At 39.5% G+C, this 576,716-nt stretch overlaps 3 protein-coding genes across 6 annotated transcripts; 1 reads left to right on the top strand and 2 right to left on the bottom strand.

The window, feature by feature from the left end:
• Positions 1–166,573: 166,573 nt before the first annotated feature.
• Positions 166,574–420,619, top strand: TENM1 (teneurin transmembrane protein 1). Of its 2 annotated transcripts, XM_059824548.1 has the most exons (31): positions 166,574–166,790; positions 197,875–198,135; positions 258,682–258,922; positions 272,136–272,374; positions 283,394–283,546; positions 288,756–288,955; positions 290,416–290,626; positions 294,091–294,192; positions 295,268–295,462; positions 298,784–298,984; positions 320,237–320,422; positions 321,351–321,374; positions 323,709–323,855; positions 334,733–334,949; positions 341,923–342,042; positions 343,826–344,087; positions 346,743–347,010; positions 352,970–353,113; positions 357,813–358,062; positions 358,959–358,979; positions 363,138–363,370; positions 374,446–374,600; positions 393,279–393,645; positions 395,450–395,960; positions 402,207–402,379; positions 404,702–404,937; positions 411,038–411,334; positions 415,469–415,856; positions 416,536–417,756; positions 418,247–418,389; positions 419,861–420,619. In XM_059824548.1, exons 1-31 carry the CDS (start codon positions 166,574–166,576, stop codon positions 420,617–420,619), a joined length of 8,142 nt encoding a protein of 2,713 aa, XP_059680531.1. The 2 variants fall into 2 exon arrangements, with proteins under 2 accessions (XP_059680531.1, XP_059680532.1); XM_059824549.1 differs by lacking the exon at positions 321,351–321,374.
• Positions 420,620–429,728: 9,109 nt separating this feature from the next.
• On the bottom strand, positions 429,729–445,208 carry SH2D1A (SH2 domain containing 1A). The gene is made up of 4 exons (XM_009815305.2): positions 445,072–445,208; positions 432,629–432,692; positions 430,131–430,266; positions 429,729–429,769 (listed from the first exon to the last, which is right to left on the bottom strand). The coding sequence occupies exons 1-4, from the start codon at positions 445,206–445,208 to the stop codon at positions 429,729–429,731; spliced, it is 378 nt and encodes a 125-aa protein (XP_009813607.2).
• Positions 445,209–494,849: 49,641 nt separating this feature from the next.
• Positions 494,850–576,477, bottom strand: STAG2 (STAG2 cohesin complex component). 3 transcript variants are annotated; one of them, XM_059824533.1, is made up of 34 exons: positions 576,444–576,477; positions 538,303–538,447; positions 536,147–536,225; positions 534,852–535,013; positions 532,011–532,107; positions 530,603–530,679; positions 528,835–529,039; positions 526,396–526,547; positions 523,937–524,010; positions 523,701–523,824; positions 522,442–522,540; positions 522,266–522,345; positions 521,623–521,730; positions 520,658–520,769; positions 519,837–519,954; positions 519,018–519,121; positions 518,031–518,123; positions 517,746–517,835; positions 516,465–516,668; positions 514,839–514,909; positions 514,351–514,438; positions 514,166–514,246; positions 510,583–510,675; positions 507,880–508,054; positions 507,338–507,477; positions 506,077–506,178; positions 503,802–503,950; positions 503,127–503,255; positions 502,572–502,777; positions 501,954–502,143; positions 501,755–501,868; positions 500,020–500,146; positions 499,603–499,680; positions 494,850–496,768 (listed from the first exon to the last, which is right to left on the bottom strand). In XM_059824533.1, the coding sequence occupies exons 2-34, from the start codon at positions 538,344–538,346 to the stop codon at positions 496,745–496,747; spliced, it is 3,789 nt and encodes a 1,262-aa protein (XP_059680516.1). In that variant the 5' UTR covers positions 538,347–538,447; positions 576,444–576,477; the 3' UTR covers positions 494,850–496,744. The 3 variants fall into 3 exon arrangements, with proteins under 3 accessions (XP_059680516.1, XP_059680518.1, XP_059680517.1); XM_059824535.1 differs by having other exon boundaries at positions 501,755–501,838; XM_059824534.1 differs by lacking the exon at positions 494,850–496,768 and adding an exon at positions 499,025–499,043.
• Between the last annotated feature and the right edge of the window lie 239 nt (positions 576,478–576,716).

Genomic DNA, 576,716 nt, shown 5'->3' with positions numbered 1-576,716 from the left:
TAGCTGCCTGAAAATGGATTTTCAGCAGGGCTGAATGTCTTGCCCCCATTATCTTGCTAGCCTGGTTGCTCTACACAAATTGTCCTGACGCAGACTTTGGTGAGACAAGTACAGCTTGCGTCCTCACTGGAGATTCCTGCTGCCGAGCTCTGAAATTGTGTATGGGAAACCTGCAATAAACAACCCTTTTGTCCACTGCAGACTAGAAGTCACCAATGGAATGAATCGTGGTTTTGCGATTCAAAGAAACATTGCAAACTTCAGCAGCTTGATTCAATTCCAGTCTTATACAGAAAGTGAGAGGAGAAGCTTGTCTAAAAGTAAAAAATTCTTCCAGTTGGAAAAAAAATAATTTGCTGCTTTGTTAAAATTTTCTGAGAGTAAATCCTCCTGTCAGTCTTAATACTGGACTACCTGTACTTTTTAGAAGATTTTTACTGGTTTTTAGAAGATGTCAAGATCTAGCGGGGTGTGTGTTGGGAAATGGGGGGGGGCTTATTCCCGATTTATATTTTCCCTTCATATTTCAGACAATTTTTTTTCTATGGTGAAAGAGAGAATAGGAAATGGGAGACAAATTTGAAGGCAGGCCTGACTGAACCTGTCGTTCAGAAAAATGTACCTAGATACTACAAGAATGAACCCAGACTAACTCTTGTCACTTTTTATCAGCTTTGTAAAAGAAAGTAAATGAGAACCTTACCCTGCTAACCAAAATTTTAATATCTTCTTTAAAAAGGATCTGAGTCAACTTTGTTCCCCTTTTACAAACCTATTTCAGCTGCTATTTCTGCATTCCAAGATGAGAATAGAATATGTTGTTTAAATAAGAAAAAAAAAATAATCTTCAAAGCCAAAGCTGCAGTTACATAATGAAAGCATAAGCTTAAAGCTAAAAAAAACACCCCTGTGCACAGAGGTTTATTTTTAAAACATTATGAATTGTTGTCACTCATCAAGCAGCATTGAGAGTATATTGAACACCTACAAAAGATCAAAGAACTTCCATATTCTGTCAATTCTGCCTTTTTAGCTTAACTGGTACATCAAATAAATTATTCTTTGGCTTTTATTTGAATGTGAATTACAGTAATCAGTGCTCTAAAGCTAATCTGATTATGTGGTTTATTTCACAGAAGCTGTTCTATCTTTTTTTCACTGAAGATTGGCTGAAAAATCAATGTTTCTTTTTCATAACTTTAAAATCCAGGAATATTATCTAATAATTATATTACTGACAGACTGTATACTGCCCCTCTTTAAAAATATTCAATACAGCAAAGCCAAACAAATGTGTTTCTCATACTTGAAAGAAGCAGGGTGCTGGGACTGTTAAAATGCTTAAGAAATAGTTGCAAAATGTTGCAAAAAGCTGCAGGTACAGTAATTTCCTTCTGTATTATTTTTGGGGCTTATGCTATGAGTATAAATGCTATGAAAATGCAAATGAATTACTAGAGTACTTAAGATATGCATAGCATGCAACTATTCTTTCAGAGGGAAATTTGCTTTCCTTTCTCATCGCACATCTGGTTTGTTTTGTTGTACATATTTTTGTTTAAGATTTATATAAAACACCCTGCAGATTTTGAACATCACACTCATAAACCAAAAGTGTCTGCAGTTCTGAATTTGTTGAAGTTCATCTTTTGGAAAATAGAAATTTTCCTAGGCTCTTCTAATATTCATAGCGTAACACCAGCATGGCAACACATTGCAAAGAATACTTAATTGGTTTGGCTCCAAACGGAGGTATATTTACTTCTGTATTTCGTCCTGCTTCCCTTAGCATGAGAAGCAGGAATTCCAACCTACTTACTTTGTTAAAGAATACGAATATGGTGTAATGCTACTTTGTATGTCATAAAATGTGGTTCAATTTCCCCCAATATATTTTACTGCTTATATTTGTCAACTTTATTTAAATTAGGGCTTTTAGTTATTTAATCAATTCTTTTCTAAATGTATTAATATGTTCCAAATATACTTTTTAGGGGTTTTTTTTTCAGTTTTATAACTAGAAAGTCCTTTTTAGATCAGCATTATTTCCGTTATGTTTAGCTTTCATGTTTCAGGGGACAATGTGGAAAATACTCGACAAAATCCTATGGCCTGTTTTATGCAAAACCAGCAGATAATCATAACGATCCCTCTGGCCAGAAAACCTTTGGAATGCTTTGCTCTGGCCATCCTGAATGAGGAAGTGTTCTGCTTTTCTCCATCAAAAAATGAGCACATCTGCTCTCAGTGAAGTGGATGCCCTATTTTGTAGCAGATAATTTAATTTTATCATGGAGTTTAACAGAGTGCTTCTTGCTCTGAAACAGGTTCCAGCTTTTTTCTAGATGCAGATACTGAAACCGGTTTTCCTTTTCTCCTCCTTCAGTGCGATGTTTTAATGGGGGGGGGGGGGGGGGAGGATTCTTTCTCTCTTTTTGCTTATCTTGTGTCCGTAGGTGCTAGCAAGGTATCCAGTCCAAACAGCCCTGAAGTTTACTTCCATTTTTTTATTCCACGGTTCTGAAGGTTGCTCCACCTTGAACGGCTAAAATAGCTACTTGCTGTGTGACTCCGACAAAGAGTTACTGCTACACCCTTAGGTTTCACACATATGATGTGTAATGGTAATTTTTCTTATCCCCCACCTGCTTAGTATATCGTGGGAGAAGACTGGAAAAGACTGTTTAGTGTCACTGTCTCACGCAAATTGAGTTGATACCCTTTTAAAGGCTCACTGTTGGCCTCACAGGGGTTAAAGTTTGGAGCAGGACTGCCAGGAACTTGACATATGAAGACTGAAATATTGGCACCCTATCCAGAATTTGGTAAATGAGGGAAATTAAAATAGACCCAATACAAATGAAAATAGCAGGAGAAATTGGTGGAGAATACTCATTTTACCATCTGATGATTTTCACACCCTGGAGCAACGCCTCCGGGGGAATCTGTACCTGTGACACTTTGCTGAGGGTGCGGGTTGGCGGTGCCAAGCCCAGATCTGCCCGTCGCTGCAGGCAGCACCCACCATTCCTCTCAGCTCTGACACCTCCAGAGCGGCAGCAGCCCCTGTACCTCCCACCCTGTGGACTGTGGAAGAAAATGCCTGAGCTGAAACAAAGTGCTTTAGTTACCCATTGGGAAATAATGAGGAGATCAAGTCAGGTTTAAAGATAGAAAAAAGGGTGTATGTATCATCTTACTAAGTCTGGCCGTCACAGAGAGGTCTTAGTACCCACCCTCTTGTCCCTGCTGTCCAGCTTGTCAGGACTCTTTTGTCATCTGTGGACGCTGTCCTCTGCCTCCCCTGAGGGTCAATTGTTTTAGTGCCTTCCACATCTTTGATCAAAGTTTCAGAGTGGAATCTTATCACATACTTCAGCCATGTCGCACTGTAGAAAATGTACTTCAAAAATACCCATGTGCTCTCCTGTCCGTGTGAGTCCTAGCAGTTACATCTATCTTTGTCTGCCTGGGGGGAGGCTAACGCAAGATTTGGCTGATAAATACCATTTAGACAGCAGTACCGTAGCCAGCCAATGCACATATCAATAGACAACTTCACAGTGCTCATGTATTTCACAGCTGGCATTTCTTTTTCAGATATTTTTTATTTATAACAGTTTGGATTAGTCTGTCCTTTTATGTCCATAATAATGAGTAATTTCTGATATCTGTCCTTCAGAGGAATTTCCTTTTGTCCTTTGCCATGGATACTTCATACAGGGTATGTAGGTATCACCTCCTCCAATAATTCAGAATACAGAAATTGCCAAGCAGAACAGTAGCTCAGCTACTTGGGTATCCTTTCCTTTGGCAGTAGACTGTGCCAGATGCTGCACAAGAAAATAATTTGTTCCAAACCTCATCTGGGAACAAGCTTGTGCCCTGAAGTTCATCGTTTTCACAACATGTGTCCTTTGAAATGTCGCATTTGCTTTTTCCACTTAAGGTTTTAGAGTTGTGTCAGCTCCGTAAATCATCTTTGCTCATCTGAGTTTCAGGGTTTTTTTAATAGCCTGTGTTTTTCATAGTTCGCACCCTTGATAACCTTGAATACTTTTTGTTAGTTTTTCAAGTGGTTGGTGTCTGAGCAGTGATATTTTCCTACAACAGAGGTCAAGCTTTTACAGTGAGTGTTTCTCTTTTCCACACATGGCACTTAATATGAAGAAGCTTTTCTGTATGCTGACATGCTTCTGTGTTAAGAAGTATGGAGGGCCTAAGACATTTCATGGTAGCAAATCCTTTAAGCATTTATGCTATTTATTTAGACAACTATGCTGTTACTTTCAAAGAATTTGCATTTATTGCTTTTTTCCAAAAATCCATGTGAATATTTTACACTAAACCCTTTTTTAAAAGTTACTTTTGTACTGGTAAAATTATAACTTGTTCTTTATATTTCATTGCGACCCCACAATTGCAAAAGGAATGTTGACCAGAAGCAAAGCAAGAAATTTGAATCAACCCAGCTGAGTTTAATACAGGTTTACCTTAGGGTTTACCATCTGGAGTGTCCGTCTCTTGCCATTGCTAGGGAGGGAGTCAGGGGACCGTAGTCCTAAATGAGGAGGGATAAGTCTGCGCCCAAGTGTCCAGTGCTTTGGTCATCGAAATTATTTTATAATTTCTTTATATGAAATAAACAAAATGTGTGAAAACAACAGGCATTGAATGTTGCTAGGAGACCCCACATAGCAGATTTCACCAAAGGAAAGTTTGGGGAAATTACAAGCATGTGAGAGAATAGTCATGAGTTTGCATTTGTAGCAAAAGCTATTAGATACTCTCTCAGTACAATATCATAAATAATAGATGTTTAAAAATAGGTGTGCTTAAAATTAACATTTGACTCTCCAATAAAAGTCAAATCAGTTCCAGTTTGGCATATAGGCTGTATTAGTATTGCCAGTGTCTTCTGGAGACCTACATTTTTTTAAAATCTGTTGAGAAGTTTCAGTGCTTGCCCTAAGAGTCTTTTCTCACTAGATTAAATATTGAGAAATAAAACAAAATATGTAAATATAGTATACCCAAAAGCAAAAAATTAATTTCCAACACAGATGGGTTTCAGGAGGTCCGCTGCCAAAGACTTTAAAATTCTTGTGCCAGGGGGCAATTTGCTTGCAATAGAAGAAAATGTATCCAATTACCTTTACGAAATTATGAATTTTGCTCCCTCATCAGCCATTTGATGGGGTATTTGAAATGAAGGTGCAAGCAATGGCTATCTGTTTCTCATACTCTTGATAGGTTCAGTGTGTGTTGTTTCCCTATGTCCCCAAAATATGAGGAAAGTAATAAGGATCATAACTTGACCAGCATTACACTGCAGGTAAAAATTAGTAACAGGAGTTTTTCTATATATGGTATACAGTCATTAAAAACTAACCTTTCCAGACAAGATGATACATGCTATAAGGAGTGTTTCACTCCATCCCAGAATCTTCTGGATTTGCTGACTGAAGTCAGTCCTGTTCAGTTTAATATCAGACTTCCCTGCAGTCGGGGAGCAATGGAAAAGCAACAGAAGTGTCTATGTGGGTAAACACGTTTGGTGGGTATGTGAATAACACTTCACAGAATCACAGAATGGTTAAGGTTGGAAAAGACCTGCAAGGTCATCAAGTCCAACCACCAACCCAACACCACCACACCCACTAAACCATGCCCCGCAGTGCCACGTCTGCACATTCTTTGAACACCTCCAGTGATGGTGGCTCCACCGCCTCCCTGGGCAGCCTGTTCCAATGCTTGACCTCTCTCTGTCAGTAAAGAATTTTTTCCTAATATCCAGCCTAAACCTCCCCTGGTGCAACTTGAGGCCATTTCCTATTTTCCTATCACTTGTCACTTGGGAGAAGAGACCACCACCCACCTCTCTGCAACCCCCTTTCAGGTAATTGTAGAGAGTGATAAGGTCTCTCCTCAGCCTCCTCTTCTCCAGACTGAACAACCCCAGTTCCCTCAGCTGCTCCTCATCAGACTTGTGCTCCAGACCCCTCACCAGCTTCGTTGCCCTTCTCTGGACACGCTCCAGCATCTCAATGTCCATCTTGTAGTGAGGGGCCCAGAACTAAATACAGTATATGCTTTGGGTCCTCCCTTCCCTGGATGAAATGATTCTTACTTGGCTCCTCTGTTGCTCATCTATATCAAACTCAGGACATTCCCATGCAAGCAGAGGTTCTTTATAAGTCTATTCTGATAGCAGATGTATAAGTGAGGCTGGCCTTCACACTGTAAGTCTATATCTCTCTTAGCTCAATGTCCCTGCTGCTACTGTGATTTTGAAGTACTTTGAGGCTGGCATTGAAACTCCATTTTTAAAAGTAATGTATGAGTCCTTGTATTGAAAAGCCATAAATATGTAATGTGATCATGTAATATAAAAAAGTTTTCATATTGATTTCTTTGTAGAAATCATAAATTGCCCACACTACAGCTTTGTACGGACTTGAGAAAAGCACAGAGCAATGGTAGCTTTGCAGAAGACGCTTGTCGAGCTGCCACCAAAACTAACAGTCCCAGAGCTGCAGCTGATACAGACTTACCTACCTGTTCTACTTATGGAATGAGAAACTTCATTAAGGGATATCTATGCCCTAATAGCACCTCTGATTTTGAATCCTGCAGGGGCCTGATCAAACTAATTAGACTTTCTTCCTTTAATTTTACCTACCTATCAGGCATTGTCATTCAGCATGAGTCTCATAGGAATTTTGTGACTGTTAATTAGCAAAACATTGTGGAATCAGAAAGGACTCAATAACAGTGAGGAGAAAAACGTGCAGAAAAAGGAACTGAACTGGAAGAAAAAAAAAAAGAGCACAGAAGACGAGCGACAGAAATCAAACATATGAGAGGGCCCAAGGTGAAAGTACAAGTGGAGTGCAGAGGGCAGTGTAATTCTGATAGAAGTTGAATGACAGACCAGAAGAGATTTGTTTTTCAAGTACAGCCTTACCTCACTGGGTAGAAATGAGGGACGAGATGATGTTATACAGGTGGCCTGAATGAGCTCAGAAGATTTCAAGTACATTAAGGTTTGAATAGTTTATTATTACTCTTTGTCAAACAGTTTTCTACAATAAGGTTATTTTGCCTAATTTTGCTGTATTTACACGTTTGAGTATTCTGCTTGTTCTAAAATAATTGCAGAAAAATGGAATAGGAAGTAGACCTAAAAGTACAATATACTTAAAAGTTTCCCATTGCATAACGTCTCATACAGGTAGGCCCTGAGTATCTCACGTATATGAGAAATTATCTCTGTACTTGTTTAAACCAAGAATGATTTAGTTTGGAATTTTATTCCTTCCTTCCTCCCCCATTCCTCCTGCTCTGATTTAATGTCACAGAAAAGTTCTCCTACATCTTTAATATTGATCATTGTTGGAAAAATAAATGCGGTGGATAGATAAAATTAAAATGGTTGGTGAGTGTCAGAGCTCAGACAGTTGTCTCAGACAAGCATTAAAAAGTTGAGAAGGGAATCCTTCCTTTTATTAAACTCCCATAGGACAGAGGTGATCCAGAGTACGTATTGGAGCCTTTCAAGTCTACAAAAATACTGCAGAAACCGATGAGAACTGGTTATTCAATACTTAGTTTAACAAATGATTTCTTGTCTGTTTCTTTATAGTTCAATCTGTCATTTCATTGAATCTACTGGCAATATGATTTAGGAGTCTGACAAACACATTAACCTCCTAATAACAATTTCTCCAAATTGCTTTTTCAAGCCTGTCTCTTTGATAGGACTAGAACACATAGTAAATCTTGTTTCATTTTAATTGTTCTTAACTCACCCGCTAAACTTGATTCATTTATTTTTGTCTGAACTTAACAGGGCAGACCCTGTTGAAAGATGACTGGGGTGGTTATCTAAATAGACAGAAAAAAATTCAAGTTTCACCTGAGTAGGCTCCCTAAGCTTCTGTTCAGGTGATACTCAGAAAGAAAATTTCCTTTGATGAACAGAAACAAAAGACTCCCAAGCCGATTTGAAAGACTGAATGCTTGTAGCATTTAAAAAGGCAAATTATCAATGCCAGAAAATGTACTTGACTAAAATACTGTAAGATCTCAAAGAAAAACCTACTAACCTCAACGAAAAACTTTCTTTTGTTCCATTAACCATCTCCCCCCCTCTTGATTTGGATTTTACCTATCTAAGTTATAGGCAATTTATGAAATAATTTGTAGCCCTAACTTGTATGTGTGGAGTACATTTTCCATTCTTTCTGTGTTACTGAAGCTGTGTGAAAGCGGAATATATTAATTCCAAAATGTTTGTCAAATCCATTATTTCATCTATATGTCTGCCGGTCCCCAAACAGGTGCAGTTCTGTCCCCATCAGCATTCACAGAGGAAGACCAAGAATAAGAACTTTTGGGAACTGAATTTGGCTGGAAATGAAAAGTAAAAAAAAGCCCAGATGCAGTCAGTAAAAGAATTAAGCACTGGAAGAACTCTTCTCATGGTAGTTTTAAATCAAGACCGGACATTTTTTGTAAAGTATGCTGTATTCACAACAAGAACGAAAACACAAAAAAAAAATAAAAATTCAAGGAATCCAGTATTTTGTGTGCTTCACGAAGTCAAAGTAAATGATTATGGTGGTTCCCTTTCTTTAAAATCTGTCATTTTAGAAATTGTACCAAAGATTTTCAAACCAAAAGAATTAGGTAAATGATAGTTATATAGAAACTGAAATAGGTAGACTTCCAAAGGAAAAGTTTACTTGTTTATGAGATATTTCTCAGGAAAATTTGAGCTGTGCTGAAGAAGAACTTTCAGACTTCCTGGAGATAATCCCTTTCTGTGCGTCCCCCACCTTCCCACATGTAAACTGAACTGCTACAGCCGTATTTCTGTTAGGATTCAGGGCAGCTAATGGTAGTCTGTTAATCTGCCCATGTCATAGCGAATTATTATGAAGTTCACATAATAGTATGTGGTTCACAAAGGTTTTGCTCCAAGAAAAAGTGGGTAGTCTTGCATAGCTCCCTTTGCTAATAAAATTGTCATTGGCTTGTGAAAGATTAAAGATCTATCCTCCCTCACTCGGTCTGCAAAAGAACATTGTATTTTCCTATAAGGAATATGTTTTAAGTGGAGTGCAGAAGGCTTGTCCTTCTTCATACAGTGACAATTATTTCATGTATGTCCTTACAACATTCCTTTCTTCTTGTGGCATCAAATTTGACCGTAATTTGGCTCCTAGCGATAGCATTATAAAATATGCAATTGATAGCAGGTATTTAGAATACGAACTGCTAAAATTTAAAGAGAGTAAAGCAGATGGCATCAGATTATTTCCTAAGTTTTCATCTGCTAATTTGAAAAGATCTTCATTCAAACCTTCTCTGCATACAGAAATCGGATTTGGTACTGCAGCTAGGTCATGTAAAAAATTTCCATGGATGATGCTAGAAAGATGCTATACAACTCAATAACAGGACTCATTTGAAACACTGGTAGTCAGCCTCCACGTCTGAAACACATGCCTCTCAAGCGTAACGTGTTCAGCATTATGCTGGAGTGAGAATATACGCCACCAAGCTTAGAGACAGAAGTGGTGTAATCTACTCACATGGGTAATGTGAGAAATAATTATTTAATGCTCATGAAGCAGACAGAAAATTGAAAGTGCTATAGAGTGGTTGCTATTAAAAATCTTTGCAATTTGACTTTGCATTTAGATTACGTTATCACAGTATTCCCCTTTTACTCAGCACAGGAACATCTAGGGAACGCTACAAATCCAGGAATGCAGCAATGGCATTAATTACTTGCAACCATAATTAAGAAAAACAATACTGATGATCTCTGACGATCATGAAGTACTTCTTTACTAGACCAACTAGAATTTAGGACTGAAAATGTTGCATTTTAGAATATTATTTTATCTGCCAATTATAAATGGTGTTACAAGATCTTGTAACACATTCAGACATTTCTGATTGCCTTACTGTAGACGGGAATGATCAGATTAGGAAATGTTGGCCTCATTTAAAGCAGCACTGAAATACCATTTGACTTTACTAGACAAAGTTTCATCCTTAGGCACTTGCCAAAAGCTGTAGAGGGAGTAACCGTCATAGAAGAGACAGAATCAGAACTCATGAGTATTCTGGTTAGAGCTGCGCAGAATATTTTCCATGTAACTCAGAATTCTTTAAAATATTCCAGTTATCAAGCAAAGACCTGAAAGTAGATGGATTTTGAAATCTATCTTAATAAAGGAATGCATGACATCTTAAAAAATATTCATGTTTTGATACAAAAACTTTGATCTCACTTTTTCCCGTGTTTTTTTTCTTCCACTATTTTATTTCTAAGCAAAACTTGGAAGCCTGAAGTGAAATAAGATCTGAGTGATTTTCACATCGTTCAGCCTCTAGTTCATTTATGCAATCACTTGACCATGGCTTTTTCTTATTTTAAATGGACGCAGAGTCCTCCAGTTCACAGCTTTTTCTAAGTGAATATTTACCTTACTCTTTACATTTTTTCTTCCACCACCACCCAGTACAAAACCAGCAAAATCAAGAGAGCTGTGTGGCACACGTGCTTTGTGGTACGATCCAGGGATTGCACCATGGAAGACAAATCTGTAGGATGTTTACATACTGTGCGCTGTATAGTCCAAATAGGAGTCTGATAATTTTCATATCTTCAAGTAATTGAGCTGTACAATTAATTATACAAGGACAGATAAGTATCCAGTGAACACAGGGTTGCTAACGTTTCGTAGCAAAGGTACAACGGGTACCCTAAACAGTAAAATACAAACTGAAAGTGTAAATGCAACTTAAGGAGCCCAGGGAGGGGGGAGGAAGGGGGAACAAGCATGAATTACTTCTGTATTTTTAGACGGTAGTGTTCATAGTTATTTTTGCAATACTAAGAGTCTTTGAAACGTTTGGAGTAACTCTATTGACATTTCGCGGGTATTGCCAAGGCCCCGGCGCAGCTGCTTGGATGCTGTAACACACGAACAATGCCATGTCTCTCTCAGCACTTTCCTGCTTTGCAAAATTTCTGTGCATATTTCTTTGCCGTGACGTTTCTTTGCATTGATCCAACTTCCAATGGCTTCTAACAACTTATTTATCAGAGGTTGCCAGGCAGAATTAGGGCTTGTTGTTAAGCCCACGGCACAGCCTTCAGAGCTTGTTTGTGGCTGCTGACTGCCAGGAACCGTCTCCGAGAGCATTAGCTGACGCGGGGCAGGGGGAAGGTAAAAGGCTGAGGCGGCGCGTTGGTGGGAGTGGGTAAACCATTTGCCTTTTAATGTGTGGCTCTCTGTAATCTCGTCGATATTTACAGTGGTGTTGTGGACGGATATGGGACTCATTCATCTAAACACTGTCCACACGCATGTAATTACACTCACAGACACTTGCACTGTTTTGTGAATTAATTTAAACATTATAGTAACTACTGCCTAATAACATAGAGGTTCCCATGATATTTAGAGTATTAATTGCAGATGAGAATTCCTCGGAGAGATAGTGCTGTGTGCCACGCAGGCTGCATACCCTTTGGCTGCTCAGGGCGGAAAAAGCTCTGCTCAGTGTATTGTATCGCTGTAGCTCGAGTTCACCGCGCTCGCTCAGGAATTACTGTGCAATACTTTCTAGGACCAGCAGCAAGTTCATTCAAGTCGGTCTCCATTTGAAACCTAGTCAGAGAGCTATGCGGTTCAGTAATACTTCACATGTATTGTTAGTGGCTTCTGGTTGTTGTGGGGATTTTGGTGTTTTTTTCAATAAATACAGCACGTGAGAAGCAGTAATTCTACCAGTAACAGCAGTATAAGCCTAACCTTAGATTAAGTAAAAACACGAACACAGGAGAGCGTCAACATCTTTGCATTCCGAGCTAAAATAGTCTTTGCTGTACTTTGTTAAACAGACCTCTAAGGTTGCATTTAACATGACCAAATGGGTAGATATTTTTCAAGAAATAGTTTATGATTTTGACCTCTGTATTTTGGCTTCTATGCCATCAGTTTGCTTAAGCAGCTTGTTGTCTACCCACCCTCTGGACCGTGTGCCAATTCTTTGCTGCAAGCTTTTTAAAACAGCTTAAGAATCAGCAATAAGGTCAGGATCTATCAACAGCATAAGAAGGGCAAGATTTTTCCAAGTCCCTGAAATTGATTGGTGGCTGCCTTACGGCACTGCACACATCGTCTGTAATTTCTGTGGTGCATATACGGTGGCTTTCTGAGATACACTGCAACCAAACAGCAGTCTAGCACATCTAGGACACTATGAATTTTTCTGATGCTTCTTGTCATGTTTCTTACTTAATAAGAAGGGATTGAGCATATATATATAATTAATGGATGAGCAGTCTGATATTTATAGATGAATGTTCTGTGCACCCTTTGTGTATTTTCACACACTTAAGCATTCACATAACGAGACAAAAGCCAGAGATAAAGTTATTCTTAATATTGTAGCGTTTGATTATCTTCTGAGTTGTCTTTCGGTGTTTTAGCCAAATGCTAAATAGTTACATTTCGCATGTAACTTAGATCTGGTTTCCGTTTGCAGTTAATTTTCAGTTTGCTGCTGAAATGAAGCGGGATATAAGGAGATCCTGGGGAGAGGAGTGCAGTGGGATAGTTGTGCCTTCAAAAGCTAATGGTGTATATAAAATAAAAATTTACACTTCCAAATTTTTCCTGCTTTGACAATGCATCCAGTATTGATATCCACCTGATAAACTACACTTACTGTGGAGTTTTGACAGTCTTAAATTCAACCTGCCAAATAATTCATCTTCTCCTGAGCAACTCTGAACAATTATACTCACCTTTAAATAGATGCTGCGTATTTAAAAAATTGCTGTGTACATCTGAAAAATTTCCGACACGAAATTTTCAAATGTTCACATAAAAAAAATGAAAAAGTGTGCATACATCATACTGCTGTAAGGCAATATGACCATGCGGAGCCGAGAAAGATTCATGTTAGAATAACCTGCAAATGGCCAGGGATAGAGATGAGTATTTCTTATACTTTGTAACTGGGATTTTGACTTCTTTTTTCCATTGTTGAAACTAATGAAAAGTTCACGTTTACCTCATGTTATAGTCTGTATTAACATTGATATTTCCTGTTGTCCAGATGGTTTTGGATGTTTCAGATACTATTGTTCAGTAGAGAACAATGAATATCTTTATTTTAACAATAAATGTCAGCTTCACAATAGTTTTTGATCCTGGTAAATTATACATATTGATTTGGAAAAAACCACGATGTTAAAAGACCAAAACCCTCAACAAGATTGCAAAACTATTTAAGATAAAACATAGATGCTTTTCATTTTAAATTGTTGGGGTTTTTTTCTTCTATGGAGGTGTGCATACATAGGCACAGGACGGGTAAAGGAAATAAGAATTGTATTAATCATTTATAAACACATTATAACACGTTTTTAATATGAGCTATCTGTACAATATGCGACATGATATTTATGAGGGGAACAGATGAAGCTGTGGGTGACGGCGCATTAAAAACACGACTGCAAAGTACTATGTTCCACCCAGCTGCACCTGGGGGGGTACGTTCCTACGCACAAATGTGTACATTTTCCCCATAGAAGAGAAGCGAGCCTTGACTTGGGAGGCCGGCAGACACACCAGTGCAAAGCACCCCCGGCGAGAGATGCAACCACAAAACTGTCCTCGTGGCAGGTCCTTGGTTGAGATCCCAACCCTTGAGCAGAACAGTCCTACCAGAAAAGCTTCCAAATTGATTGCCTTTATGTTTGACCTGTAGTAATAGATTAGCGGCTATTTAAAAACTCATGGGATGCTACTTCCAGCAACGTTTATGGTTTTCAGCTGGCAAAAGCATGTCCATTTATATATGCCAAGCTGGCTTGCATTTTTTCTATAAATATCTGAATTGCTGTGGGCATCACCCCTATTGTTACATATTTAGTATACTCTGTAACTAGCACCAGCATTTACACACCGTAAATGTCTATGCAGTGATTGCACTATAAATAATCAGTATTTCATTATCAAGTTTTTATCTCATGTTAACCCATGAAAAAGGAGCTTTCTCTCTCTTGCAAGTAATCATGGTATTTTAATGTTTCAAGTAAGCACATTAGCTGACGTGCCTACAGATACGTAGTATTTATCTCATGGTAAAACTATAGGAATAATGGAATAGCACATAGTCATACTTTGCAAATATTGTATTCAAGTGTGTTTTGGCTCAAGGATTTTGCTGTTCTTCAGTCAAGCAAAGTGTTGACCCTTTCTTTATTTCTTTGTTTGCCTTGTCTGAGATTCTTATGAACAGGTAAATGTTAGACAGGACATTTACAGCAACTAATAAAAAGAGGTAAAAATTTGAATTTAATTGGAAAACCCCTCAGCAGTTTGGCTACATGTAGCTTACTGCCTTAGCAATTCCTTAATGGACTAAGACAAAATGAAAATGAAGCATTGCTTTGTGATCTGCTCAGTCTTCCAAAACTTTTGGATAAGGTTTAAAGCATGCTGTTTCACAGCTGCCTTAAGGGAAAAGTAGCAGTTTTCAGATACCCTGAAAGAAAGGTAGTCGGGAGAATACCTCTAGAGTATTCTGGGATATACTAAGAAATACTGAAATTAAAAAATAAAAAAAAAAAAAATCAAACCTTTTCAGAGGGTTTGACCTGGGATATAAGACAATACTTGGAGAGACTTCAACACACCCCAGTAAGATCTATAACAATATTAGGGTATTTTACGTTGCCGGTGTGTTTAATTTTTTCCAGTTATTTTATCTTTTTGTTTGTCATATAGATGTTTTGATACAAACAGAACCTTTCCTCCTAAATGACCAACCTTTTTTTTCCTGTGTCTGCTTACTTGGTAAGATGCAGGGCTAGCGTGAGATGCTGCTGTAGGAAAGAAATTTGTGTAGACCTGAGAAAACTTTGCAGCAAATAATTAATTTGCTCCTGTTAGTGTTAGCTGCCCTGAAATATTTGATCAAGGATTTATGTGATCAAATTGGCATCCTCCACTTCTTTTTGCAGTCTGATTCTCTTTGTCTAATGTTTGTTGTTCGTAATTAGCTGTTCATTGCTGTTGATCAGACAGACGTTTCTTAAGTGCTACGTTTTTTCTTGCTCTGTAAACTATATGTGCATGAAAACTCATTTCAGTTCCCCAAAAGTGGGGCTAGATGAGTAAGCGTTTGCTATCAATGTGAATTTCTGGGGTTTGTTGAAACATATTCCTGAATATTTTCTTTTTACCCTTCACACACACGTTTTGTTGGCTCTGGATATATGGTGGGTATTGAAGTTGGGCTTGCCTTAATTAATAGGGTTATTAAGGCAGAGAATGGAATATGTTACAGACAGAGACGATTGCAGAAAGTCAGTAAAGAAATGTAAGAGGGAAGTAAGCAAGTGAGGTCAGTGTGAGGTCAGTGGCACGCGGTTTGGCGTCTCTTTTGTGGCACCCGCACAGGGTGCATTGCTGTCTGCGCAATGACTGAAGGGACTAAAATCCTAGTCAGGTATAGGAACACCCCTGAGCTCTGAAGGAAGGTTAAGGCGCATGAATCAGTGACATACTGTAAACGAGAAATGGAGTGAGACTGCCTGGTTGAGCTGATATTACTGAGGTAGGGAAAGCTTTATATCATAAAAGAACGGGTAGACAAGGAGATAAAACAATGCTATGCTTTGTGTCAACAAGAAACGTGGAATATGTGAGGAAATGCATGGAATTATAAAAAAGAATGAATGAGTTTTCTCGCCAGCACACTAGTCTTTGCATAAATTCCGTTGTTTACTGCTTGTTCTAAGGCTTAGGATATATTGTCTTTCTTAATGCTTTTCAATACGCTTTATTTGGGCATATGGTGACTTATTGAAATCTCAGTTCTTCAAGCATTTAGTGCTTTGCATCATGATAACGATGTCTGTAGTGGGAATACTGGCAATAATAAGCAATAGGCTTGAGGAGTAAGAGATTCCTAGACTGTGTCCCTGCACTTTAATTTAAAAAGTTCATGCAACTGCGTGTCATTTTTCTTTTATAGTGAGGATCACATTACAATTAACTGACACACCAGTACTAGAATGACTGTGTGCCGAGAAAGAGTGCTGACATGGTCCCCATGCAGTCTGCACATTTTTTTCTTTTATTTTATGCATCAAGTTACAGATGTCTCTGGGTACTCATCAAAGACGATTAGACCTGGGAGTGGTCTCAAGAGATCCTCCAGTTCATTCTTACATCCCAAGATCAACTACACCAAAATTGTTCCTGAATAATATTTGCCTAACTTTAAGATCTGTTTAAAAGAAAAAAGAAAACAAGCAAACACAAAAAATAAAAAATCAGATTCTATTAACTCAATTATTTTTAAAAAATTCATTAAAAATGTAATGAGGGGACAGGGGAAATTAGCTGATGTGGGTTTTTTTAATAACAAACTAACCTGAAAATTGTCCCTTCCTCTTTTCTCCCTTTCTTCTTTCCCCTGTAGTTTTGGAAGTAAAATTTCACATATTGTGCTTTTGTATATATATTCTCCTGTGATGTTCTGATATCCTCCATCCAATTTTGATTCATGACACCAATTAGTCTGAAATATTCAACATTTTGTTTTAAGTAAAATTTTATTAGTTTTCAGATTTCTTGGTATTCCAGCTTTTTTCTTAAGCTGAATTTTCAACTCAGATTTGCTATATATTATTTTTTCTTCAAATCTCCATGAAGCCATTTAGATATTGATAAACATGAATTTAAATATCCACTTTAATGTAATTTAGTGACAATCTGAGATGCCAAACGTGTGGACAAATGTGTGGGCATCCGTATTCTGTAAGTGGAGCAAGAAGCACCACCCAAAATCAACATTAAATAGCTTCATCATAAGACCTAGTTTTCACATGTCCATATCACTCTTTAACTACTCGTACGGAATTCGTATGTGAAAACTGTCTGCCTCAGTCTGAATGTACTTTAAAAAATGTCAGAAGAAACACTACACACGTCCAGAATGAGACAAAGAGAAAATATATTGGTTTGCTCAACTAAAAGATAATCTGACACCTCATAATACCATCCTCAAATATTCCTAGAAGTAGGTAGGAGGAAGAGTAGCTGTTATATCCAGGGTATTATTCTTGAATATTTAATATAAAACTCTGAAAATTAAATCCACTTTAAAACCTTCTGATACTCGGTTTTCTCGGATTTCATTTTTGCTGCAAACTTTGTAGAAGTTTTATTCGCAGTGGGTATGATCCAGCCCTGGAGCCAAACAAGACTTTTCCAAACAAGAAGTTTCCCGCAACTTTTGATTGTGTAGGTGTTGCCAGGAAAGAGTTAGAGCACATGAGCAGGAAAACTCTCCCTCCTGTGTCCTTGGTAGCCCCTAAGCAGAGTGGATGAAATATATAAATTTTCCTGTTCTTCAGCTGTCAGTAGATATCTGAAACCTAGTGTGGAAGTTTTGGATCCTTTTCCAGAACTGGTCCACAAAGAAGTTTACAGCGTTTGGACCCATGTGGTGGGTCCCAACACTTGTAAGGAAGTATTTGGTTTTGAAGAAGATGATATGCAGTAAAAGAATTTAAGGGGGTTTTGCTGAAGAAAAAAAAAAAAAGAAAATACATTCTGGGTCAAAGCAGAAGGCTGATCTATCCCAGTATCCTGTGACAGGTAACTATCTACAGGGGATGCTTAGGCAAGAGCAGAACAGGAGAATGTAGTGATGCTCATGGAGAAAACTCTCCAATTCTCCAGCAGTTTGTAGCCCAGAGACTTATGTAGAAAGAAAACTGTTCAGATTCCCTGCCTCATTTATTTCAGCAGCTGAATAGGATTCAGTGAATGAGGTAGGGTGTTGCAGGAAGAAAAAAAGACGTCCTCATGGTTAGTGACCTGGAGAATTGCTTTTCTTCATGCTCCTGACACACAGTAATGCTATGCTGGCTACTAAACCCACACTTGATAAGGGGTTTACCTTAGCTGTGTATATTCCAGACATCTGGGTTGCGACTGTAATCTATACCAGTGCCGAGACCTCACGGCTGCAACTGAAGTAAATTGCTCTGCCTTGGATATATAAAGTACAATATAACACTAGATCAGATTTTAGATTTCTGGCATTGCATCTGCTATCTTTAGAACAGGAATAACAATATGCACTTATCTCAGACAGTTGTTATGAATGTGTTCTGGAGGACCTAAATACTGCATTGATGAGTGTCACAGGAAGGCTCTGAAGAAATTAATCATTTAGTCTACTGGGTTTGAATAGCATACAATAAACAAGGCATGACACCATGCAGTAAAGAGTGGGGATAAAAACGTAATATTGAATAAGCGTCACCAAGTGATTTATTCCCATCTTGTGCACTGATAGAGCGCATTTTTTCTGCAGAAATATTCATTTGGGGTTTTATCACAAGGAGACTATGAACTGAATTGGGTATATGAAAGTAGCCCATCTGAATCATGATGTTTCCTAACTTTAGGTGCTTTGCGGAGTTTATTTCTAGAAGAGGAATACCTTTGGTTCACCTGACCTTGTCGAGCACATAATCATTTTATATGCTTTTAAATATGTCTTTTGCTTATTATTTGAGCTGTTACTTTTATCACGTATAAAAGCAAATCTTTTAAGACTTTAGAGAGCAACTTTATTGGATGATGATGATATGGACATGCAAGTCCTGTAAGACCTTACTAGGCAGTGTAACAACTTTGACATCATCACCCGCAGCAGATTTTCTTCTCAGTTATGAAAAAAAAAAACAAAAAACAACTAAAATTAGAAACAGATCAATTTTGAGCAGGAAGATACAAATTGTTCTCTGTTATGACTCTATTGCAGTCAAGCAGTAACAACAGAGGAGAGTATGATATTCTATCTGTATGTAGACAAGTGACTTCCCATTGTGAGTCATGCCTGGAAAGAGAACTTAACAACTTACTGGTATTGTCAGTAAAGCAGCATTTTATTAAGTGGGTCTGTTGGCTTTTTCACACAAGGAGAAGTGTGAATTTCCCAAAGGCCTAGTGATTTGGAAGGCGCTATTTAGATTTATTCTTATCATTATGTTTGACTTAGTCTGCATCACGCAGTCAGGCCCCAGGTAAAATGTAAGCTTTCTGTGGGAAAGTTGGGAGGCTGATGAGTTTCAGGAGCTTATTTGCCGAAATACTTTCCTCTGGTGAATTGGCATCTAGACCTGAAGTATTTATTTTTGTAATGTCAAAAAAAAAAAAAAAAAAAAAAGCCACACCCAAAGGCGCAGGAACACAAGAAAAGAAATCAAATTTATGTTAAAGTCCCCAGAAGGTACTAGCCACTGGTTTTACCTCCGTTTGCACCTGCAGGGTTTGCACACCTGGGGTCTATACGCCTTTCTACCATTTTGAAGCCAACTTCAGTGAGAAGAGATGTGGGGTTTTTTTCACAATAACACAGATATGTTCAGAAAACAGTATAGAAATTATGTATTCACCAGCCAGAAGTTTCTACAAAGTTGTAGACGTTTCGTTTGGGTCATTCGTCTACAAAGAAATTCTACTGCACTCTGCAATATCCTGAAATCCTCGGAGTTACTTTATAATTGTAGTAAACCCCTTCTGCTGTCAAGGAACCTCTATACAGCAATTTCAGTGATTGATGCAGAGAAAGCTGCTGTGCATTACTGAATGCTGCAATGGTAGTAAATAATTTAAAGTAATTAAACTAGAAAGTGTTTTATTTACAAAATAGTAGTGTAGAAAATATTGTTTTGTTGTACAGTAAAATTTCAGTAGTAAAGCCTCACTTCAGCAACTGGTATCTTTTTTTTAGGAAGAAAGAAAAGAAAAGATGGGGTTGTTAGTTTGTTTGTCATAAATTGGGAAGGTGTGCTAACTATTAAAAATTAAGAGTTTCTATCACTCATCTGAAGTTCTTCCCATCCAGAAGTTATCCACTAGAGCTGAAAAACTTCAATATTTAAAAATAAAATTCCTACAGATAAAACCTGTTGAAACATAGCAATCTTAAAAATAATATTAGAATATCGGCAAATACATGTCAGTACACATTTCATGCCATCCACACCACCCTGAGTAGGAAAGGTTTTCCTGTAGACAAATAATTGCCCTGCTAACAAATAAGCAGGGATTATATGTGTAGAGCTCTCGCTGGCTTTGAAAGAGAATTATTTTTAAAATAAGCACAGAACTGCTGGAGTCTATGAGCAGAACACCTTCCTATAGCAACCTTCTTGGAGCTGAGCTAGTCAGTAATTTCTGTTTCCTGTACTTTCTTGGCTGTATTTCCCCCAAGAAACCACTTCATTCACATTCCCCCTGGAAAAATACAGGATAATTGAGGAAAGAGGATTGTTTTCTTCTTTTTCTCCTTCTTCAACTATCCTGTAGATTTTTCTTTTTATGGGAGAGAACAGTTTATCAAGATAGACCAAGATTATCTTCAGTTTTGTTAATATCTGCATAAATTTGTGCAAGCTCTAAGGATGTCACTTGTGTTACAGCAATAAAAAGAAAGCAAAATTTGGTCTTGGGGACGCACATTGGGTGAGGACAACAAAGAAAGGTAAAATAAATAGCACAGTAGCTGTGGTTGAAAAGATTATTTAGGTGGGCTGTGTAGTGTGAACAGGGTAAGTATTGACAAAACCAGCAGGAATAAAGTATTGGAGGTATCCCCAGGTAGTTTGCAGAACAACTCAGGGTTTACTTAGCCTGGAGGAGAAAGGCAGATTCAGTTCCCTTTTCTGCCAAAGAGTATTCAAGTTTTCAGCAGCGACCTCATAAGAGAATATGAATATAGACTATTCCTTGAGAATACGCAGAATGATTCACATTAACTTGCTTTCAGTTTCTGCTGTTTGTACTGTTCGATGTTGTACAAAATACTTAAATATTTAATAAAGCAGAGACTGGGACCATATCCACTAGCTATTAAGTAAAGTAAGTCCCAGAGCCATCATTTTTACTTTCATGTTGTAAATTGTGATTTACATTCATCTGAACTGCTTTTGCTTTTGTTAACAAAGTCAGAAATATTTCATTTAATCTGGGCTTTTTTATTATTTTTTTATCTTGGTGGGAGGAAAAATCACTCTGATTTGGTTGAAATTTGCCCTATTTTTCATAACAAAAGGACAACCCTTTATTACTTGAAAAGTAATTTCTGAGTTAGAGCCTTTTTTTCCCACTATCCAGTCTGACCGTTAAATCCTCATTTTCAGAATTTCTGATTTCGGGTTACTGCCATTAACAGTTAGCACTGCTGCTCAGAATAGGAATAAAAATAAGATGCTACTTCTGAACATTGCGTTAATGAAGCTTGATGTGTGACCGTGTAAATCTTTGAATCCCTTTGCACCATGCAAATGATCTTTATTGTTACATACATAATTCTTTAATTTTACATATTACTTCTTTAATTAAAAATACTCAATGCTTTTCAGTTTGAGTAATCACCAGATCTAAAAGATTTCTACAGTCTTTACAAATCTTTGAAGTCAGTACACATACATATAAATTTGCAAATATTATTATAAGCATTTTATTCAACTGCCATCTACATAACCTTCGGTTATCTTTACTTCATCTCTCTAAAGACTACTTATAAGTTTGCCTGACATACAGAAGTGTAGAATATCTAGAGTAGGTCTTAGAAAACCATTGGAAAAAAACAGACACTTTTTGCTAAATAAAACACTTTGCCAGTACCTGGAAATTATTTACCTGAGTTCAACCCTCTGCCTCTTACTTTGATTTCATTTTCTCAAGATATACTGTCTCCTGAACACATTTTAGGATCCTGCATTGTAAAATAGACTAGTGCTCCTAAACAATATTTAAAATGACATTTTTATTAAGTTGGCATGAAGCATGTTGCTGAATTGCTTTTAATATGATAATGTTTTGCCGTTTACTATGCCATAAGTGCAGCTTGACAGTTGAGTTTACATGAATATTTCATCCAGAAAAGGCCACGAGTTTGTAATTATAAACAGACCTGTTCAACAGAAAGAGATGAATGACTCTACAGCTACTAATTTTCCAAGAAAATGATAGCTAGTTGAAGACCAAAGGCAAAGACTTCCAACTGCAGAGGGACATCTGCAGATCATTTCAAACAGTTATTACAGAGGTCTAGCTACTTTTCCTAGTGGATTACTTGGGGTTGGTTATGATGCTCAAATTTTGGTGTTTTGGTTTCTTCAGCGGTGTATTTGCAAAAGTACTGGCTCATCAAGGAGGTAACGCCAGGCCTGCCTTCCTTCCTCCTCAACCCTTATCTCGTTCACCAGCCAGCTCACCCAGTAGCTCACTCTGTTTCAACTAGTTAATGCTACTCTCCATATGGACTTTTATCTTCAAGAATAGGGGAGTCCGGATGAAAAGTGACATGAATATGAACTTAGATGATAACTTTCAGAATTTTCCTGTGTTACAAATGACACAAATGCATCTTCATGCAGAAATGCCTGACCTGTCAACATCTCAGGCAGCTCTGGAACTGGAATTAGTGTGGTGGGGCTCCTGAACAAAGTGGCTATGTCTTTTTAGACCCCTGAAATGTATCTATATGGTATTGAACTGCTGCATATTGATCTGGAAACATGGACAGGTTTAGGCCAAGCTAACTCACGCATCTTCGTGACGGGTTCTTTGAAGCAGACGTGCCAATAGATAAAAGAGAAAAAGGAATAGAAGCAATAGGAAATTGTAAACACTCCTGCTCACATAAACAAAATATAATACTTGTAGTCATACAGGAAAAGTTTTCTTGATTGTTAATGTCTTCTAACAGAGAAGAAAAATTAATTTTAGTTTGTTGAGTAACTATGGATACTTAGATGCTATGTAAGGATAAAAGTGATAAGAAACCTAAGTGTTCAGTTAGAAATCCTACAGTTAGAAATCCTACTGCTACCGCTAGAGTAGGTATTGCATCACACATGACATGCTCAGTATAGTAAATAACTGTTGAGTAAATTCTCTGAAATGCCAGTAGTGCATCAAGAAAAAGACTCTTAAACTAAAATATCCCATCTTACTTTGCTGCATTTTTAAAATATTCTTAATATTATTTAATTGTGTCCAGTTCTGCTCAATGGTCAACATTGCTCCTCTACACCTGGAAATAATAAACCCTGATTCTGTTGTAATCTATTATTTTGTTTTAATGTTTTTAGTTTTGTTTTACTCCGCTAGTATGTTGAAAGCACCTTTAGCGCCAGATCTTCCAAACACACACTCGATGACTACTTACGTGAATTCAGCCCTCTATAGTCAGTGCTACACATCAGCAACATTAGTCCTGATGCCTTTGGCACATTCCTAAGACTGTCCCTAAAGTACCTGGTAAACAAAGTTTATGTATGTAAGATATACTAACACTGTGAAGCAGCATGAACATGCCGCTGTGATTATTGATTGGGGAAAATGATTTATCCAGGCCAGTTTTATCTGACAACTGTGATATTAATTGCTACGGATACATACAATAAGAGATAGGGATGCTGTACTGTAATGTTACCTGTTACTACGTTATATTTGCCATAAACTACCCTACTGCGGCTTCCAGCTCTGTTAAAGCCTAAAATTTTGCTCTTGGTTGTACCTGTGCAATTCCCTAGAAGTTAATAGAGCTGTCTTGCATTAGCCAAGAAGTTTCTCTACGGCCATATGTGATCACAGAGAAATGAACAACTGTGGCAAAGAACATGTTTACGTGTTTTCACATACGCATTTTGAAATATAAAAAAAAATTTTAAAATAGAAAGATTTATAATATGGAGAAAGAAATTAGGAGAGCACTTGGAAAGGAAATGGAGGGAATATACCGTGTGTATGTAATAGCTATATAAATAAGGAATAAAGAGTTAAGAGTTGAATTCTCTCCTGAAAGAACTAAACAGGGTAGAGAGGTTAGAGGCTAATCTTTCCTCTATCGAAGTTAATGGCAAGGCATCCATTAACTTTAACAGGAGCTGGATTAGCCTCAGAAGTACTTAACCATAGCAGGATAAAAGAATGAAATTATGATTATTATGGAAGAAAATAGAGTGTAGGAGGATATTGACAGTGTAAATACATTGGTATGAAAAGAAGGGGGAAAAGAATATAAAGTATTTTTAAATATCATTCATGGTTTTGAAATGGAAAAGAGGAGAAGGGAAGAAAAGAAAGGAGAAGAGCAGGGAGGTTGAAGTTTATACATGACAGAAGGATTAAGATTCAACAGTCTCAGGTTGATGTGTAGGAGAAAATTTCTCTACAAATACCTCTATAGTAGATTTACATTAAAGGCCAAGGGAAAATTATTGGACCTACCCCAAGAATTAAAACATAAAACTTAATTTAAAAATTACAAATAATAATTTAAAAAAACCCCAAAACACAAAAAAGCCCACCAAACCAAGGACACAAGAATACACAAATTTGCAGCTTAGATTTGCTTCCGAATTACTGTGTGGTCTTTAGCAAATAAAATAACTTCTCCCTGTCTTGGATCCCTAACAATATTTACTCATTTCATACATTAAATATTAATGTTGTTCAGTGGTTTGAAAGGCATAGAGTGCTAGAAGAATACTTGTTTATTATTTGATCATATTCCCAAACCTAGAAGAAAGTTGGATTCCAGTATTTTTCCTACAGCCAAAGAGAGCATGCTGCTATAATGTGAAGTGGAAATAAATAGCATTGTTTTATTCAATGAACTGTTCCCTTTTAGTAGTGTTTTTCATTCATGTGAGTTAATACTGATGCAAAATAAAAACACAGAAAATTATTTTGCTATTTTCTATCCCAAATAAAAAATTTTGTCCCTTGAGTGAACATCTCAGTAAATGTTTCAGTATCTATATCTATTCAGTTAGCTTATATCTATTTGTATACTTTCACTTGTTAATAGTTCTTGAATGTTTTTTCCCCTACATCCCCTTTCCGTTGCAATCCCATTTATGCCAAAAGTTTGATTTCAAAGGCAAAGAGACTTTGCATCCTGTTCTTTCTGAATTAATTTCTCAATGTCTGTATGGGCAGATTTTCTTTATCCATAATGAATGTACACTTGATTTAATCTTCTTAGAGTGTCTGTGCTTTCATAAATATGCCTTTTTGTAAATGAAGGTTTTTTTTCTTAAAGATTTGACTTTTAATTTGCTCAGGAATGTATTGTGAAAGCAGCCTGTCACAAAAGCTGTAGGAAGGTTTCTTTTTTCCTATTCCTAAATGTTCTTCTCCAAGAAATATTTGCATTAATGTAACTGGAAAAATGGTGTCTTAATTTTGACAGACTGGCTGCATGAAGAAAACAAAACCAAGTTATCTTAAAAACAGCTAATAACCAAAACAAACTTGCAGTATAGGTCAGGAGTTCTCAGATGATTCATTTTTATTTCATTAAAGAGTAGGAAACTGTCAAGGCAAATTCAAAGAGATTCTGAAAATGGAAGGTCTGACTCCACTTTGATTTACAGTTTAAAAAGCTGAGGCTTGAAATTTGGCAGGAGGAGGGAAATCTTTGTGTCAGAAATACGTGTTTTGCCATTTCTATGAAAATCCATCCGTACTTGGTGAAATAGTAAGCCTTTGAAAAGTTTCTGCACATGCTCAGAAGAGATTTGCTAGATGTCAAAAGGAAATCTAGAGCTCGGTAGCCTCCCTCTTCACTGGCGTAGGCAATTTCTGCTGCCTTACACTGCCCAGCTCCTGTTTCCAGCGAGCAGTTGGCCGTACCTCGCCTCAGAGCTGTTGCTCCCAACCGCAACACGCTCTTGAACTGGTCATGCTTTCCTAAGAGCTGCTCAAAAAGTAAGAGAAAGACAGTTCTCACGTGTGTTTCATAACATTGTTTTGGTGATTCTTTTCTTCTCAGACCCACAAATCCGTGGTGCTGAGAGACTGATGCACCAAGAGTACGTGCTTGCAAGGCAGGGGCAGGGAGGGAAGATGGTTCTTCATGGGACTCAAAGCACACGTACTTCAGTAGGCTGTGTTGACAGAGGGGCCGGAGTCCTTTTAGCCAGGATAATTAAAGAAGATAATCTTGAAGCTTTCTTAGTGCTTCCTAGTGATTTTTCTGTGGTGAAGTCAGTGTGACCAAAAGTGACATGCTCTTCAACTGACAACACTACATTTTTAAAATAATATCCACAGCTGAAGAAAATTTAAGTGTCACCTTTAGAAGAGACGTAGTAAAACATATCCTCCTTCAAAACACAACATATTTTTCATGAAAGAACTTTATAAAATATTTTATGTTGCTTTCTTTCTAAAGCCTTTTTGTTATTCTGTTGTCCAAAAGACAAAAATGCAGACAGCGCGTTAGGCTAGGACTTTGCGAGACTGAGTTCAGGTCCCTACCGCGCCGTTGGTTTTCTGTGGGAACCTGGACCAAATTGGAGTTATCCCTTTTGTACTTTGGCTTGCCATCCATGAAATAGAGTTAATTCTTTGTTACCTTGAGAACTGCTATGAGATTAAATACATTAAATATATTTATATTCTCACATAAAAGGCACCAGACGGGTCTTTGGATAAAAAACAGAAATAATCAACCCTTTCGTAATCATGTGAAAGACGTTCTGTAATAAAACTGCCATCATTTTTACAATCAACTTATTTAAGTGCATATTCTAGTTCTACTATTAACAGAACATAGAATATATCATGGCAAGGAACAATACTGCAATTATACTACTGGTCTAAGATTGCTACTCAGACTTTTCAAGAAGTTTCTGCAGACATGGAAGGAAAGAACAAAGTTGCTGGTGAATTATCACTGATGTCGGTATAAACATACCAAGTGTTTTAGGGAAGTAGATACAGTTTCCCCCGCTATGACAGCACAGGAAAGGGCTAGCCACAGAGAAACAAATTACCTTTCCTTTTATGAAAAAATAATATTTTTTTAAAATTTAAAAATCTTGTTTAATTACCCACAAACTAAAAAAATAAATTTAGAAATATAAATATACTTACATTTCTAATCTATCATCAGCTTTCTGTGAAAAATAAATCGTCGAACACTTGCATCAAAAGTGCGTGATGTGCCATGGACCTCCCTTCTGATTTCTTTTCCAGCCAATTTGAAAGAAAAAAGCAAGAGGAACAGTTTTTTCTTCAAACATAGCCTATACTTTATACTCCTTATACTACTTCTAAAACGTGGCCAGCTACTTGTAGTGTGCTAACCAAAATCCATTTGTGTCATCCAGGCAGCTCCTTAATAAAATGTATGTAAAAAATTTATCTAAATCCCAATTTAATTAGCAGGTGACTTTATTAGCTAGCCAGTAGCTAACTAACAAACGCTTAAGAAAGCTGGAGTATCCATTATCAAGGATTCAGCGCAAGCTGTGCATTAGCCTGTCGGGAAAAGTTAAGGTCTGCTCAGGCTCCTTACACTGGTTTAAAGTGGGAGAGGCTTGGTAGATGCCAGCATGTTGCCATCAGGAACGCTGGAGCGCTGCAAACGAACGGAGATTTCATTCCCAGACTGTTTGCTACGACAACTGGAAAATACACAATGTGCTTTTATGTCAGGTGTGTGTCTCTGTTTCTCTGTCGTTAAAAGAATAAAACATAACAAACGCTGCATTCACTTTTAGTGATCATTCATTACACGTAATAGAGCAGTGGTGTATAATTTTCTAACAGTTATCTGACGCTAGATCTTACTAGTGCGTATTTTAAGTTTGCTCAGCTCTGCTATTACACCTGTCAAGCAAAGAGATTTTGTCGAGCTCTGTTTCAGATTGCCATGCGAATTATCAGAGCCTGGGGACAGGGAGACAGTAACTTGATGGAAGGACCTCGCATGTGTGGTTCATAGACCTAATTATGAGATCTTATAAAAACATCCCCATATACTTTGGGTTCGTGAGAGTTCCCAGTCTGCATTCCAGAGTTTGGCTTTAAGCCTTTAACTTGCCATGCTGTCGTGGTCTTTTATTAATACGATGCAAAAATTCATAGAGACGAAACAAGATTTTTCATCTTTTTTTTTTTTCTTCTTTTAAACAAAAAAACTGTCGTGTGCTTCTGTCTCCTTGTTCAAAGGACGGGGCAATATGTTCCTTCAGTTTCCTATACAGAAACCAACCTTCCTGTTATCTGTCCTCATCAAAGTTACTCTCTCGGTGACGCAGGAGTACATGTGTCACCGGCTTCTCCTGAACTGCAACAGGCCTATTCATGTGTAACCGATTCCCTCACCCACTTTGGTTTCACTCAAATCTAGTAGCTAAAATTCAAATACTTTTTAGTGTGCTGCTTGCCCTCATGCGTACAAAGAACTGCCTGCCAGCATCTGAAATACCGCATTTATTCTGGTTCCAATCTAAATTCATGCTGTCAACAGCTGATGGATATTTTTTATGTGTAGAGTTTAATTGAATAAACTGTGGTTTTGATTTTTAGAATGCTTATGAATTTTAGTTAACTGTTAAAACCAGAGGAAAACAGATTATGCATTCCAGTGACTGCTAATATTGCTACTAAAAATAAGTTTACCACTGATTTCTTTACTGGCTCCTGCACTGAAATAGGCTTTCTCATTATGCTCAAGGCAGGATAGGGGAATATAGTATACTCTTTACTATTTTTTTGATGCTATTATAATTATGCATCCTGAGAAAACAGGTATCCTTGCACCATCAAAGACTAGAAATCAGTAATAATTAAAAAAAACAACCACAAAGTCAAATAATAAATCTAAGGGAGAGGTTATCTCCCCTATCTGATACATTAGTTTTCATTTCAGTCCTTTCCCTGCCTTTTCCCCAGCATTGGATGCTTTTAAGATTCGTCTGGACGGGGTGCTGGGCCATCTTGTCTAGAGTGTGCTTTTGCCGAGAAAGGCTGGACCAGGGGATCCCGGAGGTCCCTTCCAACCTGGGATTCTGTGATTCTATGAGTCTATGATTTCGAGATATTTCTGCTTAGGTCATGTTATTGGATCAAGTCTCTCTACTTTGTCATGTTATTGTATTTGGAGGGAATATAGAGGGAAATATAAGGCAAGGTTTTATTCCTTGGGGTTTCGGACAACCCTGGGCTGGGGTGTAGGTTTTACTTTCTGGCTGAAACACTCCTCTTGGAGCTGTCGGCCTCCAGTGGGCATAGGCTTGGCCAGAGACACTTTAGTTCTGCCCTCTCATATTCTACTCATCAGCCAAGAAAAAATCAGAGCTAACATGAATCCCCAAAGGCAGTTGATACCCACCACATATTTGTTACAATAGGGAGGGGGGGATGTTGCGTGCAGAGTTCTGGGTTTGTACCTCGTGCATCTAAAACTGTAAACTGGCATTCAGCTGCAACGCTGTTAAACTTAACAAATGTGTTTAGAAGTCTGTAATGTATCACTTGATAGTGATTTTTATACAGGGTGATGTGTGTATGTTAATTCCGTTGATGTGTGATGGATTTATTAAACTAAAATGGTTCCATGCACCCGGGTTTTTTTCAGTGAGATTATTTTGCTGTCTTGTCAAATAGAGGAAATTTTGTTTGAAACGGGAGATCCTGCCTCTTAGTATCTCACATCTGCCCTAACAATGTAAGTCCATTATTGCCCGTGCATCCAACAAACTCTCATAGAAGAAATGTTACTACGTGATACAAGTAAATCCCAAGCTCACAAATACTATGTTGTATTTGGAGCAGCGTTCTGCGGAAGGGAGACTCCTGACTTGCTGAAGAGATCAGCTGTGCTGAATGACTGCAAATCATCATTAAGTGATGAGAAGTGCCTGAGCAAAGTCAGCTGAGGTTCCTTTACATTTATCTATATCTGTTCTAGGAGAAGAAACACCATGTTTTGCATACCAGAACTCTCTTGCTGCCTCCAGTGAGCAGCAGAGGAAGCAGAAGCTGGTCCTGATTCCCCGTAAGTGAAACAAATTTTAGCTTGAGAAGCCTCATGAAGTTGTGGTTCCTACATTCAGAAATAGGTACTTTTTTAATCTTGAAAAGTGTGTTCTGCAAGTGCTTTCCTTTGCTAATAGCTGGACTGAAACATGATGCTAAGGAATTCGAAGTTGAATTATTCTCTTATACTTAAGAACTCCAATATGAAAGTTGGAGCAGGATAGATGTGGGAAAGGCAGTAGCTTTAAGGTGTTAGTCTAAGGTGTAAGATTAGTATTTATTGCAGTCTTTAGCTGAATTTTAATGTCTCATAGGGCACCTAGAAATTCTGGGCTACTTGTGTTTCCTGTGTGGACATGGAAATCGCTGCCAAAATTAGCAAACGTGAAAATCAGGGGATGGGGGGCAATGTCGTGTATTTGAATTCTCGAATTGCATTTCTTAATGAAATGCTACAGAAAAAGGTTTCCTTTGGGTTATTTCCTTGTCAGGCTTCAAAAAAATATGAAGTGATTTTACACTATCAAAAGGTGAACTCTGTTGTAGAACATTAAATGTGAAAATTATATGCAAATGAATGAAAATTCTCGTCCTGATTGAACAAATCACTGGCTTTTACTTTGGCCTTTCATACCTTTGTGATTCCTGATGTCAGTTGTTCAGACTTGTATTTGGAAAAGTAGTTGGAACAGTTGTACATGTGTTTATGTAACTTCCAGAACAGCCAGGAGACCATGCAGTCCTAGAGTTGTGAGCTAGGATTTGCGAAGATAGAAGCTATGCATGATTTCTCAGGGATATTTTTTGATTAGACACTCTGAATTATTTTGTGATAAAGCTTTCTTACAACATGAAGCAATCTAGCAGGTTTTAATCATGTGTATTCTGTATGTTCTTTATTCTTATTCCGTCTAAAACAGAGAGGAAAAAAATAACACTAATTGCTTTATGTTTTTCCATCCCAGAAATAGCCAAGTTAAGTAACTTAACGGACCTATACAACAGTACATTTGTGTTCTTTCACAACCATACCATTTTCATTTTTTCTTGCTATATCTTAGGCTAAATAGGAAATTCTTCAGAGGGAGTGGACCAGAATGGACTACAGTTTCATATAATAGGACATGAAATGCGTTTATGATCTTCCAATATTTTCTTAGTAGAAGCGTAAATGGCAAATAACTAAAAGTGCTGAGATTTTAAGATATGGGCATAATATCATATAGAGAGAATGATTCTTTTCTATGATGTGGATTCACTTCTGAAAAATCCTTTAAAAACTGAATTTATTTAGTGGTGCTTAGGACAAATGTTTTGCTTCATTGCTAAAATATAGTTGGCTCTCATAATGAAGGTATGTGTATTTTTTCTTTTAGAATTTCACCGTTTTAAGGTGTTACATCCGGGCTTGGGTATTCAATAAAAATTTTTGCCCAGAATTTCTAGTAAGTTGCTCATTGAATGAAGCAAATAAATTTAAGATGCTTTTAACCTGTAGTTTTCCTTTCTCCTGTGTATACATCACGTATCAAATATCAATGGTTTTCTGATGACAGCTCTTCATGTGTTATTCCCACTACAAAGTTGATGGTGCTGGTTGTGTTACTAATTAGTTTGAAAAAAAACAGTAATAAAGGAGAGAAAAAAAGTAGAATATTTAACTACCTTTGACTTCATCTCTGACTTGATGAAATTTCTGAGTGCCTGTAGCAATAACAGAGCCTCATTGCTTTGTCTTTAGTTTTCTGACAGTATTGCCGCAGGATATTGGGGCAAAAGTGAGGAAAATTAATGGAAATTGGGGGGGAGGGGGGAATGATCCTTAATTCTGCTATGAAGGCCACTTTTTCCCTTACTTTCATGGTGGATTTCAAACTTCATGGTTTTAAAAGTAAAATAAATTCTGAAAGGAGATAAGTTTTGGCAAACATTGTAAAGCATGTGTCACTTAAGATTCGATATTCAGGTGTAAGTTGATGCCTGGTGTAACAATGATATGTGATTATATCAAAGGACATCTCATATTAAGTTCAAAATCTATAAGTAATAATTTTTATGAGCAGAACTTGATATTAAAATATTGGGAGATTTTCAGTTGTAAATAGTACTGAATTACTCTGGCAATTCAGTTCTTCTGTAACTGTGTGATACGTTTGAAAAAAAAAAAAAAGGCAAATGCAGTCCATTAAGAACATGCAAAGTATTTCCAAAAGAAATAGTGAAGGATGAGAGCCACTGAAGGCATTAATCTTATTTAGAATAGTAGGTACAATCTGGTCATCCTTGTTCAAGAAAAATGAATTTAAATGAGAACAGATGGAAAGAAGTGCAATTACGATGATTAAGCGAACAGTGAATCTATCATATGAAAAGAAATTGGAGTGTGTTATATAATAGGACCTACTTGTTTAGCCTAGTAAAATGAAGACAGAAGCACACGATCCATCTTTATAAATAAAACCAAGGGTTAAACACAAGGAAGGAAAGGAAGATGTTGCTGACACTCAGATAAGTGCTTAAAAACTGGCATGAATGAATGCAAAATGGAAGTGTCAGAAGTCCTTCAGCAGCGTTTTTTGGATGCTGGAAGAGTCCCCTGGTAGCCTGGAAAAAGCTGCTACAGGTGTTCTTGGTTCTTCCCCTTACTTCCAGGCAGGAGCCCAGGCCAGGGCTCCATCTAGCCTGGTGCAGCCTATGTAAGCCAGAGGAATGTGTCACATTGAAGAGACCATCACAAATTTTAAAAATGATGGCTGTGTTAATAAATGTTCTCTTTATCGTGTTCTCTCAGGTTGTGGGGGCAGTTGTTGGGAGCTTTTTAGGTTTTTCCAATGTTTTGTGAAATGTTGCTAATGTAGAAATGTATTAGGTCAAATATTTGAAGACCTGCTAGTAAGCAAATGTTAGGGCAAATGAAACAGGTGAAGTATAGAAACAGACCATGCATATGCATCATACGTGACAGTGAAAATAAACTGTTGATGCCCTTATTTTTTTTAATGGGTATTTGATACAAAAGTCTCCAGGAGACTGAAAACTGTGAATTTAGTTACTGTTCTTAAAATGAGAGCATACGTGAAAGGTTGAAAATGAGAGTCCTGTTAAGTGTAATATTTTCAGTATGTTAGCACAGAATACTAATTCACGGTTGCCAAAAGAATACGCTTGGAAAATTATAACGTAAAGGGCATGAGTAAGCAAGGATTTCTGAAAGGTGAATCATGTTAAGCAAATAAGATTACTTCTTTACAAGTGAATGGAAGAAGACAAAATGCAAGATTTAGTATCTCTCCATTTCAATGAAGCTTTTTCATTTTACCAAAGTTTCGTGCAACGGATTTTTGTATAACCTGTCTGAATATGGAGTGGATGCTTACGATTTTTAGTACTGATAAGTAACCGGAACAGCAGGGCATGGAAAGTGCATTTTGGAGGATTGTTGAAGGGTAGAATCCTTTTGCTTTCATTTTTGTTGGGATCATTCTCTTTAATATTTTAATTATTGATTTAGTTTAAAACAGGTAAAGCAATAAATATTTCAGGTGGTACTAAAGTAAAGAGATTGTTTGAATGGCAGATGGTTGTAGTTGCTTTACGGTATAATTTTTGATAAATTGAATGAAAAGACCAGGGGGTGGAAAATTAAATGCAATAGATCTATAAGTGTTAAGTGATGCTCCTGGGTTGGAGTATTACACAAGTTAAGTGTAGTTCAACTAGATACTGAATTAGGTAATAGTCAGGAAGGAATGTTCGATGCATGCTTATTGACAGATTCAACATTAAATGCTCACTTCATAGCAGCGATAAAGGCTAAGGTGTCCAGACGGACTTTTAATATGAAATTGAACTTATTTTATAAACCAGTTCATATGGAATAACCATTAGGCCAAATTTCTCTATTTTGGTCATATAATATGTAAACATAGAAATACCAGGGAATAAAATAGAACAAAGAAGCAGATTCAGTGAAGTTGATAAATCTGGGAGTATATGGTCTAGAGAGGCGGAAATAAAGTAATATGCTGAGAGGTTGAGAGCCCCTGTTTGTAGTGTAGAACTTGGAGGAAGAGCTGTAAATCCTGCTTTGAGGACAGAGGGCCTTTGAGAAAGGACTGGAGCGGATTTTTTCTACTTACTGTTCAATTGTATTATGTTATTTGATATCTCAAAACTTGACACCTTCCGGAAGTCCTCAAAAGTGAATCTCAAGGAAAAGACATTGCTGCTGTGTTCTAATCCCCATAATATATATGTGGTTAATTTAACGCGTGAGTTACCTCACTGAGATTGCTGCAACACCTTGTACATCTAAAGTTAATGGCATGCATATGTGCCTGCAGGATCAGGATTCACTGATCAGCTTTATATTTAGATGTAACTAATAACCCCTTCTGTGAGTTGGGTGGAATTTTCCCTGCCTCTTTTGAAATTTGATGTGTCTATTAGGAAGGCAGGAGTGACTGTTCTGTGACCACTTTCTTCTTGCACCGTTAAAAATGTAAACTGTTTTTTAAACAGGCTGCTTTCTCATCAAACTATTCCATTTGCTGGCCTTTATACCCCATGAGATGGATGAATCTGGCAGGTTCAGCCACTTGACAAACAGGATGGCTTTGATTGAGGTGCTGGTCCAGCCTCCCATGCAGCTGGGGAGGTGGCTGGTGGCCCTGCAGTCGGTGGGAGGTGTGGAGATCAAACATGGCCAAAGCTGACCCATGATTTAGTGCTGTGAATGGCAAAGAAGGCTTACGCTACCCTTTTGAACTCAAAAGAGGTTGTTTTCTCTTTGTACCTATCTAAAAAGCTGGCAATGACCCTTTCAAAAGGGATATACTTGCGGACCCAACAGACAAAGCATCGTGATCCCAGTCAAACTATGCTGACAATTACTTAGACATGATAAATATGAATAATAAGACATTTGCTGCAGCTCTAGGCACCATTATTTCAATTAATGTATGTATTTCCTTTCAAACCTTGTTTGGAAACCTGTATCCCTTGTATATTAGATAATATTCAGTTCAATTCAGAAGGAATGTATGATGAGATAAGATCTTGAGGGTAGGATTGTCAAAATAATGAGTGTTTGCATATGTAGCTGAAGATAAAAGAGGATGTGGCTGTACTTTATCTGAAAATCAGATCCCTAATAATAATTTCTTTATCTGTCTGAGACATAAAGGCATTTTGAGCTGAGCTGTTGGCAATATCAGTGGGAGTTCTTTGTAGGTCTTCTCTGTCTTATTTAAGCCTTATTTAAGATTGTCCGTAATCAAGCAATACTTCTGTCTTACTATTGTGTATGTATTATTTTTTCTACTATTTTCTCAGGGATTAGTGATCGTTGCGAAACAACAAAATGATGACATGAACAAAACGTGCTGCCTTACGCATACACATGGCTTAAACACACTGTTAAATTTACAGGGTTTTTAGCAGTTGGTGCTGCATGTATTACTGAATGTATTTCTCATATTTAGACAATGTTAATTTCTACAACACTTTCAGAATGAATTACTAGGAAAAAATATTTTTTTTTAAAGATAGCTAGTATATTCAGTGGCTAGGGTGAATATAGTAAGCATGTAAACTTCCCATTCAGCTTTGAATATTTTTTCAACCATATTTTACTGTCCACTAACAGAAAAACAAGCAAACTGCAGCATGGCATGGATTTATTGTACCACTGTTCAGCAATTTTTATATACTGTTTCCTTTTATAATTTGAGACATCATAATGATTTTTGCTATAAATTTTTTCATAAGTATTCTTACTGATAGATGATGCATTTATTTAAGCATCAGTGGACAAATAAAGTTATCCACGGGTGACTAACAACCTTGAATAAATACCATTTCACTCAGCAGCTATCCATAGTACCTTAGCAATGCAATTACATGCCAGGACCTATTATCCCAATTAATGGACTGTTTTATATTCACTGTGCATTATACTTGAAACTCTTCAGAGGCCTGGCCTTCACTTAGCCAGAGGCAAAAAAGAAATGTATAACAAATCACCAAGAAAAGGCTTTCATTTACTTTCCAAGATATGTAGCGTGTAATTATACTTTAAGCATAACTAGGATGGCCTCAGAAATGCCCTTTGATTTAAGTTACAGTAAAACTATATATAAAAACTATGATTAAATATAGCTATCTTGTTTTCCAAGATTATTGTTGGTAACTGCAAAAGTAGATATTTTGCTATCACCTTCCTACATCATCTTTTTTGTAATTATTTTGCCAAAGGTTAAGTTTGAGGGTTATTTATGAGATTCATATAGCTTCCCTGTCTCTAAGCATATAAAATAGGAGCAGCAACTCGTGGGGACGTTGTATTTGCTGGATGGGTGAACAAATAAAGTAGTCTACTAAGAAGTACGCAACGCGGTGTTGTGTTGCTATTTTGTAAAATGTCAGCCCTGGGCTATGTTTTACGGGGCTGGAATTTGACCATTGGAGTTCCGCTCTACTCCCGCTGGTGGTTTCCAAAGCTGCATTACTAAAGCTATAAAATAAAACACAGTTGTATTTCTTCTCCTTATTGTAAGGAGCATTGATTGCTTCTCATTGTATATTATAGCAAAGGGGCAGTCTATTACACAAATTTATTGCATTTTCTTCATGATAATTACTGGAAGCTATTGAACAAGGCAGGGAGTTATGACCAGCAAGTTCCTGCTATAGCTGAGGAAGCAAATCCACAAATATTTAGTGGATCTAAACAGCTGTAAACAACACATCCTGTTTACAGTGTAGTATGAATTTACAGCTTACAGTGCGTCTGAGGATTTTTTGGAATCATGCTCCAACTAATACAAATTCAGGCTTGAAATATGAAGCGCAGTAAAAAGTCATCTTATGTTGTATCCTGTAGGCACCTTTTGTCAAGCAATTTGACAGCAGTTAAAATGACCACTAGATTCACCATTTCCCTTATTCAAAAATGACATTACTATTTCATGAGCAGCTGGTTGGGGAGCCTCATGAAATCTGCATGCATACATTAATGCCTGATTGTGCTCTTTACATTCTGAAAAGGAATCTATCAATGGAAAAAATCAATAATGTAAGTGTCCCAATAGGTCTGCGGATTCCAGTAAAACACAATCACTGAGTCATCTTTCTGTAATTTCTTTTCACAAATAATTTGCTCGTATATCTGGCGTATGCTGGCAACTGTGCCCTGCCAGCTGTGGGCCGCACAGATTTGCCGTGCTAGGCTCGGCACAGCCGGACCTCCTGCAGAGCCGCTCCCGAAAGCCCTCGGCTCGCTGTGCGCGCGGAGGGCAGCCCTGCTGCGCCGCCGGGGAGTCTTATTCCTCCCAACAGCCCTGGCTTTGCTATGCAGGTGCAGCTGTATCATTCCTCCCCACAGTCCAGTTCGCGCAGTAGCCAGAGGATCTCTAAGGAAGAGGAGAGCTGCCACAGCCGGAACAATCTCGGTGTGCTCTTCCCAAATTTCCTGGGTGGGCCTTGCTGCCTCAGGCCCTTGCCCCGGCCCACAGCTGGATGTGTCCCTGTCACAGGACGTGCTGTCAGCTGCAGGGAATGAGGAAAGGCGGCCGGGGGCTCCTGCAACTGCTCCTGGGTGACTTGGTCCCGAGAGCCTCAAGCAAAAGAGGGTGAGCAGGTGTCCGCTGCCCACTGGATATTGCTTAACCTACAGTATCAGCTGGGTATGACGTTAAAAGACAAACGCCAGCAAACACAAAGTATGTGAATTCCTGTTTTTCTAGTAGGTCCTTCACCCCCTGAAAGAGAAGGGTCTGTGAGATGGCTTCAGATCCTGGCATCTCCGCTCTCCTCGCCTTTCTGTCTCAGGTCCTGAGACATCAGTGAGTGCCGTGCTTGGGATAGCCGAGATACTTTGATTTATTCCCAAATTCAAACGACCTTCAGATTCATGCCTGGATGAAAGACTCCATGAATGGAGCTGCATCTCAAGCTACTATGGTCATCATATAATTCTTTCATAAACATAAAGCAATGGTCCATAAACATACGTAGATAAAGTAGTTTTACTGTCTTCAAATTCCAAAATTCCTTGGTTTTTCACTTTTATTACTTGTAAAACATGAGAGGTTCTGTTAACATGCAGGTCCACTATGGGAAGTGCTCATGCATTTACAAAGTAGCCCAGCTGTCCCAGGAAAGGAATGCTACAGGTGTCATCCAAATACACATTATTTAAAGATGGAGGATAAAAGCCAAAAAGAGTTAAAGTAAAAACTAGTAAGTCTAGCACTTTATCCCTAAATATAGGAACAAACTTGTACAGTAGAAATAAAAAGATAGCAAGTATAGTAACTCCAATTAAGTGTTGATGACTCTGATAAATGTTGCGGTCTCAATAAATATAAGTGATCTTCACATTACTCTTCATTTATTGACACCCTGGTACTATTTTGAAGAAGATTCATCTTCCACCAAAGACTTTTATTGCTATAATATCTCACAACTGACTAGCCAATTTCTTCCATTATCTTAATATTCACAGTTAAATAAAGAACTAACATTATCCCTAATGACTATCTATGTCAGATATGAAGACGGTGCGCGGAAAAAAATAACTTGATAAAGAAAACTCCTGTCCATCATTCACGGTGTCTTACTTCAGTTTCAAATATAACCCTGGAATGGGTTCAGATTTTTTTTTTTTCTTCTGACCTATTTTTCTGGTTTTCTTCTCAGGTTTTTTCATTTTTTTGAAGGCCAGAAGCTGCAGATGGCCTTTGAGTCTCCAAAGCACTTAAAAAATTTTTACTCCCTAGGTAGAAGCATAGGCATTTTAAGCACTTTCGTTTCTAGGATTTCATTGGGAGAAAAACATTTTACAAAACTGGAAAAATATTTTTTCCTACTTCATTGTGAAGCTGAAACAAAGATTTAAGACAGTCACTATGACAGTGGTGACAGAATCGGACTAGAACATCAGTCTCCTGGTTTTAGCCACATACCAGAGAAGAAAGGTAAAGGAGAGAATAATGTGGTAGGCTTTCTGCTGCTGTTTTTAAATAGTCCCCTTCTGCTAGGAGAAATGGAAGGAGGAGTCGAGCCTTTAATGGCTGGTTCCACCATTGCTGTACAGTTAAGTGCCCTCGATACGTACTCTGATGCGCGGCTGGAAATACGCAGGATCATAAATGTCATCACTTCTTCCTGTCTTGCAGCGATTCATTGCTTTCCAAGTTTCTTGGTTGTGATTGTCCAGACAGCAAATATATTTTGGTTGTCTGTAATTATTAATTACAGAGCACTACACATGGTAAGAAAATTTAGTATTGCTAATGTTGGTAATTGTCCAGTAGAAAGAATTTGGTAATAACAGTAGAAAGAGGTCTAGGAAAAAAAAATAATTATGGACCTATAAATAAATACTGATTTATTTTCTCCCTTCCACAGTATTACCAGTATTATTAATACAGAAAGAGTGGCAGTCTCCTGTCCAGATTTTTACTGGAACCTCACAGAGCAATGAACCTCTTTCTAGGCCACTAAAATGTTGTGATGTTGATCAACACATAAATAAAAAATGCATCTTATAACTATCACATATTATTAGATTACACAGTTAATAATTCAGTTGGTGTTTCTCTGCTGTGCCTCAGAATAACAGCAAGGTTGGATATTTTTGCTTGAAATCGCATAAAAATACTCATAGCATGTGGATGAGCACAGCTTTTGTATAACAAAATGAACTTTGGTGCCATTTCATTATCACAACAAGACATTTCGAAGAGTGTGGTATTGTACGATAGTCCTTTTATTGGATCATTTGAGGCCAGTGGGGCATGTGTTATCTCATTTTAACACACACCTTGTGGGTTTTTTTGTTTAAGTAAATGATGGATGTTTCCAGTCCAACAGCTTTTTTGTGTACAGAGCAAACTAAAGAAAGTGAGTAATGTGACCATGGGAATCTTTTAATTTAAAAAGAAATGTTTCTTAATTAGAGATAATTGTAGATGCTTGGCAGGAATGCTCACTGTATGAGCAAATCTCACCGGCTGCTTTGTGCTTACATAGGGAAGGTACTGTATGTTAACACACTGCTTTTATTTAGCTCGTTGATTTTTTTTTTTCTAGTGACTACTTCTAACTACCTTTTCCAAACAATCTATTTTTTTTAATGTCTGTGCTCTCGCAACTTCATTAATATTTGTGTTTGTGATGTGGTGGTACTTAAGTATGTGAAGTTTAGATATGCCATATTAAAGAAACTGCCCTCTGCTGAGGGACTGCAATTGTACAGTATACCTGTACAGATTTATTTAAAGAAAAAAAAAAAGCAGCAAGTGCTATGCTGCTAGGAAGTTAGCATTGCCTCAGGGCTACTACAGAGACAGGGGATGTGGTGTGGACGGGCTGGGTCTATTCTGCGCTGCTGTGAGACACTGGAGTACAGCTTTACCCCTCTTCACTTGCTCTGATGTAACTCAGCTCTAGAAATGCTCAGAGAACTTTTTGTTTCTCCATTCACCTTCTACTTAACAGCCCCTTCTGTTCCAAATAACACCTTCAGGAGTGGCATCTCATTTCCCTTCTTGCTGCTGCACCATCCGTTTGTTTTACCACGACAGAGTCACGGCTTATCCAGAAGAGCTCATTCTCCCAGCCCCTGGTTCTGTCACTCCACCCTCTGTGTCCTTTTTTTAGCTCCTCCTCATCAGACAGAAACTTTTAGCTTGATTTTTGTGATCCTGCACTACTTATCCCCTCTGTTTATAATCTTTCTTCGGCTACTAGGATGTCAACTTCCGCCTCTGACTGGTGAGGGCGGCTCAGCCATGTGCTTTCTTTCATGCTCGTGATTGAACTTGGGGAGGAGCTTTTTTGGCAGATGTCTGTCCAGCCACGTTGTTATTCTGCCTCAGATCCACAGTGCTTTCTTTTGTGCAGGCCCAAAAAACTCGTCAGTGCTTCAGCTCCTGGTATTCTAAACCCATTGCCTACTCTTCTGGCCTCGTTTTTCCCTATGACCAACTGCTGTATTTTGTCTAATACTCAGAATGCTGCCTCTTAGAGTCTTCCCCCAAGTGGAAATTAAAAAATAATAGTTGTTACATGTTTCCCATTGGGAATCACGAACTTCTTGTCTGGTTTATGAAGTATAATTGCTATCAATGGAACTTGTAAATCACGTTTTCACAATGAAGAGCAGGTATGTACAACAGGATATAACATATACTTGTGATTACCATTATAAATGACGCCTTTCCTTGCAACACTTGAAGTATCACTTCTTCATTTTATTTTAGTATTCTTTATTATATTCTACCAGAGGTTTAAGGAAGGAAAATGTGAGTTATCGTAAAAGGAAATTCAGGCTGTGAGTGGAGTCCTCCCTTGTTAGTACTTCTTTTAACAGCACTCTGATTTGCAGTAAGTATAAATGACTTTGAGAATTCCTTTGAAAATATTCCTTCTACTTGGCCATTACATTGTAGTGAATTGCATGGCAGCCTTCAAATTGCAAGGAAAATAATGACAAGGAAGAGACAATGATCACAGAAGTAACAAAAGATATCAATGCTTTTTTTTTTTTTTAGATATAGCTACCGTATTGGTCAAAATCTCTGTTACTATCAGATGCAAACTTCTACTCACTTCAGATAAAAAATAATAACAAAAATAAAAGTAACTGCACATCAAAAAAATTATGTGATACGATATGTTCAGCTGAACCCAGTATTAATAAAGATTGCTATTCATTATTTGAATTTGTATGATTGACCACTTAAAGAAATTGCTAGTGCTATAGAAAGGCTCATGGCTAAAAGGGAAAAGTCATTTAGTTCAGGGAGGTCTTGTAGGCCTTATAAAATAACTGTTGATTATAATTATACACTAATCTCTGAAATATTCTCTTGGGAAGTAGACAGATAATGAACAGGAAAAAAATGAGCTCAAACTGATACACTTTACTGATATCAAGAGTACAGTTTTGCAGCTTATTGCATACTGTGAGAAGCTCTTCAAAGCTTGTTTTTTTGCTAACCTCTTCTTTCATCTATCTAGTTACTTATACTGTGTAAGGCAGAAAAAATGTGCTTTTTCAAAGTTGCTTATATAGACAAGCCAGACTGTTTCTGCATTTCCTCAATTGTCATGCTTTTAAAAAAATTCCAGTTTCAGCTGAGTGTTTGGACCTAACATAAAGAACATAAGAACAAATCTGAACTTCTCCAACATCGGGCAGTAATTATTACTGTTTACTTCCAGTGCAAATTTTCCGCTAGCAGCATTACCATTCTCTGTCATGAGGAAAATATGACTGGTATACCAATTGCTCTTGATTTTTAACATGTTACAAATTTGGTGATTTGCCCCGCTGCTTACGTATAACAAGAACCAGAAGGGCAAACTTATTTTTGCTCTGGTGCAACAGAGAAGCAGCTTTTCCAGTTTTGACATTGAAAATTTGCAGTCGTGCTGAAAATCATACTAGAAAATGATTACCTAGGAAATAATCTTGGCTCTTCCCGGTCTCTGTGTTAGCTGTATTGACACAGCAAAGGCACGTGCCTGCATTTCTTTCTTATTAATTATAAAGTGTTTTAAAAGAAATGGGGTTAGTGAACACTGATAGGTACCACTGTCTCTGGTGAGTTGCTGGAATTTCAGGGTAGTATTAGGCACATCTGGGACAGTATAAAAATCTTGTGTGATTCCCACAGAATTAAATCTATAGTGGAGAACCAAGGACACATTTAAGATATTTCACACTGCTTTACATGTTCTTACCCTATTAAGCTGTAGAATTTCCCAAACTTACAAATACGTAGCCCATTTCAAGAAATAAAATGTCACATTCACTCTTGAGCCTGAAGGATCGTGGAAGTGCAGCAAAATGCATACCCATGTTGATAATTTAAATTATCTCTAGCATCTGCTTTAAGAGTTATTGAAATGAAGGCTAATCCAGGAGAGCATCCCTGTATCTATCGGTTAGAACGGATTTCAGGCCTCTGACAACTAGGAACTATTTTTATTATTTTTTTTTCCTCTTAAGAAATGGAAACAGTCTAGATAAAAGCTGCCCGATACTTTTAAGCTTAGTGCTCTGCATGGGGTATACCACAAATGCTATCTCTTAAAGACAAAAATAAGAAGTCTTAAGCTTGATCAAAGTCTCTGTTATTTCTAATATATTTTACAGAATTCTCAGGTTTGTATAATATTGCCGATTTTAAAAAATCCATAATCTTAGTTGTGCTAATTTTATAGATTAGGTTATTGTAGTTTTCTGGTTTATAATTTTATTGCTGTTATTCAAACAAAACATTCCATAAGAAAAATAACGCCGAGTAAGCCTATGTCCATGGAGTTATTCTTCTAGCTATATTTAAATCCTTGTATTTTATGCTTCTATTTGAGAAATATTCATATTTATTAGAGTGTATTTTAAGCTTCACAGGATAGCACAACACTTCTTTGCTGTTGACCTGTGAACACTAAATCATGTGGAAGATGCACAGACAAAACCCCAGACTCATATACATTGACTTGGTTCTTTTGTAGTTTAGTTTCAAGATGTAGGAAAGGACCTAAACATACGCAAAAATAGTATCAGGCAAAAGCATCCTGCGGCTAAGTTGTTCACTTCTCATCAAACCAGGCATTCTTCTGCCCATAACGTTCAGGCCTGTAACAGGCTACATACTTCTGCTGGATGCTGAGCACTTTCATTAGAACTCATTATATGGGACTCCTCAAAAACCCATTCAGAGTAAGGCACTAATGTGAAATCCTAACGGATTTCAGTGCCTCCCTGGTGCAACTTCATACTTCACTGCAGTTTTGACACCACCCGCCTCAGGACAGTGATGGTGGGGATGAACCTGGCCACTTTGTCAGACACAGTGTGTGATTTCGAAAAGGAAAATAAAAGACTTATGTCTTTTATTAGCAAAGTTTAGAAAATGAAGTATGTCTACTGATTTGAAAACATCCGGTAATTGTTAATATATTGTGAGTCATGAATATCTGTTATCTATAGAGGAACTATATGAAACTAGTGGAACTATCTATGTATCTTATCTGTAGCGAAAGACTGTATTAAAATCTGATATTACAGAGTAAACAAGAAGCATATGTCTAAAAAGTTATAAGCATAGGAATGTTTTAGTCCTTTTTAGAGGTCAAGAGTGATTGGCCACAAATCAAAAAAATAGCTAGAAGCAAACTAAGATTCACCCCCACCAGACTGTTTTGCTAGAGGTGAATTTGCATGTGTTGCACATGTCCAGATGTTCTTTTCAGTTCATTACTGGCAAACAGCCCAATTTGTCTAAATCACATTTAATATACAGTGGTTTGTGGTAGGGGTAAAGAAAAAATATATTTTGTAAATCTCCTATAGGAGTTTCTATATAATTACAATTGTTACTTTAAATGACCGTTATAGTATTAAAAAAGCTTCCTGTTTTCAACTCCAAAAGATACTCGTCACACAAATCAAAGGAGGAGATTCTATGGTTATTATGAATCCACTTTTTCAACGTACCCTTTACGGTTAGCATGAATTCTCAGCATTGGTTGCTTCTTGATCTTAATAATCATTGCCAACAGTTTAAGTGGAGTTTGTAGGATGAAGAGTGAGTTTGGGCAGCAGTCTGATAGTATTTTGATTCCTTTCCTGGCATAATTATCATTCCGATAACCATCTTCTGACTGTATAGTATCAGAATAAGAGCTCCATTGGAAAAGCGCTGATACCTTGTGAAGCTATGAACGTGAAGTGCCTGTGCAGAGGCTACTCAATCTCGTGCAGCTCTTACCCAAAGGTCTACAATAGGAATATCATGCGCACTGTGAGAGCTCTGGCTCTATCAAAGCTGTCGTTTCTAGTACATACAATGCTCAATATCTATTTCCTTGGAAGGCAAGTTCTGTTGTCTGGTATCCAGTTATTTTTTTAGTAGCGTCCATGGAAGGTAATGGTCAGAACACTGTAGCAGGACTCAAGGGACCTCTCTGTGCCTCAGCTGGAAAGTGGGGATACTGATACTCATCTCTTGCAAAGGTCTTTGAGATACGGAAAAGGAAACCTCCAAATATTAGCTAGCAGATGGTGTTACCATTATTTGGTGAGGGGATGCAGTTCCTGATATTGAATTCACAAGCATGTAGCAAATTCCAGTTCAAATAAAGGATATGGTCTTCTATTTATTGTGTGCACTTTAGAAATTCTCTATGATGTCTCACGCAGTACAAGAATAACGCGGAACATAGAAAAAGTATGGAGTTAGTTATTTTTAACATCTTGATGAATGTATGAACATATTGTGAGATAATTTTTAAGCAGCTTAACATTTTTGGCTAGATAATTGTATGAACTCACCTTACGCTACAAAGGGATATGGATTACGCGTGATGCTTGTGAGAAGTAAGAGGCTGGCACAGTGGCTCAGGCTGTAGGTCTACATACATCTTCAGTTAGCATGGTGATACTCCTTACAGTTGACTTCCTTCTTGATGGCTTTGAGCCAGATGTGCAGAGGTGTAATTAATATTGAACAAATATAGGTGTTGCGCCTTGTCTGAATGTTGATTCAACCTGTTTCTCTAGAACAAATTATTTTAATTTTTACTGCATTAGCAACAGCAGACTGTTTGGAAAGAGATTTTGAGGTCAGATGTGCCACCTGGCAAGTGATGTAGAAATTTGTTGGGAGAATATACCGAAATTGCAGAGAATTCTTCTAATGGGGACAGGACAACACATAAGCGCTCTTGCTTTGTTTACCTTAATTTTACATGACAGTAGTGCTTATTTGCTATAATATTTAAATCAGAATAGTTAACATCCATTAAAAAAAAGAAAAAGAATCATCAACCCATTTTCAGTGCAATAAGCTTAATGTTAGAGCATAAATGCATTTGTACTGAAATCTGTACAGACCTCCTAGGTAAAAGAGCTTTTCTGTAATGGTCGGATAGCCATCCCATCCCTCTTTTGCATACAAGAAACAAAGATATCTTATCTAGGGCTGTCCAGCAAATTAAACTTTTGGCAAGCAAGCAGGTATTCTGCTCAGAGTTTATTGCACTGTAGCTCTCCACTTCACAGCCCTGCAGTGGTTGGATAGCTATTGCAGAGGACCCAGAGAGTTACGCTCTAAGTAGAAGTAGCATACATCAGTCACTGTCCGGACTTCTACAGGAATATTTAATATACTCATCCAGGGAGAATGTCCAGATATGTGTTGATTTATACCCTTTTTCATCTACAGTCCAGCTTATTTTCTCTGAATCCTGACTAAGGAATATTTTTGTATCTGCACTGAGTGAAATAAACAAATATATTTTCTGTTATGCAGTTTTAATGAACAATTTTCTACAGAAAATAGGAGTATAAGCTGTTTACGATCATCTGTTACTTCTGGAATCTGTTACTTCTGGTAAAGGACATTTTATGTTTAGTAATCCAGCAATTCCTGTAGTTAAACTTTCAGAAAAACATAGTTATTTTTTCAATGCAAATAAAACAGTGATGTTTTTTCTGTTAAAACATAGTTGTTTGTTATTCCTTGTGCAAGATATATAGTCTTGTTTTGGTCATGATTGCTCATGCTACCATATGGGAGTTTGTTCATATTCTAGTTGAGTTAAAAACTGTTGCCATGTGTTTGACTACTCATAGCATTTTTTTTAAGGTTTGTCTGTTTTTCACAGCTAAATTTAAGCTATATTTATTGGGTTTCTTTTTATAAAAACATAAATTATGAAGTCAGATGTAATGATAGGACAGTAAAGAACAGAGAAGTTAGTTAATTTGCAGTATTGCTTCTCTCTAATAATGTTCTTAAATAACAAGTTCCAAAAACTATCTTTGAAGCAGGAAGGAGTATTCTTACTTGAAATCCATTGTTACTGCATGCAGCTAATGACAAAGCAGGCATGGCCAGATATCCCAGGGCCGTTGACTTTCATACTTTTGAGATAAACAGCTGATTTCTCCCGTGTCCTTTGACCTGGCTGAGCTTTATAGAGAGGCATGCAGAGATCCATGGAGAAATGTGGAAGGCTGTAAGGTACAGGGAATTTACAGCAATGCATCAGTCAGACCTGCTGATGGTTCCGTGCTGTGGAAGAGGAGGTATATACTAGGATCATGAGGAAACTCATCTTCCCCCCCTCCCCCCACCCCTTCTGTGTTCTTTATGTGTGTGAATGTCCTTTTAATATTGCTGTATTGGATAAACCAGTCAATTCAGTAGTGGGGGGCGGGGGGGAAATGGCACAATTCTTGTTTTATTTTGTTTGCTTCCTAGCAGCTACACTAACAACAGATTATAGCAGACATAGCAATTTTAGATGAATGTTGGGGAAACAAAGTCAACATACTGTAAGGATAATTATGAACTTAACAAATGTAGCTTTGTTTACTTGCGTTCTCACCTATATATATACACGAAAGAAGAGCTTTTTTAAGCAATTTATTGTTATTCTGATACATCACTGTTGCTCAACAAATATGACAGAGTTGTGTGAGGGTTTTGTGTGGCAGTTAGGCATCCAGTTGGAAGAGCCTATCTATGTGGGAGTGTTGCAATGCTCATTCTCATTAGTTTCCTTTGCAATTCAATGAGCTCAGTTAGACTGAAAATAGGTCTGTTAAACAAAACATGAAACCGATGACTGACTGAGAAGGAGTTTGAAGGCAGAAAAAAAGATGCAAATTCCCAATAAGCTACCAAGCTGATATTATCCCTGGCCTGCCACACAACAATGTAATATCACAATTCTCTGCTGCTTCCATAGGCCTAGGATGAGACAAAAGTATTCCAACAAAACCAGAATTACAGGTAGTGAACACGACTTTGAAAATTATATGAATGGACTAGAAGGATAAAAATAAACCTTAAAACAAACAAAAAATGAAGGACCAGATCTTTTGCTTTAAGAATAGGAGTCTTGGGAACTAGTGAATGCTGCTTTTGAGAACAGAGGGTGCTTTGAAGTTTAAATTTATTCAGGTCTTACAGAAATGTGTGTCAAGAGATGGTAGATATTTCTGTATTAAGCAGCGCTGCTGTGGATGTTGATTCTTCCACATCCTTATGGACCCCAAACCAGTTGGAAAGCAACACCTTACTGTCAGTACCATACTATGAAATCTTCATGAATCTCATAAAATCCACTTATACCAACCAATCCCGCTTGCTTGTTTTGAGGAGTTAGATTCTTCTGCCGAGAAAATAATTTTGAAGAGACATTGGGGAAATTTGTTTCTAACTAAGGTTGTTTCTATTTAGCTGCAGCAATTTAGCCCAAAATTAGGTATGAGGAAGTCAGGTCTGTACATATAATTTATTTTTTCATTCAGCTATTTATTTGAAAAGGTGTTATTGTTGGAACGTTTTCAGTTGAATTTTCTTTCTCCTTTTATTTCAAGTAATCTTTTTATTCTCGACCCCTTTGGAAGCACAGGTGACTGCAAGCAGTGGTTAACAACAAGAAACTTCACAACTAAATGACTAGACTATCCCTACCTGCTATTCATTGCAGCTCCACTATGCAATCCTCTGACTTTTCTGCCACAGACCTGATGTGAAAAGCACTGGAGGGCAATTGACCGCTGTGAATTTTTATAGTATGTCACAACTGCAGAAACATCTGTGCACATAAAGCATTAAAAATTCACTGACAAGACAATAAATCATTGAAATGCTAAACACTGAAATATCAGTTTTGCAGTCAGTCATTAAACAAAACTCATAATCTATGAAATTATACATTCCAGTCTCAAATGCAATATTTCACCTCACATATATAAATCTAGATGCTCACTGTTCCTTTTCTTTTGCAAAACACAAAGCTCATCAACAAAGATATTTCTGTTAGGGTAAATAAAGTGGCTCTATCCATCATTCTCTTGTCAGAAATAGATACATTCCTAGTTAAACCTTATTTTTCTTATACAGATTGCCAAATCTAAGGGACACAGTCTATGTTTGTTCTGTTTATGAGTCCCGGGCACATCAGTAATAAGTCTGCACATGGATGGCGTGCAAAATATCTCTACAGAAACGAGCTCAGGAGCTACATTTTTCAGAGTGATACAGGACCCAGTTTGAGCCTGTACTCAAGGCCACATTCATCCCACCGTTCACATTCTTTATCTGTTGTTGATGTCCTCTAGTCTACAGGGCAACTCTCCTAGTACACTCCTAGAGAAAACTTGGGTACAACCTCTGTTTCAGAAAATATTCAAGTCCGTACGTACAGGCTGATAGTCTTGTACCTGGCTTCGCTGTCTTCGGGTATCTCTTCTGCCCTTGAGTCATCGTCATATGAGTGGTCAGAATGGAAGGTCTGGAGGAAGTCTTTCCAGGAAAGGTATTTTGATGTTGTCTGCCACAGGAACAGGTCACATCAGTATCCCACTTTAAGTTGGATCACTCTCTATACATGGCAACATGACTTTAAGGAACTAAGTCTCTCTGACGCTTGTGAGACGGAAGTGAAATATGTCACCCCTATGTTATATACAATACATCGAATGTTGCATTGCTTCTACTTAAAACAATCTGTGCATATTAACATATGTATGTCTTTTCATGAAGTACAAAATTATCAAACAAGTATCTTTGCTAAAGCTTTTTTCAAATGCGTTGTCTAGTTCAAGCCTAGTTAGCTACCCAGAAGTTATGTCATAGTCTGACTGTACCACAAAAATTGAGAAATTGTTAACTAATTTAATTAGTAAAAAACTATAACTGCTGCTTGCATCTCATCTAAAACCAAATGGGTGAGGCCATTTTAAATAGAAATGAACTGTTTGCATGTTTTTTACTAGAACTTCACTCTGTAAAACAGGTTTCGGGTTTGGATTGGGTGGCAGAAGGTCTCCTTGTGAAACAAGACACGTAGAAGAGCATATCTGAGTAAACCTTGCAGGCTTGCCAACCTGACCTGAAAGTCTCATGTGATTTCACAGTGTAAGCGTGAGTCACTTTAGTATTTGATTGAAGAGAAACTCATTTGAAGTCATGTACAAGATTCAGGGCTGTAACATCAGGAGGTGAACTTACAAGGGAGTTGGCTCAGCCTCCACCTATGCTTCTCAAGTATTGCTGTGAGGCCAGGGATAAAATGTTACTTGGAGGATTTCCTGGATTTCATAAAACTAAGCAATTATTTCTGTTACTGCAAGGATCTTGGGAGAAAAATTGGTTTACATGTAGGCAATTGTCTCCTTTCGTTTACTCTGTTACAGTTCCCTTTTTCCCACTTCAGATACACAGGCTGCAAAACGTAATTTTCCACAGACAGACTAAGGAGAAAAGAAAGTTTCTGTAAGACGTGTGTCTTGCCTCCAGGGCAGAGGGCTTGGGCAGTGTGAGAGCTGAGGTTCCCAACAAATGCAGTCAGCAAGTTTCAGATCCACTGAAACTTTTCACTGCTAAAGCTATGTTAAGCTAGATACGTTCATCAAATTCCAATATGCATAATTTAATTTTCCCTGCCGTTTCCATCAAATATAGTATTGTGCTGTCATGGACCCCTATACTGTTGGATGCATTTCATCTTGCATATAGTAGTACTGAAGGAAGTGGGGAGGAAAATAATTTCACCGCATTTACGAATTCAGCCTTTTTGACAGGATACCCAAGTGTAGACACAGTTCGTCAATGGGAATGAGGCATGTTTTCAGAAGGGAAATTTTGTGCTGTTTAGGAAGCAATCTCACTGTTGCATTCATTGCGTAATGCTTCAAATTGTCCTAATACTTAGGGAACAACTGATGCTGATTAAATGTAATACACTAATAAATCAAATAAACACTGGTAGGAGAAGAAAATGCATCTTCCCAAACATTTTCTTCATCATAAACTAAAAGGAAAATGATAGCACAAACTTAAAATAAATGAGATTGGACTAGTACTTATGTAAGATTCATTGGAGGAAATTCTACATTTTTGTATTTTTTTTTTTTTAAATCCTCACCTTCTCTGCTCATAATCCTGGTTACAAACCTGATTACTGCTGCACACTAATTCTGTATCATGGACTCCTTGTGCTCTGGTTATTTAGTTTAATCTCAAGTTTGTAGATTTACACATAAAATAAATAGTTGGAGTATTTCTGAATCCTTTCCATGCTGGCATAGATTTTTAATGTCCTGAATTAATAGGAGAGAGTTGGCTGACATGATAAAGCAAGAAAATAAATCACCCCAGTGCATTCAGATTAGCTGCATGTTTCCACAAGGCAGAACAAAATTAACAGGTAACTGTCATGAAAGTAAACTGTGTCTTTGTTGATCCCTCAAGTAGGTTAAAAATACAGGAAAAATGAATATACATGCCATTCATGGAATGCTTTTCATCTTGAAGGACTTTATAATCATAAAGTGAAGAGACTCCTAGAAATAGGGTGATCAAAGCTGTTCAAGAGGGTATTCAGGTAATATCCAAGTTCTATTAAACCTTGATAACTGAGTCTACTTATCACTCATCTTAATTATTCTTTGTGTTATAGGTGGTTCTTGTTTTAAAACCAGTTTGAACGTGAAGACAAAAAGTCAAAGGATCGTAGGATGGGTCAGGTTTGAAGAGGGCTCAGGAGGTCATACTGTCCAACTTCCCGCTGAAGCAGGGTCAGTTTTAGGGTCCAGCCAGGCAGCCCAGGGTTTTATCGTGTGGTCTTGAAAACCTCCAAGGACAGAAACTGCACAAGCTCTTCGGGCCCCTGTTCCGCTCCTTAACTGTCAATCCCATGCCCTGAATATGTCAACTGATCTTACCCTTTTTGCTTTCCAGTGATGGAAAATTCAGACTGAGAGTGATGTGATGAACCTTGTTCTGCTTTGTTTTGTAAGCAGGTTTATATACTATGCAGAATAAATGCATGAGCTTTCATTAATTAGAGTACTCCACAGAGAACTGGGGAGTTGTTTGTTTCCAAAAGATAGATAAAAGCTGGAAATCTGTAGCTAGAGCCTTTGACAGCTGGCTAGAGACAACTGGCTCTGGCAAGGGAGGCTTTTGGAGCATTCAGAAGATGTTGAGAAAGGTCTCTCTTCCTTTGCTTTCTTAAGGTAGAGGCTTTAGTGACCAAATTGTCTGAATTTTAAATCTATATTCTACAAAGCCTATGTTGTCCCAGCAGTCTTTTTCAGATAGCACCTTTTCTGCTCCTCCTCACTCTAGAACTTGTCACTCTTTCAGACTGCAGACAACCTCAGTAGTCAGAGGTGTCTGTGAAAATGCTCTGAAGTACAATTATTGACAATATTGATGTTTTAACTGTTCTCATTAAGTTCCAAAGTCTTTGCTGCAGTAAGAAAGCATGGAAAGCTCTGAGGCATTTGTTTCAGACTTTTCAGACTTAATAAAAACCAGTCTATTAACATTGGGTTCCAAACTGAATGTTTTCTTCATAATAAGAAAAGTCATTTAAATATACATATACTTTTATATGCATATACATATACGCACACACACAAATAATATGAAAAATGAAAATTAGAGTTTCCTGAGTCCCGTTGCACCCCTTTAAGAAGCCTGTGGTATCTGTTAAGAGTTGTTTGGAAGCAGTTTTGATTTTTTTGCAAGTCATAGGTATTTGTTCTGTTTCACTTCATTCTAAGTAGCAGCTCCCAGCATACTTCCAGCGCTGTTGTCTTCCCCACCTGTACCACCAATGTTGCCTCTTTAGAGTTCAGTAGCAGTTTTGGGTATTCCTATATTTATGGTCAATTAAAAAAAAAGTGAATGCTGAATTCACCTTAATTATTTTTAACATGAAACAGACGGGTAGTCTGGTTGTAGATACTTCCTCTATTGTTAATAAGTACTGCCAGAAATAGCCTTCCTTTGTGTGCTTGTGCACATATATATACTGAATCGTGTTCCTATAGCAAAGGATCTGTGCTGGGGACTTCTAGGAATATTTTTTTTTTAAAAAACAAACTTCCTGACAGCATGATTCTGCTGTCAGTGCACCAGCATGAATTAGTTTTCCTAGGCCAAATTCAAGTAGTAAACACAATTCTATATAGCATATTTGTAGTCAAAAGAATGGTGTACTTGTGCAGTACTTGACTTCACAGATAGCTTAGTACCAATAGCTATAGCCATTTTGGACAAAATGAAATTAATAAATTTAGTGTGTATTGCAATGTTGTTTTTCCTTGGCTTGTGATTATCATTTGCAAATAACATTTCTGCTAAGCACCCAGTTTATAAACCCTACATGACTTACAGATTATGACGGTTTAAAGAGAAAATGGACAGTACAGTGATGAAAATAATGCTGTGCTGGCAAAGATGGATTCAGTGACCTCAATGGGTCTTTTACATTTCTAACTACACTGATCCTATGAATTATATATTTAAATCTAAGCAAACATATGAAAGCAGTAATTGCAGAAGTTAATATAAAATTCTTGTTCAGTTAACAGCTCTCTTATTTTGTTAATCTTTTCATTGGAGCTTAATAGAAAAGCATATTTATGCCATTTTGAAGTCTAAACTTTTTAAAGTCTTTTCAGCAGAGGATTGTAGCTAGGCTGGTCCTTTTGGAAGGAGGTAACAGTGCCCTCCTGGAAAAGTCAGAGCATTTGGATGTCCTAGCAGGGTTAGACATTAGTGCTGAAGCCTTTGTTACCACCTAAACAGGTAGAGCTACAGGGATTCTAACACATGAAGATGTAACTACAGAATACATAGCAATTCATGCAGAAAGCTGGTGTTTCTGTGTCCTTTCTTACATGACAATGCAGGTTGTTCAGCCAAAATGATTGTGTTTGAGCAGCTATGTCTCGCTGGCTTTGCCCTCGCTCAGCCTGAGCCCCGTCAGCCACCCCTCTTCCTCCATGGCCCAGACTGTGAGTCCAGCAGTTCTGCTTGCTCTGAAAGTGAAGCCTAAAAGCTTCTGCGCCTCAGCATGGATTCCCTAAGCTCTCCAATTTGGATTTGCCCTTCATGTTTTACGGTTGGACTCGATGAACTTAAGGGTCTTTTCCAACCTAAATGATTCTATGATTCTGTGTCTCTAGTGGTGAGGAGAAAAAAATTATTAACTTCTCACCAGTCTGAAACCACATTAGATCGTACTTCGTGTCATGCTGGAATTAATGACTATTGTTGAATGGCTTTATAGGCACGGCGGTATTCCCCACCCAAACATGCACACAAAAGTCCTGTTTCTGAGAGCTGAGCAATAAACTCATGTCTACAGCTTACCTGTTAGAGGAAGGGGCGATTGCTCATATATATCCTAAAATATCCCCCATGCATACATGTTTCTAAGAGGGGGCTTTCTTTACTGACTTGCCATTTTGCAAGCTTAAAGGAGTGGATTTGGAAACTTAAAAATTAAAAAGAAGTTTCTGTGTTTTGAACAATAGTAATGCAATAGTCCATTGGTTTGACATTGACCCAGAGGGTCTATGGTCAAAGAAAAATGATGGCAGCAAGTCCAGGCAGCTGAATAATCCTGTCAGCAGAACATTCAAATTACTTTAGAATGAAATATAATTTGCGACTTATAGATGCAGCAGGTGCTTTAAGACCTCCAAATTCACCGCCCCTGAATATATGCAGAATTACAATGACATAAGGTGGCAAATGTTAAAATTTTAATGGCACCCACTGCACTTGTAATCATGTAAATTCTATTACTACCAAAAAAAGTTCACACAACTCTGTTCTAAGCAGTAATGATTTGTAATATCATCTCTCATTTATATTTTAATTATTTGTGGGTGTTATTAACAAGTATTCTAGTAATATGTAATAGTGATAAAACGGTATTAATTCACTCTCATGGTATTTCAGCTGATGCATGTGGAGGAGCACACAGAATATTTTTGATTGGATTTTGCCTTGTTAATAAATACACTTTAGAGCATTTTAATTCATTGTCCAAACTATATAACTTTTGTAACCTTTTAAGCTTTACCTTAGAGATGATACAAAAAGACCAGGAAAAAGTTTCAGATAGTATTGTCAATATTCACTTGACTTTAGCATTGTCTCTTGGGGTTAATGTAAAAAATAGATTTTCACTTTTTTCAGCAAATTTATCTTCATATGGAAATAAGAATTAACATGTACAGTTGCTACAGTAAACAATAAGAGCCTTTTGCAAGATGTGTCTGAAGACTACTGCAGTTATACAATGTTAGAGAACCACACAAATTACCTTATATTTTATAAAGACACAGATGTTATCTCATCAGAAAAGTGAGATCTATCCCTTAGAGTTTACAGTATGTGTATTTAATCAGAAAAAACATCAACATAAAATTATTCCTTGTCTATACTCCTGTGATACTCTATATTCTGACCTGTAGAAGACATTTGCTCTTTCTTGCAAGTTACTTAGCAAAGTCTAAACAGTTAAGATATGCTTGTAATACTGCTGGTTTTGAGTATATGTTGAGTGTAATATTACTCATAACTGAAGGAAATACTAACTCTATACTCCATGCTAGCATAAGCTCAGTCTGTTGTTCTGATGCGTCTGTGTGTGTGCATGCACAAGAAATCTAGTGTTTCTAGGCTTGCTCAGCAAGCACAGGTTTAACTTTTACTGCTGCAATTAAGGCTGAGCACAGGAACCCAAAATAGGGAGGTGATCCTCTGTTATTTTGTCTATTAATTAGCCATGAGCTAAATGCGCTATTTTTTTAAGTTTACTTACCAAAAGAACAATGAAAACATACTAGTTGCATTAAATGTCTAGATTTAAAAGCAGCATGTAAAACTACCATTTGTAAAATACTTTCAACCATATTGTTTAAAGTGCTTTTGGCTATAAAAGTATTACTTCTAGTAATTTTGAAGTATGTTTGCAAGAATGTAATTTTTATTTTTAAAGTTACTTTGAGCATTGGGAATGCCACATTGAATGCCACAGGCAATGAAAAGGATTTTAGTAAAGATGTACTAATAATAACGCCACTTCTACCCTAATTATATTTCCTTTTTGGAAAAAAAAACCTTCCCTTATCATCCTTGAGTGCCCTTTAAATCAGGACACCGTTGACACTTTGTTTCCAATTAACAGTAAAAACCTGCTTTGATCCTTTGACTTTTTTATGAGATGAATTTATATTTTCTAGACTAACATGCATGACAACATAATTCTCCACACTCATTAATATTCAACTTCTTTGCTTCAATGAAGGAAATGAAGAGGAATGGAATGTCATCTGCTTATCTAAAGCAGCAAGGACTTTGCTAATATTCACAGACAAAAAACCCCTACATTTAAATAACATTAAAGCTGTGACACATTTGGCCAAAATCAGGTCATTCAAAGTTAAGCCTGACACTCAGAGCTGAATTAGATTTCTGTGTGTGGTTTTCCAGCACAAAAAGCTGGAAAATCTGTGTTTCCACTCATTGATTTTCTTTCATATTCTTTTTGAAATAGGATTTGTGGAAAAGGGTGGTAGGTTTATTCCTACAAAATAAAGAGCCTTTGGCATCTGCTGATTCCTGTGTGGTACACTGTTGTGTTTCCCAGATAGTGGCCAAACCTTAGTGGGATCCTTAGGGGTTAAAAATAGCCATACCACCATTGACCTTATTCCAACTGGTGGTCTTGACCCTATATATCTCTATGGTAGAACTCTAAGGAGAATTCACATTTTCGTTTTGTCCCCATTAAAACATCTTTGATATTAATGTAATCCTAATTTTAATAGATGTTACTGCTACAACTGGGTTCAAACAAAGCTTATACACATCTTGTATTCATTCTGCAGTGGCATACAAGTTTGCACTGGTAATTTTGCATCTAGTTTAAAAGAAAGATAAGTTTTTTATCAAAACTAATGTATAATTCCCTTTTGGACTATTTGGATTAAATAGAAAGAGTGTACGCTCCTTCCCCATTTCCTGTTTCTCACTATTATTAAGAGATTTTATAGTACAAGAATATTAACTTTCCAGCTCAGAAGGCTGGGTATCTAAAAATATCCCTTAGTTATTCCCTAAAATAGCTACTCACAGTCTACTTAAATGGTTGTACTAATACTCCAGTAACATTTTAAGAGTTCCAATAACTCATGTTACTTTAGCACTTCTAGAATTACTTTCCCTTTTGTGATAGGAACATGGTCCTGTAATTTTTCCACGGCTGTGAGAATTTTTTGGCATGGTATATTATGGATCTTTATAAAGAAACAGAGATCTATACCGGTAATGCTTTTTTAGTGCATGATGGAAACGCTTAGGTCAGTAGCATTACCACTAAAATGGAAAATGCTGTACAAAACTGTCAGAAAAATTCTCCATTAGCAGCAAGCTTGAAAACCTGAAAACAGACGTGACACCATTAGTACACAGATGGAGTTAAAAGGATACACAAAGCTTGCAGTCAGCTAAGGATAAAATAAAATAATGTTGAGATGTAGCTGAATAAAAAAAAAAAATCTAAAAGTTAAATCACTATAGCCTATCTGAGATATTGTTAGTGCGTTGGACTTGAAATAAATTTCCTAAAAAAACCATTCTGTTTTGGAACAGAGTATAAAAAAAACAACCACCTAACAAAAAAAAAACACACAGAAAAAAAACACCCAAGAAACTATTTTTTTTTCCTTTGTGAAAACTCCTTTTAGACCAGTCTGTTTTACAGCAGTTTTCCTGATCTTGGATGCTCTTCATCTTATGATCCAGACATTGTCTCCTGGTATCATGAAAATCTGAAGGCTTCTAGAAAAAATATGCAGATTAGGAAGTGTTGGTAGAATCACAATTTTTCAAATACTTTGAAAAGTAGAGAAGTCATTCATTGCTTTTCTAAACCTTTTCTATACAGCTGACATTTTCACTATTGTAATGTTGGAATCTTACGAACAGTTGTGACCGAATCCTGCACCTTCCAAAATTGTTGAATCGAATGGAAGCATATTAGCCATTGAATTACACATTAGAATCACAGAGTCGTTTAGGTTGGAAAAGACCGTTAAGATCTTAACCTAACCCTGCTAAGTCCATCACTAAACCATGTCCCTAAGCGCCTCATCCACACGTCTTTCAAGTACCTCCAGGGACCGTGACTCAACCGCCTCTCTGGGCAGCCTGTTCCAGCGGCTGACAACCCCTGCAGTGAAGAAATTTTTCCTAATATTGAAGTACAGTCTCTGAAACATCTTATGTTCTGATGGATGGAGAGACATGGCTGAATGGGATTGGGAGAGAGGCTAAAGCATGTGCTGCAGATAGAGTTAAACGTGTTGCAGACGTGGTTTCTTTGTGTTGAGGACATCTTCATCTTGCTGCTGTATTAGTGATTTGTCAATCGGCCTCGTGCTACATGTGGGATGCGGGGATAGGCGAGAGGTGAGAAAGCACCATGAGAGAGAGCCTGGAGGTGTAGGTGGAGCGCTAGAAGTGGAGGAGGAGGAGATTCCACTGCATGAGTCCTATGCTGGAACTTGTCAGTCATGTGGTTTTCATGTCTATCCATAGAGATCCATTTCTCTAAAACAATAAATAAAACACAAGACAGCAAATGGTACATTAGTTGTACATCTCATACCTGCATGCAGGGTTTGCTCGAGATTGTCCTAAGCCCCGAGATACTCTTTTACTGTGCTCAGCACACAGCAAAATGGGGTCTTAATTTGGGGTGACTCATTGGCCAACCACAGATAAAGCTATGTGAATATATTGCTGCAAAACAACTATTCAGTATGTTCATCCTTTTTAACTCAGGGTTGCAGTGTTATATCTTCCATGCAGATGACAAATTTAGGTGGGGGAGCAATATATATATCAAATAGATTTTAAAACAGGAGTTATCAAAATGCTGTGAATACTGGAACAGTATTCCATTCAGTAAGGGCAAAGGAATACAGATCAGAATTCTAGATAACAAAAAGGAATAAACTGAGTATAGTAATGGAAAGATATTCACTTCTCAATATTCATTGGTGCTGTATCAAGCTAAAAGACTTATTTATATTTATAGATTGAAGCATATTTTGGATGATATAGTAATCTTCTAGAAGTAAATTTTAGTACTGTGAGAAGTCTATATTCACAGCACTGGAGGGCATGTTTTCTTGAAGAACAGACATAGCACAGCTTGCAGCATTGGAGTTTTCTCAACGCTACCGCACCACGACCTTCAAGTGTCAATATTTAAAAAAAAAAGGATAAAGTTTCACACTGTCCCTTTTTATATCCTTGCCTCTTTCTCAAAGCTGCTAATGAAGCCTTCACTGAATAGTAGTTACTATGCTGTTAATGATGTGGGTATTCACATCACCAAGCATTGCCATGATACAATTGGCTGGGGTCAGCTGGGGTAGCTGCAGTGAGAATTATGTGTCTTTTGACTATTGCTGAAGACCATTGACAAGAATTCCTCATTTTCTTTGCGCGGTACAACATGAACTATTTTATCTATTGCTCAGTTATTCTTCTACCATGCAGTGTAAAAGGAATGTAAATACAGTCCATTTCAACCCTGAGAAGCAACTTTTATGGACAGGACTGTTGTTACCTGAGCCGATGGCATGCCATGGCTAGAGGTAGTAGGAAGGCATATTGTTGATGCCAGCTGCATGGCTTCAGTTGCACTTATGTCTGATGTCAGCATGGTGCTGCTTCTCTGTATTTGAAATGTCCTCTGGATAAAAATTTCCATCACAGCTGCCTTAGCCAATTGACAGAACATTCTGTCTGAGGGTGCAGATGTGCGGCTCCCAGAGCAGAGATGGATAGCGTCTATCAGTACTAGAAGAAAACGAGCCTGTCTCCCAACCATACACTGAAAGATGGTCTCACGATTCAAGATGAGAATCAGTGTTCACCAGTTCTTAGGAAGAAGGGGGGTTCCTTTTTTATATTGATTTCCTATTCTGGTGTAGTCTAAATACCTAAAGCCACACTATTGAGAGTATCATTCTACATGGAAATTAATTATAATAGCTTGTAGATATCTTCTTTAGACAGTTATCAGAGAATGATAGCAGGAAATCTTGTAATAAGCAGATCAGCTTCTGTAGAAACTTAAAGAATAAAACAGCATATATTTTCAGATGGATAGCTGCTGGTATAAACTTTTCATTGTCTGGTATGCCTTTTCTTTTGTATATCATATCAGATAAGAGAAACCCTTTGAAAATATGGAGTAAATGCTACTCAGACTAGCAGAGAACTTGACAGATCTATTGTAGATCTTTGGTGGCAGTAAAATTGCAAACAATACATAGGTTAAATGTAGCAGTTCCGGAGGTACTGCAAATCAGCATTATTTTCCAAGAGGAATGCAAACTGCAAGACAAACCTTGCACAAACCACAGGGAAACTGTGATACATGCAAGAATGTAACTTTAAAAAGTAACTGTTGTTTTGGTGAGCTATACAGTTTATTATGCACCATTTATCAATCTAGGACCATATCCAGGTCATTACAAATGTGATGTTTGCTTACTCAGCGATACTGCTTTCTGCGCATATTTCAGTGACAAAAATAACTTTCTTGACATGTTTCTCCCAGTTAGGCTAACAAAAACTGAAGAGACTGAACTGAATTTTATTCTGGATATTGGATCAGAAATGTAATTGCTGATTCTTGATTAATTCTTTCCAATTACAGTTAATTCATAGCTGAATTCTAGGCAAAATACAGAAACTCGGAGGATGAAAATCCAAGATATAAAGATGTTTCTGCAATCTTGTCTCAAAATTTAGGCCTTCATTTCAAGTTCCACAGTGTCCTGCTGAAGTAAAAGCCTTAGTACATCTCACATTAGTAATAGAGAAATCCAGACCATATCTTAAACTTTTTTTTAATAAAGTATTTCCTTCTTAATAGTGCTTCTTAAGGGTAGATTAATTTGGTGATATATTTTAAAACACTGGGATTATAAAAGAATAAATTACATCATTTTGCTCAACAATCTTTGACTAGATTATGTTGTTTTGAGAGCTTGATCTTTGGACCTCAAAAATAATTTCGGCCCTCATAAACAGGCACCTTTTTTTTACAGTAAAGGAGTGTAATCTGGAATCATTGTGGTAAGACATAAAATGCCACAGTGTCATTTAAGGAACCATTTTTCAGAGTGGCTCAGATACATAAATTAGAGCAACTCTACATAAAGCTTAATAGTTCCAAAGAATTCCTGCTATTCCTGTATATGAAGGTTTAGAATTTAGTGAAAGTTTAAAGATCAGCATATCTAAAGTACGAAAGAAATGGGCAATACTTTGGGACAGAATAATATTATATAAGAAATAAAATTATTATTAAGGGTCTCAGTCATGCATATTAGCACCATTTTAACTTGAGAACGCTGTTCTTCTAACAATGCATAAGGAAACAATGGTCTTAATTTTTCCTTTTAATTCTTTATTGTTAACGTGATATAAAGTGTAGTAGCTGTCACATTTGTAAGGGTCCTGTCTTACAAGGCTGGTGAAAGCTGGATGCTTGTTGAAAAGCATCTGTAACTACTCTTCCATCACAGACCTTTGAGACAGCTATTCTTACATGAATAGTTATCTTGCTATCCCTTTATGGATCCTATTTTAAAAACACTTATCAAAACTGTATTTTCTGTTAGTTATATTTTATTCTTTGTGTGTTCTAGTATTCACTGTAAATGATCTTATTTCCTGCTATCTTTTTACAATATCCCCATTTTGTAAGATATGGTCCTCCCATTTTTATATTTAATTGCTTGGAATTTTCATCTCTCAGTTCATGTGTGTGTGGTAGTGTACAGGTAAAATGGGCCAAAGAAAATTTTGCTTAAACTTCATCTTTTCTGTTATTCTGATCATTAAGCTTTTCCACATCTTTTTGTAACATACTTTCATTAAAAATACATATATATCATCAACTGATTTTAAAGCCGTGCTTGACATGTTACTGATCTGAAATGCAAATCAAGATCTTATGTTTGCATTTTAAAATCTTAAAGTATAGTTATCATGCAAATACATTAAACCTTTATTTAACCACAGAGTTTTTCTCCTTTTCCCAACTTGATCAATTTAGTTTTTTCTGTATAAAGCAGTTATGAATGACTCCTTTAAGCTCACTGGTGCAGCTTGGGGAAAAAAATACACTTTCTTCTGGGGACTGGAGAAAGAGAACTCTAATCTTTTACCTCTACCCAACACACTAGATTTTGAACTGGTATATTTTCCAATGTAAATTGGGAATTTTATCATATTTGTGGAACATTTCCTTCTTTGTTATCCTTTCAGTGTGGAAAATAATTCCTTATAGGTGAAGCATATGTGTGTATGATACATTTTATATTACAAATTACAGAAGACAGAATAACGGGTTGAGATGCTGCTGATTAAAGGCTGCAATACTAATACCACCTCAGAGGAAAAATAGTTTTGAGTATTTCACTGTGTCCTAAAATGTATTTTGATCTTACACGTGAAATGTCAGCCTCTGAAGCTGAGCAAAGCAATTACTGATTTCTGTTAAGTATCTGGAAACTGTAATGCAAAATATTCTGAAGGACAGCGAGGAAGGGAGGTTTACTAAAACCGGTGTTACTGTAATCCATGGAACATCTGGTTCCAAATATTGTCCAGCATAAACAGCCCGGGCAAACAATTCAAGATGAGGTTTTCAGAGATTTATCTACTCTCTGTTGGCCCTTAATTACTCACCTGCAAACTAGGCTCATCAGTGCTTACTGATGTGTTGTTATCTAATTTGTAGGATCTAGATTAGTGAAATAAAAGGATATTGTTTTCTCTCATTCAATCCAGTTATTCCATTGACTTGACAGAATTTGTATGATTACAGTTATTCTAGTGTTTCATGAAAGAAAAATAATTTACACTGTAGTAATATATTCAGTAATGGTTTACAACAGCATTAAATAAAATGTTGCTCCCTTTAAATGAATTATCAAAAAGAACTAGAAAGAAAGGGAAAAAGAAAAGGGAAAAAGTAAATAAAATTATACCTCATGGAAAGAGAAAGCTCTTGATGAAAAGAAAATAAATTTTCAATTCATGACAACTAGCTGAATAGGAAAACACCCTAGAATAAGATGAATCAGAATACCCTAGGCAAAACAGCAAAACGTCCATCTGAAAGCATGTACTCCTTGAAGAAGAAAACTCTACTGAAATCAAGAAGCAAGATAAAGAGCTGTAAGAATCAAAGCACGTATCAAGTATGTTAAAACCAACTTACAGAACAGAGATCCTAATTCACAAACAAGTGCGTTTTGTCATTTATCAAAGTGCTCGACAAATATGGCGTATTTTTTTTTTAGTGGAAACATTAATGTTCCGAGATGATAAGTACATGGCAGAAAGATAAATATGTGCCCACTTCCCATCAGAATTTCACTTGACTTGGAAAGAGAAAAACTTGACTGAAAAACTGACTGGATGCAGAACCAAACTATTTTTTTTTTCTCTAGAATTAGCACACAGTAAAATACTGACAAACCACACAGACACCTAGGGTTGTAATCATACAGCTAATTTCAGTTGTCTTCTACTCCCACTGCAGTCATCTGAAAATATGAAGCTAATGTATAAGCTCTTCAGCACCTTAAAGTATATACGTTAAGTTTATTAATAAAGCAGAAAAAAAATCTGGTTTTCACTGCCATGCCATTTGTAATATAATTACTTCCTAGCTCTCCCTCTGTTGCTAATTCTAAATGAATGTTGTCAAATTACAAAGTGCATATTGTTGTCAGCATAACCTGTTGTTATTATACGCTGATACTGCGTGTTAATGAAGTGTTAAATATCCAGAGCTGCCAACTCCTTGATCCAAGGGAATATGAACACTATGAAATAGATGTGATACATGACTAAACTGAAAAAAGTCTATTGACCTATGCTTGAATGCATTTTTAATATAAATTAAAAATATCTTTCTAAATTAAGATATCTAAATAATCTAAAAGGCCAGATATTGGGCTTATGTAATATCTTGGCTTCCATCTCTCTACATTAATTCTTATGAACTGTTAATCCTCTTTCTTTCGGGTCCAGTCCTCTGAAGTGCTGCATGCTACATAGAAAAGGCTGCACACTCTTGCTTTGTACCTTGGTAATAATAGTGTTCAACACTTTGTAAGCTCATGTCTTGAATAATCAAACTTATTGATATCAGTAGCCTTATTCAATATTTAAAATTGCAGTTTAGAAATGTACTCATTTTTCAAGTGAAGAAAGGAATCTGATGAAAGTCTACAGGGCAGTGATGTGCCTCAGAAATCGTTCTACTGAAATGAATTACTTTTTTGACTGAGTAACTTCAGAAGGCATTCACATCAATATGGTTTATAACATGTGGAAAGGAAAATTGACAAGAATTCTTTGGAAAATAGAGGCAGTACTTCCTCACTACTTCATAAACACAGAAGTACACATTTCTTTTATTTAAAGATGAGTGAAGGTGTTGATATGTGCCTTGCCATCCAGCCTTTTTAAAGGAATCAATCTTACTAAAAACCACAGAGATGCAAAGGTATTAAATGTAAAAGGAAAGGACTTTGAGTTTGGACTGTACTGTCACAGAAATGGAGGAGCACATTAGGACAGACTCTTCCGCCAGACTCCTTTTAGTAGGTGTCCTTTCTAGGAGATTGCTTAACTCAGCCCATTTAACAACCTCTTCCTTGCCTTTGCTTTTGAAAACGCATTGACATTTGCCCTTCTTATTTCTGGAAGCAGCCACACAAATCCAATAGACTGGGTCCAAGTATGGAAAACAGTGGTGTCATAAAGCTTAATTTCAATAATAAGCTTCAGCAGCTCAGAAAATGCATACTCTTCATTCCTCCTACAATGGAAAGAAGTATCATTTAGCCTCTAACAAGGAAAGAGGTAATGAGTTAAAGATTTAGTGCTTGTTTTTATAGGAGACCTGTGTGAGATTATCAACTGGGGCAAAGTTTGATTTTGTTTGATTGGTTTTTTTGAGTTTTTTTCCAGTCACATTTGAAAGTAAAAATTTAAATTTATTGACAACAGATTGCTGTCAATTGCTTTTAAAAAGAATAGTATATTGGTTCAAACGAATCTGCCCAGTAAACATTATATACGTATCTTCATACAGCTAAATATAAAAAATATTATTTTCTAAATTTGTAAAATGATTAATTATTACCTTTTTCTCTTCTGTTTTTCCACACAATAACAATAAAGCCTTTTCTCACTCTCACAACATACTTTTCATTAATAGAGACTAATGTTCTTTGTAAAGGTCAGTGTTGTTCTAACAGATGAAAAAATGAGGTCTGAAATATGGTCTAGTTGCCAGACTGGGAGTAGAACCTAATCTGCAGAGACCTAACTCGGTGCTTGTTTCCTAGGTTAGTGATTCCCAAACAGTGACATATGCAGCTTTACTTATTTTGGCATTATTCCCTCATCATCAGTCAGGAAGAAAGCAGTAGCTGCGGGGCAGGTCAGACTTTTTTTTCTATTTCCCCTTTGCCAAGATTGATTCCAGCAGAATTCCCTGCAGTAACTCCTTTGACCCTTGCATCTTGCATCCCAAACAGTTCTGGTCCTCCTGCCTTTAATCTCCAGCAAGGACTGAGGGAATAGGATTCAGGAAGAATGTCAGCAGTGAATCTTGCTCCAAAAAGGCTGAAAGCCATTGTACTTAGTTGTAGTTACTGAGAGGCTCGACTAGTTGTCACTTCTACTAGTTTTCCGAATAAATAAATGCCTGTAATTCTTTGTTCTCCATGACCACTGAGAGTTTTATAGAACAGAAGCTCTTTCTGCATTTGATAGGTTATCTAGCAAAAGGATAATTATCTCTGATGAGGTCTTAAAAAAAAATTTATTACCTTTTTGTGACAACTTAGGTAAAATTATCAAATAATTGAGAATTGTGGCAGTTATAGTAATGCAAGATCTGTGAAAGAGGAAAGAAAATAATGCATTTAAACACCAGAAATATAATCTTGGGCTGTAAAAATCTGGTCAGATACATACTGTTTAGCTATGTTGTATTGCAAAGCACAGTTTCAAGGAGTATTACTGCACTTTTCCATTTACCTTTCAGCTGGGCCCATATCTCATTATTATTTCTACTCATGATTCATAGAATTTCTACATGTTTCTACTTAGATCGACATATCTGATTTGTTCTCACACCAGAAAACTTTCCTATGCATTTCCAGAGACAGATATTAGTCTCTTTTAAATAGTATATAGGCTTACGGTCCCATCATCCCAAATTCTACAATTCAAAGCTGTTTGAGCTGCTTGACTGTATGTACATTCCATTTGTAGACCATAAGATGTGTAGTAATAATTCTACACTACATTACAGGTTCCTATTATATGTATATATATGTGTGCTTATCAGTTTGTTAACAGCTAAATTGCACATAATTCACTCATTTATAAACAGGCCTTTCAGCCAGTCATTAGTTTTTATACCAAATATTACGCTGGGTTGTTTTAAACTGATTATCCTCTTCCCATCCAATATACAAACAACATAAAGAAGCCTTAGGTTAAAGGAGCATGAGGGAACACTGTGGTATTTTAATTCTCGTTCACGTGAGAATGATTGTGTTTCTTATCCATTGCTGTATAGTGAAAATTAAAAGTAAAGATTTTGCAGTTACAATGAATAAAACAAACATTAAAATTTACCTCAGTTGTAAACAAAATTGTAAGTTTAACATACTGTCCCATATCTCCACACATTATTTAGTCAGGTTTACATGCTTAATACGTTTTCCCAAAGGCTATTGCAGACTTACATTATATTCTGCTTTCTTGAAGTACTTGCTTGTCTACAAAGTATTACTGATAAATACCATATATCAAACAAATGAGATGCATGTCAGAAACCTATAAATAATGAATTAAATGCTAGTATACTCATAAATATTACAGAAAAGACCAATAGGTTCCAAAAGAGTATTTCCCTTATAACTTCTTACTTAAACCGCAAGGGCATGATGCTGTTTAGAAGGCTGAATTATATATATCTGGATTTATAATTAGTCCAGCTATTAACCTTTTCTCCAGTTTCTCTCTTTGGTGATATACTGTACTATAAACTCCATAAAAGATTACCTTGCAGAAAATATGGTTTTACATAAATAGGCCATGCATATTTTATAATCACTTTTTATTTATTTATTCTGGGTCTGATTCTCTACAGCCTTACACTGGTGCAGTCTTATGGGTGCAAGATGGATACGAAGTAGACCAAAGCAAAACTTTCTGATCACTTAAAGCAAGCATGCTTTATTTATTTTTCAATGGATATGCATTACGTAGGTTCCATAGGGTTGAGGAAGTTCTGAAGGAATGTGCCTGGCAGAAATTGCAGGCAGGCCTAAGGCACTAAATCACTGTATAACAAAATTAGCAAGTCTTATTTATCCTGAGCCAATTATTGCCCAATCAGATGTGCAGATTCAGTATGCCTTTACTCTGTTCTCTATTCCTCATTTTGATTGGTACAAAACCAGGTGGTGTTCAGCTTTGCAGGAAAAAAGGTTACATGGCCAGTTTAGATAAACCTCAGGCACTGAGAGGCATGTTTGGCTTTTATATATGTATGCAGGGATTTCTGCAGGTAACCAAGATTTCTGCATCCAGATCTCTAAATGGGTTATTTTTAAAGAAGAAGTTGCATCAGAACCTTCTGCACAGAGCCAATGACAGCCAGTAAGTGGGTGCACATTAATGCTGCATTGGCATTGTAAAACTGCAGCACTGCACAAAAGCCTGCCAGAACATGACTCAATCTGGACTGCTAAAATGGCTGCACCTGTATTTGTAATTTGCCATCCATTCAAATGCGAAAAAAAGAGAGTAAATTACCTAACTCTTCACAGAAACTTCTCCTGAAAAAGCCAAACACCATGTTGTTATGCTGTAACAGTATAAAACATACCTGCAAACAAGAGTTGAAACTCAAAGCACTTGTTTCAAAGATTTTTTAATCCATTGCTCTGTTACTTCATATTTTTAACTTTTAGAACAGGGGGTTTATGTCTATAGGGATTTCAAAAGTCAAAACTGGCAGTACATATTTAACTATCATAACCACCCAGCAATTATGTTTAGCTTCTGCATTCTCATCTAACTAGCCTTGCAATCTAGGAACTTCTGTGCATATTGGGATTTCTGTAGAAGTTAGCATTAATGAAATAGAGTTTTAAATTTCCCTAGGCTCAATCTAGACATTAAGAATATAAATGTAAATTAGCAGAGAAGAACTAGCAGCCTTGAATACTAACACTTTCATCACATTACTTTTAGTCAAAAATGTACTCAGGAATGGGGGAGCCGGTCTTCTGCACCTGGCACCCCCAAACTGCATTAATAATTATCAGAATATTTCCATAATTGTTTATATGCTATAACACTGTGAGACTCGGACACCTTCCAATTACAGATTAATATTGTCCGCCTGATAAGTAATAGCTGTCCAATTCCATTCTGTCTTGAAGACTGCCTCTAAAAAATTTCTTTTCTGCTTAAAAACCAGTTACAGAACAAATGTAGCCACAATATTATTCTTATTTCACTTTTTACTGGCATGACAAATCTTGCAAATTCATTGCTTTTTCCTGACATTCGTATAGCCTCCTGAAGTACCTATTTTCATTGCAGTGTGTTTTCTATGATTGTGGGTGTTCACGCTCTTTGCTTTAGTTGACTCTCTATCCCCATCATCACTGCCAGAGTGTTCTGATGGTGAGCAAGTAAAAATAGGATAAATAGTGAGAATATTAACCGTGTATACGTACTATTATTAGCTTCAAACTGTTGACATGGCTAGTACCAAAGTACCAATTCTAGTTATAAAAACTGAGATTTGTATCCTTAAGGAACTGCTCCTTTTAAAACTTCACAGTGATTAAACACTCATTATTGTTATGAACAGTTACATATTTTAATTCTTTACCTACTCAGAGTGGCTGATCTCTTTCAATATATGCTGATAGCGATGACCCTAACTAGAAGACAGTAATTCCCTGGAAGGGTAATGATGAGATAAACTCCACTTTTTGAAGTGCATGTGAAGTGCTGAAAAAATTTTTGTATTTTCTGTGGCTATTCAAGCTATTATCTCATTGGAAGAATGGGTTGAATCAATTGAAAGGTTTTGTTTTGTTTTAAAGCTGCCCAGAATAGTTTGTTATAAATATAGTGATTGTGAAGGTTTTATAGGCAAGTATTTTTACCTTGTTTTCTTTTGGTGTAATGGAAGAGGTGATCGATCGTAGAATCATAAAATAACTTAAGTTGGAAGGGACCTCAAGAAGTTTTTGGTCTAACCCCCACTTGAGGTCTGGTCCTTTCGTGTTTGAATATTCCCAAAGATGGAGAACCCATAACCTCTCCAGGAAACCTGTTCTAATATTTGATGGCCCCATGGTGAAAACATTTCTCTTAGTATCTAGTTGGAATTTCTCACATTCCGATGTGTCTGTTGCCTCTTGTCCTGTCCCATCTCGCTGAACTCACTCCAGAAGCTCGATGTCTGTCTTGTACTGGGAAGCTCAAAACCGTATGTCAGATGTGGTGTCAGAAGCCCTGCAGAAAGGCACAAGATGACTTCCCTCTACCTGCTGGATACAGTCTGGCCTGCTGTTGTCCTTTACTAACTCTCATCCAATTTGCTCATCAGGATCCTTTCTCTGCCTTGGCCCTGTACTGTACAGGTGCATGACACTATTGCATTCGCATCCAGGACTTTGTGTTATCCTTTATTGAACTTCGTAAGGTTCCCGTGAGCCCTGGTCTGTGCATGGACCACTCACTGCAACTTGGTATTACCCACAAACCTGCTGAGTGTGCACTCTTGCCCGTTGTTCAGGTTGTTAATAAAGACATTAAATGTTCTTCTGATATGAATGTGCAATAATAAGATAAAGAATCTGACAGGTAACTACATGGATGAATGGATGAAATGCTGTGTGTTCCTGTTTCTCCAAAATGAACAGTATGAATTGACAATATTTTAGACAATGAAAAACTGACACTTCTTCTCAATGATTCTTGAATAAATAAATATATACAGATTTTTCTGAATGCCTGCATGATAACTATGCAAAACCTCAAAAACGTGTGTGCTTTGAATTGCGGTGTCTTAAGCTATTATCTCAAAAAAAGTACATTAACCAGTTTCACAGTATATTATTGATCTGAAGATTTTGTGGGAGTCTTGTGATAGATTTTAATAACAAATATAAAACTGAAAGAAAAAACGGAGTTCCATTGTAAATATTTGAAATTCTCTATTTGCTCCAGTGTAAGTAGTACTAAAGGATGAAGATATCTAAGACCATTTTCTACAGTGACTTTCAGAATTTTCTATAAATATCCAGAAATTTGCCCTTTTATAGATTGTGTCCTAAGTTTCGGGGGGGGGGCATGTTTAACGCATAGATGATATCTTTTTAGCACAGCATCCTCTTTTATGTCCCTTATCAACGTTCTGACAGTTTTGACCTCGGTTCTGAAGACAGTTCAGTGTCTTCCTATCAAGTGAATTTTGGGTACAGGTTTTGAAGTTGCTGGTAAATGGTAGCAATCAGTACTGCATGACTGCATGACTCTTGATTACCTTTGTATTAGGGCAACTAAGATACTACCTTAGGCCATAAATTTTATTGCAGTTTCTTACTTAACTGAAGGTGAACAAGAAAATTCAAGGCATCACAGTTTTCAGTGAGATGCCTCTTAAAAAATCATTTGGTTTAAAAGCATTTGACATCATTTAAAAGACATTTTTTGCAAGCTTGCCTCCTAGGAAGCACTTGGGAGCCTAAGTAAAATTTGAATGTTTATGTTTTAAAGTACTTTTAATGCAAGAAATCTGTGTATAATTATCTCTAATTAGTCATCTCTTCACTGATATTTATACTAAGCATTCAGTTTTTCTCTTTCCTACAGTAGCTATATCCCAGGCTTCTTTAACAACTAGGACTGTCTGGCAAGCTGATCTCTGGATGAGATTTCAAACTCGTCTGATTCCATTTTACCTGTTGCTTTAGGACATTTCTTAATGAGGCCAGAGTTACTTTCATCTCTAATTAAGCTGAAGAGATTAAGATATTTAGGTCTTGGTTTTGTCTATTTTCCTAAGGGAAAAGTAAATACATGAGCAACAGAGATCAGCAAAAATACAAGAAAGAAGAAAAGCAGCAGGAACATAGAGGAGTATTACGTAATAAAAGGGAACAGGAAAAGGGAGAAGCAGGTTGGGTAGATGATCCTTCATAAAGTATGTCCACTTTCAAACGCCTCAAAAAATATTGTGGTGCACTGAGAGTCAGAATTTCTCTCTAACAGAATAATTATGTAATTATCTGATGAACCAGAAGAGAAATGTGGAAGAAGGGAGTTTATGTCTTTATACACTCTATTTGAAAAAAAATCCTTATTATGATTTCCTTCCTATGCAATAAACTGCACTGTAGGCTAACCATGAGGTTGATGAAACAATGGATCCAAAATACTCTACGAAACATGCCTTTGTTTTTTAGGTTCCTTATCTTCTTCAATGTCTGCTTTCAATGCAATGAGAAGTTTTATTACTATTTTATTTAGGAAAGAAACGATCCCTGCTATTTGGAAGTTTAATCTCTCTTCAAAAGTGCTTTACCTTAGTTCCACTCTAATGGACAAGCTGATATTCTCAAACCTCTTTTAGCATGGATTCATATGCCAGAATAAACATTTTCACTGAATATTTTTCAACAATTATTTTTAATAGTCATCTTTCTTAGTAAAAGGTTTTTCAAATCTTCTAGTTCAGATGCACCTTTCTGCAGTACCAAAGGACCTCCCTCTAAGAGCAGGAAAGCATTTAAACTGATCTTTTCCCATCTCCAGCTCTTTTCAATTATTTGGGAGTATAGTTATTTATATATTTCACATGTTCATTTCATGTGTGGGTTTTTTTTTTTAATTCTTTCTTAAGAACTGAAAAAATATGGATGCTCTTAAGGCTTTTTCCCTTTTCTTTCCTGACTTAGAATTTTTTTTTTTTTTCCCCCCCCCGGATCTTGAAGGGAAGCTGGGAATACAGCTGGCCTGTTTGGAGGGTTCTGGGGTTCAAACCAAAACAATGAGAAAAACATTTATCTATGTCAATTGGAAATTGATTTTTTTCAGTTTATAAAAACAAAACCAAGAGTTTAATTTTAAACAAAATATTTCATCTTAATGGATATTATTTCTTATAATTAATTTAAGGAAAATGAAATATCTGGCACACCAGCTACACATCAGCTACCATCACCCAAGTAAGGCTTACTGGGGAAGTGGAGAATCAGTACTGGTGACAGGAGCATCAGCACCACCTTGTGTTCATGTGGTAGGAAAATAAGTCAGTAACACCCCTCTCCAGCCATTAAATTTGCAACACTTTTCTGTTCTCTCTACTGCATATTAGCGAGGGAGACATATTTGTGGAAAAGGTGCATATTTTTTTTTTACTCCATAAGTTTAGAATAATCGATTGATCCACAGATGGGAAATTATCAGGAGACAAGTTTGCAGTTTTGGTCAACATGCTAGGCAGTGGTCACAGCACACGAACAGCCTCACTATTGTCAGGTTTTTGGTAGGTATGTTGGAAGAAGACAGTTTAGAGGTGACTTTTGAAAGATTTGCAGTTATTTACAGGAGTTCTTTCTGAATGTGAGAGATGACACTGTAAAAACTATGAAAGTAATTTCTTTGAAAATTTAAAAAGTGAGAAAGGAGACAGGCATCATGCAATGATGGAAAGCCTTGGAGAGAGAGTCAATATCATATGTTTGTATTATTTCCTCATAGCCTGCAAACAGGGCATAAGGCAGCGTTGCTTTCTTTAGTCTTTTGCATGGTAGAAACTGTTTTGTAAACAAATCTATTTCCGGTACATTTTTCACCAATATGACTACCAAAATACATCAGTTTTAATTTCTTTTTCAAAAATACCAACTTTTCTTTAGTCATTTTCTTGGTTCTGGGAGTACAATTTCTGAAAAGTGATATCCCATCAGAAATCACAATTACTTACTTTTCTCTTATCTCTACTATATGATGCACAGTTTCTGGTAAAAAATCTGGGGCAAAACCTGTTCTTGCCAGGAGCTGGTCATAATACGGGAATGCAATTTCGTATATGGTTTTCTATATCTACGTGTATTTAGCCTAGCTTCATGAAATTCAGCTCTTCTCAGTGAGAGGGAAATAGAAGAGCAACTTTGCCTACTTTCTGGACCCTTCTTTTGGTCCAGAAAGTAAAAACTTCTGACTGGTGTTTCATACCTCACTTTCTCCTTCCTAATGTTTTACAAATTTGAATACTCCTAGACTAAGGGCAAGACTGTGCCTGTGTGTCACTTCAGTGGAATGTATGAATTTTCTGTTCAGTAGGAACATAACTAGAAAAATACATAATGACATAATATAACTATAAAAAATTGATCCTGCTTCTCCCTTACATTTCAGTTTGTGTAATGAACTGTGCCTCGTCAAAGTGAATACACGCGGGGTACAGCTAGACTTCTGTTGCTCTGTTTTGATCATGTTTTGTATCCACACCTCACATGCACCTACATCAGACTGATGTAAGGTATCATTTTATAAAACGGCACTATTCCAAGACCACTGTACACAACTCTGAATGATGGATCGGTCTCATTAGTTTTATCAAGTATAAATAACTGGATTTTTAAAATAATTTAAACTTTTGGAGTACAGTTGGGATCCCATGTTGATGTACACAATAAGAATTTCCTCAACAGCATCCTTCTGGAGTTTGACAATGTCTCAAATGTCCTTTTAATTTTGTTGCCTGTTACATAAGGGGCAGGGCAATGTTATCAATGCTACTTGGTCCCTTCTGTCACTTTCCAGCTGGGATCTCAATGCCCTTCGTATTTGGACAGTTTCCTACCACTATTAAGGGACTTACTGTAAATATGTCATCTCCTTTTTGAAATAGTTTTCTCTTAGTCTGTTGAAAAGACCAAAACAAACAAGTCAACCTTTGTATTTCAAACAAACAATGTTAGAAAGCAGTCAGCACTGGGATCTGGCTGATTTCATGCCTCTGTGTTTTGAAGCCTGTTAACTGTATGAAGGAGTAATTTCCATAAATGGCACACCAAACAACCACTTAAATTGTTTAGGGAAGTATCTTATCCTATCTTACAGTTGTCCAGGAAGCAGGTCTGTAAACCAGGAAAATTCCCCAAAATTTCAGAGAAGTTTTTGAGGACTTCATCTGACTCAAAGAGTAAGAGGCAAAAAGAAAGTTTCAGCATTATTCTCGGAAGCACAGGCTGACAAAACTCTGGTAAGTGTGGTGATATCCTACCCCAGGTGGGTTGAAAAGATCCTACTCAGCAGTGAGACCAGCAGCTGTGTCTCAGGTCTCAAAAGAGATTGTTGCAATGCAGGCAATGATCTCTATTCCCACAGGAGGCACGAGAATAATTTAAAACCAGTGCTTCAGCATAACTTCGTTACCAGGTAAAGCAAAGACAATGAAGCACTCAGGAGGCTTTTCTGAACTTGAGCTAGCCAAAAGGTGTCAAGCAAGTCCTTAGCATCACTGCTGCATTGACTAGTACTGCAACTGTGCACTAGAGATACTATCCTTTGCTACTTACAGAGAAAATCTTTATTACAGGGAGCTGCAATACTACATAAACCTGCATGTGTTTTCACTCAAGAAAATTCCATTTGGCACCAGCGTATCTAGCAATATTTTACCTATCGCTTTCTTCTAAGCCAGTTTAGCATACTTGGTTGAGAAACCTGAGGGTCAGTTTTTGGGTTTTTTTTTTTCTCAAAGCACTTCTGGTATTTGATACGTTTAGGTTTGATGTGCTTAAAGGCTCTTGTTGCCAGTTATAAAAATCTTTGTTCTGATTCTTGGGAAAATCTGTTTCTGTATCTGTTCCTTCTACTGGGGTAGTTCCTCTAAAAGAAACGCTCTCATTATCCAATGGGTCTCATCTCACCTTGGAATCTGCTCGTAGTTCTGTCAGAGCATGCATATAATATACCTGAAGTGTCACACCTTCCTATGTATCTTTCTCATGGACTAATATGTAATATCTGCATGGTACTCCAAGCAGAACTTCTGTATTTCCCTAACCCCAACTCACTAGGGAGCATCCCATGCGTGTCTGAAATTACCATATATACCAGATAGTCCACTTGATATCTAGCAACAATTTTCCACTATTGAGTTCATCAACTTTGGCTCATTTATCTCAGCAGTGGCTGAAGAGATGAGGGTAGGATTGAATGTCCACCTCCACTGGTTATCTTTTTAAGTCTTCCCTTGATGAGGCTACCAACCTTTTATGACGACTGTATGTTAATGAGTACAATAGGCAATTCCATAGCATTCCTAGCAGAAGCATTATTATTAATGTGTCATCTTTGTCTGCTAATAGCAGGGCAATATTTACTTGACTACGGGAGTATCTTAAAACCTGGAATCTAGACTGGTCAGCTATCTTGGTTTATGTTTCTGTGACTACCACATCAACTTCATTCTAGACCTTTTACTTTTTTTGGTTTTGAACTATTTCCATGTTCAACCCGTGGTATCCAATTCTTGTGTTAATGAAAAGCAAATGTTAAAGTCTATCCAGAGAGAAAAGAAACCAGAACAACCATGTCTCCTGGGAAGGAAAATTTACTCTTTACTCTAGGCTCAGAATAGTTCATGACTGATCTATATGGCTGAAGAATTATTCCACCTACTAGGACTAAGTCACAGATATTTGAGACAAACTTTTGAGAGAGGACTGTTCTGACTTAAAATAATTTATTTTTATATTCAGTTCATGGTGAAGTTTGTTTAATGGCTTCAAGATTCATGAGAAATAGGTTTGGTTTGTTACTTCTGGCCTTCCTAAGTAAGTAACGTATGGCCAGTAGTTCAAGACCTTCTTTCTGCTTCATAGGATGCATATAATCCAAGGAAGATCGAATGGACTTCCTAAACGACTCTGTATTCATCTCAGGATCTTTACAGCTGTGCTTTGTTTAGGGAGAGACAGATTTAGATTTCCAGAGTATTGCTGAAAGGAGATTTCATTCTGAAGAACTAGACCAACTTCTTAATCTTAAATTTGCGTCTTTAGAAATCTGTAGAACAGAAGGAAATAAATACCTAAGGTCTAGAAAGGAAGGTAAAAAGTCAGTACTCTGTCATTCATGTATGTAGCAATTTTGATGCTAGATTGGAAAACTTTATCACCTTTCTGGTTCCTGGTCCTTCTTTTCGTCTTCCCATCCTTTGTTTTTCAAAGAGGCTGGCTTTGGAATTACTAAAACTTCCCAACTTTTTTTCAGAATTGGGTTGCAGCCTACATAAACTGGGGAGACACATCTCCATTGCTTCATATTTATACAGATACTAATACACGTTTTGGAAAAGGAGTTGTATTGTGGGCCATTTCCTTCATCACCTTTGCAAAGCCGTTCAGTGAGGAAACTTCTTTTTTCTTTTGTTCCCTACAAACTGATCACATTGGCAGGAAATATTTTTGACTATCAAAACCCATCTGTGTTTTTACCTGAAGAGCCAAGAAAAAGTGACTCCGTATGATTTCTCCTCGCCACCTGAATTTTATTTCTGATAAAGCAAGCTCAGGGCAGGGTTGTCTCAAAGAGCAAATGTTAAAAAATGACAGAAAAGTTTTATGTATTAGCAGCAGTATGTTAGAATCACAGATGGCCTTACCTAATTTATTCTTCTTTTATTTATGCACTGCAAGACATTACATAGGCAAAAATATAATTTCTCTTTACTTAAGAGCCAGTTCTTAAGATGTTTTCTTTTCATTTCTTCAAGATGTGCTTTTCCCCAAATACTTATGTAAACAGCATAAACTAACTGTCCTAATGAAACATGTCCTGGGACATGGTACAAAGAGAAACTCGATTTCAGGGTGGTCTATGCAGAAACTTGCAAAGAAACAACAGGAATTGTGAATTACACATTTTTTCCAGGGCGTTCCTGTCGCTGAATGCGCAGGCTAAATAATGTAAACAACCACAGTGATTTTAAGGAATTGATAGGTATGCGTATGCATTATGCACGTAAACTGAGACTAGGATGGAGACAGGCTGATGATCTGGGTCTAGCCTCAGAAGCACACCTTTGCCAGTTCCTTGGATTCTTCAGCACAAATCACTGCAAATGCAGATTTAGTTGTTACAAAAAAGCAGGTTCTAATCGCCTTTGTATGTCCTCTTGAGGATACACAGCGTAAAAATGATGAAACTATAGAGGTCATGACCAGAAGATGAAGTTCCCCAACGCCAAGACCCGGGACTGTAATGGAGGGGGCCACAGGAGCTCCCCACGTTAATAAGCTCAGCTTGTGAAAGGAAAGCGGTTGAAGCACCATCTATAAATCAACAGCTCTCTCCCAAGCCTTGATTCCACTACCAGTCTTTCTTCCTCAGCAAGGTAAATTATTTCAAGGGGCGGTAATCTGCGGTATTTCCAAAGGCAGAGGACCGCCGGTGGGTTTTTCTCTTTCTTCCCTCACCCGCGCGCCTGAGCAGCCGTTGGCCAGCGCCGCCGGCCGGTCCCCGCGGGGCTGGGGCAGCTCCTCTCCCTCAGGCGGGCGCAGCCGCCTCTCCTCCCGGCCACTTCTCTAACTCTGCCGAAAGCTCCCCGACTGACGGCCCAGCCTCCGCCGCCATCCCTCCGCTCCCTCCCGCCTCGGTGCCACCTGCGCCCGAGGGGCAGCCCTGCCCGGCTCGCGCCCCCTCAGCTCTCGCCTCCCAGCCCGCGGTGGCGGTCGGTGCGAGGCGACTTGAGGCGCGGCTGTCGGTAACGCGCCTGCGCAGATCTTCCGGGCATGCTCATTAACGGCGAAGGAGCCGAAAAGGGGAAAAAAAAAGAAAAAAAAAAAACCCACCCTGAGAGCGAGCGGCGCCGCTGACACTACGCCCGCCGGAGAGGAGCGGCGGCAGCAGCGGGGGCGGTGGGGCTACGCCGAGCCCGGCCCCGCTTCCCCTCGCGCCTTGGCTCCGCACAGCCTGCCGCGCCGCCGCCGTTAGCTGCGGGTCGAGCCGCGGCAGCAGCAGCCGGCGCTGTCCCCTCAGCGGGGCGGAGGGGCCGGGGCGGGCTGCGGGGGAGCCGCGAGGCGCCGGCAGCGGCAATGTGGATTTATATTCGCCCGCGCCGCAGCGGCCGGGGAGTGGGGCGCGGGCACCGCACCTAGAGGCGATGGGAGAAGCCGTCGGCGGGGCTGAGCCGGGGCGCTGCTGAAAGTTCAGCCGGTGGCCGCGCTCGGTAAGTTTGCCGGGGAGGCGGGAGCGGCGCCGCGGGCGCCCCAACTTCGCCTCTCGCGGGCGGCGGCGGCGGCGGCCGTGCCTGGGGCGGCGCGGGGGCTGCCCGGCCCCGCCGGGGGTGCCCTGCCCCGCCGGAGCGGGAGCCGCCGGGCGCTCTCCGAGGGTTTTTTGTGGATGCCGCTGGGCGTGTACGTGCGTCTACATGTGCGCTGTGAGGCGGTGGAGCCTTGCGGGCGGACGGTGCCGGCAGACGCGCGGCTCCGAGGCGGTGCGTGCCGGTGTGCGGGCACCTCGCGCCGCGCGGGCCGGCTGTGCCGCTGCAGGAGCCCGCTGCTGCTGCGCGCGTGAGGGGAGCTCGCGCCGTCGCCCGGCGGAGATGCTGAGTGCGGAGCTGTGCACAGGGCTGAGGCATCAGCTCTCCTCACGCCTATAGGGGGTCTCCTTCGCCCGCGGTTGCGGCGCGCTCCGGCGAGCGAGCGAGCGGACGGGGTGGGTTGGCGCGGCGCGGGGCTCTGCCCGCCCGCCCGGGCGGCAGCTGCTCTCCGCTCCCGGCTGCCGCCGCTGAGGCGAAGCGGGGCGGCGGCGGCGGCTGCTCGTGTGCGCGGCTTTCTGCGGGGGGCGGCGGCGGGGAAAGGCGGGGCGCGTTGCCGCGGGCCGCCGCCCGCCCCCGCGGGGCGCCCCGGCGCGGCGCTTGGCTCCGGCTCCGCGCCGGCGTTGCGGGAGCGCCCGGGCCGCTCGCGTCTGGAGCCGCATCCCCGGTGCGCGCAGGGGCGAGATGGGTCTGCCGGGGCAGCGGCACCGCGCTCTCTCCCCGCCGGTGGAGGGGGGCTGCCTTATTTCTGACTGATTCTCAGACACGGTCTGTTAAACGTGTGTTTAGTATATTCTTCTCCTGCTGTCTATGGGATCTGGTAATCTCTAGTTTTAGGCAAGGCGTGTATATAGTCGTTATATCGCTCTGCTTCTGCTGCTTTCAACTGTTTGTTCCCCAAATACCTTACAGCTATAGCTCGTGACACTCTTGAGTCGATGAATGCTTAGACTGGCTATTGATATGACTGTGATACGTAGAGAGGTCCCTGCTTCTTGAGTACTAACTGTAGGATCTTACTGCGTTAGATGTCAACACGTTTACCTTAGCAGATGTGGGATTTGCATGTTCTAATTCTCAAATCAAAGGCAAGAACTTCTCCTACCCCCCCGCTATTCTTTGGCTTAAATATATGCTACCTTTTCAGACTGTATAATAACTATCTTAGTGACAGTCTTTCATTGATTGTGTTCGTAATATCCAAAGGTTGTAGATACCCATCTTGATTGTGCTGATGCTTCTCTGATAATTAACGAGTCAGACACACCGTACTATGGAAATAAATACCAGCTGTCCGTGTGGTGGGGCAAGCATCTCAAACATCTACTCTATCTGCAAATGTTTTTGCAGTAACAAAACCCCACCGCTCCTAGAGCCTGTATTTTAGCTGTTAATTGTGAAGCTTAACGTAGAGCAAATTGATATTTGAAGTACGGAATTCCTGGTGTTATAGAGAACACTTTGTGAATCACAAATAGAAGACACATTGTAGCAGGGAAAGAGCTATCCATCAGAAGGTGAGACCCAGCCCAATAGTTCTCCTTCTTTCTTGTCCATAGTTTCTTTTCAAAGCTTATTTTATGCGTGACTCATAATGCTATAGGCTAATTTCAGAATACTTGTTCTCAGATGAAATACAGGGTTGTTAATAAACTAATTGCTGTTTTCCCTATAGATAGCATATATCGATAATATAAAATCATCAGAAGTTGTTAATGTATTTTTAATGCAACTGTGTGTTTTGGGCGTTTTGGCTTTTTTCAAGAAATCAAATCTTAACAGCTTGGGGGTTTAGGAACCTTTGTGGGTGTTGCCTTTTTTTTGTTATATCACAGTTTTATTTCAAGGAATGATGAGAAGTTTTCTGAATAACATGTTCTCAATAGGTTTTGTCCTATGACTGTCTGATTTTTAAAAAAACCACCAAGAAAACTACATTTCAAATACTTGAGTAAAAATCTTTTCTTTTAAAGAGAAAGATGCCTTCCATTTGCTAAATTTTAAATATTTAAATGACACATATAAATCAAAAAATAGAAAATTCTTATTAAAAGCAACTCTTAAGAATGTGGGAATGCAAATTGCTACTCTTAACTTCTCAAGTAGTCAGATGTGGAAGTAAATGAACATATTGTATTGATGGCTTACGTATAAAAAAGCCACTGAAATGTATATAGAGTTCTATAAAAGCAGTGTCATGTGGGAAAAGATGTAGTAAAGGAAATCTATTATTACTCATTTGATGTGGCATCATAATTTAAAATGATAATTTTGAAAACTGAAGAAATGACATGGTTGCTCACACATGTGCCCATAGTCACGTGTGTATGGAGATAGGCAATATTTTTGCTCTGCAGTAATGGTTTAGGAATAGGTAAGTGTATACTTTCTTCTTTTCATTGAGGTAGGAAATTCTAAGGATTGGCATTGATGTTAATTGGAACAGGCAGGATGTTATTTCAATGTGATTCATGAGGTCTAAATGGTATGAATTTAATTTTTATATGATCTTAACCTGAAATATGTAAGAAGAATAATGCTGCTTAATTTATCATTATCTCAGGGCTTTGGTTATGGAAAAACAGTCCTCTTGATTTGGTTAGGAATATGTTTTGTTCCCATCTTACAGATTGGGAGAACGGTGTGCCCTTTCTTTGCTTCAGTCATAATGACTGTCAGTATCTGACAATGACCGTAGCAGAACGAGAGGGCCAAATATTAACTTGGTGATGATGCTATGTCTGAAATTCAGAAGTTTCTGATTTCTTGTCTGCTACTTGCTCATCTAGATTTGTTTGTTGATTACTCTTCACAGTTTCAGCACAACTGAGTTAATTTCCAACACTGTGTAACTGTAAAAAGCGTCAAGTCAAAGAGAGTTCAATTGCACTGGCTACATCTTGCTAATACATAACAGTCTACCTCGGTGTTACTGTGTAGTCAGTCCTCTGACAATATATTTAGGGCCAAAGAAAGCTGAAAATATGCAGTGGTCTTGGTGTTGTAACCTCTCTTAAACAGAGTCTCAGAGGTCTTAAGAACAGGGTATGTTCTGACTATCCTTTATGTCCTATAGAAATACGTACATATATATTAAAAACATGAATATAAGTAGGTTTTTCTAATGAGAACGTGTCTTTTCTAAAACTTCTTTCAGCAAAATATTGAGGATACCCAAAAACCCAACGCTACAAAAACTGACTAAATACCTAGTGGACTGATATATACTGAGAACACAAGTCAGTGTCTTTCCTACTGTATTTACTGCTTTAACAGAATATTTCTGAAAGCTGATTAAAAGATACTTAAGCTACTTACTTGGTTTTTTTATACTGTTTCTCTACTACCAATTTGAACTTCAGTATATCGAGTATATTATTGAAAATAAGTATTCCTTCTTTGTTGTAACCCTGTTGCACTGAACTGTTTATTTGAATTTCTCTACTTAAAAGAACAAAAATCATATATGTTTGATATTAATCTCCTTGGCTGAAGCTACTGTGTGAGGCTGATGTTGTATTGTTTTTTACTTACTAGTACAGAATTCTCATTTCTGAGTTTTAGAAGACAAGTAGTGTAAGATTGGAGGGAAAAGATCGCTTCAAGTTAAATGTGTTGTCTATAAGTATATTGAAATTAAAATTACTGTATTGAATTGGTCTTAGCACTGGCTTGTTGCTTTGGAAGCCTTCACTCAGCAGTGCTTATTTTCTGTAGCCTTAATGAGCAATTACTGCACTCTTCCAGTTCAGAGCCTCTTTTAAGTAGACAGTACTGCTTGTTCCAAATTACAGATGTATTTTTCTGGTTTGCCTGTAGGCTTTTGGCATTTTTGGTGTTTTGGTTTGTTTGTTTTCCTGAATGCAGGCAGATGTTTGCTAAGGGTTATGAGGAGTCCATAAACTCTTTTTTTGTGGTGTTTGTTTTTTTTTTTTTTAAGACAAGGCATTTGGGGTTTTAGCTATAAAGTTCTGCTTTTATACAATGTATGTCTGTGTGTCTTACCTGTATATCTCTTTCTATCTACATGGACTTCAATCTTAAATAACTGACAACATTTTGACATATTTTAAAGAATTCATATTTCCCTTATTGAAATGTTGGGGTTTAGATCTGAAAAGGGTTGTAAGTGAATAGTCCCTTCTGTCACTCTGTTTCAAGACTGTAGGTAGATTTGGAGCACTGTTTTCAATGACATTTTCATGCAGTTGCTCTTGCATCATTTTCTACTCTAAGGGATAATTGGTTTATGCATGATTTTGTTCATATGAATGTTCATAGACGTGATATTGGGGTTGCAGAGGACTGTGTTTTGTAGCAATGCAACTCTTAAAGAAACATCTACTAAAAGAGAGGTCTCTCGGGACTTCAGTAGTCATTAATGAAATACTGGCTGCAGGGTGTGCATGGAGTATATTTCCCTCAGCTACCAAAGAGTTTTGAGTTGGGTCATATTAACTATGACTATTAACATGACATATTAACTATTGACTGTCCTTCACTGTGTTTCCTCTTACCAGTGCTCTGATCCTATGAAAACTGTTTTCAAAAGGTGGTAGCAGGCAACAGCGGAGTGGGGAGTAAGATGGGGCTTTCACGTACTGGTTGGGGGGAGTAAGACTTTTTTGCTCCATTTTTGTGGAGTAGGAAAGATTCATGGAGGTTGTGTTGCTCATCTGAAACAACACAGATGCCTTTTTTTAAAAGCAAGCGAGTAAACTACTTTTCTCAAAACATCTTTTTTTTCCAGAAGACGCTTTCTTTTTCAGCTACTCTGGTGTGTGATATGATTTTTCTGATGTAGCTGGGTGGCCCATTTTGGTTCTGAGTTCATTCTGTACACAAGACACTAGCCAGCTACTGGACCAGGGAGGTGTCACTGGGAAAGAAATTAGTGCAGAAGCAGCATTGCTCGTTGCGGGCTTCCTGACGGTCTGGATAAAAGCCTTCCTGCTTGTTCCTATAAGCCATCCTTGGCGGGAGTATCTATTACTCCTCATATACAAGTTTCCTCTTTCAAAGTGTATCTTCCACACGTGTACCACTAACCATAGAGCCTTTCCCACCTCTGAAGACCATACTGCTTTCTTACAGACAGGTATTTCTGGTGCCCCCTTTATCACCAAATTACTTCTTGCTCCAAACTGCTGCTGTGCTTTTTTGACTTGTTCTCTGCCCCATTCACCAGTTTTTCCTGTTCCTTTTCAGATTCCTCTTATTCCCACTTTTGCACAACTCTTAGCCCTTCCTGTTCACAACATCCGAGAACCATGCTTACAGGCCTCGTTCCTTCATAACCACCTGATGTGCTTTATAAACCACAACAACTAAATATCCCTCACCTTCTATACATCCAGGTTATAGATGCACCTATGGTCTGACTTTAATTTCTTTTCGTTTTCCTCAGTTTCTTCCCCAGCTCTTTCCTCAGAGCCCCCAATTCATCCAAAATTTTGTCTGCTTTTCTGCAGAGCTCTGTGTCATCATGTCGAGCCCTTCTGTTTCGTGAAGTCCAGCGAATTGAAATACACGCAGTTCTGCTTTTGGCTGCTTTTTCATAACTTTGATCTTACCCATCACCAGCCTCCCCTTGTAGTCTCTCCCAGAGGTAAGCCTTTCTCCACCATCTCTTTCCCCCATGTTTTTATACCGATCTGAATATGGGCAGGAAATACCACCTTTATTGCATTTTTTTACTGGGAAGTGCCACATACCAGGTTCTCTAACATTAGGTCAGTGTTGAATTGAGCACTCTATGGTTTTGTGAGCTTTCGTCTTTATTTCCTTTTCCCTCTTCTTTTTATTAGTACTTTGGCTGCTACAAACAAATTCTATCCCACCCCTATAAAATACAAATCATTCTCCTTGATGTAGAGCCCAAGCTGTGCCCTCAACTAGTAAAATAGTGTTTAAATGCGTATCTTAATATATTTTTGTTGTTTAAGTTTGTATTATTAACTGCTCTTAAGTGACAAAGATCTGGTTGTAGGCATAGTGACTGGTACTGTTTCTTCTTCTTTCTTCTTCTCCTTGTAATATAGGTGAGGCAGTTAGTTACAAAAGAAAAACCCTGTAGTCAGAGTTTGCACCTGGATCTTTCCTAGCCTAGGGCAAGATGGATTTTACAGCATGTAGGCTCGCTACTTTTATCAGCAAAGATGTCCTGGGTTTTTGTACAAAATACCATTTTGGTCATTGAAGTTTTTAGGTTAATACATGGGAACTGTCTTGAATACAGCATATCTGCTAAATGTATTCTGTGTATTGTTGTAAAAGATGCCTCTTGCATTTGTCCAAATGATTTGGTGTCTGCAAATGGTGGTGCTCCTTATCTGTGCAATGCATTTTCATGCGTCTTTGCTTGCTAGAACATGAGAGCTAACCTCTATTACAATGTAATTATAGCATTATAACGTTTGGAGGTTTATAATCCATTAGCCATACCATGGATTTCCATAAATTCCATTCATTTCAATAAATCAGAGTCACAATGGAGTAAATGTCTTTAAAGAGTACAAGCGTAAACCCTAGTAGTAAGCAACTATTTTGGTTATTAAAAGATCAGAAGATGCAGCATATGAAGATGAGTATGGGAACTTTGCCTTTACCACTGTCTGTTGTTTGAACCTTACAGTGCTGGTTTGAGAGTTAATGTTTTGGTGATGCTTATTAAAGAAAGCATTAATTGAGAGGAAATGGGCCAATTTCTCATAGGTGTAAATAGGTGTATTTCCACAGATGTGGTGTATGCCACTATATGCCATATTTTCACGTATGTGGAAATATGCCTTTGACTTCATCAGTGAAGTCATACCAAGTGGTTCAGCAGAGGATTTGATCCTGATTTGCTTGCCTAATCAACTGTTTGAGCCGGGAATGAGAGGGAAGGGATAAGATGTCTTTCATTTGAACTTTTGTAAATGTAGATGGATAGCTATCATTTCTATGACATGCTGTGCAATTTTATTGTATAACTAAAGCAGATTCTTATCTTCTTAACATGATCATATTCAACTATAATTTAATTGTCCAACCTTTTAGTGTTTCATTAACACACTTTAAATAAAGTTACGTTGTCTTTAGAAATGTTAGGTTAAATTGGCTGCTTAGATTAAGAGACTTTTAAGTCTATAAAGCCCAATAATTTTACTTATGGTCAGCAGCTTTAGCAATCACCATAAAATATACCAATTGTTTTAATTTCAACAGACTAAGTTGTCAGTTGATAAGTAGTCAATAGTAAGAAGAAATTGCATTTTAATGTTGCTCATATTCTTTTCATAATATTTTTGTAGTTGATTACGAGTTACAAAATTGAATTTTGGAATCACAAAGCATATATGAGCTGTATTGAACTGCTCTGAGCAATTCATACTAAGCTTTCTAGAGCAGCAGCTATAGACCATGAGAAATGGTTTTATACGTTGATGTTACCATTCCCAAATGCAAATCTGTAATGTACATGAAAGATTACCATAAATTATTGTACTGCTATTTTGAGACTTAATTTAGATGATAGATCAACAAGGTCAGTGCTATTAGCAATTGAGTTATGGTGGGTTTTTTGCTTGGTAATTTGCTTTTTTTTTTATGGTAAGCATGGAAGCTTCAGGCTTTTTGGTTTTATGGGTTTTTTTAATAAAAATAAGCGGTAGAAATGAAGTAAGACTTATCTTACACACTTAACTCCAGGTAAGACAAGTAACTGTTCAGTCCATATGGTGAAACTAGGGAAAGATGCCCCCTTTTTTCTTTTTTGTTTGTTTGTTTTCAGATGCCCCCTTTTTTCTTTGTTTGTTTGTTTTTGTTTTGTATGTTTTGTTACTGATGTCTGCTCTATAGAATGCAAATATGGTCCCTCTTTTAAAGACGTTATGAGGAGAGACAGTGGATTTGATATCCTGTGTCCAATGCCATCTCTTTATCTTAGAATTGGGAATAGAACCAAAACCAAGAATGACTTGAAGTTTATTTCATGAGCAAATTAAGAAGGAATCGGGACTGAGAAAGACAACATTGGGTGATGTAAAATGAAAAATTCTAAAGCATTTTTTAAAACTGCCCTTAGCCAGTTTCTAAAGAAGAAACATTATTTTGACATGAACAAAGAATGAAACAAATCGCCAAATTCTGTCAAAATTTACAGATTTTTTTTATCGATGCCAAAAAGCATTATTTAGTGATGAAACTATTCAGCTAAAAGATTGCCCAGCTCAGACTCCCAGCCCTATTTTGTGATAACACACAATACAGCTTTAAGATTAATCTCCTAGGTATTAATATATATGGTTTACTCTCAGTACAACATGTATTTACTGCTTTTACATGTGCGTACACGAGCTGTTACCACATCTAATGCGTGGTAACCCGTGTGTGGTAATCTAATGGAACTGTAGCGAGCTATAGCTTGTAAATCATTATCACAACAATTATTTTCAAGTAAGTGTTTCTAAGCTTCTCAGCACCTAACTAACTGAAGCCAATCATAGAAGACTTAGGAAGTGGTTATATGATAATCCTCAAAATATTTTAAAATTACTTAATTATTGCTGTGAAATTGTTGATCGTTATAGTAGAAAAAAGAAAAGAAAAAGCCAGTGCTTCTGTATGTGATACCATTTATTTTTGCTGTGCAACTCAACCATTGAGAGTGACTTTTGTTTCATTTTTTTTAAGTCTACTTTTTTATTTTGAAATATTGCCCTTGAAATAATGAAAAAGTGAAAACAGTTTGTTTTCATGAGACCAAACAGACTTTAATATAGTTTTGCTTTCTTTCTACAGGGCCAGTCCTGATCCCACTGATTTGAGTTACAGGATTTTTTGCCTTTGAAATTAGTGAAAACTGGATAAAGTCAGACTGTAATTTAGCAAAAATTGGTGTAAACAATCTTATATACAGTAGTCACTGTTCTGTTTAGCTTTACTGTTTTAAAGTGGTAAATGCATGAAGTACTGTAATACTTTTGCAGCTGTTATGCAGGTTAAGAAAAGGAGGTGCAGTGTTTGCTTTGCCACCTTTGCTTTGCTCGCCTTTGAAGTTCGATTATAATCCCAGTGTACAAACTTTAAATTTTCCAAGATTTTTGTGTTCCTCTCCTAAGGAGGTTCTCTTTTTATTACCACTGGAGTATATAAAACCCATGCAGAAGTTACCAATAAGTATCACAATGTAAAAATAGTAAAGGGAATTTAATCCATTGTTGTTGATTTCAGTGTTTGACTACAGTCCTCTCTAATGAATAAATAAAAAAAAATTGTCTGACAAATTAGAATGTTTACTGTGCTTGGGGAAATCATGTTGAAGCTAAGAGTTGTGAGGGCTTTGGTTCAGAAATAAAATACCATGTTTAGAAAAATTTTTTATTTTTATGACGTAAGGTTATGGTGGTGTCCTAGGTGGACACGTGTTAAAGTGATGCTATTGTTCCCTTATAGAGGTCGATTTAGTCTTACAGTGTATTGATATGGAAAAGTTATAGCAGGTTACCCAGCCTGTCATTCATTACCAGTGCTACGTTTATGTGAATACGATGCTAGTTTGTAATTGACATGACTAAATGGAGATCCCTCTAGAGAACAAAAAGCTCTGAGTCTAGCTTCAGTCTAGGTAGTACACAAATCTATGAACCGGTGGTGACAGGCTGATCAACCACCTACCAGCATATCAACCTTTCTGATAATTCTGCCAGACCAGCACTAGGTTGTTGAGTGCTTTTACATCTTCACAGTGCTTTACATCTTTTCAGTGATGCTCACCAAGAGCTCCATCTTCATGTTACTAGGTAGATACTTACTCTGAAAGGTTGAGCATCTTGCTGAAGGCACTGATAAGTGGCATATTCAAAGTTTATCAAAAACAGTTAGAGGTAGACTTACCCCCTGCACCACTCCCCCCGCCCCCCAACTTACTAACTTACTTTTTATCATTTCTTGACCAAAGGCACAGCCTAGTAATACTTGGCTGAGCTTTTACATATGCACGGAATTATTCCCTAGTGCAGTTGTAGCGTGTTTTAGTAACTACGATGGAATTATCAGTGGTGTCTGCCTTCTTCAAATGAATATCTGTGTTGCATCTTACTATTGTTCTGCTTTCCGTGAGTCAAACAATTAGCTAAGAAAGAGATATAAATGTGCAAAGTTTAAGTTGGTCTCCATGAATGAAATAAGACAAAATAACATTAAATGCTACTTCCACTGGAAGGAAAATAATATTTTGATGCTGCTTAAGTAGAAAGGAGATACTGATTATATTCTTATCCTGGCACTTTGGATAAGTCTGTTCCTGAGAATCTCCTATTGCATTTCTTGTTGAATGAATATCCTTAAATTAGCAGATTTCAATCCTCATTCGTCTTTGCCTATGATTGAAACTACATAAATATTAATTCCTTTAAAAAAAATCGTTACTGGTAGGCTTAAAAATCAGTTCATGTGGATGAAGCTAATGTCTGTCATTGCCATCTAACTTTAGAAAAGCTGTATCTTTTTTATTTGTTGATGTTTAAGTGGTTTCTGTTTGTTTAAAGGTATTTGCTTGAAAGTGCTCATCCATCTTAAAATTTGGTGTAATATAATGTGGAAATCTTTCTGTATAAATTATAGCTGCAGTTAGCATTATGTAACACAGTAATGTCACTAGTATTTATACTTGACAGGAGATGTAATTTAGATGCTTCTCTGCTTTTTTGAATAGCTTGTAGGTGTTACCTGTTCGGTTAATTCACTATATTAAATGCCATTGGTATGCCTTAATGTACCTTTAATAAATTTAAAAACCTGTTTGAACAACAAAATAAGCACCAGAAATGTAACTTTAGTGGAAATTGAAATATTAATATCAGTGATACAGGGTTAATTGAATGTCAGGAAAAAATACCATCCAGAGGATGAAAATGATAACTCCTTTATTTGTAACTTCTACGTTGAGAGTAATTTCAAGGTGTTTTAAAAGCTGAAATGAGTCCTAAAATGTTGGGGAAAATGCATCCTAAAAATGCAGTTTGTAACTTAACTGGTGGTGTTACATTTGAACAGAAAATCTAAAGCACTTTCTTGAATAATAATGAAATGAGGCATAGAAATTAGTCTCCATAAAAAGTCATAAGAGAAAAAAAGACAGGTGACTTTGTGAAGAGCATTCTGGTGTGCAAGGAGATGAAACATTTCTCATCTTCCTGTTGCTGAGTAGTCTTTATTCACTTACATGGAGTAAATTTTGATACTCCTTTTCCTTATTTTCTTGAGCCACGGATGTTTGAATACGGCTGCCCTTTTCCACAGAATGGGCACATTAGTTGAGTGCTGTTGTTTCTAGTCTAGCTGGATTCTGATTGTGTGTCAGTATGTAACTGGTATTTTCAAAGTTTCTCTGTTAAAGCTCCAGTTAGAGTGAAAAAGAGGAAGCTATTTTCCTTCCATACTGCCAGAAACAGTTCACGTATCGGTAGCACTAACACTGTGTCTGTTCTGTGGCTTGATCTTGAATCTTCTATACTGAACTGAACTTGGTTCCATTTTCTCTTGAACTGAAGGAAAGTCAGAAGGGAATGTGATGGTTAGAGTCATCAGCTGGGAATGAGGATGGGATGTATTTTGGACAACTGAGATGTGGAAGACTTGCGTATTCTCTGTTCTGAATATGGAATTTATTTACACGTTGGATTTCTTGAGTTCGATTGATTTGGTATTGAATGTGGAACAGCTTCTGGAGTCCCATTACGTATTAGCCATGTCACCCTTTGTGCTTTCAGACTTAAAACTGTATCTAGAAATGCCAGATTTATGGAAATTGAGTGATACTGGTAGTCATATTGTATATATACGCACATGCTGTTACACTAAACTTAGACCATATGTTCAAATTAATAAAAGTAATCAAGGTCCAAGAAATTAAATAAAAAGTGATTTTATATCATAATTCTCAGAAGATGAATACTAGAACATAGATGTCTATGTTGCTGATTTTAAAATTTGTCTTAAGTTTTCAGTGTCCAGAACTTTTCACAGACATATGGTTATGTTTTTTATCATTACTTATTACTACCATGCCATAAATCATCAAGCCACTACAAATACAGCCCTTGAAGTGTTAGTCATTCCAGTCCTGTTCTTAATGAGTAACCGTTGATATGTCAGTAAACATCACCATGTTGGATGCTAAATGTAGTGTCTCTATTGTTATCAGGTGGAGACAAGTTAAGTTCTTGTGTTTAGAGGAAATTACTCAAGGTCAAATACAGGAATGATGCAAGAGAAATGTGTATTGCCCACTCCTCCTCCACATGTGCTTTTGTTTGTAGATAAGTAAAGGACATAAAATCTTTCTAGTGTGGACCTATTCTTAAAAAAAAAAAAAAAGCAAACAAAACCTGTGAGCAAGTGTTTGCAAGCTTTTATTTCATCATAACAATGATGCTATCCATGTGCAAGGTATTTGCAGGATGAGTTCATATCTGAGGATAATGACCGAGAATACCACTGTGTCAGTCAGCCAAAGATGTCTAGCACCTTTATTAGAGCTTACAAATTTTGAATCGTTTCTGCATAACTAATGTGGCATTAATACGTTACAGTGACAAAGTGATAGTGGTATGAAGTATAAACAATTCTAGTATGATATGATAGTGGGACTTCACACCAGAACAGGAGAAGCAGCAGTAAATCAAAACCATGACTCTTCATATTTTGGTAATGTTTTTACCTTATTGATTGGAAATGCAGTGTAAATAAGAGTTGCACATTTTAGGTTAGCAGATCTTTTTCTTTGCTCATCATCTTGCTGATCAATGGCCCAATTTAGAAATAATAAAATATGTCTCTGACATCTGTTTGAAATAGATTGCTTAAATAGTGTGTGTTCAGCTTTTTTGTTTTGCTTTGCCTTTTTAACAGTGGGGATTACCGCACACCTAAGGGATAAGTGTAGAGCTGTAGATTAAATCACAAATGCAATGTAAATGCATCAAAACATTCTGCAAGCATAAGCACCATATCAGTTAAAAATATTGCATTAAAAGAATATTAAGGACCTGGCTTGTACTCCTAAATAAAGCTATTGAGAGCCCAATCTTTTGTACCAAAGGTCATGGTTATGGTACCAGGGTACCCTTAGTAGTTGTCTTTCTCTTTCTAAATAAAACTGAATATTAAATTATCTAGATTTTTTTTTCCTTTTAATTATATTCTAAGTCTGCACTTTTCTACATGTGAAAATGAAGAAAATACCTTTCTGGAGGAGTTTAAAATCAAGGCCGAGTGCTTAGAAAACATTGTCTACTTCTAAAAATTAACCAAAACTGGCTACATCCTCAAAAGGAAAAACCTCAACCAAGTAGCACTCCTCTATTGCATGTTAAAATACAGTACGAAAAATCTGCTGTGGCCCTTTCTCCTAAGAGTTTGTAAGCTAGTTTAAAAAAACAAGGGAAATAACAGATGAGATTGAAGGAGTGAAAATCATGGAATGCAATCAAAGGGAAAATGCTCTTGGAAGAGTGTTACTGTTTGGTGTCTGTCTGCAGAGACCACTGCCTATTTCTTTTAATGCGATAGTATGAGACCAGAGAAAAGCTGAAGGTTCAAGACTTCAGGTTGTGCATCATTGAGGGAAGATCTGGGGAGAAAGGTAAGGTGAGAAATAAATTGGAAGGAAGGGAAACCAGCTGCATTTGTAGGCATGTGCAAAACTGAATATGTTCCAGGTGATTTCAAAATGGTGCAGAAGGAAGAGGAGAGGTGGAGCAGGGAAACGTAGCTCCATGACTGGAGCAGTAGAAAAGGCAGAGGGGTTTTGCTGCGGTGTTGCAGATCGGGTGCAGCAGGCAGATGCAGGCTGCCTGTTTCCTGATGTCACTTGATAGAAAAGTGCTTTTGGCAGATCTGCACAATTCCAAAATTGCCTTGACTGATGTAATCAAACACTGAACTTCTTGTTTAAATATTTGTAGTGACATGTACATGCTCTTCTACTAGCTCTGAGCTCATCTTAGATTACAGTGTGGTCCTCTGTAATTAACTTTTTGTATATTTTCTGTTTATGTGAAATCTCATGGGAAGATTCACGGCAATGGGATCAGCAAAAACCTAAACTTGACAGCTTTTCTAGAACTAACATTGAACTGTGATATCCATTGATAAATTAACTGTGAATTGTTCCAGCTTGAAGTTGTGCTTGTCTTTGTTCTTGTCTTTAGATGGTTTCACTTTGTCTTGGATTTTCCACTTGCATTTGGGTGTCACTAATTCTTGTAGTTTTTAAATAACTATTTTGTTCTGAGAAATGCTAGGAAACTTGAGGGGAAAAAGGGTAAGTGAAGGGTTTGGGGATTTTCTTCTTTTGTTCACTGGAACGTCATTAGTGTATGTGTACATAGGTGTGCATAAGTATTTTGAAAAAAACTCTTAATAACTTAAGATCTGGGACGTACTTAGGAAAGTGTTTCCAGTTTTCCACCAGAAAGGAAAGCAATCTCCTTGGGCTGAAAGGAAGGGGATGAGATGGCTCACCTGTGTGCTCTGTGGTTCAGGTTGTCTTCTATAGAGCAAGGCTTGAGATTTCCTGAGTCTCTTTGTTGTGTCCTGTTAGAGTGAAAACCATAAAGGTATGTTGGACACCTTATCCATCCTAACCTTGACCACTGAGATTGCTGTGATTACTAAGGGGAAACTATGTTTTGGTGTGTGCAGGGGTTTTGTTTTAAATGAACTGTGACCTGCTCCACAGATTTCACGTGAAGAGTGTGAGAGGGCTGAAGGAGGACAGCAAATCTGTTACCAACTTTCTGCATTATTATTTGGAACATGAGTTCATGACTAAATTATGGTAGTCCTCCTGAAAAAATGTATTAATGGGAATCTTATGAGTGACAAAGTTTGAAATAAATTAGAAGTGGAAATGAGGAATTTTTCAAATAGAGCCACACTCCAATAGATCTGTTTATCTACTATAAACTGATACCCAGAAACAACTTAAATACTCATTGCCTACACTGAGGATGAGTGAGATCAATTTGAGGCTATCACACCCTGAATTTGCAGACAGCTCATTGTAATTAAGAAATAAACCTCAAAGCTGTTCTCTTGATTTTTCTCTGATGCCTTGCCTAGGGGTCAGAAATGTGTTCATGATGCCTGCTGTCTACAGGCACGAGAAGACTTAAACAGCATTGCGCCTATTAACAGAAGTTGTTTGTTTGCATTTGTGCAAAATTCCCCTCCAAAGCTGGTTTAGTGTTGCAGCACAAAAGGGCTGTGGGATTACAAGACTGTTAATAGATGAGAAGACAACTATATGTACCGTGAGGATGATTATGACCACAGGAAACTTGTATCAAAATTCCTTTAGGACGTCATTGTATAGTATGGAAACTTCTAAAAGGTTATTTCCTTAAACTATTAACAAAACTTGTCTTCTGTTATGGTTTCAGCTCCTAGGGACAAAAACTTAAGCATGGTATCTGCTTTGTCTGCAGAATAAAACAGGAGCTCTTCTCCTAATCGTTATCCTGGGAGCTGAACATCCTGTTACATTTGAGTGAAAATGCATGGTTCATTACTGATGGGAAAACGGAACTGTCTCTACCACAGTGATTCAAATAGAGCTCTCTGTTAAACAGTACTTATTAAAAACTATGACCATTTAAAGGAATTACTATTTTAGCCCTGTTAAATGTTTTGATGCTTTTCCTTACACTGGATGAGATTTGTATATTAAAAAAGAAGGGCAGAAAAGGACACTTTCAGAAAGATTATGTTTCTGGGAAAGCATACAGCTGAAATTGGACAATAGATGAGCTGTATAGGCCTAAGGGATGATGATAACAGAATTAGTAGAAATAAAGATTTGTCGTTTCCTGCTTGCTGAAATAACTCATCTGGTTTGGGGAATATGTAGATGATACTCCCTGAAGTGCAATTTATTGTGTCCAATTTCTGAGCATTCCCAGATTATATCCAAATTCACTTTTACCCTTCTGGTAAACATAGTTAATGGGGGAAATAAAACAGCACTGTTTTATCTGCCTCTGCAACTTGGTCTTAGAAGTCTGTGAGAGATGTTCCTTTGCCTCTGAAGGCACATTGCCTTCTCTGCAGCGTGCAGGTCTGTCCCTCCCTCTTGGGTGCCTGTTTCTCCTCTCCTCTCCAGTTTTTCCCTCTCCTGACATGCCCACCAGTGCTGTTCGGGAAGATCCCTTAAGTCCTCTTTAAGTGGATAGCTAGCATTGGCAGAGTAAAATAGGTCTAAATAAAGAGTCATCGGGCAGATTTTTCTAGAACAGGAACAGATTCTGAGGTTGCTGGATTGTAAAGTATCGTCAAGTGCCTGTTGCACATTTGTATATAGGCAACTGTGCGCTGCTTAGGTTTTTATCCTTCTAGGTTTTCAAAGCAGTAAAGCTTACTTAAAGCTATACTCAGTCCGTGATTTTTCTGTTACGTGGAATCTTCGTTTATAAGCAGAGCAAAAGAAGCATAAATGCTCTGTAGAAGTTTTAAGCTCTTGGGGCAACTTGTCAACCTTTCCAAGGAGACTGCAGGTGGAGGGGGAATTATTTTTATAAACAGAGATCGACATTGCCAGATAGGCATCCAGTTCTGCATTTTTTTAGTTATGACTAAAAGACTAAAGATATCCCTTTTAATTCTTTCTCCTGACGTTTCCTGAACAGATTTGAACTATTAGATTAACTTCTTTGCTACAGGCAAACAGTTTCCCTTTTACATGAGTTAAGGGGGTAATATCAGGGTCAGATGTAGGATTTTCCATACCAGATCAAAAAAATAGGTGATCTAGTTCAGTGTAGTGCTTCTGGACTGTAGTTACCTAACAGTGGTGACAGAAACTCATAAACAAGAAACGTTGTTTTGACTTAAATACTTTTCAGTTGATGGTAGAGATGGTGGCAGACCCAGGAGGGCTCTGTTTAGTGTACAAGTCCTCCTGTTAATATACCTCTGATCTGAACAAACATATTTATAGAGTACAAACACATATATTTGGAGAATGTACCTCTAAATAAATGAGAATTTATTTAAGTGACAAATCTAAGGATGGATATCATTAGCTGAAGAATATAGTTCTCCTAGGGATGAGTGCTTTTTAGTGAATGGTATTCAAGATGACAATTGTCAGTTTGAATTCTGGATACTGTGGACTTGCCTGGAATTTTATCTCACTGAAAAATTAATTAAAATCAGTGCATTCCTCCTTTGCAGTCATATAGACAAAAGAATTTCAAATGGTGTCAGATAAAAAATGTTTCCATAGTAGAAGGTTCTAAGCTGTTTGTAGAATGAATGAAAGGAACTTAGCAATGAGTGGTTCTGCATATTAAAAAAAACAACAACTTGGAGTTTGGTCACTGCACAAGAATTCCACCTTTTCTTCAAGTTGCCTGATGGAACTGAAGCCATAATTTGTAATGATAAGGTGACTCACTGTGGGATTTAAAGCCCTTTTCTGAACGAATTTTGAAGGTAAGTCTTATCTGCATAGTTCTTGAGGCAATGGACTTTCAGCCTTTTATTCTTACGTATAAGAATGTCGATATATTTTTCAGGTTTGGATAAGAGGGAAAAATAAGTATTTGTAGCCTTCAGCCACAGAGTAGTAACTTGTCTGGGAGGTATACTAAGCAAATAGCCATTAATTTCTGCAGGCCTTAGTACCACATTTGTTTATTATGAGATGTGCAACATATTGCAGTTCACAGTGCTTATATCTGTGTAAATTAAAAAAAAAGAAAAGGCATTGAATTAACTATCTTTAAAAATATGCAAAAGAACTTCTGCTTTGTGTTTTGAGAGCTGCTGACACAACTCCCATTATTCTTCTTCAGCACCTAATATTTTGCATGCTATGCAGAAAATACTTTCTGTGCCAAAACTTAAGCTTATGTTACTTCTTCAGCAGAGGAAGTATCCAGCAGGAAGTATTGCATACCCATGCCATCATCAACAGAATTTGCTGCTGTTTCCCGACATATTGACTGTTTATGAAATTATTCATGTAGTTAATTTTAAAAAGTTGAATTGCTAATTCCCTTGTTTTATGCATTGCTGGAATTTGCAGTTCTGAGATTTGCCCAGCTACTTCTGCTTACTGCTTGCAAGAAATACTCCATTATTTGTGATTTGTCTCTTCTGGCACTACTGTTAGTATTTGCAAATCTTGTAGATGGGATTCCTTTTTCATTGCTACTTCTTAGAGAGCTCTGTTGCTTTATTAGCAGTAATATTTTGTGTTTTCATCTGTGGCAACTTTTCTTTGATAAGCTCAATGTTCTTTATAAATGCTAATGAGTTGTTGGAGTGCTCAGAATTTGAATTGGATGCCATATTGTTACGTGCAAGTTACTTACGGAAGGGCTAAGGCACCAAGAGGTTAATGGGAATTAGGCACCTATGGGCCTTAAATAAACTGGTTTTATATGCCTTGCTTAAGAATTTCAGAGAAGTCTAGGAAAGGCTTCAAACATAACTCACCTCTTTTTAGTCATGGGCTAACTTTCCTATTAACAGAAAGGTTTTCCAGTGGAAGACCAGGGAGGTCTGTAAAGCTTCTTTCTTGTTCTTTCTCATATGTAAAGAAGTTTGTATTTCAGTATTCCAACAGCATATCCATAGGCACTGAATATACTGGTATTAAGTAGTAAAAATTAGTGATAATATATTGAAACTGTGTATACTTCGATATACTTAACATGAGTAATAGAGCTGGCTTTGGTACTGAATTGAGTGCAGTATTGCTGTGAAATGATTGATATGTTGCTTTTATAACAACATAACAGCTGAAGTCATTTTTCAGCATCAGTTGGAAATGGATAGAGACTTTATTTTCAGTTGTCATAATATTCCACTTTTAAATAAATGTACCACCCAACAATGATAAATGTAATTTGTACTCTCTTTTTGAATCGTCTTGGTATTATTTTTATGTACTGCTTGTGCTCTAAGCCCCCTCATAAAAATGAACTTTTACTTGCTTTATACTTTGCCTTTTAATTTGGGCAACCGTTTGTGTTGAGCATTGAATAGTACGGTTTGTTGGTTACTAGGTATAGTGTGTAAGAATAACTAATGCCAAATGGTAGTGGGTGCCTGATTTTTTAATAGAGTATTTTGTGTTTTATTGAGTGATAGTACCACTAAGAACCATTAACTGATAATCAGTAAACATTAAAGAAATCTAGAGACGTTAGTTTTGGGCTCTGTAACTCTCTGAAATGTTACCCAAGGTATTTGCCTGGTATCCTTCTAAATTGAGGCATAGACAAACTAGCACAAAAGATACTTAGGACTAACACGGATCATCAGAAAGACATCATCGATGTCTTCATTCAATCTACAGTGACAGTTTTTTTAGTGACGCCTTTGTTAGCTCTTTCTGCAGACTCCAGAGAGGCTAGTATAATTGTTGCTTTGAAAGTCAACTCTTGGACTTGAGCTTGTGACCAGTGAGCAACTTCATATTTATGAAAAAAGTCAAGGTCGTCAAGGCTAGGCGGCAGAGAACAACGGCGCTGCAGGTGTGCTGGCTAGCCTGGGAGGACGGAAGACAACTACCTTGGACAAGGTGTTTCATAAGAGAGTGCATACACATCTCCGTACCAAATAATTGAGGGTTTAGGAATTACCGTTTTCCCACAAGGTATATCTGTTTCCTGTGACTTTCTTTTCCCCTACTGTCTTTGCTGTATAAATTACAGCGATTAGGTAGTAGATAGTCAGGTGACATAGAAGGAAAGAGTTTATACTTTTCCTGTTCCCTCACGCAAACCTCATTTTTTTGATTCCTTCTGTAGAGATAATCTAGTCCATAGTCTATTCTGAGCCTCTCTTTACAATTCTAAAGGCTTAAATTTTAGCAAAACAGTTTTCTTCATATGGGCTTTCATTCCTATTTCCCAATTTTAGTGGAAGAAGAACGTAATGTAACAGACTTTTTTTAAGCTGAAAAGAAAATAAAGCTTTATGTACATCTTAAATGTAAGTATTACTTTTTCCTAAAGTGGAGAAAGGATTAATTTACGTGAGGCTAAATGTGGTTTAAAAGAGGAGAGTGAATGTACTTATTAAACTTTTGTTACCACTTGCATGTGAGAACGGAAATGTATGAACACAAATGCAAAGTGGCTGTCATCTTCTATACTGAAATTCCTAGATTTGTTAAAACGTTACAAAAGAAGTATTTGGTTCTGTTTTCTGGCAGACTTTGGGGGGAGACACTGACTGCTTCTAATTAACAAAAGCCCTCCTACAGAACTGTAAAAGGTATTCTCAGTCTTTATCATCTTTTAATTTTACATTATGCAAGTGACAGTGGCCCACGTTCTCATTAGCCTTCTGCTTGTTTGCTTATAAGCATTTCTCAGATCATATTCCTTTCCGTTTTGTGTGAGCAATAATACCCCTTTTCTACAAGGAGATTACTAGTACTTTTTTCACAGTTGCTGTTTGTTTCCTTTTTTGTTTCATAAATTCAGTTAAAGGCAAAATTAACTTTGTAGTGAGCCTCCCTTTTTCTCCCAGCATATTTTTTTTCACCAACACTGTGAAATTTGGGAGGAGGTTTATTCAGTGTTTCATGGATGGAAGTATTAGGATTCATACAGTGATGCCTGTTTTCTTTGTGCACATATGTTAGATGTATAGCTGCTAAGATTTTTGCTTACTACCTAGTCTATTACTCCTATAGCTGTAGTAGACCTCAATGACAATTATAGTTTGAATTTTAGTCTTGGAGTCAGGGAAAATATTTGGGTACTTCGGTCTGATGAAAAGCAAATTCTCCAAAATGTACCTTTCTTAGGTATTGCAATCAGCTGCTTTTGTTCTATCCCTGTTTTCAGGAATTTTTGCTTTCATGGCACTGGATTACCCATAAGGAAAGAGTTCTTATGCATGAATAAATACACGTGCATGCTCTTTCACAAACTACTCGTGTGTGTTTGCAGGTATGGACGGGTTAGTTTGGATGGGGCTCTGAGCAACCTGATCTAGTTGAAGATGTCCCTGCTCCTTGCAGGGGGGTTGGACTAGATGTCCCTTCCAACCCAAAACATTCTATGATTCTATGATTTTTTTGACATGTATCTGCATGTAACTATTTTTTGTCAAAGCTGATGAAAAAACATGGTGGAACAATATTTTTTTTAAAAAACCAAAGCCCACAAACCCTATTCCAAAACTATCATAATCCCACAGTATGAATAAAATATCCATAAATGACTGAATGATATCCCAGTGCTGTTTCTTACCGTTTGTGTAGAACTCTTGAGAAGGACTGGAGATCTGGCAGTAGTATTGTGAGTGTTCCTTAGGTACACTTTCAGCTCTGTCTTGGAGTTCTGGTTAAGTGAAACACCTCAATATGCAAATTCAGTCTTGAATGGCTGAGTTACATTGTATTTAATTTTATCTTTAAAATTGAGCTACTGGACAAGTTGTAAATATGGTGCTGCATAAGACACTAATACTCTAGCAGTTTTAGAGAGAGATTTAGAATTGTTTGCTTTTTGAGAGGAAAATATTGTGACAGCTGTGCTTAAACATGTTTTATGTGCTTAAAACTTTTCAAGGTGGAGTTAGAGGGGAAAAAAAACCCAAGAGATGCCCTAAAACAGCAGCTGGAAAGTAGTTCAGAGGAAGCTGAGACAGCTCTTTGAAGCTGTAGAGATGTAAATCAAATATTGCCCAAGCAATAGGTTTTCCTGTAATTATTTGGGAATTCCAAATTTAATCATTTGTTTTTTCTTCTAAGAGTAGACATGCTTTGTGTATGTGGACTTGTATACATGTGGTGCCTTCAAGCCTTTCAAGTGTTTGTGTATCAAATGAATTGTACTAAAATTACAATTTTAAGAGAACTCCAATTCACTTTCCACCCTTCATCCCCCAGCTTCCATCTGACAAAACATGCACCATTTAAATACCTTGTCCTTTGTCAATATTTGCAGCTGTCCTTAAAGTGACAAACTGGTAGTAACTGATGATCATTTATCAATTCCTCTTCCCTCTTTGGGGGGAAATGTCTCATTCATAGAAACAACAAAAAATATGTTTTACTTGCCATAAAATGCTCAGTCTTTCGGGACTGTGTGCTAAAAGCTCTGTCTCTGCTTCCTCTGCGTTATTTTTCAGCTTTTGTTTTAGTCTGTCCTTGGTTTCTTTTTTCTAACTCTGTCTTGAAAAGCAGTATCCCAGCCATGTTTTTGCAGAGAAGAGACTCATGAAACCTGTATTACCCCTCGGTAATTGGTGTGAACACCTGGTAATTGCTTCATTTTGTAGATATCTTCCCACATAGAGAGTCTGAATTCTTTCTTCCATTGAGCCTGAGAATCTGATTTGTTCATTGAGTTTTTTGCATTGCCGTTTGTAATTTGACTTTGTATGGAAAGACCAGTGGCAAGTCTTGAGCATTAGCCAGAAAGCTGGAATGAAAGGAAAATGAATTCCAGAAGTCTCAAATTTTGAAGAAACAATTTCTTTCACCCTTTCAGTGAAAAACATAATCACACAGTGTTCACATTACCATAAAATCCCGATATTCTAGCCTTCTCTTTTGTAATTCAATCATTGAAATTAAATCTGTATAACCATATATTACCCAACCAATTAATGAATGATCTGGTTTGAGTGTAATACCCAGGGATCAGGAGTGAAGATGATGTCTTCTCTTCACTGGTGATTATCAGGAGCACAGTGTGGACAATAGGAAGCACGTTTGAAACCCACGTGCCTTCAAAGAATTTGTCACATACGCCAAATAATTTGTCTCTGTTCTGACTCTTCTTGTGTATGTCTTGGGATGTTTTCCTGTTTTTTTTGCCTGTGTTCTTCTGTAGGACCATTATTACATTTGTATCACAGATGGGGAAGTTGCCAAGTCAGTCTGTTTCTCAGTTGGTTAATGGTTGCTTTGGCAGCTGCATGACTTCTTGCTTGCAGCCATGTGGAAAGCTAGGATTGCACGCCGTGTCTATGAAAACAGAGCATATTGTAATGAAAATGGAGTTTCTTTCTCCATCATTTCATGTAGTGGATCATAATTTGGTTTGTAGGATGAAGTAAGTCATGATTTCTGGCCTGAAGTTCTGATACCTCTTAGATCTGCAGGTGGCCAAAGTCTTGTGGAGAAGCAATAGCTGCTTTTGAAGCAAGAGTATAATTTTAATGTTATCTTGCTGGTTTTAATACAAAATAGCTGAAGTGCACCTGTGAAACCCATTCTCGAGTATAAGATGTTCCTGTTTTCTTACCCAATGCAGAATTTTTCTTCTACCTGTCAGCTACAGCTGGACTATGCAAACTAGACAAACTTCTCAGAATAGTTGAAAATGTGAGTCAACAACCTGGAAGAATAGGTGTTTGAGCAAGACCGTCACAGCAAGTATAAAATACACTGAAGTGTAAGTAACTATACAGCAGATGATTGTGAGGAACCTTAATGGAACTATTATACAAGTAAGCTAATTTGTGAGTGCGTAACTATCAGATCTGCTGGAGTAAAGGATTTATTATAGATTCAGTGTTTACAGCAAAAGAAATATTTTTACAAGAAAATTTCAATTTTATTTCTCTTGGACACTATCCTAAAAAGGCTTGAACAATGCCACTGATTTATAGATATTTTTTTTTCTGTATTGTGATACATGATGCTTCTTTGAACATAGAATATTATTTTTAATGTTCAAATCAGGAAAGGTAGATACCACTTAGATACTGATGGCCATTGACTGTAGAACAAAAATATTTTTTGTTGATTTTATTAAAGGCTCTGAAATTTTTTCCTTTCCTTTAGACTCATCCAACATTTTTTTTTCCTTTCCTTTAGACTCATCAACCATTATCGTGGTTGTAAGAGTAGGAAACAAGGGCATGTGGCCTGGAGAAACTAAGAATCAGGGTAGCATACTGCATGGATGGTCTTAAAGGTATAGTAAACATAATTGGTGATTCAATGGCAGTTATGTGGTAGAGTGTCCAATTTTGCTTAGTGACCATCTTATTCCTTCATGTTGAAGGGAATCATGGGAAAGAAGTTTAAGCCATGAGTTCTTTGCATTGTTTTAGTTAATGATAATCCGGTTTTTTACATGTGTGTATATATATACACATACGTATACATATATATATATATGTTTGTTTGAAAACATATTGTACATGTGAACTTTGCTATGTGTATATTTTTTCCAGTATCCTTTTGAAATAGGTAGGTGGTACTTTTTTCTTGTGAGGGTAAAGGCTGTGTGCTGTGCTAAGCATGACTCTCGCTTATCTTTTCATAGGTTCAGGTCTAGAAGCAGAAGAGCTAAATACAGGTTAACCAATTTTTTAAGTTGTTTTCTCTAAAGACAAAAGAAATAAAGGTGATTTCCTGAAGATTGTGTCTAATCCACTGTAACGGCTGATATGCCAGATCTTCTCTCTCTGATCTTTGTTTGTCATGGAAATACCCTGGAGCAGTCTGAGTTTCTTCCTGTAGTCTCCAGGGTAGCCTTGCTCTTTTGTCCTGACTTGCCAGATGTGACAGTAGTTTTTGTGGCTAGTCTGAATGTATGTGCTCGACAGGCTGACCAAAGAGAAGAGGTAGGTGTGAAATACTCTACCGCTTTCTCCCAGTGAGAACACTGGTTAGATTTGTCTTGCATCCAGTTCTGGGCATCGGATTGAATAATTTCAGATTCAAACCTCTGAATAATTTTAACCAAATTTAATTCAATAATCTTGATAATCATGGGACAGAGATAAGAGAGGACTGGGAGTGATGGACTAAAGCACTTGTGCAAGTCTCATTTCTTTGGGTAAAATATTACCCTGATTTAATGCCTGATAAGCACAGGAGGAATATCTGGTGGCTAATATGAATAACAAACTTCTACATACAAAACGTGAATGCTCATGGGAAAAGATTAACTAAAATTTGGGTGGGAGGGGTGATCTTGTTGTGTGCATTTTCTTTCTTTATTGCAGGCTAAGCTCTGCAGAGATTGAGCCGTCATCAAAAAATAATAATTGCAGTTAGTTCTACTAAGGATTAAGTATACAATATGTATACTTTCCATTGATGAAGGTATAAAATCTTCTCAATCAAGTAATATTGAGGAGAAAAAAGCACGGTTTTCCTTTTAAGGAGTTTGCATGTGTGATAAAGTAATAGTTTTACTGAGTGTCTTAATTTTTACTGGTTTAGGTTTTCAGGTTCTTTGTACGTGTTCCATCTTCAGAAGACACCGGTGTGACACCAGTGACACAGTTGTGTGTGCTTTTTTTCCTAACTAGTGGTATCCTTTGGGCAGCTTAAAGCAAAGCTTTTGGCTTTGTCTGCCTGGGCCTTTTTGTCTTTTTGTGGGTACCTCCTTGTTCTGTTTAGGGAAAAAAAAACAGTTCACAGTATTTTTTTTAATTTTTTTTTAATTCACTTTATTTGGTGTAATATTGGTATCCATTTGTTGAAGACATTGTGAAAAAATATACTGCAAAGCTTAAATTAATTTCTATATAACTTCTGTTTTTTTATCTCTGTGAGTGTATCTGGGCAATTGGCAGTTAATGTATGTAACGTTATTTGTAATATTTGCAGCAGAGGAGTTAATTCTTACTAATTCCAGGTGAATTGACTGTTTTCATCCTCATTGTGGAAAGATGATCTTTGTCTTGAATAATTATTCCTTCCGTCTCTATGTAATAGTCAGGTTTTGCCAAGTTTCTGTGTATGTTTGAATGTAGTACAGACACACAGATCCTCTTACTGACTCAAAATCGTACTGCAGTTCCAGGTTAATGAAATAGTTGAAGAAGTGAGAGAGAGAGGTCTTTAGTGCTTTAACTTAGGAAGAGTTGGTAATTAGCTGGGCCTATAATAAACTTAAGTAGTCACAGTCAATCTTCTATTTTATTGTGTTTCAAATGAAGTGTAAAGTACTAAAATAAATACCCCCCTGCTTTGTAAAACTGTTATTTACTCCTAGATTATAATGAAAATATTGGTATTAAACATGAGCATATTGCAGTCCTACTTGGCTGTGCCGTGGTGGTGGTGGGGCGGGAAGAGCTCGTAAATGAATGTGTGTCACCAGCATCACAAAGTTGATGGTTTCCTTTGGAGGCTGGAGGCACCTGGGACTGTGAGGAAGGGAGGCTCAGCCTGGAGAGGACTGTACCATGAACACCGTAGCTTGTTTTGCTCAAGCCTAGGCTGTGTGGAAGATCAATTGGCAAGATGAGATTCGCAGACTGACATGACCAGAGAGCTGCAGTGCTGGGGAGTAACCAGCAGCTAACTGGTAATGGTTCAGGTTTTAATGGAAAACTTTAACACAAAATGTCAAATTTTATGCACCTCATTTCCTAACAAGACACAGCTTAGATCCATTCCTCAGAGAATGGTATTATTCTAGATTAAAGATGATAAAAATTTTCATAGGAAGAGGGTTCAAATCACTGTCTGAAGCCTTGCAGCTATGCAGAAGCTTTATCCCCTTTTCTGATTGTTTACTCAGTGATACAGCTCCCTAAATTTAGTGTATTAGGTTGAAGAGCTTCAGAGAAACTACCAAATGCTTTTGGAATGCATGAGCTGCAGAACGGGAATACACAGCTGTTGAGCAGATGATGTGCCAGCTCTGTTATGCTTGCCATTGTTCTCGCTGGACTGTGGGACAGGGCAGGATGCCCTTCTACTGTGGCATTTCTTACAATTACTTACTCAGAAAATAACCAGTCTGGGCATCTGCAATGTCAGGCTTCAGCTGGTTTGCTTTATCCTGAATTTTCTAGGAAGTCATTATACTGCATGTGTGTAGCCAGGTGCATTCTGTAAATTGTACAGGGACTACTTTTCAAATGCAACCTTTATTAAATATATTTAAAACAAAAAGCCAGGAAATATATTTTGAAGAAACACATCTGTCCATCAGAGGTATTAACTTATTTACATATACATGGATAACTTATCTAAGGATATTCTAGATTTTGCAGGAATTTCACAGTGCTGTTTAGTTTACAAATGTCAATGTATATACCTATATGTTAGTCTGACTTTCTGCTGAGAACTGATGAAAGAAAGATGGTGTCAGACACTGATTCATGATTGTACTGAATAATGTTTTTGAAAAGGTTTTCATTGCACCTATTTTGTGACCAGCTGCTTCCAGAGTGGTAAGTTAAAAGTGACAGAAACTTACTCCTGCCCCATGTTTTTAGGTAGCCCTTCCTACATGTTTGATTTGGGTCGATTTTTCTCTGGAGTATTTGAGAGACTTAAGCTGAACATGCCATCTTCTATGGGCACTGTTGAAACAGCTAGGTGGCAATGTTCTTCTTGTTTCTTATCATTATACTAGTCCATGATTAAGATGTTTATTAATAAAGAGTAGTACCTTGTAGATTTCATACAGAGAATGAAGTTAATTAAAGTAGTTTTTCAGAAATAGTGATCTCATTGAGATTTGAGAAGGAATCTGCCTATGAAACTATTTATACTTGTTGCACATAGGCTGGCTAGGAAACTAAGCCAAGAAAAAGCTAAGACTGACATCATAATAATCCTTCCATTCTTTTAGGTAGGTCTGTCATATCTGGAAGTCAAATTATTTATGTATTTTAATATTTTTTGTTAATACAGTAAAAATAAGACCCAAAATGTTTTCTAGTAAAAATGTGTTTATTTCTTCCAGGTTAGATTTTTTGGTTGACTCATAGTTGTGAACTTTCAATTAACATGCCGGTTGGGAGAGGCCTGATAAAAGAATCCAGAATTCCTTCTGACCTACCTCTCCCTGTCATTCATTACTGGATTTGTCTGGTTTAAGTCTAGTCTAAAATGGCAAATGAAAAATGGAAATTAATCTCTATTATTTCATCTTCAAGGACTGAAAAATGTTCCAGTCTTCTTATAGGTGATGCTTTATTGTCTAAATGTAGCTTTACCATATAGCCAAGCAGATCACTATTAGTATGGAAAGCAGAAGAACAAGTCATTATTGTTTGTTACGTGTTTTATTTGTTCATCTTTAACTTCCCACAGGAACCTTGCTGGTTTTATTAGTGGTATAGGAAATGGCTGCAAATGAAGATAGGAGTTGGGTTTGACTCCTTTACGTGTGTATGCTGTGCTTTAGTATAAGTTTTTGTCTTCAAAAAGTGTTATCAGGTTAGGTTTTGGTAAAACCAACAGCTGCTGAAGGCACTGTATAGCAGCAATTTTTCTGCGTTCTTGTAGACATCGTATTTTACCAAAATCTCCTACTCTCTAATGAGAGAGTATGATCTAAATCTGTGTTGGCTTATGGAAGGAATATTAAGGAATATGGTATGTAAATCTTTCCTGTGTATTTACTCCAGTATGAGATAACTAGGAGTGTGCTTTTCATTCCTGTATTTCAAACTATGGTTTCTCATGAAAAATATTTCCTGAAACCATGTTCTAAACAAACTTCTGTAGGTGAGTTATTTGTCTTTAGGAAAAGAACATTGATGTTAATCATTTTTCTAGCGATAGTAAGAGGATGTGTGAAATCCTCTCTATTGTCTTTATATTGTAATGATTATACAGAAAGAAAGGGAATTGTTCAAAGCAAAATTATTTTTCTGTATTCTTGTATTCTTCAAGTATTGGTTGAAACATAGGGAGAAATCTTTGTGCAGTGTCAGGACAAGAAAAACAGTCCTTATTCTTGCAAGAGGTGCTAACAGGCAGGACTGCTGGAGCTCTGCAAGCAGCTGCTGCCTGCCTGACTCGTGTTAACCGCTCCTTGTAGGAGAGGAGTAGGTATGACAGTAGTTACAGTGCTTCTAGGTGGTGTTCCCCGACAATGTTTTGGTCTGTGCTGCACCAGTCATCTTCTTTGTTGGAAATTTTGAGATACAAACCCAGTTTTTCTGACCTTCTCAGTTAATCCAAAAGTATCCAAACTATCCAAGTTAAAATGGAATTATTCCTGAACCCTTGAAACTAGTTGAAACTAACTTTATCGTTGACTCTTCCTATTGAAAATTTTATTTGTTGTACTGGTTTTTGGCTGGGTTATAGTTACTTTTCTTTGTAGTAGCTTGTATGGGGCAATGTTTTGGGTTTGTGATCACAGAGTCACTAAGGTTGGGAAAGACCTGTAAGATCATCAAGTCCAAAAATGATGAAAACACAAATTGTGCAGTGCCAAGGCCTTTTCTGCTTCTCTCTCTGCCCCACCAGCGAGTAGGCTGGCGATGCACAAGAATTTGGGAGGGGACACAGCTGGGACAGGTGACCCCAACTGACCAAAGGAATATCCCATACCATATGATGTTGTGCTCAGCAATAAACCTGGGGGAAAGAAGGAGGAAGCGGGGGGCACGTTCACGGTGATGGCATTTGTCTTTCCCAGTAACCATTATGTGTGATGGAGCCCTGCTTTCCTGGAGATGGCTGAACTGATGGGAAGTAGTAAATGAATTCCTTATTTTTGCATTGCTTGCATGCACAGCTTTTGCTTTACCTATTAAACTGTCTTTATCTTAGCCCACAGGGTTTCACACTTTTACCCTTCTGATTCTCTTCCTCATCCCGCTGGAGGGGAGTGTGCAATCAGCTGTGCAGGGCTGAGCTGCCTATGGTGGTTAACCCACAGCATTTGTTTTGTCATGGAGTAATGGAATCTTTTTGTATTTATTTTTTATTTGTAGATTAAAGTAAGTGGAACTACTGTAATTCTGTCTTCAACCAGGAAATGAACGTCTTCTGTTATGAGACCCAATGATTAAAAGATGTGAAGGTCTAGTATTTTGGTGTTTCTGGTCACAATTGCAAGGCAGTGCTCTGGCTCCCACATGAAGTTTTAAAGATGTTCAAAGATTTTATGCTAGGAATGGTGATTTTTCAGAGAGGCAGGTGCTGCGTGCAACTTCCTTTGCATCACCCGTCCCCCCCTTTAGGACAAGATACAAGATATGTGGCCAGGATTTAAATCTTACTTCAACTACTGAACCATGTGTAACTTAAACTGGGACAATATTGTCTGTCTTGTGAAAGTATGCATTCCTAGTATGGCTTCTGCATGATTTTTCTCTCTTGCAATGAAATGGGTGGAAAATTTTAATTCCTTTCTGCATTCAGATATAAAAAGATATCAGCCATTATTTCAGTTTATCAGTCTTATTAGTAAAGATAAAGAGGATTACTTGTGTATTAATATTGCATATAATTAAAAAGCATTGGGTGAGTGTGAGCTTGTGCAATGCATTATAACCTTGTATTACAGAGTACTTAGGGGAATCAAAAAATGCATGTGCAGTAGGAAGTTGTATATTGTGAAAACATATATCGGTTTTCTCTTAGACTAAAGAAATCTTCAATACTGCAAAGAGGAACCAAACGCTTGAGTCTCTGCTTACCTGCAGAAAAGAGTACTGACTAAGTAAGTAGCTTTTTTAGAATGAATTAAGGAATGGGGCTGTGATTTGTTAGTTGTACTTCAGCATTTGGTCTTTGAGCATGAACAGTGGTCATAATTGTGCACATATGTTGAGGACTATTTTGAAAATTGTAAGACTTCCAGAAAGAGTTTCTTTAAAACATTCGCTTACCACCATTTCGGTATTCCTCTGTATGAAGGTCCTCATATATGTAACACCACACCTAGTGCTAAGTTACGGTAAGATATTACAGCCTAGCAGTAAAAATAAAACTTTTTTTCTCAGAATATTTAACTCTAACATGAAATAATTCATAGAAAATCACTGCTTTGAGAATATTTCATTAGCCTATTCAAATATTACCACTAACCTTTTTCACTTGCGATTAGAATTGTTTTCCAGGCTGGACAAAGAAAATACTGGAAAACTCCAGTTTGAATACTCATGATTTTCTCCATCTGGGAATGTCTGTGTTTCTGATTTTTTTTTTTCCAAATCTTTTTTTGTTGTGACCATATTGATTATTTTCAACTGTTGATTTTTTTTTTTATTATTATTGTTTCGTACAGATCCAGCAGCTGAAACAATCCTAGTTTCAGTGACCATGTATTGGTTAAATCAAGTGTTCTATTTGGGCTTTATGAGTGATTGAAAAGTTAGATACTGTAACACTTATTCCACCTAGTATACTACTACTTCTAGACAGTTTTACAAATACGCCATTTTTAAAATCCATGGGAGAGTTGTAGCTATCATTTTTTGAATTTTTAAATGTCCCCTACATGTTTTACAGGGGGTCTACCCCAGGACGCTATGTAGTGAATACATGTGGGATATCCCCTAATGCAATAGATCATTATTATTGTTTGTGTCTCTGTATATAATGGCAGTACTTTATAAATGATATGTGTTTCTTTTTACATCATATTAAGTCACTTGAATCCTCATGAATTTCCATATGTCAAAATTTTTCATACATTGAATTTTGGAGACAATCTTTATGATAAGAAGGTATCAAGTAGAATAACAGGCCTAATACGGGAGGGAGTGTTTTAGTTTGGGGCTTTTTGTGGTTTTGGTTGGGTTTTTTTGTTTGTTTGGTTTCTTTAATCAACAGTTGCTTAGAAGCTGACAAATTCTTAGAATTAGGCAGATTAAAGTTCCATGTTGTATGGCCATGCCTGTTGCTTTACTGTGCCTTCAAACCAGTGGTAAATTGAAGTGCCACTCTAAGTACATTTTGATATCGTTATATTCAGCATACCAAGGAAGAATACCTTTTGAAAATTACTATATTATGCAGTTGAAGATTTAGGTTTTACTTTGATATTCCTGAAGCTGTTTGGTAAGTGTATTCTCCCCAGCTGAGAAATCCAAAAGGGGAAAAATAAGCACCTGTTTTCCTTTCTTCTTCCACATATTTCATGGGAACAGTTAGTCCTGTTAAGAAGGAATAGAGATCTGGTTAGCTTATTCTACTTTTCAGACTGATAGTCAAAGAATAGAGTATTATGGGGTTTCAAATTACCTAGAAACAAGCTATAGTGCAAAGCATTTTTTCCAAAATTTGATTCATTATTCCAATAGGCAAAGAAGAATCTGTAATTAAACACAATCTAATGACCCTCTTCACAAAAAGCATGCTTTATAATAAAGGTAAATTTTATGTGAGAGCATTATATGAATGTGTTAATAGTAAATGAAAAGATATGCTAAAGACTACCCTTTTTCTACCAGTTTCTTAGTGAGAGTAAGAGGAAGGCTGCATAGAATTGATGATGTTTGCGTTTTTATGTCGTAACACTGTGCCCTGGAAACATGAAAGGGTTTTTATCAAGAGGCCCAAGGCAAAGTTTTTGATAGAGGTCCTGCTAAATCAAACCTAAAAATGAAGGACAAGTGAACTTGTACTTCTGTGACTACAGGGAGAGATTCCGTAGGCTCTATTGTACCAGTGTCATTGCTAGAAACACTGGTGCATGGAAAAGTAATTTCTCAGTGGCTTTCTGTAAAAGCAGGGAAAGCTGTGAGCAAATATGCCATCGTTATATCATGACAGAGTAATAGCGCTTCTGAAAATGGGTGTGTCATGTTATCAGATCATCCAATTCATAAACAGTGAATGGGCAGAAGGTACTTGTGTGGTAGAAGGAGGCACGGCTGGACTCTCTTTGTTGGTTTCTTTGTGGTTTTTACAGCAAGATTATATATAAAATATTAAGCACATAAAATGAGGAAGTGCAAGGAAGTTAGATGAAATTAGGTTTTTGCTTTCTTTTTAAAGGTTTGCACTAAATCCAGTCCTGAAGTCTTAAAGTTCAGGCCATCGAATTCCGGTGTTCCAAATAACTTCAGTTAAATTATAGGAAGTGAAATGTAAAATTACATCCGTGAGTTTCCTGTGATTTTTAAATTGTATATTACTGTGGAAAAAATATGCTGTATCTGGTTCCTTTCATATTTTTTTCTGTAATTCTATGATAAATGTGTGCTAAATCAGCTTTACTGATGATGGTACGAGTTTGCTACCAGATGAGGTTTCAGTAGTAGGTTTCATAATAACTTTGAAAATGCTCCAACTGTATTAAACAGCTAATTATTTTTTAAATGTTGGATCCTGCACCTTCTGTACATCAGTACAAAATGATGGGTTATCATTCTGTGAAGTAACTTCTGTGCATACACAGAAGTTCTAGAGAGGAGAATGTTAAGATGACAGGGTGTGGTTTTTTGGTTTGGGGGGGTGGTTCTGTGTTTGGTTTTTTTTCTTTTAACTTCTATTAGGACAGATACTGGAAAGTGCTAGAACTTAATTTAAAATCTCTTCTCTAACGTATGTTCTTGCATTGCAACATTCTTTGAACCTTACAGTTCAATAACAGTGTAAGCCTTAAATTTGGCAATGTATTTGATTGCATATTCTTCTAAACTGTGAATCAGAGCATTATGTCCTTCTTCAAATGTATATTTTGTCTAACGGTTTTTAGTAATGTTTAGGTATAAATAACCTCAGGGTGGGTTTTGGTTTGGAAATCTGTTATTTCTAGAAAGCTTGGAAGATAGGTCTCTGGGTATTTTAGGGAGGTAATGTGTTTGATTTATTTATATGTAATTGTTATTATATGTTTCTTGTTGGCTGAATGTTTTTACTTAATATATCTGAGTGCTTATGAAAATGAAGAGCTAATAGCATTAACGAGAGTCTGGCATAGTGTATACAGGCCATCTTTACAAGCTTCTGGATTCTTTTCTGTGCATGGTCTTCTGCCCAAGCCAACTCTCCCTGTTCCAATTGTAAGCTTCTCTTTGAGCGCATATTGCTAATCGTCCTGAACTGAGCCAAATTAAATGGTGTATTTTTAATGAGAAAAAGAGTTTGGATTCCTATCCATATGCTTCAACTGATGTCAAATCCTACTTTAAACAGATGCTGACCTCTATATTAACACGGCATAAGGGCTAATTATGCTTGAACAAATTTCCAATTTCGGCCATCCATAAGGAACTGTTTTTTACATTTTCCAGGGTATATATATTTTGTTAGATCAGTATAACATACCTGTTAAATTTGTGTTAGGATGTGTCAGACTCAAAATTCCAATACCTTGAATGCATGCTATTGAAAAGAAGATAAAGCCAAATGTTCATACGAGATTTGCACCTCATTCTTCTTTACCATGTTATAGTTCTGCTGGAGGTTAATCATCAGAAAGATAATTGTACTTTCTGCGGTCTATTTTCTAGAAGCTTATCTTCCAGCTCTTAGCCAACCATTCCCTATGCACCAGTTAAAAATGGTTCAATCTGGCATTAGTAACTGGGAGAGCTGGTAACACTAGCTGTTATCCACAGAAGGCTTTGAAACTACGCAGATGGCCATATCGTCTTTCCTCTCCTCCTTTACACATTTAAAATGTGTAAATGTAAATCATGCATGGTTAGGATTATTCTTTAGAATGTCTGTAAGTAGCTCGTATGTATAATTCAGTTGAGAGCTTGAGGCATTTATGCGGAAAGGGTATAGGTAAAAGATTCCTGAGTGTGTTCTCTCTGTCGTCTTTTTTTTTCTTTTTTTTTCTTCCTTTTAGTTAAAGTTATTCTGGAGAACCATGTGTACCTGTACAAAGTATATCATAAAGTGCAAAAGGCTAAATAGGTGATCATGAATGTTTCAGGGTGGTAGAGCATCTGGCCTGTAATGAACAGTATTTTATTTCATATAAATTTCTGGTTTAAGCTTTGTTTTAAAGACCAAGTCTGCTTTTCTGAAAGTGCACATATGGCTAAGTCAGAGTTCACAGATAAAGATAGTAAAACATTAGGGTTTTAGCTGGCAATGTTGATAGTAACAGTAATATGGATAAAGCCTGTCATACAGATCCTGTAACACTCCATAATCTGAGAAAGCATAGAAATCAAACTTGTAGAACTGAATTAGAGATGTGTGGGTATTAAAATACTCTATTCACTCCCATTTAAACGCAGACCATCTGTTGTTTCCAGATGTACTGCTTCCTGCAGCAGTATACTGGGAATGCCATTGCAGCATCAACAAATCTTTTTTTTTTTTTTTTTTTTTTCCTGGTTCTGTAGTGTCATTCCCAGAAGCTCCAAAGCACCAACAATTGGTGTTGCTTCTTTGAATGACGGTGCACTACGGCAAGGGATGTAGTGTTACTCCATTGGTAATTGGTAGCATGGGTGGCAAAAATACTTTAAGACAGAGTGTATAATATTTTGAAGGCTCCAGTGATATGTTTCAAACTATGTATAGTACAACACCTTAATCTGCTGCTGTCTGTAAAGCAATGGGCTGTCACCTCCCTCAAGACCACTGCTTGCCTCATTAATATCGCTGGAACAAATTATCACTTCACAGCCCAGAAATCTTCTGTAGCAGTTGTGGTGATTGATGTAACAAGGCTAAAAAATAATGATGAAATGCATGTTCCAGAAGACAGATTCAAATGGCAGGATCTTCAAAGGCAATTAAATGTGACACAGGAGGAGTCTTCCTGGAATAATGTATTTCCAAATAAATGGCAAGATAACTATAATATTCTATTGTTATTTTACTTAAACTAGTTTTGCATGCAGTAATTACCTCTGAAAACTGAGCTTACAGGCATAAAATAAAAAATTTAAGTTTTAGTATGTTTTAAGTATGTGGACAGAAGAAAGTGAATTGAAGTGAGAAATAATGTCACTGAATATATCCAGTTTTCCTCTGAATTACAAACTTTGTTATATGTAGGTACTTAAAAATTTATATTTAAATAAATCATGTCAGTGTTTTTGAGCATCTGTTTTACAGCAACCTATCTAGAGCTGCTATTAGTCTAATATATAGCTGAATTGTTATCAAATAATTAGGTAATTTTGTTGGCTTAAAGTAATTTACTGGCTTCTGAATCAAAATACAGTTGTAAGTAGTAAAACTTGTGTACCAAAGGGTTCTGCTATTCCTCCAACTGAGGTTAAAAATTAAATGCACTTGTGTAACTTTATGCACGTGAATTGACAGATTAGTCTCTGATCATAACTGTGAGATGGAGCCTGTATTTTTGTCTCCTGTGACTTCACAGATTCCAGGGGAGCTGCTCATGTAGGTAAGAACTGCAGGACTGGGCACGTTTCCTTCCTGCTATTGGGATGATTTTTTCCTACAAGAGATGTAACTTCTGAACTCTTCTACAGTGTGCCAGAGTACCTTTAATATTAGACTCACTTTCAGTAGATAGCTCAGTTTAAGGCAGGCGGGAGTATATTATTGCACTGGGATCGCTTATTGCAGTACTTGGGCTTTTCTTGAAAAGCAGGTATCTCATTCCTCTCTGTACTTGTAGCAATGCAGTGAAATCTGAGGTGCCTGTGAGAGTACAGTATGTGTGTCTTGCATTTATGTGTGTCTGATGGGATAACCTTTGTATCTAGGACATCTCTACAGTTATACCTTCTAAGAGCTTCTAGGAAGGAAATAACTCCATATGAAGAACTTGGTAATATTTTATGCAAAATTTTTTTAATAGTCAGATAATTCTGAGTAACTGTTTGGTTTAATCAAGGTTTCCCAATTTTATTTTTTTTGTGTGTGTTTTGTAAAACTGACAAAAAACTGTCACTCTTCTTGGTAGCAGTGCTAGAAGTATATGAATACTTTTATTTTAAGATATGCTTTATACCATGCTTTTCAGGATAATGAGATGCATGCTAGGAAAATTTGAGGGGGGGAAGTGCATTCTCTTGCCCTATTTCTAATTAAAATTTAGATTAGGAGTTTTATATTCTTATACTGACCATTTTAGCAGACAAAAGCTGGTTTTCTTACATAAACCAATGGAGAATTCTGTGTTGTGGCTTCCACATATAGATCAGCTTCTCCCCCAGCACCAGTGGACACATACATATAATTGAATTTCAGTTCCCAGAGGTTTGATGTTCGTTCTTTTAAATTCTAATAGAACAGCCATTTATGAATGCATTGAAATTTTAAGTTTAAAAAAAAAGTTGGTGTAATAGAAATGTTGATGAATTCTTCTCTGTGACTTAATTTGGGAGAAATCAGAATGCACTCAAAGCAACAGTGTACTGAAAAATGAAATTATCTTAAAGTTCTCAAGCTCAGTGTTTTGAAAACATTTCAAAGAGTGAGGTACTAAACATGAACAATGAAGTCCAGAGGAGGAAAATAAACATAGTTGGGATGAAACTTAAAATAGCTATTTTAAGAATATAGTTTGAAAATGTTATTATAAAAGCATTAATAAGTGAATAGACATGATCTATTCAGAAATGCTAATGTGAGCAGGCTTGATGTTCGTTTTGTGCCAGCAGTTCTGACAACTGACCTGTTTGTTTTGCACGGGATTCTGATACACACTTTCATATGATGCCAAAAGTTAGATTTTTTCCTTTTATGGGGTTAGTGTAATTTGATAAAGAAGCCCCACAGCATTTTTGACAACTTGGAATGCGGTAAAATCCGAAATTGCTACAAAGAAACAGCTGCTGTATTTTAGTAGCCCTGATTCTACAAAGAAATGTGCAGTCATTGAAGCAAGGATATGTCTGTGTGGATCTTGGCAACACCAGGGTCAGAGGACACATTTTCAAATCAATTAAAAGGTTTCTGCTGACTTTGGTGGCCCTTAGGTCATGATGCCATAGAAATAGAAGAAAATATGTGGTGTTTGTGTTTAGAGTCTTCCAGGGTATAGTCACCAAAAGAAAATGGTTACTGTGGCCTTCATTTAAACTATACACTTAATCTAGGTCAGTTCAGAAAGGCTGTGCCCTTCTGTTGCGAAGGAGTTAAAAGTGGAAGGAACAATTGAAGATACTGGACTGAAAACTTGAGAGTGTGTAGTGTGCTTTAATTTTCTTATGATGGAGAATGTTCGACTAACAATTTTGATAGAAGGGTGTGATTGACCCATTCTTGTCATAAGGGTTTCAGATTTCGTGTCAAGGATTTGGTGCTTTTGTTCAGGTTCCTGGTGCTGATCAACAACTTACTAAACAAGGGGAATGTATAAATAATTTTCTGAACTTGTAACTGTCCAGAAAATTGCAAGAGTGACTTTTCCATCTATCCATGGCTGTTTCATTACTCAATTAGAAAATTATACTAATACTTAAGCATCTGACTAAATTTAGTTTGTTGTAGTTTGGAGAGTTCTGGACTTTTTAATTTTGGAAGAACTTAAGCCATCTGTTGCCTTGAAGCAGAGAGATTTAGTAATCAAGTACAACAGTAAGAGGGAATTTATCTAGGGAGGCTGTTAATTAACAAACTTGGATAAGGTTCAGCATCTTCTTGCCTTTAAAAGTCAAGTCACTTGTGACAAAATGGTTGGACAATTAGATTTTTAAGTCAGTATTGTATAGGCATTCTTTATTTTCACTGCACTCCTACCCTAGGAAAGAGTAACTGGATGAAAAATATTTTTTCTTTTCAGAAAAAAAGTGAAAAGATACTTAACTTCATCTACTTGCATGTAATTATCTTAGAAAATTCAGCTCAAGCAACAAAGTCATCTCATAGTTTGTGACTTGCTTTCCAGTGCCTTAATCAAAAGTGTGTCTTCCAGTGTTCAGGACACAAAAAAAAGGGAAAAAAAAAAAAAAAAGGCAACAGGTCTCTTAAAATGCAGGCAAATTCTGCTCCTCAGATTTTATGTAGTAATATTATTGGCCTTCACTTATTTTATTCCTCCTTTGGTATAAATAACCTGTAAAGGTTAAAATATATAGCTGTCATTGCTGTGTGAAATTTCTGCTGAATCCTTCCATTGCAGAGGGCCAGTGGAGTCCATATTCTGTAGTGTTTGGGGTCACTGGAAGCTGAATGGGATGGGTGCCTTTATATCCTCTTAGTTGCTGATTTTTCATGTTAGTGCTCATATTAGCAGAAGGTTGTTTGTGGCTTATGGTAAATATCAATAAAAAATATTCTTGAGCTTGTTTTTATGAAATCTAATAACTAATAACATTTTCTTAGAAGAAGGGAATTATTGGCGGAAGCCTCACTGTGAAGACTGCAGGGGTTGTTAAAGGTAATTCTTGGTGACCAAGCATTCTGGTAGTTTGTTAGGAGTCCTATGACGGTATTCGGGGGGGTGTGGGGGGGTGCTGAATGACTTTTATTTTGCTTAGGAAGTAATACCAAAGAAAAGGTCACAACAAAAGCCATTTATCTTCTGAAAGCCATTGCATGCTTTTAACAATTCCGACTGGGTTCCGTTCCTGAAATCCTTTCCTCCTTGGACTTTCATGGCTCAGCCCTCTCCTGGATCATCTGCTTGTCTCCAATCCTATCTTTGTTATCCTCCCTCCTCTTACCTTTACAGCTGAGTCTTCCCTAAATTTCTATCGTTATTGTCCTGCCCACTTCTCTTTGTGCAACTTTTCTCTGGGCAGTCTTGACAGTAAGAGTTCAGCAGTTGGGTTTTTTTTCTATCTGCTGTTGCATTCTGCCTGAAGGAATCTGGCAGGGTCTGATAGCTCAGGCTCAGTGCTGAAGCAGGCCCATTTCTATGACTCCTGGTTGACCCAAACTGGCAAAGCAAGTGTGCTTTTTGTAGTTACATTCTAAGATAAAATCACTTCTCTGGCAGAAAAGTTAAATCTTTTAATCTTGTTCTGTCATTCTCGACTGCTCTGGCTGTTGCCTCTAGTCTTCCCTAAACACATTCCCTTTAATAACCACTGAAAACTGTTCCATAAAAACTAGATTTCTGGCTTGTCATTTCAACATCTCTTCTAACTCACTTTCTCTGCCGCATCAAATATGAACTGGTTAACTTTTCTCTCCTTGGATTTTTGTGGCCTAGTTTCTCTTTCTGTAGCCTAGAAGAGGACACAACTCATGCCCAAATCAGCTTGTGCCAAGCTTCGGCTCTATCTAGTAAAGTGTTTAGAAAATCACCTCTGTCCCTTTAATTCAATGACAAGGTTACTCATAAATGTCTCCCAAGTTAGTTCATCACCCTCAAATGCCTGTGTAGAACTCTGCATTCATGTTATCTATGGAATGTTTAACACCAGTCACTTTAGACTGTGCTCTGAGCCTGCCTTTTAACCAGTATTGTCTCATTATTTGTTCCTTTTTTCTTTTCCCATCTGTTTGCTATATTCATCTGTCCTCTCCTGTCTCATTCTTGATTTGTAGACTGTTCGACTCAGATCACTTTTGTTTTGTATTTGTGCAGAGCCTACTAGAATAGGAGTCTGCAAAATCTTTTGAAGTTAGTGATGGCCCTAAGGAAAAGCTAACGCTGTTGGGAGCACTGTTAAGCTATGTATAAGGGGTGATTCAAGTGAACATGTGGAGAAGCTGTTCCTTCTACTCCTCTACCTTCTCCTTTTTGCCCCTTCACTCAGCATTTATGCTTGATACATTTTTCTGGAGCTTAGGGACAAGTCAGAGCAGAAAATTCTTCTCTGAGTAGCACCTCAAAACTTGTTTCTACTTTTTACCTGGCAGCAAAACTGAAGTGAAACATTGGTCTCCTCAGCAATATTTATTTAGTGATTTTTGAATTAAGCTCTAACTGTTCAGATATGACACACAAATTTACTTGATTTAAAAACATGCATAACTGTATTGGGATAACATTTATAATTACATAATTAGTGGCCAACTTCCAAGTACCAGAACCTGGCATTAGGGTTGCTGTCCAAGGTACCGTTTCTAACACCGCCTCTCTCTCTAGGCCTGCTTTTAGTGCCTTAGCAAACGTGCCTTTTACATTCTGAATTATGTTTTGTAGTAAATCCTTTCAACTGATGTTGCTTCCTAGATTAAATGGTAATTGAAATTTATCATGTTTCAATTTCCATTAAGAAGTAACAGAAGAGTTGCCTTTCATAATTTTGTAGAGCAAACTGTGTAGGAAACTTTTTGGTACTTGACAGACAGAAAATGAAGCATTCTGCCTAGCAAAGAGCTTAGGTCAGTAATCTCTTCAGCGTTTGTGAGCTCACTGCTGTTGGCTGCTTTCTTTGCTGGGTGGTACAAGTCTAAATAGACCAGCAGACTTGCAGTAAAGTTGGAAACCTTAAAAAGGGAAAAGTCACACTGTAGAGTCTTCCTGAGATTCAAATGCTTGCAGGTGTGGAACCAAATACTGGAAGCAAAGCAGATAAGGATTCTTAGTCTTCATTTTGCATATACAATAATGAAACAAAATTAGCAGAATGTAGTAACAGGTAACATGTATGTCAAGAGGACAAATATAGAGGGCAGAAGGATCTGCTAAACATAAACTTTATGACTTTGTTGTAAAAAGAAACAGTAAGTGCACACATTTCAGTTTAAAAGTATTATTAGTTGTGAAAACTTGTATAAAACATCAGTCTGTAATCCACAGAGTAAAGCCTAATCTAATCCAGTCTTAAATAGTAGCGTTCCTTAAGAAGTCAGATCCAAGCACTCAGTTTACAGAGAAGTGGATGGTGTTGGGATGGGGATCTTGATGCCCATGCCTATGTTAGCATGGAGGGCGGGTCCACGGGAACAGCAGGTCACTAGAGTGAGACGTAGAACATGCAGTGTCTGCCTTTTGGCCATGCGGGGCTGCAGCTGGGTCTGGTTTAGTGCTGTGGACCGAGTGCCCGTTAGTGGTTGGAGTGGATCTTCTGGCTTAGGTTCATGTAAAAGCAGTCCAGTTTGTGCACTGTAAGGCCTATTTGCAGGGCAGAGTACAGGCGGAGGGAATGCCAGGAAACTGACTTCAAAAGCCTTCGTTGTTGTTGCCAACTAAATGGAGATGCACACAATGACCAAGATTTATTTCTCTGAGGAATGCGTGTCATGCGCCAGCCTAGCATGCGGACTATTTAGGAGGCTTAGGTTCTGCACTCCATACTTGTTCTTCTGTATTGTACATTGTAAGAGAAATTCTTTTCTGTAGAATATTCTGTACCTTTTTTCTGCCCAATAATGTGTCAGGCCTATATAATTCTAGGCCCATGCAGATGGTTATTGGTAACTGCCACTCTTGGTGGAGACTTAATTTTCTCCGAATTTAAAGTGTATTCTAAAAGAAGGAGGAGGTTTAAAAAAAAAAAAAAAGGTAGAGTTTTGCAGGCATTACCATATCTGATTGTCTTATGATGTTAGTGGGAAAGATTGAGCTATAGGAATATTTTTAAAAGGGGGCGGAGAGGGTAGGAGGGAGCAGAAATTTACTTGCTGTGCTTCTAGTACTGAAACTTTGTCCAGGATTGTCAGTAGAATATTCAATATTGAACAAAACTGCAACTAAAACATTTGAGACAGGTCTTAAAGCCTACACTTCCTCAAATGCTAAGTGTTTCTCTGTTTCTTGTTATCTGCTTTTTCAAGCTGCATTTTTACATATGCGATAAAGTGTACTGAAGAGAGTCTGAAAATAACTTCTAGTTCTTCTCTTTTCCATTCATCTCTGTACTCAAATGGAGAAAGATAAATGCATGTGTTTACATTCCTTTTCTCTTCCAGCAGCATTGAGCAATTAGGCACAGCCGATAGCATTGCCGAGCTCTTCATTCAGAGTTTTGGAGAATGCATATCAGTCAGGCTGCTGCAGGAAACAAAAGTGGCACCACAAGTCTGTAAGGTACAGCATTACAGTTTGGAAATATTTGGCATTGGCTACACAATAGGCTTTTATCCTTAACCATGAATTTTGGATGCTTAAGCCAGATATTTAGCTCTTTGAGTTTTAGTTCTATCACTCATTAGGATTGACATTACACAACACGTTTATATCTCAGCTGTCCTACCATATGGTACTGTGGGGTTTACTAGTCAACTTGCCAGATTGATGGTGAGAAATGGAGCAAAGAAATTGTTTGAATATATTTCACTTCGGGAGAGGAGGGGTATAAGATGTGAAAGGGAATGCCTGCTGAAAGTCAAAGAAACATCCCCTTTGCACACATCATCTTGTTCTAACTCCTTCATCAGCCAATGTGACTTCGTAGAGAAGCATTCTGTTACATGTCTAAATCCCAGCAGGATCATTTAGAGCTTCTAATCAATGTCAGTTATTAAGTATACTGCTTTTAAGGACTGCTGTGTTTGTAGCAGTGGGTTACCATTTTTTGGATCGATTATGTTTAAATCTGCTAAAAACACAAAAAAAATTAACAGAAATACAAAGTAAAGATAGTATTTTTCAAGTCCAAATGCAAATAAGAGTTGCAGACATTGTGGAAGGGTGAACAGAAATACAGAGAACCGTGCCTCCTCCAAGAGGAGGATTCTTTCTCCTCATGTTGCCCAGCTGATGAATTAATAGCCCCATAACCTTATAGCCAGGGCTCAGTTTTTATCTGATTTGCTATCCTGGAAGAGGATGTTGATTTGGATACAGGTATTTTTCTTATGCCTAAACCTTGCTTAGGTTTTTAGAGATTAAAATTTTACCCTCTCCCCTTCTCCAGGTTTTAATAATCAGTTTAATTAGAAGGGAGTATTAAGCCTCTTTCTTCTCCAGAACTAGTGAAAGTCCTAGAGCTTCACTACACTGTTAACAAGATGCTCACTCTTAGGTGCAAGAATTCTGTGATATGCACATTATTTTGACCGTTTTCTCAGAAAAGATGTGTTAACAACATAGGGTGTTGCGAACAAATAAAAATACTTTATAGGCCTTCTTTCAATCCCATTAAAAAATGAAAGAAAATCATTCAGATGGACTATAAATAGTCAGCCTGCCAGGAATCACAGAAAGGGAAGAGCTCTTCAGCATTTTGCCTTACAAACTAAAGGTTAATAGACAACAGACAGGGCCTGCAATATAGGAAGTAGGAAAAAAGGGTATTTTTTGGATCTATTTAATTATTAATAGCATTTTCAGTTAGCAGGCTGGTAGGCTGGAATTTTCGTAAACATTTGGTGTTAGTTTAGTAGTGCGAGCAGTGTGAAGTCAATACCAAATGGTTTTGAAACCCTCCCACACAAGGTCTTTCACTTTTAAGTGCTTCAGTTGGTATGCTGCTGGATGGAGGCCGGGGGAAGAGGTGATCTTGCGAGGAAGGACAGATGGCAGGGCTGAGGTTCAGCCTTCACCGGCAGCGGCTGGTCTCAGGCCTCCCGCGTGTCCACGCGCGGTAGCTTGCAGGAGCCAGGCTGCTCTCGGGCGTGCAGAGTGACAGGACAAGAGTCAACTGTCAGGAGGGAGGACGGGGAAATGCTGGTTCGGAAGGCAGGACAAGGAATTCTTCTTGATGAGAGTTGGTAGGGACCTGGGAGCATGTTGCCTGGAGAAGTTGTGGGATCCTGGGAGAGTGTCAAAATTTGGCAGAATAAGGCTGTGGGGCACCTTGCCTAATGTTAAAGTTAGGCCTGCTTTGAGCAGGATGTTGGACCTCCAGAGGCCCCTTCCAAACAAAAATTTTTTACTTTTGGATTGTTTAATTTTCATTGTTTTTTAATTTTTTTCTTTTTGTTTTCCTTAATGCTTGATTTATATGTAAAAAATTGTTCTGGGAATAGTTCGTTCAGTTTTTGACATTTTTTCTGTAGGAAGTTGTTGGATTTTTTTAATTAGTGACCGGCTGGCTTAATGTCCAAGGTAGGTGTTTTCATTAGATTATAAACTAACATTCTGTGCTTACATGATTGTTTTTCTGTAGGACTCTTTCTTATTCCATAAAACGTAAATGCAGTTAGTAATTGTCTTTAAAAAATAATAAATACTAAATACGTCTCCAGTAGCCTTTTGAGTTGGAGCATTTCTTGCAAATATCTAAACCCATAAATATCTAAAATATCTAAATCCAAATATCTAAATCCTCTGTCCTAATCACAGTGCAGATGTAAGGAGCTTGACAGCTGCTGCTTCGTACCAGTGCTCTACTTGAATCGCTGCAAGGAGCTTGCTGCCATGGACAGACTGTGGCTTTGGCTCGCTGGCACACCCTGTCACAGGGCTGTCCCTTAACTGCAGCAGCGCTTGCACAGGAGTCCGGTCCTGTTCGCTCCATTAGTGTGTCACTTAGTGCTGCGTACAGGCCTCTGCACTGGGAGTTAACCTTACCCCACCTTTAGAAATTCGCTTCATCTAGAAGAAGAATCAGATTAGCAGTGCTAACACCCTTCTATGACCCACTGACACCTACACTTCAAATTAGAGATACCTTTTAATGCAGGTCCGTTTGTTCATTGACAGTTAAGACTTTTGGATAAAACCATTCAGTCAGAGTGTTTTGATCCTTGTCATATACCGATTAAACAGCAGTGCTGTGAACGAAAGAAGGGTCATCTAAATCCCAGTATCATTGCTTTTTTATCCTTTAGCTCATAGCAGATACTTGAGTTAAATTTGAGCTGTTGGGCTAGAGCTGAAAGGCCCTGTTGTCTTTTTCCAGTTGGCCTTAACAGTTAGAAAATTTTATGCTTATCGAATGCACTGAATTAGTTATGCTTTTGTAAAGTGACTAACACTGTGTATACCTTAATCAAAACACTGAATTGGAAAATGTAATGTAGCTGTTATTTGGGGAAAAGGATCATAGGTATTTTTCATGCCTTAGGAATGTATGTGTAGAAAGATCGGTGTGAGAATGAAAATGGGAAGCAGCATTTGTTGATAAGGATGTGCTTCAGCCTTGGTCTCTTTCCCCTCACTGAGGCAGAGGGCTAAGACGACTACAAGAATTAGGAATTATTCATCTTCTAACTAATATAATAATGCTGTGCCCTCTGAGAATGTCAAAATTTCTTCAAAAACTTAAAAAGAAGGGGAAGTAAGTGCAGACAAAGGAAAGAAACAGGCTCAAAGACAACCCTGTTGGTGAAGGCTATGATTATAATTTCAATGAATCCCTTGATAGGTGCATGAATCTTAGTTGGATGTGTCTGAAGTGTCAGAAGAGGGTTGAAGGAAAGTTTACAAGGCCAACAGTGTTCACATGTTACTTAGTGGAATGTATTAATAAAAAAAATCAATCCACCCAGCCAGGTTTCATCCTGGTTTACCAATTCTGTTTCTGCTATTAAGGGATAATATATCAGCGGTTTGCTTATTAAACAGCTGAGTATTTCCAGAGTAATTGAAAAGCCAAGATGAATAATTTTGCAACCAAAATTCTGCTAAGTTCTTCCCTTGCCTCCTTACATTTAAGCTTGAGTTATTTTTTTTTTTATTATTACAGTAGATTACAGTGGAAATTCATATGAAATAGGATACTCAGATATCCCGTCATTATGGTTTTTCTGGGAAAATAACCTTCCTAAACAGTGACACCGTGTTTTATTTTATCTGGTGCTTTGGACAGTCTTTAATATGTCTGTGCCTTGCTTACTGTTTGTGCAATAGGCCTACAGTTTTTCTCCCACCTTTTGGGTGCTTTTTCTATAACTTAGAAAAATGTGGTCCTGGAATTTTCCCTTAGGTGCCTACAGATAAATTCAGCACTCAGTGGGGATGGACTTTATGGAATTCACAGCACCCAGAAATTCCTTGTAGTGTTAATATGCAATACTTATATGCCTAGGTATGTATGAAATTACTTACCCTGTTGTCAGCACTCAAGACACCAATTGGCTTCGTTATGAGTTGGATGAAATCTTTCCCCTCCCTCTGCCTACCTATGCTCCCTCCCCCAGCATTTTAGGCTTAGGACTGGGACTCCATACCAGGCTTCTGGGAGGAAAGTGATGGACACTAGTAGCTGAAAACTGTCATCAAAAATTAAATCTTCCTTCCTGCTTACACTACCAGCCAGATTTTATATTGAAGGTGTGTAAACGCTCCGAGTATGATAGATGCATGTAAACCCCAAAACATTCCTGTTTCCTGTTACCTCTTCTGAGTTTTTCTTTTCGTCAGACTCTTGAAATTGTTGCTTATCTAACTGCTGCTGGGAAGAAATCATTAACATGGCTGGTGTTAGCAACAGTAGCCAGTAGTTGTTTTGACTTACACACACATTTTCTCCAGTGTTCTTGGTTTTATTTTAAATCTTTGGAAATATGCAAAGAAATAATTTTTTTCAGTCTGGCCATGAGTTTCAGGGAGTTTAAATAACCAAAAAAGATGGCACGAGGTGGTAAGCAGGGAAGCATGCAGAAGTTATCTGCCCTCAACTTTATAGCGTGGTTGTTCTGGGCAGACTACAAAGTTGTTGCTTAATGTAAAAAACAACCAACCAACCCCTCCATCCCAGAATGCAATATGTTTTTTGTAAATGTATTTGCAGCTGTAGCAATACTTTCCAGAATCTTTTCCAAGAGAATTAGTGGACATGATAATCATGTTGCTTATGATGATAAGGTTATTAAAATTTGTTAAGGCAATTGTCTTTGAATACAGACTGAAGTTGTGGGATGTTAACTTTGTGGGCTTTTGTACCTGATTATAGACATACATTGAGTAGCATGTATTTTATTAGTAATACATGCCTAATTGCTGGAGACAGCTGGAAAAATTGGGAGCAGAGACAGAAGAAAATATTTTGTTCCTTTCTTATACAAACATAATTTTAAATTCATTCTAAATGCAGCTTTGCCTTGGACTTCCACAAATATTTTCTTGAATGCTAATAGCAAGGTCTTAACAAGGTCTTGATCAAAGTCCTTGCTTGAGTGATTTCTATGGTTTCATCTCAGTTCTTGCCTCCAGATTCTTAGCTGGACAGTCTTGTTTATTTGGTCCAATTGTTGTGAGAAAACAGGTCACAATTGCCTCCCACCTGGATTCACTCTGTCACAGGCTGATATGATCAACCTCTGGGATTGTGAAAAAGAGACAAGTGATCAGGAAGCTTGTCTGGTTCAGAGAGTTTTGTTTTATTAGCGCGTGCCAGCATTGCCACAGACCAGGCACAGTGGGGCTTGCCGCGGTTTTCAACCATATGTGAATTGTTGGCGGGGACAACAGAGAAGTTTACTGAGTTTATTTTGAGGGTTTTATTCTTATATTTACTCCTCGAAAGATTTGGAAGGTTCTTCTATCATCAGCTAATTGTCAAAAACAAATGAATCTTTGAAAGAATACTGGTATGTGTTTAATGAAAGCAATTGATCTACTATTTTCAGGCATGCTTCCTTGTTGTTCATTTCATTTGAAGATTACTTTGTAGTCTTGTTCAAAGGCCTCCTCCTTCTTACCATAAGGTAAATTGCAAAGTTTTTCTTACTTTTATACTGGTACCCTAATAAAAATGTATGTAGCTGTTATGAACCATACACAACAGTACTAAGATTTCTAGTTACCGTTGAGTAAAAGCTCAGTTCAGATACCATGACTGTATAATTTTTATTTGGTAAGTGGTTTTGATTCAATTGATTAATAAATAGTATATGTCAGGTCTTTCAACCTAATTAGGTGAGCTAGTAATTTATTTTATGGGAAAATATTCTCCTATTTGCAGAATAGAAATCTGCTCAGCACCTGAAACAGTGGTAGAATGTGGCCTTCCTTTGGATGGTGGATGAATTAGTTCTCTGTGGATCCTCTAATCTGAATCCCAAAATAACCTTTTCAGTAAATGGTTTCTGTTAAAGATGAGTTTACGTCCGGAGAATACAGGCTAGTCCTTAGGCCTCCAGTGAGAATGCATTTGATGAGAGCGTACAAGTAGTGTGTTTCATCCACGTGTGAAAGACTGCATCTGCAGAGAAATACAGTTCTCTGGTAGCACACGGGGCAACGCTTCTTTGTTTCTTACCTGGTTGATCTTCTATAGGAACTTTATCAACTAGTGGCAAAATAAGACTGATAATATCAGATGGGAGTTACATGGTCACAGCACCCAGAGTGGTGGGGTTTTTTTGTTGTCTTTCTCTTTGATACTGCACCCCTCTCCGATGGCCCAGCAGGTGGTGGCTGAAAGAGCAGGGAAGGGTGTCTTCTCCACCAAGGTGCCTGGGATGTCCGCAGTAGCCCGCACAGTTTTTTCACTTACCTTTTGTGACCTGGTTTCTACTGCATTTCCTTCTAACATAAATCTCTTTTGCTCTAACTAGTTCCTGGTAAGATAATTGCCCTTTAAGGCCTACTGTGTCAAGCCCCTGTAAAATCTGTTGTGTCAATAGTCTGCTTTAACTCAGTTAAATATTTACTCATTCTTGTAGCTATTACACTCTTGGTCAGAATGAGCTATTCTGTTCTTTTGGGGCACAGGGAAGCTGAAGGTTTGTAAATAGGACTCAGCACAGCAGCCAGTAACATCCTTGGAGTTCAGAATACTGCGTTAACAATACGTCAGTTATAGAAAAGTAGTAACTTTTACTTAGGTTTTGACTGCTCTTGGAAGCTGTAGGAAAACTTACAAAAGAGGAGTTTTAAAAGGAATATTGTATACTCCTTAACAGTTTTTTTTTTGTCCTGCTGCAAAGATAGGCAAATTATGATATTCATAGAAGTACTATAACATATAAGAGAGTTTTCCCTTGAAAAAGGTTTTAATTTGTACAAAAACAAAGTCATCATTTTGATCTTTTTAAGACATTTTCTACATATAAAGTAGAGGATTCCTGTTTTGTTACTCTGAGATATGAATTGTCACAACAGTAATCTAAGCATGCTTATGCTTTTTTGTTGGTTATTCATTAACTGTCAGGATACATTCTGGTACATTTGCCCACTACGTTTTTATCAGTGTATTTTATTTCCTTTTTATAATTGCAGTTATGAGGAATTCACAGAATGGAAAAATCTTGAAAATTTTTTGTTTCTTCACTTAACATTTAATAAAGCCTTTGCAGTTTGTTAAAATTCATCACTGTATTAAAATGTATTATTCCTCTGTGTTCCAAGGATCAGTGTCACAAAAATTTAGCAGTTTTCCTCTTCAGGGCTCCCCAGTGGAATCTCACTTTTTTATTAGAAACAAATCTGATGTGATATTTTCTTTCCAGCAAGCTTTGTCTTTAAAGGCCTGCAGCGTTGTTATTTATCCCATTACTTTTTTTTTTCTTCTCATTGTACTAATCTCTTCCCTCCATCCAAGTTGGCTCCCTGTCCTAGCCTAGGGTTCTTTCTGGCAACATCAAGCGATTGAGTCCTTACGCTTAACAGTGGAGTTCCAGGCAGCTTGCCAACAATATCCAAACTCATGTTTCTCTGTGTCATGGGGCCCGGTATAGAGGAAACGTGGAACCACAGGTGGGCATTTGGTAGCAAATGTGAAGCATAATTTTGGCATCTTCTACATCGTTCTCAAATACATTTTTATCTTTAAGGAACATTTCCGTCATTGAAACTCACTGCTTTGGTATTCAAACAGATGAGTCTGATGGCCCTGTAAGGTATCTTAGAGCAAGTAGTCACCCATTAGAATAACTGATTAGCTGCACTGAGGCACATATGCTGTAGCACTGAAACAGAGGAAAAATGCCCAGCGTTTCTCTGACCCTGACATGTAGGTGAAAGGAAATGAAATACTAAGTTCTGTCAGATGTGTCAAGTGCTCTAAGCACCGCAGCTGGAGGCAGGATGATGACAGAATCCATTTGTGTCCATTGTCACCACAAACTGGAAATGGACCCAGGCTCCGTTAATGTAAAGATACTTCCCTCTCCCAGAAAAATCTGGGATACAGCTGCTTATTTTCTGTTGCTGGTTGGTAGACCATGAGCTCTAGCTAGCTTTTTCAGGATTTTTTGTTTGTTTGTTTTGGGATTTTTTGGGGGGTTTTTTGTTTTGTTTTGGGTTTTGTTGTTGTTGTTGTTTTGGTTTTTAACTCTGTTAGATCACATTGGACCTCGTCACTGGGCCTGACACGTTCTCTGGCTGCCAAGCTCTGACCGGTTCCAAAAATAGCTCTAGGGTCATCATTCCCGGGTTAATGATACTGCCTTTTGATTCTAGACAAAACGTGGGTTTGGTTTTGTTTTGCATGTGTGCTTCTTTTTCTGTATGCATTCCCAGTTACAAGTACAGGGAGGTTGGATCTGGACTAAATAGATGAGTCCCAGAAAAAATTGAGGCCAATAAAGGCACTTGCTAAAGTTGATAAACTGGTCAGTCCTTGAGCACGGAGGGAGAGGGAAGCAGAGGCCCACCTGGAATAGTCTGTCTCCCTTCTTACTGCTTGGTCGTATCAAGTTCCAAGGCATCAACAAATTGATTTGTATAAAAGTAGCAAAACAATATCTATCTTAACAAAATTCAATGAGTCACTGTTGCTATAAGGCACCTGAAAATCCAAGAAAAGAAGTAATTCTTACCGGTCTTCTGCCTCTTCCTGCTACACCTGAATTTGACAATGGATCGTTGAATAAATGGAGACTAATCTCTCTCTGCGAAGTTTTTATGATTGTAGCTTCCCTGCAATTTGCGCTCCTTAACATATTTATCCACTGAATACTCTTATGAAGTAGAGAAGTGTCGTTATCTCAGTCTTACACATTGAAAAGTGATTTGTGGAAGGTCACATGGGCAGTTTATGGATGAGCAGAGCTGAAGAAGCTGTTCAAGCCCCTCAAGCTAGAGGGGTAAGTATTGGACAGGTTTTCTTAAATGAAAGAATTAAAATAAAAACCTACTTACAGTTAAACTGACTGAGACTGCATTCATTACAGAAGTAAACATTGTTTTTCTGCCCGGTTTAAACTACAGCTCGGATTATTATATGATGGGCTATTTAATATTGGTTTAAAATTGGTGGAAAGTGATACCAAAATTGAATATTCCTGCATACCACCAAAATAGTGAACAGCAATCATCCAAATTGAGTAGAATGTAAAATATTGACAGCTGTCTTGGTCTGTAGGTACATACTTAATATTCTAACTATAATATTGACTTTTCCTTGTTTCTCCATAAAGCTTTTTGATCTCTGTTTGAGAATCATTAGTGCCTCAGTAGCTAGGCATTGCAGACAGAGCCTGTGCAATGGTTTATACTTTGTTTACTTATGTGAAGTTCATCTGTTGTTCGGCATAAACTGGAATATGCAGATATTTATTTTCTTGTTTGGCGTAGGTTTTAGTCATCTTTAAGTTTGTATCATAGATTTCAGATGCATTTGTGTTGGAATTATTTTGATTTAGGTCACAATTTTTTAGTTATTTTGGATGCTGTAATTGTTAAATTTGCACAAGTAACTTCTATTTGAAGTATATTTAATGTTCAGATTGTTGCTACAGAACAATCAGATTGTGTGGTGGAAGTTACCGTAGTGCAGTCTGTTTTACTTCACCTCTATTTTTAAGCGTCAGTTTAGTGTTATTGCAGTGTCATTTGTAACACCATTTTAGAGCTGCTTCATCCAGAAAACATCCTCATGTAAAAATAATTGTGAAATGGCTCAGTATATCTGCTTAATTTCATCAGGAGTCTGAAAGAGTTTTAAAGACCCATTTTTTTGTCAACTGTGAGCATTATCCGAAAAATAAAACTCCTGAAGTGCTGTCTAGATTGTCTTTTTAGAAACCCTTCTTGGGTTTAGCTGACAAATTATGATAGATGAAATATGATACGTCAACCGGCAACTTTCTTCCCTTCCCTAGGTAGGTAGTGGTTACCCTTACAAAAATCAGCATTTGGCATTGGCTGCCATCCAGTCATGCTTGAAATACTAGGAAATAGAAAATAACTGCCATAGTGCAGCTGAATTACTCTGATGGCTTGTTTTGAATTTGCTGAAGAAAGAGATGAGTCAGAGATTGCTTTGAGGCTGCAGATTTCAAAAACACTAAAATAAACTCAAGTAAAGATGACTTGAAAATGCACAGGGTCTGTTTTCCTTGCATGGTACGGCTGGAGTTCTGCGCCCCAGGGATGCTTTCAGAAGCCATTTCAGGTGGCATCTGAAAAACCACAAGTGATGACTTAAATACACAAAGGTATTTTTTGTTGTGTATAAACAAAGCAGTATGTATTAACAGTGAAAATTCTTGCTTTCCGGCCTCATGGTTAAAAGAACTGCAAAATACTAGATCAGAAAAGACTTGCCCAAGAGTATGTTGTCGAGAAGACTGGATGTTATTTACCTGGTTTTGGAATTTGGCACTAGGTTCATTGGTGTGTTCCACAAGTTGAGCTACAACGAGCATCGTTCCTTCCATCGTTCCTTCCTTGTTTTTATAGATAGGTCCAAATGCCTCAAGATAGTAAAGTTCCTGATGAATATATTGAGAACAAAGCTAGTTTCTCTTCGAACTTGGGCATTTGGAAAAGCTGTTGCTGGTAGCCTTGCAAAAACAATTCGGATGCCTATCACAAGTAGCCTCTGACATTGGAGAGCCCTAGTTACATGAGGGTAAGCAAACTCATGTGTCTCTACTAGGGAAATTAAACTCATCAGTGTCAAAGCATTCCAGAACTGTGAGCAGATTTCTTGCTTGCTTTTGTTCCTTTCAAAATTGTGTGCATTTATGAGATACTTGCATTATTTTTCTTTACAATTTACTCATTTTTCCATAGTATTTTATTTGATCAAATAATACTAGATTAAAATATTTAAACAGTAAAATAAACTATATTTAAATTATTTAATTTTTTTAAATCCCGACAATGGATTTAAAATAGATGACACGAGAAACTTAGTTCTATCGTTCAACTGCAATTAACAGAGTGAAAATGATGGAAATTAACTTTGGTTAAGATTTGCAAATCTAAACCCATTTTCTGTCTACATCTTGAATTGTAGGACTGGTTATACCTATGAGCTATGCAGTGGTTGTAGACACCCTGCTATTTGCAAGTTTTTGGCTGTTTTGTTAGAATACAAATTCAGGCTGTCTGTGGCTTATTTGGGGTAGTTACTTGCACTGGTTAGGCTTTCCTTTGCTGCGAAGCGTGTGAGAAAACTAGCTGAGTGGGAATTGTCCACTGAGTACTTTTTTAGTTTTTGGTTCGTATCGTTCTTTAGAAAAAAGCATATAAAATACTTTCTGATTTGTTATAAACCAGTATTTATGTGCCTGGAAAAATCTGTATGATGGGGAAGCGTTTTTTGTACTATAATGCCATTTACAAATTAGCTCAGACATTTGGTTTTTGCATTCTAATTAGCATATCGCATTTGGTACAGCAGCTAAGAATGTGCTGTTACAGTTGAATTGCGTTGAATCTGTTCAGTGTGTGTATTTACGTAAAATTTAGTTTCACAGAAATTGAGGTGAGTGTATATATCACATATATTGACCCACAGGCACACAACCCGTCATACACTCCCTGTGTGGTGTTTTCCATGCAAATAGTCTTCAACATGTACTTAGCCCATATAGCACTTACGTTAAAAGTGAGCTTGGGGGGTTGTGCCAATCTGACAACTGTCAAATGACACAGTTGAAACTGTTGGGTTAAGATTGTTTCAGATCTATTTAAATTTAATAACAGACTGTGGACAAATGCTTTCGTAACAGGAAAAAATGGATACATGATGGCTTAAATCTTCTTTCTATAAAATTATATGTTTCTCAGAGGATAGTTGTAATTGAATTATAGAATGCCTTGAGAGTATCCTTGTCGGTGGTTAGAGAAATATGAAGGGAAGCGGAGAGACTTTTTCACAAACCTTAATGTGGAAGAGACACCCTATAATTCAGCTATATGAAGCCCCCAGCAATCATATAATTATACTATAAATGCAGTTTGGGAGGAATGAAAAGCAGCATTTATTTAAAACATTAAGAAAAATTACTTCGTTGTAGGAGAGATGCTTTTTTTTATGTGTTATTCAGTGAAGTCTTTCTTTTCTGCCCATCTAACACACTTCCCTTCATCTTTGTCACAATGCAGTTGTCTGTTGGTATAAACCTTCTAATGTGCAGGGAGGAGGTCTGCTTTTGGGAGCTGTAGTAGAATCCAAACACCAAAGGGAAGACGGTGCTAAGAGAACTGAGTCTTTATTTCTGCCAGAGACAACAAAGGTGGAGTTTTCTGTTTGTCTTTGTAAGGTTTGGTACGGCTAGCTAGAGAGAAAACTGGGAAGTTGATGCTAACTCTCCTCTTGTGTAACACAAGTGAGTTACCGAAGAGGCAAGGAGAATTGTTTGTGGACATTCTGTGTTGAAATTCTCTCAAAGAATTGTTGCCTGTTCTAAAGCTTTAGCTCAAATAATTTTATTTTCTTAGAAAGGAGTCTGAGAAATATTGACTAACTAAATGAATACGATCTACAAACCAAGAAACGTATTCGGCAACTGACTATCAAGGTGATTGTAAGTAAATAAATAGACAGTATTTGTGTTCTATATAGGGGCAGCGTTTACTCTCAAGATTTGGAGATAGCTTAGAATGTTTGCGGAGTTCTTAGTGCGATGTGAACAGCCCTGAAATATCTTACGTGTGAACTTTCCCAAGAGCGAGTGACTTGATGAGCTTTCTGTTGCATTGCACCTGTCTTCCAAAACCCACGTCTGGGGTTTCTTTAACAGGCACCTGTATGAATCTTACAACTACAGCATCCGCAAGCTGTAAATGGATCCAGAAGATGTAATGGATGAAGTGATGCAGCCACACTGGAGAAATAGGAAAAATCTTTTCCTGTTTTATTGATGGAACTATAGAAGAGCGTTTCAAAGCTCGCATAGGAGGATTGTCCTGGTGCTAAGAACAGAAGAACTGAATCCCCTGTCCATTGCCTGATCATGAAAAACTTCTTGCTGTAGTCTTGTGCAATAACAGAATTTGGATATTGTTTCTGGAATAGATCAAGCTGTGGATTTTGAGTGGAAGCACTCTTGTTTGGTTTCCAGTTTAACACAGCATTAGGGAAGTTGTTACTCTGTAATACATACAGAATTATGGCCTTAGCAAAAGGAGATTGCAAAGATAAAAATATGAACCTAATTTCCAATCTCATAGCCTTACTAAAGCTGTAAGAAAGCAGCTGAGCTGGTGATCTGATATAGCAGCCCTAACAGCTAACCTGGCCAGAAGGAAAATCATGAGAAAAAGCAGCCAGGTGACTGGTACGCGTGCCGCAGGAAACGATACCCGTGCGGCTCCAGGAGCTGGGACACCTCTGCGGTTCTGCTAGTGGAAAGCTTTAGAGATTTCTGCAACAGATTTGAATGCATGTGTTAGCCTGATTGCATTATTGATTTTGGCATATACAGGCTTCAGAATTACACGTTATGTGTTACAAAAGGGCTGCAATCTTTTGAGAATATGTTTTTTGAGAAAGGAAGAAGGGAAGATTTGCGAGAGAACCAAATACCACGTGACTGTCAGTAACGTACTGACTTCCATGGTCTGCCTCTGTTTTCTCTCTGAAAAATTATGGTTAAAGGCTATTTAGTAGCTCAATACTACATTGATTTTTAAATCAGCTTTCTGATTAGGCTTATTTTTTGGGCAGGGATTGGTGACATTTTAGGGACAAGCTGAAAGTGCATGCTAGCCATGTACCATCATAGTAATTTCAGATTGGTGGTAAAAACCAAGAGAAGATGGCAGCTAAAGAACTGTGGAAATTCACGTTGTCTTGCAGACACTCGTTCTTTTTCAGATGGAAATCTGTACAGAATAGAGCTGGAAGTGTATGGAGTGGACAAAAGGAGCGTTTCATCCTGGTATATGCATGTACTTCACTACTATATAACTACTCCATATGTATATGTGCATTTGGTACAGACAGTGAAGGTGAAGTGTATATATATATCAGAAGTATTTTCAGGATATACATCTCTGAGTGAGCTTAGAAAAGCAGTACTCCCAGTGTGAAGTCACTTGATGGAAACACCCTGAAGGCTAGTGATGGGGCCACGGTGTAGGATGTATGAGCTGGTGTAGCTGTTAACATCTTGCAATTTTGCCGTAGATCCAAATGTGAGTGGCTGGTGCCACACAGGGACAATAAAAGAGGAGAGTGAATGAAGGGCTAGAGCCTACTTAGCCATCGTGGCTAATGTGTTCTTCATGGTTAAGAAATTGGAAGCTGCTGGGTAGGAGAAGTCTGAGTTGATGCTCTTAAGTGAGTGGTGAGCAGTGCTGAAATGCCAGGGGTGGGACTGGAGCAAAGGGCTGAGCAGAGTCCCTGCCCCTGAAAGCGAGCAAAATAGCTAAATTGAAGCTATCCCACACTAATCAGGATTTGAATCCTGGGAGTGAAGAGGTAGAGAAAAAACTGAAAATCCCAAAGCAAGATGCACTTCTAGATGAAGCAATGTGAAATACATGCTGCTTTAAAGAGACTTTTTTTTTTCAGTGAATAAAGGGGTTTTTGGTGTTCTTTTTTTTTTTTTTTTTTTTTTTTTAGAATAACATCTCTGAAGTTTTCATTTGTTGATATATAGTGTTATTTCCAGAGTCTTTCAGATCACAAAAAGTGGTTTTGGTTTTTTGTTTTGTTTGCTTTTTGCCATCTGAATCCTCTGTAGGACACAGGTGATGTATGACTGAAGAGTTTTAGAGAACTCCTTGACATTATTTTAAAACAATGATAAATGGTTTTAGACTGAAACAATTTTTTTTCTGCAAACTTGACAGTGACTGCAAAATACACTAAAATTGCTGGTTTAGGTCTCCCCCTTCTAAAACACTGGCTTATTCTGCTATCTGACCATAAAATGGTGGGATGCAGACCTAGATGCCACCTACCAAGCTATCTTCTCAGAATCTCTGTACCACTTACAAACTGGAATTTTCGTGGCATTTTAGCATGGGTCAAAGGCCCATAACCTCCAGATGCTACCTTCTACATATTTTTTTCACGCAAGACCCCCTCTGTAACTCAAATATAGAGCATGGGTGTTGCATTCTGCTCCCAGAATTGCATCAAGGCCATTGATTTCCCTCTGGCTTGTGTCTTAAATAGATTATTTATGTGCACTTTAGTCTTATAAATGCTGCGGCTGCTTGCACTGTGCACCTGTACCTGGCATATGACTTTGCTTACTGGGGAGGTATAAGAGGGGGAAGATTTCAGTTTTTTGTTACTCTTTGGAAAATACTTCTGGGCTTGAGAGGCTAAACAAGTTTTGATGTTGAGATAAATACAGCTTCTAAACTTCGCCGTTGATCTTGCTTCTGAGCTTTTGATGGTTGAGTATTGTAATTTCTCTTCCTTTTTTAACTTTAACAGAAAAGCCTTCTTGCTGGATTTTTGAGTGTATAGGTTGTTGGTCAAACTTTCTAATTATGCAGCTTTTGAGGAGAAACCTTTTTTCACCTGCATCTTATTGTAGATTCTATTCTCTACAATATATCTCATAGCTTGAAAATCAGTAGTAAACAATTGAATAAAGTATTTTCTGTTTCAGGCTATTATGTTTGATAAGCTTCTTTGCCAATCCAGTTTCAATCAGACTCTGCAAAAATGCACTTTTAAGTATATTCTTATCTGAACCCTAGAACCTAGCATTTTCTGCTTACCCAAGTGTTTGGTAAATCCATGTTTCACAAAAGAAGTCGCATGCACTAGGATATTCAAATGCCTTCCAATTTAGGGGGAAAAAACTGCAGCTTTGTTAGCTTGCAGTTCTTCAAGGTTTTATTTTTATTATTATTTAAATAATTCATATAAAAATGAAAATAATGCTACATTACTCTTTTAAGGATATTTCTATTAATGCCTGAAGTCAAACAAGTACTATTCATAGTAAGCTGTGTTCTTCAGTCAATGTAGGTACTAGTTTTCTGGAGCTAAAATGTGATCAGCATTTTATCAGCATCTGTGAAAATACCATCTTTAAGTTTTTAAATGAACATTTCTGTGAGCTCTTATTGGTCACATCGGTGGGTTTTGTTTCTGTAGCTGTTTAAATTTTTTGCAACCTTTTTGCTTTCCTTCAAATGACTTCAGCTGTTTGGCCAGATATCTCCATGGCTTCTGAATCCTTACTTTATGTTTTAACGATGCATAGTCTCGCCCATTTCTTGGCACCTGTTGTGGGGAAGCAACGGTTCTTCTCACTGGAAATGCCAACAGTTAGGGAAGCCTATCTTTCATATGTGTACAAATGATACCTCAAGTTATGATTTAAGCAGTTAAGGTATTTGTAAGTGATGACTGTTGTTAGTGCTCCTGAGCTTTGACAGGAAAGGCAGCACCACTGGATTTGATACAGCAGTGACTCGCTGGAGAAAGAATTTTAAGGCAAACTCATTTTTGTTCTGCTTAGTCTGTCAGTAAATGCACATATAATGAAATGCTCCAAGGTGGCTAGTAAAGGTAATGACAATTTGAAACTGCATGTCAGATATATCTGGTCTAGGATGAAAACTTTGTACGCATTTTCTCTGTATATATTCACACAGAAAGAAATAATATTTTCCAACAGGCTTTTTTTAACTGTTTTCCAGTGTGCCTGTACTTTCCTGAAACAGTGAGTTTTCAGAAATAAGAGACTTTAGAGATCCTTTTATTTCTGTTATTCTTGAATGTTTGTGCTTGTTCTGTTTAATCCCAGTGAACCTGTCCTCAGTATTTGGGTATGCACATTGCATATCTGTTTTTGAATGTGCAGGTTTGGGCCAAGTTTAGATGATGTTTACTCAACTCAAAAGGCTGTTTCAGAGAAGAGGAAATCATAAGCCTAATGACTTAAATATACAAAGAAAACTTTTTATATTCTAGATTGGCAAACTGTGGTGAGTTCAGATATACTTAAAAGAACTTGGAAAGCGTGAAGTGGTTATTGAAATTACTGTCGTAAGGAAAAAGCCCTAAATTGTTTTATAGATGTAATTCACCAGGAATGATTTCTTACTCTGAAATCACAGAAGACTCCAACCTCATCGTACTCAGGGTTTCTATGGTAAAATTTTACTGCAGTTGACATAATGATGAAGGGAGCTATTCTGGCCTGTTTTGAAGATGCAGATTTTGAATTCTCAGTAGCAATTAATACAGATCAGCAGTAGCCATAGGCTTTTAAAGGATCAGTGAGAGAGAAATGACTTAGAGTTTCCCTTGCGGTAATATACACAGAAAGAAAAAAAAAAAAAAGATATGAATCTTAATGAGGGTTTACATTTGTAATAGATCAGAGAAGCTTCATGAAAAGGATTAACAGCAGAATGGGCAATATTTGTCACGGTTGCTGAAAAGTTTACTATCAGGCATTTTGCTCATTGAAAAGGAAACAACCTGTGGAGGTGATCATAAACAGTGATGTGACCAATACAGCTGAATGTATGACTTAAAACCACAGATGATCTGAATGACTTATCAGTCTAAGAGCATAGTGTTGACTGCCCTTAACAGAGGGAGGAGGGGGGTTAAAGCACTTCATACATAATTCATTGTAGAAAAATGAATTTGCTGAAGCATTCCGTGTTTATATATAATGTAGCACATGCGATAGCAGAGTCTAAGCTGAAGCTGAGCCTTTCAATGTTTTTTTTTTGCTCGAGATCCCAAGAGATATTTCATTTACTATATTCTTTGTAGATGTTCTAAATGAGAGGGAGTATGGGATACACATTCTAGATCTTGTTTTGCAAAAGAGACTGTTCTGAACTAGGAAACTCCTATCCGGATGGAAATTTGCCATCATCTGTTAGAGGTATGTTCTAGACTTCCATTTCATTTTTTATTTGCTTTTTTGGGGTCTCATGTCTAGTTTATGGCTCAATAGAAAACTGAACCAGCTTATTATGATTAATAGCAAACGGTCCAACAGATCAGTAACCCAGAATCCTCACTTGATAGCAGCAGATAAGACATCCACATAGGGTTCAAAACCTGAAGGATGTTCATTTTAATGATAATTTACATTGCCCATTTCTGAGTCTGTATACTTTTACTGTAAAGCAGTATAAGTATAGTATTACAGGAGAAGGCCTAGCATTGATTGTATGCCACATCACTCAAAATATTTAATGATTCATTTTGTACTTTAATTTTTAATGCACCTTAATATTTTTATTTTGTGTTATTTTCCATTGTCAGTATGTGAGAGCAGCAACATTCATTAAATTGTCTATGGTAATAGTAAGGTCCTTCTCTTGAGTAAATGCATTTTATTTAGAGCCCAGTTGTGTGTGTGAATGCATTGCCTGGCATTCATCAACAATGAAATTAATCTGAATCTACTAATAGCTTCCCTCTCCTTCAAATTTAATATGTAACTCATCCATAAAAGTATTTCTGTTGCCAGAAACATCTGCTCTTGTAAGCATAAACCAGAAAATACATCTATATGTTACTTTTATCTTAATAATAAAGTTTTGGATTGTGTGTTTTTTTCTGAAATACATGGAGGTAACAAATACTTTGAGAAATACCCAAATGGAAAATGTACGATGAAAGTGTATTCCAACATCAGCAACAAAGATGTAAATCCAAAAGGGTTGTGTGTGTCCACTGAAAACAGAGTGGATCCATTTCTGGGCTTATGTTTAGCTTCCACAGTAACTCAATTGGAAGTGATTGTATAAACATAGAAAGTGAAGATGAGAGCATTATCATGTCCGTAGAAAACTTTTTATATGGGTGGAAGCTAATTCTATGAATGAAGTGGATCCAGTTTGTATGATACTTTTTCTTTAAAAAAAGAAAAAAAAAAAAGTAACTTACTTTAGTTTCTGCTGTACCCTTCATACATTACAGACCTGAAAGAACTTAAAGAACAACGAATTCAGCATTTTTTCCTTCCTTTGAAATATGCACTTTAGTATTTTAAGTGCAGGTGAAAGACACTATTTCTTTCCTTCTTTCTTTCTTTTGGCAAAATAAGCTGACTTGGCAGCTAGAGATATGAAATGTATTCATGGTTGCTTAATTAACATTTTTTAAAAACATATAAGAATATTCTCAAGTATTCTGTTACATTATAGTCCAAATTGGGGAAAAAAATGTGTGTCTGCCTTTTGTCCTCCTTGTAGTCCAAAGAACAAAGGCCAAGATCATGAGGTTAGAAAAGTAACTCCCTCTTCATACTCAGGAAATTGAGAGGTAAAATTAAATTATTTGATACCTAGTTCAGTAGGTGCTGACTTTCTGGTAGTGGTGCTCTTCCTGGAAGGTTTCCCACCCTGTCTGAAATTAGACTGGCTTTAAGCGTTTTATACCAAATACAGTATATTGCTGAGTGATGAGACTAAGAGAACTAGAAACATCGCTTCTAAGTCGTTCCCTCTGGGAACGAAAAACCATGAGGAATGCAGAAACTGTGAACTGTATTGGCCAAGCATCGGTGTCTGTGGTTGAAATTTGCCACCAGTTGTAGAACTGATGTTTGCATATTCTTCAGTGTTTCATCTTTGCATAAGTCTGGGTTCAGATTCAGCCTCTAGTTCTGATTTCAGCCAAACATTACAAAATTGTGGGGTTTGGGATGTCTTTATGCTTACATGAGATAAACAACTTTGGCTTCAATGCCATTTGTCTGTTGCTGTTGCTTGAGTCTGTATTGTGAATACAAATGGAGAGACTGTGCCTTTGTCAGTCCTCCGAGGAGAGTTTTGCGCTGCTGAGATTGCTTTTTGTGTCCTTACTTTCTGTATGTGCCTTCAAAAAGAACTTAAATGACTTTAGTACAGTTCTTTGGAACCTTGCCATCTCTCTGATCCACAGTGTTAAATGCTGTAGGGAACTCTAGGAGTATGGGAACAGATGTCTGCTTACCATTCATCACTGGAGAGAGATTTGAGCATCAGTGTTGTTGAGGCTGATTTCTTTCTTCATTCTTTGAGCAGAATCTTGACCTTGCTGGGGTCTAGGAGAATAGCTGGTCATCAGACTTTGGCTAGCACTTCTGCTTTCTGATTGCTGCCAGATACTAGTTAGAAACATCGAGAATACACGGATACTGTCTTCGGTATTGGTTGGACTAAGGTATGCCTGAAAAACAAGGGAGAAAAGGCTTGCCCCTTCTCCCATTCCATTTGAGGCAGTGATCATTTCAGTCGTGAGAAACAAGCTGATCATTACTCTTCCATCAGCTAGAAGATGCATTGATTGTGTTCAGATGATTTTGTGGGATTTTTTGAATGTGGAGAGGATCCATGCTTTTGAGACGCTTTTTCAAAGTTTTTGTAATCGGTGGAGCTCAGTTGCAGTTCTCTGCTGTACAAGGACAGGGTTGAGCTGGGAGGGAATTGAGGTGCTGTGGCTCTGCCATCCTCTCCAGAAACCGCCATGGTGAAGACTCAGGGCCAGCCATTCTCCCAGGCCCTGTGAAACCCAGGCCAGCTTGTCACTCTGGCACCTGAAAATGTCTTCATCTCAGTATCTGTGCTTCAGAGGATCCTTTTGATTAAATTACTGTGAAGAAAAACTGGGCTATCTTTCACGTCTGCATTCTCTTTCAGCTATCCATCAAAATAACCAGATAGAAAAAAGGGTTGAATGTTAAATTTTACTTTTGCTTGTCTAATCAAGCTCAGCTGTTACACAGGACCAAAGCTCTCAGGGTGGGGGGAGTGAACAGGGGAGAATCCTGAACTTTTGGGTGGTGATTTCATTTTGTGTGCCATCTTGTAGCTCTTTTGCTATATGGTAGCAATCACATTTCCACTCCGGTGGTACCTGTAAGTCAACAGTGCCTCTGGGATCTTTCACTGTGAAAGGTGCCATATAAATGTAAGGCAATGATATTATCTTTATTATCAATTAAACTTTTAGTGCTCTGACAATCTGGCATGCAAGGTGCATCAAATGATCTCTAGCTGTGATTATTTCTAAACACTATATAAAAGCAGATCTTGCTATACTAATGAAATTGAAAAGGAACAAGAGGGCAACTCAGTTATGTCAGGACAAAATCACTTCAGCATATTAGAATCTGCACAGAAATACTGTCATTTTCTTTTTTTTTTTCTTTTTTTTCTTTTTTCCCCAAGAGATTTGTCTCTGTTTGCAAAATCTGAGCTGGCACATCCTTTATCTCCAGGCAGTTACTATAGCAGGATTGTTGATGGCATTTGTGTAAGAAATTATACTGGAGTTAGCACTGGAAATACTGTATGCTGTTGCAAGAACTAGAGACTTCATTTTGTTAGAGTAATTCCACTCCCCCCCCAAGGATGTGTTATTTTAGGATGATTATACTTCACACTTCTATTTCTGTTCAAGATATTATAATTAATGTTTTATTTCCAGAGCTGTTCTCTATGCCTGCCTTTGCACCTGTGCATGTGAGTGTTACATGTATATTTTTAGGGCTTCTGAGTATTTTACACGAGCCTTGTCTACATCGTAGTCTCTTTGTTAGAAGTATTCAGAAAACCCACTTTGTGGTTTGTACAAGGTTAATACATTTAGCATAAACGAAGTTAACTCGCTGGGTAAGTTATCCTTCCTCCTTATTTTTAACTGGAGGGAGGTGTTTTTACATATTATTCAGTACCGCTCCCTTTCTGGTTAGAGGTGACGGTGCATCAGTGAGGGATGAAGTGAAGGGGCATAACATGCAGCATTTCTAAAGTGTCTGGTAACGCTTTTAAAGGAAAAAGATTTTAGATTTTTCAGTGTTGCAGTGTAGCCAAGATATATTTACTAGAATTGTTTTGCCATTGCTTTCCTTTGGGGGAGTTTCTCTTTCTTCTACACTTCATCACATGGTATATTTGAAGAATGTTTTCAATTTTTCTCTTTGTAAAACTAAAGTCAGGTTAAAAATGGCTGTGCAAATCAAGATTCTCCCATCCAAGGATATTTTTCTAAGCCAAATTCTGTTGGGGAGTTACATATTTCTGAACTAGGTAACAGGTTTTCTGTCTGTAAAGATAACAGCAGACTTTCTGTAGAAGTGTTTTGCCCATCTTCTCCCCACCCCAAAATGTGTGTTGGCAACCTGCAGAAATGGAGACTTAGCAGATCTGATTAGTTTCTGGATCACTCTGGAAAAAAAAAAGTAGATCAATTTATTGAGCCTTTTTATTGAGTGTAAATTACTACCATCTTTTTTGCTAGAATAACTCTCCTGAGCATCTTCAGGTGGATAGCCAATAAAGAGCTGTCTACTGATAGGATGTTTTATACATTTTCAGGTAAATGATAGATAAAAAGCAACAGCTAGCATTTGAGACACTATGTAGATTTATAGCACACTTAGAAAACTTTGGATTCTTCTGTAAACTAATAACTAGATTACAGTCACCACATGTACGTGGTTCTTCCTCTGCGAAGGTTTTGTGTGTAAGAATATTTTTGTTTTATCTGTGACACTCGCTGCTGAATTACATGTCATTCTTTGTGATTTTCTGCATGGGTACTAGCAATCTTGTTTTTATAACTGGATAATGCAAAATTCTCACTCTGCAGGCAAGAAATAAGATCAAGAGGATGGGGCAAATATTTCTAAGCATATGGTGAATTTACTAGGCCTTCATGAATGATAAACCTGTTAGGGTTACCTTAATAAGTAGTTACTATGTATTTTCCATAAATTACCACTAATAGCTTTCTGGTAAGGTGTAAGTAGATAGGTTGATCTGCCTATACTGTGAGGGTGAGATACATGAGTAGAACACAAATACATCTATGTGAGGAAAATGTAGATGAGTCTTTTATTCTACATACTGATTTCTGGCACAGTATTTTGCCTAGGAGGCAGTAAATAAACAAACAAATGGCCAGCCTAAAACTATATAAATCTGAATGGATTCCGCAAGGAATAGGAGGAGTTTTGCAGTCTGACTGCAAAAAATCCTATGGTTTCCCTTTGACAAATGTATTTTACCAAGCTTACTGCAGTACCAAGGCTATGTGTTTGCCTTCACAAAGTAGTGTGGATTGCAGTCCTAGGGACATCATTTTTCATCATCTGTAAACATGAAAATAACTTCAGTAAGCATGGCAGCCTGATTTACTGTTATTGAAATGCTGCCGTCTCAGGATGTGCATCATGTATATCCATGTTTAAAAAACAGGTGAATAAGGAGAAAGGAGAGAGAAGGAGGAAAGACTTAAAACTGGAAGTGTTTTTTAAAATAAACCAAATATTTCCCACCAGGTAGAAATGTAGTTGAGAAGATCATTGACGGTTACTGCCCCTCTGTTTTGAATCTGACAAACAATATTGCTGTTACATGTACATGGGCGTATTTTGAGTTTTAGTTGTTTAACCTGGAGATGGTTGCATTATGCTATCAATTAAAAAATGTATTCAGTTTGTTTATTGAGTTCTCTTAGAATAGCAGTGCTATTCCCATATGAGTTTTGTAGCAGTGCAAAGATAGTGCTTCACGTAAGAAAAACTGGGCTATGTGTCTACATATGTGTGTGTGTGTTGAGATATATCAGTATTTATGTATGTAAATTTATGAAAGAGTTTGTACAGCTTTTAGATGTTAGTCCTGATGGATTTTAACTATCCTCATAACACTTGAAGTAGTTTAAATTATGATATCACTTTTAATGTTAACCAAGTAATCTGTAAATCTCTTTCATTTATATGCCTTTTTTATCATATTTGAACCCTAGCCAGCATGTGATATTGCTGTTAAACTGAAAATTAATGGAGTATCCAAGGAGAAGTAATACAGGAAGCCTCTTTCTCTGGTCAGCTGTAACCATGGTATCTAAAACATTGTCCAGCATAGACCCTTTGATGACTTTTCTTCCCCCCCCCTGCCCCCCAAGAGCTTTTATCAAAATTTCTGCAGCTTTCCTGTTGCACTGACACCAAAATTCATTTCTTATCAGTTGAGAATACACAGTTGGATTTTTCTTTAGTTGTATTTTTTTTTTTAAAAAAAAGCCCCTGCTGAGAAGGGAGATGAATGTAGTTCAGAAAATAACAAAAGACTATCTGTGTCTGTTGAACTGCTATCTCATTGTATAATCCTGTCTCTTTGAAGGTTTAGCTTTTCTCTATAGACCAAGAGCATATATAGAAATGTAGGTTTAGTAGCACTAGGCTTTCTAGTGCTATTCTTGTTTGGTGTGATAGAAGTTTAAAAAAACCCCGTATTTGGAAAGTGAATTAATTAGTCCATTGTGCTTGTGATGGTGAGCTGTTACGAAGGTATCTTAGCTTTAACAGAGCTCTGGGTTTACTGACGGTGGCGAATACAATGCAATCTGCAAGGTGGCATCTGCCTCTTGGCTAAAGCTCACCGTTGAGGCAGGAAAGGCAGACCCTGTTTCTCATTACCAGTGACTTCTTCCCTGACCTCCAGCAAACCCCATACCCTGGCTGTACCGTAGGAGTCTTTTCTGTAATGTAGCACTTTTACATCCCCAACCAGTACTCCCCCGCCCCGCCCCAGTTTTGGATACGAGACTCAACATAAGACACACTAAACAGATGACCGTGTTTAAAGTTTTCTGTTGAGAAATTGGACTTTTTCTTCATCAGATTGCAATATAAAATTTGTTTGTGATGACAAATGAGCAAAAGGTTCAACACCGCTAAAATTCCATGAGTGCCCCAGCAGCCATGTGGGCTTCACAGGGGCAAGAGCAACTCTTCAGTCTTCCTGAAAAATCTCTTGGTCCCCAAGTAGCAGCCATGGCACATGTTATCCAATTAACCATACACCAAATGCACATTTTTACCTCCTAAATCCAACTGGTACAGTTTGCAGTCTGTCAGGGAGAATTACTAAAATAATTTTAAGTATCACGATGATCCATACGTATGTTCTGTAAAGAGCATATGAACCAGATAGTTTTTACTTGTATGTAGTTGGAAAAAGGTGCCAGGTAACATTTAAAACAAAATGAAGCAAAGTGTGAGTAAGTGTGCCATAGTGGTATAGAAATTGTCTGGGCATGTGCATGTACATATGCTTCATATGTTACATATAACTGCGTTGCCACCTATTGATAGAAATTTAAACTTCACATAGATGTTTAGAACATATTTTTTCCAACATCGCTAAGTTCTCCTCCTTCTGGTGAGACTGGCAAAGGAAATGTGTATTATTTGTGAAAGAATAGCTCTTACAGGCTCTGATAATACCATGGTGTTATAAAGTAATGGGTGCTGTTCAGAAACCAAGAAAGGATAAACGTTATCAAAGAAATCTAAAGCTGCTGATGCTTTTACATAACTTAGAGGTATGATGCCATTGTGAGTGGCAGCTCTTTGATGAACAAAGTAGTGAGTGTGTCTGGTCTACACATTTCGAGCTTATCTCTGTAATTTTCATAGGGCTAAAAGGAACAGTGGAATAACTAGCTAAGTAAATCGAGGCAATATTTATAAATGTATGACTGCTTAAGCTGTACTTCAAAAATGTGTTCAGAGTCAAGTTGTTCTCTATTAATTGTACTGAAGAGGTGATACAGTTTTATTTAGAAAATAAACAAATACCCATTGGCATTAAATCTGATACTTATGGTGAAAAATGAGTGTTATTTGGAGAATAAAAAGCTGGTTAATTTACATTTCTGTTTGAGAAGGCTGTATTGTTCCAAAGAAAAATGGTTTTGTTTTTAAAAAACACATGAAAATTAATCAGAAGTTGTCCAATACATACTCAGAGCATTTCCATGAAAAATGAATGGGAAAATGTGAGTGCTGATTTATCGTTGGGGAAAAAAAAATGACCAATGAAATATTGTTTGCATGGCCATTAAGATACACATACACGTGTGCAATTGTGTGTCATTCTCTTAAGCAATCAACATTTATTGTAAATTAGGGCTCTTTTCTTTATTTATCAGTATTACCTCTTGGATAAGCCCTCAGATTTTGGAGGTGTGCAGTAGAATGAATGATCATGTTTTGTCTTCCCTGACAAACACAGTTTATTTTCCTGAGTTTGCTTTGCTGCAAATCAATCCAGCCTGCGATGTCTTGGGTAAGAGTGAGTGTCTTCCCTGAGTTCCTCGCATGAGTCAGCCTGAAAACCACAAAGTGGATTTGGCCACTTCAGGAGACAAGCTACAGCCAGGGATATTTTCCTGACACATTCCCATTTCTTTGCAGAAATTTTGTTTGGGCAAAATTTCGTTTCCTTGGGGAATCCTTGAGAGGACTTCTGCGTATGTGCAAACCTACAGTGCGTGTACCACGCAGGTAATTTGTGCATACGAGGCAAGTCTGATGCATCTGAGTAAGCTGGATTTACTGCACCTGCATGGATTAACTGTGCAGTGGAGGCTCAATGAATCTAACACTTCCCGAAGTTTTAAACTCCCTGTGCCTGTACTATGTGGGACATAAGCACAATATTTCTGCTTGGGGATTTGCAGACAGAGAAGTGGCAACCCTTGTCCTACTGTTCATAAAGATCTCTGCTTGTCAGGGGATTGATCCTGAGAGAAAACACTGGCCCGAAACAGTTCTTGGATAGTAACATCGTATAGCTTTTCTTCTTTCAGCAAAATGCTGCTTTTCCATGGCAATTCCTCTCTGACAGACCTAGCCAAATAGTGACCATGATAGCCATGTGTTAGTAGCCCTGGCTTTTTTTTCCATCCCCTTGGCTCTGTGTTTAAGGATGGATCCTGTCCCCAAATGTGCAGGAAAAACATCAGCCACACTTGAGTCATCTTCCTTACCTGAGCTTAGCAGTGCAAGGATTGTATTGTTTGTTCAGAACCAGTGACGGTCATGTATTTTCCAATATCCAAATGCTAAAATGCAGATTCTGAAGCCTTCAAAGTTTGTCTGTTTATATTCCAAAATTGCATGTTCTTAAGATGTAGTTTATTTCATTTTATATTTCATTTATATTTCATTTATGGCCTCAAGTTGCGCCAGGGGAGATTCAGACTCGATATTAGGAAAAATTTCTTTACTGAGAGAGTGGTAACACGTTGGAAGAGGCTGCCCAGGGAGGTGGTGGAGTCACCATCCCTGGAGGTGTTCAAGGAACGTGTGGATGTGGCATTGTGGGACGTGGCTTGATGGGCATGGTGGTGTGTGGTGTGTGGTTTTTTTGTTTGTGTGGTGTTTGGAGTTTTTTTGGTTGTTTTTTTTGTTTGGGTTTTTTTGGGGTTTTTTGTTTAATGGTTGGACTTGATGATCTCACAGGTCTTTTCCAACCTTAGTGATTCTGTGATTCTGTGATTGTAAATTGAGCAGGATTATGCATGAATAGTCTGATTAGCTTTTTTCGGTACCATGAAATTTTAATGCTTTTCTGCAGGGGGCTGTGGTAAATCACAGGACTGGTCGACAAGAGTTCCTGTCGCTCTGTCAGGTGAAGCATAAGCAAAAATTAACCTCTATTATAGACTGTGAGAGCTGAAATGTGGAACATTATCACGTGTTCCAAACGCCTTGTATAGCAGTATGCAGCTATCTGAGCTATATATGGGCGCTATACCTTCATTTTGGCTGAGTGTAAACAAGAAGGCACTTAACTGCAGTGTTAAGCTGCACCCTGAAGTGAAGCAAGAGAAAGATCAGAGAAGATGATGGAGAGGTGTAGAAAGCCAAACAGGGAACATGAGGGCAGCACTGGGAAGAAAAGCGTTTCTAGCTTTTTGGATAAAGAACTACAAGAAAGAAACTTATGGGTGAAAAAGAGTCTTACTCATAAATTCAGGGAAGTACAATTTTGTGTATCCATTGTAAAATAAGTAGATACATGCATCTGGACTACTTAGGTGGCCCCAAAACTTTTTTCTATTGTAAATGCCATATATATTGGAATGGCACAGTATTTGTGATAGGAAAGCGCAGCTTCTTAGCTGCAAGTGAAGTTGAATTCCCCGGCAGAGTTTTAATTTCTGCTTGTAGTTTTGAACATTTTGTTATACAGATATCAGCACGTCATGAGAACTGTATGGCCTTTTCTATCTCTCATTTGTCAAGAGCTGATAGGAAACATCTGTATGGCTTGTTCAATCTGTTAACTGTATGTATTCATCCAAGCTTAACTGACAAGTAAAATGTACCCAATAATATTTGACTATGGGGATGACCTTTGCTAATAAGGCAGTCTAAGTTACATCACACGTGGTGTACACTAAGCCACTTGTAATGAAATGGTATTTTGAAATGGCTCTGTGCTATTTAGTCCCATTAATATCACTATAGAAAAAGGAGAAGTGGCATATTTTCTTGAAAGCAATCTTACATTTAATAGAAAGTAATTCAAGGAATAGGTAATGTGGGAAGAATTTTTTTGTTGGGCACTAACGGTATTTTTAATTGCAGTCTTGTCTTTTGGTTTGTGGAAGGAGGAGTGGGGAAACCTCGACACTTGTATGGCTTAGAAGTAGTTAAGACTTCTACAGCACCTTGTTTGGGGGTTTGATGTTGTTTATTAGGAAGGTCCAGCATTATTATATACCATTATCTGTAAATATAAGCCTCTATAAATAATAGCAGTCTTAAAATTTATCCTTTTAAGTACTCTAATGCAGTGGAAAAATATAGTATACAAGGTGACATATGAGAGGTGACATTTCAAGTACATACTTTTTTAAAACAAAACTGTATTATCATTAATCCTCAGACCTTTAGCAGAACTATGTTTGGACCTTAGTGTAGTATTGGCAGTCTCACAGCCAGGGAACCCTTCTATGACGTGGGAGGAAAGGGGTTGTGGTATCTTCAGGATGAAAGGAGACATGCAGAAGGGAGCATAAAATCTTGGAGGAACAGACTGCCTGTAGAAGTGGAGTGGTTCTGAAATTTTGGGTTTTAAATTAATTGCTAGTACAAGCAGCTGCTGTAAGAAGAAAGGACTTTAATATATTCCTATTGAAATGTTTGTTTAACTATCTTATTTCAAATGACAATGAATTTGAATACCCAAAGAAATGTGTTTGTTGTGAGAAAAAGGATTAACATGGCAACAACTGTAGCCCTTGATAGCTTGCTTAAAGATCTTGGTTAAATCTTTTATTAGATTTAGCAAAGATATTTGTTTCCTTTACCAAAATGATAGGTTTAGTGTCTTGCAAGGGAATATTTGATAGAAATGCTTTGTACCATATTATCCATTTGTGGATTAAGCTTGCTGAGCTGCTGGAAAACACTGTGGTAGTCCAGAGTTCACAACCTTAATCTGATTAGGCTGTTTCTGATGATTAACTCGGATGACTTTATTTATTTATATTAAATCTGGGAGACCTTAACTTCTTAGGAATCTGTGCATCTCTGCTGAGATCAACCTAATCCTGCTAAAAGAACTCTGAATTACAAAATCTAAACCGACTGTGGAGTTGCCTGCTTAATGTGACTCAATCAGAAATAATCTTTCATTGGTTAGGAGTATAAAGGACTGGATACTGAACTGAAAAACCTGACAGTTGGGAGAACTGTTCTTTATTTCTTTAGTTATGGTTTTGCAATAATATGGACCACATGATACAGGCTGTGCAGTGCCAATATCCTGATGTTAATGTCCTTGTCAGTGGGAATCAGCAGTGATAGATTTCTACATCTTTTGTCATCGTTACTTATACTTTTTCTCAATTGATCCTTGTTTTCTGAGCAGGATACTTCTCATGGGCAGAATGCTTCACTTTTTACATGATTCTTAAATGTTCCAGACAACTTTTCACAAATGTATGTATTATTGCAGTTTAAAGATTAAATTTGTGATATGAGAATTAGTATCCATTAGCTAAAATCGGAACTAATACTTTTAAAGTCAGCCACACAGATTGCTGAATGTGTTGCTTTCTTACCCTGCCAATTTAACCCTAAAGGGTTATTTTGTATTATGAACACCAGTATCCTTAGCAGATCCATTTTCCATTTTTCTGTGTTAATGAAAATGTATTCTGTGTTAAGTTTGGGTTGTTTGTTTTGATGTAAAAAGGCGTTTGATCATTATTAAACATTTAGTGAGCATTTCTCATAACCATTTGACTTGGAAAATGATGATCAGACTAGATTAGCAAGTTGAAATTTGATAGATAAACACATGGTACTCATTAATTTAAGTCTTTAACTTTCAGCAAATATGATAATGTTGATTACATTCCAGATTTCAGCCAAGATATTTATGCTATAAGAATTCAATTTCTCATGTTTTCTTTTATGTTTAAACTCATCAGGGAGATAAATCTACTCGGTGTTTTGGTCAACTGATTAATTTGGGATCTGTGTGCACCAACATTTGGATGTTATCCAAAAAAACTAATGAATTCTTAACTCACTTTTTAACATTTTGTGTGCCACACACTTTCACTAAAATATTAACTTGTCTTTTACTTTCCTTCTACTGAATAGATAAAGGAGGATTTTTAACTCCAAATTCACCTACTACAGTTTGTTATCTGAATTACTTTTGGACTGTAATATGGCTTAAGATGGTTTAAAGCCAAGTTATTGAAGTAGTTCAACCTCCAAACATCTGTGGTTGTAAAACTGATCTTCTCAAGCTGCTAATAAGACACTTCTTTCAATGTTTCTCCCAGTGCTTTTGTAATGGTTATCTTAGTTCTCTTCTTTGAACTTCAAAGACCAAATCACAGGGCTACATTGCTAAATATGTGAAGTTTGAGTCTGAACTCATTTATGCCACCGCGTCAGTGCAGTTCCCATCGAGTTTGAGAGGAATGCATGTAGATTGTAGAAGAATGCATATTCCCACCCCAGAAAAAAAAAAAAGTATTTCTAACTTTCAGAGTCAATAAAGTGGTGAGCGTTGCAGCTCCAGCAGTTTCACTGTATTTGGTCAGACTTCACTTTGAAATGTTATTTAAGAGGATAATATTGAGGATGACCTTAACTGTGTAACTTGTAAGTTTGTAATCTTAATGAGCTCATTTTTCCAATCATAAATTATAAAACTATCAAGTAAGGAAGCATTCACATTCCAACAGTTGTGTTTCTTGGTGTCTGGTTAGTGCTGCCACATTTTCATCGTGTTTTTTTCTTTAACATATAGAAATTCCTCTCATCCCCCACTAAAGTGGACGATCATTTATTCATTTGTTTGTTTTGCTAAGGTACTAGTGTTACAATGTTTTGAACACCTACTAACTTCCTAGACACTGTATTTAAGCAAGAAACTTAGGCAGGATTGTCACTTTAAAGAACAAAAGACCTTTGTACTTTACAAGATTTTACAAGACTCCTGGCACTTGACTTATCAAAAAAAGTTTGACAAGAGCTAGAGGGAAATCATGCTTCATTCTCAGCAGTTTTAGGTATTAAACAAGAAGGTTTCACAGAAAGTCACGCAGATCGGTGTGTTGTTGAGACATGACTTTTCAAATGTAGAATTAGCTGCTCATTTCAGTAAGAAGAAAACTCCTGGGCCACTGAACTGACCTTGAAGATCAATTGAAATGAAAGTGTTTAAGAATAATAAATGTTTTAGGAATTAAAGGCAAAGCAACTTACTAAAAGTCTTAATTGGGGGGGGGGGGGGTGGGGTGGGGGGATCCAAATAGAAATATCTTTGTGTTCTTCTGACACAGGTAGCACGCTGGCCGTCATGGTATTGGAGATACTAATACCTGGAAATGGTTCTGGTGAGCTGTGGAATCCTTGGTCCAATTCTGTATGTGTGCTCATCCTTAAATTTATTTAAATCAGTTGAGTGGTGTAGTTGTATTACTAGGCAACAATATCTGTTACATAAAGCTTGGTGTAGCTATAGTTTAACCTTTTTTCTTTTTTTTTTTTTTTAATATTCCATTAACTGGAGAAGAAAAATTCAAACAAAATCTCTTTTCTCTTAATCTACTGATGGTAATTTTTTCCTTCCTCCAACTATTCAGCTATTTCCAGTAACACGTTGACCCTTTCCTTCTTTTTGTTAAAATGATGCTCGCTCTGTCATGCTCATTCCATGCTCCATTCCCTAAATATATAGATCAGCTGAAGCCACTGGAAAAATAATTGTTTCCCCTTCCAAGAGCTCCAGCTGGAATGTCAGCCCGGGACCACATTCTACTGTTCTCAGAAAAGCACCCATGGAACAGTGCGTGCAGGACCAGAGCCACTGCCTTTCTAACCTTGCTTTTCTGGCACCATCTTCACCACATGTAATTCAAAGTCAACTATTGTAAGAATTGTGTGTAGTAGTAGGAATAAGAGTTTGATTTTTATATATTTTAACTGTGATTAGGTCTCCAGTCCTGATTAAAGCTTAGCTGGAAGTCTATTAATAATGGGTTTGGGAATTGTTGGAGCTAAGATGAGGAATAGGCCCTCTAATGACCATTTTGGTAGCAAATTTCATGTTAATGTTTATAGTTTAGACTGCAGATTTGTGTTCCTTGTAGTTTTGTAAGGATAAGATATAAAAATATAAGTAGATTCTATGTGTGGTAGCAATTTGTGTGCTTTTTCTAGGAAGTAAAAATTTGCATAGATTAAAACCCTTCCACTTGCAGTATTTTTGAAGCCAAAAATATATATATATGTATGTTTGTAAAAACCATAAACAAATACCACCACTTGAGAGCTAGGTGCTTAGTAAGTGTACGTGTGTCAGAACTTGCGCTTTAGTAGTATATACAGACTTGTGCTTTTAGGAAAAGTATCGCACTCTGCATCTGCAGTGGGGTTTGCGGGGTGGTGTTTGTTTTGGTTTTGGTTGGTTGGTTTGGGGTTTTTTGCTTTATCCTGGACAATGCCTTTTTGTTCTATAATTATACAAGCTACTGTAGGTGGACGTGAAGCCTGTGTTCTACTTGGTCTTCTTCAGAGGAATTAGTGCAGATATTTCTCAGGGTTTTTTTTCCATTATTGGTAATAGACATCCTATCCTTACTTCATAGTGAATTTCAACACCAATATCAACTTTCAAAAGAATTCACCTTGACAGATTACCACCTTGGTGTAGGGGCAATCAATATATCTAAACAATTGTTTAGACAATTTTGCACAGTATTTTCACTAAAAAGTAGTTTTGTCCTTTCAAAACTGTATAGGACCTGTATCTCATATGCAAGTATACTTTGTACTATGCAAGTATACTTTGTATTGCAAATCTGTTATGCAGAATGTTGTTCAGATTCAGTGGATTTTGAAAATGCCAGAACTGTGTGTAGCCCCAGACATTTCACAAGCTAACAGTCACTTGGGCATGAAGTGCTTCTGGATGTATATAAAAGTCTTCAACTGTATGCAAAGATTTCTTCTACTATAGAACAAGAAATGACTGTTTCATCTTATTTTGAATGTTTGGTGCTTTCCGATTATTTTCAGTGTAATGTAATAGCAGTAGCTCAGAGTTAAGATTTTAAGAGAACAGTGTTCTTCACAAGATTAATGTAATGTATGTTACTAGCCTGTCTCCTTTGGTGCCTACAGTCACATTTATCTCCATGTTAATAACACCTTCAGTGTTAGTGTAACAAACAACGTGCTGGTAAAAAGGTAGCGGTTAGGAAGGTATCCTTAAGCTACACAACTTTCCTTCTTAGGCAGAGGAGATATTAATATGAGTCATCTTTAATAACAGTTGACAGAAACCTTCTTGCCACATAGCGAATTGACGAACCTTAGAACTCCTGTACGCCTAAGAGCACTGAAATGAATATTTAGAATTCTCTCCAGATCAACAGTGATGCCAAATGTTTTCTAGGGGAGCCTATTTATGTGGCTACTTGTGAGATGCGCTATGTGTGTAAGTAAGTAATGATTTACGTGGTGTTCTTTGATCTCTGAACTTTCTCTAATTTTAAAACATAATACTGTGTTGCAGCTGTATGGTGCAGTTTTCTTCAGCAATGATGTTTGTCATGCAGCATCATGTTCACAAATCCTCCACTGCTGACTTGCTCTCTTGTGCAGATCAGCAGTGGCTTACTTCATTAATGTCACAGCTTTTTTCTGCTTCCCCAAGCATGTTGTTCCTATAAACCAAAACACAGTTGAGATACCTGTGCTGTGGGGAATGTCTCTTTCTTTTCGTTACCACGCTACCCATAAAACAAGACAGACCAGACATGCGGATTGCTTCGCAGAATGGAGGAGGAATATAGGGACTGTTTCAGAGCATTGTTATTCTGCACAAGACCACAGCAAGACACGGAGTAAGTGAGCGCGCGTGGCAAATTTCCGCCTGACCTTTTACATGATTGTGTGGTGGGGCAACATGCAGCAGCCAGTAACCAAATTCTGCTGGCAGAGTCTCCTTGCAGCTTTGAGTGTTTTCAGGTATTTACAGATGTAACAACCAGGGTAGGAAATGTGGGATGAGACTTAACATCCCTTCTCAAATGAAAGCAAGTTTTTTGGAAAAAATGAAATCACTAGCAGATGTGAAAGGCAGGTGCCCATCTCATAACCTCAGTAAGAAGGCACTTGATACAGGAGAATATAAAAAAGGATATCCACTGAACCGAATATAATGCAATTCAGCCATAGGTTAAAGAAAGGTCATTTTCTTGCCTTGTTGGCTGGAAAGAGACAGCAGAGCCCTAACATATAATTGTGTTCTGTGACAGTAAAAGGAGCCTTTTGGTGCTTTGGGAAACGAAAGTGACATTTTTCTTGCTCATGAAAGAAACGCAGCTTCACATTAAACATGTACTACAGTGCTCCCAATGTAAATAAAATTAACATGAGCAGAATTGTTATCCACACAACATCCCTGAGGAAAAATGATTCACCAAGACATCAGCACATCCTAATATTAAGGCAGGGATAATGATTCTGATTTTTTAAAATGCAGCTAGTATAGAGATATGTGTGTGTATATACATGCGTATAAAAGCAACAGACAAGAGCCAGATATTTCAGTTTCATCCTCTTTCTCCTTGCTATGATTTTTCAGCTGAAGAAAGGGAGCTGAGCTAAATGGAGTCACTGCACAAGGCTAAGGAGGATGTATTCTTGCCAAGTGCTTTGGCAGGGCAGTCATAGTGATAGTAATGTATTAAGTATATGATACAAGGGCTTAAGTAGCTGAGAGTTTTGAGAACTTAATCCAAAATATGAAGTGTGGCACAGTTTCATTTCTCCTAACTTACGTACCCAGGGTAGGGTTGTAGTCAACCTGGTCTCCCTTGGTAGCCGTTGGGAATACAGAGGCTGTTGATGTCTTTCTGAAGGTTCATCTTCCTTCCAGCAGCTCACCAGGAGAGTAGGTCCACTTGATTTCTTAGACACCTCCGGTTAGTTTCTTGTTGAGTAGGAAGAATCAGTTACAGCAAACTCCCATCTACTTTTGAACTGAAATTGGTTATTGCAGAATACCAGCTTCCAAAAAATGTTTGCTTCAGTCCCTCTTGTAGTATTCTTGAAAAGACTACTGTTGATAGTGGTACCTAAATTAGGAGAAAGGACAGTATCTGTACCAGAAGCACTTACACTGAAAGAAGACATGGGCAAACAGGAATTGGGCAGTAACTCCTCATTGGAATGTGGTGGGGTTTTATCCTGTCTAGGAGTGTTAAGAGCTCCTACTGAGAGGTGCTTTATACTAAATACAACAACCACTTGTTTCTGAGAAATATTTTTGAGTGGAAATTATTGTTTTCTAGTGAGGTAAGGTTTTTTTAAAATATATCAAAACTTGCATGTGCCTTAGTGCAGTTGCTGAAGTTCTTGGGTTTTTTCATACATAACTGAACAAATTCATGTTCAACATTGAACCTCTGTCTGAATTCATATGATATTTTTGTATCTGCCTAAAAAGTTTTCCCTAGTCTGGAATTGTACATTAGTATGGAACGAAATGGCCAAGTCCTTTATAAAGCTATAACAAACATGGCTGAATCCTCATGTCTGTCTTTTCCACCATGAGGGAAAGCATACATGAAAAGAAAATAATTAGCTTACCTAAGTTAGCTCTACCAACAGGGAAAAAAAATTAATTAAGATTTCAGAGGCTGATTTTAAAAACAGGCAAGAAGATTTAAATTGCCCTTTACCATGTTAGAATTGTTTAAATGTAAAATCAGTACCTACCTGTGAGTGTATTTTTGCAGAAGAGATGCTACACTTTATGGGAAAATTGCTCACAAAGATGTGGGCAGGAGGCTACTTGTAACGTAAATGCAAAAACTGTCTGTGATGCTAATAGGCAGAATATGTAAAAATGTGAATAATGCTTAAACAATAGAGGAAATTACTTCCTGTTCTAAAGTCCAAATAAAAGAAGGCCCTGGCATAAAAGACTATTATTCCACAAACACACTAGAGGCATAATTGTATGTTTTTAGTCTGTTACGTTTCCTTATGTAGGTGAGCCTTTAGACATAAAGCTGGGGAATGTTCCCACTCTTCAGTGCCAGCACAACCTGCACTGTCTTTGTGGAGTGCTGAAGAAAATGGTATAATCGATTTGCGAAAACCGTAAAGTTGTGGATGGAGAACTTATCTTAAATTAATCTTTGCCAAGAAGGCTCCCACGGACTGGTAAAAATGGGTAGATGCATAATATACTTCCAGTTTGCACTACAGAAGACTCTTGGTACTTGCAGGAGAAATTTCTAGCAAACATCCATTACAAAGGATTCTCTATTGAAATGAGAACAAAGGTTCCACTAGAAAGATCTCTGAGGATTCAGATGTACCTTTTCATAGGTGACATGCTGATACAAGCCAGTTCTCGAGGGGTTGCATCAAGGCATAAATCAGCAGTAATTTCAACCCTGCAAGATCATAGCACTATCATGAACAGAAAGAAAATCAATCTGACACCAGCTCAAATAATAGCAGTTCTGGGAGTCACAGTATATAGTACAAGTCCATTGGGAGGGTCTGCTTGTCAGAACAATGGCACTTGAAGACACTGCATACTTTGACAGACATCAAAGCAAGAACAAAAAGAACAGTAAGATCAGTTCTCAAGCATGAGGGTGTCAGGCACGCAAATAGCAACCTGAGTGATACTTCAAATGAAGGTGATGCAGATGTTGGTCTTCTGGTCAGGTAGTAGTCAGGTATTCTTGCAAAAAGTACTTCAAATGCCTGAAAAGCTTTTTAAGTTTTAACTTAGTAGGTGATGTCAAAACTGCATAATAATTGATGGTATTTCTTCCTAGAGTTAGAAGAGCAGAAGTTAAGAAAACTAAGTATTCAGGAAAAGACTGAAAAGTTCACTTTCTATGTGTAGTGAATAATGGTGGCTTCACAAATGTTCTTACACGCTGCTGTGATAACTTGTTTGAATATCCGTATACTTGCAAGACATTATACTATAGATCATATGCCTACTATAAGTGCACCAACATTTTGAACTTGTACTGGAAATAAACATGTTGCTGAATCAATGCTGCTTCTAGAAATCCTAGAAGTTGGAATGTAGGAAAAATAAATGACCCCAAAAAGGTCATCAATCTAAATATGAACAAGCCACAGCAAAGCTGAGGAGTAGACAATACTAGAGACGTTCTGATGATATTTAAGGTAACATGTCCCATTAGCAATATTCAGCTGGAGGTGGTGAGCTGGTGTCAGTGTTTTGTCTCAGAGTTTTTTGTTAAGTGGGGTTTCTTGGTTTTGCAAGTGGAAAAGAGAATTGCTAAGGCCCTCTGAGAGCTACCACAACATCTTGTGGGATCCTTCTTAGAGAGGAGAATGAAAACGTAAGAATAATGCCAGGAAAAAAAAAAAAATCCCTTTTTGTGACTTTGTTCACTGTGATGTCAACTGATCAAATCTTTTGTCTCATCAGTTGTGATGGTACTTAGACTTGATCTTATGCTTTGATAGTCCATAAATACTCTGGTGAATAAGTCTAGTTTGTTCAGTGAAGAATTCTTCCTTTATTCTAACGGGGAACAGGAAAAGTGAAAATGTAGACAAAATTGTCAGCTGAATGTTTTTAAACGCATTGCCAAGGCATCCTAGGATCAGTGACAATCTGATTCTTGAACTGTTTTTTAGATGTTCCATGGTATTCCATTGTAAATTATTCTCATGTGCTAACCTTATTGTGCTACAAAATTTAAATTGGTATCTCAAAAAATTAATAATATCTAAATGGAACATGTTATTTTCAATTTTTGTAATCTCTGAGCAACTAAATTAGATTTTAAAAATTACATTGTTGCTAATTAGGTCTTACTGGGTCTTCTTAATTAAGCACACAGTTGGAAAAGAGACATAGCAATAATTATCTCAATTTGATGGTTATACAATTTGCATTATCAACAAATAGCCAAAACATGATTCAATTTTCTTGTCACATATAAACGAATACAATACTTGCTACATGACAACCTGTTTTATAACAGCATAACTTCCAAAGGATAATACTTATTTACTCCTAGATGAAATGAAGATTCCATTTTTCCTACCTGCATATACGTAAGTGTATGCCTCGCTGTTGTGTTATATTGTTAGATAAATGATAGCACTTACATAGTGTGTATATATATTAAAAAACCCATTGTGATATTGTTTACCTCTTTAGTTCAGAATAGCTCCAAGATTAAACTGTATTTTCATAGAACTTGGTTACTAAGTGGAGTCTCCTAATTTTAGGTTTTTACAATGCAAAATTGTGCTCCTGACAGCAAAACGGTAATCATAACAGTGGAGAGCAACCTGACCTGCCACTGACAAGCATTTTAACACTTCATCTGGATATATTTAGTACACAGAAGCGCCTGGGTATATATTGGAAACGGTCTGTACAATGGGAGGAAGCTCAGTTGTCCCAGGCATACATGAATGTGAGGGGGAACGTCCCTTTCTTCAATTCTATTCTCTTCTTATAATGTTTTTTGCTAAGAAAATACAGCTTTGACCATACATCCTTCCTGGAGTAAAAAATTACTTCTGAGAGATCCATATAGGAATATTGATCCTGTAATCTCAACCTATGCTCTTCTATAGGCCAAACTTCCTTTACCTCTTTCCCTCTATGTCCCTGCCATACAGTTAGGAATTTAGTTGCAAAGGCATTAGATGACGTGCCTGCGTGTTCTGTACCAAATCTGTAGATGTCAAGCACTTGGCTAGTTTTAGTTAAGCCCAGACTTCTTCATGTTCTGCAGGATTCCTAGTTGAAGCGTCGAGCTGCTGGGATACTTTCCACAGTGTTTTCATTATTTGAAATTAAAAGTTCACACCAGGACTTATACTGCAATATAATCAGGAATTGCATTTCCTAAAGTACAGTTCTTCAGAAAGACTTTAGAGTTCAGGAGATATTCTGAACCTGTCCAGGATGTATCACCCCGAATCATGGACGTACTTTGTCCTACAGCAGTAGAGCTTGACCTTTTGTGCTTGAACCTCCATTACTTATGCTCACTAACATCAAATGATGGGTTTCCAAAAGAAAACATTAGGGAGTTGTGTGATTTTTAGTCAGTGGCAATTCTCCAAGTAAAGTGAAGGGCACGTGTTGGCCAAGAATTCTGTATCACAGTTGAGTAGCTGACATAACGTATGTTTTTCAGTTCACTTTCAGTCTTGCCATCTGCCACAAAATACTGCAGCAACCTGATTTTCTTGACAATTTTATTCTGCAGTGTTTTGTCTCTGAAACTTTGGATAAAATGGACAACACTTGGAATTACTTTTTTAACTAGAATTAAACTAGACTTTGACTAATTTTAAATGAAGATCATTAAATGCGAAAATGAACCTTATTCCACTTGCATCTATCACAATGACAGATATAAATGTATGGACAAGTATAATCCATCCATAGGTTGAAGCAGCATATCCTCTAGGGAGTGTGTTAAACCCATGGTACGTCCCCGAAAACTGCATTTTGCATTTACATATCTGATTTAGAAAGATATGTAAAAACCCATACTCTCACATTGTTTTCTTTTATCTATACATCTGTTCTTCTTAAGAGGTACTATGTAGTCCACTTGCAGGAATAACACAATGTCTCAGTATTTCACAATCTCACTCATACACAAAGACATACTGGGCATGTCGTACCTAGTGATCCATACTTCATTATGTCGTCTTCAAACGTCTTTTGATGTGTTGATGTTTTATGATCCACGGAAAATGTTCATGTCAATTTTGGTTGCTTCTTGTTCTTTTAAAAATTCTCAGTTTCTTCAGTCGGTCTTCTAGGGATTGCTTTCAATTACTCTTTCTTGATTTTAGTATGACTTTTTTCCTTCCAGTGGACAGTATTATCTGCTTCCATCCTGCAGACTTAAGCAGACATTCCATATTTCTTCATAGTGCTATCTAATTCCATGCATCATCTAGAAACATAATTTGTTCCTGCTCTACTGCTGCTCAACTGTTTTAGCTGGTATCTTTCTTGCTGTGTATAACTGTTCTGTAAAACAGAGAACTTTAAGGATGACATAAGGACTTCCTTTGTTTATACTATCTAAACAAATATTGGAGAGATATAGTTTTGAAGGTATGTACAATGTCAGGATATTTTTTCCCTTTTTTTTTTTCTTGGTATTGCATTTCTCAAAGGTTTAAATCAAGAGTGTTTGCTTTGTTTTGCCTTTCATATTTCAGAGTTTTGTATTTCAGAAAAGACTTGCAGAATAAAGGTACTATTCTTTTTGCCTTCGGCAATCCAGAGCTGAAATACCTGCTTAGTAGTTCATTTTCAGAAACCAGTGGTCTGAAAAGGTAATAAGCAAATGGTAACTTTCAGATAAGGTTATATGTTGAAAGAAAAGAAATGCAGGGGAGAATTGAGCAAATGTGGAGCTGTGGTTTGTAGTTGATTGAACAGCCCTCTGAAAATGAAAAATGGAATTACAGGAGGCTGAATTCTGAATTTAGGTTTTGAATATATGCAAACAAGGACTGTTTCCTGGTTACATTTTAGCATCATAACTGCAATTACATTTTAATTCTATGTAGTTTGGAATATCTGAGTATTGGACATAATGCGTAGTTGAGGCCAAAAAAGGTTACAGTTTGTCATGTTTTCACTCTTGTATGCTTCCAGAAGACCCTATTCAGCTACAAGATACTCGTTATCATCCGTATCCTGATCTCTGTAAATAAGTCTGGACTTACTGGTAACCAACTGGGTACGCCACTGGTGATTTGATGGGGTTGATGGTGGGTAATCAGTATAAAAATTTGTTCATTAAACGGGCGCCCTATCAGAGCAGCCTGATAAGAATTTATACAAAGCACTATTCAAGTAACGTGACCTCTGTGGCATCCCTGTGTTTGAGTCCAGAGCCTCTATCCAGTGTAAATGCATAGAGTGAGTTTTCTTATAAAACACCTATTGATTAGTGTGCGCACTGCAAACAGCCTCATCACAGGCTTTCTCATAAGCCGCAGTTATCCTAACGTTTTTGTGCTTCAGCGCAGGTAGGATTCTGATCTAAGCGAACATGAAAGTTAGGTGGTTGATACAAGAGGGTTTTGATGCAATTGAAATGTGAAAATAATTTCTAATAATGTGTACAACATGCATTTAGAAAGTTGCATAAATCATGCATTAAAAACATAAATCCGTATACATATCTATATTAGTTCCATTACTTAAAAGGTGGTGTTTTCCCCTCTAATAGAGCTTTTTGTCTTTTTTTTTTCAATTTGGAAAAGTGTTTCATTGTGAATTTAACTGATTAGTTGTGTATTCTTCTACAAATCTAACTGTAAACTGTATATCTCTTTTAAAGCATGGCTGAGAATTACTTGCTCTTCAGGGCCTGAATATATATTTCATGTATTTATATGTATAATAAACGTATAATATTTATATATTTTATAATTTAAAAAAAAAATATTTTGTGAAAACTTTCAATGACAGAACAGTGATGGAAAGGTCAAAAAAGTGATGCTATTTGTGAGGAGGAGACATTAGGACACTTACACAAAGGTCACTTACAGGAACTGTAAGCTTTTATGAGACTTTATAATTTTGCTGACAAGGTCAACTTGATATTGATCGGCTGGGTGTTTTGTTTAGTTACTTGAAGGCCAGTTATTTGAAGAAACCTGTGTAAACATCCAGGCAATATTCTTTACACTCCTGCCCTATTCCAGCATTTTGAGTTGCTTATTGTGTTGTCTTTTTCCAAACAAAATATGAAATAAGGCTGAAGTATTTGATTGCCAGTGTTTAAATTCAAGTTCTCATAACAGACCATCATGTGTTAAATTTAACTGAGTCTTTTACTGTGGAAAAGCTTGAAGATTTGATCTGTTTTTTTGTCATGTGTTCCTGTTTTCATAAAAAAATTTTATGAAGTATTTTTCCACTTCTTGCAAATGATTTATCACCTGCTTTCATATCAGGCCAGCTAGCTGTGGGTTTATGAGACATTAATGCCCTAAGCAAACATAAAGAAAGCACAAGTTTAGTCCGTGTGTGAAAGGAAGTCGAAGTTTACCTTGACATTTGATGCTCTGGTGCCGTATCTCCAGCCCTTATGTGAGCCATTAGCGCCACTGTGGTTTCGATGGCTTTGGTAAAATTGGGTAGGCGTGAGAAGGGAAGAGTTAGCCAGGGGAGCTGAAGATTTTCTTCCTTCAGGCAGTGAATGAGTAGGCAGCTAGGGATCTGTCTGTGTTACATCTGCGTCTGCGTTTTTCCACCATTAAGGGTGTAAAACTTCAGGTTAAGTCTTCTCGGTCTCGTGCAGCATACACTGAAGACGGCGAGTATTACAGCCTGGCGCTTAAGTGGCTTGGTGGACAGTTTACACTGAGAAAAGCCGAGCTGTGGCTTCGCACGCAGGTGCCAGACCTTTGCGCCCTGCAGCTGGAAACGTGGTCATGTATGGTGGTGGCAGGAGACAGTAGTAAAGTCGCCGAGCAGGGGGAATGTGCTGCTAAAGTGGTGATACTCAAAAGTTGGTCGTGTTTTTTAATCGTTCTTTCCCTTAAGTAATAAGGAATCATAAAATTACAGTTTTTAAGGGGATATTTTATGGAGCTTTTACATTCATTTAGATTTGAGAAAAGGCACATCCTTACACATGAGAAGATAGCACATATGAAAGTAACAGTGAAAGAGAAGACCTGGAATATGTAATGAATCTAATATGAATTGCTTACATTAAATGATTTGCTCTGTCTGCTGCCTTGGTTAACATCATTAAATATATTTCTGCTGCAAACTGTTCTCACAAAAAGTGAAGACTGTGGTTATTAAACCTTGTTTTAAAAGAATAAAAATCAATCTTTGTTAAGTAGTTGGTTTTCTGCAGCCTAAGTTTTACAGGTCTCTGTGCATCCTAATAAATTTTTGTTCCTTGTTTAAGAAAAAAAAGAAGTCACTATTGAAACCTCGTGTAAAATAGATGCACAGCAAGGTTATCTTCTAGGAGGAATTTCTGTGTATTTTTTTTTTTTTCTGTGAGTCAAGGTGCATAAGTACACTACTAATTTTTCCAGTAATGAGCTGAATTTGTCTGGTTCATTGTTTTGCACTTTTGAAAGCGGGATGTACCGCATGCGTCTGAGGCTGCTTGCACTTGTTGCCTTCATGGCAAAATTTACTTCTTGTCTACTGCATCTTCTTAGTAGAGGCCCTTAATTTCTCCTCATTTTCCTCTGGCTTCTGTAGCATCATCTCCATTTGTTCTGTCAGACAGGATATACAGGAAGGCTTTTTCCTGTCAGTAACCATTTCTACAGAGTCATCAGGTAATCTTTTAAGCCAGCCCTGTGCTTGTAAGTCACAGCACCTTTGCGTTCTTCTGTCGCAGATCAGACTGTTAAAGCAACTCATAAAATACGTACTGAACTTCTTAGGCAGTAATAGGCACTGTTGGCAAATAACAGTAACTTATATAGGCAAATAGCTTTCGAGAAGTAAATTGTGCTTATTAGTAACTCATCTACAGAAGCATCTTAACACCAACTTGATATGGTGTGATCAAGCCAGAGCACAAAAACTTGTGTTCTTTGCTGAAGCCCCATGACACACTTGTCAGCCAGCTTTAGTCTCTGGCAGTCTGGCAGCTCCTTAGTTTGTCTTTTTACTTCTCTCTCTCTCTTTCAAAGAGTGTTTTATTGACTTGGGCATATTCAAGCCCCCTTTGTTGAGTAGGAGATGTGAACTGCATATTTTTTATATTTTTTTTTAAATGCTAGATCTCTTTATCCAGGTGCTATTTGTTTCTGAAGAGCTATTCCATCTCAGGTTAAATGATTGGATGAAACTCCCTGAGATTTTGTGTTTCAAGCAAAGATGTTTCTTTAACCTCTTTCTCCAGGTAGCATCCTGAAACATGGGGAAGGGAAGGCACGCACTCCCTTCCTCCAGGTGTTACTTCTGCCGTAGTGGTCTGTCTCCCTTCCTGCCATCCCTCCAAGGGTTCTGTGGGCCTGGATTTTCTTCTTCCATTCCTGTGTTAGAAGCCTTGTTCCCTCTTCACCCCATACACAGTGTTTTCCACCCTTGCTCCGGAAGGTGGTCCTTTCAAAAGTGTTGGGAGGACACACAAGCAGGAGATGAAGTTTTGCTATGCTGGAACACAGTGACAGCCACCATCAGTTGTTTCTCAAAAATTCAGACAATTTCAGAAGTTAAACTCATCTCTAGAGCTGACTCACAAGAAGTGCTTTCTGTGGGGTTTTTTATATTTCCTTTTGTGTGTTTTCCCTTTTTCTGTGGTTGCTTTTGGAGATTCATATTGTATACTCACAGCTGGCAATGTATGGGGTTAAAAGTCTTTGTTGCAGATGGGAAATAGGCTAGTACCAAACTGGGTATTAAACTTACTTCCCTCTGCTGCTGACCTTAAAATCATTAAGAAGCTGTGAGCAATTGCTTTTTAATTAAGCAAAATCTCTTTTAATTTCTATGGTTTTGGTCTTCTAGCAATAATATTTACAGCTGCCTTCTTGTTACATTTCGTTTTCTAGGTTAATAGCATCTGTTAATCCAAAAAAAACCTCCACAAACTTATTTTAACAGAGCTCCCTGTTTGTGAACCATGCTGCTGTAAAAGGTGTGTCATAACCCCTGTTATTTCGTTGCAGAGTTTGCTTTAAAATTAATGATGGAAACAGCTTCATGAAGGCAAGGTTACAGGACAAGTGCGCCAGTTGCATGTGCAGCTGTAACCCACTTGATTTTAATGATATTGGGTTTGAACATCATTTTAATGACATACAAAGCTGCAAGCTGCAGTTTGGAAGTTTTCATTGAGGATCAGTATAGCCCCCATGTTGGTACGAGTTTAGACAGGAGATGTAGAGAAAAAAGGGGGTTGTACTGCAGGGTAGAAGCTTCTTCCTGTCGAAATGTCCACACAATCTCAAAGGAAAACGTCCATTTCTGAACCGTCGTATGCTCTCGTAGAGTAGCAGTGTGGTGTATTTTTGGTTTTACCAAGTCTGGTGGTTTTCTAAAGTAGGAAGTCTCTTATTTTTGGTTAAACATAGTTTAATTTACAGCAAAATGCTTCAAGAGGGTGAACTTTCTGTTTTCTAGGCTTCGTATTTTAAAAGATACAAAATATTATTTTCACTTAAGATGAATATGCATCCCTTTAGATAAATAGTAACTGTTCCGTATTAGCTTTAATGCCAAATATAAGGTTTTGTAACATATTTTGTGCATAAGATACAGTTATTGCTTGGTCTATAGGGATAGTGCTTAAGGTTTGGGTTTCTTTTTTTTTCTTCAAGTTGCTGTTAATTCTGTTTTTTAAAAGTAAAACAGTAAAATAAGACATGTTCAGATTCTTTCTTGGATTATAGTGATATTAATACAGTTTAATTGGTTTATATCAACTAAAAATAAAAGTGAGCCTTTGTGAGCTAAATTTATATATGGTGTCTGAAATGGATTATTGGTTTTTTGTTTTGTTTTGTTTTTCCAGGACTCTTTCCTTAAGGAGTTCCAGTTGCTTGTTTTCATGACTTTGAGCCTATTTAATCAGAGATGGAGCAGATGGACTGCAAACCCTACCAGCCACTGTCAAAAGTTAAACATGAAGTGGATCTAACTTACACAAGTTCTTCAGATGAAAGTGAAGATGGGGGAAAGCAAAGGCAATCTTATGACTCAAGAGAAACTCTGAATGAATATAGCCAAGAGCTAAGACTTAATTATAACAGTCATAGCAGAAAAAGAAAAACCATTGACCAGTCCACACAAGGTAAAGTGTTTATTTTATCTACTAATTATGGCTATTACTTTCTGTTTACTAACTGTGAAACAATACCATGTCATCAGCAGACAAGCAAACATTTTGTTTTCAAGCTCTTGTAGTGACAACCCACTTTTTACCTATTTTTAACCATACCGTAATATCAGAAATTTAGGAAATATTTTTTTGAAGTAAAATTGCTTTGCTAGCAGGGTGGACTGACTGGTATTTGACAACCGTCACATGATAGCTATGGATAAATATTTCTTTTGTAGTAGCTACTCTTCTTACTAATGTTGACTGATTAATTATGTACTACCTTTGCATATGTCGTGTGCATTTTGGTGTAGAATTAACGTTGAGGTTGTAGGCTATCTCTGCATGTGCTTACAAAGACTATGAATGAATTCAAATGCAACAATTCTCTTAACAAAATTTCTAATCATATAAATAACCAAGTCATTTAAAAACTGAAGATAATTAGTGTGTTGTAAGAAAAAAGCCACCAGTTAAGTTTCTTTTTTAGCCTTTTGCATGATACGGACAGAAGTCTAGGACAAATATTTAAGAGCTTATGACGGTTGAGCTGAGGTTAGGAAAAGCTGCTGTTTGGTTAGAGATAAAAGCTAAAGACGAAGACTAAAGAAATGGAAGGAAATGAGCAGAATTTACTGCAGCATTCCCTGATAGACCGCTGCTCTTGGAAACCCACGTGCTGCATTTAACACACTTTGTACAGACAAGTGGCTATTCTGTTGCCTTTAGGTCTGTCACAATTTCGGTCAGGATGTTGGGGCAGGGGGAATACTTTTAGGAATCGGAGTGTGTGTCAGAAGCCGCAAGAGTCCTGTCCCCTTAAAAGTAACAGCAACAGGGTTTCAGGGGCGTCACTCCCTGCTCTTCAAGGAAGTCGTTAAACTGATCCATTAGAGTGTGGCCAGTACTTCTCAGATAAAAATTCTGGTACTTTTTAAAAAAACAAAAACCACAAAAAACCTCAACAAAGCAGCCCAATCCCTCACTGCTCACTCAAAAAAGCCTTCCCCAATTTTCTGAATATTAAAATAATTTTCTTTTCTTACAAGAAAATAAAAAAATAGGCTTTTTGAAGCTGGAAAATTTGTCTCCTCTGTGATGTGTAAATTAATGCAAAAATTAGAAGAGCTGTGCTACATAGCTCTTGCAGCCTTTTTGGTTCTACTGCAGATACTTTGAATCAAGTTACTTTCATAACACTGGTGTTGTCTGAAAATACCTATAATTCACGAGATAAATAATACCTAGCTGCCAGAGATAGCCTCAATCTATGTACATATATTCCCTCCAAAGCGTTATAAAAGTGCAATATTGGGAAAGAAAAAGTCATGAATACAGATTTCAACAAAGTATTGTATAGAAAACTTGACTTACGTGTTTGACCCTTTATAAATGACTTGATCTTGAACACGTTATGAGAGTTTGGTTAACTAAGATATGGCTATATTGTTGTAACTGGAGAGGATGTAAATGTACTTGTAGGTCTACTTAAAGCAAATACCCCATTACTGATAACTGTGGCTATGAAAGCATAACCTCTGCATTGACCTAGGCCTCTGAAGAGCTCACTGTTTGCAAAGCTTTGCTGCTATTGGCATTCGTGTTAGCTGTAGCATCGCTAGCTTGGACTCATATAAAAGGGTTGCAATCAGTCTATTGCAGGCATAAGAAATCAGCCTGTGTGTCCTATGTTGAATTTATTCTTCCAGAACAGTGCCTCTAAAACCAATCGCATTAATAATTTTGGAGAAATGGTCAAATTAGTGTGTGTTTCTGCAAGAAGTTGTCAGGCATGAACTTACCTCACCTATTCAGGACTCGCCTGTTAGGAATGAGATTTATGCTTGCACAGACCAACAAGTATTTTACACTCATGTTGTAAGATGATTTTATTGGAAATATATGCCCCAAGATTTTTCCATTCAAATTAATTTTTATGAGATACTGTATGAATTTGCAGATCTTCTATTTTACAAGCATTGGTATTTTTCTTCTTGGAAGCAATACAAACTTGTACTGCTTCAAACTGCAGTATGAGGCTTGATGTCCATGTTCATAGAAAATCACTTAAAGCCTCTACGGTGGTTTGTCAATATGCAGGGCAGCGCTTAAATACTTGCTTACCTCTAGGCACCTTCTTTCCTGAATTGTCTAGGTCAGTACATTATTATTTAATACCTGCTGCTTGCTTTATTGTGTTATTGAGCATAAAAGTGTTTTTAAAAACAGTATGGAGTTGAACTTTGCTTGTTGTGCTAGAAATCATAGTTTTCCCCTGTGACAAATTCAGTTTTGTATAACTGAGTTAGTAATTGCAAGGCTAAGTATATCTGTTCGCTTCCCAGGAATTCATCCCTATATCTTTCTAGTGATTTAAATCATACGTTTTTCCTCTGCCACAAATTAAACCTAACTGTTTGGCCTGGCAAGCAACACAGATTTGAAATATAAAACTAGTTAAGCTCAAAATTCAAGCAAGAGCAAAAAAGTTTGTAAAGCTGAGTGTAAAATTTCAGACTTCAGCCAGAGTTTGATTTGATTACAGTTCTAGTGTGTTATTTCCAAAAGGACGTCAGGTTTCATGGTATGGGGCCTGGCAGTTGGAGAGTTCTTGGTGATTCTTGGTAGTTGCTCAGTCAATACCAGAAAAAGATCAGGTTCAGTTTTGGACTCTGAATCTGGCATAAATCCATAAAACTGTAAATGGAATTTGTTTTAAAACCATTCTTTTCTAAAATTCCTCATCAGAACCTTTAACAAAGTCTCTCTCGTGTGTGGCACATCTTTGAAATATAAAAAAACCACCAAAAAAATCAAAACCAAAAACCCCACAGCACCCCTTTTGAAAGAGGATTGTTCTGCAAGGAGAGCGCTGTACCATGCTGTTGCTTAAGACTATTCCATAAAAAAATTCTATGTATTAAAGCTAAAGGGGCATGCATGGTTGTATGCCCAGGCAGTGACATACTATTCTTCTCTAGCTACAGCTACAACTGAAATAGCACCCTGTACTTAATGCATGATGGATTAGTGGATTGCACAGTGAGGATAAAATCCATGAACTTCATTCATGAAAGGTGTGAGAATAGATGAGAAAACAGACATATAGTAACAGTCGTGAATGAAGTGATAATGATGAAGGGCGAGATAGCAAACAAACGAGCTCTAATGATGGAATGTGAGAAGAAAATTATTTCAGAATAAAAAAATTAATAAAGAGAAGCTTATGAAAGGAACAAGTGTAGGGGTATCTCTACTGATCTAGTTAGTTTTGTGAAAAGAATCACCAATTTACATGTTTATGGAAACTGGAAGAATTTGTATTGGCTACTTAAGCATGGTAGGTTATATAAATGAGACTGGGCAGTCATCTGAATTTTGTAAATAGCTTCAGAGTAAAATATGATTTATTGCTCAAAATACTGATATATCTCAGCAATTTCTGTGAAGTTTTCTGTTATGAGCAGTTTGACTATTTCATTGTTACTATCAGTATTGAGGATTTATTTCTATGAAAACTTTAAATTGAAATCTGAGATTATGTAAAATATTACGCATGGGTATTTATGTGTTTGCATAAATAGACAATCTGTATAAAGCAGAACTCTACATGGCATGAACTCAAACGAAACATTTTCAGAGTTCTCAAATGCATCCTACAGAATTGAATAACACTTAGTATTTTGTGAAACATTTTTTGTGTCAAAGTTTTGTTTGAAAGGCCGTGTGATCTTGCAAATTACAAAAAATTTTGTTTTAAAGATTTAAAACAATACCCGAATATAGAATACTTAACTGCTTCAATATTTTTGTACTCCTTACAATTCCTGAAATTGCATCTCAAATCTTAGTCTTCAAAGAGGAATGATTCACTGGTTGGTTTCACATGTCTTATAGATAGGAGTATGAAAGAAGAAAAAAACAAAACAAAATAGGAAGTACTGAATTAATCTATTAATTAAGCAATGATTTCTAGGTGTTATTCTTGAGGTCTAGTACTGACGTCCCTCATGGAGAGTCCAGTGCAAGATAAATTGTGTCTCTGGAGTTATTTGCCCCAGAAACTTGTAGTTATCTGACAATTCCAGATTTAACAAATAACACCACAGACTGTTTCAAGCTGCACTAGGTTCTACTGGCCTAACAACTCAACGTGAGTAGACACAAAACTCTCCTGACAAAGTGTCATTGACTCCTGAAGAGTCAGTGCTGATTGCATAATGTGTACGTCTTAGAAGGCATTCATAGTCACTGGAATGTTCAAACTCCTGTTTATCTGTAGAGACGTAAATCTACAATATCTCATCCTGGCAAGAAGATCTTAGGAAGTAAATTCCTGGCAGACCCAATATCATATAGTTTGGCGATATTGACAAACATAGTAAACTAATTCTTGGAAGAATTGGTAAACACAATGTTTTGTACTTGAAAGAGATGGGATAGAATTGGCAGAAGTCGTCAGAAATGTTGTTCTGGCTAGGAAACTCATTGATGGACCTGGCTGTGAGGAAAAAAGTTCTCGTAGTTTAACCATACATAGATTGCACTTCTAGCTTATTTGTGACATGTTTACATCATTAGAACTGTTTTCTTCCATAGTTTTCTCAGTTTCCACCAAAGTAAATATGTAAGGAGCTGTGCTTTACAAATACTGGCAATACCAAAAAGCTTTATAGCTTTTAGGTTAATTGTAGATTTGTAGAAAACACTAGTTTAGAGGAACGAATTCCTGATAGGATAAGCATCTGGGATTGAGTCACTGGCATGATAAAGTTTATTGATTGTTAGCAATATGAGCATATGGCGGTAAATCTCTGGTTAGACAAACGTGTATTTCCTGGCAAGATAAATATATTGAACTGCATTATGGGCAAGGCAAACTGGAGTTATTCCTAGCAGAAGGATCCAACAGCAAATATTTTCTGGTAAATCTGTGTGAAAAAATCAGCATTGCTTGTATTCTAGGAAATGACGTTTTAGAGTGCTTCACAAAGCATTGACCTTTTCTGCTTTTAGTCCAAGAAGTAAGGAAAACTTTTTTTTGTAGGACAAAAGCTGCAGATTGGTAACATAGTAAATGTGTTTTGTAGAGAAGGCATATAAAATTATCTTTAGGAGCAATAGGTAAGCAGATCCAGCTAAATGTTCAAAGTTGTCCTTGAATGATCTTGGCTTCATTCCTTTGGCTTCAGGAAGAGGCCTGGGTCACAATGTGAGAAAGCTGTGCTCTTCAGCCTAAGGCCACTTCTCTTTCATCCTTGATTTTTATTTTTTTTTACCTTAGCGCTGTTGCCATCCGATTCTTATTTCTGCCCTCTGTTGCGTTCTAGCAATGGTGAGGATACGTAGGCAATAGAAGCGTTCCAGTGCTGAAAAGCACTTTCTTTCCCTGGAAAGGAAAAACTACATGTGGGGTGCAGAAATTGGCGGTCTGTTTTGTTATGCTTTAAAGTTCAGCAAATTTGAGCTTATCAGGAAGGAAGATTTAAACACATGTAACTCTTAACATCATATGACCAGTCAAAACCAGTTTTACTTCTCATCAGGTTGCCCAGAGAAGCTGTGGATGCCCCAAGCCTGGAAGTGTTCAAGGCCAGGTTGGACGGGGCTTTGAGCAAGCTGGTCTAGTGGAAGGTGTCCCTGCCCATGGCAGGGGGGTTGGAACTAGGTGATCTTTAAGGTCCCTTCCAACCCAAACCATTCTATGATTCTATGATCACAAACATAAGTATAAGGTGTGCTGATAAGCACTGATAGGAAATTGTCCTGTCAGGAAAATGTCATGGTGGTTTTTTGTTGTCTGTGAAGTAGCAAAAGATTTTTACGTAATAGCCATATTCTCCTCTGATTTCAGCATTATGTAAATCCATTCAGGGCAGCAGATCTGCTTTGCATCTGTACCAGGGCCATGGAGAGTTTAATCTGGGCTGTATATAGGCACGTGCTTTTTGTTTCAATTACTTTATTTTTAAATGATGTGTAAAGGTAAATAAGCCCATCTTTATTATCTTGTCCCCTTAATCTGTTATGTGTAACACTAGAATAATACTCCAGTATACCACAAGCTTGTGGTCTTGAGAGCCCTCCCAGAGGAAGCTGATGCCAACAGAGCGGTTGTGATTTTTCATCATTTTAGTAGAGATTTGGAGCAATTACCTGGGTAACTTTAGGACTCTGTGCTTTTAAACTTCCACAAAGGGCAGTTAATGAAGGGAAAAATTTTATCGGGGGCATCCCCAAACTCTTGGTGATATTAAGAAGGTAGAGCTGAAATACTATCAGTGCGAACCTGGGGTCGATGGAATAGGGTAGAACAGTTCAATATAGCTCTACCTGCTAGTTGCGTATTTTGGAGCCTTTTCCAGTAGTATTCATGTGATAAAGCCTATCAAAATAAAGACTATTATAATGGCTATTTATTGACATGTAAACAGGGCATGGTAAAATGCATTTTTTATGTTTGCAGCTGGAGGGGAGATCATTAGTTTTGAAAAGGACAAGAAAAAATGTAAAATGAAAAGAAAAAGTCTCTCTTTAAAAGAACTACTGCTATGCAGGCTGTTAGAAATGTGGTAGTTTGGAACTCTTCAGCTGGGTAGTTATTCATTTCTCTTGTTCCCGGTGTTTTCTTTATGATGAGATTTGTGGGTTAGTGAAGGATGGGAATTTTTTTTAACCTTAAAGCTGCATAATTTGTTCAGAGCTGTATATTGAGTTGTTGTGGAAGGTGATTGTAGCACAGTGGAATGAAGCATTCCTGAGTTCTGGGAGAGGAAGGTGGGAACAGGCTGATTACAAAGGAAACCATTTATTTTCGCAAGCACTTTTCTTGAAATTCTGTAATTTAAGGAAGAAAATACAAAAATAACATAGAAGACTTCTGGTAACATACTATTACTAGACAGGGCTTGTATCAAAACTGTTGAGGTATTTTGTATTATTAGAATCTTTTTTCACTTTTTTGAAAATGCCAGACATGTAAATTTTAGACTTTTAATGTTGTCTACAACATTATTTTCCTAATTTTAGAAAATCTTCTGAGAACTTAAGTTAAGCATGTTTTCTACCTGCATACTTTAGAGCAGGGACTTGAAGCGTGATGAAGAAGTGATGTCTGTGTAAGGGCACACAATACACCCCTCGTACCGTCTCATGAAAGGGACTCAGCTTTCAGTAAAGGGTGATTTAAAGGTCCTTCAGATTTCTGGGCTGTATACTAGTGGAAGGAAGCGATAGCTAATAAGCTCCGTCTCCTGCTGCTGTACGTTACACCATCTGGTCTGAGTGTTTATGAGCTTCATGTTGTCCAAAAAAAATTACATATGAAGCAGAGTGAAAGACTCCACACTCCTAAAGCTTTCGTGCATTGCCTCCTCCTGTATTCCCTTGCAGAAATAGGGATTCCTGGTGTGCTGTGCTGGGCTTTGTTTGGCTAGTTGTGTTCTAATCACGGTGATGTTGCTGTCTCCCTGAGAAAAACAGTGATGAGCAGTTCCCTGTGGCTTCCTGGACTGCAGCCTTCTCCTCTGTGTGGGGAGTTTCTGCAGACTCTAAGGAAAGGGAAAGCTGCACTTAGCTTCAGACCCCCTCTGGATATTCTTTCTTGATTTGCCAAGTAATTGGAAATTTCTCTCCTTGGAATAATTGGTGTGAGGAAACTGTACGTTTGTGGCTTCATTTAAAATCTCACGGAGGGAATTCTTTTCCTTCCCCTCATCAAATCAAAATACATGAGCAAACTCATTGTGCAAAGAGACTCTTTTCCCGCAAGGCTGCAGTGGGTGCTCCCTTCCTAGATCACAACTGTCTTACAAAAGCTTGTAACCTGCTGTCACCATTCCTGTAATGCTGCTTCCAATCTTACAATATCTGCCATCATCTCAGTGAGAAAAATGCCTTGTGTGATCAAAAATAGTTTCATTCTCATAAGTAATTCTTTTGATTTAAAAAGTGAATATCCAAGAGAGGGGAAAAGTGAGAAAAAAACTACTGAGAAAGGAAATAAACTAGAGAAGGATCACAGTGCATTTCCAATCCCCTGCTAACAAATCTCATCTAAGGAATTAAAAAAAACATTCTCCAAATGTTACACAAGTTTAACAATCCATTTGTCAGTGTACAGATAAAAACGAGAATCCTAATTTCCATTCTTTTCTCTGAATCATCAATTTTCCATGGTGTAAAATGCCAGAAATCATAGAAATAAAAATCAGAAGGGGGAAGTAACCCAGCTGGTGTAACAGAAACTGAGATACAGCAATCCTTACAGTAACCTGTGTCCAATACTAATGGAAAATCTGCAGCAGAGGCTTAAACTTTTGAATTAATGTTTTGGAATTCTGTTTGTCAAAGCCTGAAATTATATCTGTAAAATGTTCTTGCTATATTAATAGAGCCTTTTCCTATAACACTTGAAAGTGCCCAAGAAGATCTGTCTTAAGTTAAAACCAAGATATGAACAAACATCAAGACAGAGTGACGAAGCAAGTATTACAGAACATGGGAACCAGTGAACAGTGCACTTGTCCTACAAGCCATTTTAATAGATATACTCTTGCTGTGTCTTTTATGTCACTCTTTTTGAAACAAAGAAGAGCTCTCTTACTTTCTCGAACTAGAAATCCAGTTTGCTTATCTTCATTTATAGAGCAGCTGCTGAAACAAAATAACATTTCTTCCCAGGGTTTCTCAATTATGTATCTGTCAGAAGATTTTGTACCTCTCAAAGTGAAGAACTGTCAAGAAGTAGCTCAGTGAGTCGATGACATTGCTGTGTATCTGGATAAACAGCAGGGTGGGTGTATCCTAACTCATTTAGAGCTTGAATTAGTTTTTCTGTTGAGAATGACTCAAATACTTCTGAACTTAGTTTTATAGGTTTTTGTGTGAAATAAGTTGTGAACGTGATTTCAAATCTACGGTTCTCCTTTCAAAGTTTCAGTTTTATTGGAAGCTGCTCAAAAATCAGTTTCCTGCTGACTGTCACTCATTAGGAATGCTTTGCAAGTGGATGAAGTATCTTTAGCTCAGGCGGAAAAAACAGCATAGAAGGAATAAGGTAAAGTTTAACACCAGCAGACCGATTCTTTCACCACCCCCAAGCACCAGTTATATAACAAAACGGGGAATACTGAGTAAGGTTGATATAGTCACTTCCAGCTGTAACCTCAGGAAAAATAGTCTGAGGACCTAGAAAAGTCACATACCAAAATATAAATTGTTGCTGTGAAAATCACCAAGAGATTATGAAGCCAGTGAATTCGAATGATAATATTAGCACGGTGCCTAATGAGACATGAATGTTAAGTTTTGTAAAATTTTTGAAGGATTAACTATGCTTTATTCAGTATTAATGTACTGGAATTCATAACTGCTATAGAAGTTGCATCTGTAAGAAAGAACGTTAGCAACTGGACTGTCTTAAATGTTGTGCTCGGAAACAGACTATTACAGAAGCCCTGGTCTTTTTTTCTGATAACTGAAAACAGTAGTATCTGAAAAGCTAGATTCAGTGTTGCCACTGACTTAATTGACATTAAGGTGCTTAGCTTCACACATCATTCTTGAACTGCCAAGAAAAACTCAGTCATGGGAGCCAGGACAGTTACCGTGCCTTACAGACGAGGGGGACCTGTAGAGGAAGCTGGTATTAGCTAAAGAGAAGCAGCATCAGGTTGTGCTGCCCATGGGCCCTGGAAGTGGGACAAGTCTGTCTTTGAGACTGAAGTACCAAAAACACCCTTCCTACATACCTGGGAGTGGAGAAGAACCTCGACCTCCCTGCTGTTAGCACTTTCTTACCACAGAAGTGTCGTGTGAACTGTGTAGAGCTTTCCTTGCAAAGAAACAAAATGGGAAGTGCTGTATTTCATGATTCAGGCATTGTATGTATCACTTTACTAGTAAGGCACCTTTCCTGGCATTAAAATAACAGAAAACAAATAATAAAGAAGAGCGAATCAACTTTAAAAACCTAGACATGCTCAAGGTTATTCCACTTTCCTGTAGATGGCATTTCTAGACATCACAAAGCATGCATAACGGGACCGCGTGAACGTGCTCCTGCTGCCTTTTGGACAAGCACCAAGGCAATAGAAGTGGCCTGCTAGAACGGGTGGAATATCATCAGTCCTCGCGCTTACAAAAATGTGTAGTGTTTGCTGTTAGAAGGCTACCAGAGCAGGAAAAATTAGTGTAATCTTAAACATGGACAAAAATTCATTGGAGGTTCATGAACTGTTCTGCAAAACCTCTGTTAAGAAAATCGACTCTGTAGTTAAGCTAACTGAGGTTGATCTATTTTTATTTTTACCTGTTTTTTAAATTTATTTGAATTTTAGTTCTCCCACTGAATGGAGAATTCTTTATTCACTGGGTTTGCCACACTCTTTCTCACTAATTCATACATAATTTAAGATGACTTCCATTCAAACAAATGAAGATGCATTGGTCTAAAAGTGACCTAAGTAAGGGAATAAATGGCCCAATGTGCCTAAACTACATGATTTATCAGAGGGTTTTATTTAAGCTTTCTAACAGTTCTCCAATATTGATGGTTTTGGCTTCCTGGTACAGATGTACAGCTCCTATGAACAGCAACAGAAGCAGCAAAATATTTGCCAGAAATTCTTAAGACTCCCTTGCTTCTAAATATTTTAATAGGATGAAAGTGGTTGGTGTTTAGAAGTACACAAAAACTTGAGCTCTTCTTCATTTTAAATTACAGAGCAAAGATTATTCACATATGATTTTCTTAACAGCAGAATGTAATAAAATCTATCCTAGAAGTAAATTTTGTTATGTGGAAAAGTTATAGAAAAGGAAATGCAGATAATGGAGCGAGTGGTCATTTATGGGCATGTTAATTTCTTAATTCATTCAATTTGTTAGTTATAATTTTTTTTCTAAGTCTTAAAAATGGAAGCTCACTTGTGCTTTCACTGATTAACTGTAGAATTTTCTACTTCTGGCATCATGCAAGAGGCCTGGATGATTTACTTCAGTATGGTTCACGAGAGAGGTAAATAACAAAAGTAAGCATTGGTGATAACTAGAAACACAACTAACAACACTGGTGCAGAAAAGATGTAGGTTTCTTTTTTCAGGCGTCTTTTTGTGGCCTGTGAAACATGCATGCACTTTTCTTAGGGATGAGAGTTTTTAAATTCTGATCAAAAAGCATCTTCAAATATTGTTTAAAGCATTTGCACTCAAGTCAGTTCAAACATATCAAACTTCTTCCTTCTTTTCAAGCACTTGCATGAAATTAATGATGTCTGCTAGCTTGATCTCTTTATCTCACCATCTATTGAAGAAAAACAATTCTGTAACTGGTTGATGGTGATCTTACAGGTCTTTTCCAACCGTAGTGATTCTGTGATTCTTATGCCACTGTCATCAAGACAAGAGAACTTTCTAATTTTTTTACAAAAATCATCTCAGGACACTGATTATGTGGTCGTCTGTAATGTAATTTTGCGACATACTTTTAATCCTTCCTAGTAACGGAATTAAAGAACTCAATTGTTACTTAAGAATTTTCAGTAGAAATCAAAGGATTGTATATTGCCGTACATAAAATTCATTATTCTGTTCAACTGAAGGCAGGAATTAATTTTAAAATTTCTCAATAATGTTTTCCTTTTGTTATTTCTGAGGGAGTTTTCATATTCCTTACTACAGATGTGTGTATAAATACAGAAGGGTATGCGTGCAGCATTGACATAGTGCAATACAAGTTCTACCTGCAGTACTTTAAAGTGCAATCTTGTACCCAACCCTGTTTAGCCCAGAAAAATAGCCAGAATTTTTTTCTGAGATTTCTTTGTGCATATGGAGATGCAGAATATTAAAGGAAATGCAGACATCAGAAGTGTGTGCACATGCATACGAACTTTAGCCTAATTTGGGGTTTTTCTTTGCAATTGGAGTCAATTACGAAGAGTTTAAATAGATAAATATTAGAAATGTTGTCTAATAGTTGCCCCCAGAGGTATTCCCCTGTGCTGCTCGGAAAATGTGTTAGTAATTTCCTCTCACTGTGGTTCCTTTTCTCATTTTGCACTTGGGGACGGATTACAAAATTCATTTATCTTTGGCTCTCTGGAAGGAAATGCAGAATTCATGAAGAGAAGGGCATGGTATGAAAAAATCCTTGTATTTCAATTGAGAAAGGAAAAAAGGAAATTATTTGCCTGTTCTTACTGGATAAATCTTCATTCATGTGAGCATATCTTGGATGACCATCTTGTCTATTACCAATTGTAAAAATAAGGATGAACACACAGTACCTATCTGCATTGACAGCACTCCTCCTCCCATTGTGACTGCCGTCACAAAAAGTGTATCTTTGTTCCTTTAAATATATTTCTTTTCTTCTCCTGTGTATCCAACTTTCCTGAGTCAGTTCTATATTCAGTAATATTTAGTGAGTTCTAGTGAAAAAAGTAAAATGAGCAAGAGTAATAAATTTACTGGAGTATCTGTTTGCATGGTCTTGTGGAGCACAACACAGTTTAATGTCAGAACGCACTCAGCTTGTGTTTGTGACAAAGGACAAAGCATACCCTTCACCTCTCCAGTTAGCACAGGCAAAACTTTCAGCATTATACTACTTCTACAGGTAAAGCTGAAACTGAATAGACTAACGTAGACATCTTTATTCGGGAATGCATTATGCTAAGACAGTATTTTGATATACTGCTTGGTGGTTTTCATTGCTTCTTCAACATTTCAACTTAGCTTGAGGAATTTTCTAAGATATTTTGGGCGTTTTATTGATCTTAAAAATTCATTTCCCAATGGTTAAATTCCTTAATAAATTAATGCATTAATTTCTATGGGTTTGGGTTTTTAGTCTTAGGAGAAACTATTTGACAGGCAGTTTTGTATTTTGCTACGGCCTTTGGATTAAGACTGTTTCTTTTCTGTAGATTTTTTTCTGTGAGGATACAGGAGAAAATCAGTTTTATATTTCTGCTTACGGATGAAAGTATGAAAAACACAGGTCTGTTTTTAATACTGATTCTATATGCAATCAGTCCTTTGACTTCGCTAGTCATACTACTGTAAATCAGAAAATAATCTTTCTGTCTTTTAACAACAAAAAAGTACATTAAAATTAGGTATTGTAGCATGTGTCAATACATAACCTTGAGTAGTGTTTTGTCAGAAGGTGGTTTTGGAAAGGAAATATTTGTAGGATTTATTTGGTTGGGTTGGTTTGCACACAGATTCTCAAAGGATTAATCGAACTGTTGATTCTAGGGATACAGTTCTTCCTGGTATCAGTGAGAATTATGCTTATAGGTGTGACATGAGTTTAAGCAGATATTGTAGTAGTGATTACTTAATGTTTGCAATTAATTGTTGGCTATTGATCTGTAGAGTTTAGGTGTTTGGGGAGAAGGATGCTAATAGTTTGCTTTTATTCTATGCTCAGAAAATGAATCTGCTTTCAGGGAATTAAAAAAAACAGACTACTTCCTGCAGTATTTGTCCATCTTTATGTCCTAGCTGTTGGATTGGACTTTTGAAGATCTCACTGATGCATGTTTTTAAAGTATGTGTTGGCTCCTCCCCACACTTTTACTGCTTTAATGGTACTATCCAGTATTAAAGGTTGGCCTGCTTCCCAGGGACGGCACAGGGGCAGGAATCAGTGATCGCTCTGGTCGGGGGGCTGGATCACACCTGCCTTCCGTATGACTCTAGAGCAGTTGTACAGATGGTGATACACCGTGTGTACCTTTACCACTGCCTTCACCACAGGATAGGTTTAGTTACTGTTACTCACTTAAATACCACTCGTTTGTAGTTAAGGGTTGTCATAGCTTCACTCTCTGCTGCTTTGGAGCCAGAAGATACGGTAGTGTTTCCTTTTTCCTTCATTGTCCTGTTGGACTCCTCTCTGTGTTCTCAAGTCTCTGTTACCCCATGTAGCTTTTCAACTCATTTTGGTCATGAAAGGAAAGGTCCTTCAAAACAGTCCCGTCTGCTTTCTACATTGCTTTTTTAAAAAACATCTGTGAACTTCTGGCATGCAAATGTTTTCTTTTAGTTTTCTTTTTTTCTTTCCTGTCTGATAACATGCATTAAAAAAAAAAGCTCATAAATAAAGTTAAACTCTCCTACTGCAGTCCCACTGTGGTGGCCATTATGCTTTTGGGTGGGTTGCCAAGTCTTCTCTTCAGCTAGCCAAAGGCTTGTGCCACTGGAAAGAAATTGGCAGAGACAGACTGTACCTTTTGAAATGGCTGCCTCCGAAAATTTTTATTACTTTAAGCAAGCAAGATGTTCTCTGACAGGAAAAGATTTTGGAGTTGTGGAGAAAAGGAAGGGGGTGGCATTGGATACCTCAGTGCTATTTACTTCTTGCACAAATAATAGCAGTAGTGCATTTATTGGAGTAGGGCTGAGCATACCTTCAGGGAGAGAAGAGCGATTTAGCTAATTTTCAGCTCTGTATTTAGAAACGAACATAGGGGATAGGTCTGCCTACTGCAGGCTGTTTCTCCAGTTCATGAATTCCTGGCGCCCATCTGCGTGTCATACAGCTGCACTAGACCTCAGTACAAAGTGAGCCGTGTCTGCTTTGGCCAACTTCTCCCTAACATTATTCCCACTCTCCAGTGAAGTATTATTCAGCCTTGAATTCACCCATGTGATGAATATTCATTTCACAGATAATTGTTGTCATCCCTGAACAGCTCCACTCAAATAAACCAAACTTCTCACACCAGCAATCATTTCTGCCACTGTTTTGGCAGCAGGAAGCTTATGGTTCCTCAGGCTTTAATAATGCTCCATCATCTGTGGTATCAGATTTGGGTCAAATGACCATGGTGAGGGTTAGAAAAATCTTCCGTTATACAGCGTTTGAAGTTTTAGGAATTAGAAAAGAGGCACGTGCCGCTCATCTTTCCCTGTGCTGCCATAAATCCCACACCTGAGTGTGGGGTAACAGCACAGTGGCCATAAACAAGGTGCTGCTTTGCTGTAACTTGGTGCTCCAATTTAGATATCTATTGTGATCAATTGAGCATTCAGACATCATATTTCGGTATTTTCAAGTTTTTCTCAAGGATTGTAGTTACTAAAAGAAATCTCAGTCCTTAAATTGGCTATGGTAATGGATTTATCTAGACTGCCAATTGAGTGGAATAATGTTGCTAGTAAGTACCCATATTTCAGTTTAATTTTATGATCTTTTTAGAAGACTTATATGCATAAAATATATTTTAATGGCTAATAAGCCCTACTAAAGGAGAAAAAAGGAACATAAAGGCTGTTTTCTTTCTTTTGTGTAAATATTATTATTAAAATGAATAAAACTGCTAAATAAAAAGTAGCTGCAATAACAGCGGTAAGATCAGTCAGTGTCTGCAGTGGGTAGAGTTCAGTAGCAGATTCTCTGCAAGTGAGGTATTTACTGATTTGGTGTCTTTGGCAATATTCAACACAATTTTACAGTGTTCGTATCATTATTCTGTAAAAATTAGCCTCCAAACATGCTTAACAAATCTGCCTGTTATAATTTCAGCAAACTAGTCTAAGCAAAAAGACAACTGTATTAAACAGGAAAATACTGACTTGTGAAATTTTATGGCCAGTATCTCTTAAGTTTTTCAGTAGCAGTGCATCAACAGGCTGCTTCTCATTCAGTGTTTTGTTTTCTGCCCTGGTGTCCGTCCATTCATTCCTTGCTCTTTATACATTCCTCACTTTGAATTGAAATAAACCAGGGAGATGTGGGAAGGGCACAGCGATGAGGGATGTACATACTCTTCTGAATGTGTGTGTTGTTGACAAGATGGTTCAAATGAGTACTTTTTATTAGACTGGTGAAAATAGTTCTTTGTCCTATGTTCACTTTCTTCATTGCTACACAGCAGCTCACTGTTCATCCCTCCTGGTTTTGAGTCGTCCTCATGTTCAAACCCACTGAGTCTAAGCCCTTCCTTCCCTCCTTCCCCCTCCACTGGGAGCTCTGTCATTAAAAAATGTCGGCTCCTAATTCAGTGCTCAGTTCTTCATGTGGTTGCCGAAATAGGAATCGAACTAGTTTATAAGAGTTCCATCTGATTAGAGTCGAGTCAGAGAGGATCTTGCTATGTTTATAGAGAGAAATGATTTAAGCTCCTACAAACAAATGTGGGTTTTTTCACTCATAACCACTTCTGGATATGCTGCTTGCATCCTTTGCCAGTTGTCCTCATCAGCTGTGCTGTTCATTTCCCATTTGTTCTGTCACTGCTGTGTCTAATATCAGACACAGTACGGGATGGTGCAGCTCAGGAAATGGAGAAGCAGCTGGTAGGGAAATGAGACAGCACCAAATGGTGGATAATGTGAAAAAAGGCAAAATCCACATGCAATTTGTACCCTATGGGGGAACTGTTTCTTGTGAAGACTCTGAACTCTGCAGGTTTGCATGAAACACATTTCATAGGAAAAAGCAATGGAAATGAACTTTAAGGACTATTTAAAACATAAAGCTGTCTGCTAGAAGAAACCTTTGTACAAAAAGATATTTAGACGTTTCCTTTTTTTTTTAATCTGAAAACAATTCCTTACATAACTGGATATTGGCTTGTATTTTTTCATGATACTTCCCCCCCCCCCCATGTGAAATAGTGTTAAGTCAAAATTGTGAAGTTTATAGATTTTTTTTTTTACTCTTTTTGGTTTGTTTGGTTTCCCCCTCCTTAATATAATGAGTGGATGTGTGAACTGTGCTTTTTGGTATATGAAATAGTTGCTGCTACAGTCCTTCCAGAATGGCTAACGGTAGAGCTGAAGTGTGTTTTTATAGAATAAAACCAAAAGAATTGAGACACTTAATGCTCCTGTAGCGGTCTTGTTCTTAGATCGCTAGCATGATTCAGAATTGCTCAGGTGCAGAATAGGGCCCTCTTCTTCCTGTCAAAACACTTCTGTCTGTGATGTGCATTAAAGCACATAAGGGTTATCTAAAACAAAGGTATATTTCTTTTTTTTCTGGTTAGCTATGGCCTTAGTGTTTGCACAGATTCTTTTAGCAGTATATATAAACGTCTTTGAACATGGTTTAGTCCACAGTTGCTCTCATTTTTGCTTGAATCTGGTATTTCCCTGAAGTCTCTGTTTTGAGTGCTTTCTCCCTTATGTGTCCCTTTTCTGATCATGGCTTAATTACATTTTAAGTGCCTTCTGTGTTACTGTCTCCACCACCTCAATTAGTCCACCTCACCTGTGTGAATTTTTTAATAAGGAGACACAAAGTATTTCCAGCAATACAGAACGTGAGCTTTGCTTATCTGCCTATGGCAAGCTTTCCTTCAGGGCGTGGAAGGGTTTACAGGGTCACTGTAGGCTAATCTGTTAGTGAGATATCTTGCCCTTTTGGTTTGATTTATTTTCTTTGGGTTGGAGTTCTCTCAGCTGCCATGGAGGCTCGTAACTTTGGCTCTTGCCAAGCATCGTTGATCAAGAAGCTTCGCAGAACCAACAATTATGGTGAGCTCACAGGCTTTCAGTTGCCCACTGCTGCAGAATACAAGGTACGTTAGCTGTGAAGAAAGCTACCAGTGTGCATCTTCTATTCCACAAATAAAATGTCTCAAAGGCAGATGCTGGAAAACTTGAGAAGCAATTTTTACGGGGAACGCTAATACTGTGGGTAATTCCTCCTGTGTTTTTCAGTCTGTTAAGACCCAAACAAATCATTTCATTTTCTAATTTCCCTTTTCAGGATTTGTCTAACAAAGTTCTGGAGTTAACAACTTCTAGCTATCTCATGTTAGGTATTGAGCCTCCCAACCATCTTTATACACATTAGCAATACCAATATATCCACTTATTTGATGATTAAGGGGATTTGGTTTTAGTTGTAGACAGTCAACATTACCTGTGATTTGCACTAGAAAGAGCAGGTGCCTGCCTGCTGATTTTCAAAGGTGAGCAATCACATTTCAATGCTTACCAGTCAGTGACTTGTTATTTCCCAGGTATCAATTATATGGCTGTGTCTGTGAGAAAGATAAAAATGCTATGTGATTAAATCAGAGGCTGGAGTTTTCAAAGTCAGTGACTAGAAAAGCTGCTAAAATGAGTATTATATACCTAAATAAGCCACTTGGTGTTTTAAAATAATTAGAACTCACATTAATAAAGGGCAAGAAAATGAAAGAGTTCTAGAGCTGCAAAAAATGTAGCCAAGAGCTCCTACCCACATAAAAATACTGGACTTATTTCTTTGTGTAGTGGCTGTGTTCCCAAAGTTTGGATAAATTTTGATGACACATCGTGGGGACTCACAGCACTTGTTTAAACTCCATGAAAATGTACAGAGGTCTCTTGATTTGGTGTGCTTTGGAATTCTTCTCATACTTAGTTCCCTTTGGTGCAGCACAGGAATGATGGTGCTACTTCCCTTTTCTGGAGCTCTATACCAAATCGTGAGATGGAAAATTTTGTACGTACCGTATTACATGCTTAGAAACTTTATTATGCTGACACAAATGTCTCAGATTTTAGTCTTTCCTTGGTAACCATGATGTACATTTTAAGGTAAAATATGTTTTAAGAACTGTTTATTTAACTTTAATAATAATGATGCTGTGTGCTATTTATTGATGTAAGATTACCACAGTGTATTTTCTGGGGATGCACACCTGGAATGACTCCCCTGTTTTCAGCTGAGTTACTTTGGTGCATCTTGATGATACAAAACCAAAAATGTCCCCGTTCTGTAGTTGCTGAAACAGAATGTAATAGTCTTTATAATTTATATAGTTACCCGTAGAAATATAGTGTAGGAGAAATAGTATCTGGAAATATTAGAAAACCTATTAAAGGTCTTGGAAGGAAATTAGTTAAACAGTTGAAAAATAGTTACTGTGATTGTATGTATCAAAAATAAGATATGCAAACCCAATTATTTCCATTAAATTGTTTGATATTATTCAAACTGCAGTAGAGCTGACCTTTAAGTCTGAACTACTGTTACTGAAATCCCTTTGGTAAAGTGAACACTTGAAGAAGGAAGGGAGCAGAAGTGGTCAGAATTTTTTGAAGGCCATTTAATCTCCCATTTCTTGATCAGATGGAACATTTGATGACAAACCCCTCGAGTTTTTTTGGGGAAGAGGGGTTGTTTGACTGACAAGCTGTATCCCCAGTCGGCTAATCAAATGGAACGGATGTGCCAAGTTGTCTTTCATATGTTCTCGTTGATGTCAGGGTGGCAGCTGGATGTAATTGGGTGTGAGTGGAAGTACTGCACGTGCTCTCGCTCTTCCTTGTTCCAAGATTAAACTGAAGGGTATATTTGTTGGTCTAAATGTTACTTAGCGGTTCAATCTAAATTGAAGAATATGCTGCATCCATAGTAGATGTTAATTTATTAAGATCATGTAAGATCATGTCCGCCACATGTAAATTTTTGAAAGATCTGGAAAAAAGAAAAAAAATGTGCAAATATGTCCAGCCCTGATCTGAAACAGGGCAAAGTCAAACTGTTTAGCCATCCTAGGGGGTATCTTGCAGTCTGAGTTGATTTTTAGGTTTTTTTAGTAGAAAAAGTGGTTACACACTAAAAAATGGTTAGTGAATTTATGGGGAAAAGGGAATATTTTAACAGTGAAAAAATCAATTTGTGGGTTGGATTTTCAAAATCATGGAAACAAAGTTGGATTTCCAGTTTTATTGTTGGGGCATAACCTAGTGTCTCCTGAAAACCTCACTGAAGAGATGGTTTTAAAATGCTTCATAGCGCTCTGTGTTCCACGATAGCGGTCTTGCCAGCAGCCTTTGCTCTGTAGGAGGACTCTGATACTCTTCATTAAGAGCCCTGGGCAACCTGATCTAACTTGGCCCTCGTTTGAGCAGGGGGATGTGCTGTTGACTGCCAAAACTCCTTCCAATTTCAGTTATTGTAAGATCCTACAAATTCTCTATTTGTATACTTCTGTATCTATGTTTATGTATATGTAATATTTCACACACATATGTGTGTCTGTATATATATACATAAAAAAGCAAGAGAAAGAAGTATAAAATCAGGTGTAGTATTCCGCAGATGTTAAAACATCCCACCAAGAAAACAGTGGATGAAAATTTCAAATTTTGGCTCCATTAGAGAGTCTTTTTAGCTGTGGGTTCTTGGGAGAGGTAGGAGATGTACTTTCGGGATTGACAGCGTTTGTGGTGTTGATCCCCAAGGTCTGAAGAGGCTGGCTGGCAGCCTGTGTGGATCTGCTTGCTGTGACCAGCAGACTTGGTGACCCTGCAAGCTTGCAGACTGGGATTTGTCAAGTTTTTACCTGAGTAATCAGAAAGGGTCAAGCGTTTATGTTTCCAAAGTTATATGTAATACTTGTTCTGGTTCATTATGCTTCCTGACTTCCCAAAAATCACAGCAAATAGTTCACCCTTCAAAGCCCGGAGTGTCTGTCAAGATTTACAAGGATATTCAGTCTTGCTGCTGCTGCCTTTTATCTCTCACTAGCAGCTTTTCCTCTTTTGATTTCTGTTAGCCATTTTCTGCTCTGGATTTCTCACAGATTCACAACAAAAAGGAAAGAATACATATGCTAATCCTGTCTGAGGTTTGTTGGTTTGGAGGGGGGCGATTGCTTGCTTTGAATCTCTTGTTCCTGCTTCACCTTTTTCCATCCAGGCCCAGCCACGTGCTTGGGGCTGGTGGAACATGGAACAAGCAGCACCCTCCTTCTCTACACACTATTTGCCCAAATGTCCCGGTTGCTTGTTAGTTTTCCTAACCCTTCTGCTTGTGGAGGTTTGAGAGGAAAGTAAAGCCTTACCTATTCATTTCTGCAACTTACTACTACAGCAAGAGTAATTGCAAAAGGTAGAATACAACATAGATCTACTGTTCACATACAACCTTCTTAGAAAGCCCCTGAGATGAAAACAAACCCAGGCAAATGCTAAACAGAATGTCTCACGCGCTGCCTTGAAGGTGGCTTCGCCCTGGCTCTGGCAGGCCGCCGGGGGGTGAGGTGGGGAGGCAGGAGTCGGGCTGCGGGGCGTGCTGCTGTGCCGCTAGGCAAGAGGCACACAAAGCTGAAGGCAAGAGCTTCTTGCTGAGAGCAGCTCGTGGGACCTCGCACCCCACGAGAGGCTGTTGCTCCTGTTTTCCTTGCTTCTGTGACGGCAGCACCGTGACAGCAGAGTCTGGTCTTTGTGCTCTGACGCACAAGGCACTGTTCTGCTTGTGCTGTAAACACGCAAGGTGATGCTGGTGACCGCCTTATACATCACCCCATCCTTTAAGGGATTTTGCCTCTAGGTGCTTAGACCTCTCTGCAATACCTGCAAATACTTTTTCCTAATTTTCAGTATTTGTAACGATTTGGCAGTTGGAATGTGAACAAGCGCAAGCCTTGCAGAAGCCTTCTCCTCAGTTGCGCTGTTCCGTATCTGAAATACCTCATTCACTGAGCATTCGCTGAAACTGGCACAGGGTGATACAAACTGCCTTCCTCCGCTCCAGCCTCCAGCCTCCCTCTGTTTGCTGTCCGCCCTCCATTCATGTCACTTCAAAGGAAAATGGGTACTAGTATCCTTGATACTCTCTTAAGCAATTTTAAAATTATGTTAGAGCTTCGTAGTTTTTAGTGAAAGTTAAGGTGAGGAGCTGAGTTACTCTGTGACATTCTTTTTGAGCAGTGTCTGTGGTCTGAGTGCCTCAGGTCTGTTGGATATCCCATCAGTAAAGGAGAACGTTTCCGGTAAATCTCTGTTGATAGCAGCTTTCTAAATGTATTTCCCTCATTACGAAGATACGCACTTGCCAGATGCTTACTCTGAGACAGTCACACTGACCTGAAACCTAAGTGCTACCTTCTTTACCTGGCCCACTGGCTTCATAGAAGTCACTTCCGGATTTACAGCACTGTAAATTAAATCAGACTTTAGACTTCTGGATTTTTGAATTGTTGCCTTCTAAAACCAAGTCAGTGAAATTTATCAAGATACCTGCTTTGTACATCTTTTATGTAAAAAAGGCTTTGATACTCATGTATCTTAAGTCAATGGTTCGACTAGAATTTTAAGAGAGAAACAATTTCAATATTTTTAGAAACAAAAGGTGTATTTTTAAAATATTTTATAAGCCAGAATCAAAACCGTCGGTAGAAATTAATTTCATATTTCCATCTTAAGTTCTATTAGAAAGTGATACCTGTCATGAAACCTCTAAGATTGATGTTTGAATGGAAGTGATTCTGCTTTAAATGTAACTACGTTCAGAAATTACTACCAGAAAAGCATCTCTGAGTTGAATTCAAGTTTGTAGGGATAAAGCAACAATCTGAGGGTAATTTCAATTTGAAGAATGTTAGTTTCCATCTTACACCCTGTTCAATAGTTCTGTCAGTCTTTCTTCTCTTAAGTGCCATGTAGACATTGAAACAAATTAGAACTACATCCTTAACGTGTAAACGTAGCGGACTAAAGCTAGCAGCACTCCACTGTTGCACACTCTGTGGTTAATCTTGAGGAAGAATATTTGTTCATATGAAACTCTTTCAAAGAGAAAAGTTAGCTAATCTGCTCTAGATAATTTCATTTATAGTTCTGCTGTCCTTCGTGAAAGTCTTATCCTGCTTGCCTTTTTTTTTTAAAAAAATAAAAACCTTAAGAAAATCTACAGGCTAAGGCTGTGGCTAGCTTTAATTTTGAAAATTTAATGACAAGAAGAAAGGATTCATTATCTATTTCTTCCCTGAAACACATACACAAATGCCAAAACTTGTAACTGAAAAATTATTTCAGAACTAAGGAACCTTTAAAATTCTTGAAAGAAAATTGTAATGCTTTTCTCTTAGAATAGAGTTTTTGGAAACAGAAAATCTTTTTTCTTAAAAATTCATTTCCTAATAGATTTTTGCATATGGAGAATGAAATTGTAATTGAATGTATTGTAAGACAAGCTTTTCCAAACTCTATTTCAACTGTAGTATTAGAAGAACTTCATTTATCCTCGCAAATGATACTGAGGTTCTTTCTCATCTGTGATAATTAGATTTTTTTCCTTTTGTCTTTAATAGGGTAGAGTTAGTGTGGTCATTATTTGAGATTAAGTAGGTTTCCTTTATCAGAAATTTAGGTTAAATGCTAACTCCTGGCATTTGCTATGGTTTTATAACTCTAAAATTAATTAAAGGAAAGATATTTATGAGTACCTGCAATAGAAATTTCTCTTTAACAGAATCTTGTGAATGGAATCCTGTGTTCAGTTCTGGGCCCCTCACTCCAAGAAGGCCATTGAGGTGCTCGAGCGTGTCCAGAGAAGGGCGACGAAGCTGGTGAGGGTCTGGAGCACAGTCTGATGAGGAGCGGCTGAGGGAGCTGGGGTTGTTCAGTCTGGAGAAGAGGAGGCTGAGGGGAGACCTCATCACTCTCTACAACTACCTGAAAGGGGGTTGCAGAGAGGTGGGTGCTGGTCTCTTCTCCCATGTGACAAGTGACAGGACAAGAGGAAATGGCCTCAAGTTGCACCAGGGGAGGTTCAGGCTGGATGTTACGAAAAAAGTCTTTCCTGAGGGAGTGGTGAAGCACTGGAACAGGCTGCCCAGGGAGGTGGTGGAGTCACCATCACTGGAGGGGTTCAAGGAACGTGTGGCCATGGCATTGTGGGACATGGTTTAGTGGGCATGGGGGTGTTGGGTTGATGGTTGGACTTGATGGTCTTACAGGTCTTTTCCAACCTTAATGATTCTTGTGATTCTGTGAAGTACTTTACCTCATAAAGCCCCACTTTAGGAATAGGAAAGGCTATAGCCAGCAATACTTAATATGTATTTGAACTTGAAGGATTAAATTCCTAGTCAATCTGATAATGACAGTATTTATTCCTAATTTAAACTGAGACCCACTGCATCCACATTGTAGCTCCAAAAGCCTTCTTTCTGGCATCTTGCTAGCTACTCTTGAAAAATGAAATCTGTAACATTAAAAATTTCCAGCAGTCTACAAAAAGAATAGTCCACTTCTGGGGAGAAAGTTTGTCTGTGTCCTCATAGGATCAGGATGATTTCCATGCAGAATTTGAGAAGTACATTTCCTTATTCAAGTTGATTTTAATAGTAATAAAAATAAAAATCAATATCTGAGAACTCCAGGAACATTTTTAAAAATAGGTTCAGTCTGCTTCTGCCCTCTTTCTTTAAGTTTGAAGAATTAGTCTGAAGAAGAGACTAGAAAGATACTTGCCATGAGGCATGGGTTGGAACCTCATCCTCTGGTTCCTCTGGGGAAGGACCTGAGGAATAAAGAGTTTCTTTCTTTCTCATAAATTTCACAAGCCGAAGGGTTTCCTGAAAGTGCCACCTCCTTTCCTAATCCCTTAGCTGCCGAATCTGCAAATTTCGTTAAACTCCTTAGTGTTATAGCAGACTCTGATTCCTCTTTTATGCCTCCTTTCTTTGTTATTACTGTTATTTTTAAATTTTTAGCATCTCTGGTGGTAACTGGAGATTACTGTAAGAAAATAAACTACGTAGATAAGGGAATGCAAGGAAAAGTTGAAATACAGTAAAAGAAAACATGTACAATACAATGCATTTTATATATAAGTATAAAAACCTCAAATGGTATCTTTTATGTGCAGATTATTTGCGTGTAATAGGTATATCAAATTTTTTTAATTAAAATAAATGCAACTGAGAATCTGCTTTGGGCTGTGATAATACTGTAATTGGTGATAAACATGAGATTTCTAAAGCAAATTAATAGTCAGTGTAATGTGCTTCTGCAAATTAATTGCTTTTTGGCTTCTTCCTCAATAATTTTCATCTGAATGGTTACTGAAGTTTAATGTCTTTGAATTATATTGTCCTAGGAAAGATGTGGCATGTTCTCAACATGGAAACAAGTAAGATCTTTGACTAAATGAAATGTGAACACACAAAGACATTCACAAAGTTATCTAGCAGGTTGTGTTACACGAACGACTTTATGAAGCAGCTTAAGATCTCTGCCCATTTAATTCTCAAGTCCAGTGTACAGCCAGTAAACCATGGTCCTCAGGTACCTGAGAAATGAGAAATTTTAAGGGCCATTGGACACACTGAATTTAACAGAGTGCTCAATAGCCCTCAAAATTTCTCGTTTAGGAGGGTGCATATGTATTACTTCCAAAAATGAATGTGAACTTCACTTTTCCCATTTGATTTACATTTCTTCCTTCCTTCTTCCCTCCCTCCCCCTCTTTCTCCGAGTCTCTTATGCCATGAGTAACTGGTCTGCCTTTGCTTCTCATTTAGAAACACATATAATACACTTGTCGATTAAACTATCGGCCTAAGTTCAGAATCTGAAACAAGATTCGCAGTGTAATACCGGAAAATCCCAAATGCTACGCCAACTTCAAAACTGCATGTTTGGAATGTTTTTTCCCCCCTGCATTCCCATTATCACTCCTTCAGACACCAGCTTGGTAACTAACGTAAACATGACACTATTCAGGTTTATGTATGTTATTTGCCTTTCTGGAATTCCTTCCGTTATTGTTCAGGATCTCTCCATCGGATCTGCTCCCCAGACTCTGATATTCCCAGTATTCTCAAATAAACTCCAGTGTGAAAGAGGAAGGAGACCAGCCCAAAATAAGTACCATGGATTTAAACTTCCAAGACATTGATATTTTCTCCTCGCCTTTGAGCTACTTAGGCTCCTTTATCGTTTTACATCTGCAGAGATAGAGCAATTTGTACATTTTCATCCAGAGAATTGATTTTGTGTGTGTTTGGGTGGGGAGCATCCTCAGAGTAAGAACCACCTCATACCAAGAATCAAGGATAAAATAAATTTGTTAATCTATGATATTTAAAGAGGGTTTTAAAATATGTAAGTCAGAATTGCTTAATTATATGATAGTGTTCGTAAAAGACACGTAATAACGACTCGTCAAACTATTCCAGTTTATAAATAACTTACATTTTTCTGTAAGCTCTTTCTCTAGTTGAACAGATAGGTAGATTAAGTAATTTAAATAAGTATTATTTGTCATGCTGTTATTAATACAAAATAACGTTTTTCCATAAGGGAATAGGAAAATTTGAAAGGAGGGTTCTTTACGCTCATCTCTGTTTATACCCTAGTTTTGTGATTCTCTTTTATCTGCTTTGTTTGGACAGTCTTCTCTTTATGTTAAGTGCTTTTTATTTTATTCTCCTCTCACAAGAGGGAGTGGGTAGACTATACAGAGGAGGGCTGTACAGACTGGGCACGGGGCAGGCATTTCTTCAGCACGCAATCCAGGCTCTACCTGTCCTTGAGCTCTCTTGTCACCTGCTTGGTGATGCATCCACACATCGGGCCGATCAGGAAGAGTAGACAGATGCCAAGCCTCATCACAGACACAATCTTTATTTTAAGTATTTATTTATTGAAATAAATATTTATTTACTCTCCCAGTTAGTTGTTTGAAATTATCAAAATTCTTGATAAATGGCCACAGCGTGGAAATTCCACGAGTCCTGCAAGTCCACTAAGTTTGCAGAAATACTAAGTTGAAGAGCAGGACCTCCATGAACTTTCACTTGGGTAACTTTTTTTTTGCCCGTGCCAGAAAAATTAAAGAGTTGTAGAAAGCGTAGCTGGCACACAGTTATTCCTGACCATGCAAAGGACAATGAAATAGTCCTGAAGATGCACTGGGATAAATGCTTTATATATGCATGAAAATCCTAACTGTAAGTTGTTAACTGTACTGGTGGCTAAATTGATGCTGCACTAAATAAATACTCGGTGAGTGTATCTGGAGTTTTCAGTAGCCTTCTTTCCTTTTCTTGATCATTATATACTTTACATTTCTTTATACATTACCTTTTGTAAAAAGAAATTAATATCAATGAGGGATAAAATACTTGTATTTTTAACAGTTGTGTTACAATAGGCTCCACAAGGCTCCGGAGGCGAAAATCCTATTGTGATCATCTATATACATTCATAACTGCAACCTTTCTTTCCTCTGTCCATAGTTCATGCAAAAACTTGAGTTTCATATTAATGTTCCCTCATTTCTCTTGTGACTGTGTCTTTTTGGTAAGACTAAATCTATCATAAATCCACACTTGAACTTTATCTCCTTGTGGAAATATGTAATATTTTAGGTAACAAGGTTAGCTATGCAGACTAAAAGCAGCCACTTTAGGCATTCTGAGTGCTTTTCAGAAAATGCATCCCGTGGGAGTTAAAATACTACAAAGGCTTGTGTACTTAAGAAATAGACTATTAAGGCAATATATAGCGTTAGACTTCAGTTGAATATGAGTTATAGTATAAAAAAGTCACTTTCTTTTGCTCCACCAAAAAAAATTAGCTAAAATACTCAATATGTTAGCTGCTACATTTTGAATTAACATATAGACTGAAGGGTAAATTCTGTGCTTCTTAAACACATGTAATCTAATTAGCATTTGTGAGCTTTACTGGGATGAATTTTCCCGTTGGTGTGTGCAATTGCAAACAGGGAAAACATGGGCTGAAGGCTGCTAGGGGCAGACATCTGCCTGGAGTGGACATCCATGTAGAAAAGTGCCTGCATCCTTGCTGCCGGAGGGCCTGGCATCAGCTGACATGGTTCGCAAAGTTATGAGAAGATTTCTAATTACAGGGAAGTTCCTCAGCTGGTGAAAATAAGTAGAAATCTGCTTTGAAGGGGAAGGAGGTTCAGAAGATGCTTCTTGAGATCAGAAGGTGCAATTTAGTTGACAGAGACATACTCTAAGAACCCTGTGTTGCTGTAGTACTTTACAGAAATCTAAGTTAAAAATTAAGAATAATACTGTTTTTTGAGAGAATTTAAAAAAAAAAGTTATGGGGCAGTTTCACTGGAGGTTATTTCTGTAGTGTGGGCCTCAGTCAGAATTGAGATCAGTGTTAAAAGGCTGAAAATTAATCCTGTTGGCTCTCTTATTTCATTAGGAAAGAATTGAGTGTGGTTTTCAATGTAAATTTTTCTTGATGTACATCAATACACTCTCCCTCTTTGGAAGTACCTTCTCATTAGCGCTTACAAGAAGCACTAAAGACCTGCTAGTGTCTTTGAACACAACTGTCCAAATGTATGAGCCTAATTTACTTTCCTTGAATTTTATATAGTTTTAGCAGCTAAATTTTAATTTTCTTTGATAATATACTTCTTTAAATGGCAGTATACATTTATTTCTCTTTTTTGTGCCATCTGCTAAAGCATGTGTTAACCATCATAGATTTTTGATGGAGTGGACGATCCGGACTGTACCCCTGCATGTGACAAGCTAGCTCATTGCCAGTTGTGAGCTACTTGCCAGCAAGATTTGGCATTCACCGTTCTTTCGCAGCACAGGAGCAGTACGTGCAGTGAAGCTCCTGTCTACTTTTTTATAGTAGCTCAGCTCAGTTAAGCAGAACTTTAAATCAGATGTTTCACAAGAAAGCATTGTCTCACCTCTTGGTTACTGAAAAGTGTTTGGTGAAATAGCAGCATCCACAACGTCCATTTGGGATGAGCAATGTAGTCCTTTCAGAGTGGAGTAGAATCAGCCTGCTTATATGATTCAGTCTGTATTTCACTGATACTAGGCTCTGGGTTAGTAATCTGGGACTATTGCTGGCTTTTTAATTCTTGGTTTACATGTGCGTCCTTTTTGAATTTGGTAAAGAAAAAATAAGAATTGACATGCACCATTTGGAACCATATTTTGTATAAAGGTGATTTTATTCATTTATTGCTGTCATAAAGAAAGTAAAAGCTAGGAGTGTAATGCAGCTATGATGGTTCCATGTCCAACATCAATATCTGCACGTGGACCAAAGATTTGGTCCATGCTGTCTAATTAAACCAAGTGGAGCTTGTTTGTTGTGTATATAATACATAATTAAAATGAGACTTAAAAATAGGGCATTGTATGAGCAACACTGTACTTAGTTATACGCAGTAACTTTCTGTGAGATTGCCTCCGGGTCTCCCATGCCCCATGAGCTCTGAAAATCTCAGAAAAACAGGGCTTCTCTGAAGACTGAATGTTTTGTGTTTACCATCTTAGCCATAAGGTAAGGAGAGTTTTTTTGCAGAGGGTCTTACAGGTTTCAAAGTCTCTCTTGCAAGCATCTGTGTAGGATTGAGAACCAGTAGGATCCAGTCTCAGCTTCCATTTGTGTCCACAAATACTGCCTTGAACCACTTTTCCTCCTTTCTTCTACCAGTCAGCCAAGTGCCAGTTTTAAACAAGCCCCAGAGAGCGTGAAGAACACTGCATTGTAATGGTAGATAAAGTTCAAATGCTAAATATTCACTTTACTGCAGAAACTATGCAGCTGCTTCCCAGCATCTTGGCTATTTTCTCCCAGCCATCTCCATCAAACCTCACAGACAGGCTCACGGCGTTTGAGAGACTTGAAGAGCAGAGCTAGTGAAGGTGGCATATGTTGCAACTTCTCAGGTGTACGGCTGAGACGAAGTCCTCCTCCTGTGAACAAGGGGAAGAGATCAGAGCAGTGATGGAGCACTCTGGAGGGCCTCCACCTCTGTCTTGCTGCTCTGAAAGGAGCAGGAGCAGGAGCAGTGATGGCTGGTGCTGCTGGGACGGGCCAGCTGATGCAGTGACAACACCAGGGAGACAGGATGACCTTCCAGGACTCTTGCGTAGGAAAGTGAGGCCATGGCCACTTCTTTCTGTTCGCTACCCACCTTCTTCCCCTGCCCTCTAAAAAAGAGGTTGCCATGCCCTGAGCTGAAAGCCAGCCCGTGTGGGATGTCACTACAACTGAGACCTTCAGGAATGTTTTGATGGCAAAAGAAAGATATATAGAGATAGATGACTTAAAAATTGAGCCACCTCAGCATATTCTAGTTTAGCATTTGGTTTGTAGATTTTGGTCGATACCTTCAAGAAATTACCAGGGCTTTTTGCTATTTCTGAGAGTGTGCTTAAAATAAGAACCGTTCCTCTCACTGGCTGGTAAGTGGATTAGTTTGGCAAATTAAAGCTTTAGTTAGGATGACAGTAGAAGAGAGTATTTGTCCTCAGTCTCTATCAATGACTCTTGTCTCTAATGTTTCTTTTCTAGAAATTGAAAGAATACTGTATGCATGTTTGATATTGTATTTAGTCTCTCAAGATGGCATCCCAGGTCTGATGTTCAATTAGGGAGTACAGTTCTGTAATCCTTATTTAATTAGAACTCCTTGTCTTACTCCCTGAGAGTTGCATTTGTAATTGGATTCTCACAAGCGAGAATATGCAGAGGCTACCTCAAAGGGAAGTTGTAATTTGCTGATGTGTGTTACTTACCTGTAGTTCTTTGAGAATGTTTCCTCTGCATATTCACATTACGGGTCCTGTCCACCTTCTGTTTGTCCTCGGATTTCTACTGCCCTACAGTTGCGGTGTTTAGCAAGAATATCTGACATATTGAGCACTGTACAGCTCTTTAAAGTCTCTCATCGCTTGGTGTCATGAGATGGCACTTGTACAGTCCTAGTAGTCACTGCTCTTCTAGGAAGTTCCTGTAGGTCACCAGCACTGGAGAACCAAAACCCACTGGTGTGAATATGCAAGGAGAGCACTCTCAAAGAGCAAGCCAGTGGTAAGTACCCTTTTTTTGTGTTCTGTGATTAACCAAAGATTTCAAATGTTATTTTGTAAATTCCCTACTTGCTAATTTGCGACGCTTTCCCTATGATAAAAACATATTGAGATTAATTTTAAAGCTGTTGCCTTTCTGGCAAAAAACAAGAAAGTATATGTATTTATAAGTACTCCAGTTGCAAATTGATGTACTACTATCAGCGTGTGGGTGTGTACATATATTTGAGCTATAATACATATTTCTGTCAGACAAAAAGGCACAATTACAGTGCGGTATTATATATTTTACAGTGTTGCACTCTTTTAGTTGTATTATACTTATAGTAGATTAGATAGCAGAGTGAGTCACTGACCAAAAAAAGTCTTATAATAGTATTTACAATGTTAATTCTCAAAACAGATTCTTCAAAAGAAAACCAAAGGTATATTGCTTTTCACCTCTAAATTTTTTTCTGAACTTTTGTTTTTTCCAGACATGGAATTCTGTGAGACTCCCCATATTCTGTGCTCTGGCTATCAAACAGATTTGCACGGTGTAGCTGAGCACAATTACCCACTAGAGGTGGGCTCAGATGTGGATACTGAAACAGAAGGTGGTGCGTCCCCGGATCATGCCCTGAGGATGTGGATGAGGGGGATGAAATCGGAACACAGCTCCTGTTTGTCAAGCCGGGCAAACTCAGCATTGTCCCTCACTGACACTGACCATGAAAGGAAGTCTGATGGGGAGAATGGTAATAAAGAAATGCACCTAATGTACTGAATAGAAGTAGTACTTTATTTGAAACTTTCTTCTTCTACTTCTCTTTTTTTTTCTTTTTTCCTTTTTTTTTTTCTTTTTTTCTCCTGGTTTTCTTTCTTTCCCCCCCTTCCTTCTTAGGTCTCTGTATTATATGAAAGGTGAAAGGGTTGTTTGGTATGTGTATTGTATTTATAGTGTAGATGGAAAATAAGACAAAAAATGAAACAATTTTTTTGTTACAACATCATTCTTCTAGAGAACAATTACTTTCCCACATTCTCCATTTTTATGCCATAGGACATTTATCACTTGAGTTTAGTGGCCTATGAATTAGGTTCTAAAATAAATCTATGTATGTACATTTATATCCCATTTTGTGTAGAATTGATTCTGTATGTGCTAGCTTCTGGGCATACCTTTAAGATTCTACAGCCAGGTGACTTCAGAAAGACAACCTGGAATCCTAAATGCTCTATTCGGCTGTAATTTCAGGCTACACATGAAGACATGCCTTTATCAGTAGGACAGTCTGAACAGGTCTTTGTCATATCTCTGTTCTGTATGTCTCTGCATGTGGAGGGTGGGGTTCTGTGTTAGGTTTTTTTTGGGGGGGTTGGCTTTTTTTGTTTGGTTTGGGTTTTTTTAAATATTTGCTCTCTTTTGGGATCTTTTTACTTATTTGCTTTTCTTATGGCTTAGTGTGTCCCAGGAGGGGAAAATGTGTATTTAATTAAGTAACACGAGGGAGTTAATAACTTTTTATCTCTGCCTCAAAATTGATGAAAATCTGCTCTAGATGTTTCCTTAAAGAGTATAGTAAGTAAACAAATTTATCGTGCTTAAGATCAGCAAGCTTAGCTCATTTTTTAATTTCTGTGTTCAATAGCTACATGTTATGGTAGTTCTAAATGTAGTTAAATATGCATTTTTAACTGGTTAAGAGAGGGAAACCAGTGAAAGTGGCAGATTGACACTTTAGTGTTGACAGTGATACATTTTAATAAATCTGTAGTCATAAGATGAAAGAGAGTTCAGTCATGAATGTCATTTCTATAGTTACGTGTTTTGAATTTATCAAATACAAAGCTGGTAATTTAATTATAATTTCGTCTGCATGTTTGTCAATACCACTGATAATGTCCAATGTAGGTTCAAAAACATTAGATTATCTACATAAGTTTTTTTTAAAAAAAAAAAACGGTTTCAGTGCACAGCTCATTTTTAATTAAACACTCCTTTGAGAATTAAGCGTTCTGTGCTATCACATTGTGTCGTGTTGCTAGAATCAGTTAATTTTCAGATGCCAGCCCATTTGCATGGCGATCGATGGATGCCTGCCTTCTAGCTTCCTGCTTCTGCCACGATCTGTGTGGGATCCATCCTCTGTAAAGTGTTGTTGCATAGGGGTTTTTTGTTTGGGGTTGGGGTTTTTTTGGCGTGTTTTCCTAAGACATTTGGTTTTAGATGGTGGCTGAAGGAATTGAATCTGGTCTGCCTGGAATTGGTTAGCCCTTAACTATGCAAATGGTTTAAAGGGAATGCTACCTGAGAGAGAAATGTGCACACTTGTACCACTCAGACTAAGAAATACACGTGGTCATTTATGTTCTAAGGTACTGGGAAGCCAATGTATTGAAAGCAGATTAAGCATATAACCAGTCTGGAATGCAGTGGTGCAGCTGGGTATTCATGATGTTTTTCTAGCAGTACAAGTAGCACTAAATAAGTCATCTTGCTATAGAGGAAAATTATTATCAGTAGTAAAGGAAATGCTTTTGTTACCTTCATCATCCTACATTGCAGGAACAAAGGGTTAAGTGTCCTTAAGATAGGGACACATAATCATTGTGCTTCACTGACAAAGAATGGAGTGGTGTCTTCTAAATGTTTGTCTCCGGAGAATGATTTTAATCAATTTAAATTCATTTCCTGCATGGTCTAGAATAGAACAGAGTAGACCTTTTGCATGTGGCTTTAATATTTGGTTCTTTGTAAGTTTTATAACAAATTATTAATGAGGGATTCGCGGTACTTGAATACAAATTTTAACTAAATAGTTGGGAGAGGAAAGTGAGGGCAAGAGTAAGTTGGAAGAGAGAGAAACTGAGAGCACAAGCTCATTTGAACTCTTCAGTTGTCTCCAGGCAGGGTCAACAGAGCAGGTATCACTGCCTCCTGTGGCGTTGAATCATTATAATAATTGCAGTCTTGAAAGTTAATGGGGATAAATTTTGAAGACAATGGTGGTTCAAGCTATATTGATTTATATTATATAGTACTTCATAGGTAAGTTCATAGTCAAGATTCCTGATCCAGACAGCAGCGTGTTTTCCACCTGGGTTGGCACTCCGTAACAAAGCACTCTTTGAATACAGAAGTTCATAAATCTCTACTTAAATGAAGTAATAGATGGCACATCTTTCTGTTTCTATGCAGTCATTTGTGCCAGGGGCTTTATCAGGGAGCCACAAGTGTTGCATTTATCCTTGTCAGTTCCTGCCATGGAAGTCGACTTTCTTTGTGCCAGCCAGTAACTTCTGCAGTGTGAAAATGGGTGAGCGCGTAAGATCAGTTGCTGGAAGTTCATGAAATGCTACTTTCCATGATACTGTCTAATTGCTGTAAAAATAGATTTTTAGAAATTCTGGCTTTCGAAGGGTTGACCAAAAGGCACGTGAGCACAGCTGTTTGTAACTGGAGTAAAATTAATGAGGAAGATACAGTTGTTGCATTGTTTGAGAAAACTAATTGCTATTATTGTCTGTATTTTGAAAAGGTCAGTTGGTTTTTGTTGGTTTTTTTTTTCCTCTGAGCACAACTCTGCTACAAATGCAGAATAGCTTTTTTTGTGGTGACTTTAGGACAACTAAGTGTGAGGGCTCTGGTAGACCTGCTTTAAGGACTTTCTGCTTTACATTGATCCAAAGCAAATATACTTTTGCAAATTTTATTCTGTTTAGATATTCCTTGAATTTCTCATGTTCATTCAGAGTTCTAGCAGGAGGTTTCCTGACACAGGACATATTCTTCATTCTATATTCTGAGTAGCCCAGTTTGAGAATTTATTTGAGGATTATTTTCCTTCATAGATGCACCAACTCTGTCATTATGACTGTTTAAACATACTCTGGTTGTTTTGGCAGCATTGAACAGATTGTGTGAAACACCAACATTCCCACTTAAATTAGTGTTGTCAATGTTAATGGCAACTAATAATAGCCTATTAGTGCATGAACTGCCTTCAGCTTTGCCTGAGGCTAAGCAAAATATATATTAACTGCAAGTAATGAATGACCAATTTCTTGGGGATCATTGCTTATCTCTGGTATAGTATAAATAGCTCTATTTAAACATGAACAGTGTTACTCTACAATATGTGAATGTAAATTTCAGACAGAAACACTACAGAATAACAATATCAAAACTAGTTACTTTATTCCATTGAAGAAGATTGCATTTACCCTCAATTCACTGAAACAATGGTATCTGTCATTGCAGCATATCAGAACATTGAGTTCAGTGGTTTAGTCTGCCAGATTACTGAGCTGGTAAATTTATTTATTTCTTTATTTTTCTGGAGTAAAGCTGTGGTCCAGGAGAGGATACAACGCTGACCTACAAAAAGGGCGGTCTTCAGACATATATCTAAAACTAGATCATGTGACATGGATCTGCATCCCCCACTAGCTAGTGTACTAAAAAGGAGACGTCTGTCCATTTTGTATCCATATACTCTTCCCCGTTAAATTGCTCATGCAGTTCTTATGTTTTGCTTCACAGGATGTCTGTGCAGCTGTGAAGCGATGAATTTTACCTCAAGTGTATTCATGCCATGCCATAAGCCATTTTTGAGCCACATTTGACTTGTTTGCACAATCATCAACTCTTTTACTTTTAGCTACTGCATCTCAGCTGAGAGCTAGCACGGAACTTGAGCCATTGCCACAATAACACAATTTTTAACCTGTTTTAGGTTGTCAGATTGTTTTGAAGTACTTTAAAGGCTGATTTGTTTGGCTTACTCCTGACATGTAGACGTTTTTGTGCAATTAGTTACTCATTCTCCACTAAGTAGTGAGAACCAATAGCAGAATACTGGTTTCCCACTACTGGATGAGTGTACTGGGAAATGCACACTCAGTCTTGGAGCCAGATTCATGTTCAGTTCCTTTGGCTGCATTATTTTATGACAACTAGGCATTGGCTACAGTTCACAACAGCTTTTTTGAGATTTGTAGGCAAGAAATTAGGGTGTTAGTATAGGCTGAAATACCACTAGACTGGTCATGGAATATAGCTTTAGAGTACTTGAGATCTGGCCAGGGGTGATTGTTTTTTTTTTTTGATAACATATTTGTCTTTTTAAAAACAAAGCAAGAGAGGAAAAAAAGGCCAGCTATGAAAAAATGTAGTTGTTTCCTTTTTCCTACAGCAATTATTGGGAACTTCTTTCTTAACATCAGTCTACAGGATCAGATTCTATTTGGAATAATAATTTTAATAATGTCAATAATTTTAAACAGCAGACTGCAAAAATAGAATAATAGTATTAGCCATATATTACTAAATAGAAGTAGTAGAGAAATTAGTAGGTTACAGATCAAAGCTGAGTTTAATGACATAGAAACATGTAAGATTAGTCTTGTGTAATTCACCTAAGTATTTGTTTTATACGCTGGGAGCAGTGGTCCATTTAACAGCTTTTACTGTCCCTAAATCTCTGGGGTTTTTTTCACTTTGACTGCTTGGCAGACAGGTGACTTTTGGGCAAGCCACCTCAGCTCTTTGCAGTTCAGATTCAGTATCCTAACAGTATCTGTTAAAGGGATAAAGATGCTTAATTAGTAAAAGAAATGCTGGAATTGCTGACGCTGTATGAGAAACGCAGCTTTGTGGATGCTGTAATTCAAACACGGGGAGGATTTAGCTAAGGACAAGGTTCTGATTTAATTTATGGTGTGTGTCAATAGACCTACTGTGAATTCACACCTGTTTAAATTAGACTTGAATTTGGCTCTTCATAAAAGTCTTGTGTTTAACGCAAGAAAGTGAGAGCATTGGGATTAATGTTGCTGTTATTTACTGTTATTTTGTAAACAAGCCAGGCATTAAGCTGATCTCTGGCTTTCTCATTTCTCCGGGAAATTATTACCAACAGCTACATTACAATAACAATACATGCTCTTAGAAGAGGTATGCATGTGACTAACTCTCTATGCAGGATTGTGTTTGTAATAACCATGGCTGTATCTGAAGTATTTCCATTAGCTCCTGTCCTGTCACTCTCTATTTACAATGGTGCAATTAAGAAATTGAGTTGCTAATTTGCAAGTAGAGCAGTTAGGTAAATATGTGTAAGTAGCCTTGAAAATTTAAAGGTAAACATTAGTATTAATCCCGTTCCATCTGTGCCATTTAGTATTTTTCTCTTCATTCTTAGTGGGCTTTACTTTACCTTTTTATTGAGGCATGAATTGCATTCATGTTTGTACACTCCTGTCTGTTGGATGGTTTTAGTCACCTAATCGATTAAGGCAACCTCGTCACTTAAAATGCAAAGCCCCATGGTGAAATTCCTTCAGTTTCTGGAGTTTACTATAGCTTGTCAGATATTTGATATATGATACTCTCAGGTATTTGACAGAAAAGCGCCATTAATCGTCCCTTAATGAAAGACTTCTTTTGCTTTGTGTTTTTTTTTTTCCTCGTTTAGTGTTTAGATGGTATTTATGTTGGTTGCTTCTGCTATTGTTTCAAAGAAGTCTCCTCAGTGTCAAAGGAAGCGCATGAATCTCTGCAGTGACATAGCAATGCCTTTGGGGAGCACTGGAGTATACATTGACATTGTAACTGCTCTGCTGGAGTTGTTAAGAGTGTAAGATGCTTGTGTTGACCTCAGAATGGTTCCTTTGGATATGTTACTGTCTCAAAGGAAGCATGTAAGTCATCTGAATTGCTTTGGATAAGTGTGAGATGCTTCTTTAAGCACTGTAACATCACCTCAGTTGTAATATTGTGAAAGTCTTGCATTTGTGCCCCTAGTATTTAAGCCATTTATGAAATGCTCATATATGGAAATTCAGTTAATGATGAGTTGTTGTTTGTCAGTATTGTGGGGAAAATTCTGCGTTTTAAAATCACTATCTTCATTACTTTTTTCTGACTGACAGGGGCATTGCATCTGCATATCTGCTATTTTAATCTTGACAGTTTTCATATGGTATTTTAAAATCAGTACACAATGCTAAAACATTCCCTTATATTCCATAATCCAAATTACGTTCAGCCACAGCATAGTAAAAAGTATCTGTGCATTTGCACAAGGTTGTATAATATTTTTAGCCCTGCAGTTTTGTTTCTTTCACGGGTAGCTAGAAGAGGAGAGGGAGGGAAGCTTGAGGAGAACAGTCAGGTCTAATTTGTATCCCAGAAATGAGTAACTTGGCATTAGAGCTCAAAAAAAATCACTTGGCTTTCCTCCCCTGTGTTATGCAGAAAGGATAGTGGATGTGGCTTAGGGAGCCTGTGGCAATATAAATTATTGCTCCTTCTTTCTTTTAAATCCTTTTGACTTTCTCAGATGGAAATGAGCATGCAGGAAAAGTATTTCCACGAGTATTTTACAGTGCAAAAGGATGTTGCAGTGCTGCTGCAGTTCTTGGGAACTCAGTTTATCTAGGCTGCCACGGGGTGACAGATGAGATGGGATAGGCAGTAAAGCGCCTGCCTTCCGTCAGAGTGCTGCAGCGCAAAAGTGTGAGGATCATCTGACTCTTCATTTCAGCTGTCTTTGTGAGACTAGGGGGACACTGAACAAAATACTTTTTCTGTTGTTAAACATTTACCATGAATTGTACATGAGGACATCTCTGGACTAGTGTATTGCTGGGAACAGTTCCATTCTAAACAATCAACATGTCTATCCTGATGTTTTATTTATGTTGGTTTATTATTAAGTTTATAATAAGTTTTATTTCTAATCTCTTTTGGTTAAAATTTAAAATGTATTAGAAGATCAGAGATCTGCTTTACAGAAACAACCTACAGTCATATTTTATATGTATATCCTTTGGAATAAATTATTTATTTTAGTTCAGTGCTGGTTTAGTTTAATACCTATTTTGACTTATAAGGAATTCTTACTGAAACATCTTCAAATGTAAATGTTCCTGACAGTTGGAACCTGTTTTTCATCAAAGTTTGGGATGTTCTTCTGAAAGCTGCCAGTGGAACATCATTAGGGTTGTTCAGGCTGGAGAGGGAAAGGCTCAGGGGAGACCGTACAGCAGCCTTCCAGTACATGAAGAAGGGGGTCTACAGGAAAGCTGGAGAGGGACTTTTTCCAAGGGCATGTAGTGATAGGATGAGGGGTAACGGCTTAAACTGAAAGAGGGTTGGTTTAGATAGGACATATGGAAGAAATTCTTCACCATGAGGGTGGTGAGGCGCTGGAACAGGTTGCCCAGAGAAGTCGTGGATGCTCCAACCCTGGAAGTGTTCAAGGCCAGGTTGGACGGAGCTTTGAGCAAGCTGGTCTAGTGGAAGGTGTCCCTGCCCATGGCAGGGGGGTTGGAACTAGGTGGTCTTTAAGGTTCCTTCCAACCCAAACCATTCTATGATTAGTGCGAAATAAGGCTAACAGGAAAATTTGTGAACTCTGGTCATAGAAGATTATAGTTAAGGCTACTAGATAAATAAGATCAAATTACTCTTATTTGGTTCCTTATACGCTCAGTCAGTATGGTTTTAAATACGAAGATATCTAGAGCTTTTTCCTTCGCCCTAGCAAAATGCTTTTCAGCTCTTCCAAACTGTAATGCTCTAAGTGCGATAAAAAGAAGGGATCTAGCAAATGAGTACAGGATTGGTATAAAAGTGGAAAATACTGACAAATTATCTATTTAGGGTCTAGCAAGGTTTAATCTAAATATCATTTCTTCTTGACAGTATGAGATCTAAGAATTTATTGTCATCCTACAATGGATGACAAAAGATTGCTCATTCTTCCTCTTCAGCCTTTTTTTCAGTTTTATGCATTTAATTCATTGTGTATTAAATTACATGAGAAAGTCTTATCTTCCATTTTCAAATTTGTTAGTATTTCATTTCCTCTTGGGCTTAGGAGTAAGATGAAGATCAGCGTAAATCTGTATTATTCAGAGTTACAAATATTAACATATCCTCATCTTACAAATGGGAAGTGTTGATAGCAGCAAATAGCTTTGGTCAGACCATCCAGAAGAAACATAGAAAATGGAGAAAGTGGCTGCTTCCCATGGCTGCAACCTTCATAGTCCTCTAAAAGCGAAAGCTAAACCAAACATACTAGACTATTTCTTATTTCTGCAATAGAAAATAAGAATGGAAAGTTGTATATGAACTTACAGTTTGTACAGAATAATGCAGACTGAATACTGCTTGTTTCAACTTGCTTTCATATACAGGTCTTATGAAATGAAATTCATATTTTAGATATTAATTTTGTTTTCTTTAATCATGCCTAGCTCTACACCCTGACTTTGTATTTTGTAACATGAGCATAAGAGGAATTGTGTATAATTAGCTCTTCTAGAATATGGGTCTAGGAGCACCAAATAATTCCTGCAGGCTGCTTCCTCTCCCTAACAGATGTTTTTGAGTAATATTTTAATTAGATTCACATATTCTGATGACTAATTATATTGCCAGTGTTGTTTCTTTATCTTAAGTTTCTACCCCAGATGATTTGCAATGTAGGTTTTATACAGGGCTTCACAACGCTGACTTTCAATTGAGCAGCACTTGTCAGCGCCTGATCGCAAGTTGCTCGCCATGAGATGTGTTGGCAGTACAGAGGAGCAGCCCTTCGGGCAACAGAAACCAAATATTGTGAAGTAACTATGTTCCTTTGCCTGGATGGGTGTTATCCAGAAAAAGAGCTGGGCAAAGTCAGTGATCTGGAGGTGCCTTTATTCCATGAAACCACACTTCCTAAAAGATTTCTATGTGGGAGGAAATGCCTGGAAGTGAGGATGACTTAAGACATCAGGTCAGGGTTGTTCAGCTCTATTGCTGGAAACCTTGCTAAAAGCTACCAAAAGCGTGTAAGAAACGCAAGGGAGAAAAGTTAAGGGTACTTCTAAACTGTATATAGTATATATTATGGTTCCCACCTCATCAGTTTTGTACATTAGAGGGATTTTATATCTTCTCTGACATCATTAGAAATGTAATCAAGACAGCATGGTGCACTTCAATTAAAAGAAGAAAAAGCATCAGTATTTTAACTACAGGCAGGTTAAGAGGGAAATGTTTGTATCTATTAAATGTCCTCCTATCCCCAAATGATACTCACGTTAAACGAGTGTGAACACATGAATATCAATGATTTTGAATTTCTGTGACTCCAGCTACTAGACTTTCTCCCTGTTTTTCTTTCTCTGAAGATCCCATATAGTCTTAGCATTAGTTATGCTCATAAATACTGCAGAGTATGGCTCCAGTTTGATGCAGCCAATGTTGTCTTATCTTAGGGGTATATTTGTGGAACACTTGAATGTTATTGATGAACTGTTAATTTTCTTTTGGCTTTTGAATCTAGTCATTGTAATGAGCATTACCAAATGTTGCTTTGGGCTTGTTTACATCACTGTAGTAAGCATGTCACTTGCTTTGAAGCTGAAATGAATTCACATTGGTAACTGAGCTTGGAATATTTCATGGTGGTTTATTCTTGTCTTTTCCAAAATATTGTTACATTTCCTATCAATCAAGTACCGTGGCAAAGGAAGAGTCAAAGGTATATTACCTGTAGGAATGGGTGAAGCCATTTCTTTAATGAACCTAATGTTAAAGAGAGAGTTTCCTTGGGACGTGGTGTGTTTGCCTGTAGGATCTTCACAATATTGTCACTCCACTTAGCCATAACTCACTGGTGGGTTGTTTAGCCTTTGTAGCAGTGTTAAGTGGCTCTCTCTTACACTCTCGAGCAATGCCTTTGTCTTAGGGAAAGACAGCAAGCAAAAAGGGGGTCTTCATGCCACAAACACGCCCCAGGTTTTCTGTAATTAGTCAGTGGAGTAAAACACGTTTAATCAAAAGGATATTACTCACGTCTTTACATGTAGCTTTTAAACTGTAAATGCAATATGATTTTCCCTCTCTGCCTACAATTAATTTTGAGTAAATGTAAAATATAAATTAATACATGCACTTTGTATGTACCAAAGCCATGATAAGTGTTGTTTAGACTTAAGTGCTCTTCTCATTGCTTTGCCCAAGAGCAGTTTCCGAAGTGGCACTTTTGGTTTGAGAACATCATATTTGATTAACTTTTCCCCAAACAGCGCTTTTGAGACAGCAAACTTTCTGTTATTGTCCAGTCATGCTAAGCTCTTTCAGAGCAAGTATTTCACTGTCTGTTGAAGTGGCAGAATCATAATGCATGCTTTGAATTTATGTTTTTCTGCATAATTTGGTATAAACATACCTCCAGTTGCACAATCAGAAAGTATCTGATGTAGTTTACTTGAATTGAATCTTATTTGATTTGAATCTGCTTGAACTGTTGATGTTAGGATCACATAATAGAGCTGCTTGCTAGTCGTGCATTGTCAATGGGATCTGATGAGTGGCGCAGTATTTACAGCTCAGCAGTAGAGACTTTTCATTTGTTTTCTTTATGACAAAACTATTTATGGATTCTTGCACCTTTTGATTACCACAAAAATCTTAGAAGCAGAATGTACCTAAATAATAGCTACTGTTGCAGGTTCTCAAACTTCTTCATAAGATAGTAGGGTATTTTGTGATTTTTTCTAGCTGGTGGTCTGCATGAGCCAGATCTTACTGATTGCAATACGGCTGCATTTTGGGGGCAGCAATGGATTGCATTCTGTCATCCGTTGTGAGAAGGGGATGCTGCTTTAGGTTACGCTGCTGATCACAGGTAGGGGTGGAACTCTTGCTGTAAAGGGATGAAGCTCCTGGTGAAGGGAAAACTCCCAATTTATTTTTATGTACTTGAGAATTTTTCTCAATAGACTAAAAAGCTTCCCAGAATATTAAAAGGAAGTTCCTTGTATAAGGAAGAGGATAGTAATGAAGTCTCATTTGTAGTCACAGAAACTGCTTTTGAAAGGCCGAGATAGAGGCAGTGAATATGCACCTAGCTTATGAAGGTGGTTGCCTTGCTGGTATAATTATAAAAGGCTTGGTTTAGGCCTGGCCAGGAGTCATGTCTTGATAAGTAAGGTGATGTACATTTTCTTTGTAGTAGCTCATTCAAATTAGTTCAGCATAAATGAAAAGCCATGTTTATGCACAGCTTCGCAACCTATATTTCCCTTTCAGGGAAAGGTGCAACAACATAGTCAGGTTATTCAGGTCTTAATGTGCTACCTTGACTCTCAAGATACATTTTTATCTCAGGCGCCTGAATGTGACTGAAAGAGCCCCCCTTTTGTGGCGTAGCGAGACAGGAGCTGGAAGCTGCTGTTCTGAGGAAGACGCCACGCTCAGTTGTTAGCAGTGTGTGTTTGCTCATACATAGTCAGTGCATTTGGCGTTAGCTGTTGGTGTTCTGCCAAGTTCCTGATGTCTTTTGGTGTCTTCTCAGTGCCAGTGGCGTAAGGGATGCTGTAGTCCTGAGAAATCTGCCTCCTCTTTGATAGGAAGAGGAAATGAGGAATGATCTGTGGTGCAGGTGCCCGAGGAAGCCTTTGCGTCCCACATCTCCTTTGCCTTGGTCTAGCGTCAAACTACTGAAGGGTTTTGTGCCTTTTTCAAAAATCCTCAGCCCTTCCCTCTTCTGGCTCAGAAACTGGTAAGAACACGCTGTTCCAGTGCCTTTCCATTGCTTCGATAAAGGAAGGCCTTCCCTCCCATTTTGTGCGAGTTTGTGGGCTAGCAAGTGCTGGTGAGCATTTGTGAAGGTGGGCACAGTGGCTGCCGTCTGCCAGGGCTTTGCTGCCAAAGGCAATAGAGCCCGAACATTTGTCTTCCAGAGAGTCTGTAATTATTCACCGTTTAGAACTGCAGTTCTTTCTCTCTAACAAGGGGCACGGCCCAAATGCTTTTTTGTGATGTGCTCAATGTGTCTGCAACTATCTTTTATGTCTTTGCCCATGGGGAAAAATATAATTGAGTCATTCTTCCTCAAGCCTGCGTGGCTCTGTGTTCAGTCAGTACAATGTTCATCTCAACGTTCCTATTGATGGGTGCATTGATTATTTTTATTCTAGCTTGTGATTCTATCTCCATTCTAGCTTTTTAATTTTTATAGTTCATTTCCTTTTGAACAGCAAATTCAGCTGTGTTTGGTTGTGTGCATATTTTGGTAGAAATATAATCTCCCGAATACTGATTTCTCCATAGTAGCTAATAACCTACAGTACTTGAAAGCTCCTTTTTCTTTTTATAACCTATCTTTTTTTCCAATACATCTTCTGATTACTGCACTACAGTTCAATTTTTATTGGATCATTTTAGAGCATAATAATTCATTTCTGATCCCTAGTACCTCTCGTCCATGTCTGAAGTGGTCCACATTATTTCAGTCACTCATTTTTTGTTTACATCTTTTCTCTGAAGACAGTCTTCTGTGTTTTGTCTCAAAAGATCTTTCTGGCTGTCATCACCATTTTAGTCTTGTGATATCCAATTTCCTTTTAATACAAAATCACATAGAGAGCGTTTTCTGTACTTTACCAGCCTATAGCTGAATTTTTGAGCTTTCTTGTAGATATCTTATAAATTGGTTGGTGGCTAATAACGGCAAAAACACCTAAATCATAAAGATCTGGAAAATAAAAGGAAAAAAAAAAAGTAGAAAAACTGTTTTCTACTGAATGAATTTTTAAATACTACAGCTGTACATACAATAAAATAAACATGCTTATATGCAATTACTTTAGAATTTAAACAATGCTTATTAATGTTAAATAAAGAGCCATAATAAGTAAACAGTCTAAATCAATTGGGGTTTTGCGTAAATCTTTGTAGAATTATTTGTTCATCCATTGCTTCTATAATAGATTAGAAAGAATGATTGTCTACCTTCTGCTAGGAAAAAAGGAAAAAAAAACGCATATCCCTTCACTTTGCAGAAAGCTACGTCAAAGCCTGCAGTTTCAATTAGGTTTCTCTCTCGGGCTCGGTAAGAACTCTTAAGATACTGAATCATGGTCAAATTTATGGCAAGAAACCTCTGTTAAGAGAAATGGCAGTGAGTTGCTATTTTCAAATGGTTTCAGATTATTTTCTTCCAAAGCTTTAGGTTTCTGCGGTCATGAAACAAAATATAATTCCTGGCTGAGAAGTCATGTAAACTGATCCGGGCTCTAGACAGCTGGCAGAGCTCAGGTTGTAGGTTCCTACTGGGGGAATTTGCATTAGGAGTCAGAATGCGGAAACAGAACCAACCTGCAGCCAGCTTGGAAGCAGCAAGGATAGTCCACAAAGTGGAGATTTTGGCTGTTAGCTTTGCCAGCTCAGATCACGTTTTGATGATAAACTTCAACAGCAGTTCCCTGTATCACCAAAAAAGCATAGTCTCCTGCGCTGCTATCCCTGTCGTTCCTGCCCTTTCAGTATGTAATGATGTAAGTTGCGGTTTTGTATGCCCATGGAAAAAAACAGTAGTCGAGTACACTTTGAAGTATAGTTGTCTAGTTCAGGTGTACAACATAGCTGCCAAAAATACGTGGCAGGAGCTTCCCATCCTGCTGCTTTCCCTCCTTCCTGCCGTAATGTTCTCTGCTTGCTTGCCTCTCTTAAAGTCTCCTTATGTCCTCTGAGGACATCAACATGTTTCTTCAAGGATGTTGATAAAGTCTTTGATAATATTCTGAAGCTTGAATCCTAAAAAAGTATCAGTGTGCTGATAAAGCTGAAAAAACAAGCTAGCTCAAGTCAAGAAGTGGAAACATGAGGTGTTAAATTAGTTTTAAAACGTCTGTATAATTTTCCGAAGCAATCGTTCATGGAGAACTAGAGGACCTGCTAATACTCCTGTGATGCAGAGAGAGATCTTCTGAAGTGTATGTCAGCCTCTTCATGCACAGCCTTCTAGGATGTGACTTTGGGGTTGGCTGCGTTGCTTGTTCTGGTAGGTGGCAAATACACACCTGCTCTGTCTCAATACAGCTGCTACTTGTAGCAGCTTAAACAGTTTGAGTCCTGGCAGCGTTTATATATCTCATAAATGTGAGTTGTTGCACTGAAATCAATCGCTACTCAAATTAAAAAGGTAAGCAGGTGAAAAGTGTGGAATTTGTTTATCTCAGCTGGTAAATTTGCTGTTGGTTTTTAGCTTGACTTGCAGAACTGATACATCAAAATTTCAATTAATTTGAAAAGTGTTTCAAAATTCCTCAGATTAGAGAATTCCTCCTCTTGTTTTCATGTATTGATCCATGTGCAAATACAAGAAAAGCAAGCATCCCCAAAATCAGCTGACTGGGCAGTCGAGCATTTGCTCCTGTTGATATGAATAATAATTGTATTTGGAGGAGTTGTTCAAAGGGCTTATGTCAAGCAGCTTGTGTTGGTAATTTCAGATTTGGATGCTTCCAGTGAGCCAACAGAACAGGGAGAAGACAAGCAGGGACAGTTGCCTAGAAATTCTCCACTACAAGTAGGTCTTTCTTACAGGCTCACTGTGTTTGGCTGATTTAGTTACTTCTAAAAATATTTTCTCCATGTTTGTTTTAGAAATAGCAATCTGAAAACAGATGATAAGTATTTTAATGTATTTGTTTTTCTGAACAGTCATTTTATTTCCTTAAGAATAGCAGAACAAGGAACAACCTTCTACTAATCTAACCTGATTGCTTTTAAATGCCTACCAAATTCAATGGCATTTCATAACTCCACATCTTTGAGTTAATTTCTTGACTTTTCTCTTGAATGTAGCTTGCTTCTACTCATATGAGGGCACCCAGGGGATTAGTTACAGACACACTTGTGGCATGCTTCTGGGTCACCTCAGTTGTGTGATAAGCAGATAACTGTGACTGAAATTTGTAGTCATCCTAGAAGAAAATAGAAAAGTAGAAAGCCCAGTTTCACTACGCTGTCATTTCAGAGGCTGAAACATGACAAATTGTAGTGATGAGAAAGCCGTAGTTACTCCCATTCTGCTGGGTGGAATTTAAAACATTTGGAAATACTCTGGCTGTGCTCATAACACCAGATTGCCTCTTCTTCGTAGGTTGTATAGATTTATTTTGAAATGCTTACCTACCTTCAGTATACACAATGAAGTTTATCAGTTAATGGAATAGTAGGAAAAATGCAAAAAAAATAAGCCTAGTCAGAATAAGACACCGTCGTAGAGATAGGTCACAAATGAAGGTTTTAGTTAACTGTGTTAACCTTATCACTTGGCAGTTTTCTCATCTCCTAAACAGCGCTTCTAGGCAGTGATTTTTATTATTTGTGTTACAAGAATGCTAATAGATTCTTATAAAAATCAAGGCTTATTTTACTTCACATTACACAGACCTGGTTAAAAGACGAGCCAGTCCTCTGAAGAGCCCAAATGGTATAGATATATTGATTATTTTATCTCTGTTATCTTTTACAGGTTCATTCTGAGCCTCATACAGTATGCATAAAGTTCTTCGATACAGAATGGTATCAGGTCAGAATTTGCACAAAAGTTTAGTTTCTGCATAAGAAAGCTTTTATTATGTCAAGGATAATTGGGTTTTATATTTCTAATTTATTGAAACCTTTGTTTCCCACATAGTATTTTGTAGCATCGAAGTTATACCAGTTGAAATAGGGAATTGGAGCAGACCATTAAAAGTGGTACTTGCCTCCTTTATTGCTGTTGTCTATGTTTAGAAACATTGATTACCAAACGCAGTTAAATATAATATTTTTTTTTATTTTTAAATTATAGATAATATAGATATTTATTGCAATATTAAAATTTAGCTGGTTGCCTTTTTAATATCTGAAACTTGGGGGCTGGGAGGAGCGTAGCATGCCACAGTATAGGTGTTAGGGACATGAAGATCTTTATGAGAAATTGCAGTGGAAGATGTCAGAAATGTGCTTCTTATCTGATATTTAAGCTGCAGACATTAAAAACATCATTGCTGACACAGAAGTTGATACAGAACACTTCAAAGATCCACAAGGATACCCAGGAAACTGAATGAGATTCAGTGCGGGGGATAGTAATCAAATATAAAATATTTAATAGGAACTACTTTGGAAAGCAGTAATGCTGAAAGGGACCTTAAGGGCCAGTAAATGAGATAAATGGAGCCAACAAGTCAAATACTACTTCGGGCTGCCTGCACACATGCATCTTGTCAAGGATCTATGAAATATAGCAGATGTCGCTAAGACTTCTCTGACGAGTCAGTTCTGGGCATTTCAACACCAGGGACGTATAAAATTGAAGAGACTCTCGGAGGAGTGCAAAATGCGATTATGTCTTTGGGACTTGTTATTCAAGGAAAGATTTTTTTAAAAGGTCTGACTCCATAGAGAATGTCTTAGTTGTCACTCAGATAACTCTGAAACAAGTATGGGGGGGACAGGGAGGGAAGAACTTAGAAGGTGTTTAGCATCACAGGTGTTTCACTAAGAATACAGTGCAGAATATACAGCAGAATATATCTGCTAGCAGACAGACACCCAGCAGTGTTGGTTCAGTAGCTGTAACTGGCAGTCTCAGAAATTTAAATATGAAATCAAAGGCAGTTTTAAAACAGTGTAGTCGTTCAACGTGGGAATAATTTGCCGAGGGACAGTAAGTCCTTAGTACTTGAAGCCCTTAGGGTCTGAATGTTTTTCAAAATGTGCTTGAGCTGAGCCTTGCATTATGAGGGTTAATGTGAGGGTCACTGGTTGAAACTCTGGTTCTGATTGTGAAGGTGATCAGACCGGATGGGTGCATTGGCTCTTTCTTTGCTTCATAATCTGTAAAGCTATTATGTTTTTACTGACTATTAAATTTTTCAAACATGTCTGTTTTAGAGTAGTATGAAGCAATAAATGAAGTGGTAGAGGTTTTGTGGCTGCAGTGTGTGCCAACACAATTGAGTATATACTATAGAGGACATGACAGGCATGTGATGCATTGATTGCAGTTCTTCATCAGTTTGGAGTCGAAGGAAATAACCTAATAGATCTTTCCATCTCCGACTTGTGTGATATCGTCTATAGATCTAGCAGCTGCCCTAAACATTTGGCAACAGGCCAAGCCCAAAAATTAACACTAAGAAATTAATTTTCTATAAGCTAATAAGGACAAAGGCCATTCAATCTGTTGTTTATACAGAAAGCTTATTGAATCTGAAGACTATACATCTGGGAATGAGCTGGTAGAATCCATTTGTAAAGTAATAATGCCAACACGTCAGAGAAGTGCTTGTGCAGTAATCAGTCATTAAATAAAGGGGTCTTCAGGTAGAATGCAGGTCAAGATATTGATCTATGGTAACCCAAATAGACAAATGCTTATTAAAGAAATACACATCTAAGCAACCTGGGCCAAGATTAAATCAGAACCTTCCCTTCATTATCCCACTGCCTCACTGCCCTCCCCTGACGAGGCGCTAATCACAACTTCCTTTTCTCCTGCACAGATTCCAGGCATGTCAGGGTCTTTCTTAGAAAAGTTTTCCATCTATTCCCATGCATTGGCTTTTCTGCCTCACTTGGAGTTTGTAGTCTTCTGGTGGGTCTGGGCAGATTTAATTTTTCAGTTCCCAGGACTCTTGATTAAGGGTGGACACTGCTAATTAATCCACTTTGCATTTTGAGTGGCTGGTCCCCAAAGTCCCTGTCAGTGCAGTGTGTCTCACCTGTGATTACTTTTCATCTCATCTGTCAGAAACAGGCTTTGCCAAGCACAGCTTTGGCAAATTTTGCATTGGGGATTTTGTAAATCTCTTGAGCATGTCTGTATGTCTTGCCAAACGCTTGATACAGATAATGAAAATCTTCTGTTACCGTTTCTGTCTTCGCTTCAGAATTTTAGCATTGACCTCATGTAAAGAAAAACATTAAATCCTTTCATATTTAAATTAACTAGATTAAAGCTAAAATCCAAGGAAGTCATTTTGTAGTTTTATTATAAATTGGGAACTTGTTGAATACTATTCTGTAGTTTGACCTACTGACTCAGAAATTTACAGTCTGCCAGGCTTTCACTAGACTTGTCTCTCAAGCTACTTACCTGGTGGCAAGAACACCTTTTTTGACAAGGAAGACATAGTGGGAGTGGCTACTAATTAGTAGAGCTCGTTTTGCTTTTATGAATGTAATGATCTAAATACAGTCTGAGTAACTCATCTGCGGTTCTCTGCTGCATACTGCTGAATACTTGCTGCGCAAGAGGTCAATCCTCATCTATCTTTATTTCAGGCATGTTCTAGGTGTGAAGCACATCATCGCGGCTGTTATCTACTTCTTAACAAAGCATTGGTATCGCAGTAACTTCTTTCCCCTCTGAGTCGTGTATCTGCAAAGACTGTCTACAGGATGTGTCTTCTAGTTACTGCACGGGACTGATGACTCTCTCTTTTAGCAGTCAATCCTTTGCTTATCCTTAACTTAAAATTAATGTGAAGAGATAGTTCTGCTTGTCTGAACCTTACAGCGTATCTCTTTAGAAGAGAACTAACAGTGATTTTCTTATCCATGGACTGGTATGTGGCTAGTTTGATGCCAGTAGAAAAAATTAAATTGCTTTGAAACAAATGTTGTAAATCAGGTGCTGTCATTGTTCATTGAGAGCCAGAGAAATTGGACTTAAATGTGAATACAAAACAGTATGTTAACTTTACTGCAATAGATCAGTGTTTTTAAGTAAGTTTACAAAAGCATTTGGAGTGTGTAACAGGCTACCTTCGCTTTTATTATTGATTGCACTTGTGTGTTACTGTTCTTTTGTGACTGCTGCATCTAGTGAGGCAGAGGAATGTACTAAAGGCATTTTATTATCTCACACTAGAGCGTTACACTTCATGACTGCCCTATCAGCATTAAGGCATATGAAACAATGACCCCTGGCCTAGAATTTTTTTAACAAGGGCCAGAATTAGAGTTATATGTCAGTCTGGTTTTGTTTTAAAAGTGCAGCGAGCGAGTGTGACTGCACCGAGGTCCGACCGGCAGTGTAGTCTCTAAGTTGGCAAGCAGTAGGCGTCTGAGCAGCTCAATCCAGCTCAGCACTGGTGGCGAAGCCCAGTCGAAATTTGTTTTGTTTATAAAAGTAGCAATACTTTTTTTTTGGCTTCTGACTGTTTTCTTGGGTGAAAACATTTATTTGAACTGGGATTTTTACCTGACGAAGGGCTGCGTGATTTGACGTACGTTGGGCGAGTTGCCAAAATAGGAACAGACATGATCTTATGCTCTAGAAGTTAATTCTAAAATGCAAGCACCTTGCTAGCATCATCATGCTTAGTTCTGCTACCTCATTATGAATTAGCTTACAAGTGCTAATAATAGATGATGGCGAAGGCACTCATTATGTGTAAATACACGTGACTAAATTAATTTAATTATTGCTATCACTTGCATGCTAACTAGTCCATACATTCTATGAATGAGAAGGTTTCAGCCCTGCTGTATAATCCCATTTATATGGGAGCAGCATTTGCTTCATCATGTTGTTAAAGCAAATAGTGAAATCTCTATTTTATCTTTACTCTTCATAGAGGCAAAGATCACAGAGAAGTGAACAGGTGACTGAAGTAAGAGTGTGTATGTGTGTATGTTATTTTGTAAGTTATTATGCTGGGAAATTAAACAAAATATCTTCCCAAAGAAGTTGGAATAATGATCTTCTCTAGTTGTGTATAGACATGTGTAAAGGGAGAAAGGTCTGGAACAGAGGAAACTCATGTTCCCGTATTCATCAGTTATAATAAATGTTCACTGGTAAATTAAAAGTTTCAAGCAAAAAGAATTTTACAATGTGTGCCACCTTTGTTAAACTTGAATCTTTACGGCAGTACTGAATATTGCTATCTGTTTACAGGTAAATTTTCTGTGTTGTTTACTTTTTCGTGTGAACAATGCTGCTTTTCTGTGTTTATGCTCTTTCTCTTATGAAAATGATCATTATTCTAAGAATATCAAATCTAGTTGTCAAAAAATTTCTAGTGTCAGAATTAAAGGTGTGTATGTATATACATTATGTTAGAGTCACTGCTAGCATTTTCTGCTTGTGCCCTCTCCCTCAGGACCCCTCTCATATTGAGTACGCGGAATAGACTGCGCCACCATGATGACAAGCTATTCAATATTTTAGGTTACTTTAATTGTTCAATGTATAGCCTTAAGCCTTATTTATTACCACTATTCAAACCTTGTTCTTACAGCAATATTAATTTCCTTTTGGCAATTCTGTGGTGCTCATCACTACAATATTCAAATACTTCACATACGCTAATGGATTTCTGTTTGCAATAACCCTGGGAAACGATGGGGGTATTACCTCCATTTTATGGATGGTGAATTCACATACATACAAATTGAATGGAAAAATGCCCGCTAACCTTGGACATCTAATTTGAATTGCTCAACACCCGATTTTTTTCAGAATATTTCAAACATTAGTGCAATATAATACTGAGAATAGCTCTTACTACTTAAGTTACAGCTCTGTAGGTTTATAAAAAAGCAAAATAAGAAGTGAAATTATCAGGTGGCATCAGTTGGTTTTGAGCAGTTTCTAACATCTGGGTTCAATATAAAGATTTACACTACTTGAGCTGAAGAACTTTTGATAGCAGTAGCAAGCTATCATCTTCTCTTTGAAACCAACACTGAAAGGAAAAGAAATCCATGTATTGCTGTTGGGTCTCACAAATGTTAACTGACAGCTTTTTTTTTTTTTTCTCTCCCTTCCTCGAAGTTGACTTCTTTCCCTGGTCTGGTCCCAGCCGCTTTCTTTCCAAGCCTGAGCTTTGCCCCAGAGCTTTTCTCCTACTTAATTTCTTCTTTCTGGGCTTCCCATTCAAATTCTAGTCATCCTACCATAGCAGGCTTCAAGAGATCTGATCTCACTGTTCCTGCTCCAGTCGTTCTCGTGTGCTCCCCACTTCTCTCCTTTTGTATTTTAGTCTGTTTTAAAGATTCACTCTCGTGTCTTGTTTCTAACGGTTTCCTTCATCTGGCTTCTGTCCAGATGGTTTCATCTGATCCTCTCTCTTTTGTAGTAGTTTAAATCAGCTGTCTGTCTCCTCCATCGTGCTTAAGTGCCGTTAAGCGGAGGTCTTTAGGAGCGTAGAAGGAGGAAACCTCTGGCTCACAAACTCATTCTCTAGCGCTGTCCTTGCTGGATAAGTACATGTCGCAGCAAGAGCAGAGACCTGAACACTGTAGCCCTGGGCTGAAGTCTTCTCAACCTCTCTACAATGTGGTGCCAGCATTTTCTGGTCGCCCAGAGGCCTCTGAGGACTTGCGTGCATTCGGTTTGGATACAAGACTGACATAAAGGCTAATGCTATGACAATTTACAAATCTCTTGTTCCAGCAACAGCTAGAGGCCCTGGAGCATTTTAGAGGAAAAGTCTCCAGCAACATATGTAAAATACATTGTCCCTAACATCATCCTCAGAGATGTCTGGGTGAATCTGAATAACCCTCCCCGCTTCCCTGAACACCCTGAGGTAGAGATCTGGTATGAGAGGTTCATTCCAAATGGTTAAAATTTCAGAAAAAGCAACCAAATGTCATATTGCAGTAAGGAATGTTTTGAGAAGATTAGGCGAATAGCCTAAGTGATATACCAGCTTCCTACAACTTTTCCCTGAAAATAATGCTTTCAAAAATAACCCAATTTTTGAAGTTTTGTAACATTACATTTGTGATCTGCGCCCTACCCTCCTCCCCCAGTAACTGATTTATTCTGCAACCCTTTTCCCCCAAAATTTCTAGCATGATCCCTGTTACATGGACCTGATTGGAATGACATTTCTGATTTGATCAAAATGGTGGATTCAAGTCCTGTAAGTTGTACCCACCTATACACTTGCATGCATATTTCAGTTTGTGAGTTTAGGCATATCTCATCCTGTAGTCAAAAGGTAGGTATCTATCTCTACCTGATAATAGAGAATTGAGTTTTACAAAGCTTTTATAGCTTGCCCTGCTAAACACATTTGTTCAAAGATAGTCAGTTAATGTTCTAAATGAAGTGTGATGAAAATTATGAAGGAAGACCCTGGAGTGTTTGCCCTAAGTTTGTTTTTTTTTCTCCTACAGAAGGATGGATATAAATCTTCAGTCTATATCAAATTTAAAACTGTATGTTAACAGATGTAAACTCCATCAGTTTTTAAAGAACATTAATTTGTATTTCAGTGCATACTTAGTTGCCCATTATGAAGTTTAAACTTCTTTATGGTGTGCTTCATTTGTAAGTTTTTTAGGCTTTCTTAAAATAGCATTGTCATTCCTACATTGCCATATGTATGCAGTTACCATACTACCTTGGCATTTCTCTGGGAAGCTAGTAAGCTTCGCTTTCTTTTCCCATTCTGCTTGCTTCAGCAAAGGAGCTATGACTGCTTGTGTGATGCTCTGATGCTCAGCTCCGGGATGAGTGTCTCCAGGAGCAGCTGGACAGCTGTTGTCCTTCCTAGGATTTACAGGTAGATTTTTCCCTCTGGGAGTGGTGCAAGTTTTGCTGGTTGGCGTTTGAAGGGATGTGTTTGCAGGGTGTGTTAATTCTGGAGGTTGAGTTCTTGACATAGCAGTTGGAGAGTGCTGCATTCAGAGGCTGTTGCAGGTTTGCTTTGTAAATCCATACATTGTGTGATGTAATTTCTGCATGCGGTACATAATAATTGATTGACAGTGTTAAAAATATATGTGTGCACACATATAGAACTCGACTCAGTAACAGATGCGATGTGTAGCCTGAGGAGTTTTTAATTTAGAGGTAATGTGATTGTGGTTTCTCTCTTTTCAGCTGTGTAGCGATTTATCATGTGCTGTAATTTCAATTTTTAAAAATAGCCAGTGAACAGTCATATTACAGTGTGTTACATTACTGTCTGATGCAATATTCCACTAGCCTAAACACGTTCACCAAACAGTCACTTTAATTGTATACCAAATAATTCACCTGCTCTGCTAGAGAGTTACGATAAATCCTGCCCAGTGCCTCCTTGTTTCTGAATCGGACATTATCCAAAGTTTACTGAAGAGTTCTATTTTATTAATGGGTGTGGATGACACACCTAATCTAACCAGGGAGTATGAATCGTTCTTTTGGATTGCCCTCATTTGTTCCGATACATATTTGATGGTTTGAGAAATACAATAACCTAAAGAACCTGTCTTAACATTTGGGGAAAAAAAGAAAAAAATAAAGTCCATTCCTGGTAAAATCAATTTTATTTAGGAGCACTGAGAAGAGTGATATCATATAAAAGAATACAACAGTCTGACTTCTAGTTTCTATTGCTAAGACATCTGGACTTACCTGGAGTTCTGTTGCAGCCTTTCTCACCCTGGTTCCATTCTGAAATTGTGATTCAGCCAAATATATTTCTCCACGCAGCGTCATACTTAAGTTGCAAGAAATGCTATGCACGAAGCCATTTTTATCTACATTGATGTCCTTGGAAAAGATGCATTTAATGAATATAAATGTAATTATTCCCAAGAGTATGAGTATTTTTTTTACTGCTGGCTGTGCTTCCTATAGAAAGCACTGTTCTTGTGAATAATTTCTTTAAAGTTAATACTTCCCATTAGCTTGAATTATTTATGAAATTAAGCATGTGCTACCACTTAGTGACCAGGCAAATGGAGAAAACATCTTTGATGTTCAATTTTATTGGTTGAGTTATGCTCTTAGAAAGTGAAAATCCCACATTCTCTGTGTTGTGTGGTTACTAAAAGCTGATACTGTAATGAACAAATGATTTTGCTCCTGCAGATTTTAGCATACTTCTAAAAGGCCTAGCTAGGGTTCACCTCAACTATTCCACAGTTACTTGGCACTCAGCCACAGTCCCAGTGGGATAATAAGAGACCCATCGCCATGTTTCCTCCTTTGAAAAGCAAGACTATGGAGGAATTCGTTCTCCTGTTTGTTTTTTCTCTCCCCTGTCTCCATGCTTTGAGGAAGGAAGTAGCTCCTCTTCGTTATTTCAGTCTTGGGCCTTCCATCAACCCTAAAGCTACTTCCTTCCCCTCCTGCACACTTTGTTTAAGATAAGAAAGGCTCTCCTCTTTCACACCTGTGTTTTGTTTGTCTGTGCTTTTAAACTTTGTTTCCTGACACTTTTCCTCAAGAGGAACATAGTTTCTGAACATATCCCAAAGTGGGCTCTGACATTTAATGGGCATGGTTTAATGGGCATGGTGGTGTTGGTTGATGGTTGGACTTGATCTTACAGGTTTTTTCCAACCATAGTGATTCTGTGATTCTGTCTTTGTGCTTTTCTAGGATATGGAACTCAAACTTATCATCTGTAATGCTTTCCTTCCATCCAACCTGCTTCGCAGCTTTCCGAGTTACCAGTTTTCTGGTGGCCCTTAAATCTTTTCAGTTTATATTTTTTCTTCTGTTTTCCAGGCTGCTGAAATATTTTATAAAAGATGTATTGTAAGAAGTATTTGATATACTGTTCTTCTGGAACTCAGGGATCTGCAGATCACTTTGAGGTCTTCCTAAAGGTCACGTGTGATATATTAATAATACCAGGGAAGGGCAGATGAGGCTACCAGCAAGCCTGTCTACACCACCCTTATTAGTTTTAGGAGTTTGTGCCAGTAAAGCTAATGGGGCGGGGGGCAAGAATCCATAAATAGAAGCAAAATTTCTGCAGTCTTCCTCTACCTGAGGATTCTTCCCATGCCATTTAAGTACAAGAAGCACAGTATTCTAGTCCTAGCATAGAGGCAGTTTTGTAATCCCTTACGACCCACTGGAGTTAGAAATGCTTGCTTTTTTAACATCTGCAGGGGAAAACGGTCACTGTTTGACCTGGAGGGCAAACTGGCTTCCAGGTTAGTAGGTAAGAAGATACTGGACTTCAGATAGTCTGATGATCTTCACTAAGGGCCATGTATTTTGATTATAAACCAGATTAAAGTATTTTAAAGTAGTAAAAATTAATCATTGAAAAGCCTAATTTATTAGGAACAAAACTGTTTGACTGAGGTATATGAATGTCCATGTATTGGCCTTATGTTAATTAGGGAGTAGAAAATTCTTTTTTTCTTCGGTTGGATACTAATTTGAAATACTACTACTCTATATTTGTAAATAGGAAAAGCATCTACCCTTATGGAGAAGCTAGCTTTAGAAAATAAAATGTTTTCCTGTTACTAAATTGTCATTTCAAAAGTTGTTGCCATTGGACACACCTAATTAATTGTTTTCACTTACAACACTGTTTCTGTCATGAGTGAGTCCCATTTTGAAATGCAATCCTCTAGAGATAAAAGAAAGATAAATTGAATTCACATGTTATGAACAGCTTGGTCTTCCTACCCCCTCTGTGCTCATCATGCACAAACTACTCCTTAGTTAAGCTGTAGTTTAAATGTCTTTGTTATAGAAAAGCCATTTTTAAAAATTTGGGATAGCACCTTGAATTCTGGTTTTGCAAAGGAGCTTAGCAATCGTTGTGTTGTATTACTGGAGTATGCTTTTAGATGTGTTCGAAATGGTAAATAGCTAGGAACTGACTCAGAATATTAGTTCATACTTGAAATTAGTTTTAATAAATCTATTTCCATTCATTTTTTTCTTGACAGTTCCTTACTTGGAGACTATACATCTTCACTGTTGTACTACTAGCATTAAAACAAGAATTAAAGATAGTGGGTGGCAATTTTTGCAGTGTCCCACTGAAATCTTTTAAATAATCCCCAAATTGCTCAGTTTCCATATGGTACAGCTTGAAACCATTGGCACAGAAGCGTAGAACTGGCCTCAACTCAGCATTGGGTGGCTGTGTTAACCCGCGAGCAGCGCAGTTATGTGTGCGTGCCTGCTCTGGATCAGAAATACACTTGTCACTAGCATGATGCCACATGCAACATGAAGGTTTGTGGACATGTGTTGTGAGAATGTGACATAGGAAGCAGGGACAAAGTACAATGAAATAGAGATTCACATTGGAACATCTTTCTTATGAGGAAAGGCTGAGGGACTGGGGTCTTTTTAGTCTGGAGAAGAGAAGACTGAGGGGGGATCTTAATGGTTATAAATACTTCAGGGGTGGGTGCCAGGAGGATGGGGCCAGGCTTTTTTCAGTGGTGCCCAGTGACAGGACGAGAGGTAATGGGCACAAGCTTGGTCATAGGAAGTTCCTTCTAAACACGAGGAGGAACTTGTTTACCTTGAGGGTGGCAGAGCACTGGAACAAGCTGCCCAGAGAGGCTGTGGAGTCTCCTTCTCTGGAGATACTCAAAACTCGCCTGGACGCATTCCTGTGCAATCTGCTCTAGGTGAACCTGCTTTGGTGGGGGGGTTGGACTAGATGATCTCCAGAGGTCCCTTCCAACCCCTGTCATTCTGTGATTAAAGGTGAGAGAGAGATGGGGAGTACCCAGAAAGAAACTGTGGTGGGAAGAAAAAAAAGGGGAGAAATAGAGGGAAGCTTTAAAAAAAAAAAAAAGTGTACGTGCAATCTCTGTACTTGTGGAAAGATGTTGCTATGAGAAACTAGTGTGAAGAGCATGGAGCTTATGTAAGCCAGCCTTAAAAAAGAATAATGATGATGCTGAAAATGCTGTAGCAAACAGCATACTCTAATGCTGTGCACTTTGAATCCTAGATAAGCTATTAAAGCAATCCACTCTTTTTCCATTGGTGAAACACGTAGGAAATGTTTAAATGTTTTTATTCCATCCAGCCTTCACCAACTGGTGAATGCAGTCCCGCCAAACAACTTAAGCAGCGGTTCCCCTGAGCTGACACCTCTCTGATTCTTCACAAGAGTACTTCCAAATGCTGCCAAAGAGAGAGAAATATATTATTAACTTGGTTCTCGCAGAACAGCTTTCCAAATGAATGAAAGGTCAGGACACGAGGATATCTTGCTGCATTAGAAAGTACATTACCTTGTTTTTGCTGGTACGCAGTTCTAGAGTGAAATGGTTAATAAGGGATCTTGGCATTTAAGTGCTCATAATTAGCCATCTGGGTTTCCTACCAGAAAACCGCAGTTGGCAGTAATGGGTGCCCTGGTTGTCCGTGGCAGCCGCAGGCCAGGCCCGAGCGGAGCGCGGAGAGCATTAACCACACACTTGCCGAAGAGGCGCTTGCGGAGCTGTTCTGCCGGAGGTGGGGCCGGGGCTGCCAGCCCGATCCTTTTCCGAGGCACTGCAGGCTCCTCAAAGAAGCCTACAAAACCGAAGTTTAAAGATAGCATATTAATGGGAACGATGTCTGCAGCGTTTATTCTTTCTTTAAGAGATATGGCCTAAGTGCTTTCACTGCATTTGGCAGAAAATAGAGCCTATTTCCAACTCAAAATACAGTGTGTTGTTTTGTATTTGGGGAGGGTGGAAAAAATGGCTGAATCATAACATTACCAGTTTCATGTGTTCTGTAACTATTGCAGAAGACTTTTTTTCCCTTCCTGGCTGTTTGCCCAGAATGACAAGAATACATAGTGAGATGATTAAATAAAGAGAAATCTTCTTCTTTTAAAATCCTTTTTTATGAAACCATTTCTACACAAGGGTCCCTGTCTTACCAGCTCAGACACAAAGCTGGGATTGGCTTCAGCGAGCGCTCTGCTGGCAGCAAACGCTTACAGGATGGGGCCTCCTATTTCCTTACCTATTTGTGTAGGGAACGGGATAGCAGAGAAGAGTCAGGAGGAAAAGCAAAAGAATGTACAACTTCCCTTAGTAGTTCTTTATGGATGCGATTCTGTCAGCCTTTATTCCACAGGTAGTCCATGGCTCAGTGAAATTAAGTTTCTTTTATTTCTTTGGTAAACTCAGCCTGAAATTGAAAAACTAAACACATAGGTACCTGCCAGCTGACTTTTATGCTTTTTCTTCGGTTTTATTTTTTAAATTCCTTTTTGAGTACTGTGGGCATGATTACAAGTCAGTAAGTGTTTGCAGGTTTCTGACTGGAAGCACTGGGGGGGGTGGGAAGGGTGCTGTTCCTTATGTTACCCTGAAGCTGTTCTTTCATCGGTCATAAAATGGGCTTACGCCATAGATCATGCTGACTGCCACGGTCCTGCCATCCCCTTGATGCTGGCCTCGTGTCCCTGTCTGCTCTCAGGCGTCAGAGCTGACCTACACAAAAAATAGTCAGTTCTTTTGCTAGGTTAATTCTCAGTGCAGAACCCTAAAGTAGTTTACTAAGCAATTGCACAGTGGAGCCAGGCCAGGTGAAGGAACCAGAGATGGGAGAGCGAGCAGAATTATGGCTTCTCCGAGTTACATTAACTTAAATTGCCAGGCAGCTACACCTTCAATATTAAGCTGAGGGAATGGTGTAACAGCTTAAGCAGAGTCACCAAAATATCTTTCTCACATTACATTAATTTACCACATCCAGCTTGTTTGCAGGTTTATTAATTTGACATGTGATAGCTGATCTCATGTTGAAGACCTGCTGATGGATGATGAAAAGTTGATGGGGATTTAAAACAAAAATAGTTGTAGCAACATGTTCTGATACAATCACATTTGGAAAGCCCACTAGATTTTGTTTTCAACAAGTTTTGAGTTGCATTTAATTGTTTTGATGAATATCTCAATTTATTTGTATTCTAGCACAGCTAATGAAATTATAAACACTTGCATCACAGGAAGGTTTGACTCTCTCAGTAGATTTTCAAGGTATAACAGGCTACAAGCTCCATTTTGCAGCATTAGTCTTGACTGCACTTTGCCAATACAGATGGTTCTGTTCATGATAATACACTGTGATTGAGATGGGGTGTCTGAAGCTCATGCAGTACCTTCAGGCTTGACCATGCTCCTTACTAATAAGCTACATGCAAGGAAGTTTCTTTTTAACTATAGCTTACCATAAAAAAGATTCTTCACACTGCTGTGTTACTATTTCTCATATCAGCTTATTAGTTTGGATTCCATTTGGGTTTTGAGAGGTGTAGAGAGGCAAGACCTAGCCCTAATACGCTTTGGCTTTTCATGTAAGTTGGGCTTTGTCCCTGTCGGTTCAAGACTTGTTTGTCATACTTCTTTTCATGTAAGTTTATTTTTCATAACTAGAATGGAAGAGATCAACCAACTTTCCTTTTTTTTGGTCTTATGTTCAATAGTTACTTTCATTGATGCTCTCTTCCTTTCTCCTCCCCCACGTTCCCATTATGGCTGAAGGTTTGGAAATGGCTGCTGGAGGTGGACTGCTTAGTACCAGTTTCCCCTGTATCACTAAGATAGCTTCTAGATGCTTTGCGCAGCTGGCTGTCCTTGCCTCACTGCCGCTTATATATATATATATGGGGGGGGGGGGGGGTGTATATGTGTGTGTGTATATATGTATGTTTTGTGTATATATATATATGTGTGTATATATATGTATGATATCATATATATATATGATATCTCTGATATCTCGTTCGAGATTCAGGCCTTTATTTTTGCAAGCAAAATAAGCTTGCATAAAGGCTTCACTCCTCAGAAGTGATTTGTCTAGCTTTCAATGTCTGACACATCAATGGATTTTACGCAGGTCCTGGGTGCTGCCTATAGTTCGTACAATATTTGTCACACAAAAATCCTCTAAGCCACAGAAACTGTTGTATTTTCTTTTGAGTGAACAGAGCCATGCAGCTGGGCCTGGCTGACTGTGGAATAGCTGATATGTAATGCAAACAAGTCTCAGGAAGATGGGAACTGCCTCTGTGACTTTTCACTGCCATGAGAGATCCTCAAGATTAGCTATCATAAGGTCTCTATTCTGCAGAGTTATTTTAAAAGGTCAGTTGGGAAAAAAATTCCTCCCTTTTCTCTAAGAATACATATAAATATCCTGTAAGCTTGTTCCCAGTTAAACTGATGATAAAAGAATGGCAGATTCGGTTGAGTGAGTTGGTCCATGTCCAATTGTTGCAATAACATAATTGTAAAATAACCATATTCTGTTGCAAACGTATTTCCTGATCTCAGTGGAGACAGAGGTCTTGGTCGTCTTACCGAGGGTACTCTTGAGAATTCAACCTTACAACTGTTTTTCGTATCTTTATTTTTCTGCTTTGTTTTTCTTTCAAGATTCACAAAATGCCGCAGCCGATGCCTGCCTGAGAAAGGCCTCTCCCTTGTTGATGGCTTTACCATTGGATATCACTTTGCAGTTAGGCTAAGTCAGCAGAGCTGGAGGTTTACAAATTGACATTTGCATAATTTTCTTCTGTGTGTTTGCGCACATTGGTCTTTAAAATCCTTAACAACAAACAATCCAGGAAAATCTATCCCGTTAGGTTTTGCACTTCTGTTACTGTATTGTGAAACCTCATTTATTTTTGTAGCAACCAATTCAAAAATGTGATGGAATTGACTCCTAACAATTTCTTAGACTAATATTTTTCTTAACAGATCTGCTAAATAAAAATAACTAAGAAGTGTTTCAAGGCATGTGAGAGATGTTCTTTATACCCCTTCAGTACAACAGAAAATCAGAGTGTAGAAGTCATCTCCTTATCTCTCCAGCTGTGTTCATAAACCTGTGCTTTTCTTCTGGTTTGTTTTCTTCCCTATAAACTTGTACGTGTGGGATGAGCAGCTTCAGCACTGCAGTCTACTTTGAACAGTAATGTTCAGCAAAAAATGTCATTCTCATAAAAGACTGTCTTGACGTCAGCTTCTTAAGGCAGTATTGCTAGGATTGGTGTGAGCTTTCCAACACTATGTTCACTTTCCTCTCCCCAGCTATCCCGTCACCTCAAAATTACTGTTAGCTGTCTTGTTCCGATTATAATCGATTCAGTTATCTGGACCTGCTTTCTTTAATTTCCTCGTGCCTATTTTGTTTGGGGTTTTGGGGGAAGGCTGGAGAGGAGCGTGTATCGAACATTTCCTCTGTGGTCCCCAAAGCATGTGTGGGAGTGAGGAGAGCTAACATGAGTTTTACAGGTGCGGCTGTGCTTGCAGCACTGCCAGCTCTTCCCTTACCTCCGCGGAATGTGGTGGCTCTCCGGCGGAGATCGATCTCCCATAGACGCATGAAACCATCTCTGATCCATGTGTGTCTCGATAGGTACATAGGTACCTCAGATACAAGCATTATGCCATGGCAAAGCAAATCTTATTGATAATAAGAAAGTTACCTCAAGCCTTATTAATAAACATAAAGGAAAAAAATGCATATTAAATTCAAAAGTCAGTTTAAAATGTCAGGCAAGGATTTTTCGTGATATTTACTGATGCAAGCTTTATTTCATGACTCTGTGAAGCGATGGAAAGGGTAATTAAAGGTACAACTGTAAAAACATCAATGACTAACATATCAAAAGAGGAAAATTGGGGCTTCAAAATGGAAAAGCTTACCCATCCAATCTGACTTACAGTTGATAATGTAATAGGTTTACTGGTTGTCAGGCTGCTGAGAGCCCTTATTTCTAAATGCTAACCTTATTTGTTAAAGATCTGCCTTCATAAGAAGTGGTAGGCTTGAGCAAGACGACCAGAAGAGTTAAATCACTACGGTATTATTAATTGAATATGCTTTGCTTCAAATCTGAACTTCTAGAATAATAATCCTCCAAAGAGCCAAAGCAAGACTCTGTATATTTCTTGGTTGTTTTTTAATATTACAGCATATAGATTTATCTATTAACTCTTACTGTGTAGCATCTTTTACCTTATTCCATCAGGTCTTGCAGAGTTGAGCACACATATTTGATGTCTTCAGTTGAGTTGTATTTTCTTTATGATATTAGAAGATTCTAATGTAAAGAAGGCAAAGAACGTTATTTTCTCGTCCAAATGTAAATCTACTTGAACGTGAATGAGGAAAAATACCTTCAGTAGTCAAAAAAAAGGAACTGATATACTCTGTAAAGTATCACTTGGGAAAGTAAGTAGAGGTGCTTCAGGTCATAAAACAACAGCCATCAAGGTCCGTTGTTTATGGGGAGGAGGGAGATGATGAGAATTTCTAACAAAGAGAGTTTTCTTCACAGTGAGGAAAAACTGATAGCCTCAAACTATCCCCAGTTAGCTTGAAAGTTGGTTCAGTATTAAAATTGTAGTTTTCCCATTGTCAAATTTGAGTATATGTAAAGACTATTGCCAGCTCTGGTTTCCTTTGAGAAAGAAGCTACATCAGCACTTGTATTTGCTGATCTATGTTACAAATCAATATTTTAGTAACCATAAGTACAATACAATTTTAGCTTTCAAGAAAAGAATTCTTCAAAATGAGACTTGATTTTAAAATACAAATAACTAAGAGAGCCATAACTTAAATTGACAAAAAGTGAGAAATTAAGTTCAAATGCTAACTCTGTACTTAATTGTCCGTATAAATGATTTCTCTGCTGTAAAATCTGGTATTGTCAGATGTGAGTTACAAAGTCATTTGTTATAGAATGTCAGCCTTAACTGTAATTAATGTTTTGTCATTCTGTTTCACAGTCTTGAATGCTTAAATTGCTATTTATTTTCAAATTTATCTTTCGGTATTGATTTTTCACAAACATAACTATTATTTTTTGTGTCAATTAAACATTATATAAAGTATAGCCTCTCATCTCACATTAAATCTTTTCCCCCAAAACCTAAAATATAATGGAAATCACACACCTTTTGGAATGCCTCTTATGTTCTGCTGCAGACTTAGATTTTTCTTCCTGAACTCTCATAAAGTTGGGGTTTTTTTTCCTTGGCTGATTGATGGAGCTCTGAGTTTCATAAAGATTGCATTTCATAACTTTTGCTGGTGTTTCTAAATCTTGTTACTAAAAATCGGAGCAAGAATGAAAGGGGGTTTTGTCAACAATTTAATTTTCACATGTATAGCAGGTGTATGTATCCAGAGTGTTATTTGCGAGATGGAGTGTGTGTGTATGTGTTTAATATGTATACTTACGCTGTATATGTACAAAGGTTGAAAATAGACTTGGGCTGAGAAATGGGTTTAGGAATGGGTCTTTTCCTATTCCCACAACATGGTAAGTGATTGATACTATTCACTGTCGTCATCTAGTGTTTCTATACCTTTCTTCTATCCATATGTTCTAGAAGTGACCGCATGTGTCTGTTTGCGTGGACATTTCAGGTTCGTTAATTTGGTCTTTTCTAGCAAGTACCCAGTAATGGGACAAATCGCATAAGAGACAACAGGAGGAAAAAAAAAGTATGCAACGTGAGTTTTTTTCTTTTTACTTTTTTTTTCTGATAGAAATATATCTGTATTTATGTACATGAATGTTCACGGCCAATAATATATTTGTATTGTGTTAAACGGCAATGGTATTGAAGTAACTTTCCTATCATATTAAATTATTGGAAGAAGTATTGGTATAAAGATTATATCACAGTTGAGTAGAAAACTTTGATCAACAATGTTAACTGTGTTTCCATTCAAGAGGATATTACTAAGTTTTTGAAACAAAGCAGAACTAAAAATTAAACCTCAAATAAATATTTCCTGAACATACTTACTACAGAAATCTCTTTAGAATTATTAGGAAATCTGAATGTACAGCCAGAAGAGACAAGAGAGGTCGCTAGATCATATCTAGAGATTACATTTCACTTGATCTACAGAAGCTGGGCAGAATCCTTCAGGCCGTGCTGTGATGTGAATGTTAGGCAGAAAAGGTTGGCGTACGTTGGACTTGCATAAGGCACACAGCAGTGTTTAGTTGTCTGGCTTTTCTTTGTTTTCAAGTTGTGAGATGCTGAAGAATGGAAGTTTTGAAATGAATTCCGGAGATGTGGTCATTAGCAACAAGAAATGAGTGTTTTCAGGAGCAGTACTTGTATAGCATCTGTAATTTTGTTGAAAAAGCAAGTGTTTAAAAGAGATAAAGCGAATGAACTGGGGCATTTTTTAGAGTAGTTGTTTTCGAAATGGCTCACTGATTAAACAAAAGTAAGAAGTAATGTGGTTTTCAGTTGCTCCAGGTCAACTCTGTAGGAAGAAGGCTTTTTAGTTAGAAACCAGGTAGGTCAAAAGTTTGAGCTTCATCAGCACTGTTTTATTCTCATTGCGGAAGTTTTCTGAGGGTACTTACCTTTGTCAGTGCTGCAGTATAGGGGCTTTTATTGTAAGGATAATATAGTAGATTACCCATTCAGCTAGAACAGCTAGAATTGTTTTTCATACTGTTTATCCTATCCACAAGGTAACTGAGTCTTTCTGTTTGTTTTTTGGTTTGGGTTTTTTTTGGTGTTTTGGTTTATGGGTTTGTTGGGGCCTTTTTTTGGGGGGGGCGGGTCTTCTCTTTTAGTTCAAAAGACAAGTTCTTTAATCAAGCTGTCTCTTGTTTTTGTTTTTCTCTTGTGTGTGTGTTTCAGACTTAGTTTCAGTCTAGTTCTTTAATAATTCAAAATGAATGTTCAGTAGCTTTGCACTTGTTTAAAGTTTGTGAATAAGTTAGATTGCTTGCACGTTGTCCTAATTATCGGTGCCTTATATTTGGCAAGCCCATCTCTGTACGACTGTACCTGTTCAATTCCTTGTCAATGAGGTGAGAGGAAAACATTGTCAGCCTCTTTATATCCAGCTGAGGCCAGGTGTTGTGCATTAACATGTAAATAGTGCAATTAGTGCCAATTATGATTTTAAAAGAAACATTAAAATCTGCAGGAACACAGTTTGTCACCCATCCTTTTTTGTGGTTTACTACTTTAGCTTCTTTTTTTAGGCATCCTTTATCACTTTCAGTCTTGATTACTGTAGGGCTTCAAGCTGATGTTTGCATCCGACAGGTTAGATGTGTGAAAAGACTCTGGATGATAACGCAGGAAGAGGAACTCAGGTCAGATTGCATTTAATCACCTTGGGTGACTTAACTCTGTATTTTATTATATATCTAAAGGGCATAAGATCTACTGCAAACCTCAAAGATTACAGGGAAGCTGGGGTCCCCTCTGTTGCAGTTGAATATGTGTGTACATATATGCATCAGGGAATTAGAGATAGCTGTGGGGAGAGTATTTAAGAACGGTAAGTCTTCTGATAAGCCAGTTTTAGACTTGAAAACAAAACTTTACTGGATTTATTCATTGACAACACACTTCATGCTGAGGACGTCCTGTCAGTTTGCAATACCTTGTGCTTACCCCATTCTTTACCTTATAAATTCTGTTACTTGGGCCACTGATTACATGTTTTTCTGTGACACCTGAGCACAAGTCATAGTTTCTCTCTTTGCTGGTTATATAGCTCACATACTTAAATAAAATGTTTTTATATAGTGCATGGCTATGCGATCAAATGTTACTGCTATTGGGTACACGATTTTAGTATGCTTACATTTGAGCTCAAGGCAAGCTAATATTAGTGTGTTTAAAATTTATGAAGGTTACTCTACTTGGGCCACATCTCCACAGAAGCCTGTGCTTCTGCAATGGTCTTGGCGTCCCTTACCGGTCTCAGTCCTCTCGTAACCTTCTTCCATTGCCAGAGAGCTCTTCTCTACCCAGCGACAGTTGGGATTGGGACATAAGCATGCTATGTGGCAGGCTGTCTAAACATTGCATCTTTAGACATTTGCATTTGCTAAATTATGTACAAACCAGTAAAAGAGTACTTTTTATCGGGTACCACTTCATGGGAGAAAACCGCTATGTACGGTAGTACGAGCACTGGCACAGTTTTGAACGGTTAGGTGCCACTTCTGTTCAGCAGCACTCCAGTATTATCCCGGCTGTTTAGAAAACTTCAGAATCTTTGACGCTGGGTCTGTCTGGATGCTGTCGATCACGCATCTCATGTCTTGCTTTCCACTTGTGGCAAGAAATTTTGCTACTTCAAGTGTATGCTGTCGAGAACTTGTTTTAAGTATCTGAAAAAAATCAGTGGTTCTTCATCTTTCTCTACCCCATGAGGCAAAAGACGGTGAATTGTAAATAAAACAGAATAAGGTATTTGTAGTGATATTTGCATTTATACATGTTTGTGGCAGGAATACAATTAAGATGTGCATCTTATATAATAACTGTTTTCTCACTTGTATAGCGTACCTTGAAATTAAGACTGCTTTTGCTGACCTATCAGATCTCTTAGTAGACTCATGGTCAGGCATAGCTGTCTGACTGCTCTCTTAGGTTCTTCTGTTCTTAATGTAATGGAACCTCAGTCAAATAAAATACAGTATTTGCATTTCTGACCACTTCTTTCATCTCATGATGATTCTGAGATGTAGATGCTCAAGAAAATCTGAAGTGCCAAAAGATGAGTACCTTTCCGTTTGTATAAATTGACACATTGACTTTAAAGAAAAGCTAAGTACATCTAATATTGACATCAGTCTTACATCTGCTTCATAGTGTGATCCCTTACAGAGCAGTAATGCAAAAAGTAGTTGACCAGTACAGTTTGGTTTGTATTAATATTTAATCTGATACCAAAAGCACTTAAAGGAGCTAGGGATATGAGTCTTCTATTGGAAACGGCTTCTTTGTTGCACTGAGCAATTACTACCCAAGTAAATGAAACCGAGAAGTTTATTCTAGTATCACTGAGTTTTAAAAATTGTTCTGCTGGGAAAGCTTTTGTTTCAGTTTCTGTTTTTAAGGGTTATTTCTTCAGAGTCAATCAAAAAGTAACTTCCTTGATGTTAAAGACAAGGCTACAAATTAAGGCTAATAAACTGATACTGAGTGAGTCAGAGAAGTACTGATAAATGTGGATGCTTTTGGGAGCATTCTGCAGCTCTTAGCTGTGGAAGAACTGTGCAACTTTCTAAAGAAAATAATCAGATCAATGAAACATCAATTATTAATGTTCTGTATTGCCAGAAAAATTGGAAGAGCTAAAAGAAAATTGGTATGCTGTTCCAATCACAGAGAATGATGAGCACACCCGAGGTTCTTCTAAACTTTGGGCCAGTCTGCAAGCAGAGCCATGCCCAGCTTTGCCTGCTCCCCTAGGAGCATGTGGGGCGGCAGTGCTGACAGGATGATGTGAGGATTTCGGCTTGCTTTTCAAGTAGAATAGTGTTCCTCTCAGTCGTGAGAAAGCATGAAATGATTGCCATTGGGACTAAAGGAACTCACAGGGAAATGAATAAAGAGGTTTAAGAAAATATCATAATTTTGAATTATCCCTTGTTTTCTGGGGCTTTTTTCATTATTTCTGAACAGTTGGGTCATAAATACTGTTTGCATTGATACATCGTGTTTGGTGCCTCATTGATTTAGGCTACTGAAATGTTCGGCTTTGACCATGCAGTTTGGCAGCAGCTCAGGCCCACACCTTAGTCTTCTGGTACAGCGGTGGGCTGCCTCGGTTTTTGCTGTGCACTGCCATTGCCAGTAGCCATTGTTCGTGCACTGCTCAGTGATTGACGGACTTCCCAGGGGTAGAAAAAAGTAGGTATTAATGCTTGAAGCAATCACCTTAGTGCTATTGTCCTCTCCCATATAATACCTGTGGCTGAGGTAGCTGAATAGTGCCATATGTTGGAATAAATCCTTCATTGCCCATTATGGATTACTGCAAGTTATTCATCATCTTCATGTGTCAGTGAAAGTGAAACACTTTTTTTCCTTCCCCCCTCCCTGTTTCTAGGAATTTTCTCTTAAAGACTTTCAAATCACTTTTCCTGAAGTTTCAAACTTGCTGGAATATTTTAATCTTGAACTTCCAGTCTGAAATAAAACAGGTGCTCGTTAGTAAGTGAACTCTTCGCAGTTTCCTTGGTGTTCTGCTATCGAAATTCTTGGATGTATGTGTTCATGCTATACAGAACATTACTTTGACCATTAGCAGGTAAGTAAGGTCCTGATGCTAACTGCAGGCCATACAATTGGGACGTGCTCTTCTAGAGTAGCACTATCAAAATCAGTGAAGTCATTCCTTTTGAGTCCATCTGAGAGTCTGTTTTTCACTCCAGTTCTTACACAGACAGATGGTCTTTCATACAGTTGAAACAGTGTTTCATGCTGGTATCTTAGATCTCTTGAATTTTAAGGAGGTAGTTTTTATGTTTTCAATTGTCTTTTAATAAGTTTCATTGTGTTGCGCAGCACAGCGGGTGGGATGATGATGTGGGTGCTTTATATACTAATTTTGTCAGTAATACTTTGCAGCAGTGCTTTAAATGTCTAGTGGTGTTATTGATTGGCATTCTATTAGTTTTAAATATTGATAAGAAATTATTCATTTATTTAATGCATAATTTCTGTCACCTTGTTTTGGCTATGGAAAGAACTGATCTATTAACTCCAGCCACAATATTTATGGATAAAATCCTTCAGCTTTAAAATTAAAAATAATTAGCTGTTGTCACAGTACTAATTATTGTACATACAGTATCAGCAGGGCTATAATCTATCTGTCCAATATGCATTCTACTCAAATTGCATTAATCATAACTTGCTTAAATGTTAGCAAATGACTCTATAAAGTGCTAGCAATAGCGATTCTTGCAGTCTCGAAATAATGAAGATGTAAATCACTTCTACGCATCATTGCCATAATATTCATATGATAGGATATGAAACTGCTGCATCCGCTTTTGTACTAATATTTAAGATAGTTACTCTTCATGATGGCAGCATGGTATAGTACCTCGGTTTATTTCCAACTGCTTAGGGCCATGTCATAGTCAATTGAACTACTGAACTTAGATTTACTTTTTCAAACTACTCATGAAAGTCAATACTGGTCACGTATACTCTAAATTCAAAATAACATTGTAGACTTTTTGTACGTGATGCTTTACGTTAGCATGCATGCTTAGAGTAGAATTTATCCTATGAAATGCCACATGTTGAATATAGTAGTTTTCAGGTTTTAGTATGAATATTATATTTTCACTTAGTGCAAATTGTTATGGTTTACTCACTTCCACAGGGGTATGTAATTTTAGATGACAATGTATTGCTTGAGAACTTTATTTTGCATGCGCTCATTTATATTATGCAATTTGCTTGATTCTTATTCTGCTTTCTTTGGGTTCGAGTCTGTATTCCTTTGCATATTAGCAATACTGGCTGCAACATTTTGTGATCAGCTCAAAAGCAAAGACTCCTGCAAGCTTTAGTGTTGGGAAGGGTAAGCATAGTTTATTGCGGAGACCACCAGTTCAAAGCCTCTATCCGTGTTTTCTCCTGTGGGAAAATACTGTAAAACTATTTTCTTGCCACATCCATTTTATTTCAGAAGCTTCTAATGACCGCTGCTGCGATAAACCTGAGCAGCCACACCAGGAGTTGAGTCATGGTAGCCGTGGGGCCAAGGCAGGAAGAATGAAGCTGAGTTTGTTTGCTTAACTCCTGAGCTTTATTATTTTTTTTCAAATGCAATTTGTATGTTAGATTACCAATCTATGCTATAAATTGCCATACAGAATTTAGTAACTATTCAGAAAGTGGATGCTCTTCCAAGATGAATCAGAGTGGGAATATTTAGGTAAAGTTTTCAAGCTCTTCTATCATGCACTCATTACTCATTCGAAATTTTTGGAGGCTGTAAAATTCAATTCCTTCTTTGAAGAGTGGCAGTACTTAGAAGATTTGAGAGTTTGTCCCTGAGTTTCATTTATCACAAGGTTATCAACCATTTGATGGCTATCATCATGCCTGAGAATCTCAGGAGAAGGGGATTTAAAAAGTGTTTTTATAAACAAAATGAACAAAAGTAAGACAGAGTAATAATGAGGAGCTGCATTTGTCAGCTGCTTTCTGAAGTGTGCCATTCTTGTTGCTATGATAATAGAGAAAATTAATACATCCTGTCAGGACCGCATGACGGGAACACTGAAAAGCTGTGAAGTGACTGTACACAGTGGAATAAAGGAAATCCACTTTGATCTACCATTTTTGATGTTTTATAATTGCACTTATTATCAGGTCCTTTACTCTCTTCTTATTTGACACAAGATCCATTATCAGTGACAGCATGAATGTGAACATGGGCTTGATTTGAAAAACTACTTAGGGTGAGGTAATGGGGAAAAAAGCTTTTTGTTCCTAACTGTTGAGAAAAGAAAAAAAAAAATCAAATCATTTATCTTAGTGCTATCATCTAATACCTTCCCAGAAACACTCACCTTCATGTGTAATATTGTTTATATGCTGGATTTGAGTACAGCCTGTTTAATTAGCTCCCTAATGAAATATTGTATAACAAAATGAAAATTTATCATTTGCTTTTATGCCTTTGTTCAGCTACGAACTAGGGCAGGTCGCTCTGCCCAGCCTGAACTAGACACTGGTTTCGTTCGTGCTGCATTTGAATAGAACCCATTTAATATTATTTTTTTTAAAAAAATGCTGTCTATTAAAAATTTTCAAACAAAGGGATAAAGTGCTGTCCTTTTAGCTTTCTGTGCTGTCTCTTATCTCTCCTGTGTGAGATGAGAAGAAATACTGCTGCACAAAGAGGCAGATTACCACGTATCTTGTCTTTTATTGGGCTATATAGTAGAATTAGTCTGTCTTTATAGCATCAACCGTGTGTGGATACATTCTTACATATGAAGAAAAACTGGTAAATTGGTTATTCACTATTTTAAACGCACTTGAAGTTACACACACAGAGTTTTACTTAGTTCCTGCTGCAGTCAACAAGAAGCTCCTGTTGGCTTTATCGAGCCTGCATTTTGTTTACCTTGGGTTTGGCAGGTAAAGGAATAAATGACCAGAGTTCTCACGACATTTCCGTACGGGCAGGCATGCTGCCCCGGGCGCGAGCCCAGCGCCGCGCAGGAGCCCCCTGCGCCTCGTCAGAAAAGGTCCTCTAACTTAAGACTTCTACCACCATCCATGAAAGAGAAATCTGCTGCTGTGACTTCTGCCTGACATTAAAGTGCTGCCTGTATCTCCACGGTAGAGCTTTAAAATGTAAAATCCCATTTCTTTGAAAGGGTGCTGAAACCCAAACATTTCAGGAAACGTGTCAATTCCAGTGACGTTTTCCGCAAAGAAGAGATCTCTGTTTGGAGGTGAAATTCCTCATCAGAGCAAGAGGTTCACAGAGGAAAGGCAGTTGTCAAGATACTCGCCTGGAAAGTCAACTCATGGTGAAGGAGAGGATTGAAAATGATACCCTCGCACCTGGTACACAATTAGTCGCCTCTCTTTCTCGCTCTCTCTCCTAATCTCTTGGGAGCTACTTCACTGCATATAAATAATCAAATATTTATTGGAGTAGAGAGACAGACACCAGCGTGCTCTGAGCGCAGTGGTCAGGCACTCCTGTGTTACGTGACTGACAGAAGCTCAAATCCCTGTGCCAACTACATTTTAAGAGTGGCGTGTCTCAGGTAGTAAGGTGTAGGGTATGAACGCCTAAGATTCAAGTCCCACGTCTGTGTCAGACAGGGCAGATAAAGCTGAGCCTCCCATGCTCAGATGAAAGCCGTAAAGTCTGGCTCTCTCGGTTTGTGAGGAGGAGTGTTTCCTCTGTGTTCTACCCTTGAGTGTTCTCTGCATTGCCTGGTTATCCTTATACACATTGGAGTCTTCTGGTGAGCAGCACTGTCAAGTCTGGGGAAACCGTCACCCTGCATTCACTATTGCCAAGCTTAATAAGACTTAGCACTTCTCTAGTGCATTTTTATGTTCAAAGTGTTATAGGAATATTAAATCAAATTCTGCTCTCAGCTAAACTGTATCCCCATTCATTGCTCAGTTTTGCTTGACAGTAAGAACTTGGGACAGAAAATAAAGAGCGTCATTGCACCAGTGGAAGTACCAGGAGAGAGTGAGAGAGAAGGAATGTGTTACTATATCCATCAAGAGAGTGCGCTTGGCAGTTCCCTTGTGTTCACCTGGCTTATGTGAAAGGAAAATAAGACAGTGTCTCACTTCACCTGTGCTTCTCCCTTCCTCCTTTTCACAAAGGAGCATCTCAGTGCATTGTCCATGCTCCGGTGACAAGAGTTTGCCCCTATTTTTTGGTGCATGTAGGGACCGCTTGTACTCTTTGTATACTCCACATTGCAGCTGCCTACAGTCCTGCTCTGCCTGGAATTTGTGGTATTACCGAGTGCAGAATTTTCTTACAATTCATGGAATCTGCGCTGGAAATTTTCCAGGTGATTTTACATATTCAGTGGTGACGTGGACAATATTATTCACTTTAACAGCAGCCATTCAAGGATTCTCTACTAATATAACTTAATAGAACAGCTTTGTCTTTGACTAGTGCCTTAGGGGGAGCGTTTACTAGTAGATATGGAGTTTGCTGCTGTTGCTATGGGGTTTGGGGGGGATTAGGGCAATAGAGTCATTTTGAAAGCAGTATGAAGTGTTTAGTTTTTTACAGGTAAAGCATGGTAATTTTAGTGCTGCCTTTACAGCACGTGAAATGGAGCTAATGCTTCACAATGAAGAAGAATGCAAACATACACAATGCTGTCATACTCGGATATCATCTGGAAGGAGATGAATCACTAATCAGTAAATGGATAAACTTCCCAAGCCATTTTACTTTGTATTAATGTTGAAGCCTGATCAATACCATAAATGTCAACTACAGTTTTGGTCATTTAATTCAGTTTCATGAAGTAAAAGTTGGGTTTGCATTAGCTATGCTGTCAGGTGTAGTGTACAGCAATGTTTTTAATATAAACGAGGTAGCAATATAATCACATTTGTGCTATCAAATTGCAAGGATATTCATACGAGATGAATTTTAGCTCGACAGATGTCCCAGGCAATGGTACCAATTCTTTCTTCACAGCCTCTTTGGGACCGGTGCAGTTGCTTTGCAGCACGTGGAGTGAGTATGGGTGCTGGCATGTACACTGCAGAACCGAGCTGGTGACAGATCCTTCCCTTCCCTTCCCTTCCCTTCCCTTCCCTTCCCTTCCCTTCCCTTCCCTTCCCTTCCCTTCCCTTCCCTTCCCTTCCCTTCCCTTCCCTTCCCTTCCCTTCCCTTCCCTTCCCTTCCCTTCCCTTCCCTTCCCTTCCCTTCCCTTCCCTTCCCTTCCCTTCCCTTCCCTTCCCTTCCCTTCCCTTCCCTTCCCTTCCCTTCCCTTCCCTTCCCTTCCCTTCCCTTCCCTTCCTTCCCTTCCCTTCCCTTCCCTTCCCTTCCCTTCCCTTCCCTTCCCTTCCCTTCCCTTCCCTTCCCTTCCCTTCCCTTCCCTTCCCTTCCCTTCCCTTCCCTTCCCTTCCCTTCCCTTCCCTTCCCTTCCCTTCCCTTCCCTTCCCTTCCCTTCCCTTCCCTTCCCTTCCCTTCCCTTCCCTTCCCTTCCCTTCCCTTCCCTTCCCTTCCCTTCCCTTCCCTTCCCTTCCCTTCCCTTCCCTTCCCTTCCCTTCCCTTCCCTTCCCTTCCCTTCCCTTCCCTTCCCTTCCCTTCCCTTCCCTTCCCTTCCCTTCCCTTCCCTTCCCTTCCCTTCCCTTCCCTTCCCTTCCCTTCCCTTCCCTTCCCTTCCCTTCCCTTCCCTTCCCTTCCCTTCCCTTCCCTTCCCTTCCCTTCCCTTCCCTTCCCTTCCCTTCCCTTCCCTTCCCTTCCCTTCCCTTCCCTTCCCTTCCCTTCCCTTCCCTTCCCTTCCCTTCCCTTCCCTTCCCTTCCCTTCCCTTCCCTTCCCTTCCCTTCCCTTCCCTTCCCTTCCCTTCCCTTCCCTTCCCTTCCCTTCCCTTCCCTTCCCTTCCCTTCCCTTCCCTTCCCTTCCCTTCCCTTCCCTTCCCTTCCCTTCCCTTCCCTTCCCTTCCCTTCCCTTCCCTTCCCTTCCCTTCCCTTCCCTTCCCTTCCCTTCCCTTCCCTTCCCTTCCCTTCCCTTCCCTTCCCTTCCCTTCCCTTCCCTTCCCTTCCCTTCCCTTCCCTTCCCTTCCCTTCCCTTCCCTTCCCTTCCCTTCCCTTCCCTTCCCTTCCCTTCCCTTCCCTTCCCTTCCCTTCCCTTCCCTTCCCTTCCCTTCCCTTCCCTTCCCTTCCCTTCCCTTCCCTTCCCTTCCCTTCCCTTCCCTTCCCTTCCCTTCCCTTCCCTTCCCTTCCCTTCCCTTCCCTTCCCTTCCCTTCCCTTCCCTTCCCTTCCCTCTTTTTTTCCTGTCTAATCAACAGGACAGAATTAGAGCTTTGGAGATCTCTACAGGCTGTAAACTAGCCTGGGAGTGTCTCTGCAGCCATCTGATATTCCCTTCTACATTAGGCAAAATTTTCATCCGAATTTGGACTATGAACTACCATAGAGCTGTCTTAGATGATATATTTATATTCAGTTCTTCTTTCTTCAGTTGGAACCCATTCATTGACACGTTTATTCGTACATTATTCAGTCGCGTATTTTTTTCTACAAAAGGATATGCTTTATTTTGATAGATATGTGGTGTGTTGCTTTTTCTTCGATGTAAGAGTGTATAAAAAAAAAAAGAAAGAAAATGGAGGAGGAGGAGGAAAGCTGTGTCTGAGTGGCCCCCTCCTTTTTGATGCATATGATGCATTTTTCTTTCACAATTTCTACTTTGTAAGTGCGTGGAATTCTGAAGAGTTCAATTTCAGCTGGATGCTACAACTCAGCTCTAATAATTACTTTTAAAAGGTCATTTTGAAATGGCAGAAGCTGAAACTGCTTGCTGATCTTCACCCATTCTGTCCACCCTCTTCAGTAAAAGGTAACTATAGCATGTATTATTGCCAACTCTTTCCTCCACCTCCTTGATACATTTGCTTTGTTTGCATTCAGTCTGCATATGCCACAGTAAAGGCAGGCAGGTGTATAAAGCACAGCGCAAGTATACGAACAGAACTATTTGTTCTATCCTAGCTTCCTTGGTTATTTTGTTATTCAGTACTGTGAGATGACTTTGGCGGAGGGTTCTCTGTTACGCGGTTATTGCATCACTCGGGCTGAAGTGCAGTAGTCCCATTTGTATTGCTCACAAAATCTGTGTGAGGTCATTTACAATATTTGCTAAGAGTCGCCTGTTTCAAAAGACTGCAAGTAAGCATCAAAAGTAGGATTTAAACGTCAGGATGAGGATCAGAAGGAGGCTTGAATTACTATTCTGTTCTGGACAATAAATCCTATAGAAGTGGTTTCATGGGTTCTTTATGCATGTTGAGTTTCAAGTTGCTATCTAGGTGTCAATACCTAGCTCACTCCGAGATCTGCAAATCAAGTATTTCGTCTCTAGTTTTTGCATTATTGGTGGTACATGACTTCAAGGCAGATCCGTTCATCTTTTTCAGCCATGAGAATGAATTGCCTTAAACTTGTTTCATCAGTTGGCTGAGTAAATTACATACTTGTCTTGTTTTCCCCAAATGTCTTCTGACTAAAGCAGGGCTGACCTGATCCTGTAGGAAGAAATTCACCAACGGCTGGAATTGGTTGAGGTTCTCTGGCTGGAGCAGGAAGCAAGCAGTGAGTGCAGTTTTGCTCCATGCTGTTGTATTAACATATGTGAAATGAATTCCTTCAAGATGATAAAAATTTAGCCTTGTAAATAAACTGAGCAAATATCAGCCTAACTTTAATTCTTTCCACTGGGATTTGAATTCAGTGGAGATTTTTGTGTATGTATAAAATATACATATGTATATTATATACTTCTGCACAAAAAATGCTTCTTTTTTGTACGCAAGTTTTATACTTAGATACACTTAGGTTTGTGTGTATATTGCCAGCTTACTCTGTGTGGATGAAAGATTATCTGTATAAAATTTTATACATAAAATATTTGCAACCTCATCTCAATGATATTTTGTAGCAACAAGTTCCTAGATTAAATGTGGTGTTAAAAATAAAAAAGAAAAAAAACACCCCAGAGTATTCCCTTTTTATCAGTTTTAAATTTTTCTCCTAAGTTTCATTTAGTGATTCACTCTTACTTTTATTGTGAGTGAAAATAATTGCTTATCTATTGAGTTCATTATGTTGTTTCTCTATCGTTTACATCTTGCTTCTCTTTAAATTACACGATCTGTTTAGTGTCTCCTCATGTAGTGGATTTTTACATCACTAATCTGGTCACTTGTTTGTAAAATCCTTTCTATTTTTACCAAATTGCTCTGGGGGAAAAAAAAGCGTCAAGAATCGAACAAAGTATTCCACATGCTGTGTATGTAGTGATTTAATGCTATTTGCCTTTTTACTTTCTGTCCACTTTGCTTTGTTTTCCATGCTGTTATATTATTTTACTAAAGGTGTACATAGAAAAGAGGTTTTCACTGAGCTGTTTACAGACACACACAGGTCCATTTTTTGAGTACTTGGAGTTAGTTTAGATCTCAGCAATCAATTTGAGGCACCTTGCATTTGTCGATGTGAATTTTCATCTGCTGATGTATGGTCCATTCACATACCTCTGCTGGACCTTCTTATTTTACGAATCGAAATAAGTTTGTGCCAACCTGTATTTTACTGGTTCAGTGGTTCATCCCTTTCTAAATCATAAACTCAGTAACCCCATTCCTGGAACAGAATTGTGCAGTGTTCCGCAGCTGATATTTTGAAATGACAAATCTTCTGTTTCTAAATATATAAAAAATGGGTATGCCCTATCAAAGTTGGACTGTTAGCGTCTGTGGTTACATCTAGCAAACCAAAGCAGAATAACATAATTGAAATCAATGGAGTTAAACCCTTATCATGGTGCTGTAACTGGGAAAAGAGAGGGGTCCTAAATTTACCCCTAAATCTTTCAAATAAAGCCATCTGCTCAAAGTTTGGTCAGAACAGGTTTCAAGCCATCATCCTGGCAATAAAAGGAAAATGAATGATTCTGCAAGGCATACGGCTTTTTGTACATAAAAATGAAGCAACCTTGAAAATCTATTGACTTTCCAGTAGGTTAATATTTTCTAGTGGGTGACTATAGTCTATAAAAGTCAAGCCTGAAAACAAATGAACATAAGTTCTTCTAAATTGCTATAAATTGCTGAAATTTGCCTGAATATTTACTGAATGCATAAGACAATAAAGTCTGGTATTTGACCTTTGAGGTCTAAGTTTAATGGAAATCCACAAACATACCAGCTCAGTTTAGAGACACCCTATCCCAAATTTTATAGTGCAGATGTGCTTATTAACAGGACAGTGAAAACCCTTGGTCAGTAATTTTTTTCCCTGGACTTTCAAAGTGTCAAAATGTCTGAAATACCAAGTTCTTTTCAAAATTCACGAGTTTAACTGCCTACAGAAAGTTACTATCCATGTCGGGTGGCCAAAACCATAAGGTGTGAAATTCTCCAGGAAGCCCCCAGCTTCTTGAACTCTGTTTGAGCAGTATGGGGAGGCACTCGCTGCCTTTGCAGTGCTGGCCCTGCTTTGTCACTCTTTGTTTCTGGCTTTATTTTCATGGATATTTCACGCTTTCAAAGAGTTATCTTCTAAAAGCCATTTTTCGCTCTATTTGAAATTTTGAAATATGTAGGAGTTTGGCATAGGATTCAGAGCCGAACAAAGAATAATAATTGGTTTTCTTTCAAGACTCTGAATTCTGAGAAGTTAGTGGGCTTGTTGTTCTTTGATTATAAGTACTGTAAGTTTCAGTTGAGGTATAATTATTTTTATATCTTATAATTATTATTATTATAAAAGCAGCTTTACCTAGTCTGGAAAGCAAACAAAAATAGCTAATAATGAGTTCTGAATAATTTTGAGTCAGTTTTAAGAATGATAAGCAAAGACTCACTGCAGTGAGCTCTCAAACTTTGCATCACTTAAAGGGAAATTTCTTCTGTAGCAAAAGGTGCGGAGAACTTTTTCCCTGAACACCAACTCTTGCACTGTTTGACCTTAAAACATTAATTATTTTTTAATTTGGAATGAGTACCTTGATAAATCTTTGAGTCTTTATTAAGGATGTGTTCCTGTTTGATACTCTCTTTTGTTTAGGTTTCGATTATTTAATTACAGGTCTTGATATGAAACTAATCATGCGTGCATCCATATGAAGCTGGCATACTGACAGGATAAAATCATTAAACAGTCATTACTATAAACTGACGCTGGCCTGTAATTTTTGCAGTTAACGGGGGAGTTGATGCTTGGTGAACAATCCAATTAAAACTGGCAACAAAAGACTTAAAATGTCAGCCAAATTGCTTTTTAATAGTCAACGCAGCCGTCACAAAACATAAACATTAAAGTCCCCGTAGTAGCATAAACCTTCATGGTGAAACAATTCTAGAAAATGAATAATAATTACAGTATCCTGAGAATTCTCTTAATAGATGTGCGCTCATTAAAATACTTTGTTGGTTAGATTCATATGAAAAAGTATGTTTCCCTTGATACTTCTTTATGCATTTGTTTTGAAGGTTTTATTCGATATTTTATAGATGTAATTTCTAGTAATATTCAAAATTGCGTGTCTTATTTACAAAGAGTTGAAGTCACTGTATATAGACAGGCTTTGAGTGAAATGCACCTTAGAAATGTGTTGTGAGGTGAACTGAGGATACGGTCACAAAGAACTTTTGTAACCTATTTATTAATGCTGTGAAGTCGTGTAATCTTTGTTAATTTTGCATTGCACTAGATTTCTTTTGCAAGTCGAGGAAGAATAGCGGGAGAAGCTTGTCAAACCTTCCTGCCTGAAGCTGCCTGTCTGGGTCAGTTTATGCAGAAGTGACCTGCTGGTGCCTGGGAGATGCTCTGCTCAGGTCCTCAAAGGCGTTTAAGAGTGCAGGGCTCCTAATACTAAAACACAGAGTTAAAAGTCCTAAACAGTTTGAGGAACTAGGCCACAACCCCCAGTTTAGTGGAGTGGTAGAAACCTATAGGTATTTCGGAAAATCTACATGCTTGCTTGTAAGTGCCTAACTATGCGTTAGAGAGACGAACTTGAAAACTGTGGGCTTGTGCCTAGGCTGTTATCATTTTCAGGCATTATATTAGCTCTTACTGTGTTGTTATTTTGTCTTTCCCTACAGGAGTTTTTCTTTTCTTTAAAAAAGAATCGATTTGTTGTTTACCATCAGTTACACATGTACCATTGTCTTTCCTCCCAGCAAGCTCAGTACTATAGGAGAAGTGTCAACATTCCTAAATAAAATGTTAGCAAACATCAATGGCAGGGATAGGTCTTTTGGCAGAAGTATTTCTTTTATTTGTGGATTGAGGGGGACAGAAACTTGTTAACTACCTCGAGGGCTAAAAGGCAGAAGTAGTAGGTCAGCTAATTCTCCGCTGAGGTATATCCTTTAACTAATTTAGTGTAATTTAGATACCATGTAAAATCATTTGATAGTGACAAATAGCTTTCTGTTATGCTATCTGACAATTACATGCAACCTCCTTCTTAAATAATACCATGTACTTCTAAGGGTTACCAAGAATAAATTGGTGCTAACTATCCTACAGCTAAGGTTATCATGCTTCTGCTTTTTTTAAAAAAATGTTTCTCTTTCTTAAAATAATAATTCTCTGTTTACATAGAGAACTAAAAGGTAGTTTAAAATCGTTCCCTATTTAAAAATGTGTTTCTCTTCTAAAGCAAAACTTCAAAAGGACAATATATGTTTGGAAACTGTAATTTGTGTTAAAGAACTCTTCTTTAAGAAATCTGTAAACTGAAGTTTGTGAAGTAGAATATAAGCGAAGTTGAAGGAAACAGTCTGGTTTCCTGTCAGCTCTCTTACTCTGACCAACAGGGAGCTAGCAAGGTTGTTGCGAAAAATCTATCCTACTCTAATTTATGTATTAATTACAAATTATTTTATAGGTCAGACTACTCTGAGGAGAGGATAGGAGAGGAGAGGCCACACGTACTTTGATTTTAAAAAAAAAAAAGTTGTCAACAATATTTCTTGACCGGTAATAAGCGCACGTACTTGCTGCTTGTCAATTCATCAACTGTGTTTAAAACGAACCTCCACTAAAATGAAGATGAAGTCTCTTCTTGACTTCCAAGGAAAAGTAATGGATCATATTCCTAATTTTTGTAAGAAGTTTCAATGTATATGCAGTCATTCAGGAAGAGCCAGATAAAAGCATTATCAGTTTCACCAAAAGCCATTCATTTTACTGGTTGTAGCGTGCTTCTGTATAAAGTTTTCTCTTTGATTATCCAAAATAGCTAGCAAAAAATTGTAGCAACAAACAACTCTGCTACCCCATACAGTCTACAGAGAAAGATCACTTTTCAAATTAAATCTCAGAGAATACAGTAGAAATCATTTCTACAGAGCCAGTACAGGGGATACAGATTTATAATCAGATGGAGCCCAGTGATTGATGGTGAATTCTGACTGAACTTTGTAGGTCAACGGATATTTGTTCCAAACAGCCGGCTTTGAGGAAGCCGTCCTCTACTTCTCTACTCCTGTAGAGCAAAGCCACTGAAATGGCTCCAGCGCTGCTATGGACCTCCCGGACCATTGCTGCATCACTCCACCTCTTCCCCAGGAAGGCAGGGAAATAGTCTAGAAGTAAACTTTTCTAAAGAATGCCCAAATGTACTTAAAAAAACCAGTACCATGATTGAAAGTAATTTTTAACTTATTTCAGTGTGGTGACCATGCGCTGTGCTCCTCTATGTCCTCCAGCTGAATGTGATGTTGAGCCCTATTGAAGGCTTTATGCAGTACTCTTACAGACTTCGTAGCCTATTTAACTGGCTACGGTGTTTACACAAAATCTAAATGCAGTCTTCTGTCAAGAAAAATATTTCTTAGTATTTATTTATAAAACAATACTACATTAGTATTATTTTGGTGAATTTGAGATAGGTATGCATATGGAGTCACAGTTAAACTCTACATATGTTTACATACTATGGATACATTTGACAGCTTTTTCTATCTCTCCACAAGTTACTGTATAACCACAGATAAATGAATTATTTTTTTAATACTCCCTATATTCATATAACGGTCACTGGAAATATATGTAAAGATGTTGATATCAAGCTATTTAATATCAAGGTGAAATCCATAATAAAAACATATGGAATACTGTTTTATTTAATAAAATAGAGACCTTCATTTTCATATATACATATATATTTTTATATATGATTATAGGAACCAGTCTATATTTCTCCTGACGTTCCCTCATTAATATCTTTCTAAAAGGATTGTCTTAAAAATGAAGTAAATACACGGGGGTAGAGACAATTACTGAATGATCCAGAAGAGCTTCAAGCTTCTACATCTGTACATGGTATTGATCGTAAAAATGGAACTAGTATTTTCAACTATGCTCTGCAAAATAATGTCAGAAGACAGACATGCTGGATGTCTGGATTTGATGTGATAATCTGGAGTGCAGAGAGTCAGGTGTCCTGAGCAAAGCCTTTGTGTATCCACGTGGGAGAAGCTGGAGTGCGATTCATCCTTGAAGCCAGAAAGTTCAGGCGTTTCCAACTTGAAGTAAACTTAACGTTTGCAGTGCTGCCAACGAAGTGCTAGCTCTGTCTGAGACCAAATAGGTAGGGGATATACTTGGGATCTTGCCCCCAGTAGTTTCTGGAATGCCCATGAAAATGCTCATTAGGGCTTGAGTTTGGGTCCTGATGTAACTGGCAGTTTAACCGCGACTTAGGGCTTACTATATTTTCATATTTCTGTAGAGCCACGGAATATTTTATGTTTACAAAAATACGAATCAAGAAACTGATCTCTCTCACGGCTGGGCTTTAAATTGAGCAGGATTCTGTACTTCAGTCAACTGGTAGGACTCAGTCATTGTCCCCAGCCTTGAGAAGGCAAGTACGAAAATGGAAGAGTCTTCGCTTCAGCCATCGCTGTGCAGCAAACTCAAATGCTGCAGAGTTTTACATTATTTGGGGTCTGTACATTATTCGGGTCTGTAACAGGGCATGGCCTCAAGCAGTCTTTTTTCCTAAAAATGTTGCAAAGTAACAGGAACACAGATGAAGCAGTAAGAGGCAGGCCGAGAAGGTTATCATCCACTGTAGAGGGATTGGTGACAAAGTGGCTTAATATGTCCATATTCATATTTCCACTGAATTACTGGGCTAAATACACTGTGTATTTCAGTATGATTTATAGTTGCTAATTCCATTACCCATAGATCCCTTTTAGAAAGCCCTCACAGCTAATGAATTTAATGACACAAAGGCCAAAACTTGAATATATATCACTCTGCCGAAAACCATCAATAACTGGGGAAACATTAATTTTTACAGCTGTGGCTGCTCGCAACCTATTTTACCAATCATAAACTGCTCTTTAATCAAAATCTGTTCACCTCTAAGGTCACCAAAATTTGCTGCCAGGCTACTTGTAACTGCCTGGCTTTTGTAAACCTGGATGATAGGCTTACTCCGTAAACTATAATCTCTCCCGCTTTGTTCCGAGTTTTAGAATAGTGATTGTACTGTCCCCTGTGAGTTGCCACTGATAGAAGTTACAACTCGTGATACTGACTGAACCCACCACTTTTAAGTAATGGCAGGAATTACGCATTCTCCTGAAATATCACCTGTACGCTGGCTGGGAGCTGTCAGTCTCTGCTGCTCTCCTTTGAATGCTGTGTGATGTTAATTGTACCAGCAGCTGCTTGATCTGCTGAACAAACCACTGGAAGCCTCAGCTGGTTGCTGAGGTTGTTCCTTCGGTCTCCATCGTAATTGGAGTGCTGCTTTTCTTCTCCCTTCACGTTTGGTCCTTGACCTCCGTGACTCAACCCCACCGGGCCGGTCTTGTGTTGGAACAGGCGGTAGTGATTCAAGAGGAGTCCTGGCCCAACTGGGTGGGTATCTGAGCGAATCTGATGGATGTACCACCTGCAACAAAAGAGATGGAAGGGAGTGAGTAGGATAGTTTCACTTTGAATTTGTCATATTAATTGACACAAATGTGAGCATTTCACATAAATGGAATAATGTTTTCATGTAAATATTATACGTAGAGTGCATTGGTATTTAACAGCTATATGAAGAAGTACTATAGAACAAAGCTATAATTCCGACAGTTCAGCAGAATAATATCACCTCAGGAGCTCTAGCTCTTCACTCCCCTTTGGCAATGTTTATTTTCTATGAACACACATCAGCGTGTTTGTATTGTCAGGTGCTTCTGCACGATAACATTTAAAACTTGCATCTTATCCGCAGTACACAGTGTTATAACCTGAAACTCCTTTCTGGTTACCAACCACAGCACAGAGTGGCAACTTATAGTGCAGTGTTTATGTCCAAAATTATTCTACTTCAGCAATCAGGCTCCCAAGTTAAAACACTGAGTGATGGAGTTAATTAAGGAGGAGTAGTGCTGTTGTAGCTCTAATGGTCTACAGACATAAGTGCCTCTAAGTGAGGCAAAGTTTGTCAGGAAAGGCAATGGCTTTCATTGCACCAGCTGATACAGCTGGAGAAAAACAAAAAAGATAGCTTTGGGCCCAGAAGCCCTTCTTTTGGTTTGAGTATATTAACTTTTCTATCATCAGAAAAAGCAAAAACACTCCCCCACGCACACCTGAAAAAAAAAAGTATATCAGTCGATTTTACAGAGTAGAATTGACAAGTTAAGTGTATGGTACAAAGACGACAGATGCCAGAATTTTTTGAATCCTGAGAGGCAGAATATTATTAAATACATCCTACAGCAAAGTTGGAAAGGGTGGCCATGTGATAGTTCCCCGGTGATAAATCACTGCCTTTCCTTCTCTAATGAGTTCTAACCTCTGTTCTTTTGCCTGAAAAATTCTTCCACATCTTCCTGCAGCTGAGTCAAGAAACAGTTCGTTTGCAGAGACAATTCTGAGACACTTCTGATTTATTTTCCAAAACGGGATGAGATCTCCAGTATTTTTTTCACTTCTGTCATGCTACTAATTGATGTTTTACCAGAAATAGTGCCCAGCAGTGTTACCATCCTGATGTGCAACAGTTATGGCAAATTACTGGCAAATACAAAAGTCCTGCTAATGGAAATTCCTTATGCTTTCTATTGCTAGAAGTTTTAAGGCATTGATACCTAATATCACTATCATATGCAGGTAATAAGTCCATTTATACTATTTGATTTGTGAAGATTTTCTAGTAGACTTTAAGTAATCCAGCATTTTTTTGTTAGAAAGGGACCAAAAATGTAAATTAAAATAATGGGAAAATCCCAGGCTCATATTAGTCTACCTAAATAAATACGGACTTCAGAAGGAATTTTAGCTGAGTTTAGCGCTAATTCGCAAGAGATTGTATTAAACAGAATTGAAGAACCATAAAACATTTACTTCTGTAAAAGCAACAGTGTTTTAAACAGAGACCTGCTGGCGATGCTCCCATCGTTCCTTTTCAGTCTGCTGTTCAAAACCGGTAAGTACGTTTTTGCCAAGTGTCCCAGAATGAGGTCCATTATGAGTGTTTACAAAATATAGTCACTCAGGTCTTACAGTACAAATTTTGACTGTTAATGTAAAAATAGAAAAGGAAGTGCTGCACAGCCATCATAAGAAGTCCTTACTGTCCTTGTAGCTTATATGCAGAATAGATTTTTTTCCTGCATAGTTAGACCATACCACATTCAAAGTAAATGTTACTTGTGTTTTAAAAAGGGTTGAATTGCCATCATGTTTCATTTTAAAATATGGCTAAACTTGGAAATGCTGGAGAAGTAAGTTTCTGTTAGCATTAGGAAATTACTAGAATTCTTATTTCAAGAAATCTCTTTTTGTTAAAATGATCCACAAATTACGAGTTAGAAGCTGTTATCATGTGTGTGTGTATAATTGTAAGGTATTCAAGGGAATTGAACATATGTGATACTGAGAACATAAAGGAAACATTTAATGGGATCCATATGAACACATTGGACTGAGTGTTTAAGTATTATATATCATTTGTTTGACATCGTTACATTATTATAATGTAAATCCAGCTGTATTTTATGCTCATTGATGCCATTCAAAGTACATGGCCTAAGATCTCTCATCATTTTTCTTTGGAATTGAAGTGCTGTGTTTTCAGCACAGCCTAAATAAGAGTAGAATGAATCCTACATATCACTGAGCGGTAGTGTGGTATGAAATTATATACGTGGCTATTTGAGGGCACACCCGTACTGATAAGTCAGGTGCCCAGAGCCCCTTGATGAACCCCAATGCTTAATTGGTCCCTCCCTCCCTCCGTCTGTTCTGGGCCATCCCAACCTGCTCACCAAGGAAAATCTGCTGCCGCGGGGGCAAGCTCAAAGCACCGTGGTCTCTGGAGGTCTCTAAATCTCTTTTACTTAGTGTGTAAACTTTCAGTCTGTATGACCTTTAGTTTATAAGCTTTCATTACATTATAAACTTTATTTTGCATAAAATCATACGGTTTGGAGAATTCTTTAGAGTGTTTGATATTTTCTATTCTGGAAGAGTTACTGTGTAGTAAGGCTGAGAAAAAAAAATTCTATACAGCAAAACAATAATCTAAAAATCTAAAGGTGAATTGATATTAAAGGTACCGGATAGATACTTTTGTATCCTAGCGGTCTGACAAAGTTCACGAAGCAAAGGATTTTGCAAGTAAGGTAGGCCAACTAAATGTTGAGCTACATCAGAAGGAGCAAGTGTAGAACAGATTATTGAAACACAATGTAAATTTATACTTTAATAAAGAAATTTCATACACAATTTTTTTTTCATATTCACCTTTTCTCAAAATATGTGACAGCAAAAATAAAAGGAATTCAGAAATAGGCAAAAAATAATTAGGGGCTCAGTAAGGTCTTTGGTGCATACATAGAAAAAGAATAATTTTAAATTTAGAATGGAAGGAAAGGGTGTAAAGACTTACTCAACATCGGTAAGTATATTAACAGGTAGCAGAGCCAGCACTCTGCAATGGTAGCACCTACATCTAATTCTTAGTTTGTCTTCTTAGACCTAGAGCATAAATCTCATTGTAAAATTGAGAATTTTTATTCTATGTTTTCTAGCTCTAGTCTTAAGCATTCGGATTCTCTGTCTTCCCTGCGCTGACTCTTTTCCAGTTCCTCAGTGCCCGTTTATATAAATTGGTCACAGTGCTCTGGGCGTAATCCTGCCATTCTCTTAGATGATGTCAGACACGTCTTCCTGCATGATGCAGAATTACTTGTTCCAAGGCTCTATTTTGATAAATAGCATTACACTCCTTCATCTCTGCTTGAGAAAAAATTACAGATTGGGTTGTAACTGAGCAGTAGTATAGTCGTGGAACTTTTAAATAAACTAAACTAAGCTCTCTGAACATATGTTGCTATTTTGTTCATCAAATAACGGATTGCAAGTGAATTCATACTCAGCTGAGGCATGTTTAGTTAAAAATAGCCAAACATACCAATAAATAATGAATTTAGGACCTGAAAAAATTAAAATATCTGAAAAGCACTACAGGTTAGATGCAAACCTTTTAACGTTCATTACTTTTTAATATATTCTCTCTGATATACTTCACTTAGTAACGATACAGGTTATTGTAGCCTTGTCAGTAAATGATAAAACAGTTCAATTACCCCTTCTTTCTGTATGGATCCAAAAAGTACGGTAAAATATACTTCAAAACTGTTAGGAAAATACTTCAGCAAAAGCCTGGGTTTTTTTCAAAACTAATTTTTAATCAGGTGCTAACTAGGTGATAAGGCTGCTTCTTTCGTTTTGGTCAGTCTATAAAGCAATTTAGCTACATGTTTCTGATTACAAAGGCGCTTTAGCCTGACTTCTAAGGAAAGTGAGTTTACGTTAATGCCGCTTTTGTCCGTTGGTCTGTGCCTCCAATAACTTCTGAGCAGAATGGCAGCACTCAACCAGTATGGCAGAGTAAGGGAAGCATCTAAGTTAATTAACTTTCCACTTTCTGAAAAGTAGAGGCCTAGTAAAAAAGGAAGATCTGAATTATTGTATCTCCTGAAGGAAAAAGCAGTAGTAGTAGAACTCAGGAGCCGAAGAGGAGCTGTTGAGGTCTGCGCTCCATAACTGTAGGGTACCAAGCTCCATTATACGACTGCCACGGAGCAGCGTGTGTTCAATATTGATCAAGGGCCACCCAAAAGATATGAGTCAGAATCAAAGAAGAAGGAACATTCAGGACAGAAGCAGAACTCCTCCCTTCAAACTTCAAAGAGAGGAGAGCAAGTAGAAATCCTTCAAACTAGCAGAATTCCAAGGAAAGCTTTTCTTGTTTATAGGTAGCATCGATACAGCTGTTTCTCTTTTGGACTGAGCGCATGGAGTTTGGGAAGTGTCTCAAAATAAAAAAAGCTAAACGAATTAACGTCCTTATTGAAGAATGAAAGCAAAACCCCTAAAAATAAAAAAAAAAGGGCGGGGGGGAAGTTGAAGTGGAGTTTGTGGAGTGGATGGGGAGTGTGCGAGTTAGAGTAAAACCAAGCAGATCCATTACACAGCAAAGAAGCAGAATGTTATATAGAACTTTTCAGGAAGCACCACAGTTCTCGATGTGCTCTCCTGAACTGAGAGAACTATTTAAAAATAATGAATTCTCAGGGGAAAGAATTTAGACATTTTCTAAACAGCCCCTTCTGTCTGTAAAAAAAAAAAAAATGGGCTAAATGCAGGCGCAGATGAGAAGGCCAATAGTGAGGGCCAAGAGCATTTCTTCTGGCTTGAACGCTCCTCAGGTGAAAATCTGATTTGAAGCAAATGATTGTAAACGTAAAGTTTTAGCTGAAATCATGTTTTATAGTTACATTTTTAGATGAATGGAAATTTCTCCCATATCAGTGAACACATTGAAAACAAATAACGCTGTATTTGCATATCATACATAGACTTTTTGATGTAAAAAGATATTTAAGAATCTGAATGTCATTCGCAACCATTAAAAATAAAACCAGGAGTTGCTATGGATAGCATTATGCCGAACAATAGCAATGGGATAAAAATTCGTAGCTAAGCTAATTTCTATATCACTCTCATACATTTTGAAAACTTGTTGGCTTTAGAGAAATTATCTTGTGTAATATCACTTTTTAGGTATTTGAATGATTTTGCATTAAGTTATTTTACAGAGTCTACTGTTTATTCAGAGTTCTGAAGAATCGTAAGTGTGCATATTTAGATAAAATGCTGCTTTATTATCCCAAACAATATTTTTTGTGGTATAAAAATAAAGTTAATGAAACGTAGGCTTAGTTTCAAGCAAAATAAAAATAACTTTGCCAAATTAGAAAGTCTGTAAAAACTAATTGGAAACTCGGGCTGATTCTCAGCATAATGAATTTGCATTGCTTCACTGAAGTGAAGGTCTGATGCAGAAGACTTGTCTTTAAATCACCAAAATACTTCAGAATCTGCTGTGAGGTTTGCTGTGATGCCAGTAGCTGGACGAAGGGGTGACAAGTGTGATAATTAAAAAGGAATCCCCCAGGAAATCTGATGCATTAATGTATTGTGATAAATTGCACTGGGAGATGTGAGGTACCCTACCAACCAGAAATACTTCATGGTTCACAAAGCAGAACCAGTCTATTGCATGGAACAAACTAAACTATTTGTCAGATAATTGCACGCTATTGACAGGATAGGGACAGTACAGATAAGAGGGAAAGAAAGGGACTGGAAGATGTGTTGCCATATAGATGATAGAGGTTTTTCCCATGTGCCTAGAGAAGCAGTCACCTTGGCTGCTTGGCATTTACTGCATAGCTTTTGATGTACCTTATAGAGTCTAACTGCGTGTGCTGGCAAAGATCAGCAATTTTCTAACAGGGCACTGGCACAACCATTAAAATGACCTGTCATGCAAATTATAGGATGTATAATAATCCTGCACAATTTCTGTGGAGTGGATTTAAGATTGATACCACTAAGTAAGGGCATGTCATTGATCAAATACTCGAGGATGCTGGACATGAAATATTATGTCCAAAATTTGGGTAGCTTTCAATTGTAAAATAGCAGGATACAAGATTTACTGAGATTAATTATTATATGAAAGTGCCTTAGCAGATTATTTCAGAGCTCTGGACTGTTGACTCCAGTGATTTAATTTACTGAGGTCTCCAATTTTCTAATATGCTTAGAAATGCATTTCTGGTATATGCAAACTACTATTACAGCGTAAACCTTAATGCAACTGTAAGAATGCTGCCTTGATAAAAGATCAGTGAAATTAAAAGGATTAAGCCTGGGCCAAATCCCTGACAGCTTTGCTTACCACAGCATAGAAAAGCTTATGTGGAGCGCTAAACAACCTTGTTTCTCCAGTTGGGGTAAATTGTGACTGTCACGGAGAAAAAAGTGCTTTTTTTCCACCATCCGTTCCAAGAAGGGAAGGGGCACGCTTTCATCTTTCACCTTGAAAACACATCGTGTCATAATTTAAAGAAACCATGTGTAGTAAATGGATGGCAACAACAGCTCTTTGCAGGGAATTTTTGCAGGTTCATCAGAGCTCTGCTCCAGCTGGTTTTGTGCAAATTCAACCGGACGTCTGCTAAGGTAAAAGGGAGAGCGAGGGTGAGTTTAGAAATGGGACAAAGCTGCGTTAGACACTGAGGTAAATTAGCTGGAAGAGTTTCAGGTTAATAGCTTCACAGTTCACCCAATCTGGCAGCAATTTTTATCAGCATCTTCTTTGCAAAGTATTTCTTATTGTTCCTTTAAAAAGGAGCATCTTGCCTCAGTTCTCCATAGCTGTGTTTCTTGCTGTACTGAGAGGCTTTGGAGACTCTTGTGGGAAGTAGGGAGGACAAGATTTTGTTGTCCCTTCAGATTACCGTTACACCATATTTGTAATTTGTCTTCTGCAGGAGGATCCAAGCTCACTGGCACAGGCTGAGCCACCCTAAAGCCGTGTAGCAGCGGTCGCGCAGGGCAGGACCCGTGCAGTCATAGCGTCCCTCTCGGGTGCTCGAGAGCAGCGCTGAGGGTCCCGTAGGGCAGCGGCAGCACAGGTAGCAGGGCCTCGGGTACCCACCACGCACGTCTTTCGCTCCATCTCCTTCACAGCCTGGTCCAGTGGCTGTGAGCTCCTTGCCGGCTCATCTGCCTTCAGCTGCCATGAAACCTTTTCTCTGGGTGTCTGGATCATTAGTGCTTCAGGTAGTCTTTAAGAGGGCCTTTTCCCAGGTCTCATTTAACAAATGCGGTAACAGATTAGCAGAAATGTGTTAACCTTGTTTGTTAGGTGGTAGGAATTATTCAATTATTTTCTCTCTTGGTTTGAAGTTCAAGACTTATGCTTATACTGGGTCTATTTCTTTCACAGATGTTTTTAAATGAGATTTATACCTCAGTTGGTATCAGTGCTGCAGTTCAATGTCAACTTGATTTATTTGTTCTTTACTCTCCTCCCCAAAAAATCCTATGACAAATTAAGTGAATGTTGTATCTTCTTTTTTTTTTTCCTTTTTTTTTTTATTTGTTGAACTACTGAAATACAGTGCTGGAAGGTATGTGTCTGTCTAATATTCATTTCCATAGAGTGTTATTTCTTAGATTATTTCATATGTTGCAACAACATTTTACAGGCAACTGGGTTAACAACACAATAAAGCACGATGCTTTAATCCCAATAAATACTATATCATGCTCATGCTCTCTTGATCTTTTTAAAATAACAACACTCTGTGGGTTTCTTTGCCTTTTCTTTGTTGTTTCAGATATGCCAGGTAGCCCACACAACCAGTTCACCTTCAGACCCCTCCCGCCGCCGCCTCCACCACCGCACGCATGCACCTGCGCCAGAAAACCACCTCCAACAGCTGATTCTCTCCAGAGAAGGTCAATGACCACCCGCAGCCAGCCCAGTCCTGCTGCCCCGACTCCCCCCACCAGTACACAAGATTCAGTGCATCTCCATAATAGCTGGGTCTTGAACAGCAACATACCGCTGGAAACCAGGTACAGACCAACCCGTTGTACACAACATCTCTCAAATGCTAAAAAAAAAAAAAAAAAAGATGGGGAGGAGGCCTGACGTTGACATGAGATGGTGATGGGGAATTGCAAGTTTGTCGTTCAGGACATGCCAATGCATTTTGATTTGAGGCCATGCCGTGTAGCCATGTGAGGCCTTGTTTACTTGATTCATCTAGATCATTAATGCTTATAAAAGCACGTGTTTTGCAAAGTTTTGGAAGACATTTCCTTAAGTTGTGTAGATTAGATAGGTATTTTAGAGTTGTGTGCAGTCAGGATTTGTGCTTGTGTACTTGTCTCACCATCCCACCTTCTCCCAGGGCCCTTTTGCAATCAGCAAATAGAAGTTTTGTTTAATCGGTGTACTCTGGCACTTCTGGAGTCAGTCAGTGTTCAGGCTTTAGCATTCCTGTGGATAAGAAAAGATAGGAAATAATACTAAAATAATATTTTCCTCAATGTGTATTTAAACGCTTTCTTGCATACATACACAAATAATATAATTTGATAATTGGTAATGGAGAAATGATACATGCCCAAGACATGTATTGAGCGTGGAGAGCCTTAACCCCAGGAGCCTGGGGGAGGGAGGGTTCAACTTCAGGATCGTTCACAATTTACACAAATAATCTACTCTGGAAAATAATTGAAAGCAAATATATTCTGTATCCAGCAAACACATTCTGTATCCAGCAAACCTGTGATCCAGTACTCAAAGTTCTGCCTGTAGAGGTACGTACACAGCTTCCTCTGACTTTTTGGCTATAATAAGCTTTTTTGTTCCTGATAATCACTAGCTAATTTGATGGCTTTCAACTACAGCGGCGTTTGCTGACTTGGGGCTTGAAACAAGCCCTTGATTTTCTGCAACCTTCTTCCTTTTCATTGTGAACAGAGCACCACGAAGTTTTGACTAGGGTTTCCTTTGGGTTTTGGCGTTCTAAAACATAGAAAGTGCATGACTGTCTGTGAAATTTGTGTTTGGTGAAACACAGACGAATGTCTGCCATCCAACTAATCTGATCCAGAGAATATTAGGTAATATGCATAGAAATGTTTTCTTTTTAATACACGTATGTCCAAGGGCCGGTTATCACAGTTAATCACTGAGACCTAAATTTTGTTCTTTGATAAGAACATTGTTTTTATTTTATTACATAACTTAATTTTAGTATCTTTAAACACTTAACTGCTGCTAACCAGATGTGTCAAATTAAGTTTTTCTTCTCTGAAAGGCTATTAAGTTGACATTGAAGAATAAGCTGATTCATTCCGGAATAAAACTTCCCTTATTTGTCTTAAGCACAAATCACAAAAAGAATCAAGGAGGTTGGAACTTTTCTCCAAAACTGAACACAAACAAGATTTTAGTTCAGCTGGTCCTTCCAGAGCTAAAAGCTTGTGTTTACAAAATCTTCATAAACCTCTGTCGTTGGTGTGACAAGCTTATATATTCTATACTTTCTGCTGCATATCAGGCTGATCCCTGGGCGTTCTGTACCCATTAATTACCTTTTGGTTTTCTTCAGTTAACACTTAGCTAGATCTTGTTTAGCCTTTCTGCATCCCTCTTCACTGTTTTCTCTTCAGACCTCCTTGGGGAAAATGCGCTGCAATCTTAAGTCTCCTATGAGTTCAGTTCCATTTTTTTTCTGGTTTGTTACTATTTTTGCAGATTTAAAACTTCTCATAAAGGGCATTATCTAGTGTAATACCTAGCTACATGGTTCTATCTGTAATTATATAATTGGATACGGACAAAAGGGAGGAGGCGCAGTGGGTCAGGAATTCAGACTGGAAGACACTGTGGGCTGCATGTTAGTCTGGGAATTTTCCACATTCCTACCCTTCAGTGGTTGTTTCAGCTGATTTCATGCACCCTCTGGTAGCTAGCTGCAGCCTCTCATGAAGCTTGCCTGAAAGGCTATATAATCTGAAAGCGGAATCTGCGAGACTGTTTGCCAAGATATATCTGCAGTTTATGTGTGGACAAGTGATATAGCAGGGGAACATTGTAATAAAAAACATTTGTGATCACCACTTCCCAGAAGTCTATAGTACACAACACAGCCTTAGAGAAAAAGACGGGCTTGCAGCCTGTTTTTTCTTCCTTTAACAGGGAATGATTCAGCTGGAATTGAACAAATACTTTAGCCTAATATCTGGATTCTCTTGCTTTCCTTCTGCATTAATGTTTAGCTGCTCATTAAAAATAATCCTACAAAATAAAGGGAAACATGTCAATGGCAGCTGTATTTCTGTGCTAAATCTTTAATAGTACAAAATCTACCTAATATGTACATACCTAATATGTCCAAGCAGATTTTTTTTTTTAATTTGGAACATTTGCAAACAAAAAGAAGACTTACACAGTAATGTATTCCCTACTGTAATAACTAGGCAAAAATCAGAATGCACATGTTCAGCTTTTCTATCCAACTGTATCTGCTGTTAATCCATAAACAGCACATGTGTTTGCATGGTTTATCTACAGCCATGTGGTATTAGAGAATTTTCAGACAGGAAAAGATTTCCTAGAACTAATCATATGACTGTAAATCCTGTTCACTCTGGACAGTCAGAAATGAAGCAAGTTTATGAGTCTGCTCATAATGATAATGCGTCCATTTAAGTAAAAGAAAATTCTGTCGTTCTGAAAATGTTTAACATACTCTGATTACAGAGTAATGTATTAGACATGTATTCTTATGTAACAGAATTTGAAAACCTAGATTAGGATGAAAAGGGCTGCAGTAAAGACGTATACTGAGGTATGCATTCCGAAAGTCTTTTTGTAGAGTAAAACTTTGCTCTATTTTCATAGAAAAGGGCAAATCAGAAATTCTGTTTTGTGCTTCATCTAGAGGTGTTGTATGCATGGACTAATCTGCAAAACAGTTTAGGCAGGACCCAGCTTACTAGCCCAACTGTTTAATGAGGAGACTGACTTGGAAAGGTGAAATTGCTCGTTCAAGTTCAGACAAGCTTTTGGCAAAGCCAAAAATAGAGTCTAGAGGTATGTCATTGCCAAGGCCAGCTCTCCAACTCTGGCGGTTATTCTGAAGATAAGCAACTCAAATGAAAATAAGAATTGGGAACACCTTTAAATCTTCAGAGGACATGTCATAGAATAGCTGTTGGTGATAAAATTGGAGAAAAGCTGTACCTGTAGGAGGTGGAACAGCTCAAACTGCTGACTGACTGCCCTGCAGCCTTCAGCGCTGTAATGTGCCTGTAAATGCAAATGCAGGCTCTAGCTGTATGCCTGCACACACAGTTTTGAAACAACTTATTATTAAAATGACTTATGAACATGCAGTAGTTTCATTGTCACACAGAATAATTTGTAAGTATTGCCAGAAAAAGACTGCAAGGATCTCTCACACCACATAAAAACACAGGAAACATTGATTCTTTTTTTTAGGATAATGTTATTGGGCTCTCACATAAATTGATTTTTTTCTTCTCCCCCAGAATAAAGTACTTGCAACCTATTGCCTTTCCGCTTTCCTTTCCACTAAAATAATTGTTTTTTCAGGTTTCATAGATACTTTGCTCTAATGTTTCAAATCTTATGATTTACAGTGTAATACATTGTCATTATCTCTGACAGCCCCATCTGAACGTAGCTTACTACTTTTCATGGAGTATGTATTAAACCCTGACAATTCAAAGGAGTGTTTTTCATTTTCTCCATGCCCTGTTAGTTGACTCAGTATTTGTCTCCATATCTTGCTTTTTCTGTGAGTTGTTTTTCTGGTGTTCGCTATTTATTTTCCCACTTCAGTCAAGTTCCCAAATAAGAAGAAAAAACTAGATGTTAAATAGGGATTTTTACCTGACTATTTCTGATCCTCCCTATAGTCTGTTACAGTTCCCTCATGGATAAACCATTGGACCCGCTTATTTTGAGTAAAGTTTTGCATTTAGATTACGCAAGAATTAGAATTTTTAAGCTTTTTGTCTAAATATCAAAACTTACCTAATTTTGATTTTGTTTCAAAGTGTTTATTTTTAGTCCTGTTTTGTGCTTCAGTATTTTACATATCTGCTTGTTCCTTCCTTTTTTAAATCAAATTTCTTTCGAGTTCCTCTAACCCATTTAGCAGTGTTGGCAGTAAGGTTAATGCCGTGCTGAATGGACTGAAATCTCCCTTCGCTGCGCTGGCAATGAGCCAAGTACTGGGGAAAAAGACAGCTTAATTTAAGCAATCTTATCACCATGGTAATAGCTCCTCTAAGGGGACAGTGAGGTACCAGACCATGAACCTGAGATTCAATTATCATTCATTTATATAAAACTTGGAAGTACTAGGATAATAAGAGAAGTATTTGGGGTTCAAGGCAGTTATGATCTTTAGTTACTATTCAGCAATATTTCAGAGCCCTGAAGTTTGATTATGGCTCTAAACACTTAAAAACTTCGAGAGTTTTGGCATTGAAGAAGTTTATTCAGCTCATCATATAGATGGAGTCATTCCTTTCTGTATTATATAGTTATTTGAGGTGCATATTTAAGACTTTCTGGATTTCTGTCTTCCTAAAAATATCATGTTGTTTATAATTCTGTTTAGTATAGGGGAGATCTTGACAACTATCGCTTATCAAGAGACATATTATGTACTATGGTTTTCCCTTGTTCTTTTTTAATCAAGCTCATAATTATTTGTGCTCTTCAAAAACTACATTGAGAGCCTTTCAAACCACAGAAACCTGTTAACACTCACTTTCTCTTTAAGCTGGAGTAGTGCTAAAAGCAGAAATAATTAAAGAAAAATGCATATATAAATACACACTCACACGGTTCAGTGTGAGCTCTTGGAAGGTTTATTCTTTCGCCTTGGTCTCTTCATCTGAGCATCTTGTGAGTCTTGCCCCCAGTGCAGAGATACAGAAAGCACTTTTGTGCCTTCCTCTTTCCCAGTTCAAGGTTTCCATAGCAAACAGGATGGCTTTTACAGCTCCCAAGGCACGCAGGTGTTAATGATCATAAACCACCAAGCAGGGAGACAATTACTATTTGGGCAATGCAATTCATTAGGAACTTGTTTGCGAATGGAGCCTACTCCTGAGTTAAATGACCGGACTTGTGGTTGTTCCAAGAATAAATGCAGGGGAGGGCTTCGTTTATGGTCTTTCCTTCAAATCATGTTGGTCAGTATTTGCTATTAGGACATTTCACTTGTCTTTTGTCATTTTTTACCTAATTAAACAATAAATCTAACCTATAGAGAGGCTGACCGTATTAAAAACAGACACATGGCAAGGGTTTTCAATTCAGTCCAAGTCCCTTGTGTTTTCACTGCACAGCAGAAAAGATCTAAAAATATTTAAGACTTCTGAATTGTAAAAGATAAATTGAAAACCGTAAATATGACCACGAACTTAAAATAAAAGCTGTAAATATGACCCTGAATTTAATAATGCGAGAATGAAAGCATCTTTTATGGAAATAAAAATACAAACACTTGTCAGCTACAATGAAGTGCAATTTTCATGTCAGCAGCAATGGCATCTGAGGGTCCTTCTTTTGAATAATTTGAGATCCAGTCACTGAGGACAATAAAGCGATTTAAATTGTTCGTATACTCTACTGTATTTTTTCTTTGGGAGAAGCTCTGGTGTGGGCTTCCCTGGAACAGTGGGATAGTATTTGTATGTGTAAGGGTTTTTTTGTGCAGGATTAATACAGTAACTTGAACAATCACGGTGCAGAATTTTGAATAATGGAGTAGTGTATAAAGTTACAACTGAAAGTAAAGATATGTTGTTATTTTATGGACACCAATAAGCAAGCAGCCTGTTCACTTTCTATGAAACAAAGTGTTTTCATTTACAAAACCAGAAACAGACTGAATATGAATTTTGAAAGAGAAAGATAATTACAGGTTAGTACAAAGGGTCTAGGCTGATTTGAAAAACAGTGACTGTGAGAAAGGGTCAGAGATATGCAAAAGATTCCATCTTTCCATTTCAAAGAAAATCACATATGTATGTGTGATTTTACTGCCCGGAAATGTGTATCTGTCCCCTGGAGAGCTGCTTCTAGGAAATCTGTTTTGGAAGACTAGGTAGTATTCACATAGTTAATGTGATATACCTCTTGTCGAATAAAATTTGTGTTATTTGTCACAGTAGCTGTACAGCTTGGCTTTAGACCATCTGCATGTGAGTGTAGGTATTTGGAAGTAGACTCAAATGCTAGTAATAAAAGTCACTTAGAATATGCGTGAGTACCCACAGGAGGAAATTCATGGCAAAGAGACCTGCGGGGCAGCTACTTCTGCTTCAGTTATCTCATTCCTTTCTTTGTTTCAAGTCATGCTTCTAACCACAGCATATAAGCGACAAAATCACATATCGGTATTTTTATCCTTCTTGATTCATGGTTTCAGAGTACTCTGTAAATATTACATACTATTCTTCTCATTTTCCACATCAAAAATTTAAAATTTATTGAAAAAAAATTAGAGCAAACCACGAGCTCATTCCTTCTTTACCCCATGAATCTCCATGTGCATTGATCAGTTTTACTCAGCTGCTGTTTGAGTTGTAGTGCTAAAGGAAAGTTCTAAGCCACAGAAAAGCACTTTTGAAAACTACTGGATTAATGTAGCAATCTCACCATGTATCATCATAATAAAGCCCACACTGATCTATACAAGAGTAATTTATGTCCCCAGTGTGGTAGGTTTTGTTTTATCTTTTTTTTCACTAAATAGCCAATGAAACCAGAAGACAGTTGTATTTTGGACAACTGTTCCATTTTAGAAGCTGTTTTTGATTGATTTTGGCACTGTCCTATATTTATATAATTATTGTCCCAGATTTCTGCCAGGCGCTTGAAAGTTTAGTCACCTGGTTAACAGGCTTAGCTTGCCTACAGCAACAGCAGAGAAGTGAGTCAGCATCATGTCACTTGTTGTTCTGCGCTGAAGCGAAAAGTAAAGGGTACAGATTCTTTTTACATCCTTTCACATCCAGGGTCACAGGGCTAAGTTCTCAAACACTATGTAAAGTAAACATGAGCGAGTAAAGGGAAGCAATTCTATGGAATGATTCAAAAGGCAAGTCCAGCTCAAAGAGGGGATTTTAACAAAGCTGTTCTATTCCCAAAGACAAATCTCTAGGGGGTTTCAAATGTATTTCAATTATACATGTAAAAATAGAATAATAAAATAAATTAGATAAATAGTTTTCATGGCCATTTCCCTCTTCTATCACCCATGAGCATTCTTGTTCCTACAGTTCTTGTACAGAAAAAGATAAAACAAGGCAGATAAAATTATAGGTCAGATTCTATCTATAATTGTAAGTCATGTCTTATATTCACATACAGTTTTCCTGGGTTTTTTCCTGGGTTGGTTTTAAAGATGAGGGTATAGTGCGTATATCTTTGTTGTCAAGTAGGTGTCTTGGTTTTATACTACATACTTACCTTAGAATAGCTGTCTTGTTTTTATACTGTGTAGTTTGCTGAGTACCATATGCGAGATTTACAAACAGAGGTCCGTATTCTGATTATTATCTTGGTTTAGAAGTTTTCTTTCCCCTCCCACTTTGGATACAGAATGGGATGGATAGAAAATCAGGAAAGAGCAAATTTCTGCTTCTTCCCACTGTCACAGGAAATATTAAGTGACTTAAAAGGGTCAGGTAACTGTGGGCTCGTGACTGATGTTTGCCAAAGTAGATGGGCAACTGTATCTGTTCCAAATCCGTTTTGGCTACCGTCTTTATGTATTATCTGGTTATGCCAAAAATCAGAATCCTTCTTATGTTTCAGCTACTATGCCTCTTAAAAATTCCCTTTGCACTTCTGTTGACGTCTAAAAGAATTACTTCAGTTGCCTACTTAAACATTGATGTAGATACACAGTTATATATATTATATGCAGTTATAGAATTTAGTTGAAAAGTAATTGAAAATTTTAAATTATCGAACTGAAGACTTCTTAGTTTTCCTGTCGCATAGCTATGCAGCAATTTGTAACACTTTAGGTAACGATTTCTTGAATGTGAAACACATACAAGTACAGATGTGTTCCTACTTGGTTTATCCAGGGGAAATGCAGACTCGTTTTTTGGCCAAGGTATTGCAAGATTTGTGTTTCTAGTAACTCACCCGGTGGTTCACTTTCAGATCGGCTTTTGTTCTTCATTTTTTTCCTCTTACAAACCTGTAGTTTTTAATGGAAATGGAAGGAAAACCTGTTATAGGTACAAATGAAGGTGGACTTCTAGGCCTACAGACACTAGGCACAGGGTGAATGCATAAAACTTAGAGGAGTGATATCAAGCCCTTGACAAGGTTGAGGGACATTAGTAGAGTACTGGGATATCAAAATATTTTCTCAGAATTTAATTAAGGAATTCTGTGTGGGGTTAATCTGGTTTCTGTAATAGTATTATGTTACCGCCGCATGAATTCAGTTGGGATGTTGCTTCATGTGTAACTTTTATAAAGTTAAATTACCATTCCACTGAATGGTAAGAAGCTAGAACATAACAAAACGTCCTGATAGAGAAGGGTGTAAAGAAAGAAATAAACTCCTGTTCTCTAACCTTCTCCTAGCTGAGAATTCATCATTTTCATATGAACCGGACTCTTGGCGTTATATGCCGTTCCTCTTGAGGTTGGCCAAGAGCACTTAGATGAGCCACATGAAACTGCTTCTTTACAGAAAGCAAACTATTCTGTGATCAGCAGGACGAAGAGGTCTGATTTCATGCCTTCTGTCACCTGAACTCCCCCATAGCTCCTGCCCCTCAGTCCTTTATCTCTTTGCTGGGCATGGCGGTGTAGCAGGTGTAGACCTAGCTATTGATCAGCCAACGCGTATTCTGCTTCATTAGCCACCATGTGTGGTGCTGGACGGCTGCCTAGGGGGGCCTGGAGAGGACAAAGAGCTGAGTTTAGAAACAGGAGCCCACTGGGGCTTTTGCTGGTTTTGTTGGGTTTTGGCAGGGGTGGGGGGGGGTTTGGTCATACCCCCGATTTTTATGAGTCTGGTAGGATCTTTTTCTTCCTGTCAACTTCACTTGAGAGGATTCAAAGTTCAAAAGTTTTACATTTGTAGAGATGAACAAATGCACACATAGGCAAACAGACATTGTGGTTACCTTAAGAAAGAAGGAATGTTTTCCAACTGCCTCTTTCATATGTGAAATTATTACTGACCCTTTAATATTTATTTATGTATTGGAATTATCATTGTAATAATATTAAGGTACTTTTATTTCACAAACAAATGCCTTACAGATTATGTCCTGTATTTCTCTTTTTAAGAGAATATTATCATCTCCTTTATGGATGTTTTTGATGCTTTTGTGAACATTTAGAACTTCCCCACTTGGAACGAGTAGTCTTATCAATCATTTTTATAAATTCTCTGATTTCTCTTGTGTTCTCAGTTTACAAACAAAAAAAAAAGCCTTAGCTTCTCTCTTAGATGGAATATTAAAGCACACACCAGGCTGCTGTCACATCTAAACTTCTGAACTGCAATTTTTATTATTTTGCTCTTTCGAGAGAGGACCTGATTTTATAGAATTGATAGCAACAGTTTAGCGTGTCCTAATGTCCTTTGGGAACAGTGGTGTGCTCAGACAGATGAGGAGTCGTCTGAGTTTATGAGAACATAGTCACAGTCTAGCTTTGGAAATCTGTCTTTGTGCCACCGGTGTTTTTCAAATTCTATAGAAATGTCTTTGGGTACTCAATATACTCTCCCAAAAATGGAAGGCATAAACAATTGTGATTTTTAACATTATTCTCAACATTATTTCACTGGTACCTCAGTTTCAGTGTAGCATTGCCTCAGAGCCTGGTTTACTACAACAAGTTAGAGCTTTGTAAATTCTCCTCTGTGTGAATGGAGTCATCTATAGAAAAGTGTGAGCTGAATCCAGCTTCTGTGCACTCTTCTGCTAATAAAGAACCCCCTCTGCACACTAGCATTTTACCATCAGGCTATGAAGCCGCATTTATAAATCCCTATGCAAGAGAATGAAATTATTCCTGGCTATTGATTACAAGGCTATTACAGCCTTCATAATAACTTTCAGTTCAGCATTTCCTTCCCTTTACCTCTGATATCTTTGAGCTATGCACCATAAAGGGCAATCAATACTGCCAATATCAGACCATTTTGCTGTAATTTCCAAAAAAATTTAAATGAAAAATTACCAAATAAGTAGCATTTTGTCATTATGTCTTGAAAATGTAAAGCAATTAAAGAACTATCGTTGGTTAATATATATATCTTTTATTTCTGTGTGTGTATGTATACATACTTTACTTATGTATATGCTTATATAGAATAACACATTTCTTATTTTATATGGTGATTCTGCTTCTGCTCCCTTGAATATCAGTAGGAATTTTGCTGTGACATTCTTTCCTACCAAAAGTCTAAATGACTATGTATCTCATTATATGCCGAATGAAAAGTATGGCCTCACATGCTTGCAAAAGCCTTCACGTGTGACAGCAAAGCATTGAAGCCAAAATAACCAACCTTATTCTGATAGCCTGGTATGAGGGAAGCAGCATTATATAGTCCTGTAGATAGTTACATTACTTCATTGGAATTTATTATTTCACTATATTTGAGCTTAGGATTTTTGAACTAAAATAGTTACAGGTAACATTACATGTTCAGAGCATTGCCATCTATATAATGTATATATCTATAGCTGTGAAAGTCAATGGGAAAGAAAACTAGAATGTGTTGTCTAATAATAATGCCAGGATGCTGTACTCACTCAGAATCAGTTGTCCTTTTTTTGTCTGAGTGCTGTTTACTTGCGTAATAAGTATGAAGCAGGCATAACTAGTACTCCACATAAGCAACACAAAAACTTCATTCTTGTGGTTTGTCAAAAGAATCCTGATATGTAGGCACTGTAATCTGTAATGCAAGCTAACCGGTATTCTCATTTACCTTCTTTTTTATGTAACTGCCTGAATAAAGGCCCCTTAAAAGATAAAACTGCCCTGTAATACCTTTTTATTTTCTATAATCTGGCATTTTGAGAACTGTAACCTTTCTTTTAAAACCTTATAATGGAAATACATAATATCATACTTATTACACCATTTTAGCAATTACCTTTTCAGGAGCATGTATTTACAATATTCTTAAAGTCAAATGCCACAGTATAATCATGTTTCATACGCTTGAGTGTTTGAACCTGTGTAATTCCCGCTGTGAATCCGTCAAAGAAACTCTACCAGCATGGATTGATTGATCCATATATATAGATTCAAAAACTTGTCTTGTGCCTTGCTGAAGGTGTAAAGGTGCACTTGTCATTGGGAAGATTCTGGACCATGTCATCACTGGCCAGTTAACTTCAGCTGTGAAGTGTGTCTGTGGCTTTTGGATTGCAGGCATCGTAGTGTCACGTGATTCTAAATGCAAGATCCTCCTTCAATTTTGGCAGAAGCAACTGAGGGCAACTTGCACCCCCAGCACAAGTGGCATAGCAGTGCTTGCCTGGGGTCCGCAGAGCACTTGCACAGTGCTCAGCTGACGGACGAACAGAGAAATGGGTTATATAGGAACCAACAGCAGCAACAGTCACAGATGCTCTTACTCAGCTGGGAGCTCGTACAAACGGGGTGCAGTTTGAAGCATCTGAACTGCAAGCGGGTCATTGCTTCACATCAGTGTCTGGTTCCCAAAGCAAAGAGCTGGCAAGCTCGCGAGAGTTTGATGCTGTTCTCTAGGAAATGCCTTTCTGAGATGGGGTACTCAACAGAAAGGCTGCAGAGATTCAGGCTAAAACAATACTCTAGTGGCAGCTCTGTGGCCAAGGCGGTCCTTGTTCTCGCAGGCTGTGTAGTATCAGTGCCCCTTCACTTGCTTTCTCAGCTCAGACCTCGTGGCTTAAGACGGAGGAACACCGAGGTGCTCTAAACTTCTTTGGCTGCATGCTATGGCATGAGATTTCGATGTGCGCCTCTCGGAAAAGAGAGCACTCAAGAAGCTCGCTCACTGACATAAAACAAAGGAAAGAAGGTCCCAAGAAAGTTGGTGTTCCAAAAAGAGTATGTGGTTGGCATGGTCAGCCTTGAATGTGTCCTTTTTTACCACAATTTCTGAGCACGTGGCACAGTAAGTTATTGTTTAAAATCAAATATCCTTTCCTAAATTTTCTTGGAGAGCACTTCCCAGTCCTGAAAACCATCCATCTTCTTATAGACAACCACTCTATATTTCTGCACCGGAGACCATTCTGCAAGGCACGTTTCTGTACCTTATTTTTTGCGCTAATTTAGGTCTTTGCTATTTTTTTTCTTGAAGGCAATCAGTCCTCCAAAATATGCTGAAATAGGTCTCCAAATGAATCTGTTCTTAGTGTGTTTGAGAATCACCAGAGTAGGCAAAAGCATTTGAAGAAAAACTGCTCTCAAAATAGCTCAATTAAGAATATTAAGGAAATTGTACTTACCTATACGGTAAGTATAGTCCTTCAAAGTGGATTACTCTTGTAGATTTTCCAGTAAGTAGTTACCTTTCGCTCTTTTTTCTTTCTCTTTTTTCTTTTTCTTTCTCTTTTTTCTTTTTCTTTCTCTTCTTTCTTTTTCTTTCTCTTCTTTCTTTCTGCTTTTTCTTCCTATATTCTGGAGAGAATCCATAGTAAAAACAAATATTCAGAGTGGTAGTGGCTTCTGCACTTTTTTTTATACTCTTGGTGAGATAAACCCGCTTGTGCGTTTGTGGACAGAATGGGTACTGCTGGCAACAATTCCTATGTCTCAGGCACGCCCGTGTGACAAGGCACACAGGGGCTGTTCGTCTTGGAGGACCTCCAGGTACTGTACTGAGAAATAACCTTTCCTCAGCATTACTCTGAACCACTGGGAGGATAGTTTAGAGTTAATTTACATTATATTGTTTCACTAAAAAATTGCTGGAAATCTTGTGGTGTGGGGTTTACTGGGCATGGTGGTGTTGGGTTGATGGTTGGACTTGATGATCTTAAAGGTCTTTTCCAACCTTCATGATTCTGTGATTCTGTGGTTGAAAAATTTCCAGTACAGAGGGTATTCAAAAACACATTCTCGTGTCTTTGATATTTTCTGTGGATATATGCAGTATTTATCATACGGTGCTTATATAGTTCCTTTCACTTCTTAAATCACAAAGTGGTTTTTACAACATGGTTCTTTGTCTTCTTTTCATAGGCATTTCCTATTTAAACATGGATCTGGGTCTTCAGCTATCTTCAGCGCAGCCAGTCAGAACTATCCTTTAACATCCAATACTGTTTACTCTCCACCTCCTAGGCCTCTTCCTAGAAGTACCTTTTCCAGACCTGCCTTCACTTTTAACAAACCTTACAGGTGTTGCAACTGGAAGTGCACTGCTTTGAGTGCTACGGCTATTACAGTTACCCTGGCGTTGTTGCTAGCCTATGTTATCGGTAAGCCTCTCTTCCTTTTCTCTGCTGAATTGTTCTTTTCCTTTTCTGTTCTGTTGTCTTGCTTGCTTCTACACTAACACAAATCATAGTTTACTAATAATGTTTGCCACTGGGTGCTTTGTAAATTCTAGCAAACAAAATAGTAGGTTGGCCAGAAGTTGAATACCACATGGAATTCTCATTAACTTTCTACTCTGTTAACCTTGATACTGCCTAATAGAGAAAGAAATATTACTCAAGATGACATGTTTATACTAGCAGAGGACTCCTACTGATTTTAATTGCTGTGATATTTTTCTTAAATTAAACATTTGATTTTCATATTAAGCCTTACAACATTGTTGCTGTTAAAGAATTATTCGGAAAAGACTGATAACACTTAATTGTATTTTGCCTTGCTACCTTTATTTCATTTCTTCAGTCTGATCGCAATTTAAGTCTTTCATTTTTTGCCTCTTAATTCTTATATCATTGGCTAGAATGACAGCTAGCTTTAAAAATATGTAGTATTTTACACCACGTTTTCTAAGAAATATTTTGCTGTCCCTTTATTGAATTTATGTTTCAGAAAAATGTTACATAGATTGAAGTGCAGTTACTTATTTTCAAACTCATCTTTGTAAGGACCTAACTTTGCAATTTTGTTATCACGATGGATCGGCAGGATTTATGAGAGTAGCTAGAAATGCCTCCCTTTTTTTGGAGGATAGATATATTGGAGGTGGGCTTGGAGTCAATGTGATTACAATCGTACATGGGAGAGCAAGTCTTTGTGACTTACCGTACGACATTTTGGCTGAACATTAATCATTGCATTGGTTTTTCAATCTGAATTGAAAATATTACAAAACATTCATTATGTAGTATCTTAGAATGTGACCCGTGGCTTCTGTAAACATAAGGAAATCCAATTAATTTTTGCCTGTGTGACACACTTTCTCACAAGCGCTCTTGGTTTGTTGATGTAGTTGCCAGTTCACAGGTGGGCAGGAGCCAGAGTATCCCCAACACCTTATCGCTTGAATGGGAATAACTCTGAATTTGTCTGAAAGAGTGGTTTGTACTTGGCAAAACCCGTACAGAGATACAAGTACAGATGCCTCCGAACCAATAAGCGGCCACTGATTTTCTATATTGTCTGAATAAATATCTTTATAGTGAAAATTATTAAAGTTTCAGTCATTCTTGCTCTCCATTGGTTAGGGTTTTTTGCCCCATAGTCACAAATTTCTGGTTACTGTCAGTGAGATGCTCATCAGGAGAGATTTTTTCTAACATCCTCATCTAATGCAAATGGGAAAGCAGATTTGATCGTTTCTGGTGTATGATTATTTGAAAGCACCTGAGGATCTAGTAAGCTACATTAATTGCAGATTTACGTAACAGCTGGTGAGCATATGCCCTCAGTTAGGACTGGCTGTATAATTTTTGCAGCCTCATCTGTTGCTACATATATATCCCACCCACACCATTTAGATTTTATCTGGATGAAGCACTGCCTGTTTCATCCCTGCTTAGATTTCAGTCTGCCACTGAAAATTTAACTTTCCAGAGATCTACTGCTGCATGACATCAGCCTGAGAGGGCTGTGAGCACTCCATGTCACTATGAATTAAAAAGCTCTATATGAATTTCCTGTAGACGTGTCTGTGTTTATTTTAACCTGGTAACATAAAGGTGTAACATGTTTTCTTTAGTTGGGCAGAACTAGGTAAAATGAAGATGGCTTTGTATTTTATAAATTATTGGTATTTCTAGTTATGTTTTCTACAGCAAAATATGAATCTCTGAACCAGGAATTCTAATTCAGAAAATTTTCCAAGGTGCCATCATTTGCTCTCGTTTGCCTCAGAAATTGTTCAGTTGCCTGAGCTTTCCGGCAGATTCAGGTAGTATTAGTTAGTGTATTCCAAATTAATATTCCTGCTGTCCATTTCTTGTTGGTTAAATATTTAAATAAGTTCATGGCCTGTTCTTATGAGTCAAGTACCTTAGTTCTTTCCCTTTGGTTAGGTATGTATAACAGCATATAAACTGTTTTCAAAGTTCACTTGCCCCGTAGGGTTTCGTATTTGCGTATCTTTTCACGTCAAAAATTTGAATGTGCATGTTTTAAATAAGAGTAGTCGGATTTACAAAATTAGACTGTATGTAACACTCTGAGGTTAAAATTTACTCCCCCAGGTATTTTCTCCTTGCCCACCAAGCTTCAGGTCCCTCAGCCCTCACTCCAGGCAGGTTTTCTTCAAGTCAGAGGGAGTTAGGTCTGAGCAATGACTACAGACTTGGGCCCAAATTGCAAAACAAAACTCGTTTCAATTTCAGGATCAGACTTAACCTGGGATCAGCTCAGTGATTGTGACTGGAAGAATAAGGGGAGACCTTGTAAAGGCAAAATTATTTTCATCGTTGTGTTTTATGGCATAGTCTGTATTAAGTTACAATGAGCTGCGCTTTCAGGTCAAATGAATGTAGATCAAAATTTAACATTAGGCTTTTTCTTCGCTTTATCTAATAACTTAAATGTGCTCTCTCAAATATCTCATACTGCCATTAGATGCATGAGCTGCATGTTACTGTTACAAGTAGGCCCAAATCTCAGTCTCAAGTCAGAACATTCCCAAAGTCTTAGAAACCCAAAGCTTATTCCAGACAAAAAATTTGCAAGTGGCTCTTATATTTGTAATGAGCTGAGACCTGTGCCAGAGTGCTCTAAGCTGTGATTTCTTTTCAATCAAAAGGTAAAGTAGCAAAATGTTTTTGTTCTTTTATCTTTCAGTCTTTCCCTATTATCAGTGAGACTCAGCAGAGACGCTTTTACTTGAGAACACATACTACTTCTGTATTTTCTCTCCTCTAAACTACTAGTCAGTTAAAAAAAATATTTTTTTCTCTGTGTTTCCACTTTTGGCCTGTAATCACCATGTTTATTATTTGGTCCTTTCTGAAATAAATTTGACTAGGAAATTATAGGGAAATTATAGAACCCTGTAAATGGTTGTGTAACAGCTGATTTATTGAAAATCCTTGGTCATAATATTTAGTTTATCAAGTAAAACACATATTTTCACTTCAGCAGGAGTAATTTCTGTGAATAGGTTCTGAAATCATAGCAGTTACTCCAAAAAAACCTCATTTCATAAAGTGGATGTTTGGTCTCCACACTGTAAATGTGTTGAATTATTTTCTATCAAATAAAGGCAGATATACTTTTCTTTTTCTTCTGTACTTTCATATATGTTCAGAACCGGAATGCACTCCCAGCAATCTGGGGCACAGGAATTTGCCCACAAAGAGGGCAGTCAGGCAGGTGAGCAACTGGGTCCCCCACCGGGGAGGTGACGTTGGTGCGTGCCTTCGGTGCGGCGGGGCTGCAGCAGCTTCACCGGCGGTTCCCGAGAGCCAGCCGGGGCTGCGGGCAGCGGGCAGAGCCTTCGCTTAAGGCAGAGCGAAACTGCTGGTGGAATGAAAGGCTGACAAGGGAAAAGAAGTTACCTGCTCTTCAGACAGCAACGTGAAATGGGCAAAATCTGCCTGCTAGCACTTTCCGCGTCTCGCGTACGAGCTGTCTGGGTTTTAAAGATTTATGCAAATGAATGCTCAAATTTAAAAAAAAAAAAAAAAAAAAAAATATCTTGAGGGACAATTATTGAAATCCAATTACCTCAAAGTTTTTCTATTTTTGATTGTAAAACAGAAACGGATAAATGCCTGGCTATGTGTTGAGGTATATTGCCCTGGCATGAGGTGTTTGAAAGGACTGAGCTGGATCCATGTCACCAGTCTAGGCTCAGATATTTGCAGAGATGGCACCTTGCAAAAGGACAGTGTGGAAAAGCAAACTGATATTACTCTAATACTTTTTAAATTGTTTATTTTATCTGGTAAGTAAGATGAGGGCTAGCTGACACTGTGTACATACTGATGGCCAAAGGCTATAAGATAGATTCCAAATTATTGCATGAAAGACAAGAACATATCTGTTTGATTCCATGCAGTCAATAGCTGTGTCTCTCTGTTCATCTATTGGTCTGTATTGCTATAAAAAGTATAAAATAGGCTACCATTGTGGAATGGTATCGTAAATATTCCCTTTTTTTAATCTCATTGTAATAAAAACCTAAGAAGCCATCAGCAATTAAAGAAGAAATTTGACCAAAAATTTAAGAGTAAACAAGGCAAATACAAGAGATAGAATAAGAAATATAGTATTTTTTCTGTAATTTTTCAGCACACAATTTTCGTTAAGTACAATACAATGTTTGATGTGGCTGCTCATCTAGTTGGTTATTTTTAGCCCATTAGTAAGTAGGATTCTTCTTCTATGATACCTTACCATTTTATCAGCAGCTGATTTGGACTTGCAAATCACTGGTCCTATTGATCAAAGGTGCTGAACTCCTACGGTTCCTATTGATTTCAGCAGGAGATGCAAATGTTCAGTGCCTCTGAAAATTGCATCCCATGTTCTTAGATTTAACCATCCCTGACTACAAAATGACTATTTTATATACAAATGAATTCTTGAGTATGAATATGAAATTGTCGCTATCCTTCATGATATTATCACTATTTATGAGTATGCACTGGAGATGGGTGTCGGGTCTTAAATTATATTCATATGGAGGGTGAGGAAATTAAAACCTCTCTGCCATTGTGACCTGTCATTTCTCACACTGTGTACAAGGTAGAGGAGTGATGGTTTCAACATTAGGAAGGGCCGGGCCAAGTTTTAAGGACGTATGTATCTCAGTGCCTAGGTTTGTAATATTGGTTGCGTGGCTTTATGCAATATAAATCAGTAGGAAAAATAGAAATCCTTGGCTCTGAGAACCAGAAATTACACAGCGAAGGCTCAAGGGGAAAATATGCTGATTTTACAGAAGAATTTCATGGTATAGTAAACATTGCTAGATGTTTCAGGTATACGTAAAAGCTGTGATGCAGACATGCAACTCTGAAATGTTGTCGAACTCCTTAGTGGGCTAGCTCTTGCTCAGACAGGTACATCAGGGTTTCGCAGCTGGAAATCACGGTGTCTGTTCTCTCTGAGCCTGGATCTTGCTGATGAACTTGATATTGTCACAAATCTTTAAGTACACTAAGGAGAAAGCCTGACAACATTGTACTGTTGTCTCAGATTAGGTTTTGTTTGTTCCTAAGTCTAATGTGTGACTTAGTAATGAAAAATGAAACCAGACTAGTCATTATGCATCCCAGTAGGAGGATTGCAGGAGAGGAGGGGATATTTCTATTCTCAGGTATAAAAATATGTTAAGCATAAAAAGAAGACTGCTTGAGAAAGAGGAGAATGCTTGAGAGTTAAGATGGCTGTAACAAATATACAGAAAAAACCTGATTTCATGAAGGGCCATATATGGTCCAATATAACTTATCGCTTCAATACGGATTTTAAAAAAAAAATATATATTCTTAAGACTGAATCAAATATTAACAGTCTCAAATTTTCAAATTTGGTTAGAGCGGAATGACTTTGCATTTTATTTACAAAATGAGCTTACAAAAGAACACCCTTTCTGTCGGTCAGGATCAGAACTTTGATTCTGATTCTTATTTGTGTTCAGGTATTTTCACATTGCTTCACCTTTACAGCGCCCAACTGGAACTGAGGCACTGATGCACCCGTGGCTCCATGCCACAGTGAAATCCAGTTTTACAAGCAGAACCTGCTAACAGTTATAGAAAATAAACACTTTTCTGGCACTTGGTCAGAGCAGGTGCAGAAAGAATCGTCAGCTGCTGATATACATTCTACTACAGCTCTTCTAAAGTCCAGGCTTCAGGGGGATCATCTACTGAGATTTTGTAAAATAACTGGGAACAGCAGAGAAAGCTAAACAAAAGCCTTTAGCGGAGGTCAGCAATTTGGAGAGACTTCCCATTTGTAGGATTTTTGTCCTCTGAAGTTCGTCTTGCGGGTTGGTAAGTACTTATTGCACAGGACTTTTTTGACATCTCCTCACTACTGAGAGTCGCTTTTGCACTGGAGCCAAGCCTCTTATTCATATTCTGCCAAACGTGTAGCACAGGAGTTGACAAGCTGTGCTTACACAGAAGGTAGATAAGAATAAATTAAATTAGATCATTGGCTTTGTAGCAGATGGCAGGTTAATCCAGTTTACAAAGCGAGTTCTGAAAAAAATGCTTATATATTTGTGAATATTTACTTGAGTATGCCGCAGAATTGCAGGGACTGAGTTAGTTTATCTGGAAGTGTCAGTTTGTTTTATTTAAATGTTGAACAAAATAAGCAATCTGGCCATTTACTTCAGAGGTAAAGACCCAAGCTTTGGTTCCGAACAGGGCCCAGCTGGTTTCCCTTACAGTAGTAATGTGAAGCAACCAAAAACCTGCCTCTGGGTAGAGAAAATCCCTTAGGCAGCATGAAATCACAGTAGCTTTTCATGTCATTGTTCCATGAAGGAAATTTATGGGAAGGGTGGTAGATATAGGCCTTTAATTTATCTTCTTCTGCAAGAGATCTGGTTTATACCTAATAATTATTTTTTACCTAAGAAGCATAATAGATTAGCCAAGAAAAGCTCTGTACTACGAGTAGAATCTTCTGTATTCAAGAGAAAGGTCGTTTAAAGTTACCCTGAGCAGCTCCACTGTGCAGCCTGGCAAGGGCAGGGTGACTGGGGAAGAAGCTTGGTTTCACCATAATCCTGTGGCATCCCCCAGTCTCCTTAGCTCCACTGACTACAGACTGCTCCAAATTTAGCATCTGCAAGAACAACCGTAATGCATGCTGTAAAAAAAAATGACAAGGTGTACGTCCACTTTTGTGTTACAGTTTTATCTGAAACTTTGAACTAAAGAGGGCTGTCTAATAAAATATAAATGAAATGTGGATATGGTGGCATCCATTATATAAGCTCTACCTCCAAACATTATGTGAAGAAGGTCAAATTTTGCCTTCAGATATATTTGCCTGCCTCCAGATCACCTCAGTGAAGACAATGTACAACTCTGCTCGTGGCAGAATGCAACTCATAATTAACACAGAGCAAAGTAATGATGTAATGATAGAGGGGGGAATATACTGGAGGTTCAAGCAAGCCAAGAAAGAATGTATTTTCAGATGAGCTTTGCAGTAGGGTGGAAGAACCAAGGAAACGGAGAAATCAAGTTGGAGGTTCAAGAATGCCAGGTAAAGAAACGTGGTTGCTACCAGCAGGGAGAATATCTGCACTCTGTTTTCTGACGAGAGGCTCAGTGAGGCCCAGATGAGGGGATGTTATGGGCTCCTGGTGACTCACCGCAGCTCCTCCTAACTTAAAGTATGAATTTTGCAATTGTGAAGCATACTGATGCTGCTAACAAGCTGTTTAATCTCCACCAGCCTGGTAGTCCTTGGGTTTTGCTTGAAACCGTAGCAGTTCACCAATAACCTTACACACCCTACCAGTAGCTGAGGTATTTTAGGTGCTGCAAAACACAGGGTATCTGACTGCAGATTTTTTCTGGAATGCCAGCTAGGCAGAGCCAAAGCAGCTTTTGCTTTTTCTGTAATACCAGTGTAGTCATCAAACCTCAAAGGCTGGTTGTCGTGTTCTGTGGCAACTTGAGCTACATCAAATAACGTGTCTTTAGTCACAATGGTGGGGTTTGGTACTGTTAGTGAGCAGCCAACCCTCAAAAGTACTGCAGTCAAGGTCTTGTGTAAACATCAGTCTGGAAAGCCGAACTTTGAGGAAAGGGCAGAGACCTTCATCAGAAAGTGAATCTCCCTCCAGCCCAGTCCTAAGTTGGACAGAGTGATGGTGTTGTCTTCTGCTGTGGAGTAGGGACTTATACCTCGGCACTACACATGGGAAATACAGCTGAGAATCTTACAAATGGGTTTATGCTGTGGGAAATGGCATTTTGGGCCACTGTTGAATTCCACAGCATTTTCTGTGCCCCTTCGTGTAAAAGGGGAAAAGCAAAAGCCAGAAATCCTCTAGAAAAATCAAAGAGAGGATGACTCAAAAGAGAAGTTCTTTTGAGCTTTTTAATGAAATTCAGTACATGCCTACTTATTTCTAAAGAGATTTGAGAGAGAGATTTGAAAGTTTTATTTAATCTTATTTGGTGAAATATCTGTGTAGTTAAAACATGATGCACATATGTTGTAGGAAACACAAGCTTTATAGGAATTATGTATATCCTAGGTAAAAGAAAAGTATCACAGAAGGTGAAGAGGCAAGGTAAGGCTCTATGTCTGCTAAATAAAGATTTATTATTCCCTGTAGTTAACTTCTGAAAAAGGTATCTCTAAGAATTAATGGCTTTACTGGTGTGTGTGTTCTGGTTATTACCAGAGTGATATCTGGATCTGAAGGTAATTTTTCAAGAGCTATAGCTAATGTAATGAAAATCAGATTGATTTTAAGATTGCAAGATGACCAGGTTTCTGCAGTGTTAGAAATCATTCGGTTTAATTCAGGTAGACCTTATTTTCATAGCAATGTTCTTTGTTGTTCAAACGTTTGGTCTTGCACGTTGTTTAACATGAATCTGGTCTACCAGTATCCCGTGTCATCTCCCACAGACTAGAAGTCCAAGGCTGGCAGAGACCGTCATCTCTACAATGCAGTTGGTGTTTCTCAGGGAGGAAACTGGCTGTCAAACATAGATACAAACAGTCTTGCTAGCTTGCCAAGCCTTGGCACGAACTATAAAAACAACAGCACTTCCCCAGCCTGAAGGAAGACAAAGCAAGCAAACTATTCGAATTGGTGCGAATGGATGACAAAATGCATAATGTATGTAATCTGGAAAAGACATATAGTAAGGAAAAAAGTGCATTACATATTCAGTCCTTGCTTTGTGAGATACCTTCTGCAGCACATGCAAATGCTGTCGTAGGAAATGAATAATAGCAACAATGGAAATAGCGTAAGAAAGCAATCTTATGTTGCATAAGATTATATTCATGATTCTATAACCACTATGCATCAACATTAGATGCAAAACATAACTGCACACATCTATAATCACTAAAAGCTTATTGATGTGTGCAGTTATGTTTTGCTTCTAGTGTTGCTCTGTTTCAAGTCCTGATATAATTATTTGCATTAGTATAAATGAAATGTACATTCATTAGTTACAAATCCCATTGAACTTTGTTCCTTTTTGTTGTTATTAACTCTTTAAATCATAATAATGTTCAGAAGCTGAAGCCAGGAGCAAGAGCCTCCTGCTCTAGAGGTGTCAAGGCATGTTGATTTTTGTTGTACCTTCTGTACGTAGAAGTAATCCGTCTTGCATTAATAAGCTCAAAGATCAGAGCTTAGGTCTGTGTGACCTGACTGCAAGACCCTTTTCAAAGTATTAGCATGGTCCCTTGATGAATTCAAGTCCATGGAATATGAAGCAATCCAGGCAAGTCTCTGGCTTGAGATCTCTCCGCTAACACTGGAGTAAGCTTCTAGTATCTCTTCTGGGGAGTGGGAATTTACTGGCCAGTGGTGTGTCTCCAGAGCCCAGATCTGATGGTGAAGCAGTGGTTTGAGAATTCAGTAAATTTGGCTCTCTTCTCCAAAAGCCAATATAAAACGTAAAAATATGTCACAAATACTGTCACCTCACTGATTTGATAGAAATGCTGTCCATTGCTTGATTTGGATCATATATCTGTGGCTGGGTGACCTGGGAGTGCACAGATCTGGAATTAATGATTCCTGTGGTAGTTTTGGTAAGCCCTTGCCAGGAACCCATTGAAGGCATGGGGTTTTGCTTTGCAATTTAACTTTTCAGCATGCAAGGAGGCTTGTGAGCAAACACATAGAAAATAGATAGTAAACTCTAGGTTTCCTGTTTGTATTGAGATTTTTTTTCCTTGAAGTATGTGCAAGTGCCAAAGCAAACAATGTACTTTCTGAATGCAAGACCCATTCTAGATCACACTTACTTCTCCTGAGAGTCTCTGAGGTTCCTACGCGATTCAGGAAGAGCAAATACATTGCCTTTTAGGCTCCCACTGTGGACAGATCCTACTCAGTTCAAATTGCTACATGTGGCTAAAGAGCCTGCTACTTGGGGTTTGCTCTTTATGTGACAATTCAGCTTCTCTGGGGGGGGTATCTTCAATCCATATTTTAGTGGGTCATCAGTTCTCCCTGCTGAGTTACTTCAATGCTAAGGCAACCTCTTCCTTGGAAGAATTTGCCGTCCTCAGTAAGACTTAGGTAATTGTCTAGAATGACTGCAGTACTATCATATTATGCTTAAAATAAGATCCTCAGTTGTTGTCTTTCTCCTACCATCCTTCTGTGCCTCAGATCAGAAACAGAAAGGAAAGCAGGAAAAGGGAATGGCTGTGCAGGCAAAGTGGAGTAGGCAGCCCCCGTGTATGGTAATAAGGATCATTTATAACTTCATAAAAGGATTAACGTAGTAGATTTCCCAGTGCATACACAAATAACAACTAGATTTCTGTTAATATGTGTTGTAGAATAATTGCATATATTTTAGATCTAGAGCCAGTTTTTTTATCTGCAGTGTAATTCTAGAGTACATCTATGGAGTCAGTGTTCTTACTAATGTTTAACCTAAGTGAAAAGATTTGGGAATGCCGTGGGCACAGTTTCACTTAGAACTGGGTTGGAAAGGTGAAAAGTGTTACTTGGTGGCAGTGCTTGAATCAACAAACTCTGAGCTCTTTGACAGTTGAAAGCTGAGGGACAGCATTGATGTAGCATTAGAATGTGTCACACAGTATTAAATTCATTCAACTGTTATCCTTTTAATTGCAAGTATTTCCATTAATTGCCATAGAAATTCATCACCCTGACCTGGCTGAGCTCCAAAAGAAAGTATGGAAACTAATTAAACACTGAGTTTTAAGGTAAAATAGTAAATTGCTCATTAGACCCCTTGAAATTCTGATTTATTACTAAGAGAACGAAGTAATACTTGACTTTGCAGAAACTGGGTCATAGCATTCTCTCTTAGTCTGACTGAAGGTGCTGTAGCTTAGACATCAATTAATTGGTCTTCATTTTTTTGCAGCAGTACACTTGTTTGGTTTAACCTGGCAACTACAGCCTGTTGAAGGGCAGCTATATGAAAATGGAGTTAGCAAAGGAAATAAAGGAACAGAATCCATGGATACTACTTACTCACCAATCGAAGGAAAAGTTTCTGATAAAACGGAAAAAAAAGGTATGTGTGAATGAGAAGACAGACAGATTACGAATATGTAAACATTACTGCTGTTCAAATTCTGCATTTGCTATAGTTTGACAGTATTTTGAGTTCAGGTCCTATCTTCTCTAATATAATTTTAAAACAGGTATCAAAAGCCCGTAACCAGATTGTTTCCTCTAGCAAAACTCTCACTGAAATTAGCAACTGACCCAAGCCATTAGGAAAGTAATGTTCAATAGCAAAATAATCGCCCTTCTTTTGTGAAGAGCGTTTGGTTTCTGTCTTAAGGCAGGGGAGGTGAGACTGTATTCTCCTTATTCCCATTTGTGCAAAGGGCTTGATGCTGTGCCTGTCTGGCAGACCAAAGTCGGTCTTAGGCAAAGTAAAAAAACCCTTTGTACTGATGGGTCAGAATATGCAGAAGGGTAGAAACCTCAATGCTTTTAAAGGCATCCAGTTCTTGAAGGCGTAAGCTAAAATACAGCATCCTGTCACATCCTGGCTTAACCAGTCATAGTGAATCAGCTCGCAGGAGTCTACTGAGGTTTCACAAAATGCCTGAGCCAGTCTGGCAGCTCCCTGCTGCCCCGGGGACAGCCCAGCTCGGCCCCCGCGCTCTCCCTGCGCGGCTCCCTGTGTCCCCGGGCCCACTCCAGAGACTGTCTCATGCACGACCAAGACGCAGCAGTTCCCTATGGCAGCAGAAAATGGCTTCATTCAAAAATGCAGATAGTCTTCTGCCATGTAAGTGGCTGAACCAGCTCTTTTGAAAGGGCAGAGAAGTGCCAGAGCTGGCATAGGAAAGGAGTGGGCTGTGCAGCCAGGAGTGTGAAACAGAGAGCAGGACTGTCTCGGAGATGCACAATTCCTTTCTCTCAAGTCCTGTCATTTAATGTTGTTAAATCACCTACTCCAATATGGGCCGTGCTTCCCGTTGACCACCACGGTGATGCTTTTCTGACTGTAAGAAGCATGTGGTCCTGCCATTTCTTTTTATGATACTCAGAAAAAGTGGATAGATCAGATTAGATCAGAGAACAGTGAATGGGAATAGAATATGAACCCTAGTCTTGCCAATTGTTAGGAAGAAGGTAAAAATGTACCGCGCGCTCTGCAATGATAGGAGATTTCCAGAGCTTTCAAATTTTAGAGCAGAACAGTGATCTGATTTTGTGTATGCCAGTAAGAGCTATGACTGTAAATATGCGGCAAGGTGGGACGTTGTTGTACCAGTCCCTCCAGAAGGAAGGTTACATCTCACATCAATAGTCTAACAAATCAACGTGGCAGAACCGGATAGAGAATATATTAGATAAATGAGCAATAGAAATATATGTAAGGAGACAATGATGATGTTATCCATTGTTTCATCCCTTAGAATGGATTGGTAGTGAAGTGCAGTAAATGTTTTATACACTTTTGTATATTTGTCCTGGTGCACCGTGGAAAATATCTCAAATAGTTCTTCTCAACTGCATTAAATCATTTTGTCAATATATTACAGATTTAATAAAAGCTCTTCCAAAGGAGGATGTGCAGGAAAAACATCAAAAACATCCAAAATCTTAAAAATCAGATGCTTGAGAACAGAGAAAAGAATATGTGAGTTAATAGAGACTCAATGTAGTAAGTAAAAAACCGAACCACCTGCCTTGCCCCAGGCAATCCCAACATCTTGTGTAGCTACACAATTCCCCCGCAACACTAAAGCATGGAGGGCTGTGATAGCAGAGCCACTTCACTGAGGGCTTATCCAGCAGTTTCAGAGGTCAGTCTTGAATATAGCTAGACTGTTGTCCCACTCGTCCCTGTCCACCTTTTGGGGGTAACCTGTAATCGAGGGTGTGTGCTAACGAGGAGTATACACTTGGGAAAACACAAGAAAAATCATGTGTACTTAGTACCAGGCATTAGTACGTGCATAGTCCGGCTGTGGCTAATTTCTGCTGGTTTTATTTCTTTCCATCACTTTTAGTCTACGTAAGTAATTTGATTCCCAGTGCTCGTACCAAATTCTCCACGTAGATGTGCTGGGAAGGAGGATTTGGAAGCAGGCAACTCCTTTCACTACAGCAGGGTACCACAGAAAGTTGATACTTCGCCTGTAAACTTGAAGCCTCTGATGTGATTTCACAGGGGTAAATAACTACTGTCAGATATTGTGACCTCCCGTTTTCCCAACTCAGTGCAGCAGCACAGAATGCTCTTCCAGCCTTTGAAAGCGTATTATTTTAACTAATCTTGTAATGAAAATCAAGTTTACAAACCAGCAAGTCAAATTTCTTTAAGAAGTTGTTTTATAACATGCTGACCCACGGCTGTAAGTTAACATTTTAACATGTAGTAATGTGATTAAACTCAGACATCCTATTGATGCTGGTATTTACCGGGGGAGTACAAGGAGATTGATTGTTTCAGGATCAGTAATAATCAGCATATGGGTCCTTTCTTGTGAAGATAATTGGCACCACGCTGTTCAGAGTTTTACTTTCTTGAAGCCAAAAGAAACCTGTGATTAGGAGTCTGTCTTCTGTTTTGGACTTGCAAGGAAAGGGTGCTTAGAAAGAATAGGGAAGAATTAATACCAGTTGGCAAGATTGGGAGCTGTACAATGAATTGGATATAGGTGATTAAATGATACTTTGTCATAAGAAAAATATTGTTATGAGAAAGATGCTTTTAGAACAAGAACGGAACTTGTATTGCAGCACTGTAATTGTAAATGCTTATTTCGGACTTTTTCAAGAAAGAGCAAGGAAGTATACGAGGATAGTCTGTGAATAGTGTATCTTCAGATGCCTTTTTTTGTACAGCCAAATACCTGCTTAGTTCAATTAAGCTTAGAAACAGAGCTAAATTCTTTTTCTATAAAGAAAGCACAGTGGCTCAGTGAATATGAAAACATGCACTTCAGACATGGCTCCTACAGTGGCCTTTTCATGCTGCGTGGTTGTCTGAAAAAACAGCGTTTGAAAGGTAGAGATGCTGCAACTGCATACTTTCAGTAGGTGGTAGATAATATATATATTTTCATGTTACCATTGTGAACAGCGGCATGCACTTCTGTCTAATAAGATAAAAGTAAATCTAAGTACATCTGGGGTTTTTTTTAAGGATTACATAAAATTATTACTAAAGCAAAAGCATTTTCAGCCAAATGTGGAAAAACTCAGATATGTTGTTTTGAGCCTAGCAACACTAACGTGGTATTCAGCATAATTTGATAACATCAAGTAGTGAAAATACTCCCTGACTAAAGACGTAATGCTTTTTATTTTCAACAAAGAAACAGGCCTTCTTACTTCAACAAAATAAGAAGCAGTTACTGTATTTTAAAGGACCTTGAACACCGACCAATAATGCCATTAACTTCAAAAATGATACTGTATCCTTGATTTTTTACTTAGTGCTCTACCGTCTGGTAATTGAATCACATTAATTACCATGTGTCAATATCACCAAAAAGTTCCTTAGTGTTTTACTTAACCCAGGGTAATTGCTTGCAAAGAATCATTAAGATTTAATGTCTCTGGAGTACTGGAAATAGGGGAAAAGGTTTTTAAATTTACATCAGCCAAGTAGGATCTTGTATGGGTTGGGGTGGGAAGGGAGACGCTCTTGTTGCCCAACATAGGAAGTTTAATTCTCTTTTCAAAACTCAACATTCACGATTTTTTTCCATGAAGCAAATTGGACAGAAGTAGTCTCACCTTGAACATTGTTAAAGCAGCAATTTGGAAATATTTTAACTCATAAACTAAGTAGGAGGTGTGTTTTTAGAGTATTAGATTACAAGTTCTATGCTCTAAAAATAGTTGCTTTTATGTGATAAGGTGTTAAAAGTCAGCTCCTAGCTCTTGCTGTAGGTTTGGTGACACAAAGCAGCCATAAAGCTGGAAGATCCAGTACCCTGAGAATTGCTCCTGCCTTGTAAATTAAATCTCTATTCATTAAGAACGCTAAGTACTTCCTACACTAGTTAAAGCCTATGTAAGATCCCACTGAGGATCTTTGTCATTAATACATTCAGGAAAAAGCTGGCCCTAGCTTTGCTACTGCTGTTTTTGTTTCCAGTGGCAATTTATAAAATTTCATGCGCATTACGTTGCATTAGATATTTATATGCATTATTTTAAAAGGTGAGGCTCCAGTCATTTGGATTGCTCCTCTTTATCCTTCACTGTCATACTGGAATGAAATGAAACATGAATGGGTATGGCTGCTGAATTCAGTCTTCTTCTCTTGGCTCTTCCTCCGATGCAGCAATACATACTATCCTGCTTTTTTTCTAGTCGCGAGAAAGTATGGAAATGTGAGTTAGAGTTTTGCAAAACTTACAATGGAATTAGCTCAGATGTTAGCAGGATTGGGGCTGTGATTTGCAGCATGTCAGGATGCTGATCACAGACAGGAATTAAAATACACAAAGATGGTGATACAAGCCAGCAAAGCAAGCCAGCTCCAATTTAGTTTGGCAATGACTGCTTTATGCATTCCATTTCCCTTTCTATTTCAGCTCTCTCATACCCATGTGTGAAGTTACGTACTGTAGATATCTGCAAATTTATTGTTAGGCATTACGAAATTATGCCAGTTTTCTCTTTAGATTGCCTGTCCCTATCCTCATGCCCCTGTTACGCTTTCACGCAGAAAGTCCAAGCCAAAACAGATGTTCTTTATTTCTCCAGGACTAGATTATCACTACCATAATAAAATCATTAGGAATGGTGATTAATAGAAATCTAGGCTTGGGCATGGGCTCCGACCTACCAGGTTTGATGGTTTTCTGTCTTCACTGGTGTCCATTTGTGTAGCTTATGCAAAGCCTGTTCGGCAGTAGTCTGAAATACGTGCCAGAGGAAGCTCTCCTGCTGCCTTCTCTCTGGGCGCTCTCAGTTGAATGGGTTTTGTTAGCATAGCTGATAGGTAAAGACCATGGTTTACGCAGCAGCACTTCTACCTTTTTATATTCAGTAAAGCGTTCCAAGATTTCCAGGGCAAAAATGCTCTGTGACGCCTGTTGTCGTAAATATCGCATGCAAGTTTATTTGTATTTTTCAACTAGTTGAACAAAAAATGCAATGGTTTCAGTGAAACATCCTCCATTTAGAGATTGTTTTCAATATATTCTGATACATCTAAGGCACGTTTATACCTCCTGACCTATTATCTTCACCCGCCATGAATACGCAACTGATTGTTTTGTTTGTTTCTGGAAAACTAGTGTTTCAGAAGGGACGGGCCATAGACACAGGAGAAGTTGAGATTGGAGCACAAGTTATGCAGACGATCCCCCCTGGTTTATTCTGGCGCTTTCAGATTACTATACATCACCCCATGTACCTGAAATTTAACGTTTCGCTGGCGAAGGATTCTCTGCTGGGAATTTATGGCAGAAGAAACATTCCGCCTACTCACACGCAGGTAATTAGCAGTAATACTAATTCTGTCATGCTTACGTTTTCAACCAGCAGCGGATGTGCATGTTCACAATACGCTTGCAAAGCAGGGAGGGAGGAAGGGGCTGGCGGTAACCACAAAAGCAGGCTGTTTATCCCTTGCTTTTACTGAGGTCTAGCTACACCCCCAAACCGTGCTCTCTCAGAGGAAAGGGACAGTGTCGTACCCGAAGGGTCAGCAGTTGGGACACCGTGATGTGGCTGTCCGGGAGGCTGGAGAGGTACACACTGTGCTGCCATGTAGCTCCAGCATCTTCTTTGAGGGGGCGGCGGGGTGAAGTACCAGATCATTTAAAAATCCTTTAATCTTTTTACGACTTCATCAAAACAAACAGATTACACAGTCATAAAGAGTTAAGAGAAAAAAAAAAATAAAAAGGAAAAGCTGTTTCTGGTTTCTAATATGAAGATTATTTTTGAGCGTTTACTCCTAGGGATTTTGCAGGAGAAAACCTCACTAAGCAGCAAGAATATGCAATATTGCTGGTCACATTCAACTTTTTTTTTTTTTAGGCTTAATGTATTTGGCATATGAAGCTGTCATTTCAATGGATAATAGATTTTTCAGCTTTCTTATAGCAGGATCACACTCCGTAGAGCGTGATAAACTCATACATGGAATCGTGGAAAGATTGTTTAGAAGGCATCTCTGGAGATCATCTAGTCTAGCCTCAAAAATTATTTACTAGAGTTTATTCTTAGAAATAAGCACTTTTAGCTGTCATTGACTTTAATGGAAGCTGGGTCTTCAGTTGAGCTCAAGTTGAACTTCACTGAAAATCAGAATGCCTGGAAGAACCTAGAGAAATATATACATTTCTTGAACAGGGATTCATAGAAAGGTTTCCATCTCTGATGCTTTGAGGCTGACTGGTCCTAAAGTTGTCAGCATCAACTTGGTTAGGTATTAAGAACTTCCATGTAAAAAGTAGATGCTTATTTGCATTAATAAAATTAAATATAAATAAAAAGTATATTTAGGTTTTGGTATACGATACTGATATTAAGGGACAAACATTTTAACATCTGGTGTAGAACAACAGGTTCTTTAATCTGTACTTGGCATTTGAGATGAATCACTGCATAACGTAGGCACTACAGCTTGGCAATTTTGGAATTATTCCCATTAAAGAGATGTAATTTTTGAAGTAAATCTGCTGTATTTAGTGCCGCAAGTCTGAATTTACCCTGCCATAGCAAACAGCAAGTTTTGATGCCAGATTTCTGACCTACGATAATGCTTTTTATATGGAAACTGAAGCTAAATGGATGAGGTTATGCAACTGCTGTCCACATTGGTGAATAGTTAGTGAGTCAGGCAATTCCTCTTAAGATTTCAACTGTTTATTCCTGTTTGAATGAGACGTGCTGAGTAGATTCATAAAAATTTGCTAGGTGGCTAATTTTTGCTCATTATTATTTCAGTTTGATTTTGTAAAACTGATGGATGGAAAACAGTTAATTAAACAGGAACCAAAACACTCAGAGGAGCCTCAGCAAGCTCCCAGGAATCTGATCTTAACTTCACTGCAAGAGACAGGTTTCATCGAGTATATGGATCAAGGAGCTTGGCATATGGCATTCTACAATGACGGAAAGAAAGTGGAGCAAGTGTTTGTACTAACTACAGCGATTGGTAAGAACAATTACAATAAAATTGTTATTCTGATTATTACATTGGAAAGCTGTATTTGAAAATAAATTATTGACCTTGATTCCAGCTTCTCTTAGGTATTCTCTTAAATATGTTTTATTTCAGCTTAGTTTACTTAACTTCAGTGAAGCAACTTCATGTTTATGCCAATATTAGACAAATAGCAACATTTGTGTATTAAAGATGGATGTTATCAAATTAATTGTGTTGTTTTCATGTGTGTTAAGATTTTCATACGATAGCTTAAATGCTTGAGTAATTTCTGGAGTTATCTTGCTCAAAATAAAAGAGATTACGTCTGCTCTCTCTATTGGCATGGGGACCATAAATCCTACAAAAACTATCCAGGCTTTAAGTTCTTATTTCCAGTGTTTTAGTCAGTTAGAAAATCTGAAAGGCAGCTTTTGTGGATTTGGTTGTGATTGTTGTTCGATGGATGGGTCCTGTTGTTTTATACAGTTATTCGAATGCACCATTTTGTTTGTAACACAGAAGGCAAATATAGGAGACCGTGTCCTGGTGGCATATCAGATCGCTACTGCCTTTTTAATACATAAAGGTGGACAAACGTTTGCAACTCTGGGTGTTGTTAGTGAGCAGTGCTCACAGGTAGGGTTTCTTTGGAATTTAAATTTAGGTAAAGTGTATTTATGACAGTCTCGGTTTGCTGCAAGACTTTAACCACTATGCCCTTTAGTTAACCTGTTGTACCATATGTTTAGCAAGATGTCTTTACTAGTAATGGACATGCCATCTGCTCTTTAGAACAATTGGATGCTATTTTTACTTGATGGTAAACACCTTGCAGAGCAGGCCAGTATGATTCAAATACCAAGATTTTGAAGGACTTGCAGGAAGATAATTTAGAAATTGAGATAGAAATGTAATGACTGTTTTTAGTTTAAAAGTTCATATTTGCTCTGTTGGGAAAAGGGAATCTTTTACAAGCAAGAAAAAATGCTATTAATCAATGCCATATGAGAAAATAATAGTCAAGCAATTTATGAAGCATCTTCACAGATGCTCTATGAAGAGCAAAAAACCTGGCCAAACTCCAGTCCAGATCAGAATCCAAATACCTGCCCCCTAGTTTATTTCTACTATAGGACAGCAGTGTTTATACAGGACGGTTTAACGAATATTTCATCGTTAAGTAGCACAGACCCTCAAAAAAAAAAAAAAAAAAAAGATTAAATTGTTGAATGCTGCAGTTTGGTTCTTGTTACATTTGGTGAAAAAGAAGTTGCCCATCCCTTCTCTGGCCAATAACCAGAACAGACCAGGTCTTACAGAGGGGAGCAGTGAGGGTCACAATGCAGGCAGGAATCCTTACACTTAATCTCAGAAATGGCAGCAAGAAGATGTTTTGGGGAAAAAGAGGGTTCATGCTGCAAGAATCTACTGCTGATGCATTTGAAAATAGTGCTAGCTATTGTGTTTTCATAACCCGTGCATCTTCTTCTCATACTTTTCTTTGCATAATGGTTCTTGGTTGTTTCTTTGGGGGTTTCCACAAAAAAAACCTAAAATCCTTGAGCCATACTCCTTACCCCAGACTGGGCTGGAGTCATATTTGACATCTCTGCCAACAAAGGAATCAGCCAGGATCACAGACTTGAAACACTCAGAGTAGAGCAAGAACTTGGATGCATCTCTGCTGTATGCTGCTGTTGGCTGTGTGAAGCAGCCATGCCCTCCTCATGAGCATCTGTTAGGTAGTATTTCAAGTTGCTCGATGTTAGTTATGTACAAAATTGATTTTGCTGACACTTTAGCTAAAGCTCTGATCAGACTTTCCCTTGAGGGGGGTAATTTGCATGCAAAATCTGGCATGCCTCAAGTACTTTCATAGACTGAATAAAGGCCAGCCCAAACTGGACATTGCATCGAGGGGAGGTAACTTTTCAAACTATTAATTCTTCATTTCAGATCAGTGTAGGGATCATTTACCATGTGATTCTGGAAAATGGAGAAGACAGGCAACTGTACACGTAGAGCAAGAGTAGACTTGATAATAAACAGTAATATGTAAAAATGAATAACGAGCAGCATTATCTGTTCTTCTGAACAGATCTATCTTACTTCTGAAAACGAGCTGGTTTTTTGACTTTGAAACAGACATCTGTGTACAGGTTGTGGATATCTGATGAACAGATACATATCAAATGCCTGTTCTTTGGTAGAAACTGGTAGCCCAAAAGGAACGTTTTTAAATAATGGTAGGAGTTTTCAAGAGGAACCAATGCTTATCTGTCCAAGTGCCCATAAATAAGATCAAAATAAACTTATTTCAGTTATTCATATTAGTTGTAGGATGTGCTTATAATCTATCTTTTGACAAGTTACGTTTGAGTTTAAAAGTATATCAGGTTAGATTAGATTACATATTCCAATGGCATGCCCTTTCTTGAGAAAAGTTTTTCCTCCCAAATCCCTTGCCATCGACAGCACTCTTCAAAAGGAACTGGGTTTTCTTCTTTTTCCCCAAAAGCTATGATTTTGTGGGAAAGGAGTCATGCCTCTTCCCATAGCCAGAGGTACTTCCCCACATCTATTTGTGCATGTGCCCATAAAACATTCACAGTTCCCACTGTTCTGTAGCCCCTCTCCCGTCCTGCACAGTACCTGCATGGGCTGCAGAGACCCTCAGTCCCAGTGCTGGCCTGACAGTGACCTACTCCATGTGGGAGCATCTTAGCCTTGGCTTTGCTTCATATTCTTTACATAAAACCCATGTAAATCAGTGAATCCACTGAATTCCTGTAGGAAATAGATGTGTAAATTAAAAACGGCTAATCCACGTAGAGATTGAGCCTGTCCTCAGATGTGTGAGGTTAAGTGGTTTACTATCCAAAGCTGTGTGATAAAACATGGGCAAGTTTAAGATCAGAATTGAAGGTGGGGTGGTTTTTTTCTTCAAATCTAGTTCTTGGTCCTTTATTGCATTGAGTTTCATCACTGTACAGAAGACTATTTTTTTTCTCATCTGATTGTATAAAAGTGGAAATCCTACCCTCCTCCAAGAAATCCAATTCACATGGTTCAAATGAACACCATAGAAGGCAATTTACTCTATAAACAGGTTTCAAACAAATTACTTGAGCAATAAAAGAAAGTGTTTAAGGTGGACATTTTTCAGCAAATACTTTGATTCTTGCAGTGCTTTTAATGGTGGTAAATTTTACATGAACACTTACTTTAAAAGCTTTTTGCTGTAATATAAATGATGCACTTGTTATCTCGAAGCTGTCAAGACAAAATCTAATATTTGTAAGCTGCTTGAACAGGAATTTTGTTTTATGCTCCCTATGAATGAAAATGGGCCTTTTACTGCTTCTGCACCTATTTGTATGTTGAGATGTGTCCTGCAGAGTGAGGTGAAAGTGCCATGCATTTCAAATTCAACCAATTTGTATTTTTCTTTGTGCACAACTCTGAATAAACAGAAATCCTGGATGACTGCTCCACTAATTGCAATGGGAATGGAGAATGTATCTCGGGGCACTGCCACTGTTTCCCGGGATTCCTTGGTCCTGATTGTGCAAAAGGTAATCTCATATTAACTGACCGACAGTGCATGACAGGGATCGTGGTTATGGTGTGTGACTGCTGGGTTTGCGCAGATTCAAAGTGATTAAAGGAGGTTAAATTCCTTTTTCCAGCCAGATGGCAGATACAGTACAAGCACACACGTAGAAAGTTTCTTTATGCTGTACTTGAGCTAAGATGCATCAACCGCTTCTCTCTCTTCCCGACTTTCAGAGTTAATAGATTCCTCCATCCCTCTTTGCATCTGCTCCGTGATTATAAAATACATTTTTTAATAAGTGTGTTAGCTTAGCATAATGTTTTCTGTTATTTAAAAGTGACAAACAGTTTCACTTTGGAGAAAATTGCATAAGTCAGTCAAATGCTTCTGTGGTCTTAACTTGAATAGGGTGTAGAAGAGAAACCTAAAGCAGCTTAGAGACTGTTCACCAGCATTGGGGCAAAAAACATGCTAAAAAGATTGTAAGTGTGCTTACTTCTGTTTCAGAAATTTCTGTTGGTATTACCCATCGTCTGCTGCATATGATGTCTGGAAGTTCTCATGTTTTTCTCATGTTTCCTCAACTTTAGGATTGACTTTATTTTTTAAGAGCTTGATTGGCTCAGAAATTGATACTGGATTGTAAAACTAAGCTTCCGCATCACTGGTTTACGTGCAGATCAGTAATGGCTAAAACTTCGGTAATGTTAAGTCTGCTTAAAAGAAGGAAGCAAAGGGCAGTATCTTGCTTCAGTTCACAGGGAAGAAATATCAATCTGACTGAAAACCATAAGCAGGCATCACTGCAAATTTTCAGCAGAGGCCAATCAAGGGGAGGGAGTTATTTTTATCTTCTAAGACATCCCATTTCAGGTCAAAATTAAGGTATACTAGTGAGGCAGACTGAGGAGACGAGGACATTGTATTACTGCTGCACTACCTAGTTCAAAGATCTCAGCCTGTCGTAACCCTCGAATCAAACGGAGGATCAGGCGGCTGGAGTGGAAAAGCAATTTTACAGGACGATAAATGCAATAAATGTTAATCTATGGAAGTATGTAAATACATTAAAAAGGTCAATCTGCCTTCTTCAGATTCCTGCCCAGTGCTGTGCAGCGGAAACGGAGAATACGAGAAAGGTCACTGCGTGTGTCGAAATGGGTGGAAAGGACCGGAGTGTGACGTTCCAGAAGAACAGTGTATTGATCCAACCTGCTTTGGCCATGGTACTTGTATCATGGGCGTCTGCATCTGTGTCCCTGGATACAAAGGAGAGATTTGTGAGGAAGGTTTGTGAAGTTTCCCTCTCTATAGTTAGGGGGTTTGATTTTTGTCTTTAATCTCCAAGCCTGTTTTAAGGTGGTTAAGAACTCACGTAGGTGTGAGAAGCTTACTGTGAAGCAGTACTGTTTTGCTCAAAAGCACCTTTACTGTCTCATAGAAAGTAATGTTAAGATAAGAAAATTATCAAAGGTAAAGGCAGCGACAGTCAGTGGAAGCTGATCACATAATTTCCAAGATTCACATTTTTGTTCTAAAAGATTGAAATTATTTAAAATTGTCTGATAAGACTATCTAATAATTGTAGCATGGGCAGTCCTCTGAAATGCTCGGTTTCTCTTTTGGTCCAGGAGGACTCTAGTTCTCAGATGATTTCTGTTCCTTCCCTCCATTGAATCTCAGTAGCAGGAACAGAACTGGGTGGAAGTTTTTGCCTTTCAGCAGGCAGTGTATTCTCAATCCTCCAAAAGTTTCCTGGCAAACATCCCAGCAAGCAAGAATTCCTCTTTTTTTGTGAAAGTTGCGAGACCGTCTTGATTTTTTTGTCTCCACTTTTCTTCTCTCAGGCTCCAGACACTTTTTTCAGGAAGGGGGGCTGGGGTCCCCAGTCCTCCTCGCTGCCAGTAACCTCAGTCCCTTAGCACAGACCGTCAGAGAGCCTGTGCAGACTTTTTCACTTGGCCAAAAGCTAAGGGTAAGGCAGTCTGAAGATCATTTAAACAAAATATGATGTGGTGGTTCTCCAAAGTAATCAGAAGATTGTAATCAGCTTTTCCCTTTCTTCATTCTGTTGCATCTTAGATTTTTCTGCGGAGAACACACTGACAGTATAAAGCCGAGAGAGCAGCAAACAGTTTCAGTTTACCAGAGCATATTGCGTAGTTCTGTTGTCATATGTCATTCTTACTGTGAGCCTGTCTTCAGGATACTAAACTGGCATCCTTTAAGGCTTGGCTAATAAAAAGTGGGAAATTCTGAGAACAAGTAATTGTACTTTTGCTGGTGGTAGTACCGATGTGTCTCTGCCCTCATCTATAGATAGAAGCGGTTGTTGTTGGCCTGTTAGCATTTCTGAGATAGCTCATCAGCTATGTGCATAGCCTCGGAAAGCAGAACTCTTCTTCATGCTTGCCCTGATTTGATGTTTTTTCACTACACCCTTAGCCTGAAGCTAGTGACAGCATACTTTGTGCTGCCTGCTATATAGATTTTAGGTAATTCTTTTGAGTAGCAAGCAGAGGAGGCTCTTTATGTGGCTTGAATTCTCTAGTCAGAAGAATGTCCACAATGGGTTTGACGGATTTGACATACCTGGTACGGTTTTTAAAGGGAGGATCAAGAGAATGGTTCTGACATACGCAGTCGTTGGTAGTTTCAGAAACGGACAAGAACAAGAAAACCCAAATGGGAAAAAGCAAGTAATACACAGATTTACTCACTGAGGCCATGATGCCGAACAAGCCTGTAGCTGACGAGAGGCTGACTGCTGTTTTCAGTTGCTTTGTTTCTTGCCATAACGCAATCCTGCAAAATGGTTGAAAAAAATAATTGAGATAAACGCACTCAGACAGCTGTTGAAACTAAGAGTGTGAAAACACTGGATTTTTAAAGTAAGAGACGTATTTAAATTTAAAAAAAAGGTGGAATTATGTAGAAGTAGGGTGGATGAAACAAACCTGTGCAACCAAGTACAGTGGGGTTTTATTGTAACAGTGTGTGCATGACATGAGTGTTCAGTTTACTGTATTGTACAACATAACTTGTGCAGTAGTGGAAGTAATTCTGTCATACATTATCATATATAAATATGAGTTTAGTATTATAGCAGTATCGTTAACATAGCAGACACAGCATCAGAGGTACTATCCAGGGAACGCTGGTAGCTACATGTGTTCGTTGCTATGGGAGTCCTTTGAGTTTGCCCTGTCTGACTGTCATTACTAAAGTGAGCGATACTTTTTAAACTGTTTATGGAGTCGCTCAATTAATTTTAAAAGATCAGCAAAATAGAGAGCTGTCTCAGGATGAGAGAAAATTGCCGAGTGTTTTTGTCCTATGCTTTGCAAGATATGCGTTGTCCAGAAACACTGATTCCCCACTTTCAGAATTACATTGTGCTGGGCACAAGCCTGGAAGGCTGAAAAAGATACAACATAAATCTCGAAATAAGATCTTGAATTGGTGGCATAGCAGCTCAAAAGATAAAGTATCACTTCTTTATTCTTAGGTCAAAAGGTCCTATAAACTGGAAGCTGTTAATCTCTACATCTAAGTGTTTAGTCTTCCCTTACTGAAGCAGAGAGCATCTCTTCATTCGTGCAGCACAGAATACTGTTTGTTAAGTTTACAATTTAATTATTAAAACAGTACTTGTGCGGATACTTGAAAAATACATACAAGAACTTTCACATTAGTCTGAAGCGTGATCCAACATGAATAGGCTTTTGGCTAATTGTTTCCCATGCTCGGACCCCACAAATCCTCTTCAGCTCTGCAGTCGTCCTGCAGCCTCCAGAGAAGGCAGCCTGCTTTCTGCTTAAAATCTGTCTTGTTAAAGAAATGCTGGGGCTTTATGAAAGAATATGCTGATTGTACAGGACTAACCAGCTGATTTAAATTCTTCTACAGACCTCCTGAATTTTTCACTAGGAATAGTTTAATCCAAATTGAGAACAAATTTAGCTCTTTGTCTGTTTGCAAATTGTTCATCAGTATGTTATGACTTTTATGAATCTGTTCATTATCTGCAATTGCCCAGCACATACTTTTTATGAGCGTATGAGATTTTTTTACAGCAAGCATTCAGTCAGACATTCACTACTCAGGGTTAGTGGGTGGCCATTTTTTTTGTATCAAATCTTCAGCTGTAGAGATAGCTTTCCACAGGAAGATGAAAGAATGTATATTTCTTTTCCCAGATGTAAATAAAACACAGAGCACAAATACCCAAATGGAAACACAGTGCACAGTTGTAGAAGTAATTACTGATTGCTCCACCCAGCCCTGCTACTGAAGCACAAACTTCACTGACTTGGACCAATAGATCTGTCTTGGGAATCTGCATTTTAAATATAAGACAATATCCTTGACAAGCAGAATCTCATGACCTCTAACAGTCTACATGCTTGCTTTTTTTCTTGTTTTTGGCTTATGCTTTTGCACAGATGTTAGCATAGACTGTTTTTCCCTCGTGTCTTTAGCATCGTTTCAGTTTGGGTATTTGCATGAAAATCACCAAATTAATCTGCATCCCTGATGTTGTATTTCACTAGGAAACCACTGTGAAGGTGCAAGTTTTATGCTCTAAGTTGTATATTCCCTGTTTCCAGAGGACTGCTTGGATCCGATGTGCTCTGGCCACGGTGTGTGCGTTCAAGGGGAATGTCACTGCTCCATGGGCTGGGGCGGTGTGAACTGTGAGACGGCGCTTCCCGTGTGCCAGGAGCAGTGCTCGGGGCACGGGACTTTCCTCCTGGACACGGGACTCTGCAGCTGTGAACCGCAGTGGACGGGTTCAGACTGTTCAACAGGTATGCTGGAGATTTTATTTTTTTCAATAATGCCTGTGTTTTCTGTTTGAGTCATGAAAGAAAGTGGTTACTATTACTGGGCTAGCATGAATTTAAAAAACAAGATAGGGATGAACCCCACGGGTGCTGTGGCATGGCACTTAATGGGCTTGTCAGCAACTGGCTTTCTGTTGACAAGGATAGAAAGGCTTTTTCTCTGTGACAAGAATGTTGACTGTCTGATGGCGTGACAGCAAGAACAGTAGTCCTGCAAGAGTGCAAATGCCTCCTGGCATGGACTGGAGTTAAGCGTGACTCTCATATGAGGTGTTGAGCACTTATCAGGCTCATGCAACGAGGGAATCCACAACTCTGTGAGAGACTGGGAGGATATAAAGAAAATAATGGTCTAAATGCAGTGACTGATGAGTAAGAAGGCTCTGTTCAAAAAATCTTTAAACAAAAATGACCATCCATTCTCTCATGCTGGGATAAAAACTCTTTTCTTTCTTAGAGGACCATCAAGGTTTGATCCCACTGAATTTGATTAAGAGTTGAAATGGATTTCCTATGTGCTTTGTACATTTACGTTTCGTTTTCTTAAAATGAATGCACTCTGGACATTTTACTCTGTAATGGAGCATGCCATTACCATTGTACATACTACTATTTTTTTTCCCCCCTACAAAGCTCACAAAGCTGGAATCTCTGATGATAAGTAGTACATCCCAGTACAGAATAGATGCAAGTGACAGATTTGCTGAATACTGTGGAATACAAGCAGTGGTCCAAGTCACCAGTTTTTCTTAGAAATCATCACTCAAAATAACACTTGGAACAGTATGAATTTCCATTCAGATCTTTAAAGTGTATGGTTATGATCTTTAAGTTGGAACTTATGAAATGTCCCCCCTCCATAATAATTTTTTAAGCAACAAAATATTGACCCGCTAATAATTTTCAGAGTTTGTTACAAAGACCCTGCCTTCATTCTACACTCCAAAATTAATGCATGTCATTTCAGTCTGACACTGTCAGATATGGTACCTGCTTTGATAAGAATTCACTTTTTATTGGCTTTCAGCCAAAGCCCAGTTGCTTGCATTTTTGTCATTTATTTTACTATCTGTTAAAAATACTCCCTGAAGGTTAGTAATATAGTAGTATTTCCATTAATAAAGCAAATAATTAGGCAAGGTGCTAGTTATATGTACTCATTTTTTACTCACAAAATATGCAAACTAATTCCGTTCTAACGCAACGTTATTGAAGCTCAAAAAGAGATCTTAATCTTCAGTAGGTCTGTTGTGTCGGCTGCACGGGGCAATTAGCTATTAAGTAAAGGAACAAAAAGCTAATAAATAACTGCAGTGAAGAGGCTTTTATCTTGTGTGCTAGGATCGTAGTTTTCATGTTTGTCTCTCCTCCAGAGCTGTTTTGATTAATTTTTAGAAGAAAGGTAACTTTTTTCCTTACCTCCATCAACCGGTAGGGAAAATACCTCTCTTCATCCCTGCTGTCTTCTGCGTTCTCAAAGGATGCTTTTACAACCACCAACAGGCATCTCTCTTTATAGCTAGATACTTCAGATTTCTCCTTTCAAATATATCTTTCTTCGTAGGTGTTAAACTAGATTCAGGATTGTAGTGGCAATACAGTGAGTGTTAGACTGAAGTACAGATATTCATTTGCGCTTGAGACTTTACTTCCAGCATGCACAGCAATCACTGATCCTAGGAAGAAAGCTTGATTTTAGTGAGGAAGGAAAACATCGGATGAGTAAGTCAACAAGGTCAGAATAAACGAGCTGTCATATGCGAATGGAAAAAATCATGAGGTTCTGTACAATGAAGAGGATGAAAAGGGTAAACCACAGACTGCTCGGCTGGAACCAGACAACAAGGAAAGCTTTGCAAATGATAGACGAGCAGTCTCTCAGCCTGCCTCAAACCCTTGCGCTTTCCCGCCATCTCTGTACCGCATCACAGTCAGTACTGTGAAAATTTGCCTTTCTGTATCGCCTTGAAGAATATAGGCTCCTGTCCTGATGATTTCTGCATTCCCCAGCAAATTCCAAGTACTTTCAAAATAAAAGGATAAATTATTTTAAGTTTTATGTTTTTCCTAAATAGACGTTAATAGATCTTGCTGTACTTTAAAAAGGAGAAATAACAAAGGTGCCAGAACATTTTTGAGTACGTTATCCCAGATACACTGTGGCCCACCTGAAGAGGGATGAGCCATCTCTGTGATATCTTCCCCTACCTGCCCATCTCTAGCTCTTCAAACACTAAGAAATTCCGTTTTACAAGTGACAGACTGCGGAAAGACAGAAATCAGCGTGGGCATGGAGGAACAAAGATGAAGGGTGACTGTGTGACCCATGCATAACCTGAAGGATTGCCAATGTTTGGAGCCCCAGCCTGAGATCTGGAATCATTCATAGATTTTTGAGGCTGGAAAAGACCATGGGGTTCATGCTGTTTGATTTTCTGTGGGACACGTACCAAAAAAAAAAAATCATCCTTCAGTTTCTGCTTGACACTCATAATTTCTGTTTAGTTTTTAGAAATTCAACCTTCTCACAAAGACTGAAAATGAAGGATAGTCTACCATGTCCTTAGGGAAATTGTTTCAATTATGCCTGACCCTGTCAGCTAAAAGATGTACCTTCTACTCCCAGTTTGAATAGATGAAAAGTCCTACAGTTGTGTTTCTTTCTCTGAGGTGAAAGACTGTCAAATTCTTTGTCAAATTCATTGTATTTTTTGTCTTTAATGTTTATAAAAAAAGCCAATATTTTAAATCCATTTGCTTTTCATAATGCTGCATGCACACACCTCTCTCTTCCCACCACCCCCCCTTTCTCTTCCTCTCTCTCTCTTCCTCTCTCTCTCTTCCTCTCTCTCTCTTCCTCTCTCTCTCTCTTCCTCTCTCTCTCTTCCTCTCTCTCTCTCTTCCTCTCTCTCTCTTTCTCTCTCTCTCTTTCTCTCTCTCTCTATCTCCACAAGAAGAATGCCAGAAAAAAATCTATGTATTTCTTGGGTTTTGGGTAGGCCTTTTGGGAAGTGTGACTGACCACATAAAGTATGTGTGTTTCTTTTCCTATTGCTGCATAAAAAAATTACATCAAGAGAACACGGAAGTTCCAAGCTTAAATATTCAAAGGTCAAAGAAAGACAAAAGAAGATACCTACACATTAACTAACTCATCTTTCCTGTCGTTCTTATGAAACAGTTTTCATTTTTCACACTTCAAGAAATGCCATTTTGCTAAGGATGTATGGCCTGATCATTCAAGCAGTTACTTGCTCTTGTACATACGTACCCTTCTGCACAGTTGCTGTACTAAAGACAATCTCTTTTTCTAATCTACTGGACCATTCAGATCAGATTCTACATGAAATTGCATGTTGAGAGTGTTTGGATACAACAAACACTGAACTGTGACATGATTGAATTAATTGGTTGGTAAGAAGTGGCTAGTTTAAAAAAAGGTGAAATGTGTATGTATATATTTATATATAAATATTTGAGGGAGCACATGCACAAAAGCCTAGAGTAATGGAGTGAGTGAATTGGATTTATTTCTAGTCTTCCCTCTATGCATGGGGGGCATGGTTTCTAAAAGGACTGTCAAAATCAGGAGGCCATAGCTGTGCTCCACCTAAGTATTGCAGGGTCCATCTTGAAGGCTTCCATATGGGAATATGCTTTCTGGCATTATCCCCTTTTTTGGGTCAGCAGCTAAATGTCTCAGATTGTCCACTGAACTCTTGCAATGCTTTTCCTGAAGAGCTCTTCCTTTTTCTTTAGGCCTTATGTATGTTCTTAAGGAATTAATTTATTCATTAGAAGAGAATAATTCAACAGACATCTGTACTACAAAGACTGGTATAACGAGGGCAGCCCTAGTTTGTGTTCAGAGTTGAGGATTACTCTTCTATCCAAGAATGACTCCAGTGTTAGAGATGTTTCTTACACTATGGCTGTGGAGATAAGCTGTGTGGCGCTGAATTAGCTACCGTATAACCAGTCCAGAGTCCATCTGACTTACTGCTCTAGTTAAACTGTCCTGCATGACCTATCAGCTTGTGCATCCGCATCTTTTATGTATGCGGATTAGCTGGCAGTCGGGCACCTTTGTAGCATTGCTGCAAAGCATACTGTTACCAGCTGTGAGCTGGGGAGAGCAGATGCTTGCTGCCAAAATCATTGACATCCCCTCCTGATGTGGACATTACACCAGCTTCTAGCCAAAGGAGTGGTAATTCTGAAGAGCTTCAAGATCTTATTGTTATCGTCAGAGGCCTGAGGCCAGGATCCTTCTCCGGTGTAGCATAGACCTGCTCGCTTTCTTTGCACTGCTTTGATTCCCCCAGTATTTCCAAGACCAAAAGAAAGAGAGCCAGAGCACTGTTACAGTTTCACACTGCCCAAGCAAGTTTTGGCTAGTCAACTTAACACAGATGTCCGGCATAGTCTCTGCTCTGACCTGTGGACTGCCAAAACCCGATCGCAGTGCACCACCTCCAGACACTCCTTCTAGATCCAAAGTTCTTCATGGCCAGTTGCCATCCCTTGAGGTCCAGAAAATCCTTTTACAGAACTCCCAGAACAGAGCTGTCAGGATATGTTTTCATCGTGTTCGAATTGATTCTCGGTAAGAGCAGCTCAGTATGGCTTGAAAATGTTCAGACGTTTAGTATTGTTAATCCCACACTACTTGTAGGACACAACCTATGTTGGCTTTTTATTCAGCTCTGTTCAGATCCATCCTTTCAATATTCTTAGCCGGATATCTGTTACAGACATATTAGGCCTCTTTCTACCCTACAATATTGAACTTCCATGAAAAGCCGTTTTCTTTTGTTAGCTCAGATTTCAATTTGCCTGTCCCAAAGATGACATGGCTTTCATTCAGGCTTTGCCTTGCTACTTATGCGCCTATTTGTAAAGGCTCTTCCCATCAGCTAATGTTCAAACAGAAAGATAATACACTTCTGATTCTTTTGCCTTCTTTAGGCAGCATCAACTGAAATTCACTCTGAAAATAGTGACAGATCTTTAGCTACACCAGTCAAAACAGCATTGATAAGTATCCTTTCTACAGCCGTATGTGACATCAGAAGAAAAAAAACCTTCTATCTGTACCTAAGATTTGGTTTATTATATGGACAAGATCAAAGTGCTTTAATTGTTCCGTATGATTATACACTGATGAGTATTTACCATGAGGGAGATGGATTAGCCTGTTTTGCCAATTTGCCAACTGGCTTGAACACTGAAGGTCAAAAACAAGCTATGGCTTTCACTGTTTCAAAATTATACCCATGTCAGAAATTTGTAACGAAACAGCATAGAGTTATTCCACCTGAGTTCTTCCAAATGCTGTACCTTGAACATAGCTGTTATAATTCCAGTTGCAAGGATTAGTGCTGCAGTCATTATTCAAGTAATGTAATCAACTCTCATTCCTGCTGGCCTGAGCGGACATTGCTTGCTGCCTTTGCCTGGGGTGTAATCTACATTTAAATATACACAGAGATTCAGTGTCATCTTCTAAAGTAACTTTATTTCTCTAAGTTGTTTTAGTCAGCTGTCCCTTGAACAGTCACCCATCCCACTTTCTGCAGTCTTCACTTTGGACTGTACGAGGAATGAAGAGAGTTGTGTCCGCTTTTGCCTAAAAGTAAGGGAGGCACAGCTGCCAGGGCCAAGCTAAGTTGATCTCAGGCAGAGGTCCACAGACATCTCTGAGGAGAGCTGTCTTTCCACCATTTTGATTCCCAAAGTGTTTCCAAGACCAAAAGAAACAGCAACAGCACTGTTACAGTTCCACGTTGTCCAAGACATTGATCCCAACAGTGACACCTACCATACAGCAAGTAGGTCATCTTCAAACATTGTAATGGCTTTAGCTCATGCTGTCAAAAAAAAAGTGTGATTTTTATCTCTCTAATCATTAGTTTGTGAGGGATGTAAAGCCTCTTTGATGTAAAGCACTCAAAATTAAAAATCCATGATAATACTCACAATATAAATATGAGTATTCTGTGTTTGAATTAATTCCTTACTATCTTGTTTATCACTTTGCTCATTTAGTTTTAGTTTTTTCCTAGTTCGGTCATCCTTTGGCAAGTCGCCCAAAAATGCCCAAAGATTTTTGGCCGTTACCAGTTTAGCCATCTGACAGTGGACGTGCCCGAGAGAGATGCGCAAGAGACCGAGTTCCATTTCTCGTTAGGTCTCCCTCCTCCTCTAAAAGATGTGAATAGAGAATAGGAATTTCATACTTTGTTCCAAGTGAGACTGATTATGAAATATTTTCTGTGAAAACTACCTGTGCTGGAAAAGGTCATCCTTGGAATATTTCAGAGTCTCAGCATCTTTACACCATCCTGACTGTATGTGAAAATCCATTATTATTCAGACCTTCAACATATGGCTCAGTTGACCTGTGCAGTGTGGGGGTGATTGACTGCATACGTGACAAAATAATACAGTAGGATGGAAGACTGATAGTACACTATTTTAATGGCACCAGGACTTCAGTATAGTCAACTTCCTACTTACTGTCTGTGGATCTTTGTTGCTTTATTTATAGGCTGTCATCCAAAATCCCTTGATGTTAATGAGTCGTCTCCCTTTGAGGCATATAGGCAGTGCTTTCCAGAAAGACAAAATCAAACTTGTGAGTAGTGACTACTCGTGTCAGGTAGAAGGAAAGCTCTGGCTAATTGAAGGTGCAACATCAACAAACTGAACAAAAAAACTCGTCTTCTGTTCTCAGACTGACACCTTTAACATGGAGCCTTGAGATTAAGGGAGTGAAATATCAAGAGAAAATGGATGACAGAGTTGTTCAGTGCGGCAGAGCCTTAGCTAGCATAAATTAGTGTAACTGCAGTGATGCCACCAGTGCAATCCCAGTGTGTTTCAGGTGAGACTCCAGCCCTGAGTTGCTAATTAATTGCAGCACTATGCCTAAAATATTATAGACTGAAAAGTAGTGAAATCTGTGACAGAGCTGATGCCTCTGACATCCTGTCCTGTATTCGTTTCTCTAGACTCTATTCAGCCAAAGTAGGCCAGTTTCCGTCCTCCTTACTCAGGACGTTTGTCATAATTCCACTGAATCCGTTTATACCACTGAAGCAACCTAATTATGATTGGGAAAAGAATACTGGTAGTTCTTAGTCACAAAAACATTCATCCTAAAATGATTATATGGAGATGGTATATATTTAGCATATCTATTTTTGGTTGAGATCTCTCTAGCAAGATTGGTGGTAATTTTACAAAGGGTAAAAACGGATCAGCAGCCTCTTCCTTCAGTATCTTGCGAAGCATAAAACCTCTTTAAAACTGAAGTGCTTTGAAAAATGCAAAATGTTGTAATTGTTGTAAATTGATATGTGCAGAGTAGACTAATTTAAAAATCATTAGAAGTATGCATTTTTTAAAGTAAAGTGCTTCAAAAAGAAATGAAGGCATAATACAGTATATTAATATAGTTCAAGACATCTCAAATTGGTTTCAAAATTAAACATCAAAAACTGCAACTTGAAAAAATAATTAGGTAAAACCATTTCATCGCAATCAGAAAACTCTTCAGGTTTAGGAAATTGCAAATTACGGGTGTCAGTCATTCTGATTTGCCAAGGACAAGGATATTCACTACAGGCAACTCGCAGTAGTGAAAATAGCCTTGAAATTTCCTCAATACATGATGTAATCTGTCACGCATTTTCTATAGACTGCTCTGTTCCATGTTGGTACTTCTACTCTGCTCCCCGTTTTCGACAAATCTCAAGAACTTTTTAATTACACTATAACCATCCTTCATTGTTTTGTTCTGAAGAAATGATGGACTTACTTAATTTCTTCTGTCCTCTTTCTTTAATTTGTGAGGAGCTGTGACTATTACTGCTCTGCTAATTAAAAGGATGATTGAAGTTTCCCCTGCTGTACATTGTCTGACATTGTAGAAAGACTCTTCTTACTACTGTATATTTCATTGAAAAGAAAAAAACGATGTGTGACTAGTTTGATTTGTTTCTCCTGTAGAGTTGCAAGAGTTTGCAAAAAGATATCTGGTGAGCGAGATTTCTATTAAAAACTTAGTAGTTAAAGATTGGAACACCTAATATGTGGTGCTGGAGAATTTAAAACATGAGAAATTTAAGGCGGTGAAGAAGCACTCCAATAAAAATTAATTCTCCTGCATGTTGAAATCAGTCCAGAGGGAACCAGAAATACCTGATGTAGTCATGTATTGATTTAAGAAATAGGATAAGTCAAGGGTATGAGATATACAATGAGGAAACTTGGGATGTTTTTCAACTGATTGCTGCTTATTTTGCAGATATGCCAAAAATAATGGCTCTTTCCCTTCCTCTTTCTTCCTGAAAATTAAGATTCTTAATCTATTGCTGTCTGCACCTCATTCAGCAATTATTGGAAATATCCCTCATTCAAATGTAAGCATAATTTACTTAAGTCAGCTTTTGTAAATCCTGGTTTGAGCCCCATAAAGGTATTACTCATGCCACTGGGTGGAATCCACAGACCCAGTTTCGGATGCTTCTATCCCAGCAGCTCTTCCCTCATCCAGGAGCAAGGTACCTGAATTGCTCTGGTGACAGCAATATGGTCCGGTTTCTCCTACCTTCTAGGCAGCTAACAGAGACTTTCCCCTGCATGCACGGTGTCGCGTCTCTATGGGGAGTCCGTTGTGTCCAGGAACTCTCTGCCTCAATGTGCTTTGTGCTAGGCCAGCTCCAGGAGATCTGTTTTGAGAGTAATGTTCATTACCTGAGAGAGTAATGTTCATTACACCACCTCTGTAAGATCGTGCAGACTGTGAAGCTGGAGAGGTTAACACAAAGCTGTTATGACCTCAGTTGGGTGATTGTCTAGTAGCAAAACCTGGCAAATAAGTGGGATTTTAGTAGCAATTCAGGTGCTAAAGTGGTTCAAACGCCTCCAAATTAGGTAAGCTGAGCAAAGGGCTGAAGGGTCTACATTTTAGATTTAGACATTTAAAGTTGTAGTTAAGTGCCTGCATCCCTTTTTGCCTCTCAACCTTATCGCCTACATGGTAGTCAATCTGCTAGACAGTGATTGAGAAGCATAGTAAAACAACTGACAGGATATAGTATGGAAAGGATTTTTGTGAATACTCTGTGTCCAAGAAAATATCAAGGTGGAAGTCCTGAATATGGAAGGCTCATACTCAGCAAGAACCCTTTATAAAAGAGGTCTCTGAAGTAGAGAAGTTGTGGCAACGTTCTGCTGGTGTTGTGGATGCTGCAATGGAGGGGGAAATACAGCCTAGATAGGCAACGGAACAGTAGCGACATATAAAATCTTCACGTTTTAATTTGCTAAGTCAAGTCCAGTGATGAAACTCGGACAAGTTATCCATACCTCCAGCATTTAAAGAAGGGTTCTTGTGTTAGGAGGGAGCTTCCCTTCCTCACAGCTGGAAAAGCAGAAATGGGAATTGCTAGAGCAAAAGTACAAAAAAAACACTAAAGCAACTAGAGGTTTTGTCCTTCAGTGAATTTCAGAACATCTATTATGCAAAATGTGTTGCATCAGTCCCTGAAAAGCAGATATTTATAATATTTTTGTATTGTCATGGTAAGAGTTCTGCAAAAGTAGCTATCATGTCAATATGCTTATGCAGCAGAGTCTATGAAGTTTAACTCACCTCTGAAAATAGGAAATTGCTATTGATAAAAGTCAAAATCATGGGAACTTTCTTTTCTCCTACATATTGTATTTTTAAGTTTTTTGATTGTGTAGGTTGTTGCAAGATAATATATGTAGACATCTAAGGAATTCCTGGTCTCTGCCCTCTTTCAGGACTTTTGTTTAAATGTTTAGGCTCAAGTAATACTTCTTAAATAAGAATAAATTTACAGTAATTATGCAAGAACATTTCAATGGTGATAGAGCAAAAATTCTGTGTATTGTAGCTGCAGTGTACATTTGGGCATGTTGCTCTTCAGTTTAGGAAGCCTTGGCTAGTTTATAAACAGATTATTAAAATAGTATCTATCACCTTGTGATCTAAAATCATTTTTTGATGATCTGTAGAAAGCTGATTGTTCCCAGGGCATATTTGTATTTTCAGCTCCCGCTCTGGTCACCCATGCACTCATTATGAAAATGCCTTGAAGAAGGGTGGCCAGCCTGGCGGTGCCTCGGTCAGCTCTGCCGAGCGAGAAGTAGCGGGGTATCTTTGAGCAGTATGTGACTGGGCAGCATGTCCTGGGGGTAACAGAACTGCCTTGGCAAAGCAGTGTTTGCATGGGCGAGGAGGGACCAGGGAGAAGTCATGAGTTAGTGGAAAAATGTAGGCGGTAGAAGGACGAGAGGGAGGGGAATAATAAAAGATGCTCATTCCCTTCTTAAAATCTACAAAGCGCTATTGCAGTTGCACCACGGATGCTGAGGAGCGTGATAGCAGTGCGCGCTTAAAAGCCAGGGTCGTGTGCCCAAGGTGCTGCTTCTCCCTGGTGCAGGAAAACTGCAAGTCATGAGCTGCATCTTTGCTTCAGCAGCAACAAGACGGAACAGCAGCTGCCAGCTGCGGGTTGCTATTTCTGTTCAGGCTGCTGACACAGAGGAAGTTAGGGTTTATTTACTGCGAGCTGCTTCATCTCTCTCTGTACTCATCTTCACAAACACAGCAATGAACATAGACATGTTTGCTCCTTGTCCTTGTAAGCAGTGTTCACAGTCAGTTGCTGAGCACTGTGTGACTTTTGCTAATTGAGGCTGCACTCCTTGCTTTTGTGAAAGAGCTTGTTACGTCTGGCTGTTGAGTTTGTCCAAGAAACTGCTTATTTCTGCTAAAACCAGAAGAAGCAAGGCCAGCCTCTTCAGCTGATTTTGCTTTTGATTGCAAAACTGAGACGTTACTTAGAAGCTGGTAATGACCTTTAATTTCTCATATTAGTCGTTACTGTGATACAAATTGTTTGTTGGGAACACAGAGTTCCTAAGGCTTATTTTAGTCAATCCACTGTTTCTGTCTGTCCATGTAGTCTGGCTCTTTCCTGAAAAAAAAGTTGTAAAAATGGAAGTACATCCTTTTAAAAGCATCCAGTCCTGGCGTTTTCATGTAGATTCTGGAAACCGCTATCCCCTTTCCTCCTGAGTGCCAACTCTATGTCCGATTTGGGCAGCAATGGCATCTATGCTGTTTTGGGGCTGCCATTGCTTTTACACAGGTGAACCTGAATAGATGTTCCTGTAATATGTTGAGACACGGTACCAGTGCCCACCTTTTCAGCATTTTGAGCCCTTCAGAGATATGATAAGTAAAATATAGCTTCATTATTGAAGTCAGCAGGTACATCTAACGTACAGAGCACATGACCTGGGGGACGTAAGCACTCACTGGAGCAATTTTTGTGAATGGACCCATATTCAAAGGTCAATCCAGTGATCTAAAGATGTTGCCAACTCTTTGCAAATAGTGCTTAAATAAATCATTACCTCTTCACTGAATATTACTAATCAAATTTACTAATTAAATAATTGTGGAAAACTTTATGCTCTGAGCAGAGCCCCGGTCAGTGTTAATAATAGTACTTCTGTGTATCATGAAAGATTTAGTGCTTATATAAAGATGTATCCTGATCCACTCAGGCAATCTGGTGAACCTTTGCTGAAAATCGGTGTCTCAAAATCTTTATTTTTCTTTTGATGCTGTATTAGATTGGGCTGTACCTGTGAGACAGCTTTATTAAATGTACCTACTGAGCCATCTCCTTGCCCGTTTCCTTTTCCCTACAAAGCCATTTGGTTGCTCTCCATGTTTCCCATCGTTATCGTAAGCCTCACACCTTTCCTGATTCTCAGGGTCTGTCACTTAACTCAACAGGTTTCCCATTTTTCCTACACATCTGGCTTTTCAGCCCAAGGAACTGTGGATTGCATTTTCCCCTCTGTGAGTGAACACAAAGGCATAGCTTTCCAAGCTTTCATCTCACTCGTTACTGCTCACGATAGATTGTTCTGGACTGCTTTCTTACTAATCTCCTGGTCAAATAAAACACCAAACAAGGTAGACGTTGCACAACATTGCCTTTTGTGGTTCTCACGTCTTGTGAAGGATTTCAGAGCTTGTTAGTCAGAGCATGAATCTCCAGTGACGACTGGAATCTCACTGCTTTACATCATATACAACTTGAAATCAAACAGAGGCAACAAATTATAAAACAGGACCAAATTTGACAAGGGAACTCCACATTTACTTGGGAAACATTATTTAAAAACGTCCTGGTCAGAATGCTGTGTGGTTCTTCTCACCCTTGTGTCAGTCTAATCTTCCTTGCTATTTGGTTACGCTTCTGCTCATTTATTTTAAGCGTTTCCCACAAAGGCCTTGTCCAACCTGCCAACCTGTATCATCTCTAAGAAAGAGACAGGTTCTGCAGCTGAAGTCTCTCGTGTGGCAAGCCCAGCGTAATTGTATTCTGCTTCACACCAGTTCTATGGCTGGGTAAACAGAGATATACCCAATGGCATGAGTAATCCTTTTCAGTGGTATCAATTTTCAGAGCTTTGGCTGTCTGAAATGAAATATCTGTGAGTATGTTTACCATTACCAGTCCAGATTCATCAGGCTGTATTGATTAAATTTTTGCACCGTAAAAATACCGTTTTGAACCACAGCAAAATCGATAAAGGGTGAGGGTTTTTTATATATACAAATTGGATTTGGATCAGGAGGAAAATATTCTTCATCAGATGAAAAATAAAGCTGAAAAAAAGAAGTGTGATAAAATATCTAAGAAGGGGAAAAAGTTTCTCTGTCGTTTCCCCTGCCTCTGCTGTATTTGCCCTTTGGACCTTTCTGTCTGTCCACTGATTACTTTCCTACACAAATAAATTTTCAAGCAAATTGAGGCTTCCGGTTTGGAAAAGATATTTTCAAATAGGTGTAGCATTATCAGAAGCTACGTTACTTTTTTTTGAAAAATGCAAGTACATCCGTATATTTTGAGATACACACTAGTGTTGATGGCAGCCTTCCTACTAGAAGTCAGAAGAGCTATTTATAGAGTGCTTAATGCATCAGAAACCAGTTCAATGAGATGATGGTAGGATTATTTCCAGAAAGCAATTAAAACCGTCCCTAGATTGATGGTGAAACATTCTGAGTAACAAACAGTGAGGATATGGCATTTTAGTTCCAGTGGTTTTATTTTATGTGTTGTGGCCTCTGGTAAGAAGATAAGAAAGGTAGTTAGATATCTGTGAGGCGGCACGACAGAAAGGTTTTCTGCATAAAGCTTACGGTAGAAAGGTTTAAAATGAGACGATGTTTGGAGAATGGAGGAGTTTTGCCTTTGGTAGAAATAGTTGATCATTATGCAGTAATTGTGTCTGAATTATCCCAAATAACAGTCAGGGCTGTGTGAAGTTTAGATTGCCTCATTTTGTTCTGAAGACACTGACTATTCAGTAGTACTTTTCTGCAACTCTTGCCGCTCTAAGGAAGACCTGACCTCCTGAAGTACCTCATTGCCTCCCGGTAGAACATCTCCTGGGATAATGCAGTTCGTAACATGAAGAGCAGCGCCAGGATCAAACCTTTATTCAGTTAGAGTGATTTCAGCTGTGCTGTTTTTCAGTTCCCAGTGAGACCACCCAAAAGCTTGTTTACTGGAATCACTAATTTATTTCATAGCAAAACCAATAGATCTACTGAAGGCAAAATAGGAAACAGGGTATCAGTCATGTAATCATGGGGGAAAGGGTGTACATAATACGAGTCCGAGTAATAGAAGACATCAAGAAGACACAAGAAAAGAGTGTTATTTAAGGAGTTTAAGGAATGTCCACGTATTTGTGTAACGCACGGAAAACTGTAAATAGTTGTAGTATCTTATGAGCCTCTCTAACATCATTCAGAGCCAGAAATGAGGTCAAATACGATTTGGAGTAGGAGCTGTTTTCTCCTTGAGAATTTTTGCAAAATCATTCATCTTCTGCTTAATGTAGCTTATATGCTTGCTACAGTCTCTTGCTTCATGACAGTGTCAGAAAGGATAAATATCAACAGCTGAATAAAGTTAAACATTCTAGTCTGATAACAGACTGTAAGAGAAAAGTATTTCAGACAGAAATGTCTCAGGTTGGGTGAGATGAATCTCACTCTCTCTGTCTTTCGTTGGGATGGGCCACCAAGTCCCACTTTGTGCAAGAGCAGAACCTTTGGAAATGACTGGGGCAATAATTTTGGAGGTATACATGAGAACAAATTCAATGCAATAGTTTTGCAGTGTTCATGTAATTAACAGTAAACTGTTGCTTTGAATTTATTCACACAAATATAACAAACCACTCAAACTCACAAATCGTTGTGGTGAGATGACCTTCAATATATTTCATTGTCAGATATAAGCGTGCGATGCATGAAGAGAAGGACAAGAAGTATTGCAGCAAGAGAAATTTAGATTGAGAGAATATTTGTCTGTGAAGGTAATCTGGAGGTGGTATGGAGTATCTAGCCCTGGTGTAGGTTCTCTGTTGCTGGGAGCTTTTAAGGGATGCCAGGTGTGATTTCATTTGGAATAAGGAAGAAGAGGTGATCATGTGAAGTCCTTTGCACCTCTATTTTCTATAAATCTACATTAAAATAAGTAAACTGGGCTATGCACATAGATGCATGTCAGAACTGTGTGTTATTTTAGTATTCTGACATGAGAGCAGTAGAGGCTTACTTTTTTTTTTTTTTACCAAACAGTTGTCAGTCATTCAGTGATGGTCTGTCATACTGATTTATTTTTGATTGTACCAGATTTCACATAAAGTTCTATGGCATTTTCCCATCAAGTGTTGCTTGGTGGCATGAAGGGTAGGGAGAAGGTGTAGCAGTAATTGTTGGGGAATGCGCCTTTGCTGCCTCTTCCACGCAGGAACCTGATTTCTGTTTGCCAGAGGAAACATGGTCACAAAACCTGGCAGCTGACAGCCAAAGACTTCAAAATTAATGTTTTGCAGATACTTCCAAGTCCCTTTGATTTCCAGCTCAGGCTTGAAGAGCGGGTGTCGCTGAATACCGGCATAGCCCATGTAATACTTCTGTGTGGCCTCCGTAGGAAAACTGTCCCTGGCTTGATGGTTTATTGGCATAGCTGTGGTTGGCTAAGGAAGTAAAAAATTGCACACCTAACTGACATACTGTGACGCTGTTGGAGAAGCCTAGGTTAGATGGGAGTTATAACATCCAGATTGCCAAAGCAGTTTATTTAAATCAGGAAAATAATGTAAGCTGTACCATAAAAATAACATCTCTTCTAGTACAGATACGTAAAACTTGGTATCTACAATAAACCTCTATAGTGCACTCTCTCAGGTGACCTTCTCTAGTGGGGGGCAACTTTCCATTAGTTTTACTGACAAAAAAATAGCTCAAGTCCTTTTGAAACTCCTAAAACTGTAAATTTTTGCACTTTTTTGTGGTGTAAAAAATTGTATTAATAAAGTCAGTTGCTGAAAATGAAAGCTAGAACAGAGCTGTCTCCAGGACACAGCGGGAAGGTAATTTAAAAAGCTCAGGAACATTGTTGAAATTATCATGCAAGCTTATTAAATGCAATGTATATTTAAATTGAAAAAACTTTCTTTATTAGGCCTAGATAGGTGATTTTTTGCTGCCTCCAGCAGTTAAGCTTATTGGATGAAAGTCAGGATAGATTAATTTCTAGTCTTTATGGAAAACCACTTATTAAAAAATGGATAGCAAAATTATGAGTATGATACTTAAGGTTTAGACTGCCTGTAGAACAAGACTTACCACTGAATGTGAAGAACAGTAAAATGAAAGTGGTTTTGTAGTGTTTGACCACTTTTGTTTACATATAGTTTTGTATTCTTAGCATGATTTTCTAAAAGTTATTTCTGAAACATGTCGAATTAACATTAAAATCTTCCCTTATCATTACAAATTATAAAATATTTAGCTTTAATTTCCCTTTTCATATCACATAAGTAGAAACTTATTATAAAACACATTTGAAAGAACCCATTGTTGACTTAGGTAATTAAAATGAAGAGTGTGGAGTGAATTTTTAATGCTTTTTAGATTAGCTCAGAAGTGATCAACATATTTGTCTCCTTCTGAAGAATATGTACAAATAATACTTCACAGCTCACATTTGCCTTCTTGCAAGAAAATTAATGAGCTTTCAGAATTAAGGACACGGCAGTAAAAATTCTAGACTGAGTTGAACATTTTTTAAGTCTCATTCATTAATTGCTTTAAGTCTAAGGACTCTGAATTTTAGATTTGATAAGGACTGTATTTCACGAAGGTCTGTAAGAACCGGAGGGGTCGGTTGAGGCCAGCTCCCAGCAATCTGCCAGCATGGTGCTTGCAGTGAGTCTGCACAGCTGAGCTTTTTTTAAAATAAGGGCATTAACTTTCCAGCCTGACACTTAAAGACCCTTGTTTTGATTGCAAAGTGTACAGGTACAAAAACTGAAACAGGGACATGAATTATGGTGAATTAGGGTGACTCCCTTCATTTTGTGGGAGCCGCGAAAATTCACGCCTACTGAGGATCTGTTAGCCACAGACCGGCCTTCAACCCACCACGCTCCACAAGATCTGCCTAGAGCTCAGGCAGGCAAGCTGGGCAGGCGTATATCCCACTAAACAGTGACAAAGAGGAGTGGGAGGGGAGAGAAGAGATGGCTTTTATGTAAGCCTACAAGCCTAAACGCCAACACAGTTGAGGGACTTAACGTATTGTGTGTGTTGCACTGTACATTGTGAGCACGATTGGCAATTAATGTAAGAGCATCCCTAAAGGATTGTGATAGAATACCCCTGAGCTGACTTTTGTAATCCAAACTATAACCTCTTGTCACCTGCCTGCCTTCTTACCTTAAATACGTCACCTTCCCCTTGCTCTTGTCCTTTGCAGTCTTGTCTGATGGCACAGCTTGGGGCTTCTCAGCAGGACGGTCCCCGTCCAGGCTGTGATCTGCGTCTCCTCCCTTGCCCTGCCTGTGTTGCTTCTTTGATCCCTCAGCGGGCTGATTTAGCTCAGCAAGCTCTCAGGTGTTAACCCAGGAAAAGAAAGTGAATAGTTACCTGCCAGGTTCATGACCTGAATCGGCTCACCACCGTTTCAGATAAGCTCAGACAGAGCCAGGAGATGGATGGAGAGGAGGAGGAGTGGAATAGCTGTTTCAATCAGAGGAGGCGTCTTTGGCTGTGTCAACTACTGCCCTTGCCCCGCTGTGTTGGCCCGTTGTGGAGTACCCACTGCATTTTGGGGTGCTTCTGAGTCCTGTAGGACCAACTGCTGTGGAAGGAGGAAGGCGCTCCATTGAGCGGAACAGTTGCATGATGTCTGACTTGCTGTCCAACTTCAGTGCTCTCTGAATTTTTACCACATCAGCTTTGGTTGAAGCTATTTACCTGTTTCAAGTTACTGTATCATCTCCCACTGCATTCGGTCACTGGCCGCTCGCTCGGGTACCTCATTTTGGCCAGCCTGCTCTGGAAACCTCGTCTCCCAGTACAAACACAAATGCTAATGTGGCTCCCTGCTATGCTTGTGTTTCTGTACTTGTTTATCTACAGGAGGAGCTCAGGAATTGTTTTGCATTTAAGAACAGGACAACCAGAACTGATAATGCTTTTTTTTAATCTCCGTTGTTTGAATTAGCTGTGGATTAAAGCTGCAGGTACTACCGCAGCATTAGGGTGACGTTAGGCTTGATTTCCCTTGCTTTGCATGAGAAGTCTGGGGAGAATCTTGGCTTTGCATGGCAAAAGAATACATTATTATAGTAAACAGCATTTCTGAAGCCTCATACTAAATCACCAAAACAAATGTCTCAAGATTGGCCTCAGTGACCATAAAGTATGAGTGGGCTGAGCAGCAGGACAGCGAGGGTAACTGAGGAAAGCGTCTGGTCCGACCTAAGAAACCAGGTTTCGTTACATCTGGTGCTTACAGAATTGGTTTTGATTTGCATCAAAGAAAATTTAGATTAATTTTTTTGGGGGAAAAATGCATGACTAGAAGGAAAGGAAAGAACTAAGTAAGATCATTCCAGCACTCCTTTGCTGGAACAGGTTTGACTCACACTTTTTTTTTGTGACACTTTTTACTCTGTTACGGGTGTCTGGTTACTGTGCCCTGACTTGCTAGCAGAAATGAGGTGTGAAAACTGAATAACTGGGCACAGGACAACTAACCTGACATTTCCTATCACAGAGCCAGTTTGGGGTCCAGAACTTGTGCCTCTGTGCTGTCTTTCCAAGACAATGTGGTTGGGATAGAGGAAGCCACTGTATTCCAATAGGCGAAAAATAAAGGAAAATTTTTTTGGCTCTGTAGGATCTTATGTGGGAAAATAGAATTAAAAAAAAGAAGCCTTGTGAGCGAAGACTATACTGACTGGCATAGCATATTTTTTGATGAGATAGGAAATCTTGTATCTCCGCTTGATTAATCTGATTGAATTTATGAGCTTAAATAGTGTTTAAACATTTTATTCCTTGTGTGAAACATGGGGAAAACAATGGAAAACTTTCAAACATTTTAAGATCCATTTAATTTGGGGATTGTAAAATAGGAATATGTGCAAGATCTGTGTCCCTATGGTAGGGATGTGCCTACACTGCCTTCGGCTCCGTGCTGCTATTTCTTTTGTTTGTTCGGAAGATGAGTTTGTCGTGATTAGACTGCGGGGTAGGCAGACAGAGGTGAGGCAGGCGTGCGCGCCACGTGTGGGAACGCGTTCAAGGTTTTCCACAGCTGGTTCTTTGATTTATTTACAGATAGAGAAGTGGTGGGAGCTGCTAGAGCTGCTGACACCATCGGAAGCTCTGTGTATCATTTTGTTTCCCCACTTCAGCCGTTCCAGCCTACATTGCCGCTTCTGTATACTGATGCCTACAACATTCCCTGAAGTTTCGGCATCAGTTGAACTAAGCCGGTCCCACAACTGCAAAAAGCTGTGTGGTAGAGACTCAATCCAGAAGGGTCAAAAAAACCATCTACTCCACTTACCCCAGCGTAGTGTAAGCTACGGAATATTTCTTAAAATCCTCTTAACAATCTTTGCCACTTACAGCAAAATACCAAAAGCAATAATTATAATGAACTAGAGGGAGATCAGGAGAGATCAAAGGCATCCCTCTAGCAGCCTAAATCCTGGAGGTAGCAGGTAATTTGTTAGATTTAATTCTCAGGAGTTAGCCCATGCCCCAAGCTATAAAGACAGGTTAAAATAATAGCAGTGATCCTCCTGGGGGTGATTCTTTTGTGATCCCAGACCTGGTGGGATCAGTTTGCTTCCTGATCGTGGGAGCAAGTATTTGGGCAACTTGAGTACCAATGAAATAACCCAGCAAGTCTCCCCTGTAGTCCTCTGAGCAGTCTCCCAGGTTTCCAAGGAACAAACAAGGAACAAACCAAAAAAGCCAAGACAAGTTGAGCAGCAAGGGGGAAGAAACCCTGCCCAGCACCTGCAGGCAGGCACGCCAAGGCACGAAGCATTAGATTAATACATGATCAGCAGGCAGCAATCAAGTCTTTCTAAGGGACAATGCCCCAGGCTCAGCACAGCTTTTTGTGCTGAATATAGCGGAGCAGTCTCTTTCCTTGCCTTATATGCTCTTCTGCAGGAATACCATCAGATAATTATGTTTATCTTGTACTCCAGTATAACACAAGTCCCTGTCCGAATAGTAAAATTAATTATTTTTTCTGTAGCTGATTTTGACTTCCTCAGGACAGTACTTCACAGTTGCTTTTACTGAATTTTACCTTAGGTTCTTTACCATGCCTTCTGCTTCTGAAGGTGATTTTGAGTTTGACCATGCTCTTCCAGTTTGTCACTCACTGAGGCTTTCGATTGCACTCTGTGCCATCACCCCGGCTATTAATGAAAATAAGGGCTAGACCCCAACTCGAGACAGAGCCCGGCACGTCTGCGATGTCACTGTGCAGTTCTGTTTCTGTGCTGCTTTTTTCTTTGTGTTAAAATGATTGGAACTGATAAGTTTCAATTTAAACTTTAAAAACTTTACTTGGTATATACAGTGACAGCATTTGTCACTACAAATGCTTTTAAGAATGTTTATATACAATAGTTCCAAGATATAAATGATCATTGTTTAAAATCTGTCAAGGGAAACATCTTGCCACAACTAAATATGTAACACTGACATTTGAAATCAGAGCAGACACGATTATTTGGCTTACGCTTGTAGTGCTATCAGCTGCTTTCCGAGAGGAAGAAGGAGGGAACATTTCTGTGGCAGGTTAATTGCAGAATAACAAGCAAATTCTGTCTCTTGACACTAATTATTCTAAATAAATTCAAACTACATGGAACCTTTTTATAATGAAGCCATTCTTTTCACAGAACAACTTTAGTCTAAGTGGAAGTAGAATTGCAATTGGCATATTGTGATGTATTGAAACAATTCAGGACTTTCATTCCACTTCACGATAAGTGGCGTTCCACAACGGCCAGGTAGAGAAATTGTCGTGAGTGCAATGAAGGAGGTACTCCTGTCTTCCCGAAACAGCTTTTCTGGTTTCTTAGCAGTTGACTCATGAGGGTCAGGAGGAGAAAAAGTTTTAATCCTTGAAAGCCATTTTAGAACTAGGCGGATCTGCATGGCCTGTAAGTCATGTAATAATGTATACTGCCATCAGACTGGGGTGCTTGCTCCTCTTCTCTCTCACTGTTATCTTTCTGGTGGCTCTTCTTACTGTTAAGTGAAGGCCGTTTTGCCATCACTACAAATGTCTCAGTATCTCAAAGACTTTTGCTTGTATGTATTTAATGTGCCACTTTATCCTTTAATTCAGCTCACTTGCAATATTTGAGTTTATAATAGATTTCAGAGCTGAGCCAGCGGGACCTGGGAACGGATATAACATGCTGTTATTAGAGGCCTCAGCTGAAATCAGTCAAAAGATACAGACTTTTTTGTGTCATTGTTTGTCTGGTTTAGACCCATTGCCCTACGATATGCAAAGCCATGATTTTTGCAGTCCCCTCCTCGAACAAATAAATGATCTTGCAAGTAACTGCTAAAGGAGGAGGCAGCCAGATAGTGTAAGGTCTGTACCGAGTGATGAAATCCCATATTTGATGCAACTGATGAGTGATATTAGTACAGAAGTGGTTAAATTTATTATCGGTGCAAAGTGTATTTGCAGTATGAAACTGCTGTTTCACGTTCTGTATTTTTGTAATCCTATGCAGAGCTATGTACCCTGGACTGTGGCAGCCATGGGGTCTGTTCAAGAGGGATATGCCAGTGCGAAGAGGGCTGGGTGGGACCAACCTGTGAAGAACGTACCTGCCACTCTCACTGTGCTGAACACGGCCAGTGCAAGGACGGGAAGTGTGAGTGCAGCCCTGGATGGGAAGGGGACCACTGCACCATTGGTAAGGGCGTTTTGTACCTCTAGAAATAAAATACATAAAATCCGCACCCATTATACAAAGATCTGCCACAGCCATCAGTCTGATTCAAGTCATTCTGGAAAAACAGAGACCCGGAATCAGGCCAGGTGTAAAAAGGTGCCTCTGCACTGATGGTGCACCCCGCTTCTCCCACAGAATAGCAACTCAGTGCAGCTTTCTGTTTAGAGGAAATAACACTGATGAATTAACTTTTTAAAAAACACACAAAAGACAGTTATCTCAGTCCTAACATATCTTTGGGTTGTGTTTGTATGTGAACTTTGAGTCAGGAAGGAAAAAAATGTTTAAGAAATAGAAGGTGTGAGGGGATGAAGCTATTATTCAGCTTAAGTAATTCTTGCATTAAATCTCTTGCCTTCATGTCTGAGGATTTATATATTTTACTTATTACTAGAGGTTGTTTTTCTATAGCTGGCTTCTAACTGGATTCCTAATAAGGTAAAGATTTCAGATCTTTTTAGAAGTCACTACTCTACTATACAAATGCAATAGTTATATTTTTAATGAACTACAACAGGTTTTTGCAAAGTTCAGTAGTGTCTCTCCCTAAAATCAAGAATTGGGTCTGTGAAGGAGGAACGGCCTAATTTTCTAAAGATTGTGTAGAGCAAATCCAGCAAAGGACCAAAATAATTAAAAAGATAAATAGAGCTGCTCTTGACATTGTAGGCACCGCCAGGTATGGCCCTCTGCATGCTTGTCATCAAATGGAGAACAATCACATACGCGATGTGTTTTGATCACAGTAGCAGGAATAGACCTGACTGCAGTAAGAGGGAGACACTTTCTGTCTAACCAACAGCTGGCAAGCCATAAGCAAATGGCATCTGTATTTTCATTTGGGTACAGAAGTGCAATCCATCTCAGTTTTGTTCTCTTCTTTTTTAAGCTCACTACTTAGATGCTGTTCGAGGTAAGTTTTTCATATCAGCATTGTGAAAGAATAATGAAAAGATACAAAAGTATTGGGAATGGAGTGTTTTGTGTTACCTGTTTCGTCTGAGCTTCTGTACTGCTAAGTTGCCAGAATAGATAAAACATTTGTTTATGGAGATACATATACACACAGAGAGAGACTTAGAGAAAAAAATGCAGGTTTTAACAAATAATGTGCTCAACTCATTTGCAAAGTTGTAGCAGTGTAAGCATGTTTCATGTGGCCATCCAATGTGCTATGTTAGGCAAATCAGATTTTGCTCTCGCTTACCATTCCAAAGTAATGACAGAGCTGAAGACTTGCTCGAAAACCTTTGTGCTGATCCTGTCTTCCATGAGAACAAAAATGTTCATATTTTTTGTCGTTTGTGCTTGAAGTAAGTTGCCTTTGATAGAGAAGTACGCCTTTTTAGAAGCTGTCTAGGCTAGATGTGATATAGTTCTCTTCAAATCATTTGATACAAGCGTTACATTTTATGTAGCTTTGTGTCTTGTGCTGTTCATTTGATTTCCATGCCTTGCCACGGGTCCTGCTTCGTCATGTCAGCGCAAGTACCTTCCCCGAGTTTGGCAGCAGTCCTGGCCATGCTGTGCAGAGCAATGATGCACATTGCCCCTTGCAAAAACGCTGCTAGCTGAAATGTCAAACTAACCGATATTCCAGAAAGACCTGGGTGTTTATTTTGTATTTATTATTTTATTTCTTCAGAATTAGATAATAATAAAAACATGTAGGCATTCATTTGATTACATTTATAGTCTTAGAGGAAAACCACACACAGCAGCAAAATATAATCATGTACAAGAAATGAATGAACTCAGCAGGACAGTGAATTGAAGTGGAAAAACATCCCTGTTCCCCAGACCAGCTCTCGCATCCTGCCCTTTTCCCCAGCTCCCCAAAAGAGGCAAAGAATTGGCTTTTGTAGTCTATCTGGTGGTTGCCAACCTCATGCTATCTCAGAGCAGCAACTTCCAGAACTCCAGTGTGAGAAAATGGTGCCACCCATCTCCAGCTCTTCCAAGCAAGAGGGTCAGACTCTCCAATCTCCCTGCTGGCAGATGTGATTGATAAACTGTGCCGAGGGTGAGGAGGAGAGAAATGATGTCTCTAGTGTAAAGTTGCCAGGAAATGTGCTGCATGCTGGGCTGTAAGTCACAACCTGACAGCCCGGTCGTACAGATTCTCTGACTCTCTGGTTGGCTCCTCCAAAGTCCTTTTGGAGCATCTATCTCTTGGGGCTGCCAAACTCATATGCAGATTGAGGCCTCTTCTTTCTTCCTCAAAACAAATTCTCTCTGATAACACGTACGTGTTGATGTTCACTACCAAGTCCACGAGGGCTTTCAGCTGCTGTATGTCCATGCTGGCAAAAAGAAAGGAGCCCTCTTAGAAGGGATGCCACTTGCGCTGTTAAGCTTATTGCTGAGCTTTATCCATTGTCCTTTGGCTCCGTGTGTGACATGGTGAGGATTTGACAAATGTCTGAGCTGGCACTAAACTCTGCAAGCAGATGGACATCAGTGTACACATCCAAGAGACAATTCCTCTGTCACTCTTATAGGCAAGAGATCTAGCTGAGAAGGTCCAAATTACTATTGATTCAGAGTTTACAAGTATATAATCCAGAGGCTGCTACAGTCATTGTTCCAGTTTTGGTTTAGAATCAGAGCCACTGAAGGGCAAGTGGTTGTCATATTTGAATCAACTATAATGTGAAGGAAGTGGCTCTGGACATTGGAAGGAAATGCTCCCTCGTTTGCCTTCTGTGGAAAGAGTTTTATTGTAGCATAAATCAAATGGGCTTTTTCTTAGTCAACTGAGTATTTATGAACAGAATAAAAAGGTCACCTCCACTCCCTGCGATGTGTAGGATTATGTCCACAAATGCCAGATTGTCATTTAAACAATATTTTCCATGTATATCTTTGATGTAAACGTTGATTATGTATATACCTTCCTTTGTGATCTACAACTTATTTTGCAACAAGCAGAGGAAGAGATGGACATGGCAGACTGTTAAATATCTTCTTAGACGTTTACTCACTTTTTCCTGTGCACAAAATGTTACACACTAAAAGGTCCTCATTCCTCACTGAGAAATGACTTTTGGGCAAGCAAAGGGAGGGACCAGGATGGGGATTTTTGTATATTTTGCAAAAATTATAAATGGCTTGCAAGGGAGCTGTGATCATTTGAAGGCAGCAAGTATAATACTATATGAAAGAATGTTAAAGAATAATTACAACTGTAAAGGAAGAGAAGAGAACGCCTCCATGAAGGCTTCTTTTTTACATTTTTCTTTCCTAGATGGCTGCCCAGGTCTCTGTTACGGAAATGGGAGATGCACTCTTGATCAGAATGGATGGCACTGTGTTTGTCAGGTGGGCTGGAGTGGCTCGGGATGTAACATTGTCATGGAAATGGTGTGTGGAGATAACCTGGACAATGATGGAGGTATGATACATAATTCATGTCTCTTTGTTTAGATGTCACACCCTTGATTGTTGTTTCAATCTATAGTTTTGGTGTATGTTTTTCTTTTTATCAGAGAATGTCAGTATTTCTCTTTTTGCTCAAGACAGTTGTTCCACTGACTTCAACTGAAGTAGTGCAGTGAGGGAACAGACCCTTGTACTAGATGTTATTCAAGGCAGAAATTATGTATGTGCCGTACCTATCATCCCAGTACTTGATTTCTTTCTTAAAAAAAAAAAAAAAAGGTAACAAGTAATTTCTTCTATCTTCTTTCCACTCCACCTCATGTTCAAGATAACTCTGTCATCTATTTCAGAAGGGACAGCCAGTGGATACCCAAATGAAAAAAAGCTCTGTGCCTATCAAAATGCATCCAGAGTTTAGTCTTATGTTAATATTAAATTAATACATTTGCAAGCATAAAGCATACATTTAGAGATGCTTTTTTAACATTAATCCCTTTCTTAATGTTTCCACTGAGATACAGCACAGTCCTTGCAATTATCTGGACCCACATTTGAACAATTGTTGAGTGAGCTAGTGTAGAAAGTATGCAGAAGTTATTTTTGAAAATACCATAAACAGAGCCCTGTGCTAAAATAATCACCAGTTGAAGCAGGGCATTGGGCACGAGGGGCTCCCTACTTCAGACCTCTGTGGTCTTGATTCATTCTAAGGCTGTGTAAGTTTTAGGTTTGCTGGGAAAAACACAGCTCTTTTATAAGTTAGTCTCTGCCTCATTTCCAGTAGTTCATTCTAACACATGAGCTAGTGTGGGTTTTTAAGAACATCCAGTCTCATTTTCAAACTTACCAGTGGGAGAAAAGCCGCAACATTCCTTACTGATTGTTCTCAGACTTAATTATTCTTCCTATCTGTTTTAGGAATGCTCATTTACTGGACAGTCAAGAAGGACTGTTGCTTTCCCCTCCTTTACTTATTGCCATCCTTTACAGTGTGCTTGCCCCCACACTCAGAGCTGTGCAGCTTTCTCATTCAGCCTGTGAATACATCTGCCCCAAGCATAGTTATATTTTTTCCTTTGATGATACACTGAGATGTATTGAAATACATATTATCTTAATCGTGTCACACTTACAGACCATCTTAGAGTCTTGGGTGAGATCTCATACCCATTGTAGTGTCAAACCTTAGTATAATGATTGTCTATTTTCTTCTAGGTCATTGATAAATTAAGCTTGATTTAGGGCCAAGAACTGAGGTCACTGTGGGACCTCAGGAGAAACATCCTGACTCAGTGATGATTCCTCATTTACAGATATATTTTGAGACCTTCTGATTTTGTATCCTGTGGGCTCTAAGACCATGCTGTCCTTTGGCAAAGGCTTCCTCATTTCTGAACGCCGTTCAAAATCGCCTTATTCCTCTTTATCCTTCCTCTTCCACCTTATTTCCAAGACCTCTGACAACCGTCTCTCTGCCCACTCCCTCTACTCTTCTACGCTGGTGTGTATCCCTTCCACACGAGGCCCCACAGCTGGCATCGCCGCCCCCCGCGTGCTTGCCCATCTGGCTGGTGCTCTCCCCTGCTGTCCGAGCCGCTGACTCACTCGCCTGCACTCTTAAATCTGTCCACAAAAGCCCTGGTTAGCCTGTAATGTATGTAAAGCATTTTCTGATACACTCTATGAACTGGCTCTGTATAAACTGCCCTGTATTGTGATTTTGGGTGCTTTATATTCTGCAATAATGGTGAGTTATTGAAAGAGTTGGCAGTTTTAACTCTAAATCTCCTTGAATTTGTCAGTTTAAGGCAAACACTTAACATCGTTTCACTGCAGGTTTTAAAAGTAATTTTCTTTTTCCTTTTTAATGGCAACATAACATGGACTAGGACAGCTCTGTTGACATTACAATTAGAGATAAGTACAGAGAGAAATATTTAATTAATCTGACTACTACAGATGGGCTAAATGTAATTAAGTTTCCTTCACAATCAATTTTATATAAGAAAAGAAAATTATATCTACATATTAAAACCACTTCTCTTTATATATGAAGTTCATAGGACCTAATTTGGCATAAGCATAAATTAGAAAAAAATCCCCTAAAGTCATTGGAGTTATACCAATGTTACATTAACACAAAATCAGAAGCTGATTCCTAGTGTTTCAGGGTTTGTATACATACGCAACAGTAAAAACAGAAATTAGGAAGGAGACATGACATTACCTGTTAAGTCGTGTTTGCTGGGAGGCTGTGCCTTTTGAGAATATTACGGTGGCATAACGAGTTACCATCCATCAAGTCACATAACTGGATTAGGTTCATAAAGATGGAAGCTATTAACGTTTTCACCTGCAGTTGGGGTGAGTTAAGAGCATGCGTTCAGTTGAGTTACAGAAGCTCAGCGGACGGGTAGTAACTTCCTAAGCCGTTAGGATGTGATCACATTCAGTCAGTGACACATAGCCCAGGAGATCATGCTCTAGACCTAATTTAGTGCCGTTGTATCTTCCAAATCATGGTATTCTCACCTAGCAAAGGTCTTATTCATTCCAATTGTATTTAAATCAAACATTTATATCTTAGTTCTTAGGAGATGTTTTGTGCTTCAGGTTCATTAGGAAGAAGTCACAACCAAAGAACAAAGCTGTAGTAAAGTTGAACAATTCCTATTTCAAACAAACTCTGATTTCAGGAGTTAGGCAGAGTGATAATATTGTGTATTTTCCAGTTGATTTATTATACGGTACTTTCAGAGACTGAAAAACTGAGATTTTTACTATATAAAAATACACTCAAGTACATGATTAAAAAAAAGTGTTAGAAAATGAAGTAGTTCCAACTGTAGGGATCGAATAATGTCATTTATTTGGCATGAAGAAGTGTTAGTGTTATTGGTTGGTCTGTAGTAACAGCAGAAAAGCTTGGGGAAGGAGGAAGTCTTGAATTCATTTTTTAAGGACTGATACATTAGTATAAAGGTAAGCCACAAGCATATTCACAGGCATCCTGGTTCTGCAGATGCTGAAGCACCAAGTTCCCCATCAGTGCAGTTATTTGTGGTGGTAAGGTTAAACACGTGCGGAAATATTTTCCTGAGCAGGGAGAATACTGTTTCTTTTAAAGCCCCATTAGTGTGCGCTGCACTTGTACCCTGACTGCCTTTCCCATTCCATTTCGTAACTCTCTGTTAGCTTTTTCCTACTTGCAGACTTAAGGGCATGTTTACCTGTTCAAATACCACTACAAATATCATTGAAAAGGTCTTAGCATTATAACAGATGCACGATGGCGTGGTTTGCACTTGCTCTTGTGGAGTGCATCTGCAGTCTGTTAGCACTGTGATGTCCATTAAATAATGCCAAGAAGTCAAGCAGATGTCCTTTGCAGTGGGGCCTTTCCCCCGTCCTGGCTTCCCTCAGCATCCCATTATTCCCCTTTTCTTATTCTCCTCTCATTGTCATGACTGACATGATTTCATTTTCAGTTTATGAGATGACCATTCAGCTCATCTGAGCAGGTCGTTTTCTCTTGTCCTGCCATGACTTTAGACTCATTCGGAAGCTTCAGTAGCTCCAGGAGACTGCTTGAAAGCTCTGCTGGGTTCTGCGCGGGCGAGCGCCTGTGTCCCAGGCGCAAGGAGGCAGAGCACGCTGCCGCAGCGCTGGGACGCACAGGGCATTCGGCACCAGCTCATGGGTCACCGCCCTGCCCTGCCAAGCCACAGTTTACCTGTTGTTCTGACATATATTTACGTTGCTGCTGCACATGCAGGTCTTTGTCTTAAGGTGAAAGTTGCAGCCTGTCACTCCCGTTACTTTCTTTGATATGGATCTCTCTTTTAAATGTGCCTGGATCTCTTTTCATCGTTTTCTTTTTCTTTCATGAATCAATCTTGACTGTTTTTAAGGAAAACACTATTTACTACAAGCTTTGAATTCTCTTCCAAATATCCCTTCAGTCACCTCAGACAGTTATTGTAGCTTTCTCCAAGCTTTTCCAAGCACAAGAAAATATATGACTCAGCACAGCCTTGGGTTGATAACCAGTGCTGCTAAAATATTGATGTATTTCTGACCCATCCATTGGCATTTTAATAACCTATCCATCACAGAGATATTGAGTCCATATATAAGTAATATGCTATTATTACACTATATAAATAATACTGATGGGAATGGTTTTCATTGTTGCTGAGCAGCGAGGGCTCCCCAGGGATACTTACAGTTTCTGAAAATCATACCCTGATATATTTGCATTCTCCTGTGTGTGGAAGGCCAAACACCACCGCTACTCACTGGATAAAACACTCTGCAGCCTTTCCACAGGCACACTGGTGGGTATACAAATGCCGGTGTTCCCAGTTAACAGCCTCACTGTCTGCTGCATGCTATGTATTACGGCTAAAATTTGAGAAGCAGTTTGGATTAATGCATACGAATAAGCATTAGAGACTCATGACGGTTACTGCTGCTTCGTCTCTTCTGAAGTTACTCTTTGATTCGGTTTGCTTAGATTCCTGGCAACCCTAATTGGGCTTAACTGAGCCTGTGGTGAAACAAGTCAGCACAGGCATTGTTTAATGCTCATTTGAACTCTGTAAAAGAAGGCAAGCAAATGTAAGTTGAAGACTCCTGTGGATTTTTTTTCACAGACAACAATTTATCATGCGAGCGTACCAAAATGCTCAAGTCCTTCAACTGTTGAGAGTCATGGTGTTGAGTTTTTTGGGTTGTCCTGCATAAGGAGTTTGGAGAACAAAATCAGCTTACTACAAGGAGAAGCTTAAAGCCCATTTTTTCCTTTCTCTGAAAATGTTCTGGACATAGTTCTTGCAGCTCCGTCGCTGACTTGCGCTCACTGGGATCAGTACAGGGGGAGCGGGAGAGCACTTACACACACACCTCTGGGTTGCTCTGCAGCAGCGAAGATGAAGGTCATTGGTATTACTTATACTAAGTATAGTATATTGCTTAGAGGTGGATTTGATTTTCACGTTACTGAGCAAGTACATTTATTAGTATGTGTGTTTGTGAGTATGCCTGCATAGATGTATATATGCATGCACCATATAAGCATTATACACCACTTCTTGTAGTATTCTGGGTTTGGCATTAACCATAAAACTTCAGACCTATTGTAGTTAACATTAGTAGTGTCTTCTCCATGTGTGACAAAAGCTTGAAGGGGTGAGAACTCCGCTTTTTTAATGAACTTTAAAGCAGAAAAATAGCAATTTGAAGTATTATTGCTAACTATTTGGGTTTTGCTTGCCAGAACCTAATGATAGTAGATGGTTTATTAAAATAACTAACCCAGTAACGTGGGAGCTAGAGTCTGATTGAATTTGTCGTTTTCATAGCCAGCTTAATAAAGTGTCTCAGTGGTTTAATAGAAAAGTAGCCGCTGTGAAAGTTACTGCATGCTGCACTGGTGAGCTGGGGAAGGCACCGCTGCCGAAGTCAGAACCGCTTTGTCCTTTGCTTCCCCTCACCAGTGACCCCACCCAGTGCCTCTTTAATGTCCTCGGGTGTTCCGCTGCCCGGGCGATTTTACTAATTGCGAACACGGATCCATTTTCAGCAACACGAGTTATTGTGATAGTCCCATATTTGCAGTCACGAATTGCAAGTAATTCAAGGGTAGGTGAGAAGATTAGAAAAGCCAGGATTTGAAAAGTAGATGGCACAGAGCTGTTCACATCAGGCCCAAAATGTGTGACTTGTTCCATGGTCTTGCTATTAGCGTATAGCTGACAAAGCACCTTTTTCTTTTCCAACTGTTATTTTATTTTATTGAGCATTTAATATAGATATTATGCAGCGTATGGAAAGCTCAAACACAAAACCCATGAAATACAATCACTGTACAGCATTTGCCCAAACACGGCAAGTAAAGAGGTATATTACTGGAAAGTAACCAATGGAGAGGTGGGTCCATAGCACTATTCCCAATTTGTCTGGCTGCTGAAGGTAATCATCCATGTAAAAGAGAGATTGCCGCATAATGTGTACATTAGAGAACGTGCTGTACCTAGCACAAACTGAGCCTTCCGTGACTGCAGTAGAAAGAGAGCTGAGGAGGTAATTTCATCACACTTGTGGCATTCTTTCCATCATATTAAATAGGAAAAAAAGATACATATACATTTATAAGCAAGAAAATATCTTTTGTTTAATGGAAAACATTAGGTGATTCCATTGACGCAAACTCCTTTCGCACTAAATATTAGTATCATTCCTTATAGAAAGCTTCCTGAAAGGATCCCTTCCCCAGCAAGGAAATGGGAAAATCTTGCCCTAACTCTGTGAGCTACGGCAATGCAGAGAGGAGTGGTGTGACTGAAAACAGAGCAACTTGGTTTGGCATGCTCTGCCTTTTCTTTGAGCTTGTTTAAATTATTTAAGAGTGCTGTGAAGTGCTTTTTATCCTCAAGTCGATCTTTGTGAGTTCTATTTTAGCAGTAATATCGAAAATATTTTCATTGTCTAATTTACTTACAGAAACAAAAATCCCAGTTCATCATTATCCCTCGCATACAAAACAAGGTACCTGGAAGATGTGAAACCATAATCTCAGACTCATCAAAATGTAAATCTCTTTATTATGTAATCTGTAGTGCACCTTGAAGGTGCCTGACTGCCTTTTATATAAAATAAATAAAAAAATGCTAATAGCAAACCAAAATCATTTACACCTCTGTAATACATTTTAGTCTGCACCTATGCTGTGATGCACTTTGTGGTAATTGACAGTAAAAACTTCAGTAGACAGGCTCCCCTGCTGTATGAATTACAGTTTTTGCTGTTTGTAGTAGTTTGTTCATACTCCTGACTGTTGTCTCCTGAGGTTTAATAGAAACCCTGCTGTTTTCTTAACACGGTGAGTTTTTTAACAGTTGGTTCCTGAGATGAAAACTTAACTAAAAAAAGGTGACCGTTGCTTGAGAATTGACTAATGTATTTGTAGCATTTTCAAGTGAATGAGTTTGATGCTATAGTTTATAAACAGGATTTATTTGGTTTTTCTGGGTTATTCTCCTGGATTAAAAATCTTGTTTCAAATAGGATTGGCTTGTTGAAAATGTTATCCTCACATGCACTTACTAATATGATTTGCATTATCATGAACTGCCTCCATATTTCTGTACCAGTTTGGTTTACCTGGTTCATTTTAATGGGTACCATGCTGAATTACAGTAGTTTCTTTTTGGGTTTTAGATTTGGGTTTTAAATGGTCTAAGTTAAAACCGAAGTCTTAAATGATCCTAAAGTAGAACAAAGATTTTATTTTGGCTTAAGAGTTCCCTGTTTGCCCTGAAATAGGTGTTTTATTCTTTTACTTCAGCACAAAGTGTGAAAAATGTTTTTCAGTTTTATCAAAGTCAATTTCTTTTCTAAACTTTGTTTGATTGTTTAGAAAAAAGCTAGAAGTTGCATTATTCAGATAATTCTAGTTAGTAATTCTTAAATACCTACACCCAGTGGCCTGAGCCAAATATGTGGTGTTAAGAGCCCACAGAGGAGCTGGTGCTGCTGCACCTCCTGCCTCACTGCCCATGGAGCATCTTCTCTGAGCCTAGCGTCTTTCTTCTGTTTCATTCTGCGTGGTTGAGAGGGGAGATTGAAATAAATTGTCACCTAATCAAGAAAAAGATTTAAAAAATGAAAAAAAAAAAAAAAATACAGCATGAGAGAGAGAAAGAGAAGCCATGAATGATAATCTGTAACCTAGAAGAGTTCTACTTTGGATTAGCATTTATATTTTGGTTAGCAATTTCTTCCTCTGACGACTTCGTAGCCTTTGCTCCCAAGGCTGTAAGCTGTTCCTGGTGTATCCAGCGCTTCATACATTCATGGTGCTGTTAGGACAAATACCATTCTCACCGTGAGTTCCTCAGATATGCTCCTGGAACTTCACCCCCCTACTAATGGGAAACCCACCCTTTTGTAGCCCTGAGAGCCTGGAGAGGGAAATGAAACCAGGTGCAAGTAATTCAAAGCAAAATAACTCCATCAACAGAACCTGGAAGAGTTTATAAGATAGTCACTTTGCTGACAAGTAAACTGCAAAGAAAAGATGACAACTGAGTTTGACTGGAAGACGGAAAACTGCTTTGCCTTTACTTGGTTTCTTTTTGTGTATAGCATGAATGCACCATGTGAGCTGTTGACCAAAGCAGAGAAGAATGAGGACTCTATTAGAGGCAGCAAAGTATTTAATTGTTATTTTTATAACTATTTCTTTTCTAAGCAAATCTTCATACTCTAATATGTCTGTGACTTCACTTTTATTTCTTACATAAATAAGAGAATCAGGTCAGCTCAGCTCCCACATCTAATGGCTTGTTGACAAGGAAAAAATTAATCAAAATAGCTACTGTGGAATAAATTACTCCAAAATAGCTTCCCCATGGATACTGTTATTTTGAAATGAGTGTGCCTTTTTTCTGATTAGTGCTTATTCTGCCAGACCAAGGTTTGTCAAGTTTCCCAGGTAGACAGCAGCCAGCTTGTAGAAATTAGTACCTTCCAGAAAGTACCTTGACTCCTTGAACAAGACTTGTCACTGCCATAACCATTCCACCAGCAAAGACCAGCCCTGAATGGCTACAGCTAACCACATCAGAGCCCTCTGCAGGGGTCTTCACCAGTATAAAGCAAAAGCAAGGGATTTCAATTTCTTTATCACCTTTTCAAGTCTAATGGAATTCTTTAATATTTGCAGTCTTGGAGAATCTACTAGAAAGTTGATGCTTTTCAGTTCACTTATTAAGAATATAGAGAGTTTCATTCCTTGGACAAAAAAAGAGGAAACAATAAGAGGAGGTATTTTTTTCCTTGCAGTTCCAAGCCTGCTCTTCAGGTTTCAACCCAAAAAGGTCTTTTGTTTTTTCATCAGAACGCAATGAAAACCCCTCTGGTCCATATTGTGAACTCCGCCATCCACTTCCCGTGCGGTTTGTTTAGACTGGAGGCCCCTTATTGTTTCAGCTTACTGATTTCCCAGCGGATTTCAATAGCTTTCTAGGTTTTCCTGAATATAAAGTGACTGCTACGCTCAAAGTCAATAAACTCAACGTTGCCCTGTGAAGTTCTCCCACCGCTGGCAAATGCATGTTGTCTCCAGGACTGGGGGATGTGGAAAGAACTTCAAAGCATGCACTGACCTGTAGCTATGCCAGCTTTGCTGGATCTGAGGGTCTTAGATTATTGTTGCCCTTGGCTCGTTATCACAAAAACTAGCCTACTCCATCTGATTTCCCAGCTGCAGTAGGATAGATTTGTTAATATTTTTTTGCTTAGCCAAGCAATTACCTTGCTCAAGGTTAGGCAAGGATTTTCAGATTCCAGGAAAGCCCATTTCATTATACTTGTTTGTTCTGTAGAAGGGCTTTTGCTTTCTTTTCAAAGTGAATATTTTATGCATTATTTACTGAGCATTCGCACAGTGCAGTGTGCTCTATTGAGAAAAGAGCAGAGTTGGCTGAGGGTTGGTCTCGCGCCCATTAAAGTCAATGACAAATCTACAGCAGCTTCCCTGATAACGCAGTTTGCCCTGAGGAGGTATGGTTTTATAGGCACCAAAGCATTGGTACGAACAGAGCATGAAAAGTCAAAGCATGAAGTGAAAATATCTGACAGTATGTTGATCCTATAGCATGCCGATTTTAACACAAGGGAAATCCATACAGTGATATGATGACTCCACATTTATTCGGACCGACCTTGTTAAAAATACATAGAGATGTCTTTGTTGAAGGATACAATGCCTTAATCTTGCTTTATATGCATTAGTGTGCTTGTCAATCCAAGCAAGTTAGTGACTGCTAAGTCATAAAATGGATGTTTAAAAAGATAGTTGGACATTTTACCGTACCTTATTAAATCTGTTTCTGGTTGAGTATGTAATTTTGGCAATTGGGACGTCTAAGCTGCTGATAGAAGCAATTAAATGCCAATAGCCCAATTTTAAGTTTTATTTAGGTGCTTAATTTAGATGCACTTCAGTGCTTCACTTCTCATCATGAGCTTTGGACATTAAAGTAAATGAATTTCACCCACAAATGTTGTTGCAAGTTTGTCCATGAAGAAATGTAGATTTGTGAAAAAAGTCAATTATTTCTCCTATTTTTGATATGTGAAAATGGAGGGAGGAGGGGTAGGTTTATTTTCACTTTCCACATTTGCTTTCCTGGTGCAGACATGCATGGAGAAGACTGTATCTGTCAGGTCACTGGGATAGCACCTGCGTCAAGGTGTGTATTTGTATATCACCAATTACAAAAGGAGCGTAGCCATGATTCTGCCCTTCTTTGGATCGTTCTAGTATTGCAACCAATAAATGAAAAGGAAACATCCTAAAGCACTAATAAAAACTATTGTAGGGCTTAAAATAGAAGTCAGACAACTGTAACAAGTACCTTTTTTTACTACTGTCGTGGGGATGCTTATGAGAGTTAGGTAACGTTTCAGACTTCATTATTGCAGACTGGTTAGCAAGTGTATATTCTTCACAGGTGTGAACAGACAGTAGTGACAATAAAGGACTCGTAGAGATATCAGCTGCACAGTGTGGATCATCCACCCGTTGGACTAACAAGTATTGTGTAGTGATTTTCTTCTTCAGCCTGTTCTGCAGGCCTAGTTTGTAGGTTCTGTTTTCTCATTGTCGTGTGGGGATTTTATGAGGTGATACAGTGGTAATGACTAGAGGGAAATACCCCTCCTGGACTAAGCATGTACATTAATGCTTTATTGAATTTGAATGTGTCATAATCAGCATGCCTTCCAGTTGATTCAATACCTCCTGTGCTCTTCAGTAGTAAACACGGTGCTTTATTTTCAGAATCACTCAATGTCCTGAACTTTCCATTCTCTCTGTTTTAGATGGCTTGACAGACTGCGTAGACCCTGACTGTTGTCAGCAAAGCAATTGTTACGCAAGTCCTCTCTGCCAGGGTTCGCCTGATCCCCTTGACCTTATTCAGCACAGCCAACCGCCCTTCTCTCAGCATCCTCCAAGGCTGTTTTATGATCGAATCAGATTCCTTATTGGGAAGGAAAGCACCCATGTAATCCCAGGAGATGTCTCATTTGAGAGCAGGTGAGTTTTCTTTTAGACGAAAGACTTTTCTGAATATTGAGAACTGCAATGCAATTATTTAACCAGGAAAAAAACAGTGATACCTGGATAGCTGAGAATTCTTCACTGGTGATCAAAAAATACTTAGAAGGATAGCAAATATTTAAATCCCAACTGCTGAGGATCTTGTTTATCAGATTCTCGTTACTGCTTATCTAGTTCATAAAAGTGTCACAGCAGCAAACTCTTACTACTCTTATTAACAAGACTTTGACTGTTGTGGAAGGTAAGCTGTCTTGTACTTGTAAAATAAGTGGGGGGGAGTTCAGCCCTTTATGCTGTAGTTACATATAATGGCAGGAAGCAGAAGGACGAGTTGGATTCATATGCGTTGTATTCAGTCGCCTTTCTGCCCAATAGAATTTGGTTGGTATTTACAGTGTAATAAATTTAGCATGCGTCACTTACATATAATCCAGCTACCTAATTAACAAACTTTTTTGGTTTTACTACATGTTGATAGACCAGTGCGGCGTTTACCATTTTGTGCTGTGCATTACTCTCAAGCTGTCATGCAAACAGTAGAGTAATCTCTGAGTGTTTGTGAGATTGGCTTGCCCTTTAACAGGAGAAGACTCTGCAATAGGAAAGGGGCATTTACTTGTTCAGAAAACCTGGTAACACATATTTTCTTGAACATTTGAAATATAGGGGCACATAAGTTTTTATGCTGTAGTTCACCTGGGAAGCTATAACTTACATGCTGACAAAGAGATCCACAAATCATCCACATCACCTAACTATTACCCTGTCAACTAGGCCTATACATTAGATAAACCATGTTCCAGTAATAAGGGCATAAGAATTTTTTTATTTTCACAGTACAGTACATAGCACTTAGGTTACAACCTTGACTTCGTTCCACAGCTGCGCGCAAATTCAGTGCACTTTCTCTTTGTAACTTATTAATTTTTAATAAAGTAAATATGTAAACAGAGTCTTACTTGATCTGAAATACCTAAACGTTTAATCACTATTAATAATGTAACAGGATGTTATAAATATGTAGAACAATAGGGCATGAAAATGAACTCCATGAAAAGCACCCACCTGCCAATGGCGGGTCTCTCGGAGTGTGTCTCGCTGATGAACAGTGCCACTGCACCTGGTGCAGGGTCCTTGGCAGGCTGCATGCAGTTTAAACCAAAAGTCACCGGTGACAGATTTTCCTCATCAAAATGCCTCGCGGTGAGGTGTTTTCAGAGAGGAGGTGAGCACTCAAGTTTCCTGTACAGTGTTCTGCAACACTGCAAATGTTAGCAGCCAGATTGCACATAATCCCATCAATGTGCTTTTATAGATATAAGGAACTGATCTTTTAAAGCTATCATTGATGGGATTTAACTTGGATTTGAAAGCTTTTTCTGAGTATTTCATTTCTTTACCCTGATACCTGCCGTGCTTTGAAGAACGAAGAGCAGGAAAGGCCCCTGTGTGAGCAGCAGCCCATGGTTTGATACTTCACACCACTAAAGAATACGACTTGTACTTGCGTTGGTGCGTTGTTCACACCCCAGATATCATTTCCTTCCACGGTAGAGAAATTACTAGTTAGTTTGGTGAGATGATCATTGGGATTCAGATGAGGCTGCCCCTATCTTTGGAATCAGGGCAGTGCCTGGAGACTTGCGCGGTGCCATGTCTCCTGGGTTTTGTCAACAGTAATCTAAAATGTACTGGGCACCCCGAGGAGTTCATCAGTCCACACTTTGCTTGATCCTCAGGTCTTCCAGGCTATTGAAAAATTGCTCATCCATAAGTCAAATATTATTAAAAACTGCCAGAATTTTCCTCGAGGGTGACAGATAAGCAGAGTCGCAGAAGGAGGCAATGGCTTAGCTGTGCTGCCTCTGTTCAGAAATCTTCCTCTGACATTGTCAATCTGACTGTCATCTAGTGTCTGTTCTTCTCCTGGGAATTAAGATTACTGGAAAAAAATATAGAAAGACAACTGTTACTACAGTAAAAAAAATCAGAAATCTGTGATCCTGCCTATCTGGTACAGACCAAAGAATGCTTGGGGGGTTTTAATCTCCTTTTGGCTGTTGCTGAAGAGGATGTGTCCGGGCAGATGATATGAACTCATGGCTGCCTGCAATGCCACTTATTTTATAGCGCTGGTGGTTCAACAAGAAATGTTGGAAGGATTGGTTGAAATAGTGGCATTCATTTGTTTCAGAGCACTGGCATCCGTTCCCATTGCTGCTCAAATTTTGCAATGCCCTATCTGCCTTCCCCCCCTTTGCAAGAAGTTTCTGAGACCATTGGGAGGACTAAGGAAGAAACATCCACCCAGGGTTTTCAGTCTTCAGATTCAAATGACATTGTGCAGTGTTTTACTGCACTGTAGGTCAGTGGAACTCCAATATGGGTGATGTTTGCATCAATCTCGCTGTGGATAAAGCTGAAGCGATGTTGAATAGATTTGGGAAATCTATCAAAAAATGGTGAAGATTATCTCCATCCTTCAGACTGAAAGTGTTTGGTCTCTGCCATATCCAGGCATTTTCATCATCTGAAATACTAAAATCGGTTGTTCTAACGACTGCTGGGGCATCTATCCTTTCGCATTTGCATCTTAGACTTTAGCTTAGATCTAATTTTTAAACATTTGCCTTCTACAAAGCAGTCAGGGTGTTGCGTTGAGCCATGGCTAAATACAACACCAAAATTAAGGAGCGAAATGTTTTCAAAACATATTTTGCTTTCTATTATGTCGAAGCTATGTCATTTGTACAGGGTTTTTACAAACTCCCAACTTAACCTGTGCCATGCTGAAAGGCAGATTAGACACATTCTGAATAAATGGAAATGTACTTGCTTACATCAGGAGTGGTTTTGACCTTCTGCATGTAGCAGGGTGTAGCAGATTAAAATGTTTTTATCAACTTCTGTTCTCAGGAAGATTTTTAGCTTGTTTCTTTGCCGAATGTTTTTAATGCATGCTGCTGGCAAGCTATTTGACTCGCTGCAAATTGCCTACAAAAAGGGTCCAGTGTATGGTAGTGAATTAATTACCCTTCAAAGGCTGCTTACAGAAACATTGTCAGCAGGAAGAAATGAATGTACCTTACTAGCCTTTAGCTTAATTTCTCTGATTGAAGATTTTCATCAGAAATGTAATACAGTAAATGACATCTTCTGATAATGTGACACTTGGAAATTCACAAGTTGCTTGACAGAGTTCCACATCTGAGCCTAATGTCTCAGCCTGAGGTGCTCAGAGAAATTGGCAACTTAACACACAAAACAAAAGCAAAAAAATAGCAGATAAGTAGCAGTAGAGCAAGGCAGAATGGTGGTAGCATAATAAAATGCTTTACAAGTAGTGAAAGAATGCATCTGGAATTTTAAACTACTATTTATGTTTTACATTAGAGATGTCAAATAAACTGCCTGACAGCAGAGAGCTGAGACCCGCAGAGCTGAGATCCTCAGTTACACGTGGAATGACCCATGAAGCATTGACAGAGAAATCCTACTTCTTTTAGGCCACCTGCAACCCGTGGGAATCTCTGCTCTCTCTCAAAAAGCCAACTGCTCCCTCTGGAGTTGCAGATTTAGTACAGCTTGCCAGGGGACTAGAAACATTTTTAATGCATTTGAAAACACTAAGGCAGCTTATCAGGGACATGTTCCTTCCCAGCTCCTCCAAATTAGAAAAGACATTTTTGCACTTACTCTGGAGTTAAAACAACTTGGACAGCCTTAGTCCAAGGTTATGCAATCGTTGCAAGTAGGTGACTGTCGGACAGGTAGTATGAGTTATTATTCCCCGTGAGAAAGAAAAGCAGGCCAGTCACAAGTGTGTAGAATAAATCTTAGAGGCAGAGAATAGAAGAGGGACATACAGCACATTGAGGAGGCATAATGATCTTTAGAGGTTTCTCTGTTAAAATTAAGAAAAGCACTGAGTGGTAGCAAGGTCCACAGCTCATCTGGAAAGAGGGTGGATGTTGAAGCAAGGAAGCGTGAAGTGGCAGTTGAGTATGAAGTGACATCACCACAGGGAACACGCTCTAAAAGCTCTGGTAAGGAAAGGAATTGAGGTCTTCTGCAAGCAGCAAAGCTGCAGGGAACCTGCACGCCAGCATGCCTCCGGACATGGTGGTCCACTTTGTGAGCTGTCGAGGCACTGGGAAAGGAGGGAGAACCTGCTGCAAACGGGGGGGTTATTTGTTACCTCCCCGAGCCTTTGCGGTTAGTGCTGGTCATAAAGTAACTGAAAAATGTTTTCACACCTGCAGTAAATGCAAAAATTAAAACTAGTTCTGATCAAACACTTAGTCAGAGATTTAGTAGGCGCTGGTAATTCAAGAAGCAGCCAGAGAGTAGAAGACTCTTCAGCTTAGAGTAGGTAATAAAAAGACAGTAAATAATGAGGACAAATGTAGCAACACAGAGGCAAGCTTAGAACATTCAAAATCTAAAAGATGGCAAAGACAGTTCAATACAGATAAATGTAGAATAATGAGGTTTATGAGTCTTTATTACATACTGTAAATGTGTGTGGCTTGTAAAATACGACGAATAAAAAAGGAGCATGTTGAAAGATAAGTCTCTTAATATTATTTATGAATAATGAGAAGTAAAGTGAATGAGTAGAGGAAAGAAAGGCTATGTATGAAATGACGACTTTGATGAGTTGTTATCGCACAAATCTGTGTGCTTGATAAAATATGAGGACAGAGTAGAGTCAGAAGACAGGTCTGTGTGGAATGAACAAACAGGAGTACGAGAATAATGTACTGAATGATGATGACTCTTAGGGGTCTCTCTCTCTCACACCAATGTGTGTTGTAAATATATGGAGTGAACTAATAACGGGATTAGGAGAGGAAAGGCAGGTCTGTTGATGTTAGAAATATGAGAAAATAGAAACCGGTATTTTCTGCTCTGACAAATCAAAGAGTAATTGAACCTGGCTGTTCTGTTGAGTGAGTCTTGTGAGTCTGTTGAGACACACAAGAGCTTGATTGCCTTCAGTGGAGCAGCAGGTTAGTTAATGTAGAAAACGAAAAGGTGGTAAATCAGAACTCTGTTTTGCATACTGGCAGTAATGCAGCCTCTCCCACCCCTCTGGGATTTATCAGCATCTTTGCTGAAAATCAGCATCCTTCTATGTCCTGGGAGCATGGAATTCCTATTAGCAACTGTGGTGAATGGCGTACTCGCAAAGGGGTTAATTTTTACCAGTTGCATTTTCTCAGGCCATAGTCAGACGGGTTTGATGATATCATAGCGATAAATTAGTGTCCTGTCGAGTGGCTTTGGAGAATGGGATCCTATGAAACAAGTCAGAATTTTCAGAAATTTATGGTCTTCAATTTGTGCATATGATTTCATTGGATCGTGATCAATTAATCTCTCAAGGAATGTTTTTTAACTTCATATATAGACTCCTAAATAACTTTCATCTGAGGAGCTATTAAGCTTTTCCTTTACATTACATATTCACTGTGCAAAGGTAGGATGTATGTGTCTGTTGAGGTCTACCGTGAACTTTCAAATTGAGAGAGAAACATAACAATGTCTAAATCTATGCTTATTGTTTATATTGAGTAATTAATGCTGGTTACCTTTATAAGTATTCTATTGGGTTTGACCCTAAATGTCTTGACATTATCAAAAGACTTCTGCATACACTGTTCACTTCGTTATGTGAAACCACAGTTCCAGGAAATTTGTGCAATTGTATCGTTAGATGCCAAGACCTGGATCTGTTCAGCCAGTGGAGGTATACTAATGTAGCGTACCTGACGGCACGGGGCAAGATACTGAAAGGTGTTTCAGCGGAATGTAGCTGTGTCAGCCCTTCGAAAATCCCACTAGGTCCTAATCTGCACCGTGAGGGTATTTTACATCTTATTCCTCATCCTTAATGAGACTTGTCTCCTTTACGTTTTAGTCTTTAAATACATAAAAGGCTCAAGCTAAGAAAAAGAGAGTAATTTCTTCACCATTTCTGTGGCTAGGGTGAAAGTAATGGTCTTAAAGGGCAGCAGTGGAGGTTCAAATTAGACAATAGGAAAAACTTGCCATGAGTAAAGTACTCGTACAGAAGCATTGGAATGGGTTACTTGGTAAGGTTATAGAGTTAGACAAGCGTCTGTCTGGAGTAATGTAGGTATAGTTGATCTTACCTGAGGCAAAGGAACGGACAAGATAAAGTCTTGTATTTCCTTTCAGCTCTCATTTTCTATGATTCTGTGATCCTGTTAGCCTCCGATTAGACCCACTTAGTAATGAGTTCACTTTCCTGTCCATTGACTTTGATGCGTTCTGCTGTGCTGCCCTATTCCAACCTCTTTACTGGAATGGGAAGATTTTTATGCTGGAAAGTGGGTGCAAGCCCAACATATCCCAGAGGGAATTTAAAAGGGCATAACATGTGGCAGGAGATTGAGAAAAATGTGTGTTACACTTGATTAGGCACTCTCTGAATTTACCTATATAACTTTCTGAAGTTCACTGAAGACCATGTGTCTCACTGCTGCCTTATCGCATTAGTTCAGCTTTTTTCTAATAGACAGCAATGCCCTATTCTTAGCAGCAGAGAATGAGGTTTCATTCTCCCCTTTCACAAATCATCACCCCCTAGAACTGCAGCAAGCTAAATCACGCTATCAATGAAACCTTTGCAGTGCTATTCAATGGCAGAACAAATGGTATCCTGAAATATAGCCGGAAATGGAAATATATTCTTGATATACCAGTGATTCACGGGAGAGTCTGTGTGTCGTCTTCATGAGATAATGGTCTTTCAAATCAATCTTTTGGGCTTGTTTGAATTTTCATTCAAAATCAATAGTCACAATGATATCGGAGTAGTTCTGTCTGTCTGGGACAGAAGTATAGCAGAGTTTCTGAAATCAAGGCCCTTCTCACCCTCCTGATGTGTCTAACATGTTGCCTTCTACTCTTTTTGTTGCAGACGGGCATGTGTCATTCGAGGCCAGGTGGTAGCAATAGATGGAACACCTTTGGTTGGAGTGAATGTCAGTTTTCTGCACCACAATGAGTACGGATACACCATCAGTCGACAAGATGGAAGGTCAGACTTTCATGTGTGGTCTTTCACTGGTTTAGGTTTGTATAGTTAGGGCCGTCTACCACCTTCTACTCATGTGCCAAATTTTCATAGACATCACTGTTCATGGTGTGGATTGAGGACGGCATCTGGCCATCTGGCTCTGGGAGCAAATTTAGTTTTTCTAATGGTAAAGGGTGGTAAAGGGACTAAAGAAGAAAGAGAAGAGGAAAAAACCTGAACAGCAACAAGTTTACAGTGATATTCAAACACCTGGAGTCAAAATGTGACAGTACTGCTGTAACAGCACCTTCTTGACATTTGAATATTTTCACTAGTCAGGTTTTCCAGAGAATTCCCTGTCTTCCCTCTTTTTTTCTGTTGTTAAGTGTGAATCTTCCAAGTAGTTTATTGAGGTGTCAATGAAGTTAACTCATTTAGTTGATCACCTGAGCCACACAAGTAGAAGTGAGGCCAGACTCTTTCCAGAGCCAAAATGGTTAAACTGCTATTCCACAACAGTCCTGAGCAATCCTGGCTTCCCCTTCTTCCCCGCCTTGTAGGGCTGAGTTCAGTTCTCAAAGACAGATGACGTTCCTATATTTTCCACATTGCACTCCAGGGTTGGCCATCCATTTGCAATAGGGTCATGATTTTCTCCTGAACTTGTATTAAGCTGCTAAGGGCAGTTTAAGACTTCATCTTCCTTGGCTGTGTTGGGAATGACAAGAAATCAGAAGCTATCTTCCAACAGGGAAAGAGTGTAATTTGTCACTGTTTCCCCAGTTGTTGTTTTTTTTGTTCAGCTTTGTCAATTTATAAAAGTAAGGAGCATGCATATTTATTTTACCTCAGTTTATTGACTTTCAAATCGCACTACTGAAAGTTAGTAATTATCATTTCCTCTTTAAGCTAGCCTGGATAAAGTTGTTGCATTAAAATATGCTACCTGTATTTCCCTGTGAATGTAATGGGTGTCATTTGGGAAATGTGATGAGATATGCATAATTAAGTTTGACTTCTTATCACAGTTTGTTACCATCAAAAGCCTCCATAATAGATGCATTCAATAATACAGCGAGTGAAGTATCTATTTACATATTACCTTGTGTTGCCTGACTATGGATGTTGGAAACTCAGGAAATTGCAACTCTATATCGTGCCTTCTATGTCCCACTGTTTTGCATCCCAGATATGCCAAAGGTTCTTCACAATAGCTCCCAGAGGATCACCTGCCTTATGTACAAGAGCTGATTCAGTTCTCAGTGCAATTAATCTGCATCTTACCCAAAAATTTCATATCCTGCACAGAGGGGTTTCCTGCTCAGTGTACTAAACCTGTTCCTCCTGCTACTTTTAGAAAAAGGGAAAAGGATATGTTAATAGACAAAAGGCCTAACAGGCTTTAAGACTTCTTATTCTGCACGCTCTACCTGCCTAGATTATGAGTAGCATCTCTTTTCTGGGCTAGGAATTTCTTTTCATATAAAGCAAAGTAACTGGGTCCGCACTTTTGTTATAGACGACTCATTAGTATCGATTTTAGTTGATAAATAGAGGGGAGATAGGCCAAGTAACAGTGAAGTACTGTGCCTTGCTATCGATGCGTACAGGGAGAAAGCACAGAGAAGTAAAACTTCTTTGTGACTAGCAAGGTGACGCCGGGAAGGTACACTTGAATGATTTCACTTAGTAAATTCAGGGCTGTAATGAGCAACATAAAGTTTTTGTTTGCGATGCATTGAAAGTTGTGGTAATGGGATGATAAAACAATAAGAAACAAAGCGTTTTGTTTTCTCTGTTCCAGTTTTGACCTTGTGGCTGTTGGAGGCATCTCTGTCACTCTAGTTTTTGACAGATCTCCTTTCATATCTGAAAAAAGGACACTTTGGTTGCCTTGGAATAGATTTATCATCGTAGACAAAGTTGTAATGCAAAGAACAGAGTCGGACACACCATCTTGTGACATCAGTAGTTTTATCAGCCCAAATCCAATTGTACTCCCTTCGCCCTTGACAGCATTTGGAGGGTCCTGTCCCGAAAGAGGAACCGTTATTCCAGAGCTACAGGTAATGAAAAGTCTTTCAGATTAACAATTTGTTCAGTTGCAGAACAAGTTCTAGACAATTTTAGAAGGTGATACCAAGTAGTGAGCAATTAACTGCTGTGATGTTATTCACTTATCAGAATGACACCGATGCATATCTCTTAGTACTGTTTCACAAGATGCTTTTCTCTCTTTTTTTTTTCTTTCTTTGTTTTTTGATAATATTTTAAGGTGCTTTATTTCTTACCTCCAAGTAGAAGAAAGTGAGGAGTCCTAACGTGATTTATTATTGAAATCCTGATTTATTTCCTGTGATGCACAAAACCATTCCTAGGTTACAGATAAACAGTACAGCTTCCCCATACACCAACGTGAGACATGACCCAACGTGCTTTGAAGACTGCTAGGGATGTTTCATCCGTTCACATCTTCTAGTTCTTTACGATGGCATCTCCAGCTGTGTTTTAGCTTCTTGGGTTTTATTACTTTCTTTCCAAGGTAGAACAATTTTAACATGATATCTAGGATTGTTTTTATTTAAATGTCTTTATTCCTGATACTCCCTTAAGTGTTTTGAAGCAATTTCTAATTAACCTTGTATTTAACTGTTCTTTTATTTGGGACTTAAAAGAGGTTGTATGAGTTGAACACCCAACAAAGTACAATTAAACAGGTTTCAGATCATGTTAACCCCCATAATTTTTAGTACGTTGTTTGACCAGTTAGAGTTCAAGCAATAAGGCCTCTCTTGGGTTCTCTTAATTTCACTGAGCAAGCCTGGAAGATATTTTGGTGGCTACCTGTAGACATGAATATTTCCAACCTTTTCTCTTTTTCTCTTAAAAGTGTTGCTGCTGATTAAGAGCCTTTATTCTACATGTAAGAGACCTCTGATTGAACTCAATTATGTCTAAACATCTCCATAACTCTTAAAAACATTATCATGTTTCAGCCAGTTGATGGCCATAGTGTTGCTTCACAGAACATACTAAGTGAAACTAATGAACATAAATTAAGGATAACTGATGAACACTAGTAAGAAAAAACTGGGTCACATTACTCCACATGAGGTATTCCTGGGTCTTCTTTAAACAGCAAGGTACCCAAAGATGTGGTCTACTCAGAGAGAAACTGCCCCCGGTCCTTTTTTTGTCACGGGAGGGTCCTTACAGTGTTAAGTTTCATTGTACAGTACTGGGAAATGAACAAAAAGTAACCCAGAATAATAGGGGAAGGAGATATATTAGCATGTATTAAAGCATGAATATTTCTTCCTGCTTTTCTATTAAAAAATGAGAAGAGATGTCAGCTGTATGACAGAGGGGGCAGCTGGGATGTCAGCAGGAAAGAAGGGGAACACTGCAAATCAGGAACAATAAAGGGAGCAGGATTTCCCTGGCAACGCTACATTTCATATGTCGAAACGACAAGTGCTGGCAAGCCTCCAGCTGTACTGCAGCAATCCGATGACAGTGATACTCTTGCAATGTGTAAATAAAATTGTTTTGAAAGCGAAGTAATCTATTGTTAAACAAGAAAAATTGAAAAGCTGGGGGATATAAACAAAAGGGTTTGTATTTTTCCAGGCTTGATGAATTTAACATTGTGACAGGTTGGCTTGTTATTACGGAAGTACACTAAAATCGTTAACCTTATTAAGCACAGTCTAGTTTTCAGTGGCTTTTGAGTGACTGCAGTGGCACCCTCCAAGGAGCCGCTCTCTTCTCTTGCCTGCTCTTCCTCACAGTCTGTCCCAGAAGAGCGCCTTTCTCTCGGGAGATCACAAGAGCTAAATCCCTTTTTGTAGCTCCAAGGCCCACATCATTCAAAAGGTCAAGGCCAAGTGTCCTTTTTTCCCCTCGCAAGCTCTCGCCGTCTTTGCAGTCCTTCTAGTTGCTGAGGGCTTATCTTCACCGCAGCCAGGAATTGATACTCCCCCACAGTGGGCATGTCCAAGCCAGCTTTAATCCAAGTGATTCCAACAGCGGCGCTGACAGCAGCGCCGTGGGATTTGAACTCTGTTGCACACCCTGGGGACTTACCTGTTAGCTAGATGACTCTGACGCCCAGACTGTTTCATCTTCACTGCCGTGCGTCCCCAGCTAGCTTGTTAGGTTTCTTATGCCGTGCCTTCGGATGCCATGTCCCTTCTTGCTGAAGCTTAGCCTGCTGCAGGCAATTCTGCACGCAAGATGGTTCAGCAGGAAGGTTTATTTTCGTTCTTAGGTCTCCCCAAGTTGGAGTTATTCCCTCCAAAGCAGGATAGTATCTTCAAATCATAATGTAATATATAAAGTGTGTGTGTATTTGAAAAAAGTTTTTAATTGTACTCTGGTTAAGAACACTCGTTAAGTAAACCAAATAATAAAGCCAAGGTAAGCTGTAGAGCTCAGATGTGTGAACATGTCCACGGAGATCGAGTAAAGCATTAGAGGAAGAGGCTCTTTATCACAACAGCCAGACCGCCGTCCAGTAAGTCGGCAAAGCAGTTGCCAGTGTTGGACATTTTGTAAGATGCCTGGCTGCTGCATTGCTGAAATAAACACAGAGGACATCAGTGGTTTAGGTGGTGCTGTGTTAACATCATGATTGTGGAAGGTAAATCAAGCACCTGTTGATGATATTATAATTTTGCATTTTTCTTGGCTGTAGATATAACGATGTGTTTTTTTCCAAGGTGGTCCAGGAGGAAATCCCAATTCCCTCGAGTTTTGTGAAGTTGAGTTATCTCAGCAGTCGAACGCCAGGGTATAAAACTTTGCTGCGCCTTATTTTGACACACACAACCGTCCCTTCTGGAATGACAAAAGTCCATCTGATAGTTGCTGTTGAAGGACGTTTGCTTCAGAAATGGTTTCCTGCTGCAGCCAATTTGGTCTACACATTTTCCTGGAATAAGACCGATATATATGGACAGAAGGTTTCTGGTCTGGCCGAGGCTATGGGTATGTAGAATCACCTTCATGTAAGCAGAAAGCACTCACACACATCAAGCCAGGAAAATAAGGCTTATAAATCTTGTTGCTGCACTTACATTCTTTTAAATCAAATGCCTCTTTAGCTGAAGTGACTCTCATGATTTCCTAAGAACATTTATTTTCTTGTTCCTCCAATGTCATCTTTCTAATTTAATCAATTTGAAAATCCCCTTTTCCCGTGGAGGATGGTTATGTACTAACGGCATTACATTCAGCTGTCTTTGTTTTTGAATGTTACTTTGAATATGACCTTTGGTGTGTCATTGTTTCTGTCATTTTTTGGCTGTGACATTTAAAATGTCGGTTCCACTTAGGGTTTACAAAATTCTAACTTTTAGGCATCCTTTCTTACTACATTTCACGTCCCCAACAGTTAAAACTTCTTGATTTGTTGTTTAAAGATGTTTATATGAAAATGGTCATGTTTCGTAGGCTTTCTTTACCAAGCAGCACAAGCAGCTATTCTGAGAATTGCTACAGAAGTGCTGTCTGTGCAAATACATTTTATTTAGCCAGCCATTTTTTTCATTAATTTCATGATTTGGTTTTTAAAAGGCTTGCTATTTTTTTAATTGAATTTGGGGTTATGTTGCCTAATGGACTAATCTTATAGATACTTTCCATTAAGTTTATTTACCTAACCAGCGAAGCTTAGTATCGTGAATAAGCCCTATTCACTTCCTTAGCAGTTTTGTTCTGCTATTTAAGTCAGGGGAATTATAGCAAGCAGCATTGGCAGGATCGGGCTATAAAACAAGAGTAGCAAGGGCTACATGGAGGCACCTACCCTCGCGAGGAACGTGCCTCACTCACATTTTCACACATGAAAATGCTGTTCTGAGAGGCATCCAGAAGCTCTCTTCGGGACCTGCTGTGTTGTCCACACAGGCAGCGTGCCTGCAAATTGGCCGGTGCAAAGCCAAAAGGTGCCATCCAGGCTAACGCAAGCCCTGCAACTCCCAGAGCATCTAGTGCGTGACTGTTACCACGTGCTCCCAGCCAGGCAGTCTGCGAGGCAGCTGCGTGGAAAGGCGATGGGAGAGAGGAGGATGATAGCACTTTCCAAGTCATTTCTGCTTAGAGAATGACGCATAACCATTGGTGTCCACGAAGGGTTATGAGACCAAAATGCGGAGTGTGATTTACATCATGTGGTGCACATAGGAATATATGAGAAAACAAGGAGCTTATTCTAGGGCTGCGGTCCCACAGTCTTCTTCAACCGATGCAACTGCAGGCTGCTGCCAGAAGGGACGTTCCCACCTTCTCTCCTTACCCCTGGGCCACCACTCACATTCATTTGATCATTAAATGAGCCAGATCAGGAACAAATGCAGCTGAAGACTGAAGCAACCAGAAAGTAAGTGATAAATTTTCAGCTTCATTAGTTTCCTGATCTGCTATGAATGCTAGTGCAGAAGCGCAGGTCTTCTCATTCCAGCCGTAGTTTCCACATTACGTTGTCCTAAAGTGATCACAACTCCACCCTTAGCACAAGGTGTCCCGAATTGCCGCATCATCTATCGTATCTGCATCTGATCTACCACACCTGGCTCACATCTGCAGAAGGGTGGACAACTGTTCGAAAGGGTCGGTCAGCTGCTGGCACTGGCACCAGAGAGGGCTCTGAACGTCCCAGGTATGGCGCGTGGTGGGGAGCAGGAGTGCACTTTTCGGCCCATCTGTCTCATGAAACCTCCTTGTTAGGGGGCAAACCCAGCCCTAGCCCATTACAGATACAGATTCCTGCTTGTGTTTTGCAGTCAGGGAAGGTATTAAATGGATTGTTGGCTTCACTTACACATATTTGTGCAAATGCAGAAATGAAAAAGAATTCCAGTGTGCCCTTTGGCACTCCCCTGGGTGATCAGGCAGGACCAGACGGGTCATGGGTGCCACCTGGGGCTTTCCTCGGCACGGCTACGCGTGCCCTGTATTCAGAGTCTCTCACTGCACGGTACCACTAATGTGTTTGAGAGGGAACAGTTGAGTATGCCTGCTGCCTCTGCGTCATTTAAGAGTCCTCTGATGATCTTGAAGTCCAGCACGTATCTGGACTTTAAAACAATTTAAATCAAATACCTAACATCTTATGAAATGATACTGTAGTTACAGATTCCCAAATTAGAAGTAGATGAGCGTAATATGTTTAAATATGAATAAAGCTTATGCAGTAGTGCTGGATAACAACTTTTAAATTATTTAATTGGTGCTTAATTTTATTTTTTTCCATAAAATTTAGGTTAATTATGCTTCTTGCAAAATAGAAGCAAAAATCTTTATATTTGAAGTAAATGCATTGTTAGCATCCTTTGTTAGATTATAATAAAGCTTTAATTTGACACACTGTAGTACTCAGGGACCTTTATCTGCATCCATTATATGAATTTTTGTCAAAATAATTTTCTCTGCCAGTATATTACCAATATTTAATAATGCATTCTGTTCAGTTTTCATTTTAATTAAATTAAATTGCAGCAGGTTGAAGTTCTGTAACTCAGGAATATGACCATCTGCCTTTGGTTTTATAAATACTATAAACATCTTTATTTTTCTTCGGGGTTATTGACAGCAATGATCACATAACCAGTTACAGAAAAGACAACGTTCTGAACATATTTCCACACACAAGTGGTTCTGTTTAAATTTGTTGGAGAAATGTTTGCTGGTGTTTGTATAGTCCCCAAGTCCCTACCAAGAGGCCATTTTCTCTTCTCAGAGTAACAACTGAGATGATGATAAAGTAACATTTTTTGTTCTGAATTAAAAAACATCGCATGGATGTTGACACACAAAACCTTGATGGTGAAGTCTACATCCCCGTGTAATTTAACATCGGAAAAGGAAGGATTTCAGTAGACACCTCAATAAATGCTCCTGTATAACTCCATGCATGCTCAATAACTTACTCCTGCAAGCCCTTGCATCCCGCACAGCAGCGTGAAGTAGTGTGCGAGGAGTAACCCTTCTGGGTGTGAGTATAAACCAGGTCTCAAAGGAGGAGAGGTGGGTGTTGGCCTCTTCTCCCAAGTGATGAGTGACAGGACAAGAGGAAATGGCCTCAAGTTGCACCAGGGGAGGTTCAGACTGGATATTAGGGAAAATTTCTTTACTGAGAGAGTGGTGAGACACTGGAATAAGCTGCCCAGGGAGGTGGTGGAGTCACCATCCCTGGAGGTGTTCAAGGAACGTGTGGACGAGGCATTGTGGGACATGGTTTAATGGGCATGGTGGTGTTTTTTTGGTTGATGGTTGGACTTGATGAACTTACAGGTCTTTTCCAACCTTAGTGATTTTGTGATTCAAGCAGTCCTAGGTCTTCTCTGTTTATTAGTCTACTTGTTACTTTGGTTGAGTTCATTATAGTTGTTGTTCGAAGAAGTAAGGTGCTGATAAGTACAAATATTTCAGGAGAGGTTGAAGTAAAGGTTACTGTCCTGTTTAATCTTGTATTTTATTTCTTACCTGTATTTTGGCAACAGCCCTTAAACTGTGATATGCTGGCACTACTAACAAATTATTGCTCATTCTTCTAAATAGTGTATGAAAAGAATAGATTTTAGGTACAGATTATTTCAGTAAAAAATCTTTTGAAATACATTTTGAGACTGCAAAGAACTGTACTTGCTGGCTGTTAGTGTCCAAAACCATAGTCACTACAGTTCTCCTTCATGCAGCGAAATCTCAGTCACCTCAAAAAAGGGCTATAAATTAATTTGACCAGAAAGTAACACCCCACAATGAGGGTAAGCTGACTGAGATTGTCTTTTCACTTACAAAATTACAACATTTTGCAAAACCTGCCAGTAACAAAATACTTGCTTTTCAAGTGGCACTGCAGTCACTTGGTTGACTTTACAACTGTTATGCTTTGCCTTGATTACTTTGCATGCAAAACGAGTGGTAGGAAATTATCACAGCTGCTACATCAGTACCTCCAATTCGATGGTTTAGGAGACCCTGCTTTAAGATTACGCAGCTATTCCTTTTTGGAGCATAGACTTCTTTCACAAACATGTGTAAGTAAGTATACATAGAAACATGATTGTAGACACACACCAAGTGAGCGTACTTCCACGTGTCTCTTTCTTTCTTACTGATGAGAAGGGACAAAAAGGCAGCTATGCACAATAACTGTAAGAGCAGGGAACCGTGAACTTTTAAGAAAGGGGATGATAACCTCCAGCGGGTATTTGGCAGGTCAGAAACATGAGCTATAGGCAGGGAATAGCAGACACTTTACAGCGTTAGCTATGGTCCTGGTAAATGTGTCACTGTGGATCCATTGGCACAGATTCTGAGACGGTGTAGATTGTTATACCTCCCTTGACCCAGATATGAGCACAGTACCTTACAGCAGCTGATGAACTGTCCTGTGGGTCTGTAATGGTTCGCTGAGCAAGGCTGAGTGACTTTGTATTATAGGTCTTTACTCTTTTCGAGTATACACGTCTGACCCAGGATTGAACGCGTTAAGTGCATGAATGGAGTAAAGATGCTAACGTGTAGGTGGCAAGTGTTGAGGTTGCTTCATAGGAAAAATCTGCCCTTTATCTATCTTCTCTCTGCATTAACACCTAGAAAATAGCGCGTTCAGTTACTGAACCTTGATGGCTCATCCCAGCACAGGTTGTGGCTGTTCTGGAAGAAGCTCCATGCCCACAGATGGGCACTCAGCCCAGGGAGTTACCCAGAAACATTGCTGATGTCAGTCGTAACAGCTCCTCTACCAGAACCATTGGACAGAGTGGCTGCTGGACCCTCAGACTGAAACCTATAAAGTTTTAAACATACGATATTTACAGCACTGAAGGAGATGCGATTTTTACCTGCAAAAACAGGTTCTTTCTGCTAAAATGATGAAGCAGCTCTAAGTGAAGTTGCTGTAAGGAACAGCTTTCAGTTTGCCAGTTGCTTTAACATTTGTCTTACAAACACAAATGCTCCCTGCTATAGCTGGTCAAAATATTTTGATTGCATCCAGTAATGGAATTTAGATGGTATTAAAACTATTTATGGTTCAAGTAAAATGTACCTAAAGCTGCTGCATAGAAAGAGTGAGAAGAAAATACAGAAAATGTCAGAAAACTGTGTTTCTTAAAATATTTTTTTTATTTTGTATCTTAAAATATTTTTAAAGACATTTTTATTTTGGAAAGGCTGAACTATCTCAGTATTTCCTATATCAAATTTTGGGATTTGGTGTCAAAATAATATTCTTCCTTTATGAATGAGTTGCACTGAAATCTAAAAACGTTAACTAGAGGAGATAAATAATTTTTTAAAAAAAAAAAAAAAAGTTGGCATATTAAAGAGAGATACCAAATTTTGAAGAGGTTTTTTTGTTTTACTGAAGTACTAAAGGGAAGGTTTTTTGGTCAGCTTGAACGCCCCCAAAAACCACCACCCTTAGGGAAATTCAAGATTTTCAGTAGGTATTTTGGCCAGCTGCAGAGGGGAGCCATGGGATGTGCAAGGCTGTTAAGATAAATGTTTAATTCTAGAAATTTTCAGCTTGGCAATCCATTTCTGCCTAACTACAGTTTTTACAGTTAGCAAACAAATTAAAACCAGTTTGTTTTAACACACATTTTTTTTCCTATTTAAGCTGTTATTCAGGTAATTAGCAGCAACGCAATAAACAATCACGTCAGGAGTCACTGGAGAAGATTTATACTCTTAAGAAATCCATAACTGGTACAACAGAAAATGTTCTGCTTTGAAACAGTAGTAACTATAGCTGTAATAACATACTAATCTCTTAAAACCCTTTTTAAAAAAGTAGCATTCAACAATAGCAATCAGGCAGAGGAAAACTGGTGGCATCATTACTTGACAGATGAATATCAAAACCTGGAATGAAAAATTACCGAGTAGTTCGCAGAGGAAAAGGTAGACTGATAGAGCTTTAATTATTTGTTTGCAGTGTCGGTGGGATATGAATATGAAACATGTCCTGATTTTATTCTGTGGGAGAAGAGAACAGTAATCCTTCAAGGCTTTGAAATGGATGCTTCAAATCTGGGAGGCTGGTCTATAAACAAACACCATGTATTAAATCCACAAAGTGGTAAGTCCTTCCTTTATTAACTGGCCGTGCAGAAGAAGGCTACAAATTTTAAAGGAATTAATTGTTCAGATTGTAAGCATTACATTTCCTAACGTGTATCCTCTTTGTTTGAATGTGCACCCTCATTTACTGAGAACTGAACTGTAAATGCCATCTGAAAGGATGTTTTTAATGTTCTGGCTCCAAGGTATTAAACACTAATATCGCTAACTCTTGCGGTCGCTAACGCATTGCGGTCATTTGGACGGAAAAAGGGCATACTAATCTAGGTTCATTCTCACAGTGTTGGTATAGAAGTACCACATTTTAGGTCAGTTTACAGTGTGTTATATTCTCCGTGAAGTGTCTACAGCCCTATTTCATCCTATGACTAACATCAGTTAGTAGCACTGCAGCCCCAGGGAGACAAACCGTGCAGGACAACAGACCGGCTGAGTGAGAGGTAGCAGTTCCAAAACCACGCTGCCGGTCCGGTATGCAGAAGCTTTTGTGGCTGCCCACTCTGTGGAGAAGCACAGTAAGTTACTCCTCAGGACAAGCAATCCAGCACCTTTTGAAGCATTAGAAGAAAAAACTGTAAACGCTTTTGGTGTCCTAACATTAACCCTGCGCAGGGATTCTTCAAGCATGGAGACTTGAATCTGTTTTCTCATTGCTATTATTCCTGGGGGTTTTTCTTTTCCTCCCTTAACATCTATAATCACAAATTAATGGGATTAAATTATTAAAACAATACTTGTAGATAAATTATGGTAACTAGAAAAATATAAACAGATATCTTACTGTCCGGGGGAGGAGAAACTTGGGGTCAGATTTCAGCACTTACAAATCAGCAGAGTATTGGATTCGGTAAAGTTCTCTTCGGTAAAGCTCCAGCTGAGAGTCCGTCCACTAAAATCTACGTCCATCTGCAAACTTCTGTTAATGAAGATTCATGCACAGATGTATGGCTGTCAGGTTTTTACAAGTTCTGTTGTTGAATGCGCAGCTACAGTATAAATATTCCAAATACAAAAGGTCAGATTTAGTTTGTAAATTATCTGGATTTCTGTTTTGATTTAAAATAGTTTGACATTTTAAACAGCGGTTCTTTCATACCCTGTCTTATTGGTTTGTATAGATTGTCTCTCTTAAATGCCAGCTATTGACATTTAACACAAAGAGAAATCTGACCTCAGTCAGCTCAGCCCCCAACTGTGAGCCCCATAGTCTACTCCTTAGTGCCAATTTACCACTTGCATAGTTTAATTTCAAGACTAAATTGCTGGCAGTAACTCCAATTTATATGACTATCTGCTAACTGCAGTGGTTACTACTATAATTCACCCCACAGGCACTAACATGTTCGGAGATTTTGTAAAGTATACAATTATAATCTGAGCGGGGCTAAATCGTTGCTTTCCTGAGCACGGGGTATAGGGTGACAAATTGCTTCCTGGCCCCATCTCAGCTGTGGGGCCGAGAACGCCGGAGCGCACTGGCCTGTCAGCCACGCGCCACCTCCTCCAAAATCATCCAGGCTGTGCCTGCTACCCCAGCCTGATAATAAGGATGGGGAATGTGCAGCTTCTTATACCTGCTCCTCTTCCTCACGTGTTCCCACTGTGCTGGGCACGATCAAGGCTGAAGTCAGGGGGAAGCTGCTAAACGCCTTTATCCATTACTTACAGAGGCACAGTCTGGGGAGGGGAGGGCGTAAGCACGTCTGACTTGAAGTCAGTGGGTCTCTTCTGTTTGCAGTTTGCATGTGAGAGCATCTCCAGTGAGGACGACAAAGCCCAGCCAGAGCTCAGTGATGTCTCAGATGTTCCTCATGAGCGTAATAGGCTTTGAGCATGCACACCCGGCTCGTACATAGGAACCAGAAAAGCAGTTAGGAGCAGAAAAACAATGACTATACCATAGCTAGTGCAGACCTAACAGAGCAGCCGGTAGGCTCGTATTAAAGCAACAAAACCAAATAATGAACTGTGTTAACCAAAAGGATAAAAAAAATGAGTGTGCCTCTGGTCTTATCTAGAAACTAGTGAACTGCTTGTCCATTTCAGATGTATAAAATGTACTTTAAATAAGGACAAGAATGTGATTCAAACTTACAATTACACATTTCAGACTTATCTCCATGCCACTGTGAGTGAAATGAAAAGCATGAGTAGCCTTCTCAAGTATGAATATATTGAGGTTTTTCACGTTTAATTACAGCGTTCCCTCTGTATGTATGAAGAGCTGCTCTTTTTAGAAGCATGAAACTTGCATCTGTTTTTGAAACACTGTCCCTGGATTAAGTACAGAAATAGCACTGGAATATAACATGAATGTCTTTCTAAAAATTCTCTATCACAAATTACAATTTTGTTTTCAGACTAAAACTAGAAGCACTTTGCTTCATTAGTTAACTAGTCCTGAAGAGCTTGTATCTAACTTCAGCCACTAACTAAGCCTTGTCTTCCAGCAGGTTTGCTGATGTGCACAGTGTTCCCACTCAGAGACAGGGCAGATATATGCTTACCCCCCCTCCCCATAAAGGCTATTTTTACAAAATAAACTAAGTACAATAGAAAAGTTGTGAAAATAAATGGATGCAATTTTACAGAATTGCACTTCATAGCACAGTCTAAGCTGTGGAGGTACAAGTATTGACATGCAGAAACCATAGCAAGTAAAAACTGTGTTCTATTGCCCGATCCAAGTCCCTTCAAAAAAACAAAACAAAACAAACCAAAAAATGTCCAATTCCAGCAGCATAAATGTGAAATAACATATATTGTTCCAATGTGGCTGTCACTAGAAACTCAAGCTTTTTAAACGCATACGGTTTTGCATCAGTATGACTGTTAAGTTAACAATGGATCACATCCTGTTCTCAGCTAAACTAAACTGTTCCTTTCCCACTTTTTTTCCCCTCCAGTTTAGAGATTTGATCACTTCTAATTCGTGACATGGTTAGTGTTTAATGTCTTCTAACGTAAAGGTTTTGGTCAGTTTGGAAGATCACCAGGGCATTTCTCATAATCAAGAAGAGAACGCGTACCATAAATACTAGTTCCTGTATAGAGTCCTTTTAAAGACACCTATATCTCATGAATACAAATGAGTGTGCTATTAACCGATTTTTCAGAGTATTCTTTGAATTAGATTTTTCTTCTGATGGGCAAGTGTATTGATTCCATTTTTATTTATCTGGGGGAAGGAGGAGTAATTTTACGGGGACTTTATGCTTTACGGTAATTTCAGCCCCAGTGCAACACAGCACCAACTAAAATTAAAGCAGCAGCTCGAAAGCCTGAAATTAAGCACATGCTTACATTTATTGACAGCAAAACATATTCTCCAGAGCCCTAATTATTTACTGGCATTTGTATGAGGCAATTGAAATATTACCTTTACATTGCTAATTTCAGACAAAGGGCAGCATCTTCATTTAATAGTATTTTTATCCGGTGTGTAAGGGAGGATATTGCCATTAATTTTACTGGTGTATTTCCAAGATGCTGTTTTTAAGCCCACGTTCAAACAAATATATGTATTCTGTCCTTCACTGTTCAGAAATAAATTTTTAAAAATATGATCATTCTCTTTAAAATAGCTATGGCAGTAATTTCCAAGAATTTTAGCTTCAGACTCACCTGAAAGCCACCAGAAATAGTTTAACAAGAGTTGGTAGAGACAGTACATAAATACATTTGCCGTACTTTTTGGGAAAACTCGGACATGTCTCAACACGTACTTCCTGCAGTATCTACAAGATGCTCATTTCCCAGTGTAAGAGTCCTCCAGAAAGTATATTCCCTTGTGTTTATTCCTTTAATTGTGCCACTTTTCTGATGAAGTACTGGGCTTTCCAAGGGAAATAAGATATTTTGGATGTGTTCTAAAAGAATACCTGTCTTCCACTCAGAAATGGCCAAAGTCTTACAGTAACATGTCATTTTAAAGGTACTTTGTTATTTAAAATAAACGCTACAGCTATCAGCTTAATAAAATACATGTTTGTACTCGTTCTGGTATCAACAGCCTAGTAATTGGGAAGACTTTCAACAACATATGCTGCAGAGTAGTGCTAAAATACTGACAGACTGGAAAGTTGTTTTAAACTTTATGGCAGAACTTAATATATTCTTGCTGGTAAGAAACTCAGTTGTGCCTCAGAATTACTCCTTGACTCTTAACTTGGCTTTGCTTCATCTGGCACCGTTTTTATATACCATGAAGGACTCGCGTTTAAATTTGAATATTGATTTTGTACTGCCACTCAGTGCTCTTTTGTGAAAAATGCATAGTAGTCCTGCTATTAATCTCCTTTAATTAAATATTCAAACTGCCTAAGAAATTCCTCTGCTACCTAATAAAAATTTATGAATAAAATGAATATTAAAGTAGTAATCCCCAAGAAATCAGATAGCACTGCAATTAACAGTCAATTTTTTAGAGCATTAACCAACCATGAGCTCTCCTCATGATGTTGGCTTTTAAAATAGCCACTAACCACTCATTGACAAAATGGTGATGGTGAAGCCTGGGACTGAACAAAGTTGGAAGAGATCACTGGCACCCTGTGATGGTTTTTAAAAGATCTGATGTTTGTTGCTGTTCTGGTAATCTGATTTTCTAGATGATTGCATAATCCTAAACTGGGGAATAGTTTAAATGCTATACATTCGCTTTTTTTGTCTCTATTTTCTGCCCCTCCTCCCCTTAGGAATTGTACACAAAGGAAATGGTGAAAACATGTTCATTTCCCAGCAGCCGCCAGTCATCTCCACTGTGATGGGCAACGGACACCAGAGAAGTGTCTCTTGCTCCAACTGCAACGGTCTTGCGCTCAACAGCAAACTCTTTGCCCCGGTTGCTCTTGCTTCTGGGCCTGATGGTAGCGTGTATATCGGTGACTTCAATTTTGTCAGACGGATCTTTCCCTCCGGAAACTCAATTGGCATATTAGAATTAAGGTAAAAAAATAATGAGCTTTCTCTGACTAGTGTTCATTATCCTGGCTGTGATATGCTTATGAAAACTATGGTGAGCCTTTTTTCACTTGTGACTTAAAGAAGCAGCCACATTTGGTTGTCTTGCGAGCACGTCTCATCGACTGTCGAACAAACTCATCAGAAAACTTACACTTACTTTAAAGTCATCAGTTAAAAAGGGCATCTTAAGCAGCCTTTCAAACAGGTTTTGCGTAATTCTACGAAGTGCAGAGCAGAGCTGATTTCTCTTCCTGTGATATTTTTCTTACATTTTCTCAAAAAAGTTAAAATATTCCATGAAGTGTGTTTTTGAAGAAAACCTCATAATTCAATAGCAAATATGTGCAGTATCATGTCAGGTCACAGCATTATGTCTGAAGATAGACTTACCATGTTTAATACAATTAAATTGTTCCTCACCTGTAACAGAGGATACGACTGAGTTTAAGCAGACAAGAGCAAACCTGGCATTGCAGCCTGACATTTCGCAGGCTGGGCCTGTGCCACCATTAACGACTGCCCTGTAATTATGACTCCGGCTTCCCCTTCCCTTTCAGGACCAGAGAGGAAAGCAGGAAAGATTTCGGACACTGATACACTAACTTTCTCTTGGCTAACACCCGTGAATCTCCCACCAGCTAGCATTGCTGGTGATGAAGTTGTGTGCTGGTTGTTCAGAACTGACTTGACAATGTGCAGGCGGTGGAAAGGAAGCAGTTTGAGAGAAGGGAACAATACTGAGTAACAGGATAAACAAGGTTTTGTTGTTGGGATACAGCTCTGTGAGCAGTCAGGCAAAGAATACAGTTTGCTGAGGACTAACATTTCTTGTCTTTTTTTTTCTTTTTTTTTAAACCTGAACTTACCTGTCTTACTAGGAATAGAGACACAAGACACAGGTAAGTAAAACACAGTAACAATAATATGTGAACCATGTTCGAGGAAACAGTCTTACGAAAGTCCTTTTAGAAGTCTGGATACAGAGAAACACTTTGAATTCAATAAATATAAGTGTTCATCAAATTCACCATTGTTTATAATAAAGAAGGTTTGATTTGTTCCCGTTGAAGGGATGAAGTCTCCCCCTAAAAATCAGCAAGCAGAGATGGAGAGGTTTAAACATAAAAGCTGGGAATGCATTTCATAGCTGTCATATTCATTTCACGTGCTGTGTGAATGATCATAGATATAGCCAGCCAAGGAAACAGGAGTTTTAGCAACAAAGAAATAATAAAAAAGGCTTCAGAGTCACCCAAGAGGACTGTGCTTTAGCGGTTCTAGGATACTACTATGAACTTTAAAATCTGCCGCAGTTACAGAGGGCGCGCAGCAGGCCCCAGCACTGAGGATGCTGTGTCACAGCTCAGCCCTTGCTTCTCCAGCTAAAGCAAAAGCAAGTGGCTTTCCCCCTTTCCAGTTAGCATTTTGGCATTGCGACGTAGGGATTTCTTTAAAAGAACTAACATTGTACATTAGGCTTCTGTGACAGACGGTGAGGGAGTAGGTTATAACAGTCCAGCTGCAGAAATGACGTTGCAGGCTAGAAGGAGATAGCAAGGCACTCTGTATCCTTAGAAACAAACTTCTTAGCATTTCAGTACTTAAATGTGATAAATAAACCAGCACCGGTACAACCTAAGCTGATAACTTCACAGCATAGTAGGAAGCGGAGCACGGACTGAATGTGTGTCTGCAGGATGAGAGTGCTGGTTGGAATTACTCGCTTTAGCCACAGGAATGCTATTGAATACTAGAGGTTGTTTGCCAGCATACTTGCAGATGATGTCACATCTCATATATTTTACAATGAAAACTTAAAAAGAAAGAATAATTCCTAGCCGGTAAGTGCAAAGTTCTATTTTTTAACTGAAGGATTGTTTCCGTTTGCCTTCATGCTAAACTGACCAGTGTCTTTGTAAACTAAAGAAGCAAATTGAACTTACTGATGAATCAGATCTTAAATTCAGGAGTTTCTTTTGTAAAGTAGAATTTTTTTAATACCTGCTCACTAATACTAGTTTCTTGAGATGAACTTAAACCTTAATTAAATCAAGTTGTGACAATACTCAAGTACCTCAGCCCCATTAATTTCAATAATCATTGCCCCTGTCAGTATTCTGTCCAAGTGAAATCTGCGGAAGATTGGAGGAAATCACTTGAAGTTAATGTAGTCTTTGAGGTTACGGGGGAGTACTCAGCAGTCCCACTGTATGCCATTCTCTTGAGGCTATAAAGGCCATAGTCATAGTGGAGATTTCTAGGATGCTCAAAGAAACTTGTGGAAGCAACAACCAAAAGGTGTCAGAGGCTCATGACAGCCCAAGCAGGAAAAGGCTTCAAAATCCACTTCCTCAACACAACTTTTAGTCTCCAACAGAGCAGGGGAAAAGGGTTCTTCTTACTGGAACAAAGAAAATACTGTGTAAAAAAGGATAGAGTTTGGAGACCAGTAAACAGAGAAGGCCACTGATCTTATTTTTGACTGTTTAAAAACAATTTACCCCGTCGGTTTTTATTGTAATCAAGATTTTAATAGGAAATAACAGAGCTGTTTGTTTAATAACTGGTAAAAATGGAAACTAGGCTTTGAGGTTACAGGGAAAAATTTTACTACAGGATGGTAATAACTTGTTCTAGAAAGTTTCATTGTAAATCCTAGCCTACTTGATATAGTTTAATAGGCTAACTTAAATAAACTCAGATTTAGATTTGATTGCAAACTTCTGCAAAGAGGGCGAGTATTTGATTTTGTTCCCTTTTTTTACTAATAGGCTTTACATTTAAAGATTTTAGTATGCAAGGCTTTAAGCATAAACAACAAGAGTTTTCTAACAGCCGGTCTATTAAACGGAATGGCAAGGATGACAGAAAATGTGTCTACAAGGGGAGTATATAACGACCCCTGGTTCTCTGCAGTTTCTGCATGATGAACAATATGTTTATTTAACATCTAGAATTTTCCTTGCAACTTTTTCCACAGAAGTATTTTATTAAAAAGTCATCTTTTGGCTGGCCAGCCACTTCTGAGCTCACTCCAGAGAGCGCAAATGATTCTCAATGTTTTCAACAAACAAAATTTTCCAATACTGGTGATAGGTAATGCAGCATTAATTGCTTTTAGCTCATCCTCTTACTCATATTTCATCCTACCACTGTCCTCTCATTCCCTATGTTTCCTTGGACTGGGTTTCACATCTGTTCCCCAACCGTGGGAATATCTCTTTCCTTGAATTTCCCCCTTCTGTCTTTTATAGAAGTTTATGACTAAGGTCAGCTTTAAGCTAGCCTAGCTTGTGGCCCAAACCTCAGAGATGCTGAGTAGTTTCTGTCCCTTTTTGGATGGAGAATGAGAATTGAGAGAAATAGGGCTTGGGCCTATCTCATTTATCATGGTACAGCATTAGCCTTATCACTTATAAATGGAAATAAGATTTCAGCTGATAGTTTGTTAGAAGTTTCTTAGTAATATATAGAGTACTCAGTAGATTGCTGAAATAAAAGGTATTGGTAAGTAATTTTTATGTTGTTTTGCAGCACTGCTCAGTGAGGTAGAACTGTCTAATAGATGATTAACAAAGCTTAGTATCTGCCTCAACCAAGCAAAAACTTCATATATAAAGAGACTCCACCAACCTGAAATCGCATCAGTAAAATAAGTCAGTATCATCTCAGATGTTACATATCTGTCCTGGATCTTCGTTACATATCTGTCCTGGATCTTCTGCCAGTTCTTCAGTTCTATTTTCTCTAGATTCTTCCTTTCCCGGTTTGTTGTGGCATGAAAAGCGGGCCCTGCAGAAGGAGCTGTACACCGAGCGTCGTCAAAACCCGCCACAAACAGAACTGACAAAGCTGAGAGGAGGAACTCATTTCCTAACTTTGTTGCAGCAGTCTTAAGTGTTATTTAGTTATTAAATGTTAATAAAATGTCCCTTCAAAAAAAAAAAAAAATAGAAATTTGACAATCTTTTTAATCTGCAGAGCAGATAGGAAAGTCCGATGTAGAGTTACAGGGGATGTGGGCAGGTCTGTGTCTTGCCCAGCCGCCCGTCAGAAATCTCCTCCTCCCACAGAGAAACATGGCAGTAGTAAAAATACTGTCTGAGCACCAAAACACTCTGCCAGGCATCAGCCACCACTCTGCCTGTGCCTGTCTCCCACCATTTCAGTAACCGACTGTGTGAATTAAAGGATCTACGCCTATCTGGATTTTGATTTTATTGTATAATCCGGACTACGCCGCAGTCTCACCAGGCTCAGGACACTGGCGTGGTGTGCCATGTGCTTAGACAGTTTCCTCAAACTGGAAATTAACTTTCCAGTCAAAAAGAAACAAAAAGTCTTACTGGTTAATAAGATGCAGCCCAGTTCTCCAATTAGAATTTATGATCCTCACCATTTAATTAGCATATGTAAATATTTTTAAATAACATTTTATAATCTCAATAAGGCACTTCAGTGCATGAATTATGGTGCATTAATTCATGCCTAGTTGCACTGACAGTACTTGGCCTTCTGCCTTGCTCCTGACAATACAGTCGGCATGAATTAAGGCACCATATTTCACACCTTCATATTTCCTAAGGTTTGGAAACAGATAAAAATAACCAAGAGTGGGTATTTGTGCCCATGCAGAACAGTCTGTGATTCACTTTGCTGCAAGGCATAGATTTGTTTTCAGTGCCAAGAGTACTAGCACTTCGCAGGTATAGAAAATTGACCTTGCTTTTGATAGTAATAATTATAACTAAGCTGAAGTCACTCCAGTTAGCTTTATACTGGAGGGCTTGGTCCTAATGGACGGACTAACTCCACCAATACCAGTCTCTACATAAGCTCGCTACCTGGTACGGAGCTGGCTGGTTGGGCTCTGTGGCTAGTACTGGTTCCTTCCTTCTCAGCAGCATTGCTTGCGTGAGCTACATTAAAGCTGGTCTCACTTATGCCTCTGTCATCTCCACATCATTGAACAGATGTCTTCAGAAGTGTTATGCTACTGTGAACAGAAATTAAAAAGAAAAACCATTTAAGTTTGATGCTCTTCTCTTCTGTTTTAGTACAAGCCCTGCACATAAATATTACTTGGCCGTTGATCCAGTGTCAGAATCCCTTTACTTGTCAGATACCAACACCAGAAAAGTCTACAAAGCAAAATCTCTCATTGAAACAAAGGATCTGGCCAAAAACGCAGACGTGGTGGCAGGAACAGGTGATCAGTGCCTTCCATTTGACCAGAGTCACTGTGGAGATGGAGGAAAGGCATCCGAAGCATCTCTCAACAGTCCAAGAGGTAAGAAAAGAGTGTATCTGAAGTACTTGGTGTTGGTCATCTGTCATTTCCTTCCATTACTTAGAAGTTCAGATGCAACTGGATGTACAAAAATGGGTCTGGGGTGATGATTTAACCAGCTATAAGCAAGCCAAATCATTTCATAAAGCTCACTCATTTTTTTAATACAACCAGTCCTTTATAAGGGAGTAGCATGAGCAGCGGGCTCCAGCTAGCATCCTCTGAAATACTCTTTCCTTGTGTGGCAACACTCCTCTTTTATTACCTTTCTGTTGCAAGGTGGCAGCATTTAATTAAATATAATTTTTAAGCACAAAATATAAAAAATTTACTTTGCAACCTTATTTTATGCATTCAGGTGATTCTTGTAATATTAATGGAGCTTACTCATACATGTTAAGTCAGGGCTGTTCAAATCAGACAGGCAGCAAAATCAAGTTTATTTGGAACTCCGGTTTTTCTTTCCTCATTAAACGCACTTGGCAAAATACAAGCATCTCCCTTACTGCACGTGAAATCAGCATTTTGCTGCAGCCTTCTTCTCAGACTATACCCTGTATTGTCACAGGCAAAATGCTCATGAAGCCTTGAATCCCCACCAGCGCCACAATTAATCCCCTTGCAGTGTGCATTAGAACTGTGATAAAATCCCTGGATTTGGTGCTCTAAAGCAGCTGATCACCCTCAATTCCCACTGAAATCCCTGGAACAAAGGGTACTCTGCAGCTCCCATGGCAGAGCCCTGAGTGGGCTTTTAGCATGCTCCCCCTGCAGCACACCGCTCCCTCCTAATGACTAGCTCTAAGGAAGGGTTTTGATTATTTTCTGTGAGCTAATAAAGGAAGGCTGTGTATCAGTAGGAAATTAGAATGTATATCCAGGCAGAACCATCTCCAAGACAAGCAAATAATCCTGTTTTAAGGCTTAGCAAGAGACACATTGTAATTATAGAGTGACTTTAACATGTTTTTAATGATAGAAGGTAAGTGTGAGGTAAGTACAAATAAATGTTAATCTTCAGGCAGCTAATTAATGTAATGAATCAATTCTAAAAATAGTAGAAAACAAAGGTTTTCAGATCCTTTAGCAGGAAAGTGATCGATGTTTTATTGCTGATTACAATTGATTATATCTAATTACAATACAATTAGTTGTTCCATCTTATTTTCTTATTGGGGAAGTATGTTGGTGAAAATTTGTAATACGCTATTTACTTGAAAAATACCCGTGGATAGTTGGCTTCCTTAACAGAAGGTTCTAGTCTTAAAGAAATTAAGAGGAATAAAAGGAAAATTCATGAGTTCTGGGGCAGCCAGCACATATTAAAAAATTAACTGTTAGCAGACAATGGCTCATATATTGGCAAATTCAGGTAATGGCTCCCAGCTGCTTTTGATTTATGCATCTACTCTAAATTACATCAGTTTGAAATGGTCAGATTTGTTACGTTTGGGCTTTTGGATTTTAATCTCAAGGAGCCATGGACTGCCACATTCCTTTTTTGTACAGGGCCTAGCAAAAGGCAGCATCAACCTGTAGTCACCAGCACAGTATGAACAATTAGCTGTGTATTATCGTAATGGCCTTATAAGTACACGTCCCTGTTTTCCTCTAAACTGTAAGAGGTTGAATAACCTTAGAAAGTAGGAGGAAGCACTTGCCTGGTACCCATAGATCTGTTATTTATTAAGAAACCTAAAAGTCTCACATACTTACATGCAGTTTTAGAGATTCTTTTGGATCACTTATTTTGCTTGTTATTGGAGTAATTGACAAGTCAGAAGATGTCACGTTTCTACTGAAATAACATTCAAACAGTAGACACAGAAATATTTTTTCTAGGAGGCAGGAAACACTGACAAAAATTTTAGTGAGTCCACAGACTCACCAGCGTCTTCTCCATGTTTAAAAATACTTGAACACAAAGCAACACAATGTTATATAGTATTTGACCACAAAAATAAGTGAATTGCTTCTAATTTCTCACCTCTGAGATTTTTACAGTGCAAAAATAGGTACCTGACAATGCAGATAAAGAGAGAGTAATTGCAAGAGATGATTAAATATAATCACTTGCATTACTCAATGACCAGACAAGATTAGCATTTCTTTTTTAAGCTGATATAGAAAAATGTTTAGCGCTTTTTTGTTCTCCATTTGCCTTCTTATTTTTGTCCTGAGTATTCCTTTTTTTCCTGTTATAAATGAAAAATAAATTTACCTCTAACTTGGTAGAACAGTAATATCTGAGAAATAACTCCATTTAGTGGCCGTCTGACCTTGGTTAGTTACAGCTCAAAAGTTGTATTCTCATTCTTGCTACCGGCAAATGAATAAGTCTGTATGACTCAGTTTATCCATTCGCAAAACTGATAAGAAACACCTACTGTGTAACACTTGTGAAACTTAATCCTGCTTGATAACGTCCTCAGAAGTATGTTAACAAGTGGAAATTCAAATACTCTTTCTCATTTACTTTTCTGAATGAAAGTTGCTTCAAATGCTGTTTTAATTTTTTCGAACACATAACGATTTTTCTACTTCAGTGGGCATACAGGTAGGTTTTGGGAGAGCCCTAGATTATTATTTAATGATTTAAGTCTTTCATCAACTTTTATTTCTCGTTATCTTCATTTGGCAAGACTACCTTTGCCGAGTGACCAGGAATTAAATACCAGACAGGAAAACATCATGAAGTTGCACTAATCAATTATGATTTGATCTGCTTTCCACAACTTTTATTTTGCAGGTAACAAACACATGTAGCTTTGTTCAGTCTGTTCCCACTTCTCTGTGAAGCACTAGAGATGGGGCTTAGTGAACATTAATCTTGCACTATTGTATGTTGAGCTGACTTTGAGAGATGCTTTTAAACATGCATGGGTGATGTAGTTGAAATTTGAACTTCAATATATTATTTTTACTGCAACTTTCTTTAATTCTGTAGACATCTCAGGCTAATGAGTCATGTAATAGATGACCAAGTACTTAAGCAGAATATGAAACGATACAAGGTGGGGACATAAAGTAAGATTGTGACAAGCTGAACACATTTATTACACAAGAAGATATTGAAAATGAAGAAGTAACTACACAAGATATTAATCATTGACTGAATTCTAATCACTTGAACTTTACCAAGTAACAGATTTTCATTTTGGGGTGGGGAAATTCTGTTTGGTGGGTTTGAGGATTTTTTGATAAATAGTATTTATGGCACATCTAGTCACCAACACTATCATTTAAACAATCTGGATTAGTGTTTATAATAAGGCACTAAGGGGTAGTGTCCTGATTTTAACTAGATTAGTCATTGAATATTGGAGCAGTAAGAAGCACTATAATTAATAGAAATACCTGGGAGTAGTTCTGCTTAGCACTGCAAAGCCAATGCCTGGATCAAAGGCATTAAACACTTGCCTACCCTGTCCTTCGGAAATCAGTGGGCTTTAGACATGTAAATAAGATTTGACTTTCCAAGCTTAATTGGCAGAGGCAGTGAGAGGCTGAGACAATCAAGTTGCCACATTTTTGCTGAGCTACAGTGTCTCCCAGTCAGTATACCAAGAAAAGTGTCTTAGATTAACATCTGATTTCAATTACCTTGTATTTGTGACCACCTCAGAGCCCTCACACAGGACAGCTGTGGTGGAAACACAAGCTAAGTAACTTTTGTGAAAGCACTAAGTCCCTCCAATGATTGAGCCCCTAAGCATCCCAAGTGATTTACAACATTTGGAAGCCCAAGCACTAAATCCAAAGGTTTAAGCATCTAAGGTCCTGCAGTGTCTGCTTTTTCACTCCTGGGTCCAGACCAGACTCTAGAACTAGAAGATAGATGGACACACTGTCTGTGCAAGCTACGGGTGCAGTCAATGCCTCAAGAAATTAAAAACTGCACACTGAGTACAGAGTACTTGAATGCAGTGCAGTGACCTCACTATAGATGCAGTGACCTCAAAGTAAGCACCAGGGAAATGCAGAAGGTTGGAGTAAGTTCTAAATCCCATGCATAAAAATACCTTATACACAGCTGTAGCAAAGAGCCTTTTTCACTCAAACCCGTGGCCATGAACTAGCAACACAAATGAAAGCTCTAAATTAAAAATTGGTTCTGCAGCGTAGTTTTATTCATTTTACTTGAAATTACTTTACTAAGGAAATACTACTTTAAAAAAAATCACCGTTTTGAAAACGTGTTCGCCCCAGTAGCTTACATCCTGAAATAATCAGTCTTGTTGCTCACCATCTGCAGCGATACTTTCTAAAGTAAATAAAGCTGTAAGAACAACTGCTCAGATTAAACCTTTGCATTTGTCAGATGACATTTAGGGCCTGCTCAGCTAAAACATTCCTCTTCAGTAGGATGCAGACCAAATCCCTAATACAGTCTTTTGTGAAAACAAGCCCCCCTTGTCATAGGTAATGATCAATACCATTTATTCAGCAATCTTTGCTATTCTGTAAATTCCCAAGACCTTTTCAATGCTTCCATACAATTCAAAAAGGAAAGCAGAATGGGGTGAGATGTTTCATTAGCAATATATAAAGTAAGAAGTAGACAAACCAAGGTGATTTGCAGCCTCAAATTGTTGTCACATATGCATCATAGAACCAGCAAAAAATTCATCTCATGCCCTTTTTGATTCAGCAAAAGTTATTCCCTTATTTATCTCTCTAGTAGTCTCAGCTACCTGTGATTTCAGAAGTCTGGGAATCTTATAGAGCATTTAAGGTAAAGTTTTTGGACAGCAAGTTTTCCTAAATTTTATCAAACCTTCATCTGAATGCATAAGTTATTCACTTTTCTGCTAACTGTCGACAGCAGTAAGTATGACCCCAGTCATGATGTCTCAGACTGGAAGCGGGACATTTTCATTCACAGTCAGTAGTTAAAAATGTTGTTTGCTCCAACTCTACTGTTACGCATCTAAAGAGAACAACGCTCAAGTGCAAGCACTGAAGTCGTGTTCCAGCTGACAAAGAACTGCTGAATATTTTGCCGCTAGTACTGAGACAGTAATGAAGTAAAGATGACAAAGATCACAAAGCAACAGACTGCAAATCACTTGAATCATATTTTGAGTGGTGTATTATGGTAACCTATAAATAACTAATTGCATAAAATTGCTTTAGTAGTTTCTAGATGGCAGCTTTAATTAAAAGCACCGGAGACATTCAGAAGTTTAGAAATGGATGGCATGTAATTTGCCCTTTTACCAACCATAAAATGGTAATTAACCAATTTGATTCACTTCTTCCTATTAAAAGTTTTATGAGAATCTCAAGTTCCTTCTAAATACAGTTTTTCTTCAGCAGAAGGTGGCATTCTCTTTTATCAGTCCTCACCAGTAGTTTTAGATGTTCTTTTACAAATTCTTCAGAAGTTTAATTAGAAGTTTTCAATGTAAAAATGCTCATTTGCAAAGTTTTTAGCTGAGCAAAAAGCGTAAAGTAGGATTTCCAGAAGCGGGCAGCATATAGCCCTAGCTGCTGTTTATTGATGTGTTCAAAAAGGATTTGTTCCTAAAAAGAGTCTCTTAGAACGCAAGTGCAGGCTACGACGTGGGGCGGGGGGGGGGGGTGGTAATCTTAATGGGGAATTTACTGTATTACCTTTAATCCATATTTTTAGAACTATAAACTTAGCTCCAGTAATGTTAGAATGCCAAAATTTCTAGATTGGAAGATCACATATGTAATAATCATATGTATTTTGAATTTATGCCTATGAGAACTATGCACAAAAGTGATCAGTTTGCTTTCAAAGTGTTTTGCATTTGTAATCATGTATGTATGTGCACTAAGGCAGATCTGTCAAGGGAAATAACGCTTTAGCCAAAAGCAGTCCTGAGAGCATGTAACAGGAGAGGTTATAGTCAGCCTTCTGTGTTTATCGTGGTTGTACTCAGCCCATCTACTAAAGTACTGTTTTGTGCACAAAACAGTTACAAAGAGCAAAACTTTTTCTGCAGAGTCTTTCTAGTGATGATACTTAGTAGCCACGTGTGATTGCACTAGCAGCAGTTCATTTTTAACGTTAGCCAACGGAATTTAAATAGTACTGATTGAAAGACCTCTTAGAGTTATAAATAGTGTTCCAAGATGTCTGTGCATAAATCTACTGGACATAGAGGTTCATAACAGCTCCTGTTTTACATTCAGGTACAAAATCTAGTCCTATGTGAGACAGTCCCAGTGACTAAACATGACTAAAACCAGTCCTTCAGCACAAGCATGTTACTCAGAAAAACAGATTGTGCTCAGCTCCGAGTCAAAGAACAAGACTAAATCCTTGCACAGGTTTATGTTGTCCTTACTCAGACAGCAGTGTTTGATGAGGAATTTCATATCCAAGAAAAGTAAGTCTGTCACTTGCACAATAGGTCACATTTGTGCCCGAAGACAGCGTCATTTGGGCATACGGTTTAGTGCTGTGGTTCCTTAAAAAACCAGAATCAGACTGAGAGCCTAATACAAACTACATCTCATTCTCCGTGCAAAGAAACGATACCTGAAAATGACCTTTTTTGCTCACTCATGGAGCGAGCAGTGTTCCTACTTGCACTCAGTGCAATTCACTACACTCAGCATGTGCATGTTTCCTCGCCGAGTTCCTCGGTGATTAAAGCACAATTGAAGTGCTGTGTGTGATTTGATTCTGCATTACACTGTACGTCAGAAAAGGATTAAAAATAATCTCTCCGAGTACAGATTATGTGAAGCATCATGCAAGATGTGACAGGAGCATTAATGAATCCAACCCTAATAATGAATAAATTGGGACAGGTTAGCCACAAATCTGTATTTTGTTTTCCAGTGGATGCCTTACATAGAGTATTTGTCAACAAGACTTAAAAGCATAAGTAATTTTTTCAAATGGGTAAAGTCATGTTGGTTTAGTATACAGGAGTAAGCACTGGAATCAGTAGTTTGTTGTTGAACATATATACATTGGCACTTGAAGAAACTGGCTTATTAGGGAGTACCAGGAATTTATAATCTTTAGTACAAATACTGAAGACATGGGCTTGTTTATGCCATCACACTGGCACGTGTACTTCCCTTGCAGATAGATTGCCTTTCTGCAATGGCTGGAGAGCAAAATGTGCATTATTAACGTTAAAGGATCTTTGGGTTTCTTATATAGTCAGTGTTTGGAATCCATTCAGCAACACAGCTGAGTAGCTTTATTTCATTGCAGCATAATTTTTGATTTTTATATAATGGATGGTTTGCAGCCAACACAGCCATCTGTTCACAGGGAAATTGCGTAAAACAGAAGATGCACTTGCCCTAGTGATAGATCCTGGCCTTGTGTTATCCGTGGCATGGATCCGATCCAGGGCCGCGCTACCCAGGTGAGAAGCATAGCTCCATGCTTACCATGCAGCACCACCCCGCTGCAACGGCAGACTAAGACACAGCACATGTGCTGCAGTTCCCACCCGCATCAGGTTTCTCATTTGAGCCTGCGAACCACACTGGAAAGCAATTCAAATCCCATCTAATACTGCTCCACGATGCAACGTCAGTAAGGTTGAAAGCACCCCCAACAGTCATAGCTGCATGCACACCATCATAGTCACATATGGTGGTCCTTGCTCCTCACACCTTCCCCGCCACAGCAGTCCAGCACAGCTTTTTCTTCCCAAAAGGAGTCTTGAAGAGACTTTCAAGTAGTAGGAGGAGGCTGGGACTGAAGAGAATTTTTCTCCAACCTTCACACATCCCCGAAGAGAAAACCCCAGAACAATTTCCTAGCAGCTTTTCCATTTGCTAATAATCCTGAAGCTGATCAGAGCAGGAGGGAGCCCAGGCGGGAGGGCGGGAGCCCCCGAGCCCCGCAGCGAGGGCGGCAGGAGGTGCCTCGGAGCCCGGCCCCGCCTGCGCGCTGGCCCCCAACTCCGGCAGCAGCGTCAGCACAGCCCTTCTCATTTTCTGAAGAGAAAATTTATCTGTGTACAAACTAAACTGCAGATCGTGACTCGGGCCTTTGGAAACTGTTGCCATGAAAGCCTCTGCAGACTTCTAGCTGCGCCACAGAAGGTGCAGTCCTCTCAGTGCGGTTTGCTCTGTTAGCTTCTGCCATGTGCCTTCCCTCGGAATAACACTTGGAAAAACCTCATCAGATTTATGTAGTAATTGTTTATATGGTCATTAATAACCAGGCTGGATTTCTTTTTGCTTCAGTTGGGCTTTGAGGGTGGATGTTTTAGCAGCACATGGTATCAGAAGAGATTTTGCGGTTTGCTTGGCGCACCCAGCGTTGTTTCTGGAGAGGCGGCCTGCCCTCGGCACCAGCCCTGCGGGCACCCCCGACTCCGGCCTTCTGCGTGCGTGGGTCTCTCAGGGGAAAGTCTCTTTAGCGTGCATGAGGGACGGACAGACAGAGGTGCCATCCCTTCCCAAAAACTGGAACACACAGGTCACCCCCCCAACACCAAAACAAACCCTTTTGCTTCTCAGATGCACTCTTCACCTCAGCTCACCTTCAAACCTTCAGCCTTTCGGATTTATAATTGGACTTCTCAGAAGCAGACGACAGGCGTGAGCTTGCCAGTCATGCCGTAGTTTCTGAAAGCACCGTTACTCTCTAATTAAAGAGTAAAGGGCCTCTGAGGGAGCCAGTACCATGGAGGCATGATCCATGAGCTCACAGGCCAGCAGGGAGCCAGGCCCCAAGATGTCTGCTCTTCCTTTAGCCTTTTTATAACCTCCCAGATTTCCCCCCAGCTGACCCATCCAGCCCCCCCCAGGTGATTTCAATCCCCCAGGTGACATCTGTCCTGGAGAGTTGGACATTTCAGGGATCAGCCATTTCGCATAACGAAGCGATGTAGCCTATCCCTGTACCCTGTGGCACTTCAGCAGTCTGCAGGCATTTTTTGTCCGGGATGGAGAAGGTGACAGGATGGTGAATATCCCTCTTCTAACAGCAGTTCACGGCCAGGTGAATACACCGAATTGACAATTTAAAGAATTAATTTGAACTACCAACACTGTGCTGATAGGTAGCCTGAAAGCTGGACACGGTAGGAGCGCTAGACTCTAAAGTTAACTGCTGTGGCCTTTGGATTTTTTTTGTGATGATACCCTCAGACCTTTGCAAGGTGCCCAGACATCACCTGCGGTGAAGAGGCACCTCTGGGCAGAGCTGGGTGGTGGGGGACATGATGGCAGGGTGTACCCGAAAGCCTGTCCCGCTGCGAGGCCTTCACAGCCTCACTTAGTGGCTCCCTCTTGGCCAGAGTAAGGGATGGAAACCCTCCAGCGGAGGAGGTCGGCCTGCTCTGGCAGAGGGGAGAGCCGAGCCCTCGCTAACCTCCTGGCTGCGATAGAAAAACTGGTGTGGACATTATTGCTGCTTTCTGTTGGAAAAGAAGTTTGGGCATTGTCATGGGCAGTTTGTCTTGGGCCCCTGCCGCTGGGTGTTAACGCTGTAAGAGAAAGCGTATTACGCTCAAACGTGTATGTAACTCAAACTCAATCCCCAGGCATTTCCAACTGCCAGGTACAGATTTACTTAGGGGCCTGGGGAGACTGTCCCCACTTCTCGCAGCCCTGTGAGAGATGCATGTTCCCCATCAGGGCCGCCTGGTCTTGCCCCTGCCCCCCAGACTGCTTACTCTCCCTTGCACCCAGCTACAACTGTTCCTATATATTTAAAGAAATTAAATTAAGTATAAGGAAATGGGGCTGGGAGGTGAGGAAATGCAGTTTGCCCTTTTTTTCTTTTTTAATAGCATGTGGAATTGCTGTGTGAGATCCTACACTGGCGTGCAGACAAGCGTTTGGTAAACTCAGAGTACATGCAGCCTTCAGTTGTGCTAAATGCAGGGGACAAAAATCAAGAACCATATAAGCCACTGTCCAAACCATCTGTTCAAGTCCTCTGCCTTTCATTTCTGTGTAGCAGAACATAAATTCATTATTAAAATAGCTTGGCTGTGCACAGCAGCTGCTATAATTGCAAAGTTATGCAACTTTAAATGGGAAATTATGAAGTAGTCTAAAGCAAGAAATTGAACGGTTTTGGTAGAAAGGATTTCACAAACCTAATAAGAATAGAAGTGCTTTTCTAGCTGTATTTTCAACATTTCAGGGAAAAAAGATCTTACTTACAGTTCATGCAATATAGAAGAGGAGTCTAACAAATTGAATGCAGGAGGAACTGGGGAGAAAGTGTTAGACTGGGACAGACCAGGGCCAGGCACGAGTTGTGACATGGCTGTACCACACATTGCTGGTGGGAGACAGCAAGCCCTCCGTTCCTCAGTTTCCCCACTGAAATACAGAAGACCACCGCCTTTCCTTTGCATAGCCCTCCCATTTGCTTCAGGGTCCATCTCTCCTGTGCAGTGCAGTGCAGTAGTGCTAAAGCTATTGCAGATCCAGGAGTGGGAGGACTGCACTAGCTCCTGCTGAAGCCCGTTGTTGTCATGAGGCCGGTTCCAGCACATGACCATCATCTTGGGCAGCACAGCACTGCAATACATTCTGCAGCACAGGTATTCCTTCTGCCTGCTAAGCAGAGCCTGCTTTGCACCATTTGAATGTACAGCCCATATCATGACAAAAGTCTCTCTTGCTTTCTGTGGGTGGTTCTTGCTTGCTCAGACACTCTGATTATTCAGACAGTACAGTAAGAAAAAAATACTTGCCTCTGCATGAGAATTAAGAAAGTGAAAATGAAGAAAAATCAACTGTAAGATAAGTTTTTAGAAAAGCTAGTCTTGTCCCACTTTGTGATGGACATGAAGCAAAGTTATTGAAGAGCCTAATTCTATATATATATAGAATTACATTCCAAGCAAAGCCTCTGCTGTTTTGTTCTGTTTCTTCCTCATATCTTCCCTCTTTCTCTGTAAGTCAAAGACAGTCTGATATATGGGCATGATCTTTCCGTATACGGTTTGTATAAGCATCAAATAAGTAATGGGTAGAAAAAAAAGTCATACTTTTTTTAATCAGCAGATTTTCAGAGTCTAAGAGGAGAGAAAACATTTTAAGCCTTTTTTAGATCTAGATAATGTCAGTACTAACACTCTTTTTTACGCTTTCCCTGCATCCAGGTATCACTGTAGATAAGCACGGATTTATTTATTTCGTTGACGGCACCATGATTCGGAAAATTGATGAGAACGGTGTGATCACAACAATAATAGGTTCGAACGGCCTCACGTCAACCCAGCCATTGAGCTGTGACTCTGGAATGGACATCACTCAGGTAGACACCTGGTTTTCATGTATTGTCACTTTTCTACACATTGTGGAGAGAGATAACTTAGTTTCTTGTACAATAATTATATATCAGAATATGCTGGATGAATCGGATAATTCTGGACTGCACAGTATGGAGTGGGTCTTCCATTCACGTGATTATTTTAAGGTGTACCATATAAATGCAAAACTATACACTTGATTTTTTTCCAGGACATGGCATATGAATGTGTAAAGAATACATCATGCTTTAGAAAGTTGCTTGCTACTTTGAGATATATCTTCTAAGGAGTTTATCAGAAGTTTAGAGTGCTTTCCTTTAGTTCAGCATTCAGACTGATTTGCTTGAACTCCTAAATGGAAAAAAATATATATTCTGTTTACATCAAAGTCTGTTCTAAATCATGGAGCATTACAGTAAGTAATTACCCAACAGCAGTATTGTAGTGAAGCTACTGCATTTCAATACATTTCTCAAAGTGCTTTTCAGTTCTTATTTCAAGAGCAGTGTAAAAGAAATTGGACTAAAAGACACTTATTGCATCTCTAGTTTATGCTAAAAAAGATATATAGATAAACATGAAGAAATGTAGATCCTACTCTTGACTAGTCAGTGAGCCACACTTACAGATATCACAAGGACGGGATTGGCCTTTGCCAATAAACATTTGAATTAATCAGCTTCAAAATGGGGGAAAAGCTGTACTTGAAAAAATCTTGAGGCATTCAAGTAACATCCTAAAGTTACATTATGGACTGTGTAAGCTAATAACCAGGATCCAGTTAATTTTGCGTTTCATTGTCTCCCTGCCCTTTTCTCAGTCCTTCACAATTGGAAAATCACAGTTAAAATACACTGCGTAACAATGGTAAGAGCTTGTTCCTCGTTTCTAAGTAGACTTTGAGTAATAGCAGGTGACTGTGATCTTGTATTCACGTGGAGTCAATGTTTTGGGTAGCTCTTATCAAATTTCACAGGGACAAACGATGGAATCTAACACTGCTGTCACAGAAGCACTTGGGGATTTTGTTACTAGAGTCAAAACAGAAAAATGTGTCCATTTCAGCTGTCACTGCACCCTAAGTATTTGCAAATGTGGGGAGGGGAACCTCAGCTTCCCTGTTCCCAGTTCTGGGATAGACAGGCCTTTGCATTCTCCCTGGTCCAGTAGACACATAATTGTTCTGTGTAAAGCACGACAGGGTCAGCTGGCTTAGTTGCGCTAAACCCAAGCTTAAACTAGCCTAGTAATTCTCTTAAGATCCTATGGCCTCTGGGCACCTTGGCTTCTGCTCTGGCACCTCTTACTGCAGGATAGCTGGTCCTGCAGATGATGAGCAGGAACCCACTACAGCAAGCGGTGCTCCCCAGCTGGAGGCACTGACTCTCCGCCCCGTTGCTACAGACCAGCTGGCAGGAGCGATGCTTCATGGAACTTACAGCTGCCTGAAGCACATTTGCTTGCTTCTTGGATACATATAACAACTGCCTGGGGCATCAATAACCAGATTAGAGATCTCTGAGGTGCAGGGAATGGTGCCAGGTGCAACGTCTGCTCCCTGCCTTCTCCTTGTGATCCGCATCTCAGGCTGTACCAGTAATTGCTTTACTGGCCATATAATGTGTGGCTGTGTATTTGTACTCAAAATTTTGCACATTTTGCTCATTGAAAAAATGTCTCACTAAATCTGAAATGGTGAGTTTTGGTGGGTTTCAATTCCTTTTAAAAAATGCAAATACCCTTTAGCAAATACGTTGCAGCAGGGGGTCTGGCAAATGCGGAAATAAAATTATTTTACTTTTTAAATTGAAATTAAATTAAAAAGGTAAATTTTGGGGGCTGAAATTAAATATGCCAAATTTGTAAGTAGATTTAAATAGCCTTAAAATCCTATTTTTTGGTAGGTTGGCTACTTGCCAGAAACAGGTTTAGTTTACCTTACTCTACAACATAGTTCCAATGCCATGGAGAAAGGGCTTCTGCAAAATCATAGATAAGAAAAAGCATGTCAGAGAGCAAATTCTTCTTCATATTGCTCTCAGGACATCAGCATTCAACTGGGGTAGGGCCTTCTTTTCATAGAAGCAGAAATAAACTTTTTTTTTTTTTTCCATGAACAATCCAGGTGCTTCCATGCTGCAGCACCTGCAGAAAACTATTGCTGCATATTTCTCAAAATTTTGAAAAAGCTTCAGCATTCTGGGAAATCAAGATACGTTCTTACCACATAGATTGAGATAATCTTCAGATAAATTGTGAATGCATGCCAGTAAATGTTCTAAATGACATAGTAAATGATGGCGTATTAAAGTGTCCCTAAAAAGTGGCCAGTCTCATTTTCTAGGTATAGTAATACTTACTGTATAGTTTTCTGTCACTGATAGGTAAAGTCACATTGTTGACAATCTGCAGTATAGATGAACATACAGCTTTTGGAAGCATTTCTTGTTTGGAGGATCTGTTTTGTGGGGGTTTAGGTAAATCTACTTATTGAAATTTTTCACAAATTCCATACTCTTGAGGTTTTTCACATACGCAGTAAAACACAGACACAAGATAAATGCTGAGAATGCATGTTCTGAAAAGTAACTGTATCAAATTTGCTCGATAGTCATCTTCCAAAATTGTTGCTGATAACCAGAAAACTCTATGAAATAATCGCATCCCCTGAAGTCAAGCATGTTAATCTGAAATTATGTCAATGAAAATAAGGGAATGATATTTGCACTTAGTCAGAAACAATTGTATATCCTTGTAAGACTGCTGAGTTTATTCCAGAATGGCATAAACATAAATGAAAAAAGAATTTGGCCCATCTCCACTTAAATTGTTTTTTGGCCAGATTACAAATGGCATTTACATCAAGAGAATGTGGGTTGCTCACAAATTGTGTGTTTAGAGGGACTTATAAAATAGGTTAATAAAATCAATTCTCAAAGCTAAATTTGTTCTGACAATAAAATCAACAACTTGCTCAAAATCAATATTTCTTGATTTACCAAAGTACAAAAATGTACTCTTGAAGTAAACACATAGAATAGCTGCCCATTGTGAAAACTACCATAAATGACAAGCTTTCACTTTAAGGCATTCACTTTAATAAATGAGTTGATTATGAAAGGGTTTAATCATTTATTCCAATATCAGTTTTGATGGAAACACTTCTTATTAATCATTCTGTGTTTGTTATTCACCACCTTCTCATTCTTAAGCATAGTATTCTGCATTCATAACAGGGGGTGAGAAGGACAGCTGGGGTTGAAAAGATTATATATTGTGGCAAATAAACCACCAAGCTCTGACTAATTACTTTAATCTCATACTTCACTGTGAGGATGTTAATCTGAATTTAGAAGGAAAAGGACATTCGGTTGAGGTATTTATATGGTATGCCAGTGTTCTCAGTACTATTTCAGCATGTACAAAACTTGGGTGACTTTTATTCTCAGGACTGATGATTTTAGTGTTCTTCAATTCATTAATAAGGAGAAAATCTAAAGAAAATGGCTCTTCAGAGAATTTATGAATGTATAAGTGTTTATATAACCATATATAATATATATGGTTATGAATATATATGAGTATATACTCAACACTCACCATTGGTGCCAGGATTTTAGCAGACACCTACATTAAAATCAGTTGTTCCAGTGTCTTTCATTCTGATAGAGCTGGTCATATTTTTTGAAAACGCTGCCTCTGAAACCCTGAATACTACAACATCAACAAGAGCTAAATTTTAAAGGCAAAACATTTTTCAAGAATATCAAAAGGTGGTGTTGGTCTTCATTTGTTTTGTGATTTTTTAATATTCACCTCACTAATCTAGGGCACCCAGAATCTGAATGATTCACTTTTCAGATGAGTGCCTCTGCTGCTCAGTCCTTGGCTTCTTCTAGGTCCCGCTCCCATTCTTCATTTCTTCTTTGGATGCTGGTTTGTTGTAGGCTAATTAAACGAATAACAAACCCAGGTTGAACCTTATACTTTTGCATCAGAGCTGGAGGCCCCATGGATAGAGGTAACTGATCTCTGGTCTACTGAGTATCTCCTTCTGTCAAATAGAAGCCCAGCTGAAGAGAATAGAATTACCTGCTGCATCTCCTACCTTCCCCGTACCCTTTGGATAGGAAGACTATTGTAGGTACTCTAAATCAGGGACATAAGCTTTGGTGTAAAATACTCCTACTGACTTCTTGAATTGCTGCACTGCTGACTGCTCTCCGAACTTGCACCAGCAGTGGGCTGGCTGGGGGGACCACCCCGCAGCAGGACCTGTGGCAGGGCCTCCTGGCCACAAGCCGGAACAGGAGTGCTAAGGGAGGAGATTGGGATGGAGAGTGAAAGAAGGGAGAGAGAGGGGCTCATCATTCTGTTTCACTGCCTGATGATTTTGGGCTTGATCCCGGTCTAGATCAGAGACATCTCTAGGTTGCTCTTTTTCTCAAATGTGCATGCTCTCGTGATGTTTGCTGCATCCCTAGGGTATACAGAAATTTTTTGGTCTCATTATTGACAGCAAATGAGAGCGTATTGTGTGGGTACATCTGTCGGTCTGTCAGTATTCTTTTCCTTGCAGTAAATCAAAATCTTGGCCAATTTCAAACAAATTTGTAGAGGAACACCAGCCTTCACAGCAATTAAATTCCTACATATTCCATAAAATTATTAATCCAGTTGAAGGAGAGAGACCTAAAGTGCCCTTTCAAAAGGAAATATTGCAGCATGAGCTTTCTTTTATTAAACTCCAGAGATTCCACTCAGGATCTAATAAATGCTCCATTCACAGGAAAAGCTTCATTTAGTGCTTGGATCTTATTAAACTCCCAAGTCAGTCAGCCATGAGACGGAAGTCCTTAGGAAACCAGACTTCATTAGATCCAGTGTTCATAGAAGTTATATTGACGTTGTGGGAGGTTTTGTGTGAAAGTAAAAACACTTCAGCTCAGCTTGAGCGATAAGCTTCGCTTCTCTTCTGCCTCCATTGCCGTGGTGAAAGCTGAGGAGAGAATTAGCAGATATTTCTACCATCTTGCAATTTCATCCCATATCTTTCCTCCCATGAGAAATACGTGGGCTGAATTTCCATCACTCTGAACCTCAAGTCATTTATATCTGTGCGAGTGGTAGCAGTTAGTATTTGGGAACTGTTTAAACCAATCTCGATCACAGTCCCTGCAAATACAGAGACCAAACATTTGCAAGGCAACAGAAAATGAATCCCAAGAGCTTTCTCTTAGCCTGTAACCATGGCCTTGTTCTTATGCTGATGTCAGTCCCACTAGGCATGAGTCTGTGCCAAAGCAATAGCTCCGGCCTGATTGATGGTGTTAATAACTGTCACTGCTGTGTTCCAAAATGAAAGGTCTGGTTTGAAGACTTTTTCTTGACATTTGCACTTCATCAGCCTTTGTTCAGCAGTTCTCCACGTGAGGGAACCATCTATATTGTGTTGCTTCACATAAACTTCAGTGACACTGCAAAATGTTTTGCTCCCTTATAAAAATGTGACAGTGTTACTTACGTAGGCAATTTGCTTGCACAGGTCAAATTAAAAGGCAGATTTCCAGAACAGGGTTTAAAGGCGACCCACACATGGCAAGAATGCCACGTCCTGGACAGCCTACTTTGAACGATGGAGGAGAGAGGAGACAGCAATAAGTAATGATGCTGAGACCTGCTTGAAATAGTGAAGTGAGAGACAAAATGCTGGAAAGCAGGAGTAAAGATGAGCAGAATTGCTTGGAAATGTAGTATATATCTCAAAAATGCAAACGCTGACATTGCTGCTGGAGTCACAAGTGCTGCAGGCGCTCCCCACCAGCATCTGCACAGGCACAGTATGCTTCAGTGGCATTGTGGAAGCCTTCTGAGCAGAACAAAAAGCTCCCAGGACATGGTGACCTCACTTGAAAGCAGCGATGAGGGTCTGCTCATCGGAGCAAGCACAGCCTGAACAGAACTTTCACTGGGTACGTTTGGAGGCAGGAAAGGAAAATGTGAAAGACAAAAATATGATCTGATGATCATCTGGGAAATGGGGGGAGTGAGCTGCCAGCATAAAAACCAAATTGATTCTAAGCTGAAGTATTTTTAAGCTAGGTTGAGAGTAGGATATCACAAAGCAACTGCAGGATTACATGGAGCAAACTAATTAATTAGTATTGCAGGTTGGAGGAAGACACACTATCCCTTTACGTGTTTCGCTACATGCCCAACAGTATATACTGCATTCTTGTAGAAGCAGAAAGCACAAAACGCTTTCCCATTGGCTTTTTTTTAACACTAGATGCATAATATTCTAATTGTGTTAGAGAGCTGCATGCCACCAAAAAGCAACAACTTTGTTTTCACTGTAGCAAAGTATTGCAAAACTACCCCTGCTCTTGATTTGCTTTTTGTCTTCTACCTGTGTGAGGCTTTTGATACTGTTCTAGTTATGTGTAATTAATGCATCACAAATATTCCAAATCTCTGAACTGTGTTTTTCAGTGTTATATTTTTCTAGTATAAAGTCGTCTTATTCTCTGGTTCTTTTTACTCTGCTGCTTAATTTCATGTTCGTTCTTCTCTGGCTTTGCTGGCATACCAGAGAAGCTAACTAGAGTGGAAGTTGTGGCCCCAGCAAAATCAGCAGCTGGTTTGCCACTGACTTCAGTGGAACTGGGGCTTCTCACTGGGTGCTTTTCCAAGCTTAATTGAAAGGGTAGTGAGTGGCGAGTGGCAAGGAGCAACAGTATCCTGAGAGAATGTATGTGTTTCTGAAAAATAGACCAAAACAGGTAATGGACAGAGCCTTTACTGAGGCGTTTTCAAACCTTACACCCACCCACCCACCCCCAATTAATTGTTAGTCTTTGGAAACCATAAGCCTATACAAAATAATGCCAGCCATAATAGCATATGCAGGAACAAGCAGTCACTAATATTCATACTTTGAAGCAAAACCAAGCTGAAAGCCTTTCTAAAAAAAGGATCTTCAGGTAGAAGATAAAATAATCTTTTCCCAGGGGTAGAGGAGAGGTTAAGTAGCCTCTCTTTAACAGGAGCTGAGAGAAGAGAGGCTCATAGGATTAGGACCTCAGGTGGAAAAAAGTCTGTGAGAGCTCATGAATCAAACTTGTAGGTGTATAATGTGATTTTTAGAATATCAAACAGAAAGCAGGATGGTTTCATCACAGCTAATTTATATTCTAATCAAATTATTCTATCACTGAGTTTGAAATATTAGTCATAGAAGGGAGATAGCATGCGATGAAGTCACACTGCAATTTCTTCCTTAAAGCCCAAGTGCACTTTTTATATTGGTCACCTGCAAAACAGCAATTTATTTCAATTATCTGCCATAAATAATGCATTACTACTGAGTAAAAGGCTATGGATATTTTAATCAACTCTTCCAGCGATTGCATTTTTTTCTTTGATTGTTGAGGCAGGGAGCATTAGACGCTTGGTGGTGGAGTGAAGGAGACCTGACAGACCTCTGCTCATGACTTTTCTCTTACTTTTTGCTATACAGAGCCAGGTTTAAATTGTTTTTTTTTAATCATTTGTTTCTAATGAGAAATTGCAAAAACAGAGAAAATTCTGTAAGAATTGGATGGCTGGCAAGAAGGTAGCAGCTCAGCCCTGAGTATAGGTGCTCTCAGGTGCACTTTTGTGACTAACAGAAACCTCCACACTCACCAAATGCTGCCTGCGGGTGCACAAAGGCCCTGTATGTATCCCCAGACTGGTGGGAGTCTGCAATGGGTTGAGACGGATCAGTGACTACATCTGACTTTTTTCATCTGTTGAGGAGACATAGTGGACAAAATGTATGCATGAAGAATATATATACACATAATATATACCCATATATAACTATGTCTATATACAAACATCTATGTACAAATATGTATATGTGGTTTCTACGTATACTGGAGAGCTGCCATAAGTAATCAGCTAGTGAAAGCTGGTCCCTGACATCCTGGAGCCCAAGCCCCGAGAAGGTCTGCTGAGAAGGGAGTGTAGATGTTGATGGGAGCATGCAGAGGCAGGCTGAGCAGGCAATGCCCCTTGTTTTCTTTTAATCCAGTTGTTCATCCACATCCACTAATAACAAGGCCTGCCTGTGATTTAAGAAATATCTGCTTTGATGGAGGCAACTCCTACATTAGCCATTTTTTTAAGATTGTCAGGGCTGGTACTGTGTGTATGTTGCTTTCCTCCTCTGATCAACAGATGTAACAGGTTTTGTGTGTTATAAAGTGAATAACGATAATAATTGAGCTATACGTGGAGCTGTCTTTACTGCCTCTATTCCAAGCCTTTCATATTGCCCAGTGTGTTCTAGTTTGGGCATTTGAAGTGTTGCACAGCATTAGGGGAGGGGAGACCAAATGGGCTGGCACAAGTCTGGAGTTTGAGTACGGGGCAGGTTTGAGGCCAGCAGTCACCAGAGGTGGTGGTGTCCCTACCGCAGAGATGTCGCACACTGCTGGGGTAGAAATTGCTGCATTGACTATGTCAGAGGAAGATTGTCCTACATCTTAGAGGAGTGAGGAATGATCCATGGACTCCTGTCTGTCTTCTCAACAGCACAGATCAGGAGAAAGCTTACAGAAATAAAGGCATAAAACAAGTGTAAGTGCAAAAAGCGATATAAGCATTTAATTCTATTGTCAGGTCATTGAAATTTTACATAGCTGCAAACTGCTGTAAAAGAAAGTGTGGGTATGGTTGTATGACTGAAAGCATTGCACTGCAATAACCAGCGGAAGAGGGGTCAAAAAAGCTAGCACAGTCATACTTCTGGCCTGCAGATTGCTCCAGGTGCTAAGGGGAACCTGAAAGTCTGCAGATCCTGTCAAAACAATACTGTAATAATAATAGCTTACAAAGGGCAGGACTTTGAAGCATGTCAGCACGAGGGAACTCTAGAGGGTGTTGTTCCCTCGCTGCCGGGGTACTTCTCGGGTCTCAAAGCTGGTTATAAACAAAAACTGGAAAGGTTTTAGTACCAAGAGGTGGTGCTTTGGAGGTAGTAGTGATATTTCCAGTATTATTATTAGGAGTAAGTTTGCCCTGAGTTATGCTTACAAGCTGCTGAAATCAAACGAAAGTAAGCTGTGTCAACCACAGAAAGTAACGTGGCAGGAGCTGCAGCCTGGGCAATGACAGCTAAGAATGCCTGATTTCCCCTCTTCATGATACCGTGTTCGCTTCAGCATCTTTTCCACCCTTGTTCCTGCCAAGGAGAAAAAAATGAAAGGACACCGTGTCAGTGGGGGAATAAAAAAATGCAAATGTCAAGACAGAAACTGGTTGTATCCATTTGTAGCATGTCATACAGACGTTACATTTATAGCTGTGCATTATGAAGTTTAGGCCACAGAGAGAGACACAAACAGAATGATAGAGAGCGACGTTTTATTCAGTATGTTACTCTGACAATAACACCCACATTTACAAACAAATTAGCTAAAAATGTCTGAAGGACATTCAGCTTTTACAAACTGGGCCTCATCTCCTGCTGATAGATTCCTTTGGGATGGGTATGGCATGCAAAATGATACACTGCCTTGGAGAATAAATTTATGAAGTTTAGCAATGTAGGTCACATTGCAGGAAAATCATAAATGTCTGAACATCACTCAATAGCCATTCAATCAACTGCTGAAAGCAAAATGGGAAACTGAACAGCGTGTAGCTGTCTCTGGTGAGAATTGGGGAAAGTCATGATATCATGTAAAACCCTTTAGGTCCTCCATCCATATGTATTTCTTTTTTCTTTTATTTTCCTTGCCAGTTCAGAGTTATATTTCTGTGTCCATACCAACAGTGACAACAAAACCAACATGTTTTTTACTGTTACTACCATGAACTGTAAGAAGTGTGTTGGGTGGCTCATGCAAAGTATGCCAAAAATGCCTAATGCCAAAAATTTGGGGAATCAAGAGAGGCCAAATGGTTGAAACTTGGTGTAAGTAGCCTAGTCATAAGGAAGTAATTGCATTGTGAAATGATTTTTGTATGCTCCCATCCAGAAGGATTTAAAACTTACGCTATTTGCTTCAGTCTTTTTGGATTTGGTTTGAAGGAATAAAAAAAAAGAAGATATTTTAAAAGGACATTTCTAGATCTAGCACTGTCTGGAGATTCCTGTTATTTCCTAGATCTAGAAATTGCTGAGTGCCTGAGATCCAGAGATTTAGAACTTCGCTAGAGATGTCGAGAGCCTTTCTGAAGACATCTAGCACCTTTGTAGACCTGGGGGCTTTCTAGATCTAGAGCTTTTTGGAGCCAGGGAGGGGGGCATCCATGGCTTCTGGAGCACATCTAGAGACTCACTAGATCTTCTTCCTGGGATGGTTTGGAAGCCTTTTAGAGCTTTTCCTCAGAGCCTACCGAGCACTTCTCCAGAGCCTTTCTGCAGCCTTTTGTAGCTTGGCAGGCTTTTCTAGATCCAGCACCCTTATGGGCCCTTTCTGAATATAGAACTTTCCAGGGACCCCTTATAGGGCTTCCTGCATGTCCCCATCCCCCCCATCCATCCCCCAGCCCTTTTTGTTTGTTTGTTTGTTTTGCAAGAGGCTTTGTAGAGCTTTCCTGAGCCCTTCTAGGAGCCTTTCTATGACTTTCTAAATCTAGAGCTCAGCTACTGAAAATCAAAAACTTTATTTAGCTATCTGATTAGGAACCTGTTGGAAACCTGATTTCAGGTGCACTTTTAAAGTCTTTGTCTAGAGCCTTTTTGGAAGGCAAGAAAACCGATTGCCTCTCCTTTTACATCAAGGTTGTTTCCATCCCAGGCTTATTTAGTTGAGTGGTATTTCTTGGATTTTGCTTGAAAAAACATTAGTCCTATATTTTATCCTTGTAAGCTTTTCTGGCACAGTCTGATAATGCATATCCAAATATGCATCACAGTAGTAACCAATGCCCTTAGCTGACAGAAATTTAAAATAGAGTGTCTGCTTACAGTCTCAAGCTAGAATCAAACATTCTCCAGTGCGCTTTCTTGTGAGTATCTAATCAATGTAAATACTCATATAGAAGGATTGCTGCATGAAATTCAGTTGTCTTGTTTGTTCTGCAAAATGCAAGATGCCTAATTTTTTTATTAGCTGTTTGAAGTCTAACAGTCTTTCAATGCAGCATGACAGCTAGTTAGATTACATTCATTTTGCTCTGTTGAAATATCTATTGCGTAAATACTTGTGAAAAAATAGTTGCAGAAAATCATGTCGTGATAACACTGAATCACAGAATCATTAAGGTTGGAAAAGATCATCAAGCCAACCATCAACCCAACCCCACCATGCCCACTAAACCATGTCCTGCAGTGCCACGTCCACACGTTCCTTGAACACCTCCAGTGATTGTGACTCCACCACCTCCCTGGGCAGCCTGTTCCAATGCTTCACCACTCTCTCAGGAAACACATTTCTTGTAATATCCAGCCTAAACCTCCCCTGGCGCAACTTGAGGCCATTTCCTCTTGTCCTATCACTTGTCACTTGGGAGAAGAGACCAGCACCCACCTCTCTGCAACCTCCTTTCAGGGCGTTAATCTTGGTGCTAATTTTTGTAAAAGTAAGGACTCAAATAACTTCAGTTGCTTTTTCTGCCTAGGTTTTTTGTATCTATAGGGAAAAAATATGTATAATTTAACGTTAAAAATCAAACTTTTCTATAATCGTTTTGCTTTAACTCTCTGCTACAGTTTAGTAAAGAATTAGTTCACTCTTACAATGGATTAAAAAAAGCTATTACTATTGAATTGTGTATCATTGTAGGAATTTGCCATAGAAGATGTCTTGCCATAAACATGAATTGCAGAATATCTGTTTTTCCCAACCTTCTTTCTTTCGCTTACAGAAGTTGTATTTGTGAGTAATGGTGTAACTTGTAAGGGAAAGCTTGAATCACAGAAGTGAATTTGCATTTTCTTGTGAAAGCTGTGGAGTTAGCATTTGTTCTGATCCTTGCAGGAATGTGTTTGGCAGCCCTGATCCGGCAAGGAGGCAGTTGTGGCTCCCGCACGTCTGACTGGCAACCTCCTGGCAGTGGCTCCTTGTCGTTTGCTTCCCCCAGTCTCACTTTCTGCCCAGCCCTGGGGTCAGGGCAGCGCTGCCCTGAGGAGCAGTGCTGTTGTCGGAGACAGTTTCCTGGACACAAATCTGTATGAAGTTTTAATTTCAAGAATTTAATCTAAATTATAATTTCGAGTTTGACTCAGGATTCAGGGCAGAGTCAGAGTATTTGGGTGATATATTCACAGTGGCTGGTGTTGCTCAAAGGCAGGGCTTTCACTTTCCTTGCTTTTTTCAGTTTTGGAAATTTCATTTCTGTGTATCGTCTCTTCCTCTCAGTTTTCAGGTCAGATGCTTTTATGAACCTCAATAGTTATTGGAAGCAAAAGACACCATAACATACTAGCTCCAGCCTCTCACTGTTCTCAGACAGCTTTTAATTACTGCCTCAATTAAAGCTTTTCAAGATCTTCCTCCCACCTTTTCTGCATTGGCAGCACACTGGCTTTCTGTATCCAGAACTTCTGAGCCCAAAACGGAAAGATGGGGCAAAACTAGTGAAAGATTCATTAAGATTTATGCGATCTTATTTTTGTGCCGTGTCATCTGACAAGCGCAGGACCTGGAACTGCAAGTTGGAAAGTAAGGCAAAATGGAAACAGTCCTGTTATTAGCTAGATTTCCACCTGGTTCCGCTTCCTCCTTTTGGCCATGCAAATTAACTGCAACAGTATGTTTGGAGGACATCTATTCCCACTCCAGCACTGGAGACGCGTTTGAGGTAGATTCAAATTCATGGTCTATTTTGAGATACTTTAATTGAAGAGTCGAAGATTCCTCCTCTCAGAGGTACCAGCCTGATCGAAATACTTTGTAAATTCCTTCTGGGTGTTTAACGAAGTATTTCTTTCATAACCTGTATAAACCATGGGTACCATGTTTAAACAGACTTAAATGGCTTAGGAATCTTAAGTCCCATTGATTTTCATAGTCAATGGGCTTATGTGATTCTGCATAATATTCCCTCTATTATTAAATAAAGACGATGTGAAACCCGTCCCCATAGAAATCAACTTTTCCTATCGATTTAGTAGACCCAAGATTCCTCATACGGTCTTTGAAGTTGTGAAGCAGAAAAAAATCATAAAAAAGAAATTATGAAACAAGAAGAGAGCTGGAAAGCAAGAGCATAGCTGATCTTGTGGCAAGTGAAGCGAAGACAAGCAGTGAAAACTGTTAGAGTGGTGCGTCGCCTTCACATTTCTCACTGGGTCCCTCATCTGCTGGAAATAATTGACGGCAAAGGCAGGTTGGTGGGGAGACTACCCGAGCTATGATGCCAGAGAACTGGTGGCCTCAGACCTCTGAGCTGCATCTGTAAATGTGCCACAGCTGTTTTCCCAGCCCAGGGTAGAAAACAATGGTCGTTAGGCTGCAAAACTCATTTATTTGGGTTTTTCACTGGAGAACAATGAATGCAGAGAGAGCAACATTTGTGAAGTTTAGAGCAGGGACTGCTACAGCTGAACTGTATAATTCTGAATTTTATAACATGCAGTATCAGGAGCATGAGAAACAAAGGCTCCTCCAGCGTGGGAGGAGGCTGTAATCCCACCGCGGGGAAGGGTTCCCCGGTGTCAGACCGCAGGAGCTGCATTGTGTCTCTGTGTGCCATTAAGAAAGAAGCTAAGCTGCTGAGAGGAGCTGACAGTGTCAGTGTCAACAAAAGAAAGAGCCCAGAAGTGAGAGCAAACTGACAGAAAATGATGAAAAAATATCCGTGGTTGTCAACTGTGAGAAAATAGAGAGAAATACACGTAGTGAGACATCCTGTAAAAAGTTCAGGGAAGCAGAACCAGTCTCCTTCAGCCTTGTAAACTACACGCTCACTCCTGATGGACCACCTGTGCGAGTCCTTCCTCGGAGCCATTTCTCTCGCAGAAGGAAGGAGAAAGAAGGGTTTGGGTGGGAAGAAAAAAAATGCTATTTAGAAGGATGTTGTGGTGAGTAAAAGGGTTTGGCCTAGAAACAACAGCTGAAGTGAGTATAAATAAGAGAAGACGAAAAAAGAAAGTTAGCAGCAAAAGAGAAATATGGAGGATGTTATGATCAGGTCTGCAATTGCATATCGGAGAGCAGAATAAAGGCAAAGGTAGCGTAAACAGAAGTACTTGAAGCTGAGCAGTACAGATAGGAAGTAATCCATCAGTCAGGACTATCGGAAAAAATTGGGCATGAATTTCATGCTACTACATGAAATTGAATCAAAATACACAAGCAATGCATGGCAAGAAATCAAAGCAACGGTGAAGCCTTTTTAGGGATTTATGCAGCTTCTTATAATCCATGATAAAGGAACTTATCCCAGTGAAATTTAGCCCCATAACAAAACAGTTAAGCTCTTGAAACCTGCGTCTGCAGACAAGGATAAATTTTTCCCTCTTTACTTTTCTTACTTTGATATGAACAGTAGAATTTGTTTGATCTGATTTGTTTAAAATAGTACCAAAAATGCCACAGCAGTAAAATGTCATGCAAAATGTGCAGAAAGTTTTAGCCATATGGTCAAAATCAAAAGTGAAACAGTATTCTTCACAAACTAACACTTAAATATGTGTGCATGTGCGGGCGTGTATGTTTAAGAAGTATATGAGTGCAGGCTCTCCTATCAGTGCTACTTTGCAAAAAACTCACATTATTTATTTAGTTGTAAAGCTTTGCTGGGGGAATAATATTTAAATATTTCAAAACCAGATAGGTGGGTAGATAGTTATATAAGCGTATGCGTATTTTGCAAGAAAGAAACAAAGAAAAAAAATACCATTCGGGTCTGAGGGCTATATAACTACCTAAATGTAGCTCTCCCAGTGAAAATTCGGTTAAACTGAAGCCACCTTAGTGCACTTTGTATTTTCCAGAACAGTTGACATGAAAAAATGTATTAGAAAGCCAGACCAGTAGGTGTTAATTTTGCACTTCTCAAACGAGAGATTGATTATTAGATATAGCTGTAGCCTTTATCTTGACAGTTAAATGCTGAATTCCCAGAAAAGTTGACATGTTAATACTTATATGCAAAAGGTCTCATTGCTTAAGGGTTCACTTGTTTCGGCAGTGATTTTCATTGCATATACTCAGTCTCTGGTGAACCAAACCAGAATTGTCACCGGAAAATTTCAAACAGTGAAGAATGTGAGGTACTGACTGCTGCTGAACAAACCTTGTCTGTTGGTTTATAATGGGATAATCAGCAATGCCGTTTCTGTACACTGCTCAAAACAAGAAGCCATCAAATATAAGAAAAAACACTTGCAACTGGCCCAATTTTGAGTTATAAGAAAAATATACGTAAATAGGAGAGGACTTTTTACAGGGGCTTATGAAGTACTGCTTCAAATTAAAAAGTATATTAACTGATTTAATACTCTAATCCTATCTGAAGTTTTGTCTGGAAAAACGTTTTAATAGGCACAGTCATATCTGATAAGAATTGAAGTGCTTCTCTCTAATATGTTTATTGGCTCTGAATGAAGCACAACTGATGGTTTGGTCACAGAAACCTGCCAGAGGGCAGCTTGCTTGAAAAGAAAAGAAACAACCGGTGACTTTTCAAGGTAACAGTGAACCTGAGGGTGCAGTTACACTTCAGCTTAAGCTGATTTAGGTGATTAGTTTTTAGCCAGCAAACTGTCCTGAACCTGCTCTCTGTAGGAGCACAGAAGCACTGGCCTTGCTGCCCGGGGCAGGGACGGGGTGGTACCGCAGCAGCCCCAGTTTACACCAGTTTAAGATGCCTTGAAGTCTCACCCTGGCAAGAACAGTGCAGATTTTCTCTGAATTTGTGAAATTTGTCTTCAGATTAGGAATGCTCAAGGGTTTGTGTTTGTGTGTATGTTTGATTTTAATTGGCCTATTTCACTTTTTTTTTCCCCCTCTAGTTGCACTAGCATAAGCTTGCAGTGAGCAGCAGTTGGTTTTTGTGCTGCAATCTCCAGACAGGTACATGCTAGCGTTAATATTTCACCTGGGATTAAACCATTAATACATCCATGGCTGCTTTAAACTGAGGAAGGAGAAGCTGTAGCCATACCTTCTGTGAGCTTTGCAGAGCAGAGCACTAGGCAATGGTTCCGGTGTAGTAACCAAAATTGTTTAGACGTTCCCAACTAAAATTTTATTGGTTTTTACCATAATGCAGCTAGATTTACAGATGTGATCGGTATGAAAGCAAATGTGCTTAGTTAACAGCTGTTAAGCTTTAAGCACATTGCTGCAAGTGAAATGGACAGTCACACAGAAGTTTATTCTGTCTCAATAAACCAAATAAGCCTCAAATCAACCAGAGAAAAAGTTGGTTTGGCCCAAACCAGTCCCTGTTTATCTGCAAGACACCAGGCATACCTGCACAGTGGGAGGAATTCAAATTATTCACTGGGGAAAGGCAGTGTGGCTGGTCCACGAAGGAAAACCAGCTATTAAGACATGGCAGGTGCTATGCAGAGTCATTATGGCAAAAACAGATAGTTTCAGCCCAAAGTTTTTATCACTAATAATCTAGTTATGATTAATCAAAGATTATTATTACAGCAGAGTGATCTGTGAAGGAGGCCGTTAAAGTTGAAGGTGTCTGCTTCCCATTAAAAAGAATCCATTTACTTTGATAGAGCAATCAAATGTTGTGCATTAAAGGTACATTGCAAATATGGTTTTTTCTAAGTTTCCTGAAGATAGCCTTGTAGAGATTTTTAGGCTAACTAAAGAGTTTTATTTGGTGTCCCAGTGAACTCTCAGCTGAAGCATGAGCTAACAGCAGTGTGTAAACCAGCCCTAGCACAGCGGGTGGAATCTGGGCAGTCTCACACGCGCACAGTAATCAGCACCTTTATGGGAGGAATCTGTTTCCAACTGTTTCACCGCATTTATCATCATTTGGAAAGACTCTACCACCTGGTTCAGAAGAGATCTTGAACCCAACAGCATTAGTCTTAATGCCAGTTATTATGCTGTCTAGTAAAATGGACTGGGCACAAGAAGGAGTTCAATTACGCCGTGAGCCTTCATAATTGTGTGGTGCACCACGTAACCATGCAGGGCAAGGCACGGTAGCCGCAATGCCCTCACTTTATTAAAACATCAATTATCAAACCAGCAATGTACTTCTGGAAATGAGATTATTCGGGAAATACTGGTGCTTGAGAAAGGGAGAGTCTTGGCCTCCAGCCTGGTTCCTGAGCTGACCCCAGGCGAGCAGGTGGCTTGTGATGGCCGCACACTCCACCATATGCTATTCCTCAGTGCTGAGCATTGTATTAGCATCTGCAGTCTCTAAATTCATAGATCTTTTAATTAGCACAGTGGAAAAATGAGCAAAAACAGCAACAAAATCAGTAAATGAAATAATAGAAGCTTCTGTGACATTTAAAGCACATAAAGTGGTTACATTTTAGCCTGGTATTTATTCTCTTCTGATGATGGAAATATTTAGTCCAGAAAAATTCCACTCGGATAAAAGCAGCCATCTCTTCACGAAGGATAACAAGCAAAGCATCCTGAGACAGACAAAAATAGACTGTCTTGCAATCTCGGTGGCTCAGTTGTTCTCTGACCTTTCCATAGCCAAGCTGCAGTCCAAATCCTCCACTGGCCATTAGGTGGGGAGAGGGACCAGTCTCCTCTGTTGTTGTTTCCCAGTTCAGCAATCCTGCACTGCCTATTGAGCTCTCTCAACAGGAGGAATTTGAAGCTCTGGCCAGTACATGCTACAATCAGCAGCCTACATACTGGTTGTCTTTCTGGTTGACAGGCTGCCCCACCTTTAATTGGGAGTATGTTTAATTCCTCCAGATCCTGATGCAACAGGTCTCGGGCGAGTGAGGTCATTCTTCTACTGTTTCCTCCAGCATGGTGTGGAAACTTTGCTTGGTTGGCACTCTCACCTGCATGGAAAAAGGCAAAAAGCTACCCTTAAATATGAAGAATTTAATTAATCCGTGACTGAATTACTGAATTCACAAAGCAAAATCATTATAAGTAATTACGGCTTGGCTATTGTATCAGGTGAAGTGTGATATATTGGTGTATTATTACGTTACAAAGAATTAACGAGCTTATATTTCTTACGGCGTATAAGTCTTATCAACATTTCTCGCTTAGTAAATAAATTGTGGAAATGTGTCGTACTCTTCTAGTATGTCATTTTCCTTTGGTACTAACAGTCAATTAAAGTCTTAGGACATTGACAACCTCTAACTGCTTTCCACTCTGCCAGTGTTGACTGCAACCTTGAAACAATAACATTCAGACCTGGAAAATTTTCTGGCTGATGTTGCATGATGTGAAGTGTGTGTTTTTATTTGCATGACTGCATAGGTATAATAAAGTTCCCACCTTAATGGACTTGTGCAAATACCTCTCAGAGGGTGCTAAATTACTTTTCAAATCAAGTTTTTTTCCCCACTGGACCTGGACCTCAGAAAAGAGTATGCATGTTGAAACTTCTTCTGCCAAACCCAATTAAAGGTACATACTAGAGAAGCAGTACTGGGTGAATCCACCAAGTGTGTCGATGACGTGGTGATCAGAGATGGTTGAATGAAACTGGCTTACGATTTTAATAATTCTTTTTTCTCTTTTTTTTCCCTGCCTCCCCCTTGATTTTTTTTCCAGGTGCGGTTAGAGTGGCCAACAGACCTCACAGTGAACCCTCTAGACAATTCACTGTATGTCCTGGACAACAACATTGTCCTGCAGATCTCTGAGAACAGGCGTGTGCGAATTATTGCAGGGCGCCCCATTCATTGCCAGGTGCCAGGCATCGACCATTTCATTGTCAGCAAGGTGGCCATCCATTCGACCCTGGAATCAGCCAGGGCGATCGCTGTATCTCACAGCGGGATACTCTACATTGCAGAGACAGATGAAAGAAAGATCAACCGTATACAACAGGTCACAACCAACGGTGAGATCTCTATAATCGCTGGAGCCCCATCAGATTGTGACTGCAAGATTGATCCTAATTGTGACTGTTTTTCAGGTAAGGCGATGCTAGTTAATTCCTGTCTCTTATCTGTTGAGATCCACTGGCACAGCTGCAGGTTAGCAAAGTGACAAGGGGAAGGAGAGACAAGCAATGATTCAGTTTCCTTGGAAAGCCAAAAACCTCAGCAGCAGCTCTTTGTGGATTTCGTCCATTGGATGTAGAGATGTGAGTCTTCCAGTTGGCACTGGAGGAACTTCAGGGTGGACTTAGCTTTTCCTCTTTTGATACAGAGATTACACACCAGTCAAAATTAGTTCCGAGACTGCCTTTCTGTGTCAACTATGTTTGCCTGTGTCGAAGATGGTGCCAGCCCCAGCGCAGATTGCACCTAAATGCTACTGGATCAGGCAGCCCTTCTCACCAAGAAGAGTAGCAAGGTGTTTCACATCCAGTGAGAAACACTACCTTATGCCTTCTCATCACTTGTGGTGTCACACTGCACAACCAGCAAATTGATGCAAGCACAGCATGTTCCTAACTTCTTCTTTGTGTGTTTTAAACTGGAACAGCCAGCGCCAGGCCCACACTGCACCACTGGCCATTCTCAGCAACACAGCTCCTCTCCCCTGCATACACCAGAACAAATGGTGGTGCTTTTTTTCATAAAAACATATTTCATAATGGGACAAAGGACAGCATTCCCATATACAGAGGTGTGCAGTATGTTGTCTTCTTGTCATCTCTAAGAACCACTGTGTTCGACTCCATAATGTCATCATAATTCTTAAGCCTCCCATTTCAAATAAAAGGTTAATTACTGACAAGAAAACATTAAGTATGTCAAGAATGGAGAGAAAAGAATGTAAATGGTCTTCCAGAGAAGGTGGGTTGCTGACCCAGCGTTGTAATGATAATCAAAGCTTCACGTGCATTGCCAAGTGCTGCCAGCTTCAGTTACAGCTGTGGTAGACCAGTGCTGAAAAGGATCCTGTTCAGGGTTCCTGTTGAGGGAAACTGCCCTCAGTGCGGAAAAATTAAAAACTGTGGCAAATCTAATGATTGTGCCAGTGCTGGGTTGGTGAAAGACAGGGTCAGAAGACCAGCTAATTTGTCCATCTCCAAGGAAGCACAGGGTATGCTCAAAATCTCCACCAAATTTCATTTCTCATTCAGAAGGGGAGCAATACAAACAGTAATTTTGTTTCTCTAAGAGTGAGTTTTAATATGCTTTCTTGCTAGTTACAGAAAATCCTGCTCATGTAAAGTCATTTTGATATGCATATACAGCCCATGATAATGCAAATATCCTCCTCCAACCTTAATATACACAAACCAAGTAAATTATCAAGTGATACTGGAAGGGGTGGTTTCTTAAGGCCTTTTTTGACTATTATTCTTCGTTTGTTTTTCTGTAGTGTTGAGTTTTTAATACGTATAAAATAATCTTTGCTTCAATGTCATTTTAGCTGTATTACTGGGTTTTGTTTTCTCTTTGTTTTATTTATAACACGATTCTACTTTAACTACATAACTACATGCCAACAGACAAATAGTGGGGAATGAAACTTCAGGTGTCATGGGTTTTTTCTTTTATAATTTTGCCATTAATGCTTTCCTGTGCAGCAGGGTTTTGGCCTTAGCAAAAATGGTGTAAATGAGACAATTTATATTCTTGTTTGTCTTCACTGAGACTGATTTAGAATTGCACCAACCTTAGATAATATGGATTTAATTAGTTGGAAGAAAATACTGTTTTATTGACCTGTAAATGATACTGAGGAGAAGCAGTGTGTCAGGCTATGGGGATCAGCCTAAATATGGGCATTACAGATTATTAAAATTACCATTTTTCCTCCAGGTGATGGTGGATATGCCAAAGATGCAAAGCTGAAAGCACCTTCTTCTCTAGCTGTCTCTCCTGATGACACACTGTACGTAGCAGACCTTGGCAATGTTCGCATCCGTGCAGTCAGCCGAAACAAGGCTCACCTCAGTGACACGAATATGTATGAGATTGCATCGCCAGCGGACCAAGAACTCTATCAGTTCACCATCAATGGCACCCACCTGCACACGCTGAACCTCATAACGAGGGACTACATTTACAATTTCACCTACAGCGGGGAAGGGGATATTGGCACCATCACCAGCAGCAATGGGAATTCGGTTCACATCCGCAGAGACACGAGCGGGCTGCCCCTCTGGGTCGTGGTGCCGGGGGGCCAGGTGTACTGGCTGACAATAAGCAGCAATGGAGTTCTGAAAAGAGTTTATGCCCAAGGCTACAACCTGGCTCTGATGACATATCCTGGAAACACGGGGCTTTTAGCAACCAAAAGCGATGAAAATGGATGGACAACTGTGTATGAGTAAGTCCGTGACATTAAATGCCTGATGTAAGGAACCCTATTTTAAATTAACATTGAAATTGTTCTAGTCAGTTCTAGTAATTTAAAATGACGCTCTGCAACTGCATGAGAAAGGACAAGTAGTGCTGTTGCACAAGCTTTTACAATGAAACACTACCATTTCTTAAGTGCCGAAGCCTGTCATATGTAAAAGCTCTGTAGGTAGTGCCCATTAATTGTAGCAGAAACTGCCTGAAATTATACTTCATTTGCACTTTATTGTTGTGAATCTGTTTCTCTAAATGAAAATGTGATTGTGGCATTTTTTTGTAACTAAAGAAGTAGAGGCAAATTGTGATATGAATCAGGAATTTGCAAAATTCCTGAGGAAGGCAAAAAGGGGAAAATCAGCATACTCACCCGACAAGGGAGTGTTGCAAAGGCAATTGAGAATCTCAGTGGAAGGAATATTAAAAGACAAGAGTGGACTTGTCTCTATCAGCAGGGGAAGAGGATATACAATAACAAAAGGATATGTAATAGCAAAAGGCTATATATAAAGGGAGTAGGAATGGCCTCATAAGCAAGACGTTCAGGATACCTTTGACGGGGCTTCTAAAGAGCAAGACAAGACAGTTAAAGATGCAGTAAGAACATCCCAATCTGGTCCCAGAGAGAGAACAACCCAGGAGAAAGTTCATTTTTGATTTATAAAGAGGTGTGATGTATCAGGATTTCTCATTATTTATAATTAATTTATAATCCTTGTTTGAAGATATGACAGAGTAGATTATTTTTAGTCATGTGCTTCTCAATCTCAGTAGTCTTCCTCTGTCCCATTGACATTGATTGTAAACCATTTCACACACTTATTGCTTGATCCTGTTGTCTTCTGTCAAGTTGTTTGTTAAAGTACGACTCAAGCATAATGAGATCTTTTAAAGGACTTCACCTGCAAGCAAGTGCCTCCCATTGTGTGTAATACACATTTCTTCACAAAGGGATACCTGTGCCTTGAAAGGATTGATATTATGTATATGATTAACACAAAGAAATTTTGCTAAGTTAAGCTGGTTTTCATACTTCCGCATCTTTAGCTGCAGGCTAGGTAACACTGTCCTCGCTGATGCTTCCAGTTGTCCAGGCTTTGCATGGCTGTGCACTTCTGCCAGTCCAGATCAGTCAGTAGAAATTAACAGAACTACAGTTGTTAGCATTACAAAAACCACAGCAGAATTAAATAGTGAAGTCATGTCATTAATATTTATGTTCAGGCCAATATTTTAAGTCATCTTCATAATATATTACAAATTCCCAAATGGCTGGTACACAGAATGTCACCCAGTCTGCTGCAGTCAGAGGGGCAGTTGACTATAATCAGCGCTGTGCTGAGTAGATGTGCTTTCAGGAGATACTACTCACCTTCTGCCATAAATAGGTCATGGGACGTGACGGTCCTTAGTTATCCTTTAACCAGGCATTATTTTTCAGACAGGTCACATTCTGAACTGACACCAGATTTCAGTTTGAAAATTAGATTTTTTTGAAGGGGTTACTTATATGCTTCCGAGTTCTATATAAACATAGTATTGGAGCTAAGAGAATTATCATATGAGCAACTTCAGATTGCTTGGAATCATCTCCGTTTAAGCTAGATTTGCATTCACATCCAAAAGTTCAACTCATGGCACTGTCAGGCTGAAATAGGGATGAGTTTGTTTAACAACACGTATCACACATACTTGGGAATATGAGCAAAGATAATGAACTGTTCAGAACAGCTACCTATATGTCAGATTCACTCACAGAGGGAAATTATTAAGAGGTAGAACACCACCTACAAAAGTACTTGTCATCCATCTACTCTAATCTGATGGAATGGAAGTACTGAAAGAGCTCTTGCATAAAATTATAGCTAATGTACAATTTTCAGTCATCTAGATTTTTTAATATTGTATCATTAAAGCTGTAAAAGGGGAGGGGGAGCACTGGGCCTCTATTAAATCAAGGACAAGAAAACACCTGCAAGAAACAACTCTCTCTGAAAAAATTAATTAGACCGCTTTCCTTTTGAAATGATATAACTCTTAACTGTGCTACGCATAGAAATGCAAATGGATTGTGAAGCTATATCCCCAAGTGTGCATTTCAAATATTGGTGAGCACTTCCTCATGTGAGTACTGAAATCAATGCAATTATTTGCATGATTAAATGGTCACTGACATGATTAACAGTGGCATAACTGGGCCCCAAATTAACATTAAGAAATATGTCATGATTCTGCCCCTATTAGTATGGGTAGGACATTGCTCTCCAGGAATTGAGTCCCTGTGTGCTACTATTCATCATGTGAAAGGTGGCAGAACCTGTCCTCGGACGGTTGGGTTTCTTGGAGAAATCTGGAATAAAAAAACCCTTTAGATGGTCGCGCTGTGGAATCGTTACTGAGACACTAATCTGCATGTTCTCCTTGAAGGAAGACTACAAGGATGTCGTGAGGTTTTGCAGGGAGAAAATTAGAAGGGCCAAAGCCCAACTAGAACTTAACCTGGCCTCTGCCGTAACAGGCAATGAAAAATGTTGCTATAAATACATTAACAACAAAAGGAGGGCTAAGGAGAATCTTCACCCTTTACTGGATGCGGGGGGAAACATAGTGACGAAGGATGAGAAAAAGCCTGGGGTACTTAATGCTTTCTTTGCCTCAGTCTTTAATAGTAAGACCAGTTGTTCCCCAGGTACCCAGCCCCCTGTGATGGTAGGTAGCGATGGGGAGCAGAATGAAGCCCCCACAATCCAAGGGGAAATGGTTAGTGACCTGCTACACTACTTAGACACCCACAAGTCTATGGGACCGGAGGGGATCCACCCAAGGGTACTGAGGGAGCTGGCAGAAGTGCTCATCAAGCCACTTCCCATCATCTACCAGCAGTCCTGGCTAACTGGGAGGTCCCAGTGGACTGGAGGTTAGCAAATGTGACACCCATCTACAAGAAGGGCCAGAAGGAGCATGCGGGGAACTACAGGCCTGTCAGCCTGACCTTGGTGCCAGGGAAGATTATGGAGCAGATCGTCTCGAGTACCATCACATGGCACGTACAGAACAACCAGGCGATCAGGGCCAGTCAGCATGGGTTTCTGAAAGGCAGGTCCTGCCTGACTAACCCTATCTCATTCTATGACAAGGTGACCCGCTTAGTGGATGAGGGAAAGGCTGTGGATGTAGTCTACCTAGACTTTAGTAAAGCCTTTGACACCGTCTCCCACAACATTCTCCTGGAGAAACTGGCTGCTCATGGCTTGGATGGGCACACTCTTCGCTGGGTAAAAAATCTGGCTGGATGGCCGGGCCCAAAGGGCTGTGGGGAATGGAGTTAAATCCAGTTGGCAGCCAGTCACAAGTGGGGTCCCCCAGGGCTCAATATTGGGGCCAGTTCTGTTTAGTATCTTTATCAATGATCTGGATGAGGGGATTGAGTGCACTCTCAGTAAGTTTGGAGACAACACCAAATTGGGCGGGAGTGTGCTCTGCTGGACGGTAGGAAGGCTCTGCAGAGGGATCTGGACAGGCTGGATTAATGGGCTGAGGCCAATTGTGAGAGGTTCAACAAGGCCAAGTGTCGAGTCCTACTCTTTGGCCACAACAACCCCATGCAACGCTACAGGCTTGGGGACGAGTGGCTGGAAAGCTGCCTGGCGGAAAAGGACCTGGGGGTACTGGTCGACAGCCGGCTGAATATGAGCCAGCAGTGTGCCCAGGTGGCCAAGAAGGCCAACGGCATCCTGGCCTGTATCAGAAATAGTGTGGCCAGCAGGAGTAGGGAGGCGATCGTGCCCCTGTACTCAGCGCTGGTGAGGCCGCACCTTGAATCCTGTGTTCAGTTCTGGGCCCCTCACTACAAGAAGGACAGACATTGAGGTGCTGGAGCGTGTCCAGAGAAGGGCAATGAAGCTGGTGAGGGGTCTGGAGCACAAGTCTGATGAGGAGCAGCTGAGGGAACTGGGGTTGTTTAGCCTGGAGAAGAGGAGGCTGAGGGGAGACCTCATCGCTCTCTACAATTACCTGAAAGGGGGTTGCAGAGGGGTGGGTGTCAGTCTTTCCTCCCAAGTGACAAGTGATAGGACAAGAGGAAATGGCCTCAAGTTGCACCAGGGGGAGTTTAGACTGGATATTAGCAAAAACTTGTTCACTGAAAGCATTGTCAGGCATTGGAACAGGCTGCCCAGGGAAGTCATTGAGTCGCCATCCCTGGAGGTATTTAAAAGACATGTGGATGAGGCGCTTAGGGACATGGTTTAGTGGTGGACTTAGCCGTGTTAGGTTAATGGTTGGACTTGATGATCTTAAAGGTCTTTTCCAACCTAAATGATTCTGTGATTCTAAGTTAGTGGGACCACCTACATGAGTAAGAGTCCATTGGCATGTGCTCTAGTCTCTTTATAATTCAGTACCGTATCTGGCCAGCTATCCAATAACAGTTTATCCCATTTTCAGCTACACAGGGAGTTTTGTGCCTCATCATCAGCACTATCAGCAGCAAAACTGGATCCCTGGCGAAGATGGATCCCGAGTCTTGCGCACAAGTATATTCCAATAAACTGGCTGCGTTTGCACCATAAAAATGCATGATTTGGGGATTTTTCTATGGTACGGTAGAAAATCCAAATAACCTAGCAAGCTGTCATATCTGTTTGATCAAGCAGTAAATAAAATATAAGTCCCCAATGTTCATGGAGTTTTCTAATGATGAGAAGTAGTGATCTGAGGCAATTTTAATCGCTGGGTGTGGCACCCAGTCAATTTGCACAGAACCAGCCTAAGGGTGGAATGTAAATAAGTCGTGTGATGTATGTGAGGGCAGTAGGAGGTGAAAGAGAGAGAGATTATATTCTATTTAACATTTGATTAATTTATTTGTCAAAAAACACAAGATGGTCACTAGTTCATTCTCCAGTGTTTCATTTGAAAAGAACAGCTGCTCTATTTTTCTTTTTTATACTGGGGGAAGAGAAAAATTCCTAATTTTTTTCACCAACACTTCTTGTGACATATAGATTTTGTCTGACTAATTAGGAGGAAATACAGATCCTAAGGAAATGATGCCAACATATTAAAGTGAAGGACATAGCCAGATCATCTGCTGATGTGAATTGGAAGAGCTCCATTGGAGGCAGCAGAGCTTTGCCAGTTGATACACCAGCTGAGGATGTGTTTTCTGAATGAGGGGAGACAGTTAATAAAACATGAAAACTTAATTATGCTTTCCTACCTGCACAAATAGGTGTCTACTTTATGAACATGAATTGGTTTTACTCATGCAAATACATCTGCAGTATCAGTGAGGTGTCGTGGATGAATAAAAATGTGTTAGCACCAATAAGGTTTTTAAGATGGAAGGCATTAATATGAGACAATATCAAGCACCAAGCCATGTTGAGCATTGTTTTCCATGCGAACCATCAGAAGGAACAAATATATCTGTAGAACTGAAAAGACCCGTTAGAAACACTGCTCCAGAGCTTTGGAATTAATTATTTACTTTTTCATAACGTGGCACGATTCACATAAAGTACCTTAAACGAAAAGAATTTCTTTAGCACTGATGAAATTTAGGTGAACTGAAATGTGGTGCTCTAGATTCTGGTGCTGTTACTTGTGATGAGAAGTTCCTGCTGATTTGAGTAGGCCCGTGGGAAACGTAACGCAAGAGTAAAAACCATGTAGGCAACTTAATCGCTGCAGATTTCAATCTAAGTTTATCGCTATTGTTACGCTTTAGGTCCCCTTTTTAAATTCACCATTCATATTATGTACTTCGCACAGTGACAAAAGGCAGTTTTGGAGTGTTGCAGGATCTAAGAATTGGGTTTGTTTAAACTGACGGGTCAGAAAATGCCTTTTTGGGGGTGAGTTGGTTGCCTGAATGCCGAGTGACCTCCAGCGGCCGCCCTCCTGCCTCACAGCCCAGCCGGGTGAACCCCGACTGGCCGTGCGCAGCGCGGAAACGTCTGGCAGCAGCTGAATGATGTTGGTAGCATCTCATACTACTCCCAGTTGTTATCCAGCACCTCTGAAAAGAGCCTAAGCAAGAATTCGGATTAGGGAAGGAATGCATTTTGAGTGAATAATGGACTAATTCTTACCTTTTTACTTATTGCACAGTGTGGACAATGCTTCTTACTTTTTTCCCTTTTTTTTGCTTTTAGGAGTATCTAGAAGACAATAGTGATGTATTTTCATGGCTCTTTAACATCATGTCTTGCAGGTATGACTCCGATGGCCATCTGACCAATGCGACCTTCCCGACCGGGGAAGTCAGCAGTTTCCACAGTGATGTTGAAAAACTGACGCGAGTTGAACTTGATACTTCAAACAGAGAGAATGTGATCACAGCCACAAACTTTTCAGCTACCTCTACAATATATACTTTAAAACAAGGTAATTAAAGCATTTCTGTTATTTCTTCTCTAATCATTATGTTTCAAACCCTAGACATTATTGCGTTCTTAGCTGTTTGCCAAAAAAGACATTATAATTAGTTCATTTGTTTCTTCCTTGCTTCAGTACAAATAGCTAGATACTACTTACAATTCTCCTGGGCTACCAATAGAAACAAACCACAAGTGAATTCTTTTCCTCCTAAAAGAGTCCCATGGATAGATTCTAGTTATTGAAATCTCTGATGTCTCCAGGCTTTCTACTTCAGTATCTGAAGGACTTAGACTGATCTGTAATAGACTGAGCTTTGTTATTCTGAGAAATACTGCCCAGAAGAGTGACATGCTCCACTGACATTTTAGCACTGAAATGCCTCGTTTGGCCAATGCTGTGAATTCTTTCTGGTAGTGCTGTGTCCTGGTGGCAGCACTTGTAGGAAGGAGGAAAGCATGACCCACCTCTGCTGGTGACTGCCTTGGGGATGAGATTTTGACTCAACCCCTGTAGACACCACAGTATTTCCCTGGCAATATCACATCTCTCAAGAAGAATTTACTCTCTGCCTAATGGAATTGCCCCAGTGTCCTCCTCCAGATTTTGCAGATTCACCACCGAAGTTCTGGTTTTATATAGTTTAATCGATCTGGGTTTTTTAATTCTTGTTGATTTTTTTGTTGTCAGTGGATTGTTCAGGCTCTGAGAGAGCAGGTGCTGGGAAATAGCTCTCTGCTTTCCTTCCAGGTCTGCTGTAGGAAAGTTTTGTAACTCTGAGCAAATCACAGAACTTTTCTTCCTCTCAGCTTTTGATCTATAAGAAAAAAACAGGAAGAACTCACCTCACAAGATACTCACTCATTCCTCTTCACTACTGCAATTCAGAGACAGCACTGAATAAGTGGAAATAATTATTTTATATTGTGGTATCACCTGTTAGGCTCTGTCCAAGTGACCCCACCTGCTCTCTGTGTCTACTGATGGCCTGATTGTATGTCTGTCCTTACATCTGAAACTCCTCAAAGTTGGTATGTTACCAAATTCTGTCTCAGGGAAGTGCAAGCACACTATGGGCAGTGCCAGAAACAAACAGCTGGAGTTACCTATCGTATTTATGAATGCATATAATTGGCATATTTCCATATCTCTGTGAAACCATTATGAAGCACCCTGTGAACCGCCAGTCAGACATGGTATCCTTACATCTGAGTCACAAAGTCTCTTTTGATGTAATGCTTATTTTCCTCACTTTCTGAGATACCAAACTGTTTTCCACATATTCACATCCAAGAGCTGGACCAGTTACTTCCGTCTGGACCAGCTTCAAAAAAAGGATGCTTTTCATAGTCCCTAGCTGGTATGAATTCAATTGCATTTTAAAGGTGAGACTTTTGCTTTGTCTCTTAGTGCTAAACATTCAGGCTCATGATCGAGTTACCCCCTGGCAGCTGAGCCCCAGTAACCTCGTGCGTGCATGTCCCTAGCCTGGCCAAATGCAGGGCGATGTGGCACAGCTCTTCCTGCAGTGGAGGAATTACAGTGCGCAGGGAAGAGAAAGGCAGCGTGCAGTGGCTGTATGCCTTTGCATCCTTTCAGTGGAGACCTGCTCTGGACCCTCCGTGTGCTTCTGGCAGTTTTGGGGAGAGGGGGAAGTCTGTGCTAGGTCATCCCAGCTGCCCTCAACAGCCCTGTGTGGCACAGTCCTGAGCCTCTGGAGCTGCTCGCTGTGCCACCGTTGCTGATGCACTCATTTTTCTGCCAACAACCACTTCCCAGTGGGTCTCTTGCACCAGGCTTCAGGCTCATGGCTGACCATCACTGTGCCTCTACCCCAGGGTCCTGCTGCTAACGGGGAAGAGGAGGAGGTTTTAGTACGGTGATACAGGGAAAAGGGGCAGAATGGGAGACTGGCCATCATCCTAGACATTCTGAAAACAGCTTTCATGCTTGACCTCAGATACTCACTGCAGTCATTCAAGCAGTACACTATCCTGTTAACAGATCCCAATGTGCTAAAATCATGAGAGTATCGGTGGTCAAAACCCAGGCTATGGGTTTACATACTTTTAAGCTGGAAGCAAAAACTCTTTATTCCTGCTGCAGGAAACCTTCACAATAGAAATCATCAGGCCAAATGTAATAAAAAGCTCTTTAGACACGGGAAGACCTGGAGGTTACAGGTTGCAGAAAGCACACTGCAACTGGTGTATGTTCAACTGTCTGTAAACCTAGGGTCAAACAAAGTCCTATTGCACCTAACATTTGCTTCATAAATCTGGAGATCTGAACTTTTCTCTGTTCCCTGTTTTGGTTGTTGTTTTTTGACAGATAACACGCAGAATATCTACCGAGTCAGCCCGGATGGGTCTCTGAAAGTCACCTTTGCCAGTGGAATGGAAATCACGCTTAACACAGAGCCTCATATTCTAGCAGGGGTTGTCAGCCCCACTTTAGGGAAGTGCAATATCTCCCTTCCTGGAGAGCATAACTCAAATCTCATTGAATGGAGGCAAAGGAGGGAGCAGACCAAAGGCAATATCTCCACGTTTGAGAGAAGGCTAAGGGTAAGGCTTCCTCTTGTGTAAAGTGCAGAGTTCCCTTTGAAAGCCATTGAACTAAAATCATGTTGAAATGTTCTACTTTGTAAGAAGAGCAATGGAAAGTTTGTATCAATGGTGGGCCCCAGCCATGAATTTCAAAACCAAACTCCTCCGACAGTCGCAGGGATGTTTGATCTCTGTTTGATTTTGGTTGTAAGACTTGACCTCAAGACATAATTACTTTTTTTCTTCCTCTTCTTTTTCAACTAAGAACTTAATTATAGCTTTGGAAGAAGCTGTGAGCAAAGGACGATGCACAGTTACTCTGGCACAGCAGCAGAGTTGGAGCCACATTCTGCCTCTCTCAGATCTATCAACCCTCTTTCTTCTGGGGGAACTAACAGGTGCCAGCCTCTGCCTGGGGCAGAGGGTCTCGCAGGACGCACCTTGGGTGTCCTGGCCAGCACACTTGCTGCAAGCCAGAGTCATGTAGAGCCTCGCTCTGTATCCAGACAGGCTGTGTATTCTGCCCTCTACCACATGCTCTCAAACCCCCTCACTCCCTCTGGCTGGGTTACACTATGGCTCTAATAAAGGATTACTTTAACGTTGCATCCATGGTCTATTTTTATCTGTGAGGAGAAGTCACAGATTACAATGACAGATGGTCAACATTTAGTATTTAATTAGGTAACACTAAGGCTCAAAGAGACTGCTACCTTGCAGAACAGGTTTTTTACGAAATCAGTTCTGTTTTTCACATGAATACCCCTTAAAATGCCTGTACCAGTAGTACAACTGAGAATTTTGGCCTTAAAAATATTGCATTATTAACTACAACCTTTCTGAATAGGTATTACCTCTGAAGGTACGTCTGTTAGCTCTGAAAATATAGAGGTGGTGATTAAAATCTCTGGATTGTCTTTTGGTTATGAGATACTATATATTTTTTAAAAGTGTATCATCTGTTTGGTTTTCAACTGCACTGATCAGTCAAAGCCGCAAGACTTGGATGGTCTGGCGAGACTGGCCACTGCGTGTGAAACACATGTTTGAAAGGTCATCTTTCAGATTTGACAGTCACAGTTACTTTGTTAGGATCTTGCAAGTGGGGAAAAGCTTAATTTAGTTTTTCTTGCCCGTCTTCTGACTGCCTCCTCCCTGGTACAGTGTGAGTCCTCATCGCCCTGTCTAGGGAGGCAGCTGAATTTATTACAGTGGCAAACGTGTGTTAAGATGGCAGGATCCAAACTATGGCCTCCATGGCTCATGTTACCTAATCAATTGATTTTTATGTGATTTTGTGCTTAAATAACTGTTTGGCACAATTTTCTTTAAGGCTCTTACATAACAAAGTCTTAAACGGAAAGAATGTAGTCAGTCGTCTATTCTGCTTACATTGCCAGGGCCAAGTTGTTCATGACAGTTATATTTAACATAAATACTTCATCCTGCACAGTTTTCCTATTATGTAATTTATATTTTCTATTGCTGAAATTGATTGTAGGTTCTTTTAACTCATTTTCACTTGCTTCTGCATGATCCTTAATATTGCCTGCCAAAAAAGGGAGGAAATTCACCAACTGGTCAGGATTAAATGGATTCTGGCTGGAGGCATAACATGTTCACTGAAATACTGCAACACTGAAGCTATCCAGAGCTCAACTGATTGAACTGCCTCTGGATCAGTCTGTTGGTGCATAGAACCACTCGTGTACTCCTCCTTCTCTTCCTTTACCTTCACCCAGTGAGAGGGTGGAAGGTGAAGGTGAAGTGTAAGAATGATTTTGATGTGCTGCTGTCTTATATTCACTGTCCTTCCAAAAGTATCCACTAGCATCACAGCGGCTGACCATTGTGTTGTTATTTTTGTAAACCGTGTCTTTTTATACCTATCTAAGCTCAAGGGGGCTTATGGATTGTCCCTGCCTTCTCCGAAGGACAAGTCAGCTGCCTGATTTACAGTGTTTTCCCCTCCCTTGACTCTGCTGAGCTCCAGGACCACCTGTCTGAGGGCTGTCAGGGCAAGGCTGGAGGGAACCTGGTGGGATAGCACATTAAATGAGGATTTGGTAGTGGAAAGGAGGAGAAATATCCTGCGCATAGGATACACCGTGTAAATAGACACAAGAGAAAGGGACAAACGGACTATCGAGGCTGTTACTGCCAATAAGAAGGACTTTGGAGGATAGGTGAAATAGATGGGTCCTGGAGTTCAGCTTTAGCACTGAGAATTTTGCATGGGATGCTGATGGAGTGGGGAGTCAGTGGAGGTGGAAGGAGCTGGAACAGTGCAGCTGGTGAGGAAGGCAAAGGAGCGGCAGAATTTACCCAGAGACAGCTATCTTTCCATTGTGATTAAAGGAAATATGCAGGACAGCAGCAAAAATACCGTCATATAGTGTGTTTGAAGCAGTACGCCAAATAATGAAGAGGATTTAGGTCTTACTGTTGATAGATCCTTGAGTACTGCTGGGAAAAAAAAATGTAGCATCATTAGAAGCCCTTATGCTGGATGAGATTCTGGTGAGACCTCCTGAAAACTTCTAGTGAGTTATATTTTAAAAAGAAAGTTTTTGAACACTTAATATGCCATGACTGGCATAATAGGAAGTGTGTTAGAAAGCTTGCAATGTAAGGCAGAAAGAACTATGCTGAACTTTGAAAATATATGTAAAGAAAAGCTCTGGGGATTGGACCAGTTCTCAATGGAAATGAACAGACTTGCAGGAGCCCTCAGTTAAAGAAAAAACCAGCACAATGGAAGAGTTTTCTGAGGGGAAAAAAAAGCGTAGAAATGAGGTTTAAAGATGTTACTTAGAGATCAGTCCTGATACCGTCATTGAAACAAACGGCTTTGAGTGCTAAGAGGTATAAATTAGAAGGCAGGTAACTGGGGATGAGATAAAGGATGACCTAGTTGAAGAGAAGAAAGGTTTTCCTTCTCTGCCTGGTCCTAGCATTTTTAATTCTTAATCGCAATTAGCAACCATCTTGAAAGCATGTCACTCTATTAGTGTTATTTCCAGTTTTGGAAAGAGGCTACTGTTAGCACATCTGAATAATGCTGTAAATGTTGTGTTTTAAAAAGTGGCTTTTTTGCATGGTGCGAATTCCCTGCTCTAGAAATAGAGCAGAAGGGAGTATGTTAACTGAAATGCTAGAACAGACATCTAACTTTATCTCAGTATCTAAATCAATGTGGGAAACAGGAATTAATTAATCACAGGTTTCCTTTAAGTGTGGGACTGCCCGCCCGCCCTGGTGCTTTCTGAAAGTATATAAAACAGTCTGTAGGCATGTATGCATTTTATATTAATAATAAATCTATGTACAATCAGGCATTTTAACATCAGTCTTAATCTAGCAAAACTTCTTTTTTATCAATTGAACTGCTATTTTAATTGACTTCTAAAAATGAAGCAAAGGCTGTTGTTAAAACCAATGAGCATGATGCGTAGTAATATACTGATTAGAATGCAGCTCCGTTCCCTCCTGTCTTTTGCATAACTTAGAGGAACTTGGCATTGGATGCAGTCCAGGTTTTATAACTGAATATCTACGAAATTGAAAATTGAATGCTTGGCCAGTCAGACTTATTTATGCTTTCTTTTCCCTTTTTTTTTTTTTTTTTTAATAACAAAAAAGGAAGTAACTCACTGGCCTCAATTCAAAAGTCCTGCAGATACAGGCTTTGACAGCTATGTTTATTATTGCATTTAGCAAATGATCTCCCTTTATTTACCAAGTTCTAATGATAGGACCAAATCCTCTGCCAGTGTGTGTCAGTTTACATTGACTCCAATCAAAACACAGACAAGGAAATAATACAATCGTCGCATCTGATTTACACACTGTAGGCAGTTTAGTTTGAGAACGAAAGCCAAGAGAAGTGCACATTTATGTGATTATTTACACTGCAAAATTTCTAGCTATAAAACTGATGGAAGTAGAGACAACGAATGTTTAAAAAATATATAACAAATATATCTTTTTATGCACCACTAATGTTATTATGGAACTCAGCTGAATTTTCTCCCTGTTTTCATCAGCTGAAATTCTGACCTGACATTGCTTTCAGAAACCAGTTTTCCCTGGCTTGTAACAGAACACATGAGCTCCGGCCTCTCACAGGGGCTCCTTACTCCGTTGTATGTACATTGGAGGAGTCAGCTTTAAGAAGCCACCGGGATTTGAAATCAGCTTTTCAGTGACAACGTTGAGATGAGTCCTGCTACCCACGTATCGTCCAGTCTTGCCTGGAGAAGGGCGTTACATTTAACTTAAATCTAATATAAGAAAGTAAATGAATGAGATGTAAAATGTCGAATATAAGGGACGTAATGGCATCCACCCAAACCTTATTTTAACTCTGTGAGCTTTCAAATACTGCTGCTATCCACTTTGCTGCTAATTCTGCCTCTGTTTGGTTTTCATTCTTATTTGTTGTATCGTCCCTGAAATTTAGACTGCAAGCAATTTGTATTCAAGACTTTTGTTTCTCCTAACTGCATTCTACAATAATAATAATAATAATAATAGCAATAAGAACATTAAATATGTACATAGACAGTAAATGAATATAAGCCAGGGTATATCCCCTGCTTGCTTTTCAATTATTTTACCACCAAGAGGATTTGTTTTCAGAAATTGCAAGAAGTTTGCAACGAAATATATTCTAATAAACTTAATCCATCAGACTGTATACAAGCAAATATAGTTGAACTGAACATCACATTTTACTTGGGCTCCTTAACTATCATTAGAGCATAAATTGTAATAGTTACAGCAGTCTACAGGGGTATATAGGTATTTTACAGCTATTGTAAATGAACACTATTAAAGTTAGACATGTGTGTATATAAAACCCCAGGAATGGTAGTTGAAGAAAGAACACCTGCTTTTTCTAGGTTTTCAAATTATTTTGTATCTAAAAACAGAAAGGGGAAAGAAAAAAAACGTTCTTTCTAATCACTACCACCACATGATCACAGCTTGAATTATTAAACAGGTATTCTTAACCATTTACTTTACAGCTATGCCTCCAGGTCTCAGGGAGGAGCAAGCACGGTGCTGTGCACTGTGCTGACACCTGCACTGACATCGTCTCTGCTGTAAGGAATTTATTAATTGGAATAGATTAGTACAAGTGATTAGATAAAATGCAGTAGATTAATACAATGAGCGCACTGAGCATTGATGTGAAAAAGACAAGTGAATGAACAATGTCTTATGGTTCCCTAAATTATGTCTCTGATTTAAATGGAGTTTAATAGTGATTGCCCAGCGACTGAATGATGTCAGGAGGAGGATGATGAAAGCACTGGAGAAATATATTTTGTCTTCATGAATCTGGCTCAGCTTTGAACTTGATTTCAAACTGAGAAATGGGCTGCCCCTCTGCATTCTCCTCTTGGACCATAAATGTTAAGAGATCGTAGCACAGTCACTCTGTTAGTCTGTTGGACACAGTGAGTTTAACAAATGTTGCAGGTCCCAAATGTGGTGAGAGAGCTGCAACAAGGAATACGGCTGGCATCAGGCACCACTGCCACTGGCTTTCACGTGCTCTGGGAGCAGGGTGGGTTTGTGAAGGAGTACGAGGACGCTGGTGAGCAGGGTCTTCAGGAGCTGCAGGCACAGCTCTTCCCTCTGCAGCGTCGGCGTGCGACCTGGCGTGGGCTATCCCAGAGCAGTAGCTGACCTGTCAATGTTAACAGAGCTTGAGAGAGGGGATGTGAGATAGGAAATCTTTGTTAATTTGTGGGCTTAGCTACACACCTTTGGCTGGAATCAAAAAGTCCATCCACAGAGAAATGAAAGTTGAGAAGAAATTAAAAAAACTTAGGAAAAGGTAAGAGTGGAAGTGAGGGTTTAGCACATGGAAGTAGGAAGCATCCTGTAATGCAAAGCATAAGAACACTGAATGCAAGCAGCATTTTGTTTCTCGGTCCTCCTGTTTCTCATCTGAATATTTTTCTATTTTCTTGTCTTTAATAAGGCCCAAATTCTCCATCGTAATGCTGAACTATTGCACATTTTGATTAGAGCTGACACAGAAATGTTTGTGTTGCGTGTAATTAAGATGCCTTGTTTTCTTACCTTACTGTATCTTTGTGTTTAGGCCCACAACAGAAACCTGCTCTCCATTGATTTCGATCATGTAACCAGAACAGGAAAGATTTACGATGATCATCGAAAATTCACTCTTCGGATTATGTATGACCAGACAGGCCGCCCAATTTTATGGTCACCCATCAGCAAGTACAATGAGGTCAATATCACTTATTCACATTCTGGATTAGTCACCTATATCCAAAGAGGAACCTGGACTGAGAAAATGGAATATGATCCAAGTGGGAACATAATTTCCAGAACATGGGCAGATGGTAAAATATGGAGTTACACATATTTAGAAAAGGTAAATCATTTAAAAAGTGGATTGTTGTACCAAGGCAAAAATATTTGTTCTGATATAGATACTATATTGTGACCTATGTTATAATGCTACCTCTTGCAAGAGTATTTAAGACTTTTTAAACAGAAAATGCATACAATTACATAACTAGATAAAAATGTCTCTGGACATGCTTAGACCTACATGTCACCTATTCAAACCTGCCATAGTTTAGTTCTGAAGAAAGTTACCAGCACCTCAGATTCGTTTAATTGGTAGGTAAAAATGACTTCTTGGTCTCAGTCCAAGTTCAAGTGAAGAAAGGACACTCTCACTGCTGAAAAACATGTTGCTACTCTGTATAACATAGTCAAAAATGTAACAGTCACTGAAAGGGAACTTTTTGCTCCCTACAAACACAGTTCTTTTAAGCCAAAATTATAAGCCGGTGAGTACAAGCTTGCACCTACTCAGTGCTGCACTGTAAAAAAGGGATTGACCCTGTGAGGAGACAGATTACTTCAGTATTTATGAGGGCCATTTGGGGGAGGAAACATTAATATGAAGTGAGTTATTGCTCTGCTTTTATAGTGACTTTGTGTCTAAATTGCCTGAGTATTGTAATTTTCATTCATGTCTATAGGTAATGGTCGCAAAATGGTGTCGTACAGACTAAGGAAGAACAGCATCTCCTTCTTCTGTAGAAGCATCTCGTTTGGTCTTGTCTCTCAAAACCAAAAAGCCAATTTGTATTTTTAAAGCTTTCAGAACTTAGTGTGAAATTGTATTCAAACAGCGTCCTTTTAACCGTTTTTTTTTTTTTAAATAGCAACGTCTTGGACTATTCAACATACCCTGAGTTTGCAGAACATTTTCTCTGAAGCTGTTAACCACAGGGAGAGGCTAGGAGGGGGCAGGTGAGGTAAAACTGATAGGGGGTATTACACGCAGGAAATCCAATGACTTTGAAGTTAGTTATATATTAAGAAGTTCCAAATGTGTACTTTTAAGATAAACTTTGCTGTACTTATTTTGAATGTATTTAAGTTTGATCCTCAAAAAACTTAAACCTAACTCAGAGAAAAAAACGATTTAGACTGGAGAATGCATAAAAATGTGATTCGTTGCTTGTCCGCATGCAGTGTGGTTCTTGCACGTGTTAACAAGATTGGCAAACCCTAGAAGCTTCAGAAGTTTGGCTCAGATAAATTTGTCAGGGCTTCTTTTGTCTGTATGCTCTTCTGAAAATTGCGAGTAAACAGGCATTTAGTACAGCTTTCAAATATTTGGGCAACGTGCCTTTTGGAGGAATCTTTTATTTTTTCTCGGGGCCTAATGGACCGTAATTTTGGAAAGATGTATGCTTCTTATCTTTCCAAACCACTTTGTCTGTTCTTAGTTTATGATGAGCTTATAAATAAAGTCATATAACTTAAAACTGTTATTCTGGAATTCAACACAAGTGGCCAAATCCTGATCTTGTAGAAGCAAAAGACAAAAGCTTACTGGATCAGGTAGCAGCAGGCTTGGGTTATGCTGTAACTTGTCATTAAAGTTACTGAAAATCATACACACCATGGACATAATCTCCCAGCTATTTAATGTACTTCCATCACTGTTTGTTCCTTGTGCCAAAGAAGGATGAACTCACTGTCAAAATTAGACATTGAAATATCATTTTGTGGCTCCATTAAAGTCAGTAACTCATTGTGTTAATTATGGAATGATTGCTAAAGGTTGTCTGAAAACTCATAAGACCCAATGATTCCTTTTATCAAAAAATCAATTATATAGTTCACTTCCATTGCATAGTTATTTAATTCTTCATTTTTTAGCATTTGATGAGTTAATCGTACATCTTCAAAAATCTCTACCCCGTCCAAAATTATCTCAAATAATTTACGTTTTAAAAAGCACTATGGTAGTAGCACCGTAAATAATTTTTGCAGATGAGATTCAGTTCCTCTTGTTTTGGTCACTTTCCTCAGTTAGTTAATGGTGTTATAAAATCTCCTGAATACTCCAAGCATGCTTCCAAAATCCTGCCGTTTACCACCAGACAAAACAGATGAGCGCTTGCGTGTGTATGTTGGACAGAAATGACATCTAGTGGTGATGCTCAGCATTTCTGTGTATTCCCAGTAGAGCTCCAAGTAATTGCCACTGGCTGCTTGTCTCAATACGCCACGCGGCATCAATCATTACGTGGTTGACCAGGCTCTCGTCGCTTTTAGAAAATGACAGCTTTTTGGACGTTTTGTGAGCTACCCTCTGAAATCCTTTAAAACAATTAGAACCCAATTTGTGCAAAGAGTTGAAAAATCTATTGTAATATTATTAGGATGAATCGGGAATTGGGTTTTTTTCTCTTTATGGTATCCTCTGATAGGCTAGAGAGGACACTAAGTCTCTAACCCTTGTACTGTCTATCCTTTTACTATCCTGGACAAAAGTGGAAAAGCCACAAAGTGCTGTAAAAATGGCACACCGGGGCACTAAAGTTATATTAGAGATGTTTCTGATCTTGTTATTCATACTCTGTCAATGGCAGACAGCTTAAAAACAGGCCCGGGAGCAGTATATAGAGAGAGGCGTCACATCAGTGCTAGGAGAGAGTTCAGCCAGTGGTTTACTGCAGACTGGGGACTCTTGACTGAAGGTGAAAACAAAATAAACACTGTGCATGTTAGAAATGCTTGGCAGACCAGCAATAAAGCGATCAGAAAAAGCTCGGTGTAACGGTCTGTTGTCACCAGTTGGCTGAGGGTAACTTGCGAGTGGCATATGTTGGTGCTCTCTGGCTTGTGTAGAGGTGACAGATGTCTTTCACCAAGGGCAGGAAGAAATATATCTTGGGAGGGCGGAGGGCCGGGGCTGCAGAGAGGATGGCCAAGGCTTAGCCTATCTTTGGTCCTTTGAATAAGCACTTGGATTATTTGTCAGAGCAAAGTGGCTCAGGGCCAATGTTACTTAACACACGGCGGGGCTGAGCTCTCGGTGTTTTCTTCCCAGAGAAGATTTTTTGCGCTTAGAGGAAAAAAAAGCCTTTTTTTCTGATTTCTTTCCCCAACGCTCTATGAAAAAGCAGTCATGCTGTTCCTCATAAGACTTTGTTTTGCGTGATGCAGAAGCCTGACACATTTGTTTATGTGCCTGGTAGGCTTGGGCTGTGGGCTAAGAACTGTGCAGCGTCAGCGCTCCATCTCGGCTCAGACAGTGTGGCAAGGATGTGCAGTGCTCTGGTCCAGCCGAGCCACTTACTGGAGCTAGGGGAAGGCTACAAAGTTCCCACACACATTTTCACTCTGCGTTTTCACATTATGCTTGTTTCAACAGTGCCTGCTCACCAGTGGGCTTGTATTGTACTCTGTGACACTGTGACTTTGCATGTGACTGGTGAAAAGGTTTACAGAACCCAAACTTTGAATTTGCACAGAAAAATGTCTGCTATGCTCACACATTCATCTGCCAAACAAACAAACCAGATTTCACTGACCAGCCACAATTAACCAACACAGGGCAAATACCAAGTACCTGTGTAGAAATGATATTCTTTGTAAACATAAAAAACTAGAGATAGAAGTAGTCACACCGAAGAACCTGCAGACTATTTTCATCCATCTGTAAGCATGGAGATACTGTGACCTCTGGGGCAATGTGCATTTAATAGAAGACATACAGAAAAAGGGGTAGGTGTGTGATAGAGGTATGCAGAGTGCCAGTAGAAGCTAAACACCTTGTACACACCATTGAAAGTTTCTCCTTTCCACTACCCCTAGAAACATCTGCTGGTGCAGATGTTCTGCCTGTGTGTGAGGAAGAGATTCCCTCTTTTTTTGTTTCATGGGAGGATGATCTAAATATTTCAAAGCAACATAGCAAGCCAGCATGAGGCTGAAATGCTACTGAGAGCCACATCTGCCTCCCAGTTTGGAGGTCCTTACCTCTAGACTTATTATTATTCTCCTCCTGTTTTGTACCACCTTGCTGGCCAGGTCTCCTGGAGCTGAAAGCTTCACTTGGCATTGTACGGACAGTAAGAGCAAAACTACAAGAGTGGATGGTTGTTTCAGCATTTCCTTAACCTTCAGGCACTCACTAGATGAATAATCATTTGCTTGATCAGCCACTTACCCTGCCATTCCTGTTTGATTGCAGTCCGTGATGCTCCTGTTGCACAGCCAGCGCCGCTACATCTTTGAGTACGACCAGTCCGACTACCTGCTCTCGGTCACCATGCCGAGCATGGTGCGCCATGCCTTGCAAACCATGCTGTCCGTCGGATACTACCGCAACATCTATACCCCCCCAGACAGCAATGCGGCTTTCATACAGGACGTCACCAGAGACGGTCGGCTTCTGCAAACATTATATCCTGGGACAGGACGCAGAGTCCTTTACAAATACACCAAACAGTCCCGACTCTCCGAGATTCTTTATGATACAACTCAAGTCACGTTCACCTACGAGGAATCTTCTGGGGTTATTAAAACAATACATTTAATGCATGATGGGTTCATCTGTACCATCAGATACAGGCAAACAGGTTTGTGTAACTGTGACTACTTTGCTAAAGTTTTTGGCCCTCATCCTGCACTTACCTGGCATGAAGTTCCATTATTTTTATGTCTACAAGTTGTTGTATTTTATGTTTCCATAGAAAAATATGTGTGTGTATCTCTATGTCTGTGTCCATAGGCATATATAGCTGTCCCATTTGAAATACAGTTTTCTTTTTATTGCTTGGTGTGGAATAGCTCTTATAATGTTTGATTGTTTTTATTCCACTGTGCGGATATTTGCTAAATACTAAATCAAGTTGGTTTATTGTTTGTATTTTCAAGTTTCCCTGTTTATACCATAATATAACATAAATTCAAAAGGACTGTTTATATGAGCAAGGAAATCACCATGTAAAATAAATTTAGTTTAGAATTATCTTGTAAGTAAATAGAAATCATAATTATGAATAAAATAGCATTCATTTAAACAAATGTTAATAAAATATAAATATTTTGTAAAGCAAGCATTAGTAGAGGTTTGTGAGAGAATAATCTACCATATCCTTAGTTAATGATACTTTCTGAGATAGTCAAGTAGCAATAAGGCTCAAGGGTATGTTTGAGTTCATCATTTGTCTGTGCTAGATCTGTAGGGTAAGTATATTGTGGACGTAATTGATTATTTTTCTTGCTTTTCCTCTTTCCTCTATTTGTTTTGGACAGGTCCGCTTATTGGTCGCCAAATCTTCAGGTTTAGTGAAGAAGGGCTTGTAAACGCCAGATTTGACTACAGCTATAACAATTTCCGTGTCACGAGCATGCAGGCCATGATAAACGAGACGCCTCTTCCCATAGATCTGTACCGTTACGTCGATGTCTCTGGCAGGACTGAACAATTTGGGAAATTCAGTGTAATTAATTATGATTTAAACCAAGTTATAACCACCACTGTGATGAAACATACCAAAATTTTTAGTGCCAATGGTCAGGTGATTGAAGTACAATATGAAATACTCAAGTCTATCGCTTACTGGATGACCATCCAGTATGATAATATGGGTCGTATGGTGATCTGTGATATACGTGTAGGTGTAGATGCCAATATAACAAGGTATTTTTATGAATATGATGCTGATGGTCAACTTCAGACTGTGTCTGTGAATGATAAAACCCAGTGGCGCTACAGCTATGACCTTAATGGCAACATCAACTTGCTGAGCCATGGAAACAGTGCACGCCTCACTCCTCTGAGATACGATCTGAGGGATCGCATTACCAGACTTGGAGAAATTCAATATAAAATGGACGAAGATGGTTTTCTCAGGCAAAGAGGCAACGAGATCTTTGAGTACAACTCTAACGGTCTGCTGAACAAAGCGTACAACAAAGTGTCTGGCTGGACTGTGCAATACTGTTATGATGGACTTGGAAGACGAGTTGCAAGCAAATCAAGCCTAGGACAACACTTACAGTTCTTCTATGCTGATCTGTCCAACCCAATAAGAGTTACTCACTTGTACAATCATACTAGCTCAGAAATAACATCCCTATATTATGATCTTCAAGGTCATCTCATTGCAATGGAATTAAGCAGTGGAGAAGAATATTATGTTGCTTGTGATAACACTGGAACACCTCTAGCTGTATTTAGCAGTCGGGGCCAAGTCATAAAAGAAATTTTGTACACTCCATATGGAGAGATCTACCAGGACACTAACCCGGATTTCCAGGTTATCATTGGTTTTCATGGAGGGCTCTACGATTCTCTTACTAAATTAGTTCATCTGGGTCAGCGGGACTATGATGTCATTGCTGGTCGGTGGACGACACCAAATCATCATATATGGAAACACCTGAATGCTGTCCCACAACCATTTAATCTCTACTCATTTGAAAATAATTACCCAGTTGGCAGAATCCAAGATGTTGCTAAGTATACAACAGGTAAAAGTAACACATTTCTCATGAAAATACAGCTTTTGATCAAATTCTGGTATGGAATCAAGACTCCAGAAATCTTTTACGTGCATCCAAAGTTACAATTTGGCTCTAATCTTACATATATTAAAGTAATTTCTTTAGTAGATAATGTCTTACTGAGCTTGATGTGTTTTCTATAGCCTTTATGGTAACCAAGAAAATGATTAATAGTTGTTTCTGCTGCTTTTCTAAGTGCTAAAATTAGGGGCAGAATGGAGGCAGCTTAATTTGAATTTTTTCCATTATAAATAGATAGAAGGTACACTATTGATTTGAGTATAGCTATGCTTTGTAATCAAATAATTTGTTTGCTACAATAAATGCTGTAACCAGTACTGAAAACATAAACTGATGTGAAATCGTTATTTCTGCATAGCTGGGATTTCTGCAGACTACCCTCACTTTTTCTAGGATTTATGTGCCTTATTGCCAGCATCCTTTTCTTGTTTTGTAGACATCGGAAGCTGGCTAGAGCTGTTTGGTTTCCAGCTGCACAATGTACTACCTGGATTCCCAAAACCAGAGATAGAAGCTTTGGAGACAACATACGAACTTCTGCAGCTTCAGACAAAAACTCAAGAATGGGATCCCGGAAAGGTTAGCAAAAACTCTGTTCAGCTGCTTCTAATACTAAAATAAGGGATTTGATTAGAAAATATTGGAGACCAAGGAAACAATGTGGCTGAATCTTTCAACATAATAGGCAAGGCAAATAGTGTAACAATGCTAGAAACGTTAATGTTGTCACACTACGTACAGGCATCAGAGCGGAGGAGAGTTTTAAGGAGAAGCTTTTAGGAATACAATGAAGAAACTTTGCGGCTGTTTACAGAGAAACCATCCAAATTTGAGGGGCAGGATAGGCAAAAGGATGAAGGTGTTTGTCTGAAAATTGAAAAAGCTACAAAAAATTTTGTGGAAATAAAAAATTAAAACCACAGATTTTCATCTTTGTTAGCAAAGATGCCACAAGAGTTGCAAAATCACTGAGGGTATAAACAGCTTTACAAGTTTGTACCTCTGCATAATTATTGCAGGAAAACAGAAACGTTGCTATGGATTTGTAGGGGAAGCTGTAAAACTCAACCTTGCTCCAGGGCTTATTTTCGGTAAAGAAGAGCCATGCAGCAGCTATCAGGGTCTAGCAATCAACGTAACTGCAACAGGACCAACTACCGGTATTTGGAGCAGGTGTCTGTGTTTTGCATTTGACCATACAAGCATCTGTTAACAAAGAAATACGATTTTGCAAAGATGAGAGAGAAAAGATGCCTTCCCTCTAATGTAGTCAGGAAAAAGAAGTACAAAGTGTTGCGAGTTCATGTTAGTAGCATTTAACACACTTCTTTTCCCATGCACAAATGACTGTACAAAGTGCAGAGGGCTCGAAGGTCAGAGCTTGTTCCAGATGTAGGAGCATGTCTGTGTAAAATTGTCACTGAGATATTAACGAAGCTATTACAAAGGCACAGAAAAAGTGTAGTGATAGCTATAGTGTTAAAAGACAAATAGATGGTTGGAGTGAGGTTTTTTCAGCCTCAGTGGGGAGCAAGATCTACAGATCTGATGTACTTGCATGGTTCCTATTGTTCTAGTGTCTTGAGACCTTCACAGGCTGCTTTCCTTAAAGAATGGGCTATAAAAACTGTTATTGCTGTTTTACAGAAGACATAATTAGACGCACAGAGACTAAGCATAGAATCATGTGAGAGAGTACAGCTTTGAGTTCAGGTTTCCCCATGCCTAAAAGTTGAAAGACCAGCTATTAGAGTAGCAATTCAAAGAGGGGAGGAAGGAAAAAAAGGAAGAAAAAGTATGAAAATAGCAGTTGTGGTAAACATGTTTTCCATTTGTTCTCTAGAAACTAAAGAGCCCAAGAGACAGAAAGCAATACCTTAGGCGGTTAGCAAGCCTGTGTGTATACCCAGGCCCTGTAGATGTGCGTGGTGTTTTACAAACAAATTGAAGATCCTTTCTAAGCACTTAAGAGATTAGTAGGGTCTGTGAGACACTGTAATGAACTGAAAGATGCCTCTCCTGCAAACTTGATTGGTATTTTCTTTTCCAGACAATCCTTGGTATTCAGTGTGAGCTACAAAAGCAACTCCGAAACTTTATATCCTTGGATCAACTTCCTATGACACCCAGGTATAGTGATGGCAAGTGCTATGAGGGAGTGAAGCAACCGAGGTTTGCAGCTATTCCTTCAGTATTCGGAAAAGGCATCAAATTCGCTATAAAGGATGGTATAGTGACAGCTGACATTATAGGCGTGGCTAACGAGGACAGCCGGCGCATTGCTGCCATCCTCAACAACGCCCACTATCTGGAGAACCTGCATTTCACCATAGAGGGCCGAGACACGCATTACTTCATCAAGCTGGGGTCTTTGGAAGAAGATTTGGCCCTAATCGGCAACACGGGAGGACGACGCATCTTGGAGAATGGCGTCAACGTCACAGTGTCGCAGATGACTTCTGTGATCAACGGGAGGACTAGACGCTTTGCTGACATCCAGCTCCAGCACGGCGCTCTATGCTTTAATGTTCGGTATGGAACAACGGTGGAAGAAGAAAAGAACCATGTCTTAGAGATAGCTAGGCAGAGAGCCGTGGCTCAGGCCTGGACTAAGGAGCAGAGACGGCTGCAGGAAGGGGAAGAAGGTATTAGGGCATGGACAGATGGAGAGAAACAGCAGCTTTTAAGCACTGGGCGGGTTCAAGGCTACGATGGATATTTTGTTTTATCTGTGGAGCAGTATCTCGAACTTTCTGACAGTGCCAATAATATTCACTTTATGAGACAGAGTGAAATAGGCAGAAGGTAACAAAGAAAATCTCTGCCTTTGCGTCACCAAAGACTGCCTGTTTTTAAACGTAAAATGGTTTATTGTATTGGTTTTTCTAGATCAGAACTCTGTATATATAAATATAGAGGAAAAAACATATCCAACTGCCTTTAAATGTGACAGAAGATGGTATTTTAATATTGTTCGTTTAACTCTTTGAGAGATGACAGTGACGATTTTTAGTTCTTGTGTGGCAGTATTCAAAAATTTCAGAAGCAGAGTCCTGAGAGCTGAGCAGCGCAACCTGCGCGCGAGGTGCCCGGGGTGACACCGCACAACCCTGCGGGGTGGGGGAGAGCGCAGCGTGCTCTGCCTTCTTCTAAAGAAGCACGACTTTTTTGTTGTTGTTGATTTAACGATTCACCAATTATTTAAAAGGTTACAGAGCCTGATTCTGCAACCTGTGTTTACTGGGTAGTTTGTATCCCAGTGAGCTCTCCCATAAATTCAAGGGATTGCATACAGAAACCAGACTGTGTATGGAAACTTTGTAGTTGCTCACCGACCCCGCACATGTCATTCCTCACAGCTATGATGTAAGGGATTTTCTAACCTGGGAAACGCGACTTGTATTGGATACAGTCCATAAAAGGCTGTCCCATGCGGCCTTTAGCTTTGCTCGGCCGTAGCCGCCTCTCAGCCACTCAGTGATGAACGCCACGTTGTGTCTACTTCTGCACGTGGGGGCCTCTCTCCCAAGGTATCCCTCGGCACTGGGTTATGCTGGAGTCCGGCAGCACACGTAGAGCTGCCGATCTTCCTGGCGGAGGGGTGCAGGGTGGCACCGCACTGCGGGGCTTCAGCCAGGCGTTGGGGGCAGCCAAAGAAGGGCTTTGCCAGCACTGTAGTCGACAAGAGTCTCTCCGCCGACATCAGTGTGCTCCAGACTGGGCTTTAACTCAGTGCTTTTGGGACAACCCTGGTTACCCAGCTGGGAGGGCCCACACAGTGCAGTACCAACAAGCCGTGCAGGATCAGTCCTGTCTGTAGTCATTGGGCCAGGACTCGTCTTTTCACAGATCATTTGGAAATTGCAGTGTTGTTGGGTTTAGGCATCGCGTTCTTTTCATCTCAAATTAATAATCCTGTTGTATTACTCATTTTTACGAGTCTGAAGAAGATTGGTGGGTTGGGAGTTGATGAACCTAAGTGTGGATAGTAAATATGTTGATAAACGTAGAACATTTTGGGGATGACTCTTCACTTTTCAGCTCAATATCTAGAGCACATAGAAAAGCATTATATTGCATGGGCAGAAATTTTTATTTCCCAAGGTATCATGCACTGCTGGCACAGTTATTTCATAGCAGAGTAGGTGATCCTTCTTTCAGCTTGTCATTTTTAAAAGACCTGATTATCGGGAAGGGAGGGAGGGCACACAGGGAGGGGGGGGACGGGTAAGCAGATTTCCTTTACCGACTTTCAGAAAGAGCTAGAAGTCTTGTTATAGAGCCTGTGTATCCGTAACAGTGATGTTATTGCACATTTCTTTCAAAACAGACATAGTAACTATAGTGAAACAATTTCTGCTCATATTTATGGAAGCCAACAAAGTGCTTTCTTTGTCCTTCTTCCTTTCTTTCCAGTTTTCTTTTTTCCCTTGTTTTTGGGCAAGTGGAGCAGATTGTACCAAAGTTAGAGATGAGCCTGAACTGGCACCTGAGACCTGAACCCCCCCGGGGGTTTGGACTCGGGTCTCAGCCTCACACCATTAGCGTCTCTTTCCAGACTCCTTCCGCTCCCCCGGGAGCCAGCGCAGCTTTGGGGGTGCAGGATCAGGCTGAGCGAGAGCCTGGCCCTTAAAACCACCCTCTACTCCCCAGCCAGGGGGAATTGTGGACCAAAATCTGCACATACACATTTTGATCGGGCTCATCATTAACTAATGTACAGAATTGGGAGCTGACCACATCCAGGTTTGACAGCTCTGATTTCTGTAATTTTCCATACAATCACGGAGAATTTGAATACCTCCACACCAGCCTAAAAATGGACCTTCAAATCCTTGAGCCTCTACTATGCTTTTAATCAACTGAAGAATAATTTATGAATTGTATATAGAGAGTGCATTCATAAACGTGATGATGTATTTTATCACTGATCCAAGATGTCAATACTAGAGTCTATTTTACTTATATTTTAAGCAATTATACTTTTTTGCAATTCACTAATGAGGTATCATTCTCAAACTGCTTTAAATATCCATTATAAACAAATATTTGAAGCTATTAGAATTACCTTGAACTGTGCATTTCTGGTATGTAATACACATTTAGTTAGCTTGTGCCTTTAGTTTCTTAAAGTTATATTTGTATTATATGCAGGAAATGCACTTTGTATTACCTACAGCTGTGTTTTTAATACTGCCTTGATTACTGTTGTTCTCATATTATGCCAAAAGGTCAGAGAGTGAAACGTGTTACAAGTTTGTCACTGAAAGTAGGTTTGGCATTTTCCCAGTTCCTGGGGGCAGTCTAAGGTACATTTTTGAACAATATTTCTTATGAGAATATGGATGTATAAAGAATCACATGACATTACATGGCCCGGTTACAAAAGCAAAAAAATACCTTCATCGTAACAGTTTCAGAAATTTAGGAAACTAAATGTTTCCTGATGTCGTGTTGAGATGACAGTGCTAAAGGAATGAGTTATTACTGAAAGAGCACTGGAGACTGAAGTCGTAGCTACACGTGGGCCAGTCAGCAGTGATTCGTGAGAACTATAGCAAACAAATAGCTTTGGAACATCTTGTTCATGAACAACCTCAGATGGAGGCAGGGAATATTTCAGTCTCCTTTTTTTTCTTTCCTAGTAGTTAGACCAATCTTTCAGTGTTATTTTTTGTAGTTTTTCTTTCTTTTCTTAATTTTGCACTATAGCCTAGAGACCCAAATGAGAAAAAGCAAAAAAGAAAAATAATGGCATGGAAATTGATACTGTTATATAGATCAGATGATTAAATTGATGCTAGCATTCTGCACTGCAAACAAGGTTCTGAAAGTGGAAAAAATTAAAATAAAATAAAATAAAGTAAAATAAAATAAAATAAAAAACACTATTGCACACTATCCTGTAGCAAATACCTACCATGAGAAATACGTGCTATATTTTTTACAACAGCCAAACAAATAGTGTGTACAAGTAAGGTTTCCTTTGCTTTGATATTTATTTAGCAAATCTAGAACATTTCAAAGGTATAAATATATATATATAGATATCTATGTAGAACATAGCCAAATAATATATATGAACTGGTCAATGTGCAACTCGGTATACACATCCTAGCTGTTTGGTTTGAGCTCTTTAACGTCCTCTCCGTTGTACACTAGCTAGGTAGACGCGGCCTCTCTTTTGGCCGCGAGCGCTCCCGAAGCTCTGGCGTCCCAGCCCTGCGCTCCCCTGCCCACCGAGCCCCCGCTCCGCTGGCGGCCAGGGCCAGGGTCACAGAGCAGCAGCTTTTCCAAGGGGATCAATGGCAATCAGTGCTGCTGGAAGCCAAGGTACAGTTCCGAAGGTGAAAGCGGTTTAGTCAGAGGAGCTCCTATTTTAGCCTGAGCAAAAAGAGATGGACAGATCCCTGGCAGGGTGTTCGTTTGCTCGGGGGGATTTGCCGTAGCGTGGCTGATCCAACGCGACGACACTCAGATCAGGCTGCCGCCGACAGCCATAAGGGTTTCCCTGCAAATGCTGACTGTTATTTAAACCCATACTCGATACAAAACATTACCAGGTCGAAAGCGCTCTGACTGTCAGAGGAATCGCTTCTCGGCAGAAACTGGGAACGGTGGAGTCGGACTCGCTGTGGATTTGTCCGGGCATTTGTCACCTGCCATTATTTGTCTAAGGAAATGTGTTTGACAATTTCCAGTTTTTCCTTAGATCTCGTGGTTGACTTTAGCCTTTTAATAAATGTTAGTATATCAGATCGTGTCCTTGACAGTATTTTACTTGTATGAACCATGATAAAACATTAAAATCTTCATACTCTTCAGGCAGAAGTGTCAATAAACGAGAAAGAGAAGCATAGCATACAATATATGTCAAAGTAACGTTCCTTTTTAGCTTTCTCATCAACAGTAAAAATGTTTACAATGTATGCCAAGATCTTCAGTTTCTGTCTAACACCAGTTAGAGGTTCTGATCTTAACAGAAATTGTGTTATAATGGCCTCAGCCTCGTTGCTAGGAAACAATAGATCCCAATTTTTTTATTCCTGCTCTAACTCCTGTGCTGAATAGTGACTGGATACTGTACAGGTTTATGTTATATGGCTGCAGTTACATGGTCTGATGCATTTTGCTCTGGGTTTCAGACCAGAAGCATGCATTTTCTACAAGAACATCCCAGCAACACGCTGTAAATATTAAAAGTTAATATATTATGTGTCGATATTTGAAAAAGAAAGTACTTTGACTATTTCATTTTTAAAAAATAAAGGTGCGAACTGATGGCGTGTGACGTTGTCTTTGTTTACACCATGTATTTGGGATATTCTGGTCGTGTCAGTAAAAGGTGCTTCCATACAGCTCAGTAAGGGCTTCAGACAATATAGGTTGAGTCAGAAGTTGCGGGGCGGGGGGTTGCTAGCAAGATTTAATTTTACTTCTGATTCACTGAAGTTCATGCATATAACTCTGCAGGTTTCACTGCAGGTGAAATCACAGCCAGTTTCTGTGCACAGGTTATTACATTTCATCAGAACAAATGTGAGAGAGAAAAAAATTCTGCTAAATGCCTTTGTGCTCCCAAGAACTGAGTGGGTGAAGTCAATGGTGGTGGTAGGGGACGAGGAGCAAAGTTTAAGTACCTGCACATTCTCTAGAGCTGCCTCAAATAGATGATGATGAATGACTGTGTGTATCAAAAGTACGCGCGTGAGGAAAAATAAAAAGCCCAGCGCATGCAGCAGAGAGGAGGAGACAGTGAACTGGAGGGGCAGAAGGAATGTTTAAGGCTAAAGGAAAGGTTACATGGTGAAAAAACAGATGGGAGCAGCTGGGCTGGGCGATAACCCAGCATGAGGGCTGAGGCTGGAAGAGCTGTGTTGGATGGATAAGAGAGAAGCGAGGCCAAAGGGGTAGAAAAGGGAAGAAAACCAGCCTGGGAGATGGTATTGATTTAGTGCTGCAGGAGGTCTGTCACGGCTATAGCCGGGGAGTAGGAGAGGGCTTAGTGGAGGCAAAACCGGAGCTGCGGCAGGATTAGTTGCTGCAGCAGTGGCATTGCCTTTGCTGGGGGGGAGGCAGAGCAGGGAGGGCCGGGGACGCAGAGTCCCCGCAGTCAGCTGCAAAATCAGCTGTCAGAGCCGGGGCTGCAGCACGCAGGGGAAGGAGGGCAGGAGGGCTGCAGGGGACGGGGCAGAGCAACCGCAGCAGCGAGGCTGCAGCCTGACAGGGCTGGTGGGAAGGAAGAAGCAGGTGATACAACATCACCCAGGAAGTCATGCCCACAAAATGCGGCTGCTGGTCTCTAAAAAAACCTGTAGGTCTTCACACCTAAGTCAATGCATGATATCTGTATAATTTGCATATCACTGTTCCCATAACCAAACATCAACTCCTTGTCCCACAGATACCATGAGCTTCTCTCTCTGTTACCACCTTGTTTAAGCCTACAGCAATTCCAGACCCTTGGGTACCCAAAAGAAACAACACAAACAAGCCTCTGTCTTAATAATTTACATCAGAAACTGAAACGACATTCTCAGCTTTAAACAAAAATGGCATCTTCTGGCCTATTTTATGTATTTTTTTAGAACAATGCACTTCTAGAGTCAACCATAGTCAAACCAGTTATCCTCAGCTCACTGCACTGCAGAGCAGACGAGCGGCTGCTGCTGTGGTGCCACAGGGTTTGCACAGGCAGCACTGACGCCTCAGCCTTTGCTTGAAGTCAATAGGACATTTCTATAGGAAACAGCCCTTGGGCAAAGTGCTTCCCACTACGTTTATTCCCCACCACGATGCAATCATCTGCCAGGGACCATTTCCAAGCACATGCTTGCCTGCTCCCAGGAGAGGCCAGGTAAACCAGGAGTTTAGACCCAGCACTTAGAAAACAACAGGGCTCTCCCGGGAAGCCTGGGGGCACACGCGCACTCTGCCAGCACCCAGCGGGTCGGTTGGCTTTGGGTAAGGATGGTTTGCAGGAGCACAAAGCCGGAGAGGAGCGGCCAGGGACCAGCCATCACAGACGCGCAGCAAGCAGGGAGACCTTCAAGGCACAGAGGACGAGGGAAAGCTTTGACGGGTACAAGTGACAGCAAACCACCCAGCGCTGCGGATGTTGCGCTCCGTGCCGGCGGTGGTCAGTTCAGCGCCTCCATGGCTGCTGTTTGCTGAATTATGTAATGATTAAAAACACCAGCTTTTAAATATGTTATTAAAGAGTAAATCATGCTGCATCTGCCACTGTATGGCAGTGTATTAAGACAAGACCCTTGTTTCAACCAACAAGCACGTGTAACAAGGAGGCACAGAGCAACACGTGCACATGCAGTGTAAAATGCGATGTGACCGATCAGGGGGGACGGGTCATTTCACCACAAATGAAATCTGGCCTTCGTTTAGACAGAAACTGGGTAATGAACTGAAATTGTCACAACTTTGCAACAGCATTGCCACCAGCCCCTGTTACCATGGGGCTGTTTATTTATTGCATTTATTCCCCTCGCTGGTTTACAAGGAACTTGTTGTGCTTCACAGAAAATGTTTTATTGCTTGCACTTTCTCACTCACACGCGCGCTCTCTCACACACACATACACACAGAGTCACTTATGCGGGGGAGCGGGGGGGAAGTTAAACCTTCCAGCCTTATCAAATGCTGCTTGGAGCAGCACAACCTTGCTGAATCCTGCACTTGCAGCCCATTTAGCTCTGTCACTGTATGCATCCAGCTTGCCTTCAGTGAGGCGAAAACAAGGCAGGATCCAGGATACCAACAACTGAGTAGATTATGGGTGGAGGGGGTTTTTTAACACACTGGTGAAGGAGGGTCCCCCACGTAAGTATGCTATACGCACATATAAACAAGCACTGGGGCCCTCACAGGGCGGCGGCTGCTGCCGCCGGAGCCACCGCCAGCCCCAAGCAGCTGCGGTGCCTCTCACCAGGCCACCGAGCCACGGCTTGGCCGTGTCTGCTGGAATTTGGTCTGGTTTGTTCTCCTGAGCCTGTAGCCCGGTGTTTCTGGAAAAAGCCTCTTTACCTCTTAGGAAACGGTTCCTTCCTTCCCAGCTGTGCAGAAGAAATTGGAAGTATAGGCAGAAAAACCAGAGCAACCCAAAGGTGGCTATACAATGTTGAGAGTTGTATTTTTTTTTAAATATGTATTTTTGTAGTCCATTTGCAGTCACTGTTAGTCTTGTGCTTTGGAAAGGAGTTGGGGAGAATCGCTTTTTTTAGATAGTCAGGTGCATTTGTGCGGATTAAAGCGTGACTAACAGTGGCACAAACCTACCAGCCAGACCAGATGCAGCCCCCTCTCAGACTGAGTGCACACAAACAAGGCTGGGCCCCGGCTGGGGTCCTTCCCAAAGCTCACAGAATCACAGAATCACAGAATCGCTAAGGTTGGAAAAGACCTGTAAGATCATCAAGTCCAACCATCAACCAAAAAAACCACCACCATGCCCATTAAACCATGTCCCACAATGCCACATCCACATGTTCCTTGAACACCTCCAGGGATGGTGACTCCACCACTTCCCTGGGCAGTTTACTCCAGTGTTTCACCACTCTCTCAGTAAAGAAATTTTTCCTAATATCCAGCCTGAACCTCCCCTGGTGCAACTTGAGGCCATTTCCTCTTGTCCTGTCACTCATCACTTGGGAGAAGAGACCAGCACCCACCTCACCACAACCCCCTTTCAGGTAGTTGTAGAGAGCGATAAGGTCTCGCCTCAGCCTCCTCTTCTCCAGACGGAACAACCCCAGCTCCCTCAGCCGCTCCTCATCAGACTGTGCTCCAGACCCCTCACCAGCTCACACAAGTCTGCCTGGCAGAAGCCCACACAGAGGGAGCCCAGACCGTGTCTACCACCCTTTGACTGCAGTGCAGACACAGTGCTATCTCCTGAAACAAGAGGGCTGTAGGACATCCAGTCTGTTTAAAAGTGTTTCCTACTGTCTGCCAGTTCAGGCAGGACAGTCTCATGGTGCTTGTTAAACCCCACACGTAAAAGGCACGTACTCTGAGTTCTCCGGTAGCCGCGTGCTAACCCTGCACAGCTGACGGGTCCTGTAGATTCAAACCTCTCCTCCAGGAGCCCAGCAGCACGGAAACACGCACGACTAGGTAAAGAAAAGCAGAGAAACTGTCATGCAAAAATAATTTATTTTTTTAAATTGTATGCAGGGGTGGTTTGTTTCAAGTACAGACACTATCTAAACGCAAAGAATTATGTTCTCCATTTCACTGGTTGTTCTTGGTTACTCAAGGCATTGCTTAAGCTTTTGATTGTTTGTGCAAACTACAAATTTTGTACAGCCAGGGAGCGGTGGCCAGTTCTGCCGAGTTACAGGGCAGAGAGCCTGGTACAATGGGAAATCAGTTAGTGGGGAGCCTCATGGTGCCACTTCTGGAATATCTTTAGGAACTGTATGAATGACAGTCACACAGCCCACCCAAAGCAAGGACATCTTAATGTAAGCAATTTTCCTAAGGCTATAAAATGGGACTTGCCCAGTTCTGCATAAATGCAAATCCGAACAAAGCAAAGCAGAGTCCAAAGTTAAGTCATGTAAAATTAGTAACTAATTATTAATTAGGACCTAATCTTGAAGTGAAAAATATTTTGTACTTGAGAGTACAAAGAGCAAAAACAGACTTTACACTATTTAGTAGCTGATATTTTTTTTATCCTCCCTTACAAAAAAAAAAAGAAAAAAAACCCTAAATTCAAACATTCTGAAACTTAAAACTTCTAAATTTTGAGCTAGAAATTCTATGAAATACACATTTCTGCAAATGTTACAAAAAAACTCATGGAGTTGTATTAACTATCATATAAATTGTTCTATTCTAGAGCACGGACTAGAGGAGACGCTGGAAGATATGGTTATGTCACACTTGGGGAAATGTCTTCATGATGGCTGCAGGTGGAAGTCACGGCCTTCATTTCTCCCTAAGAAAAATAATCACAAAGATATGAAAGGATGAACACTGCAAGAAAATAGACAGATCAGAAGGTTCATACCCACAAGAGCGAGGGTGCTGGGGAGGGTGGGTAGCCACCGTCGGTATAGCACTCAGGAATACATACTCAAAACCCATTTTCTCACCCCATTGACAGGCCCTATCCCTAATGACCACCTGAGTGCCAGCATTTCGCTCACATGGTAGCGCAGTTAGGGCGTATTTTTTGCCAATGCCACCCTGCTGACTAGTTCAGGTCAAAGATGCAAATAAATTTAAAAACCTCCATCCCCGCCACCGTGGAAGGCTCTGCTCAGCCATAGCCGAGGCTCCCTCAGCCCCACAAGTACCTGGGGGGTATTTGGCTTTCGCGTGGTTGACGACTGGGTGCTGCAGAGGTGTTACGATGCCTTGGTCGGGTTTCTGGAAGGCCGAAATGAGGTTGCGCATTTTCCGAAAGAGCCTCCGGTGGACCCCAGGCGCTGTCTGCGAAGCCAAAGGGTGAGAGGGGATGCTGGGTGCCGAGCGTCTGTGCCGGGCTCGGGGCGCAGGCACAGAAGCTTTGTTCTCAGAAATGCACACACCGCCCAGGGAAGGAGCCAGCCCTTCACTTGGACCCCCTGATGTGCCAAGTAAAAATGAGTCAATGATGAGCCGTACTGCTCTCCTCCTTCCCCCGGAGCGTTGCGGCCTCCCTGCACTAAGAGCTGTTTCCAGCAGTGTGGTGATACAAGGCTGGAAGAGGGGTGATTTCTTAATCACTGCAAGAGAAACCCAGAGCTGCCGTGCTTATTAGGCAAATTCCCAAGTGATCTTTCGCTATTTCTGACCCTGATTTATTGCAGCCAGTGATTTAACCTCCAGCCTGGGGTTTATGGGTAAGGTGCTTCCAGCCTGGAAATACCAGTAAGACAATCTAGAGAGCTACCTGGCACGTACTGGGGAGGGGGAGTCCTCACACCACTAAATTCAGGCATGGACACCGCCTCTTTGCAAGCCTTTCTCTGAGCATTCAATGCTGGCTTATGTGTTCATTGCGTATTCCCATCTATCGCTGAACAAAGGCAGCAGTAAAATGTTACCTAGTTATTAAAAGTGTAAGTTTTTCTATCTTTCTACGTTAGCATCTTTTCAAACACTGTGAAATGAAACTGCGTCTGCTTTTAATCAAAAATCCAATGTTTCTGTTAAATCCTTCAGGGCATTCTCATAATAACTCCCCACCAAAGCCATGGGAGGACAAGCATAGGTCCTGCCGGCATAGTCCCGCCCGAGGGACACCGCTCTCACCCACCAGTCCTGGGCTAAATCCTGCCTCGCTGGCACCAGCTGGAGACTTCGTACTGGCTGGGATTTTACCAGCACTGGGCTAATTTCCCTGCTTAGTCCTTGAAAGACGGGTGCGACCCACGCTTGCTCACAGACTAACCAGCCCCAGGGAAGGAAGCAGAGGCAGGAAAGCACCAGCTGCAGCTGGAGCCTGTTTTGGCCTTGGAGGCACATTTCGTGAGGATAAGTTGGATTTAGGCTGCTGCTCCTAACAGCTGAGGCCAGCATGGTCTTAGCAACATTTACATAGAGGTTTCCGTTTGCTTAAAGGAAGGGTTGGTATCACGGGTCTTAGCTAGCACCTTTCCCTGCAGAGGATGTATTGAGAGTCCTGGGCCTTCAGGACACCTACGCTGTGAAATATAGATAAGGTTTGCCTAAAATACAGCGAGGGAAAGCCCAAGGCCCATGCATAGGAAGCCAGGGGAGGTCATGGGGGAGGAGTTGTAGCAGGCCTATATAACACCAGAAAAAACCTCACTGCCGATGTTGACGTTACTTGGGGCCAAAACGGGCTGCAGCCTCACTCGGGGAATTATCCTCCACAGGTGGAGGTCCCTGGGGGTCCCTTCCTGAGGCACCAGTGCTTGCCCTGCACCCCGTCCCAAAAACCCTCCTGCTTGGCAGTGCAAATCTGCAGGGTGCTCCCAATGCCTTGCGGGAACGAATGAGGGCGTTCTTCCTGGGTACCGTTCCCAAGGGCAACACGGATAATTATTTACTCCTCAGTAACGTGAGTCACTTTTAGTCCCCGACCTGCTTCTGAGTAACCCCAGGAATCAGTCTTGTCTTCCAGAGCACTGCAACCACTTCTATTATAATAATGGCCAAGGAATTATGCCTGTCTAGAAATTATTTAATGTTTGTAATCAATGTTCATTAACGTGCAAACAGAAAGCTAATTATGAATTAATACACAGAGTACATCCAAAGAACAAGGCCTTCATAAAAGAAATACAGGTTAGCATCCCGATTCCATCAACCCAAACAGTTGTCTATTTGTTGTCAATTTGCAATATGTGTATTGCAAATGGTGTTATTCTAGACTTGAGTTACCAGTTTCTTATCAGACGGGTGAAAACATATTTTGTATCAAGTTTTGGCTACCCTATATATGTTTTGCACCAATGATGAATTAATCTGGAGAGAAATTTACTTTAGAACACTGTAGATTAGATTGAAAATAATTCCCTTAAATATTCTGACATTAATGACAGAAGGGAACTGGATTGTCCTTGTCAAATTATAAAAATACAATATTTTTGCCATTTAAAATGATGCAAAAGAATGCACTATTGCATTATGCAACAGCTGAAATGTAACAGGGAATTAATTTATGAGTTCAAGACTGTCAGAAGTGGCACCAAGACTTCTTAGTGTTGGGCACACTCAAGATTGATTACCTTCAATGAAAATCAGACTATGCAGAAACATGAATAATCTGAATATATTTCATTAAATCAATAGGAACATCAAACAGGATGTAGAAATTTTCAGAAGAGAAAGGAGAAGTACACACCTCAGCGCTCCAGGACCCAGTTTCTGTCTTGGACACTCTGTAGGTATAAACGTAACCCTGATGCCTGTGAAAAAAAAATCAACAGGTATTTATTACTGATTTCTACTGTCAGGCTTCACAAGAGGTACACTCTGTTATGTGGGAGTCAGTTCATCTGCTAACCTTTCCTTAAAAAGAAATTCACCCATAAAGGCTCTAGGTAGATAAAAAAACTGAGGCGCAGGTTGGAAGCAGTGTTCAACCTACGGGGTTCTCTTTGGATGAGAGGGATGGCTTTGACTCAGATCTAGTTTAGCAATATTCAGTTTTTCTAGGTTAAGTGACGTTGCTTTCATTCCTGCCTCAGCATTTTTATTTTTTTTTTCAGTGACCTCCTTTTACTGACACACACCAGACATCATACTTTCCCTGGAAAAGGAGAAGCTGTATTATTGGCAGGTAGCATTACTGTATTGTGAGTGATTTAAATGCAGATGTTCCCATAAACAATAGCATGAGTGTAAGTTGTTTGGAAAGCTAGACCCACAAAAGCGAGGTAAATTGCTCTTTGCCTTGCCCATACATTCCTAATTCTCAAATACTGATAAAGGAGACGTCTAAGAGTGTGGAATCTTCCTTCTTTTTACATCTAATTTGCATCTTTTGCAAATAAGGAGTCATACACTAGTAACACAAGACATACTCGTGTCCTGAGTCAGTCTGGCTTCTCTTACAAACCCAACACAGTGAATGATTTACATGGTGGATTATTATACTCATATCCAAAAATTTAACTCAGAAGTAGAGACAATTGATAGTAGTTCCGTGGGTGCAACCTCAGCTTAGATGGTATCAGATAAGAAAGATTGTATTTCACACTACATCATAGATTTACACGAATACATAGCAGGATTTTAGGGACCATTCCCTATTTCAGCATCAATTCTTAGTCTTAAGAAAGCAGAAAAATACTATATTTCTTTCCAATTACACTTGGTATTATAGGAGTTACTACAAAATAGCAGAAACCATCAATGACACAGATACCGTATGATTGCAATTACTTACGCTCCATGTCATGGCTCCTGGATAAATTCTTGTTAAAAAGTCATTACAGCAACCTTTGCAAAGCGGTGTCGGATATAAATTACCCAAGCAGGAAGTTGTTAACAGCTGTCACACTGCTACAACCCCACGAAGTGGGAGCAAAAATGCCTGTCGTGATTTGTGAGCTCTCCCCCCACCACTCGACTCCCACTGTGATTAAATACGGAGGCGGAGGACACAAAGCCGTTCCCTCCTGTCGGGGCTGCTGCGGGGACAAACTCCCTGTGCAGCAGCTGAGACACTGCTCTCCTCCTCGTGTAGAGGAATATGCCTGATGCAGCCCCACGATCCCACCACAACTTCGTCCACCTCTTCATGTTAACCAAGGGAGCATTTTCCCCAGAGACACGAATTTCCACTTGGCCCCAGATGGACATAAAAGTGGCCGGCTGTGCTCACTTCATGGAAACCTAAGGAGGAAAACAACCGCTGCTACCCCCACTTCTTACCCCAGCCTGCTGTGGCTGCGGGCGGAGGGAAGGACGTGGAAGGACAACACTGTTCTCCTGCCCATGCCATGGCACAGCAGTCACTGGTGTTTGAGGCCACAGCTCAAGCCTGATGATTGCTTAAAAGCATATCCCTCTATGCCGCTAGATATGTTCATGTTCAGGGAATCCAATGTCCCCCATTAGGGCCCTCAGACAATCTCATACCATCACATCCTTTCTTAAAACCTCTGAGAGCTGTGCCTGTATTGTCAGCTTGTCATGACCAGCTGATGTTCACATTAATCTTTTCTTTTTAGAAATCACGAGGGGCTTTCCTGCACCTACGTATGTAGCATGCCAGCCAATATATGGTTACTGAAACTAGGATTTTACAGGCCATAGGGTACTGGGAAACACCAGAGAGGTCCTGGCATTTTGTCCCCTCTCTTTGAAGTGGGTATTTGACCATCTCCACAGTGATTTTTTTTCTAAGCCTCAAAACCAACAGAATCAGTACGTAAAAATCTAAAACTCACTCTCTTGCCTCCTGTTTTTAATAATACACTGTGCATATTACCCATGCTTGTTCTCTGTTGTCCCAAAGCATTCCGACTGCTTCAGTCCCTTTAAACTCTGATTTCTCCACAAATGGCTCAGTTGTCTGGAAAGCTACCCTCGGTTCTTTCTTTTGTCATTGTCTCTACCCAAGAGATTGCATGACTTGAAGTGGTTGAGGGGCTGGGGTGCTGCCCCGACTCTGAAATGTCTGATGGCTTTCAGCACTCTGCCAAAAGGGTTTACTAAGCTGGACAAATTGAAAAATAGAGGTCAGATAAAGTAATATTCAGGGCCAAAGCAGGGTGAGGTATAAGATAGACACTTATCCTGCATTTTTCAAAAAATTCCACTGTAAATATTTCAAGCGAGCCCAGAGAAAGCACAAAGGATAGCTCAGATTAAAAACCCACGAGATACAGAAAAAGCAACAAGACTTTGGGAACATGGACACTTTGAGCACAGCATGGAGAATGGGAGGAGTATGACAGTGCTGTCACAGCCTTGGGGAGGGACAAGTGAGAGCTTTCCACTCACCTGGCAAATGTACATTTTTTTCCCAGAGGAGGAAAGACTGAAAGGCCTGAAGGCCTGCTCAAGCTGAAAAATACAACATTATCATGTGTTGTGGGCTCTGAAGCCATCAGTAACCACAGCCACTATGTAGACGGGGGATTGCCCAGGACCACCACACCTGCTTCTTCAAAGGAAATGCACAAAGGAAGGAGGAGGCATTTTGTTAAGAAGGTGAACAGCTAGATCTTCCCATCTAACTACTTTCCATTGGGATCTTTGTTTCCACAAAATGAATTACAGCTCTTCTGATAAGTACTCTCCCAACGAATACGATCTTATCAAAACTTTCTGTTAAGCAGCAGGAACTTACTTCATTACCACTTCAAAGCGCTTTTTACTTTCCACGTGCGAGTGGCATGATTTTGATGAGCCAAGTTCTCTTTACTGCTACATGGGCACAGCCTCCCATGAGAAAGGTTTTTATGATTTAAACTACCCAACATTAACTGAGATCAGTTTGGACTGAAGGAAGATCAAGGTGTTTTTCTTAAAACAAAAATTAAATACAAAACTTAAAATTGAGATTGTATAGAACACTACCTTCCAAAGAGCAAAACACGTAACACCAGGCAAAAGCAGGTGGAAAAGTGCATTTACTGGAGCTTAGGTCTCAGGAGATGAGAAACTCCCCAGTCACCATGAGGGGACAGCTCAGTTTTCTACATTTTACTCAATTCATGGCAGAAAAAAGCTCCTAGTGTGACACAATGTTCCTACATGTGGTGTGGCCACGTAGCTAAAGCCAAAACCCAAACACTATGTGGCCTGGGCATGGTGCTAGTCACCTGGGGCCTCTCACACAGCTTGTGCTTTGAAGCCGTTACCTGGTGAGATGCAGACCAAGTCCCCCTCTCAGTGACCTGAACTCCTCTCTCTGCTGGACAAAATCAGCAGGAGATGGACACGTGTCACTGAGAGAAGGATTTCAGAGAGCACTCTTACAGTGACGCTGACGTATCAGCATATCTTGGAGGAGGACCAGCTCTTGACACCCAGACAAAGACCCAATGAAGGGCTCCCCCATCCCTTCCTCTGGCCCGAGGACGGCCACAAGCTTCACTCACAATTGCAAAGCTCCTCTTTCATGCCGGTGAAGCTCAAGGGACAGGAGCAATCGTGAATTAACAGCTTGATGAACAAGGCCCTATAAATTTTTGATCAAAGGCAAAAAATGCCAAAATGCTGATGAGGGGAAACAGAAAACAGCCATTGCTGTAAGGACAATACTGGATAGCACTTACAAAAGAGTGGTTTGGTCAACACTGATGAGATTTTTATGTCACTTCACTTATTTTTTTTCATCTCCATAACAAAGGATGTGTTATACCAGCTGGGAACTGTACTAGCACTGTCTCTGTTGCAATACAATTGCTGGGAAAACTTTGTCAAAGGAAAATCTAGGAAAAGTTGCTATTACAGGAAACAGTCCGCTTTACATTATAGGCTTTTTTCTTTATAGCTAGGTAATTCCTCCCAAAGAGCTACAAAGGCATCATTCACAGATGACATACTGAGACAGCATCTGTCTACCTGTCCTCTCCACTCCTCCTTTTCAACTGTGATCAGACTTGTTAAAGCCAAATTTACTTTAACAGGTGAATAATTACAATCTTCTGCACCATTGAAATAGCCAGAGGATATTAGCCGCATGCTGCAGATTAAAATTAACCATGACATTTCAGCTGCATGGTATATTTTAAAATCATTTCCAAATGTTTTGTATCTCAGTTGGGAAATTTTATTCAACTAATTTGTATTCATTTCTGGGTCAAAAATGGAACAAATATAAAGGGAGAAAGACAGAGAGACAGGGGAAAGCCATGTCAGCAATAAATGACATCAATTTCTTCCTCTTTACATAGCTTTCTCTTCTGATGTCTTTGCACTATATCAATCAGCTCTTCTTACCTGGTATATCTGCATCCTGGCCTTACCTTGGAATTTCACTTTACAATATTGCTTAAGAACCAGACAGTGGTGTGGCATACAAACAGTGGTCCTGAGCATTATATACTGCCCATACTCAGTTTCTTGTAACTTTGCCACATTTCAGCCTTTCAGACTGAAATTTTGTTCCTTAGGTGTTTGCCTCAACCTTATTTAGGGGTGGAGAATGCAGAAGTGCCAGAAAAGGGGACATGTTAGGCATAACAATGCTTTTCCCACATTAAAAAAAATCTTTCCAATTGTTGGGGCTTTTGCCCAGTTTTTAGCTTAAGATGTAAAATCCATTTGAAGGAAGATAGATCTCTTGCAGTCACTGAGAGAACGCAGTGGTGGCTGTCTAGGCTGCAAGAGAGGCATTCTCTAAAGGTTGTTAGCAGTTGTAGCTGCACCGTGCCCAGGCTGGCTGTACCATGGGCACTCAGCTAAGCAGCGTCCACTATCTCAAGCCATGAGCAATATATCTATGTTGCCTGGCCTGGATTAGCAGGGAAAAAGCAGAAGGTAATTTAGATTGGCATATTGGAAAGGAAGATTGGGACTGGGTGGGGTGGATGTGGAAGGAAAAAAAAGGGGACCTATGTCTATGTAAGCTGGACAGGGAAACAGCAATGAAAACTGAACCCCTGGAAGAGAGTAAGACTAAATGAGTAAGGAAGGGGATATACGGAGGTGAAGAATGAGGGGGCTTGAATTGGGAGCAGCATAAAATGCTGGAGGGGTGAAAAAGCCAGGAATAGAAGATGGGTGGTTTGGGAGCATAAGATGTGTGAAACAAGGAGACAGCAATGCAAGCAAGGTCAGCGGGCTGTACAGAATACCACTGGGTAGTCTCAAAATCCATTCCCATGACCCACACATCGGGAACCCAGAGCTAAGGGGTAATGCAGACCTGAGCCTCCTGTGTCACAGTTTCTCTTGTGTGCAACAGAGTTAACAAATTCTTCATCTCACAAATTGAGATAATACTTAGAAACCACTACAAAGATGAGTACTACTAATGCTATGGAGATGAGTACTACAGGAGAGCTCGTGGGGGACTCAGTACTTTCAGAGTGGGGGATCAATGGCAGACAGCAGATAACATAATGAGCATGAGAGGTCAAGTTGCAGCCACCTCTGCCTTATCCAGAGGTGTTGGATGCAGGTTGTAGATCAGCTCCTGAATGCCCAGTCAGAGGGACCAGCCTCAGGCAGCACCCCGGTGGGCAACCCTGTATGGGGAACGTGGGCGATGGCGTGGGCACCACAGTGGCTACAGAGGTGAGAGATGGTTTCCATAGAGCCAAAACTCATGAGGTCAGGGGAATCCACAGCAGTGCCCGGGAGCCTGCACATCCCACACGTGTGCTCATCAAGGTCTCCCCTGCCCAGGGTATCCCTGAGCTGCAGGGCCTCTCCCACACGACAGAAGTGACAGCTGCCAAAATGATGAAACAGTCAATCCAGCTGTCCACTTCTTTCTTTTTCTTTCTTTTTCCTTTTTAATTGTTATATTTCTGCTTGGTTTATTAATCATGGAAAGGCCAAAAAGTCTTGTTATTTAATGTAGGAGAAAATCCTATTTAAGCTTACAGCTCCTCACTCTGTCCTGGAATTTGCATTTTCTGGTTGACAAGCAGCCTGGTTCCTGCCTTATTTAGGTCTCAGACATACAATCAAGGTACAGCAACTTAGCAATTACCACCCATCAGCTAACCCAAGCTGAAGAAATAGCATTCACATTGAGATGATGTGCAAGATACAACCTGTATGTCAGCAAGAGTGAATGAAATAGTTTGAAGCAGTGTTTACAACATCTGAAAAGCCCAACAGTGTTACTGTAGCAGCGCTCTATACACACCCACTTGAGTTCACGCTGCTGTCACTGATTCCCCTGCCAACACTTTTTGTGGCAAAAATTCACCCATGATAGTGAATCAGTAACTAGTATTAGCTTGCCGTAATGCTGTAGCATTATGAAGCAAATGACCTATCTTGATTTTCTCTTCTGAAATTAACAGAAGCTTGTAAGAGCAAGTCAGATCTTGTGAAATGTCTCTGAATTTTTGCACAGATTTCTGTGAAAGATTGTCAGCATCTTCACCACTTGAACACTCCTAACCATGAGTAGAAATGCCACTGAGTTACCTAAAGAGCAAGTGTGTAGCCTTTCTGAGCAGGGTTTGTGTTGGGCTGGTACAAGGTGATGCCAGCCAAAAGCAATGCCTCAAAGAGGAATTTCTTCAAATTTGGAAATAAAATGAGAATTTATTCAAATCTGAGATGCTAAATAGAAGGAAATTACTTTATGGTGGGCCAGTAACTAAGCCTCATGATTTACTGTGTCCTCCAGAATAGTACATCACCAAGGCAAAAACTTAGGAAATAAGGTTATCTGGTGAAATTTCTTTCACTTTAGGCAAAACTGAGAAGAGCTACAATAGATAAAACACTGTCAATAGCCTTGTAAATGTTACCATTTTGTATTTCTATGAAACATTTCTTGATTTGTTTGGAAGTAATTCAGTGTAGCTCTTTTTCAGATTTCCTGTTTCTCTCAGAGCAAGGTAGGCACGGTCTGACCATAAAATCCCTGACCCCGAAATCACTGCTTCAACTAAATCCTCAAAACTCAAGCCTACAAAACTAGGGTAGAGCTAATCTAGGTTCTGTTGGCTGACGATTGTACCCATTCTGTCATTTACAGGTTTGTTAGCGTAGCGGTTACCCACAGTTCAGGCTGTCTGCCTTTCTAAAATCTTTCCAAGAAAAGCCATTGGAATATCTGAAGGCCATTAGCCAAGTTATTCTCAGCAAAGATGAAGCTCACTCTGATTAGCAGGGAGCTGAAATACTCACTGAAATACTCACCTCAGTAGAATTTATCATTGTGCTGTAGAAGACTTTTTTCAAAGCTGAAAATAGTGCGTGATATTTACAACGGCAACCTTGAATTGAGGGGGCTCCTCCGCAGAGAGAAGCTTTTGTTCCAAATTACATTTTAAATTATGATTATTAGGTGCGGTGTTATAATAAATGCAATTATTCTGCCATTTCTATCAAAAATATTACACGGGAAACAAAAGAAATGCTAAGCTGAAGCTGGCTCGTGATCCTGTATTACACCTTCACGCTGTACAGCTGATACATCTGTCGCATCAGAAAGTTTCGGCACGTTGCCTGAACTTGTGCGCTGTGGTTATGGTGACAGAAAAAATAGCACACGTAAAATGTGATAGGACTGCAGCCTATCCCTGTTGCCATTACTGTTGCTTCAAGAGCTCTAAACAGCTTTCTATTCCAGCTTTTGATTATTCTCCACAAATTGAATGCAGCACAGTACATGAATGGCTGGTTTCAAACAAATAATCTGAACATACAGTTTGACAAGTATGTCATGTTTAGCTTACTTAAAGGTCTGAAACAACTACTAACATTCCAGGTAGTTTCAAGTATATGAATTTTAAGACCCAAACTACAAATGCTTTATCTTTGCCAATTCAGGCATGAGCTGCTTGTTTCTGCATGTGTGCTCATATATCTGTAAAGGAAAGCGGTGCTTTTGGCACTCTCAGGCATTTTATTTATGCATTTTTCAGGCACGCTTTAAGAGGCTGCTTCTCAAACTAGCCACCGCTAGCGTGTCCTGTGTCCCCCATTGACTTCATTAGGAGCGGCGTGCACGGAGGATTTCTGAGGGTGCTAAAAACGTCAAATGGGGTATTGAGCAAAGGGGAAACCAGACCAGTAAAGAAAGCTCCCTGGAACAATCAGGTTTTGATACTAAAACCTTGGCGTACTGCATGTAGTGTCTAATGTGTTTACAGGTAAAACGTGTACATTTTTTAAAGCATATGCATTTCATCTATCCCAATTTTCAGGAACAGCAAAAATCTTCTTGCTTTTCAGTGCAATCCTAAAAGATTTCCAGGAAAAGATTGTGCTCCTCTGTTGACACATTCAAAACATGATGAACAACATCCTTGAAGTCTATATTATCAATTTAATCATGGTGTTCATGCAATGAAGATCTTGGGAGCATCTGGTATTAAAAAACTTTGCCAAAATCTGCAGGCAGCACCGCTGTTTGCAGGACCTCAGGGGACACCATTGCAAATCAAAACCTTTGTACTCTTCCATGCATAGTTTAATTGTGGTCTTAAAATATTTATGAAAGTGGGTTCTTTGTGCTTCGCCATAGCCACAGCAAAAAAACATTCTCTCTTTGAAGGCTTGCGGGCATGCCATGTGCACACTGTGACTTCGGACAGCGGAAAGCAGCATTCAAGGAAGGGAAAGCAATGTTTCAGGAGAAACAAAGGGAGAGAAAGCAGATTTCTAGCCAAATGCTCCAACAACAGGGGCCTGCCTGCCGCAGTTATCCGTCTCTGTAGGTCAGGTTTTATGCTACTACCTGTCTCTTTTATGCTTGCCCTGTAAAATCAGTGTCAGTCGCAAGGGATTCATGAAGTCTTTGGCTCTTCTCCTTTTTAAAGGTCAGGGCTCCACTTTTTAATTGGAAAAGCAAAAGGCGAATGAGCCTGACCGTGAACACTGCTGCCCTTATTACGTGCCTTAGGAGGCTCAAAGACTGGCTGAATATGTTAGGGCTTTTTGGGGATGCCTGGGAACGGGGCGGGAGGTGGTGGTGGCATTACAAACTTACGCAGTTGGAAAAAGGAGGCATTGTTTGAGCCTAAGCAGGACTTAACAATTACTGTACCTGGATCTTGAAGCTGCAGAGCAGCAACCTACGTGAGTTCAAGCTGATGACAGTATTGTCATCTAAATATTTGTTTAATGACTTTTTTGATAAATGTTTCTTTTCTTTTCATCAGAACCGTGCCTTTTCAATTTGACAAATCCCTTCTTCCGCCATGCTAAAAAAAAAAAAGAACCCTACGAAGGCTTGGATCTGGGGAGCTGGGGGGTTTTAGGTTTGTTTTGGTTTACTTCTTCAGGGAAGTGTAGCGAGGGGAAAAAAAGACAGACTGAACATGCTTTGATTTTGGAAAACTGGACTATTTTTCTCTTTTTCTTTTCTAAGAGCAATAGAAACATCGCTGGCAGTATGAAATGTTTCATTTCTATTAGAAATTGTCATTGGAAAGATGTAAAATTTTTTGTTTAGCTCTGATACTTATTGCAATATATCTAACGGCTGACCAGCTTTGTTTGTCGTGTTTCAGAGACCACTTCAGCACTTCCAGTACATACATGTTTTGCCTAATCTTGATATATCTAGGTATTCCTAGAGTGATCTTTAGCACAGATTCTGAACTGAAATGTACATTTCTGAATAACTTTGTTATTCCTAAAATTTCCACTATTTATTTAGAAGGAAGTATAGAAAAGCAGAGAAGTACTTACCCTTTCTTTTCTTTTCTTTAAACAGTGAATACAGCAACTGCATGTTTCCCTCAGTTTTTACCAAAGCTCTCATGCACATACATGCTTGCCACCTGTTTCATCTCTGTGCATGATGTTCAGACTGGAATTCTGGGGGGTTGGGTCCATTGGTTTATTTTACCAAAGCCAAGCTTAGCATCCTCCATTGAATATATATCTACATCTCTCGTGCCTTCCCTACTTCCTCCTCCAATCTCTCCACGAAAGTGCTCTGCTTTGGTAAACTTTTGCCTGTCAAAGCACTTCTCTAGTTTATGGCGCACATTTCTTCAAACTGTCATTGCTATCTTCAGTGTGAGACCATTTCCTGGTATCTTTATGATAACTGTCTCCAAAGTTATTGTGTGATATGTTGTTGACTGTATCTGCTATTTCTTACATAATGCTCTGAATTGAAATATTAAGAAGTATTGGAACCAAGACTTAGCTCTAGCATTTTTCAGCCACCTTTCTCTCTATATCAGATCATACTCATCGTAACATTTTTCATTTAATTTTTTATCTGGATTTATCCAAGATGCTATTGAAAATTTCCCTTATAAAAAATTTACTGAGGATCTATATTCTATAAGAAGCCTGTATAACATTCACCAGTAATATTGTTTGGTTTTACCCCTTTGCTTATCATATATATGTTTGAATGCAACGTAACATGAAGTGGCCCATAATTTCCAGAAACAATTAGGTAGGTTCTGTTTCTTACAGAAATCTCTTTTCTTTTCCTCCAAAGATTGCAGAGCTTCATATTAGCAATCCTTTCTGGTTTTCTTATTTTCATTTTATATATTTTATTTTATTTATGACATTTATGACATTTCTTCTGAAGGACATAAATTACCGCTAATAGAACAAATTATCCCAACTGATTTCTGTGCCGATGAAAGACTTTGTTACATACCTAAACCCTGATTTAGACTAACGGTGGACTAATTTTAGGATTCTCTGGTTTATTCAGCATTGTAACATTCTGCCTGACCCTTTCTCTAATGCCTTAGTGTTTCGCCTGCACTGAATGACTTCTGAATGTTAAGGAGATATATCACCCTTTCCTCTGATGGTTATTTAAAAGAGATTCTGCTTTTATTGCCTATTCCCATCACTGGAGTCATAGCACTTCTTACCTCTTGTTATGTCTATTCCATTTTCATTTAACTCAAGATGCTTCTTATTTCCCATTTTTCACTAGCTGTTAAGGTATTTGTTAGCAGTAGCGCCTATCTTGGTTCACCTTCTGATTTCATGAGAGAAGAAAAAATACATCTTCTGCCACAAAGGTCTTTCCTGGAAAGAAGGTTGTGTATTTCTGGATTGCCTATAATCCTCTTGCATGCCTCCATTTACTGATCTACAGCAGGAGAATAATAATGTTCACCCAGGGCTTAATTACGTATTGTTAGAAACATATTCAAGACATCTGGGGAAAACTGACTTAGGAGTCTTCTTCCTCTTCTGTTTTTTTGCCAGGTACCTAAGTGCCCTCTCAGCTCATTTCGTGCTGGCTTTAAAACGGTTTTCTCTTGTATTCCTTCTCCTGCTGAAGTAAGGTGCAAGTGTCTGTTTAGCCTTGGTAGACACATCTTTGTTCTTTCGATGCAATGGCACTTCATTGTACAGCATTATCTCTCAGGACTTCTGAGACTTCTGCTTTTGCCAAAAGTAGGGTAATTAAATTGCCTCATTAAAATGAGGTCCTATGACTATGAAGTCCCCTAGCTCCCTCAGGGAAACCTCTCTACCCTCTCTCTGACAGACCATCCCATCAGATCTTTCCCCTTTCACCCTATTTGATGAAACATCACCACTTAGTTCGTTACCCATCAGTATTTCATGTACTTTACAGGTAGTTTGCTCTAAGCCCAACGGCTGGTGGGACACACAGCCTGACCGAAAGCGTCCTGAAGCAAAGGCACATTCTGGATGACAGCGATCCACGGTACCCTTCCCAATGACAGGGGATACTGGGGATGTTGCTATGCACACCCATGAGCGCATTAGAGAAACAGAAGACAGCGGCCAGAAAGCAAGAGAATTATCCAGCACAAAGAGGCAGCGCGGGTCATCCAGAGTCAAGTTGCCCAGCTCTCCTCCGTGGCACCTCGCTCTTCCTTCCTACGTGCTCCAGCCTTGCTTTCTCTTTTTGTTTTATGCCTGTAGGAAGCATGGGCTCCGCAAGGCAAAACCTGCTCCTCTTCGCTCTGCAAAGGACCCCACACCCCTTATGCACCCCTCTGCCTTAAGTCAAGGTGAAGGAGCCAAAAGCCTCACACATGTCTGGAAACAGTAATGTTAGGACACACTTTGTCTCTGTTAGGCGGGAACACCCCTTACTGTGGATGCAAAGGCTGGAAATCAACTACAACCTGACCAGCCCTTCCCAGCACCCCGATCCCAGCCCTGCTGCCCTCGGCTCCCCGCACCCCGGAGAGGCGATGGCAGCTGCGCGGGGCCGGCCACACTCACAGCACGCAGAGGCAGTAGACTCCCGGGATGCTCTCGCTGTCCCGCAGCAGGTAGCTGCCATCAGTGCCCGCCGCCAGCAGCAGCTTCTCCCCAGTCTCACGGGTGATGGCCCCGTGGTAGACGGGCAGCGCATCCATCCTGGGGCTGTCTCCCGCTGCAGGCAGCTGTCCCTGTGCACGGCGCTGCCTCCGACTGCTCCTCAGCCGTGTGCTCCCCTCAGCATCTCCGTCTCGGTGGCAGATGTAAACAGGATGTGTTCACACCTCTGAAGCCTCCGCACAGGGCGAGACAGCACTAAGGGAAGAGTGAGGAACGAGCACAGCTTTTTTGTGGGTTTTTTTCCTTTGCCCCTTTTTTGTTTTCCTTTTTCACAGGCTGTAACATCCTCACAGCATCGCAGCTTGCACACAGAGGTGTCATTTCACAGCCCACCCTCACCCATGCGGCAGGGATGTGACACGATGAGGCACACAACAGCCGCGGGGCCGACGGCCGCCCTGGGTCGGGGCAGGGAGGCCGGGACCGTGGTGTTACTGTTGGTTGCTTGTCTCCTCTGGCATTAACCCAAGGGGGGACAAAGAGGGGTGAAGCAGGACCCCGAAGGCCCTCTGCAAATCAGGGATTATTTTTTTAACCTCTTATTTTTAAAATCCCCAGGGGTGAGCAACTAGAGGAAGCAAGCTGGCCTCCCGGTCCCTGCCCCACCAGGCCACTCGCCTCAGGCCGCGGGCGCCGAGCACGGCCCCTGCTCCCACAGACGCCGGCCTCCAGCTGATTTACCTCATGAGTGGTTATATTCATAGGCTTTGGTGGTGTTTAATCACTGTTAATGTCAGGGGTGCTCATTATTTCTGCTTGGAGGCAGGCAACAGCCTCAGCACAGGCAAGGAGGCCCCTCACATCCTTTCTGACGCCATCGGTGCTGCTGCCGCCTTCATGTGGCGCGTGAGCGGGCAGCCAAAATCCAGAGACATGTCTGAAAAAGCCATTTCTCTCACCTGCTGTGGCCGCAGACATTTCCTCAGTACGCTTGTCACTTGAAAGCTCCCATATGCATGTGCTTGCAAATGGATCTGTTTGCAAACAAGCTGAAAAATGTGCTTTTATACCCCAGTAGATATTTCCACCCGTGGAAAAACCGAGCGTCTTCCCTGGCGCTGAGCGGCACCGCACGGCAGTGACAAGGCAGCGCTGCCCCTGCAACCTTGGCCGCCGCGCCGGCCCCTTTGGGCTGCAGCCAGCTCAGGGCTGAATTCATCCCCGGCGCGAGGCCGCTGAACTCCGCTGATGAGCCGCGTTCTCACACCTGGGTGTATGAGTAATAACTCACTAAAATATAGCGATAAGTACGGGTCGTGCTTGTGATTGATTCGTTTTAAATTGAGTTTGCTAGCAGGACAGGGCAGAATGAGATCATCTCACCCAGGTGTTCAGAGAATGCTGCGTCCTGGTTGAAGTTTAGGATGGGTGAAAAAAATAGCTCTCTAGATACACACATTTCAGGAACAAAAATTAAATTAAAAACCACCAAAAATAAGGGCTGCTCTTCTTAAGTTTCAATCAATCAAAATGTTTTCTCTTGATCACAGTGCGTGTCTTTCAATTCTGACCTTTAATATAGTTTTTCCTTGAAAACATGTGTTTCAAACTAACTTCAGCTTTTCCTTTTGAGGGATGGGCATTTCTGACCAGTGAGTCACGGGGTAGCTTGTGCGTGGGGCACCGCACCAAAGTCACTGACAGCAAAGCTGCAGCTTTCGGAGGCACCAGGAGCCTCTTGTCCCTCAGGGAGACCCCAGCGAGCGGCCGCCTCCCTGCCCAGCACCTGAGGGGCTGCGAAAGCTGCAGAAAACCTCAGCTGCAGAGGGACTGAAAACTTCCACCACCGTGTTTATGGCTTTTCTATCTTGTTATGCAGGTGTTCATTACCCTGTTTAAGCGAACCTGGGGACTCAGCTATCCTGCTTGGTTTTTTAAACCTGTTGTTAAAGTATTTGCACAAAAAGCTAGAGCTGCTGCCTGCTGCAAATGTAATTAATGCGGATGGTGACAAGGTGTAAGCAAAGCACTGTTCCCTCGTAAAGCTGCTGCCTATTTCTTCTCCTTTTCCAAACTACCTGTACTTGGGGATTTCATCTAACTTGCCCATTTCTTAACCTAGTCTCAATATTAATAGCTGATTTCAGAAAAAGTATGCGTGTAGTTAGCTGAAGAGGAAAAACAACCAGAGTCATCCAGTTCTGCAATTCTCATTGCCCCCCTCACCAGATTTCAACTAAAGCATAAGTAGAAAATCATAAAGCATTTGACTATGAGATGCTCTCTTAATAAGGGAGTCACCACATTACCAGGCCAGCCTGCATACTCCCAGCACTTTGATGAAGCAGTATCTATTACTGTAAAGGAGCTGTAAACACCCAATTTTGCTTTTGTGGGTAAGGAACCCATAAAACTCCAGCTACTGAACCCCAAAGGCCGGACTCCCATACAAATCCCTTTATGGCCACATTGACCAGGGGATACGCAGCTTTTAAGAAGTAATGGAAAGGCTGGATTTTGGCACACAGGACACTAAGCAAGCAGCGAGGCACCAAGCAGGATAAACCAAACCAGAGGACACACGTGCTTCCTGGGCTGAGAAGAGAGAAGCCATGACACGGCTAGCACAGCTCTGCACCACACCACCGAGGCTGGAGAAATCCTCCCTTCTCCCAAACAAGCCATCTTCACAGCAGCTTTGCACTGATGGCACCCAGACTCACACCGACTGCTCCGGTTTTTATCCATGTAATCTTATGCATTTAAAGTGTTGTCTGCCATCCTATTTCGTACTGCTGCATATGCACGGTGGGGCTGAGAAGGCAAACTACAAAATACAGCGGCAGGCTCCGGAGAGTAGGAGAAACAACAGAGAACCAAGCCTCAAAGGGGTGCTGCTCCTGTTTGGACTTAGTCCCCATTGCCTTCCACTGAAAACGGTGATTTCTTTAAGCACCCCGAGGCTTGCCCTGTAGGATGCTGGACACTCCCCTTGTTTTGTTGGGGGAGTATTCAGGATATTCTGGACACCACAGTTTTGTGCCTTCCCTAAATCAGTTCAGCTAGCAGTCCCTGCAGTATACTATAAAAAAAATTATCTAAAAAAGACATGAAGGAAAGGAAGCACTTAAAAGTGCTCTGAAATATTTGGTCATGAAAACCAGGCTTAGAAAGATATGCCTGCATAGACCTCTTGGGTCATCAAGTCTACTTCCCTGCTATCTTAGCCAAACACATCATATAATCCCTTTCAGAAACTCATTAGACTCCATCTTAAAAGTAGCTTGGGGTTTTTTGTTGTTGTTGTTTCCACTGTTCTCATTGGAAAGCAATTGCAGAACATCGTCATTCTGTTGTTTGGAAACCTGCTTCCAATTTCCATCCTAAATTTATTCATGACCAATTTATACTCATTTGTTCTTGTGCCAGTGTTGTCCTTTAGTTTAAATAGATGTTTTCTCTTCCTGGAGCTTATGGCCATGTGGTATTTAGAGCGGCCTCCCTCAGCCTTCATTTTGCCAAACTCCACTCACACTTAAGGCTCTCCCTTCGCACGGTCGCTCTAATTGTCTTTTTTGGTACCTTCCCAAAAATGAAGTGAATCATTTGTGAATAGCGTGCACTATCCTGGCTGACTTCTAACATGCGCCTCATACACAGTTACCGGTGTTTCATTACCCTGGTGAAAATACCTTGCTTCCTATGTTCTGTCTCTTTCCCCTCCTTATTATTTTCTTACCTATGAGCACGCAGGTATAGTAGAAACCTGGTTAACAAGACCCAGATGCATGAACTTGCACTCAAATCCTTCTGAATTTCATCCAATTTATCCTATCCTGGTCCTCAAGGTCACTCAGTTCTTCCTAAATGAGAGTTTTATTTGTCTCTGCAGTGACAGTACCTCCCTCCCTTATGCCACTGGTATATTCCATTAGCACACGCGTATTTTTTATGGGATCATCATTAATAAAAAATGTTAAATAATATCATGCCCAAGACTGATGCTTGGGAAGCTCTACTACCTTCCCTCAGTACTGATCTTCTCCTCCTACTACTCTACTCACTTTCTTATTCACGTTTCAATTTCTGCACTAATCTCCCATTTTAGCTAATAATTTCCCACATGGCACTGTACCAAATGCTGTACTTAAGTTTAGATAATTAGCTCTAAGCACTTCCTTTGTCTAGAAAAATCAATTATGATGATATTTCAGGCACCGGAACTTGTAGAAGTACCTGAGAAGTGGAGGTAGGGGAGACAAAATGAGATTACCTTAAGTTTTTTGAACACCTGCAAAGATTTGGGCTGATTTTCATTTTCAGATGAGCTGCTTCATTCATCCCCAGCAATGACATTTTCATACATTGTTGAATTTTATAACAATTCTGAATATTGTAACACTAATGCAAGAGCACCATTAAAATTCTCCGATATTGTTATTTGAGTGAAAATAAGAATGACCTTCAGGACCTTTATGAAATTAATACTACTGCAGAACTGTTATAGGAAGGCCTTGTATAAAGGGCTATAAAGCAAGAGAAAAAGTAAAATACCTGTATCGGTAGTTTTGCTGATACAGCAATATTATCGTAAATGCCATCCCTGTAAAAGTACTGAAAAAGCAGCTTCAAAATCAGCAGCTATTGCAATGTTTTTGAAAAAATATTCAACTGGCAAAATGCCACATTAAAACACAGCTAACTTTAAATACAATTTTCATTATTTCGTGTCACTTTCGTTTTTAGTGTAATCGAACAAAATATTCAGAACTGTATAGAACAGTATCTGCAGACAGAGACTTGCTAGTCACATAAGAAAGTAATGCTGAGATTCAGTAAAATGATGGTTATTCCACAGAGTACCTGCAGAGTCACCATTATCATGTTTCCTTTTTGAGCTGAAATGAAAGAGGTTGGAAAAAGCAAGCTACAATTAGCAAATGCGTATTTAGCTGTAAGGTCCTGAGCATCAACACAGGATAATCCAAAGAAATTTTGGCTTAAAGTTCACAGGTTAGCGTATATTTCTACAGCCTCCATGTTAGTCATGGTATTCTATGTACGTTGCTTGGGGGAAAAAAAGTTAAAAAAAAAATGGAAGATGGTTATAATAAATAAAGTTTGGATGCAGGTGCGGATTCCAGCTTTATACTCCAGGATACAGACATTGTTCAGATCCCATTCGCTTCGAGAAAGGCCAACCGGTAATACTGGGCTGCCACAGAACTGCTCGAATGTTTGGGCAGTTGTGAGGATGGTTGCAGATCCAGACTTTTGCCCCCTTCAAATTAAACATATAGCCCAGGGAAAATCTCTTTACCTCAGAATATTAAGTCCTCAAGTGGCACATTAGCTGCTGTGAGGATTTCTGTACAGTGCTCAGAACCTGAAAAAATAAACTTTCTCATCACCTGGAAATCAGGTGTTTGGTGCCATCGATCGGAGTTGATTCTGGGGGAGGACTGAGAAGACGAAAGGTTATGGGCCTTTATGAATGAACCGCTTTATACTCATCAACATTTGTCTTCTGAGCACAGGTAAATACACACATACCATAAATGACGACATTTCACCGAACTTTAACAATATTATTTCCTCTGTGTGGTCTCACTGCTTACCTGTGCAGTTGTTTTGAATGCTTTGTGAGTGAGATAACACTAAAATTGAAAGCTACAGAATACGGTGAAATTCATAATAAAAGTTATCTGTGTTTTAATGCGGTTTCTTTTACCGGTTAATATTTCCTACTTCTTCTTTCTCCAGAAGCATTGCAACAGCTGGCTATTTTGCAGGTGCATGTGCATTACCAAGCGGAGATGCCATTTGCGATAACGTCAGCATAAGCAAAACTACTCATAGAAGCTTGCACCTTCTTATTTTCTGCTATTACTCTTTCAACAACCCTTTCCCGTAAAATTTGGCAATGCACGGTTAGTCATAAGTATTAGGCACCCAGCTGCTTTGGGGACCAGGACCTCCATGTCTTTATTATTTAACTGAATCAACTTGAAAGTCGACGGGGCTAAATCACATAATGACACTCTCAGGGAGGAGTAAATGTCCACGCTGGAGCTCTTCCTGGATACATTCCTGCGCGAGCAAGTCTGAAGTTTAATGTAAGCTTTAGAAACTAGATTTCCACACAACACACACGCAGTAGTTAGAATTGATTTGCTGACATCCCGTCCGAGTTCCTAACGGGTATTTATCTGAATTACAACAGCACCGAGTAATTAGGCAAAAATAAGGGCCTTTGTTCTGGAGGAGAGGAAAGTGTATCAATTCTGAACCATATGCAATTGCGTGTCTAATCTCTGCCTGCAATTATTTCAAATGCACATCCAGATGATAGCATTTATATTCATTCTGAGATTCATTGAGTTTGAGGCCAGAAGGGATCATTATACCATCTGGCCTGACCTGCTGGATATCACAGGCCATTACATTTCCCCAATTACCTCTATATTGGGCCCTGTAACATGTGTTTGACTAAAGTATAACTATTTTTGACTAAAGCTTATCTCCCAGAAAGGCATCTAGTCTTGATTCAAAGCCATCAAAAGGAGAGAATCCACTACTTTGTGGGTACTTTGTTCCAATGGCTAATCACACTCACTATTAAAAATGTAGGTCATGTTTCCAATTTGAATTTGTCTGCCTCCAGATTCCATCCGCTGGATCTCGTTATACTTTTCAGAGTTAAGTTAAAAAGCCCTTTGGTACCCATTATTTTTTGCCCTGTGTAAGTGTTTATTCTCCCGAGTCAAGTTGCCTCTCAAATATTTTGTTTTGTTTTTTCTAATAGACTTCACTGAACTCTGAAAAATCACAAGGTAAAGTGTTTTCTCCGGTCCTTCTTGTCTGTGTATTTTCATTTTACCTGGTATCTATTTCAGCAGTGTCCAGCCCCTCCTCGTGGTGCTGACGATGCACGCAAGGAGTGCGGGGGTCTCCGCTGCCTGGAAAGCCTATACTGAATTTCTTTCCTGTTACGAACCTCTGGTCTGTAGCGAAGTCTCTCCTTCCTGGTACACAACTGTAGGGTGAGGCAAACTACACTGAGCTGAAGTTTCATAAATACAGAATTCAGTGTGTACCATTTGATCCCAATAGGACCAGTTTATTGTATAATCCAGGCTTCTTTTATGACTGCGCTCACCTCATCATCCTGTACTATCAATTTGTGCTGCTGTGCAAACTGCTTCACCCGAAACCAAACATTGCTCATGGCAAAATAAAAATGCACTGTGTGCACATTCCTGTTTCCAGCTTGACTTTCTAATATTTTGAGATTCCAGTCATAAGTCTACCTATAACAGCACAAAGGGAAAATATACAGATAGGGGTTTTTTTAAAAATTTTTAGGGCTTAGGTGGTTTATTAACCAGGTTTAAACTAAATGTTAGAGGAAATAGTTCAGTACAGCCCTGCATGTGTTCTCTTGTTGCACTAAGGAGAGATTTTTCATGTCATAAATCGTTCAAAATAAATCTATTGTGATGATGTTACATCACTCTCAGTACAGAGAAATACACACACACACTCTTCCACTCTGAATATTTTGTGTAGCGAGCACACTTGCAGTGGACTGCATTTCAGCAAAACAGACACAATCTCAGTAAGGAAAAAAGAACATATTCTGGTTATACTAAGTGTTCTTGGAAAGTTTTGCCTTAGTATTTTGATTGCTTTTCTGGCCTACATCACATACTTCAGCAACAAGAAAAATTATATTTCTGTCCTAAAAAAAAAACCAGGACTGAAGATGTGTGTGTATACACACACACACACACGTATATGTGGTGCTTATGTATTTTAAAATACCTGTGTGTATTAAATTTCTTTTTTTTTTTTGTGGACAGATCCTGAAAAATGCCCTCATTAAGCTTTATCTTTCCCCACTGATGAAAGACCACAATAGACTTACTTTGCTTCAGCCCAGGAAAGAAAACTTGCACTGGACTCAATGCCAGGCTGTACCATCAGACCATAAGCTACACTAAGATGATAAGTAGTTCTAATCCTGTTCTGACTGAAACCAACAGCAGAGCTGTCTTGCTCGCAGTAAGAGCAAGAGCAGGTGAAACCTCTCTCGGCAGACAACAGGAAGCATGTGTTTTTGGAGAGCAGCAATCTCTAGGCAAGGACTACCCAGCATTCGACTGCTGGTTAGACCCTTCCCGCGCTGCACGGTGCGTAGCACAGATTAGCAGAACCCTGCAGATCTGGCATCGCCAAGCAGCACAGTGAAAGTCTGTGGGTGGACTAAACCCACGTCCTTTTCATTTCACTATTGATTGCAGACTAAATCAAATACAGTGAGAGAAAAGAGCAAATGAAATTGAGCTGGCCAAGACAACAACATTTACATGCCAAGAGAGGCTCTTACTCCTCATACCGCTGTCACAGCTCTGTGCATTTAAGGCCGTTCCCTAAGGTACATGTGGGTTTTCAAAGGTTAGAAGCTAAGCAGATGAAGGCTCCACATAACTCTAGGTCACTGCTTTCAATCCATACTAGATGGGTACCCTCTGAGAGCCAGCACTCTCACGCAGTGCCTGCGGGGAACTGTTTCCCCCTTGGCTGGCATGCTTTGGCAGCCCCGTTGGTTGGGAAGCCGTGTCCCAAGCACGGCTGAACCCTCTATCTCAGGGTCAAGGTGAGCCAGAAGGACAAGATGAAGAAGACTGCACGTGGTGGCTTGCTACTCTATTTTAAGAGAAATAAAAATGCCTCAGGCACCAAGACACAAAGTCGGCAAGGCTGAAAGGAAAGCCTTTGCCTCCCTTGATGGGTCTCTTGGCCCGTGGGTTACACCCAAGTTGAGGAGGCAATTGCCAGCGTGGAGCAGGAAAAAGCTTAAAGCGCCGAAGATGTCATCCTCCCTAGTGTCAAAAGGGAAGTTTTACCTGGAGATGAAACTTGCTGCTTGACTTGGCATAACATACCCATGAAAGGCTGCTAGCACGTCTATGTGAGGTGGGTCCCAAGTCCCAGCCAGGGTAAAGAGCCCCCCATGAGGCTGCTGACCCTGTGGGACTGGCTCCCAAAAACCAACTACAAAGTACTTGACACATGAGTCTTGTTTTATTTGTATGTAGTCATCATGGCTCCCATGGGGATGGTGTCTAAGCACCGTGATGGTGTCTGGGGACAGCATCCTCATTCTGACCTCCTTGCCTGGGTGAGATCAGGCTCCCCTCTCCCTAGGACCTCATATCTGCAGGTACCAACAGTACTTTTCCTGAGGGAACTACAGTCTTCTAAAATGTAACCGAAAACCCTCACTTCTAGTGGTACAAGGAAAATGCATATGAACAAAATGAGAGACTAGATTGGTTAGATGATACATTTTTTGCCCAGTGCTTATCACAAATCCCCTTACAGCAAAAATGTTAGCTGTGTCTGAACAACTTGCACTCAGGCTTTCCAACCCGCAGTTCAAAAAATGTAAACATTGGGCCATTAAGATTTAATTGCTTTTTATATTCTCTGTGGAAGCTTTTACTATGAACTATTCATAAGCATGCTCAGGGTTGTCCAAAAAACACATTAGGGCTTTGCTTACAGAGGAATGTGCTCAGGAACATTTTCAGACACCAGGTTGCAAGTGACCTGCCCAGCAGAGAGACCCCAGCCCTCCCGAGAGACCCCAGCCCTCCCGAGAGACCCCCAGCCCGCTGGGCAGGAGCAATGCAGTGGCAACAGGACAGTCAGGGACCACACTGGTGGCCGGTGAGGAAACGGTGCCAGCCCTTTGCCACTCAGACCATAGCAGGCACTTTATTCTTTTGCTGCTATATATAGGTGTTTGACTTCAATTTCCTGCTCTTGTTTGACAGCTAAAACAGGCAGAAATCTCCCGCCTGAAATTTTTTCCTACCTCAGAGAGCTCTTCATCAAGTATCAGAGGCTTTTCCCCCACCAAGGTATTGTAGAGCAAATTCTAAAGCAAAATACAATTCTGATTTTATTTTCATTTAGTTAGTTTTTACATAAATATTTCATAAGATGCTTGCCATTTTGTGTTGTTGAAACTCCTTCTTTACTGTTCTTCCTGCAAGATTTTCACCCATCAGTTCTAACAGACAGAATAATCCTGGCAGATTTTAGGGCATCATACTTTTTTTTCCATAACGTTTCCAAAATTTCCTCAGTTTTTAGAAAAATTTCAGAGATATAAACCTAACTTCTTTACTCTATGATAGCATGTATATACTTTAACTGAAAACCAACTGAGAAATTACTGCGTGGAAAAAGGAAAAGCGAATAAAAGTACAAGAAAGGAGATAATTCTAGATAGCATGTTTCATTTAACAGAAAAAGGGGACAGTCACCAAAGCAGAAAAGAAAACCAAAATGTGAGTTTTTCCCTTGCCTGAGCCATGTCCAGATTACAAGCCAGTGGAAATGTTCCTCTTAACTACCAGGCATTTGAGGCCAGATAATTTCATGGGGTATCACCTTTTTAGCCCACTCCTTTCTTATCAGTTGTGCCCCCTTGAAGGAGTCATGTCTTTCTTCTGTAAGAGTGTATAAATGCCCCAAATTTGACTAAAGTCAAAGTACTAACAATATAATCATAGGCGTGAAACCCCTTCCAATTCAGCATCTGTAACAGACTCATCTGCATTAATCTTCAAGAAGAAAGGACGATGCTTTAAAAAAGTCCCCATGTTCCTAATTAATCACAAGAAGGTGAAAGTAACTTTTATGCAGATAAGATTATGTGCTTTCTTTACATGTGTTTAAATGTCATTCTTCACTTCCAATGGCAAAGGTATGTACGGACAAAGTATTTATAGTACCACCATTAAAAAAAGTATCATAATCCATTTGTTCTACACAGTTGGTGCACTATTAATGCAGTATTTTCACTGCTGCCTTGATTGGGGGAAATCTAATAACATGAAAATAGATCACTAATTTTTGACCTCTTACTTCTCAGTTTCCTTCAAGGGGTAAAGAGTTGTTTTACTGAAGCCTTTTTAAATTACATTCACTGAAAATTATACAGTAAAACCCATTCAGAAGATTATTTCTTTATAGAGAAAATGTGAAATTACCTAAGCCTAGAGCAGCATTGGGAACAACATAATGAGCCTTTAGTAGTGCAATCCAGATCACCTGCTAGTAGATATCACCATTTCTCCAGAAAATAGCACCCACTAGTACATAATGTGCATCCACCTTTTCACTGCCCAGAGGTAAGATTTGTTTCCTTCTGCTCAGCTCATTTTCCCTGTTAGTACAAACTCTGCTTTTCCTTTGTCTCTCTTCCCCTCACTGAACATTACCTCCCACACCTTCACTGTGCTGTCCTCGGCTCCAAAGAAACAGAAACCTCCAGACAGCTATAAGAAATAAAGTCAGTCCTCCAGTAATAGCTCCTGGTCTAGCTGAGATGGTGGCATTACTGTATTTTCTCACTCTATTTAGCTTCCCTGGCACTTCCCTCGCGACAGGCAACATGTCCCCTTCCACCGTGATATACTGCAGCCAGGCTGAGCAGGCACAGATGCAGGAGAAGGGGAGCAGAGCTGAGGCACCATTGTTTTCTCTAGTCCTACCTATTTATCAAAGTACTTTTATGGTCCCTGTCCAAGCTCTATCTAAGCACTACAGGCAATTAAAGACTGACTCTACGGGAGAAGGATTTAATTTTGCAAGACAACAAGTAGAACGTCGATACCTCTCATGGATCAAAACAACCGAGCAAGCCAATGCTGGGCACATGTCCCTCACCTTCGCATGTTTTGTCCAGTTAGACAAAACAGAGCTCAAAATTGCATCCAGGTCAATGGATGAAGACTGCTGTATCACCACGAACTACAGAAAGAACGCGCTCTGGGTAAAACAATTCTGAGAAATATGTGTTTGTGAAATACTTTTAAGGTCCCTCCATGTAAGATGCAACACGTAGTCTTGGATATACATTTCTAAATAACTTGCATCTCACGTACAGATTTCAATCATCACACAGCATCATTTCCAGCATGCATTTGTAGATGTGAGCCTCTGGCATTTTCAGTTTGCAACAGGTACTCCAGCGTCACAAGCTCAGCCTGATTTTACAGCCTGATCTGTAATGATCACCCAGCAGACCGTGCCATTTTATGTGAAGACCAAGAAATTGTTTTCGCTATCAAACAACTTTATAATTGTGCTTAAACCATTCTTTTGTTTCATTTCTTCACCTTCCCCTCAAATAGTCTTTTGGTCCTTTTTTTGTGCACGTATTTTATAAAGATGAGATTAAACACAACGCTGTGGCTTAGATACTTAAAACTCATCTGCTCTGGCTGCTGAGAGATGTTCATCCACAACATCCTCTTGATTGCCTGGGCAGAATATACGAGAAGACTGGACCTAAGGTTCCAGATCAACTACCAAAAATTGAATAGTGGCCGAATTATTGTCCAAAAATCAGAAGGGTCAACAGCCCCACCCTAAGCCTGGGGTTTTTTTTCTTGAAGCAGCAGTTCAGGACATAATTTGCTGACTATCATAACCATAATGTTATTTAAATTGAGTTCCTTCTGAATGTAATTTACTGCCAAAGTTTATTGAGCTTATTTTAACACCATAGTGGGAGATTAAAAATTAAACTACCATTTGAACTATTTTTATAGAGGTTACATTAGTACATTTCATTTCTTTATTGCTTTACTGAATGTCAAGGTGCAGAGCACTCAGCGAAGCCTGACAGTGACTAAGAGATATAAAGGTCATGTGGTGTACATTTGCTTCAAAAGTTCAACCTTTGTTTTACCTAGAAAATTATTCACAAATTACTGCCTACAACAAAAATTAATAAAAGAAGGTCATTCACACCCAGAGCACCAGAGACACTACAGGAAACTCTGAGGTGGGGAAACCTTCCAGTCCTCCGGGCTGTCTTTCCATTTTAATTTCAGCAGTGTTTTAAAGTCACACACAAAGCTCACCTCTGCCTACGTGGAGCGATACGATCACTCAGCAAGCTGCTTCACTGCTGCCGGCTGAGCGCGTTCAAGTTGCAGCTGGAGCGTGAGGAGTTTGTCAGCGCTGCCTTTGATCTCCAGAGCCCTGGAATCCTTCTGGGGGCCAGAGCAATAATAAATATTAACATGCAAATTAACTATTAACAATAATAAAATACATGATGGGTGATAACATAATAGGTGAAAACAGTAATAAATTCACATTGAAGAATGCGTCTGCCCTAGTCTTGCCCCAAGCACCCACACACATCTTTTCTTTATCATTAGTGTACCTTGAGATAATTTCAAAATGAATTTAAAATATGCATCATCAGGTGAAAATATTTTTTGCCCACTTCAAAAGAGCAAATTTGTCATAGCAGGGTTTAAATTGAATTAAGAAATGAAGTATTTGGTTAACACGGCACTTGACTTTTATTACAGATAAGTATATCATTGTTATTGCAGTTTTAATCTTCTCAGGGTTTTTTTTCAGGAGCAGCTCTGAAGTCATTAGCACTTGGGGATGTTTTAAAATTCAGGATGTGAGTAGAAGCAAGGCAGAGGGCTCATTTCTGACAGGACAGGGAAAGAAGTGTTATGGGGTGAGTCCACAGCCAGCTCGGGCTCCCCACCCCAGTGGCAGCACTGGGGCTGCTGGGTTTCGCTCATGAGGCTCTGCTATGAGCTGTGCAAGCCAAGCTGCTCCTCAAGAGGCACCGCGGGGTCTGACGTGGGGCTTCAGCTGAAGGAAGTCATCTGCGATGGCTGTAGAAACAAGTCTTCTGCTGAGAATCACAGTCAACTTGGGCAGGGAAACTCCGTCCTCCTCCTTTTCTCCGCTGTTGCTGCCCTCCCTCCCCACCGAGTCCTGTGCCTTTCGGGCCCCCTACCCACTGGGTGGCTGAGGCGTCAGGGCTGTCCTGCAGCTCCGAGCCCTTTGGCACCCAGCTGCACGAGGCACGAGGACGGTTGCGTGCAGGCAGCCCTCCTGCGCAAGCCCTGAGAGCAGAGGGGCCAGCGCTGCCCGCCAGCTGCCCTTTGCATGGGGCACCAAGAGCCCCGGGGCAACACCGCGTGCCTGCAGCACCTTGAGCAACCGGAGCAACAACCCGCAAATGGACTCCAGCAACATGCCACCTAGGCAGAGCTTCCCAAGCCCTGGCTTTAAAAAACAAAGGCTTTAGTGACAGTGTTCATGCTGTGGGAGCTGTACAGGGGTGAGACACACTGGGGCTCCCGGTAGGGTGAGCGTTTCGGTCACTTCTCTCCTAGCACCATCACCACGGGTGTAACGGAGAGTAGAAACCAAGGGAATTCTGCACAACTGGCTAAGAACACAATTCAGCAAGACGTAAAAACCCACCTGACTACAGGGCCGGGCAGCATTTCGGCTGTGCGCTGTGATCGCCTGTCCATTCCCCATCGCATGCTCTGAGTGGTCCCCAGGAAGCAGCTCCCACACCTTGCTTTTTACACGGTGTGGTTTACGTTAGTTTATTTTTAATGCTGTTGTTATGAGGTTTGACACAAGTGCAAAGATGATCAACTGAAAAACCAGTGTTGCATGTCCACACGATGGGGGGTGGAGAGCTTAGACCCTGTGAAAACCTTTTAGCGCGTTCTGCGGAAGACGGCACAGGACCGGCTCTGAATGCACTGAGCCTTGCTTTCAGCTAAACCAAAACTGGGTTGCTCTTGTCATTTGAAACAGGGTTTTTCTCCAGCGGGGAGGGAGTATATTGTTCTATATTTCTTACGATGCCTTTTTTTGACCATTTGCTTTCTATATCTGGCTTATCTTCCTATTTTCCTGCTTAGTCTTCTACGTAAGCTTTCTAGGGCCTTGGACATCTCCGTACATTATCAGATACAATGGCCTGCTACTCTTGAATGTGCTTAAACTCGAGAAGTTTATTCTCAATTTGACATCCCGAGTAAATCAAGATAATTTTTAGATCGAGAAGTCTTTCTTTTTGAATTTCAAATATATAAAAGTCCTATCAGCAAAACAGACAGGCCTCGTAGAAATTCACAAGCCAAAAAGCTAAAATGCAGTAGGTGCTTTTTCTCCTGTACAATTTGTTCTTCATGATAACAATGCAAAACACTGGAAATAAAAATGAAGAAGAAAAATTAGAGTCTGCTTAGCAAGGGGGATATAACCTAATACCAGCCACTATTATATTTCCGTATGCTGCTTAATGAATCAATGCTAGCAGGAAAAAAGATTGCTGGAGCCTGAGGCACTTAATAATGGCGTGTAACATAACATGCATTTCCCTTTAGGTGTCACTCTGAAAAGTCGGTATGTACAATTTCTAGTGCTAATGTAATGAGAGTGGAGGGTGATGCTGTCAAGATGAGAGATTTTGGCAGCACGGCGTGAAGCTGCACGCAGGCAGCCAGTTCGTTAGGCGGCCGCGCAAACCGTCCCGGTGCAGCGCTGGGTGCAGGATGGGTGTCCCGCGTCTGTGCGCCCAGCAGCAAGGGCAGGAGTGTCCTCCCCACCGCGGGCACCGCCGGAGACCCACCACCACCACCAGCTGAAGAGACATCAGCCGGGTTTAGAAATGAGCATGTGAGCTGCTCATGCAAGATGTAACTGAAAGCGTCCAAGTGTCAGCGGCTCCCATTAGAGCCTGCACAGCCTGGAAACAAAAAGAGAACAAACGTTAATAAAATGCAGTGCATGGAAATGCCTCCTGGTTAGCAGAGATGCTGCGCGGCACAACTAATAGCATTTGCCTGAAAAAAACCTCAATATTTGGCCCCATCTTCATGATGTATCCCAGCTCACATATTCCTCCCACCTGGGACTTTGGAATTTTCTTTGGCCTCCACCTGGAAGCTTCTCCTGTACACATTCAGGACCCCGTGGGTGCTGTGATCACCTCTGAGGTGCCATCATTCCTCCCCATCTGTGGCTGCCTCCTGCATGCCTGGGTGTGCTCTCCGAAGCATCCGCATTGGTATGTACAGCCTGTAGTCAGCAGTGAAATACTTTAGGATTCATTTCAGTGAAGGATGTAAGGCTTGAATTGTATTATATTGTCTAGTAATTAATACTAAGAAGAGATCCTGCACAGTGTAACAACAGCTATAAAATTGCTTCAACTACATGGGATGCAGAGGGAATAAATGAGACGATACGATCGCTATTATTATTTGTGCTTTTTTTTACTTCTGCTCCGCTAAATCTTGTAACAACCTTCATGAACTTACTTCCTTTCAAAATGACTTCTTGGCACAAAATGGAACTAACCCTGTAAACGGGACATCACATCATTTCAGAATAAGTCAAGGTCGGTCGGTTCATTTTTTAAGTACAAAACTCCTAACTGCTCCCTGCTAGCCCGGGAGAAGCTACCTGCTCTGTTCAGTCTGCCACATCTGTGCAAAGAGGGAAAATAAACAGGAGCAAATGGGAGGGTGCAACACAGTACCAGAAATACCAAGTGACCTGGTGTTGCCGGGGGATCAGGTTTAAAGACTAATTTCTTACGAGTTGCAGTGAGAGAATCTTAATAATATTGTGATGGCAAAGGAGCATTGCCCCGCCACAAATCTCCTGCGCTCTTTCAAATATCAGTTCCACAGTGACAATAACCACAGCCACTGGTTTGTGTCCTTTGACTATGAGCCAGTTTATACAATTAATAACGCATCCCTGCCCAATCAACAGAACGATCTGTCCTTGCCCCTAGGTACTAATCATGTGTCAAGACAATTAATTGCAGCGATGTACTATGTGAGAAAGGTTGCCCTTAATGTAAAATGTGGCAATTTTTCTGAAGGGCCCAAGGCAACAATCATCTGAATATCCTCCCTTACAGTAACACTACCCTCTCTAAATGAGAGAGGAGAACTTAGTCAACATGCGACCTAAAAGCAAACCTCCCTCTGGGTTCAAGCCCACGAGATCCGGAGCACCCTGTCACCTCCCACTGAATAGGATCATGCTCTTCAGCAGAGGTTACAATTTTCCACTTAGATTGGATCAAAAGTCTCTGGATGGCTAAATTTAAAAGCTGATTACCGCAAAGAATTTTTAAGACCATTTTTTTTGCTCTCACCAACTTTCCTAGTTCACAAGAAGCATTTTCCTGGTAGAAGCTTGGTCCTGCACCAGGGAAGGCTTGCCATTGATTTTCACGGAAATATGATCAGATCTTCCATTAGTCACCATCTCGCTGGGTGTGTAATTGGGTGCAGATGAGGGGAGCTAGTGGGGAGCCTGAGGACACAGACTTTGGGCTTAAAAACGAGTCAATATGTCAAGCTGTTCTTTGTTTCACTTTGTCTTCTCTTCCTCTTCTTTCTCAAAGTGAGAGGGCAAAATCAGACCAAGTCCGCCCAAGGAAGGCAGAGCCGCCTCCAGCGACCCCCTCCCTGCCTCGACCTCCCGACATCTGTTTCTGGCACTGCTCCGTACCACACAGCGTGGCGAGGGGACACCCCTCCTCAGGTGAGAGGAACGACTTGTATGGTCACAATTAGACGAGGAGCACCCACAACCCCCTTGCCCCATCTGGAACCGGGGCTACTTGGTTATTGGCAGGATCCCTCCTTCTTGGTGGGAAGCAGCCCTAGCAGCAAGAGCCATGGCAGAGGGCTTGGTGACCGGGGAGTCGCTACCGCACCACTGCCTCACCTTGTATTTTGATTTTTCACTTTGACTCATTGCTCCCAATCATCGTTGTCATCAATAATAAGAGGTGCTGGGGCACATTTTACAAATGCGTGTGCTTAATCATCTTGATATCTGAGAGAAGCCTTGTAGATAAGAAGGGCTGTTATCTCCATTTCACAGAGGCAACGAGAACCCTCCGGGGCTGCACAGGATGACTGCAGCCGCACAAGGCTCCAGCAGCAGCGTGCAGACATCCCATTGTGCAAAACCGAGGGGAGAAAAGCCCTTCCAGTGCTGTGAGGGATGGATTTAACCTCACATGCCGCTCCGGGACCTGGTGAGTCCCACCAAGCCCTTCCACTACTACTCAAGATAACCTTTCCCCACTTCGTCATACCTCTCCTTGGCTCATCCTCACCAGCAAAGGACACGGTCTGCCTTCCTGGCTCTTTGGTACATGCTATTGTGAGTCAGACCCTGCCTGGAAAGTGTTGCTCTCCTCCTTGTCCCGCTGTGAAAGGCCACCCGTCCCCTAGTTATTGGTTTCTTTCGCGTACAACAAATTGCACTCATAATGGGAGAGCCCAGGCAGAATTCCCCTGAGACTCTGAAATGACATTTTTCAGGATCTGACAATAAAACACCACTTGTGCTCTGCCTCTCATCTGTTCACCCTTTCAGTTAAGCTTTCACCCCGTGCAACAGAGAAATGAGTCATCTTTACCATCTCTCATGCACTCACATTCTCAGTACCTTGCGTTAATCTTCAGTTTTTCACTATCACCTGAAATATATGCTCCTTAATCTCTAATATTCCTTTATGGGGAAAAAACAGTAAAAATAAATCACAGTTATAATGAGAAGCTTCCAAAGACTCTAATCCTAAAATGCACTCCTATAATAACACGAGGGAATCTCCACACTCAGTATTAAAAGGATAATTTTTCAGTGCATCCCCAGTTTCACAGATACACACAGCTCTTCATTTTCACCTGCAAATGACTCCATAGATTAACAGAGAGACAAAACTCAATCAAGCATGTCTCTCATTGCGATTATGGCCTGGCTGTAAAGCAATTTCACAGAATGGGAGAGGACTATGATATACCTATCACAGCTTAAAAGCCTTCCTCATTGCACCAGATTTACGTAACTTTATTCAGTGCTGTAGATTAAAAGGTTCAAAAAAATCATATTTGCCCGTAGGGATGGGAAACGAGCAAAGAGTTGACACTGGAGGTAGTTCATCATTTGAATTGGGTTTTGCACCTGCAGAATTTCCTTCTTTCTATTTGGTAATACCTTGTGGCTTGCACAGACCCAACGACTGTAAGGGACTATTTGTGTATTTGTATCTTCTATCTAATAAAAAATAAAAGTAAGTTGGAAAGGCTGAATTAGAGACCCCAATATTTCAGTCTGACTCAGGCTCTGGAGTTCAGTTGGGAAAACGTAGCCCTTAACTCTCTTAGGAAAATACACCAAGATCCATGCACTTCCCTCCGCCTGAAGATCTTCCAGAGCAACTTCAGCATGCCTTCAACAATCCCCCAGAACGGCATTTTTAAAGCCATATCTATCAATGCGGGTTGCCATGTCCAAGCATTGTCAGATTCTGATACGCCCTCAAACCCTAAATCTGACTTAAAATTTTTTCAAGCATCTTCTGACAGTTTCTGAACTTTTCAAACACTTCTCAAACAAACAAAGTTTTCAAACATTTTCTGAAGTTTCTAGCTTAAACAAGCTAGAAAATTTGACTTTTTAAACAAAAACTGAAATTCTTATTCTTCTGAAAACACTAAATGATGTGAGAGTTGACATCTCAGCCTTCCTGGCTCTGGCATGAGAGTTCACGCTTATTTTACTAGGAAATTAGCAGGTGTGCAAAAGCTCCTGCAAGTGCTGCAGAGCCGATGCAACTGCAGGAAGCAAAACTCTCCTTCAGCTGCAAGAACCTGCCCCAGCTCCTTGCTGCAGAGCTGCTGGGTTTGGGCTGCTCTGGCCCAGGCAGAGCATGGTTGGGCGATGCTGCGCCGCGCTCCCAAAAGAAAAAGAAAACCGGGGCGCAAGTCACAGCGGGAGTCTCTCCACACTGGCGAACTGATTGTTTTCCTTTGAAAATCCCAAAGTAGTCAGCCCTGATTTGGTCAAACCAACGCAACTGAAGGAGTGCGGAGACTTTCGCAAAGCTGACCACTTTTTATAAGGAATGGCTTCACCATGCCATTTTCAGAGAGAAAGCCACAACAATTCTTGGTGGTGTGCAGCTTGTTCCCATGAAGACAGGGAAAAACCCAGGGCCAGGGCTGCCTCTCCAGTGTAGCTGCTCAGAGGTGCTACTTTTTGTGCCTTACTATGACAAGTCATTTTTGCCCCCTTCGATACAAGGTGGAAATCTGTTGTTTCATTTCACCGTTTTCCAGGATCCTGATTCTGCAAGGCTAAAGTTGAGCTCCCTTGAATGACTCTGATGCTGAAACATGTACATAAGTACTTTGCTGAATCAGGCCCTCTTAAAGTATAAGGAGGAAGATATTGAAGCTTTCTAATCCAGCAGCACAGCGGGGAAACTGCTTGTCTCTGCATGATTGTGTAATTGCTTTTCAAAGAGAGAAGCGAGTTTCTTTATCCACGTAGCACTGATAAACCTCAGAAGTCACTTTGGTCTCCTAGCCTAACTTTCAAGATTATTTGTTATGGATAAAAAGAAAGACACTTTCATTTCCATAGCTGACAAGCTTTGCTTCAGGGCATGCATTTATTTTCCATGCTGTTGATCTCTTCCTCCCTGTATCAGGCTAATTCATCAGATTAATAAAGGACGATTTAGCTTCCTGCAGGGTGTTATTGATCTCACAGGGAACGTGACAGTTGTTTGCTATGCCACCTTTCCCCTGAGCAAAGGGAATGATTTTTAAATATTTCTAATGCTTGAAGGCTGCAGCTGGCTCTCAACAAGCCGCTATGGAGGCGGAAAAGGCAGCAGCAAATGGGAAATGCAAAACATATCGCTTTGATCCCTCTGCTTTCCCCTGTCTCTGTACTCATCGGTGTGTCCAGAGCACACAAAGCCACCGCGAGGAGTGGGAGTGAGCAACTCGCTCCAACGCGGGGCTTTAGAGAGACAAAACTCATCTGGGCTGAGCTGTCACACACTTAATCCACCAGCACCGGGGCGATTTGAAACATGCAGCGTAGTTCGTAGATTATAAGCTCAGAAAGGACCCCTGTCATCAGCTCCTGTAACACACCCCAGCCGGGTCACTCCTTGCTCTGAGCCCTGTGGCGGCGAATCGCCCCGCCAGTGCTCGGGGCGCTGTGCGGTGCCTGCCTGCACTCGCCGGGGCGTCCCTCTTTGCTCTGCATTTGCCCACCTTCAGGTGTCTGCGACAGGATCTTCTTCTACCGCTGACAGCATTTACCAAAGCTGCGTTTCCGTACGCCTTTTCAGACCACCTCTGGAAGGCACAGGGGTTTCGGCACAAGGAGCCCGGTGACGGTTGGATGCGCCGTCAGCTGTGCCGAGCACCTCGCACGTCACTCAGCCAGCCCCGTGGTCAGCCAGGCACGACGGCGGCTGCACGGCTCCTTCCCTCTCTGCCAGGCAGACACCGCAACGCACGATGCTCTCCCACCTTCTCTCGGGGCATTCCACAGCAGCAGCAGTTTTCTTAAGAGATCAGAAGCGGACACATCTTTCAGAAATATTCATGTGTCATCCAACACAGAAACAACAGCGTCTCCTTCCCAGTGCTGCAATTACCCTCTTTATCCCACCAAAATTATTCCTACACCTTTAGGCTACAGTGCTGGATGAGGAGCTTTAATTCAACATAATCTCTCGGTCATTCCCTGGCTCCCTGCTTGTCTGGGCAGAAATCCCTGCCCTGCAAACACAGCCTGGCTCCTGGCTTCCAGGATGCAGGGCTTGATGATTGACCTTACTAAAAAACAAACACTGTTTATTTGTGCCAAGCTACAAAGCCCAAATGCTCAGCTTCGGTGACTTACTACCTCATTCTTCACCTTTCTTCTACCTTAATGTCATCTATGAACGTTCCGTTTTCTCCCCAAAACCACTGACAAACGTGTTAAATCATGAAAGAGCAAGACCTGAGCCCCAGCAGAGCTGGGCAGACACAAGCTCGCTTGCTCCCCTGTTTGCAGCTGTGTTGCGAGGCTTGTAAGTGCGCTGGCTTGAAATCCACTCAATATGTACTGTATTTATTTTATATAATTCTAATTCCTTAATCAATAGCTTTGAAGAATCAAACATCTCTGTAAATTACAACAACATTATTACCTTTAGCAGTCTAATTTGCAATCTCATTAAAAAGATATCAAGCTCTTTTCTGTAACCCTACAGTGATGGAATAACTCTCCATCCTTCATTAGTCATACCCTTGCATGCACTGTTACATGTTTGTCTAGGACTGGTGTCAAGCTGGGCCGTCCCCAGCTGGTTTTCAAATCCTGGCACAGCAGCAGCTTGCTTTCATTGCCGCCCAACCGTGACGACCCAAGCGCCACTGAAAATCAGCAGGACCAGTTCAGAGAGCTGCGGGGCCAGCACCGGCAACCAGTCCCCCGGACCCGCTGCTGCAGAGCGTGCAGTGGTGACCTGTGCTGTGCCGCACACACGGGGTCACCGTGGGACTCTCCATCCCATAGTATGATTGCAGCTGGAACTTGTTTTCCCCAAACATGACACGTTTATTGAATTTTCTGCATGTATCAAGTGCCTTTTCCGCATTATCAATAGCTTTTCTGCAGAGTTTAGCTGGTGCCTGATCAAATAAATGTCTTTTCTTCCCAATATATTCTGAAAATTACTGAGCTCTGCTTGTATCATTTGCCTTCCCATACGAAAGGAAAACCCATTTTCTCAAATATAGAAAAGTTTTGGAGCCAGAATTAGACAAGAAAATGTTTCAAGAGGAGGGGTCGGGGTCCGGTTTCTCCCAGTGGCGGGGGCTCACCGGCAATCCGTGCAGTTAAGCCGGATGATTAAAGACTGGACCCACACGGCGAAGCTGCCTGTGTCTGACCACTGCCTACATCCCCGGTTGAGGCACATTCGTCATCATTATCCCTTAACCCCGCAGTTTCCAGTCCCACTTAATAAGGCTATGTTTATTTATCTGGCTTTTGGCATGCCAGATAAAACAAAGCTATGCCAAATTTCAGTCCATAAATCCCAGTAAGTAGATTGGATGGGCCTAGATTATAAAGGAAAATAACTGCAGAGAACTTATTTAGGAAAAAAAAATGAAGGGTCTTAAAAGAGATTTGCTGACGGGGTAGACCTTGATGTCATCCTTCGACAAGTGGGTTATGATTGTTCTCACAAATGCAAAATGATATGCAAATATATCCATCACATCCTGCTGCTTCCAGTTTTATCTGCCTTTTTCCTAGCCTTTTTTTCCCCTTCCCCTGGAGTCTCCCAGACGCTAATGAGAAGCGTTTGTCCCGCATACAAGGCCAGGGACGAAGAGAATGGAAAAGGAAAATATTCTGCACTATACCTCTTCTGACAGGTACAAGTTTCCTGATGGTTTATGTCTGTATCACAAGACGCAGGGTTTCATTTCTGCCCTTGAAAAATAGATCAAAGACCATTGCCGGTATACATTCTTCCTTGACAGTTTTTCACTGGTTTTGGAAAATATGGAGTTTATAGTCAGCCAATGTCCTTCCTACAGCGACAACTTTGCTGTCCCAGGTGGTTCGGAGCAAGCAGGACTCACCAGGACTGCCAGAAAGTCTTCCCCAAACCCAGAGCAATTTGTGGCACGAAAACCAGCAACGCTCTCCTACAGGAAGGAAAATATGGGGTGGGTTTTTTCCCCAACTCACAGCTATATATTATCTTTAGGGTCCCCAAAACAAGACTGCGCTGAAGCTGACCCTCAATTCAAAAATCATGGGGTTTGTGCCTAGAGGTTGATCTGCCAAATTTGCACCTAGCGAGGCGGCAGAGGAGCCCCGTGCCAGGCTGCTCTCCCCACTCGGAGGGATTTTTACCCACTGTGGGTGGGTGCGAGGCGCGGGCCGGGGCTGGCTCACGCTTTGCAGGGCGGCTGGTGCTCAGGCTGCCTCCGGGCAATGAGCGAGCGGCTCTGTGGGAAGAGACCGCTGCTCCTAATTAAACAGCACAGATCCATTGCTGCTCATCAGCCTGATGGGGGTAAGCCCTTCTCCCGCCCCAGGTGCTGGAATTAATGCTGCCGTGAGCCAACATAAATCGCAGCTTGAAAATGGCAGATCAGGTGTACACTTACTGCCATTAAAAGGCTTTAAATTGGTTTAGAATTGAAAAAGAAAAAAAAGAATCTACAATAAAAGATCCAGATATGGCTGTAAAGGGCTGAATGCAAATGACAGAGGACTTGCTTTAGGACTTTGCGATGCATACCCACACCACCGGCCCTTAACAAGGGACACAGAGGCTGGCTCTGCTTAGCAGCCAGGTTTTAAAGCAGTGTCAAATTAAGAAACCTGGCTTTGAAATACTGGATGTCTCTTGAACAACTTTAAGTGTGTTTTTGTAATGTAGAATCACAGTATTTAAAGCTTTAAGACAGGATCAAACTGCAGAAATTTTGGACACTCTCCACCCAGAAGGATCTAAGATCTGTGCTGTTAGTAATTATTAATACATGAGTAACCTGTTACATGACAGCAAAGTGAATATACTACATCCATATTTTTTAATGTATATATCTAGAAATATATACATATATATTAGGTCTGTGAGCTACAGTAACGTTTAATAAAGGAGTGACCAGCCTTTCTGAAGTTCCTAGAGTTCAGTCTACACTGAGAATATTTCCATTTCAAAACCACCAAATAGTCATTGGGTAAAAATCTATAAATAATTTTGACATAAAAGTCAGAACCCAGACTGACGTTCTTCCAGGACAGCCTGAGCCCAGAGGCCATGGTCATCCCCTCCCACCCCAGCGAACCTCCTCCCGCTGCTGACTGCGGTGGCTTAGATGGGAGCTGGGCGAGCGCTCACGCCCAGGGGAGCCCAGAGCCTGACAGCGAGGGACATCTCCAAAAATGGGAGATGCAAAACCAAATCATCTTGAGCAGGAATAAATAGTTCTGGGTGTCTCACACCTGTTACAAACAGTGGCTCATCGTGGACCAGTCTCATCTCCTCAGTCTTTCAAAGGAGGGCTGTATCCTTCACTGTGTTTTTACCCGATCTGTCTGGGAGAGCAATGCTTTTTGACTATTTTGCACTTTGCGAACCCTTAAACATCTTCCAGCTGAAGAACAGACCAACTCACAGGGAACACAACCCAAATGACCAGTGATTTGCTCTCATACCTACCTTTCATGGAAGGGTGGGAAGAGAAGGCAGCGCAGAGAACTTACAGCAGGAGGATGATGGAAGTCTGGAGTGAGATGCTGAAGCCACCAACTCTTTCCTCTGTCATGGAGAAACAGGAGAAGGGTCTCTCAGCTCCTCAGCATCTTGGGTCAATGCTGGGGACCCCCTCACGTGGTGGCCGTGCCGCCAGCTTTCCCCCCTCCAGGCTGGTCAGGGACACCCTCCTTCCGCAGTGGGGGCATTAGCACACACCTAACGCTGCAAAGCACATCCTAGGGAGGATGGGAATACGGACAGAGGCCCTGGGGAGCACTGCAGGAATAGCTGTATGTTACTACCGAAACAGTCAGCAAGAGAGAATTACCAGAAAAACCCATGAGGCATCGAGGGAGAGAAACAACAGCATCACAGTCCCAGTTCAGCACCCATTAGCTGGACACCGGTGTAACAGGGACTGAACGATTCTCATATAACATTTTCTTCTGAAACATTTGCCACAGACAAAGATCTTTTGCTGCATGAATTATGAAGTATTATTTCATGTTTAATTGCGTTGATTTGCATTGAAAGCTCTAAACATCAGCCTAATAATTATCTTAAACCGATTTGTCATCCAGAATACAACAAACCATCATCTATGCCAGTGCTTACAAGGAGCTGATTCTCCTGCATCAGAGGAACTGGAAGAAAATAAAAAAATAACACTTCAAATGCCAGAGCGTGCGTCCAGGTTGCTACATCTAGGCGAAAAAATTGTGAGAATGATTGCCGCTAAAGATGACGGTAGAAAAAAAACTTCAGAGCCAGCACTGGTGATTATTTATGGAGAACTGTCCAAACGGTGGTCAGGGGCTGGTACCCGCCCGCACCGGGCTGACCTGGCTGGAGCCGCGGGTCACCCTGCTACCCTCGCACCCTCCGCGGGGCTCTCCTGCAAACCAGTGCAAGGGGAGTTGTGTCCCAAACGCTCCTCTCTGGAGCCAAAACCAGCCTTGAGTACGGCGGGTGTGCGTGGTGATGGTTTGTGTTGTTGCTGGCGGCACCGAGACCGGCCGCCTTTCTGCCGTGTCACTCCCCCTTCCCTCGCGCACCAACCAAGACAACGTTTCTGCTTACAGAGAGGACGTCAGCAAATATTTTCAATAAGAAAACTTCAAACCACTCCAACCACTGCTCTTAGAAAAAGTCTGACTATTCAAAACCAATACCAAAAAAAACTGGCTAGAGGCACGGCAAATTTTGGGCGAAGCAATTATAGCCTCAGCAAGCTACGAGACACCACGACAAGGAGACAGCAACGCAAACACATTATAGGGAGAGCTGTTGGGCCAGAGTTACTGAACGGGGCTCCCACCCAGCCCGGCCTTACCAGGGGGGACAGGCTGTGAACCCCGCAGCCTGGAGAGGAGGAGAAAATGATGTGTGCTCTGAGCCCCCAAAATTCGTGCAGGAGCGAGAAGCGTGAACCAAAGGAGAGCTAAAACAGGATTTGAATATTTTAAAGTCCTTTGACAGCCATGCACTGTAGTGCATTTTATCTGTGTGAGATCTTGCAGCAATTGAGCGCTTTACAGCTCCCGTCCCGGGGAGCAGACATTATGCAGTGCTTAGCTTGCAGCATCGCGCCAAATTTTACTACCACTGCAAAACTTCCCCCCCGCCCCGCAACCAGCTTCAGCATAATGGCCTTTATTTTGCAGAGCGATCTTGAAACAAACGCAGCGGTTTTTAGGGGCAGGATGAAAGCCTGATGTGACTCACGGTGGTGTTCTCAGGGGGTGTTTCCAGGGCCGTCCTCCCCACCAGGAAAAGGCACGTCACGGGGCTGCGGGCTGGAGGGGCAGCCCATGCCCCGCTGCCCCGGGAGCGGCCAGCTTTGCCCGCCGGAGGCACGGGGGTGCTCGGCCAGGGGACAGGGCACGCGCCGAGGGTGACAGCCCCTGCCCTGGGCACAGTCATCGTCACCCTGTGCTGCAGGTCTGAGCTCTCAGGCGGCGTGTCTTCCCCAGCTGGGAAGCCCTTTGCGTTGCACAAATCCATCGATGCCTCGGGATTTTTATTTTATCTTCTTGAGCAGCCCAGCAGAAGGCACCGCTCGCCGGATCGGCAGGCTGGGGAGCAGGGCTGCGCCGCGACACGAGCGGGAACATCTTCCACTGGGCTGGGGCCTCCTGCCTTCACCACAAGGTTCATTTCAGCCTACAGCCCTTCGTACAAAGTATCATCAAATAATTTACAGTAGGTGTCAGCTGCAAGCTACAGCCAAAGAGAAGGTTTATTTAAGATACCATGTGGATTGTTATACAAGATCCTGATGGATTATTCCTATCTGAGAATTTACAGATACTGCAGGAGCGTGGCCAACAATTTGGATTAGTTTAGATTAAACTCAGACTGGGTTGTTTTTTCTCCCTTAGGAAATCTCAGCCCTAGGTCTACAGATTTTTTTTTTAAAGGAAAGATACAGACAAAAACAAGTTTTACACTTTCCAGCAGGCACCTAAAGTGCTTTTCCCATCAATCACCTTTGATATATGGAGGCAGAAGTGTGAGTTACTTCATTAAGAGCACTCACACATAACTGGCTACATTTACATATTAATCAGACAGCTGAGCTGCTAATCTTTCTATCTCATGTGCATCTGCAACCCTTAGTCACAGCCGTAGTGCTGTTAAATACTCCAGGTACCACCAAGTGCTCTAAAATCAAGACGAGTGCAGGTGACAGGGAAAGGCTTATATTTACAATGCTCCCGTAGAGCTGAGCACTGTTAGCTCTGCAACGGTAATATAAATACATATATCTAACACCAGGAGCTTTAATCCAGCGGGATCCCTAAGCGAGGCGAGGCACTCCTACTGCCTAGAGACTGTAGTGATTCCTGGGGAAAAGGCTGGTTCCAGTTCACCCTTCTCCAGGCTCTTTGCTGGTGTCTGAGCAGTACCGGGCACCCCGGCACGAGACCCTGGGAGATGCTGCGCTCGGGGGGTCCCCACGGGCACCAGGAGCTATCGGAGCAGCTGATGGGGATTTCGACCAAATGCACGGGCTTACGACAAATTAAAAGGTGCCAGTTTAGGTGTGTGTTTCTGTGTTTCCCCCCTTTCCTGTGTTTCTGAAATGCTGTTTTGTGAAACTCGTCCATGTGTACCGATGGTGAGGGCCACTGCACGCCACTGCTCGCCCCGTCTGCCTCGCCCTCTTTTTCTTTCTTTTTTTTTTTTTGGAAAAGAAAAGCTCCTCAAAAAAAAAGAAACTCTCTGGAAGTCGTGTGCCAAATTTAATGAAACTAACATTTCTCTGGCCTGTAATCAGGAAATGAGGGAGCCATTTGCACCAGTGCGAGCCGGAGGGCCAGGCAGCCCCGGCCACCGCACCGCTCCGCCTCTCCCGGGGCCACACAAAATGCTGCACGGACCCACCGGGTGGGGAGAACCAGGGTGAACATTTATTTGTCCTATCAAAGGAAATAAAGGAAGACCAAGAAGCAGCTTCCCTCCACCCGGATAGCCCACAGCCCAGCCCCGGGGGGAGCGGGACAGCGAGGGCAGGGGCTGCCCCCCCCAGCCCTGCCTTTCCCCCAAGGGCAGCGGCTGCCCCACAGCCCACACCTTAACCCGGTGCTCGGTGGGGTGGGAGAGCCTGGCCCCGGCTCTTCTCACCGCCCTGAGTCTTTCGCAAAGTCCAGCTGGTTTTCTGGACGAGATTTGCTCCCCGGGTAAATCAGTTGCAGCAAAAAGCATTGCAGCAATGAGGAGAGGGGTGGAAATTATGCTCCAAAGTCAGGAATTACTGAGATGATCAACTCCCATGGAACTTGACTGAGGATGCCGTGGCTCTACAATCGAGCGGTTGCTCACTGTGGTGCACCCAGCACCTGCCTCAGCTACAGCGCAGTAGTTGCTTGGTTTTTTGTTTTACCTGTTCACTTGCCAGTCCAGGGTCTGCAAATCCACATCCGCAGCTCCCCGGCTCCCTCCCTCCACCGCCTCGCACGCAGCTTTCGACCTGGCTTGCACGGTGCCAGGCTTTGAGCTGCTGAATTAAATTCTCCCCATCCTCCAAGAGCAGATAGCATCTCGAGGTTTAAACCTTGGGCGAGAGCACAGCGCCTGTTCCTTAGCGCAACGCGCCTCACACCCACCTTCGCCCCGAGGCCAGGCACCCAGCAGCGAGGGCGCCCGGCGAGCAGGGTGCAGGAGCAGCCGGTGCCCATCGGTTACGTGCCTACAGCTGCAGACTAAAACAAAAAATACAAATGTGTAATAATTGCCTTTGCCGAGGAAGCGATCTGTGGTATCACTTCCTCTTTGCAGAACCGTCACAGTTTACTTTCCTGGGCTTTAATTAAACAAAGGAAAAATAATGCGGGTGGCTGCAGCGATAACACGGGCTCTGCAGGGCACTCTGACTTCCCCTGCTTTGGGGCTTCAAGTTTTCATTTGCCACTTTCTCTGGATTAAATGGATGGAAAGGTTAGGCAGACCCCGGGGAATGGCTTTGTGCTTTTGCCATGGGATATCACCCGGGTTATTGCAGCTCTCGGCGCTCGATACGGCATCGGGTTGGCTTTGCTGCCCGTCCCCAGGTACAGTGACACGGCTGCACCGGCAACACACTCACCCACCCCTCGGCACCGCGCTCCCTGCTGCCACCCCGGCACCTCTCCCTCGCGTCCCAGAAGCACCGACCCTCAGACCAGACCCTCAGACCACCACCAGCAAGCTCTGCCCTGCCCTCCCCGTCCCCAGCCCCCGCAGGCAGGAGGGTGCCAAGGGGCATGGGGACGCTCTGGAGACCCTGAGCCTCTGCACGGGCTCTGCCATCGTTCTGGGCCCACAACCAAGAGGTTTTGCCAATGGTTTTGGTTCTTAGAGGAGAGCCGGGATGCCCCACTGATGCTGTTAGAGCCGTACCCACCCCATCCCAACAACTGGAGATGTTCAACGCTCCTATTCTTCACCCCATGGGAACAGGCGGATTTTGGAAACCACCAGCAATTCAGGCTCCTTGTCAGGAGAGGCTGTGCGCGGCGATGGTGCTTTACAGCCAATGGATCTCTCCTCTATCTTTCACCGCTTTTTATAATGTTTTATTGATTGGTTTTGTCAAACTATTTTATCGATTGGAAGTATTTCCAACCTCTGCAATCTGGACATAAATATTAAAGAGGAGATGAGGGAACACAGGCTTTACGACGGAGCCCTGGCTCAGCCTTGAGTCCGGCTGGAAACCCAGCCCTGGCCCAGGGGCCTTGATTGACCCAGGGCAAAAAGTGGGGGAAAGGAGCTGGGACACACTAACACCCATGTCCATATTTCTACCTTCCAGACAGAGGCACAAGCTGGCTAAAATAAAGCCTCGGCCATGACTAACCCCGTGGTGGGGATGCTTGAGGGAGAAGGGGGGTCACGGCTGCCACTGCTGTGGCTGGGGGACCCGGCAGGCGTCTGGGCAGTGGCAGTGTGAGCCCATAGCCAGAAAAAACAACCAACAAACCCGACCCGCTCACCCGTGGAAAGGCCAGGGGGAGTTACTGTGGCACGTGGCACTCGCCCTGTGCCTGACACACCGTGCTCGGGCTCCCCCGCGCATCTGCTGCCCGCTTACGCCTTTCTCCTGTGCGCAGGAGGAGGAGGGAAGGCAACGAGAAGCCAGTGCTGGCACCATGCACCCCTACCTGGGACATCGCCTGTGCACCACGAAGCCAAATCCTCAGGGAGACGCAGGGAACAACCAGGAGACTTTTGAAGCATCAGAGGCAAGCACAGCTCCTCGCCGGCACAGCCCAGCGCCTGCTCAGCCACCGTCCAGGGATGGTCTCGCTTGTGGCTGCACTAGGTTAATTTGATGAAAAGGGCCAGAGAGTTCAGGGGAGGGGCAATCACAGGCAGGGGAGAGAGGAGAAGCCTGTGAGATGGTGCGGTGGGTCAGGCTGGGATGTCGGTGGAGCCAGGGACCAGCTCTGAGTGCTGCCCCAGTGCAAAGCATGATGTGTAGCCCCAGGGACAGTGCAGAGCAGCACATCTCATGAGCCCGGGCTCTCCTCACACCGAGGGTTTTTCCACCATCAGCTATTTTATCCATGTTTTTTTTATCCGTGGACTCCCCATGGATCCCCCCTCCTCATTGCCGCTGCCCCTCGCCGTGTTGCTCCCCCAGCACAGGCAGAGCAGGGCCACGTGCAGCCCGGGATGGCGGCAGCTCCCAGTGATGAAGGGGGCACAGACATGGAAACACAGTGAGGTTTCTGTCTGAAATACCACCCTGACATATTACCCTTATGACACATCTCACCCCTGTCGTCTGCTACTCTCACCACAATGGCAGACAGATGCTCTACCCGTTCACGCAGCCACTGCCTCACTGGCCCCGCTCAGTCACTTACCTTCCTTGAACACCCCCGTGAGTGCCGAGGGTGACTCAGTGCTCGGTTAGACACGAAGGGTTCAGGTTGGCCTCCACCCTGGGGTGCAACCAGTGAAGCCTAGTTTGGCTCAAAGGCAAGAGGGACGTGCCCAGGGTGAGATGTCATGCAGCTCGCTTTTGGGTCAGGATTACTTATTCTTCACATCATTTTTAAAAATGAGCTCTACAGTTTGGTTTTGACGGCTAGTGTTTGCCTCTCTTAAGAGCACCTGAAAGAGAAACACCACAATGAATGCAATGGGGCAAAACCTCCTGCCTCTGTAACACCAAACCACTGAAAGATGATCACATTTGTCATGTTAACGCGGGGAAGAACATCACTGCTCCTTTCAGAGCAGCGGTGGTAGGCATTACTATGAGGAAGAGCTGGTTAAACCAGAGAAGACCATGCATGATGTAAGGACTCCCATTTCATACATGAACCATCAACAAATAAATAAAACAGACCATAAAAAGCACATGACTGCCCCACTTTCTCATGCAAACCCCCAGCTGGAAGGTTTTACCTTTGCTGTGGTTTAGTTGTTTGGTTTAAGCAGTGGAAACAACCTGTCTTAAGATGAGCCATGCCTCCAGCTGCTGCTTCATGCTTATACTGGTGTCTTCCTGTAAAACCCAAGCTCACACGAGCGAGTCACTGGGTTTTACCGTGGGGTAAGCCACGCACGGTCAACCACAGGCAACAGCGGGCCCTTGGTCTGGCTTGCCTGTCTCGTGGGAAAACAGCGCAGCTTATTTCCACCTGGATCCTACAGTGGGGATTAGGGGGCCTTTTCCACCCTCCAGCACAAAGACCCCTTTCCTGCAGGAAGGCGAAGCTGAGCCCCCTGCTCTTCTTAAGGAAACCCTGATTTCCGTTTCATTTCATCTACTCTTTGCAGCCGCAGGCATCAGCGTCCTCCTCCACCTGCCTCGGAGCCCCAGCAGCGCTCCGGGGGGAAGGAAGGGTCCAACCCTCACCTGCGGGAAGGAAACAGAGTTATTTTTGAATCATTAAGGACAATTATTTAATAGCTTCCAAAAGCCCCTAAGCTCTGGTCTTACTGCTGTCCCCTAGTCCTCAAATTACATATAGCAAATTAAATTTGCACTAGCCACTACTGAGAAGAGTGGATGAAGCTCTTTTTTTTCTTTTAATCAGGAAAGAACACAGAGCCAGAAAATGTAGTGGCAAAGCCAGCTGTCCTTTAGGCAGCTGATTTCACAGATAAGTTACTCCCCAACTGCGTGCAGTATAGATCTGATCTTGCAAGTGGCCCCATGGGGACATGTCCCGCTCCTATGCAGAGCGGTGCCGGCACAGGACGAATCAATGCAACGCTACGGCGAACAAAACTCATCTTAACGCACATGTTTTTTAGCCTTGATCGAGCCTCTTGAAATAAATGGAAATACTTCCTTTGCCACGTGTGTCTGCATGATGCTGATCCCTGTGGTTTGCGGGGCAGCGCTGCGGGGTCCTCCCCTTCGGGCTGCACAAAGCCCCCCCCGGTATTTAGCAGCGCACAGAGGGGTCCAAAAAGCCCGACGCTGGATATGGCCTCCAGAGGCAGCAGCAGAGCTGCCTTCTTGTCCAGCTCCTTTCTTCCACCTTTTCCATTTATTTATATAAATACTGCAAAGTCTCCTGCGGTTCCCCCAAACCGTGACTTTATCCATGGGGAGAGCAGACACAGCGCTCCCCTTTCGCCTCCAGCACCCGTCTGTGCGCACGAGTGACCCAAAGCACAGAGGAAACAGCCCTATATGATCTGGTGGCTGTGGGTGCCTGGAAGGGCCCTGGGACGGGTGGGAGCCCGGGGGGTCTGGGGTGCAGGCTCTTAGCTCGAGGCAAATGCAAGATTGTGGATTTCATGACTTTTTCTCCGCACTATAAGCTAAGTTGAACTATACTGCATTACCACAGGTTACTTCATTAGTTTTATTTAAATAATAAAAACCTGAACGTTCCCCCCAAAAGAAGGCTCCTGTCACCACCTTTAATTTCTCAGCAGGGCCAAAAGCTCTGAGTCCTGACGTGGAGCGTGGGCAAACCAGACCTTTCCAAAAGCTCACAGCCAGCCCAAACGCGCGTGGGACTTCCCCAGAAAAGGCGAGGGCCGCAGCGCTGGCCGTAGCCTGTCAGATTTCAGCAGAGCAAGAACCACTTTGTGACATAGGGAAAAATGTGATTTGTGCCCCTCCGGAGCCCAGCGGAGCAGAGACGTTTCCACCTTGGGGCGAGGGGAGGTGGGCAGAGGCGCTGCCAAGCACCACGGCCCCGTCCCAGCCCCGTGAGCAACCGGCTGGGGAGCAGCAATCCTGCTAAGCTCCTAAGGATGGAAATCTAAAAGAACGCAAACAAAATAAATCGCTGAACAACTTTAAAGCCCTGGGTGGGGTTGCCAGGCTCTATCTCAGCCTGTCCAAAGTCAGGGCACAGTTTGGGAGGGGGGAGCGGCACGGAAGGCGTGAGGGGCTCCCTGGTGGGACGGGCTCCTCGGCTGAACGGCAGCAGCCCCAGCGCTATTTTTGGGGTTTTGTTTTGAAAAAAGCAACCCCGCAGAAGCTGTGGGCCACGGGGGCACAAGGGCATGGCGAGGGAGGGGTGCGGGGCTCTAGGGCAGGCAGGAATTGAGCAGAAAGCAGCGGCTTTCTTCTCGGCTGCGGACCAGGGAAGGGCTGGATGTGGGCAGCAACGCGGGGACTTGCCTTCCCCCGTCCCTTGTGCAGCTCCTTGAAGAGGGAATGCTAAAGGGCTGAGCTGCAGCTCCCCTGGGAAGGCCAGGCTCGGAGGGGGGGCGGAATAAATAAATAGCGGCATTAAGAAGAGTTTTTTCTGTCCATCATACTTGCACTCCAAACATAAATAAGTTAAAGATGCTAATAATAGACTTCAGTGCTTGCAAACACCTTCAGACAGTAAACAGCTTGGGGGAAGGATGGCACAGCTGATGTGCTGTTCTGGGCAGAGGGCTCAGGGTTGCTGCTGCCGTGCCCAGACCCTTCTTGCTCCTCCGTGCAAGCTTTGATGACAGCTGCTGTTGCACCATGCCTAAAATATTTTAAATGGCCCAGCCACCCCAAATGTCTTGGCAGGGAACAAGGGGCTTGCAGCACTGCCGATATATCACGCCGCTATTTCTGGGCCGTGCTATAAATATGCTGTTTCTCTGCGAACAGCCCTCAGCAGCGCTTGACCTCTCCTTTTTGGAGCGGGCCCCTCTGCTTCCCTAGGAAATCCCTTCCTGGATTAAAAGCTGGTTCTACCCAAATACAGCTGTTGAGGGAGGCAGAGCAAGAGCCCTTCCTTCCACCCAGCGAGCCCATTCCCCCAGCGTCTGGCCTGCAGCACAGTCACACAGCATGAGCTGAAAGGAGGTTTAGGCATATTTCCCAGGGAGAGGGGCCCTCGTCGCAGGTCTCCTTGGGGCAATTTTAGCACCTTTCCCAGTGCCGGCAGAGAAACTAAGCTCATTTGGGGGGACAAGGGGACCGTCCCAGCACTGCTGCCCCCCTCGCTTTGGGATCGTTGCTCTCGGGCCCTGTGCAGGCTCCGCTTGCTAATCCCAAACACTGAAACACCCTTCTCCAAGTGCCAAGGGGACAAGGTAGGGCACGGCCGGGAGGCGGGCAGCAGGTTTTGTGCCCCCTTCCCCTCCGCACAAACTACCTGAAAGCAGCTGAGCGGGCAGCACGCCCTGAAGCGCACCGGCAGCGCGCTCACCACGGGCTCAACCTTGGTGCAGCGCAGACACCGCAATTGCGAAGAGGCGAAGCTCTCGCCCGGGGAGGTTTGTGTGTTCGCTGCTTCCTTCCTCGCCCGCCGGCTCTGCTCTGCGGCGAGCCGGAGCTCAGACATCCTCCTGCCGCCCCTCCCTCTGGGACACAGGATACACGGATTTAGCACCAAGCAGCACCTAGTGCAGTGTCAGATTTATACAGCCTGAACCCTTATTTACACTTCAATTTAGTCACTGCTCGCACGCTAACACAAATCACAGTGCTTTCCCAAGACATTCTCACCAGCAAGGTTGCACACGTTTTCTCCCCTGGCATTTAAGGGTGGAGCGCAGCCGTACTAGCAGCTAGATATTAAAAATAAATAAATTGGGAAAAAAAACAGGAGCTAGGAGCTCTGATTGAAGATGAACAGGTATTTGGGTTTTCAGAGAGATAGTGCTTTGACTCAAGCACACCAATCACTGATCACAGTTATAAGACTGCTCATCTGCTTTGTACTTGAATTAGATGATGCACTTTTACAAACCCATCCCCAGGCGAGTGAGGGGCCTTTTTGGAAAACTGGCATAAAAGCACGAGACAGACGCGAGTCGCGTGCCAAGCACTGAAACGCAGTAATCGCTCACCGAGAGCCGCCTCTCCCGCCTGGTGCTTTGAACGCAGTTTGAAACTGAAATGCAAATATCTATTTTTTGTTAGTGACCCAGCTCAAAGCACTTCAGTTTGATCGCAGAGATGGGGCGTGAACAGGGCACCAGAACAAACATTTCCTCAAGTGCCTGAAAGGCTGGTGTATCCCATAGGAAAAAGGAAATTTTTTTCCCAAAGAAATCCACACTTTTTTCCCCTCCCAGAACTGTCAGGACAGGCCATGACACCTTTCCACGGACTTTTCTCACAAACCCAGCAGACTGGGGGTTTCCTCGCCGCTTGGCCATGCCCTGTGCCGAGACGGCGGGAGTATTCACATCCAGGCTCCGGGGCATGAAAAGCAGGACAGATGTCTGCGGTGGACCACGTGGGATGGACAGACAGACACCCGCAGGACGGAGCCCAGCCTGGCAGAGCATGAGTGTCAGGAGGTATGTGGTGGGGAGGGATGTGCCCATCCCCACCAAATCTGGTGCCCTGGGGACAGCACCCTCCAGCCTTCCCCACTTGAAGCCTTTCTTCCACCAACCCGCACCCGGGTTCTCAGGAAAGATCTAAAGCCGCTCTCCCACCGCCCGGGGGGGGCTGGAAATGGAGAGCTGCCGCTGGGTCCTGTTCCCCGGTTCCCCGCACAGCCCTCAGCTGCTGAGAGCACCAGTGGGCCCTGGCCCAGGCCGGGGGCAGCCCCCGGGCGCTGCGGGGAGCGCGGTCCAGCCCGCGGGCACAGCGCGGGGCGCGCAGGGAGGGAACACGCTCTTCTCCCCAGCAGAGAGAGACCTAACTGCTGGGCTGGAGGTGTTTCGCTAAATCCGTTTTTAAATCATCTCACTTCTTTCTTTAAAAAATAAAAATTAAAAAAGGCTCCTGCTCATTTTATTAGGGGTTTTTTTTCCCCTTTTTTCCTTGTACCTGGAGGAAGGAGCAGCACCATCAGCACAGCGGAGTCAAGTCCTTTACCCCGCTGCCAGCGCAGGGATGAGGAGGGGGCCGAGGCACCCGTATCCTGCAGAACAAACCTCCGGGTTCCCGCTCGGTGCCCTGTGGCACCAAGGAAAGGTCTGACTAACCTTGCTGTGAAACAGCAGGTATTACATTATGTGCCTTATTATACTTAATCCAGAAGGATACGACAATTCATTTAGATGTAAGATCGATTCGTCATCTGACGTCGTGAAATCAGAGCGCCAAAATTTAGCATATGATCTGCGCTAATCTATGGTCTGTTCTGCTTGGAGGAAACATCACGGCTCCTACCATCACCCTCCCGGGGTTGCTATATTCCCATATGCGCTTGCATTTAAAGCAGATCAATAAAGCCTGCCAATCCCCCAACGACACACCTTCCTCAGCTCTTGGCAGTTTGCGCAGCTCGTTACAGGTCTCAGGGTTTTGCGGAGGCCGCCTGCGTCTGCGTGGAAGAGCAAAGGGGACAAGCAGGAGCCAAGAGACTGCAAGGGGGGGAACAAGCCCCTCCTGCTGCAAGCCCTGCACCCTGGAAGTCCGCGAGCTCTGGTTTCCACCCGGCCGCCTGCCCACCGTCATCTGCTTGGGGGATCGGGGCCGTCACCGCCCTCAGCCACGCCGCGCCGGCGCCCGCGGGCCTCCCAGGAAGGGTTCCACAGGCGGGGAGGCCCAAGCCAGCCGCGCTGGCGGGCAGGAGGAGCTGTGCCCACGGACCCTGCAACGCGAGCAAATGCGTTTCATGCTCAAGGAAGGGCCGAGCGGTCATCTGTGGGATCACACGGTGCTCAGGGGCTGCGAGCCTGGAGCAGAGCCAGAGCCCGGCGCGTTCATCGGACAAGCTTTTCTTTCGCCTGCTGGGGTTTGGACTAAGCCCTACAACCAGCGAGGGAGGGCCCCTCTCATTCATCCAATACATGGGGGTTCTGTGATGGAAGAGCTTCAGAAAACTGCAAGAGACCAACCTCGATGAGCGTTACAGCCCCGCTGCCAGGGGAAGCTTTCCCAGCCGAAGTTCTCGTGCAGGCAGGAGCTGCCTTTCCTGCCTTCACCTACCTGAGCAGGGCTCCGGCTGTCTCAGCACCAGCGATAAGGTTTCTGCAGAGCGTTTTGCTTTCTGCGTAGCTCTGCGACTTCCTCTTCCTTTCCATTTTAGTGACTTCAGATTTTCCACCCAACACCGCAGTTTTCTTCAAAGCCCAGATTTTATAGAGCAGCACCAGCAGCTTCCTCCTCAATCACATCTCTCTCCGCTTGCTGGCAGGTTCATTTTCCTCTACAGCTTTTTTTCCTGGGACATGCACAAGCCCACCTCATTGCCAAATAACCAGCTTGACTGGTTTTAACAAATTTCCCATTTTCCCCCCCCTCTCTTGGTATTTTTTTTTTCCTAACCTGTATCTCATTCTCTCCCTCTTTGGTCCCCATCCCTCCTCTTCTGCACTTTGCAAGTGGTCCATCCCCCCGAACAAAAGACTCCAGCTCACTGTGCCCACGCAGCCCACCCCACATCAGTGCATGCAGCCCAGCCCACAGCTCGCCCCACGACCTCACGCTTCACATCACGGTGGTGTTTTAGGTGGATGCCCTGTACAACCTCTAGCACGCCCCACCTTCATTTATGGATGTAAGTCGAACACAGATCTCCACCGTGCTGCAGAAAAACAGCAAAAAGGAGTCAAAAGGCTCCTAAATTAGCAAAGCCAGTTGGTAGGTGAATCTGCTACTGTCCCTCTTCTCTCACCCCCTGCTTCTTGTCCATCTGTCCTGAGGTCACGCAGCTCTGGCAGATCACTGCCTCTGGGCTGGGTGGGCTCCCAGAAGTTGGGAAGCCACTAGCAGGAGCTGTAGCATCCCCTCCTGTCCACGGAGGGCACTCGGTACCATCGCGTGATGCTGCTTTTGTACAGATGTGCCTGGACGTTGTGAAATAAAACCCAAATTTAGAACACCTCTGTTCTGCTCGGCTGCGAGACACTGCATTATTCAGAGGTACGTGTGCAGCACTTGTTCAAGAGGAAGGTTGATTTTAATTTGCACATAAACTTTTAAAATTTGTAGAAGGTGGGGTTTTTTGAGACACTTCAAGACATGATTAGAAAATGACAATTTAGGTGAGAGGCTCCATGTGGTTTCCATCAGCCTTGCAGAGAATCACGGACTTCACCAATACTGCAAGATACTATCACGATTCCAGCAAATTTGTCCAATGGCTTAGACACCGTTCTGGCACCGGAGAAGACGTCTGTAAGTCAGACACCTGCTCGGCCGTCCCCGCAGCTCAGCCTTCTGTCGAGCAGTTGCAGTGACAGAGGATCCCATTTTTGCTAAAATTCCACTTTGGAGCACATTGAGCAGCTGACATCACCTGCTGAGCAAGTACCTGACCCTCTCACCGCGGGAGTCTCCGGATGTTCACATCCACAGTTCCCACGCAGAAATGCTCTACCTGGTGTAAGACGGGGCAGCACCAGACCTGTGGTCCCACCGAGACAGCCCATGAAACCATTCTCAGGAGAAGTTTGAACCCCCACCCCTCCCTCCAGCGCCTCCATCTCTGCTGCACCCAGAGCACTGCAGAACCTTCAACGTCCCGCTGTGAGAAACTGCCCTGCTTAACACACGGCGTCTCTTAAAACAAGACAAGCAGAAGCCTCTCCATCTCTGACTTGGATGTAACAGGGTGGTGAGAATTGATCTACACAGAAAGCTTCCAACACAACCCTTCCCAGTGCACTTCCACTGTCTCGCACACCTTTCAAGGAGGGCAATAAGGAGCAGTTTGAAAACCCTCCAGCCACCCCCGGAGTGAGGACCCACCGGCAGAGCCGTCCTCTCTCAGGCACAGCAGAGGCTCTCCTGGGCCCCAGTTTCCCCCGCTGATGAAGAGGACACCCGTTCCCCATGCTGCCATGGCTCACCAGCCACTCCCGGTCCAGCTCCAGTAAAATGCTCGCTCTCCCCCATGGCTCCCGAGCCCAGACCCCCTCCTCGGTGCTGGCCCCGGGGAGCACACGGACACTGAGCCACCAGCTCAGCTCCCACGGCCACAACGCTCCGCACAGCGGCACCGAAGAGATGCTGTAAAACATAAATCAGCCAGTTACACGAAGTGTAAAATGGAGGCAAAGAAAACTGACTCATCCAAGGTTTTATGATCATTCCTCAAGGAAGAAGAGGGTTTTGCTCCCACTTCATCTAACATTTCTTTTTATCGCTGTAATGATGCCTGGCTGATTGGAAGAAGAGCCTGCAGAGTTTTAGCCTGGCTCAAAACAAATCCATCTACAGCACCAAGGAGATTTCGACTACCGCTGAGAGAGGGTGGAGACAGAAACATTCATTATTTAGTGGAAAGCATATCAAATTTGATAGACGCTGAATTCCTTTTTAAGTGACACTGATTAGTCCCAATTGGTGCAGGAGTCGGTATTACCTAGGTCCTGACACCAGCTCAGGAGCCGAATGCAAAGTCAAATAAATTCCAGTTTAAAACTATTCAAATTTTAAATAAAAATTGTGGGTTGTTTTTTTTTTCTGTCTTTCACTATGCCAAGAACACGTTTGACAATTAATTGTGCATATGTCTAATGAGTTAAGAAACTATAACAATTTTAGGAGAAGAAAGGTTGAAGCAAGGCAGTAAAAGAGTCGGGGACAGCACTTTCGATAGGCTCCCAACATCATACCCAAGGTTGAAAAGAACTGATTAAGGTAACTGCTATTAATGAAACGATATACCTGTATATCTTATGTCATCATCTACTATATGGCAGTAGCCACGTGGTTTCTCGTGTTACTGCTTTTATGCTTTACTGGTATCCACTTCACAGTGCCTGCTGCTTCGAGATGCCGCTGTCGGGGCCAAGGCGATGGGTGCTGGTGGCGAGGGTGGGTGCTCCCCCACGACAGCGCTGCAAGGCATCTACCTTACTGCTAAGTCAGGCAACCACAAAAGGCGGGGAGGGTGTAAAAAAAAATATCAGTATTTTCCAGGCTGAAAAATTTGGCAGCCATGACAAATCCATTCAGAAGAGAGACCTAAAGAAAAAGGAAATTTGGGAAAATATGGGAAGTCAGATGACTGGTTTCTGTTGAACTTCCATCCCAAATACCTGCTGAACATGCTCAGACCTTTGAAATTATTTTTCTTTCTAGCTGGAGGGTCACTGAGAGGACACAGTAAGACACGCTAGTAGAGAAAACACAGTCCAAGAGAGGTTGATGCACATCTCCTTGTTTTCCTGATGATTCAGAAAGAACCTCTTCCCAAAGCCCCAGCCAGAGACCACTCCACTATGGTGAGGACCTCCTGCTTTAACTGAGTGTTATCTTGGGAAGGGCTCTACAGGAGAAATGGGGAGGAGAGCGTGGTCCCTGTGATGGAAACGGAATAACCTGCTCAGACAGCATTCAAACCCCACTGATCCATAATACCGTGTGTTGTAAGGACCTGAAACAAGCCCAAGTACTCCCCCAGACGGCATTACGGCTAGAGCGGGGAATTCGTATTGTGGTTGGAGTCTCTTAAGGGAGCCCTTCTGGTGGGCACCTCTCTCTTGAAAACCAGCAAGATGACCACGCTACTGGAGCGGATCACTTCACGCTGTGGAAGCACAGGCGTCCATCAGGCTGCTGGAGGATCTATAAGGGGAGATAAAGAGTATCTGCACAGAATAATGTGCCACCGCGTACACTTCGGGGCTATTTTGGGTCCTAGAATAAATTTAGCTACATTTATGTTGCACTTAAGCCTGAACAAAAAAAGTATTCTCTTCCCCAAATTTCAGGCCAAGTAAAAGAACAATGAAGTCCTCTCCCCAGGAGCGGAACATCACTTCCCACTGGAGAAAAGGTTGGGTAAGTACAGCAGTCTGCACCACAGTGACGCTCTAGCACTTAAAACGTATTTTCCGTTACAAATCTAAACGAGAGCATGTGTATATCACATCCTGACAGTATTGAGAAGTACAATCTGTTCTCAAATTCTCAGCCACTAAAACCACGTAAACATCTCCCCTTTTACCTTTTGACTCTGCCGGCTCCTTTATTTCTATTAGGGGCCTCTGTAATTTAGTTATTTTCCTAACATATTAATATTTTCCTACGACAGAAAACTCAGCCTATTTTAATCTAGCAATTAATTCCTTCCAGCTCCAAAAGTACTTGCCATTTTGTTCGTTAAGACAGAGGTAATCCTCCATCCGCTGAAAGGTGAAAGCCTCCGGAGAGGTGAAGGCTGCTGGAGCACACTGCAGAGCTGTTCTTGGGAGAGAAGAGCATTAAAGACTTTGTACTGAAAACAGGGCTCCTGGGATGGGTCAGACACCTCCACACGCACCCTTCACGCCGCCCTCCGACAGATCCGGGGGCTCAAGTGACACGGGGGGAAGGCGAAGTCCACACTCAGAATCTGTAGAACACGGCGGAGAAGCCTCAGCCCTGCTCTCACAATACAAACCCTGATGCATCCTTTAAGGAGGTTATTTTCTCTATCGCTATTATTCTTCTCTAAGAAGAGTCTTGTTAACCAATTTTACCTTCACCCTGAAGTGGCTTATCATGACCTTCTTGCCTCTGAAAAAAGGATTCTTTTTTTTTTTGTTACCGCAAAGCGACAAGAACAGCTCCGCTTATTTGTGTGTTCTTTTAGAGATTTATAGTTTGTGAAGATGGGCAGGTACAAAGCGACAGCGGAGACAAAAAGAGGAGGAAAAAAAGAAAGAGCGAGCCCTTATGCCAGGCTGCAGGTAGCCCTGAAGCAGGCATGGCAGCGGCATTCGCGTCAGGGGGATCAGCTCAGTTCTAGCCCGAAGGAACACCCAGGCTGTGTACGTGCAGGTGGACGGGCCCTGCAGAAGGGGACATGCCACACCACACCTTCTACACTCTGCTATTGTAGGAGTTTACACTCAAGTATCAGAGTTAACTGAAAATATTTGAAAGAAAAAAAGATCATTTTAATACATTTAAGTCTTCCCGTACTCGCTAGCCTGACGGAAAGCCGGGGCGGGGAGGCACCGCACCTCTCCAGACCAGCGTCTCTCATTCCGGTAGAGTAAATCTCCGCTCACGCAGATCAAATGACTAAACAGGCATACACGGATTATTAAATATCCCCTCAAGTAATGATGTATTAATATGATGTACAGTAAAATATATTTGCCTCATAATTCTGGAAACGCCTGCTGAGAGTCGGTTGAATGTAAAAATTGCTTGATCCTGGCTTAAGTAGATTAAAGATGATCTTCCATTTCTTCACGGCAGCCGGCCCGGCCAGCGGACTGAGGTGTCACGGGCCTCCGCTCTGGCGAGGCCGTGCCCGGAGCAGCGTGCCGACTGCTGGGCCCCCAGTTCAAGAGGAGCGTGAGGAATTGGGGGAGCCCAGCGGAGGCCACGAGAGGGTCACGGCAAAGGGCACACGACCTACTCGGAGAGGGGCTGGCAAAGCGGGGCAGCCCCCCAGCAGCTCAGCTCCTGCGGCTGCCAACACCGTGGGTCAGGCTCCTCCTGGCTGGGGCAAGCGATACAGCCGGGGAAAGAGCTGTGGCTTAGGGTGCTCAGCTGGGACATACACGAAACTTCTTAGCCAGGAGGGTAGTGCAGCAGGTCACTGCCATCCTTCACCGTTTAAGGCTCAGCTATGAAAAAACTGTTCCCTTTCGGCTGACTTCAACTGGCTGACTTAAGCTTTTAGAGGGATGCGGGACTAGATGATCTCTACAGATCCTTTCCCATCAGTATTTCTATGATTCTATAATCGTATTAAAAATTATAACCAGGTTGGATGTTGTACCAAACGTTTTGTTGCTTTAACAACCTTTTGGATGTCATAAACAAATACTTGCAACTTTTCCTCAATCTGGTTGGAGACTAGGGGCTGTCTTAAACAAAAGTCTCAAGTCGTCTGCTAATATGAAGGTTATCTTCATTCAGTGATGTTAGGGGCTAAGAGCTATACTGAAACAGCGTTAAAAAGCCTTGGTTCTCCAAACAGGATATTAAAAAAAAAAAAAAAAGGACAATAGGGACCAAAGATAACTAGAAAAGCTCCCTGTATTTCAGAAGGGCAGCAGAAAAAAATACCTGAATCTGAGCAAGGCATAGCAGCACCAGAACTAGAAGTAACTGAAAAAACACCCAGTTTCTGAACAAATCAGAGGCCAAATTCAATGAAGACAGGACCACAAATTATCTATTCAGATCTGATTCTCATACAAAGTCGGGGAAATCTCACCCCTAAATGCTATGGTACTAGAATGAAAACAGAATTAATACTTTGACCTTTGCAAAAAGCTACAAGGCATCGCTTTGAAAATATCATACTGATTTGAGCTGCATTTGAGCATGCATTACTAACTTGAGCTTTACTTTGCATAATTGCTAGCACCATCCTTTGAAAGCAGAATTCTTCGTAATCAGTTGTACAACGAACATCAGTTTACTTAATGATATGTATCTGCCTTGAAAGACAAGGCTCAGCTCCCCAAATCATTCAGTCCAAATTCCTGCAACATGCACCCACCTTTGTACCTTGAAATGGTACGGAAAAAGTCGTATCGTTACAAGAAAGACTCGCTGTTCTTAAATTCAGAAAATAATCATCCTGTTCAATGTATGCAGGTGAAAGAGGGTATCTCGGTCTCTGCCTGCCTGCCGTTTCAATACCCCCGGACAAACACTTCTGCCCACTTCCCATTACCTACAGCAGCGCCTGAGGATGGAGACAGTTAACGGGCTCATATGGCTCTCCGGACCAGTTCCATACGGAGTGGAGTTCTAAATTCAGGATGAGAATGGAGAATAAAAGCAGTGAAATTTTCAGACCTCATTTCAGGAGGACTTCTTCAAAAAACTAAACAGGAATTAATTAGGACTACTTCTAATCTTCTTGAGTTTTTTTGAAAAAGATGTCTCAGGTGAAACATCAGCAGTATACATGTCCCCACTCCTCTCCCCTAGCAAGCCCTACAGGGATAAGAGGCATAATTTATGCTGATGCATCAAATCTGTCTTTTTATTCCTAGAATACAGTGGTCTGAAAGCCTTGGCCCAAAACCAAGCTGGTTTGTTTCTCTAACATTTTTCTGATAAAAAAAACAAATTGTCTCCCTACCCAGGCAGGTTAGACCTGACTGCACGTGCCCAGCTCAAGCTGACCACACTAATCAATTTAAAATGAACTGGACAGCAAAGGTAACTTTTTTGGTATTCTTTTTGGTGGAGTCCGCAGGTGGCTGAGCCAGGGTCACAGGACTGGCAAGGCCACTGGCAGCTTGGTGACCGGCAGCTTCGATACCATGTCGAAGGCAGAGCCTGGGGAAGAACCACGTTGTGGCCAAGCTGTCACCCAGGGCCCAACATGTTGACTTGTCAGAGTTTCTTGTTCTCCAGATCTGTGCTACGTTGGTGTGAACCAGATCTGGTGCTGTGATTTGTGCGTACATATGTTTGTGTTTTGTAGAACAGGAGTCGTTATCCACCCGCAAGACCCATCCTGCCCAGTTACGACAGTTTTGGTTATACGTCACTGAGTGGTGTGGTTTGGTTCTTTGGACCACTCCACACATCATTCATTTCTGGTAAATGAACAGGAGATGAACAGCAAATAAAATTAAAAAAAAAAAAAAGAAATCTGACCCTCCTTGCAAGTAGAGATTTAAGAAAAGTCTAAAAGACATGTCTTCTGAACTTGAATAATGGATCAAATGACCTAAATCTAATACTGTTAACTAAAGGAACAGCACATGAAGAGACGATGCTTCTAAACTGTCTAAATCCACAAAATCTGTGGATCTGTCACAATCTCTGACAAATGAGTAGCGTGCCACAACAAATACAAACAACCTGTTCTCTTTAGTCAACAGAAATCCCAGGAAAAGCACGGTAATGCAAACAGCTGAAATCACGTCCTTGGCAGTCTCTCCCTTCTACAGGGCGCCACTTCTTTCTGTCAGATCTACAAATGCAACCCAGGTGAGCTAGAGAACTATGCAAGTTAAAAGTCGTTCTGAAGTAGAAGATGAAGTGTTGGAAGGTTAAAAAAAAAAAAAAAGAGAGAGAATTTGTAATGAAAGCATCTTGAAATAGAACATCTGTTCCTTTTAGCTTCGTGGCACTTCAGACAAGCTGCTTTCACCAAGTACAAGCTATTGATATGAGCAAGAAGAAAAAAAATAGTTCCTAAACAAGGAAAACTACCAATAGTCCAAATCTGTAGGCTTCTCCAGTTACAAGCATTTACACAATATACCCTTAAACCATAACACCATCAGTACCTCAAACAGGATGGAAATGACAAGATAGCGTTTTCACTGACAAAGCCACTTCCCTAATCCACGCTAGGCTGCAGAGCACTTCAATTCCTGGCTGTAATGGAAGACTTCAGTTAAAAAACCGCCCCAAAAAATCTGCTTTTCAAGATTCAGAAGATTGTAAGCCAGCAACAGAAATAATGAAAAGACAGGTTTTGTCAGTTGATACGTAAGAACAGTTGTGTAAAAGACAGCTCAGTATTTTAAGATTAAAAAATACAAAGAGCAGGCTAAATATAAGATATGCCACATCTTTAAGTGCTTTTGTGCATGATATGAAAAACAAGTGGATGTGGTTTGCTTTTTTGCTTTTGGTGGAGTTCAGTCTAGAAAGAAGAAAACAGAATATAAACCTGTGAAAAGACTGTGTTAAAATAATGAGAGATCCGCGCACACGTCACTCAAGAACTGTGGTTTAACTGCTATTTAAAAAGCAACAGCAAATTGCATGGCTTCCTGGAATGGCCATATGGTGTGGTAAGTAAGAGGTTTCACGTGGAGCTGCCAACACAGTACTCAAAGGCTGAAGCACTCTATCAGATAAATACTCGGGCTGAGCAGCACAAGATCAGAAGGCTGAGATGAAGCCCCGTCATACGTACCACCGCTCTGAGCCAACCCGAACCAACTATTAAGTGCATTAACTATGGCACAGCGTTCCTATTGATTCCCAAGGAACCCCTGTCTTACAATGCCTGTTTGACAGAGGTTACAGGCAATTTTGAGAGAAAGGTACACAGAAAAAAGTTTCAGTTAAGGTCAAATGTATTGAATAAGCACTCTAGAGAAGGGCTAAATAAGCTCAAGGACACCAACCCTGCTAAAATTCTGACAAATACATCATAATACTAGTATCCAGAAAAGGAAAAAAAAAGCCAAACACAAAACCACCCACAACTTTCTCAAAGGCAAAGAATGGAAATAGAAAAATACTAAAACCTACTATAAAATACTAAAACCTACTAAAATGGGACATTGGTTGCTTATTCAAGAAAGCATTCTAGGTATGTCCACAGCCTACCAAATTTGAAACAAACTGCTGCTGTTCACAATGATCTGACCTGTCATTACCCACCTCAACACACAAGAAACTATCTTCAAATTAATTAATCAATTTCTCTAAAACCTTGTTGTATTACTTGGAACACTTATGAAGTAACTACCAACTTCACATCCCCTTCCTAATTTGAGATGTTCTTGGACCCCTACAAGTTTTATTATTTTGAATTATAGTTTACTGTATTAATTTTTTTTTAAATAGCTTTTCTAAAAGTGCAAAAGTCAAGCTGTTACCAGCTGTACACAAACTGCACTTTTAAAACTGGCAACTGCAGCTTTTTCTTTGACAAAAATAGTTAATATAGGCAAAATATGATGGCATTTCCTCTTTTTTTCCCCGATCAAAAAATGCTCAGAATAGCTTAGCAGAAATTACACAGTCGCTTTTGGGAAGCATGATTACATTACAAAGAACTGTACATATTCTCTAGGACAGGGAAGTTTTCACGCGGGGTTCTGTCAGACAGCCATCCAATCACTTCAACACGCTTTGGATCATTTTCTGGGCACGGTTATAGCTTCTTACCACTGTACTGCCACTGTGATTTACATCTACAAAATCTGGCAGTAGCTACAAAAACCACAACAAAAATAAGCAACTGAATCTCCAGTTGGAAGGCACTCATTTATAAAGTCTATAATGATTCGAAGGCTGTTAAAAACTTAAAAAAAAAAAAAAAGAAAATTAAGATGTAACCAAAGAAATACATTCAAGAAAGCTCAGCAACATGAAGAAGGGATACAGGCGAGAAAGACAGCTGAGGAAAATGACAGGTACAATTGACATTGAATTGTTACTTTTTTAATAGTATTATAGAATAGTACTGTCCTACATTACCTTGTTTTCCAAGTACGTGTCATCACCCACCTCCATCAAAGGTATGATCCCTTTTGGATGCCAGTAAATATCGGAAATTAAACAAATGTCAGTACTAGAGATCACTTAGGATTATGAAAAGTGAGGGAATGGCATAAGCCGCATTTCAGTATCATAAACTGAAGCAGTTAAGTAGGAATGAGTAAATTTTTAAAGAACTAATTTGTGTATTATCAAAAGAATTCTGAAGCACAAATTGACAATTTTGACAAATGCTTCAAAGAACAAACAAGCCCATGACATTCATCAGGCTATTAAAAAAAAATAAATAAAAATAAGGTAGCTATAGGTTGAAAAGCAGCAAAATGCTATTGTGAATCAAAGCATCTCAAAAAACTCAGTAGTCTTTTTATGGGTGGGAAGTTAAAGTTAATAGTATTGGTATCCTGAAATCCCAATGCTAGGGTGAATGTATGTGTAAACTACCAGGAAAACAGAGAAGAGTAAATTTTAAAGAGGCAATTATTTAGTTATACTGAGATTAGAGAAGATGGGGATTTAATGGCTCTAACAAGCTACAGGAATCAGTGCCACACCATCCAAAGGAAAAAAACCAAACAAACAAACAACAGCAATCACTAACTTCTTACATATTGTCTTTGGTTGTTTAATATCAAGAAATACTTTTTACAGAATATGTGAAGACTATTCCTCTGAATGTCATTCTGTGCCAATATCTTCTCTGTGGCCTCTTTGGTAAACTAGAGGACAGACTTGACTTTCTCTGAATTGTTTGTTGTTTTCCACATTTTTATCACATACCTCTTCAAAACTCAGATTTCTTTCATTTACAAGCGTTTGTACGAAAATGGCATAACTAGAACAGACTTTACATCATATAGTGAAGGTATTTTTCTTGTGTTATAAAGTTAGAACCTACTAAAACCATTTTCCACAAGATACTATTGAACTTACAGCAGGATTTAGAGACAGGAATGAACATCTATAATAATAATTTAAAAAACCCCAACCAACCAAACAAAAAACCACCATCCAAAGTTACATTAGCAAGGATTACAAGTATTACCTCTAAGATTTTAAAATTACTCCTTTAAAAAGCCTGGTAACAGAAAGGAGTTTTCAACACACAGCCAGAGCTGGTCAGTAGTTGAGGAGAGGGCAGTGGGAGGGAAGCGATGTCTAGGGTTTTTCCCCTCATTTCCTTGCCATCTTGCCAGTTAAGCTTAGAATGTTTATCAGGTGTGTAATAAATGTAAGAAATGGGAAGTAGCATACACTTCTAGTGGTATTTCAATTGGACTACATACAATATCTCCAATGTCTGAATCAAAAGCATTCTGAATAATGTCAGATAAAAGTTAATAGGAAAAAGAAACCAACAGAAAGGCTATTGATACACCTTTAAAAAACATAACACAAAAATAATTAACCATTGATTTCTTGGCATGTAAAAAGTTCTGTACAAATTTTAAAAATTTTATTTGCAGTACTAACCTCTTGAAAAGCTCACTCTGTATTTACACTAATTCTTTTAACAAGTTTATCTCAAATTAAAGCATATTTAAAACAACCATGATTGCATTAACTTTTCTGCTTTAAATTATTACCCAATTAGTGCTTTATTCACATTTTAAAAACTTGTACAATTTATTACAAATATAAAACAGTGCAGTTTTTCATACATTATCCCAACTCTGAGACAAACACTTAAAAGACATGGAAAAAGATTTTGATTTCTATAAACATAACATTTGCATTACTCATACCCCTTTCTTCACTGTCCTTCCCTAACCCCGATTTAAAAAGATCAAACATACAACATACTGTAGGTTTATTTTTATTCAAAAAGTTACTGTCTCAAGACATAAATACAAATCAGAAAACAGTACAATTAGGACAATAGAATGTGGAGGACAACAGGTTAAGGTAAATATATAAAACATTTTTAGCTGGTTGAAAACAAAGCTGTAAGAACTGCTTTCACAAAGAAACACTCCTTCAAGAGTAAGAAAAATCAACTTAAGTTTAAAATCATATATACAGTCCTCTCAGCAGTTCTATTAAATGCAGTGGTGTGAAAAACAATATAGGCAGTACTTTTAGACATGAGAGTATTTATTTATGTAAAATGAGTTAGGCAGATCTAGTTTTGAGTTTGTTGTTACCCCATGACTTAGTAAAATAATTATATTTTATCATGATCCTTTAGATAATCTATGGTTTTTGGCTACCACAGCCGACTGTTTAATTTCTGAGTCTAAAAACAGGAAGCCTTTTTGTATTCACCCATTTGGGGAGATTCTTGTATTGCAAGCATATTAAGGCATGGAATGATTAAAATAATATACCTCAAGAACTGAGAGACAACTGACAAAAAATATACATATGTAATATAAGTTAATATTTCCTTTAAAATGATGTCTAGCTGCCTAAGCCTTGCAAAATGAGTTGATGTCAAAATGGCATAGATCCACTTTCTGTTTTAGACCAAATTTAATTTATTTGTGAATGGACACAAAATGAAGTTTAAAGCTTAGCTTTCAAAGAATATTATGGGTTGTTTATGAATTTCTATTATCCAATCTAATTTACATACAGAGGAAATGTACTGTAACCTGTTAGAAGTATCTTTAACCTGAAGACTGCTTGCAAAGACAGATAGATAAAACAATATAAAATACAAATTTAAAAATCATTTTTAAAGCATGAATTCTCATGCTCTTCTATTTTTAAACATTGTTAAACTTTCAATATATTTCTGAAACCTCATAATTTTAAGTTGGAATTTAAAAGTAAGAAAAAACTAAACAAACTGCGCAATTATAAAATCAGCACCAATTTATATATATATATAATTTTATTTAAAATTTAGATCCCTATTCCCACACTCTAATAAGCTGTATAATTTTTGTTTAGAATTTTTCTGCAAACATACTACAATAAGCTTCTTTTATTTGGAGACAAAATACAGTGGCACTACTGGAAGGAATTTCACAACATTACATTTTTCTTAAAGGACAAGCAAACTTTCAGGGTTGGTAATGGGCAAGCATGACTGAGATCTGTTACTTTCTGGTAGTTCATAGTTTATGGACCTTTCTGAGAAGGCTAGCATGAAGCTTTTGGAATAAAAGTGTATTTTAGATTAAAAAGCTGTTAGAATTCTGCTTTATGTATTTTTTTTCCATGATTAATTAATACAAACCTTCTGTTGCTGAAGTTTGCATTTTATTTAAAATACTGACACTCTTCTGGTTCTATCACTGTAAGAAAACCAATCCATCTATTACTTCAGTTCATGGATGTAAACAGCAATCCAGCAGAGCTCATGATTATTTAGTATAGCCAGCAAATGTATAGAGAGGGGCTCAAATCTGTACCAAACACCTCTCAGACTGTTAGATTAAAACTCAGAGGGAATACTTCTTATGATCCGGAAATAAACTGATAGCACATAAATAAAATATTGATATTTTTTTTTCCCCAACAAAAAGTGTAGCTTATCCTCAAATTGTTTACTTGTCCTTTACATTTCTTTTTTTTTTTTTCAGGCAAACAAAACTGCCCCTTCAATGCACTTGATCTTGAAAGCATGTCATTCTCCTTAGAGAAAAATCTGTTCAGAATTTCACTGTATCTACCACAATTTTGTATTGAAAAACTTCCTCTTCCACTTAGAAAATGACTTCACCACTGATTTATTTGCTGCTCTGGTATTAAAACATTGACACCCCAAGAACCTAAAAAAAAAGTTAGAAATGGTGTCAATTTGTAGTCTACTACACAGTTAACAAAAACAAAGCAGTTAGTATATGATTTAAGACACTTCAAGATACTTTAAGGCATTATAAGTTTATTTTTCTTCCAAACCAGATTCACCACACTTCTGATTTATGTAATAATAATATGAAAAGGGCACCTCATTCATTAGAAAATATTTTTCCCACACTTGAAATTAACTAGATCCAGTAGGAATGCGATGAAGACTGTGCTTTAATTATTTTAGGTAATAATTGCAAAATAATTTTTAGTTAGTTGCTTAGCTTAAGACTTCTTTGAAAACGACATTCTATAAGCCTTAACTTGAAATCAAGTGTGTAGTTTCCAGCAACTAAGCCTGGGACAGAACATTCTATACACTGGCTGTTGCTGTGTCTGTGTTCATAAAAACAACAGGTCATCTCACAGCAGCAAGCCAGGACACAAACTTAATATTTCCTATTAAATATATGAACTCTGTCAGGAAGACAGTGAAAAATCAAACAATAATCAGGTAAAAATCAAAATACTGTCCTTCAGGAGACTGTGTGATTAAGTGAAGAAAAAGCTTTCCTGAAAGGAAGCATCAGTTTACACTTCTCATGTGGGAGCAAGCCATATAGTTTTCTATGCCAATGGAAGTAGGTATCACCACTGAGATGCCAAAAAAACCCCAGAAGATCCAGATCTTTTGACCGTCCTAGCTTTTACAGGACTTTATAAAATCAGAAAGAGCCATGAGAGACTTAATTTTCCTGAACCTTAACACTGCTGTTCACATTTATCTGTTTACAAACCCATTTTTACTGTTCTTGGTATTAAATTCACTTTAGATGCATCATACAATATAGCACACTAAGACACAACTGCCTCTGGTGCCAGCAATAACTGGACACATCAAAAAATGAGAAGACAGACTAAAATTTTGATCATAAACCATGTGCATCTGAATAAATTAAATAGCTTTATTATATCTAGGTCTATTAAAAGCAAGTGCCAAAACTCCAAGAATAATGGACCTCTGGAATAAATTATATGAATAAAGCAAATTAACTTTATTCAGAGAAGGGTTTTTGCATTTATGAAACTGGGGTTTTTACATTTAAAATACTGACTGATAAACTCAGCTCTGATTTAATACGGTTTCATGTTGTCTCCTAAACTATTAGCAGAGCTCTCCCCATTTAAGCAGTTTAATTTCTTTAGGTGGGGTTTATGCTAAGGAGCAGCTGTGTTCCGTGATGCAGCTGTTTTCTGCAGTCCTGCTTTCCGGATCACCACCCTTTGCTGCGTCCCACCTGGGAGAAAGGCTTGCTGGATGGTGTCCCCTTGACTGTACCAACTCGTTTCAGTGCACCGCTGCTCCCTCCTTGCAGAGGAACAGCATAGAGCCCGTTCTGCGGGCACGCCGAGGCAGGGCAGCGCCAGGCTCTCCCAACTGGCTCCAAGAGCTTGCAGAGCAATGCGGCTGTAACCGCTTGCCATCATGTGGTGATACTCCCACACTGCAGCTAAGGAGTGCCTACCAAATCCTGGGCTCAGGGCATGCTGAAGAAATACAGTAATAAGAAAGAAACCTAGCTAACAGTAAACCTATTAGAACTACTCTTAATTAGTTTTAGAAACTGAAAAAGTGAAAGGTTTCTGAAATCAATGAAATGCACCTGCAGAAGACCAAATTTTTAGCATTGTCAATAAAAAACGGTGGGTATTTCACAGATCAATCAATTAGAAATCAAGACGGGGAGGGGAAGAACGATTTTAAAACAGAACGTCAGAAAACAGGTGATATACTTTCTTGGTGTTACTTCAAGAACAGAGCACACAACAGCTAGATGCACAACCTAATCTGATTCATTACTAGTAAAGCAAAGGCCTACTGGTACAAAATATATGGATTTGCATTTAAAACAGTATTTGAAGACTTCTTTCTCCCATAACAAGAACAGGTTCACGCTGCAACAATACTGTAAAAAAAATACATAACCGTCTTCCAAATTCCACCAAGCTGTCCAAGATTCCCAGGAAGCCTTGTTGTACTGTCCTCTGCTGGCTTGCTGCAGCTTGTTATTTCCAGTGTAATTTTGTACCAGCTACACAAGGTCAAAAATGGCTGCATACATTACAAGTGGTTCAAGACAGAAGGAATCCCTCATGCAGATTTTTAAAAGAGAATAGAGACTGCAGATTTATCAAGTCGGAAAAAAGGGCAACTGCAAGCAGAAACTACAGACTTCGGATGTTTTGGACCTAAAACTTTATATGGAAAGAAAAAATACCTCTCATCTCTATAAACAGATATCTGTATTATCTCTATTTTTTCAATTATCTTACTTATGCACAAAAGTAAATATGCCAATTAAAAAAAAAATTAAAAAACTTAAACCATCCAATGCCAACAATTGTAATGACATCAGAGTCACTCAACTAAGCTCATCACAACAGGAAACTTGCCTTTAATATTGTGTATGCACAATTACTTTTTTTTTTTTTAAACTCTTTGCTACCAACCTCTGCAAGGGTCTTTTCCATACCAGATGTGTTTTCTTCTCAGATTCAAAGGCTTTTGATTTTTACATAGCTACATATAAAGTATTAAGAACAAAAATCCTATAAACTTGCAAAGAACATTGACTACCTTAGAATTTATGAAGCTGAATTACAGTATGAAATATTTCACGGACTGTACCGGTCTGCCAAAATAAGCTAATGAAGACAACCTAAAGACTGCATTCTTTCCATTTAAAATTCAAAGTAAGAGAGTACTGTAACCTTAAGACTGATTTTACATTATTTTCCTCTTAAGTTAACCTACCGATTCATCCATGATTGAAGCGGGGTCAAAGAAATCTGGTTTTAGTTCCGTTCTTTCTCTCCTGTTCTTTGATGGTGGCTTTAGAAAGCAAGCAAATAAACACATTAACTGTAATTTCAGAAAAATACTGAGTTTTTAAACTGTAATAAATGAAGCTGAACTCTCAAAGGGTAAGAATTTACAGGGGATAAATGTTCATCTCTCAGGTTATTATTACAGGAAGCGTTCTTGCTTTTTGTATGGCGATTTGAACAGATGACACTTGTATACAGATAGTGGCACAGCCATTTAAGAATGCAGAGATCAACAGGAATGATTTTTTCTATTTCACCAAAAGGAAAATTTGATTCAAATATCCTGTTTTAAAAGCAGAAATACAAAACCGAAATCCACTAAAAAGACAAGTAAATTTCTTACTAGGTCTATGTCCATGGTGTCAAAATCCATGCCTTCATTGAGATCTTCAATCCGCCCTTCTGATGACATCATCACATCTTCAACAATTGGCTCTTCATCATCTTCCATTAGACTTGTGCCACGTCGACTGAAATTTAAAAAAAAAAAAGCATAATGTTAGCATAATGTTTAAATTAAGTCAAGTTAAGTTTTATCTCAATATTTAAAAAGCTAATGTTCAGTAAGGAACTGCCAACAAATGATAATTCCATTAGATAGAAAAGAAATTAAGTAATTAAATAAACGCGTAACTACTATTAAAGAAAGCTGGTATTTAACCAGCTAGAAGATACTAAGAGAGTGAGGGAGAATGACTAACAAAGACCAACTTATGGAACTTTGTGGTACATCTCTAAATGGGTATTCTGAGAGGCTGCTGGAATTGATAAGTAGATCAAAACCACACCCAATTTAGAGATCTCCATGCAAGTATTTACTCTCAAGTGAGAAAGGACGTAAGTTTTGCCACCTAAAGAAAAATTTTTCCTGCCTTATGACAAGGCAAGGAAGAACATTTTTGTGATAAAGTGGATGCATAAATGCATTTTCAGACCTTGCCACACAGTCCTTCAGCCTCTCTCTTCCTATCTTCTACATGCAACATTAGAGCTTATGCGCAAAGTAAGGAGTGATACTAATTATACTAATTGGTGTCATTATATTAAAAAAGCCAACACTGAAACTATGTTACATGACGTACTGGTATTAAAGAATTAAAAACAAGCAGGTGAAAGACATAAAGCTCCTCTCTCTCTCTCTCTCTCTCTAATGTCCATGGTTTCAGTTTACAACTTGTACTTTTCTGCTGTAGAACCACACAGTCTTCATTAAAGCACAGAACTTCTAAAACTAGCCTTCCCCTCCTCAGCTAAACTAGCTCTGGAACACAATTCCATTAGCGTGCATGTCAAAATGCACAGGTGATGAATCACAATGAAGTAAGTGACACTACAGTAAGAATGTATGACCTCTGAAGGACAACATTCATTTAAGAAACATTAGACTGTCTTCATCTTTGTTCACAATATGGAGGACTTCAGGAGGTTTTTTGTGTGGTTGAGTTGGGAAGTTCTACAAAAACTGGTACTACGGGATTCCTATCAACTTTGGTGTCAGTTTAGGTCAGACAAAGTCTGTATCGGATCACAGAAATGCTGAAGACAGCAGTTTCTTTAAAAGGAACACTTTTTTTAAAATAAAAAAGCAGCTGAACTCTAAAACTTACAACTCGGAAGTCAAAGGAGAAAGAAATAGTAGAATTAAACTGAGCAGAAACTTTCTGCTTCACACACTGAACACCTATTTAAAACCTCATTTTTAACATTCCATTTCTAAAAAATTATTCTGTAGTTAGGAATACATAAAAAAGATGTTTCATATGTTGCATTGATTATATATATCTGCCACAGGTAGCATACAGTTCAACAACAGCTCCCTTTATCACAAAGCTCACTATTTAATTTTTCTGGAATTTAAGTTAAAAAATAAGCAAGAAAACAAACAGATCTATTCTGCTAAATGCGCCACCACGGGCTTTTATCATTGCTTTTCTAAGGCAACTTAAAATTTTAAGACACAGAAAAACACTACTCAAGAACCAGAACACACGTCCTTCTTAAAAGATACAGGAGTAACACTGCATTTAATAAACCCTCCCCTCCCCAAACCACTGAAGGAACATTTCACTCTCACTCACATAGCATGTTGCAAGTTGGTTCTCAGCTTGACGTAGTTCATCGCTGCCCTCTCCTGTTGTTGTCGCGCGGCTTCTTCCTGTTGCCTTTGAGCCAACATCCACGTTACTTGCGTGCTTAAAAAGACCATTATTCTATTTTAAACATGAACTGGTTTTGTGTATGAACACTAACACAAAGCAGACCTACTCATCTACGTACTTGTAATCGAGTGGAGCTTGGTGGTGTTCAGGCTGCATAGGATAGACACCCATGTAACTTTCTTCAGGTCGCAATCTCTTGGGCTCCCTCATTATTGTGGAGGTAAGCTGAGGTGTCTGCATCATGACTGGTGTGTGCATTGTCTGCTCCCTGTTCAGCCACATACTGTCACTACTGCTGCTTTCTTCAGCTGGAAGGAAACAGAGGACATCAGTAATTTTTTTCAAACTCGTCCAAAACTGAATGTTTAAACATGACTTAAATGCATGTACTTTCTGCTTACTGAGAATCAATTTCTTTACTTTTTGCCACAAAGTCTTACATGTGCCCCAAAAGGCCTGGATTTATAACCAGGCTCGAGTATTTTAAATACTTTTATATTCTGTGACTTAACGCAGCGTAGTGCCTTTATTTCCTTTTGTGAATCAGTGTTATGTTATTCAGACTCTTCAAATGGATGGTTTTCCCACTAAGACATATACATGCCCAGAAGTTATCCTGTTTTAAAAAAAAATACATTAAAGCATACAAATTCACTCAAGCTAACAAACAAGGCTCAACACATGTAGTTTATATGAGTATCCACTCTAGTAAATTTTAAGATGAGGGAAGTTCTACCTTCAGGTACTTTCCGTTTCCCTGTTGCTGGCTTTGTCTTCTTATTTCTTACTGTAGATCCTCGACTACTAATTCCACTAATCACTGACATAGTATCATCATCCCCACCAGCTAATAAAGAGTTTCTGTAGGACATGAGAGGAAGCCACACATCTTCTCTTCGTAGAGACATCTGAAAGGTCATAAACTTCTCCAAGTAAACATACCTTTAAATGGAAAAAACAATTACAAAGATGTAAAATATCTGAAATAAGACCTTAACATGTCAAGATAAGTAACTACTGAAATTAACACCCAATAAACATCATCTAGTTAACAAAGAGGCCAGACAACGGCAAATCCAGAATATGATTTCTGTTCATCCGCCATAAAATAACACGGATAAATACAATTTACCCTTTGTGATTATACCTGTGTGCATTAGTGTAAAATTATCTTGATGTGCTGAACATTTCACTTTAGGTGAATGCAATAAAACATAAATATGTATTTATTCAGATGCACGTCTTTTATGGCTATCATTACAAATATTAAGAATATTAAGAAAATACTTACACTGTTCTTTTGTCTTGTCTGAGAAGTTTGGAAGAGAACTCACTCAGAATATCAAGAAATGCCAAATTTAATGGTGGGTGGCTCTCACCTTGTGGATTAGGCTCCTTAAAAGCAAATTCTATGCCATCCCTAACAAAAAGTTAAAAATTAAGTCACATAAAGCACAAACTAAAGAAAAAGTTCTAAGCACTGGGAGCTATCAAAACTGAACACCTTTCCTCCACGTCAAGAAAGCAGTAATTCGATGTTTCTGTATATTGGCAAAAAAGTGAACACTGTTCATAATTTGAATCTGGACACGCACTTTCTGTCATGAAGTTACTAGCTTGTATTTCAAGTTTTCTACATGAGGCCAGCATGACCACCACAGACAATTAAGTGTATCAGTTCTTACTGTTACAGATAAGATATTAAAAATACTTTTTCATGATAGCATCAACACCAGTGTCATTTACAGGCTTATACAATGATGCTGAAGAAAATCAACATTATTTGACATTTGGGTTTAATTCAGGGACAAAACTGCAGTCATCTCCTAATTTATAAATGGGCTGTATCATCTCTAGTGCTGATGTGTTTTGTATTAACAAACTGATTTTGAAAGACTGGAAAGATATTTTAATGTTAGTCAAGAAGTGTTTATAAAAAGGGAAGTAATACAAAGCACGCAATTACTTGTGTAACATAGCAATAGCTTCTCTTGTTTTCAACTGATCCAGTCCAAACGTTAAAGCAAAACGTCGAGCAAGTTCCTTTATGCCACTGAACGTCGGTGATGATCTGTCAAAATTATAACCATTTTCTTGAATCATTTCATTGAAAAGCTGTATGAAATGAAAAGGGAGATTTTAGTTTATTAAAAGATTATGCCAAACTTTGTACCAATCGACACAGAGCTAAGTTTCAGTAAAAAAGTGGTTTACGGCTTTTTTTTCTTAATTCGACAGCTCCAAAAGACAAACGTGGAAGTTTAGGAAAGCCAAGTCAAGGCTACTCTTGAAGGGTCTGCACTTCAGAGTTAATCCTTGAAACGCACACTGTCCAAGCACGCATCAGACTGTAAATACGTTGGATGACAGATTTCAGAACTTCCCTAAATGAGTTGGTGTTCTAGAGTTGAGAATAATAAAAATGAGTAGGATTCCCTTATACATACACTAACAGAGAAGTAGTAAATGGGGTAAATTCTCACCTGGTCTTTACTATTATGGTTTGTCGAACTACTACTTTCTAATTCTTTTTTTTTGGTATCTTTTCAAAACACAAGTATAATGAAGAAATTCTAAAATGGAAACATGTCTTCAGGGATGTTGCCAAAGACACCAGAAACTTTGCCACGGAGGATCAGACTTTTAACTATTCATCAATAGTTGGCAAAGTTGAACACTCTGAACTTTACAATCTTTTTTTTCTTTGATCAATCCTTTTCTCATCCTACTGAATTTGACTGCACTTCTCTTCAACAGTCAATTTTTCTATTATTTTCTAGTTTTGTCTAACACACTCACCCTTTCACTCTCTCATATAACACAGGATAAACCAAAACCAGACTTACTAGGGCTATGAACATTAATTTCTCATTTATAGATACGTTTTGGCCCATAGTTGCATACTTTTCTTTTACATTGGCGTGGCTCACTGCAACTTACTTATTCCCTTTATCCACTATCTTTTCTAGTATTTCTTCTCAAGTTAGTTTGGTTTTTAAGACATTTTCCTGGAAAAAATGCTAGTTGCATGTTTAACTTTACACGTGGGAGGTTTTTTTGTTTGTTTTATAATACTTGGGTCCCCTCATGTTACTGTTCTTACTGCCATATTAAGATTGCATAACTGCCTCCCTATTACATGTGTAATTGTACTTACTACATTCACTTCCTCTGTCTGCCCTTTAAAATATAAGGGGCTGGTTATTCATGAGACAGAAAAGACTAATAAGGATAGCTTTTACCCAATATCACAAAAATTTGTGAACTCTGGTGAAAAGTCAGCAAAAACTGTAAGGGTATTTAGTAGCATATTTTATGTTCCAGTTCCACCAGCTACTTTAAGTCATGCTGCTATTAAAAGGAAAGGCCTTACCCTCCCTTGTACTGGCAACATCCATACAGAGAAACCAGCTTAGGGGCTTCATTAAGGATTTTTTTCTGGTTAGTTCTCAACCAGGATCAGTATCTAGATCTATATGCACTATGTGGCTTTATGACCTCTAGTCAAAAAAAAGTGTGGGGAGAGAGAACACAAATTGGGGTACATTTTTCCTTTCAACAACAGCACAGATCTATGTTGGATTACAGTGGTTTGCAGAGATGTGGCTTTATTGTTCTGATCCTGTAAGTAAGATTCAGGCAGATGGTTCATGTGAGCAGATGAATCTGACTCTGACCTTGACTGAATTCACCAAGTCTCCACACAAACAAGTTCAAGAAAGCATTAAATCATGTTTTCATTTCAAAAAATGGGTGAAGCCCCTACCAAACATTAAGCAATACTGAATTGCTAAAACTTCCCATTACTTCTCAGAATAGTTTAAAAAAAAAAACAACCAAAAAAAAAGCCCCACAAACAAAACAAAACCCCACCACACAGGCAGGAAGGGTTTTCCCTTGTTTATCTGCTCATGAGTAAGTAAACTAGCAGTTTCACAACACGTTTCTGAATACGTGACTCAAACTGTTGTTTTAAAGTTAAGAAGTTATCACAGAGTTATATTCCCTTCGTATTTATCGGCCTCTCACATACCAGCTTTTCATAGCACAATATTTGGTAAATATAGGAAGGCTTCTGGCAGTTTTTCAAATAGTTGCAGAAAACGTGTTTCAATTTAGACCTATTTATCCCTACCTTCCATAAGAATTTCTTCATTAATACCTCACACTAGCTATTAAACAACAGGATGTGATCTACAGTATGGAATTTCATGCATAAAAATATTGTAAATCATTCTTACCTGCTGCAAACTAAGAATAAGTGTTTTAGCACACTGGATTTTGTCTATCTGTCTTGTTTTACTCATCGTTTCTTTAATAATATCACCATAGTCATTGTAATACTAGGAAAAAAATAAAACAAGGTTAACTTTCAATTTTAGTTGAAACATTACAACTACTGAATTCTTCAGAAAACAAGATCTAGGAGTTGATATTTCAAAAAAATTTTGAACATTTTCAAAAGGGAAAAAACTAACATGTTCATGATTACATCATCAAAATTATATCCTAAAACATCTGCAAAATGATAAAAAACCCTCAAATCAGAAAGAGTATATAAACTTCTTTTCATTCTTGTCATTAGTATTACTTTAGAGGCAGAATGACCTATTTATCTTCAAGGCCTTGACACATTTGTTAATGACACGTGTTCACCACCCTTCAGGGTATAAGATTAGAATCTAATCTTTTTAGTAACTCCTGTAACTCTGGTGGGGAGTTTTCTTCTTTCTGCTGAAAAGAAGCACTTATGGATAGTGTCATAGCCATGATTTTTCCAATGAAGACAGCTGCCTGTTTAGTTATTTAAGTATTTCAGGTTCACTAAACCCCCAATTAGTTATTCAGAGATTCAAAAAACATGTGGGGCATTCAGACAGACAAAAGCAGGCTGCCCAAATTTTAAATTTTTTAAGGTAGTCACCAAGGAGCAAAGCTTTATCATGTTGACAAAATGAGAACTTGTATTATTGTGCAGCTGTGAATCCCAGGCGCCAAGAAGGGGTTTTTATATTTAAATAAAACAGAAACAGATATAAAGATCAGGGGGTAGGGGGTGGAACTCACAAAACATTTTCCCCCCGCCCTCTGCTACAACATTTTTTAAGCTGAAATTATTTGATGAGGCTAGACATCATGGAGTTGAGCTTTGTGAGAAGATTCTCAAAAGGCCTGCTAAACTAATAACTGAAATAGAAATATACCATTGATCAGGATAAGAAAATAAATCTATTAAAAACAACGTAAAAATAATTATGAGGTTTCCTTCCTCCCTCCCTGCTACCCACACACAGGCACTGTGAAACTAATCTCAGTCATTTTTTTCCCTTCTTACGGAAAAAGAATTTGTTAAGGCCTACAAACTACCAACTCTGGAGTTTTGAATTCTTCACATTTTGAATCAGTGATCTTGTAAGGTAAAAAAAAAATAATAATTAAAAAATCCACAGCTACTGGAATACAGTAATTTTATGAAGTATTACTACTAGGCTTCAGATTTACCTTCATATATTGTTTGAATATGTCTGCAGCTGTATTCATTTCCACCACAGTATATACAATGAGTTTACAGAAAGCTGCAAGTAGATTTCTTCTTTTATGCAATGCTTCAATTTTGCTAGCTTCATCATCCTGCTGTCCATCTAGAAAGAGTTCAGAACATGAAAACTGTCGGCTCTAAATACTTCATATTTAAGCATTTATATATGAAGTGATGTGGGCTAATGATCAGGATTCAGAAAATCAAATCTCAATTCTGACAGCAGCGCACTTCATTGCCCACTGACAAGTCTCTTTTCCTGATACAGAAACATATATATTTGTGCCTATTAAACCAAACCTTTACCACAATTATCCTACATGTCCCCAAAACGTAAAATGCTTTAATCGGCTGCTGACATTTAAAAGACAAACCTAACTCGGTCCCCATGCCCACCTCTCAATGCCAGAAAAAAAGAAAAAAACACGACAAAAAAAAGCATAGGCAAACAAATATAGTAGTTAGAAGGCAAATAATATAAAGGAAACTTAAGTTTTGTACAAACCTGCACTATTATTATCATCATCCTGATCAATGAAGACATGATCTAAAATAAAACTGAGTAGTTCAGATTGCAATGAAGAATCAGGAGTGTAAACAAGTGGCTCCAACATGTCACGTCCTCCTGTCATAATCTGATGACTGAAGATCATCAACACATCACACAGAATTGTGAAAGCCTATTAAAAACAAACCTTAGTAAATACTTGCTTGAAAACTGGATTTTATTTAGAGTAATGTATTTCCACTTAATAAAATACTTTGAGCCCAATGGTCTACACAGGCCACCGAAGTCCTAAAGAACTACACAGGCCAACTGGAAGTCAAAATGCGCATAGTTTCTCACAGGAGATTGCTGTATGAAGACTGGGTCTCCAAATAAAAATACTGCACAGACAAAGCCAACTAAACAGCAAAACATTGTGAGATTAACATGAGAAGCCTGAAACCCCCAAATTCTGCCTGATAGATACTACATTAGGTCACTAGATAACTTTGTGGATACCAACCATAGTGCAGTCTCCTTTTTTCTTTTAAATTGTTTCTATCACATTTGTCAAACATCTAACAGCTGAGGTCATTCAATCCCTTTAAATCCTAAAGTATGTCTTGCTTCCAAGAAAGCAACCACCTCTTCATTTTGCTGGCTAACTTGTGCATCTGACATCAGATTTAAATGCCTGTACTCCACTTCCCCACAAAGTTCAAATGTATCAGTACCTAGACTGACATTCTTCAAGCTAACAGACCAAAGCAACACACTGCTTAGTGCTGATCCTCATCTTTGACTCTCATCTCTTAAGTACTTCCATTTTAACAAGCAAACCTTTTCTCTAACTCCTCAAAGCAAATATTACTAATTTACTGGTCACAAAAATACATAAGGCTTCTCTGAAGTCCCTTCTGCCCTTTCATGAGATTAGAGAAGGAAAGCAGAACCATGGCTATCGTACCCTGTGTGACTGAGGCAGTTCTGGTTTCTAGAGCATTCACCTGAGTCTGTGAGTTATACAGCCTTTTAAAGAGACCTATTCAGAGCTTCCGTAATTTTTGTTACTCGCACTTTCACACCCTAAACCTTGTGATTTTGACACTAGAGAGGTCTCCAACATAGAACATGCCTATTCAGTTCCAGGAATATTCTTGTTATAACAACAGTTTCAAAAGCTGCAGTTGTGCGACTCAGTGGACCAGATTTTCAACTTCAAGCTCAACCAGGTTATTACCACCCTTAGCAGCAAACAGGTTCCCGGCTTTCTATTTGTTTAATTAAAAAGTATACCCAGAAGACAGTTAGGTCCCTCCCCCATAGAGAGATACTTTATTTTTTTTATTTTACCATTCTAAAGGTTGTTAAAGGCATTTACTTAGAATTAATCCTGCTATCAGTAACCAATGCTCTTCACTGGAACCTGAAACTCCTGTGAGTGTCCTGGCTAGAGAACTAGTTGACCACAGACTGGAAGAGACTCAGCCCCTACAGTTTAACCTTTTCCTTTGACCCTGTTACCCTCAGAACTCAAGACAAGTATTTCCCAAGATGACATGTCAATTCTTTTTGAAACAGAAGAAAAATAAAAAACAACCCCCAAAACCTTCATGCCTGTATTTTTCTTCAAAAAAGCCAGGACTTTTGTCTCCTGCCTGAAGTGTCAGGCACTACTTGCATGGACTAATTACTTACATATTTTATGTCTGAAATATCCAAGAACTTAGTTCCAGCTAAAACTCTCCCCCACAAAGGACAACTATATGAGGGACTATAAATCTGGTAAAATGAAAACTGCTCACATCTCTTCGGAGCCATACATCATTGTTGAGGCTTCCAAGCACTTGCTAGAATGGTCTCCAAATATCTCTAAACAATACTGTTAACAATTGACCAGCATGTGAGTGTACCTAAGGGTGACCACAAAAAGGAACACCACTTCCCAACAATAAAATCCCCTAGGTTACAGTGCATACGTGTGCATGTATAAACACACACACACACACTCAAGTTAAGTACCCATTCTTTTTCTCCCGATTCAGATACCCAAAATCCTGGGACTCTGAAGAACTGGGGAATATATTCGGTATGCAGCATCCTGGTGAAGGGGAACAGACAGAGAAGTTGCCCCTGTATGTCCTCACAGGTTTACAGCAAGAGGATGAAAGTTTTATTCACAGGTCTTGAGTGGATGGGCACATACATATCATAGTACAAATGTTGGAACGTAAAAGCATTCAAAGAGAGAACTAAGAAGTAATTTCTTTCTTTTAAATAGCTGTCCCTAGCTCTTCCAGCTCTGAGTCTACAAATCCACAATCAGCTCCACTGGAGGTGTGTATCATGGCCACAGGGTGAGCAAGAGCTTTGAAATGGAACTCTCCCACCTAACTTACAAACCAGAAGGCTTCTACAGTGCACCTGCCCAGTCATTGTTTAAAGAAACAAACAAAAAAACCCCTTTGAATAAAAGTTTATGCTGCCTAAAATTACTAGAAAGAATCAAGTTTAAATTGATCCTGAAATCCTACCTAAATTACCTAAAGGAGGGCAAGCATACAGGCACAGTATGTATTCAGACTCAAAGGGCGTTCAGCCTAAACATCCAAGACACACCACATTCCCACATAAGCACTAAAAATATTAGCAAGAGGAACTTTTCAACTGCTTTAAAAGTGTAATATTAGAAGACTACAAGGATAAACAACAGTCACTAACCTGTTCCTTAACAGCAGTGTTTACATTGGTCAGGTAGTGTTGACAGATTTGACAGAACACTCTCATCTGCTTCTTTAGACGTAGAAGATCCTCCTTTAAAGAGACAGATTTCATATGACAGTTTTGCTTTTTCAACTTTATAGTCACATTTAGCATACGCATTTTCACAGAGCTATCCACCACAGACCTCGTATGTAGTCCTAACATTCAAGTCCACTGCATTATTTAAAAATTACTATTACAAATTAAAATAGCAAGTAGCAATTTCCTCCATTTTGTCATCCTGTGTACCGCAAAAAGAAATGGAAGTTGGGATGAAAATAGTGAAGTTATTTACTAAAAAAATAGTAATTAAGAAACCCCAAAACTAAACCTAAAAAAAAAAACCCACCAAAAAAAAAAAAAAGAGAAACAACCCAGAGCATAAAGCATTTTCTCTTTAATATATCTGTATTTTCAATCTAGACTATAGACTTTAGGTAGTTGTTAAAACAGACATGGCTACATGGTATTATTTTATTTTAAACTCACTGTTTGGGGATAAAGTAAAATGCAGATGAGAGTTGGGGTTTTATTCCCCTCTTCCATGGGGGGGGGGGGGGCAGCTTTATAAGTGCTGCAATAACTTCCAGAAAAGTAGAATAATGAGCAAATAAAGTATCAACTTGGTACAAATACCATCCGCACGTGCAACATAGTGTTACTCAATCATGTGAAGATTCTAGCTCATGTAGAACTGGAGAAGTCATATTACAAAAGACCAACTGTGTCACCAGCACCAGTCTAGACAAAGCAGAAATAACCCCTGAGATAAGTTTAAAACTTACCCATGCAATCTAAACCAAAACAAGTCTCTCCCTTCAAGAAAGCAGGCAACACATTGGTACAACGCGTCTAATCTCAACAGGAATCACAAAAGCAACAGCTGCTTCTTGACTATGACTTTAAGTATAATATGATTTTAGAACACCTTCACTACATAAAACCTTTTCTCTCAACATTTACCATTCAGATTACTATGTTGATGTTAAGAGAATTACATATAGGAATATTTTCTTTTCTTTATACAAAATTATTCATTTAAATTTTAATAAAAATTGAACTATTTATATAGTCTTTTTTTTAGCAGCCTATATTATGAAGCTAATTCCCATACTTAGTCGACCTGTTCACAAACAGCATGCAGTTAGCAGTTAATTTTGTCACAAAGCAACAAAAAAAAATTAAAATTAAAGAATTTTTTGAAATAAAAATTTAAAAATAATCTGACAGTAAATTTCTGTTACTTCTGGTTCTGTGCTTCAACTTCTTTGCTGTTATGTTCCATTGGCATTGAACAGAAATCAATGGAACTTCTGTACGTAGCTGGTGTATTTGGCAGCAGTCAAGCAGTTAAATATAATAAAATAGTTGTGGTTCAGAAGTTAAACCTATGAAAGCTTTAATTTACCAAATTTTATTATACAGGAGCAGAAAATAGTCTCAATAAAGGACCACTTTTCAAGTATGTTTTTATTCCTGCTGAAAGTATTAAAAAAAATCTTATTTTACTGCAAAATAGCGAAGTTAATCTTCATTTCTAACCTAACTTTTCAGTATTTAGCTCGGCTTCTGCCATCAGGCTTGTGATAAAGCTTTAATCACTATTACAAAAAACTCAGACTGCTATTCACCCTTTACAGAATAAGCTAACAAAGCCTCCAAATCCTTCACTCACATAAGTGGTTCTCAACAATCTATGTATCCACTTCATATCTGGTATTTTTAGATTTGGGAATGTTAAAAGCCATTAAAACCTAGATGGCAAACTAGCTAGCCAGCCAGCGTTGAAGAAGTTCACATTTATTTAACACACCTTCAGATTGTAATTGCTGAATCAGTAAGGCCACAATTATTAACTGGGGCGGGGGGAGAACAACAACGGAAACGACAGGAAAAAGAAAAAAGGAAACAGGAAAAAAGAAAAAAAGAAAAAAGGAAACAGGAAAAAAGAAAAAAAGAAAAAAGGAAACAGGAAAAAAGAAAAAAAGAAAAAAGGAAACAGGAAAAAAGAAAAAAAAGAAAAAAGGAAACAGGAAAAAAAGAAAAAAAGAAAAAAGGAAACAGGAAAAAAGAAAAAAAAAGAAAAAAGGAAACAGGAAAAAAGAAAAAAGAAAACAAGAAAAAAGAAAAAAGGAAACAGGAAAAAAGAAAAAAGAAAAAAGGAAACAGGAAAAAAGAAAAAAAGAAAAAAGGAAACAGGAACAAAGGAAAAAAAGAAAAAAAGAATCACGATCTCAAAGGTGCTCTGTTATAAAAACCATTAGTACAAGTTACATAGCATGCTTCTCCACTCCTGTATCTACCAGGAGCTCATACTACAACACCCTAAAATAAAGAATTTATACATCCTCACGTTAAAATAAGTTCACTGTAATAATGGATTATTAATTAATTACAAATTACAACTTATTGATTATAAATTATTAATGTCCTGAGTTCTCTTTGTTTTCTTTCTAGTAAATTGTGACAGATGCCTACAACTTCTTTTTCTTAAATTAATTATAAGTATGGCAATCGAAGTGTTTAAAAAAACCTGAAGAATTTACTTATTTCATCTCTGACACAAATAAAGGATGCGTTATCAGTAACTCCAATAACAAAGTGCAATTCCAGCGTAAATTTCCAGTGAAAGAGCACAAAATGTACCCTTCTTACAGGACTGTAGAAGGCTTCCAGAAGAAGTATGTTTAACTATTATTTTTTTTTAGTTAAAAAAAAAAATCAAAATGTTTCAGCACTTATGAATGCCATTCTAAACTGTCTAGCCTTTCAAAAAATATCTTTCATTAGGCAGTTCGCATAGCGAACCACCTAATCACCCTCTTTAAGCAATGCTGTCCAGTGGATACAAGAAACCTTAATCCTTCCTCCAAGTTTTTTCAAGAAGTGAAATTAGAAAGATGACATTTGCCAGAGCTTTGCCCTTCCAGATTACTATACAGAGAACCAAAACAGGCCCTCTTATTATTCCCTGAGAAAGTTTGAAATTTAAGTTAATCTTTTCATGTCTTTATTTAACAACACATTTAGAAGACTGATGAAGAGCAAAGAATGATTGCAACATATTGAGCAATAGGAATACTACAATAGTGTACAAATTCTTCATTCTCACTGACTTGTCACTGATACTTCACAGTTTGCAAACAAATTCAAACCCACTACTTGAGAGTAGTAAGACTGACTATACTGTGTTTTCTAACTGGTATTCTACCCCTCCTTGGCATTGTTACTGTGCCAGACTAATAGGTATTGCAGCTATTTACTACAATTACTTTAAAATTCTGTCAAAATTAAACATAATATTGACATTTAAATAATAAAAACGTAACAACTGAGAGAAATTTTAGGTTTAAAAGTCAAGCATTCCACTACTAAAACTATGAACTCTGAGGAACTTATTAGAAATGCAGATCTAGGCAGGTATCGGTATTAAAAAAAAAAAACAATCTTGGTCTTAATTAATTCCATCACAGTTCCCACTTGATGACACTGCAGGTCTGTACAAATGTTTGTTTACTGATACAACTGGAACAAGGCATACCTTTGTGGAACTGCTTTCAGTAATTTTTGCTAGCTGCCAAAGGATTACATAATGAGTACACTGCAGTGCATGAATAACAATCTGAAATCAAAAGGGAAAAAACACATTAGATGACAACGGCCAATAAAAGACAGCAACAAAAGCTATTTATTTTTGTACCTAAAGAACACATTTTAACTACAGACCTGTTCTGGCATGTCTCCATTTTCAATGCCAGTTTTCAATAACTTGTAGTTGCAGCCAAACAAGTCCCATCTTGACAGGTCATGAGCACTGGAAGCATTAGAAATGAAGCAAAGCAATGTAATTTAACTAAAACCATTTCTACAATTTGATGTTAACAACTACTAAAAGCTTAACTGGTCTAAAAAATAATTTAATAAAAAACCCAAACCACAAATACCCCCCCAAACCCCAACAAAAAAAAAACAAACAAACCCAACACCACCACAAAAAATGCCAAAGAGGGAAAAAAAAAAAATCCAGAAGATTCGGGTTTTATATATTTCTTCATATATTCAAAATGCATCATGTTCTGCACAACTCTCAATCATTCACACTAAAGAAAAAACCTCCAAACTGCATTAAAAAGTTGAGATATCAAATGAAAAACAAACAAAAACAATCCTCCCACACCACAAACCCTGACAGATGTTTGCAGAAGCCTACTTACTTGTGAAAAGCAGTGATTCTCTTCAGTGTTGACAAGACTTGATATGCATCATCTTCATCCGGTTCCTCCCCCTATTTAATAATCATATATTATCCCAAGCAATGTATGCTAATCAAACTAGGGAACTTAAGATGGGGGGGGGGGGGGGGGAACAAACCAGAGAACCCCAAAATACTGCCCCCCACAACCCAACTAACAACGAGAGAGAGCACGCACAAGCACTGCATCTAAATTATTTATCAATGACACATTTGTTTTTAGAAGAGTTAAAGAGTTTGAGAGAGAAGGTAGCAGTTCATGTTTAGAAATAGCAGCACAAGGAGAAACAGGGGAGGGGAGCAGGGAGGAGGAAGAAGGTAAAAAAAAAAGAAAGGGAAAAAAGTCTAGGATAGCAGAATACAATGTATTATGTAGGTGCTCCAATTTTCTCTGAAGAATCCAGCAGAGGCCACTGTCAGACAATAGATGCTGGACTAGATGGGCCACAGGTCAGTACCTCAATCTTACTTTCATCCGGAAAAAAGTTTTTGAGATAGGTAAGGGAAGTGTTTTGTTCTCATTTTCCCACAAGTTCCGACAAACTTCATTTTGGAGAAAGAAAAGGAATAAAAAGGAAAGGATCCAAACAGTATCTATTTATGTGCACAGGATAAACTATCTAAGGCCACAGAAACTCCTCCTCAGTGTATCAGAGATACTGCAAGTCCAATGCGTTTTACGGTCTGTAGTTGCACAACCTTACCAAAGCACTATGGATTTCAACACTTCTACCAGAGTATTTACCATTTTCCTTCAAGCCAACTGTCTGACATTTCATTTCCTTCCTTTACCTCTCATTCTTTCTTTTTCTCACAAAGGGGGAAATAAATGGATTACTAGGCACGTTTCTTACATAGTCCACATATGCCTAGGGTTTCTAGAGTGGAGTCCCAGTTCAGGCCAATAAGCAAGAGCACCAGGAGCAAAGCTTAATAAAATAAGACTGCCTCTGAGAAGTGTGGAGAATGAAGCAGTCAAAAAGAGACTTCCCATGCTCCTTATCACAGATGAGGAGGAGGAGAACCAAGTTTCGTCTGAATGTCAGAGATCCTACATAGTGAAGTTAAATACTGTATCAGAAAATTCTCACTCTTCAGATTAGCACAGTGTGGGAACAAAGTGGTTTTTAAGCTATTAGCTGCATCTGCTTGCATTCAGGAGGGGAGAGGGAGTGTTTTCTAGAGATTTTAACAACAGCAACATGCAATCACAGAAAAGACTAGCAACACTACTACATCTGAGGAGAATCCTAGTGGAATTACAGTGCTACATCTCTCAAAAACATGGTGTTTTGTCAAAAACAAGGTGGCAAGTTTACGTAATTTCACAGTTGATTTGAAACTTCTCTCAGATTCCCAGAAGACACTTTTCAAAAGGAGACTAAAGACTCGCTGTCCTAATATAAAAGAACAGTCTGAATTCACATAATCACAGAAATGATACTGTTGTATTATTGTGCTTGACTTAACAGTTTTGAAAGTCAGAGAGAAGTTCCCATCCCTAACTCATTGAATTGCATAGGAATGCAGAAAAACATACTGGAAATATTTACAGGGGAGGAAAAGTTGATCTTGCACATTAAAATACCTCTTGCAGGAAGTCTTCAAGAAGTCGATTAAATTTGTCTGCCAATTCATCTATTAACTGACTTCTTGCAATGTCAACCCTGTTAAAGATTGTGAATTCTTCATTACAGAGAGCGTGGTATGTTTTTGAACAGGCTTCCAAAACATCTATATCTGTGTGCTTCTCCACGATATCCCGGATTTGTCGCAGTAAGGCATCCAAATGCTACAAGAAAGATGAGGCGTGGAAAAAAATATGTATACATATATATACATACACACACACGTGCGTACATATTTTTAATAAACCTTAACAAATTTTAAAAGGTTAATTCAATTTATTACTTTTGTAACTACGATACAGAACACAAAACACTTCTAGAAAGCCAGTGAAGCTTCTGAGTAAATTAAAAAAACCTATTTAGCAAAAATTAAGTAAGAGCTTGTCAAAGGCTAAAGATTTAATGCATTTTAAAAAGTCACTAAAAATTTGCAATTATTGCTATGGTTTTATCTAACACTTGAATTTGCAATGACAACTGAACAACACAGAAGCATTTATCTCCCACTCACAAAACATTTATTTATACATGGTCTTAAAAGCTGTATAATTGAAGATGTGGTTTCGTAACACTCAAGTGTCAGCACTGAAACCAACTTCAGTTGTTCTTACATGCCTCCCCTCAACCTGAGTTGCTCACTGTTGCTCTATCGCTGCTAGGCTATGCTGTCAACTAAACATTTTAATTCTTTGTTGACACTAATAATTGCCAGCTACTCGCTTCACAATACAGCAAAATAGTGCATCTGAGAAAATAGAGATGAGAACAGCTTACACCAACTTCATCACCACAGCAGATAAAATGGTAGCAGTAACTACATAATTTGTGATCTGGTAGTTTTCCCCTTTTTCATGCGCTGAAGACAGTGGTTTATTAGTTTCAGTGATCAGAAAAAGAAAACTTATCAAGCTATTTCTACGAGCTTTATCTGTCAGGCAACGTACCTCAAACGTGACCATAACCCAACAATAAATGCTCTCTCATAAAGTTCATCTAACCGGCAAGATTCTCTGTTAAAACTCGCCAGACAGGCCTTAGAAAACTCAAACTTTCAGTATCTCTAAGAACAGCAGCCAGTCACAGCTCTGAAATCCAAGTCTCAGTCTCAATAAGGGTTACGATAAATAAAGTCTCACTTACACAGAAAAACATTACCCACAATGGGGACTGAAATTCCAGACACTAAGTCTAAATTCTGGGGTTTCTCCTTTTGTGGCAAGTACTACTGAATGTTACCTTACCTTTTCTAATCGCCCCGTTGTATAAATTTCCAAATCAAAGTACTGTGGCAACTGCAGTAAGTTGGTGACTTTTTCTGCATCTACAGAATACTGTAAAATTGACAAGGAAAAAAGTTTAAATGAAAAAGTCTTGGACAACACAATTTGTTATAAAACAATCAAATATTAATAAAGACTAGTAAGAAAAAAAATGAAGACTTGTGCAAGCCATACAGTTAGTTACAGAAACTGTACTTGTTAACATTTCAACAACAGTCCATCCGCAAGAAATGGAATTTAACCTACCTTTGCTAGCAACTGAGGAAGTGCCACTGCAAAAAGTTCAGTAATTTTTGTCCTGTCATCCAACTGGGTTTTCTTTTCCTTTGCTGTCAGCACCTAAAATATTGGTATTGTGAGGATTTTACAACTAAAAGTTCTGGTGCAAACTTTCATTATCATTAATGAAATGACAATTAGGTACACAGACCTTCTAATATCACTGTAAAACATAAATACAGAAAAAAAAAAGGCCAATTATAAAAAAAAAATCTGCCCTCAAAAAAAACAATTCAAAGTTACACCTAACGCTACTGAGATTATCTTAAAAACAGAACTGACAATCTAGAACAAAAGGTTTGCCTTCCCTGTAACAAAATTCCATGATCAGAATGCTTTTCTTGACAACGAAAGAACAGCAAACCTTTCAGCTTACTTACAATTTTTGATGATATTTACTCAATCCACATGTCAATATGATCTCCATACAAGTTTTCAATCTGTACCTAAATGGGTTTCTTACCAAAAGCTGCACCAGTCTTGAAAGCAGTTCCCTTCCCTGCTTAATGCCCCAGTAAAAGAGGGCTCTCTAAACTCTATATAATCAGAGAAAAGCCAGTTGGGTGGACTGTCCTCCTTCCAAAGAGACTATGAAGTATATTCCCTTCCCTCATTTTGCTCTTACAAATTGAAAGATTTGAAATTGAAGTTTTAGCTCTTCCAAACATTGATTTTTTTGTTCTCCTTTCCAACCAATACTTCTTTCAAAATCAATTTTGTATTACCTTTAATAGTAAAAACAAATGCAGCAGTCCAAACAGTACTAAGCACACACCAAAGCCCAGAAAAGGTGAACTAGTCAGGGTAGTCAGATACTGGAGGCTGTGGAGACCGAAGCTGAATTTCTGAATTCAGGCCCTTTGGCAGCAACAGCCAACAACCTTTTCCTTCTTCCCACACTGTCCCCAGATAGCCATTCCCACATTTCTAGATGAGTAGCTTTTTGCTTCCTACCCTTTTCCCTGTTCCTCTTCCCACAGGAGGATGACATTCAGCTGCTTGCCGAATTGTACAAAGCATTATTTCAATCAGTGCGCTTTCCTGTCTATCTGTTAAAGCTGAAATTTAAGAAACAGATGTTAATACACAGCTTGATTTTTCGTTTTCCACAAGAATTAGTATCTAAGGATGAAAATATGTTTTTTTTAAAAAAGAAAAAGGAGATAGACATTTAGGCCAATAGCTCATTTCCAGGGGTGGGGGTGGCACAGGGGATAGAGAAGATAAGCACCTTATAAAACAACACAAGAAAATATTTAAAATTGAGGTAATATCATTGGATGAGTCATGGGACAGGATGAAACAAATACTAAGTTTAGTTCCTTTTCATTTTTCAGAGGTCCATTTACAAGGACCTATGAATTACACAATTATGCCAGGGGGGTTGTTTGGTCTTACTGTCATTAAAGAAATGACGGTATTTTTCTATAGGGTAGTTTTAACACTCAATAAATGAACCAGTTTCACGAGCAACTTAGTTTCTCTAATGCTAGAAGTGCAGCCTGAACCTGTGGAACAACAGGGCAACTGGACACTGCATACTTATTCCCCCTCTCTTCTTCCCACCATTGTTCTTCTGTGTCTCACTTCCGTACCAGAAGTGATCTCTTTCTACTCTTCCTCAGATTTTATAAGTAGTATTAGCGATTTATTATGGTCATGTAAAAAGAGAATATATGGGGACTCATAAATGTAAGCATCTTATTTCCTTATAAATCAAGACTAACAGAAACTGCACAGCAATATAAAGAAAGATCTAAGAAAATCTCTTACGCTCTTCTCCATTGAGAGGCTCCTCCAACAGAAGACTGTTCATACATTCCCAGTCCTTCAAGAGGTCTGTTGCACAGTCCCACATGCTGTCCACAAGATAAGCAGCATGTTCATGCAACTAAAATGAGAACAGATTAAGTATTTTTCTTTATCAGCAATAAAGTTCATTACAGAACTTGCTATAATGCAGGGTATTTTTCTCGCTTGGCTCCTGTCTGTGGCAAAAAAAACAGAGAAAATTTTGCGAGCTCTCTGGTTCAACAGAAGCCTCCCTTCCCCAATTAACTTAAAAAGATGAATCTAGACCAACTGCTACAAAGAGTAGTGCTAGAAGATCTGTCAGAACCTGAGGGATAGGGGGGCAGGGGTGGTGGTTGCCGGGGGTTTTTTTGTTTGGTTTGGGGTCTTTTTGTTTCCCCTCCTCTCCCCCTTATAAATCTCCTAAATCACAATTTCTTTCCACCTATATATTAGCATGAAGAATGACAGAAGAATATTGGTCAGAGCAGAGTTCACAGTCTGTCTCAACACTGTGTACTGGACAGATCCTTCAAATAAACACAACCACACAAAACAGTCTTTCGACTTTTATGGTTGGACTCGATGATCTTACAGGTCTTTTCCAACCTTAGGGATTCTATGATTCTGTGACCCCCAGGTTGCTCAAATAATAGGAAAACCAGCACAGATTCATGGTTATTAACCAATGAGTGGGGAAAAGAAAAACCAACAACAAATTTAAAAAAAAAAAAAAAAACACACCACAAAAAAACCCCCAAAATACACCACAAAACCAAGGATAACCCTGAAACTCAACTTACTTCACTTTCCAAAAAGAAAAACACTAACGTCTTCACAAGATTAGCATTCGGACTTTGTCTTCCCCTCCTTTTAAGTATTCCATCATCTTCAGGATCTCTGCGACTGAAAAGCCTAAAAGAAAAATTATTTTAGGACAAGCTTCTTCTTTGTTGACTTTGCCACAGCCAATTCATATCAAGACACTGGCTTTTTACAGACACACACTTAATACCTTGCTGTTAGTCTCCACATTTTATTTTGAAAGGAAGTAATTTGGGACAAGTATCATTTGAACAATTTCATATGTGCTGAACCAGTATTTCACTGCCTGTTTCTGGTGGAAAGTATAATTATAACAAAATACTTTACAAACATCAGTGATAATTGCAGGTGCTTGAGGTTCCATGCTCGTCTTTAGCAAACTACACTTTCTGAACCTCCTCACGTGAGACTTTAAAGCAGCAAGTAAGTAATGGAAGAAGGTCTGAAAAGTATTAGATGGAAACTCTATTTTGTTTCCCTACACACCTGATATATGTCGAATTTTTTTTTTTTTTTAATAGAAAAATACTTTATGAAATGGTCATATGAGCCAAGTTTGGCGGGGGGGAGGAACAACTAACAAATGGGAGAATACTCGCTATGATGCAAGCACAAGTTTTAGGTATCAAACTACGTGAGCATTTTAAGATGTTTCACAGAACACAGGAAGGACGGGAAAGGAGAAGACAGAGGAATGTTTATATTATATTCCCCTGTAGGTACAAGCTTTTAAAGTGCAGCCTTCAAAATTACTCTCTATTTCCCATTCAGAAAAACTACAACAGTTCAAAAACTACAGTAGCGTTACATTTTCTTTAAGTTATTTCTTAAGGCCACTTCATTATTCAGTTTTTCCTTAATTAAAAATACTGAGAATCACAGTATTAATGCACACACTAAAATCTACAGGAACAAAACATTAACTATAATTTCTCTATCTTACTTTTTATAAAGAAATTCCCCTGCGGCAACTGCTACTGGCCGATGAGCAGAATAAACCAGATGGTAGACATTTTCACAGTCTTCTGCAGTCAGAACTTCTTCACTACTCCTGGGGGTGGGGATGGGAAGAAGGAAAGACAAAAAAAAAAAGCTGAGTCAATAGAGTATGAACTCTAATGAGGGAGATGGAAATGAAGGAGAATCTAAACCTCTTCCTTCAATTTATCATCCTAAAACCCAAAACAAGATAGCTTAGTTCCAAAGTCTTCCTAAACAAAAATTACTGATAAAGTATGAGCGTTTGGTAGAAGGTTATGCTCAAAAGTTCAACTACTGTGTAATGTTCAATACATCCTATATTTCTTCAGTTCAAATATTCCACAATAGCTTCAAATTAGGGAGGCTGAATTCTAAGTTTCTAGCCTTTACACTTCCTTAACTGTGGCAGATAATGTAACAGCACTGTTCTAGCCAGATTACTTTTGAAACTCGTATTTGTTCGAGCGTAAGATGCATAGACGTTTCTCTAGACTTTGGACTACCTGAATTCTGTCAAGCTGCTGTCCTCGTCCACAGGTATGAGAAATACTTTTTAAGTTTTAATATTTATTATAGGTCAGATAAGGAGATATACATGTACTTACTGTAAAACAAGAGTGAGTAATTTTATTGCTTGGACTGCAACATCATATTCTTTGTCAAGAGTCATAGACACAATTCTATCCTAAGAACACAAAAGAAAGCATTTTCAAAGAGGAAAGAAGTGTAATACAACTTTAAAAAAATTCATACGTACTTAAAAATATGAAGTTACACTAACCTTGAACCGACTGGTGAATAGTTCCAATTTGGAATTAAGCTCTTTATTATAGTAAAGCCCTTGCAAAGCAGTTAGGCATTTGAGTCTTACTTCCCCTTGCTAAAATAAAATCAAGAACTGGATTAAAAGTCAAGTATAGGATACAGATGAGATCTTCAAATCATACAAGACAAGTTTCTTTTGCAGTCTGAATTAATTAAAAGACAAAGATTAAATACTGTCAAGATATACGATCAATAATCATGTCAATGACATAAGAATATGTCCTTGTTTGTAACAAGCCAATGAAGGAAAAAAAACAACGAAACAAAAAACCCCCAATGTCTTACTGTCAGTCAAAACACACTTATTTAATTCTTTAAAGATGTGCTCTAAATGCTCAAGATATTTCTAAGTACAATTCTATGTGTTTCACTTAAATTAAAACTGGCAACACCTGTATCATTAACGACCATCTCTTGTTAGATCAGAACTTCCAAGTAGATACAGAGAGAAATATCACTCCTGAAGTTCAAGATCTACTTCAGCAAAGAACATGTTTTAAGGTATAGATACAGAAATACTTTTTGAAAAGTCTAGGACAACTGACTTCACGCAGTTTCTTATCAGCCCACTGCCAGAGGTTATTGGTTTTTGATACGAAACCCATGAACAGCATAGCATGAGATAGCATCCCTCATTTGTCTCACTTCAAATTCGATAGCTTGAAGTCTCCAAAACAAGAACTGAGACAACATGCTGACTCAACAATGAACCAAGGAGTATTTGTAAACTGTATCTGTTGACCACTCCAAGCAGAGAATAATCTCTAGCTGGTAACTGGTAAGTAACAGCTTGAGGCACTCATCAGCACAAAAGGTGACTTCTCCCATGCTTTTTACAGCTAGTTGAGAATGCTAAGAAGTTTCTTAACTGGGCAAAACAGAGAAACAGTTAGGCTATATGACTGGATTGCTCCATGTGAAATGCATTGATTTTAAATAGTTAAGTATGATAAAGTAGAAGTCTGTATCAGCAATAAATAAATAGAAAAAGCCATTTCCTTACAAATAACAGTTCCTTTAATATCTATATATACTCTCTAAAACCATTCAAAAGATTCAAGTCTATTTTACATATATGTTGAGACACCAGTGCTTCCGAGTGATAAGAAAAGCAGTGACTGATTAAAACGGTTAAGAGATCAGAACCAAGTCTGGCAAGATAAACAACCAAAAACATGTTTCATGATTCTGTTCCTTTTCCTCAGTGCAGCTTACCTTATCATGCATAGTCCACCCTACATATTTTAAGTAGCTGTCATTGAGAAAGGCGTCACTGTACATCTTCATCCATATTCCAATCTCTTCAATACAGATAGCTCTTATTTCAGCAATTGCATCTCTATGGAGAAAAGTGGGGCAATAGGATCAAACATTAATAATTACAAATACCTTGTCACCAGCTTCCAAAATAAATTAATGAAGCTACAAATTACTTACTAAGAGAAACTTACCGGTATCTATGCACAAAAACACCTTTAAATATTGCATTCATCATGTTTTCTATTTCATCCTGATTTTCCTGAAGCTGAAATATTGAACAGAACACATAAAGAGTGAGCAGCACTTTTACAGTCATATCAGATGGTGCTGATGCTAGACAAACTAAATTAAATTAACATTTACAAGTGTGGCCATTAAATCCTTCCCTCAAATATTCACAAATCTGTTTCATAGTACAACAGGCTATTATTTAAGGAATTGTATCTAACAGAGCATACAAATTTTAGTAATTCTGACCACTGGAAAACTTTCTTCAACTGTAACAAAGAACTCTTAGGTTTCTGCAAGCTCCTTCTTAAGTTATTTCCAAGAGAACTTAATTTAATTTTCTAGTAACTAAGCCCAATGTTCAGCCCAATTTTTAATACACTTACTATGTTTTCATGGACATGTATTATTAGAACTATACCAAATCACGTGAACTGCATTACAACAACTGCTAAAGAATTTGTAATCTAAAAAGACAAGATACAGATTAAGAACTTTGCAAATGGCTACATAAGCAGCATATCCTCTGTTTTGAATACCTCTTTCCTCCTCGTCCATTACTTAATTAGAGAAAAAAAAATGCAAAAACTGAGTAAGGTATAGCAAAAAAAATTGTTTTAAGAATATGGAGCTGAAAAATAATGGAGGAGACATATCCGGTCTCAGAGTAACAACACAAGAGCAAGGCATGCAAATGAGTTGAAAAGTGATACATGTAGTGTTTTATAACACAGAAAATTGTGTTTGCTTTGAAAGTGCAAGAAAGTCGGTTAAAAGATTTGAAAATCACCAAATATTGTCAGCAGACAAGCATGTTCTTTTTGCAGTTTGAACTATAAAGGTAGGACAAATTGAGATAATGTTAATAAGAATAGTCAGGACTAAGGAATTTGACATTTCGGTGTATCGGATTGGAAGGAAAAAAAACCACCACACCCCAAAACAACAACAACAAAAATAACCACCAACCCACAACCAACCAACCAACCACAGCCCCCAAACCACCACAAAAAGGTGAAGGACCTCTCCTACAGAAGTTTAGAAAAACAGCAAGAATGAACAATTTCCATAGCCTCACAAGATTTACGAATTTATGGAAGAAAGGAAAAACAGGAAATACAGTTAGAAGAAAAAGACTAAGCAGCAGGAGAAAAGGACTAACAAAGCGAAATATTTCACATGTTCTGGGCCTAAACCTAGCACTTGTCCACAATAGCCTCTGAAACAGGAAAAGGGGGAAAAAATTTCAAAACATTAAAACAAAAAACATGAAAAAAGAAACAATTAATAAAGTGAATTTTAGTACTAAATAAGGCTGAGTTATAAATGAAACAAAACCCGAAGTCAAACAAACAACTGAATGTTACTTTGAAGCTTACTTTCATTTAGTAACAGAAAAACAGAAAATCAAAACAAAAACTAGAAAAGCTGGTAAGAAATCCTAAAGGCCACTATACATAAGAGCAATTGAGATTGGGAAAAGTCTTGATTCTCACATCACTGCCTTTTCTATGTATCTATGTATTACTTATAATAGGACTGGTCATGCACACGCATCTAGCACAACTACATTTAATGGGTGTTTAAGGGATCAGTGTCAAACTGCAAGATCTTCGCGAGATAAACTAACAACTTTGTCTTCTGTTCACCTGAATTGTCAAGAAAGTGAAAACATTAACAAGTAACAGCACAAAAGTTGAAGAGCAAAGGTGAGATGTTTCCTTTGATCATGAAAAGGTTATTTCTAATGTCTAAAACAAAAACAAACAAAAAAACCCCCACAAAAACAAACCAAAACAACAGTTCCCCAAAAAATAAAAACTTAAACCTGAATGAATTAGGGCTTTCAACAAGACAGCACTGTCAGCAATGAATCAGCAAGTCCTTTTTACACAAAAAGAAAGAAAATAGAAGTAGATTGCATTTTCAATTTTGATAGTGTTTTCTGTAGAAAAAATCCCTTCTCTAACACTTTTAAACACGCTTTCTGCTGAGACTGGTACTGACATCATAAAAGCAGTATTTTGCCCCAGGATCATGGGGTTCTTCTCTAGAAGCCAACAAGAGCCAATGCATGGTAATTTTTGTTACATATTTGAGCTCAGTTCAGGCAACTGGTCAAGAAATACAACAAAAAATAATCTATTACTGATTGCAGTCTCTACTGCTAACTTTACTAAGACAGCACTATCTGAAAATTTCTAAGAGTCTACATTTATCTCTTTTTACAGAAAACCAGACAGTAAGAAGCACCTTTCAAAGTAATTAAGTTTTTCAAACATTAAACATGAACAACTTAAAGAATGAAACAGAGGGACTAATAAATACCCTTAAAAAAACAAATTACAGAAAAAGATTAATAATTAATTGTCATTTATCAACACTCATCCTATGCACACCAACTACAGACAGTTGCACTAACCTCCTTTCTTTTCTGTAGTAAGAGTTCCAGCCTATCATTAGCTCGTTTCCCAATTATTTTATTTCGTTCTGCTTCATACTGCCGTTGTGTATTGTCCATGTTAATACTAAGATTTAATGCCACATTCACTAAAGCAGTCATCAGCTTCATGGCTACAAAAAAAGTAAAAAGAATAAGGATTGTTTATTAAAAGGTTACCCGATCTAAGAAAAGATACACAAAAATCTTGACGTCTCTTCCCATCAACCCTTTTTGTATTTATCAAAATATGTTCACTGTAAATTTCTTGATATGCAAACTTTAGCAGTGTTTTACTAAGCAATGCATCATTACTTATCAACACAATAGACAAAACACTGACATTTTGTTCTTTTCTTTCTGTCAATTTTTTAATACTGTAAGTATTATTGTTGAGATACAGAATATGCTTCCCCAAAAAAATGAAGGTGTAATGCAAGATTTACAAACATACCCCTGGAAATATTAAAAGGGTTCCATTATTAGAATCAATTAGTAGATTGGTATTACCAAATCATTCAACCTCAAACATACAAGAAGTTTCTTTTTTCAAAAGGAAATGTCTCAGACAACCAACGCCACCGTATCGCACCATTCTTTTCCCCCCAGTTTAATTTTAATGAGGGGCAGTTTTCTTTAAATATTCCTTCACTTGCAGATGCGGAGAAAGGACATTAGCCAATTAGAAGTCAGAGAACTGACCAAAATGTAAAATACACTTGGGTGGGATTTTTTGCGTGCTTTTATTTCTGAATCAACCCTTTCAAAAAGGGTGCAGACAAATATGCCTATTCCAGAAACCAGGAGGTGGTCAACAGTATACTTGCTTTTCTTACGAACTTTTGTAATGACAAGGCATGAAAGGGCTTGCATTGGCAGAGCATACACAGAACATTATTAAGCGTGTATCACTAGCATAAAGTTGATGAGTAAGGCATAAAGCCATGCAGATATATCAAAATACCATCACACACTGTGAACTCCAAGGATATCAAGATGAAAAGAACAAGTCTGAGCTAATCATAGAAGCCAAAATTACTGCAAATAACAGTAAATATGGATACAAGGATTTTGTTGGCTGTCTCTATCCCACACAAAACACAATTTACACTAATACAAACTGTAATCTCATATGAAATGCACAAGTAATTACACAAAATCAACAGAATTGACTACTGATGTGAAGAAATGCAAACAGACTACTGATAAAACGATTTTGTGTGACAGAAATTAACATGCAACAGGGCAACTTCTGCAACTTTTATTCAGGCACAACTCAAATTTTAAAAAGTAGTAAAAACTTGTTTTTGAAGAACTAGAATTTCTTTAGTCATACGGTACAACAGTCAAATTGATGACACAGCAGAATCAGTATATTCTCCTGAAATAAAAGGTTTTGTTCCTCTCTCCATAATAAATACCTTGGCTAGTGGGAGTCTCACAGCAGCAGCCCGATGCACAGTGTGTTAATGTACATTCAAGAGAGATGATCGATGAAATAGAACAACGGATCAGATAGTCAGAACTGAAGCTAGCTATAAATCAGCCAGTTCCAGTGAAGCTAACAAGAACTATTTCCAGTGTGGGAAAAACTGATTTCATGTACAGTCTAAATTCACCTTGTTCAGACTAAAATTGCTATAATAACCCTTACACAACTGGACCGCTGCACAATGCCATCCGAGACCCCTCTTCACTAACCAACACAGGTTTAGGACTTTCTTATACAAGAAGTTTATCCTTTGTCCATATAATGACAAATTTATTTAAAACACTCCATACTTAACCCATAAGGGATTTCTTCGTAATTAAACAGATTGGGGGGGGGGGGGGGGGGGGATATCACACAAAAAGGACAATTACTTAAAACCATACAGAAATTTAGTGACTGTATCACTGATGAAGCATTTTTTAAAATTATTTCTAATGCAATGAATAGAAATACTACTTTCAATTACATTGTGCCATGGCCTCAGTATACAGCACAATTTAAATTTGTAGCAAAAATTGCATCTGATCTAAAATAAGACTCCTGTTTGATTTAATGCAGAGCATAAACACGTTCAACTGCATTTGAAGTTAGAAAGATACCTACACCCTTATTATGACCAAAAGACAAACTTGTAAAATCAACTGAAGTCTCCTTCGATATACTTTTTCTACTAGACTTAAAGCTAACAAAAATGAAGTACTAGACAGCTGGTAAAGAATGCTTTAAAATAATGCTGTGTTTTTCAGTAATGAAAAACCGATAAAGACAAGAAAGCTGTACCAAAACAAGTTGCATTAGACGAAAACTGTATCACACAATGAAACACGAGTTGAATGTCAAGTATCAAGAACTTCAACCAGAGCAATTCTTTCCTGTGCAATGCAAAACATAAAATGGAAGCAATACACAGATAAATATAATTCACTGACCTGCCAGTGTGCTAGTGTGCCGAAATGCTCTGACTTGTGAGTCTGACAGCCCCGTAAGCAGTGAAATGACAGTATCCATCATATATTCATCATATATGATGCTATATTGACATTGTCGGACGAGTACTCCAATGAACTCACAAAAACTGGATTTGAACTTCTTCCACTGGGGACCAGCCATAGTTAGCGGATAATCTCCACTATCCTATTAAAAAACAAAAAGGGAAACAGGAAACTCTTTCAAACATCTTAAAGCTTATTTTAAATAAAGATTAAAAAGAGGTGGGTACAACTTTAAAGCCAAAATCTCCAATGCTATAAAAATGACACATCAGAAGAACATGATTCCACAAATATGCATCTACTTTGCAGCTTGGGCTTGTTACATGCAGAGACAACATTCTACAAGTCCTACCATAAAAACCGCACATAACCAGATATACTGAAGTAACTATGAATTTCTTCTTTCTGTCCTACTCCCTCCCCCTCCCCCCCCCCCCCCCCCCCCCCCCAAAAAAAAAAAATACTCATACCCCTTACAAACCTGCTTCAGGTTACGCTAAAACAAAAGAACCATCATATGAACAGTTAGTTGACATGTTTGGGAACACTAAGTTCAGGACCATAATGAAGTTTACAGGGAGATGCTTACACGTCAGACTGAAAATTCCCGAAATCATAGAACGACCTACTATAACACCTTGAATATAACAAATGTGTGTTCCTCTCCTGATTTGGAAACCTTTACAAATAATGGTAAAATGACGGGGGAAAAAATTGACAATCATTTTTATCAGTGCTTCTGTGATCAGCTTCTTTAAGAGGCTAAAAACCATACAGGTCGAAAGTGAAGAAAGCATCCATGAAAAGGGATTAGAAATCTGAGAGTTGTTCATTAGAATTCTGTTACAAGAAAGAGTGAGCATAACGTAGTGATAAAAAAAAAACCACCTGAACAAACAGTCCCAGCTGAAGCTTTATATATTTCATACAACATTGCCTTACAGTAATCGAAACTGCTTATGAATTGAGACAGTTCTAAGGAATACTAAGATCCTTTTAAACAAAATCATATTACATTTTCACCTCTGTTAAAGTTACCGATGTTCTTTTAATGGTGGGGATAAGGATTATTCCCATATTAGACACATGTTGAGAGGAAGTTTTTATGTTCTTTGGAACACAGGGTGAAAGGAATACCACTGAAAAATAAACCCACCGGGCGGCGGGGGGGAACCACCCAAAAAACCAACCCATCTCATTTACCCCAACACTCAGTGGAACAGAAAGTAAATGGCAATTTAAAGTAGAAAAAGTAGTAATTCCCATGAAAGGCAAAGCATTGAAGCCTTCAACTGGAGAATAATCAAATTCTACAGATCGTGGGGATTTGATTAATGAATGCATAGAAATAAATTTAGCAACCATTCTAAAAGTTACTTAAAGAAGACTTAAAGGCCTTACACACACAGCAGGAACGGGGAGGCATCCCACTCAGCCCCACAGTAGTAGGAGTTCCCACTATTCAAAAACTGAAAGTGGATATTGATTTCTTAAGCCATTAATAAAACAACTTATATACATGCAGAGCTTTACGACTTCATCTTACAAGTTCAGTGAAATAAGGGAGTTTAATTCATAAAAGTCCTGTCATTTTTACAGCTGACCTTACCCTTGAAAGAAACCTGTAGCAATGTGATCCAGTAAGATTAGGATGGTTAAAATAAAAAATTACTATCAATATATTATCAGCACTTGATTAAATTACCTCATCAAATTCTTCAGTCATTTTTCGGATTATTTCAGAATTCTGCATATGTCGGAACATCTCTGCTGTAACAACTCCTACAATTTAGATATTAGAGATGTTAGATATTAGATATTAGAAAGAGGTGGATGGCAGATGACATGCCTCCTGCTACAATGTAAAAATGATCAATTTTCAGCTAACCTACTGATTATACAGGTATTTAAGGAGTTACACATTTTTTTATTTTAGCATGTGTGTGTGTGTATATATATATATATGGGATTTGTTATTATTATCTTTTAAAAGTGTGTTTGTGTGTGTGTACACACACATCTAGAATTTACCCACTCACTCGTATTCAGAAGTCAAGGATACTTGTGCCAGACCTCTTCATCAGTCAAGAGACTACACTAATCTGAAGTGACCTTTCAGGACTCAAGATTCTAAATGGTATAAGACAATTTTGAACAGTTCTAGTGCTACTTATTATCTTCTGCACTGTAATAAACACAGTGATTCCACGCAATTTCTATTTGTCTTAGCCTCAAATTGTTAGAGTGTAAAGGGTGATGTAAAAAACAAATAGATATCCTACAGTTTACTGCAACTATACTGCAAAATTCATTACAAGGATCACCTTGGAAAGCATTAAAAGATTCTGTAGTTTTATCTGTTAACAATAATCAAAAGGTCACTACTCTTGAAAGCATGGATAACCTCTGAGGAATGCTGTTAGCTGTCTGGAGATTTATGCACGTTAAAAGTTTATCTGGACAGAGAAACACTTGAGCAGAATAAATTACATCCAGTCCTACTCTATCAAGTGCAGTGACACTGCAGGGTAAGTTACCTCCTCCTCTTCAAAAGGAGGTGAGGGGAAAAAGAATGGAGGAGATATAAATGAGGAAAGAAAACCAGAAAATAAAGAAGAAAATAAAACATGGAAATACAATCTTACTGTAGACAGGCTACCATGAAGCTGTCCATAGTATCTTTTAAATCAAGCATCTCTACAAAGGCTATAAAACAATCTTAAAACACTCAATGATAAGAAGCAGATAAATCCAAGCTAGAATTCCAAGACTGAACAAACTAAACTATCAATGTTAAAAGAGAGAGACGGTTTTCTGAAATAATAGCAGGAACAGAGGACGATGAACTAAGTGTTAAGTACCAATACTGCATTCTCTCTGGTGTGAATACAAAAGGTTCAATCTACATTTTAAAATATTTTTAAATATAGTATAATATTTCTAACCCTCCTGCTCCCACCTTCAGAAACACTAGCTTAACTACCAGAACCCAGCTAATGTAAACTAGCCGCAGGGATGGAGCAGTCCTACAGCATATGCAGTGTAAAAGCATGAGAATGAGAATCATACTATAATATTACTTAAATGGATGAGTAAACATTTCAGTATCTTACCTTTGCAGCCTGAACACTGAATAAAGAAGTTAATGAGATCAAGAAGTGCAATATCTCTGTCATGTTTGTATGACTCTATCCAGTCATCCACTACAGACTGAAAAGAAACAAGTACAGAGGCACTTTTTAGTTTTCGTAAATTGAAGACAATGTTATTTAACTGCTTTCCAGTAAGTGATTCTTGTTCCTTCCATAAATGACTTGAACTCTGTGGGTTTTTTATTAATATAGAAAAAAATGTTTGAATGATCCTTTACTGCCATAGTATCAGTTTTCAAGAAAAGAACTCATTTTATTCTATAAACATATACAAGTACGAAACTGACACCTAAACATAACGCACGGGAATACCATATAGTCCTACAGTAACTTTTTTTGATGAAGAATGCAAAAATAATTGGTATGTTTTAGAGAAGCAGGTTTTTTCTCTCTCTCTCTCCCCACCCCCCACCCCCCCCCCCCAACTAGTGACGCTTCTTAAAAAACACTGTTTAGGTGTTGTTCCAACAGCTACAACTCCCTATACTCTTCAGAAATGTTGCCCCTTTGATGAACTGTGCTCCACCACATTAGCCATAACAGGACTAACAGCACTGCCCCACACTGCATGGACATTAATTACTCTGTAGTCACTAAACCAAATAGAAACAAGAGCATTTTACTAAAAAACCTTACAAGGAAGCAAATTAATAAGAAACCTGTGATAATGGTTTTGAGAAAACAGAATTTACATGCAATTATGTTTAAACCATCCATGTGTATAGCACAAACTGTCTACTGCAGAAGTCAGAAAAACATACCTCATACAATTAATTTATTAATACAGGTACAAAGGACTCAATTTAGTAGCAAGCTCTCAGCTTTGAGTTTTTTAATATGTTGATACCCTGCCCTAAAATCTAGAGTCATTCTAAATAGAGATGATGGAATAGTTCAGAACTTCGAAAAGACAGCTGGACTACACAGCGTCTCCAATGCTTCCTGGCTGTACTCTTCTCAGTGCTTCCTCTCACAGGCAATAGTGCTGTGAGAAAAAATATTGCCATGCAGAAAAATTTCTGAACAGAGATACAGCTAAATCCCTCTTCCCTAAATTTAAGATTGTTTATAGTATGATGCACAATTTTTGTCAGCAAGACAAAATGAATGAAAAACTCAAAGTGAAACTGTCCTAGTCTTCCCAGTAGAAGCGGAACCTACAAGCTAGTACTGATTTGATTTATCTGTGGGGAGGGGGGAAATAATCTAGGAAACATCCTAAATTAGGCTTATAAAGAAGGTCACTGTGCAAGAACAGGATAATGCTAGGAACAGGACAAATATTTCAGTTAGACAACCTTGTTGTCAGAATTTATTTGAAGAACCTCCAGCAAAACAGTAGTTTCTCGAAACATTTTGTCTCAGTGTATGAACCATCTGTTTTTGCCAGAGTATAGACACTAACTCAGAACAAGATATGGAACAGAATTTAAAGTAAAATAAAAATTATTACCAAAATCTTTTCAGGTATGCAAGCGCTGAGGGCCACAGAGAAAGCTTTTTACACTGACTGTGGAAGTGGACTTTACTTTAGAAATACTTTGAGAATTTTTTTCTTCCTTAATTTTGACAAAAAATATTGACTAAGATTCACTCTATTACCCAGGTATCAATTCCCCACTTCAACAGAGTAATCAAGCCTGGGAAAGGTCCATTTTGCTCTTGGAAAGCAAAAGATTTTGACTGTGTATCATTTTAAATAGTTAAAATGTCATGAAGATACAAGGGCTGATAATTGGCTGAAAACGCAGCACACACGGCAACAGTTAGAAAAGTAGAGCTTTTCCACCCACGTTGAAATACAGCGGAACAAAAATGACGGAAGTATCAGAATTTCTCTGTGCAAATACCAAGTAGTCTGTTCTTTTTTATAAGTCTGAACTAAATTTCTGCCAAGGAATTCAGGCTTCAAGATTCTCAGCTCTAATGCAGAAGCCTACAAATCTTGTAAGGACTGCATATAGACCCAGCTTCCTGCATGCGTATCACAGAAGACTATCCCAAAGATAGGCTTTCTTCCAGGCTGCTGAGGAGTCACATGAGTGAGTCAGGAGGAAGGCTTCATGGCTGACAGGCTTACATGTTAACCCTCTGTCAACTGGAAGAGTCACACAGTCAAGCAAACGCTTTACTAATTTAACTGAATTTTTTAAAAAGTGCTAGGTTTCTTAATAGACTGACTTCAGTCCTATTAGTAAACGCAGTGGAGACAGTGCCTAATGCAGAGACTTCCAACAGGTTAAAATTTCCTGACCCAAATTCCACCCAATTAGAGTGTTGCAATATACATCAGCCACTTCAACTGAGGGGAATTTTAAAGAGTAGTCTTTAAGTTGTAGCTAGTGATTTTACTTTAGGTGAGAGAAGAGAAGGAATTATTTCTTTTTTGGTAATCTAAGCTCCGGGAGCATCTACAAACTACAGACTTCTTGTTAAGTTCTATGACAACTATAGGCTTAAACCACATTTGTATTTAGTTACAGCCACACAAAAAGGACTTAAAAGTCATGTAATCTAAAATAACCTTTCTTCATTCAGGATACTGAAAATTCACTTTGAATCATAGTTTGAATTTTTTCATTATATATGTGATTATTCATACCTGACATTTAAAAATGAAAAATCAGTTTGTTCAAATTCAAACCTTAAAAATTCAAAACCACTTAATCTGGAACTAAAAATCTACAAATTGAAGAAAAAAATTTACTTTAGGCTTCATTTTATTAAATCATATGTACAGGGAAATACTGTTATATTTAAATTATATATTCATCCAAGTCACAGAAATAACCCAAGTCTTACCTGCATAGCACTCTTGCCCATTTTAACTACCTCAAACAGCATCATGTTTTCCACACCATTCTGTTGGTGATGTCCATTCATCCGATTTGGACCACCAGGTTTCCCTCCTCCGTTTCCACTTTTCCCCTTTTCTGCTGGTCCTTTTTTTCCTTTTTTACAGGTCTGCATTCACACACACACAAGAAATTTCAATTGGGTATTATGTAGTCATTAAAAAACAATATTACTATTCATACCATGACAACTATGCACAAATCCTTTTATTTTCAGGAACCAGATTTAAAATCCAAAGTTGAAAATAATAGCTGATACCGACTGGTTCAAAGACTAATGGGAATTCTACAGGTTCCATTTCCTCCTTCCCTCATTTAAAATCTAGCAACTAAAAACATGATTTGTGACAATGTACGATACAAAGATTTTTCTCATGTTTAAATTGTAAAACAGATCATACAGATTTTATTTAAAACAGCTATGGCAATTCCCTTAACACATCACATAAGAAAGTCTCTTCTGCAATTCATTAACCTTTTGTTTTTTAATCTGAGCACGCTTTGGCAAGTGGGGGTGAGGAAGAGCAGACAGATTCCCCAAATCAAGCATGACTTACAGAAAGAAGAAAAAAAAAATTTAAGCAGAAATTAAATGACTGTTGTACAAAACTATGTATTACCACCTCTTAGTAAGTGGGCGCTCTGTGCCGGTACAGGTACATGGGGTGCCCGGCAGGGCAGTCACAGCCCAGGCCAGCCTGCCCATGCCATGGCAGTGAAGGAGCCGCGTGTGGTGGGTGCCAAGCCCGTGAGAGGGCAGGAGCCACCCCGGTGGGGAGGACACCTGTCTGGTGAGGGGAGAGAAGGGCTTTTGACTGGGTTTAGAACTCCCCACTCAGATAGTGTAATCTCCTGTCTGTGACATATTAAATAAACCTTTGAATTGAATTAATTTTTAATTGTTCATTTTTCAAATTAAAAGAGAGCCAGAATTAATGACATCAACCAAAAGAGACTGGATTAGCACCAAATTTAAGTATAGGATGGAACACATGCTGAGAGACTAATCAAATCACAGCTAATCTTTTTCTCCCCCACCTCCCTGATGCCTTCATAGTACTAAGGAAACATCATGCAAATACTCAAGACGAAGCATTTCAATGCAAATACAAATATGAACTCTCTCCACAGGACACTCCAATTTCAGAAAATATTCCTAGCTCATTCAGCTTCAAAGCAAGTGCTGAACTCTTCAATTCGTAACAGTAGAAGTGGTTCAGTATCCCTATAAACTGAACATACTTTTCCTTTGCCTTGTTTTTGGTTCTTTCCTTCAATATCCTCAAAGTCTGTATCGGAAGAGAAGTGTGTTTCAGACTCCCTGCAAGGATAAGAAGACAAACCATTTACACATTTCAGAAACATTCTTAAATATACCACATGAAGTCACATTATGCTCTCAGTCCAGTAAGTCAACTCTAACAGTGAAACTGCTTTTTTCTTCTGTTCAAGTCTACTGTTGAGGAACAGATCAGAGCATATCCTCACACTCACACCCTACCCTGCCTCCTCCAATTTACCTGTGAAGAAAGCCATACAGTAAAGTTAAAAGATATGAAGGTGGGTAGAAAATAGCAACAGGTTGGGAACCTCACTTTTGGCACATGACAAACATTACACCATCTCAAAAAAGAGAGCGCACTATAAATATCTGCCACAAATACTTAAACAAAACAAAATAAAAGAGAGGGGGGGAAACACCAACAGCAAAAAAAGAAACCACCACCTTCCCCCACAACCAAAGTGTCTCAGCAGACCTCTTCATGCTATTAGAAACTAAGTATGTAGTTAAGAGGTATGCACCTGTGTTGAAAGGTACAGAAAAAAAGTTTAGGTGACATTTCTCGATCAAAAAGATAGCCTGTAGTTCTGTTTAGGCTTATAAGGTAAAAAGATGTTAAAAGTATACAAACTTTCTCATTTGTTTAATTTCCTACATCACTAAATGTGCTGCATCGATATACAAATCCTTTATTGCCAACATGGGGGGCGGGGGGGAAGACGGTGTGTGAGATCACCTGGATTATTAATAGAGAATGGTTAGCATATATTTTCTCTATAACTACATTTCCTGTATAACACAACTTAAATGATACTACTAGATCTCGTTTTAAACACATGCATGCAGTGCTATAAATTCCAGCCGTTATCACAAATTTCTGATGCACACTTCCTGATTCAATTCACAATGCAATCATAAAGATGACGGCGGGCACGGAAGACCCATTCCTATGTATTTATTTATAGCGTTCTAAAACAACCCGGAAACTTAAGGTCTCTCACTATTGCAAGTGTCTGAAAGGAACTTTCTGCCTTTTAACATGTATTTTGCTATTTCTGGTTTTGCGACTATGTACTCTGATATGGACTAAAAAAGTCTCCGACCCTTGGTGCGGGGGAGAAAGAGAGAAAGAGGTGAGAAGTATTTCTTCTTCAAAACTTCCTAGGTGTTCTTATTTTCACAGAAAAGAATAGAACACAAATTCCAAACATTTCACTAAGCAATGAACTGTACCAACACAGTAAAAAAAAAAACACCACACATTATAAGCAGCTGTAAAAACAGTATTTCATATTAAACCATCTTCCAAGCTACCTTTATTTCTCATTAAAAGGAAAAAACCACACAACCTCATTGATACAAAACTGTATTTTTGTATCTTTTTAGATTTTATACCAATTTAATCCATTTCAACAGTCTATTCAAATGTATTCATGCCAATTTCTTGACAATTAAAAGGTGAGGAACGAGATTGTTTTGGTCTGCTTAAAATAATCACTTTATTTCTCTGTCCAAAATGTAATCTATACCCGATGTGAATCTTGGAAATTCAAACGTCTGTTTCTTAAAAATTGTGGGAAGACTAGCGAGCTAATAACATGATGTCAAAAACACCAAGGAAGTGATGCCTAAGGGAACCTAAGACTTTGGCTTTAACTAAAGCATTTGGCATTAGGTTTTTAAATATTAGGTGACCTGCCCCAGTTATTAAGGGCAAATACCTCAACTACTTCCTCCCTCTCTATAGAGAGGCTTTAATGAAGGAAACTTTTTTTGTATTCCTAATCAAAGAGTTTCTTATTCAAACATTTCATTTTGAAAGACAAAATCCTAAGAAGTATAAACAAAAAAGTATCTGTCACAATCGCTTCCTACTAGCAAAGTTTAAAAACTGATTGAAAATAATTAAGCACTTCTAAAATACTTATTTTAATTACTGCTGAATACTGAAGAAATAATTCAGAAAATGCTTTATCAACATCTCAATAGGAAAAAATCTAGAACCCTATTCCCTCATTTTGTTTCCTTGTTTCGAAGAGAGAACCAACCATATGCATTAACACTAAAAAGAGCCAGTACATTTAAAAATAAAAATACAAGTTCTTAAAACACTTACTGAAGGAGAGTAAAATCAGTAGGTATTTCTGGAGCTGCTATCATTTCTTTATCATCTTCTGGAACACCACTGTATTAGAAAGATATTCAAAAACCAGTCTGAAGTACAGGCTTACTTTTCTTTCTTCCTTTGTAGTGGACAACTTCTACAATAAAAATAAACAAACATAGTGAGAATTTTTCCACATATGAAGGGGTAAAAAAATTGGAAACACAGAAAATTTAGATCATGCCACCTTCTGTTTCCAACTAAGCTTTGTCCCGTTTAATGGTCTTCTATTTTTGTCTCCTCCCATGATCTTACTACAAAAGTACCTCCACGAATCTTAAAAGCATGAGAGTAACATAAAACGAAAAAAAAAACATTTTGCAAAAAACATTTTCTGAATAGGATAAGCAAACTGGAACACTTTTTATTAACAAATTGCAAGTAATAGCTTTTATTTCTAAATCTATGCTAGATTTAAGTTTGAACTGTAACACCATGCACTGCAGAGCCCAGACTTACCAACACTAGGATACTTCTACTCAGCCAAATCAAAACCAGATTTGATGTTAAATTTAAAGCACAGTATGTGTACATTTAAGGACATTATGTATACCAACTTTGTATATCTAATTTGTAAACTTCCATGACATTTTCCACAAAGATAAGCTCTTATAACAAGTTCTTATAACCTAGCCAGCTGTTTCACAACTCCCTGTCTTCCAGAGTTGATAAGCCAGGCTTACAACAGTTTTAACATTTAAAGCATTTGACAAGACGCTAAGATTATCAAGATAGACAATACTATCCACATGTTATAAAGAAAAACCTCAGAAACAGCATAGTGTTTTATCAAGAAAACTAAGATTGTGAAATACTTGCTTTTCAACTTAATTACAATATTGCCACCTATTCATAAATTTTGTTATTTATCTAATTTTCTTATGTTTAAGGGGAAAAAACCTCATTGGTTACTTCAAGTGTGAGATTTAACCATGCAGGCTAAAGTTTTCTATGTCAATTGTCTGCCCCAGGCTAACTTTTATACACTTAAATTAAGGAAGCATGATGTTCAGGTATTTTAAAAGACACACTAGCAAGGAGAAAAATCTTCAGAGTCAAAGTCTGCTGACTCTACAGCTTGCTGGAGTGACTAGGTAGTTGAGGGAAAGATTTAATTTCAGCATGCTAAGCACATGTTGCTTAATGTCTCGTAGCTATGCCTCAGAAACTGCATTTCAATTGAGCATGTAGATAGAGGCCATACATTTTTTTTTCCTGCAAGTGCTTATTCTGAATGCTAGGGGCCACTGTAGCTTCCAGAATTTAGAGTGCTGAGAGAAACCATAAACTCTGAACTTACTATGTTCTCTTTCTTCACATTTCACACAATTACATAAAAGCAGAGAACCAGAGTGGAAAGAAATAGTGGCAAAAAGAGAGGAGGTTCAAGACAGGCTGGTGAATCTCAAGATAGTCCACAACTACTGAAGCATGCTCCAACAAGAAGACAGTAGAAGAAAAAAGCTTCAAAAACATCACTGATGCAGAGTGGCATCAACCTTTGTCACCCCATTCCTCCCTTCTCTAAACCACACGGGCACATGACCACTGCGTTTCATCCTCTCCTGCTCCATTTATACACTCTCTTTAGCAAACAGTCATTCACAGGCAAGGTAACAACCCCTCCCCAGCCATTTATCCTTGTAGGCTCTGCCATTCAGTATCACCTGATTCAATTCCCCAATAAAATGGGCAAAATATACCTCAAGAATTTTCTCCCTGGATTATCAAGTTAAACTGGTTCAACAGCAGGAATCCAGAGCCAATGCATGGGAAACACCAGACTGCCATGAGCAGGGGAGGGAAGAGTAAAACTCCCTTCTTAGTTCCTTGCCACCAATTACACCATGCAGGCTGTCTGTAAAACTATATGCTCAGTCGGTGACATATCAAAAGTTGGTGACGTCTACACTTTGGATTTTTTTATTTTTTTTTTTTTTAAAGATTTGCTCTGATTCCTGTCAGCAACTTAACTTGGAAAAGTACAGCACACTGTAGTGCCTTGGTCATCAGGCTAGCACCTGCTCAGAGGTGCACCGGGCAGCGGGGGGGGAAGGAGAGAAACAGGAAAAAAAAATTAAAAAGACATCCAGCAACACAAGTCCTTTTCGGGGCATGCTTGTGATTCAGTCCCAGGGCAAGACAAAGATGCAAACTTCAAAAACCACACTGCTCAGTTTCAAGTTCAACCTGCCTATCAACATGTTATTTGACTTTTTCGATGTTGAGAAGCAACACATCTACTAAGGTGACAATCAGGATGCTTATATGTAAATTTCTATTATGGCTCATTAATACGACCTATTTACAATATTAAAATTACCTATTCCAAAAAATTTGAAAGTACTGAGAAACAAAGCAAGTTAACCACTTATTCACAGAATTAATACGTTTTAGCTCCCTTTATGAAAAGTACATCTATTGTCCTATCAAATTTTGCAAAAATTCCCAATAAAGTTTCTTACAATCACAAAAATATTTTAAAGAAAAAAATTGGTAACAATACTATGAAAAAGGATGGGTAAATGATTAAAGTATGTATTCTCTACATCAAACAAGTCATACAAATCATTTGAGAAAGCCAGCTGGCTGCAGTTTATACCAACGTGAACGTCTTGTAAGAACCGTTCCTTTTAGTACAAACAACAAAATGTAAAAGAAAACATGGCATTGTTTGGTCAGAATCACCTCATAAAATGGGAAAGAAATAATCAAGTTCTTACTAGCTTAACACTTCAGCATCTAGCAAGATTTACATTTCAAGAATTGTTTTTCTTGAAGGAAGAAGAAACTTGGCCCTCATGAGTGCAACTATATACTGGTATTATGGAAAACAGTAGCTACAGATGAACACCTTGCAAGAATATATGAGGTAAGACTGTAAGGGATCTCCAGCGTCAAGCTCAAACTCCAGCAATAGCCAAAAAACCCCTTGCATTTGTCCCAGTAAAGGGTAATTTTAGAAGCTTTACATACATACAGAATATGTCACAGACTTCCGATTCTCAACCAGCAGGGTCCATCTAGCCCAGCATGCCCTCTCTGGCAGTGGCCAACAGAAGCTGCCCAAGGAAGAACACATTTGCTTTGTTCTTAGTAGCAATGTTTTCCCTGAATACCTTCCCGGCATCCAGAAATAACTCAGGGATTTTTTCAGCCAGAGAGGCTGTCCCTATGTTTTATAACCCCTTATCAATATTTTTCCATTAATATTGCCAATTACTTTTTGAACTCAATATTCAGCAACGAGGGTATTCCACACAAGAACTTCCACAGCCAAACTCCATGCTGCCAAGAGGCATGTTCTCTCCTTTGAATTTATCACTTTCCAATTTTATTTGATGTTCACTTGTTTTGGTACGGGAAAACACTGGCACTGGTCATTCCCCATTATCCTTGATCTCAGTAAATGCCTTCTGGAAATCCAAGACTACTGCCAGCCCTGTCTTCTTCATGCAGACACTTGATAACTCATTCGAAGCACCCGGTTTGGGAAGTCAACGAGAAAGGAAAACAGTCCATAGACGCATCCTATCAGAACTTTTAAAATATACCAAGTTCATCACAGTGCAGTCTGAAAAGAGGAAAGCGAAGTTCTTGCAGATGCCATTCCGAACAGCGAAAGTCTACATTATCTATTAAATGTGGTCTAATAGCATATTATTTTAATAAGTTAAATCTAAACCGAAGTGCATCATAAAAAGCAGCTCTTCTTCAGTTTCTTTTTTGCATGTTTACAGCTTTCCAACTTTAATTTTCCCAAGCAGATACTGAAATCTCTCAAGTCTGTGAAAACTTTCCAAAGTCACTCAACTTTGTGAAATCATAATTAAATTATTAACTATAAAAAGAAAATGTATCCTGCTGAAAGATCACAAGGTGGAGCTCTAGCCTAAAGCTAACTGAAGAAACTCCAAAAGACAGGTCATCCAGAGGTTGACCTAGTTATTTCTGTGCAATAAACTTTATAATAGATTGCTAAAACTGCAATAATATTGTAGCACATTTCCTTTAGATTTATATTTAGATTACATAAAGACACCAGAAGATTGCTGTGTCTTTTCTGAAATAAATGCATATACAAGTTTGATTCAATGACTCCCCCAAAGATAGAAATGCATACAGCTGCTGTAGTACGACTAGACTCAGTATTTAGTGTTCAAAAGTAAGCAGAAGAATTTCAAAATACATTTTAATAGCAAAAATAATGTAACTCTTTATTGTACCTTGCCATTTAAAATTTTGCTAACAAAATGTTAATGGAACAACAAAAGTAGTCCAGGAACACTAATCATACATAATGTTGCCAACCCTAAATTTAAAAGGAGTTTCTGTTTAAAATAATTTGACTGATAAAAGCAAGAGCTAAGCATGAAACACTCTAAAGAACTCAAATGTGTCTTCACTGAAAAACAGATGTAAATTTTAAAAGGTTATTTTTCCCTAATACATGAGTAATTAATTCAGGCATGGTTGTGATTAACTCAAATATACTGGCCAAATGTTGAGATATGGCAAAAGTTGACAAAATTCATCAGCACAATTCACACAACAACACATACCTGCGATCAGCAGCTGTTGAGTATTACCTGTTCTCTCACAATTTCTATTACATGCACATATAGGCTAAACAAACATTAATATAATTCAGCAAGCAGCCTTTGTTAAAAGAATATGCATATATACACACAAAAAAATATATAACTAATTGCAAGATCTGCCCCAGAAGCTTGTGTTTCATATGCTTCTGTATACGCAGTAACTAGAGTATTACTTCACAAGCTCACAGCAAGATGTTTCAGGTAGGTGCCCTACACATGCCCTTTTTCTTTTTTTTTTTTTGGTTGCTTGGCTTCTATTATCTGGAAGTTTTATAAGGCAAATCAGTAAAGCAGTTATTTTTCTGGGCAAGACAGAGATGCAAAGTTTAAAAATGGCTATGTGGGCAGGACAGAGATTTTAGAAGTGTGGGGTGGCTGTTCAGAGATGTATTGATTTTCCCCATAATTCAGTTAATCACCTGTAAAAATCAAGGACCTCACTTTCTTAATTCAGAAAATTAGAACTTCTAGAATTGTGATGCTGAAGCATGTGGCTAAAGTTCATCCCTGAATTATTTATCTATCCATGAATGAGAGATGCTGATGCTTCAGAACCAATTACACAGCAGCAACAGTTAAAATGCTAGTCAGATAAAATTTAAATAAAGGATCAGAAGTATGTCCAATATCTTCCCTTAACAATTTTAGAAGAGAAAGCTGTTATCAACTACATCACGCCCTTCACTCCTTTTCTGATAAACTAGAGTATGTCTAAACTTTTGTTTTATATAATAAAGGTTTGGTTGCTTGGGGGTTTTTTCCCCCCCAAATAAGTACGCTTCTTCATATTACTTTTGTATTCATCTTTGTAAGTGGATTTTTAAGCGAGATTTTGAACAACTGCATGACATTCCCTACAGGCCTGAAAGAGTGTGTTATTTCTACTTGTGTGATTTTTACTAATATTACACAACCTAGCATTTCAGCTGCCAAGAAGCTTTAAAGCAATTCTGTAATTTGAGTAAAATACAGAAAACATACTTCAAGTAGCATTCTGTATTGTAACAACTGTACTTTAACATGATTTAGTTATAACTGTATCAGCAGTTTTGATCATATTATGATAGCAAAATCAAGACTAAACGGAACAATAATGCAAGTAATACCTTTAGATGCGTGGTTATTTTTGTGCTGTTTGCTTAACAAATGAGTCTTGTAATTTCTTTACAAGAAGACCTGAACTAGACATCATCAATCTACATTCTTCCATGCTTACCAACAGAGACATGGTCTGTATACACAATAACAGTCCACGGTGCCAAAGTCCTGAACAGTTAACACTCCAACAAAGAACCTAAATGACCTAATTTATACAGGTCTTATCTTTTCATTCTCTTTCTCCACAATTTAATTTTTTCTAAACTTCCAGCTCTTACACCCCCTCCACTTCTGTCCACACATCTCTCTTTCTCTCGTCATCTTCCAAAAAATGGAAAAGCAATGCTACGGTGGCTGTTGCTATTATGCCATCACACTACCGTTTTTATTCCCTGGCCTGCTCTTTATTCGATTTTTATTATATTTGCTCTTCAGTTCATGCAACAAGTCTGCTGATTAAGTGGGAAAGAGCCGACTCAGAATATGCTTTTCGACACTGTGGGCTGCTGCTGAAAGCAGCAGTCTTCCTTCCCACTCCCCAAACACACAAGAAAGTTTCTGATCCCTTCGAGCACTCAAATGAGCCAACAGCAAGCTAATTATGAAAACAAAACCATTTTCTCCCCCCATGATTAGCTCTCCATTGGATCAGCCAACTGAATCAACTCCTCCTGCAGCCACACAAGTCCCTAGATGCAATATCTGAGGCAGCTGAACTCTACCCGTTCACAACAAAGCCCATGGCGTGCTTTGCCAATGCCAGTGCATCACCAGATGGGGCAGAGCCCTGCTGCAACGAGCGACCGGGTGTCTCAGAAGAGGAGTGGCAAACTGGAGTCCTTGCATAGCTACTGCTAATATTCCTCCCCTTCCCTTGGGAGGGCCCACAGCCAACAGCCCGCTGCTGTGGCTCCAGTGGGGCAAAGCAGGCAATAGGGCCCAGATCCCCCGCTGGGCTCCCACTTGTGCACCTGGCTACCTGCCGAGGGGAGAGGCAGCTCTGCAGGTAAGCACCTAACTTGTGACCCCCGCGCCGCAGGGAGACAGCATGTTCTATCTGTAAATTCATCAGGCACCTGCCCAGTCTTAGCTGTCTCCTTCTCAAAGCATTCTCCTTACTCCTTTTTCACACACATATCCTACATTTGCATTATACAGCAGACTGCACCTATACCTAAATAACCATTTGCTTCATACCAGCCTTCAGACGAGAAGCCCAGCTAACAGCTGATGGTGACCACCAGAACCTGAGAAGATGACCAGCCAGGAAACAGCCAAGCACATGGAAAACATAGGTCCCCAGAGGCAATCCACACATCAGTAAACAGAAAGCAAAATTTGTTTTCACAGTTTAATGCTGTGAAAGCAAAAGCTTAAACAGACTGGGGGGGGAGGGGGGAGAGATGGGGGATTTAAAAGGCATATGAAAGAAGTCAGGCTAAAACCTAAAGTGAAGGTTGAGACTTTACCCCAAGTTTAGAGACCTGAGAAGTGATTAACACAGAAGGACCTCTGTAGCACCCTAGTAACTCTGCCAACCTCAACTTCACCATCAAATAGTTGCCCTCTCATTAAAAAGTATTTTTTGGACTTCTCCTGTCTTTATTAAATAAATATGTGGAACAACTATTATGGAAGGAAGAGAGCATGCTACAGTGCTTCACATTCATACAATTACTCATTGAAGTACCATTAATAACATCAATATCTTTAATGCAGCAAGTTAAATACCATTTTGAAATATAAATATACTGTTATGGTTTGAATCATATGAGGTTTTTACATTGGTATTTAGTAATTTACACTGTCCAGTAAAATGTGGGTTTAAAACACTTCATATAAGCATTACAAAATACTGAAAAAATAATCAAGTGTACAATAAATGTAACTACTACTCTTAAAGGGAAGAATACCTATACTACTCTCTAATGATTCTGCCCAACAGTATTCCTGAGCTTTGCTAGAACGCACCTGGAATTCCCATACATGTTTAAAATGGTTTGGTTTTGGATGTCTTTTTCAAAAAGCAAAGGTAAGATAACAAAAGTAGAAGTTACACCTCATTGTGTCTGTCACATCTTCCCCTGCCAAAGAAGAGATGGTTTCCAGATGTTGCAGTCTGACTGCGTGGAAAATGAGGCTCTTAGGAAGAATAAAAGCCAAGTCGGATGACAACCAAGATTTAAAAAAAAAAAAAAAAAAAAAGGAAAAAAGGAAAAAGAAAAAAAGCCACATATACCTACTTAAGCAAGCCAAAAGAGGAGTACTAGTTCATCTGTGATACAAGGCAAGCACACCTCCCAGCTGCCTAAATGCCCTAAAATTTCCAAACTAAGCTACAGAATAGATCAATATGCCCCTTTGCACACTGATTTTTCAAAAATGTAGTCCTTTGCACATCCCCTTAAAACTTTGGCTCTTGTAAAAGCTAGGGATGAAGATGCACACACACTGTCCACAGCAAGCAGGTAACCAGCTACACAGTAAAAGCCTAGAACAGAATTAGCATTGCTCAAATGTGCAGCCAACAGTGATGAATTACTTCGGTACACACGGCAGAGGCAGGGTTTTCCAACCAACAAGGTATCCCATCTGGCAAGTTCTATATTTTGTTCTTCCACTGGTCAATGTAAGCCTGCAAGTTGCCTCGCTTTGTAAGAGCCTCAGCTTCCCCTCCTACCATATAGATTTTCCCCTTTGAAAAGTCCAGGTCACTAGGGTTTTGTGCCCAAAACTTTGCTTGGGCATTTCTAAGAACAACTGCATTTGATGACTATAAACTCTGGAGGGGGGACTACACAGTACATACTGCAATAGTGTCAGCTGCTACTATAAGATACAGTCAATATTAGATGACTGAAATAAGGGAAAACCCCATATAACTACTGAGGAGTGGAAAGTAAAATCTCTCAAGCACATCTCCCAGAGTCAGCTCATATCAGCCCAGGTCATAGCGCACTTTGGATAGTCCTTTGAAGAGCCCACTGTATTCCTCTGTACTGTGATCCCAAGCCTTCTAAGAAGAGAAAAGGAGAACCAGCTCAGTTCTGTGTTTTGACAGCTGAGATCCACCAGAGTTTATTAGCTGAAGCTTCACACTACAGAAAAATGGCTGAACTACTTCCAGATGATAACTAAAGAGACTAAGTCCAGCACAAAAACAAACCGAAAAGAATTTAAGTCAAACTGCATTAGTCTTAACTGGATCGGTAATGTGAAAAAAAAAAAAAGGGGGGGGGGGGCGGGGGGAGTGCAGGTTGGTGTGTAAGAATGCTTCATGCCCTGTTCCATCCTGCTTTCTTCTCCTGCACCATCCCAGCTTTTTTTTTTTTTAACAGGCCTGGACTACAGAAAGGACATCACTTTCTCAGATTCCCTATGGGCCACCTGAGGGAACACAGCTGCTCTGCACCCCAATGCAGTGCATTGGGGTCCCATCACCCTCTCATTCTGCTGACTACTGTAATTATCAGTCTCACAACAGCAGTATTAAACTCTATTTATAGTGAAGCTCCAAAAACTGCCATTACCTTGGTGTTTGTGTAAACAATCAAGAGCAGTCATCCATCCTTCCCTGGCTCCAATGAAAATTTATGCCATCAGAAAGGAAAAGGAATATTTAAGAAAAAAGGAATAAATATTGTGCCGCATCCAAACCAAGCAGTATGACAGCTAAAACCTAAGCCCTTCATAAGTGGATTATGGCTCTTTCAACAATCTATCTAAATAATCATCCTTACAAAATAAAATTCAAGCAGCTACTCATGTATGCAAAAGTTGGCTTCACCTCTAAACCAGAAGAAATTAAGATAAAAACATTGTTATCTTTCATTAAAAAGTTATCTCTGCAATTCTGCCTACCCCAGAACATCTGTGCTCCATACATCCTCAGTCATAACTTCAAGATTTTTAATACCCAACATTTTTTTCTTGTTCTCCCTCATAACATTTGGGATAAAATCCCAGTTGGTTTGTTCGGAGATCTGCAGCACTGAATACTAATTTTATATGAAACAGCAGTTGTGATGTGCATGGCTTTCCCCCACACAATTTAGAGAACTGAATATATTCACAATGCAGAATGTTAATAATCCATTAATGAATTCATTACCAGATGAAAAAAAATACATCTTACCATCACCAAGTCTAAAAATCACCCTCTCTTTCTTTATTCATCCTAAACCTTAAAATTATGGGAGAGATAACTGGTGCTGAAACTTCATGTATGGAGACCTAGAGTTAGCTATTGACATTCATTAAACATCCAGAAGAAACCAGCGTGGTCACTTGTATACGTCCTAAGAACATTGCAAAAATATTGGCATTATTCAAATCAATAAGTTCTTTCAGCTCTGTAATTGCTTACTTGTGGCAGGTAACAAATTACGCCAACTGGTATAGTACGTTACAGCTCTCCCTGTTCTATGAAAGCTAAGATGAAGAAAAAGTGTCAAAACCATTTTTTTTAGAGACCAAGCTCATTTTACTAAGTAAGCTGACAAATACTGAGAAACTCTTGATGTGTATAAAACATTCTGAAGCAAAGGTTAGTGAGACTTGTCCTTTTGAAATTATCTTCCTTTATAACTCTCTCAAATACTGTGCATTAGGCACTGCAGGGATACAGGAGCATCCATTCCACACAGATCCAAAATACAAAATGTACTGCTTGTTAGATCAACCAAAATTAAACCTTAGGTTTCTTCATTTAATCTAAAAAGAAAAAAATATCAAAAAGCTATACCCTTACATGTTTGTTCTTGAGTAAATTCGTCATGTAAATAAAGCGAGTAGCTCCCTCCTCCTTCAAAAGGCAGTTATAACCTACAGCTAAATTTGTATTTTGTTGAAAAATTACTGGTTGCATCATGCAAGTATCATAATTTGTAGTAAATATTTGACTTGAGCAATGTTCCAATACATAGAAAATATTTTTAAAACTACAACTATGACACTTATTAGCTCAGCAACACAGTAGAAGCTGTTGAGATAAGGTAGTTACTTTCAACCCCTTTTTCCTGTATTTTCTTTTTAAAGGAGAGGGGAAAAAAAAAAGAAGAAAAAGGAGCAGTAGTGCCAGATGTCTCAAACAAGCTACATGTGCTATGATTCCTCCCCCTTCCCCCACTCCAAGAGAGGCATTCTGGAACGGGGTGTACCCTACAGCATCAGTTACCTGATTTCAGAGAATTGCTCCATGCTCTTGGAATTGCATGAAACTCACAGATTTCTAGGACCCCTGAGATACCAGTCGCTTACTAATACCCTCACCTCCAGCAGATGAAACAAGTCTCACATGCTAAATGCTGCAGTTTTCTTCTTTTTCTTCCTTACAGCTGAGACAGAAATGCAATCTTTAGGCATAAGCAAAGAATTCAAACTATTGTTTTTACCGTATCTCAAACACAAAAAGAACCTCCTTTTAGTCGTCATAGTTTACTAGCTCCTTTAATACAAGGCATACCAAAACCCATTTTTCTCTGTTATAAGTTAGTTGGTAAGTACATATAAAATGTAAAATAACATTCATTGCAGTGTTGACTGTATTGAATTAAAATATAGCTGTTTTCAAACAGCAGTTTAATACTTGTGATTTTGTGTGGAAAATTCAAATAAATTTACTGCTTAACAACCCTTTCCTATGACTCTTAACAGGCTGCTACCCGGGGGGGGGAACCTAACTAGATCAAATACTATCATTTTATTGGGGGATTGGGGGGCACCAACAAACAAACAAAACAAAACAAAAAAAAGGAAAGAAAAGACACAAGAACAACAAGAGAGAACAAGTTTTCACATTTCATATATTCTGGTTTACAGTCAGATCTATTAATGACAGCTCATCTTCACTGATAATTAAAGCTAATATTCAGAAGTACAAATAGGGAGGACTATAGAGCTGATAAATCCCCTTTTGCTGACTTTAATTACATGGGTAGTAACCTCCAACAGAGGGATGGAAAAACCCAACTGCCACAGCAGAGATCACCAGAGGACAACTATCAAAACCTATAGCTGTCCAACAATTGCATAGAAAAATGCTCCAGTCACTCACTATAGTTTCAGCTTTTAATTTATTATCTGAACTGTATCATCTTCTGTGGTTTTCAGTTGATGATCATATTTGACTTATCAGTTTGAAATTACCTCTCATTTTTAAAACAAGAATTGCCAGATTGCAAGTGCTGTATCTGTCACCATGTCTTCCCCAACAATTGCTGTGGTTTCATAATTAACTGCATTCCTACTCTTAGCACAGGTTTTTCTTCCTCTGTTTTGTACTAAATACATATCCCCCACCTCCCCACACTCAAATCAGAAATGGGTAACTCAGCAGTTGAGAACACAACATACTGTGTAAGTGTACAGGACTTTTTCAGTCCTACTTTAGTTTCTCTGACTTTTCTCAGTAAATAATAATTCCAACTATTTTAAACAGTTGGACAGAAGAGGGATTATTTAAAACAGGCTATACCTCTTTTGGATTGCTTTGATCTTTCTACTCCATTTTACATTGTACAATGGAGCAATGCTGAAATAAGTCAACATACTTTCTCTAAACCACACGTTTAAATTTCTGAAATACAAAATTAAATCTAGTTGAATTCCCCATACTAAGTTATTCAGTTGTCCTAGCCATTTAACTCAAGTGCAGTGTTTCTTTGATTTAATTAGTTAGCCATCAATTACATAATTATTTATTACTCCCGTGTTGAACTCAGCAGACTCTGCTCTTACTTATGGCTAACAGATTGTGTTCTCATAAATTATTTTTACCAATAGCTTGTGATTACCACTGAGGATCCTAACATCATATCATAACATCTAATGGCAAATAAAAAGTTTTTCACCAGGCAAGATTCTGCAAAATCATTTACTACTTAAAGCAAGTTTACAGCTCATGAAACCAAGGTCCACTTACAAAAAAAAAAATTCAATTACATATAGTTTGTTATCACAGGGCTGGCTATTCATTATGGGAAAAGGGAAGAGACTAAGAATTAAGTAACTAGACTAGGATTCATGCACGTTTAAAATACCTCTATACAAAAAAAATAACCTAATATACTTAAGTATCATCAAGTAGCAAATTTTTTCAAGTCATGATTTTAATGCCCCAGACACTGACTTCATAAGAACACTGGACCAGCACTAAGCTGTGTTACATTAATCTCTTTACATTATTAACGCCAACTGCCAACTTTGTGTTCTGCTTACTCAAAAAGCCACTTAATGTTTAGAATTGCTCTTACAATAAATCAGCAGCATAGAATTCTCATGCTGTTGTACCGCTAATCAAGATTAAAAGTATGGTATCTTGTTTCAAATAGGTTTGCACTCAAAGTTATCTAAAATTTAAATGAAATCCCTATACAGGCATGCCACTGGAAGTTATCATCACCTGACAAAATAGCTACACATAATGTTTAGTTACAATAACACAATGCTTTGACTGAAACATATTTACCATCTTTACTTCACTTTTGCTTGCCCATATACAACTAAGCATAATCAGGTTTAATGTTTCAGAGTAAGGTTTAATTCCTTGCCTAACCTATATGAAAAACCTCTCACTATTTTGGTCATGATCTATTACATAGGTGGCAAAACATACGTTACTAATAAATCAATTGATCTGAAGTCATACCTATAATAATCCTACTGAAACACACTTATCAGATCCGTCTTGGAAGACTCAAATGTAAATAATCAAAGGGGGTACATCTTTCCAAGATTCCCCCCCCCGTTTCAGCACCGACTGCTGCTTTCTTGTGGACATCATATTAAGAAGAGTTTACGTATTAAGAAAACATTCTATTTGGAGTAAGTCTCCTATCCTCTCCACAACAAGCATGCTAGGGCCCATCAGTATGTATACCTGATCCTGTGCAATTTCATAAACTCGAAAGGTGAGACTAATATTCCGTTCAAAGGATGCTTTCTTGGCATCAGACTGCCATGTTCTTGAAACAAGATAAACTGAATTTTAGCAAAAATTAGGGAAAGAGGTAATAACATTCAATCTAATTGTTAGACAAGAACATTTTTATCTGAGTGTAAATTAGGTCTGGCGGTTGTTCAGCTTGACCTCCACTTACTATAATCTTGCCCTAGGGTATGAAAATCCTAGATCATTAAATGCTATGAATTTAGTCTTGCAAGCAACCTAAAATGAACCTGCAATCAGAGCCACAGTTTTCACCTGCTGTTAAGAGTTGAAGAGACAATACTGATAATAGATAACATCGCGTCAAGTTAGGCTTTCTGTTTGCTTTGGGGTGGGTTTTTTGGGGGGGTTTGTTGTTTTTTTTTTTTTTTTTTCAAGAAACACAACTACTATCTCTACCCTTAGCATATCATTTTTAATTTCAGGGTGGTTTTGAGATTAAGGGAAGTAATTACCCTTTAAACTCAGATGTCTAGAGAAAAACAATCCACCTTCTTATTTTTATGTGTGTATGTATATATATATATATATACACACACACACACACCTATCTCAGTTGGAAGTTTGGGAAGTTTTTCTGAGAAAAGATGGGTTAATATAAAGCTGCCCACTTCTTTCAGTTACGAGAAACATTTCAAAATGCCAGCTTTCCTACAATCCTCTAGACAGTCAACAGACATTTTAGGAACTGCTACCAATTCATTACTGTGAAACAGATGCCTGCCAAAAAAAATTAATTACAGAACATAAATTTTATTACTGTGTGAATTAACTTAAGACTTTATATGTTGAGCATAAAAACTACTCTAGAACCGCAGAATCTGGTATAACACACAGCCCACTAACAAAACAAGGCAGAAGAAAAAAAAAAAAAACAGAAAGGTATGTAAGCACTTCTTGCAGCTGATCATAGCAAGATACACTTGCTAGGCCCCAAACTAGTAAAATTCCCTCTTCTGCAAGTCTTAGCTGCAGGGAAGGAAAACAAAGGTAAGAACAGCAGACCAGCACAGGAGCCAGACAGCAACACAGAACCTTTAAAAAGGTCAGAGAAGGCTGATGATGGACCACAGAACAAGCAATAATTAGCTACTTGTGAACTTAACTTACATGGTAAGGGAAAGTCTAAGAACATAGCTAGAGCATTTTAAGGACTAAAGCACAAGAATGGCAAAGTCACAGCTGTTCCAACAGCAAAATCAAACAACGCAAACACCATCTGAGAAAAAAGCTTTAACAAAAACCAGATATATCACTTGATTTACAGAACTCTGCACAAGTCTCCCAGGGAAATAACTCCAATTAAGATCCATGCGTATTAATATAAATAAGAACGCATAGTAAGTGTTAAAAATTAGATACGAAATCTTAGCACTGAATTTACACACAGTAAAACGCATACTACCAGTGACAAGCTCTTAAGAAGCCTTCTCACCCTCGTAGTAGTGATACAGAGAAACAGAAAATACTCCATCAAAATTGTTGTTCACACAGCTTTCTCACAAATAAATGCATAAAACCCTTAACACCCAGGACATAGTTAAGGAAATAATCCTGGCATTTCACACTGACTACAAAAAAAGCCAATCCACAAAGGATACCTTATTAGTTTAGGCCTAACAGAATGTCACCAGGTTTCTCTGCAGCATATACAAATACTAATTTCTTCCCAATCAAAATAATGGTATGCCATTCTCTATCAGACCATATAATGATGTTATTAACTGTATCATGATTACAGACTACAAGTAACATTCTACAGCAATGAAGGTTTAACCATTCTTTACATTACAGTATTTCTAAATTTAATTCTGTATTACAGCCCAACTGGGTATACATATTTTAGAATTGCAATCACAGTTAGCCCCCTCAAACCCCTCAAAAGAACACATCAGGGAGAAAATTAAAATTGTTTTGACTCTGGTAGGTGAAAAACTGTAGAGTATAAATTGAGAATTTTAATGATATCAACATATCTTCACCTGACTTCCTCAAGAATCAATTTCCTGAAGTTTAAATAGAAGGGAAAAGATGATTTTGCAGAGAAAAAGACCAGCATTATTTCCAGAAGCATATACAAAATATTTTCACTTCCTTCAATAACCCTGAAGAAAGTGAAGTACTCATCAAGCAATTCACTTTACATATGAGGTGACTCCTTGGAGCAACACAATCAGCAATTTCCAGCTCAAGAAATGACCAAGTATTTGCTGGATTGCAATATTTACATCCCTCAAGCACTAGCATAAAATGATGCCGTTAAATGGTTCCCCTTTACCAAAACGATATTCTTGTTCAAAATGGAAGCTAGTATTTGTCAAGGGAGAGAAGACAAAGAAGTGCCCTGGCTGCCTATTTAAACCAAATCTCTCACCAATTAACACATCAAGGTTCATGCACTATGATGATTCCCTATCCTGAAACAAAAAGAACAAATTTAAGTTTTGATACCTGTCATTCCCCAAATTTACATTAAAATAACAGACTAAATAAATATTATTTATTATTTATAAATAAATCACAATCTCATTTTATATAAGCAGCAATGGTTTACAACATGTCCATCTCCAGCACAGTAGTAGAATGTAAACAAAGTATGAAAATATATGGGTGGTATGCACTAAGTAACAAACAAATAAAAGATTTAAACCATGGGGGTTGAAATACCATTTGATGTTCTCCTATCACACAGCCTCTAATGTGCAATATGACATGCTACTTGTTAACAGTTCTCATCTAGGCAACATGAAGCAAAACACAAAAATTCTGGATGTGATTTTTGTTTTCTGGAGCACACAAGCCTAAAGGAGGGAGAAGCAATATAAAAAGATATTTAAGATAGGTGCTTTAAAGAGACTAACTGATTACTAGAAGAAAGGAAGGAACTTGTATCTGCTCTAGGAAAATGAAGAAAAAACATTTTGTAGATTTTTACAAAATTAATTTTTCTATCAACGTTTCTGTCAGCAAGACTAACAACTAGACAGAACCTACACTGGAATGACGAGTACAGGAAGAAACCACAGAGCATGAAAGAAGTCAACAAAAACTAAACACACTAGAGAGAGATCCTTAATAACGAGCAGGACAGAAATCACAAATGAGAAGGGAAACACTATGTAGTGACCATGTTTAAATATTCAGTACTAATAGCTAATAATCATATTCTGTAAGCAGCAGGAACAGAGGTGTGATGTTGCAAATGCAATAAATCCCCAAGGAAACAATATGTCTTCAAGATGTTCTCTAGAACTGCTTATGGTTGATTAAAGCAGCATCAATAACACATATCTAGCTATGCACAGGCAGGTAACAATCACCCCACACTGCTAGCGAGAGGGAAAAAGTGAAAGACCACATGACTTGTGGTTAAAAGCCAACAAAAAAAAAAAAAAAAATCAAAGAAAACTGCAGAGCTGGCATAAAAAGTATTCATCTTCCTGGTCTTCCCCCAGCCATTTTATAGTAGACAAAATTTCTGCCATGTCTACTCCAGTGCTGCCTGTACTTTCGCATGTGGGGAGAAAGAAAAAGGACAATGCATCGTAACAGATTATATCTAGTTCTCAAAACCTTCTTGAGTATTAACATACAGACAGGACTCCCACTTGCATCTCTAATAATCAATATATCTGCTCCTGTAGAACTGGCTCCCTATGTCCTTTATGATCCCTACTGATCAGAAAAAAATCATGAGCTACGCATTTTTACAGAATTTTTTAAATCTCACTTTAACCCGTGACAATTGCTTGGAACTTCTGGGAGGCCTCTGCAATTCTTCTCTAATGAACTAAAAATCCTACAAGCACATAGAGTATGGGCAGTCAAAATACAAATCTAGGCAGTAACTCATCAGCTGATTTATCACTGGTCAGTAAGAAAAGCTCTGTCACAGTTCCAACACTACAAGCAAAATTATGTTCAGCAAAATCCATTTGCAGAATATGTATATATTAAAAAATGTTGCCCACCATAAATACTTGCAAATATATAGCCATTATTCATTAAAAAACCCCAGCCTTTTAACTATACCAAACTTATTCCTTAAAACAGGCTATTAACCTAACAGTTACCCTTCAGACAAGGCAAGCTTTGTATTGTTCCCTGAAAAAGCCATGGGTGTTCTCAACCAATGGTGTAAGAGAAGAAAAATTATTTTTTTCATTTTAAGCCACCAAGTTGCTAAGAATACTGTGGAATCCAAAACATTCTTCTAGAGGCTACCTACTTGAATCTCACATGTTTTAGTCATGTGAAAAAACATTAAGAACCCAAATACATACAATTTTTTCCCCACAATAGGACACTAGTGTAGCTTCCAGAAAAAATGCCAGAACAAATGCTACTGACAAGAAATTAGAGGATTTCTTAGAGGGATATGAATTTTAAAATAGACCTTTAAGCTACGTATATTGTACACAGAAATGCAAACAGCTAAATACAGTTGCCAAAGCATAAGGAACTGGATGACCATCCACTACAGACAACCTACCAAGGTGTTTTTGGCTACTCTAAAGAACAACTGAAACATTATAGCACATCCCAGTTTTAAGCTCCCCTCACTAAAATGACATAAACCAAACACCAAGATCACTGACACTCATGCATTTTAAAAAAATCTTTTAAAAATCCTCCACTAGCTTTGCTTGAGAGCAGGAGCTACAACGCTCAGCTAACTTAACCCTAACAAACTCCACTTCCCTTAAGAACTCAGCAATTATCCTGCTCACCAATTTATCCGTGATCTTCAACAGCCATTTTTCTAAGCTTGTGTTTTCACAGTGCAGTTTACGTAGCACACTTTATTGCATGCCCAAATTAGATTAGAAGCAGTATGCATTTAAAAAAAAAAGGAGAATTACGTTAACAGAAAGTTTCTTTAAAACATTTATTCAAAAGTACAATACTGTACCTCTCACTCCAAAGTAATTAATCATTTCAATTAAAGTTGGCTGGTCTAATGTGGAAACCTTTCCTGAGACATTGAAAAAATGCTTGGGTTTTATCCTCTCCATCAATACATACAAGAGCAAAATGAAATTTTAGTCCAAGAACTGCTTTATGAACTTGAATTTATGACAAAGTTGATTTTGGGCCTTCACATTTCTATGGGTAGGGAAATCATAGAAGCCTAACAATGTATTTCAAAAAAAAGAAAAAAAAAAGCCTTTGTAATACTACACAGGAAACTGCGCATCCAACCAAATAATAGCGAGTGACAGAAAAACAGGGAAAACATTTTATTTCTCCTTTTCCAGCCTTTTGCCCTAACTGGTACTAAGTGATCAAGTCTTCTTCCACAGATATGAATGGGTCCCTAAAAACCAGTGTGTCCCCTAGGCTTTCTTCAGCGTAGCAGGTTTTTTTAAAAGGTCCTGATGGAGTTTCCTACGCCTTGTCAGTGGTAGTTGTTAATGTGGACCCATTAGCCTACGTGTCCATTATTGACAACTCCCCTGTTTCTACTTGCTACGCTGAAAACCATTTACCTCACAAGAAGAATTAGCAAACATCAATGCAAGAAAAATATTTTTTTTTTTTAATGCAATTAAATAGGGCAGCACTACCATGTCTTTCAGGGAATTCCTAACGACAGAGGAGTTAACAGGGTTAAAAGACAGATAATATTCATAAATCTAGATCTGTGGGGGCAGGAATGAGGGAGAAGGAGGAAACAAATGAAAATGGCATGGATAAAGAATCACTTCAGGAAGGTAACTGCTACCAAATTAGAATAAGAAGATTAATATTCAGCCATTATGAAATGGACAGTATTTACCTACCATATAATTCAGTTTTTATTAAGCAAAATTAGTAGTACTGACTCTTTTGCAATATCTTGTGCCTATATTTTAATTAGGCTCTCAATGAAGATAAATTCAGTATTCTAGTGATAAATCACAGTTATTAGAAACTTCAATAATAATATAACTTATGAATTCCATTTTGTACCCCATAAAGCAATACAGGTAGATAACGCATATCAACAGGTACACTCGCCTATACTGTCATCACACAGTTCCTAAGGAACAAGGCTCAGGGGAAGAACAACCCAGTCTATTCTAAGTAACTGTATGGCATTTTCAGAATAACCATCTTACTCAAAAATTAAGTCACCAAGGGAAGAGTCTAAGCACAGGAAGATCTACTTTACAGGACAGTCAAAAACTGCAGCATGATACTTAAATCACACCATCTTCCAAGTTTCTACATAAACATCTGCCTTCTGTGCCAACAGGACATGAAAGTACACTGCAAGAATCCTTTGACAGCGACACCACAACTGTTAACACTTGAACAAAGTAGTACCCTATCACCCAGTCACGAAAGCTTGCCATATGCGAGGCACACAACTACATTTCTGATAATTTTGCATGAACACATAATGCCAGATCTGTCCTGGATAGAAGATGTGATTCATCATTAAACCTGTTTTGAGAATTATAGGTTGATTTTACAAACAGGAAGAATAAATTGGCACCTTCCTAACATGTAGCTGAGGCATTTTAGATTCATTGACACTTAGAGTGCTGCCAGGTCTTTTTCACAAAGGATGGGCACCAAAACATGGCTAGTTTGTAGATTACAAAAACCATGAACTGAAGCAATACTAAAACCAGTATTAGAGACAATGACAGCCCTTACTTTATCAAGCACTGGCTGAATTTAGTGCTTTCTTTAAAACAACACCTATACTGGAGGGAAAAAAAAAAAAAAGGGAAAAAAGCACCCAAGAAGAAAAAGGGGGAGGGGGGAGGAGAGACACAAAAGATGACGCAGAGCACATAGCCTCAAATGTTACTGTTACTCTAAAATACTGAAGTTAAAATACAATGGTATTTTAAGAAGAAAACCAACCCTAACTAACATAGCAGGACAAAGTATCCCCAAGAGTAAAGAGAAACACGTTATTTGCACAGTAGAATCAATACAGACTATAACAAACCAAAATACTGTAGTAATACCCAACAGCAATACAAAATAGTACTTCCAATCATGTTACCAAATACCTTCTACTACATTTTCCTTAAAGACACTCCTTACTGTCTGAAGTTTGCATTTCCTTCAGTGCTGATTTGTCATTATACTGTATCATTAAAATATTCTAAACAAGTGTTTTCTTACCATTTTTGACAATTCTATTTCTTGGTAATTTATATTTCTCTCAAACTAAACAACTTATTTTCCTCTCCTTTTGATCTCGTTCCATGTATATCCATACAAAGACATTCCTTAGCATTGCTTTCTCAAGATTTGAGGATCTAGTAACAACACTGGTGAAATGTATTTTCCAAGTAACTGTTTTTGTATGCCAATAACATTTTTTGCTTATTATCGTAAAACGATATTAACGGTTCTGATTTGGTGTAAGATATCGCTTCTGAACGTGACAATTGCAGCAGTTAAACCTTTGTGTGATGCCCAAAATAGCAGTATTTTTACAGCAATATGTAGCTTATACTGTTTGACATGTCTAACTGATTAATTCCATCATGTACATGTTCACTGAAAAAAACTGCAGAATCTTCCTCCATTTTATTTGGAGTATAATCTGTTCCCACATTAGTGGCTCTGGAGAACCACTTAAATAGAAGTAACAATATGATAAAATTTTAGCAGTTTGTGAACATAGAAACCCCAGATTTTTAACACTCTAGACTATGTTCTACTATATTGTGATACACAAGTCCCAATAATAATAATAATAATAACCTGCAACACATACCCTTCAACTCTAAATGTCATTGTTAAGTCTTTTGTGCAGAAACTACCAAATTCTAAAAATTAAGTATATATTTAAAACCACCACGCTCTCCAGCAGTTAAGGGTTTTATATGGTTATTATTGAAAACTTAGAACATAAAATGCATTACACATACATTATACAAAATCAATTTTTAAAATGTAAGCATTTCTGCTAGTTCTACTCACTTCCCTATTTCACAATCTTTGCCTTTTATATGCCTTCTGAAATTGTCATTCACCTTTAGAAAAGGAAGCTCTTCAATGGCAACAACTTGGCCAAGTAATTTCAGATTTTTTTCCAGTATTCCTTTCAACTATCAACCAAGAGCACATTTTATACCATTTTGAACAAACTGCATTAACTATATCTATTCTCTTTTTTGCTAAATAATTAACAAAACTACAAACAATAACCATAGTAGTTTGATAATACAATAAAATAGATGGGTTGCTACTCGTGAAGGGAACAGTCCCACTGCCCCCTTCTCCCTGCATTTACTTCTGGCCATATCTCATAGTCAAGGGCGCTTGTCAGACCCTTTGTTGAGCAACAATCTATTAATTTCTTTTTCAATTAATTAGCCTTCCAACCGTTTAGTAAGTTGAGCTGGTTTGACAAAAGAGTCATGTGGCTGGTGCAAGAAAACAGCTCTTTTCAAAATCAGTAAGACGCTACAGCAGACATGATCGACTGTCAAATTATGTAAAAGGGAAAAAAGAGATGTCCATACTGTTTTGGTAGGCAACAACTGCTTTAAAAGTTGCCATACACTGCTCCAAATCTAGCTTATCATCTCTGGCTAATAGCAGTATGATGCATACTTAGTACAGCACCCAAATGCCAGTACCAAGTGTTATCTAGCCAGCTATGAAACACAAAAGCTGGGCCCCAATGTGCTGCTTTTCCAACAATAACAATAATTCATAACTTACTCTGTTTTGTGGTGTCTGAATAAATGTTCTGACAAGCCAACAGTTGATCACCTTTGCCTAAACCCTACATAAAATGGCAATGAAAGCAGCAGAGATGTGACAGACAGACATTACGTCCCTGCTGAACAAAGAACCACTAACTCATTTTACCAAGTACAGCCAAGAGTGGTCTCATTTAGGTTCTATAATCCATTACTATCACAATGTTTCTTCAGCATATCAGACATGATTAGAATCTGCCATTACTCTAGATAAAGCCAGCACTAGCTGTATTCAATCACCGACAGCACTCACCACTGAATAGTTTAATACTGTAAGAGTACATAATGAGAACTAGTTCTATTTCTAATGATTTTCTTCATTGATCTGCGTAGCTTCTAAAAATCATGCTATTACCAGAAAACAAACAAAAAGAAATTATTTTTTTACTCTGTTCATACCCAAGTTGTTTTGACGAACATTTTGTCAGATGATAATCAAATAGAAATACAGTTTTATTCCATTTTAACTAAGATCGGAAGAATGCTTAGAACAGTACTAGGCCTGCATATGGGATAGTTATGCACGCTTTTTTCGTATAACACTACTTTTCTTAAAAAGCTATATCTACATTTTTGACACTTTGTGAAGGTCCATTTAATTTCTAAAGCTACTGAACTTCACAACAAACAAAAGAAAAATCTCATTAGCTAAAACTCAACAGCAAATTAATAAATACATAACAACCAATTTAAAAATCAGTGAACTGTTTGGTCAAAGACAAAACAGAACCAGAAGTAAAAAATTAGACCTTCTTCAACAGACTTTTTCTCTCTGAAATTTAGTCAGCTTTTAATGTGTTACAAGTTACAATTCAAACTTGCTTACAGACTAATAGAATTTTGTTCTCAATATTCTGCAAACTATATATTCCCAGAGACCATACATTTCTGTCAGACTGATTTTATTTTTTTTACAATAATTTAGGAAATTTCTCTTTCAAACTGCCTGCTAAAAGTTTAAGACAAATATGCCCTATCTGCTACATCATTTTCCTTAGTGTTCTGCAAGTGTCTCCACGATGCAACACAACGCCACAGAAAAGTATCCGGGCCAGTCCTGCTGCAGAGAACAAGAGAGCTGTTTTAGCACAGTACCCCATCTATACTAAGATGGCCCTGATCTCGGTATTTCTTCCTGTTAGTCCACACTGTTTCCAGCATGCAATTTACTGTATAGACCTGTTCTTGCAAATTTTCGTGTTTAACTCCCTAAGGAAAAGTTGCAATGACAAAATCTTGGAAGCTTAAGTCAGAACTGCTGAAGCCTCTCTTTAAAAGGATGCTTAACATGAAAACATATCCAATCCAATTTGCAAAGACACACTTTTACAACTGTAATATGCATGAATTTATAAACTACCTGAAGAAAAGAGTATTTTACAATCTCTTTGAAAGAAAAACAAGCAGTAGAAAATCTGGGTAATACAAGCTAAAAAGTACAATTACATAACTTTCTGTAAAAACTGCCACTCAAAAGGGGCATTTTTATGAATTATAAATCTGTTTCTTTTAAATCCATATGCTGATTTTTCAGACACTGCTGCAGCAAAATACTTCCATACAACACACTAGTCATTTACAGCAGATCAACAGCATAGACAAAAACCAACATAATCTTAATTTTCTAAGTAGAGTATGCGATCCTAGTAAAATGTACACAGCTACTTTGGTTTTGGTGTTGCAAGAACCTTACTGTAAATAAAACACTAACAGCTTAATGAATTTGTCATACCAGTTATATTTAATAAATATCAGTTAACTGAAAACTACCTTTTATAATGCCAGAACACAGATATGGAAAACCTTAATAACTTTTTAGCACAGGTATACAGTAAATATTCAAAATAATTTTCAACTTAAGACTATGTTTTAAGATCAATGACAGACAGTTCTTAAGAAGCAAGCTCAGAATGAACATTATTCTCACAGCATTACTTGTTATGAATATGCCATGGCTCCCCAGACTGGAAAGAAATAAACCTTAATATAGCAGAAACAAAAACTAGCACAGAAAAGCTTGAAATACCACACACAAAATGAGCAAAATGCCATTCCTTCCAGCAGTCAGCATCCTACAACACACGGACCTCCTGAAGAGTAGCACTATACTCTATTCATAACTTTTTTCTACACCACACTAAGCCAGAAGGGTAGAGTGACAAAAATGGTATGTTAATAAGATGATAAAGATTATTCTTAACCACAGTAGTTACAGCATTCTGTTCTTCTGACACCAAAAAAACCAGGGGTCATAACTGGCTGTTACTGATTTATACTGACAGAAATTGGGCTCAAATGTTAAATAAAGATTAGTTAATATTTGCAGAAGACTTTGAACATACAAAATGCTATGTAAGTAGCACGTATTAAGTCTTCCCACACACTCATTTTGGCATGCCTCCAAGCAGGGAAGTCCCACAGAAACATTTCAACAGCAGTAAGGAGAAGCAGAGCGAGCTCAGGCAATTGCAGCTATATTCACAACAGTCCTTCTAAGGAGCACCTGCAAAACTGGGGAGAAACAATGCACACTAGCCACCCTCACTGCCTTCGACAAATTCAATGCCAAAAAAGTAACTCCTGTTCCAACATGGCTTATATAATAAATGGATACTGAACAACCTGAATCTCTATAATCCTATGTCCAGCCTCAAACAATCTACAAAATTCCAAAAACTTTGTACATTTGGCTTTCCTATTGTCTAGTATTTCTGACCACACTACGACTTCACAAAGCAAAATCACAGCCTACAGTATAGCTGTCAGTTTGATTATTCACATAGAAGCTTATTTTCAACAAATCATAGCTTCTGCCTAGAGCAGACCAGTTTCCCCAGATCTAAATTCTAAAATGTGAGGAATTAAGCAGCGAATCACTATGCAATAGTTTCTGATCAATCAACAGTAAAGCTCTTCCTGAACACCTAAAGAAGAAAGCTGGCATCTTCTTAGCTTGTTGAAAAAAATCAGAGGATTCCACATTGTAAAAAAAAAAAACCACTCTGCATGTTTTCTTCGGAGAGTGGAAGAAAACAAAATGCTCTGAACTGAGATTAAAGTGAGGTAGAAAGGAGAGGCAGGCAATGCGTTCAGGCATTATTTGGTCTATTTCTCAGTATCTCTGAAGGACAATATCAATATTTTATGAGATTTTAAAAGGGTATGTCTGGTTTAATTATCAGGTACTCCCGGAGATGAGACTTGTAGCCTCAGCATGCCCCCAAAAACTCAGAAGCTATGCAGGAGATGAGTTGGGAGGGAGGAGACTTAAGATCATTGCATAGGACAGTCCACATTTGGTTGAAAGGCCAAAGGGAGACCTCACGTATAGAACTGGCACTGCAGCTTCCATAAACCACAGAAAACTCGAGAGTGCAAAGGCTCATAATAAGATGTAACCACAACAGGCTGGTAAGCATCCAGCTGAAGGAGGAGGGTTTTGACAACAGCATCTGATTAACCATGCTAAGGCTGGAAGAAAATCTTGACGGGAGGAAACTCTTCTATAACCGTTCCTAAATCTTCTCTTACCCCTTCCGCCTCATTCCAAGTAACACCTGCACAACTTCTAACCAGCACATAGACTGAAACCAAAGAAAAATGTACACGATCTTCCTGCCTGCATAAATTAATGAAAATCAACAGCAGTCCTGAATTTCCTTGTAGAGCTCTAATTGATCTGTGACAGACTACGTAACATTTCAGAAAAAAAAAAAGATAAAACTGAGATCACTACAAAGATTAGAGGATTACTTTTGGAACTGGCATATTGCCCGAATGGTTTTTAAGAGTAAGATCACGTAGAAAAGTAGCAGACGACAGCAGGAGTAAACTTTTATTTTCCTGGTCCTACAGTTACAGAAAACATTGCCATTACTGTTGGACCAGGAAACTGATACGACACTTCAACTACTGAAAGCGGCAGTCCCCCTCAAATCTTTATTCTCACTGGCCAAATGCTCCTATATACTTTTCCATGCAGGAGCAGCACCCATTTGACTCCAGAAATTTAACCCACAGAAAACTACTCATCTTCACGGGTTTACCTCCTTAAACCAGTTCACCTATGGGGTTCAAATGGGCAAAAAACACAGGCACATGGCAAACAACAGAAGCATGTGGTTAGGACACAGAGACAGGACTACCCTATCAGTGGCAGCTAGCCATTGAACTGGCCTAGTTACATGGTGAAGGCACATCTTCAGTTGCTTGAAAGGAACAAGTATGGAAGGAAGACCACTATGAAAGAGGGAGGAAACTCTGCATGCGGATTTACGCTGAAAAGTTACTTCCAGTTACATAACTGCCCAATTCTGTTCCTTCACATCAGTCTCTCCACCAACTACCCTCACATCAAAAAACAACTTTCCATTTTCAATGGATTGCCAGCTTGATTTCTCTCCTCCAGATCCCCCAGCAAAAGGCTTTAATGATTAATTTTTCAATTCCTAACTTTATCAAACATTTAAGACAAACATTTGCACCTTCCACATCTGACAGGACAATGTATTCCAAGATTTAAGATTTTACATAAAAGCAGTTATTTATACTTTATGTAGCTAATAACTCAATGCCAACATATTCCACAACAGAAACAAGAAAAGTGAAGGTGACGCCAACTGGACACAGAACATACTTTCGAAATGGTTCTAGTAGGCATCAACATGTTCTTACACTTTCCTATCTTCCTTGGTATACTTTCCTTCATCCTGGTAATCCTACTTCATCTTCTAGGATGCTTAATTCCTTATATAGTGCAAAATAGTCCGTACTGCAAAGGAACCGAAAAACTTCGATAAGTTTCTTAAATCCCCAAACTACCAAGAACATGGACTCAATCTTGCATCCAAAAGAACTGTGAGAATTTTTCCACGCTTCTCTTCACTGGAGATAGGAAAAGACTAAGCCCATTTGTAGGATTATGCAAGAATGCATAAATCCTCTCTGTAAACAAAACTTCTCTAACCAGTTTTGAATGCAAGGTACGCTTCACACAGTTTATACCCCCTTGGCACAAAAAGGAAAAAAACTTGAGAATTCAGTTTTACAGAGATTGTTACTGCATTTGGGGGTGAATATGAAGAATCTTGATGCCTGACCCACTGCCTATGAAGAGGATGGCTTACTGTATTTTCTTCTATCCACAGTGTTATTGAACTCAAAGTTTCTAAAAATGTTTTTGACATTTCTATATCATACTGATGTATACAACCTGTGTCTTGCCACCTTTGAAAATTTTTGCTTAGCAGTGACTACTGCTCTGAGGCACAAATACACTAAGTACACAACTTTAATAACTTTCATAAAACCATTGCATTGCTGAATAGAAATTGAGCAGTATGACTAGAAAGACAATGCAATGCAGCAAGAAAAATAAAATGCCTAAAGGCTGATTCTTCTGATTATTTTTCAGCTGTCAAGCCACAGGTCTTCTAGTTTACAAATCTGTTCTATTTCACAGTAGAGTAGTAATATAGCGTATGCACATTGCTAAAGCAGCAATACTTTTTAATTCATAAACATTTTACAAATTAAACAAATACCGATATAAATGCCTCAGTTTTGAAAATACAGCTTACCAAAGTAAGTCGAATGGAAGCCCACTTAATAAAACAAGAGCAGTTTAAACATGGAATACTAAAGACAAAAATGTAATCCAGCAGCACACGCAAAAACAAACCGAACATTTTTCCATTATCACTGAAGTATTTGCCTTAATAAACCATTTCTATGTTTGGTAAATCAATACACAAAAGCCAGTTTCACCTTTTTTTGGCCAATTGTTTATTAGGCAAGTAACGACAGACCTATACCACAGATGCAAGAGAGAGACTTGTGCAGCTTTCCTTTCTGGTTACCATAGTTTCAAATGAACTGTAGATTTCTAGAAATAATACTTATGAGAAGGAATAAAAATATCACTGCTTAAATATGAAAACTGCCAGAAGAATTGTTTTGATCAGCGTATGAATGACACTTAAGTGAACAGGTAAATGCTTAGGAAAGGAAGTTTTATTTGCAAGACCTTGTCATAGACACAGTAGTGAAGCTTGAGCGTGGACAGCAGGAGAAGAATAGATATGTTAAACGCAACCAGAGGGAAGAAGAAAGTAGGCACCAAAAAGTCATTCTGCAGCCATTCATCTCTCTCTCCCTCTCTCTTTCAATAATTCCTAATAAAAACCACAATCAGCTTTAAACCAGGTCATTAGCTTCCCAAGCCTCCATCATCAAGGAATACTTTCCAAACATATACTGGGGGGTGGAAGGGCTTAAAGTCATCTTAAATTCCTATGAAGATTCAAGACCTGAAACAAAAAGAACTTCCAGTAAGAATAGTATAATAGGTTGCCAGAGAGATTGTGGAAACTCCACCCTCTGAGATATTCAAAACTTGACTGGACGAATTCCTGAGCAACCTGGTCTAACTGGACAAGCTTTAAGCAGGAGATTGGACTAGACCTCCAGAGGACCTTTCCCTCCCATACGATTCTGTGACCTAGAACACAATTTTTTCATTGTGGCATCACTTCTAGGAAGCAACTGCCCATCCACAATGCAAAAGCTATATTTTATGTGGAGTTAAAAGAAAGTATTTTGGATACAGTTTTCAAACAGGTACATCAATGAGAGAAATAAAACAGTATATGACAGCACACCAAACTGGAACTTTCCTGTAAGAATATAGTTCCCATACCAAAACAGTACAAAATAACAAAATTTTAAAAATACTTATGTTATTAATCTTATATTATGAATATCACAGCCTTTCCTTTTCAACTATATTTAAATTGCATTCTTTACCCTAAATCAAGACACAATAGTCTGTATCAGTTCTACTTCCTATTTATCTGCCACAAACATAGCCCTGCCATTGGGAGACTGCAGCCACTGGTCATTCTCATTTTGGAAAAAAAAGTCTTTATCAATTTTCACCACTTTTCTCCCTTGGAAAAAAAAAATCATAACTAATCAGTTCTCTGTTTGTAAGAAGATCAGAAGTGAAATGAAAAATATTGCCAGTGGTCAGGATGTACCGCCTTATTACTCAAATTAAATTAGTTGGCCACTATATCCGTAACTATAAAAAATATCTTATTCCAGGACTCATGTCATATAAAATCACCTTCAAATTAAAAACTAGGCACCTCAAATACACACTACATGAATTACAAAACTGCGTTCCTGACATTTACTACTTAGATTGGTTTTTTAGTAACTTCAGTTATCTATATATTCAATTGCCCACAGTAAGACAACAAAAGTAACATACCAAAAAAATACAGATCTTCAATATTCACACCCCTACTCCATACAAACTCTCCTCATATGGAACAATCCCTGCTGGATGATTACACTCTTGACAAATAAAATCAGCCAGTATATGATCTATAATAATACTATTTTATATATAATATTAGCCAGTATATTACTTATATTATTTGCTTATTAAGACTTGATATGGTCCAAATTTCCAGAGTTGATCCTTCTTAAGGGATGAACTGGGAGCTTTACCTAAAGGAATAACAGGTAATTGCATGAAAGACAGAAAAGCCTTATCTTGAACAGCTTATTTTTATTTGCAAACAAAGTAAAAGTCAATCTTTTTTTCCCAGATGAGATGCTGCAAGGAAGATATTATTTCATAAAACTTAGGCTGAAATCCTATTTTAAGTAAAAAAATGCAACTCAAGCCATAACAAAGAACTGCAACTTAATCTCCTAATCAAAAATATTCATCTCTTTCTAGGCAGATCACATGTATTAAGCAATAGGAAAATAACTGCATTAAGTCCTCTTTGCTATGTGACTATATGTACTACATCACATCTTCCCAGGAAGCGTCAAATTGACAAGCGTGTACACTAAATGATGCCTGTCTCTCAGGGGGAGTGGGGTACTACTGGGGAAGGGAAAAACTCAGGGGAAGCCTGCAGGTAAGGCTAGTTGTCCTGCAGATCACCCAAAGCTCACTCACTGGCCAGAAGTTGAGCAGCATTTCACCAAACCTTGGCAGCAACTTGAAGCCAATTCTGGAATGCGATCCCAACTAAATAAAACATGCATTCCTAAGGTTTGTTGTTTCTTTTTTAAGTGGTCAGTAGTTTTGAAAATGTTTTGTGCTTTCTGAAATGTCACTATATTTTATTTCTTTACATTATTTTGCTAATAGAAGACCCTGAAATTTGGACTCCAGCTATAATTCTTCTTATCAAGCTAGACCACTGCAGACATACATATTACATGGCAACATACACCATTTGAGTCCTTTTTCAAAATATAAGCAAAAGTCATTGGGTTGCCCTATCAACCCTAGAACAATGGGAACAGATGCAAAAATACTTTCCTCTCTAGGAGCCACACAGAAGCCGCCACAAAAACTGCTGTAGAAAACAATTATTCTTCCATTGACTGCTAGTGCCCCACATATTCCCTTGCTCTAATCCAATGACTAACCTTTACTGAAATAAAAGCATAGAAAAGTAAAAGGCATAAAAGGTCGTGTTAAGGGCAGGACTAATAAGCCATCAGATTCAGAGCCATAAGAAAATAAAATATTCATCCACAAAAAAAACAAACCCAACCATACAACCAACACAGGCTCTTATTTCTACATACTTGTGTTTGGGTGGGTATTGTGATTAACTTCTCAATCACAGATCACAATCTACCCTCCAATATATGCCAATCTTCTTACATCTATTCACTCTTCTGATCATATTCTTTTATAAAAATAAGCCCTCTCGAGGGGTAAGTTATAGCTAGTTACACAATCAAAAAAATATACAGAATAAACAACAATAAAGTACATACCTGGGCATAAAGTATGTACCTGGATAAAGCAGTTACATGACAGCTAACTTAATTTCCCTCTGAAGTCACAATAAGACAAGAGGTAACTGCATACAAATGCAGTCCTACACAACCCTCATTTCTGACTCAAATTGGGATATAGAAGTTTAAAACCAGACTGTGCCTGTGCTGCTTCATGCAACTCTGTACCCAGTAAAGGCTAGGAAAAACTAACTACCACATGAAAGCCAAAGGGGTACCTTGAGGGATCAAATTTTCCCACATCCTTGTCTCCAAAATTGGGTGCCAGATCTCTCCTCAGATCTGACCAGCTGAGGAAAAATGCTTGCGAGATGAAAGAAACGAAACATCTCGCTTTCCTTTCTTCTCTATCCAAGATGTCACAGATCTAAGATTTTCTTAATAGTGCAACACTTGGAGATGCAGACATACTAAAAAGGAATAGAGTATACTGTGAAATATTGCAATGGCATAACCCATCAAATTTAGGACTCTGGTCTAGTCTTAGTGATCCTGGCCATCAAATTGAAAGGATCAAGACAAGGGAACACAGTTTTTGTGTTGATATCTGAACAGAGAAACACCTTCCTCAAGAGAGAAGCCAGTCAGACAACAACCCCTCAAGCTTCCCAACTTGACCAAGTCAGCATTAGCCCTACACTTACTTGCCTGTGGTGTCGTGAGGGGCCACCTTCAGAAGTTTCCTTTACTTCATGTTTACAAAAAACACAAACACACACAAAAAAACAAACACACACCACCAAAATCCAACTTCACCAGATTCTTATGAACTGCAACATGAGAAAACTTACAAGAAAATAAATTGTAATTAAAACAACATACGATTAAAATCACATTTTTCATCTCCAACTCCCAAAACAGAAGTTTTCACTGTATCACTCATAAGTAAATCTCTGACCTTGTTAAAAGTTACATCAGATTTCAAGGCTTAGCCTTAAACCACAAAGACACACAACTTTTTGAAAGCAGATTTTTTTTTTCTCCTAATATAAAAAGCCAACCGAAGTCACTGGACTAATCTTCAAACATGAAATCTGTTCACAGAACGGTGGAAGAGTTTAACTGGTTTACTCCAGAAAGCAGTCCTTTAGGAAAAAACAAATACTAGAGCAAGAGCTTCAGTTATGCTGATGTAACGCTGCAAAGGCTACCAGAAGGTTCTCCCTCCCGAACTTCCTTCACCATAACAGAAATGCAAGTCTTCCTGCCCTCCCAGACCGCCCTCCGAGCACGGCTTCCCCACGAAGACCCCCCAGGCCTCCGCAGCGCCCCCTGGGGCGCAGGGGCGGCCGGTGCAACAGGGCGACCCGAGGCCACGTCAAACCGCCGCCCACTCGGCCCATCCAGGTCTCGCTCCAGAGGAGCCCAAACCCGAACAGACCATCACGAGTAACTCAGCACACTGAACTCCTTCCTGGCAGGAAGGATTCGAGTATCTTAACCAGGACGTTTAACCTGCCTGTAGCCCCGCGTTCCACCTCTGTCCGGAGCCAAGAGGACGGAAGGGTCAGGAGGCGGGAAGAGGACCAGAGCAGATCAAACTGCAGGACTGCCAGGGCCAGTGACAGAAGAGCTACGGGACCATGAAGGATTCCCATTTTTACTTACCACTTTAAGAGTGGAGGCGATCTAAAACATTGGATGGCCTTCAATCTAAACCAATGCAATAAGCCTGTGTGTCACCATTTCAGTTTTTGTGATGCATACAGAAAAGAGCTCTTTCCATTCCTCCATAGATTTGTTGTGAATAAGCTTCCTATTTTCCAACCTAAAACACCAATTCCCTGCTCACCCTGGTTTCTCAAGGCCTAAGTTATCCCTTCATTCTCTCCTCCTGTCAACGATCCTCATATAAGGAAGCTGAAGTTACCAGAATGTGAATGTTTTAAGTGATACTGAGAAAGTAAGCTCAGCTTATTTAAGAATATTAAACGGGTTTGTTGATGGCTGCTATCAATCACTTCTTTCCATTACAAGACAATTACTGAAGCAGATGAAGCTCTTGGAAATTCTAGCATCTAGCTGACAGAGACACAATCCACAACACATTCCTCTTCCAGTACACTTTCTTAATTCCTCACACACACAAAAAAAAGAAATCCCCAAACCCACCACCAAAACCCAACAGTACCATTTTGGAAATTCTCACCTACAGTATTCTCCTAAATTTTCAAACTAATCAGAAAAGAAATGGTCACACTGTAGGCAGAGATCACACTGCGTTTAGAACCTCATCCCATCTGACAAAACACAGCATTCCAGTAACACAACCAAGACACGTAAGTAACCAGCAGAAATATTTGCTTACTTTTGGGGATTCATTTGGTGAAAATAAGCAACTTAAGTGTTTTAACATTTCTGTAAAACATACAACCTGTTTACGCTGGCACACAAGTTCCAGAAAACCTCATCTCTCCTGTATTTGCCTGAAGCAAAACAACTGAGACAGTAACACCACAAATGAAAATGACAAATGAGGACTCTCAAATCATTCTAAATCTGAACCATAAGTGACAAAGAGCACTCTAATTAAAAAAAGTTCATAATGCTCTGATGTGCTAACATTATTGCACGATTTGACTAAGTCTAATGTAGTTGCTCCCACCAACAAGAGCACGCACTTTCAAGTGGTTCGTTGCCTGCAGCTATTTTCTACAGGAGACTGTGGTAGCATGTAATATTCAAAAGAAGCCGTCCGCGTTACTTTTTTTTAAAAATAATACAGTTGTTGTTGATTAGGTTTATTTTGTTTCAGTATAACTTAAGAGAGCATTTAACTGACAAGGCTATTTACACTCTTTCCAAGTGGAAATTATTTCATTCCACGCATTTATGCCTTTAAAGACTTTAACAGGTAGAGCTGGAATGTCATATATTTATGGAATTTGAGTTACATTATCGGCCAGCTAATTGAATGCTCCTATTTTAAAAACTGAATGCTTTTCAAGTAGCACAATGCATTTTTAAACCAAATATTTTCATAAGCTATGAACCTACCAATTTTTCGTCATTTCACAGAACACAATTTTTTAAAATACATCAAAATATCTCAGCATCATTAACTTGAACCAACTTACTCAAACCAGTAATTTCAGCTTTTGGTTGCAAAACATCAAGACTTCACATCTAAAAGAAAAGATCTGTACGTAAATTTTAACTAGTCTTCTTAAATACAAGTTAACAAACTCTTACAATTCTTATTGGCTTTATTCATTATTAACTTCCTGAAACTGTATGGATGAAAAAGCTCCAAAAACATAACTCTGGCCCAAGTACGTAACTTGGGAGATATCTAAACGCTAGGAAGTTTCACAGGAAAATTAAAGAGTCTCTCCCATCCCCCAGTTCCATGCCTGGTTTTTTTGTTTGAATTTAAGTTTATACAACATCCAAAGTTAAGTTAACTTAATACAAATAGCAACAGAAATTAACGGATTTCTTTCACAGGCTTCATAAAACCCACCTGGAGATGACACTGTAAAACATCATTGGTTTTGATAAGAAGGATCCACATGCGCCCCATCGGTTACAGAGAAGATCTATCTTTTAGAGATGGGAGTTAATTTATATTTTTCTCCTTTGTATAACTTTGAAGCTTTCTTAGTCTTTAATTAACCAGGAGAGTATGGGGACTCCACCCCATTCAGCTCCAGTGCAGAAAGCAACAAAAAGATGGAGGTTTATGCTAACAGCATGGCGGCTGCCTGCTCACACCTTATTTCCTTTTGTAATGAAACTGTTATCATGGTTCTAAGGAAAAAGTAACAGCGTTACCCAGCAAAGAGCCCCACGCAAGATCTGTGGCACTGTGATTCTGGGACTGATCAGCACCAAGATTATCCGCACAATTAAGAGCTGAGGATAATGAGCAAGTCATACCAGGAAGACAGAGATTAATGTCTGCCAATTGCACGATCACTCGTGGTATTTATTTACCTGCACATAACCAACCAGCCTGCACATGGATATTTTGTAAGTCCTGGACAGTTCAATACCAGATAAACACCCCGGGAATAAATAATGGTTTACGGAAAAGGGAATATGAAAAGGGGAAAAAGTTGTTTCAAAACGGCCACGCATTATAAACGAGAAAGAAGTCATCAATCACAAATCGAGACTGAATTGCCAAGAGTTAAGAGCGAGCCCTGTGCGTGGAGAACATCCTACGGTAGGAAACGCTGGGAACTCCAGTTTCTGGTCATTTAAAAACAGGATTGAACAGAGCTCCCAGACAGCGTAAAAACGGTTGCACGACGGCTTCGAGGGAAGCGATCCAAAAGGCGTTTTCCTCCCCTTCCCTCTCAAGGAAACCCAGCAGAACTGAGCCGACGTGGAAGCCATGTACGCGAGGTGACCCTTGCGCTGCCGCCAGCTTTTCTGAAACAGCTGCGCTCGGCACACAGGGCGGGCAGCGCCAGCCCCGCTTCTCGAAGGGTAAATGAAATCCCCGCCGAGAGCGCGGCGGCCGGGGCCCGGCGGAGGGGCCCGGCCGCGCTGCCCGGCGCGGGAGGAAGCCGCCGCCTCCCGCCCGGGCGCCGGCCAATGGGCGGCGGGCGGAGGCAGGCGGGCGAGGCGGCGGCGGCCCGCGGCGGCAGCGGAGCAGGCCCCGGCGGGGCCGCGCGTGACGCACTTCGGTAACCCGACTCCCCGCCCCCGGCAGGAACCGCCGCGCTGACATGGCCCCTCCTCGCCCCGCCGAGGGAGACGGCAGCGGGGCGCAGCGCAACCTCGGCCGCCCCGGGTTACCTCCGGGCACTCCTGCTGCGGCCGCGCGGGGAAGAGGAGCGGCCGGCCGGGACGCACGCTCCTCCCCGGGGAGGCGAGGGAAAACGCGGGGTCGCACCGGCGGATAAGGCGCCTAATGAGACCGGACACGCCAGGGTGTGGCTCCGGGGAGCGCACGGGAAGAGAGCACTTACCCAGCGCGGGCGGGGGGGCAGCAGTGTTACCCGGGCGGCCAAAAAGTAATTAAAAAAAAAAAAACCACCCACCCACAGTAACTACAGCACCGGACTCGGCGGTTATTGAAACTTTGTGTTAACTCCGAACACCGCATCCCGTGGGAAGACAACAACAACAAGAGCCGAGCCGGGGCAGTGCCATAAATAAATAAAAAGCAGGGAAAGAGGGAGCCGAGCGCCTTCACTCCCCATTCTCGGGGGTGAGGGGAAAAAAAAAAAAATGAGGTCAGTCGGTCCCGGATTTCCACGGGACAGACGGATTATACAACGCTACCAGCGACAGAGGAAGGCATGGAGGCACAGCGGCGGGGAGGAGAGCGGTGCGGGCACCCGCAGCCAGCACACCCGGGCACCAGGGATGCGCTCAGGCAGGGAGAGAGAGCACCCGAAAAACAGGGCCTCCCAGCCCAGCCGTCTGCTGCCGCTCTCCGCTGCCGCTCAATCCTCACTGCCCTGTCCCTCCAAGTCCCTCACCACAGCAACAACTGGATATATTTTTTTAATCCGTGTAGAGAAAATAAGCGCCCAGAAAAGAGAAACGCCAGGAAAGCTCTCGCTTCCTACCTGGGCAGGGTTCAGCTCAGTTCAGTGCGTGCCGAGGAGGAGGGGGCAGAGGAGCACTATCTAAAACAAAAGTGGCGCCAAAACCCCCCAGTAAGAAGCATTCTTCTTCCTCCTCCTCCTCCTCCCCGCCTCCCCCCCCCCCCCCCCCCAGGGTCGGCGAGAGCCCAGCGGGGTTCCTGCAACACGCGGCTCCCGGCATCGGGCGTCCCCGGCACAAGTTGGCAAGCGCCCTTTCTTCACAAAAAAAAAAAAAAAAAAAAAAGAAAGAAAGCCGAACGGAAACTACCACAACTCTTCCTCTGAGCGGGCAGCCGCCGAAGAGCTCGCCCTAAGTCACTCGGAGGGGAAAACTCGCCCCACAAAGGCCTTCCCCGAGCTGGGGAGGGGGGTCGCCAACTCTTTGAGAGGAGGCAGCGAAGCGAGGCGGGGGGGAAAGGCGCAGGTCAGTCCCCAGGTCCTCACTTGGGCCGAAGGAACTCGCTCTCGCCAGCCCTCCAGCCCAGTCAGTGGGGAGGCGGCGGCCGGAGTTGCCCCAGCTCGGCCGAGCCGGGGGAGAGAGACGGAGGAGAGAAACGCCGATCCCTCGGCACTTCCCTCCGCGGGGAAGCCGCCGGGAGCGGGCTGGCAGGAAGAGCTCAGCTGCTGGGCGGCGGGAAGGAGGGGGAGCGCTGTCAGGGGTGGGAGTCCCCTCTCCCCTGCCTCCTCCGACACTCCACCCCGGGGCACCGGCAGCCGCCCCACCATTTTCTCCTGCGCGCCGCGCGGCCCAGCACTCCCCCCCCCCCCCCCCCACCCCGAGCGCGGCCCGCTCCGTTCACAGCGGCTCCGACCCCTCTTCCCCTCCCTCCCCACCCCCCGAGCGGCCCGGCCCGGCTTGCCCACACACACACCCCACACACACACAATGCCCGAGTCCTCCATCTTGCCAGCAGCCCCTGCTCGGCTCGGGAGAAGGGGGGAGGAGGAGAAGGTGGTTCTCCATTTTAGCTCGCCGAGCACTGGGCCCAGCCTGCCCGCGGCCGGCTCTGGGGAGGAGGAACGGGGCTCCGGGCGGGCAGCGGGGGCCGCTTTCGGCGCCCTCTCGCTCTCTCACTCGCGCTCCCGCTCGCGTCCCCCCTCCCCGCCGAGGCGCGCTGGGAAGGGGGGGGTGGGGAAGCGGGGGGCTGGAGTGTTTTCGCGGCTCGGCCCCGCCGTCCTCCATCTTGGCTGCGCGGAGTCCCTGTGGCCAGCCGGCCTAGCGCCCCGCGCCGTCCCCGCAGGCCCGGGGACCGCGGGCCCCGTCCCGGCCTCTCTCCGCTGCCATGCACCGCGATCCCGAGTCCCCCCTCCAAACTTCCAGAAGCTTCGCCGCCATTTTCTAACTTACCTTGCCCAGTGTCGGCGTAGGCAGCGAGGAGGCCCAGGCTCGTAGCTCCGCTCCTATATCCCCGGCCCGGCTGCCGGTTGCGCGCCCGGCCCGCCCGGCCCGGAGACTTGGCCGCGGAGGGGGGGGTTTGGGGACGGCGCGGGGCGCGGGCAGGTTATTTAATTTGGCGGCGGCGCTGGGGATTGTTTGGGGTGTTCGCTGCTCGGCGGCTCGCGAGCGAATGGAGGGCGCAGGCGCCACCTGGCGGCCACCGAGCGAGGCCCGCTCTCCTGG

This window comes from Gavia stellata, chromosome 14 (genome assembly GCF_030936135.1).
Source record: "Gavia stellata isolate bGavSte3 chromosome 14, bGavSte3.hap2, whole genome shotgun sequence".
NCBI classification, from domain to species: Eukaryota; Metazoa; Chordata; class Aves; order Gaviiformes; family Gaviidae; genus Gavia; species Gavia stellata.
Note: the sequence above shows the minus strand (reverse complement) of the source record. Positions and strands in the feature narration are given on the sequence as shown.

Coding starts and splice junctions, on each gene's coding strand:
- SH2D1A (XM_009815305.2), bottom strand. CDS start 445,208: ATGGATGCGCTGCCCGTCTACCACGGGGCCATCACCCGTGAGACTGGG. Junction 430,267..432,628: donor CTGGGTCCTGGAGCGCTGAG/GTGTGTACTTCT, acceptor TTGGCTTCGCAG/ACAGCGCCTGGGGTCCACCG. Junction 429,770..430,130: donor GAAAGCCAAATACCCCCCAG/GTACTTGTGGGG, acceptor TATTTTTCTTAG/GGAGAAATGAAGGCCGTGAC.
- TENM1 (XM_059824548.1), top strand. CDS start 166,574: ATGGAGCAGATGGACTGCAAACCCTACCAGCCACTGTCAAAAGTTAAA. Junction 334,950..341,922: donor GATGTCTCATTTGAGAGCAG/GTGAGTTTTCTT, acceptor TTTTTGTTGCAG/ACGGGCATGTGTCATTCGAG. Junction 415,857..416,535: donor CATCAGATACAGGCAAACAG/GTTTGTGTAACT, acceptor TGTTTTGGACAG/GTCCGCTTATTGGTCGCCAA.
- STAG2 (XM_059824533.1), bottom strand. CDS start 538,346: ATGATAGCAGCTCCAGAAATACCTACTGATTTTACTCTCCTTCA. Junction 520,770..521,622: donor GGGGAATTTCTTTATAAAAA/GTAAGATAGAGA, acceptor TTTTTCTTTTAG/GCTTTTCAGTCGCAGAGATC. Junction 514,247..514,350: donor ATGGAGACATGCCAGAACAG/GTCTGTAGTTAA, acceptor TTTTGATTTCAG/ATTGTTATTCATGCACTGCA.